Source organism: Anomaloglossus baeobatrachus, chromosome 1 (assembly GCF_048569485.1).
Source record: "Anomaloglossus baeobatrachus isolate aAnoBae1 chromosome 1, aAnoBae1.hap1, whole genome shotgun sequence".
Lineage (NCBI taxonomy): Eukaryota > Metazoa > Chordata > Amphibia > Anura > Aromobatidae > Anomaloglossus > Anomaloglossus baeobatrachus.
The window spans coordinates 253,814,735-254,391,450 of NC_134353.1; the positions used below are offsets into that span (position 1 = coordinate 253,814,735).

Below are 576,716 nucleotides of genomic sequence, written 5' to 3' on the forward strand. Positions count from 1 at the left end.
GGTAGGCTAGGATCTCCTCTCCTGTCAATGCCGACTTCAGCTGCCGAAAGGACTCTTCCTGCTGCTCACCCCACACAAACGGGGTGCCGGATGGTCTACCAACCTTGGTCTGTCCCACGAGGAGGTCTTGCATTGGCGAAGCAATTTTCGTGTACCCCTTGATGAAGCGGCGGTAGTAGCCCACCAGGCCCAAGAACTGGCGTACCTCTCTCACTGTGGTCGGGCGGGGCCATTCTTGGATGGCTGCGACCTTCTCCAAGTCCGGGGCCACACCCTCAGCACTCACCACATGCCCGAGATACTGCACTTTGGGCTTCAGCAGGAGGCATTTGGATGGCTTCAGCTTCATCCCGTATTTAGCCAGGGCCGCAAACACTTCCGCCAGGTGCTCCAGATCGGATTCATACATCCTGGAGTATACAATCACATCATCCAAATACAGCAGGACTGTTTCGAAGTTAAGATGACCAAGACAACACTCCATCAACCTCTGGAAGGTCCCCAGGGCATTACACAGTCCGAACGGCATGCTGTTGAATTCTCAGAGTCCCATCGGGGTAGTGAACGCGGTTTTCTCACGGTCCTCCGGTGCAATGGCCACCTGCCAGTAGCCACTGGTGAGATCAAGAGTGGAGAAATAGTTAGCGGTTTTTAACGCGGCCAGAGACTCTTCGATGCGGGGGAGAGAGTAGGCATCCTTATGTGTGATCTGGTTGATTTTGCGGTAGTCTACGCATATCCTCATGGTGCCGTCCTTCTTCTTCACTAGCACCAGTGGGGCTGCCCAGGGACTACAACTATCCTGAATGACCCCTGCCTCCTTCATGTCATGCAGCATATCTTTAGCACACTGATAATGTGCTGGGGGAATTGGCCTGTACCTCTCCTTAATGGGCGGGTATGTGCCTGTAGGGATATGGTGTTGGACCCCCTTAATCCTCCAGAAGTCTAGTGCATGTTTGCTAAAAACTTGCCCGTACTCCTGAACCACCAGGGTATTCTCCCTCTTTATGATGTGCTGGGGTGGATTCGGTGATAACGTGTAGCTCCCGGCACCAGGCTTCTGGCTGTGAGGGTAAGGTATTGTGGCTAGTGTCAGGTGCAGGGACAGTGGGAGTGGTCTCGTGGATGGCATGAGTGTCTATGGTGAACAGTTTAGCTATTGTGGCGTAGCGGGGGAGCCTAACTTCCTCTTCTCCACAGTTCAGCACTCTCACCGGCACTCTCCCCTTCTTGACGTCAATCACCCCCCTGGCAGCCATTACAGTGGGCCAGTGTTCCGAAGGCGAGGGCTCCACCATCGCTGGGTAATCTCGTCCCTGGGGGCCGACTGCTGCTCTGCACCAGATCATCATTTCGCTCCTGGGCGGCACCAATAGGGGGGCCACGTCCATCACCCGCGCACCACCGATCTCTCCACCTGTCAGGTTCACTTGCTGCCGCTGCAGGAGGGCCCTGATCTTGCGCTGGAGTGCCCTCTGCCGGCTCCCTTCTGCTGTGGCGGACAACTCCTGCAGCAAGCTCAACACCTCACCCATGCAGTCCTCAATCACATTTGTCCCCAACACTATCTTCGGGTTACGGTCACTAGACTCATGCAGTACTACAATCATTCCCTGGCGCTTCAGTTCTGTCCTCCCCACAGTCAGGGTTACTTCCTTAAGCCCCATTTGAGTCATAGGGAGTCCATTAGCTGCAACAACAGGCATGCCACTATCAGGGGGATAAGTTCACTGTCATCCCAATACCGCTGGTACAACGTATAGGGCATGGTCGTTACCTGCGATCCAGTGTCCAGTAAGGCTGTGGTCGGGACCCCATCCACTGCCACCGAGATGATAGGGCGGCCTCCAACATACCGGTCCCGCCAGTCCGCCGGGCCATGGGGGTCTACTCCTGAGGATTTAAGGGGAATTCATGAAATAGCAGAAACTGCTGTGTGAATACTGACTTGAAAAATCCAATAGCTATATGTAAGAGTGAAAATGTGAAAAATGGAATAATAATAATAATAATAATAATTTTATTCATTTATATAGCGCTATTAATTCCATAGCACTTTACATACATTGGCAACACTGTCCCCATTGGGGCTCACAATCTAGAGTCCCTATCTGTATGTCTTTGGAATGTGGGAGGAAACCGGAGTACCCGGAGGAAACCCACGCAAACACGGGGAGAACATACAAACTCCTTGCAGATGGTGTCCTTGGTGGGATTTGAACCCAGGACCCCAGCGCTGCAAGACTGCAGTGCTAGCCACTGAGCCACCGTGCCGCCCACACGTGTGTGTGTCCTCTCATGCAGTTAAAAAACTTACCGTGTATGGGAAGCTGAGACCCAGGCTATTTATGCGTATGATATGGATTGGCAATAGGTGTGGTAGGGGAGGGTTCACAAACGAAAAACTACTAACAAATAAGGAATAACGTTTGGAACACCATTCTAAGTCTGAACTGGGTGCAAAAACCTAAAAAAACATCACTATGGGGAGATAAGGTATGCACACCAGTGACTATGTAAGGGGAATTTCTACTATTTCATGAATTCCCCTTACATAGTCACTGGTGTGCATACCTTATCTCCCCATAGTGATGTTTTTTTAGGTTTTTGCACCCAGTTCAGACTTAGAATGGTGTTCCAAACGTTATTCCTTTTTTGTTAGTAGTTTTTCGTTTGTGAACCCTCCCCAACCACACCTATTGCCAATTCATATCATACGCATGAATAGCCTGGGTCTCAGCTTCCCATACACGGTAAGTTTTTTAACTGCATGAGAGGACACACACAAGCTAGGGACCCCAACGTAGAGAAATACTTTGGCGTAGTGTTGGGGCTCTATTGCATTGATCAATTCAGTAGCTAAATTTCTCTTGATTCATATGTTCATGGCAGTAATGCAGATTCCATTTTTCACATATTCACTCTTACATATAGCTATTGGATTTTTCAAGTCAGTATTCACACAGCAGTTTCTGCTATTTCATGTATTCCCCTTACATAGTCACTGGTGTGCATACCTTATCTCCCCATAGTGATGTTTTTTTAGGTTTTTGCACCCAGTTCAGACTTAGAATGGTGTTCCAAACGTCATTCCTTATTTGTTAGTAGTTTTTCGTTTGTGAACCCTCCCCAACCACACCTATTGCCAATCCATATCATACGCATAAATAGCCTGGGTCTCAGCTTCCCATACACGGTAAGTTTTTTAACTGCATGAGAGGACACACACAAGCTAGGGACCCCAACGTAGAGAAATACTTTGGCGTAGTGTTGGGGCTTTATTGCATTGATCAATTCAGTAGCTAAATTTCTCTTGATTCATATGTTCATGGCAGTAATGCAGATTCCATTTTTCACATTTTCACTCTTACATATAGCTATTGGATTTTTCAAGTCAGTATTCACAGAGCAGTTTCTGCTATTTCATGAATTCCCCTTACATAGTCACTGGTGTGCATACCTTATCTCCCCATAGTGATGTTTTTTTAGGTTTTTGCACCCAGTTCAGACTTAGAATGGTGTTCCAAACGTTATTCCTTATTTACTCCTGAGGATTGTCCCTTGGCCCCAGGGGTTGCTCGTTAAACGGACTGCGACGGGCATAATGGCCATGGCTGGTTACACCGGTAGCACACCGGCGGCCCATACCGGAGTTCTGGGGCCCTCCTCCGCTGCATCTTCAGGGTGGTCGGCGAGCTGGATGGTCTCCAGGGACTTGACTCTTGACGGAAGCTTGAGTGCGGCAATCACACGGGCGAGGTCCTCATGCATTCGTTGCACCTTATCAGCCAGCTCGTCCCTCACCCCAGCGGGTGCAGCCAGGCCCGGTAGGGACAGCAGTCGGGGTAGTACAGCAACAGAAGCGGTGGCGGCCGGCCAGGGGGCCGTGTCCAGGGGGTTAACCTCCAGGGGCTGCAGGGCCTTGATGGCCCGCTCTTTCACTACGGCAAAGTCCAGATCAGGGTGCTCAAGGGTCCACAGCCGCAGCTGCTTGCGGTCTTCAGCAGACCCCAGGCCCTGTAGGAACTGCTCCACCAACATCTTGTTACTATCGGCCTCACTGATGGTGTCTACCCGCTTCAGGGTTCGGAGAGCCATCTGCAAACGTAAAGCGTAGTCGCTGATGCTGTCTGCTGACCGCTGCTCACAGTGGTAAAACTGCATCCGGAGTTTGGCTACGGTGCGAGTCTCGAAGGCGGCCTGGAGCTTTTCAAAGATAGTGCTCACAGAGACCCGGTCCGCGTCAGCCCAGGTCTCTGTCTCCTGCTCAGCCGCTCCGGTCAGCTGCCCTAAGACTACCACCGCACGCTGCTTGCCAGCCATGGCATACAGGTCGAGAACCGAGCATATCTTTTTCCAGAAAGCCTGCAATGTATCAGGAAAGTGCGCCTTAGAAGTTTCCGTCAGCGGCATCCTGCCGAAAAAGTTGAAGTTCCGCCATCTTGGCGCGAAAGTTTCCCGCTCAAGACGTTTTCCCCGAGTAGTGAAGGCGCGAAAGTGAAGCACTTTCCACAGGTAAGTGGACTGGACTGAAGCAGGACCTGCGCTTATAGGCAGTGAAGGTATGAGAATATGAAATGTTTTCAGTGATTGGGCTTTAATATATGTAATCTATTGAATGGTATTAGTGAGAACTGGTTGTGGTTCTGTGATTGATGCTGAGTCTGACTAATCATAGGTTACAATTTAAGGACGGACTGATAGGTTTGTGTGCCAATGGTGTTTACCTCTGTAGTCTGAAATGCTTTTGATTGGCAAATATTAAAAAGCTCCCCCATTGGCCGTATGACATCACAACAGAGGGCTTATAACAGGATTTTTTTGTCTGTTTGACTCATTTGAACCTCATTCCCCCTGATGATGCCTGTATAGGTGAAACATGTTGGGGAGGCTTGAGTCTTAGGGGCCCTTTGCACACTACGACATCGCAGGTGCGATGTCGGTGGGGTAAAATCGAAAGTGACGCACTTCCAGCGTTGCTCTCGACATCGTAGTGTGTAAATCGTTTTCACTACGATTACCGAGCGCAAAAGCGTTGGTATCGTAGTGTCGGTCATTTTCATTATTTTGGCTGCTGCGACGGTACGCTGTTATTCCTCGTTCCTGCGGCTGCACACATCGCTGTGTATGAAGCCGCAGGAACGAGGAACATCTCCTACCTGCGTCCCGTCTGCAATGCGGAAGGAAGAGGTGGGCGGGATGTTTACGTCCCGCTCATCTCCGCCCCTCCACTTCTATTGGCCGCCTGCCGTGTGACGTCGCTGTGACGCCACATGACCCGCCCCCTTAGGAAGGAGGCGGGTCGCCGGCCAGAGCGACGTCACAGGGCAGGTAAGTGCATGTGAAGCAGCCGTAGCGATAATATTCGCTACAGCAGCTATCACAAAATATCGCAGCTGCGACGGGGGCGGGGACTATCGCGCTCGGCATCGCAGCATCGGCTTGCGCTGTCGTAGTGTGCAAAGGGCCCCTTAGATTTTAAACAGCCAGTATAGGGACTACAGCTACTGAACTCTATGGTGAATGTTTTAGAGACACGGCCAGTGTCTCATCTATAGGGATTGATTGATTGAAGTTAAGAAATAAAGTTGTGCTATTGGCAATAATAGTCCCATACTGTCCGTTTTTAATGTAATTAGTGCTTCATTATTTAATATATGAATTAAAAGTAAAGTTTTATTTAATTGTCTTTAGTATAGGGGTTTAGTTGCCTTTTGCAAATTGTAAATTTGATTACCCCTACACTGACTTATGAACTAGTCCATTAAGTATGGAGAGGATGGACACTGCAGATGGAGACAGCATAAGGAAGGACATTCTTAAGGCCATAGTTCACAGAGACATTATAATGTTACTTCTAATTTTAGGGGCACAGTGTCAGAAAGTGCAGCAGAAGATGGGAGAGGAAAGTCTATAGTGGTGAGCTCTTGATATAATATCTCATCCTGGCATCTTTACATGACAATATGATTTCAATCAGAGAATGTCACCTATATGGCACCTGATTGTAAATTATTATTTGTGATACTGCCTGCATCTCATCAGTACTATGGTTCCTGTAAGGTCTGCAGTTTGATGATAGCCAGTAACAACAACAACTCCCATTATCTCCTTATCATTGTTTAGAACATACTGGGAGTTGTAGGTTCATATGTTACGAATGTCTATGGGGCTGACCTGACATTCTGGTGCTGCATTCATGTACTGACTATGGTTATAGTGCTATATTCATGTGCTGACGGTGGTTCTGGTACTTTAATGTGCTAATGGTGTTTCTGATGTACTGACAGTGGTTCTGAGTAGAGATGAGCAAACCTTTGGGGGTTCAGTTCGCAAGGTACATTTGAACGTTAGAAGGAAAAAATGTACCAATGGTGCCAAACCAGATGATGTATGCACAAACAGAATTGCATTTGAACACAGAGCGCAAGAGTCTTTAAATTTACCAAAATATAGAAATACCCCATAGACATCGTGATACAAATGTATAAAACATTTTATTTTATAGTGCACAGGGTATCACAGTACATACAAAACAACAATCATGAAAAAAACAGATTTGAGTAGGTGAAGGAAGAGGGGAGACCCCCACGTGACCCAGGAAATATGTCAAAAGTTGTATCGGACCTGCTAGACCAGATAGATATAGATCTTATTGTATTTCTGAGTTGTTGCCTATAATGTCTGGATTTTTTAGGTTATATATGCACAAACAGAATGTAGTAAACCTTCCTCTTGAAGGTGGCCGCAGCCCAGGAGCAAGATGCTGATGTCACAGCCACTACCACTCACCCTTCCAAGCCCGTGGTCCCTGCAGAGACGCCAGGTGGAGCGACGCCTAGCTGGCCCGCCAAGACCAAACCGCAGCAGCGACGCCCAGCCCAGAATGCCAAGACCAGGCCGCAGCAGCAACGCCCAGCCCGGCCTGCCAAGACCAGGCCGCAGCCACTCCAGGCTCGGCCCGCCAAGACCAGGTCGCAGCCACGTCAGGCTCGGCCTGCCAAGACCAGGCCGCAGCCACGCCAGGCTCGGCCCACCAAGACCAGGCCGCAGCCATGCCAGGCTCGGCCCGCCAAGACCAGGCCGCAAGGCCATCTACCCCGACCAGCAAGGCCAGAGCAGACACCGATCCCCAGTCCAAGGAACCGGGTCCCACGTCCCCGCCAGAAGAGAAAGACCCAGAGTTTCTGAAGTTTAATGCGGATTTGGAAGCGCGGTTCCCCAAGGAAATGGTGGACCGCTATCTGCTCCCCAGATGCTCCTCCAGAGTGGCCTCAGTGATGTCTGCGGCAAAGAGCCCACCGCCCTGGCCTGCTGATGAAGATCCATCTCCAGCACCGCTGCCGGAGGAGTGCTCAAGAGCACTAAGGGGGAGGGAAGGCCAGGAGGCTGAGGAATCAACCCCATCAGAAGAGGATGCGACGTCATACGTGATTTAGGGAGGCCCAGAGCGAGAAATGCTGCTGTATTCCCGCTGGGAGGAGGAGAGCCTGATACCCTCTGCTAACGAGGGGCTGTCCGTCCTCATCCCAGGTATGTACGTGACCTGGGAGCCCGCAGTCAGTGAAGTGCCCGCCAACCAGAGCCCCACGAGCAGAGCCCGCCGCTGCCGCAGAGCACAGCACTTCACTACGCAAAAGTCCCCAGAGCAGAAAGAGAGAGAAGAGCTGATGGTCCGGGATCTAGAAGAGAAGCGGTCCCTGAGAAAAACCCGCCACCAGGAAAGAGGACCCCTTTGCCGTGGAGTGGTAGAAGAATTTAGTTTAAAATCAGGATATGGCTTCATCGTTGCACCTGGTGTCAGAGAAGGTATCTTTGTCAGCCGGAGAGATGTAAGAGCCCATTTGCCCAGAGGACATCCAGGAAGAAATCTACATATGGGAGACCTGGTGGAGTTCACAAAGCATCAAGGAGAGCGTGGGTGGTATGCGCTTGACGTTACACCATGTCCCAGAAATGCCTATAGTAGCCCAGCTGTTCCCACTCAGTTTACCCCAAGGTCAACAGAAACAGAACAAGAAAAATAAACAGAAACAGAAGAATAGGATAGAGAAATAGAGGACAAAGACAAAGAACCAATGGAAGATACCACAGATGACGACGAAAGAGACACAGAGAATGACAGGTGCCACAGTCCTACAGGCCCAAGCCCTGGTGAGGAGGAGTTTAAGTAAAGAAAAGTAAAGTACAGCAAGTTACAAGTTCCAGTTTGCAATGTTCCAGTTCAAGAAATGCGCCCACATGAACTTATGTGAGAACCCTTTTTAAGCACACTTAGCACCAGTTTTTGTGCACTTTTACGGACCATAAGGCTATGAACTGGCTATAGCCACAAACTCTCGCAGTGTTAATAGTTACCCCAGAGGTACAACCACCTGGCCATGCTCGTTTATGGGGCTTGGCTCGTCTGTGACCAGAGAGCACGCCTGTTTATGGGGCCTGGCTCTCCACCACAAAAAGGGTACCCAGCCTGCATCAACTGTGGGAGCCGCCTCTACTGTACATTCCTGCCAGAAGAGGCCGAAAGTGCGCCTCCACAAGGCAGGGTATACCCTGTCAACCACCAGACCAAGAAAGCCGCTTCTACATCCTGCCAGAAGTGGCCGAAGGCGTGGCTCGACGGGAGAGGAAGATTGGAGGAAAGGTCTGGGGAAACAGATGGTCCAGACCTGGTTGCTAAAAGGACCGGTGACCTGCCTCCTGAGAGGGTTTTGGGTGGGTAACAGACTTGTGGGTGGAGGGTGGTGATGTATGGTACCTGGTGGTTTTATAGTGTTTTATGATGCTTTTACAATGTTTTTACCTGTTTTATGCCTTTAAAATGTTTTTCTTGCAGCCCGAGGATGTGCTGTTGGTAACTAAGGGCACCACTGAGTACTGCACCCATGCTGGGGGCAGTACAACACAGGTAATCTAGAAGGCTGACCGAGGTGTGGTTACACAGGCACATAGTAACCAGGTCTCCCACATGGACCTTTGAAGGGACCCCTGGGGAATCCAGGAGGGGCGTGGCCTCCATCTCCACTCAAGGGGTGTGGCAGAGAGCCTGGTTGCTAGGTGGCGTAGGCAGGCACAGAGGGGAGGGAGTAGTGAACAAGTCAGTTAGTGCAGCTCAGGGAGAGCAGTCGCAAGAAATAGACCCTGGAGGCTGTCACGATCCTGACAACGCACATGCAGTGGCTACTGACAGGGGAGAATGGTCACCTGGTAGTTGTTGTAGCTGTTCTGTTTTGTCACAAGTCAGCTTATGGGATCACCAGTGAGGTCCTCTGAATTAGGCCTCTTCAGACCTTAATCCAGATCGAGCGCTCGGAGAGAAAAGACCAGCATCCATGTGGGCATGATCAATTTCTTCTGTTTATTTAATGAAAGTACAGTTTATTTATACCATTTACAGATCAATGTGATATTGCAAAAGAAAAAGAAAAAAACTTCTAGCTGAACTTTACTAGTTGCTCATATGACCTTTAAGTTTTAGCAAAACAAAAATGTAGAGTCATGCATATGAGATAAGAAGAAGATAAGAAGAACATTTAGAGACCATAATAATCCTTGAGCCTGTCTCTTATTCCGTAGGCTCCATGACTATGAACTACCATCAGATATACTTACTAATAACAATAAATCTTTAATGAAGAAATAGAGAAACTATTAACCCTTCTATATCAATTTCCCCCTTTTGTAAATGGTATAACCTTCACTACACGGTCAGTAGGCGTCCAAACAGGAGCTGCTGGCTCATGGGCCTAGTATCCATGAGGGGTCTTCCTACCACTTCACCCATCCACCCTCAGTGTGGACACCTACTCCCGGTCAGCAGAGGCCATTTGGGGTCCGTAGTAAACTACAGAGGGTTCAATGCTGGGACTCTTAGAACATACATTATTCATTAGTTTAGGTAATGCATATATCAATGTTTTTACAGCTATATAAAGCAGTAGACAGAACAACAATATTTGCATACAGGTTTGTATAATGCCAGAAACCCAACCTGCTATGCCCTTAAACCAATTGGCTGGATTCATAAAAGAAAATGTATTTCCCCACCAGGAGTCCTTGTTGGCATCGTGCTCTTTTAACCATTTATCCCTAAGTTCACTTGTTTTCTGTATATCTGCTCTAACCTGGAGGTTGCCTGCAGGGTCAATGTAATGGCAACAGGCAGGACCAATTATTTGACACATTCCGCCGTCTTTTGCTGTCACAAAGTCTAGCACTATAGTATGCTGGTTAGTGACTACAATTAATTGTTTTTGTATAGCATTGGTAGCATTTAGAATCTCAAGAACCCGAAAAATTTGATCATCCAGGTAGTCAGTGGACTCTACTAGCTTGTCCCACATTTGCATTAAGAAAGGGTGTATGAAAATAGCACTAAATACCTTATTTGCTTTTCCCATTTCTACTACATGAGGCCTACCATTTGGCCGGGGCTTATTATCTGCTGCTCGTTTATACAAGGTATGAATTGGGACAGCTGCTACATCTACTTTACTATGAGGAACTATGAAAGTGGCAGGTGTTAGTCTGGCAAGTGTGCAAACCCCTCTCATGTCAGGGCTCACCCACTTGTGAGCACGATTCCCACAAACCAAAAACACTCCCTCTGGGAAAATACAAAAGTGAGTTTGACTTTGTACACAATAAAGCAGATTCAGAAGCCCCTTCATGACTTTATGAGCACACCATGTATTGTTCATTTGTTTTCCGGTCATACCCGAGATACAGCTACCCCGCTCCCTCCTAAAAGTCCGTCTAATAAATGATGATGTACAGCCCTCAATACCCTTCTGATATACTGTCTCATTGTCCTTGGTTAAGTCATGTGTATGTATATAGAAACAGTTATTGTCTTTTCCACAATTTCCAACACCATTGTATTGAAGACTGAACCATAATCCATCATGAGGAATGGGGCCCGAATGAGGAATCTTAGTCTTTATTTTGGCAATTATGCCCTTGTCTGAATCGTATTCCATCCACCACGAGTATCCATCGGGTCGTGTGATATTTAGCTGGAACCAGGGTTTAGTGACCCATCCAACTATAGTCAATGTAGCAGATACATCACGAGGTACATCTTCTCCCAAAAATCTAGATTCAGTCCAGGTTTCATTGTGTATACAGTCTGGTACCAACACCTCCTGTGGTTCCAGAGGTAAGGCTAAATAAGGCATAGTCTTTGAAGAAATAGGACTGTGTGTGCAGATCCAACAGTCTTTTGGCTTTTCTCCTTCCATGTCCTCAGTAAGAGAAATATGGTGGCGAATGAGTTTATTATCCCAGTCCGTAGTTAAAAGTTCGCTCAGTGTCTTTGTTTGGCGCAGCAACCCTGCTACACCTAGCAGGATAATTAGCAAAACTGTCATTCTGCCGGTGGAGTGACCTTTTTACAGTGACTGGCGTGGATCCAGGTGGGTTTTCCCTCAAGTTTCACTGAGGTGGATGTGGTCAGCTGGACTTGGAATGGGCCATCAAAGCGTGGATCTAGGCTCCTTCTCACGTGTCTGCGCACGACCACCCAATCACCTGGATTCAGCTGATGCACATCTGCACTTGCATTGGGATCTGGAATGGATGAAAAGACATGTTTATGCACCACATTAAGTCTTTCCTGTAAGGCCTGGACGTAGGCTGTCATAGTGCCGTGTTGCATCTGTAACACTTGTGGAAAGTAGAGACCTGTTTTTGGGGCACTACCAAAAAGGACTTCAAAAGGAGACAAGCCTGTCTTTCTATTTGGAGTGTGTCTGACTGAAAAGAGTGCCATGGATAAGCACTCTACCCAATTCTTTCCTGTCTCTGCCATGGCCTTTTGAATTTTTAGTTTAAGTGTCCCGTTTAATCTCTCTACTTTTCCACTGCTCTGTGGATGATAAGGGGTATGGAATGCCTGCTCTATTCCCAGAGCCTGCATAATGTCCCTCATTATTTCTCCAGTGAAGTGTGTACCCCTGTCACTTTCTATGGCTTCTGGGATGCCATACCGACAGACTAGTTCCTTCATCAGTTTTTCTGCAGTTGTTTTAGCATTTGCACATTTTACTGGATAGGCCTCAACCCATCCTGAGAAGAGATCTACACATACCAGGACGTATTCATACACTCCTACCTTGGGTAGTTGTATGTAGTCTATTTGCAGTCGTTGAAACGGATAGAGCGGTCTGGGTGTTGCTTTCTTAGGGACTTTTACTGTTTTACCTGGGTTGTGTTGTGCGCAGATAATGCAGGATTGTACGTGTTTGGAGGCTACGTAACTGAAGCCAGGAGCGATCCAGAAGGCATTCACCTGGTTACACATGTGACTTTTTGAGGCGTGAGTGGGGCCATGTGTTGCTTGTGCCATCATAGGGAACAGGGACCTTGGTAAACACAACCTGTCCTTACTTTCCCATACTCCATTCGAGTTCAGCCCAGCTCCCATTTTCTCCCAGTGTTCCTTCTCTGTTTGGGCAGCCTGATGCTGGAGGGATTTCAGGACATCCAGACTCACTGTGGCTGGGACTTGCTGGCTCCCTGCCACTATCCTCTGATCCCTAGGCCTCTTTGCCGCTGCTTTCGCAGCTGCATCCGCCCTTCTATTGCCCGCTACCTCCAGTGAGTCACCTTTTGTGTGTGCTTTCACCTTAATGATGCCAACCTGGACTGGTAACATTAGTGCCTCCATTAACCGTTTTACCAATTCTGCATTTTTAATAGGCTTACCAGCTGACGTAAGAAAAGCTCTACTTCTCCAGATAGGGCCAAAATCATGACAGATCCCAAATCCATACTTTGAGTCTGAATAAACATTAATTTTCCTACCTGACCCCGCTCTACACGCCTCAATGAGCGCTGTTAGCTCCGCCTCCTGCGCGGACATGTGCGGCGGGAGTGGTTCAGCTCGGATTACCTCATGTGAGGATACTACTGCATATCCAGTGTAGAATCTCCCATCCAGGTGGTATCTGGAGCCATCTACAAAAAACTCAAAATCTGCATTAGTAATAGGTGTATCATAGACATGTGGAAAACCTGCTGTCTCCTGACTCATCAGCTCTATGCAGTCATGCTCGTGCGTCATGTCAAAGTATTCATCCTCACTTGCTACCATTGTCACCAATTCCCCCTTTTCTGAATCTACTGGCAAAAGGGTGGCTGGATTCAGAACATTACACCTCTTGAGGGTGACATACTCAGGAATCAGAAGGGCACATTCAAGTCTGAGCTGTCTGGCCATAGACAGGTGTTTTGGTTGGACTTGCACAAGTATAGCATGAATGTCATGCGGGGAGTAAATTGTTAAGGGAAATGTCAATGTGATCTCGCAAGCTTTCCCTAGCAGTACTGCAGCAGCCGCTACAGCACGGACACACGTGGGTGACCCTCTGACAACCGGGTCCAATCGCGCTGAGTAGTAAGCTATTGGTCTTTGTTTGTCACCATGTTGCTGTGTGAGGACGGCTGTCGCATGCCCTCCCTGTTCTGTGCAAAACAAGAAAAATGGTTGATTGTAATTTGGAATACCCAGGGCCGGGGCAGATACAATGAGTAGTTTAAGGGAATGAAAGGAATCAATAGCTTCCTGAGTGAGGTCAAAGGGGTCAGATGATAGACAATCATAGAGGGGTTGCATCATTTGCGAGGCAGACCTTATCCAAGGCCTGCAGTATGACACTAAGCCCAAAAAGGTGCGCAGTTGCCGGTGGGACCTGGGTAAGGAGAGATTTTGGACTGCTTGTTTTCTCTCCTCAGTCAGGTGTCTTGTACCTTCAGAGATACAGTGACCCAAAAATGTTACCTTTTGCTTACAGTACTGTAATTTTTTACGTGAAACTTTGCAACCATTCTCTGCTAGAAAACACAGCAAAGAAGGGCAGTGAGCCCCATAGGGGTGAATGGACCCCATGACGATCGGGAGGGTGCAAGGTTAGGAAAGGGTTAATGGGTTTGCATGGGATGGGGGATATGTGGGAGTACAGGATTGGTAGAAGGGAGCTGTAAGGGGATTGGGGGGGAGCAAGGATGGGGTGGGGTGTTGTGAGAGGTATAAGAGAGGGGGGTGTACTGATCACCTCCCCTTTCGTCGCTTGATCTCTGTGTCCCAGGACGTACTGCTGCCTCCTGCCATGGCTGCCCTTGCTGAATTGCTGGAGATGGTGCGGGGGGCCTCCGAGGTATTGGGAGTGGATGCCCTGAGGCAGCAGCTGGCAGCGGTCTGTGGGGCTGGAGCGGCGCCGCCTGCTGTTCCAGCGCCCGGGCCGATGCTACGTGCTCGGCGGGCGCGACCGCCGGAGCGCTACTTCCCCAGCTGGAGGGGGAGAATGCGATCAAGGAGCCCCTGCGGGGACCCTCCGGAGCAGCGGCGGAGCCCTTCCACTCACCTAGGGGAGCAGCCGGCCACCGGGAGGAATCCGCGTCGGAGATCCCGTGGGTCGGGGGTGGGCGGAGCCTCGGCGAGGCCCACTTCCGGTCCGCGGCCTGCGCAGCATCGGACCGGAGCATGGATGACGGCAGCCCCCAGTGATGTGCCGGCTGGGGGTGGCGCTCGGCATGCCGGATTGCCGGAGGAGACTCCCTGCAGGCCGCAGGGGAGAGCTACGGGACGGAGGACGGGAGCGGATGCGCGCGGCGAGGTCAGGAGATCGGAGGAGGGGTACGGTGGCCCGTAGGCACAGAGGAGATCGGTAGTCACGGTCCCCCCCGGCGAGGAGCGTGCTGGGGGAGGGTCCCGGCGAGGAGCAAGCTCGGCACGGCCTTCCTGCAGTCGGCAGGGAGAGAGCCCTCTGAGGACGGCAGGAGAAGTGGCGGCGCAGCAGGATGGCACGACTACAGCGAGGAAAGACGGCGGCAGGGCGCCACGGCGGGAGAAACGGAAGAGGTCAAGCAGGAGTCGCCCGGACGAGCAGGGTGCGGTGACCGTGGGGGTCGACGGCCGCCAGGTCCGGGCTGTCCCCTCGCTGGTCCCCCCTGAGGATTTCGGCAGCGCATCTGACTCCAGCGAGGAAGAAGGAGCAGCGGCGGGTCGGACGGAGCGGCAGCAGGAAGATCGTGGCACGGCTGTTCCGGGGTCGGCGCAACGGCAGCCTGGTGAGCAGACAACAGAAATGTTTCATGCTGTGGGTAGCGCGAGCGGGGGCGGGGGTTCCGTCGCGGGACGCGTTGCGCTGGAGGCGAGTGCGGTCGGGCAGTCTGGTTTACCGGGTCCGGAGTTTTGGGGGCAGCTTATGGGGGTGTTACAGGGGTTGTCTGCGGAACGGGTTAGTCGGACTGGGCCTGGGGCTCCGGTGGGGGCGTGGGTGGGCCCCACGGAGGTGGTGCGGACAGAGGCGCCGGTGCGCGAGGTTGCGGCGGGGGACCCGACCTCGGCGGCAGGTACGGGACAGGAGGCAGGTGGGGCGGCTTCCGGGGGCGCAAGTAAGGAGGCGGAAAAGGAAAAAGAAAAGGAGGATGAGGTTGTGCGCTTGGATGATAGGGCGAGGAGTGAAATTTATGTGTGTTTTGAAGGTCAGTTAGGGGTTCATTTGAAAAAGGAGGTGAGGGAAAAGATTTGGAAAGGGGAGTATGTGGAAATTTTTTCCCTGCTTCCCTTGGAAAAGTTTAATTTGGACAAGGTAAAGCCCAGTGATACAAAAAAGGAGAAGGAGGATGAGGAAAAACGGAGGTATAGGTTGATCCCGAGGACGTTTACTAACTGGCTACAGGCCTTTGCGATCTTAGCCAGCGTGATCGGGGAAAAGGAGCCGGAGCATTGTTCCGCCCTATTTGGATATATGGATGCGATAGGGGAAGCGTATAGAGTATACGGCGGTTTAGGGTGGTTGAGATATGATGAGCAGTTCCGGCAACGGAAGGCTCTGCGGCCGGGAGTCCAGTGGGGCCACAAGGATATTTCTTTGTGGATGCGGTCAATGACGGCGCCGGTTCAGCCCTTTCGAGGGGGTGCCGGGAGCCCGGGTGCGAGCGGCGGGTCCTCGGCTGGACAGAAAAAGGGAGCTTGTTGGCAGTATAACGAGGGACAGTGTAAGTTCGGGGCCTCTTGTCGGTTCAAACACGAGTGTTCCGGATGTGGAGGGTCCCACCCTCTGGCCAGGTGCTTCAAGAAAGGGAAAGGAAAGGCGGGGGATGGGTCTGGAAAAAGGGAGGACGCCAGTGAGGGTCGAGGCGATGCTTCCCTATTTAAGTAGGTACCCGGATGTTCGGGCGGCGGAGTTGTTGGAACGGGGTTTTACGGAGGGCTTTCGGATTCCGTTTGAATCTGAGGCGCCGTTGTTTCGCCCGGGAAACCTGAGGTCCGCAAAAGAACATCCGGCGGTGGTGAAGGAAAAGCTGCAGAAGGAGGTGGAGTTGGGAAGGATGGCGGGCCCATTCCAGGACCCGCCATTCTCCAATTTACGGATTTCCCCCCTTGGGGTGGTTCCTAAGAAGGAGCCGAACAAATTTCGGCTCATTCATCATTTATCTTATCCGGCGGGATTGTCGGTGAATGATGGGATATCACCGGAATTGTCGGCGGTATGTTATGTATCGTTCGATAGGGCCTTGGAGCTGGTAAGGGTAGCGGGGCGGGGGGCCCTGATGGCAAAGGCGGATGTGGAAGCAGCTTTTCGTTTACTCCCGGTGCATCCAGAGAGCTTTCATCTCTTGGGGTGTATGTGGGATGGTGAATACTATGTGGATCGTTGCTTGCCGATGGGCTGTTCCATTTCGTGTGCTTATTTTGAGGCATTCAGTACGTTTGTGGAATGGGTAGTCAAGGAGGTGGCAGGAGTCCATTCGGTGATTCACTATTTGGATGACTTCTTTTGCGTGGGTCCGGCGGGCTCTTCGGATTGCTCCTTGTTGTTGTTCACGTTAGAGCGGATCGCGCGTAGCCTGGGTATTCCGTTGGCAAAAGACAAAACAGAAGGGCCGGTGACGGTTTTATGTTTCTTAGGTATCGAAATTGATACACTGGCAATGGAATGCCGGTTGCCGGAGGGGAAGCTGTTGGATTTGAAGGCGTCGGTGCGGTTTTTGTCTCAGGCCAAGAAGGTGCGGTTGCGCGAGTTGCAGTCAGTGCTCGGAAAATTGAATTTCGCTTGTCGCATTATGCCGATGGGGCGGATATTTAATAGGAGACTGGCGGGCGCAACCGCGGGGGTAAAAGCTCCAAATCACTTTGTCCGAGTGACAAAAATGATGAAGGGGGATTTGTTGGTGTGGGAGGAGTTCTTGGACCGGTACAACGGTCGGACCCTTTGGATGAGCGAGGCAGTGTCCAATAGCCAGCTGGAATTGTACACTGATGCTGCTGGGGCGACGGGTTTTGGAGCAATTTTTCAAACGCGCTGGTGCATGGGAAAGTGGCCGCAGCGTTGGGTGGAAGCAGGTTTGGTGAGGAATTTGGCGCTGTTGGAATTGTTTCCCATTATTGTGGCGGTGGAGTTGTGGGGCCCTGTTTTTGCTGGAAAAAGGGTTTGCATGCATTGTGACAACATGGCGGTGGTGCATTCCATCAACGCACTGTCGGCAAAATCCCCGCCGGTTGTGGGGTATTTAAGGCATCTCGTGTTGCGTTGCTTGGAGTTAAACATTTGCGTGGTGGCTCGGCATGTGCCTGGGATTCACAACGAGGTGGCTGATGCGCTATCACGGTTTCAGTTTTGCAGGTTCAGGAAGCTGGTGCCGGAAGCGGACGCGGAGGGAGAACCTTGCCCGAACTGGCTGTGGGACCTGGCATCGGTATAGCATTTGAGGGAATTCGGAGATCGGTGTCTGAGGCTACTTGGTGCCAATATCAGGCGGTGTGGAAGGAATGGGCAGAGTTGGAAAGTGGGGAGTTCATGGAGTCGGGTTACAAGGGTCGAGTATTGGGGGTACTGATGTTAATAAGTGGGGATTTTTTGGAAGGCAGGTCGGTTTCGGTGATTGGTTGCAAGTTGGCGGCGTTGGCCTTTTTGTTCCAGATGCAAGGGGTTCGGGACGCAACTAAGGATTTTCTGGTGCGACAGGCAATGAAGGGTTTTCGGAAAGGGGCTCAGTCGCGTGACTCGAGGCGGCCGGTGTCATTGCCATTGTTGGGGCGTTTAGTGGGGTGTTTAGGGGAGTTATGTTCGTCTCCTTATGAGCGGGTGTTGTTTTCGGTAGCTTTTGTATTGGCGTTTTTGGGGCCTTTCGCATTGGTGAATTGGTCAGCCCGACTAAGCAAGCGATGGGTGGTTTGCTGTTGGGTGATGTAATGCTGGGGGAGGATAGAGTGGAATGTCGGCTTCGCTTTTCTAAGACGGATCAGAGGGGCCGGGGGCGCTTAGTAGTGTTGTTCGCTTTATCGGGGCACCAGTTGTGCCCAGTGTTACATGTGTCAGAATTTTTAAAAGTGCGCGGCGGTTACCCTGGTGTTTTTCTTAGACATGCGGACGGATTGGCTTTGTCGCGGTATCAATTCAATGCGGTGCTGAAGATGGCTCTAGCAAGGGTGGGGGAGGAGCCACGTGAGTACGGGTCTCACTCTTTCCGGATTGGGGCGGCAACGGAGGCCGCCAGGTGGGGTTTGAGTGAGGACTGTATCCGGCGGATTGGGAGGTGGGAGTCTTCCAGGTTCCGTTTGTACATTAGGCCTCACTTGGTCAGGTGATGGTCAGGGGTGGGGGATTCAAGGTTGGTGTTTGATGCCGGTTTTTGTGGGGCAATTTCTTGTTCTGTTGCTGTTTTTATTCGTGGTCTTTGTATTTTAGGTCCATGTCTTGTGTGGATCCTCGGGCACTCCTATGTGTATTGGGGAGCGTTACGGGCGGATGTGCGACGTGACGGTCGGCAGCTTGGAGTGTCGGTGTCGGAAGCTCGAGTAAAGTGGCTCGGAATTCGGGGCATGACCTGGGGTAGGGTGCGCCCTGAGGTGGCTTATTATAGCCGGATGGATCGGGTCCCTGATGTGTTAATTTTGCATGTGGGGGGGAACGATTTGGGAGTGAGGTCGGCGAGGGAATTGAAAAGGGATATTAAGCTGGACCTGTTGCATTTGTGGAGGGCGTTCCCGGGCATAGTTATCGTTTGGTCAGACATTATAGCTCGGACGCAGTGGCGTTTTGGGAGGTCGGTAGACCGTATTAATAGGGCCCGGAGCAAGCTGAACCGGGCTATTGGCAGGTTTGTGGCGAGAAATGGGGGGTTGGTGGTGCGGCATAGAGAATTGGAGGAGTCCACGGAGCAGTATCTGAGGAGAGATGGGGTTCATCTGACTGATGTGGGTCTGGATTTATGGATGTTGGGTTTGAGGGATGGCCTAGAGCAAGCACTGGGGGTGTGGGGGGCTCGGGCCAAGTAAGGGTGTCACTTGGCCGGCCTGTGGCGGGGTGATAGGTCCGTCTGAGAGGTTGGGAGTACCGACAGTCGGTTGTTTGGTACGAAGTCGCTCAAGGGGAGTGGCTTCGGAGTGGATGGGAACTTGTGGGCGGAGGTCCCGCAGGTTCTGGGTAGGGGTAATTAACGATGGAACGTTGTTACCCCTCACCTTGGGCCGGGTGATCACGGCCGAGGTGGTCCTCTGGGCCGGTTTGGAGGTTACGGCCGGGGGGTTAGGAATGATGGTTTGCCTCTCGGACGGATCTATCAGTGTTTCTGGTTATACGGGTATATATGTATAAGGTTAAGTTGAACAATTGAGTGGCATGTTGGGCCACGAGTTTTGGTATACATATATACGGTAAAAATAAAACTGTGGCCATTCCTGCAATAAAGTCGTGGTTCTCGTCTTTATTTAGGGAGATATAGTACGGGGGGTGTTTCTGCGGGATAACCTGCTTATCCCTTATAGATGCGTCAAGAAGGGCAGTGAGCCCCATAGGGGTGAATGGACCCCATGACGATCGGGAGGGTGCAAGGTTAGGAAAGGGTTAATGGGTTTGCATGGGATGGGGGATATGTGGGAGTACAGGATTGGTAGAAGGGAGCTGTAAGGGGATTGGGGGGGAGCAAGGATGGGGTGGGGTGTTGTGAGAGGTATAAGAGAGGGGGGTGTACTGATCACCTCCCCTTTCGTCGCTTGATCTCTGTGTCCCACCCGCCCGCCCTGATATATAATTTTTATGTATATGTTTATAAAAAAAAAAAAAAAAAAAAAGTGAAACGGTGATGGTTTTTTCAAAAAAAAAAAAAAAATTTATAAAAAAAAAAAAAAAAAGGAATAAAGGTGAATACAAGGTTGAGTTGCTAATCTATTGATGTCACAGCGGGGTGATAGGTCCGTCTGAGAGGTTGGGAGTACCGACAGTCGGTTGTTTGGTACGAAGTCGCTCAAGGGGAGTGGCTTCGGAGTGGATGGGAACTTGTGGGCGGAGGTCCCGCAGGTTCTGGGTAGGGGTAATTAACGATGGAACGTTGTTACCCCTCACCTTGGGCCGGGTGATCACGGCCGAGGTGGTCCTCTGGGCCGGTTTGGAGGTTACGGCCGGGGGGTTAGGAATGATGGTTTGCCTCTCGGACGGATCTATCGGTGTTTCTGGTTATACGGGTATATATGTATAAGGTTAAGTTTAACAATTGAGTGGCATGTTGGGCCACGAGTTTTGGTATACATATATACGGTAAAAATAAAACTGTGGCCATTCCTGCAATAAAGTCGTGGTTCTCGTCTTTATTTAGGGAGATATAGTACGGGGGGTGTTTCTGCGGGATAACCTGCTTATCCCTTATAGATGCGTCAAGAAATTGTGGCTTCCTTGCAGGACGTCTGGTCTGGACAGCAGAGCAAAAGGTCATCCACGTACTGCAATAGCGTAACCTGTGGATGAGGGGGTTGCCATTGTTCCAGAATTCCTGCCATAGCTGTAGAATAAATGGTAGGTGAATTCATTCCTCCTTGCGGGAGGACTCTCCACATGTACTGTTTCCCTTCATGTGTGAAGGCAAAAAGATACTGACAGTCAGGGTGTAGAGGCACAGAGAAAAAGGCATTTGCCAAATCAATTACTGTAAAACATTTGGAGGTCCCTGGGATTTGTGACAGTAATGTATGTGGGTTTGGAACAATGGATGTTACACTCTCAGTGACAGCATTGACAGCTCTCAAATCATGCACCATTCTGTACGTGTCAGGGGAACCTTTGGGCCCTTTTTTCTTGATTGGATACAAGGGAGTGTTACAGGGGGAGGACCTTTGTACTAGAGCCCCTGCTTCCACATATTCTCTTATATCTCTGGTCAGGGCCATTGATTTGGCTGGACTTAAGGGATACTGTTTTAAACAAGGAGGAGTGGAGCCCTCTTTTAATTTTATCATGACTGGGGGAATAGGAAGCCGACCAACATCAGTTTTTCCCTTTGCCCATACAATGTCTGGAACTTGTTGCATTGCTATGTCTTCACTAGTTCTGGTATCGCACACTCTCGCAGATTTGGACATGTACACCATTGCTGCAATCTTGCACAAGTGTTTGTCAGAGAGGGGACTTGTGACTGTAATACCTTCTGGGGTGTATTGTATGGTAGCCTGGATAGCACTTAACACATCAGCCCCCAGCAAATTCATAGGAGTGTTTTCACTAACAATAAGCTTTGTGAGAATTTCCTGGCTATCTTGTAATCTCAGCTTCATCTGTTTTGTCAAGGGAGTTTCAGACACCAATCCCTCCACCCCAACACACTCCACAGTCTCGTCAGTGATCATATCTGGCTTTATTAGGTCTTTATGTACCACAGTGCCGGCTGCCCCAGTGTCAATTAAAAATTCTGCCTCTTTCCCCCCTGGCATGGTTATGGTCGTAAGTAAGGTGGGACCAGGTCCTGAGGGAACGAAAACAGGGTACACATTTGTCACTGGGTTGCCAGTTTCCTAGGTCAGAGGCAAGGGAGGAGGGAAATCAGTCTGCTCACTCTCCTTTTTGGAGTTTTTGCACTGTCTGGCATAATGTCCATTCTGTCCACAATTCCAGCACTGTACGGTCGCTCGGTCACCTGGTGCCCCCCCTCTCTGCTTCCACTGTCTTCCTTGTGCTCTAGCATACATAACTGGTCGCTTGCATTTTGTCAGTTCAACCCCCTTAGCTACTTGCAGAAGGTCTGTTGGGTCCATGTTTCTCCACTCAGGTCTGGCCGTCTGTACTGCTTCTCGTAAAAACTTATTCATACCGTCAATTAATGCATTCACCAATATTTTTATATCAAGGTCATTTCTTGCACTGTACCCCATGTCTGTCCACTTCAGCTGTAACCTCCCAAAGTACGTCTCTATACTTTCCCCTTTTTGCTGTGTCACGTCAGTCATCAGTACAGACTGCTCTGTTTGTTTCTTTGTAGCCCATCCTTTCAATGCCTCACAGTACGTCATTCCAGACCTCTCAGACTGAACATCCATGACCCATGATTGCTCCTTCATCATATCAGTATGTGATTTAATTATGTGTCCCAGCACGTCACCTGCCTTTGCAGTCACCAAACTCTCGAGGTCTGTCCAAGTGCATTTATAAGTCACCTGTATTGTCTGTATTTGCCTGTAAAATGGGAAAGGTTGGTTTTCAGGGTCAGGTAACTGTTTCAACATAGCTAGCTGGTCAGAGGGGCTCCAGGGGTAATATTCCTGTGTCTGTCTGATTCTTGTGACCTTCCTCGGTCGGGATGTATCTGATTTTTTTGTACTGGTCCCAGCGCGTTCTTTCCTTTCCTCACCGTCAGCTTCCTCCGCAAAACTCAATTCCTTCACTACCTCTGTCTCAGTGTCAGCGTCCTCTGTCATCACATGTGACCTGGTTCGAACAGGATTTAGTGCAATCTGCCTAGGGCGAGTAACATTACACGTAGCACAAGTACCTCTCCAGTCTGGGTTTTTCTGACTACAATGTTTACAAGTCCATTCATCTGGTCTGGGTTTCTGCTTATGTGAAGGGGGGGCGGTAGCAGTCACAATTCCTGCTTTTGGTGCATTAAAACATTCATAATACACCTTATCTCCCGCTGTGGTCTCTTTATATCCACAATGCTGCACCTCTTCAGCCACACGACACCATTTATTTACTTGTTGCTCTACCCTCTTATCTTTTATCCAACCTCTCTTTTCTTCCCTGAATCTGTGCCATTTCTCAACATCCAAACATCCGTACTCTGGCATGTCTGCCTTTTTGAGTATCGGTCTGACATTTTTCACTGCTTCTTTGCCTTCCCTTTCTTGCACTATCTGTTTGGCTGTTTTGGATCCTGCTGGAGCCCCACGCTGCACACTGAACAAGTTGCCCATGGCTTCAACTTATTCCCACACAGCCCACCTTTCTGCAAATGCCCTCTCAGTGTCCTTGAACCTTGTTAACAGGCCACACGTCTCCTGGCAAGTCAGAATGGGCTCTCAAGTGGTAGCAAGAAGGCTCAATCAGCATTCACTCTCACCTGCTACACTTGTAGGGCGTATTGGGAAGGGTTAAAAACACCTCTCACCCAATAGACCAGATGACTAAAGCAGGAAGGACCAGGTGTGATAGTCCTCTCACCTGCTAGACCACCTCCATGTAAGTGGGAAGGCTACAATGCTCTCTAACCCACTTCTTCAAACCTGATGTGCAGTTGGGTACTTCATGCTGGTCCTTTACAGAGTATTCCAGCAACGAACATAAACTAGAGTTAAACCAAAACAATTAACAGAGCTGACTTCTCACAGAGGGCAGAAAATCATGCAGCTGTTCACTTGACCCCTCCCAAAAGAATGTCAGTGCACAGTTTGTTTAGCAAGAGTGTTATCTCGTCCAGATTCAGCTTTCCAAAACACAATCCTAATACCCACTGGTATAATACACAATCCCTGCAGAAAATTGAGACTACTTATATACCTTCACAGCACTTGATTCTAGAAACATATGTAACAATACACCTTCCAAGGGTTAACCTCACATGCAAATAAAATTATCTAAACCGCTCTTGACACTGATGGGAAAAAATACATATGTCAGGTATCCACTCAAATACTCTATATGGCTATGCCCTGTGACATGTCACAACCGGAACATCTTTTCACAGTCCACAGTATAGCCTATAACCATTAGACTTATACATACATATTATTTCACCAAGTCTCTTATCTCAATTACTTGTCACTTTGTTATTCAGAGGCTTCTCATCAATATACAACAACCTATTGCCTGCCTACTTTATCTAGGCATTAATATGAAACCACTTATGAACACATATCCCTAGACCAGTGTATTGCCCATCAAAGATGCAAAGATGTCCAAAGCAAAACACAGCAACACAGCAAATGCAATTATACAGAGACTGACCCAAATTCCGTGCTATGCAATCTATGCAATCAGTTAATGGACGGACAACAGATTATCTTATTACTCTATATTTCAACTCTCATTCAGAGATGCATGAAAAAAACAATACTCACTGGTGATGCCAGAGTTCTTGAACCGTGTGTACAGCCTTACCCAGAATATTCGGGAAATCAGAGAGAGTGAAATGAAGTGTAAGAATAAAGCTTCTCACCTTGCTGCAGCTGAAATTTCACTGTCTCAAGAGTCCCCAAAACTTCTTCCGAATAGGCTGGTTGGCCACGGCCCCACGTTGGGCGCCAAAAACTGTTGTAGCTGTTCTGTTTTGTCACAAGTCAGCTTATGGGATCACCAGTGAGTTCCTCTGAATTAGGCCTCTTCAGACCTTAATCCAGATCGAGCGCTCGGAGAGAAAAGACCAGCATCCATGTGGGCATGATCAATTTCTTCTGTTTATTTAATGAAAGTACAGTTTATTTATACCATTTACAGATCAATGTGACATTGCAAAAGAAAAAGAAAAAAACTTCTAGCTGAACTTTACTAGTTGCTCATATGACCTTTAAGTTTTAGCAAAACAAAAATGTAGAGTCATGCATATGAGATAAGAAGAAGATAAGAAGAACATTTAGAGACCATAATAATCCTTGAGCCTGTCTCTTATTCCGTAGGCTCCATGACTATGAACTACCATCAGATATACTTACTAATAACAATAAATCTTTAATGAAGAAATAGAGAAACTATTAACCCTTCTATATCATAGTGCCGCCCGAAAACCACCCGAGGCTGGAGGTAAAGCGGTGGCTGAGTACGGGGACAGCCAGGGAGGTACCAGGCCTGTACAGGTTACAGGTTCCCAGAGCAGGGGCCCATTCAGTTGGCCTGCTCAACCTGCCGGTGGGGGCACTTCAGATTCTCACCATAACATCACAGAGTCCGGAGCTACGTAGCGAAGAGAGGGCCCATAGTTCACAGGAGGCAAGCAGCCGGTGTGACCTGGTCCAGGTTACAAGCAAACGGGCCGAAAAGGGGGAGAACAGACAGCAGCAACTTCCCTGGGCGACCCCAGCAGGACTGCAAGTCGGGGTCACCCCAAAAACACAAGGGCTAGGAAGGCAAGTTGGTAGCCACCCTCACACGTCAGCCTGAGGGAATTCCTGGTTTCCCCTGGTTCATCACAGCTACGCCCGGGTTACTCACCCTGCCACCTGATGTGAGTAAAACCCCTGAAAGACATTCTGATTGTGCGTGTGAGTCATTCTGCGACCTGTGGTTCCACACACTCAAACCGGGCCCTGGGGCCAGCCCCACTCTCGGGGGGCCACACCATCTAACTGCCTCTACCAACAGCCCCAGGCGTCCCCTAACTTGCAGTGGCGGTCCCCTGACCGCAATACCGAGAGTGGCGTCACGACATCCTAAAGAAGGTAACCGACCTGTCACCAGACTGTCCCTACAAGTGGAGTCCCTGAAGGTAATGAATCGCTACACCTGGGCTTCACACAAGCAGCTCACAGAGGGCTGAGCATCACTCATACCCAAAACACAGTGCTGCTCAGTTCACTGGTTTGCACTCGTAACTCACTTGAACTTTGAAACCGAACCTTGTTTTTTAGGAAGTTGGTTTCTGAACCCGAACTTCAACCTCAGGTTTGCTTATTTCTAGTTCTGAGGGTGTATTCATATACTAATATTGGTTCTGGTCTTTTTACAGGTAATGTGACGCCCCAGGGCTGTGGGGTAATTGGTCCCGGGCATGCAGTGCGCAGGGGGAAAACAGTCGTGGTCACGGCCGATGCCCGTTTCCGTGACCCTGGGGGTCGGTCTGATAAAAAAGGGATGAAAAATAAAAAGGGAATAAAAATAAAAGAGTTCTCAACTACGCCACTTGCGGTGTGCGGCCAGTTTATTGAAGCCGCCGCTTCAGGGTCCTGCTGGGGCTGATGGAGTAGTACAGCTTAGGTGTTTTGGGCTTTACATAAGCAGGGACAGGCCCCAGCAGTGGATGGTGAAGGGGACAATGGTAAGGGACAGTCAGTATATATGTGCAGAGACGAGAAGGAAACAGTTCACACCGGTATTGCAGTTTCAACTTGCCTTTTATTTGTGTCTAGTACCTGGACCCGCTAGTGCCGGTTACAGGTGTTACCGCTCCCCTGTTCTCCGTGCCAGCTGTGACCTGGGATGGCTGTCCTTCATGCACACTTGTTGTTGATGGGCTCCCGTGGCCTAGAGCTTCTTGGGAGTCCCTTCCTTTCAGTCTTAGGCTATGTGCGCACTAGAAAAGTGATTTTTCTCAAGAAAATTTCTTGTGAAACTTCTGGGTGTTGAAGATTACCGCATCTGCGTTAAAAAAACGCACCAAATCCGCGGGAAAAACGCATGCATTTTTGCCACGGATTTGCCGCGGTTTTACCGCGGTTTTGCCGCAGATTAGTCCCTGCGGTTTTTTTATGCTGTAACTACTGCAATAAATAATACAGATAATAGATAGATAATCAATAGACAGATAATGGATAGAGGGAAAGATGGATAGATGAATAGATAGATAATAGATAGATAGATAGATAGATAGCTGAGAAAGACCTATATAATGTCCCACCTCCTGCATATTCTAACCTGGCACCCTTTAGTAATTTTCATGTGGCACTAAAGGGTGCCTAGCCTTGTATTTAGCCATAAAATAAATAAATAATTAAAAAAAAAAAAACGTGAGGTCCCCTTGTAGCCAGCTAGGGTAAAGCAGACGGCTACAGCCTGCAGACCACCGCTGGCAGCTTCACCTTGGCTGGTAATCCAAAACAGAGGGCACCCCACGCTGTTATTTTACATTAAATAAATAATTTAAAACAAAAAACATGGGGTCTGCCCCAAATTGGATCACCAGCCAAGGTAAAGCGGACAGCTGTAGTCTGATATTTTCAGACTAGGGAGGTCCACTATTATTGGACACTCCCCAGTCTAATAATAGCAGGCCGCAGCCGCCCCAGAAGTGGCGCATCCATTAGACGTGCCAATCCTGGCGCTTCGCCCCAACTCATCCCGTTGCCCTGGTGCGTTGGCAAACGAGGTAATATATGGGGTTGATGCCAGATGTGTAATGTCACCTGGCATCAAGCCCTGGGGTTCGTGATGTCACGCGTCTATCAGATACCTGACATCACCAACCCAGTCAGTAAGAAATAAAAAATATACAACAAAAAAAGTTTTATTTGAAAAAACACTCCTCACATAGCCTCTTTCACCAATTTATTGAAAAGAACAATCAATTCCACGTCCGGCGTAATGCAATAAGGGGGGGTCCCACGGCGATCCATACCATAGTCACTGTCCCGTTCAATGAAGAACAGAATGTTCCCCATTGGCTGGGAGAGCAATGCAGTGACCTGAGCTAACATCAATAGCAGGGGATGCCGAGCGCTGCTGTCAGGAGGATAGATGAGATCATTACCTGCTGTGATGATCTCCTGTAGTCCTGCCATCAGCGCTGTCACTGCCTTCTATGCCCGCCGCGTTGTCAGCAGTATCGCGAGAGCCCGTGACGTCACCGCTAGTGACAGTCTCAGGCCGCTCGCGAGATGGGCATAGACAGCAGTGACTGCGGTGACGTCAGGAGGCAGGAGATCATCACAGCAGGTAATAATCTCCTCTCACCTCCTGACAGCAGCGCTCAGCATCCCCGCGGCTGCACGCACTGCTGTGTGTCAGTGTCTGCCTGCGCTGCAGGGTGACAAGCTGCTGACACTGCGGGCAGACACTGACACACTGCGGGCAGACACTGACACTGCTGTGCGTGCAGCGGCGGGACTGCAGCGGGACAGAGACTGCACGGGCACTTGCCGGACGTCACACGGAAGCGCTTCTGTGCGGCGTCCAGGGAGTGTGACGTCTGTGTTTACTCTGCTCCGCCTCCTCTTCCTGGCATAATGACATCCCTCCCTGCAAAACCGCAGGCAGCGATGAGCATTACCGCAGGTAAATCGCGGCTATACTGGGGGTATACCGCACATCATTTGCTATCTGCGGTATACCCCCGGAATTTCGATTACATTACAGTGAATGGAGTGAAAGTCCGGGGGTATCATTTAATGAACACAGAGGTCAGATTTTGGCAAGACAAAAGTTTTGTCGCCTTGTCATATAATGCACCCAATCCTAGTTTACATTCTCACCTGTGCTCACTAAATGATCGGTTAATTAGTGGGTGTGTATAAAAAGAAACCCAGCATCCCTGACCTTCAGTTGAACTGCAACTTGACCTCTGACAACATGCCAAAAATCCACCCTGTGACCAAAGCCTTGATTATCAAGAGGTTGAAGACCAGATCCACTGCAGAGGTGGCTGGCACCTTTAATATGTCTCAGCATCAAGTACAAAGAATTAAAAAAAGATTTGAAGAGACGGGACATGTTTTTGACAAGCCCAGGTCCAGCAGACCCCACAAGACAACTGCTCAGGAGGAACGTTTGTTGGTTAGAAAATCCAAAGACAGCTCCTCTTCCATAGCAGCAGAGCTCCAAAAGGCCTGGCCACCTCAAGTCCCTGTGTGAAGTATTAGCTACCTCTTACATTCCCAATCATAAAAGGGGTCAAATTCTGCAGCAGGATGGTGCTCCATCTCATACACCCATCTCTACAACAAAGTTCCTCCTGGCAAAGAAGATCAAGGTGCTCAAGGACTGGCTAGCCCAGTCACCAGACATGAACATCATTGAGCATGTTTGGGGTAGGATGAAAGAGGAAGCTTGGAAGACAAAAACAAAGAATCTAGATGAACTCTGGGAGGCAGGTAAGACTGCATTCTTTGCTATTCCTGATGACTTCATCAATAAATTGTATGAATCATTGTTGAACCGCATGGATGCAGTCCTTCAAGCTCATGGAAGTCACACAAAATATGAAATATGGCTCTAATAGCACCGCAACTTCATTCACCAATGTTAGGCAACATAAATTTGTATTAGAAGTTAATTATTTGTTTGAATTTCACATTACTTTCTGTGGGCGATAAAACTTTTGTGTTGCCAAAATCTGACCTTTCTGTGTTCATTAAATGATCAATATTTCAGCTTTGCAGCAACTTTATTTTCATAACCTAAACCAAATTTGGGAGGGTTTCAGCTTTCAAAAGAGTAACTTATGAAACCAATGGATTAATTTAAAGTCAGGTTATAAGCTTTTATTTACATAACATGTATAAGCGACAGAACTTTTGTCAGGGATTGTAGTATAGGCATTGAGCAATAGAATGGTGATGCATTTTGTATTAGGATGCTTCCTGCTGGATTACAGCAGAAACTCTCCAAATTAGTTCTGGTGACATATTCATGTACCTACATAGATTCTGATCATGTATTCTTGTAATTACACCTTAATATTTTTGTAGCCCTTAGGATTGACTCAGTTTGACAATGTGGCCCTCCAACCAAGAAATGTTGTGCACCCCTGGGCTAGAGCTTTCTTTCTGAGGACCAGTGGGGGCCTCGGCAATCGACCCCTACAGATATGTACTCATTTACCATTATCATCACTTATAAACAGTGGGAAACCCTTTTAAACATGTAATCTAAAACTACAAATTAGTCAACTGTAGCAATGAATGTTTTATATTTAGTAGACACATTTTTTTCACAAATCATATTTACTGTATTTTTCGGATTTTAAGACGTACTTTTCCTCCCGAAAAAATGGGAGGAAAATGAGGGGTGCGTCTTAAAATCCTAATGTAGTTACCGGAAGTGGAGACTGGGCGCTGTGTTGCCTGCGGTTGGGGGTGTGCGGAGCAGGGTGGTACGGGGCTGTGCTGGCTCCGGTGGGTGAGATACTCTGTTGGCAGTGCAGGGCTGTGCTGGCTGTGTTGGGTGAGATGCTCTGTTGGTGGGGCGCTGCTAGCTGCAGTGGGGGTTGTATGGAGCAGGGTGGTGCTGCATGTAAGATGCTCTGTCGGTGGTGCGGGGATGTGTGGAGCAGGGCAGTGTGGCGAGTGAGATTCTTTGTCGGTGGTGTGATCTTTAAATAATGCCGCCAGGAGTTGGCGCTTGCGCAGATGAGATCTTGGATTGTCATTGAGCCGAGAGCTCAATCTGCGCAGGCACCGATTCCAGAAGTTATTTCTTTAAAGCCCACACCACCAGCATCTGGGACGGCAGCCGGCATCGCGCTACTCCAGCACACCCTGCTTTCTGTAACCCCGCTCCACCACCGCTGCCGTTCCCCTAAAGTAAGACACCACTAGAGTAGTATAAGACAAACTCCATTTTTTCTTTTTTAACTTTTTTATCTCTAAATTTGGGGTGCGTCTTATAACAAAAAAAATACGGTATTTACAATGTTTTTCATTCTGCTTGTGAAATATTTTGGAGGCTATTTATGCTTCAAACAACTTTTTGGCGCTTCAGTCCTCTATTCCTGTGCATACACTCAATGATTTTCAAACATCTGGTGCACTTTCATCATATATGCTCTATAAAAACAATGAAACAGGGTTTTAACCCCTTAAGGACGAAGCCAGTTTTATACTTAATGCCCAGGCCATTTTTTGGAATTTTGACCAGTGTCACTTTATAAGGTTATAACTCTAGAACGCTTCAATGGATCCCAGTGATTCTGAGATTGTTTTTTCGTGACATATTGGGCTTCATGTTAGAGGTAAATTTAGGATGATTTTTTTTATTTTATTTGTGAAAAAATCTGAAATTTGACAAAAAAATTAGCAATTTTCAAACTTTTAATTTTTATGCCCATAAACCAGAGAGTTATGTCACACAAAATAGTTAATAAATAACATTTCCCACTTGTCTACTTTAGATCAGCGTAATTTTTGAAACAACATTTTTTGGGGTTAGGAAGTTAGAAGGGTTCAAAGTTTATCAGCAATTTCCCATTTTTTCAACAAAATTTACAAAACCATTTTTTTAGGGACCACATCCCATTTGAAGTGACTTTGAGAGGCCTAGGTGACAGAAAATACCCAAAAGTGACACCATTCTAAAACCTGCACCCCTCAAGGTACTCAAAACCACATCCAAGAAGTTTATTAACCCTTCAGGTGCTTCACAGGAACTAAAGTAATGTGGAATGAAAAAAAATAAAAATTAACATTTTACCTTAAAATGTTGCTTTAGCACTAATTTTCTTACTTTTTAAAGAGGTAACACCAAAAATTGGACCTCACACTTTGTTACCCACTTTCTTATGAACGCGCCGATACCCCACATGTGGTCAGAAACCTTTGTTTGGGTAAATGGGAGAGCTTGGAACGAAAGGAGCAATATTTGAATTTTGGAAAGCAAAGTTGGCTGAAACAGATTGCGGGCACCATGTTGCATTTACAGATCCCCTAAGGTACCTAAACAGCAGGAACCCCCCTCAAGTGACCCCATTTTGGAAACTAGACCCCTTAAGGCTTGAGCGGTATAGTGAGCATTTTGGACCCACAGGTACTTCACAGATTTTGATAACGTTACGTTGTCATATTGAAAATTGTCATTTTTTTCTCAAAAATGTTGCTTTAGCATCAATTCTCTCACTTTTTCAAGAGGTAATTCCAAAAATTTGACCCAAATGTTTGTTACCCACTTTTCTATGAGCACGGTGATACCTCACATGTGGTCTGAAACCTATGTATGGACAAATGGGGGGCTTGGAAGGAAAGGAGCAATATTTGAATTTTGGAAAGGAAATTTGGCTGAAAAAGATTGCGGGCACCATGTCGCATTTGGAGGACCCCTAAGGTACGTAAACAGCAAAAAACCACCACAATTGACCCCATATTGGAAACTAGGCCTCTCAAGGAATTTATCTAGATGTTTGGTGAGTACCCTGAACCCCCAGGTGCTTCACAGAAGTTTATAACGTCATGAAAATAAAAAAATAAAATTTTACCACAAAATTGTTACTTCAACCGGGTAGCTTTTTTTTTCACAAGGGTAACAGGAAAAAAAATCACCATGAAATTTATTGTGCAATTTCTCCTGAGTTTGGTGATATCTTATATGTGGTGGAAATCAACTGTTTGGGCACACGGCAGGTCTTGGAAGGGAAGGAGTGCAATTTGACTGCAAAATTGGCTGGAATGAATAGCGGACACCATGTTGCATTAGGAGAGCCCCTGAGGTGCCTAAGCAGTGGAGGTCCCCCACAAGTAACCCCATTCTGGAAAATATATCCCTCAAGGAATTTATCTAGATGTTTGGTGAGCACCCTGAACCCCCAGGTGCTTCACAGAAGATTATAATGTTGAGCTGTGAAAATAAAAAAAATACATTTCTACCACAAAATTGTTACTTCAACCACATAGCTTTTTTTTAACAAGAGTAAAAGGAAAAAAAGCAGCATAAAATGTATTGTGCAATTTCTCCTGAGTATGCTGATACCTGATGTGTTTTGGAAATCAACTGTTTGGGTGCACAGCAGGGCTCGGAAGGGAAAAAGTGCCATTTGACTGAACCTTTGGCTGGAATAATTAGTGGACGCTATGTCGCATTTGGAAAGCCCCTAAGGTGCCTAAACAGTGGAGGTCCCCCACAAGTGACCCCATTCTGGAAACAAGACACCTCAAGGCTTTTATTTAGGTGTATATTGAGCATTTTGAATCCACGAATACTTCACAGAATTTGATAAGCTTAGGTTGCCATATTAAAAATTTTCATTTTTTTCACAAAAATGTTTCTTTAGCATCATATTTCTCACTTTTTCAAGAGGCAACAACAAAACATGGACCCCACAGGTTGTTGTCCAATTTCTTGTGAGCGCAGGGATACCCCATATGTGACCAAAAACTCTGTTTGGATAAATGGGAGGGCTTGGAATGGAAGGAGCACTATTTGAATTTTGGAAAAGTTGAAATAAATTGCGTGCACCATGTCACATTAGCAGGGCCTCTTGGGTACTTATACATTAGAAACCCCCCACAAGTGACCCCATTTTGGAAACTGGACCCCTCAAGGATTTTATTCAGGAGTATAGCAAGCATTTTGAATCCACAGGTACTTCACAAAAATGTTGCTGTAGCAACAATATTCTCACTGTTAGGCTATGTGGCCATGATCCAGCGACACGGCATCTAGTACCCAGTGTCAGCCTTCCTGCAGAGATGTGAGTGTTGTCCACGGGAGAACGCAGCTGCCCATGTCCACGATTTGGGTTCAGGCTGCTGTGGACTTTAGTTCTATTCTACCTGCAGAGAACACTCATCTCCGCAGCATAAATTGACATGCTGAGGCTCGGGAAGCTGCACCACAGGTCGGTTTATGCTGCGGAGAAAAGAAGCACAGTGGGCATGGGATTTCTAAAAATCCTTCCACTGTGCTTCTACTGCACAATGCAGCGTTCTGGATGCAGGGAAAACATTCTGTGCCCAAAACGCTGCAAACCCTGATTGTGGGCACACAGCGTAAAATGCTACAATGGATGAATGGATAATGTCAAACATATATAACGTCCCACCCCCTGCATATTCTAAGCTGGCGCCCTTTAGTGCCTTTCATGTGGCACTAAAGGATGCCTAGCCTTGTATTTAGCCCAAAAAGAAAAAAAAATAATTAAAATAAATGATGTGGGGTCCCCCCTATTTTTGATAACAAAATCCCCTGCAAACCACAGGTGACAGCTTCACCTTGGCTGGTGATCAATTTGGAGGGCTCCCCAAGCTGTTTTTTTTAATTATTTATAAATAAATAATTAAAAAAAACAAAACAAACGTAGGGTCTCCCCAAATTAGATCACCAGCCAAGGTGAAGCTGACAGCTGGGGTATGGTATTCTCAGGGTGGGAAGAGCCATGGTTATTGGACTCTTCCCAGCCTAAAAATAGCAAGCCGCAGCCGCCCCAGAAGTGGCGCATCCATTAGATGTGCCAATCCTGGCGCTTCGCCCCAACTCATCCCGTTGCCCTGGTGCGGTGGCAAACGGGGTAATAAATGGGGTTGATACCAGATGTGTAATGTCACCTGGCATCAAGCCCAGCAATTAGTTATGTCACGGCGTCTATTTGATACCAGACATAACTAATTGACAGTAATAAAAAAAAATTGACAAAAAAAAAATAAATTATTTGAAAAAACACTCCCCAATAACATTCCCTCTTTGACCAATTTATTGAAAAGAAAAAAGAAAAATCGGGTCCCTGCTGTAATCCATTGTGAAAGTCCCGCGGCGATTCTGGACCTTCTAGAATATGGGGGGCACGTTCAGGGGACATATCCCCCATTTTCTATGAGTGCAGACCCTCCATTTGAGGAGAGTGGGTGCAAAGAATCTGCACCCACCCTCCCTGGGTCACAGCTGCAGAGTGCGAGCAGCCAGCACAGTGTCTCTGAAAGCAAACCAGGAAGCTGAGCTGACAGCCGCGCTCTGCACGTGTGACCGGCATGCACTGTGAAGGAGGAGGGGGCCGCGGGGGATCAGAGCTGAGACAGGTACGGGGGCCACCGGGGAACACCGGGGTGGGAATAGGGGTGACCTGGCAGGGCCTAGGGAGCAGTTTTCTATCGTATGTGTCATAGCACATGCGACAGAAACCAAAGGAACAGGGTAAATGCGGCTGGCGCGCTACTGTGCGCGCCGGTGTACGCGGCGCCATGTTGGATTTTCGGCAGGAAGGGGTGGGTCGGGGGGGACACTTTGGCGACACCGGGGGACCGGCGATGAGATTTATCTCCCATCTGACATGTTTGTTTATGCCAGATGGGAGATAAATGATTTTTTACCGGCGCGGTCATTTACTGTAAGGTGATCATCGGTAAACGGTGTGTACCGGTGATCACGTGAGCGGGGACCGGAAAAACCGGCCAGAATCATGATCTCCAGGGTCTCAGCTACCCCCGGCAGCTGAGACTCGGAAATTTTCCGACTCTGGGGGGGCGCTAGACCCTTTTTTCCGACCGCCGTTAAAAGCGGTGGTTTGTAAGAAGTACCCTAATTTGTCGCCGTTAAAAGGCGTATCGGCAGTCGTTAAGGGGTTAAGAAAGAAACATGAGACACAGAATTAATATACCAACTTTTCTTTAATATGAATTAACATCCTTTATCAATGTGCAGTCAACTCTGTCCAACTACTAACTTAAATAATCATTTCAGTACTTAACTGGTACATAAATAGATGTAATGGTTTGACATACACACTTTTTACACACCTTTTTATGTTGTTCCTTAGCTGTAATAATTACCTTGTATGAAGATTTTATCGTATAGCTGTCATCATTAATCTGTTATTGTTACTTTCTTGCCTTGCGGCAACATTTCTCATCTGGAAAAAAAATTAATAATAATATGCGGTAATTACATCTGGAGATGGAAAACCTGGTGAAATACAGTATCATTAATATAGAGAGAGTTAGCAGTATGTTGATTAGGAAAATGTACAATTTTGAACAGAATTTCCTATCATAAAACATCTGTCAAAAGAGTTTTTGGGGAATACATACTGATAGGATAAACTACCAGAATGTGGCTGAAGAGGAAACACCCACTGAAGATTTAGATGAGCCAGTAATTGTTAAACGAGTGCTCACATGAAGACGCCTTGATGACTATTGGCATATCAAAATTAGTCACTAATCACCTGATGGAAGAGGAAAATGATTATTCTTCAAATGCAATCTTTTTCAGCAGGCTGAATCCCTTCACGACCTTTGATGTATATTTATGCCATAGATCGTGCCCCTTGTTTTGATTCAGGTTTGCACGGCAAGCCCGTGTTCTTTCCTTCACATGTCATCTGATCAGATCATCAGACTTGTGTCTTTAACAGGCGAGGGTGAATCGGAGAACTGCCTGCAGCTGTTAACTGGTTAAATCCCATTGTCAAACATTGTCCCATGACAAACTTCCTGTGAATGCCGGCTGCAAGCTGGCGTTCATAAGTGATAATGATTTGTGCTGCATCAATGTCACATGGTGTGCGGGGATAACAGGGAACCGGGGCTTTTAATATGGCCCTCAGGATAGGGAGCCCTAGCTGTCCCTCATTCAAGAGATACCTCAGATGGTGAAGATGTCTGGGCCGCCTTCTTTGCCCTGCTCTAATAGCCTATCTCCCTAACCCTAGAGGAAGGCCAGGACAGAAGTGATTGAACCCACAGATAAGGACAAACGGGGAAACACAACTCTATCCCATAGCTAGTACACACAGATATAAGACAATATGTGATAAGGAAGAAAAAGCAGGGAGGTAATAACCAGACAACGGAAGGATTTCCACAGCACACCAAGAAGCATGTGATAAATCGCCAGTAACTGGAACACAACAGCTCAGTGGCTGGGTTAGCAAAAGCTATAGTCTGCATGGAAAGACAGATTCTTCCATTTTAACAAGGCGGGGAGTACCTGTGATAGGTCTCCCATAACATGTGATCCAAAAGGTAACCTGCAGGCGAGCAGACATTAACGCCTGCTAGTCTGATCACTAATGATTTGTATCATATCATAAACAAAAACTCCTAAAATATAATATTTATTAGTTTAGTTTAAAAGGGGGGAACCCCACATCCAATATATTAAAATTTAAAATAGAGAGAATACACAAGGGGGCTGACCCTTGTAGGCCCTGTTACTGCCCTTACCTTGCAGCGGAGGTTGGCGCCCTGTCACCTGCGCAGTTGGCGCCCCCGCTCATCGTTGACTCTTACCTAATGACCCTATGGGAAGGGGATCAAAAGAATTATCATAGGGTCAAAAAAACACCAAATAACCTAGCCAACAATGAAAAAAGAAAAATAAATAAATGTGTGAATAATTCCAACAAAGATGTTCAAATAAGTATCCGACAAATAAAATTACATCAGAAGGACACAACTGCAATTTGCCCTAAATGAACTTATAACCTATTCCTACCAAAATTTGGAGGAAGCCACCCAACGCGTTTCTCCCTATTTGTCTAGGGTTCTTCAGGAGTGGATAAACAGGACTTATTCACTATATATCACACATAGCAGTTTCAATATATCAGAAGTTCCAGACATATACAAGTGCTGTGTTGGGACTCAAGAGAGGAAAAAAAATGAAGAAACAGCCCTCTGTATTGTTGCAGACAGGACATCAGTCAAAAAAACCCACAATTGTGTTTTTTTTGACTGATGCCCTGTCTGCAACCATACAGAGGGTTGTTTCTTCATTTTTGTTCTTCTCTTGAGTCTCAACGCAGTTCTGAGAAAGTAAATTTGCTAACTGTGTTGAGTGGACCATAATGTGTTTAGGAAAATCAATTTTTTTTTACAATGTCAACAGGATCATTGAAAAGAATTCACTTTTATGGAGAAAAAGGTTGATTTTTTTTACGTGTCTGATTTTTTGTAACAGTATATAAAGGCTTTTAGCACAGCCTTATCCCCCTTGACATGATTCATGTCATCATCAAAGCTTACGGGAACACAGGGTCCATTTAATTTCATATTCATCCTTATGAAGAGATTTTGCCAAAAGAAAATGTATTTGTATGATTCCCATTGGGTGACATTACTTGCTTGCTATCAATCTCTTTAAATTATTATATGCTAATATATTAGATATTTAGTAATATTTTTAATGCTGTACATCAAATGTAAAAACAGTAGTAAACTAATCGATTCTAATTCAAATAATAATGATCATTTTGCATAATTTATTGGAAAAAACATGTAGGTAAAATTCAGTTTAACCGTTAAAATAGCGCTTAATATAGTTTAGTGAACAGTTTTTTTCAGCAATATTTTGTTTTTTTGCTCCCATTTTTCATGAGCTGAACTCGGAGATCTAAGACTTCTTCTATGTACATAAAAAGGCCTTTTTTCCCCTTAAATTTGTTAACAAATCTGTTTAAATTTGTGTAAGGCCTAAAACACACGTCCTTGAAAACCACGCACGTGTAAAACGGGCCGTTTTTCGGGTCCGTTTTCCGTTTTTTAGGTCTGTTTTTATGGTATGTGTGGCCTGCGTGTGTATCCCGTATGCTAGCCGTATGTGCGTGTGGAATGTCCGTTTGTGTGTGAGTGAAATAACTGACGTGTGTGTGTTGTCCGTGTGAAATGTACGTGTGTGATGCAAAATGTCGTTACTACATGTCGGAAGACAGAGTAGCGGGATGAGAATGAACTCGGGTGAACTTCACCCGACTTCATTGTCATGCTGCGGCTCTGTCTGTGTGCTGTGTACTGATTAGCGGTCACCTGTGAAGGACTCACCGGTGACCGCTAATCCCCCGAGTGACTGAAGTGTCCCCCCCTCTCTCATACTCACTGATCCCCGATCACCGGCGCTGCACGGCGTTCACACTGCTCCGGCGGCTTTTTCTAATTTGAAAAAGCCGGCCACTTATTAAACAATCTCGTATTCCCTGCTTTCTCCCCCCACCGGCGCCTATGATTGGTTGCAGTGAGACACGCCCCCACGCTGAGTGACAGGTGTCTCACTGCACCCAATCACAGCAGCCGGTGGGCGTGTCACTATGGAGTATAGAAATAAATAAATAATTAAAAAAACCGGCGTGCGGTCCCCCCCCATTTTAATACCAGCCAGATAAAGCCATACGGCTGAAGGCTGGTATTCTCAGGATGGGGAGCTCCACGTTATGGGGATCCCCCCAGCCTAACAATATCAGTCAGCAGCCGCCGAGAATTGCCGCATACATTATATGCGACAGTTCTGGGGCTGTACCCGGCTCTTCCCGATTTGCCCTGGTGCGTTGGCAAATCGGGGTAATAAAGAGTTATTGGCAGCCCATAGCTGCCACTAAATCCTAGATTAATCATGTCAGGCATCTCCCCGAGATACCTTCCATGATTAATCTGTAAGTGACAGTTAAAAACACACACACCCGAAAAAATCCTTTATTAGAAATAAAAAACACTAACAAAGTCCCTCATCACCAATTTATTAACCCCGACAAAGCCCTCCATGTCCGGCGTAATCCACGGACCTCCAGCGTCGCTTCCAGCTCTGCTGTATGCAGGTGACAGGAGCAGCAGAAGACACCGCCGCTCCTGTCAGCTCCACGCAGCAAATGAGGTGAGCAGCGCGATCAGCTGAGCTGACACTGAGGTTACCCGCGGCCACCAGCGTGGTGGGCGTGTGTGACTGCAACCAATCACAGGCGCCGGTGGGCGGGTAAAGCAGGGAATACAAGATTGATTAATGAGCGGCCGGCTTTTTCAAAATAGTAAAAGCCGCCGGAGTTTTTATAACAGCCATGCAGCGCCGCGCCGGAGATCGGGGAACGGTAAGTATAAGAGAGGGGGGGAACTGACCAACAGACAGCGAGAGGGACATTTAAGACAGAGAGACCGACCAACATACACAGAGACCGACTGACGGACTGAGGGAGAGAACGAAACAGAAAAAGAAAAAAGACCGACATCACATGAAAAAAGCACAAAACGTACAGGGAGCAAACAAAGATGCGTCCGTGTCACTCGGACGTGCGCACAGACCCATTGACTTTCATTGGGTCCATGCTGCGTGTTGCGTGCAGAAAACGGACATGCTTCCGTGCAAAACGCACACAGGTACGGATCACGGACACGGACAAACGGACATGCATCAAAAACGCACGTGGAGCTTTTATCATACAATAACATTGGTGCACGGAAACGGACCAAACACGCACGTGTTTCACGGATGTGTGTTTCAGGCCTTAGTGAGCACTTCTTCTTTTCTGAGATAATTCATCCACCTCACAGGTGTGGCATATCAAGATGATGTGAGCGAAATACACTCCTTCTATGCCTCTTGAACTCCATATGAATAAGATTTGTTTAACGAGTGCCCGGGAAGTCAATATAGCACACACTGCTTTGTATGGTGTACTCAAAGAATTCTCCTTTATTAATACATGTGACCAGTTTATATTTCATCATAGACAAAGACAATTTCCCTCTGAACTATGAACCAATAAGAGCAGTAGGGGCGTGAATGGAAATGTGACACTTTCCATCAGTGTTAGCTGAACTCCATGATATTAGTTATAAGATAAGAGGCACACAATGAGAACAATATGGATTCTATTCTCTCACACTGATTAGACAGCATAATTGTTGCACAGTGTGTCTAAAGCCTGCTTTACACGCAACGATATCGCTAGCGATGTCACTAGCAATCGCACCCACGCCCGTCGTGCGTGCATCCTGGGCAAATCGCTGCCCATGGCGAACAATATCGCTAGTACGCGTCACACGCACATACCTTCCTAACGACGTCGCTGTGGCCGGCGAACAAACTCTTTTTTAAGGGGGAGGTTCGTGCGGCGTCATAGCGACATCACACAGCGGGCCACCAATAGAAGCGGAGGGGCGGAGACCAGCCTCATGGAACTCACGCCCACCTCGTTGCCGGAGGACACAGGAGCACTGTTGTTCGTCGTTCCCGGGGTGTCACACGTAGCGATGTGTGCTGCCTCAGGAACGACGAACAACCTGTCTCCTAAATGAACAACGATATTTGGGAAAGGAACAACGTGTCAGCAATCAACAATTTTTGCCATATTTTGGATCGTTAGCGGTCGCTTGTAGGTGTCACACGCAACGACGTTGCTAACGACGCTGGATGTGCGTCACAAATTCCGTGACCCCAGCGATATCTTGTTAGCGATATCGTTGCGTGTAACAGGGTCTTTAGGCTGGCCACAATAAAAGACCACTCAAATATGTGCAGTTTTACAGTATTGGGAGTTGCGTGGAGGGGGAGGGGGAGAGAAAACCAGTCAGTATCAGGTGTGACCACCATTTCTCAGTAAGCTATCTGCCCTATATAGTGAAAATCAGGATTCATCTGTGAAGAAAACAACTCTCCAATGAGCCAGACACCATCAAATCTGAGCATTTGCCTACTCAAGTCAGTTACATTGACAGACAGTGCTTAGTTGGAGCACCCCATGAGGACAGGGATGCAGATGAGCTTCCCTGAGATGGTTTCTGACAGTTTGTGCAGAAATTATTTAATTATGCAAGCAGTCAGCATGTTAATTGCACACTCCCTCAAGACTTCTGACATCTATGTATACTTTATTGATTTTTATAACGTAAAGTGAAATACAACAATTTTTACAAGTTATGTTGACAACATGCAGCATAAGTAACAAATTATAGTCAAATCTATATAGGTTTAACATTTTATCCAGGGGGTGTAGGGGGACGGGAGGAAAGAAAGGGAACAAAGGGATGAGAATTGTGTAGGAAAAGGAGTTCTGAAATTTGCTTAAGTTTTAGTTGTATTTTTGTACATAAACTTGTCTAACTTTAAAATTGCAAAATATAATCTTAAGATCTTGACATCTTTGGTATTGTGCTGTGTGATAAAACTGTACATTTTAGAGTGTCCTTTTATTGTGGCCAGCCTAAGGCACACCTGTGCAATAATCATGCTGTCTTATGCACATCATAATATGCCACACCTATTAGGTGGATGGATTTTCCTGACAAAGGGAAGTGCTCACAGATTTAGGCAAATTTGTTAACAATATTTGAGAGAAAAGGGCCTTTTGTGCACATAGAAAAAGTTTTAGATCTTTGAGTTCAGCTCATGAAAAATGCGAGCAAAAACAAAAGTGTTGTGTATATTTTTTTGTTCAGTATAGATTGTAGGGAAAGGATAACTGACAGTGATACCATGTGAGTCACAACATTGTTACACATCACATACTGTATATTCTATCATACAAATAAGAAACTGAATAGGCAAAATAGATTCTGGTATGTGTTGCTTACTTAATTCTATACAATGTATATGGCTTAAAATAACTGTATAAATGAAATGAAAAATGGCAAAAATAGATACATATGATCAAAAGGGGTAAACCCACACATGCTTCAGAGATCAAAGTCAGCTTACTAAGTCTGTCATTTACATGCCTAGATATACATTTTGATACCTAGACATAATCAAACATGCATTGCATCTTGAGACATGCATATTTATACAGTATATAAATCTTTTGAAGTCAGGCACTTCAAAGAATGGTATAGTAGTTTTTTATAATGGGTAATACTTAAAACCAGGATATATGTATATACAATGTAACTTACAAATCTTAATGTTACCAGATGAAAATTTGTTTGATATTAATTTATACAGGATCACAGTTCTATAAAGTGATTGATTTATATCTGATAAATTATTAGTTTAGCTTTTGGTGTTTTTTATTATTTTTTTTTTTAATAGAACATGCTTACTTAACATGTTAAAGCACCACTCCAGCATTTTTTATTAGAGCTGGAGTGGTGCTTTAACATTAAGTCCCCTGATCTCTGTCATAAATCTTTTAATGATGTTGCTCTAGATCCGTAGTGTCATCTTGTGGCTGTAACTTGTGACTGGAAGGAAATTAGAAGTTACGTTACAAGCTCCTAATGCATTTCTATGAGAGCCACTGAGGTTAGAACGAGGGTCTCATACTGATGCATTGAGTAGTGAAACACTGAAGTCGTCTTCAGGTCACAAATCATCGGAGGCTGAGGAGAGAAGATGAAGCTGCCAGAAGGTGGGTGTAATAAAGGGGGCAGGTCACTTACATTTAACCCTGCTGTTCTGTTCGGTCAAAAATGACTGAATTTGAATTTTTTTTTTTAACTATTTATTATGCAGCTTTGAGACTTGTGGTTAATTGACTTTTCCTCATTTGAGGGGTTCTTACTCTGGGTTGGTATTTTAAACAAAACAGCAGGGTTAAAGCACCACTCCAGCGGTGCAATAACAAAAACACACTGGAGTGGTGCTTTACGCTTTGGAAAACTTAGTTAAATGTGTCAAGCATGGCACTAACCAATATTAATAATTAATATTAATAAAAATATAAATTACCTTGAACACACTAACAATAACAGAATGAAACAGAGGGGGAGAGGGCACTGCCCTCGCTGGCTACGGTCTACAGGATATTGGGGAAGAAGACAATAGTTTGGGGGTTGCAGCAGCAGCTCCAGTGCTCATAGGTCATCTGCAAGGTCATTGTAGACTAGTTCCATTTGAAAGTTTCAACTGTGGTGCATAATCTAACGTTTTAGGGTGTGAAATTCCAGAAGATGGGGGATACTCAGGAGAAGTCTTGGAGATGATTGGGTAAGGGCATTGTTTCCTCAGACTAGCCAGCCCAATAAGCATGTTAACGCTCCCCTGTGGGCGTGATACAATGATTTACAAGAATAGGCATCCTTCGCCAGTGTTTTACAAATCTTGCGCATGTGTGCAGTTTTGTTGACTCACATAATTGAGCTTCTGAAGGCAGGTGTACGTGTCCCAGCTTCAGATATGTGCATTGTGCATGAACAGGAGTACAGAAGATGTCTGTTGTTCAGCTCTTCTGTTTATGTGTGTCGTATTTTGCTTAATGACGTAAGGGAACAAAGACACATGCTCGTGATTTATAGAGCGCTGGCGATGACGCCGGATCTTGTAAATCATATTTTGAAGCCCACAGGGGCGTGATAACTTGCTAAGTGGGCAGACTAGTCTGGGGAAACTAATGCCATCGACATATCATAAATGTTTTTTTTAAATTCTTTTACTAAATTTCAATTTAAGTGTCCAATGTGATAAATGGACTGATAGACAGGGAACTAGATTAATACATCTTTCTTTCTGCTCAATTGTTTGAGTGCCTCACGTTCATATTTTCCCACCGGCCAGATAACCACATCCCCCCTTGTCTGCCGGTTTGAACTCCACATCATTAAGACATTTTATTTCACAAAGTTCTTTCCTTTGATCTGAGGTAAGATTTAGGCTATGTGCGCACTTTGCGTTGAATTAATTGCATTTCAAAATGCATCCTCTGGCAGAAATTTTCTTTGTCAAATTTGGTTTGGACCACAAAAACGCTAAAAATATGCATGCGTTTTGACCCCGTTTTTACCACGTTTAACATGCTTTTTCATTACTTAAAGTCAGATGCGTTTTCATCACAAATACACGACTAAATAAAGTTTTAACATTCAAACACTATGAAAAAATGTAAAAAAAAGAATAAAAATATCATGATTAAAATCATACAAAAATAGCTTATTTTATGAAAATGATAACTGATCTAATATTTATGGCTAAAATAACGTTAAAATATTGTTTTTCATTTATTTAACCCCTTAACGCCGCAGGCCGTAAAATTACATCCTAGCGGTCATAACGTTACTGCCCGCGGTCTGCCGACAGCAGCATGCTGTGATCGGCGCACATCTCAGCTGATTTTCACAGCTGAGATGTGTGCCTGCTAGGCACGAGCAGAATCGTTATCTGCTCGTGCCGTTTAACCCCTTAAATGGCGCTGTCAATATATGACAGTGCCATTATAAGCGCGATCGCGGTAAACTTTTACTTACCGCCCGACACCGGAAGTCACGTGACGCGATCACGTGACTTCCGGTAGTTGTCATGGTAGCACAGGGTCATGTGATGACTCTTGTACTACACATGAATTGCTTTCACTTTCGCTGTGCCCGCGGCACAGTGAAAAAGAAAGTGAGCGTATCTGCTGTTTACAGCTATGTAGCTGTGATCAGCAGATAGTGCGGAGCGATCGGACTGCTGATCGCAATAGCCCCCTAGGGGGACTAGTAAAATTAAAAAAAAAAGTTAAAAAAAGTTTTAAAAATTTAAAAAAAAACCCTAAAAGTTTAAATCACCCCCCATTCGCCCCATTGAAAATTAAAGGGTTAAAAAAATAAAAAATATACACACATTTGGTATCGCCGCGTTCAGAAACGCCCGATCTATCAAAATATAAAATTAATTAATCTGATCAGTATACTGCGTAGCGGTGAAAAAAATTCCAAACGCCAAAACGACGTTTTTTTGTCGCCTCAACTTTTGCGCAAAATGCAATAAGAGGTGATCAAAACGTAGCATCTGCGCAAAAATAGTACCGTTAAAAACATCAGCTCGAGATGCAAAAAATAAGCCATCACTGAGCCATAGATACCAAAAAATGAGAACGCTACGGGTCACGGAATATGGCGCAAAACGTGTGCCACTTTTTTCAGACAAACTTCCGACTTTTTTTAACCCCTTATATAAAAGTAAACCTATACATATTTGGTGTCTACGAACTCGCAGTGACCTGAGGCATCACACCCACACACCAGTTTTACCATATAGTGAACACAGTGAATAAAATACCTCAAAAACAATAGTGCTATCGCACTTTTTTTTGCAATTTTTCTGCATTTGGATTTTTTTTGCCGTTTTCCAGTACACTATATGGTAAAACTGATGGTTTCATTTAAAAGTACAGCTCGCTCCGCAAAAAATGAGCCCTCATATGACCATATTGACTGAAAAATAAAAAAGTTACGTCTCTCAGAAAAAGAATGGCGAAAAAAAACGGAAAGCGAAAAATCGGCTGGTCGTGAAGGGGTTAATTGTCGGACTATATGTGTGTGTAAAGGAACACATTACCTCAATTTAATGACAAAAATGCATGCGTTTATTTGGTCAAAAAAGCATGCATTCTGCACCAAAAAAACATGTAAAATGCTTGGATTTTGATTGTGTGTGCGTTTTGAAAGATCTCATTGACTCCAATGTTAGCAAAACGCTGCAAAATTGCAAAAACAATTGACATGTTGCTTCTTTAAACGCAGAGATTTTGACAAATTTTCTGCAACTAAAATGTTGCGTTTTTAAAAGCATTGTGCGCACAAGAAAGCCCTATTTACCATAGACTTTGCTTGGAAATCAAAACGCGTGCATTTTTTCATTAAATCGCTGCAGTTCAAAACGATGCAGAAACGCAGGAAAAAAAGCAAAGTGTGCACATAGCCTAAGGGGTGCTTTACTCGCTGCGACATCGCTAGCAATTGCTAGCAATGTTGCGCGCGATAGCACCCGTCTCCGTCGTGTGTGTGATATTGTGTGATCGCTGCCGTAGTGAACATTATTGCTACGGCAGCATCACACGCACATACCTTGACAGCGACGTCGCTATGACCGCTGAACAATCCCTCCTTCAAGGGGGAGGTGTGTTCGGCGTCATAGCGACGTCACTGCGAAGTAACTAAGCGGCCGGCCAATAGAAGCGGAGGGGTGGACATGAGTGGGACGTAACATCCCGCCCACCTGCTTCCTTCCGCATTGCCAGTGGACGCAGGTTCGACGAACAACATCGTACCTGCAGCAGCAACGATATTAAGGAAAGGAGCGACGTGTCAACGAGCAACGATTTTATTTTAAGTGGTCCCGTGGAAGCCTAATCAGTAGGCGAAACGGCCGTCGTCCCCCTTCAGGAGCCGGCTTGCAGGTTGCCTCCAGCCTTTTATTTTTGCGCCGTATGAAATAAACGTTTTCTAGCACAGCGGATGGAGTGCGGTCTTTCCTTGTCTCACCTGCTTCTCATCAGCCTCTTCATGTGCTCATATGGGATCTCGAAGCTGATGACAAAATCCTTACATAAAGGTGAACATGCTCATATTGCCATGATGTTTTTACATCCACATAATTAATGGATTAAATATTGAAGAAAAGAACAAGAGTTTTCCAAAAACAAGATTTGTTTCCCTCAATTCTTTCAGAGTTTTTACAGCATTTTCTCAACATTGAAATCAATGAAAGTGCAAAAACGCTACATGTGAACATAGCCTAAGAGTAGTGCTGAGCGAGGAGTTGACTATTCGTACTCGCTATGCTGTTAGCAAGTACTGTCCGCTACTCGCATATTCGTTTTGAGTAGTGAGTAACCCGAAAGCTATACTATTCACTAATCGCACGAAAAGTACGGCTTTCCGGTTACTCGCTACTTAGTGAGATTTCCCATTGACTTACATTGCTCCCACTACTCGTAACGAATATGCGAGTAGCGGACAGTACTCGCTAACAGCATAGCGAGTACTAATAGTTAACTACTCGCTCTACACTACCTAAGAGGTTTTTTTTTTCATATTTTAGTTTTTCCTATATACATGTCATTATGCAGGAAAGAATGTTTCCTACTAATTTTTCCTATCAAATTCATTTGATGTTCAATTTTTGTATGTTTTATTGTCACTCCGTAAAAGGGGCGCAATAGTCTTAGAACATTGTTTCCAGTAGTGACCTTGAAGTCAGAGATGCGTCCAGGCATCTTACTTATACTGTTATCTACTTCAGCAATTTTACTCCCCCCCCCCAGAAATTCAAGGATGGTCTGTCGGAAAAATGCCCAAATTTTCCATTGACTTCCATTATACTCATTACTCGAATCAAACCTGTCGAGCGTCCGTTCTAGTTGATTCGAATACCGAGTGCGTGGGCATTTTAATGCTCACCCATCACTTTTTGTTCATCTTTCTTGATGTTTGCCACATGGATAATAATAAACTCCATGCCGGATATGTCTAATATTCTTAGGTGTCTTGCTTGTTACTTGATGATCATTTTATATTTTGACTTTTATTTTCATCATCTTGCTGTATTCCAGCTGGGGTTTTCAAATGCTTTGGATTTCAAGTGGTGCTTACTGAAATTGAAAAATAAGCTAAACTGTTTTTCTTCAATGGTCGGTACAGTTCATTATTCTTATAACATTAGCTGTGGAGTAGTTCTTCTCATTCAGCCGACTTATACAATCCATTTCTAAAAATAACAGTTGTGCATTGCAGAGTTTGTAATTTTTATCCCCCGCAGAGCAGCTGGCTGTTGGATCTCTAGTGTCTAAAGTGTAATTTGTTCTTTCCTGTTATATCCTCAAAGATCAATTGTGATTAGTGATGAGCAAACCCACGGATATTCGGGGTCGCCGAACGAGAATGGACAAAAAAGAAAATCGGGCTCAGCCGTCAAGGTCCTTGGCACAAGGTCTGTAGTCTATACCAGACATTACTGATTTTTTTTTTCCCATAGTTAATGCTTTGGCACTGTGCTTTGTATGGTTATCATATTACATACTGTACATGGTGTCTTATTTATTTATCATATCCTCGCTTCTGGGCAGTAATATATATATATATATATATATATATATATATATATACAGTACAGACCAAAAGTTTGAACACACCTTCTCATCTCTAGAACAACTATTAAGAGGAGACTTTGTGCTTCATGGTAAAATAGCTGCTAGGAAACCACTGCTAAGGACAGGCAATAATCAGAAGAGACTTGTTTGGGCTAAAGAACACAAGGAATGGACATTTGCCAGTGGAGATCTGTGCTTTGGTCTGATGAGTCCAAATTTGAGATCTTTGGATCCAACCACCGTGTCTTTGTAGAAAAGGTGAACGGATGGACTCTACATGCCTGGTTCCCACCATGAAGCATGGAGGAGGAGGTGTGATGGTGTGGGGGTGCTTTGCTGGTGACACTGTTGGGGATTTATTCAAAATTGAAGGCATACAGAACCAGCATGCCTACCACAGCATCTTGCAGAAGCATGCTATTCCATCTGGTTTGCGTTTAGTTGGACCATCATTTATTTTTCAACAGGACAATGACCCTAAACACACCTCCAGGCTGTGTAAGGGCTATTTGACTAAGAAGGAGAGTGATGGGGTGCTACGCCAGATGATCTGGTCTCCACAGTCACCAGACCTGAACCCAATCGAGATGGTTTGGGGTGAGCTGGACCGCAGAGTGAAGGCAAAAGAGCCAACAAGTACTAAGCATCTCTGGGAACTCCTTCAAGACTGTTGAAAGACAATTTCCGGTGACTACCTCTTGAAGCTCATCAAGAGAATGCCAAGAGTGTGCAAAGTAGTAATCAAAGCAAAAGGTGGCTACTTTGAAGAACCTATTATATAAGACATATTTTCAGTTGTTTTACACTTTTTTAAGTATTTCATTCCACATATTTTAATTCATAGTTTTGATGCCTTCAATGTAAATCTACAATTTTTAGAGTCATGAAAATAAAGAAAACTTTTTGAATGAGAAGGTGTGTCCAAACTTTTGGTCTCTACTGTATATCTATATCTGATCTGGCATATTTGCAATTCACCAGAAAAAAAATCACAGCATGACTTCTACAAACTAGTCACTGCAGCCATACATAAATTCATTTAGAGGTGCAATTTCTATAATGAGGTCACTTTTGGGGGGCTTTTGTGCTGTTAGGAGCTCTGCAAATGTTCCCCACAAACTATTCCAACAATATCTGTGCTCTAAAAGTCAAATGACACTCCTTCCTCCTTAGCCTTGCATGCTTGGCTAAATAGTAGTTTCTGATGACATTTAGGGTGCAATAAATTAAGCTCCAAAATTTAAATAGTGTTATTCGCTTTCCAAATTTTACTATGTGGCCTAACATTAATTTTTGACTATACACCATGTGCAGAATTATTAGGCAAGTTGTATTTTAGAGGATTTTCTTTTTATTATTGATCAATAACTATGTACTCAATCAACCAAAAGACTCAGAAATATCAAAGCTTAATATTTTTGGAAGTTGGAGTGGGGTTTCTTTTAGATTTGGCTATCTTAGGAGGATATCTGTTTGTGCAGGTAACTATTACCGTGCAGAATTATTAGGCAACTTAATAAAACCCAAATATATTCCCATCTCACTTGTTTATTTTCACCAGGTAAACCAATATAACTGCACAAAATTTAGAAATAAACATTTTTGACATACAAAACAAAACCCAAAAAAACTAGTGACCAATATAGCCATCTTTCCTTATGATGACACTCAACAGCCTACCATCCATAGATTCTGTCAGTTACTTGATGTGTTAACGATCAACATTGCATGCAGAAGCCACCACAGCCTCCCAGACACTGTTCTGAGAGGTGTACTGTTTTCCCTCCCTGTAGACCTTACATTTTATGAGGAACCACAGGTTCTGTATGGGGTTCAGATCAGGTTACAAAGGGGGGCCATGTCATTATTTTTTCATCTTTTAGACCTTTACTGGCCAGCCATGCTGTGGAGTAGTTGGATGCATGTGATGGAGCATTGTCCTGCATGAAAATCATGTTTTTCTTGAACGATACCGACTTCTTCCTGCACCACTGCTTGAAGAAGTTGTCTTCCAGAAACTGGCAGTAGGTCTGGGAGTTGAGCTTCACTCCATCCTCAACCCAAAAAGGTCTCACAAGTTCATCTTTGATGATACCAGCCCATACCATACCAGTACCCCACCTTCACCTTGCTGGCGTCTGAGTCGGAGTGGAGCTCTCTCCCCTTTACTGATCCAGCCTCTACCGCAGCTATCTGAGTGCGGTGCTAAGGTCACCAGAAGTCATACCATTCAAACCGAGGTATGACGTCCGGTGAACTGAGTGACGTCGCTGCTAGCAGCCGGGTTCCCCTTGTCAGTGTTTCCCAGAGCCTGGAGAGATTGGACATGTTTTCGGTCTCTCCAGGGTCAGATGTAGCAGAGCTAGGACCGTCGTGGGACATTGTGTGGATTACAGCGGACCTTCAAGGGTCTTTTTGGGGTTAATAAAGAGTGGAAAGAGAATGCTGTATTTGATAAAAAAAGGATTTTTTTGGTGTTTGTTTACTTCTTTTGACTTATCGAATTAGTGATGGGGGGTCTCATATACCTATCCCTAATTCTAGGTTTACTGACAGCTGTGTGCTTTCATTAACCCCTATTGCCACCACACCAAGACAATCGGGAAGAGCTGGGTAAAGCGACGGGATTGTTGCAACTAATGTATGCGACAATACCAGGACGGTTGCAGGCTGCTTAATTTTATCCTGGGGGGTCTCAATAGCCATGGGCCTCCCCAGGCTGAAAATACCAAACCCCAGCTTTGTCTTAACTGGGCAGCAAAATGAGAAGGACCGCACATCGATTTAAAAAAAAAAAAAAAAAAAAAAAGACGCATGTGGTTCCTCTTATTTCAATACACAGCTAAGATAAGCTGATGGCTGGGGGTGGCAGTCTGTAGCTGTGTCTTTATCTGTGCTCATATTGGTATCAAGGGGGAACCCTATGCCATTTTTTTATTTATTTATTTATTTTACACTGCAGTATTAGGCCACAAACAACCCCTGTGATTGCAGCAAATTACATGCGCTGTCAGAGAGGGTGGGGGCATTGTCTATTGGCAGCAAGAGCTACCAGTAGTTCGGGAGAGCAGTGAATATGTAAGAGCACTGATGAGTGGACTTGGAAGTAGCGTTACCGCCACGGGGAGGCTTGGTAAACATATTGCTGCTGCTTTAACCCTTTTGGGTTTTTTTATTAGTTGGGTGGCTGAACCCGAACTGTAACATGGACTTGCCAGAGAAGTCTGTGTCCAGGTCCAGGACCCGAACACTTGCTATTCGGCACAGACGCCAAAGTTTACAGTTAGGGTTTGCTCATCACTAAATATGTATAAAGGGGGCTTTACACACTACGATATCGTTAATGAATTATCGTCGGGGTCACGGTGTTTGTGACGCACATCCGGCGTCATTAACGATATCACAGTGTGTGACAAGTACGAGCGATCTTAAACGATCGCAAAAGCGGTCAAAATCGTTTGCTGTGGAGAGGTTGTCCTGAAACTGAAAACCGTTCTCTGATTATTAGCGATGTTGTTCCTCTTTCCTGCGGCACCACACATCGCTGTGTGTGACACCGCAGGAGCGATGAACATCTCCTTACCTGCCTACACCGGCAACGCGGAAGGAAAGAGGTGTGCGGGATGTTACATTCCGCTCATCTCCGCCCCTCCGCTTCTATCGGACGGCTGTCGTGTGACGTCGCTATGACGACGCACGAACTGCCCCCTTAGAAAGGAGGCGGATCGCTGGCCAAAGCGACGTTGCAGGGCAGGTAAGTGCGTGTGATGGGGGTAAGCAAGGTTGTGCGGCACGGACAGCGATTTGCCCGTGTCGCACAACCGACGGGGGGGGGCACGATCGCTTGCGATCTCGCTAGCGAGATCGCAGCATGTAAAGTACCCTTAACTTTTAAATTTGCTGTTTGTCTCTAAATTTTCAAAATCCAGAGAAAACTGTAATGACACCTATCATGCAGGTTTATAGAAAAATACGATGTCTTTTTTATTTCATCATTATTGCATTGTTAGTACTGTAGACAGTCTTTTACATCATCTATTTATTCTATTGAATCTTCAGTAGTCTATCATTTTAGGGTGACCAATCAAAAAATGCCAACTCAGCTCTTATGATGTAATCCAAATGACAATTGCATCACCTACTTGTATAAGGCTATGTGCGCCCGTTGCCGAATTTCATACATTTACGCTGTGTATTGCACCGCAGCGTAAATGCATTCGACCTGGATCCCCAGCACAATCTATGAAGATTGTGCATAATCCATGCGCACGTTGCGTTTGAGAGCGCAGCGATTTGGATGCCAAAATATTGTTCCAAATCGCTGCATTCTAAAAAGCAACATGTCAATTATTCTGTGCGCTTTGGATGCAGCTCCTGCTCTGTCTACGGGAGAGGCTGCATCCAGAATGCATGAAATCGGCTTTTTTTCTGCAGAAACACTACATCCATGACGCAGTGTTTCTGCAGCGATTTGAAGCGCACATGAGCTGTCAAATCCTTGCAGAAATTTCTGCAGGGACACGACGCAACGTGCGCACATAGCCTAATAGTTTAGTATTTATTAGCATAGTTTCTTAGCACATTGACATGTTTTATGTTTTTTCAGATATGCTTTCTTGTAGCATTAAAGAAGCGGATATTCTTTGCTACATATGCGGAGAAGTCACTTTTGAGTCACAAAGGTGAAACTTAACTACCACAATAAGGAAAGCCTACAACCTGTAGTTTGACTACAGAAGAGGAGATCAGGGTAATAGCTGGGCTCCACACATTTGCTGTAATAGATGTGTATCACATCCTACCCAATGGTTGCATGGGAAGAGGCAATCTATGTCTTTTGCAATCCCAATGATCTGGAGTGCGCCAACCAATCACACTACCAACTGCTATTTCTGCATGGTGCACTCATTAGGAAAAGAGATTCAAGTAAACATTTCCTCTGCAATACCACATACAGAAGAATTTTTGATTCTAAAAGCACTGGAAACCTTTCCAGTTTAAGAAGAAGAGGGCATTTGGTGTCCCGAAGCATCTTCCTCTCATGACCCAGACTTCATCAGCAACCTCAACTGAAGCAGACCTTATAAAACAAAGTGAAGTGAACAATCTTGTTAGAGATTTTGAAATGCTCAATAGTAAGGGTGGTGTCACACACAGCGACAACGACGTCGCTGCTACGTCACCATTTCCGTCGCTGTGTGTGACATCCAGCAACGACCTGGCCCCTGCTGTGAGGTCGCCAGTCGTTGCTGAATGTCCAGCTTCATTTTTTGGTCGTCGCTCTCCCGCTGTGACGCACACATCGCTGTGTGTGACAGCGAGAGAGCGACGAAATGAAGTGAGCAAGGAGCAGGAGCCGGCTTCTGGCAGCCTGCGGTAAGCTGTAACCACGGTAAACATCGGGTAACCAAGGGAAGACCTTTCCCTGGTTACCCGATATTTACCTTCGTTACCAGCGTCTGCCGCTCTCGCTGCCAGTGCCGGGCTCCCCTCTGCATATGTATCTGCAGTACACATCGGGTAATTAACCTGATGTGTGCTGTAGCTAGGAGAGCAGGAAGCCAGCGCTAAGCAGTGTGCGCAGCTCCCTGCTCTCTGCACATGTAGCTGCCTGCAGTACACATCGGGTAATTAACCCGATGTATACTGTAGCTAGGAGAGCAGGGAGCCAGCGCTAAGCAGTGTGCGTGGCTCCCTGCTCTCTGCACATGTAGCACAGCGACGCGTGTCGTTATGATCGCTGCTGCTTCTGCTGTGTTTGACAGCTAAGCAGCGATCATAACAGCGACTTACAAGGTCGCTGTTGCGTCACAGAAAATGGTGACGTAACAGCGACGTCGTTGTCGCTATGTGTGAACCCAGCTTAAGACTGAGCTCTTAGATTAGGAGTTACAACAGCGGAAACTCCTAGTGGGCAATGTTCGTATTTATTTGTTCCACAACCATGATAAAGATGTTGTCCAATACTTGTTCGTGGAGGGCAATCTTGTGGCATGCAATAACATCAACAGCTTGATGTAAGCTCTGAAGATAAGTCCAAACCAAGCCTAAAGCCATCTTGCTGCATAATGGCAATGCGTTACCTTCAATTCCAGTTGGTTGTTAAGTCCACATGAAAGAGACCTATGACAACATGAAACAGCTATTAAGGTGCCTGAACTATGATCACCATTTATGGCTGCTGTGTGGTGACTTAAAGGTGGTTGCCCTCTTATTTGATTTCTAGGGTGGATATATAAACTAATTTTTGTGTGAGTGGAAAAGTCGTGCAAGAGAATATCACTACAATCAAAGAGACTGGCTTCTCTGACATTCACTTCTAATAAAGAACTTTGTAAAGGCTTTGAATAAAAATGCAAAAGCATTCAAGGATCTGTTTGATACAGTTCCAAGGATAATTGATGTAAAGATATAGAAAGCAGTCTTTATCGGACCTCATATTTGTAAGCTTCTTTAAAATAAGATATTTCTCTGTTTGTTGGAAGGAAAAGAAATGCTACATGGCCAGCATTCACTTTAGGGGTAACTCATTTTTTGGGGAAGCTCAAGAGCAGATGACTATGAAGAGTTGGTGGAAAATCTTCTCAAAATATAAGGATCATTTCTTAAATTGGCATCAAGACATTTTACCACCAAACTTCAGAACAGTGAGTGACAACCATGGTAAGAGATATTGCTGCTACTGAGAAAAGATATGAAGAAAAATGGAATCCACCAATGCTTCCAGATTACTATTGGAGAATTGTAAAGGAGGCTTTACACGCGACGATATCGTTAATGTTTTATCGTCGGGGTCACGTCGTTAGTGATGCACATCCGGCGTCATTAACGATATCGCAGCGCGTGACACTTATGTGCGACCTAAAACGATCGCAAAAGCGGCCAAAATCATTTGCCGCGGAGAGGTCGTCCTAAAACAAAAAATCATTTACCTCTCATTAGCGATATTGTTCCTCGTTCCTGTGGCAGCACACATCGCTGTGTGTGACACCGCAGGAGCGACGAACATCTCCTTACCTGCCTCCACCGCCAATGCGGAAGGAAGGAGGTGGGCGGGATGTTACATCCTGCTCATCTCCGCCCCTCCGCTTCTATTCGACGTCTGCCGTGTGACGTCGCTGTGACGCCGAACGACCAGCCCCCTTAGAAAGAAGGCAGATTGCCGGCCAGAGCGACGTTGCAGGGCAAGTAAGCCATGTGACGGGGGAGCGCGATTTTGTGCGTGACGGGCAGCGATATGCCCGTGTCACACAAATGATGGGGGCGAGTACGCATGCTAGCGATATCGGTACCGATATCGCTAGTGTGTAAAGCCCCCTTAAGAGATGATCCGATGCAGGAGTACAAGAGACAAGCAAAATAGAGTTGTCATTGAATGAGGACCTAATTTTGTAGTGCAATTTCTGTAGCTGTTTATTATTCACAATAGTATTTAGGCCTTGTGCGCACTGGGAAATGGAATTTTCTTGAGAAAATTCCGCATGCTCTCAAAGATTACCGCACCCGCGGTAAAAAACCGAGGGAAACCGCACCCGAAAACCGCATGCGGTTTGCTGCGGTTTTACCGCGGTATTATTCGCGGTATTGCCGCGGTTTTGCCGCTTGCGGGTTGGGATGTGCTTTATTGCATTCAATGCAATAAAGCACATTGAAAGAAAAAAAAAAAAAGTCATTTAATTCTGAGATAGTAGATAGACAGAAGAATAGATAGAGGGATAGATAGACAGACAGACAGAGGGATAGATAGATAGATAGATGGCAGATCACTGCATTTCCCACGGTCGGCAGTGAGTTCACATTACCGGCCGTGGGAAATGACCGGTAATTACCTCTGCTGTCTGCTGCTTTCATTCAGGCACGTTTTACTCGGATTCTACCTTCCTCATTATGGGTGAGTGCAGCACAGGGACTTTGTTTATGTTAATATGATGCATTTTTGACTAATGCTGGTCTCTGTTATAATTGCGGTGTGGTAAATGGTCCGACTTTCCGGATATTGGACCCCCTATGTATGTTGTTCCCTCTTGGTGCACACTATAATAGGTGTGCGCATTGCGGACCATTGGTGTTTACTTGGGCCCATTATCCTTTGGTTTGTCTGGCCATATCCCACCTATTATTTTGGTGACTCTGCTTCCCCAATGAACGGTGGACTCCTGGTCCTTTTGTGTCAGTGACATCTCCTTGTTGAAGCCTGATTTTTTGTCTAATGCTGTTGTTATTGTGTCATGTCACTTTTTTGCTATTTATTATATTAATAAAATACTTGTTATATTTTTGCAAAAAAGCAGTAATTGTTGTCATTTTGAATTGGTCATCCCATGACCTCATGACTACTATTCCCATAGTCCTCTTGTCTCTATATCAAATAATAGGGTGTAGTCCTTGTCGATGCCTTAATTATTGGTCACATTTTGCCCTCATTCTCTTATATTCATTTCATTCAGCGCTGTGTCTGTGACAGTCGCGGCTGGATGGAAGCAGCGCAGGACGTGGATTACGCCGGAGCGGTGGATTACGCCGGAGCTTTGGTGCGGGAGGGGTTAATAAAATGGTGAATGAGGCTTGTTTGCTTTATTTAAAATAAAGGATTTTTCGGTGTCTGTGTTTTTTTCACTTTACTTACGGGTTGATCATGTCAGCTGTCACATAGACGCTGCCATGATCAAGCCTGGAGTTAATGGCGGTGGTCCCCCACCATCATTAACCCCTTGTATTACCTTGCTGCCACTGCTACACGGTGGCAAGAAGAGCCGAGGACACGCCGGTAGTGCCGCATAATGCATGCGACAGTGCCGGGGCAGCTGCGGCTGATATTATCGGCTGCCGGAGGGGGAGTGAGGCGGGGGACATTAACCCTGCCCCTCTCCCTCCCCAGCCTGAGAATACCGGGCCGCCGCTGTGTGCTTACCTCGGCTGGACGGTAAATATACAGCGGAGCCCACGTTCTTTGTTTTCTATATTTCCGTTTTCTTTCTATGTGTCTGTGTCTATGTGTTCTATGTCTGTGATGTGTTCTGTGTCTGTGATGTGTGTTGTGTGTGTGTTTACTCTGCATGGCTTCCTCTTCCTGTAATGACATCACTTCCCTGCAAAACCGCAGACAAGCGATGTACATTACCGGAGGTAAACCACGAAATACCGCAGGGAATAACGCAGGAAAACGCAGTGAACCGCACAGAATTTGCTGCCTGCGTTATTCCCTGCGGGATTTCATGATTAACATTGGAGTCAATGGAGTGAAATCCCGCAGCGATGTGTGGAAAAGAAGTGACATGCACTTGTTTTTGCTGCGGGATTCCCGCAGCAAAACATGCAGCTGTCAAATTCCGCCCAGTGCGCACAGGATTTTTTTTCTCCATAGGATTTGCTGGTGATTCACTGCAGAGATGTTATGAACATTTTCTGCAGCGAAACATGCAGCAAATCCGCGGAAAATCCGCGGTAAAATCCGGTAAGTGCGCACATAGCCTTAGACATGTTTTAGTTACTTGAATTGTATCTTCTAAATATATGTGAGAAAATTGGCATAAGAAAATATTCTGCATCTTTGTATGTGCAAAATAATAATATTTCATAGTACCAAAACATTTATGCATGTAGCAATAAAAGGAAAACTCTTTCATATCACAGAAACAAGAGCCAATTAAAAATTTTGATTGTCAGATTTGAATTCAGGAGGTCAAAATCATTGAGAAATGGATCATTTCATATCTGAACCTGACACAACTTTTGAAAATATGTAGAACAATGTATTAGGTAATGATTTTGTATATGGAAACGAAAGGTAACATCCATATAACAATGCTAATTACTTGTAAAGAAGATTATGCAAAGTTCACTCTGAATGGTAATATTGATTGGCAGATGTATAATTTGCCTAATTAATGTTCTTTCCCATTTAATTATAAGCATACTGCATCTTTCTATAGCTGGAAATGAGACATGTTTAAGTGAAGTAGTGGCTAACAATCACTCATGTTCTCTGTAATTAATTACAGTAAATTTATCACTTTCTTGTGTCAGTTTATTACACAGCAAAGCCTTTTTATAGATATGTCAACAATTTATACATTGACAGCGAATCTTCAAACATTCTTCATCAGAATTCTGGTTCGCTCATACTGGCATATACTCATCTAGAAAAGTGGGACGAGACAAATCCATTTGGTATTTTGTATGTAATGCGAGTGTTCATTTTTTATTATATTTTTTGCACACCTAGCACCCATATGCCATCCGTAAGCAATCCATTTTTTTTTCATCGAATGCCACTGTCCCTATTAGTGAAAACAGAGAATTATGTCAATTATTACATTATTACAGAGTTATGTGAATACAGAAGTATAAGAACAAGAAAAAACAAAATATCATGTTACATAAACATGAAAATATAAACATAGGACCATGGAAGGGATAAGGGAGGAGGGAAAGGGATAAAGTGAAGGTGAATATATGATACGCATACTGATTAAATCATAAAATTCTCTGTTTTCACTAATAAGGACAGTAGCATTCAATTTTTTGTATTTAATTTAATTTTTTGTATATGTTTCTGTATCTACCAGTTCTACTGATGAAGGTCAACATTTTGAATGAAACGTCTTTTTTTATTCAACTATTTGTTGTGGTGAATAAAACCATCTATTTTTTCATCACATCTGAGTGCCTGGCTTAATTATATGATTACGTACGGAGTTGGACCCTACCAGAGCACCCACTTTATATCAGAAGTAGTGTTGAGCCACCCCCCTAGTGTTTGAGTTCGTTTTGGTTCGTTGAACGGCGGGTGTGTTCGGCGAACGTTCGAAGAACGTTCGATGAACACCTTCGAACCCCATTGAAAACAATGACAGGCAAATACAAATACATACAAACACATAGAAAACACCTTCTTAGGTGTTTAAAAGGTGACAAACAACTCAGAAGACACCACAAACACATGGAAAAGTGACAAGTACATATACTCATGTGAAAAAAAAAGAGCTGGACGAGTAAAAGGAGGAGGAGACACAGATATAGGCATGTCATGCCCTTCTAAAATCATGTAAAATACAGCAAGTGGACTCCAACAAGAGTCTCCCTTTTTTCCTAAAATTGGGCCCCAGACACCACTTAAGTGGCATCAATTGTCCCACAGATGCAAACTTGATATGTTGATTTGCATGAAGCACAATCAAAATCCACAAGCCTTTCGTCTCCCCAGGATGACACATGGGTAGAAAAGTCCTTGTGGATTTATGACTTCTTCATCTTGGACCATTTAAAACACAGCAATGGGACTCCAACCAGTTTCCCTTTTTTCCAAAAATTGGGCCACAGACACCACTTAAGGGGCATCAATTGTCCCCCAGTTGCAAACTTGACATGTTGATTTGCATGAAGTACAATCAAAATCCACAAGCCTTTACTCTCCCCAGGATGACACAGGGATAGAAAAGTTCTTGCGGATCCATAACTTGTTCATCTTAATGAACGTTAGTCTGTCCACATTGTTACTCGACAGATGCGTGCGCTTATCTGTCAGCACACACCCAGTAGCACTGAAGACACGTTCCGAGAGAACGCTGGCTGCGGGACACGACAAGATCTCTAAGGCGTAAGTGGTGAGCTCAGGCCATTTTTCCAGATTGGAAGCCCAAAATGAGCAAGGCTCCAGTTGCAGAGTCATGGCATCGATATTCACTTGGAGATACTCCTGTATCATCCTCTCCAGGCATTGACTATGTGTCAGACTTCTTGTGTCTTGTGGCCTTGCAAAGGATGGTTTAAAAAATTCATGAAACGATTCCATAAAATTGCTGTTACCACCAGATAAGGATGTTGCTGGTATGGTTTGACTGATGATGACTCGACAGTCCCATAGTTGGCAAGTTACAACTGTGAGATTCACTCTGTGCAACACTGGTGTTTAGTGGAAAAGCCGAGCTAAGATAAGCTTCTGCTGATACTCCTGCATACGTGCATCCCTTTCTTTGGCTGGAATTATTTCACCAAATTTTGACTTATACCGGGGATCTAAGAGTGTGGCAAACCAGTAAACAGCATTACTTCTAAGGCTATGTGTGCACAGTGCGTTTTTCGCAGCATTTTTGTGCGTTTTTCGGGTGCGTTTTTGGCCTCAAAACTGCATGACTTTGCTTCCCTAGCAAAGTCTATGAGTTTTCATTTTTGCTGTCCGCACACAACTTTTTTTTTAAGCTGCGTTTTTGAGCTTGAAAAAAAAAATGGACATGTCAATTCTTTCCTGCGTTTTTCTGCGTTTTCCGCCCATGCAATGCATTGGAAAAACGCAGACAACGCATGCGTTTTTTGATGCGTTTTTTCGACGCGGGTGCGTTTTTGTGCGTTTTTGTCGGCCAAAAACGCACAATAACGCAGCCTCAAAAAAACACAGCATGCGCACATAGCCTAATTCTGACAATCCGAGGGTCATGTTGTAGGTAGTGCAGCAAGAAGGTGCTCATGTGTAGAGATGAGCCACCCCCCTAGAGTTCGAGTTCAGTTCGGTTCGTCAAACGGTGCCCCGTTCGACGAACTGTTTGACAAACCTCTCGAACCCCATTGAAAACAATGGGAGGCAATCACAAACACATAAAAACACATTATAAATGTACACATACAGTTAATAAACATTGCCATAACACTTACCTGTCCCCGCGATCCGTCCTGCACTCTGTCTCCTGCAGCTTTTCCATCGGTAATCGCTGCGTCCTCCCGGTAACCAGCAGTGATGACAGGACCTATCGTGACATCAAAATAGCATGTGACCAGTCACGTGTCTATTATCTCATTGGCTACAGACTGGTCACATGGCTTTGACGTCATGCTAGGTCCTGTAATTGCATCTCTCCGGTACGCGGTGCATGTGTGTGTATCGCCGTGTACCGACGACATGCTCTGGCACACGGTCGACTCCCCGTTCTGCTTCCCCATTCCGTTATTGACCGGCTGTGTCAACGGAGATCACCGTTGCCATAGCAACGCGCCTGTTAGCGGTGACGTCACCGCTAACAGTACGCAGCGACACCGGGAATCACGTGATCGGAGCACCGTTGCTATGGTAACCCGTCTGTCAGCGGTGACGTTACCGCTAACAGCCAGCAGTACTGATCACTCACGGAGTAAAAAGCCTGCACTGGGAGCAGCAGCGTCTTTCTCCCATGCAGTGCTGCTGATGGAGCAGAGCTGCATGGACTGAAGGAGAAAGAAGACAGAAGACCATGGATCATTGAGGGATAAGAGGGAGTAATAAACATGGAGTCTCTAAGTGTGTCTGTGTATTTATTTCTATTAAAGTATTTTTTCTCTGTGTGGTGTCTTTTTTTTAACCCTTTATTGGAGATTCTTAATGGCTGGGTCAAACTTGCCTGACATTAAGAATCTCTGACTTAATACTAGCTAGTAAAGCAAAGCTAGTATTAACTCATTATTACCCAGCGAGCCACCGGCATCAGGGCAGCTGGAAGAGTTGAATACAGCGCCAGAAGATGGCGCTTCTATATGAGCGCCATTTTCTGGGGTGGCTGCAGACTGCAATTCGCAGCAGGGGGGCCCAGAAAGCTCGGGCTAACCTGTGCTGCGGATCCAATCCCCAGCTGCCTAGTTGTACCCAGCTGGACACATAAATGGGGTGAAGCCCACTTCGTCTTTTTTTTTTTTATTTCATGAAATTCATGAAATAATTAAAAAAAGGGCTTCCCTATATTTGTAGTTCCCAGCCGGGTACAAATAGGCAGCTGGGGATTGGGGGCAGCCGTACCTGCCTGCTGTACCTGCCTAGCATACAAAAATATGGCAAAGCTCACGTCATTTTTTTTGTAGTTTTTTGGAAAAAAAAATAAAAAATGCTTCCTTGGATTTTCCATTGCCAGTGAAGGTAACACCAAGCAGTGGGGGTTAGCAGCCAGTAGCTGCTTGGATTACCCTTAGCTAGCAATACAAAAAATGCAGCGGGAGCCCATATATTTTTTTTTTTAATTATTTATTTAAATAACTAAAAACAAAATGGGCTTCCCTGTATTTTGATTGCTGGACATCACAGTGCTGTAAAAATAAATCTTTTAAAAAAATGATGTAGCGCTCCGCGGTATTTTTGATTCTCAGCGCAGATAAAGCAGACAGCTACAGGTTGCCACCCCGATCTGCCTGGCGTTACCTTGGCTGGCAATCAAATTACAGGGAAGCCCATTCATTTTTTTATTTAAAAAAATAAACAAAATGACGTTGGGTCCCCCCATTTTTGATAGCCAGCTAAGGTAAAGCAGAAGGCTGTAGTCTGAAAACCACAGCTAGCAGCTTTACCGTGGTTGGGGATCCAATGTGGAGGTCACCCCAGGCTCTTTTTTTATAATTATTTTATAAATATTAATGATTACAAAAAAAAGTAGGGTCCCCCCCAAATTGGATCACCAGCCAAGGTAAAGCGGACAGCTATGGTCTGGTATTCTCAGGGTGGGAAGGTCCATAGTTATTGGCCCTTCACAGCTTAAAAATAGCAGGCCGCAGACGCCCCAGAGGTGGCGCATCCACTAGATGCGCCAATCCTGGCGCTTCACCCTAGCTCATCCCGTGCCTGGGTGCGGTGGCAAACGGGGTAATAAATGGGGTTGATACTAGCTGTAAGGTCACCTAACATCAAGCCCAGCAGTTTGTGATGTCATGGCGTCTATCAGATACCCGACATCACAAACTGTCAGTACTAACAAAAAAATAGACAAAAAAAAATGTATTTGAAAAAACACTCCCCAAAACATTCCCTCTTTCACCAATTTATTGTAAGGAAAAAAAATAAGGGGGTCCCACGATGACTGTGAACCATCTAGAATATGGGGGAACACGCTCAGGGAACAAATCCCCCATTTTCTAGGAGTGCAGACCCTCCATGTGAGGAGTGTGGGTGCAATGAATCTGCACCCACTCTCCCCGGGTCCATAGCAGCAGAGTCCATGTTGTAACTGTTGCTACCAAAGCTGCAATGCCCTGCTCATGAGGTAAGGGCATGCCTAATCAGGAGAACTATTCTACATTTCCAAATATTGGTATTTGCTGATATTATTGCTATTCCACCTACTATATATTGGGGATAGGATCTTGGAGATGGAATACCCCTTTAAGTTCAGTTATCCAGCTGAATGAATACTAAACAACAGAGCTCGCTATTTAGACATGTTTTCTTGTGGCGTATAACGGACTCTCATGTTTGGTTGTTCGTTCAGCAGGGCAACTATAACATCAAATACCTCCATTTGGAAATGTAGTATAGCTCTCCTGATTAACTATGTTCCTTACCTCATGAGCAGGGCATTGCAGTAGCTTACAGTGCATGGTTACCGCCACTCACTGTGTCTGAACACAGGAAGCTGAGCTGACAGCCGCTCTGTGCATGCGGCAGCGTCTATTGTGAAGGAGGGGGCCACGGGGGATCAACGCTGTACAGGTACCGTGGGACACCGGGGAACACCGGTGGGATTATAGGGGGTGACCTGGCAGGGCCTGGGGAGGAGTTTTCTGTCGCATGTGTCATGGCACATGCGACAGAAATCAGAGGAGTAGGTTGAATGCGGCCGGCGCGCTGCTGTGCGTGCGGCCATCTTGGATTTCCGGGAGGGGGTCAGGGGGTGGGGCACTTTGGCGACAACGGGGGACCGGACGGGACCGGGGAGGAGATTTATCTCCCATCTGACATGTTTGTTCATGCCAGATGGGAGATAAATAATTTTTTACCGGTGCTGTCATTTACTGTAACGTGATCATCGGTATACGGTGTATACCGGTGATCATGTGAGCGGGGACCAGAAAAACCGGCCTGAATCATGATCTCCAGGGTCTCAGCTACCCCTGAAACGCCGGAGATTTTCTGCCGCTGGGGGGTGCTATTCACTTATTTCTGCCTGCTGTTTATAAACAGCAGATCAGAATAAGGCTACATTCACACGACCAATCCGTTTTTGCGGTCCGCAAAAAACGTTTTTTTTTCCACGGGTGCATCCGTGTGGCATCCGTTTCCGTTCTGTATACTGTCCATATGTCATCCGTTTGTCATCCGTGTGCCTTCCGTTTATTGCGTACTGCAAAAAAACTGAAGGAGGGAAAATACATAAATTTACCCAGGATCCATAGCTTCAACCTACATGAGGCGGTCACATGTTCACTCCAGTGCCATTTTCTACTGCTTTTCACAGCGTATAGCGCTCTGGTGATTTTCCTGTGCTTATACACTTCATATCAGTCTTTTCTGTCATTATAATGGCAGAACGACAAGCATGTCCCACTCTCCTGCATTTTGTAATTTTGCACCCTTTGGTGCCATGACGTGGGGTTCCCCCTATTTTTGATAGCCAGCTAGGGTAAAGCAGATGGCTGCAGACCACAGCTGGCAGCTTCACCTTTTCTGGTAATCCAAAACTGAGGGCACCCCACGCTGTTATTTTAAATTAAATAAATAATAATAAAAAAAAAAAAACACGTGGGGGTCCCCCCAAAATTGGATCACCAGCCAAGGTAAAGCAGACAGCTGGGGTCTGATATTCTCAGACTAGGGAGGTCCATGGTTATTGGACTCTCCCCAGCCTTAAAATAGCAGGCCGCAGCCGCCCCAGAAGTGGTGCATCCATTAGATGCGCCAATCCTGGTGCTTCGCCCCAGCTCATCCCGTGCCCTGGCGCGGTGGCAAACGGGGTAATATTTGGGGTTAATACCAGATGTGTAATGTCACCTTGCATCAAGCCTTGGAGTTCGTGAGGTCAGGCGTCTATCAGATATCCGACATCACCAACCCAGTCAGTATTAATAAAAAAAAAATAGACGACAAACACATTTTTATTTGAAAAAACACTCCCTAAAACATTCCCTCTTTCACCAATTTATTAGAAAGATAAACAAATCCAGGTCTTCTGTAATCCATGACGATCCATACCATAGTCACTGTCCCAGTCAATGAAGAACAGAATGTTCCATATTGGTGGGAGAGCAATGCAGTGACCTGAGCTAACATCAATAGGTCAGCCCAGGTCACTGCAGGGCATGACAAGTGCTGCTGTAAGGAGCGAGGTACATTACCTGCGGTGTCGATCTCCTGCACTGCTGATAGCAGAGCTGTCACCGACTTCAATGACCGCCGAGTATCGCGGGACCCTGTGACGTCACCGCTAGTCACAGTCTCGGGTCGGCATTGAGAGGAGGAGATGTGACAAGCGGCGGCCATGGAGGACAGTGACAGCTCTGAGGTCGGGAAGGCGGGACTTCATCACCGCAGGTAAGCCGAACAGGGTAATGTGTGCGGAGTGCAAGGTGGGTGGAGCCAAGCAGGGTAACGTGTGCGGAGTGTGAGGTGGGTGGAACCTAGCGGGGTAATATATGTAGAGTGTGAGGTGGGTGGAGCTAAGCGGGGTAATGTGTGCGGAGTGTGAGGTGGGTGGAGCCAAGCGGGGTAATGTGTGTGGAGTGCGAGGTTGGGGGAGCCAAGTGGGGTAATGTGTGCGGAGTGCGAGGTGGGTGGAGCATAGCGGGGTAATATGTGCAAAGTGGTGAAAGAGAGTGCTTTTTTGTCTTTTATTTCAAATAAAGGATTTTTCCGCATTTGTGTTTATTTACTTCCACTTACAGATTAGTAATGGGGGTGGTCACATACCTAATCCAGGGCGGCTTGGTGGCAGCTGTGAGTTGACATTAGCCCTTTATTACCCCAATTGCCATTGCACCAGGACAATCAAGAAGAGCAGAGTAAAGCATCGGGACTGTCACATCTAATAAATGCGGCAATTCCAGGTGGCTGCAGGCTGATATTTTTCAGCTAGGGGGCTCCTAATATGCACGGGTCTCCCAAGCTTAAGTATACCAGCACCCCGCTGTCAGGCTTTGTCTTGACTGGATATCAAAATTGAGGGGATTGCATGCTGTTTTTTTTTTAATTATTTCTATAAATAATAAAAAAAAAAGAAAAAAAGTCACATGCGGTTCCTCTTATTTTGATTCACAGCCAAGATAAGCGCACGGCTGCGGGCCTCAGCTTTTAACCCTATGCTTCATCTGTGCTGGTATCAATACAGGGGAGAACGCACACCAATTGTTTTGTTTATTTATTTTTCACCAGTATAAGGACACCAACAGCGTGTGTGTGATTACAACCAATCAGAGATTGGATCAGAGATCAGCTGCCTCAGAGGATACTGCTGAAGTAGAGATAGCATATTAGAGACATCTAGTCAGGGATTATTGCTTTACAGTAATTGGTGCTGCCACGTACAAAACAAAGTCCTCTCAGGGCCAATTTAAATAGATTCTAGTCTCAAACAAGACCTCTTAGCTGTGTAAACAATTTAAAATGCACAAGGTTTGCAGTATGGGATGGGGAAGTGGATGTCCCGTTAGTTGTGATTAGTGATGAGCAAGCATTCTCGCCACTGCTTGATACTCGATCGAGGATCAGAGTGCTCAGGCACACTCGTTACTCGGCCAAGTATCATAGGTGCTCCAGCTCCATGCTCGAGTCGCTGCACCAAATGATTTGCGGCTGATAGACAGCCAATCAATATGTGGGGATTGCTTGCCATACACAGTAATATGTTGACTACTGTTGAGGAGGACCTTTCCATCAAATACTTAATTAACCTCTTGACAAGGGATTGTGGGAAATATGTCGATTTGCCTTACATAATTCAGGTTTCAGATCATACACATGACACAGATATAAAGATGGCTGACATTGCCTGTTTCTCCACACCTTGCCTGGAATGCAAGGAATGTCCAGATGTAAGAAGATACCATATAAGGGAAGACCCCTGGTCAAGCTAGAAGACCAACCCAAAGATCAGATGACATTACAGACCAAACCATCCAGCATGGATCCACCAGATGACGTCCCTCCCATCACCATCACCATGGATCCAGCCAATGATGTCATAGACCCGCCTACAATGACACCTACCAATCAGCTCATGGACTAACACATTGTTCGACCCACTGACCAATGAACACATCCGGACATGCCCCTTTGCAAGGTTATATCAGAGCAAGCTCAGTTGTAATAAAGCAGAGCATGGGCTGACTTCCGTCGAGAAAAGATGAATATCCGACTGTGTCTGATCTCATTTTTCAAGCATGCACTCAATCCACACCAATTTGGCCAGGCAGTAGGCAACTAGTGATCTCTGGTTAAGAGTTCACCTTAACATTATTGGTGCCCAACGTGGAGCCAATAGACGGAGACACCTGAAATCCTGATGAACCGGCAACTGGAATGGCATGACATGCTGGACACCCCAGGAAACTGATCACTTCCTAACGAGAGTATGGTAAGTCTGCTGATTTTTCATAATCTGTAGTCTTCCCGTGGTCTCGGTGGGGTGTGTGGCACTGATTGCCTGACTGTGTCCGGTTTGTTGGGGTATCTGTTGACGGGCAGACGGGTCTCACGGCTATTGGCCATATTAATCTTGGAAGAACCGTCACATATTCAGTTGCCTGCTGCCTGTTGTGTATTTGTGAAGAGAGCATGTGGGTTTATGAGTTCTGTTAGTTGTCGCCTGTGATATGGTTTGTGGTTCTAGTGGAAACTTAAGTAGTTAATACGGTTTGGTACAAGACCTAGAGATATAGGGCAGGTTTTAATTGGCCAGGTTAGGCACGTGTTTTCCACGGACTCACGAGTCTGTGTCAGGTTAACGGAAGTCTGTGTTATAGAGGCTAGTTAACAAGTCCTCCAAGAGAGGCAGGTTAACGGAAGTCTGTGTTCTAGAGGGTAGTTAACAAGTCCTCCAAGAGAGGCAGGTTAACGGAAGTCTTTGTTATAGAGGCTAGTTAACAAGTCCTCCAAGAGAGGCAGGTTAACGGAAGTCTGTGTTGTAGAGGCTAGTTAACAAGTCCTCCAAGAGAGGCAGGTTAACGGAAGTCTGTGTTGTAGAGGCTAGTTATAAGTCCTCCAAGAGAGGCGAATCGGCCGGTATAGACACCTTGTAGTCAGGGGTGATACTAGGTGTTTTTTTATTAGGCTAGTTATAAGTCCTCCAAGAGAGGCGAATCGGCCGGTATAGACACCTTGTAGTCAGGGGTGATACTAGGTGGTTTTTCATTAGGCTAGTTATAAGTCCTCCAAGAGAGGCGAATCGGCCGGTATAGACACCTTGTAGTCAGGGGTGATACTAGGTATTTTTTTTGTATATTACGGAACGCAGAAATCAGACAGGGACCACGTGGCAGTATAAGGAAGGATTTGGAAGTGTGTGCTGCAAACTGCAGGTTTTCTTTAGTGTTTCAGTTATTTGTCATCTCCCCCGTCTTTTTGTTTGTCTGTTTTTATCTGGTATGCATAGAGAAAGATTGCTTGTTTGGTGTTGTTTATCTTGAGAGAAAGATGAAGAAATTGATGAAGTTGTGTGTAGTTGTGGTCGGAAAAAATCCGGATGAGTGGACTGTGTTGAGATGTGGGGACTCTAGGCTGCAATCCTGTGATAAACCATGTGCTAGTCATGGAGGCAGACATTTTAGGTAAGATTTTAAAATGGTGGACGAAGCATGATTGAGACAAAGAAAACAAAGTGAGTCAGGGGTTTGTGTGAAGAAGACCATGTGCTCTGTAAATGTTTGAGCAATGGATTGGATGGAGTACTATATACTTAGACCGAAAAATAAGTGTTTTTATCTATAATTAGACTTAGATCTAGGACATATGTGTGTGTGTATAAATATATATATATATGTATAAGTACAGACTATAGAAAATGGGGAGACAGAGTTTGAGCAGATGTGAGGTCAGTTTTCCCTTTTCTCTGCCACATGTTTCTACAGATTTTAAAATGGTGGATGAAGCACATGGCTGAGGCATGATTGAGACAAAGACAGAGTGAGTCGGGGGATGAACAATGGATTGGATGGAGTACTATATACTTAGACAGAAACATGAGTGCTTTTAACTGTAGTTGGATCAGGACTGTAGATATCTGAATGTGTGTATATGTGAGCAAGGATGGTTGACCTTAGGGAGATCAACATCCACCACTGCGGAGACACCATCACGTGTTTCTCAACGCAGTGATTCTAGAGCAATGCCCCCTGGGAAATATTCAAAGCAAGAAGGCCTGCGGAGACACCATCACATGTTTCTCAACGCTGGCAGGAAACTAGCCAGGTCTTTCACCGGGAAGGAACAACCACGGGAAGGGCAGTCTCCAGTCAAGGAGACCACCTATGCCAAACATGGTATCCATCCACAGACAGCCGTTTCGGGGTATTTGCCCCTCATCAGTGTGGAGTAGGAATCTGGCTAGTGGGAGCATTGCCTAGTAAAAGACTATGTGAGCAAGGATGGTTGACCTTAGGGAGATCAACATCCACCACTGCGGAGACACCATCACGTGTTTCTCAACGCAGTGATTCTAGAGCAATGCCCCCTGGGAAATATTCAAAGCAAGAAGGCCTGCGGAGACACCATCACATGTTTCTCAACGCTGGCAGGAAACTAGCCAGGTCTTTCACTGGGAAGGAACAACCACGGGAAGGGCAGTCTCCAGTCAAGGAGACCACCTATGCTAAACATGGTATCCATCCACAGACAGCCGTTTCGGGGTATTTGCCCCTCATCAGTGTGGAGTAGGAATCTGGCTAGTGGGAGCATTGCCTAGTAAAAGACTATGTGAGCAAGGATGGTTGACCTTAGGGAGATCAACATCCACCACTGCGGAGACACCATCACGTGTTTCTCAACGCAGTGATTCTAGAGCAATGCCCCCTGGGAAATATTCAAAGCAAGAAGGCCTGCGGAGACACCATCACATGTTTCTCAACGCTGGCAGGAAACTAGCCAGGTCTTTCACCGGGAAGGAACAACCACGGGAAGGGCAGTCTCCAGTCAAGGAGACCACCTATGCCAAACATGGTATCCATCCACAGACAGCCGTTTCGGGGTATTTGCCCCTCATCAGTGTGGAGTAGGAATCTGGCTAGTGGGAGCATTGCCTAGTAAAAGACTATGTGAGCAAGGATGGTGACCTTAGGGAGATCAACATCCACCACTGCGGAGACACCATCACATGTTTCTCAACGCAGTGATTCTAGAGCAATGCCCCCTGGGAAATATTCAAAGCAAGAAGGCCTGCGGAGACACCATCACATGTTTCTCAACGCTGGCAGGAAACTAGCCAGGTCTTTCACCGGGAAGGAACAACCACGGGAAGGGCAGTCTCCAGTCAAGGAGACCACCTATGCCAAACATGGTATCCATCCACAGACAGCCGTTTCGGGGTATTTGCCCCTCATCAGTGTGGAGTAGGAATCTGGCTAGTGGGAGCATTGCCTAGTAAAAGACTATGTGAGCAAGGATGGTTGACCTTAGGGAGATCAACATCCACCACTGCGGAGACACCATCACGTGTTTCTCAATGCAGTGATTCTAGAGCAAGAGATTCTAGATTCTATATATATATAGTATTCTATATATAGATAGTGATTCTAGAGATTCTAGAGATTCTATTTCCCAGGGGGCATTGCTCTAGAATCACTGCATTGAGAAACACGTGATGGTGTCTCCGCAGTGGTGGATGTTGATCTCCCTAAGGTCAACCATCCTTGCTCACATAGTCTTTTACTAGGCGCCAATTCGCCTTATAGGGTGCCGACCTCCGCTGCGAGGTAGGGAGAGTTTAGGGCTATTGCCCCAATCCCTACCCCCTCCTTTATTGGAATATCTAATTGTGTCTATAGTCACATGGGTGTATGTTGTTTGGAATTTTAATGATTATAACATAAACATGTAACGATCCACAAGATAATGGTGAACGCTGCAAATCATGTAACAAATGTTCGTTTTCCTTTAATAATTAGATCTTTATATAAGGTATTTTTGGTTTAGTACCTAGAACGTGATTATATTTCTCACACATACTGCAGATACAGTGTGATATCCTGACCAGTGATATATGAGCCGTATACAACTGCCTATATAGTGTGTTAAACATGTGTATCCTCCAATTCCAGATCCTAAATCAGTGTCAGGAGCACGTGGTCTCCAGCCAGGAGACTGGATGATCCTAAAAAGACAAGTCAGAATGAGCCATGAGTCAGAATCAGATGGGCCGATCCAGCTTATCCCAACCACAGAAACTTCCATGAAGCTTGAGGGAAAACCCAGACAACAGCGGCTGTAAAGAGTCCATCGTACCAGCAGAATGAGGGTCACATAGTGCTGGATTATCTCACATAGAACCTTATGGAGAATTTCTAGATTGGGGATGATACATGGGAAATAACCATAAGGGAACAATGGGTACAGGAACATTACACAAATAAGGGCTCATGGTGGGAAAAACATTATCTGACCTGAACCAATCAATTATTTTAAGGGTTTAAGTGACTTTTTAAGGATAACATACACTTGCAGGTAACTGGTATTGTTTTATTTGTTGGTATTTTAAGCCGTAAAAGTGCTACTCTGTGTTACTGAAGGTAATCGGATCCATGTGTAAGGGAAATCTTGTTAAAGGCCTCCTGGTGGTAGATTATAGACCCGAGACAAGAAGAGATCAATTAGTGTTGTGATACAATTAGGTGTATTAAGGTAGAAAAGTCTTGAAGACGCGGACAGCACTTGGATATTGACTGAGAATCAGTCTTTCAGAAACAGTAACGCTAAAAGCTGCAGCATAACGGTAAGAAGCTTATTCTTACAATTGCCTTACTCTTTCTAATTGATTAATCTCAAAATCTGAGTGAGCTCTTCAGCATTAAATAGTCTGTTCTAAGGACTGGGACATTACCTGTGCCTCTGTGAACTGTGTGTGCGGGATGTGATCAACTCTCTGATCAGCAGTCTGTACCAGCGGGGGCAAAGGCTTAGCATTGCTTGTATAGCGGATAGAAAAATGAAAAAAGGTTGCAGTTAAAGCATTAGAGATGATTTGTTAGAGGACCACGGTAGGGTCAGAAGGTTAATAAAGTATTTAGGGGGGACTGTTGAGGAGGACCTTTCCATCAAATACTTAATTAACTTCTTGACAAGGGATTGTGGGAAATATGTCGATTTGCCTTACATAATTCAGGTTTCAGATCATACACATGACACAGATATAAAGATGGCTGACATTGCCTGTTTCTCCACACCTTGCCTGGAATGCAAGGAATGTCCAGATGTAAGAAGATACCATATAAGGGAAGACCCCTGGTCAAGCTAGAAGACCAACCGAAAGAGCAGATGACATTACAGACCAAACCATCCAGCATGGATCCACCAGATGACGTCCCTCCCATCACCATCACCATGGATCCAGCCAATGATGTCATAGACCCGCCTACAATGACGCCTACCAATCAGCTCATGGACTAACACATTGTTCGACCCACTGACCAATGAACACATCCGGACATGCCCCTTTGCAAGGTTATATCAGAGCAAGCTCAGTTGTAATAAAGCAGAGCATGGGCTGACTTCTGTCGAGGAAAGATGAATATCCGACTGTGTCTGATCTCATTTTTCAAGCATGCACTCGATCCACACCAATTTGGCCAGGCAGTTGGCAACTAGTGATCTCTGGTTAAGAGTTCACCTTAACACTACTGGCATTACTGTGATTGGCTGGTCACATCGCATCATCGGGTCTTATATGAGATCTGGGGCATGATGCTCAGCACACTCTCCTACAGAAACAGTTCAGGGAGAATTAATGTAGGAGGGTGAGATTACACACTTGCACTCATTATTGCCTTTCATTTGGCACTAAATGGTGTTTTTAGCCTTGTTTGACCTAATAAATACATAATTAAAGAAATCTATGTAGTGTCCGCCTTTTTTAGATAATCAGCCAAGATAAAGCAGACAGCTCCAGGCTGATATTATCAAGCTGGGAATGTCAATGGGTATGTGGCCCTTCCCAGCCTAAAAATCCTCAGAATTGTTGTATCACATTAGATGTGCCAATTCTGGCTCTTTGTCCTGACTCTTCCTGAATATCCTGGTGTGGTGGTAATTGAATTGGGGTAATATTTTTGCGGGTTGATTTGTCAGGTGTGTAGTGTCAGCTGGTATCAAGCTTAGTGATTACTAATGAAGAGGCATCTATCAGACACCCCCATTACTAACTCAGTAAGTATAAAAATTAAAACACACAGAAAAATATTTCATTTTATAAAACACTCCCTGACATTTTTGCCCTGGTTCACCAATTTATTTAAAAAAAATAAAAAAAAGCCATTAGGATCCAAAGTAGTCCAAAGAAACTGACTTACACCACATATTGGAACCTGAAAGACATAAAAAGAGAGAGGTAAAGAAATAAAAACAAGAGACAGACCTTGGCTTAATAATTTAGCATTAAAAAAAAAAAAATCCCCATAGGTCCAACGTAGTCCATGGTGTTCTCGCAACTTCCACCAATTCTGTAGCACAAACTATGAAGCAAGTCAGTTTTTGCCCTGTTTATCATGGTGGATATGAACGGTTGATTAATTTCTTTTATGCATTACCTTATTTTTCCAAAAATAAGCCCTCCCCCAAAAATAAGCCCTAGTAGGGATTGTCATCATTTTCAAACCAAGGCTTAAATATAAGCCCTCCCCCGAAAATAAGCCCTAGCCCCGGATCAATAATGAAGTGTCCGTGCAGCTAAAAAAGGTTACAAATACTGCAGGACACTTTATTATAAAAAGTAGCACACGGCAATTACACTCACCCGATGCTGAGCGGCAGGACCTGCAGTGATCAAACACCTGCACTCATCAGATCTCTCACACACACACACACACACACACACACACACACACACACACACACACATACATACATACATACACGCACACATCTCACTCACACACCAAATCTCACACACAGTCAGATCACACACATAATCAGATCGCACACACAAACATCGGATCACACGCAAACATCAAATCACACACACATCAGATCGCACACACATCGGATCGCACACACCGGATCGCATACACACTCACCTCATCCAGCGACACCGATCTCTTCTCGCCGGCAGAATCCTGAGAAGTAGTGCAGTGGAGTGCAACGAACAGGACCTGTGGCGGGACACGTGACTTGCTCTCATCATTCCCTGAGGCCGTAAGCGCTGGATGTGATGTGATGTGATGTGTGCAATCGGCTGTGTGTCAGTGATCTGCTGTGTGTGTCTGGGATTGGCTGTGTGTGTGTGCATTCGGCTGTATTTTTCTGCGATCGGCTGTGTGCGTCTGCGTTCGGCTGTGTGTATCTGCGATCGGCTGTGTGTGCCTGCCATCGGCTGTATGTGCCTGCGATCGGCTGTGTGTGTCTGCTATTGACTCGCCCACCCCAGGGCTCTGGGACACCCGGTGCCGGGCCGGACTAGGCCGGGGGTAGCCAGCGGTGGCAGGGCCCGGCTCCGTGATATTAAATAATAGGGCGACTGTGGGGATGGTGATTAATAATAAGGTTTGTGGAAATATATATTCATGACGCCACCTGTGGATTGCGGCTATGGAGCCGCAGCTGCTGGATAGGGCCTCCGGGGCTGATGTGATGGCAGCTGGGATGGTTCTGCTCCCCACAGGTGGAGCGGTACCCCAGGGCAACCGTTGGTGCTTATGAAAGTCTATGCAATGGTGGGAGCGGTGCAGGGCCAATCAGGTAGTGTAAAGAACCGAAACAAACAACAGTGTCCTTACCTTCTTTTCTTTTACTCGGCAACAGTTTAGTCCTGGGAGACCGTCACAGGTGGTAAGGGTGATCCGGTCGGCCTGGAAGTAGCTGGGGTGATCTCCTTGGCCAGTCGATTAATGAGGCCTACTCCCTGCTCTTTCTCTGCTTCTACAGGACCCTGCAATCTTGGTTTAGCAGTGGCCCTCTAGCTGCTGGGACTTGTGGTACGTCCCTTTCCCCGTGCGGTAGGCTGCGCAGGCTCTCTCTGGTGCTTCTCTGCTGGAGTCCACACCGGGCCCCTGTGATGCAGCTGGAACTTCGGGTTCTTTATGGGGCCAGGGGACCTGCAGCCCTCCTGCCCGTCGTATTCGGCTACCGGGGAAGGGTCTTAAACCCTGGCAACCACAGACTCCGACGTCTGATGTGTTGTTGAGTGCTCTTCTGAGGCAAACAGGTTCTGACCCGTTCTCCTCTAGCGTCTTCACTATGTGACTCGCTATGGCTCCTGCTTTCCTGGGTTGAGTTAACCTAGCTCCAAACCCCAGCTCACAAGACCGTACTACTCAGCTCCTCTCTCCTTGAACTTCCTTCACAGACTACCTAACTCCTCCCTCAGGTCAGAGCTTAAGGAAGTGCTCCCTGGAACTCCAGGTTTAGAGCTTCCTCTGCTGGCCTGAGGGAGAAACGATGTTGAATGCTGGTACTTACTGGCCAATAGACTTCCCCAATTACCTCCAGGCTCAGCATTAACCCTTTGGAGGGGCAACGCTGTTGTGGCAACCAGATGCTGGGGCGCCACACTCCCCCTTAGTTAAAATCAGTACTCCCGGACTGAAGAAACATAAACAAAGCATAACATTATAACATTTCATCCCTTTATGGGAGGCACCTTTCTTAAATGTTACAAAATTAAAGAACAACTATTATGAGTCTAGTGTGGCTCCCTGCTGGGTGTCCATTACACTGCTCCATTGGGGACCCGCCGTGATAAAACCCCCAACGTAGGCTCTGGGCGTGCATCAGAGCATCGATGACCCCATTGTATGCACGCCGGACGGGTTTTTCTTCTGGGGTGGGGAGCACACTGGTGCCAACTATAAACAATTAAAGTTTTGGCCACCCATAGTCCAGTGACCCAGTTGTCCATATACTCAATTACTTAAAATAAAACATTACAGACATTTTCACATAACTATTTACAGTCTGATTGGTATTCTATTTTCTATACTTTGGAGGAGGCTGTCCCCGGGTGCTATGTTGGGACCTGCGTAGTACTGGTGTTTGTTCCTGACTACTTGGAGTGTCTGCTACCTCAGTGTTGCTGGTAGGCCTAACCCTGATAGGTATGCGTGATTGCTGCCTACGGGGTCTTAGATTCGCCAAGGGTACGACAGGTTCACCACTGGCAGGGGGTTGATTCTGCGGTTCCTTTTCTAATGCAGCATCGTCTTCAGGTGGATCTGGAACCCCTTCTGTTGCTGGTATGACCTCTTGCGGGAATGTCAATACTGGTACCACTATAGCCTTATTTATTTGGGTCCATGTTTTGCGGAATTTGCCAAGTATTGTTTGGATCATATCTTCCTCTTTTTCTTGAATTTGTGGACTTTCTGGAACTATTTCTTGGATTTTACACCGTTCAGGGCATACTTTCAGATGATCTATGGAAACTGCTTGATATGTTTTGCCTCCATCTTTGCTTTTTAGACACACTTTGCTGTTGTCAAAATTTGAGGGAATAATTGTGTAGGGCTCATTTTCACACTGGTTATCTAATTTGAGCATTCTCCGCTTTTTCTTGAGGACCTGTTCTCCAGGTGCTAAGGGAGTTGCTGGGGCTGTTTGATTGTAATTCTTTTCTTGTCTCATTCTGGCTTGGGACAGGTTCCTTTCCACACATTCCTGAACTTGAACTTGGCGGTATTGTTGTTGTCGCTGTGTATTCCAATCTTCTATCTGTTGAACCACTTCGGGTGACACAGTTCCCATTTCGAAGTCTACAGGTTACTTGCCAGGTCTTGCTCGCATCAAGTAAGCGGGGCTGCAGTTGGTGGAATTTACCAGTATATGATTGTACAAGTCCACTAGATCTGGCAACTTCTCTGGCCATTGGTTTCTTTCTTCTAGAGGTAGAGTCCTGAGCAAATCAATAACCACATGGTTCATCTTCTCGCACAATCCATTGGTTTGAGGGTGGTACGGTGTTGTTCATATTTTCTTACAGCCGTACATGTTACAGAATTCTTGGAACACTTCTGCCTCGAATGCAGGGACTTGATCAGTCAGTACTCTCGCAGGACAACCGTGGGGTCGACAAAAGTATGCTTGAAATGCCCTAGCTGCTGTCCTGGCTGTTTGGTCTTTCACAGGCACTTCTACCAGGAAACGAGAGTAATGGTCCACTATGGTAAGGGCATAGACATAGCCTGACCGGCTTGGTGTTAGTTTCATGTGGTCCATGGCCACTAATTCAAGGGGCTGCTTCGTGATCATTGGCTGCAGGGGCGACCTCTGGCTAGTATCATCTTTTCGCCTCAGGTTACACGGACCACAGTCTCGGCACCACTTCTCGATGGCCTTTCTCACTTGTACCCAGTAGAACCGATCACTGAGTAGGACCTCCAACTTCTTCCACCCGAAGTGTCCTGCTTTATCGTGGTAAGCGGCTAGGACCATAGGGGCATCCCTCTTTGGAACCACTATTTGCCAGACGAGTTCATTAGTTCGCCAGTTAACATATCTCTTGCATAACTTGCCTTTGTAGAGAAACAGTCGTCCCCTATCCTTCCACAGCTGTTGGGCTTCTTGTGGAGCACCTGGACCAAGATGGATTTCAGCTTGTGCTAGCTTTTCTTTGACTAATCGGGCGGCCGGGTCACTGTTCTGGGTTTCTTCCCATTTATGGTGGAGTAATGGGTTGACCGAGACCTCGTGCTGGCTCGAGCGCTTCTTTCTTACAGCATGCTCACACTGGGAGACGGAAAGCCGATAACTCTATCTCTTCTAGTTCAACCAGGTCTTTTCCAGACTCGAGTAAGTGAGGCATTCTGTACAGCGCATCAGCATTGTTATTCTTTCGGCCAGCCCGGTACTTGATGGTAAAGTCAAAGTTGGACAGTCGAGCCATCCATCGCTGTTCTAGCGCACCTAGCTTGGCTGTTGCCAGGTGGGTCAACTGATTGTTGTCCGTGAAGATGGTAAACTTGGCCGATGCCAGATAGTGCTTGAAGCGTTCAGTCACTGCCCAGACAATAGCGAGGAACTCCAGCTTAACCCCTTCACGACCTTGGACGGATCTATCCGTCCAGGATCGTGTCCCGTTAAGCCCCGCCCCCTGCCGCGGGCAGGCGGCGTGGATCCGCACACATATCAGCTGTTTTCAACAGCTGACATGTGTGCCTGCTAGCCGCGGGTGGAATCGCTTCCACCCGCGGCCATTAACCCCTTAAATCTTGCTGCCAAAGTCTGGCAGCAAGATTTAAATGCGCGCGGCCATGTTTGTTACTTACCGCCGCCCCCACCGGAAGTCACGTGTGTTATCACGTGACTATCGGTGGTTGCCATCGTAGCACAGGGTCATGTGATGACGCCTGCTGCTATGATGTTTCACTTTCGTTTTCCCTCGGCCGAGAGCAGAGGGAAAACCAAAGTGACTGAATCTGCTGTTTACAGCTGTATTGCTGTGATCAGCAGATAGCAATCAGCGATCGGATTGCTGATTGCTATAGCCCCCTAGGGGGACTAGTAAAATAAAAAAAAAAATAAAAAAAAAAGTTTTAAAAAATAAAAAAAAACAAAAAAACCTAAAAGTTCAAATCACCCCCCTTTCCCCCCATTGAAAATTAAAGGGTTAAAAAATAAATAAATATACACATATTTGGTATCGCCGCGTTCAGAAATGCCCGATCTATCAAAATATAAAATCAATTAATCTGATTGGTAAACGGCGTAGTGGCAAAAAATTCCAAACGCCAAAATTACGTTTTTTGGTCGCCGCAAGTTTTACGCAAAATGCAATAACAGGCGATCAAAACGTAGCATCTGCACAAAAATGGTACCATTATAAACGTCAACTCGAGACGCAAAATATAAGCCATCACTGAGCCATAAATCCCAAAAAATAAGAACGCTACGTGTTTCGGAAAATGGCGCAAAACATGCGCCACTTTTATTGGACAAACTTGTGAATTTTTTTTAACTCCTTAGATACAAGTAAACCTATACATGTTTGGTGTCTACAAACTCGCACCGACCTGAGGCATCATATAGATACATCAGTTTTATCATATAGTGAACACGGTGAATAAAACATCCCAAAAACTATTGTGCGATCACACTTTTTTTGCAGTTTTTCCACACTTGGAATTTTTTTGCTGTTTTCCAGTACAATATATGGTAAAACCTATGGTTTCATTTAACAGTACAACTTGTCCCGCAAAAAACAAGCCCTCACATGGCAAGATTGACGGAATAATAAAAAAGTTACGGCTCTCGGAAGAAAAGGAGCAAAAAACAAAAACGCAAAAACGTAAAGTGCCCGGTGGCTGAAGGGGTTAAAGGAACTGTAGTTTTCTGGATTCCTTTTTGTGGGACGAAGTTTTCTACTGGCGTAAGCTATCACTTTCTCTATGCCTTCTTGTACCTGGGACAGAACTGCACCCAATCCCACGTTGCTGGCATCCATGTACAGTACAAACGGTTGGCCGTAGTCAGGGTAGGCCAGAATTTCTTCTCCAGTTAGAGCCATCTTCAACCGGACAAAGGGTGTTTCTACTTGACTGCTCCATTTGAATGGAGGACTTTGCTTCTTAGCCTTCTTTGGCTGACCCACCAGGAGATCTTGTAGAGGCGCTGCTATTTTCATGAAACCGTCAATGAACCTTCGGTAGTAGCCCACCAGCCCAAGGAACTGCTGCACCTCCTTTATCGTGGTGGGTCTTGGCCAGTCCTTAATTACTGTGACTTTCTCTGGATCAGGTGCCACACCTTCTGCGCTGACTACATGACCCAGGTACTGTACCTTTGGCTTCAAGAGGTGACATTTTGGCGGCTTTATCTTCAGGCCATACTCGGACAAGGACTCAAACATTTCTGCCAAGTGCCTCAGGTGGTCTTCATAGGTTTTCGAGTAGACTATGACGTCATCCAGGTACAATAGCACGGTTTCAAAGTTGTAATGGCCCAAGCAGCACTCCATCAATCTTTGAAATGTCCCTGGGGCGTTGCAGAGCCCGAAAGGCATACAGTTGAATTCGCAGAGGCCCATTGGTGTCGTGAATGCAGTCTTCTTCTTGTCCGCCTCTGCCACGGGGACCTGCCAATACCCACTGGTGAGATCCAAGGTGGAGAAATAGTTAGCTGATTTTAAAGCAGCTAATGACTCTTCTATTCTGGGTAGTAGATAAGCATCTTTATGTGTAATGCGGTTAATTTGCCTGTAATCAACGCACATTCTCATTGTGCCGTCTTTTTTCTTTACGAGTACTAGGGGAGCTGCTCAAGGGCTACAACTATCTCTGATCACCCCAGCCTCCTTCATTTCTCGTAATATCTCTTTGGCACGCTGATATTGAGCTGGGGGTACAGGGCGGTATCTCTCTTTAATGGGATGATGGTCACCAGTGGGGATTTGATGTTTAACCCCTTTTACCTGCCAAAGTCTAGAGGATGTTTGCTGAAGACCCGCTCGTATTCCTGTACCACCCGGTAAACCCCATGCTTTTGGGGGGGAGGGGTGGAGCCGGTGCCCACATGTAATCTTTGGCACCAGTCCTCCAGCTGTCCCTTGGAGCCATTGTCTTCCGCCTGGTTGGACGGGATCAAGGGTTCCATGGTTCTTATGGTATTATTACTGACAGTGTACAGCTTAGCTACCGTGGCATACTGGGGCAATTTGGCTTCCTCCTCCCTACAATTCAGGACGCGGAAGGGTACTCTTCCCTTGCGCACGTCCGCTACCCCCCTGGCTATCAGGACTCCAGGCCTACTGTCTGAATACATAGGTTCTACCAGGGCCTGGTAATCTTGGCCCTTGAGGCCTATTGCTGCCCGACACCATATCAATATTTCACTTCTTGGGGGTATTGCAATGGGGAAGGGGTCCCTTACCCTCACATTGCCAATTTCTCCTCTGGCCAGCTCTACCTGCTGCCTCCTCATCAGGGCTCTGATCTCCCTCTGTAGGGCACGCTGCTGCCCGGAGCTGGCAGTTTCAGCCGCCTGTTGCAACAAAATTATCACCTTGGCAAGACAATTTTCCATTACATTTGTACCGATTGTTAGCACTGGGTTAGATTCTTTGCGATCAACATCCACAATTATCATCCCCTGAAATGGCAATTCTACCTGCCCCACTTTAATGGTCACCTCTTTGTACACAATCTGAGGCAAAGGCTGGCCATTGCTGGCTACAATCGTTAAATCATCATCTGGGCCGTGGGTAATGTCTGAATCAGCCCAATATCTTTTGTACAGTATATAAGGTATGGTCGTTACCTAGGACCCCGTGTCCAAGAGAGCAGTCAAAGGGATTCCATCCAGCACAACAGGAAGGACCGGCCGTCCTCCCACATACTTGTTGCGCCAGACAGTCGAGCCGAGATTTCTTACACCTGGGGGTTGGCTCCTGACCCCAGGTTCGGCCCGTAATCTCCGGTCCTCCCAAGATCTTTTCTCCTCCTCACTCACTCGCTTCTCATCCAACCACCTCCAAGACTTCTCCAGAGCATCCACTGTCCTCTGGAATGTGCTACATTACATCAGATTATCTGCTACATTTGCAAGTTTCAAACGGAACTTGAAAACTCATCTGTTCAGAAATACCTATGCTCTCCAATGACCCCACCGCCTCACCACTGCTGGAGCCGCCTCACCACCGCGGGAGCTGTTGCCTCACCAACACCTCACCTACTGTTTCCTCCTCATTATCGTGGGGCAGGATCTTCTTCCCTCTGCACCATCTGTCTGTTGTAACTTGTATACGTATTTTGAATGTAATTCCTTGACCATGGAATCAATGGTGCTCAATAAATAATAATAATAATATTGATGTTCACTTCTTTCATTGTAAAGGCTCGAGTTCGGTTCGGTTCGTCGAACAAAGGCCCCGTTCGAGTTTGGTTTGGCAAACGGTTCGACGCACCTCTAAAACCCCATTGAAAACAATGGGAGGCAAACACAAACGTATAAAAACAGATAGAAAACACCTTCAAAGGTGTCCAAAAGGTGACAAAACTCCCAAGACACCACAAACACAAGGGAAAGTGACAAGGACATATACTCATGCGAAAACAAAGCAGCTGGACTAGGAAAAAGAGGAGGAGACACAGATATAGGCCTGTCATGCCCTTCTAAAATAATGTAAAACACAGCAAGGGGACTCCAAGCAGAGTCTCACTTTTTTCCAAAAATTGGGCCCCACAGACACCAGTTCAGTGGCATCACTTGTGCCCCAGTTGCAAACTTGACAGGTAGATTTGCATCAAGCAAAGTCAAAAATACGCCAGCCTTTACTCTCCCCAGGATGACACAGGGGTAGTAAAGTCCTTGCTGATCCATCACTTGTTCATCTTGGATCATTTTTAAAAACACAGCAAGGGGACTCCAAGCAGAGTCTCCCTTTTTTCCAAAAATTGGGCCACACACACCACAATTTCAGTGGCATAACTTGTGCCCCAGTTGCAAACTGGACATGTTGATTAGCATCAAGCACATTCAAAAGTACGCCAGCCTTAACTGTCCCCAGGATGACACCGGGGTAGGTAGCAAAGTCCTTGCTGAAACATGACTTGTTCATCTTGGCTCATTTTTAAAAACACATCAAGGGTACTTCAAGCAGAGTCTCCCTTTTTTCCAAAAATTGGGCCGCACAGACACCACTTCAGTGGCATCACTTATGCCCCAGTAGCAAACTTGACAGGTAGATTTGCATCAAGCACAGTCAAAAATACACCAGCCTTTATTCTCCCCAGGATGACACAGGGGTAGTAAAGTACTTGCTGATCCATGACTTGATGAACGTTAGTCTGTCCACATTGTCACTGAAAGCGGGAGAGAAAAGGCGCAATAGGGCCTTACCCGATTTACTGGGTAAAAAACATAAAGAAGTGGTGCACACACCTGATCGGGTTGTGCCAGTCACAACTCCTTCAATGGCATAAGTGAGTGCCTAAGCAGTGCATCAGCAGCCCTGTTGCACAAATAGATCATCAAGAGGGAACTGGAGGAAAAACAGGTTGTACGCCGCGCTTGAAGACCACGAACATCAGTGTTGAAAAAACAATTTCTTTAATTTCATTCCTACGCATTTCGGAGACCCCAACTGTCTCCTTCTTTCCCTGAAGGAGACAGTTGGGGTCTCCGAAACGCGTAGGAATGAAATTAAAGAAATTGTTTTTTCAACACTGATGTTCGTGGTCTTCAAGCGCGGCGTACAACCTGTTTTTCCTCACATTGTTACTGGACAGACGCGTGCGCTTATCTGTCAGCACACACCCAGCAGCACTGAAGACACGTTCAGATACAACGCTAGCTGCGGGACACGACAAGATCTCCAAGAAGTAAGTGGCGAGCTCAGGCCATTTTTCAAGATTTGAAGCCCAAAATGAGCAAGGCTCCAGTTGCAAAGTCATGGCATTGATGTTCATTTGGCTATACTCCTGTATCATCCTCTCCAGCCATTGACTATGTGTCAGACTTCTTGTCTCTTGTGGCCTTGCATTGGATGGTCTAAAAAAAATTATGAAATGATTCCATAAAATTGCTGTTACCAGCACCAGATACGGTGTTGCAGGTACGGTTTGACTGATAATGATGAGACTGTCCCATGCTTGCCAAGTTACAACTGGGAGACTCACTCTGTGCACCACTGGTGTTTGGTGGAAAAGCCAAGCTAAGATTGAGTAACAGCTTCTGCTGATACTCCTGCATACGTGCGTCCCTTTCTATAGCTGGAATTATTACGCCAAATTTGGAGTTGTACCGGGGATCTAATAGTGTGGCAAGCCAGTAGTCATCATCACTTCTAATTTGGACAATCCGAGGGTCATGTTGTAGGTAGTGCAGAAAGAAGGCGCTCATGTGTCTTGCGCATCCATGTGGACCAAGTCCTCGCTGTGTTTGTGGCGGCGAGGTGATAACAGTGATTTCTTCCTCTGACATCTCCCCCCAACCTCGTTCAACCGAAATTTGACCAAGGTTTCCCTCATCCGCTGAGTCTTCCATGGCCATCGAGAGTTCGTTCTCCGTTTCTTCCTGGTCTCCTGCACCTTCCTCAACATTTTGGCTGCTACCATGTGCCTTTGTTAATCCCTCTCCCTCACCGTCCCATGCCTGCCGCCTTGGTGATGCTGAACTTCTGGACCTTATCGATGTTGGTATCCCTTGCGCATATGAATCCTCCTGTAATTCCTCCCCTTTCTCTTGTCCCACCCCCTGACTCCGAATAGTGTTTAGCGTGTGCTCCAGCATGTAAATGACTGGAATTGTTATGCTGATAATGGCACTGTCAGCGCTAAATATATTCGTCACCATGTTGAAACTGTGCAGAAGGGTGCATAGGTCCTTGATCTGAGACCACTCCAGCAGCGTGATCTGCCCCACCTCTGCATCTCGTTGGCCCAGGCTATACGTCATAACATCGCATTTCAGGCGGTGAACCAGCAGGCCGAAAGACTTCTGGAGCGATGCAAGTCAGTGAGCTGCGACGGATGAACGGCGGAAGTGAGCAGAGAGTGACCGTGCCCTGTGCAAAAGCCCATCTAGGCCGGTATAGTGGGTTAAAAATTGCTGGACAACAAGGTTCAACACGTGAGCCATACAAGGCACGTGTGTCACCTTGCCCAGGCGAAGGGCAGCACCCAGGTTTGCAGCATTGTCGCACACGGCCTTCCCAGGCTGCAGGTTGAGTTGAGACAACCATTTAAGAAACTCAGACCGCAGAGCTGACCACAACTCCTCAGCTGTGTGACTCTTATTTCCCAGACATTTCAACGTAAAGACCGCCTCATGCCGTTGAGCTCTGCTGCCAGCATAGTAAGGAGGTGTGCGGGATTCCTTGTGCGCAGTTACAACATGGGTGGCCTGACCAGGCAGGCTTGGGGTGGAGGTGGTGGACCCAGATGAGGTTGAGGAGGCAGAAGCAGTGGAGGAACTTCTACATAAAGAGGATTGATGCACAAGTCGTAGGGGCGGCAAGACTTGTTCATCAGACCCTTCTCCATCTCTCACCATAGTTACCCAGTGCCCAGTCAGCGACATGTAACGCCCCTGTCCATGCTTACTGGTCCAAGTATCGGTGGTGAAATGCACCCTGTCACACACAGAGTTTCTCAAGGAAGCGGTGATGTTGTGTGTGACATGCTGGTGTAGCGCAGCACACCTTTCTTGGAGAAGTAGTGGCGACTGGGCATCTGGTACTGGGGCACTGCGACTGACATAAGGTCTCGAAAATCCTCTGTGTCCACCAGGTGGAAAGGCAGCATTTTGGTAGCCAAGAGCTTACAGGGGGTGAAAGTCAACCTCTTAGCTTTGTCATAGCTCGGAGGAAATGGCCTTTTATTTGTCCACATCTGAGGGACTGAGATCTGGCTGCTGTGTGGAGACGGTGTTGAGTAGGGTGTCCCTGGAAAACTGCAGGTCTTTGAGGAAAGTGCAGGCAGAGACATGATGTTGCCTTTATCCAAAGTTGGTGCTCTTGATGTCTGAGAGAGCTCTCCACCAGCACTTGTTTCCCCTTCCAAAACAACTGACAACCTGCCAAGCAAACTGCCTGTTGCGGTTAAAGAGGTGGAAGGTCTGCGTGGAAAAACAGGTGTGACAGCTCTCCCCACAGTCATAGAGGAAGAAGATCGCGTGGATGCACTTGAAGGGGCAGACAGTGTTTGGCCCGCTCTGTCAGGCCGCATTGTAGCACAGTGAGCTTCCCACTGGGACTTATGCTTGTTATTCATGTGACGATTCATGGAAGAAGTTTTCAAACTAGTGAGCTTTTGGCCTCTACTTATAGATTGGCGACAAATCTTACATATCACATGATTTGGGAGATCCTTTGCGAGGTCAAAAAAGGACCAGGCTAGGCAAGGCTTAGAGCCCATGCGACCTGCAGAGCCACCCCGACTTGTTGTCAGAGGCAGAGTTGTGGCTGAGGATGCAGTTGTTGACGTGCTTCCAGTACTCCGACTCTGTCCAGGAAGGCGCAAGGTAACTTCGTTGTCAGTCGCATTCTCCTCCACTGCCTCTGCTGACCTCCTCGAGTGCGTGAATGTGGTTTGACAGTAAGTGGGATCTAGAACTTCATCATCAAGCGTTGTGTTTGCACTCCCCTCACCTTCAGACCTAACTTCTTCCTGCTCTGACTGAATAGTTAAGTTGTCATCCCAATAAGGTATCTGCGTCTTATCGTCATCAGTATGTTCCTCATTGTCTCCACCAACAGATGTTACAGTTTGGGAATGAGGGTCTACATTATGCTCAGAAACTTGGTCATCAGGGCCTGAATCTGACTCACAAAGCTTCTGGGCATCACTGCAGACCATTTACTGACTCACTGTAGCTTGGGAGCAGACCTCTGATTCCAAGGGTATAGTGTGACTGAACAGCTCTGCAGACTCAGCCATCTCTGTTGCACCATACTCTGCATGGCGGGTGGAGACTTGAGAGCTGGGAGAAAGCAAGTGGGATTGGGGTGACAACTCAGAGGACTGTTGTTTTTTGGATGTTGAAGTTGAGGTGGAGGAGAGTCCACTTGTTGGAGCACTTGCGATCCATTCAAGCATGTTCTTTTTTGGTGTATCATCTACCTTTGATAGAGTTGTTTGGTTCCGTAAAAAAAGGGAGCACATCAGATTGGCCACGGAAAGTAGTAGACATCTTATTTTTGCTGGAAGATGGCCTTTCTTCAGCAGATGTTAATGTAGGTTTCCCACCTACCCCACGGACACAAACTTTTTTTCCTTTTCCAACACGACTGTTCCCCTTTCCACCAGCATCTGTCCTTTTGCCACTCATTTTGTTAGCAACAAGATTGGACACTTAAAATGTCGTAGCAAAAATGGAGAGGTGGTGTAGATTGCAGAGGTGGTCTAGCTTTATTGACAGCTGAAGAACCAACACTGAGTATCCCGGTCAATTTTAGTATGCCCCTAACAGTGGCAGCACAGTTTGCAATTAGAATTACGTAGCTAAAAATTGACAGGTGTGTACAATGCAGAGGTGGTCTAGCTTTATTGACAGCTGACGAACCAACACTGAGTATCCCGGTCAATTTTAGTATGCCCCTAACAGTGGCAGCACAGTTTGCAATTAGAATTACGTAGCTAAAAATTGCCAGGTGTGTACAATGTAGAGGTGGTCTAGCTTTATTGACAGCTGACGAACCAACACTGAGTATCCCGGTCAATTTTAGTATGCCCCTAACAGTGGCAGCACAGTTTGCAATTAGAATTATGTAGCTAAAAATTGACAGGTGTGTACAATGCAGAGGTGGTCTAGCTTTATTGACAGCTGACGAACCAACACTGAGTATGCCGGTCAATTTTAGTATGCCCCTAACAGTGGCAGCACAGTTTGCAATTAGAATTGCGTAGCAAAAATGGACAGGTGTGTAGCATACATAGGTGCTGTGCGTCAGTGGACAGCAAAGGAACACTAACTTAGTATTCCAGACACTTTTAGGATGCCACAAAAAGTGTCAGCTCTTTGGGCAAATAAAATAGCGTGGCAAAAATGGGCAGGTGGGTAGAATACAGGGGTGCTGTGGGTCAGTGGACAGCAAAGGAACACTAAGTTAGTAATCCAGACACTTTTAGGATGGCACAAAAAGTGTCAGCTCTTTAGGCAAATAAAATAGCGTTGCAAAAATGGGCAGGTGGGTACAATGCCCAGGTGATGTGGGTCAGTGGACAGCAAAGGATCACTAAGTTAGTGTGACGCCCTGGACTCCAGGGGTCACAGGTCACTACACATCCCTTCTCTGGACAGGTTACACCAGTCAAACATTAAACCCTTGTTGCCACCCTCCAGTGTTGATGTCCACACCAGGTTGGGCGGAGCCAGGTGGTTGGCCCTGCCCACCAAGGAGTTCACAGTCTGGAGACGGGAAAAACACAACAGTCTGAGAGGGAGTCCAGTTTTGGGCAGTGGAGTGAAAGGAGTGCACACTGTTAGTGTCTGGGTCCAAGTCCAGGCATTTCCAGCAAGGTCGGCAGACGGTGGTGGCCGTCTGCAGGAGTTGGCGAAGATCAGCGGAACTGTAGGACCGGGGTCGGGGGGTGGCCTGCCGGTACCGAACCGGGGAGCCTATTGGAGCCAAGCACCAGACAGGGTACTCAGACCCCAACTAGACTTAAAGCCAACCTTTAGTCAAATTTTCTGATTGCGGTCTGGACCTCAGGGGTTCATTCCCACCCAAGTCCTGATTGAAGGCAACAGCCCAACCATTCCGGATAAGTGCCACCACCAAGGGCCAGAGATCCAGCGTCTGCGGGCAAAAGGGCTCCTCCGGCATGTATACGTCAGGGAGTGGACTCCCGGTGCCCAGGCATCGGAGTCAACACAGAAAACACAGGTGCAGGGAAATGACAGCCACCATCAACCCATCCAGGGAGAACACCGCAGCCGGCTGCGGGCCCCGTCCATCCAGCCGATTGGTTTACCAGAGACTCTGTCCATCTGTGTCTGAGTGAGTACAACAGTGCCATCCGGCACCGCGCTGCGCTGCACCGCAACCCTACATCCTGCAAACCCCATCTTATGGAAAACCAACCTCCTACCAGGCCCCGGGACCAGCAGCCCCTACCCACGGAGGGGATAACACCAAAGCTGCTCCCCGCCATCGCTCCCGGGAATCCCGTCACCAGCAGCGGTGGTGCCCACCATCACCACAACCCGTGGGTGGCGTCACGAACTCTATCCCAAATCCAAATCCCCCTTTCACTCGTGCGCGAGGAGCGCTGCTCGAGCCCCGGGTCCGGCCCCGCTCGAGCCACTGAGGAGAAGGCACCGGATCCGAGCGCGATCTCCCCGAGCAGCCCCCGCGACGGGGAAGCTGGCCCCCACCCGCGACATTAGTATTCCAGACACTTTTAGGATGGCACAAAAAGTGTCAGCTCTTTGGGCAAATAAAATAGCGTGTCAAAAATGGGCAGGTGGGTACAATGCCCGGGTGCTGTGGGTCAGTGGACAGCAAAGGAACACTAACTTAGTATTCCAGACACTTTTAGGATGCCACTTTGGGGAAATAAAATAGCGTGGCAAAAAATGGCGAGGTGGGTAGAATGCATGGGTGCTGTAGGTAGCAGGACAGCAAAGCCCAGTACAGCGTTTGCATGGACCTGCCTGGCAGCTATGGCTACGAAAGCCTTTAACTCAGCCCTGAAAAGGGCTTAAATAACTAGTAGTCCCTAATCCCTAAAGCGCTGTTTAGATTGTATCTCTACTAGCAGTGGGAGCGGGAGCAGTGACTGTCACCCACACGCAGCAGACAGATAATGGCGGCGACGGGGAAAATGGCCGTGTCTTATAGAGCAAAGACATGTGACATGCAGAGCCTATGACACAAGCCCTTGCTTGTCTGGCAAAAATCCACTGTGCAGTGTGTGTCTCTGTGAATTGCTGACAGCCTGGCCTGCCCCACTGTACACGCGGTTAGGGGAAAAAAAAAAATGGCGATCGGCATTATCTCAGCACGCACCTCAGCAGCAGCACTGATCTAAACCCCGTCCCCCCCCCACACTATACGCTGAATTTTGATAATAGCGTGATTCACACAGTGACTCACACTATTACAGTGAAAAGCCAGCTAGTAACTAGCCTGGATTTTTGGTGCTCGAACCGTTCTCGAACGTAACTCGAACTGTCGAGCTTTTAGCGAAAAGCTCGAGTTTGTCGAGCCTCTCGAACACCCCTCCAAAATCACTCGAACATGAAATTGGCGAACCTCGAACATCGCTCAACTCTAGTCTCCAGGTTGGAAAAATTGCCTGGTGAGGAATTAGAGATTCATTATAGCCTAATTAGAACTTACCTGTCCATTACAATTGTATGCCTAGGTCCCAGAGAGGTAAGTCTAATATTATAGGTCATCATATAAGATGCGCTCGGACTATTGGATAAAAATATGTGCTAAGTATCTCAAATTTATAGTATAGTCTTTGCAGTGGTAATGTAGTTAACAATTCATATACTCAATGTTCACATATACATTAGTGCTCTCAGAGTGCGGTTGTATTTGTTGACTTGCATCCTATTTCTTCTCTTCTGGTTTGTGGTTAAATTGCTACAAAGTCATGTATTTTTGAATATTCAGAGCTTTATAGAGGATATTTTTTTGTACACTGTACTACTTAGACATTCAGTAATGTTTTTCCCACATCTAAACTTTTATGATCAAAGAGGTTTTGTTCTTACATTTTCTTCTAATATATACTTTACCAATATAGATTTGGCTTCATTGGCTCTACTTTATGAAGAATATAATTACAGCCAAGCTTGTACAGAATTATACATAAAACAAATTATTTCCTTTGTCTTGTAATATTGTTCTGAAAATGAAAGAAAACGCTTAATCCCGTGACCCGCTATTGCTGCAAAATTCCTAGGAGAAAGCTATGATGGCCAGGCTAATCTCTGAGCGCAACAAAAGCCATGTACTGTATTTAGCTGTGCAGTTTTCTATTCAGCACAGTTATTTTTTTTTTCTTTTAAAGTTTTGTTTGAAACATTTGCATCAAAACTAATACAATCCATCATAAGAATTGGAAGCATACCATTCATGGTGTGTTTCATGATACAGCTTTCTATAACAACTTGCTTGTTTAAGAGCTTCCCTAACAATGGAGTGCAAGCAAATCTAAGGTTAAATGCTACTAAATTTTGCAAGCTGCATAAATAGTTACATTGTATTTACTTTACTAAAATGAATAAATGAAGGATGCCATTATTTTACTGAATTTAAAAGGAATCTGTCAGCAGGTTTTTGCTATGTAACCTGGAGACAGCATGGATGTCTGTCTTGTCAAGGTACGGTCTGTTGTTTTTTGGAATGTTTGTTTAAGCAGCAGGACACAAGTGTAGTGCCCCTGAAGCCATCAGGAGCTACAAGGTACTGCACCCAGTCAAAGATACAGGACCTACACCCAGGGACCCAGAAGACCAGTACCGGTAACAAAAAAACACATATATAATCCCTGTTTTTCCATTCCCCAAGGACTGGTGACAGGCTAGGGTTGGACCCAATGGATGGCCACCTAGGGGTTGAACCGATCCAGTCCACTAGACGACAATCAGGGAGGAGGGGTCAGACAGTCAGTAAGTGGAAGTGAAAGGAGACGGACGTAACCGTACTGACAGGAGTGTGTAACAGTGACCTGTCAGGCACAGGCATGGGGTTGCTGAAGGAGTATGGTGGAGTACTCTCGGAACCATAGCACTGACAGGGTGCAGAGCCCTAGGTCAGGAAAATGCTCCAGGCAGACCTGATAAAATCTGCACGGTTAGGGGACAATCCAGGACCTCATGACCGTAAAGTCCGGGGCACCAGCAGTGAAGGAAAAACCAGGGACCGGAAAGAGCACCGACCCTACAGGGTTCAAACTGCCTGCCGTATGGATGAAAGAATAAAGGACTACCGGGAGGGGACCCCCCCATGCTCCAAGCCACAGAGATCGCCAACCAGAGACAGGTGCAGGGGAAAGAAGCCACCATGTTACCACACCAGCACTGGGACTAAGGGGACCAGTGGTGAGGACCAGCCTTCTTCGGGTAGCAAGCCATACCAACGCTGTGAGTAAAGGAATCAATTACACTGCAATCCCTTGTGTGGCCTACCTTTTTTCTGTGCCTAACTCCATCACCAACCCCCCGAGGCCTAGCCCTACTTGCGGAGGGGACCAACATCCAGGCTGCCATTAACATCAGCCCCAGAGACTGTGCAGTGGCGGCACCATCTACATAGCCGCAACCCGCAAGTGGCGTCATGACAAAACCTTTATTATTACTATCCTGTACATAACCCCTTTCAAGCGGCCTCCAGGGTCACGGACCGGGCAACGGCCACCCAGTGAACGGTCCCAGTAAATATACTGCCCGGGACCGAGTACCCTAAAGCCCTGTGGTGCGTCACAAGCATGACTACAATGTCATTCCACAGCAATCCGGCACGCCTCCTCCTCTGATCGGCACCTCACTGTCAATGTACAATCTCTATAAAGATGCTGGTGTAGGCGGGGGCAGCTCAATTAGTTATCCTACACAGCTATATTTAAACATTCTAATTGTCTCATAATGCTTGCACCCAGAAATCTAAGTGATACATTGTTGGATTCAGGATCTCATTGCCTACATCATGCTGCTCTCAGATGAGGTAGCAAAAAGATTTCCTTTTAGAGCTGCTTGAAGAGAGACACTCTACTGAGTCTTTATTGGGAGGATCTCTGCTAACAGTATTTGGAGACACTCTTAGTGACCTGTTTAATGGGGGCATTCCGAGGACAATATTAATGGAAATCATTCCACTAGAAACGTAATACCCCATTGCCATGTCTCAATGTGTAGCACCCCAGTGGTCTGGTTGTCACAGTAGTGTTGCCCCCACAGAGGGGTTAATACTAAGCCTGGAAGCAAGTGAGGGGTCCCTTGGTCAGTAAGTACCTACATTCAACACAGTTCCTACTCTTGGCCAGAAGAGAGAGCTCTAAACCTGGTGTTCTGTGAGCTTCACAGAAACTCTGACCTGGGGGGAGGAGTTAGAAGAAGGACAGTTGGGAGTTCGAGCCAGATGTTTGAGGAGAGCAGACCGTTTTTTCCTGAGGTCGGGGAGCTGAGAGAATCTCGGCCTAGGGGAACGGAGTCTGACACAGAGGCAAAAAGGAGGAAGACTCTGGGGAGTTGAGCTAAGCCGCCTCACCCCAGAAGGGTGCGCTAGAAACCGGACACTGGAGTCTATGGCTGCTTGGGTATTCGAGCCCCAGTAGTTAAATCCGGAGGGCACGAGGATTTAGCTACCGGGGATCTCCTCTCCCCCAGAGATTACCTGAAGGCAAAGCCGCAGATTAGGGACCAGGAGCCACTGTCAGCAAAGCAGTATCTGCAACAGCCCGCGCAGCCTTCCATATGGGTAAGAGAATTACCACAAGTGACAGAGGAGAGGACCTCAGCCTAGCTAATGCAGCAGAGGCCCTGCAAACCAGGAAATAGCGTCGCAGTTAGGCCTCACACCCACCTGGCCACGGAAGGCCCGACTGATTCCAGGCTCAACGGACCACCATCATTACCACCTGTATCAGTCTCCCAGGACTTCCTCACCGGTTATCAAGTAAAGTGAAAGGTAATGAAACTGCAGTCCTTGTCTTATTGTCCACATTCCTGGCCCTGCACCCTGAAGCCCACCAGTTGCCCAAAAATAGACTCTCCAATCGTTGCCCCGGGGTCCTGCTCCACCTGTGGGGAGCAATATCAACTCAGCTGCACCATCATCATCTGCCCTGGGGAATACACAGCGCATCGGGGACCCACATATCCACAGTCCCACAGGTGGCATCGCGAACCTTTACTTTTAACTACAACTCCCATCATCATAATCATCATCCCTTTATTATTGAAAGACACCACTAGGGTCAAGGAACTAGGCCACACCGCCGCGACATCACCGGACTAGTCCGGCCCGGTAACAAGTACCCCCCCCGGCCCTGGAGCTGGGCATCACGAATAAGATAACGTGCCCGGATGGATGGATGGATGGATGGATGGGTTGAAACGTGAACAGTGACCCGGCTGTCTGCTTAGTCAAGGAGCTGTTGGCACAGGCTGACTCCCACCCCAGTCCAGATGCTCCACATGAAGTCCAACAGCTGTGGAAGGAGAGGGGCAAATTATTCATCTAGAATGCTAAGCTGTGCAGAAGACACGTCAACTGGCAGACCAATGAGCTCATCTGGCAAATAGTCATTCCACAGAGGGATGCCCCTATGGTCCTGGAAGCCTACCACGATGGAGCAGGAAACTTCGGGCGGAAAATGCAGGAGGTCCTGCTTTGTGACTGCTTCTACTGGGTTGACATGAGGAAGACAATTGAGAAGTGGTGCCAAGAATGTGGTCTGTGCAACCTGAGGTGGAGAGACAGTACAAGCCAGAAGGCTCCTCTGCATCATCACGAAGGATTAAACAACCAAGACAGCAGCCAAGGCATTCCAAGCGTACTTTTGTCAGCCCCATGATTACCCTGAAAGAGTGCTATGCTAACCGAACAGGGACCAGCGTTTGAAGCAGAAGAGTTCCAGGAGTTTTGTCACCTGTATATCTGCAGGAAGATCAGGACGACACCGGACCATCCCCAAACCTATGGATTATGTGAGAAAAAGAAACAGGTGGTCATAGACCTGCTAAATATTTTGCCCCTTGAAGAAAGAATTTTGTGGCCAGAGAAGTTGCCGGATCTGATAGACTTATACAACCATATACCGGTGAACTCCACAAAATGTACTCCAGCCTACCTGTAGAAGCCAGACCTGGCAAATTACCCAAGAACTTAGACATGGGTGTCTTAGCATTTGAAGCAATCCAACTAGATGTCAATTGGGATACTGAGTGGCAGTAACAGTTCCGTAAAGTCCAAGAATGTGTGGAGAAAAGTTTATCCCAAGAAAGACTGCGACAAGAAAAGAATTACAATCAGATAGCCCCAGCACCTCCCTTAGCACCTGAAGAACAGGTCCTCAAAAGAAAGTGGAGGATGCACAAATTAGACAACCAGTGGGAAGCTGAACCCTGCACAGTAATGTCTTCAAACTTTGACAATCAAAAGGTGTGCCTCATCAGCAAAGATGGAGTAAGAACTTCACAAGCTGTTTCAAGTCATCACCTGAAGACATGCCCAAACCAATACAAGATTAAGAAAGAAGACCAAGAAATTCCCCAATCTAAAGAAAAGGAAGTAGAGATAATCCAAACCAACCTTGGAAAAATCCCCAAAACATGGACTCAGGTGAACCAAGTCTTATCTGAAACAGTAGAGCCTGAAGACCAATCTGAAGAACAAGCAGCTGCAGAAACAGATTCCCCACCAGCAGCTGAAGCGGAGAATTAACCCCCTGCCAACGGCAAATCTGTCATGCCTATGGTGAATCTAAGAACCTGTTGGAGACTGCTAACCCTACCAGCTAGGCATACCTGCAACACTGAGGTAGTATACACACCGGGTAGTGAGGGATCACCACCAGTACTACGTAGGTCCCAACGTAGCACTAAGGGACAAATTCCCATTCGTTACAGAGAATAGTGAAGCAGTGCATGAAGAAATGTAAATAGGTTAAAATTGTAAATATACTTGTTTATTTGAATGCAACCAAATATGTTGAGAAAAGACTGTAGCGTATGGACAGTGAATAACCAGAACTGTAATTATAAATAGTTGGCACCCGGTTCGTGTGGTTTATAATATACCATAGAACAAAACCCGTCTAGCTGGCAGAAGAAAGTGGTCCAGAAATGCGCTGTCACCAGCCCAGAGCCTACGTTCACTTTCAAGGTAACTCATGGGTGGAGGAGGTCCAATAATGAAATGTGCTGATGATAGGCATTCTCATAGCACCCGCAGCACACATCCAGTATAAAATTCTGAAAGGCTCACCTGGTGAGGTTGATCCACAAAGCCACATGTCAGGTTGGACATACAGTCATATGAAAAAGTTTGGGCACCCCTATTAATGTTAACCTTTTTTCTTTATAACAATGTGGGTTTTTGCAACAGCTATTTCAATTTCATATATCTAATAACTGATGGACTGAGTAATATTTCTGGATTAAAATGAGGTTTATTGTACTAACCGAAAATGTGCAATCCACATTTAAACAAAATTTGACCGGTGCAAAAGTATGGGCACCCTTATCAATTTTTTGATTTGAACACTCCTAACTACTTTTTACTGACTTACTAAAGCACTAAATTGGTTTTGTAACCTCATTGAGCTTTGAACTTCATAGGCAGGTGTATCTAATCATGAGAAAAGGTATTTAAGGTGGCCACTTGCAAGTTGTTCTCCTATTTGAATCTCCTATGAAGAGTGGCATCATGGGCTCCTCAAAACAACTCTCAAATGATCTGAAAACAAAGATTATTCAACATAGTTGTTCAGGGGACGGATGCAAAAAATTGTCTCCGAGATTTAAACTGTCAGTTTCCACTGTGAGGAACATAGTAAGGAAATGGAAGAACACAGGTACAGTTCTTGTTAAGCCCAGAAGTGGCAGGCCAAGAAAAATATCAGAAAGGCAGAGAAGAAGAATGGTGAGAACAGTCAAGGACAATCCACAGACCATGTCCAAAGACCTGCAGCATCATCTTGCTGCAGATGGTGTCAATGTGCATCGGTCAACAATAAAGCGCACGTTGCACAAGGAGAAACTGTATGGGAGAGTGATGCGAAAGAAGCCGTTTCTGCAAGCACGCCACAAACAGAGTCGCTTGAGGTATGCAAAAGCACATTTGGACAAGCCAGTTACATTTTGGAAGAAAGTCCTGTGGACTGATGAAACAAAGATTGAGTTGTTTGGTCATACAAAAAGGCGTTATGCATGGAGGCAAAAAAACACGGCATTCCAAGAAAAGCACTTGCTACCCACAGTAAAATCTGGTGGAGGTTCCATCATGCTTTGGGGCTGTGTGGCCAATGCCGGCATCAGGAATCTTGTTAAAGTTGAGGATCACATGGATTCAACTCAGTATCAGCAGATTCTTGACAAAAATGTGCAAGAATCAGTGACGAAGTTGAAGTTACGCAGGGGATGGATATTTCAGCAAGACAATGATCCAAAACACTGCTCCAAATCTACTCAGGCATTTATGCAGAGGAACAATTGCAATGCTCTGAAATGGCTATCCCAGTCCCCAGACCTGAATATCATTGAAAATCTGTAGGATGATTTGAAACGTGCTGTCCATGCTCGGCGACCATCAAACTTAATTAAACTGGAATTGTTTTGTAAATAGGAATGGTCAAATATACCTTCATCCAGGATCCAGGAACTCATTAAAAGCTACAGGAAGCGACAAGAGTCTGTTATTTTTGCAAAAGGAGGCTCTACAAAATATTAATGTCACTTTTATGTTGAGGTGCCCATACTTTTGCACCGGTCAAATTTTGTTTAAATGTGGCTTGCACATTTTCTGTTAGTACAATAAACCTCATTTCAATCCAGAAATATTACTCAGTCCATCAGTTATTAGATATATGAAACTGAAGTAGCTGTTGGAAAAACCCAAATTGTTATAAAGAAAAAAGGTTAACATTAATAGGGGTGCCCAAACTTTTTCATATGACTGTATAGACCCTGGGCATCAGCACAGATGGAACATGAAACTATGAGGACTGAGATAACTGGCAATTCAAACAGCAAACTGGAAAGGTAGTGCATGTTGGAAGACACAAAAGTAGAAGGCCAGAGGTAGGAAGATGTCAGGTCTGAAGCAAGAACACAGGTAAAGGTAATGCGAACAGTCTGTAATAACATTCTAGATTGTTCACAGCAGAAAGTATATTAAACGGCAGTAAGCAACAGTATTGCAAAGAAACTTCATAATTCAAGAAGTGAATGGCAAGAGATGAGCTAACCTGCTGGAATGATAAAGAGTTCACATGAGTCTGAACAGAGAATAGAAACTGAGGACTTTGATAAAGTCAGTTAGAACTTACGTCTGTAGGACACAGTTCTGGTGTAACACTGGAGACAGAAACAGTGCAAACAGACCTTAAAAACCAGAAGAGGTCTGGATGTGTATACTTTCTGCTGTATACTTTCATTCATTTTCTTATGGCATGCAGTAAAATTTGACCTTGAAACCAGAAGTTGTAGCAGAAAGCCACAGTATGCACCATTATGTGTAAGAGAAGTGTGCTAAAAAGAAAAGACACTCTAAGGGAGCAACATATAACCAATCAATAGAAACTAGTAGATGATCTATATAATGGTAAAGCATACCTCCCAACTTTCCAAGAAAGGAAAGAGGGACAAAGTTTGCGGCGCGCTGCGCGCACCGCGGCAAATTTTGACCACGCCCCTAGCCACACCCCTAGCCACACCCATTTAGCAGTAAGGGTCATTCAGCAGATGCCCCGGACTGTTCATTCATATTTATAGCAGTCAGAATTTTTTTATATTTCTGTGTCACTATATGACATGTTGCTTATTTGTGCCTATCAATCCGTGTTCACACGTTGCATAAATTCTGTTTAGTTTGTTTCTGTCTGCACCAAACTACACAATAACAATCTTCTCTGTTTTTTCCATTTGTGCTGCATTTTTTCTGCCTTTTCTCCATTATTTAAAGCGTTTTTGGTTCACATGTGAATCTGCGTTTTTAAGTGTTTTTATGTACAGAGAAGCTTTTTCCTGCATTTTTTTAAGCTCCACATAGAAACCTCCAGAGAACCCCCCCCCCCCCCCCCCCCCGAAAACCGCAGAATTCAGCGGCGTCTTTTCATGGAATCACATCCACTTTACTTGGACAATTAAACACAGCAGAATAAATGTGCAAAGAAACAGCAGAAAAAAATGCAGCATTTACACTACATGTGAACACGGACTAATTGTCCAAGCAAAGTGGATGAGACGTCCTGAAATCTCCGCTCCTGGTGCATGGAAAGACGCCGCTGAACTGTGCGGATTTTGTGTTTCTTTCTTTATAAGCTTCAGGATTCACATCAGCAACAAACATGTATCAAATAAGTGGGACAATGTATAAAAAATACCGCAAACACGCAATAATCATAGAACATTGTTATTGCACTCGTGGCGCGGACACCTGCAGAAAAAATGCAGCATTTACGCTATGTGTGAACACGGCCTCAGTGATCCATTTTTATTACATTTTTTATGGGTTTTAATAAAGAAAAATAATAAATTGCGCCTTTTTTTCCCGCCATTTACCGATCCCCATAAATAATCTGATCGCTGTGTTGTTCAGGTCATTACGATTACAGGGACACCAAATATGTCGATGTTATTTGCTGATTTGTGATGTTTATTATTTTATAAAAAAAAGTGCAATAAAATGACATTATTCTATTTTTTTTATTATTTTTAGTAACTTTATTAGAAGAAAAAAAATCCTCTTTTCCTCTCCCTCTAGAATACAGGACATAGAGATGCTGCTCTGTAGAATATAGCTGTGTCCTGTGTAATCTGCTGTGTAAGAGGCTGCATTGTAGGTTCATTTATGTGAAATCCTCCCTCTGACATCATCAATCCTAGTGGCTCAACAGCTAGAGCAGCTAGGAAAGCTAGGAGGCTGCTGGACACAAGTTTTGAACGTTGCTGGTTTGAATCCAAGGTGGTGAAGATAAAAAAAAAAATAAAAAAATTGTATTTGTATTTTTTTCCTCATTTCTTTATAGTAGTTTTATGGGAACAAATGAATCTGACTCTTTCACCAACATTGAGATACAGTATTTATCTATCTATCTATCTATCTATTTATCTCTATCCCTCTATCTTTCTATGATTCTATCTATCTATCTATGATTCTATCTCTCTATCTATCTATCTATGATTCTATCTATCTATGATTCTATCTAACTATGATTCTATCTAACTATGATTCTATCTCTCTATCTATGATTCTATCTATCCATCTATCTATCTATGATTCTATCTATCTATGATTCTATCCCGCTATCTATCTATGATTCTATCTCTATCTATTATCTGTCGTGTATCTATATATCCCTCTATCATCCATCCCTCTATCATCCATCCATCCCACTATCATCCATCCATCCCTCCCTCTATCCCTCCCTCTATCTCTCCATTCATCCCTCCATTCATCCCTCCATTCATCCCTCTATCATCCATCCCTCCCTCTATCCATCCCTCCATTCATCCCTCTATCATCCATCCCTCCCTCTATCCCTCCATTCATCCCTCCATTCATCCCTCTATCTCTCCATTCATCCCTCCATTCATCCCTCCATTCATCCCTCTATCCCTCCATTCATCCCTCCATTCATCCCTCTATCCCTCCATTTATCCCTCTATCCCTCCATTTATCCCTCCATTCATCCCTCTATCATCCATCCATCCCTCCCTCTATCCCTCCCTCTATCCCTCCATTCATCCCTCCATTCATCCCTCTATCATCCATCCATCCCTCCCTCTATCCCTCCATTCATCCCTCTATTATCCATCCATCCATCCATCCCTGCCTCTATCCCTCCATTCATCCCTCTATCATCCATCCATCCCTTCCTCTATCCCTCCATTCATGCCTCCCTATATCCCTCCATCCCTCCCTCTATCATCCATCCATCCCTCCCTCTATCCCTCCATTCATCCCTCTATCATCCATGCATTCATCCCTCCCTCTATCCCTCCATTCATCCCTCCATTCATCCCTCTATCATCCATCCCTCCATCTATCCCTCCATTCATCCCTCCATTCATCCCTCTATCATCCATCCATCCCTCCCTCTATCTCTCATTCATCCCTCCATTCATACCTCCATTCATACCTCCATTCATCCCTCTATCCCTCCATTCATCCCTCCATTCATCCCTCTATCATCCATCCATCCCTCTATCCCTCCATTCACCCCTCCATTCATCCCTCTATCATCCATCCATCCCTCCCTCTATCCCTCCATTCATCCCTCCATTCATCCCTCTATTATCCATCCATCCATCCCTGCCTCTATCCCTCCATTCATCCCTCTATCCCTCCATTCATCCCTCCCTCTATCCCTCCATTCATCCCTCCGTTCATCCCTCTATCATCCATCCCTCCCTCTATCCCTCCATTCATCCCTCCATTCATCCCTCTAATCCCCCAATCATCCCTCCATTCATCCCTCCTTCTATCCCTCCATTCATCCCTCCCTCTATCCCTCCATTCATCCCTCCCTCCATTCATCCCTCTATCATCCATCCATCCCTCCCTCTATCCCTCCTTTCATCCCTCTATCCCTCTATTCATCCCTCCATTTATCCCTCTATCATCCATCCATCCCTCCCTCTATCCTTCCATTCATCCCTCCATTCATCCCTCTATCATCCATCCATCCCTGCCTCTATCCCTCCATTCATGCCTCCCTCTATCCCTCCATTCATCCCTCCATTCATCCATCCCTCCATCCATCTTTGCAGCTGAATAATCTGCTTCTGGTGTCTCACCTGCAGTATACAGGTCACGATAACAAAATCTTCCTATTGCTTTCAATAGAGGCAGTAGCTCAGTGGTAAAGCTGCTGCCTTTGAAACAAAGAACTCACAGCTCCACGGGTTCGAGTCCCGGCCGCCCCGAAAATCCAGCCGATGATAATTTAATTTCATTTATTCACTCCACTGAGGGGAGCAGCCGGGACATCAGCTGTGAGCCGCGGGAGTGCGGGACAGACCTGATAAATCGTGGCAGTCCCGCAGAATCCGGGACGGTTGGGAGGTATGGTAAAGGTGCAATGGTAGCAGAGGAAGAACAGTGATGAAAGCACTGGATGGCAATATTAATGGGGCTGATGACATAGGACAGAAAGATGATCACAAAGAGGAGGGCAGCTCATGTAGCTGGTGATTGCTTTCCCCACATGAGCAGGTAATTTTATTTCATGTTCATAAAGACTGACGTAGTTCGTAGTCAATGTGTGCCAGGATCCACAGTAAATGGCTTCTTTTCAAACAGCACATCCTCCACAATGTAATAGATTGTTCCTTCGGTAACATGGAAAAGAATTCACACACCTGAAATGCATGCACATAGGTATCAAGCACATCATGACCACCACCACAGCTTTCAGCCACAGTTGATTCTCTTACACCAACATCATGAGCGGAATCACCTGCACCTGAGCTAACCGCATAAGAAGCAGAATTTGCTCCAGAGAATATATTAGCTGCATGTAGACTGTTACCCTCCTTTGCTATCACCTCCCTTGAAAAAGTCCAACGCAGGACGAAACGCGAATCGGGCAGCGGACAGGCGAATTCTAAGGAATCTACACCAAGGTATCATATATTCTCGCTTTTGTTTCCATGCTTCTAAATTGCACCACCATACCTTCAGCTAAACCTTCATTTTCATGCTTCCAACTCCTATTAGCCAGGCTTCTAGCTAGTCTATTCTAAGATCCAGCATCACTCCTCTTATGTATTAAGCACTAGGCACTTTATTTTTAGTATAAATATTGGAATTACGCTAGATTAAGACTATTTATATTCTTTTTTACAATCACTATTTATACTCATTGTCATTACCCCTCATAGATATTAATTATGAATAAGCTGTGATATATGATGGAATTTTTTTTAGCCTATTTATGAGCATTGTTATTTGATATTGTATAACTCTTTTGCTTTTTTATAGTATTCCCTCTGGTATTTTTTCGCATAAACTGTCCCACAGATTTACTCTGTCTATTTACATTTTTTGCTTCCTTATTGTTTTTAATTGTTAATTTTTAATCAATTTGTGAATAAAATATATTTATTTTATCTTTTATACGGTGTTTTGACTCTTAAAAGCAAGTCTTCTGCCTTCCTCGCTTTAGGGAGTCTTTTTGAGGAATATATATTTGCATGCAAGCACCATTTAGGTGATTTTTGGTTATTGATGTAGACTGTGCTGTGTATCATTGATGAAGGAAATACTCACCAAGTTTAGGAGCGACCTGTTCCATCTGGTGTTGGAGGCACAATTCGTCTAGGACCTGCCGCATCACTTTTCAATGCTTGTGATGGACTGTTGTTTTAAAAATATTTTTCATTAAAAGCCAGATTTTATTGCAAAATGCCTGGAAGCTGGACAACTTATTTCCTTCACCTGTGTACAGCGCTAAGAAGCAGCGGGATCTCGTGCTTCTAACCGCCCACAATTGGTACGGGATCCGGGTTGAGGTGGACTTATTTATATTACTGCTGTGTATCATTGACAACAACTTCATCCTCTTCTGATAAATCACCTCCCTGGCACCCTGTCTGGTTCCCAGGTCTTGACTACCATAAAATCATCATCATTAACATCATCATCCTTGACTTTGCTGACAGTGACCACTGTGTGGGAAATGGCCTTAAATCCTTCTCCCCCAGTTCTCAAGATTTGTTCTGGCTCAGTGCCACTGTCAGTGCCTTTACCACCATGTCTGACATATGTAGGAACATAGCTTGGCAATCATGCCCTTCATTTCCTGCAGACCCTTTTAACCAAATACAAAGGCTATGTAATGCCAATCACTACTAATGGGTAGTATGGATGGAAGAGTAGTCAGGAAAGCCAGGGTCTGGAAATGGGAGGACACGTCAGGTCACAATCCGAAGGTATGAAATCCAGGAGAGCACATAATAGGTTCAGGGAGAAATCAGAGAAAGGGTCAGGTTTAGTCCGAGGTCAAAAGGCATGATCTCACGACAGGAACAGGGAGCAGGCAGAGTAGTCAAATAACAGTCCGGGGTCAGAACATGAAGATCAGAACACTGACAGAGACACAAACCAACAGCACAACTGCAGAACCAGAGAATACAACTGGCAAGGTTCTGGGTGAGCATGCTCAGTAAAGACGCCTGAGCAATTACCAGGAAGGCGGAACACCTGAGTAATCAGCACCAACATGGATCCTGCGCTGTCAATCAAGCTGCTAGCTCAGTAACTCAGGAAAGCACAACAGAGCATCTCCAAAGGCAATATGCTCTACACAGAGGAATCATATCACTGCCAGGTCTGTAATCCAGGAAAACGCGGCAGAGCATCTTCTAGTCTGCAAGATGCTCTGCACAGAGGAATTATGACAGGCTAGCTATTTATCTCGTCCAATAAATCAATTTTAAAAGAAGATGTACTCATGTAATATCTTTAGTTGCTCCGGAGGTGCTGTGAGTTAAGAAACTAAAGCCTGCTTTACACTTTGCAATTTCGCATACGATTTCGTATGCGATTTGCAACGCCCCCATCGTATGTGCAGCACGTTCAATTTGTTGAACGTGCCGCACAAACGATTAACCCCCGTCACACATACTTACCTTCCATACGACCTCGATGTGGGTGGCGAACGTCCACTTCCTGGAGTGGGAGGGATGTTTGGCGTCACATCGACGTCACGCGGCAGCCGGCCAATAGAAGCGGAGGGGCGGAGCTGAGCGAAACGTAAACATCGCGCCCACCTCCTTCCTTCCACATTGTGGGCCGGGAGCCGCAGGAGGCAGGTGAGATCTGTTCATCGTTCCCGGGGTGTCACACACTGCGATGTGCGCTACCCCGGGTACGATGAACAATCTGACGTTCAATTCGTCAGGAATGAACGACGTGCATGCGATGAACGGTTTTTCGTTCAATCGCAATTGCACGTTGCAGTCACACGCTACAACATACCTTACGATGCCGAATGTGCGTCACTTACGGCGTGACCCCGCCGACACATCGTAAGATATCTTGTAGCGTGTAAAGCAGGCTTTAGGAGCAGATCAGAAATAGGTGTCATTGACTTTTCCTTGCTCCCTTCTACAAGATATTATTGGGACTTTGGGTTTTGTCTTATTGATGTTAATGATGGACAATCATTCCATGAATATGCCCTTGGAAAATGAAAGCCGTATGAACAAAGTGGCTAGTATTTTCAGCAGAAGTAAGCTGGATAAAACTCTGTCTACAGAGGCAGATGGATTATTTCATGTGTTGGATAAACTTAACAACAAAAAATTAGGGGTCTGGTGGGATGCAATTTCCCTTCAAAAATATATTGATTGTCTGATGATTCCTAGAGGACTAAGGGGCACTTTGCACACTACGACATCGCAAGCCGATGCTTGTGATGCCGAGTGCGATAGTCCCCGCCCCCATCGCAACTGTGATATCATGGTGATAGCTGGCGTAGCGAACATTATCGCTACGCCAGCTTCACATGCACTCACCTGCCCTGCGACGTCGCTCTGGCCGGCTACCTGCCTCCTTACTAAGGGGGCGGGTCGTGCGGCGTCATAGCGACGTCACACGGCTGGCGGGCAATAGAAGCGGAGGGGTGGAGATGAGCGGGACATAAACATCCCGCCTACTTCCTTCCTTCCGCATAGCTGGCGTGAGCCGCAGGACGCAGGTAGGAGATGTTCCTTGCTCCTGCGGCTTCACACACAGCGATGTGTCATGCCGCTGGAACGAGAAACAACATCGTAACATTGGTCATTTCTAAATTATGGAAATGACCGAGGCTACACCGATGATACGATTACGACAATTTTGCGCTCGTTAATCATATCAAAAAGGCTTTACACACTACGATATCGCCTGCGACGCCGGATATGCGTCACTTTCAATTTGACCACACCGACATCGCACCTGCGATGTTGTAATGTGCAAAGTGCCCCTTAGGATTAGAAAACCACCTACAAATATTTGTAATGAGGATTTTCAGACGGATTGGAATACTGTGCTGACAGAATGCTCGTTTAAATTGATGCAGCTGATTATTCGAGAGGAAAATAAGATCATTAAGTATTTGGATGAATCCATTTCCAAAAATCAACAACTTTTGAAAGATACAATCTCAGAGGAGGAATATATCAAATTAAATCAACGTATTCAGTCCAATATGGACAAATTGGAAGAGTCTATTGTTGATTTGAAAAAATCTAAATTTGATAGAAATTGTATAGACTACAGCACAGATATGGTGTATAAATAGAGACGAAATTCTAAACCTAGATCCATACTCAAAAAGAATGTTATGGAACAGGAGATTTGAATAGGAGGGTTAGTTTCTCTTCATCCAAGAGTGATTTACCATCTAATATGAACCCTCTTCATCTTCCGATTTTAATACAACTAGAAATTCCTTGATGTTTTCCCCTAACCCCCAAAAAACAGAGGAGGCATAGGGCAGGGAGGAAACATCATAGACCCACACAGATACCCAACTCGACAAAGCAATCGGAGGAAGGGAAGGAAATACAACAGATAAATCATGTACCTGGCTCAGTGGCCAATCTCTCTCCTTTTTTGCTCACTGAAGCGCAGATTGGCATTCTTAATAAAGGATTAAAATTTGTCCCTACCTCTAGAGGGGAATTATTCCAGACAATCAAGGATAGCAACAGATTTATTCGCTTGCTGACAGTCAAAAGACATTTCTTTGATGATGAGAATAGTAGGGAACCACTGCCTAGGGAAACAGATGACCACGCAACTGATCATATACCGCTGGACTTGGAGTTAAATGACCAGATAGTACTAAGATCGCTCCTGGATTTACGGTTGGAGGAAGAAGATTTTCATAATTTGGAAGTTAATGTGCCTACTTCAAACCCGAACTTTTACAGTGTGAACTCCCGTGTTCCTGTGATGGACGATTTCCAGCAGGTGTTAGAGCGAGAGATTACACTAATTTTTTAGCAGGATTTTGTCTTTCAGGATAATTTGTCCAGGAGTGAGCGGAAAGCTTTGTCTGAATTGCGATCTATTTCTGGGATAACAATCAGGCCATCAGACAAGGGTGGCCTGGTGGTTATTCTGGATACTGAATTATATACTAGGGAGATTAACAAGATGTTATCGGATGTTCAGACATATAGGAAATCACAATCTGACCCTACTACATCTATTAAAAAGAAATTTGATGATTTGGTGATCCAGGGTTTTGAGATGGGTGTACTTGATGCCAAATTGAGAGACTATATTCTGGTAGAGGATCCAATTTGTCCTATTTTACATGCTTTACCAAAGACCCATAAAGGAGTTTTTCCCCCCACCAATGCGCCCGATAGTAGCGGGGATTGGGTCTCTGGGGGAAAAAACTATCAAATTGATTAGATTATCATCTCCAGCCGATTCTAGCAAGGATTGTAGGATTAATTAAAGATACTAAGTCTCTTTTGGGGAATCTAAAACAAATTAATTGGAATGATAAATCAAAGTGGATAACATGTGATGTGTCATCACTGTATCCATCGATACCCCAGGATTTGTCTCTTGTGGCACTATCTTTTTTCCTAGATAAATACAGATTATACCCATCAGAGACCAACCAGTTTATTATGCGGGCGGTGGAATTCTTACTGAAGAATAATTTTTTTTAAATTTGAACATTCTTTTTTTCTCCAGGTCTGTGGATGCCCGATGGGTGCGAGCTTCTCCCCCAGCCTGGCCAATATTTATATGGCCTGGTGGGAGGAGGGCTCGATACATACGGGGAGTAATCCCTTTCTTGGATCATTGCGTTGGTATGGTAGATACCTGGACGACATTCTCATTATATGGGAGTGTCGTCCAGGTGTCTCGGACCAGAATACTGAGTTGGAGATTAAGGATTTTCTGGAATATATAAACCACAATGAATTGAATCTGAGTTTTACAATGAATAATTGTCAAGATGAAACATCATTCTTGGATTTGTGGTTGAGGGACGATGCAAAGGATGGCAGGATTCATACTAAATTATTTAGGAAGCCGATAAGTGAGAATACTCTCTTACGGGCAGATAGCTGTCATCCGACTCATGTCACCCGGAATTTACCAATGGGTGAGATGATTCGGGCAAGGAGATTAGCATCTGACAACGACGCTTTCCAACATAAGAGCAATTACATCTATCAGAGACTTCTAAATAGGGGATATAAACATGAATCAATTTTGAAAGCCCGGGGAATAGTTTCTAGTAAATCTCAGGATACCTTATTGGAACAAATTCGCAGAACTGACCTAGTGATTAAGAATCCCATAACTTTTACTACCCCCTTCTCAGTGGATTTCACTAGAATAAGTAAAGTAATACGAAAGTATACCCCTCCTATCCTATGTCAGGACGACAAATTAAATAAGATTCTACAGGGAGGATTTAGGTTCGTCGTCCGTGCAGGGAGGAGAATTGGAGATGTGGTTTCCCCTAGTGCAATACATGGACGGCAGGAGAATAGCGCTACCTGGTTGAATTATAAAGGGACCTTTAAATGTGGACAACAAAAATGTAATATGTGTAAATTTATCAAAAAAGGTGACCATATTACGGATACCGATGGCAAAACATATAAAATTAAAACCTTTATAAATTGCAACACGACACATGTAATATATATGGCTAGTTGCGATACTTGCTGTAAATATTACATTGGGTGCACTATTCGTACTTCGAAGAAACGTATCAGTGAACATGTCTCCTCCGCTTCTGCAGAATCTCTGGTGGGTCGTACTACTTCAGGACTCGCCAAACACTTTAGAGATATGCATCAGGGGAATGTAAGTTCATTAAAAGTACAAGGTGTTGAAAGAGTTAATAGGCCTTACAGAGGAGGGGACTGGCATAGCCTTGTTTTGGCCAGGGAAGCTTTTTGGATACTCAAATTAAAGGCACATTATCCTAATGGCCTGAATTATCGGTCCGCTTTGTCTTATATCTATTAATCTATATTGACATGTATTTAGATGTATGTAATTTTTTGTATAACCTAATGTCCGCATTAAATGTTTGTGCTTTTCTTTTTTTTTTTTAACTTGTTCACTGAAGTATGGATATGTAACCTATGGCACTTCTTTATGTAGTTCCGGCTGGTCATGGGATCTATTTAAGCCACTGCATATTTTATTTCTCTACATTTGCCTATGATTAAGGAGTTTTTTCTCTGAAACGCGTAAGGCGTAATCAGGGCTTTTGGAAGGATTGATCCATTCTAATTTTTATGATGAATTTGAAATAAAGAAAAATAATTTTTTATGGACATCAGTGCTGGATTTGTTTCTACCCCTTCCTCCCTTCAATGATTGTCATTGACAATTGACAAAATTGAAATTTCTCTTTGTACAACAAGTGTTATTGCGTCAAAGATGAATCAGAACAGTGCAAAACACTGACTCCAGCTGATGGTGTCGCTGTTAGAGGCTACATCATCCTGCTGTGACTGAGACCAGTGTTGTGATATATATTCCATTACACATAATATTTAAGACATTTATGAAGATTTGTTACCACACTTGGCCATCCCTAAAGAAATATGGAATTAACCAAAAATGCTAGTCAGTAGAATGAGCAGATTGATCTGTGAAGTATAAAATTTGAGTCAAATTTATTGAAATTCATAATTTCATGTGAATTTGATCATGTGAAGATTTGGTTTGCAGTTTGAAAAAAAACCCCAAAAACTTACCAGTCACCATTTCACATACTACTTATGCATCAGAGTGAGTTAATGTTTTTTTATGCGACAGAGCAAAAATCCCCTATAGCTATGACATCTAGCGGACTCTCTCTTTCATCTATAGTGTGCACACTCTTATTGTCAGCAGGGTCCACTCTCTCTTTCCCTCGCTCTCCTTTAAGCTCTTTAAATCAGCAGAGCCCTCTATTTCTCTTCTGTATCGTGTAAGCTCTTATAAATCAGCCGGGTTCTTAATCTCTACTCTCCACCATGTGTATTTACTGTGCAATTACACAGATTCTTCAAGCCGTGGAACAAGAAAAAGTAAACAGTGACTTTTATGCAATACAATGCTCCATTGCATGTATAGAAATACTCAACTGCCTTTATAGATGTGCTGCCCCTATGCCAGCAGCCAAGCTGCTCGGATCTGGGTTCTCAGTGGCTTGAGCGTCTCCAGACCCGGGGGTCGTGCGGCCACTCAAATGAAGGGGGTTATTTACAAGGGATTTTATAGAGTTTGTGATTACACCCGTGGTATGTGGTAATTAGGAGTACCACCGCTGCAGTTGGGAGCACCTGGGGGGTTGGAATGGGGCAGCCACGTGTTAGATCCCTCCACGGGTAGGGGGAATGCCCCGGGGCTCGGTGATGGTGATTGGGGAGGGCCACGGGGAACCAAGGGGAACACTTTCATACTCACACAGTCCAAAAAGCTGACACCGACAACTGGATAAACCAAAGTTCTGGACACCGCTGCCGCTGCGGGGAACTAGTTTGAGTCCCGTCCCCGATGGTGTTGCCTGATGATCTGTGACCTTCTCCCTGGCACTTAGTTCACTTATTGGTTGGCCCTGGTAGCATGAAACTAGTCGGGTCCCGCTGCCCAGTGTGGCTAACTGTGGGAGCTTGCTCTCAGGGTTCATGCTTGGGATTTTCTGGACCTTTTTAATGGAAAGTCCTATCCCCCTCGTTGCACTAGTACCCTGATTTTGGAGCGGGTGGAGAATGGATCTTGATGGCTCCATCCTCGTCGGGTCAATTGTCAGGTTGCCTGAAGCTTCTCCCTGACCTAGGGTCCACGTACCCCGTCGTGCCCTGGTCCCAGCCCGGTGATGGTACAAGGCCGCCGGCTGTCCTCTTTGACAGTTCCGTGCCCCTTGTTATGATCCCCTGTGACAGGGGGTCCAGCTCCTACCAGGTCCAGACCACCGTCTGCCACCTAGTTGCTTCCAAGGAGCCCGGTTTCTGACCTCTTCTCTCCTTCCACTCCTCACTTCAACCTCTACTTAAACTTCAACTAACTGACACTCCTGACCTTCCCAACCAACCCCCCAAGTGGGCGACCCTATTCCACTCAGGCCGTTCACTGGTGTGTCTGGTGGGTGTGGTACAGAGTGTATCTAGGACTTTAATTGGCTGATGTAGGCAACACTGTGTAGTTGGGGACCCATAACCAAGGAGGAGGTGGATATTGCACAATACCCTGTGACGACCTGATAGTCCAGGGCGGCACATAGACAGTAAAGACTATAAAGAATAACACGGCGCTCTTCCTTACCCAACCTAAGCTCTATTGAGAACTTTTGGGCCCTTCTTAAATAGGAGATTTACAGTGAAGGAAATCAGTACACCTCTCTGAACAGAGTCTGGTAGGTTGTAGTTAGTGCTGCCCAAAAAGTTTATCATCAACAGATTAAGGGGGTTTACATTTTAATTAAAATATCTTGGAGTTAGTGACGATCGAGCTTGTTTGTTACTGATCGATACTCTGTCAAGCATCGGGATGCTTAGGTACACTCATTGCTCAATTGAATATTGAAGGAGCTGCAGGCTGGTATTGTTAAGCTGGGAAGGGGCCAATATCCATGGTCATTCCCAGCCTGATAATATCAGCCCCAGATGTCTGCTTTACCTTCGTTAGTTATCAAAAATAGAGGGGCCCCACATCATTTTTTTCATTTATTTATGTATCTATTAATAATTCCACTCGCAACGCACTATTATGAATCTTACCAATATCTGGGTGCCTAGGTTACTGTTAAATAAAAAGATAAATGAAAAAATGATGTTGGATCCCCCCATGTTTGATAACCAGTCAAGGTAAAGCAGATAAATGTGGGTTTATATTATCAGGTTGGGAAGGCCTCTTCCCAGCCTAAAAAACCCCAGCATGCAACAGCCCCAGAATTGTCTCATCCATTTTATTTGCTAGTTCTGGTGCTTTGCCCTGCTTTGCCGTTTTGCCCTGATGCAGTGACAATTGGAATAATATTATTTAGGGTTGATGTCAGCTGTGTAATGTCTGACATTAAGATCAGGGGTTAGTAATGGAGAGGGGTCTTTCAGACACTCCCAATATTAACTCATTTCTAACTCAGTAAACCAAAAAAAACACAGACAGGAAAAAATAGTATATTTGTGGAATTTATTTGTATTCCTAGAAATATTGATTAAAGTGATCTTTGTATGTGGGACAACATCTTTAACCCCTTCGTGACCGAGGAAATACCTGTACGTCCTAAATCATGAAGGGGTAATCACCGCTGGTTGCTACGGTGAGCCTGCGTCGATTCCCCCACATTTGTAAAGCAGTCATGTGTGCCTCTGTGTCGCCTAGGGGTATGGGGTACTCGGTCCCGGCCCTGGTTACGTTGAGATAGTTCATTGGGTGGCCGTTGCCCGATTCCGTGACCCTGCGGTCGCTTTCAAAAGGGGGTTATTTACAGGGGATTGATAAGAGAGTTTTGTCGTGACACCACTTGTGGGTTGCGGCTATGTTAGTGGAGCCGAAGCTGCATGGTTTCTCACTGGGGCTGGTGTTAGTGGCAGCCTGGATGTTGGGTCCTCCACAAGTAGGGCCAGGCCCCAGGGAATAGATGATGTTGATGGGTGCGGAAAGAATGTAGGCCACACAAGGGATTGGAGTGCAGCTAGTCTCTTTACTCACGTTGTTATAAAGGTTAACAATCTGAAGAAGGCTGGTTCTCACCACTGGTTTCTTAGTTCCAGTGGCGGTGTGATGACCTGGTGGCTTCTAGCCCCTGCACCTGCCTTTGGTTGGTGGGTCCCCGTGGCTTGGATCGTCTGGGGGTCACCTCCTGGTTGTCTCTCAGTCTCAGTACGTATAACAGGTAGCTTGAACCCTGTGGGGTTGGTTCCTTTGGTCCTGTTCACCGGTTCTCCCATTGCTACTGTGTCCCGAACTTTACTGTCAGTGAGGTCCTGGATGGTCTCCTCACTGTGCAGATTTTATCATGTCTGCCTGGAGCATTTGCCTGACCTAGGGCTCTGTACCCCATCGGTGCTATGATTCCGGGAGTACTCCACCGGCAACCACACGCCTGGGCCCTCGGGTCACCGTTATATTCTCCTGTCAGTACAGTTACATTCGTTTCCTCTCACTTCCACTCACCAACTGTCTGACCCCTACCCACTGGTTGTCGTCTAGTGGACTGGATCGGCTACACCCCTAGGTGGTCATCCACTGGGTCCTACTCTAGTCTGTCACCAGTGTTTGGGAATGGGGAAAAACAGGAATTAATTTAAATGTTTAGCTGTTTACCGGCACTGGTCTTCTGGAACCCTGGGGGTAGGACCTGCATTCTGGCTAGGATGCAATCAATCAGCACCTGTTAACCTCTTAAATCGCGCTGTCAAAATGTGACAGAGCAATTTAAATGCCCAGAGCGGGTAAGGCACACTTACCTGAATCCATCAGAAGTACTGTGGTGTGATCATGAGGAGCCGATGGTTGCCATTATAGCACAGGGTCTTGTGCTATTATGACTCACTTCCTGTAACAGCCTGCAGAGCAGCCACTGTTAAAAGAGATGAACATTTCTCCTTGTCTGAGCTGTGCAGTTCTGACCAAGAGAAATGAATGAGCGAGCAGACTGCTAATCCTTATAGTCCTCTAGGGGGACTAGTAAAATAAAAAAAAGTAAAACAAAAGTTTTAAAAATTTAAAAAATAAAAAAAACGAAAAGGTTCAAATCCACTCCAATTCACGCTATTGAAAATTAAAGGGTTAAAAAAATTAAAAAAATATACACACATTTGGTATCACCATGTTTAGAAACGCCTGATCTATCTAAAGATAAAATAAAATCTGATTGATAAACGGCATAGCGGCAAAAAAATTCCAAATGCCAAAATTACATTTTTGGTTGTTGCAAATTTTGCACAAAATGTAATAACAGGCGATCAAAATATAGTATCTGCACAAAAATGGTACCAATAAAAATATCAGCTCGAGACGCAAAAATAACCATCTCTGAGCCCCAGATCCCAAAAAATGAGAATGCTACGGGCCGCACAAAATAGCACAAAAATTGTGCCACTTTTTTGGACAAACATCTCATTTTTTTTTTAGCCCAATACATAAAAATAAACCTATACATATTTGGTGTCTACAAATTCGTACCAACCTGAGGCATCACAACACACATCAGTTTTACCATATAGTGAATGTGGTGCATAAAATATTCCAAAAACCATCATGCACATCATCACACTTTTTTTTGCCATGTTTCTGCACTTGGAATTTTTTGTCGTTTTCCAGTACACCATATGGTAAAATTCATGGTTTCTTTTAAAAGTACAACTTGCCCGCAAAAAACAAGTCCTCATATGGCAAGATTGAGGGAAAATAAAAAAGTTACAGCTCTCAGAAGAAGGGGAGCCACCCTCCACGAAAAATGGAAAATCGCCCAGGGGTGACAGGGTCCAGAAACTAACAAAATCTGTAGAGCAAGATCAGTATTGGTAAAAATTAATAAACAGGATTTATTGTGACAAATTAGACCATATTCAAATATCTTTTTTGTTGTATTTACCTATGGTCACAGGTGATCAGCCCTGGTAAGTGTTCAGGAGCAGGCTGCACGTCCGTGTCAGCACTTCTATTTTCTTACTGCTTAATCTTTAAGAAACTGTCAGACTGCAAAGATGGAAGATTTTTTACTGTAATTAAAGAGAGAAGTGGCTAAATTGGTCATTAATATTATTTCTTTTTGTTAGAAATGTATTTTTGTTCATTTTGACTTTGGTTGCTATTCTCACTATAAAGCACCATTCCAGCTTTTTTTATTTTCCTGCTGGATTGGTGCTTTACATGTAAGTCCCCTGCCTCCGTGTTATACTCTCCTGTCACCATCTTCATCTTTTACCAGCATTGCTTCAGTTGGTCCCTTTTGATTTGTGACCTGCCAGCAGCTCCAGTGTTTCATGGTGCACGCCAGAGGTCAAATCTCAATGGAAATGGAACTCTATGAGAGCCTTGTTCGAGACTTTTTCTGTTTACCATAGACTTGTACTAAGTGTTTGTGACGTAACCTAGTCACACGTTTCAGGCACAAGATGGAGCCGCGGGACCAGAGCGGTGCCAAAAAAATAATGGAGATGGCATCAGGAAAGTATAATTGCCAGGGAATGTACATTTAAAGCACCACTCCAACACTGAAAAATAACTAAATGCTGGAGTGGTGCTTTAAGAGATGAATATAAACAATTGAGTGGGAAAAATTTTCATTTTTCATTTAGCTGCATGATAATTCTGCATAATAATAGTTTCCAATAATTATGCACATGAAGATATTTTCCTCAAAGACAAAGACACTTTTTTAATTCCTTAAATATCCAGGTTTCCAGTTTATTAATGTTTTGGATTGACTGACAGCAGAGTGGTTGTGTCAATCCTAAAATCAATCATCACAAAAAATGTACTAATAATTGTGCACAAAGTGTATAGCTTACATTTTTTTATTTAAACAAGTGTGCCAAAACAGACAAGGGTAGTTAAATATATTGATATACTGTAATAATTTGCATATTTTTGATTAAAGTAAATTATTTCCATCTGCCCAAAAAGAACAGCATAACTACAAATACCAGAAGGCAACCCACAGTATAGTTTTCAAACTTTCATTTATTTATTTTTTTTAAACAGTATGAAAAATAGGCAAACCAGAATGCTATGTTGTTTGTTTGGTATATGCATATTATTTTTTGTCATTATTTTATAGCCAACATAGATATTTTATAGATGTTTTTGTTTTAGACTTTTTCCCCCTTAAACAAAATTCTGTAACGTGCCCAAAAAATGTTTTGTTGTATAGGTACATTCACGGAAGAAAATTTGCAAACAGTTGTGCAAGTTGAAGATGAAATGATCTCTAAAAGAAAAACTTAAAGATGAAACATTTCCTTTGTATTTTAGGCAAAAAAAAAAAATCATCTTTTACAATTTTAAATGACCATATTTTTCGGATTATAAGACGAACTTTTCCTCCAAAAAAAAAATTTGGGAGGAAAATGAGAGGTGCGTCTTAAAATACCGAATATACCGTAGCTTACTGGGAGGTGAATTGGCGGGGGGCTGTCTGTGCGGCTGGCAGGGTGCCTGTCGGTGCATGCTGGCGGCTAGGTGCCTGTCGGTGCTGGCGGCCGGCTGCCTCTCTGTGCAGGTGGGCGGGCTGCCTGCTGGCTGCCACTTTGTGCGGCTGGGTGGCTTTGCGGACTGTGGTGGCTGTACGACGGGTCTTCTAGTCTGTCAGAGGTCCCGGCTTCAAATGATGGCGCCAGGAGTCAGCGCGTGTGCAGATGGAGCTCTTGGGTGCCATTTCTTTGAAGTCTGGACCGCGGAAAGACTGGGACACGCACGGGTTTGCTCCACCACACAACCACCGCAGCTTCCGCTGCCACCACTGACCTGCTACTGCCACCACTGACCAGACACCGCTACCACTGACCCACCGCTGCCACCACTAACCCGCCGCCACCACTGACCCTCTGCCGCTGCCAGCACAGCCTTTTCCTTCTGTGACCCCGCTCCATCACCGCTGCTGCCCTCCTTTGGTAAGACAACACCTGAGTATAAGATGGATCCCATTTTTTTTTTTTTACCTTTTTTTATCTCTAAATTTGGGGTGCATCTTATAATCCGGTGTGTCTTATAAAATGAAACATACGGTAACAAAAAAGAAAAATGGGCTGATGCAAAAGTTTGGGCACCCTGTATGGTTAGTACCTAGTAGCACCCCCTTTGGCAAGTATCACAGCTTGTAAATGCTTTTTATAGCCAACCAAGAGTCTTTCAGTTCTTTGAGGAATTTTCATCCATTCTTCTTTGGAAAAGTCTTTTAGTTCTGTGAGCTTCTTGGGTCATCTTGCATGCCCTGCTTTTTTGAAATTTAGTCACAAATGTTCAATGATCTTCAGATCAGGGGACTGTTAGGGCCACTTTAAAACCTTTAGCTTGCGACTTTTGAGGAAGTCTATTGTGGATTTTGACTTGTTTTTAGGATTATTATCCTTTTGTAAAAGCCATCTTTTTTCAACTTCAGCTGTTTTATATCAACATTGATGTGTGAGATGCTCGTAAAATTGAGAGGCAAATTAGAACCCCGCCTGACTACAAAAGACCTTCAGGAACCTTTAGCAGACTCTGTAGTTGCGTTACATTGTTCTTTTTATTTTCAATATTCTTTTTATTATAGTGAAAATTAGCATATGAAACACAATGCACACCTTCCAAGTATTGTTCAGAGCAAAAAATTGATATAACATAACATAAAACAATGAATATATATGAGAAAATATAAGGCACTCGAATCCTGGAGGGAAAAATTTAGATCCAAAGTTCGGCCCACAGTTCTGTATAATCTTTCTTCCCTTGTCGGAAATACCTCCGCTAGGTGTGTTTACCATTGCAGTCCATGTGAAATCAACAATAAACTTTTGTGAATAATCAACATTAGTGAAATGAACATATGTAAAACATGTCAATAGTAGGATGGGGGGGGTGTAAAGAAAGGTAAGGATGGTTTCAAGAAGATAGTGAGAGATGGGAGGCGTGAGTGGGGATTAATCTAGATAAGTAATATATCTTGGTTGACTCGGGGGAGGAGGGGTGGGAGCAGGTCAAGACGCTACCAATTCAAAGTACTCTGAGGATTCTCGGAACTTTAACCAGGGGGCCCAGATGAGTCTAAATTTATTTTGAGAGTGATAAGCTAAAGCTGCCAGCTCTTCAATATGATATAACTGGTTGATTTTGAGCATCCAAGTTTGGATAGTAGGTATACTTGTCGAGCGCCAAAGGGGGGGATGAGCATTTTTTCCCCCGCTAGGAGGAATAGGAGGAGAGTTTTGTTCTGAGTGTTTTGTGGGTTGCTGACCAAGTTCAGGAAGATTAGGCTGGGTTGGGGATTAAAGGACAATATACAGATCCGCTTGGTGTAGGTAATCACATTTTCCCAGAAGGGCTGCAACTGGTTGCACTGCCACCAAATGTGGAAGTATGTACCTCACTCTCTATTGCACCTCCAACATGACTCTGAAGAGGAAGGGAACCATGTGCTAGTTTGAGAAGGTGATACATACCATCTGGTAACTAATTTGTATGAGTTTTCCTGTACCTTCACGCAATGTGATGGGCCAAAGGATCTCTTATAAATTTGGATCGAATCTCCTGTAAAATTCCCAGTTGTGGTACATTGTTCTACTTGTCAGAGACACCTGCACAAATATGGCCTTCATAGAAGAGTCATCAGAAGAGAACCCTCTCCTGCATCCTCAACATAAAAATCTGCATCAGAAGTGTGCAAAAGGGACATATAAATGAGCCTTATGCATTTTGGAAACATGTCCTATAGACCGATGAGGTTAAATACAACTCTTTGGCCACATTGATCAAAGGTATATGTGGAGCAAAAGTGGCACAGAATTTCAGGAAAATAACATGTTACATGATCCAATGGCACGAGGAACATTTTACAGGTAGAGGGAAAAATATATGAAATGAAATTTCAACAAATTGTTGATGCAAACATAACACCTTCTGTAAAAAGCTGAAGACGAAAAGAGGATGGCTTCTAGAAAGGGAGAATGATCCTTAACAATAGAGATGAGTGAACCTGAGGTTTGAGGTTCGGGTTGGGAAATAGACTACCAAATAAACAATGTTTGGGTTTGAAGTTCGAGAGAGTAATGAGTGCAAAAAACTGAAGCGAGCAGTGCTGGGCTTGGGTATGAGTGATGCTCAGCCCTATGCAAACCACGTGCACTGTTTGAATGGCTCGCTCTAGGGGTAAAATCAGTGTGATCAGTTGTAATGTGCACACACAATTTTTTTTTTTAAAAAAACCCCGCCTACTGTCCCCTGGAAGTGTTGTGCTCATGGCTGGCTGCATTTGGGCAGTGACACAAGCTGCAAAATCACTGATTTCCATTGAGGCTCAGGTCAAGTCAGAGTCACAAACTGAACCTTATCTAAGGTTCAACTGTTCCCTCAGAGCCGAACTTCCAGAGGTTCACTCATCCCTACTAAACACACGTCAAAAGTCACAATAGACTACCTCAAAAGGTCAAGCTAAAGGTTTTACAATGGCCCTCACAGTCCCCTACTCTGAACATCATTGAAAATCTATGGCTAGACCTCAAAAGATAACCAGAATGAATTGGGTTTATGCCGGAATTGATGTTGATTGATTATTTATTCTCTTTATTCTTTGTACAGGTCAATGCGTTTCAAAGATTGCAGTCTTCTTTATCAGGACAACAAAGAACATCAACAAGACATTGTTGATGTTCTTTGAGGCACCAGGCATAAGAGATACAATTTGATGCTGACTGATGGGCTCACATAAAACTGGCCTTTTTCATGTTCTGTCTCAATATTTTAATTTATTTTCTTAGTACTAATGCACATACAAATTCCTGTATTCAATGTTTGCATACTTTAGCATCTCAGAGTGTAGCTGTATATTTGTTAACAATTACAAAATAACGTTTGGAACTCCATTCTATGTCTGAACTGGGTGCAAAAACCTTACATAGTCACTGGTGTGCATACCTTATCTCCCCATAGTGATGTTTTTTTAGGTTTTTGCACCCAGTTCAGACATAGAATGGAGTTCCAAACGTTATTTTGTAATTGTTAGTAGTTTTTCGTTTGTGAACCCTCCCCATACACACCTATTGCCAATCCACATCATATATATAGCCTGGGTCTCAGCTTCCCATACACGGTAAGTTTTTTAACTGCATGAGAGGACACACACAAGCTAGGGACCCCAACGTAGAGAAATACTTTGGCGTAGTGTTGGGGCTCTATTGCATTGATCAATTCAGTAGCTAAAATTCTCTTTATTCATATATTCATGGCAGTAATGCAGGTTCCATTTTTCACATTTCATCCTTACATACAGCTATTGAATTTTTCATGTCAGTATTCACACAGCAGTTTCTGCTATTCCATGTATTCCCCTTACATAGTCACTGGTGTGCATACCTTATCTCCCCATAGTGCTGTATATTTGTTAGTCTGCTGAAATGGCACTGGAGGCGAGTATAGATTTAATTATTTTAAAAAGGGAAAATATATTGATGGATTACAGGTTGGTGGAAATTAGTGGAAAACTCCTTTAAGGTCGAATTTGGAAGTCAAAAGTTGATCTAGTAGGAAAGAAAAAGAGAAGCATAAGTCATTCTTTTATATTTCATACTCCTTTTGCATTCACTAGTTTTGGCTTAAAAGCCAATAGGGACATTTTTTTCAAAAGTGTTTGAAAAAACACTTGAATTCTTCTATTTTTTTTTTTTTTACACTTTTTATGTTGGCTATATCATTATACTTCCTATTTAAATTTTAAGTGCTAATAAAATAATTGTTGTTGAAATTACTTTTATTTTAGATTAGTGCTGAATGGGAATGTTATATGTGTCAGCACCCTGGCCTATCAGCAAATTTATGCTGCCAATTAGCAGACATTCCTCTACTCTGCTTATAATTACAGCGTTATAATCAGACATGCTGACTAAATCTTAATGATCTTTTGAGGCAAACAATGGAGATGATCACACTTCGCTTCTCTAAAAGCCTTTTTCTTATGAGTTTTATTAGTTGGATTCAGATTTTTTATGATTTTTCATTTATACTGTAGACCAATTCCAACACACTCAATGCAACTGAGTTGCACAATGCCAGAAATAGTCTAGTTGGATCCTGGCAGGGAATATGCGTATTGCACACCTGCGGTCACATGATCGCTGTTCCCCTTAGTAACATTGGAGATTTGTCACAGCGTACAGAGCACGTGAAATGACAATTCAAAAGTCTGTGTTCACATAGAGTAACCGCAGACTAGTTGTTTTCGATTGGACAATGTCTCTACCAATGAAGAAGGTTGCAGAGAACAGTGCTTTAGCAATAAATGGTTTGTCTGTCACTCATATATCCCCCAAAAACAAATACTTCAAAATTAACCCGTTCCTGACATTTCATGAACCAATATGTCAAGAGGTTCCTAGACACATGATGTACTGGTATGTCATGGTGATCATGCTGGAATATAGGCTGTGATATAATAATGTCCCCATGCACCACTCCACTATTTGTGCTGCTTGGTGCAGCTCTCCATTAGCTGCAATTTTGCAGGAAAAATATAAGGAAATTCAAGGCACCGAAAAATCCTCTCCTTTTAGATAAACTTTGTTTGTCCCAGCATACAAACAAACATGCAGTAACGATGTTTCGGCCAACTCAGGGCCTTTATGAAGCCATAAAAATTACATATATAATATATATATATATATATATAGGCTGTGCCCACACAAAATTTTCACCAGGAGATCGGCTTAAGTGATACCCAAGGTCTGCCTGCCACTGCTAGGAACAGTGTCTGCACCACACCACTCGTGTTTGTTCAACCCCTCAAGTGCCATGATCAACAGCGATCACAGCATTTGGGAGGCTAGGAGATGGAATGGATTCTCTCTCCTTGTCATGGCAACCCGAGGTCAAATAGTGACCTCCAGGTATGCCAGCTAAGGTGGCCTGATAGACAACGCTAGGAGCATGATCGAAAGGGCGTTCTATTTTGCAAAAACAGGTAAAGGCGTTGACTTCAAACCGAATTGAACCTTGGGAGGTCCGCTCTTAAGGTCTGTGGCGAGAAAAATTATTAGTAAGGGCTGCCTGATGGCCCTATAAAAATTTGGAGTGAGGGCCGCATGATAACCCTGTTCATATTGTGTAGGAGAACCAAGAAGAAGACACAAAAAATAATATATATGAACTATATACCCTTTTTTTTAGAGTGCATGGGAATACAACTGAAAAAGAAAATAATTTGAATAGGCTTTATGTTCCACTAATGTCATCCACTGGGGTTGAGAAGTCAACTTGGGGCCAATCCAGGTCATTTTCATTTTGAGAATAGTCAGTTTGTCAGCATTTTCAGTTGACAGGCAAGAGTGTCTATTAGTTATTATGCCCCTGGTGGCACTAAAATCCAAGGGAATGAAATTAAGGAGGGAGGGACTAGTGACTGCAGCCTATGAGCCTCAGAGTTGCCTCAACTCTGTGTAAAAAAAAAATAAAAATAAAGTGAGAGAAATACCCAAATGTACCTTTTGTGTGAACAAATGGACAAAAGACTTGTGGTGAACTTTCTCAAGATTGGGTTGAAGATGTATCCCCCACATGGTTGATGAATTTTCATTGACAAAGGTCTCCAAGGAGATAAAAAAAATTATTGGAAAGCCCTGTTACAAACTATTTGATCTGGCACAGGAGGGACTGTGCCCACCTTAGCTGGAGGCAAGCTGGACGTTTGAATCAGAGACTCCTTGTTATTAGCCAAAGAAATTCCACTCTTTCTAAATTGAATTGTTTTCTGAGGTCATACTCTACGTGTGTTCCAGGGTGTGTTGGAGTATCTCCCTCTATTTTTCTGAAGTCCTTGTACATAGTGCTTTATTAGTCTAGGAGTTGAACTCCTACCAAATGGGGAAAAAAATTGTTTTCTGAGGCCATCCTCTGTTTATTCCAGGGTGTATTGCAATCCCTTCTTCCATATTTTTGATAGGCCTTAACTTTGTATTACACTGAGATGCTCACTAACTTCACTAAAATCTCATGCCCGATTCCTTTTTTTTAACTGACTGATATGGAAAATTGCTGCATTTTTGAAAGAAGGCGCATGTCAATGCTTTCAGCATTTTTGCAGCATTTTTCATCTTTGAAAGCAATGAGAGTGCAATAACGCAGCAAAAACGCTATGTTTGAACATATCCTAAGGTGTTAAGTAGGCAGTTTTTCTCCCTAGTTAAATTTGCCTTGTATAAAAGTTATTTTAAAGGAAATAATGTTTTCTAACTTCTAGCATTTTTTCCTCTACAATCAAGGTGATCATTGGTTTGGTATATTTTATTGTCAGTCCGTCAGTAAAAGTGGTAAAATACTCTGACGACATTGTTCCCAGTAGTGATCTGGAAGTCAGAGATGTGTCAAGACATCTTCCCCATGCTGTTCCAATTCCATTTGAGCACTTTATGCATCCATTTCAGCAATTTCACTACCCCATCTCCTTCCCCACTGCAGGAAAAATGCTTGAGTTTTCCATTATACTCGTTACTTGACACGAGCACCCAAGTATTCTGCTTTGCTCAATTCGACTACCAAACACCTGAGCATTTTAGTGCTTATACATCACTAGTCATCTTACAAGTATCTTATGGATTAAATAAACAAATCTCCATAACACCGTATCAATCATTTTAGCAAATGAGTGCCATATTAAGGCCACTCAATCGCAAGCACAAACTCCTTGTTAAATATAAAGACAGGAGGAGTAGGAGTTTCAAAGTGTAGACAATTTTATTTGAACAAAATAAGGCCTCTGTCAGACGTTCGTGCCTCCGGTACGTGTTTGACAGTTTGCTCACGTACCGGAGACACGTACACACGTGGACCTATGTATTCCTAATGGTTTGGACACACGTAAGTATTTTGAAACGGAACGTGTGTCCGTTCCGTACATACGTGTGTCCGTGTGTTCCTCACGCTGACATGTCCGTTTTTCTCCGGGATCACGGGTGTCACACGGCCCGCACCAGTACCACACGGATGTAGTGTGGATGCGGTCCCATGTGACACGCGCCGGAGAAAACTCACGTGTCAGAGAAAAAAATAACAAATCTTTACTCACCTTCTCCAGCCCTCCTGTCTCTGCCACTGCTGTCACTTGCTGCCCACCGCCGCTCATTATGCTCATTTAATATTCACTTCACTGCGGCCGGAAACAGCAGCAGCGGGGAGTCGGCAGGGCTGGAGATCAGTACCCTGGACAGCAGCAAGGACCGTGTGAGTATGCAAATTACCGGTTCTCCGTGTGTTATCGCGGATAGCACACATAGAATACACGTGGGCTGCACGTACCAGGGACACATACTTACCAAACGCAACACGCGCGGAAAACGTGTGTCTCGCAGCACGTGCGTGATTTTTACGTGAGTGTGACAGAGGCCTAAGAGAGGTTTTGGGAATCACACATAAAAACAATTAAAAAACATACAGTGAGGAAGACGGCGACTGGGACAAAAGACACTAATGGCATAGTAATCTAATAAACTGTGAATATATCACATAGTGCAATAAAGTGTCACTAGAATATACTGTATATGGCACAAACAAGATGAAATCTCAGGTTGTTACTTAATAATTTTTGTCAAGAAAATCTCAGAGGATGTAAAGAAGACTTAGGGTGATTACAGGTAAACTGACCCACACATATATAAAGTGCTAGAGTGCATATAGGAGGTCAGCAGATATCCCCTTTAAACATCAAGTCATATTTTTGCAAAATGTTTAGTAATAGTGCACAAATGTTGTAAGCACATGTAAAACTAGCCCACACATTCTCACAGTGCCAAATGCATATGCAGGGATTTAGTTCCCAAATATAAAGTGGTCTGTGTGCATTTAACTATAACGGCTGAGTAGCAGGTTGCACAGAAATGTCAGCATATATTACAATGTGGCGCTGATAGTATCATATGGATATACCTTAAAGAGCAAAATGCCAAATATAATCACCAGAATGCCGGGTCCTCAGAGCCAAAAAAGGTTCCCCTCAGCTCATCAACACGTGTTTCGACTGAGGAGCGGGTACATCCCACTCACGGCTTCATCAGGGAGGGAAGAGTGACAACCTGAGATTTATTCATGTTTGTACTGTGCCGCTGTGACGCCCTGGACTAGTCAGGTCGTCCCAGGTAGTCACACACACACACACACCCTCCCCGACTAGGTGACAGCAGCCAACCTAGAACCCTTGTCACCACCCTCCAGGTTTGATGTCCACACCAGGAAGGGGGCGGATCCAGGTGGTTGGCCACTCCCACCGAGGAGTTCACAGACCTGGAGGCGGGAAAAGACACACAAGTTAAGAGTCGAGTGGTAGTGCTGAGAGAAAGAAGTCAAGTTCAAGGGCAGACCTGTGTCCAGGCCTGCCAACAGACTACCCCGGTGGCTGGGTCGGAGCCAAGTCACCTTTGGCAAGGAGGCAGACGGTGGTGGCCGCCTGCAGGAGCTGGGATTACAGCCGGTGGAACCGTAGGGACCGGGGTCGGGCGGTGGCCCGCCGGTACCGAACTGGGAACCGGTTGGAAACTGGAGCACCAGGAGGGGTACTCAGACCCAGTACAAGCCCTGAACCGACAGGGCCGAGTCGAATCAACTGATTGCGGACTGGACTTTAGGACCTATCCCACACAAGACAACAGCCCAACCATACAGGGTAAAGCCAGCGCCAAGGCATAGAGACCCAAAGGGCCAGCGTCTGCGGGCAAACGGGCTCCTACGGCATAAACAAGTCGGGGAGCGGACTACCGTTGCTTAGGCATAGGAGTCAAAACATCCATACAAAGAGGTGCAGGAGGAAGGCGGAAACCACCAACCTATTCCGGGAGAAGCTGCAGCCGGCTGCGGGCCCCGTTCATCACCCCATTTGGTTTACCAGAGACTCCAGTGTATTGTGTCATAGTGAGTACACCAGTGCCTTCGGGCCGCGCACCACGCTGTACTGCACCAGCATACGCCCGCAACCGCTCCCACGCTTCAGCACCTTCCCCGGGCCCCCAGGACCATCGCTTCCCTACCCACGGATGGGTCAACACCAAGCTGCACAACACCGTCCCCGGGAGGCCTAGTTAACGGCAGCGGTGGTGTCCATCTATTCACCACAATCCGTGGGTGGTATCACGAACTTACATCCCAAACCAAATCACCGTGGCCCCGGCCGTGGAACTACCCCGTTAAGTCCCTGCGTGTAGCGCCAACTCCCTTGCAGAGCGACGTGACCCCCGGGTCCGTGAGAGGCTTGAGCCACCACCCACCATACGAGCACGGATCCGAGCGGCTCGGCGGTCGCAGCCAAGCCCGCGGGGTGGTACACCGCCCAGGCAGCGGATCGAACCGCTCGGATCCGTGGGGGTGATTACTCGTGGCTCGAGGGTCTCCGGGGGGGCTAGGGGCCACACTCAAATGATGAAGAGGGTATTTACAGGGGAGATATAGTTTGTGATGCCACCCGTGGTGTACGGTAATTTGGAGTACCGCTGCTGCAGTTGGGAGTACCCGAGGTGATGGAGTGGGGCAGCTAGATGTAGTCGCCCTCCACGGGTAGGGGAAGGCCTCGGGACTCTGCATGGTGTGATGGGTTGCAGGGGGAGCGCAGGCTCGCTGGTTGCAGGGGTCAATCAGGTACTTACTCAGCCATAAAGCAGATGCTGACAATGTGGTAAACCAAATCTCTGACTGCCACTGTCTCTTGAGGGGAGCTCGTCCAGGTCCCGTCCCCTGCAGCACTGTCTGGTGGTCTGTAACCTGCCTCCTGGCACATTAATTTAAAGTATCCATTGTGGCCCGTCAGCTTGGAGCTTTCCGGGCCCCACTCCCAACTATGGCTTAGTGAAGGAGCCTGCTCTTAGGAGCTCACTCTTGGGATTTCAGTGGGCTGCTTTTTTGGAAAGCCCTATCCCCCTCGTTGCGCTAGTGCCCCCGATCTCTGAGCTTCTTGGGAACAATCCATAGAGGCCCTGTCCTCCACAGGTTAATTGCCGGGTCGCCTGAAGCTTCTCCCCGACCTAGGGTCCGTGTACTCCGCTGTGTCTTCGGTCCCGGGCCGGTGATAGGACCAGGCTGCTGACCGTCCTCCAAGACAGGTCCCAGGCACATAGCCTCAATCCCCAGTGACCGCGGGTCCGACTCCTCTAGGCCCAGACCACCGTCTGCGACCTAGTCTGCTTCCCCTGGGAGCCACAACTCCCAGCTTCCTCATAACTCCTCTCAGCTCGAGGGCTACCACTGCTCTTCAGGGAGCTGCTACTCCCAGCTCCTCACTCTCTGGGAGCTACTTCTGTTCTGCCTGTCAGATCTGCTCTGTGCTCCCCTTCCTCCCTCGGTGACTTCCCCCCCTCCCACCAATCTGTCTGACCCCTAGGTGGACTGCCCTATTCCAGCAGCACACTGGTGTGCCTGACAGGGTGTGGTGTGAGGTGTAACTAGGATTTGTGAATGCTGGTGGAGGCAGTACTGCAGGATGGAGACCCAGAACCATGGGGGGGTTGAATCCTGCACGGGGAGGGAAGATTGTACAGTACCCTGTGACGACCTGAATAGTTCAGGGGCGCCACAGTACCATAGTGCCTTATATATATATTCTTGTGACACTTTATTGCACCACGTGATGTATTCAGTCTATTAGATTACTATGCCTTTAGTGTCATTTGTCCCAGTCGCCGTCTTCCTCATTGTATGCTTTTTAATTGTTTTATGTGTGATTCCCAAAACCCCTCCTATTTTGTTCAAATAAATTGTCTGCACTTTGAAATTCCTACTCCTCCTGTCTTTAGTATCTCATGGAGTCAAACATGAGATGACGGAGGAAAATTGGTTGGAGTCAGAAGGTAGGGAAAAGGCCCAATTCTTTTGAGCACATTACAGTAAACATGAATCCCACATGCTGACTTTCAGAAACAGGTGATTGTGGGCAGAATCTAGAGGTCATAAATAGGAGCAGAAACATCATGCAGAAGAGTTTTCAAGATACAGGCTGAGGTTAAAGAACAGATACAAAATAAGCAGAGTAGAGACGAATAATCAAGCAATGAGGAATCTAAGCTCAGTGATAAAAGTTAAGGGATCAAACTTGACAAACACGTTTAGGAGTTAATCCCCTAAACTCCTGGTCTGATACTTACTACCATACCTCCCAACAGTCCCGGATACAGCGGGACTATCACGATTTGCATTATTTGTCCCGTTGCCCCGGGCAGGAGGTCCGTATCCCGTGGCTCCGCCCACCCACTCTCTCCCCGCCTTGCTGCTTTTCCCTCCTACCATCCTAACACGTGACGTGAGCATAACAGAGCTGAGCACGCTACCCGAAACTAGTCTCTGTCTGCTCTGTGGTCTGTGCTGCTGCTAAGGTATGAAAACTGAATCTCCCCAGCACTGAGTCCCCTCCCCCCGCCCCCGGCCGGAGCGTGAGATCCTCTAGCTGTTTCTCTGACTCCCGTGTGTCCTTATCTATCGTGTGTGCCTGCCCTGCAGCATTGAGAATCAAACAGTGTTTGCTTCTCAATGCTGCAGGCACACCACGGTAGATCAGGACATTGGGGAGAAGACAGTGTGTACTTACCACTTGTGTCCTCTCCTGCAGGTGCACAGCACTGGCCGGTAATATGCAAAGATAGAAGCATTGCAAATGCTTCTATCAGCCACCGACCACATGATCCCCTGCCTGGCAGAGCTGCTGTTCACACATCAGTTTTTTCCAATCAGGCACAATCTGGTTTGTGCCTGATGCAACGGATCCGTCTCAGATTGTGAAAAAACTGATGCGACGGATCCGTTTGTTTTTTTTTTATGCTGAGAGAGAGAGACCCCACACGCACACATGCAGGCACTACCTCGCACGCATCATCACCGCACATGCCGGCACTACCCAGCACGCATCATCACCGCACACGCAGGCACTACCCAGCACGCATCATCACCGCACACGCAGGCACTACCCAGCACGCATCATCACCACACACGCAGGCACTACCCAGCATGCATCATCACCGCACACCCCTGCACTACTGCACGCATCATCACCGCACACGCAGGCACTACCCAGCATGCATCATCAGCGCACACCTCTGCACTACCGCACGCATCATCACCGCACACGCAGGCACTACCCAGCACACATCATCACCGCACACGCAGGCACTACCCAGCACGCATCATCACCGCACACCGCTGCACTACCGCACGCATCATCACCGCACACGCAGGCACTACCCTGCACGCATCTTCACCGCACACAACCCGGCATTACCTCAGTGACGTCACCGCTGACAGCGCGACTCCCTTCAGTTGCTGCGTAGAGCTGATAGAGAGAGGCGGTGTTCTACTGCCGTTCCTGTCAGCTTCATGTAGTAGAGCTGAGAGCGTCGCGGGACCTCTGTGGATTACGTCGGACCTGGAGGGGTATTTGGGGATTTTAATAAAATGGTGAAAGAGGGTGTTTTTTTTGTCTTTTATTCGAAATAAAGGGTGTATGTGTTTACTTTCACTTACAGGTTAATCATTGGGGGGTCTCTCATAGACGCCTGCCATGATTAACCCCTTATTACCCCGATTGCCACCGCACCAGGGCAATTTGGGAAGAGCCGGGTAGAGTCCTGGGACTGTCACATCTAATGGATGCAGCAATTCCGGGTGGCTGCTGGCTGATATTTTTAGGCTGGGGGGGCTCCCAATAACGTAGAGCTCCCCATCCTGAGAATACCAGCCTTCAGCCGTGTGGCTTTATCTTGGCTGGTATCAAAATTGGGGGGGGATCGCACGCCGTTTTTCTTTAGTTATTTATTTATTTATTTTACTGCACAATATAGACCCATCCACCGGCGGCTGTGATTGGTTGCAGTGAGACAGCTGTCACTCAGTGTCGGGGTGTGTCTGACTGCAACTAATCATAGGCGCCGGTGTGAATACAAGATTGAATAATGGGCGGCCGGCATTTTCAAATCAGGAGAAGCCGCCGGAGCAGTGTGACAGCCGTGCAGCCCCGCGCCGGTGATCGGCGAGTGGGTAAGAGTGAGTGGATGAGTCAGTGAGTCAGTCAGTGAGTGAGAGAGTTTGAGAGAGAGTGAGTGATTGATTGGTTTTCTGACAAGCAATGAATCTATATCACTTCTGGGCATGCTCAGAAGTAAAAATCGGATATGGTACATGCTTCCGGTGTTTGAAGCATGACACTGTATCTGGCTCGCATAGACTTTCATTATGCACCATGCCGCACAGCACCGCAGCTGGCGCTATGCATTTTTTTGTCGCTGGCAAAAAACGTTCCTCTCTGCGTCCTGTGCGGCCGCCGGAGTGACGATTTTTGCCGCATCCGGCAAAAACCGGATCAAACGTAAGTACATGCGGCACAATCCGGCGCTAATAAAAGTCTATGAGGAAAAACCGCACCCGGCAGCAAAAAAAACCCAGATGCGTTTTTTGCCGCAAAGCGCCGGATTGTGCCACACAGCAAAAACCTGATGTGTGAACATACCCTTAGCTGCACACCATGTTCAGCTCTCCTCCTAGGTCCTAGCTGCCTGCACACCCTGTTCAGCCCTCCTCCTAGGTCCTAGCTGCCTGCACACCCTGTTCAGCTCTCCTCCTGGGTCCTAGCTGCCTGCACACACTGTTCAGCTCTCCTCCTGGGTCCTAGCTGCCTGCACACCCTGTTAAGCTCTCCTCCTGGGTCCTAGCTGCCTGCACACCCTGTTCAGCTCTCGTCCTGGGTCCTAGCTGCCTGCACACACTGTTCAGCTCTCCTCCTGGGTCCTAGCTGCCTGCACACCCTGTTAAGCTCTCCTCCTGGGTCCTAGCTGCCTGCACACCCTGTTAAGCTCTCCTCCTGGGTCCTAGCTGCCTGCACACCCTGTTCAGCTCTCCTCCTGGGTCCTAGCTGCCTGCACACCCTGTTCAGCTCTCCTCCTGGGTCCTAGCTGCCTGCACACCCTGTTCAGCTCTCCTCCTGGGTCCTAGCTGCCTGCACACCCTGTTCAGCTCTTCTCCTGGGTCCTAGCTGCCTGCACACCCTGTTCAGCTCTCCTCCTGGGTCCTAGCTGCCTGCACACCCTGTTCAGCTCTCCTCCTGGGTCCTAGCTGCCTGCACACCCTGTTTATCTCTCCTCCTGGGTCCTAGCTGCCTGCACACCCTGTTCAGATCTCCTCCTGGGTCCTAGCCGCCTGCACACCCTGTAGTTAACTCCCTGCCTGTTCTGCACATTGCTGATCTGTGGCGGCTCAGAGCGATCACGGACAGCTTCTGCAGTTTCAGTTTGCTGGATGGGTGTAGATGGGGAGTGGATATGGGTGTGGCCATTTGTAAAATGGGTGTGGTTAGGGACGTGGCCTAAAAATTGCGCCGCAAACTTTGTCCCTCTTTCCCTTCTTTAAAAGTTGGGAGGTATGCTTACTACTAGTCGCAGAGTAACCAAAGCTGGGATGGATGCATCTGTGGCTAAAGCAAAAATAGAGGAAATGAACACGTAAGTGGGCATTACAGACAGAAAACCGTATAGTTTCTAGCTATTAGCTTTAGCTAACAACAAACCTCTTTCTACTCCTCAAACAGTGATAATTTTTGCACTAACCTTAGGAAAAAGCCACAGCTTTTTCCATGTGAATCACCAATGTGCAAACACTGTAAAGCAAGCATCTGCCCCCCAAAAGGGATAATGTTTTAAACATTTTTACAGTTTAACAACACACCAGCAGAATTGTTTGTATTTTTAAACTGTTGCCAACCACCAGTTATACCATCTGTTCCTCTATAGCCAGATATCGTGAGGTCACTGCCATTTCTAAAGGCTGCTTTACACGAGTCAATCCATCGTGCGATTTATTTGGCAAAGTCTTTTTTTTTTTTTGGTTTGTATCGCTGATAGGTAGTTGTCCATGTGTCACACGTTGAGTGTTGTCAAACGACCACAAAGCGCTCATCGATATATTGATTGGCCATGGCGGACGTCCAAAAGGCTTCACACATGTTTTCCTTTGGTCAATCTGTCTTTTGTATGGGCGTAATTAGGCAAACTATACAGCCCTCCGTGACGTTGTCTGGATTGTTGCACGCCCTGAATTCTTCTGACGTGCTCAATCCAGTTCTGCTAATGTGGTTGATTGGTTAAATACCATATATATAGTTTCTCTTCTGCGTTTGTCTCTGTTGCCTCGTGTGTCATTAGCATCAATCTTGTTTGTTGTTTGTGGTCTGGTTTATGACGAATTCAGAGTATCTATCTTCCAAAGGTGGGTTAAATTTGGTTTTGTATGGTTTTTTATTGTGTCATTTAGCCGTTCACAATGTTTTTTTTTTTTTATTTTTTATTTTTATTTCTGTAGTTTTTATCGTGTATTATGTTTTTTGAAACATAATAATGTTTTTGTTGTTGTTTTATTTTTTTTTTTATTTTTTGTTCTTTTAAAAAGAAAAAAGATTACATGTTTATTATAACAGTGTCAAATAAAATGTTCTCATATATTCATTCCCAGATGACGGCTCATCAAAACGAATTATTTTTGCGTGATTTCATTGAAAAATATCGCACATTAACCTGTCTTTGGAAAATTAAATCGCCTGAATATAGTAACAAACGCATCAAACTTATCAAGCTTATGCGGATCTGATTACTATCTATAAAAACCATTTTCCTAATGAGCCTATGGATGTAAATCTTATCAAGAAAAAAATACAAGGAATACGCACTGTATATAAAAAGGAACTCAATAAAGTCGAGGAGTCACGACGTTCAGGGGCTGCGACTGCCGATCTTTATGTCCCACGGCTGTGGTATTTTGATCTACTTGACTTCACAAGAGATCAAGAGATTCCAAGGTCATCAACAAGTATGCTTTCCATTCAGGAGTCACAAAATGGGGCGATTGGCAGCGAGCCAGCGTCACAATTGGTATATTTACCTTTATTCCTAAATTTATCTTTACACAATATGATCGTATTTTTTTTTTTTTTTTGTTTTTTTAAGGTGTTGTATGATCTGCTTGTGGTTTTTTTAAATATTTTGTATGTACCAACAGAAAGAACCAACAGAAAAAATTGTAAACACAAAAGGGTTACATGAATTTTTATTTTCCATTATTGTAGTTCCAAAATATGTTGTATCTTCTCTCTAATGTGTTCACACATCATTCTAATTTATTTATTTTTTTTTTTTTTTTTAAAAATGGCAAGTAAAAAATAAAACAAACCTTGCTCTGAAACCTCATTTTGATCCAAAACAGGAATTGGTTCTGATGAAGTTCCTGGATTATTGATTATTGCGCTCCATTGGTCCGCTACATGTGATGATCCTTTCAAAAATGAGATAAAACAAATAATTTATTTAGCAAAAAAAACATGACTAACATGGCATATTATGTAAACACATGTATGATTCATATTATACACATGGTTTTTTTTTTAAAAGGGCAAAAAAAAAACAACACTCATGTATTGATAAAATATACCTCGAGTAGTGGCATTTTGTGCTCTAATTTCTGCTAGACGTTCCTTGCCACGATATTTCAGATCAGCCATTTTCTTCCTGATCTGCGCTTTTGAGCGGTGGAGGCCAAATTTTTTCCGAAGCGATTTCTTAATCTTGCGTAGAACTTTTTTTTTATGCTCCCTTGGACGTTCTGAGATAAGTAGACAATCATAGTCTCTTTCATCCATTTCGCTGACAAGAAGATGGATTTCTGCATCTCCCCAGACAGTTGCTCACAAGTTTGCAGACATGTTTGTTTATGCGATTTTTAACCCCATTACGACCGCGTTACGTTTTAAAACGGCACTAAAAAAGGGTACTTATTCCTTTCTGCCGTTTTAAAACGGCGGTCGGAAAAAAGGGTCTAGCGCCCCCCAGAGTCAGAAAATTTCCGGGGTCTCAGCTGCCGGGGGTAGCTGAGACCCTGGAGATCATGATTCGGGCCGGTTTTTCCGGTCCCCGCTCACCTGATGACCGGTATACACCGTATACCGATCATCAAGTTATAGTAAATGACCGCGCCGGTAAAAAATCATTTATCTCCCATCTGGCATGATCAAACATGCCAGATGGGAGATAAATCTTTTTCCCGGTTCCCTCCGGTCCCCTCGGTATCTCCAAAGTGCCCCCCCCGACCCCCAACCCCCTCCCGAAAATCCAAGATGGCCGCGCGCATCGGAGAGCACAGCAGCGCGCCGGCCGCATTTACAGTGTTCCTATGGTTTCTGTCGTATGTGCCATAACACATACGACAGAAACCTGCTCCCTAGGCCCTGCCGGGTCCCCCCCTACCCCCCCCTGGTGTTCCCCGGTGTCCCCCGGTGTCATACATACCTGTCGCAGCTCTGATCCCCCGCGGCCCCCTCCTCCGGCTCCTTCTCTGCAGACTCCGGTCACATGTGCCGAGCAGCAGATGACAGCTTCCTGTGTTCAGGACGCTGGCTGCTGATGCTGCTCAGCACTGTGCAGCTGTGACCCGGGGAGGGTGGGTGCAGCTTTTTGCACCCACTCTCCTCAAATGGAGGGTCTGCCCTCCTAGAAAATGGGGGATACGTTCCCTGAACGTGTCCCCCATATTCTAGAAGGTCCAGAGGCGACGTGGGACATCCAAATGGATTATAGTGGATTTTTTTTTCTTCTTTTCAATAAATTGGTCAATCAGGGAATGTTTTGGGGAGTGTTTTTTCAAATAAATTTTTTTTTGTTGTCAATTTTTTTTCTTATTACTGTCAATTAGTTATGTCGGGTATCTGATAGACGCCGTGACATAACTAATTGCTGGGCTTGATGCCAGGTGACATTACACACCTGGTATCAACCCCATTCATTACCCCGTTAGCCAACGCACCAGGGCGCGGGATGAGCTGGGGCGAAGCGCCAGAATTGGCGCATCTAATGGATGCGCCACTTCTGGGGCGGCTGCGGCCTGCTATTTTTAGGCTGGGAAGAGTCCAATAACCATGGCTCTTCCCATCCTGAAAATACCAGACCCCAGCTGTCAGCTTCACCTTGGCTGGTGATCTAATTTGGGGGGACCCCACGTTTGTTTGTTTTTTTTAATTATTTATTTATAAATAATTAAAAAAAAAAAAACAGCTTGGGGAGCCCTCCAAATTGATCACCAGACAAGATGAAGCTGTCAGCTGTGGTTTGCAGGCTACAGCTGTCTGCTTTACCCTAGCTGGCTATCAAAAATAGGGGGGACCCCACGTCATTTATTTTAATTTTTTTTTTTTTTTTTTGGGCTAAATACAAGGCTAGGCATCCTTTAGTGTCACATGAAAGGCACTAAAGGGCGCCAGCTTAGAATATGCAGGGGGGTGGGACGTTATATATGTTTGACATCTATCCATTCATCCACTGTAGCATTTTACGCTGTGTGCCCACAATCAGGGTTTGCAGCGTTTTGGGCGCAGAGTGTTTTCCCTGCGTCCATAACGCTGCGTTGTGCAGTAGAAGCACAGTGGCAGGATTTTTAGAAATCCCGTGCCCACTGTGTTTCTTTTCTCCGCAGCATAAACCGACCTGTGGCGCAGCTTCCCGAGCCTCAGCATGTCAATTTATGCTGCGGAGATGAGTGTTCTTTGCAGGTAGAATAAAACTAAAGTCCACAGCAGCCTGAACCCAAATCGTGGGCATGGGCAGCTGCGTTCTCCCGTGGACAACACTCACATTTCTGCAGGAGGCTGACACTGTGTACTAGACGCCGTGTCGCTGGATCATGGCCACATAGCCTAAAGGCTACTTTACACGCTGCGATATCGGTCCCGATATCGCTAGTGTGGGTACCCGCCCCCATCTGTTGTGCGACACGGGCAAATCGCTGCCCGTGCCGCACAACATCGCGCAGACGCATCACACATACTTACCTGCCCGGCGACGTCGCTGTGACCGGCGAACCGCCTCCTTTCTAAGGGGGCGGTCCGTGTGGCATCACAGTGACGTCACTGAGCGGCCGCCCAATAGAAGCGGAGGGGCGGAGATGAGTGGCCGGAACATCCCGCCCACCTTCTTCCTTCCTCATAGCGGCCGGGAGGCAGGTAAGGAGAGGTTCCTCGTTCCTGCGGCGTCACACATAGCGATGTGTGCTGCCGCAGGAGCGACGAACTACATCGTTACTGCTGCAGTAACGATAATCGAGAATGGACCCCCATGTCACCGATGAGCGATTTTGCACGTTTTTGCAACGATGCAAAATCGCTCATCGGTGTCACACGCAGCAACATCGCTAATGCGGCCGGATGTGCGTCACCAATTCCGTGACCCTAACGACTCCGCATTAGCGATGTCGCAGCGTGTAAAGCCCCCTTAACAGTGAGAAATTTGTTGCTACAGCAACATTTTTGTGAAGTACCTGTGGATTCAAAATGCTTACTATACTCCTGAATAAAATCCTTGAGGGGTCCAGTTTCCAAAATGAGGTCACTTGTGGGGGGTTTCTGATGTATAGGTACCCAAGGGGCCCTGCTAATGTGACATGGTGCGCGCAATTTACTTCAACTTTTCCAAAATTCAAATGGTGCTCCTTCCATTCCAAGCCCTCCCATTTATCCAAACAAAGGTTTTTGGCCACATGTGGGGTATCCCTGCGCTCACAAGAAATTAGATAACAACCTGTGGGGTACACGTTTTGTTGTTGCCTCTTGAAAAAGTGAAAAATGTGTCGCTAAATCAACATTTTTGTGAAAAAAATGAAAATTTCAATATGGCAACCTAAGCTTATCAAATTCTGTGAAGTATTCGTGGATTCAAAATGCTCAATATACACCTAGATTAAAGCCTTGAGGGGTCTTATTTCCAGAATGGGGTCACTTGTGGGGGACCTCCACTGCTTAGGCACCTCAGGGGCTCTCCTAATGCAACATGGCGTCCGCTATTGATTCCAGCCAATTTTGCAGTCAAACTGCACTCCTTCTCTTCTGAGCCCTGTAGTGTGCCCAAACAGTTGATTTCCACCACATACAAGATATCAACAAACTCAGGAGAAATTGCGCAATAAATTTCATGGTGATTTATTTCCTGTTACCCTTGTGAAAAAAAAAGCTACCTGGTTGAAGTAACAATTTTGTGGTAAAATTTTATTTTTTTATTTTCATGGCTCAACGTTATAAACTTCTGTAAAGCACCTGGAGGTTCAGGGTACTCACCAAACATCAAGATAAATTCCTTGAGGGGCCTAGTTTCCAATATGGGGTCACTTGTGGTGTTTTTTTGCTGTTTACGTACCTTAGGGGTCCTCCAAATGCGACATGGTGCCTGCAATCTTTTTCAGCCAAATTTCCTTTCCAAAATTCAAATATTGCTCCTTCCGTTCCAAGCCCTCCCATTTCTCCAAACAAAGGTTTCAGACCACAAGTGAGGTATCACCGCGCTCATAAAAAAGTGGGTAACAAACGTTGGGGTCAAATTTTTGGAATTACCTCTTGAAAAAGTGAAAAAATTGATGCTAAAGCAACATTTTTGAGAAAAAAATGAAAATTTTCAATGTGACAACGTAACGTTATCAAAATCTGTGAAGTACTTGTGGATCCAAAATGCTCACTATACCCCTAGATAGAAGCCTTAAGGGGTCTAGTTTCCAAAATGGTGTCACTTGTGAGGGGTTTCTGCTGTTTAGGTACCTTAGCGGACATGTAAATGCAACATGGTGCCCGCAATCTATTTCAGCCAAATTTGCTTTCCAAAATTCAAATATTGCTCCTTCTGTTCCGAGCCCTCCCATTTGTCCAAACAAAGGTTTCTGACCACATGTGGGGTATTGGCGCGCTCATAAGAAAGTGGGGAACAAGTTTTGGGGTTCATTTTGTTGTGTTATTTCTTCTAAAAGTGAATAAATTTGGGGTAGAGCAACATTTTAGGTAAAATTTTATTTTTTGCTTTTTTTCATTCCACTTTGCTTTAGTTCCTGTGAAGCACCTGAAGGGTTAATAAACTTCTTGGATGTGGTTTTGAGTACTTTGAGGGGTGCTGTTTTGAGAATGGTGTCACTTTTAGGTATTTTCTGTCACTTAGGCCTCTCAAAGTCACTTCAAATGTGATGTGGTCCCTAAAAAAATGGTTTTGTGAATTTTGTTGAAAAAATGGGAAATTGCAGATGAACTTTGACCCCTTCTAACTTCCTAACCCCAAAACATTTTGTTTCAGAAATTGCGCTAATGTAAAGTAGACATGTGGGAAATGTTATTTATTAACTGTTTTGTGTGACATAACTCTCTGGGTTAAGGGCATAAAAATTAAAAGTTTGAAAATTGCAAAATTTTCAAAATTTTCATCAAATTTCCGATTTTTTCACAAATAAAAGCAAAAAATATCGTTCTAAATTTATAACTATCATGAAGTACAATATGTCACGAAAAAACAATGTCAGAATCACCGGGATCCGTTGAAGCGTTCCAGAGTTATGACCTCATAAAGTGACACTGGTCAGAATTGCAAAAAATGGCCTGGGCATTAAGGACAAAACTGGCTTCGTCCTTAAGGGGTTAAACCGGAAGTGAAAATTCCAGCCTGCCTTGTAGTGAAAGGAAGTGATGGCAGTGTTTATTTTTCAAACATAGAATAAAGTTGTAATGCTTTGAAATCATGTCATGTATGTATTTTAGAAATATATTTGTATTCATATATTTCTAACAAAGGGAATTTGTTTGTTGATAGTTATTTCTTACTTTACTTCAAGTTTTCATTTAATTATGTTTGTTTCATTGTTTGAAAAATATATTTTTTTTTACAAAAAAGGTAATGGTCTCCGACTTTGTTAACACACTATAATGTTTACTAATGCTTTTTCTATTATAAAATAAATAAAAATAAAAAAAATATTTTGGTCAAATAATAAAAAAAAAAAAAAAAAATTATGACGCATTCAAATAATCACAAAAACGATCCCGATTGATTATGGCATCATGCCGGACACGACCAAAAGATTGAGGTGTCGGCAGGGATGCCAAATGTGGATCACTAAAACGCCAAGCTCCAGGGACAACATCGGAATCATCACTGCCAATGATACCGGGAGCATGTAGGCTGCTGCATCCTTTTTGCGTAGAAAATTATGTAGAACACAGCTGGCAAGAACTACACTATCAATGGATTCGAGTTTGAGATTTATTGGTGTTGAGAATACACGAAACCAACTTGCCATAATTCCAAACGTATTCTCAACAACCAAACGTGCCCTTGAGAGACAGTAATTGAAATTTTGACGCTCGGGACTCAAAGTAGTCTGGGGATAAGGACGCAGGAGATGGCTTTGAAGAGGAAACGCCTCATCCCCTAAAAAAACAAAATTTAAATTATTTTCATTTCCTGAATTTGGAGGCAAAGGTAATTGTGAACTAAATAAACGCTTTCCAAAATCAGTTTGTTCTAAAATGCCACCATCGGAAACACGGCCATTTATTCCTACATCCACTGTTAAATATTCATAATTTGCATTAACAACTGCAAATAAAATTATACTAAAGAAACCTTTATAGTTATAAAAAAAAAGAACCACTATTTGGGGGTTTAATTATTCTTATGTGCTTGCCATCAATCGCACCACCACAGCAGGGAAATTGCCACCTCGTCGCAAAATTATGAGCTATATCAGACCATTCTGAAGTTGTCTTGGGGAAAGGCATGAAATCTGCTAACGCATGTATTATTGCCTGACAAGTCTCCGGAATTAATGAACTTAATAGGGATCTCGAAATACCGGCAGAATATTGTAAATCAGTGAGGCTGCGGCCTGTGGCAAGATAGCGCAACGTCACCAGCAACCTTTCTTCCGCAGGAACAGCCTTACGCATTAAAGTATCTCTGCGCTTTATGTATGGGCTGATACGCGTCAGGACTAATGAGAAAGATTCTTCCGACATACGTAGATAGTTGCGGTAATCATGCGGATTGCGTTCCTGTAAATCATGCACTAGACGCACGTGAGATATCTCATCCCTTCGAAGCAGCCATTGGCGTGACCATAATCTTTTGGGCTGAGGATTCATAAGTGTATTTTGGTCCATTTCCTCCTCCTCCTGCAATATCTCGGTCATAAGGAGACCCACAGATAAAATGTCAGTTTCGACATTGCTGAACATCCTGTTACCTTAAAATATATAAAACAAAAACATTATAATGACGCCAAAAGTCGATTTTGATCCAAAAAGGAAAGATTGGCATATAACAACTTACCACAAAAAAGGGATAACAAGGAGTGAGGGCGGAAAATCCAGCGAACAAACAAACGTAAGGAAAATTAGGAGTAATGCACTATAAAACACTGTGCATGACGCCAGGGATGAATGTTCACACATCATGACTACAGCTCCGTATTTTATAACAGTAATAACCAATCAAAACGTATCTGCTACAACCAATCCGATTAGATTAGGCGTGATTATTTAAAATCACAAATACGCCCTGAACATTTACTGACGTCACAAACAACTACGAGGATGGCCGATTACACGGTGTCACACTTTGCAATGTGTCGTTCATTAAGACTAAACTGACCGATTTTATGGAATTAAACGATGAGTACACGATGGCCGAATTTCAAACGATTAGGCATCGGTTGGACTCGCAAGGAGCTGTCACATGAGGAGATGCCGTTACAAATGACGGAAGTGCGTCACAAAATCCGTGACCCCAACGATGCATCGCACAATAGATCGACTCGTGTAAAGCAGCCTTTAGACTATGTTTGCTTTAAGCGGGCTTTACACACTACGAGATCGCTACAGCGATCTCATTGTGTGTGACTCCTAGGACCAATTTTGGATCATTGCAAAAATGTCCAAAATCACTCCTCGTTGACATGGAGGTCCTCTCCCAGTTATCGGTGCTGTCGCTTGGGTGAAGTTGATCCTCATCCCTGCGGCAGTACACAACGCTACGTGTGACGCCGCAGGAAAGAGGAACCTCTCCTTACCTGCCACACGACAGCAATGAGGAAGGAAGAAGGTGGGCGGGATGTTCGTCCCGCTCATCTCCGCCCTCCGCTTTGATTGGGCGGCCGCTTAGTGACTTCGCTGTGAGGCCGAGTGAACCGCCCCCTTAGGAAGGAGGCGGTTCACCGGTCACAGCGACGTCGCTGAGCAGGTAAGTACGTGTCACGCTGCTGTACCGATAATGTTCGCTACGGCAGCGATCTTCACATATCGGCATAATGATAGGGGCGGGTGCTATCACGCTCGCCATCGCTAGCATCGGCTAGCGATGTCGCAGCGTGTAAAGCCACCCTTAGAGTGCTTGAAAGGTGTTCAATATAGTACTGAGATATCTTAAACTTGTCCACATCTTTTCTGGGCAATTAAATGCCTAACAAAAGGACTGGCAAAAAAACATTTTTCACAATTTCATATGAACCCAGCAAATTTGAAATTCAACAGGTTTGATTATATTTAATTATAAGACTAGATCAAGTTTGTAGCTAATAAAACTTAATTAATTATTTGAGTGGGTGCTAGAGTGGTGCTTTAGATCTAAATCCCCTTGTCCCCAGTCTTAGGCGGGCTTTGCACACTGCGACATCGGTAACAATGTGCTACCGATGTTGCAGCGATAGTCCCGCCCCCGTCGCACGTGCAATATCTAGTGAAAGCTGCCGAAGCGATTATTATCGCTATGGCAGTTTCACACGCACATACCTGCCGTGCGACGTCCCTCTGGCCGGCGACCCGCCTCCTTCCTAAGGGTGCGGGTCGTGCGGCGTCACAGCGACGTCACACGGCAGGCGGCCAATTGAAGTGGAGGGGCGGAGATGAGCAGGATGTAAACATCCCGCCCACCTCCGTCCTTCTCATTGCAGCCGGCGGCAGGTAAGGTGAAGTTCCTCGCTCCTGCGGCTTTACACACAGCAATGTGTGCTGCCGCAGGAGCGAGGAACAACATCGTACCTGTCGCTGCACCGGCATTATGGAAATGTCGGAGGCTGCAGCGATGATACGATAACGACGCTTTTGCGCTCGTTCATCGTATCAAAAAGGATTTGCACGTTGCGATATCGACTGCGACGCCGGATGTGCGTCACTTTCGATTTGACCCCATCGACATCGCACGTGCAATGTCGCAACGTGCAAAGCCGCCCTTATACTCACCCTCCAGCATTTTCAACTTTTATCTGTGCCACTGGAGTTTTTTCTGACTAGAAATGAATTTACAGTTCATCTGAGCATGCTCAGTTAAAAAAATTGATCCGTCGCTGGATTTCATCAGTTCACGGATTACGACGGAACAAGGGATGGGGGAAAATACAGTAGGTGAGGGTAATGCAGGTTGTACAGCGGTATAGTGGATCAAGGGTTAATACAGGTTTTAGGCAGAAGAGGTAGGTCTTCAGGTTTCTTTTGACGGTTTTCATGGTAGGTAAAAGTCTGATATGTTGGGGTAGAGAGTTTCAAAGTATGGGGGATGCAGGGGAGAAATCTTGGATGTGATTGTGGGAAGAGGAGATAACAGGGGAGGATAGAATAAGATCTTGGGAGGATCATAGGTTGCGTGCAGGTAGGTACCAGGAGACAGACTAGGTCAGAGATGTGTGGAGGATACAAGGTTTGGATGACCTTCTATGTCATGGTTAGGGTTTTGAACTGGAGTCTTTGGGCAAAGAGAAGCCAATGAAGAGATTGGCAAAGTGGAGAAACTGAGGAATAGTGGGAGGACAGGTGGATTAGTTTTCCAACAGAATAATTCACCAAAGAGGACATAACTATTAAAAAAAAAAAAAAAAGGGGGGGCTACATCCTGCACCATTTGCCATTTTGACCTGTGTTGGCTGGTGGCTTTTTTCTGTTGAGTTTTTTTTTATTTTTGTTTCTTTCAATTTATATCCTACTGTCTGTGACCGGCCCGCCTGTCTTCAGCCGGTGCAGTGGAGTCGGGCTGCTGCGTGCCGGGCAGGGAGAGATCCTGCAGCTCCGCACAGTGTGGGGAGCGGAACGCAGGAATTTCTCCTCTGTTCCCTTTCTCTGTGACACACGCGCGCGCTCTGATGTTGTCAGTACGGCGCGCGTGTGTCATTTCAAAACTTCACGCCCGGCAGGGTAAGAAGCAGCACAGCATTGGCCTTCATGGAGAGAAGCAGCGGCGGGGGCACTTCAGAGAATAGCATCGGCACAGCCAGGGCACGTACAAGAGAAGGAGCAGCTCAGCGGGGTACCTGTACAGAGGTGCCTGAGGACGGGGACAATAAGAAGGGAGTCGTAAGTAGTGACTGATAATCTGAGGAGGGGACAATGGGAGAGGGGGGGACTGGTGACTAATACTGGGGGTGTAGTGGTGTAGTTTTACAGGTGTAGTATATGGTGTTGTGTATATAGTGGTGTAGTATATAGTGGTGTATTATATGGGGTGTAGTGATGTGGTATATTACAGATGTAGTATATAGGGGTAGAAAAAATCCAAGGAGAAAAATTGTATGAAAAATACCCTGACTATAAATAAATAAATTGCAAGTGCTTAATAACAGGGTACTTAGTATATACATTTTTGCAAAAAGGTAAGAAGCTGTCCAACCTCCTCACGGTGTACCCATCTGGGGTGTAGTGGTGTACAGTAGTTTATTACAGGTGTAGTGTATATAGGGGTGTAGTGATGTATATTACAGGTGTATATAGGGGTTTTGGTGATGTGGTATATTACAGATGTAGTATATAGGGGTGTAGTGGTGTACAGTAGTTTATTACAGGTGTAGTATTTAGGGGTGTAGTGATGTATATTACAGGTGTATATAGGGGTGTGGTGATGTATATTACAGGTGTATATAGGGGTGTAGTGATGTAGTATATTACAGGTGTATATAGGGGTGTAGTGATGAGTATATTACAGGTGTATATAGGGGTGTAGTGATTATATTACAGGTGTAGTATTTAGGGGTGTAGTGATGTAGTATATTACAGGTGTAGTATATGGCGGGGGTGTAGTAATGTAGTATATTGGGTAGAAATGAGTTAATTATATTAGTCCGGCCCTCTAAACCCATCCCAATTTCTCATGCGGCCCCATGGGAAAATTAATTGCCCACCCCTGGTTTAGGGACTCGGAAGCGTGGTTACCCTTGCTGCAGGGTTACGAGCTTATGTATTTTGGCCAAAATTTGAACCAATACCTCACATTTAGTATGATTTTACTGTTTTTTACTGATGTTCCTTTTTATTGCACAATTTTTCGCATGATACAGCCGGGCCCATTGGGGTGTCTGTCCTGTGTGCTAGTGCACTTATATAGTGCTAGGCAGCCTGCCTGATCTAATAGTATGGGCGTCATTAATAGGCTGTGACTGGTCTGGTCCCTATGTAAAACCTCATTAGTGTGCATGTTTAATACCTTCAACAACCCCCTCCATGAGTTGGTAGGATGAGAGTGGCTGTCACATCAGTATTCTGCACCTGTGTTACCCACACCTTTATCATGGGGGGCCGGCTGCATCCTGAGAGTGTATTTGCCATTTTGACCTCAGTTAGCTGGTGGCTTTTTTTCTGGTTAGTTTTGCAGCACATTTTAAAATAGATTGGAGGGGTGCAAGATTGATAGAAGGGAGGCCAGGGGGTTGCAGTTTCTTAATATATGGATTAATGAAATATTTTTGAGTTGGAATCGTCAGGAGGTGAAAAAGGCTTGGATATGTGGCTTGAAGGAGAGAGAAAAGTCAATGGTTACCCTGATGCAGCAAGCGTGCAGGACTGGGGAAAGTGAGCAGCCATTGACTTTTCTGGATAGGTCGGTTGGAGGGTTGAGTAAGATGGGGAATACATGATGCATTCTGTTTTGTCCATGTTAAGTTTTATAAATCGAGCAAGAGAAAAAGGATGATATAGCAGACAGACCTTCTGGGATTCTTGTTAGTAAAGAGATGATATCGGGTCCAGAGAGGTAGATTTATGTGTCTTTAGCATAGAGATGATACTGAAAGCTGTAGGACTTTATGAACTGTTCCAGGCTAAAGTTGTAGATGGAGAAGAGCAAGTGTCCAAGAACTGAACCTTGGAGGACACTGCCAGATAGGGGTGAGATGAGGAGGTGGTGTGTGTGTGCGAGATGCTGAATGAGATCCGTTAGAGATCCAAGATAGGGCCAAGTCTGTAATACTAATAGATGAAAGAATCTGTAATAGGAGGAAATGGTTCATTGTGTTGAACATAGACAGGTCCAGGTGGAGGAGGACAGAGTAGTGTTGCTTGGCCTTTGGTGGGTAGTAGGTCATTAGTTAGGGCAGTTTTGGTTGAATGATGTGGGCTGAAGCCAGATTGATAAAGACTTTGATGAATTTGGGAACGAGAATGGGAGGAGCAGGTCAAGTACACAGGTGTTGAAGTTTGATCTGCAGAGTAGGGAGGAAAGTTTTTCTTCTGTAGATAGCGTATACATGATGATTAGATAATGATTAGTGAGCGGTGATGATAGACGACCAAGTGCATCATATTAAATTCTGTTCTAATTCATTGCAGTACACTTAAATGATGCACTTATATGATGCTCAGCATCTTGAAGATTATCTGTTTACAAGCAGATGCATCATCATCATCATAGAAATCTGTGGTTGCATTAGACATAGGAACACAGTAATAAATAACCATATTCAGTTGGAGATAAAGGTTAGGCTCCTGGATTACTGCAAGGAAAATGTTTCCCTGATTTACGGTACTGTAATGCTGCCACCAGGTGGAGCCAGAGCTCTGCAGCAGAAGACACTACACAGAGCAATGAGAACCAGGAAGTGAATACACAGCGTTCTCATACACTACCTCAAAGCACAGCTGAGAAGCAGAGCTGCCGATCATGCAAGGAATAGTCAAGCAGGCTGGGTCAAACACCGTACGGGCAGAAGCAGGACCGGAGGAACGAGCAGAAGCGGAGTCAAAGTCAGGCCAAGGTCAGTACCGGAGGAAGCAACCGAGTGGGGAAATAGGAGAGGGGACAGAGGACAGGAGGGGCGACCAGGGGATGGAACACAGACAAGGGCACGGCGGCACAGGAACAGACAGATCAGGATATCACTCACAGGACCAGCAATCACAGGCAAAGTAGTGCTAAGCTTATAGCCGGCGCTGGTTCACTGGAAATGTCAGCTTTTAAGGCATCCAGGGTCCGGAAATGAGGCCCGAGAGAAGGCCCCGCCCCCTAGCCATGTGGACGGGGAGGTGAACCATGACAGGTACATTTTGCTGATTAACTTTTGGCAAAGTTAATGGGAAAAGGGTGAATTGTTTTTTCTATTTGCATTCTGGGGATTAACTATTTGCAAAACAAAGAAAAAGGCAGATTCAGCACATCAATTTAATTATGATTAAAATGTCTTCTTTCTTTATTTCAACATGGTTAAAAGCAGGTACTCACTATGGTGAACTGTACCCCAGACTTGAGCTAACGCGTTTCTGGCGCATGCAAGTGCCCTTAATCATAGTTGACAAAACAGTGTGAAAAAGGGATACCACTATAACAGAACACCAAAAAGGGGGGGGGGGGAAGAAAAACACGATACAAATATGAAAATCTGAAAAAATTGTTGAATACTATTAAATATGTACTCACTCATAAATGTATATAACAACATGTACATTCATTGTTCAAATACAAGCCAGTAGATACAATAAATACTCATATAATTTATCATAGAAATACAAAGCTAAAAATAGATCAAAACATCCCTGTATCCAAGCATAGAGCAGAACACTAAATAGCCATAGAAAGATCAAATGCGGCAACTGATTCTGTGCATTAAACAGTGAACCATATGTCTGCATCCATGTAACAAATATCCCAAAGAGACAGATAAATGCTTTTGTAATCTTGCTTGATGTAAAAAGAGCAGCAAAACAAATATAATGCAAAAGTCAGTGGGCTGAAAAAAATAATCCAACAATATTTGTAGATTGAGAAGTATATAAGTGAACAATATTATCCAGCTGGGAAATTACTAGTTCATGGTAACACATTTCTCAGTCATTATTGTAAGAGTGAATTCAAACGTTTGTGCGAACAGTGATGCATAGATCAGTGGCGAGTCTCCTCATCTGAACTATACAGCCTTATACAGTATATAGCATATGCGAGGCTGTTTACTTCAGGTCAGTAGACAAATGGTCAATTCATGCATCGCAGTCCATACATGGTCCATGATATGGAGACTTCTGAATTCAGTCTTAAGGGGGCTTTACACGCTACGATATCGTTAATGTTTGATCGTCGGGGTCACATTGTTAGTGACGCACATCCGGCGTCATTAACAATATCGCAGCGTGTGATACTTACCAGCGACCTTAGGCGACCTCAAAAATGGTGAAAATCGTTCACCATGGAGAGGTCGTCCCAAACTCAAAAATCGGTAAGGGTTGTTTAGCGTTGTGAGTCATCGCTCATGCGGCAGCACACATCGCTATGTGTGACACCGCATGAGCGAGGAACGTCTCCTTACCTGCCGCCGGCCCCAATGCGGAAGGAAGAGGTGGGCGGGATGTTTACATCACGCTCAGCTCCGCCCCTCCGCTTTGATTGGCCGGCCGCTGTGTGACGTTGCGGTGACGTCGCTGTGATGCCAAACGTGCCTCCCTCTTGAAGGAGGGATTGTTCGGGAGTCACAGCGACGCCGCCGACCAGGTAAGTATGTGTGACGCTGCGTAGCGATAATGTTCGCTACGGCAGCGATCACAAACAATCGCATGCGCGACGGGGGCGGGTACTTACACGCTCGATATCGCTACAAATTGCTAGCGATATCGCTACCGTGTAAAGCCCCCTTTAGACCGGGATTACACACACATATGACTCTTCTGAAGATTGTATCGCAATGTTCAGACTGGCCGTCGGCTTACCTGACCCGAGCGTGTCACTGTGTATTTCTATGTAGATTTCACGCTAGGGTCAGGAGAGCCATTGGCCAGTCCAAGCAATGCGATGTGACTCATATGGCAGTGTATTATCAAGTGTTTATCAAGTCTTCAGTGCAAGCAGTCAGTTTGCATACATCTGGAGAATCTTGTTTTTTGCTACAGTTCTTCACCCAGAGACAATTAGAGATAAGTTGTGTGTCCTTTAGCGCCTAGTGGGGTTGACAAATAGCTCATCCCATCTACACCCTACCCTGCCTGTGTGAGGTTTTTCCCCCAGGCAGATGAGTTTAAGAACAGCCATCCCATCCCAGGGACTGATTCTCCAGAACAAGTGGTTGAGCGTCAGTGATCTCGGTCTATTCCACCTCTGGGGCTGGACCAGGTTTATGGGTCACGGGCCCCAGCTAGCAGAGTCCTCAAAAAGCAGAAGTGACTGCTGCATGCAGTGGCGTACCGAGAGTTTGATGGGCCCCGGTGCAAAGTTCAGACCTGGGCCCCACTCCACGTACATAGACACTTAGGGTACGGGATAATGACACTGACACTCGGGGTACAGGATACTGATGCTGACACTTGGCTGTTACCCACAGCACCCAGCTTTCCTATGTTCTGATATCCATCTTGTCCTCAGCACACTGCTTCCCCATGCTCTGCTATACATCTTTCCCTCAGCACCCGACTTTCCCATATCAGAGCATGGGAAAGCTGGGTGCTGAGAGAAGATGTATAGCAGAGCATGGGAAAGCTGGGTGCTGAGGGAAAAGAGACTTTTTCCCTCAGCACAAAACGTTCCCATCCCCTGCTTGTATCTTTGTCCCCCCTTGTATATAGTTCTCCAAATACAATAATGGCACCCACATAGCCTTCCATGTATAATAATGCAGCCTCCCCAGACCTCCATGTATAATAATGCAGCCTCCCCAGACCTCCATGTATAATGCAGCCTCTCCAGGCCTCCATGTATAATAATGCAGCCTCCCCAGACCTCCATATATAATGCAGCCTCCCCAGACCTCCATGTATGAAGCAGCCTCTCCACGCCTCTATGTATAAAGAAGCCTCTCCAGGCCTCCATGTATAAAGCAGCCTCTCCAGGCCGCCATGTATAATAATGCAGCTTCTCCAGACCTCCATGTATAAAGCAACCTCCTCAGACCTCCATGTATAAAGCAGCCTCTCCAGGCCTCCATATATAATGCAGCCTCCTCAGACCTCCATGTATAAAGCAGCCTCTCCAGGCCTCCATGTATAATAATGCAGCTTCCCCAGACCTCCATATATATTGCAGCCTCCTCAGACCTCCATGTATAAAGCAGCCTCTCCAGACCTCCATGTATAATAATGCAGCTTCCCCAGACCTCCATATATATTGCAGCCTCCTCAGACCTCCATGTATAAAGCAGACTCTCCAGGATTCCATGTATAATAATGCAGCTTCCCCAGAACTGCCTTCCCAAGCCTCTGGTCACCGTTTACTCACTTATATTAAAAAAAAACCAACAAGTACTCACCTTCTCTCTTCCTTCCATGGCTGCTGTCCTCCCCGCTGCTCGTTCTCCCGGTGCTGCGGTCGGCGTCTTCCCGTCCGGCACTCTGTGCACTCAGCACTGCAGTCGCTCGGGAGTGACGTCACCGCACAGGGGGAGAATGGTGATGCATAGCGCGGCACCGGCCGCGCTATGCTTCATCATTACTGTGCGCGGTGACAGGGGAGACGCCGCAGCCGCTGACACCAGGTAGGAGGCTCCGGTACCGCCGCTGACACCAGGCAGGGGGGCCCAGTGTCGGTGGCGGCAGCGGGTCAAATAGAAGCCGCGTGGTCTTTGACAGATCAGCGCGGCTCCTCTCACACTGACAGGAGCTGGCTGCTGATCTGCTTGGCAGCCGCCGGGCCCCTGACCTCCCGGGCCCGGTCGCGATCGCGACCACTACGACCGCGGTAGTTACGCCACCGGCTGCATGTCTTGTGGCTCAAACTGCTTCGCTGATTTTGAATGGGTTGAGGAGGAAGGAAGATGACGATGGAACTTAGGAGATGACTCTGACCTTTCAGGTGTGGACTGGGTGGAATACAATGCAAAGGAACTGGAGGCACTGGTAGCTAATGCATTGCAGTATGAGGTTTCCAAGATATTCTCACAGGAAGGCTTGCTGGGAAACACTCTGTTTTTGGTAGATTGAGCTAATAGATTACACTGTCTGTACGTTGCTGCTCTGGACCACTATGCAAAGCTGCATGATGGAACGCAGTATAGAGTTTCAGAGATATTCACGCAACAAGGCATACAGGAAAAACTCCAGATTTAATAGATTATAATGGCTGTACGTTGCTATTGTGGAGTGCTATGCAAACCTGCATGATGCAGGGCTGTATTTAATTTAGTATCTCATCAGGGTAGATAATTAGTAATACTTATCTTTTAATAGCACACAATTAAAAAGGTACCCAATGACATACAAAAACACTAACAGAAAAAACATGTAGAGGTGGATACAAAAAAAAGTGCCACAAGGGCTATGGCAAAAAACACAATCAAAGAGAGCCAAGCCAGATGGTCACATCAAACCATACTATTTATAGCATAGTCCGACACACAGTAATAGTGATTTAAATTTATTTAACACTAGAACTACTGGACTCGTGACACCTATATAGAAATACATAGTGCAAAGTAGTCAAAATGACTACCTCAGTAGTTCTAGTGTTAAACCTCTTGGCGGCCATTTTCTAACATTCCATGTGGACATGATCTCATTGTGCTTCATACTCCAGATTCCCTGAGAAGACACTGTGTAGAAATGCGTCGGGAAGGAGTGACACGACGACTGACTGCTGGTGTGGTACCTGTAGAAATGTGTGGCGGCTGGGTCTGCCCCCTCCATGAATCCCTCCTTGATGCTTGGTGAAACTACAGCTTGGGTGAGATGGTTCCAATAACTGTGGATATTTATCTATAGCGTTGTTCTCCTTCAGTCACTATTACTGTGTGTCGGACCATGCTATGAATAGTATGGTTTGATGTGACAATCTGGCATGGCTCTCTTTGATTGTGTTTATTGCCATAGCCCTTGTGGCACATGTAGTTGTAGCTACCGCTACATGTTTTCTCTGTTAGTGTTTTTGTGTGTCATTGGGTAGCTTTTTAATTGTGGGCTATTAAAAGCTAATGTGACGCCCTGACAAAATCAGGTTGTCACAGAAGACTGCATCCACATGCAGGATTCTCTCCTCCTTGGCCCTACCAACACAACCTCACACACAGGTACAAACACCAGCCACAAAGCCTAGTCACCCCCCCCAGGACAATAGGGACACACCAGTGGATGGGACCAGGCAGATGGTGACGCCCACCTAGGGGTCCTGAGGTGTCAGGGGAGGGAACATGTTAGTTAGAGTGGAGGAGAGTTGAGTGCTGACAGAGGAAGTGAGAGGAGTGAAGTGGTAGTCGGGAGTTGTAGCTCCCGGACTACCGGACTACATGTGCTGACTAGGTGGCAGAAAGCAGAGCAGGGCCACAGGCGACGGATATCCGGTAACAGAGTGGAGAGAGACAAGTGCTGACAGTAGTCAAGTGCAGAGAGTGAAGTGGAGTAAGGGGTTGGGGCCCCTGGACTACCGGACTAGGTGGCAGACGGCAAGCAGGACCATAGGTGACAGAAATCCGGTCACGGGAGACCTTAAGTGGACTGGGGCAGGGTTGTAGCCCGCTGGTGCCGACAGTGGGAATCTGGTCCGGAGGCCGTGCACAGTCGAGGTGCCTGGACCCCAGGGCGAGGACAGCTGCAAGCACCTTTCCGATTAACCAGCAGGGGACAAGATTCCATGTCTTGTCCCACGAGTAAGCTCAGATACAGCGAGACGGAAGCCCAATGCAGGGGATAGGGCGTCTGCAAGTGCCTGCAATAATCCCAAGGGTCAGATCTCGCGGGCCACAGCTCCCACAGCAAAGACACTGGAAGTGGACTTTTCCCGTTCCATGCGGAAAAGTCAACACACGAGACACAAAATAGAGTGTAGGAGGGAGGGCCCCTGTTTTGTTCACCGGTGTGTGGGACCCGAGCACACACCTCCGGAGGCTACCAGTATCCGGCACTTGGTTTACTACTTGGACTCTGTGTGAATTATTCAATAACAGTGAGTACACTGGTATCATCCAGTCCAGCCTGCAGACTGTGCCCCAGCACTGCACTCCACCTGCACCTGGGCCCCGGGACAACACCTCCCCTACCTGTGGAGGGGATACCATCCTGCTGCCCCGCTCCATCAGCCCCGGGCGTCCCATACCAAGGCAGCGGCGGTGTCACCAAACTATCACCGCAACCCACGGGTGGCGTCACTGACAAACTCTCCCCTGTAAATAACCCCTTTATTATGTTGTGGGTGACGGGCTGCTGCAAGAGTCCCGGATCCGGCTTCCACTTGAGCCACAGCCACGATCCCGGATCCGAGCGTCTCAAGTAGCTCCACACTGGTTGTGCCCTGCGCCCCCGCCCGCGACACTAAGGGGTACTTTGCACATTACAACATCACAGCTGCGATGTCGGTGGGGTCAAATCGAAAGTGACGCACATCCGGCGTCGCTGTCGACATCGGAGTGTGTAAATCGTTTTTGATACGATTAACGAGCGCAAAAGCGTCAAAATCGTATCTTCGGTGTAGCGTCGGTCATTTCCATAATTTCGGAAGGACCGATGTTACGATGTTGTTCCTCGTTCCTGCGGCAGCACACATCGCTGTGTGTGAAGCCGCAGGAGCGAGGAACAACGCCTTACCTGCGTCCCGGCTGCAATGAGGAAGGAAGGAGGTGGGCGGGATGTTTACATCCCGCTCATCTCCGCCCCCTGCTTCTATTGACCGCCTGGCGTCGCTGTGACGCCGCACAACCCGCCCCCTTAGGAAGGAGGCGGTTTGCCGGCCAGAGCGACGTCGCAGGGCAGCTAAGTGCATGTGAAGCTGCCGTAGCGAATTTTCACTGCGGCAGCTATCACAAGATATCGCAGCTGCGACGGGTGGGACTATCGCGCTCGGCATCGCTACCATTGGCTTGCAATGTCGTAGTGTGCAAAGTACCCCTAAGTTTTACTAATTATCTACCCTGCTGAGATACCTCTTATATACATGGTAGTTTTGTTTCTAATGCTGAGATATCTGTATTTAATTTAGCATTACATACACCTATCACTGCCTCTTAGGGGGGCTTTACACATTGCGACATCGCTACTGATATATCGTCGGGGTCACGTTGTTAGTTTCGCACATCCGGCGCCGGTAGCAACATCGCAACATGTAAATCCTAGGTGCGGCGATGAACGAGCACAGAAGCGTACAATATCGCTGATCTGTGTAAAGTCGTTAATTTCCATAATGTCGGTCCGACCGCAGGTACGATGTTGTTTGTTGTTCCTGCAGCTCCACACATCACTATGTGTAAACCCGCAGGAGCGACAAACATCTTCTTACCTGCGTCCCAATGGCAATGCGGAAGGGAGAAGGTGGGCGGGATGTTATGTCTTGCTCATCTCCGCCTCTCCGCTTCTATTGGCCGGCCGATTAGTGACGTCGCGGTGACGTCGCTGTGACGCCGAACACACCTCCCCCTTGAAGGAGGGATTGTTCGGCAGTCACAGTGACGTCGCCGAGCAGGTATGTGCGTGTGAAGCTGCCGTAGCGATAATGTTCGCTACGGCAGCAATCACCACATATCGCATGTGCGACGGGGGCAGGTGCTATCGCGCTGGACATTGCTAGCAATTGCTAGCGATGTCGCAACGTGTAAAGCCCGCCTTACTCCTACAGCCTCCTATCCCTAAAATATTTTTTTTTCCCCAACTACACCTATCACTGTCTCTCACTCCAAGAGCATAGTCTCCCTATTCTAGTCAAGGAAAAATGGCGCCGCATTCCGTGATTTTATTCAGGCATGGCTGCAATGGCTCTGCAGTTGCCCACAGCCTAATATCTTGCTGGTTGGCTGTACTGCAACCTTTCAACAAGCTTTATTCAGGTGACAAACTTAAACAGGAACCAGACATACAGTCAAAATTCTGTGTTCTGGGAACTGCATCGGACACCAAGTGTCCGGTATGGACCCAGAACTTTACAGTTCGGGTTCGCTTATCCCTACTTATAACACATTCCACCCTCACTTAAACCTGATATATCAGGTGCCTCTCCATCTTGATAAAGCTGTCTCACCATGCAAAACATGCGTCGATGAAGTCCAGGTTCCTCACTGGGGGTTTTTCAAACTGAAGGTCTATTCTGTTATACATCAGAGCCCCAGGTAATACCTTGTCCATGTTTGGGAGTCTAAATGAATGGCCTATTCATATATATATAGCCTACATGTAATGATTATACCCCTGCATTATATGGTCCTGGTTAGTCTCTATTGTTTTTGTCATTTTTCCATTCCTTCAGTTTGTTGATTCACACAGACCGGGGGTCTCAGATTTACCTGACTGAATTTTAATTGTACTCAATGACACTGTGGCTGATTTATCTCTAGAATTTATTTGTATCTTGGGCATTTTGAATGACCTTGGTGTTTTTTTGAGATTGGCCCTGTTTGTGCAACAATTCTGTCCGTGTAACAATCTTCATATCTCCCCCAGATGATTCATTTTGGTAATGTCTTAATCATTCAAACTAGAAGAGATTATTATTTTTGGAGGCAGTATATCAAATTTTTACTAGCAGTCCTACCTTCATTAAATATTTAAAACATCAATTTTTATTAGATAAATTTAAAAGTACAAATTAATCCCACACCGTGAGTGATACACACAACCAACAAGAACAAACAAAAAATTCGGACACAATGAGGCCACAATTAAGGACCCCTTTATTTATGCGGAGTTTTTTTGTGGAAATTACGGTACTGTTTATCTAGATTTAGGGCAAACAGATCTAAATGCGCCCTAGATCTATCTGTCCGCTACCTGTTAATGGAGATATAACTTATGTTACACGCACCCTAAAGATAAAAAGGTGCCCCCATTCCACGACGGCTAGCCCTTTATAGCTGCCCCTAAACTCCCTCACTAATACAGGTACAGGTAGTTTAGATATTTAATTAATTTCGTTCAATAAGGAGATCACTTATCTTAGCGTTCTCACGGCAGCTCTTTGCATAAACACAGTCCATAAAGGGGAGAAAGAGCTCATAAGGCCACAGTTGGAGACCTCTCCACCTTCTGAACTTCCAGCATTGTCTATTCAGACTAAGGCACCATCCCATATAATTACTACTCAAATTGATTGGTATTGACTGAATGGTACTTAATAGGAGAGGAAGAGACCTTAAACATGTCCTGGCTTAATTGGAAACCCAGTGGATCTGGAGTTTGAATACGGTAAGCAAAGAAGGTCTTAATGAAGTCCTTAGTATTGCTCGATTTTTTTAAATTAATTTTAGGGTGTAAGATCATGGGTATCTTTGATTTTAATTGGTTTAAAAATTGTGTTCTTATTGTTTCTTTCTCTTTCTTAGGCTAGTTTCACACTTGCGTTGAACAGCATCCGTTGCATTGCGTTGTGTGACGGATGCAACGGATGTGTTGCATATAGTGGCACAACGGATGCAACGGATGCTGCAAAACAACGGAATCCATTTTGGTTTTTTTTGTTTTTTTTTTGGTTTATTTTTTTGTACAGTTTTACCGGCGGCAGACTATTAGTAGACGGTCGCTGGGTGATCAGCTGATCGCTCCCAGCAGCCGGTCGCTGGGTGATCAGCTGATCGCTCCCAGTAGCCGGCCGCCAGGTGATTAGCTGATCGCTCCCAGCAGCCGGTCGCCAGGTGATCAGCTGATCGCTCGGCCGCCGAGAATGTGTGCGGGGGGCGGAGTGCGGGGTGGGTGCAGCCAAGCGGTGCCATGGCGCTGAGGACAGCTGAGTGTGTGTGTGTGTGTGTGTATACATGCGGAGTGGAGTGCGGGAGGGGGCGGAAACAAGCGGGGAAGTGTCGGGCTCCCTGCACACGTCACGTAGCCAGGGTAAATATCGGGTATAACTAGGCAAAGCACTTTGCTTGGTTACCCGCTATTTACCTTAGTTACGGGAGCAGGGAGCCAGAAAGAGCATGCGCAGTGAAATCCTAAGGATTCCACTGCTCAAAAAAACGTTACATGCTGCGTTCCTCCCGCTGGGCGGAAGCAACGGAGCGCCGCCCAGCGGAAGCAATGCAGGTCCTTTTGGCACAATCCGTCATCCATACAAGTCTATGGGAAACAGCGGAATCCGTTAACGGATTCCGCTGTTTTCCAAAAGGGCGGATTGTGACGGAAGGAAAACAACGCAAGTGTGAAAGTACACTTAGCAGGTTGCATTGATTACTTCTGCAAGCTAGAAAAAACACTGATTGAATCTGGGACATATTGGATTTTTTTGTTGATGTTTACTGGTGAAATTAGGTTAAGATTAGTTTAAGGAATGAGGAAGCATTTTTTGAATCCTCTTTATAAGGTACTGCAGGGAAGCAACTCTCTGTTATTCATATACTAATTAGCATAGTTTAACCTATTAAATAAATAATAATTAAAAAAAACAATGTTTTCCCCTATTTTTGATAACCAGCCAAGGTAAAGCAGATAGATGCAAAGTGATATAATCAGGCTGGGAAGGTCAATGGTTATCGGGCCCTTCTCAGCCCAAAAATAGCAGCCCACAGCTGCCCTAGAAGTGGCGCATCACATTGGATGCATCAATTGTGGCGCTTTGCCTTGGCTCTTCTTGATTACCCTGGTATGGTGGCACTCAGGGTAATGATAGTTGGGTTTGTTGTCAGCTATGTAGTGTCAGCTGGCATCAAGCCCTGGTGTTAGTAATGGAGAGGCGTCTATCAGACATCCCCATTACTAACCTAATAAATTAGAAGAAAAAAAACACACAACAATTTTATTTTAAAAAACACACCACAACTCTAAATCTTGTTCACCAATTTATTAAAAAACAAATAAATTCATGCAGATCTGAAGTAGTCTACCATATCCACAAATGAAAACCTGAAAGACATAAAAAGAGAAAAAGAAAGAAAGATATTCTCCATCATTCAGAATTTTATATTAAAAAACATACTGTTTGAGGGCAAGTGCTATGGCCATTATACAACTTGGGGGTTAATGCAGGGTCCCATTATAAAGTGTGGGATCTAATGTTGGGTCATTATACAGTGTGGGGCCTACTGTGGAAGTATACTGTCTATAGGGGAGCTGTGGGCCCACCATACTGTGTATAAGGAAGCTGTGGGCCCATCATACTATGTATAAGGGAGCTGTGGGAGCATTATATTGTGTGTAGGGGAGTTGTGTGCCCATCATACTGCGTATAGAGGAGCTGAATGGACATCATACTGTGTATAAGGAAGCTGTGGGCCCACCATACTGTGTATAAGGTAGCTGTGGGCTCACCATACTGTGTATAAGGGAGCTGTGGGAGCATTATATTGTGCATAGGGCAGCTGTGGGCACAGTATATTGTGCATAGGAGAGCTGTGGGCCCATCATACTTTGTATATAGGATCAGCACATTGGGATTTTCAGGGGACATTATTAACACCTTTACGACCTCGGATGTACATATATGTCCAAGGTCATATCTGTACCTTTAATGCGAGCTTGTGCATCTGATCTGATCAGCAGACATGTGCAGCTAACAGGTGAGGGTGGCTCTACCCGAGCCTGTTAACTAGTTAGATCACATTGTCAAACTCTTTCAGTGTGATCTAACATGTGATGCAGGGATCGTGCCATTTCCTACCACTGTCGGCGGTCCTGTGACACGATCAAGAAGCACCAAAAGGTTGTCATCACAGCGGATGGTCAGTTAATGACCCTATGTCTGTCATGACGTGCTTCCTATGCATGGCGGCAAAGCACCGCCATAAACAGGAGAACAGCATTTCTGCTGTTCAGAGAAATACTGAAGCACCGCTCTGAACAGCAAAAGCGTGTGCAGTATATCAGCTTCAAGCCCCCTTAGGGGACACTAAAATTAAAAAATGTTTTTAAAATATAAAAAAATTTAACCCCCCCCCCTAAAACTTCAAATCACCCCCCCACCTTTGCCCCATTGGAGATAAAACAGGTAAGCTGAAGCCAGCAACAAAAAAAAATGTATATGCCTCTTTTATCAAGCTCCATGCTGTTCTTTATTTAAAATAAAGGTTTTATCTTTTGGTGGTTATCATTGTTAGGTCCACCTGGCTCATGCACTGGAGTCCAGCACACCCCTTGCTGTGATTGACACCTCACTGTCAATGTACAATCTCTATTGAGTGCCTGGTGTGGGCGGTGACAGTTCCCTGGCCTTAGTTACTTGACTAAAGCTAAAAATTCAGATTGTGTCAGAATGACTGTAGTCGGTAATCCAAATGTTACACCATTGGATTCAGAATCTCCTTGCCTACATTACTACATGTTCCTGTTATATGAGGTAACAAAAACCTGCTGACAGATTCCCTTTAAGGGTGCGCTCACACGAGCCGTATGACTCGCACGAGTCTTGCATCGCATCATCCGGCACGGTCGCACACTCTTCAGACAGGAGACTCTCAGCTGCATAGAAATACACGCAGCCAACCCGCTTCTCTCAGGAGAGAAGTCGGCCCCGCCGGAGATGCGAGACACACGCGAGTCATATGGCTTGTGTAAGCGCACCCTTAGAAGCTTTATTGTTATAGGGACACTCAGCGTATTGTGACCGCTCAAAGGTGCAGAGGGGGCATTATTACTTCTAGGGGCATATTGTGGACACTATTTTCTTTAGCATGGGGAAAGGGCATTAATACAAAGAAGGCATTATTACTATGCAAGGGGCAAAGTGGTGGGCATCACTATATGTGCCCTGGCAAAACCAGGGAGTCACAGATGACTGTGCCCTCCACCAAGGGTACAGGAATCGCCTCCTCCTTGGGATTCAACACCTTCCCTCACAGGTTTACATACAGCCGACCTGAAACCCTAGCTACCCCCCCTTAGGGTAGGACACACCAGTGGGCCGGACCAGGCAGATGACAAATGCCCACCTAGGGGTCTAAAGAACCCGGGGCGGGAAAAGAGTCAGAGAAGTGCTAGAAAGGGAAAGGGACAGTCATGTCATGCTGAGCAATCAGTGAAGTGTAGTCAGGGGTTGAAGCCTCTGGACTACAGCAGCACTTGCACAAGGGCTAGGTGGCAGACGGTGGTCTGTGTCTGACAGGAGATGGGAAGACGGCTGCTGGAGATCCGAGGTGGACTGGGACAGGGTCGGAGCCCGCCGGTACCGACACCGGAGAACCGACCCGGAAACTGTGCACAGAGGGGGTACTTGGACCCTGAAGCCAGGACCAGAACCAACAGCCTAGCTAATTAACCAATTGAGGGCAGGATTATAGGTCCTGTACCAACCAAAGTCCCAAAAGTAGACAACAGCCCACCGCGGGGGATAAAGGGCATCCGCCAGGGCCCGGTAGATCCCACGGGCCAGCATTAGCAGGCAAGGCTCCCAACAAAAGGACCGGGAGCGGAGTGTTTCACACCGGGAAGCGCACAAACAACAAAAGTAGTGCAGAGGAAAGTGACACAGACCATCAACCCGGGTGTGGGACCAGCACACCCCTCCAAAAGGCTCCCGGCATTTGGCTTTGGTTTACAAAAGGACTCTGTGTTTATTGACTCCACACATCAGTACAGCCTCATCCAGCACCACAACAACTATTGACTCCACACATCAGTGCAACCTCATCCAACACCAGGACAACTGAACTGTGAGCTTACTGTTCCCTACAATACTACACAATACCCTGGGCCCCGGGACTACACCTCCTCTACCCGTGGAGGGGAACCCACCTTGCTGCCCTGCTCCATCAGCCCCGGGCACCCCCATATCTAGGCAGCGGCGGTGTCACCATCCATCACCGCAATCCACGGGTGGCATCACAGACAATATCCCTTGTAAATAACCCCTTTTCACTCATGGGCAACAGACGGCTGCGAGAGCCCTGTATCCAGCTGCCACTCGAGCTACAGCCACCGCCCGGATCCGAGTGCCTCGAGCGGCCCCCCGGTTGCGATCTGTCCCCCGCCCGCGACATATACGCCAGTAAGGGAAACCCTGTTATTCTGCAAAACAACAAGTGCAGTAATAGAGACACATATGGCAGCAGAAGCTCATCATTGGGTTGAGTAGTTTGTGTAAGTTGGGAATAGATGGGGACAATGGAGGAAATGTGAGAAGTCAGATGTGTCTTTGTTGTAATCTCTGCAGATGAGTTTTGGCTGTAAAAAAATGTTATGTCAGTCTTTGCCAGATGGAAAATATGGGAAACGTGAACAACTCCATAAGAAACGTCACCTCTAACTCACCATCCATAACTATCCTGTAACCTCTTACATGTACTGCAGGACTGATAGCTACCACTATATGATCACCATATGTCAGTAATATGAGTGTTGGTCTTTGTGTAGAGACTTATTTCCAGTAACAGGGTGGTCATCTGCTGAGGTTCCCCTATACCCACAGTAAGATTGCACCCCCATAGTTGTAATCAGGGTGGGTAGAAAGCCCTCCCTTCCCGAGCTGAACCTCTTACCACAGCTCTGACCCTAAAATACGGTAAGGGCGGCTTTGCACGTTGCGACATCGCATGTGCGATGTTGATGGGGTCAAATCGAAAGTGACGCACATCCGGCGTCGCAGTCGATATCGCAACGTGTAAAACCTTTTTGATACGATGAACGAGCGCAAAAGCGTCGTTATCGTATCATCGCTGCAGCCTCCGACATTTCCATAATGCCGGTGCAGCGACAGGTGCGATGTTGTTCCTCGCTCCTGCGGCAGCACACATCGCTGTGTGTGAAGCCGCAGGAGTGAGGAACTTCACCTTACCTGCCGCCGGCTGCAATGAGAAGGACGGAGGTGGGCGGGATGTTTACATCATGCTCATCTCCGCCCCTCCACTTCAATTGGCCGCCTGCCGTGTGACGTCGCTGTGATGCCGCACGACCCGCCCCCTTAGGAAGGAGGCGGGTCGCCGGCCAGAGGGACGTCGCACGGCAGGTATGTGCGTGTGAAACTGCCGTAGCAATAATAACCGCTACGGCAGCTTTCACTAGATATTGCACGTGCGACGGGGGCGGGACTATCGCTGCAGCATCGGTAACACATTGTTACCGATGTCGCAGCGTGCAAAGCCCGCCTAAGTCTTAAATTTTGCATTTATCTTGCCTTCTAGAAAAATCCCGCATATCAGATGAAATTTACATCAGTTTTAAATATTAAAAGAACAGAGAATTTTCATTCTCCACTTTTTTTATAAACATAGCCAGGATACCAGCATATTGTAATAAGTCGCAATTGCTATTAAATGCCACTGTGAATTGTATAACTCCCTGATTTCTAACCAGTAATGAGCAGGTTCAGCTATGCATTTTTCCAGCACATATTTCCAATTTAAATCCAAATTAAATAGCTAGTAGAAAAATACATTTACACATTTAAATGTCCAATTTACTTGAAGTTTAATGTTAAAACTAAAGCTCTTTAATCAGTTAATTAAATGTTTCTAGGAAAATTCTGAAAAAGCTAAGCGCTTATAAATATAGATCTTTTCTACATGGTTCTTTATAGTTTAGTTAGAAAATCTGAGCTGCTGTTCACTTGTGCTTGGCATAAACTGACCGCAACAGTTAATATTTAGTTTGTTTCACATTGTGCACTTCCCATGTCTCAGCCCAATCTAAGAATCCTAAATTTTACAAAATATATATATATTTTTTTTGTCTTAAGGCACAGTAATGGTGTGGGTGCAGGAATTGTGCCTGTACCATTACTTGCTCTATACAATAAATACCCACTATTAATAGTCAGGATCAGAGATATCTCCGATCCCGTTTGTGTAAATCCTTAAAATGCAGCATCTGTGTATTTTTTTCAAAGGGAGGAGGCTTACTATGAAAGCTCATTTGTACCCTGAAACTTTACATCTATCTTCATTTTACTATCAGAAGCATAATATCAACCATAAAGCATAGCACTGAAAATGTTATGGTGTGGAGCCGCATCATGGCCTTGAAAACTCATAATGGAAAACAATATAGATTCTTCAATATATAGCAGAGGATACTTGTTAATAAATTTCGACCATCTGTCAAGGCATAGAAAGTTCATTAATATTAGGCATAATATGAAATAAACTAATAAATAGATGAAATGGACGTTTTTTGAATCATTATGTGAAAGTTTTGAGAACTTCTCAATGACATCCTGTGGGAGTCAGTCACGAGAAACCAAACTCTCTAACTAATAGAGGGGTGAACTCCAAGTCACCATGAAAATCAAAATAAACAAGGTTCAAGGCAAATCCAGGTGGATCCAATTGATGTGAATTTCTTTATGGTAACTATAATTTGACTCAGTAGTGTCCCACATACCTTTATGCACTTTCAGCAATGTTTAAGTATCCTCATGAAGGAATTGTAGACGGTTTCCTTTGGGATCCCATCTCAGACCTGTGTTAGGAGATCAGTAGGCTCTTAGAGAGCCTGTGGTGCAACTTTGTAGCATGGAATACACTGTCCTAGAGGTTCTAAGTTGGATTCAGGTTTGAGGAATGCGAGGTCCGGTCAATGGCAACACTGCCTTTGTCTTACAGGGTCTTTCTAGCAAGAGACTCTGGCCACAAGAATTTGAACATTTGCCTATACCATACTAGTAATACTAATGTAACGACTCAATGACGATCGTTATGATTATTAAGATACGATGGCACTATGGAAAACCCAGGGACACAAAGATGGTGAATAACAGTCTTCTTTATAAAAAAAACTGTTTTCTTACAACTAATGGGCCACCCGGAATAAACAATAACAGTTTATGCAATTTGGAGGACTGCAAGTGTCGGTTTGTAGGGATGAAATGGACTATATTTCCCTCTACTATACCGCTCGCTCCCTTATCTATTAATGGGGCTTACCCGGGTGCACTACTACAGATAATGGCACGTGATCCCTCCAAGGATATAATCTTAAAACCATCTCCCCTTATGTTTACAATTCAATCAGGGTACCCTGCCACCTTCCCATATACAGTCAGCAACAAGCAAATATATGTACATGTACCTCTATTCAAAATTGTGTACCTCACTGCCCCCAGACAGTGTGATGAAGCAAAAGCAGAATAGTCTGTTATCAGCAGCACAACACAGCTTATCCTCTAATAACTTCAGAGCAAATGCCTGAGGATAAACAAGAAACACAGCTCCTTCTCAGTGAATAATCAGTCGAAGAATAATCTTCCTTCTCTTTTATCCTATCTGTCTATCCCTGATTGACTATTATACACCGATCGGTGTCAGGTCAATTGTTACTCACTGAAGTCTTCACCCAAGATGGCGTCTGTCCCCTCAGACTGCTTCTGATTCACTCTTAGATGATTTTATTCAAACAGTTTCTGAAGAAAAATTCACTCAGATGAATTCCCCTCGTCAGGGGCAGTAGGAGCTCCGAAGAAAAAAACGAGTAAGCAGTCCATAAAAGGAAAAAAAAAACAGGCAATCCTATAAATCCAAACACGGGAAAACGACAGCCGTCTTTCTCTTGTGCAGTCCCTCAGATCCTGACAGAACTTTTCAACTGTCTCTCTCAGTCTACGTTACCAGGGAAACCTAACGTAACTCCTTTCTGTCTAGCAGTGTGCCTGCCCTCTAGTGAAACCTAGTGGCCATTTAAATTCTAGCATAAATTTATACAATACATTAACAAACATGCAAGTATATCTTATGTACATTTTCACCCTGTTACACTCCACTCCACTTAAGATTTGGCGTTCCGACAAATTTTAAACATCTTACATTCAGTACATATTCTTCAGGGTTGTACCGTATCGGAGGAACACCAGCCATACTCCTTTCAGATCTTCGTAATTCAGCACCTGTCGTGTTCGTGGGGGCGATTTCCATGTCTGGTGGAGCAACGACACTTGGAGGTAGCTCTGGAGCAACTGGAATCTGCAATGCCGGATCTGGGTCATCTGGTGCCACATTGCTGAAATCATCACAGCAGTCACACATAAGGTTATTTGGCTGACCCGTTATTGGTGGATCAGGCGAGACAGGTGGGCATGTCGGTGTGCCGGAGATACACCTTTTCAACCAATTTTGGTGAAACGTACGACGGGGCCCGAGCCATCCTTCAGGGATCACAGTGTACACACTGCCCCATGTAAATGGTCTGTCCACCACAGTGTAAGGTGTAGCCTCCCACTGATCGTCCAACTTTCCACCTGGGCGAGTAACTCGTACAAGCACCCTATCACCCACTAGGAACTCATCTCCATGCACCAGTCCACGATCTCGATGGGGATGGTCCCGCACTCATTCCCCCACTATCCTGTGGATTTCCCACAGCTTCCATTGGTGACTCTGAACCCATTCACTGGCTGTGCGATACTTGAGTTCCCTAGGTACTGACAAGTTCAGTTCCTCGACCTCCCTCCCAGGCCGCCCAAACATCATCATGTAAGGGGTAAACCCGGTAGTGCTATGGAATCTATTGTTATAGGCCCACACAAGTAAAGGGATGAACTCAGTCCACCTCGCCTTCTGTTGCTGTTCAAGCATCCTCAACATCTGTAGCAGCGTACGATTAAACCGCTCACAGGCTCCATTCCCTTGCGGATGGTAGGGTGTCGTTCGTGATTGTTTGATGCCATAGACCTGCAGAAACTCAGTCATGAGTTTACCCTGTAAGCAGGCCCCTTGATCTGAATGTATCCGTTGTGGACACCCGTAGGTCGGGATAAAATGTTTACAGATTGCTTCCGTTGTGGTTTCAGCGGTCTGGTCCCTGGTGGGGACAACCACGGCAAATTTTGTGAAGTGATCAGTCATCGCCAGGCACGAATGATGCCCACTCCTAGAATACCCAATCGTCAGGTAATCTACCATTAACACTTCCAGCGGGGCGGATGTCATGATGGTTTTGAACAGGAGCCCTTTGTTCAGGGGACTTATTCAACTCGCAGGGCCGGCATCTAGCACACACCTCCCTTACAACTTCTTCTAAGCCGGGGGTGTATACAAATCGGTGCAACCATCGATACGTTTTCTCAGGCCCAAGGTGAGCACCCTGGGTATGGGCCTCACGAGCAATGTCTGGGGCTGCCGAGGATGGGATTACCACCTGCCATCAGTATCCAAACTCAGCCGGCAAGTAGATCCAGCGATACAACACTCCTTCTGTTATTGTCAGTCTGTCCCACTGCCGTAACAACTTTTGCTCCTCCGAGCTAAGCTGAGCTCTAGCTTTCACAAGTTTTCTGATTCACCCACCTCTTTACTTGTGACAGCCCAGGGTCTGCGTTCTGTAGATCAGCCCATTCTTGACGAGTCTTCCCCAGCAATCTGGCTACTCGTGTCACCACCCCACTTGAACGTGCTAGATCTACAAATTCAAGTAATCGCTTCAGATAAGGAATCTCGGTATCCTCGAGATCTTCGTCTACTTCATGCCCTGGCATATCTCGCATTACCCGTGACAGGGCATCCGCGTTGGAGTTCTCTTTGCTGGATCGGAACCGAATCCGGTAATTAAATTTGGACATTCGCGCCACCCATCGCTGTTCTAACGCTCCCAGTTTGCCGTTCTCCAGATGAGCTAGCAGGTTATTGTCTGTCATTACAAGAACCTCCGAACCTGCTAGATACTCAGCAAATTTTTCGGTCATGGCCCACACCAGGGCTAACATCTCCAATTTGAATGAACTATAGTTATCAGGGTTGCGCTCAGTGTCCCATAAGGACCAGCTGGCATACGCGACAACCCTCTCCCGTCCCTCTTGCTCTTGGGCCAACACTGCTTCCAGCCCATGCAGACTTCCGTCTGTGTACAGAGTAAAGGGTCAGTCAAAGCGAGCATATGCCAACAGAGGTGCCTGTACGAGAGCGGCCCGAATTTGTTCGAATACCTGTTGTTGTCGGTCTGTCCTTCGAATAGGCTGATTCCAGGGGCCCTGAGATGTCCCCCTCAATAACTCATTGAATGGTTCAGACATCTTAGCAAAGTCCTTCACAAACCGACGATAGTATCCGTCCAAACCAAGGAACGCCCGCACGTCTCTCACAGTCCTGGGGATGGGCCACTCCTGGATAGCCTCTATCTTGCTCTCGGTCAGATGCACCCCATCCGCTGACACCACATGTCTAAGATATTCAATCTGGTTCTGGAACAAGCGACACTTCTTGGGTTTGATCTTGAGTCCATTGTCTTTTAGTCGGTGTAGCACTTGCCGGAGCTTCCTCAGGTAATCATCAAATGAATCTCCAAATATAATTACATCGTCCAGATATATCAACACAGATTCAAAATTGTAATCACCTAGACAGTACTCCATCAGTCGCTGAAATGTGGCCGGGGCATTAGTCAGTCCGAAAGGCATTCGATTAAACTCATAGAGTCCCATTGATAGGATGAAAGCTGTTTTTTTACGATCCTTAGCTGCCATGGGTACCTGCCAATAGCCACTAGCCAGGTCCAATGTGGAGAAGTATTTTGCCTTTCCCAGAGCAGACAGAGACTCCTCAATCCTTAGCAACGGGTATGAGTCATGCACGGTCTGCGCGTTCAGCTTGCGGTAATCAACACAAAACCGTATGGACCCGTCCTTCTTCCGAACCAGTACAACCGGCGCAGCCCAGGGACTCTGACACGTGCGGATCACGCCATTATCCAACATTTGCGCTAACATACTCTTGACCTCCTGATAAAGATTCGGGGGAATCTGGCGATATCTCTCTCGGATTGGGGCCACGTCCCCTGTGGGTATCTTGTGTTCTACCGCCTTTATGCAGCCAAAGTCTTCATCACTCCTTGAAAAGGCAGACTGGTATTCCCATAGGGTAGTCTGTAGCTGGTGCACCTGTTCCGGCATTAGATGAGTTGTATCCATCCCCATCAGCTCTATGATCTTCTTACCATTCCACATGGGCGTGGGTGACTCTTCTTCTGCTACCTGCATCGTCAGAGTCCAAGCAGTCTGGCGGTTCGCATTCAACGTGAACTGATTCTTCTGGAGAAGTTCTCCACTGCACACATACACATCGGCCAGCTACGAGCCTGCCACCAAAGTTGCCTCATGGCTCTGCAAATTCAGGCACCTAACTGGCACCCTCCCATTTTGTACAGTGACCTGGCAATCATGAAGACTTCCATGCTTTCGGACTGTCTCACTGGCTCCAGAATTACTTCCACACCGTTCAGCTTCCTATGGGTCCCCACCGGTATCAACACCAGCTTCTCTTGACCCAGAGCGATAATTACAGCGGGGCCACGTGGGACATACCCCGCTCCCACTGCTCTTCCTCCCGCTGAACTCTTCTGTATACCACACGAACAGACCACCTGCTGTAGGGCTCTCTGCGTGACCTCATGAGTTGTTGCTCTTTTCCAGTATCCTGGGCCATCGCGCTTAAACAGAAGAGAATCCAGTTCACTCAGGATGTTCATCCCTAGGACCACCGGGAGATTTGGCCTTGCCTGCGTCTTCACGAGTATCACTCCCTTGGTTCCCAGCTCCTTTCCGCACAGCTGCACCTTCATCCATGCGATACCCGCTACTGGAATTTCTTCATTGTTAGCTGCTTTCAGTTTTAATAAATGCCCCGATTCTCGTTTAGCAGCCTCCTTGAAGTACGTCTGGAAATATTCTACCGGTATAGTTGTCACCTCTGATCCAGTGTCTACCAGACACACAACTTTCTTCCCAGCAAACTGTACCTCCAGTACAGGACTCTGCGCAATCAGATCTTCTGAGCAGAGTTCGGGCATTGGTTCTGGGTTCTGCCTCGCCGTATGCCCGGCTACAGCGAGGGCTTCCCTTTTACCGCCATCGCAGTTTCTTCTGTTCTGCCCCTCCGGCAATCTCGTTGCAGATATAAGCCCTCCGAATCTCCAACACTGGATAGGCCCTCTCATCCCACTTCTTGCTGCCTCTGATCTGGGGCAGGCCGCTGTTCCTTGTTGTGTATAATGCCGTGACTGCGTCTCCAACATAGGAGGCGGCATTTGTCCAGGCATGGGAGTACAGGGGTCTATTGGTGCTGGGTAGGTCAGAGGCATCCCCTGAGCCCACATTTGTTGCATCTGTTCCGTCAGACCCTCCACAATCTTCTGCAAGGCTGCTAGCTGTACCTGGAGAGGGTCTCGACTCAATTCCCTTGTGTCAACCACCTGCATGTTACTCCATTTCGGGGAAGGCTTCACCTCCAGGGTCCACGTCACTGCCTCTTCTTGTATTTCAGCGTAGGTAACGCCAGGGGTACTCCTTGTCTTCAGTAGTAGTTCACTTCTTAACATCTCATTTTTGAGCCCCTCAATGAACTGATCCCGTAAAACACGATCAACCTCAGCCTCAGCGCCCACCGTTACATTCGACTTCTTCTTAATTTCCTGATGCAATTCTTCCAATGCGATGCCATACTGGATCAGACTTTCTCCGCTCCTCTGTGTACGAGCGAAAAACTGTACTCGCAGTTGTCCGACCGCTGCCACATGGTTAAAAGCCTTTCCAAGACCTGAATTATTTCATCCACTGTCTTCCACTGGCCTTCTGGTTTCAGCAGAACAACCTTGCGGGCATCCCCTTCCAGAGCATTCAGAGCGACCTTGGGTGCAGTTTGGGGTGTATGCTGTGCAAGGCAATGGCGTTCTTCAGCCGGCCCACCCAGTCACTGAACAGTACGTTATACCCATCGAATTTAGCCAGGTGATTTAGCAGCGCACCCGTTGCAGAGCACCCTATTAGCTGCTCATTGCTGGTCACCAAGGGGTAAAGAGGGGTACTACAGGGGGTATTACAGCGTCTCCCACCTGATCGGGGCTATCCATAGCGTTATCCATAGCGAGCACCGTATCCTGCCGACTGAATGCTGGTCGTTAAGATTATTAAGATACGATGGCACTATGGAATTCCCAGGGACACAAAGATGGTGAATAACAGTCTTCTTTATAAAAAAACAGTTCTCTTACAATTTATGGGCCACAACAGCCTGGAATAAACAATAATGTCGTGGGCGGAGGGGTGGGAACGCCGCTCGTCTGGAATTGCTGGCGCTCGGGTCCGGTGCTTCTGCTCTTCGGTGACTCGAGCACGGGGCCGGACCCGGGGCTCAAGCAGCGCCTCCTCGCCCACGAGTGAAAAGGGGAGGTTTGTGGTGGGTATTTTGGATGTCGGTCGTGATGCCAGCCACGGGTTGTGGTGATGGTAGGCACCACCGCTGCTGGTGACGGGGGATCCCGGGAGCGATGGCGGAGAGCAGCTAAGGTGTTGACCCTTCCGTGGTTAGGGGCTGTTGGTCCCGGGGCCCCGGTTGGGGAGTAGGGAGGAGTATAGGTGCAGGTGCCGATGCGGGGAGGCAGCGTGGGTGCAACGTTGCGGTGCAGCGCGGTGCCGAATGGCACTGTTGTACTCACTCAGACACAGAAGGACAGAGTCTCTGGTAAATCAAATGGCTGGATGGACGGGGCCCACAGCCAGCTGCAGTGTTCTCACTCTCCCCGGACGGGTTGATGGTGGCTGTCGTTTTCCTGCACCTGTGTATTTGACTCCGATGGTTTCCCACAGGTAGTCCACTCCCCGGCGTGTACGTGTCGGGAGAGCCCATTTTGCCCGCAGGCGCTAGCCCTTGGATCTCTGGCCCTTGGCGGTGGCACTTATCTGGACGGGTTGGGCTGTTGCCTTCTCACGGGACTTAGGTGGGAATGAACCCCTGAGGTCCAGACCGCAATCAGATAATTTGACCTTTTCGGCGGCTCCAAGCCTGGTCGGGGTCTGAGTACCCTGCCTTGGTGCTTGGCTTCAATCTGCCCCCCGGTTCGGTACCGGCAGGCCACCGCCCGACCCCGGTCCTACTGTTCCGCTGACCTACACCAACTCCTGCAGACGGCCATCACCGTCTGCCAACCTTGCTGAACGTGCCTGGGCTCCAACCCAGACACCAACAGTTTTCACTCCTCTCACTTTCACTGCCTAACACAATCTACTGTCTTTTCCCGCCTCCAGGCCTGTGAACTCCTCGGTGGGCGGGGCCAACCGCCTGGCTCCGCTCCACCTGGTGTGGACATCAAGCCTGGAGGGTGGCAACAAGGGTTTCTGTTTGACTGGTGTCACCTACCCAGGGGAGGGGTGTGTGTGTGTGATGTTAGTGTACTGTGACCCCTGGGGGTCCAGGGCGTCACACTCCCCCTTGGTAAAATGCAGACCGTCCGCGGGCTTCCCGTCAATCACCGGTTTTATTTTATGAAAAATATAAATAACAGAGAAAAACAAACAAACGGTATGCATTTTTGTCAAATCTTCCCTGACGGGAGGCATGTCACTTCAAATGTTGCAAACTGTAATAAAACATTTTTAATAACAACGGACGGGTCCCAGTTCTTCCGCTTTCCCTCCCAAACAACCTAAACCTTGATCCTGCCCCTAAGAAACGGGCAGCACCCCTTTTCCCCAGTCCGGAAAACAGGAACCTGGTTCAGTTCGCCCAAGTGGGAACGGGTACGGAGTCTCGCACCCGGCTGTCATTCAGGGGGCCCCACATCCAGGGGGACCCCCGACCCCGGAGGAGGGTCACCGATCCTGGTGGTGACCGGACTCCAGCCTGCTCTGCTGCGGGTCCTTCCTCCAACTCGCCTCTCCGGAGGCGGTTAACGGAACTCCAGCCCGGAATTATTTACAAGCCCACCAGTTTGTGGGTGGCCTGCGAGTTCTCGGCCATGTTCATGATTTCTCATGTGGGCAGGGGCTTTTAAGGGTTAAGAAAACGTAACTTAGGGTCCCAACGGGGAGAAGTCCTTTTATAACGTAATCAGGTGAAAATCTCGGATGATTAGTGCTCATTCATTCAGATATTTACACAATCAGCATACTGCACCCCTAGATGGCAGTTTCCCTATACCTAAGCGGGGGCCTACCTAGGTTGGGGCGTGTGGACCTTCTGGGCCTAATGTCGTCAGTAGAGGGCACTGGTACAGAGGAGACAACCGGTTCCTCTTCCCGTCTGTCGGGTATGGCAGGTGACCTACGGGGGCGTGGTATAGGTGCATCCCTGGGCGCTGGTTCAAGCGGATCACTGGCTGTTATTTCCGTTTCCCTTTCTTCCACGGGTTGTGGGAACATTATCACCGGAATAATCACCGCGCCGTTCTGCATAGGCCAGTCCGCTGGAAAGTCACCCATCACTGTGTGGATCACCTCTTTCTTCTTTTCCCCGTTCGGTATGGGAACTGGGACTTCATTTGCCAATCTTAAGGGGTGTGGGCATCTCTTCAGGTGGTCCCTGGAAACTGTAGCCGTGGTCCTCCCCTGGTCGCGACGAATCAGATAAGTCTTCTCGTTCTCCCATCCAGTGGGCTGTATGACATAAGGGGTTCTTTCCCACTGATCATCAAGCTTATGGGTTCTTCTCTTCCGTTTTAGCACCACATCTCCGGGCTCAAAGGGAACAGCTGGAGCCCGTCTGTTGAAGCGCTGCTCTTGTTTTTCTCGACTCTGACGCAGATTATTTTCCAGATATTCCTGGATCCGTCGGTACTGCGCCTACTGCTTGGTATCCCAGTTTGCAGTGGAGGGAAGAGCCTCTGGAGCGTCCAGGCCCATTTCTAGGTCCACCGGCAGCCGGCCCGGTTGGGCTCTTATCAGATACGCGGGTGTACACTTGGTAGAACCACAGGGAATGTTGTTGTACATGTCTACTAGGTCAGGCAACTTCTCCGGCCACAGGTCTCGTTCTTCAAACAGTAGTGTCTTGAGGAGACCCAGGACCAAGTAATTCATCTTTTCACACATCCCATTGGTTTGGGCATGGTATGGCGTGGTCCTGATTTTCTTGCACCCGTACAACTAGCAAAACTCCTGGAACACTTCTGCTTCAAAGGCCGGACCCCGATCTGTGATCACCCTCTCCGGGTACCCAGAAGTAGGCCTGGAATGCCCGAGCTGTGGTATGGCCTGTCAGATCTTTAACTGGAACAACCACCATGAACCGCGAGTAGTGGTCTACTATGGTCAGGGCATAGGTATACCCATTTCGACTGGGTGTGAGCTTGACGTGGTCCAAGGCGACCAATTCCAGCGGTTGATGGGTGACGATGGGCTGTAGAGGGGCCTTCTGGCTGACTTCATCCCTCCTTCTCAGTGTACAGGGACCACACTCTCGACACCAGGCCTCCACAGATTCCCGCATCCCACTCCAATAGAACCGCTCTCTCAGCAACATCTCCAGCTTCTTCCAACCGAAGTGTCCAGCGCCATCATGGTACGCCTGTAGGACTTTGGGCACGCTGGCCTGAGGAACCACCAGCTGGCGAACCTTCTCATGAGTTTTTGGGTTGATCAGCTCCCGATACAGCTTCCCTTGATGCAGGTATAGCCGGGCTCTTTCTTTCCACAGCCGATGGGCTTCAGAGGGAGCTGAGGGATCCATTTTGGAGGAGCCCTGTGCAATCATGGTCTTGACCAACTGGACGGCAGGCGCCTGGTCCTGGGCTTCTTGCCACCCCTGACTGGGTAGCGGGTCCAGGTCCACCTGTTGCTGATTGACACAAAGTTTTTCGGCCGGTGGCCGGTGGAACGCGGGCAACTCGATTTCCTCGAGGCCGTCGTCTTCCGACCCCCCATCAGGCAGGTGGGGAATCCGGGATAACGCGTCCGCGTTGGTGTTCTTGCAACCGGCTCTGTATTTGATAGTGAAGTCATAGTTGGACAGCCGAGCCACCCACCGCTGTTCCAGTGCACCTAGCTTGGCCGTATCCAGATGGGTCAACGGATTGTCCGTGTAGGCAGTGAATTTCGTCGCCACAAGGTAATGCCTAAACCTTTCGGTGATTGCCCACACCAGGGCTAGGAATTCAAGCTTGAAGGAGCTATAATTCTCGGGGTTTCTTTCCATGGGACGGAGTTTTCTGCTGGCATAGGCGATCACTTTCTCCTTCCCGTTCTGGACCTGGGACAAGACTGCCCCCAGGCCCACATTGCTGGCATCGGTGTAAAGGATGAACAGGAGGCTGTAGTCGGGATACGCCAGGATTTCTTCCCCTGTCAAGGCTGACTTCAGCTGGTGAAAGGACTCCTCATGCTTGCCTTCCCACACAAACGGGGGTCCGGGGGCCCTACCACCCTTGGTCTGTCCCACGAGGAGGTCTTGCATTGGTGCAGCCATCTTCGTGTACCCCTTGATGAAGCGACGGTAATAGCCCACCAGGCCCAGGAACTGCCTCACCTCCCTCACTGTGGTCGGCCGCGACCAGTCCTGGATAGAGGTAATCTTCTCAGGGTCTGGGGCGACACCTTCTGCACTCACCACGTGTCCGAGGTACTGCACCTTAGGCTTCAGCAGATGGCACTTGGAGGGTTTCAGCTTCATCCCATACTTAGCAAGGGACGCGAACACTTTCTGCCAGATGCTCTAGGTGAGCTTCGTACGTCTGGGAATACACGATCACATCATCCAGATATAGTAAAACAGTTTTGAAATTAAGATGTCCCAGGCAGCACTCCATAAGCCGTTGGAAGGTCCCAGGGGCATTGCACAGCCCAAATGGCATGCTGTTGAACTCGCAGAGCCCCATGGGGGTGGCAAATGCAGTCTTCTCACGATCCTCTGGTGCAACCGCCACCTGCCAGTATCCGCTGGTAAGGTCGAGGGTAGAGAAATAGTTAGCAGTTTTCAGCGCAGCCAGCGACTCTTCAATACGGGGGAGAGGATAGGCATCTTTATGCGTTATTTGATTGATCTTCCGGTAATCCACACACATTCTCATGGTGCCATCCTTCTTCTTCACCAGCACCAGTGGAGCTGCCCAGGGACTATAACTATCCCGGATGACCCCTGCCTCCTTCATGTTTCTCAACATGTCCTTAGCGCATTGATAGTGTGCTGGTGGGATTGGCCTATACCTTTCCTAGATGGGTGGATGTATGCCGGTGGGGATATGGTGTTGAACCCCTTTAATCCTCCCGAAGTCTAGCGGGTGTTTGCTGAAAACCTGCTCATACTCCTGTACTACCCTGTATACCCCCTCTTTGTGATGCGTAGGTGTAACTTCAGTGCCTACATGTAGTTCCTGGCACCACTCCTCTATCTGTTCGGGGGGTGTGCCGCTATTGGTAGGGGGTGCAGAGGTAGGAGGGGTGGCTTCGTGAATGGCGTGGGGGTCTATGGTAAGCAGCTTGGCAATGGTAGCATAACGGGGAAGCCTAACTTCTTCCTCTCCACAATTCAGCACTCTCACAGGCACTCTCCCCTTTTTGACGTCAATCACCCCTCTGGCCGCCATCACCGTGGGCCAGTGTTCTGAAGGCGTGGGTTCCACCATCACCGGGTAATCACGCCCATGGGGGCCTACTGCTGCCCTGCACCAACTCATCATCTCGCTCCTTGGTGGCACCACCAAAGGGGTTAAGTCCATCACCCGCACTCCACCAATCTCTCCACCTGTCAAGTTCACTTGCTGCCGATGCAGGAGGGCCCGGATCTCACGCTGTACTGCCCTCTGTCGGCCTCCTCCTGCAGTGGCGGACAACTGCTGCAACAGACTCAGCACTTCACCCATACAATGCTCAATTACATTAGTCCCTAAAATTACTTTTGGGTTACGGTCACTGGATTCATTCAGCACCACAATCATCCCTTGGTGTTTTAACTCGGTACATCCCACGGTCAGGGTCACTTCTTTGAAGCCCACCTGTGTCATAGGGAGCCCATAGGCCGCAATAATGGTCAGGCTGTCATCGGGGGTGGCAAGTTCACTATCATCCCAATACCGCTGATACAATGTATATGGCATAGTGGTTACCTGTGATCCTGTGTCCAATAGGGCCATGGTCGAGATGCCGTCCACCGCCAGGGGGATGATGGGGCGGCCTCCAACGTACTGATCTCGCCAATTGGTAGGGCCGTTAGGGTCTAGTCCTGAGGATTGGCCCTTGGCCCCAGGGGTTGCTCGTTTAATGGGCATCGCCTGGAGTAGTGGCCAGGCTTGCCGCACCTGTAGCAGGTAGGGGGTCCATACCGCTGGTCGTTGGTCTTCTTCCGCTACATCCAGGGGACGTCCTCCGGGCTGTCGGCGAGCTGGATCTTCTCCGGGGGCTTGACTCTCGTTGGAAGCTGGAGTGCCGCGAGGATCCAGGCGAGGTCTCCATCCATGCAGCGGACTTGTGCGGCCAGCTCCTCCATCATCCCACCGGGCGCCGCAGGGGCCGGTAGAGCCAGGAGGGGAGGTGCTACCGAGACGGGAGCGGTTTCATCCGGCCAAAGGGCCACATCAGGAGCGTCAGGGTTTGGGGCTTGCAGGGCCTTGATGGCCCGCTATTTCAATACTGTAAATTCCAGATCGGGATGTTCCAGGGCCCACAGCCGCAGCTGCTTGCGGTCTTCCGTGGACCCCAGCCCCTGCAGGGATTGTTCCACTAGCATCTTATTGCTGTCCACATCGTTAATGGTGTCACTCACTTCACCATACAGAGAGCAGTCTGCAGGCGCAAGGCATAGTCTCTTATGTTATCTGCAGGTCGCTGTCGGCATTGGTAAAACTGCATCCGCAATTCAGCTTCTGTGCGGGTCTCAAAAGCGGTTTGGAGTTTCTCAAAAATGGTAGTCACAGAGGCCCGGTCCGCGTCGGTCCAGGTCTCCATCTCCTGCTCAGCCGCGCCGGTTAGCTGCCCTAGCACTACCGCCGCACACTGTCTGCCGGTCATGGCATACAGGTCAAGGACCGGGCTAATCTTTTTCCGGAACGCCTGCAAAGCATCAGGCTTCCCATCGTATTGCGGCAGCCAGGTAGCATCGGGCACATAGGGCAGGGAGATCGGCATTACCTGGGCGACTGCTGGACCCGCGCCCCCCCCCCCGCCTCTGCGGCTGGAGCGAGGGCTGCCATATTACCATCTCCAAGTGGCGCCGCGATCGGCGCCCCTCCCACAGCCCCGTCAGGTGCAGACATCTTCTCGCCCCCCCTTGGTTCTCTCTGGCACCTCCTTTTCTCGGGGGCGGAGCTTCAACTTCGCGCCTTCCCTGCTCGGGGAAGACGACTCGAGCGGGAACTTTCGCGCCCAAGATGGCGGAATTTCAAATTTTTTGGCCGGACACCGCCGGCGGGGATTGCAAGGCGCACTTCTACTGGTAAGTAGATGGGTAGGATCCTGTTCGTGACGCCAAGATGTCGCGGGTGGAGGGGTGGGAACGCCGCTCGTCTGGAATTGCTGGCGCTCGGGTCCGGTGCTTCTGCTCTTCGGTGGCTCGAGCACGGGGCCGGACCCGGGGCTCGAGCAGCGCCTCCTCACCCACGAGTGAAAAGGGGAGGTTTGTTGTGGGTTTTTGGGATGTCGGTCATGACGCCACCAACGGGTTGTGGTGATGGTAGGCACCACCGCTGATGGTGACGGGGGATCCCGGAAGCGATGGCGGAGAGCAGCTAAGGTGTTGACCCCTCCGTGGTTAGGGGCTGTTGGTCCCGGGGCCCCGGTTGGGGAGTAGGGAGGAGGTATAGGTGCAGGTGCCGATGCGGGCAGGCAGCGCGGTGCCGGATGGCACTGTTGTACTCACTCAGACACAAAAGGACAGAGTCTCTGGTAAACCAAACGGCTGGATGGACGGGGCCCACAGCCGGCTGCGATGTTCTCACTCTCCCCGGACAGGTTGATGGTGGCTGTCGTATTCCTGCACCTGTGTATTTGACTCCTATGGCTTCCCATGGGTAGTCCGCTCCCCGGCGTGTACGTGTTGGGAGAGACCGTTTGGCCCGCAGGCGCTGGCCCTTGGATCTCTGGCCTTTGGCGGTGGCACTTATCCGGACGGGTTGGGTTGTTGCCTTCTGACGGGACTTAGGTGGGAATGAACCCCTGAGGTCCAGACCGCAATTAGATAATTTGACCTTTTCGGCGGCTCCGAGCCTGGTCGGGGTCTGAGTACCCTGCCTTAGTGCTTGGCTTCAATCTGCTCCCCGGTTCGGTACCTGCGGGCCACCGCCCGAACCTGGTCCTACGGTTCTGCTGACCTACACTAACTCCTGCAGACGGCCACCACCATCTGCCGACCTTGCTGAACGTGCCTCGGCTCCAACCCAGACACCAACAGTTTTCACTCCTCTCACTTTCACTGCCTAACACAATCTACTGTCTTTTCCCGCCTCCAGGCCTGTGAACTCCTCGTTGGCAGAGCCAACCGCCTGGCTCCGCCCCACCTGGTGTGGACACCAAGCATGGAGGGTGGCAACAAGGGTTTCTGTTTGACTGGTGTCACCTACCCAGGGGAGGGGTGTGTGTGTGATGTTAGTGTACTGAAACCTCAGGGGGTCCAGGGCATCACAATAACAGTTTATGCAACTTGGAGGACTTCAAGTGTCGGTCTGTAGGGATGAAATGGACTATATTTCCCTCCACTATACCGCTCCCTTCCGTATCTATTAATGGGGCTTACCCGTGGGCACTACTACAGATAATGGCACGTGATCTCTCCAAGGATATAATCTTACAACCACCTCCCCTTATGTTTACAGTTCAATCAGGGTACCCTGCCACCTTCCCATATACAGTCAGCAAAAAGCAAATATATGTACATGTACCTCTATTCAATATTATGTACCTCACTGCCCCCAGACAGTGTGATGAAGCAAAGGCAGAATAGTCTCATCAGCACAACACAGCTTATCCTCTAATAACTTCAGAGCAAACGCCTCAGGATAAACAAGAAACACAGCTCCTTCTCAGTGAATAATCGGTCGAAGAATAATCTTCTTTATCCTATCTGTCTGTCCCTGATTGACTATTATACACCGATCGGTCTCAGGTCAATTGTTACTGACTGAAGTCTTCACCCAAGATGGCGTCCGTCCCCTCAGACTGCTTCTAATTCACTCTTAGATGATTTTATCCAAACAGTTTCTGAAGAAAAATTCACTCAGATGAATTCCCCTCATCAGGGGCAGTAGGAGCTCCAGAGAAAATAACGAGTAAGCAGTCCACAAAAGGAAAAAAAACAGGCAATCCTATAAATCCAAACACGGGAAAATGACAGCTGTCTTTGTCTTGCGTAGTCCCTCAGATCCTGACAGAACTTTTCAACCATCTCTCTCAGTTACTAGGGAAACCTAATGTAACTCTTTACTTTCTAGCAGTGTGCCTGCCCTCTAGTGGCACCTAGCAGCCATTTAAATTCTAGCATAAATTTTTACAATACATTAACAAACATGCAAGTTTATCTTATGCACATTTTCACCCTGTTACACTAAGTACACGAAAAGAGAGGAGGAGCACATGTGAAGGATTTTTAAGAATAAGATAGTAAGGAGGGTATTCAAACCACTCACCTGGAGAGGTTGTGCAACCTTGCACAACCTCGGTTAGAGCGTTGGTTGTGGAGCTGGGCAGTACACCTAGACGCCACTATGGAGATCCTATGCCCGAGTAAACTGTGTCCTGTGGGGCAGTCATGTGACCGGTCACATGGAAGCCTTGTCACTGCCAATCCCAGAAGAGATTTCCAGCCTCAGGCTTAAAGCAGCTCCTGCCGTGAGTCCCAATATAGGAATGTGAAATAGGCTGAATACTTGCACGGTCCTGGGGAGCACCAAGGAGGAGACCTCCTTAACGCTCCCCAGGACCATGCAATTATTCAGCCTATACTAGTTATACTGTATGATATTGCAAGCAGCATGGCATTCTCTAAACCTTTTGGCATGTCACTTGTGCTCAGCATGAACCTGCTCTTAATTATTAGGATAATAGGGGGCCAATTCTAATATTTTCAAGACTTCAAGCTGCATGGTGCTGGCATGTCCCACATCAAGTCATCAGCTCTCATGCCACTCTCGTGGAGTCTGCTTCTGACAGTTTAGCTTAGCCCACTAATGGGCATTTTGTGACTCTCTGCCACTGTTTTTCTTTTTTTCCTACAAAAAGGATCATATACCATTCATGTTGCTTCTTTAATGGTCTTCTGTAGAACTGTCGAGTTTCTTCTTGCAAGGGCACGTCTTAATATTTACACCAGGGGTGGGGAACCTTTTTACTGCCGGGGGCCATTTGGAAAATTCTACCAACCTTCGGGGGCCGCACAAAATCATCAAGTTCAAAAAATGACCCGGCTATAATTGGTCAAACAATTAATTAACTCACCCCTATACCCCTACTGTGGCGGCCAGAGCTGATTCTCTTTGGTGCGCTGTGATGTTTGCGTCTCACAACTGCTTTTCCAGGTTTGTCTTTGTTTGAAGCGCAGATTGGTAAATCATATATATCACACAGGAGACACTGTACATACACACACACACCGCTCTGACACACTGGCTGTATACTGCACACAGCCTTGACACAGTTGTCATATTGTACACTACCCATGACACATACTGGCCATATACAGTACACATGCACAGGAGATACTGTATACTGCACACAGCACTAACATGCCGTATACAGCACGCACATAAGCCATACACAGCACTCAACAAGCCAAAAAGTTCTGCATGTAAACATGTGCACACCAGGAATTAGATATACCAATAAACCTTACAATATGAAACTTTATTAAGTGCCAAACACAGCACACACACACGCCGTATACACAGCACACACAGCTCACACACGCCGTATACACAGCACACACAGCTCACACACGCCGTATACACAGCACACACACAGCACACACGCCGTATACACAGCACACACACAGCACACACGCCGTATACACAGCGCACACACAGCACACACGCCGTATACACAGCACACACACGCCGTATACACAGCGCACACACAGCACACACGCCGTATACACAGCACACATGCCGTATACACAGCACATACACAGCACACACGCCGTATACACAGCACATACACAGCACACACGCTGTATACACAGCACATACACAGCACACACGCTGTATACACAGCACATACACAGCACACACGCTGTATACACAGCACATACACAGCACACACGCTGTATACACAGCACATACACAGCACACACGCTGTATACACAGCACACACACGCCGTATACACAGCACACACGCCGTATACACAGCGCACACACGCCGTATACACAGCGCACACACAGCACACACGCCGTATACACAGCACATACACAGCACACATGCCGTATACACAGCACACATGCCGTATACGCAGCACATACGCCGTATACACTGCACATACACAGCACACACGTTGTATACACAGCACACACAGCTCACACACGCCGTATACACAGCACACACACAGCACACACGCCGTATACACAGCGCACACACAGCACACACGCCGTATACACAGCACATACACAGCACACATGCCGTATACACAGCACACATGCCGTATACACAGCACATACGCCGTATACACTGCACATACACAGCACACACGCCGTATACACAGCACACACAGCTCACACACGCCGTATACACAGCACACACACAGAACACACGCCGTATACACAGCGCACACACAGCACACACGCCGTATACACAGCACACACACGCCGTATACACAGCGCACACACAGCACACACGCCGTATACACAGCACACATGCCGTATACACAGCACATACACAGCACACACGCCGTATACACAGCACATACACAGCACACACGCTGTATACACAGCACATACACAGCACACATGCTGTATACACAGCACATACACAGCACACACGCTGTATACACAGCACATACACAGCACACACGCTGTATACACAGCACACACACGCCGTATACACAGCACACACGCCGTATACACAGCGCACACACGCCGTATACACAGCGCACACACAGCACACACGCCGTATACACAGCACATACACAGCACACATGCCGTATACACTGTACACATGCCGTATACACAGCACATACGCCGTATACACTGCACATACACAGCACACACGCTGTATACACAGCACATACACAGCACACACGCCGTATACACAACACATACACAGCAAACACGCTGTATACACAGCCCATACACAGCACACACGCTGTATACACAGCACATACACAGCACACACGCTGTATACACAGCACATACACAGCACACACGCAGTATACACAGCACACGCACATGTCGTATACACAACAGACGCTGGACACTGAAGTCACAAATACATTTGATATATGGTGGTATATATTAGATATAAACACACTTAGCGCAGATATAAGTACCTGCTGCTTAGTTGCCCTGTAAGATCAGGTGCAGCACAAGTGATGGATGCAGCAGCTCAGCTCAAGGGCTGGCTTCATTCTCGTCTTTTCTCTCCAAGAAAAGACCTGCTAGCTAGTGATGAGCGAGCATGCTTGTAACTACTCGGTACTCGCACGAGTATCGCTGTACTCGGGCTGCTCGGCGGGGACCGAGTAATCTCGCGATACTCGTGCTGTACTCGTGGTCTTCATTTCTGCATGTTGGCGCTCTTTTGAGAGCCAGCCCTCATGCAGGGATTGGCTGGCAGACCACTGCAATGCCACAGCCCTGTTAGTTGTGGAATTGCAGTGATTGGCCGGCCTGCACAGCGTGACCGAGCCTTTATATCGGCCGGCGCGCTGTGCTCTGCTCACAGCTATCCAGACAGTCAGTGCAGGGAGAGTGTCGCTGATTCAGGGAAAGCTTTGCGGCCCTTTATAGCTTTTTCAGTTGCAGGGCTGCAAACAGTGTGACCAAAAGTCCTTCTCAGGACTATTCTAGTTGTATACAGGCAGGCAGGGTATAGCCAGGTCGGAGTACAGTAGCAGAGTCCTTCTCAGGACTATTGTTGCTATATACAGGCAGGGTATAGCCAGGTCTGAATACAGGCTAGTGACCAAAAGAGTCCTTGTCAGGACTATTGTACCAGTATACAGGCAGGCAGGCAGGCAGGGTAGTGGTGACCGTATACCAGCCTTCATCATATCTGGGGCTGGTGTACACAGTGTAAAACAGTCCAGATAGTGTCTGACTTGTCTGTAATTGTCGCTCCCCAAAAAAACCTGTTAGGTTCTTATTGCATCCGTGCTTGGTTTTTAAAACCGCACGTGTGTGCCTGTTGGTGGCAGCGTACAGGTGCACTTGTGTGCAATTTCCAGAAACTTTGATATAACGCACAAGTAGTGAATATACACGTCAGCAGTGCACAGCATTGCAAAATGCGCAAGGGCATTGGCAAGGAACAAGGAAGTGGACGTGATGGTGGTGCAGGCAGAGGCCGAGGTCGTGGGCAAGCTCTAATTTCGCCACAACAAAGGGCCACATTTAGTCGCTCGCACGTCCTGTCCCAAATTCTTGGGGACCGCAGCAGTACACCGCTCTTGAACCAAGACCAGTGTCAACAGGTTGTTAGTTGGATAGCAGATAATGCTTCCAGTCAGATTGGCACCACCACAAACACTCTGTCTTCCACACGGTCAAGTGTCAGTAGCCGTGATACTGCACCGCACATTTCTGAACCTGATCCTCCTTCCTACCACCAGGCTGAGTACACGTCCTCCTCGGACATTAATGATCCCACACCTGGACACTCGGAAGAGCTGTTCACGTTTCCATTCACACATTCTGGCCTCTCGCCAGCTCATATTGAAGTGGGTCATGAGGAGATCGTCTGTACAGATGGCCAAATATTTGAGCAGCCACGTTCTCACGAAGTTGGCAACGTGTCTCAACAAGTGGTGGACGATGATGAGACACAATTGTCAGGAAGTCAGGAGGAGGAGCAGGGTGCGGAAGAGGAAGACGATGTGGTGGATGATCCAGTAACTGACCCAACCTGGCAGGAGGATATGCAGAGCGAGGACAGCAGTGCACAGGGGGAGGGAGGCGTAGCATCACAACAGGCAGTAAGAAGCAGGGTGGTGGCCCCAGGCAGAAGTCAGGCAACCGTTCCCCGGAACAACACAACGACACAAGGTGCCTGTACAAATGTTAGGTCTTCCCAAGTCTGGCAGTTTTTTAAGTTGGATCCAGATGATTCAAAAAAGACCATTTGCAACACCTGCCGTGCCAGCATCAGCAGGGGTACCAAAAGTAGCAGCCTGACCACCACCAGCATGATCAGGCACATGTCAGCCAAGCACCCGACTTTGTGGGAAGTACAACAGAGTCGAGGAGCAGTGCTTGCTGATGTCACTGCTACGTCTTCGCTGGTTGTGCATGCGAGCCAATCCCCTGTCCATGCTGCCTGCGAACAAGCCTCCTCCACTCCTGCACCTGCAGTTGCCTACGCAGAAAGAACACCATCATCAAGCACGTCCTTGTCCCAGCGCAGCGTTCAGTTATCCATTCAGCAAACCTTTGAACGCAGGCGCAAATACACTGCCAACACCCCACATGCCACAGTTCTAAATGCTAACATTTCGCGACTGCTTGCGCTGGAAATGTTGCCTTTTAGGCTGGTGGAGACAGAAGCATTCCGTGACCTGATGGCGGCAGCTGTCCCACGTTACTCGGTCCCCAGCCGCCACTATTTCTCCCGGTGTGCCGTCCCCGCGTTGCATAACCACGTGTCACAAAACATCACACGTGCCCTGAACAACGCTGTTTCACCCAAGGTCCACCTAACCACAGACACGTGGACAAGTGCTTGTGGGCAAGGCCGCTACATCTCGTTGACGGCACACTGGGTTAATATTGTGGAAGCTGGGACCCAGTCTGAGCGAGGGACGGAACACGTCCTTCCCACACCAAGGTTTGCAGGCCCTACCTCAGTCAGTGTTTCACCCACACTCTACAGCTCCGGAATGTCATGCTCTTCAGCCTCCTCCTCCTCCTGCGCATCCTCATCCACTGTACCCTCCACACCAGTCACAAGCTGGAAGCACTGCAGCACTGCCTCGGCGAAGCGGCAACAGGCTGTGCTGAAGCTAATCTGCATAGGTGACAAACCCCACAATGCAGAAGAGCTGTGGACAGCTCTGAAACAGCAGGCAGATCACTGGCTCACACCTCTGAACCTAAAGCCAGGAAAGGTCGTGTGTGACAATGGCCGGAACCTGGTGGCGGCTTTGAGGCGAGGCCAGCTGACACATGTTCCATGCGTGGCCCATGTGCTCAACCTCGTGGTTCAGCGGTTTCTAAAGTCATACCCAGAGCTGTCTGATCTGCTGGTAAAAGTTCGCCGCCTGTCTGCACATTTTCGAAAGTCACCTACTGCTTCAGCCGGCCTTGCCGGCTTTCAGCGCCGTTTGCATCTTCCGGCTCACAGACTGGTGTGTGATGTCCCCACGCGTTGGAATTCAACTCTGCACATGTTGGTCAGGATATGTGAGCAGAAGAGGGCAGTTGTTGAGTACCTGCATCACCTAAGCCGTCGGGAAATGGGTCAAACTCCACACATAACACCTGAGGAGTGGAGATGGATGTCAGACCTATGTACCATCCTCCAAAACTTTGAGGACTCCACCAAGATGGTGAGTGGTGATGACGCCATTATTAGCGTCACCATACCGCTACTCTGCCTTCTAAAACGGTCTCTGCTGAAAAACAAACATGATGCATTGCAGGCGGAGCGCGATGAGTTGCAGCAAGAAACAGTAGTGGGTGTGGGTGATAACACACAGCCCAGCCTCGTCTCATCACAACGTGCAGTGGAGGACTATGACGAGGAGGAGGATGAAGACATGGAGCAACTCTCCGGCCAAATTGAGGATATGACATGCACACCAGTCATATCCTCGGTTCAGCGTGGCTGGCCAGAGGACAGGGTAGATGAGGAGGAGGAGGAGGAGGAGGAGGAGGAGGACAGCATGTTCAGTCATCTTGTTGGTCAGGCTACTGAAGTCCTGGCTGTTAAGAGTCTGGCGCACATGGCTGACTTTATAGTAAGCTGCCTGTCTCGTGACCCTCGCGTTAAGAACATCTTGGCCGACAATCATTACTGGTTGGTAACACTGTTAGACCCACGCTACAAGGAGAACTTTTTGTCTCTTATTCCCGTGGAGGAGAGGTCAACCAAAATGCAGCAGTTCCGGAAGGCCATAGTCACGGAAGTAGGCAAAGCATTCCCCTCACAAAACGCTAGCGGCATAGGTCAGGAATCAGTGGACAACCGAGGCGTACAGCCGAGAGAGGCACAAGTCCAATCCGCCAGAGGTAGGGGAACAGTCTTTAAGATGTGGGACAGTTTTCTCAGCCCCTCACGTACCACAGCCCCTGAGGTGCGGGGTAGTGCCACAAGAAATCCTAAGTTTGCCCAGATGCTGAAGGAGTACCTTGCAGATCGAACAACTGTACTCCGACATTCCTCTGTGCCTTACAATTATTGGGTATCCAAGCTGGACACGTGGCATGAATTGGCTCTCTACGCCTTGGAAGTCCTGGCCTGCCCTGCTGCTAGCGTTTTGTCAGAGCGTGTTTTTAGTGCCGCAGGTGGAATCATTACAGATAAACGCACCCGCCTGTCAACTGAAAATGCTGACAGGCTGACTCTGATCAAGATGAACAAGGGTTGGATTGGGCCAGACTTCACCACACCACCAGAAAATGAGAGCGGAATTTAAAGTTTGCCATGTACCTCCACTCACCCATGGGTACACACTTCTGAACTTTGGATAATCGCTGGACTGCTCCTCCTTCTCCTCATGCGCCACCATGATGATGACCATTACAAATTGCAATACTTAGGCCTTTGTTTCAGGTATACCCCCAGTGGTAAATTTTTTCGCCCATTCTTTGCAGAATGGACATTACAACGACAGGAGACCCGCTCCTTTGCAATGGGAACAATGTTTTGAGGCCCTCATGCACGTCTCTACCCAGGGACAACGTGGAGCCTCCCAATTTTTGGCTGCCCTGCCTAAGGGCTATACTATAATACACCCACTTCCTGACAATGGACACTTAATGTTTTGAGGCCCTCATGCACGTCTCTACCCAGGGACAATGTGGAGCCTCCCAATTTTTGGCTGCCTTGCCTAAGTTCTATACTATAATACACCCACTTCCTGACAATGGACACTTAATGTTTTGAGGCCCTCATGCACGTCTCTACCCAGGGACAACGTGGAGCCTCCCAATTTTTGGCTGCCCTGCCTAAGGGCTATACTATAATACACCCACTTCCTGACAATGGACACTTAATGTTTTGAGGCCCTCATGCACGTCTCTACCCAGGGACAATGTGGAGCCTCCCAATTTTTGGCTGCCCTGCCTAAGGGCTATACTATAATACACCCACTTCCTGACAATGGACACTTAATGTTTTGAGGCCCTCATGCACGTCTCTACCCAGGGACAACGTGGAGCCTCCCAATTTTTGGCTGCCCTGCCTAAGGGCTATACTACAATAGACCCACTTCCTTACAATGGGCACTTCAGGTTTACAGGCCATCATGCACGTCTCTATCCAGGGACAACGTGGAGCCTCCCAATTTTTGGCTGCCCTGGCAAAGGGCTATACTAAAATAGACCCACTTCCTTACAATGGGCACTTCAGGTTTAAAGGCCATCATGCACGTCTCTATCCAGGGACAACGTGGAGCCTCCCAATTTTTGGCTGCCCTGCCTAAGGGCTATACTACAATAGACCCACTTCCTTACAATGGGCACTTCAGGTTTACAGGCTATCATGCACGTCTCTATCCAGGGACAACGTGGAGCCTCCCAATTTTTGGCTGCCCTGGCAAAGGGCTATACTAAAATAGACCCACTTCCTTACAATGGGCACTTCAGGTTTACAGGCTATCATGCACGTCTCTATCCAGGGACAACGTGGAGCCTCCCAATTTTTGGCTGCCCTGGCAAAGGGCTATACTAAAATAGACCCACTTCCTTACAATGGGCACTTCAGGTTTACAGGCCATCATGCACGTCTCTATCCAGGGACAATGTGGAGCCTCCCAATTTTTGGCTGCCCTGCTTAAGGGCTATACTACAATAGACCCACTTCCTTACAATGGGCACTTCAGGTTTACAGGCCATCATGCACGTCTCTATCCAGGGACAACGTGGAGCCTCCCAATTTTTGGCTGCCCTGGCAAAGGGCTATACTAAAATAGACCCACTTCCTTACAATGGGCACTTCAGGTTTACAGGCCATCATGCACGTCTCTATCCAGGGACAATGTGGAGCCTCCCAATTTTTGGCTGCCCTGCCTAAGGGCTATACTACAATAGACCCACTTCCTTACAATGGGCACTTCAGGTTTACAGGCCATCATGCACGTCTGTATGCAGGGGCATTGGTGAACCTCACAATTTTGGACTGCCCTGGCAAAGGAAAATACTACAAAGACTCACTTCCTCAAAATGGGCACATTAGACTCAAGAGGCCTTCATGTACGTCTCTTCTCAGGGACATCGGAGTGCCACACAATGTTTTCACGTAAAATCTTTCATGTATTAATCTCAAAAAGTAACATACACCAGCTCTATCTCACTATTGGGTATGTGCCCTTAACATTTCTGCCATGACAAATCATTTTGGGGTCATTTTGGAAGGTTTTCTGGTGAGTCCGTAAAAATGGCGTGAAACGCGGACAAAATTGTTCACAGCTGTGACTTTTGAGTGATAAATGCTTCAAGGGGTCTTCCCCATGCTGTTGCCATGTCATTTGAGCACTCTTCTGAGACTTTTGTGCCATTTTTAGGGTTTCTCCATGCTGCCGGGGGGTCATTTCACAAAAATACTCGGGTCTCCCATAGGATAACATTGGGCTCGTTGCTCGGCCCGAGTACACGAGTATCTTGGGAGGCTCGGCCCGAGCTTCGAGCACCCGAGCTTTTTAGTACTCGCTCATCACTACTGCTAGCCATGAACAGCCGAGCACAGAATGGGAGTGTGAGAGGTAGAACGCACGGCACTATACAGCCTTCTATATCCCGTGCAGGCCCCTCCCCCATCACTCTGATTCTAGCTGTAATCTCACAGGGAGCATGTAGGAGCAAGAGGGAGGAAGTCCCACCCCCAGTGCTGTCTGCCGGCAATAGACAAGATGAGCGGCTGCCCGAGCACCACAGCCACCGGGAATCTGCTCCAGTGCCCCGGGGGCCACAGAAAAGGTCATTGCGGGCCGCATAGGGCCCGCGGGCCGGAGGTTCCCCACCCCTGATTTACACCATGCTCCTTAGATTGTGCTGTGACGCATAGCAAACTTTCTTACATCTATGGATTTGCCTTCCAGTAGCATCTGGACATGTGTAACTTGGAAAGGCTGCAGTATCCATCCCTTGCTACTAGCAGCGATAAGTACACAAGCAAGTCACAAAATTAGAGAAGAATCAATCTGTGGACACCACCTGCAAAATCATTCTGTTTTTAAGGATTGTCACGGTGTTCCCCCTTGAATTCACCTGTTTATACTTTTATTTACACCATAACAGGTAAAATACTTTTTATATATATATATACTGTATGACATAGAGTAAATTTGTTCCAGTGGAATTAAATTGTACTTATATTTTACAAAACTCTCTATTCTACGTGCAAACGCAGCAATTTGTCCAGCTGGCTGCTATTTAGTGGAATCATAGAGCAATGGTAAAAGTTTTGCAAAGGTAACAGTATATATACAGTGTTTTTATAAGAGGTGCTGAGAACCATACAGGGGACAGCAAGCATTGAAATTGAGTGAGTATGAATTTTTTAAATGATTTTTTTCCGCATCTTACATTCATTATGCCCTGAGGGCTCTCCAGATTCCACAGCATAATAACAGACATTCAATTCACACAGCATAAATTTGCTGCAAATCGAATCTCCAAGTAAAATCCAAGCAATTTTCTAAATCTGAATCTCACCAGATCTGCTTATCTCTAATATGCATATATTATCTTTAGCAAATGAAATTATATCTGTATTGAACATGTAAAAATGTGCTTCAAACAGCAATGTATTAGAGCTACAACATTTGCGCTGACTGTATTGTGGGTAAAACACAATACAAATGTTTGTTGCTGAAGCTTCTTAAAGGCATCTAAAAGGCAAATAGTTGCTAAGTGAATTTCTGCTTATCCCTATTCTCTTTACATTTTGTACTATTTCGTACAATCCAGCCAACAATTCTGGGAGACCTCATCTTCCCCTGTGAGGGCCACACGGGTCGAGGTGTAATGCTACAGCCACACAAAGCTACTCTCATTTCCCAGGTCACTTGTGAGGCCTCCCCTAGAGAGGTCACATTTGTAAGGGTACCGTCACACTTTAGCGACGCTCCAGCGATCCAACCAGCGATCTGACCTGGTCAGGATCGCTGGTGCGTCACTACATGGTCGCTGGTGAGCTGTCAATGAGGCAGATCTCACCAGCGACCAGTGACCAGCCCCCAGTCCCCAGCAACACGTGGAAGCGATGCTGCGCTTGGTAACTAAGGTAAATATCGGGTAACCAGGCGCTTGGTTACCCGATATTTACCTTGGTTACCAGCGCACACCGCTTAGCGCTGGCTCCCTGCACTCCTAGCCAGAGTACACATCGGGTTAATAAGCAAACCGCTTTGCTTATTTACCCGATGTGTACTCCGGCTACGTATGCAGGGAGCCAGCACTGGCAGCCTGAGAGCGGCGGACGCTAGTAACCAAGGTAAATATCGGGTAACCAAGCAAAGCACTTCACTTGGTTACCCGATGTTTACCTTGGTTACAGCTTACCGCAGGCTGTCAGAAGCCGGCTTCCTGCTTCCTGCTCATTCAGATCGTTGCTCTCTCGCTGTCAAACACAGCGATGTGTGCTTCTCAGCGGGAGAGCAACGTCCAAAAAATGAACCAGCACTGTGTGTAACGAGCAGCGATTTCACAGATCGCTGCTCAGTGTTAAGCTGGGTTTACACACTGCAACATCGCAAACGACATCGCTGTAACGTCACCGGTTTTGTGACGTTACAGCGAGCTCCCCAGCGACATTGCAGTGTGTGAAACCTATCAGCGACCTGGCCCCTGCTGTGAAGTTGTGATCGCTACAAATCGTTCAGGACCATTCCTAGGTCCTTTGTTTCCCGCTGTGCAGCATGCATCGCTAGCAAGTTTCAGTGTGTAAAGGGGACTTTAAGCTGGGTTTACACACTGAGACTTTCTAGCGATCCAACCTGCGATCTCAACCTAGCCGGGATCGCTACAAAGTCTCTGGTGAGCTGTCAAACAGGCAGACCTGGCCAACGACCTAACAGCGATCCGGACCTGCAGAGCGACTAGCTGGTCGTTGGGGACGTGTCAAAAAAGCAGGTGAACTTCACCCGACTTCATTTAATGCCGCGCGGCTCTGTGTGCAGTGTAAATAAATAAATAATTAAAAAATCCGGCGTGCGGTCCCCCCCTATTATAATACCAGCCAGATAAAGCCATATGGCTGCAGGCTGGTATTCTCAGGATGGGGAGCTCCACGTTATGGGGAGCCCCCCAGCCTAACAATATCAGCCAGCAGACGCCCAGAATTGCTGCATACATTAAATGCGACAGATCTGGGACTGTACCCGGCTCTTCCCGATTTGCCCTGGTGCATTGGCAAATCGGGGTAATAAAGAGTTATTGGCAGCCCATAGCTGCCAATAAGTCCAAGATTAATCATGTCAGGCGTCACCCCGAGATACCTTCCATGATTAATCTGTAAATTACAGTTAAAAAACACACACCCGAAAAAATCCTTTATTAGAAATTAAAAACACAAACACATTCCCTCATTACCAATTTATTACCCACAACAAAGCCCTCCTTGTCCGGCGTAATCCACAGTCCTCCAGCGTCGCATCCAGCTCTGCTGCATGCAGGTGACAGGAGCAGCAGAAGACACAGCCGCTCCTGTCACCTGCACGCAGCTAATGAAGAGAGCCGTGTGATCGGCTGAGCTGTCACTGAGGTTACCTGGATCCAGCGGTGGATCCAGCGGTGGCCGCGGGTAACCTCAGTGACGCGGCTCTATCTGTGTGGCATCCTGATTAGCGGTCACCGGTGAAGGATTCACCGGTGACCGCTAATCCCCCGAGTGACTGAAGTGTCCCCCCCTCTCTCATACTCACCGATCCCCGATCACCGGCGCTGCACGGCGTTCACTCTGCTCCAGCGGCTTTTCCTTTTTTGAAAAAGCCGGCCGCTCATTAAACAATCTCGTATTCCCTGCTTTTCCCCGGCCACCGGCAAATATGATTGGTTGCAGTGAGACACGCCCACACGCTGAGTGACAGCTGTGTCACTGCACCCAATCACAGCAGCCGGTGGGCGTGTCTATACTGTGCAGTAAAATAAATAAATAATTAAAAAATCCGGCGTGAGGTCCCCCCCCAATTTTAATACCAGCCAGATAAAGCCATACGGCTAAAGGCTGGTATTCTCAGGATGGGGAGCTCCACGTTATGGGGAGCCCCCCAGCCTAACAATATCAGCCAGCAGCCGCCCAGAATTGCCTCATACATTAGATGCGACAGTTCTGGCACTGTACCCGGCTCTTCCCGATTTGCCCTGGTGCGTTGGCAAATCGGGGTAATAAGGAGTTATTGGCAGCCCATAGCTGCCAATAAATCCTAGATTAATCATGTCAGGCGTTTCCCCGAGATATCTTCCATGATTAATCTGTAAATTACAGTTAAAAAACACACACCCGAAAAATCCTTTATTAGAAATAAAAAACACTAACAAATTCCCTCATTACCAATTTATTACCCACAACAAAGCCCTCCTTGTCAGGCGTAATCCACGGTCCTCCAGCGTCGCATCCAGCTCTGCTGCATGCAGGTGACAGGAGCAGCAGAAGACACAGCCGCTCCTATCACCTCCACACAGCTAATGAAGAGAGCCGTGTGATCGGCTGAGCTGTCACTGGGGTTACCTGGATCCAGTGGTGGATGCAGCGGTGGCCGCGGGTAACCTCAGTGACAGCTCAGCTGATCGCGCTACTCACCGCCGCTCCGGTCAGCTCCAAGCAGCAAATGAGGTGAGTAGCGCGATCAGCTGAGCTGTCACTGAGGTTACCCGCGGCCACCGCTGCATCCACCACTGGATCCAGGTAACCTCAGTGACAGCTCAGCCGATCACACGGCTCTCTTCATTAGCTGCGTGCAGGTGACAGGAGCGGCTGTGTCTTCTGCTGCTCCTGTCACCTGCATGCAGCAGAGCTGGATGCGACGCTGGAGGACCGTGGATTACGCCGGACAAGGAGGGCTTTGTTGTGGGTAATAAATTGGTAATGAGGGAATGTGTTTGTGTTTTTAATTTCTAATAAAGGATTTTTTCGTGTGTGTGTGTGTGTTTATTTACTGTCACTTACAGATTAATCATGGAAGGAATCTCGGGGAGACGCCTGACATGATTAATCTAGGACTTATTGGCAGCTATTGGCTGCCAATAACTCCTTATTACCCCGATTTGCCAACGCACCAGGGCAAATCGGGAAGAGCCGGGTACAGTCCCAGAACTGTCGCATCTAATGTATGCGGCAATTCTGGGCGGCTGCTGACTGATATTGTTAGGCGGGGGGGCTCCCCATAACGTGGGGCTCCCCATCCTGAGAATACCAGCCTGCAGCCGTATGGCTTTATCTGGCTTGTATTAAAATAGGGGGAACCGCACGCCGGATTTTTTAATTATTTATTTATTTATTTTACTGCACAGTATAGACACGCCCACCGGCTGCTGTGATTGGGTGCAGTGACACAGCTGTCACTCAGCGTGTGGGCGTGTCTCACTGCAACCAATCACATTTGCCGGTGGGCGGGGAAAGCAGGGAATACGAGATTGTTTAATGAGCGGCCGGCTTTTTCAAAAAAGGAGAAGCCGCCGGAGCAGTGTGAACGCCGTGCAGCGCCGGTGATCGGTGAGTATGAGAGAGGGGGGGAAATCACCAGCAAATGAGGTGAGTAACGCGATCAGCTGAACTGTCACTGAGGTTACCCGCGGCCACCGCTGCATCCACCGCTGGATCCAGGTAACCTCAGTGACAGCTCAGCCGATCACACGGCTCTCTTCATTAGCTGCGTGCAGGTGACAGGAGCGGCTGTGTCTTCTGCTGCTCCTGTCACCTGCATGCAGCAGAGCTGGATGTGACGCTGGAGGACCGTGGATTACGCCGGGCAAGGAGGGCTTTGTTGTGGGTAATAAATTGGTAATGAGGGAATTTGTTAGTGTTTTTTATTTCTAATAAAGGATTTTTCGGGTGTGTGTTTTTTAACTGTAATTTACAGATTAATCATGGAAGGTATCTCGGGGTGACGCCTGACATGATTAATCTTGGACTTATTGGCAGCTATGAGCTGCCAATAACTCCTTATTACCCCGATTTGCCAACGCACCAGGGCAAATCGGGAAGAGCCGGGTACAGTCCCAGATCTGTCGCATCTAATGTATGCGGCAATTCTGGGCGTCTGCTGGCTGATATTGTTAGTTTGGGGGGCTCCCCATAACGTGGAGCTCCCCATCCTGAGAATGCCAGCCTGCAGCCGTATGGCTTTATCTGGCTGGTATTAAAATAGGGGGGGACCGCACGCTGGATTTTTTAATTATTTATTTATTTACACTGCACACAGAGCCGCGCGGCATTAAATGAAGTCGGGTGAAGTTCACCTGCTTTTTTGACACGTCCCCAACGACCAACTAGTCGCTCTGCAGGTCCGGATCGCTGTTAGGTCGTTGGCCAGGTCTGCCTGTTTGACAGCTCACCAGAGACTTTGTAGCGATCCCGGCTAGGTTGAGATCGCAGGTTGGATCGCTAGAAAGTCTCAGTGTGTAAACCCAGCTTTACACACAGCTTGATCGCTAATGAGGTCACTGGTGCATCACAAAAACTGTGACTCAGCAACGATCTCACTAGCGATCTCGCTATGTGAGAAGCACCCCTAGGACTTCTCACTGTTACTGAAAAAGTCCATTCTTGGAGGGTCACAGACTCCTGGCTGTGATGCACCCTCAGCTTCTCATAGAGGAACTTGTGGAGCCATATAAAAAACAAAAGGAGCCAGCTTACCAAAAACACTTCAGTGTATATTCTGCTATTCCATAGAGACGCTCTGCATCGGATTTAGTGGCAGGAGTTCTTGCCAGCACTTGATTTAGAAAAAGAGGGGATAAATCCAGCGAACCCAAGTTGATGAATAAAAATTATTTTCTTTATTTCAAAAGTAAATAAAATTGTCAGATAGAAGCAAGTTACAATTGTTTCAAGCAGAGATGAAAAAATTACTGCTGTAAGCGCACGACAAGATGCGTTTCAGCTATGCCTTTATCATTGAAATGAATAATGATAAAGGCATAGCAGAAACGCGTCTTGCCGTGCGCTTACAGCAGTAATTTTTTCATCTCTGCCTGAAACAATTGTAACTTGCTTCTATCTGACAATTTTATTTACTTTTGAAATAAAGAAAATAATTTTTATTCATCAACTTGGGCTCGCTGGATTTATCCCCTCTTTTTCTAAATCATGTGTAGCAATATGGTGACCATAATTTCCTTCCAATATACACAATTGAGTTTCTTTTCATCATAGTCCACTGTCCAATAGCTTTGTGCTGATAAAAGTTTTTCTCTTTCTGTCCCCATTTACATGGGCCTTCTACTTCCCCTGGGTTTTTCTGCATACCATTTAATTGGCCTCATTTCTGGTCTAATGAATATTCTGGTCTATGAAAAGTTGCGGTCTATCATGTACCTCTTTGTGTTTTCTTATGTGATGTCTTCCCTATTTACACACACCCCATAACATGACATTCTGTTAACTGTCCAACCTTAGGTCTTTCTCCACTGAGCTCTGGGTAGTAGCTGTCAACTCCCAAGAAACAATTCCCTTGTCTGCCATTATAACTACTCCCATGCTGGGCCAATCTCACCTAAGAACTCTACATGTGCCGAACCAAATACATGTCATTTACTAAACACATGAAACCACATTTCAAACAGTGCATTGCATTACACACAACATCACATTTTCTTCAAGGGGTTGTGAGCAGCACTTCAACTTCCTTACACCAGTGCTGTGCTCAAATTCAGTAAGCTCTTTAGAACAAGCACACTACAAGGCTAGGTGATTGATCGTATACACTAATTTAGCCCCAAACTGAGAATCAGGCAAGGTGGGCACATGCCCAACGGGCCGGCGATACTAAACTGCAAAATGATCCGCCGGCCCTTTAAAACTCTTGCTATAAGCCCTGTGCATGTGCGTTCCTTCTGACAAGGGCCACCGCGGCATGCTCAGTGTTCTTTCTATCTGACGCTGGCCAGTATGAGCGCTACAACGTGTTTTTGTGGGCTGAGTTTGCCCGCTACTCACAAGTTATGGAGATAATCCTTCATTGTGTGCCCTATGCTGTAGATTGCTGTCTGATTGGTAGAGCAGCAATCACTAGAGGTTGCACTTCACCAATCAGAGAGCAGAAATGAAGCAACATCTCAAGATATCAGCCAGGAACTTTAAGCTTGGGCTGAAATGGGTCTTCCAAACGGACAATGACATGAAGCATATTGGTTAAAAAGTGGCTTAAGGATAACAAAGTCAATGTTTTGCAGTGGCCATCACAAAACCCTGATCTCAATCCTATTGAAAATTTATGGGCAAAGCTGAAAATGCAGGTGCGAACAAGGCAACCTATAAATCAGGGCTGTGGAGTCAGAGTTGGAGTCGTGGAGTCAGAATCAGTGTCCATTTTGGTGGAGCTGGAGTTGGTAACCAAATTGACCTAAAATGGGAAAGGTTTATTCTGATTTTATGTCAGTGAGAAAATCATGCATATGTGTCTTTTTAGATCGTCTATGTAAACTTCTGGATTCAACTGTACATGTATGTATATATTAAAAACAAAAAATATTTAACACTTTACTTACAGAAATACGAGCACATTACAATAAATCCACAGTAAACATCAATTGATTCATGATGTCTTTAGTGCACAACCATGGTTGATAGAGGCTAGCAAACAAATAGCATATAGTAAATTAGATTAGTAAAGGTCACAAACATGAAGGGAAAATATCAGCATTCAAAATTAATAAAAGAAACATCCAGAAGAGACAAGATAATATATTACATTGATGTATCTCAGTTATTTCTGTATAAGCTGTGTTTAAACTGACTGCATTATCTATGTTTAATGGCTCATGGCCTGGATGCATTGTCTATTGCCTTATGAATGAAAAGGCAAGCTAAAATTACCCTAAGAAAACTGGCTTCTATCATATAAACCCACAAAGGGAATCTACCGTGTTTCCCCAAAAATAAGACACTGTCTTATATTATTTTTTGCCCTGAAAAATACGCCAGGGCTTATTTTCGGGGTAGGGCTTATTCTTGGGCGAAACATGCTTGAGGGTCAGTTTACCCCCCAAAAAGCACACCCCCTTACCAGGAGAATCATACTTACCTGGCCCCGGACTTCTGTGTCACTCCCAGGTCTTCCTGCAATCTTTGGTGGGCACTCCCAGCAGGTATGCTCCACGTGGTCCTCCCCTGCCTCTTGTCGACACTCATACATCAGATTGCAAACACTTACTCACCATATCCGGTGATACCGACCGATTGCTACAGATGGCAGGGGAACCTGGGATGTCATGCGGTGGAGCGTGAGGACCTGAGGTGGAATGCATGGAGGACCTGTGGTGAAACTCATAGAAGACCTGCGGTGGAATGCATCGATTCATTCCACTGCAGATCCTTGCCTTCCATTGTACTGCATCCCAGGTTCCCCTGCCAGCTGGAAACAATTGCTATTGCTTGATGTGGTGAGTGTGTGTGTGTGCGATCTAATGTGTGATTGTGTGTGCGATCTAATGTGTAATTGTGTGTGCGATCTGATGTGTGTGTGTGTGTGCGATCAGATGTGTAGGCGTGCGATCTGATGTGTGCGTGATCTGATGTTTGTGGGTGTGCGTTCCACTGCAGGTCCTTGATGCGTTCCACTGCAGGTCCTCCAGTTCGGCATCTGGTGAGTATGATTTCGGGGTCTTCTGTCTTCTTTCTTCTCTCTTTTGAGGTGTCTGTTTTCTATAATGAAGTCTCCTGCAGTATTCTTAAACTGTTTTAGCTGCATGAACACTTCATTATTGAACTGCAGCTAGGGCTTATTTTCAGGGTAGGGCTTAAATGCTGAAAATTCCTGCTAGGGCTTATTTTCAGGGAAACACCAAGCTCTCAATAGTTATTGTACATTGACAGTAAGGTGCCAATCAGAGGAGGGGGCATGACATTGTCATAGTAACAATGGGAAGTCCTGCTGTTTAAGCAAACATAGCAAATAAACAACAGATAAGACCTAAATTCTATGTTTTAACCCTTGCAGCATGTGGTCTTCAGATTACATAGCAAAAACCTTCTGACAGATTCCCTTTAACCCCTTCACAACCAAGGACATACCTGTATATCCTTGGCCATGTCTGTCCATTTAAAGCGGGCTTACCTCGGCAAGTCCGCATTATTCCCCGTACATGTCTGCTGATTTAATCAGTAGACATGTGTAGGTAACAGGTGCGAATGGATCTCCGATCCACCCACGCTTGTTAACCCCTTAGATTGCGCTGTCAAACTTTGACAGCAAAATCAAATGCGTTCCAGCAATTTTCGTGCTGTTTCCCGCTGCCATCAATGGCCCCAACCAATGGGTTGTTATGGCAGTGTGCAGTCAGATGATGATCCCTGTCCTAGCCATGACGTGTTTCCTGTGAATGTTGGCAGAGCACTGGCACTCACAGAACAGCATTGCACTGATAAGGACAAGAAATCAGACAGTGCAGGCATAAAATCCCCCAGGGTACTAGTAAAATCAATAAAAATGTAAAAAAAAGTTTGAAAAAGATCTAAAAAAAGCCTAAAAGCTTAAATCACTCCCCTTTTGACCCATTCAAAATAAAACAATGATAAAAAATACACATATGTGGTATCACCGCTTTCAAAAATCCCTAATCTATCAAAATATAAAATCAATTAATCTGATCTGTAAAGGTCGTAGCGAGAGAAAAACTCAAAATGCCAGAATAACTTTTTTTTTGTCTCCGTAACACTGAATTAAAATACAACAGACGATAAAAATGTTGCATCTACCCAAAAATGTTATCATTAAAAACGTGAGCTCAAAACACAAAAAATAAGCCGTCACTGAACCCCAAATCCCGAAAAATGAGAATGCTATGGGTTTTGAAAAATAGCGACAAAAGCACAATTCTTTTTATTTTTTTTTTTTTTTTTCAAACTTCTGAATTTTTTACCCCTTAGATAAAAGTAAAATTATACATGTTTGGTATCTACAAACTCGTACTGATCCGGGGAGTCATAATGCCAGGTCACTTTTACAAAATAATGAAAGTAACCCAAAAACTAGCATGCAATAGAACTTTTTTTTGCAATTTCACCGCACTTGGAGGTATTTTTACCGTTTTCAAATACAATATGTGGCAGAACTCGTCTCACAAAAAAACAAGTAATATGGCTATATTGAAAGAAAAAATAAACTAAGTTAGGCTATGTGTCCACGTTGCTTTTTACCTGCTTTTTTGCTGCTTTTTCAACTGCAGCGTTCAATGCCAAAATGGATGTGTTCTGCTCTTCAAGCTTAGTCTATGGGAATTTGGGTTTCTAAACCCCACTATGCAGTTCAAACTGCAGCCTTTTTGTGGCAGAAATTTGGGCAAAAATTCTGCTTTGCACTGAGAACCCTGAAAAATACGCCAGGGCTTATTTTCGGGGTAGGGCTTATTCTTGGGTGAAACATGCTTGAGGGTCAGTTTACCCCCCAAAAAGCACACCCCCCTTACCAGGAGAATCATACTTACCTGGCCCCGGACTTCTGTGTCACTCCCAGGTCTTCCTGCAATCTTTGGTGGGCACTCCCAGCAGGTATGCTCCACGTGGTCCTCCCCTGCTTCTTGTCGACACTCACATACATCAGATTGCAAACACATACTCACCATATACGGTGATACCGATTGCTACAGATGGCAGAGGAACCTGGGATGTCATGCGGTGGAGCGTGAGGACCTGAGGTGGAATGCATGGAGGACCTGTGGTGAAACTCATAGAAGACCTGCGGTGGAATGCATCGATTTATTCCACTGCATATCCTTGCCTTCCATTGTACTGCGTCCCAGGTTCCCCTGCCAGCTGGAAACAATTGCTATTGCTTGATGTGGTGAGTGTGTGTGTGTGCAATCTGATGTGTGATTGTGTGTGCGATCTAATGTGTGATTGTGTGTGCGATCTAATGTGTAATTGTGTGTGCGATCTGATGTGTGTGTGTGTGATCAGATGTATAGGCGTGCGATCAGATGTGTGCGTGATCTGATGTTTGTGGGTGTGCGTTCCACTGCAGGTCCTTGATGCGTTCCACTGCAGGTCCTCCAGTTCGGCATCTGGTGAGTATGATTTCGGGGTCTTCTGTCTTCTTTCTTCTCTCTTTTGAGGTGTCTGTTTTCTATAATGAAGTCTCCTGCAGTATTCTTAAACTTTTTTAGCTGCATGAACACTTCATTATTGAACTGCAGCTAGGGCTTATTTTCAGGGTAGGGCTTAAATGCTGAAAATTCCTGCTAGGGCTTATTTTAAGGGAAACACCAAGCTCTCAATAGTTATTGTACATTGACAGTGAGGTGCCAATCAGAGGAGGGGGCATGACATTGTCATAGTAACAATGGGAAGTCCTGCTGTTTAAGCAAATATAGCAAATAAACAACAGATAAGACCTAAATTCTATGTTTTAACCCTTGCAGCATGTGGTCTTCAGATTACATAGCAAAAACCTTCTGACAGATTCCCTTTAACCCGTTCACAACCCAGGACATACCTGTATGTCCTTGGCAATGTCTATCAATTTAAAGCGGGCTTACCTCAGCAAGCTCGCATTATTCCCCGTACATGTCTGCTGATTTAATCAGTAGACATGTGCAGGTAACAGGTGCGAATGGATCTCCGATCCACCCACGCTTGTTAACCCCTTAGATTGCGCTGTCAAACTTTGACAGCAAAATCAAATGCGTTCCATCAATTTTCGTGCTGTTTCCCGCTGCCATCAGTGGCCCCAACCAATGGGTTGTCATGGCAGCGTGCGGTCAGATGATGATCCCTGTCCTAGCCATGACGTGTTTCCTGTGAATGTCGGCAGAGCACCGGCACTCACAGGAGAACAGCATTGATAAGGACACGTAATCAGACAGTGCAGGCATAAAATCCCCCAGGGTACTAGTAAAATCAATAAAAATGTAAAAAAAAGTTTGAAAAAGATCTAAAAAAAAGCCTAAAAGCTTAAATCACTCCCCTTTTGACCCATTCAAAATAAAACAATGATAAAAAAATACACATATGTGGTATCACCGCTTTCAAAAATCCCTAATCTATCAAAATATAAAATCAATTAATCTGATCTGTAAAGGTCGTAGCGAGAGAAAAACTCAAAATGCCAGAATAACTTTTTTTTGTCTCCGTAACACTGAATTAAAATACAACAGACGATAAAAATGTTGCATCTACCCAAAAATGTTATCATTAAAAACGTGAGCTCAAAACACAAAAAATAAGCCGTCACTGAACCCCAAATCCCGAAAAATGAGAATGCTATGGGTTTTGAAAAATAGCGACAAAAGCACAATTCTTTTTATTATTTTTTTTTTATTTATTTTTTTTTCAAACTTCTGAATTTTTTACCCCTTAGATAAAAGTAAAATTATACGTTTGGTATCTACAAACTCGTACTGATCCGGGGAGTCATAATGCCAGGTCACTTTTACAAAATAATGAAAGTAACCCAAAAACTAGCATGCAATAGAACTTTTTTGCAATTTCACCGCACTTGGAGTTTTTTACCGTTTTCCAATACAATATGTGGCAGAATGAATGGTGTCATTCAAAAGCACAACTCGTCTCACAAAAAACAAGTAATATGGCTATATTGAAACAAAAAATAAACTATGTTATAGCTCTTGGAGGAAGGGAGGAAAAAAAACCGGAAAATTGTCAGGGGGTGAAATCCATAATGTATATAAATAATACAGCGTATATAATATGTCTGAGCATTTGTGATTATCTTTCACAGTATTGTACCTAGTGGTTTATATCCCCTTCTAAATGAAAACTAGATTTCTATGAGCCACAAGTGGATTTCTAACCTGCAGGACAAATCTGAGAAATAGTACTTTATATTGAGATATTACTTCTATTTTCTTTTATCCCATTTTGACCACATATGGAACATAGACTTTCTATTGCACAACGTAAAGGAAAGGCAGCTGCAAGTGGGAGTCCCAGCTGTTACTGCCAGCCAGGAAAAAGAGATGAGAAACACTTCTCCATTTGCATTCTCTGTGGTGCTAGAATAAAATCACATAAACAACAGAATTCTTCCCTTTTACCAGCAAACAAATCCAAATTGTTGTCATAGACGAAAAAAAAATGAGCATATTGTTCAGTGTGGAGGGAATGTATTAATCCAATTGAAGTAAAGTAATGCATTATGAAACAAGCCATATTTACCCAATAGTTTGTGATTTTTTTTCTTGTAGCAATGCTCACAACACCAGAAATTGGCATAAATTAATGTTCAAATCAGAATTGATTTCTGATGTATTGACTGCCAGAGTTGCCTATAATTTTATTTATGGCCTATTAATAAATTAGGCGCTTATTACTGCAGCAGAGTTTTCATTGACAGCTGTATACAGTAAAAATGACAGTTTTTGATAAATGTCTGCCATAGTGTTTGAACCAGCTTATGTTACACTGATTTACAATATAATGACACTTACTAAGGGGTTTGTCTCATTTTTTTTGCAAAAACAAGCAATGTTTATAATTAGGGATGATCGAATACCTCAAATATTCGGCTTCGCGAATATTTGCTGAATAGGTCGCTGCTATTCGACTATTCGCGAATATTCGATGCGCAATGTAAGTCTATGGGAAACCCAAATAACAACTATTCGGTACTATTCGGGTTTCCCATAGACTTACATTATGCATCAAATATTCGCATAGCGGAGACCTATTCATCGGATATTCGTGAAGCTGAATATTTGAGGTACTCGATCATCCCTATTTACAATATACTTCTTATTAAACATCCTATTGTGTACAGTTCATTTTCTAGGTTACCGACCACACTGCAGTCTCAGAGTGGTCAGGCCCCTAGAGGAGGAGCATGCGCCACTAGGATGCTCTGTACTGTAGAACCTACAAATACAGCTCTGGAGCTTGCCTGATCACTGTATCTGGCCACCTTCCGTTCCTCTGCACTTTGAAAATGCATCACAAAGGACAGTTTAAGTGATGACGCCCGTACCACACTCCAGAATATACTCATATATATATATATATACTAGAAGGTGGCCCGATTCTAACGCATCGGGTATTCTAGAATTTATTGTGTAGTTAATGTATGATTTTTGTTATATATATATATAGATGTTGTTGTCTGTAGTTGCCAAGTATTTGTGGAGTGGACTATAAATGTTCTGGGTGTTGTCTGGGTGGGGGCAGGGCCGGCGTCAGCACGCGGCATACCCGGGCAAATGCCAGGGCCCTGGAGAGCCGGGGGGCCCACTCGGCCTCGTCAGTTCTGGTGCCCCTTGGCCGGGGCCCCCTCGCCTTAGTTCTGCTGCCCCCGGGCCGAGTTCCGGGGACCGCAGTCCTCGGCAGGAATCTGCAGCGCCGTCCCTTTAAGGCGCGCAGACTTCCTGGTTTGAACTTCATCTGTGGGCGGAGCTACCGACCGGCCTGCTCAGTCCCACAGATGAAGGAGTTGCAGTGCCAGCCAGCGACCCCCAGCACAGCTCTTCTCTCCAGCGCTGTGTGGGCCCCCTCTCCACCGCTGTGTGGGCCCCCTCTCCACCGTGACCTGAGCGGTATGTGCCCTCCCCGCCCCCCGAGTTATGGGCCCTGGTGAGCTGTATGGGCTTCTCCCCCCTTAGGTGTATGCCCTGCCCCCCCCCGGTGCTGTATGTGCTGGCCCCTGGAGCTGTGTGTGGGCCCCCCAGAGCCACGTGTGTGGGCCCCTCAGAGCCACGTGTGTGTATGTATGTAGCAGAGCTATGTGTATCTGTATGTAGCAGAGCTATGTGTGTATGTATGTAGCAGCGCTATGTGTATGTATGTAGCAGATTCATGTATGTATGTAGCAGAGCTATGTGTGTATGTATGTAGCAGAGCTATGTATGTAGCAGAGCTATGTGTGTATGTATGCAGCAGAGCTATGTGTGTATGTATGTAGCAGAGCTATGTGTGTATGTATGTAGCAGAGCTATGCGTGTATGTAGCAGAGCTATGTGTGTATGTATGCAGCAGAGCTATGTGTGTATGTATGCCGCAGAGCTGTGTATGTATGTAGCAGAGCTATGTGTGTATGTAGCAGAGCTATGTGTGTATGTATGTAGCAGAGCTATGTATGTAGCAGAGCTATGTGTGTATGTATGCAGCAGAGCTATGTGTGTATGTATGTAGCAGAGCTATGTGTGTATGTATGTAGCAGAGCTATGTGTGTATGTATGTAGCAGAGCTATGTGTGTATGTATGTATTATCTAGCAGAGCTGTGTGTGTCTGTATGCATGTATGATGTGTATCTATGTATGTCAGTGTATATGACTGTATAGATATGTCAGTTCTATACGTCTTTTTGTGAGTTTGTCTTTAAATATGTATGTGTACGTATGTGTGTGTCTGCGTGTGGATGGGGCCCACCGGGACTCTTCCGCCCAGGGCCCACAAAAACCTGGAGCCGGCCTTGGGTGGGGGTGTGTGAGAGCGGTGTTGTTTGTGTGTTGCGTTGCTTGTAGAGCGCTGTGTGTCTGCAGCGTTGTGTGTGTGTGTGTGTGGTGCTGTGTGTTGTGTTGTTTGTGGAGCGCTGTGTGTCTGCAGCATTGTATGTGTGTGTGGTGCTGTGTGTGTTGCACGGTTTGTGTGGGTGTGTGTGTGTGTTTTGGGGGGAGGTATGTTTTGTGCAGTGTGTGTGTGTGTGTGTGTGTTAAAGGAGTAGTCCTGGAGGGAGAGGAGTATAATAGGGGGAGTAGTCCTGGAGGTGAGGAGTATAATAGGGGGAGTAGTCCTGGGGGGAGAGGAGTATAATAGGGGGAGTAATCCTGGGGGGAGAGGAGGATAATAGGAGGAGTAGTCCTGGGGGGAGAGGAGTATAAAAGGAGGAGTAGTCCTGGGGGGAGAGGAGTATAATAGGAGGAGTAGTCCTGGGGAGAGAGGAAGATAATAGGAGGAGTAGTCCTGGGGGACAGCAGGATAATAGGAAGAGGAGTCCTGGGGGGAGAGGAGTCTAATAGGAGGAGTAGTCCTGGGGGGAGAGGAGGATAATAGGAGGAGTAGTCCTGGAGGTGAGGAGTATAATAGGAGGAGTAGTCCTGGGGGGAGAGGAGGATAATAGGAGGAGTAGTCCTGGGGGGAGAGGAGGATAATAGGAGGAGTAGTCCTAGGGGTGAGGAGTCTAATAGGAGGAGTAGTCTTGGGGGGAGAGGAGGATAATAGGAGTAGTAGTCCTGGGGGTGAGGAGTCTAATAGGAGGAGTAGTCTTGGGGGGAGAGGAGGATAATAGGAGGAGTAGTCCTGGGGGGGGGGAGAAGAATAATAGGAGTAGTCCTGGGGGGAGAGGAGGATATTAGGAGGAGTAGTCCTGTGGGGAGAGCAGGATAATAGGAGGAGTAGTCCTGGGGTGAGAGGAGTATAATAGAAGTAGTCCTGGGGGGAGTGGAGTATAATAGGAGGACTAGTCCTGGGGGGAGAGGGGTATAATAGGAGGAGGAGTACTGGAGGTGAGGAGTCTAATAGGAGGAGTAGTCCTGAGGGGAGAGGAGTCTAATAGGAGGAGTATTCCTGGGGGGAGAGGAGTATAATAGGAGTAGTAGTCCTGGGGGTGAGGAGTCTAATAAGAGGAGTAGTCCGGGGGGGAGAAGAATAATAGGAGGAGTAGTCCTAGGGGGAGAGGAGGATAATAGGAGGAGTAGTCCTGTGGGGAGAGCAGGATAATAGGAGGAGTAGTCCTGGGGAGAAAGGAGGATAATAGGAGGAATAGTCCTGAGGGTGAGGAGTCTAATAGGAGGAGTATTCCTGGGGGGAGAGGAGGATAATAGGAGTAGTAGTCCTGGGGGTGAGGAGTCTAATAGGAGGAGTAGTCCTGGGGGGGAGAGGAATAATAGGAGGAGTAGTCCTGGGGGAGAGGAGGATAATAGGAGGAGTAGTCCTGTGGGGAGAGCAAAATAATAGGAGTAGTAGTCCTGGGGGGAGAGGAGGATAATAGGTGGAGTAGTCCTGGGGGGAGAGGAGGATAATAAGAGGAGGAGTCCAGGGGGGAGAGGAGTATTATAGGAGGAGTAGTCCTGGAGGTGAGGAGTATAATAGGAGGAGTGGTCCTGGAGGTGAGGAGTATAATAGGAGGAGTAGTCCTGGGGGGAGAGGAGTATAATAGGAGGAGTAGTCCTGGGGGGGAGAGGAGGATAATAGGAGGAGTAGACCTGGGGGGAGAGGAGGATAATAGTAGTAGTCCTGGGGGGAGAGGAGTATAATAGGAGGAGTAGTCCTGGGGGGGGAGAGGAGTATAATAGGAGGAGTAGTCCTGGGGGGGAGAGGAGTATAATAGGAGGAGGAGTCCTGGAGTGAAAGGAGGATAATAGGAGAAGTAGTCCTGGAGGTGAGGAGTATAATAGGAGGAGTAGTCCTTGGGGAGAGAGGAGGATAATAGGAGGAGTAGTCCTGGGGGGAGGTGTATAGGTGCCCAATGTGTGTGGGGGGCGTGGCCGAGCGGGGCAGACGTGGACAAGCGGGGAGGCATGGTCGAGGGTGTGTGGCCAAGTGTGTGGGGGCGTGGCCGAGGGGGGGCAGAGTGTGGGGGCGTGGCCGAGCGTGGGGGCGTGACCGAATGGGGCAGAGTGAGGGGGCGTGGCCGGGTGGGGCAGAGGCCGAGCGGGGGGCGTGGCCGAGCGAGGCGTGGCCGAGCATGGGGGCGTGGCCGAGGGGGCAACTATGCAAAGCGGTTTCCATAGTTACCTGATGTGTATCATTGTTATCAGCGTACATGTGTCGGGAGTCGGGGTATGCTAGTAAGCATGGTACACATCAGGTAAGTATTCAAAGAGACAGTGCTGGGTCACTTGTTGGTCTCCTGCTGTGCAGCACGCATCAGCATGTGACAGCGGGAGACCAACGATCTGAATGGGCAGGGAGCCGGCATACGCTGGTAACCATGCTACACAATTTTACCCAATGGGTACCATGGTTACAAGCGTACCCCGCCCCCCGCACGCACGGGAGCCCACACCATCGTACGCCGGCAACCTCAGCAATGCGAGGGTATGTGTCAGCTGGGTTGCCAGCGTACGCTGGTGTGGGCTCCCGGGGGTACAGCACTCACCTGGGAGTCGGGGCTCCGTGTCGGTTCTGGGAATGCGTGCGGGGGGCGGGGCCAGAGCGAGCGTGCAATGCGTGAGGGGGCATGGCGTGGCCGAGTTGCCAATGCATGCAGGGGGCCGGGGCGAGAGGCCAATCCGTGTGGGGGGCGGAGCCTGGGCGAGCGGCCAATCCGTGCGGGGGGCGGAGGCGAGGCGAGCGGCCAATGAGACGCATGTCACGGTAACGACAGAATTTTGGAGCAAGACAGACAGACAGACCGAATAAGGCAATTATATATATATATATATATATATATATATATATATATATATATATATATATATACATATACACCATATCCTATGTATTCATCTATGTGTATTTTTTTTTATATACTTTTTGTTTTTAGGGGTGCAGGGGGGTACAAAAAGACCATGAGACCACTTCGGGGATTACTGATTAGACCAAAAAAGAAAAACCGAATACAAAGGTCTATAATGCATACAAAATATTTTAATAATTTATTAAAAACCATTTAATCTCAAGAGACACAGCTGGAGCTGGACAATAGGCGTCACAATCCATACAATCATATCATCCCTGTCTCAACGTTCAATATAAATATGGAGTATATATATAAAAATAAAACTGAAGAATGTATCACAACATTATATATGATCATGGATACTAAATACAACCATAAAAGAGTTCATCAAGTTATATCTCAAACCAATAGATGTATAGATACAGTAAAATACATTATCAGTTAATCATAAAGTGATAAGTATATAGATAAGCAAATCTTGGAACAATACATAAATTTATCCAAAAATTATGGTTACTGAACAATCATAAAGTGCAAAGTGCAAAATAGGTAGATAAAAAAGAGAGGAGAGGTCAGTGTGTATACTAGTAATACCATTAACTCTCTCCAGCCATCTATGGAGTTTTGGCTGTTCTGTTAACTATTTAAATACCAATATATGTATGTGTATACACACTGACCTCTGCTCTCTTTTTTTATCTACCTATTTTGCACTTTGCACTTTATGATTGTTCAGTAACCATAATTTTTGGACACATTTATGTATTGGTCCAAGATTTGCTTATCTATATACTTATCACTTTATGATTAACTGATAATGTATTATAGGCTTTGTGCACACATTGCGTTTTTTACCGCGGAAACGCTGCGTTTAGAACCGCAGTCTCTCCAGTGGCAAATTGCATGCGTTCAGCTTTCCCAGCAAAGTGTATGAGAAAGCCGAAAAATCAGTGCACACGCTGCGTTTCTAAACGGAGCGTTTTGGATGCAAAAAATCGGTGCGGAAAGAAAAACAGCATGTCACTTCTTTTGTGTGTTGTGGCTGCGTTCTCTCCCCCATTGAAATCAATGATGCGGGTCAGACCGCAGCTACAACGCAGTGAGCTGCTTTTTTGTTGCGGTCCGCGGGATTTGTCGGCATACAGAACGCAGGCATTTACCTGGAAGTGAGGTCAAGAGGTTTCCTGTTGACCTCACTTCCTGGCAAAGTTCAGGAAAGCCCCCGGTGTCGCTAAAGTGCCCGCCCCGACCCCCCTCCCGAAAATCCAACATGGCCGCGCGCACAGCAGCGCACCGGCCGCCCTACTCCTCTGTTTATGTCGCATGTGCAATAACACATGCGACAGAAAACTGCTCCCCAGGCCCTGCCAGGTCACCCCCTATTCCCCCTCCGGTGTCCCCCGGTAACCCCCGTACCTGTCACAGCACTGATCCCCCGCGGCCCCCTCCTTCACAGCAGACGCCGGCCGGTCACATGTGCCGAGCAGCTGACGGCTTCCTGTGTTCAGCGTGAGCTGCTCTGGCTGCTGCTGCTCGGCACTGTGCAGCTGTGACCCGGGGAGAGTGGGTGCAGATTCTTTGCACCCACTCTCCTCAAATGGAGGGTCTGCACTACTAGAAAATGGGGGACACGTTCCCTGAACGTGCCCCCCATATTCTAGAAGGTCCAGAGGTGACGTGGGACGTCAAAAATGGATACTGCGGCCCCATTTTTTTTTCCTTTCAATAAATTGGTGAAAGAGGATATGTTTTTGGGAAGTGTTTTTTCAAATAAATTTTTTTTTGGTTGTCAATTTTTTTTGCTATTACTGTCAATTAGTTATGTCTGGTATCAAATAGACGCCGTGACATCACTAATTGCTGGGCTTGATGCCAGGTGACATCACACATCTGGTATCAACCCCATATATTACCCCGTTTGCCACCGCACCAGGGCGCGGGATGAATTGGGGCGAAGCGCCAGGATTGGCGCATCTAATGGATGCGCCACTTCTGGGGCGGCTGTGGCCTGCTATATTTAGGCTGGGAAGAGTCCAATAACCATGGCTCTTCCCATCCTGAGAATACCAGACCCCAGCTGTCAGCTTCACCTTGGCTGGTGATCTAATTTGGGGGGGACCCCACGTTTTTTTTTTTTTTTTAATTATTTATAAATAAAAAAAAAAAAAACAGCTTGGGGAGCCCTCCAAATTGATCACCAGACAAGATGAAGCTGTCAGCTGTGGTTTGCAGGCTACAGCTGTCTGCTTTACCCTGACTGGCTATCAAAAATAGGGGGGACCCCACGTCATTTATTTTAATTTTTTTTTTTTGGGGGCTAAATACAAGGCTAGGCACCCTTTAGTGCCACATGAAAGGCACTAAATGGCGCCAGCTTAGAATATGCAGGGGGGTGGGACGTTATATATATGTTTGACATCCATTGACACATTTTAGGCTGTGTGCCCACAATCAGGGTTTGCAGCGTTATGGGCGCAGAGTATTTTCCCTGTGTCCATAACGCTGCATTGTACAGTAGAAGCACAGTGGAAGGAATTTTAGAAATCCTGTGCCCACTGTGCTTCTCTTCTCCGCAGCATACACTGACCTGTGGTGCAGCTTCCCGAGCCTCAGCAAGTAAATTTACGCTGCGGAGACAAGAGTGTTCTCTGCAGGTAGCATAGAGCTCCACAGCAGCCTGAACCCAAATCGTGGGCATGGGCAGCTGCATTCTCCCGTGGACAACACTCACATCTCTGCAGGAAGGCTGGCACTGTGTACTGGATGTACTGTGGCACTGTCACTGGATCATGTGGTCAAAAACGCACCTGAAGAAAACGCATGAAAAACGCATGAAAAACGTACGAAAAACGCATGCGTTTTTGATGCGTTTTTCCCAAAACGCATTGTTTACAATTCTCCCCTCTGCCAGAGGGTGTGTTTTTTTCCGCGCTGAAAAAAACGCAACGTGTGCACATAGCCTTACTGCATCTATACATCTATTGGTTTGAGATATAACTTGATGAACTCTTTTAGGCTATGTGCGCACGTGTGCGCTCTGCACCGCACCGAAAAGGTGCGCTTCAGAGCGCAGCTGAAAAGCTGCGTTCTGAAGCGCATGGTGCCGGCGAGAACGTGCGCTCTGCCTGCCATAGACAGAGCAGGGGCTGCCGGCAAAGCGCACGGAAGAAGTGACATGTCACTTCTTAGAACGCAGCGATTCGGGCAGCAGCCGAAACGCTGCGTTCTAATATGCCACGTGCGCACGGCCCCTGCACAATCTCCATAGATTGTGCAGGGGACGCAGGACGCATGCAGTTACGCTGCGCTACAAAGCGCAGCGTAACTGCATGAATTACGCACACGTGCGCACATAGCCTTATGGTTGTATTTAGTAACCTTGATTATATATAAAGTTGTGATACATTCTTCAGTTTTATTTTTTATATATATACTTCATATTTATATTGAACTTTGAGACAGGGATGATATGATTGTATGGATTGTGACGCCTATTGACCAGCTCCAGCTGTGTCTCTTGAGATTAAATGGTTTTTAATAAAATAATAAAATATTTTGTATGCATTATAGACCTTCGTATTCACTTTGAAAATGCAGCACAGGCAAAGCTCCCTCTGCTATCAGAATGGGGAAGCTCTCATTACCAGTGGTGCAACCATGTCGCTGATCTAAACTTTTAGGCTATGTTCACACACTACATCTTTTATTACAGTTTTGAGGACACAAAGATGCACCCAAATGCATGCATTTCCTTCCCCCAGCAAAGTCTATGAGATTTCTATTTAGCTGTCTGCACAGTGCATCTTTTTTTGGCTGTGTTTTTGAAGATGCAGCCAAGATGCAGAATGTCAATTCTTTTTGCGTTTTGTTCCTGCGTTTCGGAGGACTGGCAGATCAATCCCCCGCTGACTTGAGGTCGACATAGGATTGATCACTGGTATCTGGCTAGATGCCAGTTCCCATATAAATTCTTTGAGGATCAGAATCTGGCACTAAGGGGTAGAAGCAAGTGCTTCATGCTTACCAAATCACCAGCGCGGCCATCACACTACTCCCGCGGCTGGTTATTCACTTCCTGGGACACTCCGTCATTACCTTCATTGAATATGCACTGCTTCCCCCGACCACCAGTGGCTGTGATTGGTTGCAGTCAGACAAGCCCTCACCCTGAGATACAGTGTGTCTGACTGCAACCAATCAGAGACGCCAGTGGGTAAGTCTATATCGTACAGTAAAATAAATAAATTGGCATAGGATCCCTCCATATTATGATACCAGCACAGATATATCCAATTCAAACTACTAACACTGACCTACAAAGCTGTGCATAATCTGTCTCCTCCCTACATCTCTGAACTAATCTCCCACTACACTCCAACACGTTACCTCCGGTCCTCCCAAGACCTCCTTCTCTCCTCCTCTCTCATTCGCTCCTCACGCAACCGACTCAAAGACTTCTCCCGAGCATCCCCAGTCTCCTGGAACTCGCTGCCTCAACACGTCAGATTATCCCCTACCCTTGCAAACTTCAAACGGAATCTGAAAACCCACCTGTTCAGAAATGCCTACAATCTACAATGAACTCACTGCCACCCGACCACCGTGCGGAGCTGCCGCCCAATCTACACCCCACCTACTGTCTCCTCCCCATAATCCTATAGAATCTAAGCCCGCAAGGGTAGGGCCCTATTCCCTCTGTACTAGTCTGTCTACTGTAATCTTGTATCTGTATTTTGTATGTAACCCCCTTCTCATGTACAGCACCATGGAATTAATGGTGCTCTATAAATAAATAATAATAATAATAATAATAATAAAGCCCAATAGCTGAGGGCTGGTTTTCTTGGGGAGGGGATACTCATGGTTATTGGGCACCCCCCAGAATAAATATATCTGTCAGCAGCCACCCAGAATTGCCGCATCCATTAGATGCGACAGTCCTGGCACTTTACCTAGCTCTTTCCAATTGCCCTGGTGCAGTGGTAATTGGGGTAATAAGGAGTTAATAACAGCCCACAGCTGCCACTAAGTCCTATATTAGTGAAGGCAGGCGTCTATGAGACGCGACCCATTACTAATCTGTAAGTGAAAAGAAATAAACACAAACACCCAAAAAATCCTTTATTTGAAATAAAAGACAAAAAGCACCATCTTTCACCATTTTATTAACCCCCAAACACCTCTCCAGGTCCGATGTAATCCACAAGAGGTTCCACGATGCTTGCAGCACTACTACATATCTGAAGCGGCCTTGGTCCTCCACCTGTGACCTCAAATCAGGCCGCGACTGAAGTGATCCATGCGATCAGCAGGACATCACTCAGGTGATTTGTTATCACAGGTGGGGGACTCCAGCTGTGGCTGCGGCTAACCTGAATGATGTCATTGCTGACCGCGCGGCTCACTTCAGTTGCTGAGTGGAGCTCACAGCAGGCAATAATGTTCTATGGCGTTCGCTGTAAGCTTCAGATAGACATAAAATCAGGACTGATTCATTTCTTTATATTGCTAGGGAGGGTGCGGGTGGGGGAAGCTCTGATTTTCTGATACAAAGCTGCACATCATCTACATTAACAAAGTTTTAAAAATAAAATACTGGCAGCCACCAGATTTTTAATATAGAGTTCAATATATAACAATGTGCAGTAATCTCAGTAGTCATGTGGCAAGGCCCTTTAAAGGGGGAATATTGACTTTTTTAGGATTGCCACTGGCCTCTCAACCAAGCAAAATAGTTCTTCTGCTACTATCAGTGAGTAGCACTAGTTTTTCTCCTCTTACTCTCTGAATAGACTATTTTCATATGTAAAGCCCCAGAGGAGCATTGCATGGCCTATTAGTCTCCTTGCACTGAATTGATACTTTGCACTAGGAGAAACTTTACTACCTAGACACCCGTGAGATTCCTCTCACCTATCCAAAGCATATCTCTTAGACTTCTTTCCCTCTTGGTTGGCTGTGCTATACATAATATATGATGTGACATCTGCAAGTTTATTATCACTAAAGGCTGCTTTACACGCTACGATTTCATATGCGATCTCGTATGCGATGAGACACGCCCAGGTCGTATATACGATCTGAAGAGATCGTACATAGGTCATCTCTGAGCCGTCACACGTGCATATTCTAAACAAAGCCACATCAATCAATATCTCGTTAGATCTTGGAGATCGTGTTAAGGATGACACCAGCATATTACTCACCTTTTCCGGGAATTAAAGAGACGTGAAAAGTTGGAACCACCAATCATAGCGGTGGGCATGAGGCATGGCGTGTAGAGACATGCCCGCGTCGCATATGACGTACATAAGAAGGATGAGGCTCGTCGTTGGTAGGGTGTCACACGTATCAATATACCGGTTTCGTTGAACAAGACGAACAATATTTAGAAAATGAACGACGTGTATGCGATCAACGTTTTTGCGCACAATCTGTGTCGCACGTAGGTGTCACACGCAACTACGTCACTAACGATGCCGGATGTGCGTCACTTACGACGTGACCCCGCCGACAGTTCGTAAAATATATTGTAGTGTGTAAAGCCCGCTTAAGACTGCTTGAGACTAGAGATGAGCGAACCTGTCAAGGTTCTGTTCGTGTTCGTATTTGTCGAACAGTTTGACAAAACAGCTCGATGAACATATCCAAACACTATTGAATTCAATGAGAGGCAAAACTTATATATTAGTAGGGACTAGGGAGGTTGGTTTTAGAAAGAGCTAGGGGAGTTGGTGTTAGTAAGGGCTAGAGGGGCTGCAAAAGAAAGAAAATAAGGAATAAAGCAGGACAGTTATAGTTACCGAGTCTCCCACACAGCTGTCACATTGCTTCCGAGTCTGCTCATTAACCCTCATACGTATTCAGTGTTTCCCCCACCCACCGGCAGCCCTGCTGTCTCTGATTGGTCACAGTCAGACCGCGCCCCCCACCTGTGTGACATCATCTGTGATTGGTTGGAATCAAACACACTGTCTGGGGCCCCTGATGTAGTGTAAAAGTAAATAAACAATTCAAAAGAAATAAACAAACAAAAAAATTGGCATAGGGTCCCTCATATATTGATGCCCAGTGCAAGTAAAGCAGATGGCTACAGGCTGCAGCCCCCAGATGTGTGATTATCTTGGCTGTGTATTAAAATAGAAGGGACCCCATGCAGGTTTTTTTTTTTAATTATTTAAATAAATAACTAAAAATACTGGTTTGAGGCCCCCCAATTTTGATACCCAGCCAAGATAAAGCCGACAGTGGCGGACTGGTATTCTCAGGCTTGAGGCTTGAGACTTCTTTGATTTGTGCAATGTTCCGCCTTGTGTAAAATGGCAGTGGGCTTTTTTTATGATTTGCACATATTGAACTGCAGGTCTGGTATATTTTCTAAACTCTGACGCTATTTTGATTCACATCGAATTAATTTACTCAACTCTACTGCTAACACCTTGAGAGGGAGATGACTGAGCTAAGTTTATGACATGTAGCAGATAGGTGTGTCACTTTCTGCAAACTATCGCAATAGTCATACAAAATACTGGATTTTTTTTATAGGGGTCATCCATTATTTGGGCAATGCCATTTTAAATATAGTCCCCTTTGTAAAATAAAAACAACATATACACACCTCAATGGTGTTGGATCTCCTGTGGCTCACATGACAATCTTATACCACGTGAACCCTGCAGTCAGTCAGCAGCTGTTATTGGGTTTCTGCACACTCATTTCCTTTGGCTGATCATTGTACAAAGGGAAGAAGTGAGAGCAGAGCAACCAAACATGTCATGTGAGCCCCAGGACATCACTGGACTGCTGTGGGAAGTGTGTTATTTTACATTGGTGCTACTTAAAAGAAACCTGTCAGGTGCAATATGCACCCAGAACCACGAGCAGTTCTGGGTGCATATTGCTAATCCCTGTCTAACCGTCCCTGTATACACTAGCATAGATAAAGAGATATCTGGAAAAAGTGTTTCTAAAGATCTTTTACCGTATGCTAATGAGCGAGGGGACTAGTCCCCTGGGCTTTAGTTTCCCGGCCAGTCGCCCCTAATTTGCATATTAGTACACCCCTGTGGGCGTGCTATCATGCTAATGAATGCGCAGTGTCACAGGTTGATCTCACTCACCTCTTCGCTGCCATCGCTTGATTTTGGCTCAGTGCGTATGACCCTGGAGACTGGGTCATGTGCACTACTTCAGTGTGAAGCCAGGATACGTACACCCGGCTTCATAGTGCGAATGACCCAAACTCTGGGGTCATGCGCACTGAGCCGAAATCCAGCGATGGCGGCAGAGAGGTGAGTGAGATCATCCTGTGACGCTGTGTATTCATTAGTATGATAGCACATCCACAGGGGCATACTAACATGCTAATGGGGGTGACTGGCCGGGAAACTAACGCCCAGGGGACTAGGTCCCTTGCTCATTAGCCTACGATATAAGATCTTTAGAAATACTTTTTCTAAAGATCTCTTTATCTATGCTAGTGTATACAGGGACGGTTAGGCAGGGATTAGCAATATGCACCCAGAACTGCTCATGGTTCAGGGTGCATATTGGATCTGAGAAGTGCCCTTTAATTTAAAACGAGGTTTTTCAGGTAGTAGCACGTTTTGAAGCTGCAGAAAAATCCAACCCCATTGATGTAAATAATGAATTCAGCTCTGCTACATGTGAAGTACAAATTGAAGTATAAGTTTGCAGGGTACTTTCATTTTTTCCTTTTCCAGTCCTCCCTTTTATTTAGCAGCACTGCTGGCCTCCGCCTAAGTAGTGTGTTCTTTCTCTAGTTGCAGATGTAATTAACTAGCTGTATACAGGATTTCCTCAGTATCAGACGTGTCAGCTGCAGCCCTGAGGATGGTAATAATGTCAGCACTCATAATGAGTGTGTGAGTGGCACAGCCAAGGAAGGCTTCGGAAGTGGCAAATCCAGCTGAGTCCTGCAGCTCCAGCACTGATGAGTGGCATCCAGCCCACTGAAGCTGCGATTGGACGCCCGCACTGATGAAGAGGAGCTGTCCTTCAGCACCACTGCCAGAGCAGGGCTCAGGGCTGGAGAAGTGCAGTCTGCACATTACAGGGAACATTTACCTGTCTGGTATCAGAAGATATAAAGTTGTATGGAGGGGTTTACTCTATATAATAACTATTGTTCCTGCTCTATGACTTTTCACCTGGTCTTCTTGGAACCTCCTGGAGAACCTGGTGGACTACAAGCTCTGGACACTTCATACTGAATATGGATGTGAGAAGGTGGATTGCATACTCTTTATCAGAGAGTGATGCTATGAAGTGTCCTTCTGTGTAAGGTGGTGAGAGCCATCTTCTCCTGATCTGCCTGGATGCAGTCCCTCAATATCACCCCAGAGCTGATAGCCAGGCTGCTCCAGGAGAATAATGTCACCAGGGAGCAGTTCATTGAACTTTACCAGCTTCAGCCACTTGTCTACATCCCAGAGCTCCCTGGCCGCACCAAGGCGATGTTTGTCACCATATGTGTGCTGATCTTTGTGCTGGCACTCTTTGGAAACTCTTTGGTTCTCTATGTGGTGACCAGAAGCAAAGCCATGAGGACAGTCACCAACATCTTCATCTGCTCCTTGGCTGTAAGCGACTTGCTTATTGCATTTTTCTGTATTCCGTTTACTCTGCTGCAGAACATCTCATCCAACTGGCTGGGAGGTGGGTATCTGTCATCTAGACATAGTTACAAAGGAAAAAGCATGCTGCTACTTGTAGTCACAAGCTGCCCCCTGATGAGGAGTTTGGCAGAGAAAAGCCACTGCAATGTAAGTGCCAACAGTGAGGACCTGTTGTATTGCTGCTAAGTACAGAGCTCTATTAATGTGCTGCTTTCATTAAGAAGAAAAGGTGTTTATTGCATAAGCCCAGACATCCAAGCTGGGGATGATTTGTACAGGATTGTGCCCTATATACATATATAGGAAGACAGTGATGTAGAATTATTACATTGTTTTATCAGTTACTTACTGAGTTGCAACTTCCTTTTCTTAAAGAGTTTCAGAGTCAAAGATAAATCATAGGAGTTGTCCACCTTTAGAGACGTTTTATTTTCTTTATATAAAGGCAATTATTTTTTGCCCAAATTACAAGCATTTAAGAAAACAAATCCCCAAGGGTAGAATTGGTATATCTATTATAATGTATAGTCTATTGGGATCGTGCAGAGATTTCTGCTGCTGCAGGATCTTTCATCTCCAAGAAAAGCAGATTTTATGCCAGATGAATCAAAAGTAGCCTGTACTGCAATATCTGTGCTTGAATGAAGCACTTACTGTTCTCTTACCACAGAGAGAGCTGATGAACTCTCATACACATCACTTTCATAACTTTCAGATAAAATTAACACATTAGACACCATGCCAGATCAAGCCAGATATTTTACTTTTAAAGGGAACCTGTCACCAGGATTTTTCCTTATAAACTGCAGCCACCATCAGCAAGCCCTTATATACAGTACTCTGGAATACTGTATATAAGTTCCCAGGCTGCTCTGTATATAACATAAAAAACACCTTTTATACTCACCTGCGGGGCGGTTGGGTCCAATGGGCATCACTGGTCTCAGTCCGACGCCTCCTCTATGCATACTCTTTCCTAGCTCCGTGTGGATGATGCATCCTATGTCATCCAGACAGAGGCTGCCATTGTGCTCCTTCACATGCACACTTTGATCTGCCCTGCTGAGAGCAGATCAAAGTATTGTAGCGTGCATGAGCGGGTGGTCTTTCACCTTTCTTCGCGCTTGTGCATTACAATACTTTGCTCTTCCCCCACTAGGCCAGATCAAAGTGCGCATGCACAGGAGTACAATGGAGGACACTGTGTGGACGACGTAGGATGCGTCATCCACACAGAGCTGGGAAGGAGGAGGGTGATGGAAAAAAGAGAGGAGGCATCGGACCCGAGACCAGTAAAGCCTATCGAGTCAAACTACCCCCTGGGGGAATATAATAAAAGATGTATTTTATGTTATACAGAGCGGCTTGCGCTCTTATATACAGAATTCTAGAATGCTGAATATAAGGGCTTACTTTTGGTGGTTGCATCATATAGGAGACAAATCTGGTGACAGGTCTTTTAACTCCACATAAATTTTTGTTAACTATTAGAGATGAGCGAGCATTACCATGCTTGGGTGCTCGGTACTTGTAATGAGCAGGTGAAATGCTTGGATGGGCTCAACTCATGTACCAAGTATAATGGAAGTCAATGGGGAACTCAAGCATTTTTCAGTAAGATCATCTGAAAAATGCTTGAATCCCGCATTGACTTCCATTATATTCAAGTGCTCGGTATTCATAATGAGCAGGTGGGATGCTGGGTTGTGCACAACTTGTTTAACGAGTTTAATGGAAGTCAATGGGGAACTCGAGCAGTTTCCAGTAAGATCTACTAGAAAAATGCTTGAGTTCCCCATTGACTTCCAATATACTCGAATCATTCCCATCTAAGCATCCAACTGCTGCTTATAAGTATCGAGCACCCCAGCATGGTAGCGCTCACTCATTGCTATTAACTATATCATTATGCAAAAAAAATCTACATGCTGAAATATATAATTTGCCACTTAACACAGCATAAGCCATTGATCTTGTCAAACTAGGTGCAAGTCTACATTTTTCGGAATCAAGTTTTCTGTTTTGTGCTTTGTGTCAAGTTAACAATGTCTTTTGATATTGGCTACATGTTAACTTTTTCATGACTGTATTATGGCTTTAATCATAATATATACCGCCAAGAACAGGATTAAACCCATTATCAGGAAAGCTTTTCCCAAAGAAAGGCTTACAGGAAAGCTGTCTTAAGCTGGGTTCACACTAAACGACAGCGACAACGACGTCGCTGTTACGTCACCATTTTCGGTGACGTAACAGCGACCTTGTAAGTCGCTGTTATGATCGCTGCTTAGCTGTCAAACACAGCAGAAGCAGCGATCATAAGGTCGCTGTGCTACATGTTCAGAGAGCAGGGAGCCGCGCTTAGCGCTGGCTCCTTGCTCTCCTGCAGCACACATCGGGTTAATTAACCCGATGTGTGCTGCAGCTACATGTCACAGTTCAGAGAGCAGGGAGCCGCGCGCACTGCTTAGCGCTGGCTCCTTGCTCTCCTTGCTACAGTATACATCGGGTTAATTACCCGATGCATACTGCAGCCACATGTCACAGTGCAGGAGCCGGCACTGGCAGCAAGAGCGGAGGCTGGTAACCAGCGTAAACATCGGGTAACCAGGGAAAGGTCTTCCCTTGGTTACCCGATGTTTACGCTGGTTACAGCTTACCGCAGCTGCCAGTGCCGGCTCCTGCTCGCTTCATTTCGTCGCTCTCTCGCTGTCACACACAGCGATGTGTGTGTCACAGCGGGAGAGTGACGACCAAAAAATGAAGCTGGACATTCAGCAACGACCGGCGACCTCACAGCAGGGGCCAGGTCGTTGCTGGATGTCACACACAGCGACAGCGACGGGACGTCGCTGCAACGTCACAGAAAATGGTGACGTAGCAGCGACGTCGTTGTCGTTGTCGCTGTGTGTGACACCAGCTTTAGTCTTCTTATCCAGGCATTGGCTGATGACAGCAGTCTTATGTGTTATCACTTGTTTGATTCTCCACATATCAGTGACAAAGGACTCACGATTGTTATTTTTACACCAGACTGACAGCAGTAAGATCATTGTTATCACTAGTGGAATTGCTGCAAAAAAAAAAAATCTGCATTACTTCTGTAAAGGTGGCTTTACACACTGCAACATCTCAAACGACATCGCTGTAATGTCACCGGTTTTGTGACGTAATAGCGACCTCCCCAGCGACATTGCAGTGTGTGAAACACATCAGCGACCTGGCCCCTGCTGTGAAGTTGCTGATCGCTACAAATCGTTCAGGACCATTCTTTGGTCCTTTGTTTCCCGCTGTGCAGCAAAGTCTCAGTGTGTAAAGGGGACTTAAAACACTGGAAACGAGTGATGTGTCACAATGTCTGTCAATCACTATTCTCTGTCAGTCGGTCTCTCCCTCTCCGTCTCTATTCTCTCTCTGTCGGTCCGTCACTATCTCTGTCCCTCTCTCACAGTCTGTCAGTCATTTTCCCCTCCTCTCTCATACTCACCGATCCCCGATGCGGCACTGCACGGCATTCACACTGCTGCGGCGGCTTTTCCTCTTTTGAAAAAGCCAGCCACTCATTAAACAATTTCGTATTCCCTACTTTCCCCGCCCACAGGCGCCTATGATTGGTTGCAGTGAGACATGCCCCCACGCTGAGTGACAGGTGTCTCACTGCACCCAATCACAGCAGCCGGTGGGCGTGTCTATACTGTGCAGTGAAATAAATAATTAAATAATTAAAAAAACCGGCGTGCGGTCCCCCCCAATTTTAATACCAGCCAGATAAAGCCATACGGCTGAAGGCTGGTATTCTCAGGATGGGGAGCTCCACGTTATGGGGAGCCCCCCAGCCTAACAATATCAGTCAGCAGCCACCCAGAATTGCCGTATACATTATATGCGACAGTTCTGGGACTGTACCCGGCTCTTCCCGATTTGCCCTGGTGCGTTGGCAAATCGGGGTAATAAGGAGTTATTGGCAGCCCATAGCTGCCAATAAGTCCTAGATTAATCATGTCAGGCGTCTCCCCGAGATACCTTCCATGATTAATCTGTAAATTACAGTAAATAAACACACACAACTGAAAAAATCATTTATTAGAAATAAAAAACACAAACAAATTCCCTCATTACCAATTTAATCAGCCCCAAAAAGCCCTCCTTGTCCGGCGTAATCCACGGACCTCCAGCGTCGCTTCCAGCGCAGCTGCATGCAGGTGACAGGAGCAGCAGAAGACACCGCCGCTCCTGTCACCTCCACGCAGCTAATGAAGACAGCCGCGCGATCGGCTGAGCTGTCACTGAGATTACCCGCTGTCACTGGATCCAGCGGTGGATGCAGCGGTGGCCGCGGGTAACCTCAGTGACAGCTCAGCTGATCGCGCTACTCACCGCCGCTCCGGTCAGCTCCACGCAGCAACTGAGGTGAGTAGCGCGATCAGCTGAGCTGTCACTGAGGTTACCCGCGGCCACCGCTGGATCCAGGTAACCTCAGTGACAGCTCAGCTGATCGCGCTATTGCCTTCATTAGCTGCGTGGAGGTGACAGGAGCGGTGGTGTATTCTCCTGCTTCTACCACCTGCATGCAGCAGAGCTGGATGCGACGCTGGAGGTCCGTGGATTACGCCGGACAAGGAGGGCTTTTTGGGGCTGATTAAATTGGTGATGAGGGAATGTGTTTGTGTTTTTTATTTCTAATAAATGATTTTTTCAGTTGTGTGTGTTTATTTACTGTAATTTACAGATTAATCATGGAAGGTATCTCGGGGAGACACCTGACATGATTAATCTAGGACTTATTGGCAGCTATGGGCTGCCAATAACTCCTTATTACCCCGATTTGCCAACGCACCAGGGCAAATCAGAAAGAGCCGGGTACAGTCCCAGAACTGTCGCATATAATGTATGCGGCAATTCTGGGCGGATGCTGACTGATATTGTTAGGCTGGGGGGCTCCCCATAACGTGGAGCTCCCCATCCTGAGAATACCAGCCTTCAGCCGTATGGCTTTATCTGGCTGGTATTAAAATTGGGGGGGACCGCACGCCGTTTTTTTTAATTATTTAATTATTTATTTCACTGCACAGTATAGACACGCCCACCGGCTGCTGTGATTTGGTGCAGTGAGACACCTGTCACTCAGTGTGGGGGCGTGTCTCACTGCAACCAATCATAGGCGCCTGTGGGCGGGGAAAGTAGGGAATACGAAATTGTTTAATGAGCGGCCGGCTTTTTAAATAGAGGAAAAGCCGCCGCAGCAGTGTGAATGCCGTGCAGCGCCGCGTTGGGGATCGGTGAGTATGAGAGAGGAGGGGAAAATGACCGACAGACTGTGAGAGAGGGACAGAGATAGTGACGGACCGACAGAGAGAGAATAGAGACCGAGAGGGAGAGACCGACTGACAGAGAATAGTGATTGACAGATATTGTGACACATCACTCGTTTCCAGTGTTTGACTAGCTTGGTCGTTCTGCAGGTCCGGATCGCTGTTGCGTCGTTGGCCAGGTTTGCCTGTTTGACAGCTCACCAGAGACTCACCAGAGACTTTGTAGCGATCCCGGCCAGGTTGGAATCGCTGGTGGGATCGCTGAAAGTCTCAGTGTGTAAAGGGGCCTTAAGAAGTGGAGGGAACCATGCAGCTGATTTTATTGTGGATTTTTCTGCCAATTTCACCTACAGAAATCAGCCACACAATATGCAACAATGCGGAGTTGTGGATAACGGCTTTGCCATTGATCTTAATTTCAGTGTTGATATTTTTTTTCCATAATATGTGAATCAGATTTGGTAAATTTTCCACCCAGAACTCTAACCAGAAATTGTGCATTTTCCATCCACAAATCGAGAAAGAAAATCTACTTTTCTAAAATGTGTGAACATAGTGTTTTGCTATATGTCATCAACATAAGCAGTTATCTTGAAAGTTGCGGGCTTCAGAGGAACTGGAAATGTAAAACATAATTATAATGCTAATTTACATTTTAGATCTCATCTGTTACATTTCTGAAGTCTGATATTAAATAACCAGAATTGATTAAAGGAGTATTTTCAAGTTAATAAATTACTTTAATTAGCTTGAAAATAAGGAAACCAGCAATAAACTTACTTCCTCTATCTGCTCTCATTTTCTCGCAGTGGGAGCTTTTATGTTTCATAGTGTACAGCTCGTTTCCATGGATCTAGTACCTGCTCAGTCCTTGGCTGAGCATGAACAATAGTTACATTTCAGGGGAGGAGTTAACTCCTAGTATACAGTGTTCGACATATATACATATATGAGTACACCCTCTTTGAAAAGTAAGATTTGAATCAATATTTCACTGAATGCAAGAACAATTTCTAAAATTTTGACAAGACTCAGTTTCATAGAACATTTTCTTAAACCCTTAACATGAAAATAATGTCAATATAACTTTCATTACAAAATCTTCAGTTTTTCTCAAATTAGTTGCTGCAAAAATGAATACTACTCTCCACATTAAACACTACTACATCTAGTATTTTCTAGGACCTTCTCAACATGGAATGAACAAGTTGGGAATATATTGCAACATCCATCTTTTTCCATTCTTCTAAAGTGTCCTCTTTTAGAGCCTGGATGCTGGATGAACTGTGATGCTCAACTTGTCTCTTCAGAATTCCCTGACGAAGCTGCTAGTCAGCGTAACACGTGGGCCTCTCCCCACGGCCTCTCTTACAGCATACATTGCTTTTTTGCTCCTTGATATTCTCCCTATATCTTTTTGCATGCAGTTCTACTTATACACCGGGCCCGGTTGGTAATTATACTTCTCTGATGAGACTTTCTCGGTCCTTTTTGACCATGTGTGTATATTTGGTCTTTTTGGGTGATTTATATCTGGTGTTTATGCAGCCAGCAGGTATCTAGGCAGTTAGGTGGCAGCTCCTCAGTATTGCAGTATTGCATTAATAACCTTCTGCTGGTCACACCATCACCCTGATAGAGTGCTGTTTTCTAGAGCTAAATACCGATGGTTTCTCAGGTATTATTCACTTGGCAATCGCTGGTATTATTTTTTATATAAAAGCTCTATACAGTTAGGTCCAGAAATATTTGGACAGTGAGACAAGTTTTGTTATTTTAGCTGTTTACAAAAACATGTTCAGAAATACAATTATATATATAATATGGGCTGAAAGTGCACACTCCCAGCTGCAATATGAGAGTTTTCACATCCAAATCGGAGAAAGGGTTTAGGAATCATAGCTCTGTAATGCATAGCCTCCTCTTTTTAAAGGGACCAAAAGTAATTGGACAAGGGACTCTAAGGGCTGCAATTAACTCTGAAGGCGTCTCCCTCGTTAACCTGTAATCAATGAAGTAGTTAAAAGGTCTGGGGTTGATTACAGGTGTGGGGTTTTGCATTTGGAAGCTGTTGCTGTGACCAGACAACATGCGGTCTAAGGAACTCTCAATTGAGGTGAAGCAGAACATCCTGAGGCTGAAAAAAAAGAAAAAATCCATCAGAGAGATAGCAGACATGCTTGGAGTAGCAAAATCAACAGTCGGGTACATTCTGAGAAAAAAGGAATTGACTGGTGAGCTTGGGAACTCAAAAAGGCCTGGGCGTCCACGGATGACAACAGTGGTGGATGATCGCCGCATACTTTCTTTGGTGAAGAAGAACCTGTTCACAACATCAACTGAAGTCCAGAATACTCTCAGTGAAGTAGGTGTATCTGTCTCTAAGTCAACAGTAAAGAGAAGACTCCATGAAAGTAAATACAAAGGGTTCACATCTAGATGCAAACCATTTATCAATTCCAAAAATAGACAGGCCAGAGTTAAATTTGCTGAAAAACACCTCATGAAGCCAGCTCAGTTCTGGAAAAGTATTCTATGGACAGATGAGACAAAGATCAACCTGTACCAGAATGATGGGAAGAAAAAAGTTTGGAGAAGAAAGGGAACGGCACATGATCCAAGGCACACCACATCCTCTGTAAAACATGGTGGAGGCAACGTGATGGCATGGGCATGCATGGCTTTCAATGGAACTGGGTCACTTGTGTTTATTGATGACATAACAGCAGACAAGAGTAGCCGGATGAATTCTGAAGTGTACCGGGATATACTTTCAGCCCAGATTCAGCCAAATGCCGCAAAGTTGATCGGACGGCGCTTCATAGTACAGATGGACAATGACCCCAAGCATACAGCCAAAGCTACCCAGGAGTTCATGAGTGCAAAAAAGTGGAACATTCTGCAATGGCCAAGTCAATCACCAGATCTTAACCCAATTGAGCATGCATTTCACTTGCTCAAATCCAGACTTAAGACGGAAAGACCCACAAACAAGCAAGACCTGAAGGCTGCGGCTGTAAAGGCCTGGCAAAGCATTAAGAAGGAGGAAACCCAGCGTTTGGTGATGTCCATGGGTTCCAGACTTAAGGCAGTGATTGCCTCCAAAGGATTCGCAACAAAATATTGAAAATAAAAATATTTTGTTTGGGTTTGGTTTATTTGTCCAATTACTTTTGACCTCCTAAAATGTGGAGTGTTTGTAAAGAAATGTGTACAATTCCTACAATTTCTATCAGATATTTTTGTTCAAACCTTCAAATTAAACGTTACAATCTGCACTTGAATTCTGTTGTAGAGGTTTCATTTCAAATCCAATGTGGTGGCATGCAAAGACAACTCGCAAAAATTGTGTCACTGTCCAAATATTTCTGGACCTAACTGTATATTTGATATGCACTTGTATGATTGATTCACACTGTTATATTGTTGCCAATTAACTGTCCCTGGTATTGGTTATGCCTCTATTGTCTTTTGATATGGTCATTTATAAGACAGTACATATACGATAGTGTCATACTTCGTATCTATATATATATATATATATATATATATATAATATACACACAACTATCTACCTCACCAGTAGAGCTTACTTTCTGCATGCAAGTAATCACTATTTACCTTAAGCCTGCTTTACACGATACAAGATATCTTACGATGTGTCGGCGGGGTCACGTCGTAAGTGACGCACATCCGGCATCATAAGGTATGTTGTAGCGTGTGACAGCGACGTGCAATTGCGATTGAACGAAAAACCGTTCATCGCATGCACGTCGTTCATTCCTGACGAATTGAACGTCATATTGTTCATCGTACCCGGGGTAGCGCACATCACAGTGTGTGACACCCCGGGAACGATGAACAGATCTCACCTGCCTCCTGCGGTTCCCGGCCCACAATGCGGAAGGAAAGAGGTGGGCGGGATGTATACGTCCCGCTCAGCTTCGCCCCTCCGCTTCTATTGGTCGCCTGCTGCGTGACGTCGATGTGACGCCAAATGTCCCTCCCACTCCAGGAAGTGGACGTTCGCCGCCCACATCGAGGTCGTATGGAAGGTAAGTATGTGTGACGGGGGTTAATCATTTGTGCGGCACGTTCAACAAATTGAACGTGCTGCACATACGATGGGAGCGTTGCAAATTGCATACGATATCGTATGCGAAACTGCAACGTGTAAAGCAGGCTTTAGATCTGTGGTTTGGAGAATCAATTGATGTACAATTTTGATAATATTATATCTGTCTTATATTGACTAAGTTTATTATCCCGGAGTCACTTTAGGCCGGTTTCACACATCCGGCTTTTCGCCGGTTTGCCGGATCCGGCGCTCTCCCATACAGTGACTACAGTACAGTGACAGCGCAACAAGCGCTGGTCACGCGCTGTCATGTGACCGGCGCATGTGACCCGGAAGTTACAGCGCTGTCACTGTACTGTATTGTCTGTACGGGAGAGCGCCGGATCCGGCAAACTGGCGAAAAGCCGGATGTGTGAAACCGGCCTTATAGAGGCTGTGTCTTGTATTGTATGGTTTTAAATGATTTTATTGTGTGTGTTTTTCATGGGCCCAATAAACTGTTTTTTCTTATAAAAATAAAATATATATGATTACAATATTCTTTGATGTGCGCCTGAATCATGTGTGCTCTTTTTCTCCTCTGTGCATTGTTATTTTGCACACATTAGGCAGCACTCATCGTGTTACTATAGGCTGTGCACCCCTTCATTTCGTTTACAATCTTCACAATTCCCAACATGTGTTTAATTGGATTCAGCTCAGGAGACATACTTGGCCATTGAATCTTTCTCACCCTGTTATTCTTCAAAAATGCCACAGATGTGTGTTTTGGATCATTATCATTTTGGAAAAGTGCACATCTACCAATGGCACGGAGTGATGTTAGCATCTTCTCTCTCAATACAGTGTGATACATCTGTGTAATCGTGATACCATCAATGAAATATAACTACCAAATGTAACTCTACAAAGAGCACCCATTCAGCCCCACATAAGGACACTACCACCACCATGTTTCACTGTTGGCACCATGCATTTTTCTAAATTAATTTTCCTAAATAAAATGATGAAAGTTAGTCTTGTCAAAGTTTTGGTATTTGTTCTTATATTCAATGAGATGTTGATTAAAATCTTACTTTCCAAACGGGTGTATTTAATAAATCTGAGCACTAAACCAGTAATTTCTTTGATTCCTATACAACAGTTGGCTGCTCACCTCCCTTGCCCTCCCTCTCCTTCTTTTCATCAAGCTGCTCTTATCAGTCCTGTAGAATCACATTTAGCATCATAGCTCTCACTGTCTCAAGCTGTGTGCTTGATCAAATGCCTTTTTTTCTCTATTTTCAACTACAGTGATAACAGTGTAGACTCAGAACAAACAACTGACATTTGAATATGGTATAGGAAAACTTGAGCTGAGCTTTATAGTTCTAATTAGGGCTCGCTCACACCACCGTATAACACAGACGAGTGCTATCTGATGCTTTATCTGATAGCACTTCCTCCAATGATATACTATGGAACAGTGCCAACTGTCATGCTCGCTGCTGGGTGGCTGGTACTGCGGTGAGCTGAAGTGGACCCACTGGACCACAGGGAGACCCCAGGTCTACCCATACATGGGGTAGAGGACCCAAACTGTGGCAGCTGACTCCCAGAACTAGAGTGGACACAGGAGCCGACAGAACTGAGTCTCAAGTGCAGACAGGGACCACCAGGGTGGCTCAAGGCCGGTAGCACAGGCAGGACGTATAGGCAGTCTCTCTAGCACCAACAGGCCAGGACAGACAGGCAAAGTCACTAACAAGGCAGAAGGCATTGCCAGGGCAGGACAGGCAGGCATTGTCTTAAGTACCAACAGAGCAGGCAGAGTCCAAGTACAGTAATAGAAAATGAGTGGGACTCAGCACCAATATGGATGAATAAAAATCTTCATGCTTTATTTGAAAAGTTTAAAAATAAAGAAAAGGGTCACAAAATCATCCAAAATCGCCATGCGACTTGCCGTGCGGCTTGACGCGTTTCGGACACAAAAGGGGAATTTAAAAACAGTCCTTAATCATAAGCCATATAGGATGGGAGGCAAGAGATATATATAGCACCTTAAGAAGCAATGAAATACAAGAGCAAGATGGAAAACAGGAAGGGAGTCCACTCGAAAACATGCAAATTAGTAAGAGGGTTGGTATATCATTGGATTCTCTTAACCCCATATGCGTATGTATATCTACTGGGGAATTCAATGAAAAACAATTCTTAGATTACAAAAAGACCTCAAAATAAGGTCAATGCAAGCATACATGTGTATATGTGCACCATTCCACCCACCCATATATTTCGTATAGCAATTATTTCACTAAGGAAACAAGAAGATTATTTCATTGGTCTATGAAAAGATGTTCATGCAGATATTATAATAAGTGGATATATCTTATATAGATGGTATGTGTACACATGCATATAAATGCATGTGCTCTGTGGGTGCAGGGCAAAGAAAAAGATAGATAGAAATAGAAATACATGTATGTGGACTAGATATTATATCGTCTCCAGTGTAGGATTTTATATATTATAGACATATGAAAAAAAAAAAAAAATATAATATTTTTATTTTAGTTTTTATTTTTATTTCTATATTTTGTATGTGTAGCTATATGAGCTCTATGTACATATGTGTGCAGTGTGTACACATGTGTACGATGGAAGAAACATATAAAACATAGGATATCCAGGAATTCAGTTATGAGAATTATTAATGAGATTTATATCCTACTCTGAGATATGAGTAATTCTCCAATAAATTCATATTATCCTTTTGTGTTAATATTCATATATTCTGATTGTTTCCTCAGTATATATCTATCACACAAAATGTTCATATGGCCATTGATATTGGAGGTGAGGTAGAATAAAAAAAAAAAAAAAAAACCTATGATTATATTTCATATATATATATATATATAATAATCATATGACATAGCGTAGATCGGAACGATAATTAAGTCCCTTTGGATGCCGGGTATCGAGCCGTAATATCCATTTGGCCTCGGTGTAGAGAAGTTCACGAAACCAATCGCCTCCTCTTAGAGGTTTTTTGACTTGCTCGATGCCTACAATGTTCATAGTGGAAAAATCACCGTTGTGAAGGTCAAGAAAATGTCTGGTGAGACCTGAAATAGATCTTTTATATTTTGGCGGATTCGAAGAAAGAGTTGGGAGTGGGATGTGGGTATGCTCGGATATCCTTTTTCTGAGAGGCCTGGAAGTGCAGCCTATGTAGTCCTTCGAGCATATGGTACAAGAGGCCTTATATATAACATATGTAGTAGAGCAATTTATGAAAGTGGAAATGTTATAGGAAATGTCACCCACTGGAAAAGACAGCGTTTTTCTCATAAATTTACAAAGTCCGCATCGTGGCAAAGCGCACTTGTGAGAGCCTTTTGTACTAAGCCAGGTCTCTGTTTTATTTTGAGAAATGAAAAGACTAGGAGATATCATATTGCCTATGGTTTTGGCCTTCCTGGCCACGACATTGACACCATTGGATAATATTTGAGCTAACTCCGGATCCTGTTGGAGAAGGGGAATATAGCGTAAAAAAACTTTTTTTATTTCAGAAAAATCAACACTGTAAGGAGTAGAGAAGACAATGCGGCAGTTTTTTTCATCAGATTTGTCAGATAGTAGATCATTGCGGGTTCTTTCTCCAGCGTTTTTTTCAGCACGAGAGAGGATCTTATTCTTATAACCTCTGTATTGTAGACGCTTCTTCATAGTTTCCAATTCCAGGGAGTAGGCAGTATCTGTAGAGCAAAGCCGGCGTGCTCTGAGGAATTCACCAAGGGGTAGATTATTTATGGTATGTCTAGCATGATTGCTATTTGCATGCAAGATAGTGTTCCCACTAAGCGGTTTTCTATATAAAGAAGTATTAATGGAACCTGTTTCGGGGTCACCGGTAAGATATACATCCAAAAAGGGGGTAGAATTTCCAGAAAACATTACAGTAAAGCTCAAATTCATGTGGTTTGAATTCAAATAAGAAAGAAAATTATCTGATAGGTTTGTGATGGGTGCGTTTTTCTTGCGTTTCCAGATCATTATGAGATCGTCTATGTATCTCGCGTACCAAAAAATTTGATCCAAAAAGGGATTGTCAGGTGTATGTATGTATATGGCTTCCCAGGAAACCATGTATAAATTAGCTAGAACGCAAGAAAAACTAGCACCCATAGAGCATCCATTAACTTGTAAAAAGAACTGTTGGCTAAAGCTGAAAAAATTATGTTTCAAAAGAAACTCACAGATCAAAATGACATAATCTTTGTGTATGTCACTCATATTGGTCAATCGATTTAAATGGTGAGATAAGGAATTAAGAGCTGATTTATGTGGAATGCATGAATATAATGATGCAACATCACTTGTGACCCAGAAAAGGTTGTCAGTCCAGGTAAGGGCAGGAAGAATTTGTAACAAATGTTTAGAATCCCTGATGTAGCCAGCTGAATCTTTTACAAGAGGCTGTAAGATGTTATCTAGCCAATCTGAGGTCCGACTTGTGAGAGAATTGGTGCTGGCTACAATAGGTCGTAGTGGTGGTGGAAAGAGACCCTTGTGGGTTTTGGGAAGTCCTTGAAAGATTGGACACACAGGAACATCATTAATCAGGAAATCACGGGTTGATTTATCAAAAATACCCAAAGACAATCCTTGGTCAAGAATGGTATTTAATTTCCTGGAAAAGGCTTCTGTAGGATCAGATGTGAGCCGTTTATAAGTGGTAGGATCCTCCAACATGTGCATAATTTCTCTCTCATACAGCGAACTGTCGAGAATGACCACTGAGCCACCCTTATCGGCTGCTCTTATGGTGATATAAGGGTTTTTACTCAAATCCTTAAGAGCTTTGCACTCATGGGTGGTAAGATTGTTGGACGATGCAGAACTGGAGGAAAGAATATTTTTTATTTCGGTTTCCATTAGATCCTGGTATGTGTCCATAATGGGAACACGTGAAGCCACTGGATAAAAATCTTTATTCGTTGTTTTAAACGGAGAAATATGAAGTTCAGGACTATTGGAGTTGTCCATTTCAGACAGGATTTTTGTGGAGATATGTTCCCTGAGACTCATATGTAATGGAAAGGAGGATACTTCAGTGGCGGCACTGGAGGTGGAAGCAGTATCAGCACGGCTCTGTTCAGATGAAAGAAAATGTTTTTTAACCGTAAGGTTTCTGATAAATATGTTAATGTCCTTAATGGTCTGAAACAAATCGGCCCGGGATGTAGGGGCAAAATTCAGACCCTTTTTAAGAACCTGTAATTGAGCAGAGCTGATAGAACATGCAGATAGATTTATAACAGAAAACTCAGCATGATTGGATGTACTTAATACCTCTGATGCCGGTTTCTGTTGGTGCGTCGAGGAGTGAATTTTACCGCACCTCTGGTGCTTCCTTCCTCCTCGATGGCCATTCCGTTTTTTGACTTCTTGGGAATCGCACCTTCAGCAATATTTGAACTCCTATCTGAATCCAATGAACTGCCACTTCCACCTGTGGTATCCAGGTCGGTTGAAGTGAATATTACAGACTTTTCCTTAGGATTATAATCCTTGCGGTATTTCAAGATGGATCTTTTTGACGTATTCCAAGAATAAACTTGGTTGGTACTGTAATCATTAGTATCCCTCTTATACTTTCTTTGTTTGTATTGAATGAGATTATCTTCAATTCTATGGATATTAATGAGGAATTTATCATGGAGTTTTTTTATAATCCACTGCATCATAATTTTTGTTCAAGAAATCTTGAATTTCATTAATTTGTATGTCAAAAGATTTTAGTCTTTCTTCCTCCTCCTTGATGATGAGATTCATGAGGTTGAGTGAACAGGTGGTAAGAATATTATTCCACTCTGTCTGAAAATCTTGGTGGAATATAAAGGTGGGGAACTTCTTTATTCTTAAGCCACGTGAGATTATGGATTTTTCAATGTACTTTTTGAGAGTGGCTGAGTCCCACCAGGTCCTGAGTCTCTGTGTGAACGCTTTTTCAAGGTCCCAAAAGGTATGTTTTTTCTGAGCCAAGGGGAAAATCAGGTGTGTCCACAATATTATCAGAAAAAATGGATTCAAGTTTTTTTCGCCTCTCCTCATTGTCAAATGATGAGATATCCATAATTTGCTCTTTGTAAAAAAAATATATATATGTGTATATATATGCTTGATGACAAAAAAGTGCTGATGTTTGGCAGGCGTCAGGTATGATTTGTGACCAAAATAGTAGAAAAACTCTTATATATGTTAGATTCTTATAGTTGTATGTGCATAGCTGGAGATATATATTAAAGCGTTTCGTAGCATTATAAATCCAGTATATGTTAGAACAAATTCAAGGGTGGGCGCGAATAAAAAACGCCAAAAACAGGGAAAGTAGAGAAAAAAAGTATTCAGCTCACCCATGTAAGGTCCTCCAGTCTGCGGTTGATGCACGTAGTCCTGCGGACAGGCAGGTCCAGCTTCAGAGTAAACAGTAATAGAAAATGAGTGGGACTCAGCACCAATATGGATGAATAAAAATCTTCATGCTTTATTTGAAAAGTTTAAAAATAAAGAAAAGGGTCACAAAATCATCCAAAATCGCCATGCGACTTGCCGTGCGGCTTGACGCGTTTCGGACACAAAAGGGGAATTTAAAAACAGTCCTTAATCATAAGCCATGTAGGATGGGAGGCAAGAGATATATATAGCACCTTAAGAAGCAATGAAATACAAGAGCAAGATGGAAAACAGGAAGGGAGTCCACCCGAAAACATGCAAATTAGTAAGAGGGTTGGTATATCATTGGATTCTCTTAACCCCATATGCGTATGTATATCTACTGGGGAATTCAATGAAAAACAATTCTTAGATTACAAAAAGACCTCAAAATAAGGTCAATGCAAGCATACATGTGTATATGTGCACCATTCCACCCACCCATATATTTCGTATAGCAATTATTTCACTAAGGAAACAAAAAGATTATTTCATTGGTCTATGAAAAGATGTTCATGCAGATATTATAATAAGTGGATATATCTTATATAGATGGTATGTGTACACATGCAGTAGAGCAATATATCTCGCGTACCAAAAAATTTTTTTTTTTTTATTTTTCTGAAATAAAAAAAAAAGTTTTTTTACGCTATATTCCCCTTCTCCAACAGGATCCGGAGTTAGCTCAAATATTATCCAATGGTGTCAATGTCGTGGCCAGGAAGGCCAAAACCATAGGCAATATGATATCTCCTAGTCTTTTCATTTCTCAAAATAAAACAGAGACCTGGCTTAGTACAAAAGGCTCTCACAAGTGCGCTTTGCCACGATGCGGACTTTGTAAATTTATGAGAAAAACGCTGTCTTTTCCAGTGGGTGACATTTCCTATAACATTTCCACTTTCATAAATTGCTCTACTACATATGTTATATATAAGGCCTCTTGTACCATATGCTCGAAGGACTACATAGGCTGCACTTCCAGGCCTCTCAGAAAAAGGATATCCGAGCATACCCACATCCCACTCCCAACTCTTTCTTCGAATCCGCCGAAATATAAAAGATCTATTTCAGGTCTCACCAGACATTTTCTTGACCTTCACAACGGTGATTTTTCCACTATGAACATTGTAGGCATCGAGCAAGTCAAAAAACCTCTAAGAGGAGGCGATTGGTTTCGTGAACTTCTCTACACCGAGGCCAAATGGATATTACGGCTCGATACCCGGCATCCAAAGGGACTTAATTATCGTTCCGATCTACGCTATGTCATATGATTATTATATATATATATGAAATATAATCATAGGTTTTTTTTTTTGGTTTTTTTTATTCTACCTCACCTCCAATATCAATGGCCATATGAACATTTTGTGTGATAGATATATACTGAGGAAACAATCAGAAGATATGAATATTAACACAAAAGGATAATATGAATTTATTGGAGAATTACTCATATCTCAGAGTAGGATATAAATCTCATTAATAATTCTCATAACTGAATTCCTGGATATCCTATGTTTTATATGTTTCTTCCATCGTACACATGTGTACACACTACACACATGTGTACATAGAGCTCATATAGCTACACATACAAAATATAGAAATAAAAATAAAAACTAAAATAAAAATATTATATATTTTTTTTTTTTTCATATGTCTATAATATATAAAATCCTACACTGGAGACGATATAATATCTAGTCCACATACATGTATTTCTATTTCTATCTATCTTTTTCTTTGCCCTGCACCCACAGAGCACATGCATTTACATGCATGTGTACACATACCATCTATATAAGTTATATCCACTTATTATAATATCTGCATGAACATCTTTTCATAGACCAATGAAATAATCTTCTTGTTTCCTTAGTGAAATAATTGCTATACGAAATATATGGGTGGGTGGAATGGTGCACATATACACATGTATGCTTGCATTGACCTTATTTTGAGGTCTTTTTGTAATCTAAGAATTGTTTTTCATTGAATTCCCCAGTAGATATACATACGCATATGGGGTTAAGAGAATCAAATGATATACCAACCCTCTTACTAAAGAAAAAACAAAAAGCCAGCACCAAATGTGCACTACAGCACTAAACATTCCAAACTGTACTTATTTTAAAAATTTTGAGATTTTTGGCAAAAAATTGCAATTTCTTGAGCTGCTTCGCCACGTCACGGCAAATCTCATTTGAAGCAGTCCTACACTAAAATATTTTTATAAAATGTGCCATACGGCCTCACATATGAATAGTAGAACTGCTCTTAGCAGCACTCACCTGGTCTATTTCAATCCCGTACCCATGACTGAGTCATGGCTGTGGGCGGGACAGGTCCAAGCAAATGCTGCATGAAGTAAATAGCCTGTGGACAAAGCCTGATGACTTAATGTGAACAGTCACCAACCGCCAAAATCTAGACAGATGGAATACATCCCAAATTGGGGTGCAAAGCAAGGTGGAGGTCAACCACCGACCAATTCAATGAAGAAAAAACAAAAAGCCAGCACCAAATGTGCACTACAGCACTAAACATTCCAAACTGTACTTATTTTAAAAATTTTGAGATTTTTGGCAAAAAATTGCAATTTCTTGAGCTGCTTCGCCACGTCACGGCAAATCTCATTTGAAGCAGTCCTACACTAAAATATTTTTATAAAATGTGCCATACGGCCTCACATATGAATAGTAGAACTGCTCTTAGCAGCACTCACCTGGTCTATTTCAATCTCAAAATTTTAAAATAAGTACAGTTTGGAATGTTTAGTGCCTTAGTGCACATTTGGTGCTGCTTTTTTGTTTTTTCTTCATTGAATTGGTCGGTGGTTGACCTCCACCTTGCTTTGCACCCCAATTTGGGATGTATTCCATCTGTCTAGATTTTGGCGGTTGGTGACTGTTCACATTGAGTCATCAGGCTTTGTCCACAGGCTATTTACTTCATGCAGCATTTGCTTGGACCTGTCCCGCCCACAGCCATGACTCAGTCATGGGTACGGGATTGAAATAGACCAGGTGAGTGCTGCTAAGAGCAGTTCTACTATTCATATGTGAGGCCGTATGGCACATTTTATAAAAATATTTTAGTGTAGGACTGCTTCAAATGAGATTTGCCGTGACGTGGCGAAGCAGCTCAAGAAATTGCAATTTTTTGCCAAAAATCTCAAAATTTTAAAATAAGTACAGTTTGGAATGTTTAGTGCCTTAGTGCACATTTGGTGCTGCTTTTTTGTTTTTTCTTCATTGAATTGGTCGGTGGTTGACCTCCACCTTGCTTTGCACCCCAATTTGGGATGTATTCCATCTGTCTAGATTTTGGCGGTTGGTGACTGTTCACATTGAGTCATCAGGCTTTGTCCACAGGCTATTTACTTCATGCAGCATTTGCTTGGACCTGTCCCGCCCACAGCCATGACTCAGTCATGGGTACGGGATTGAAATAGACCAGGTGAGTGCTGCTAAGAGCAGTTCTACTATTCATATGTGAGGCCGTATGGCACATTTTATAAAAATATTTTAGTGTAGGACTGCTTCAAATGAGATTTGCCGTGACGTGGCGAAGCAGCTCAAGAAATTGCAATTTTTTGCCAAAAATCTCAAAATTTTAAAATAAGTACAGTTTGGAATGTTTAGTGCCTTAGTGCACATTTGGTGCTGCTTTTTTGTTTTTTCTTCATTGAATTGGTCGGTGGTTGACCTCCACCTTGCTTTGCACCCCAATTTGGGATGTATTCCATCTGTCTAGATTTTGGCGGTTGGTGACTGTTCACATTGAGTCATCAGGCTTTGTCCACAGGCTATTTACTTCATGCAGCATTTGCTTGGACCTGTCCCGCCCACAGCCATGACTCAGTCATGGGTACGGGATTGAAATAGACCAGGTGAGTGCTGCTAAGAGCAGTTCTACTATTCATATGTGAGGCCGTATGGCACATTTTATAAAAATATTTTAGTGTAGGACTGCTTCAAATGAGATTTGCCGTGACGTGGCGAAGCAGCTCAAGAAATTGCAATTTTTTGCCAAAAATCTCAAAATTTTAAAATAAGTACAGTTTGGAATGTTTAGTGCCTTAGTGCACATTTGGTGCTGCTTTTTTGTTTTTTCTTCATTGAATTGGTCGGTGGTTGACCTCCACCTTGCTTTGCACCCCAATTTGGGATGTATTCCATCTGTCTAGATTTTGGCGGTTGGTGACTGTTCACATTGAGTCATCAGGCTTTGTCCACAGGCTATTTACTTCATGCAGCATTTGCTTGGACCTGTCCCGCCCACAGCCATGACTCAGTCATGGGTACGGGATTGAAATAGACCAGGTGAGTGCTGCTAAGAGCAGTTCTACTATTCATATGTGAGGCCGTATGGCACATTTTATAAAAATATTTTAGTGTAGGACTGCTTCAAATGAGATTTGCCGTGACGTGGCGAAGCAGCTCAAGAAATTGCAATTTTTTGCCAAAAATCTCAAAATTTTAAAATAAGTACAGTTTGGAATGTTTAGTGCCTTAGTGCACATTTGGTGCTGCTTTTTTGTTTTTTCTTCATTGAATTGGTCGGTGGTTGACCTCCACCTTGCTTTGCACCCCAATTTGGGATGTATTCCATCTGTCTAGATTTTGGCGGTTGGTGACTGTTCACATTGAGTCATCAGGCTTTGTCCACAGGCTATTTACTTCATGCAGCATTTGCTTGGACCTGTCCCGCCCACAGCCATGACTCAGTCATGGGTACGGGATTGAAATAGACCAGGTGAGTGCTGCTAAGAGCAGTTCTACTATTCATATGTGAGGCCGTATGGCACATTTTATAAAAATATTTTAGTGTAGGACTGCTTCAAATGAGATTTGCCGTGACGTGGCGAAGCAGCTCAAGAAATTGCAATTTTTTGCCAAAAATCTCAAAATTTTAAAATAAGTACAGTTTGGAATGTTTAGTGCCTTAGTGCACATTTGGTGCTGCTTTTTTGTTTTTTCTTCATTGAATTGGTCGGTGGTTGACCTCCACCTTGCTTTGCACCCCAATTTGGGATGTATTCCATCTGTCTAGATTTTGGCGGTTGGTGACTGTTCACATTGAGTCATCAGGCTTTGTCCACAGGCTATTTACTTCATGCAGCATTTGCTTGGACCTGTCCCGCCCACAGCCATGACTCAGTCATGGGTACGGGATTGAAATAGACCAGGTGAGTGCTGCTAAGAGCAGTTCTACTATTCATATGTGAGGCCGTATGGCACATTTTATAAAAATATTTTAGTGTAGGACTGCTTCAAATGAGATTTGCCGTGACGTGGCGAAGCAGCTCAAGAAATTGCAATTTTTTGCCAAAAATCTCAAAATTTTAAAATAAGTACAGTTTGGAATGTTTAGTGCCTTAGTGCACATTTGGTGCTGCTTTTTTGTTTTTTCTTCATTGAATTGGTCGGTGGTTGACCTCCACCTTGCTTTGCACCCCAATTTGGGATGTATTCCATCTGTCTAGATTTTGGCGGTTGGTGACTGTTCACATTGAGTCATCAGGCTTTGTCCACAGGCTATTTACTTCATGCAGCATTTGCTTGGACCTGTCCCGCCCACAGCCATGACTCAGTCATGGGTACGGGATTGAAATAGACCAGGTGAGTGCTGCTAAGAGCAGTTCTACTATTCATATGTGAGGCCGTATGGCACATTTTATAAAAATATTTTAGTGTAGGACTGCTTCAAATGAGATTTGCCGTGACGTGGCGAAGCAGCTCAAGAAATTGCAATTTTTTGCCAAAAATCTCAAAATTTTAAAATAAGTACAGTTTGGAATGTTTAGTGCCTTAGTGCACATTTGGTGCTGCTTTTTTGTTTTTTCTTCATTGAATTGGTCGGTGGTTGACCTCCACCTTGCTTTGCACCCCAATTTGGGATGTATTCCATCTGTCTAGATTTTGGCGGTTGGTGACTGTTCACATTGAGTCATCAGGCTTTGTCCACAGGCTATTTACTTCATGCAGCATTTGCTTGGACCTGTCCCGCCCACAGCCATGACTCAGTCATGGGTACGGGATTGAAATAGACCAGGTGAGTGCTGCTAAGAGCAGTTCTACTATTCATATGTGAGGCCGTATGGCACATTTTATAAAAATATTTTAGTGTAGGACTGCTTCAAATGAGATTTGCCGTGACGTGGCGAAGCAGCTCAAGAAATTGCAATTTTTTGCCAAAAATCTCAAAATTTTAAAATAAGTACAGTTTGGAATGTTTAGTGCCTTAGTGCACATTTGGTGCTGCTTTTTTGTTTTTTCTTCAACCCTCTTACTAATTTGCATGTTTTCGGGTGGACTCCCTTCCTGTTTTCCATCTTGCTCTTGTATTTCATTGCTTCTTAAGGTGCTATATATATCTCTTGCCTCCCATCCTACATGGCTTATGATTAAGGACTGTTTTTAAATTCCCCTTTTGTGTCCGAAACGCATCAAGCCGCACGGCAAGTCGCATGGCGATTTTGGATGATTTTGTGACCCTTTTCTTTATTTTTAAACTTTTCAAATAAAGCATGAAGATTTTTATTCATCCATATTGGTTCTGAGTCCCACTCATTTTCTATTACTGTTTACTCTGAAGCTGGACCTGCCTGTCCGTAGGACTACGTGCATCAACCGCAGACTGGAGGACCTTACATGGGTGAGCTGAATACTTTTTTTCTCTAGAGTCCAAGGACAGGCAGGACGAGACTGGAACCTGGTACCAAGAGACAAGACGGGCTGGTAGCCAGGTATGGGCAGGACAGGATGGATTTAGGAGCCAACAGGCAGGACGGGCTTGGAACCAGGTACAGACACGATGGGCTTGGAACCAGGTACAGGCAGGACAGGCTGGAGCCAGGTGTCAACAGGCAGGACAGGCTGGGAAACAGGCACAGAACAGGCTTGAAACAGGTGCCAACAAGCAGGATGGGCTGGGAACCAGGTACAGGACAGGACAGGACAGGCTGGAACCAGGTGCCAACAGGCAGGACGGGCTGGGACCAGGTACTGAACAGGACAGGCTGGCCCAAGGAGCCAACAGGATGAACGGGTAGGACAGGACCAGGATACAGGACAGGAAGGGACAAGTAAGCGAAAAAATCCCGGCCCACCACAATAGAATTATAAGAAAGTCCGAAGTTGTGCTTGGCAATAATGATTTATTTGGTATTTGCAAATACTAAATAAATCATTATTGTCAAGCACAACTTTGGACTTTCTTATAATTCTATTGTGGTGTGCCGGAAATTTTTCGCTTATTTTGATTTTTTTACTCCAGAGCACCCAATTTTGTAGTGAGCCACGTTTATTTTATTACTAGGAAGGGACGAGTGACCTGAGAAGTGACTAAAAAGAAAAAAACTGACTAACAGAATCTATGGTGTTGAACAGGCCACTCCACTAGTGGAAGATTGCCGTAAATACCCAGTGCCACTCAGCGATAGGCTGAGAGACCCTTCTTAGTAGTGGTTTTGCTGGCCCTTTAAGCGAGGGGCAGCAGCATGAGCGCACTCTTTAGGTGTGCTCCTGGAGATGGTGTGACGCGGGGCAGGAGAAACCACATGGAGGAGAGGCAGAGACACCGGGCAGCATGGAGGGACCCGGGCGTGGTAGTGAGTGACAGTGCACTACCCTGCAACAGAGCAAGGAGCTCAGGGACGTAGCGTTACACCAATTAATGTTTTTTTTTCTCATGCCGATCTGGCATGAAAAAAAATCACTACATGATGTGACTGGAAGTGTAACTTGAACGGTGCTCACACATTTAAGTCTATGGGTATGTGCAAAACTTGGCCTGCACTCGGCTGTCATCTCAGTGCAGTCCGCTAAACGCAGAGGCAGGCAAAGGAGAAAAAGAAGAAATTAAGCTCTCAATCTTCTCCTTACCTAGGTTCTTGCATACAAGAGAATCAAAGCACAGTAAATGACTTTTGGCTCACGCTCGCAGCAAAGTTTGAGCCGAGTATCATTAGCATATTGCATCCGTTTTATTGCATTTGAGAATCATTGGATGCTCTATACCAGCTTGACCTCAACCTAATACTACAGATTTGCTATTCACCAGAACTGTCTCTCTAATAGGAGAGTCCGCCCTACCAGAAAACAGGAAATATAGGGACTGTAAGTAGATTGAAGCGTTGTGAGTAGAGTTGAGCGCGGTTCGCGGTTCGAGGTTCTCCAGTTCTAAGCTCGAGTGATTTTTGGGGCTGTTCGAGATCGAACTAGAACTCGAGCTTGTTGCAAAAGCTCGATAGTTCTAGATACGTTCGAGAACGGTTCTAGCAGCAAAAAGCAGGGCTTTTTACAGCTACAGTGAGCAGGAGCCATCGCTGGCAGCTTGCCAGAAGCTGGTAACCAAGATAAACATCGGGTATCCAAGCAAAGCGCTTTGGTTAGTAACCCGATGTTTATCTTAGTTACGTGCAGGAAGCCCACACTTTCCCGCTCAGCTCGCCCCGCCCCCTCCTGCCCGCGGCATGTACACATACATACACACACACACACACACACACACACACACACAAACCCCCCCCCGCTCGGCTTACCTGCGGTGATGAAGTCCCGCCATCCCGACCTCAGCGCTGTCACTGTCCTCCATGGTCCATGGCCGCCGCCCGCTTGTCACATCACCTTCTCTCGCTTCCGACCCGAGACTGACTAGCGGTGACGTCACGGACCTCTCGCGATACTTGAGGGGAAGGCGCCGGTCATTGAACTCAGTGACAGGGGCTGTCGGCAGTGCTGGAGATCAGCGCAGGTAATGTACCTCGCTGACAGCAGCACTTGTCACCCCCCTGCAGTGACCTGGGCTGACCCATTGATGTTAGCTCAGGTCACTGCACTGCTCTCCCAGCCAATGGGGAGCATCCTGCTCTTCATTGACTGGGACAGTGTGGATCGTCATGGCAACCCCTTGGATTACAGCAGACCTGGATTTGTTTTTCATTCTAATAAATTGGTTAAAGAGGGAATGTTTTGGGGAGTGTTTTTTCAAATAAAAATGTGTTTGTCGTCTATTTTTTTTTATTACTGACTGGGTTGGTGATGTCGGGTATCTGATAGACGCCTGACCTCACCAACCCCAGGGCTTGATGCCAGGTGACATTACACATCTGGTATTAACCCCATATATTACCCCGTTTGCCACCGCACCAGGGCGCGGGATGAGCTGGGGCGAAGCACCAGGATTGGCGCATCTAATGGATGCGCCACTTCTGGGGCGGCTGCGGCCTGCTATTTTTAGGCTGGGGAGAGTCCAATAACCATGGACCTCCCTAGTCTGAGAATATCAGGCCCCAGCTGTCTGCTTTACCTTGGCTGGTGATCCAGTTTTGGGGGACCCCTACGTGTTTTTTTTTTTAAATTATTTATTTAATTTAAAATAACAGCGTGGGGTGCCCTCAGTTTTGGATTACCAGCCAAGGTGAGGTTGCCAGCTGTGGTCTGCAGGCTGCAGCCGTCTGCTTTACCCTAGCTGGCTACAAAACTAGAGGGAACCCTACGTCATTTTTTTTTTCATTTTTTTGGCTAAATACAAAGCTAAGCACCCCTTAGTGCCACATGAAAGGCACCAAAGGGTGCTCCACTTTTTCTCCACTTTTTCTCCACTTTTTCTCCATTTTTTTCTCCACTTTTTCTCCACTTTTTCTACATTTTTTTCTGCATTTTTTCTCCACTTTTTCTCCATTTTTTTCTCCACTTTTTCTCCACTTTTTCTCCACTTTTGCTCCACTTTTTTTCCATTTTTTTCTCCACTTTTTCTCCACTTTTTTTCCATTTTTTTCTCCACTTTTTCTCCACTTTTGCTCCACTTTTGCTCCACTTTTTCTCCATTTTTTTCTCCACTTTTTCTCCACTTTTTCTCCACTTTTGCTTCACTTTTGCTCCATTTTTTCTCCACTTTTTCTCCACTTTTTTTCTTTTTTTTTCTCCACTTTTTCTCCACTTTTGCTCCACTTTTTCTCCACTTTTTCTCCACTTTTTCTCCACTTTTTCTCCACTTTTTCTACATTTTTTCTCCACTTTTTCTCCACTTTTTCTCCATTTTTTCTCCACTTTTTTTCCACTTTTTCTCCACTTTTTTTCCATTTTTTTTCTCCACTTTTGCTCCACTTTTTCTCCACTTTTTTTCCACTTTTTCTCCATTTTTTCTCCACTTTTTCTCCACTTTTTCTCCACTTTTGCTCCACTTTTTCTCCACCTTTTTCTCCACCTTTTTCTCCACTTTTTCTCCACTTTTTCTCTGTTCTTTTTCTATGGTCGGTCTACCCATTAGCTCTGCCATGCATACTGTAGCTCTACACCTACTGCACATGTTACTTTATGATTGACATCTCTTTCGTACCAGAGCTGTCTAAGTCTACTCTGACCCCATATTTGTCATTACTATATTGTCCTTGTACTGTATTATGACATTTGTATCATGTGTTTCATTTCTTGCTGTGTTGCAATTTTTTTGCTGCATCCCAATTGTACCTCTACATTGTTCTAGTTTATGTTATTGTTCTCTCACTCTTATGTGATACTGATTATTGTCATTTTTCATGATTACATGCAGATAAGTCCAATCTGACGAAGGCTCAGGCCGAAACGTCATTTGTAACTTGTTTTGGACAAAAACATATATGCTTATGAAAAATTTTTTTTTCTTAATACGGACCAATAAAGAGTGATTTTGCATTACTATCCGTTGTGACTTACTGACTTAGTCTGGGAGATTTAGAGTGCCGAGGTTACTCACTAATTTTATCTATTATTACCTCTGAGCACCTATATACCAGTGAGCAGAGCTTCCTCTACAGTAGTTCTCCTGATTAGGCATGCCCTTACCTCATGAGCAGGGCATTGCAGCTTTGGTAGCAACCATTACGACATGGACTCTGCTGCTGTGGACCCGGGGAGAGTGAGTGCAGATTCATTGCACCCACACTCCTCACATGAAGGGTCCGCACTCCTAGAAAATGGGGGATATGTTCCCTGAGTGTCTCCCCCCCATATTCTAGACGGTCCAGAGTCGTCGTGGGACCCCTTTATTTTTTTTCTTACAATAAATTGGTGAAAGAGGAAATGTTTTGGGGACTGTTTTTTCAAATAAATTTCTTTTGTCGATTTTTTTGTTTTTGTTAGTACTGACAGTTTATGATGTTGGGTATCTAATAGACGCCATGACATCACAAACTGCTGGGCTTGATCTCAGGTGACTTTACAGCTAGTATCAACCCGATTTATTACCCCGTTTGCCACTGCACCAGGGCACGGGATGAGCTGGGGTGAAGCGCCAGGATTGGCGCATCTAGTGGATGCGCCACGTCTGGGGTGCCTGCGGCCTGCTATTTTTAGGCTGTGAAGGCCCAATAACTATGGACCTTTCCACCCTGAGAATACCAGACCACAGCTGTCCGCTTTACCTTGGCTGGTGATCCAATTTGGGGGGGACCCTACTTTTATTGTGTAATTATTAATATTTATAAAATAATTATAAAAAAGAGCCTGAGGGGACCTCCACATTGGATCCCCAACCACGGTAAAGCTGCCAGCTGTGGTTTTCAGGCTACAGCCGTCTGCTTTACCCTAGCTGGCTATCAAAAATGGGGGGACCCAACGTCATTTTTTTTTTAACTATTTTTTAAATAGAAAAAATTAATGGGCTTCCCTGTATTTTGATTGCCAACCAAGGTAATGCCAGGCAGATGGGGGTGGCAACCCATAGCTGTCTGCTTTATCTGCGCTGAGAATCAAAAATACCGCGGAGCGCTACGTCATTTTTTTAAAGATTTATTTTTACAGCACTGTGATGTCCAGCAATCAAAATACAGGGAAGCCCATTTTATTTTTAGTTATTTAAATAAATAATTAAAAAAAATATATATGGGCTCCCGCTGCATTTTTTGTATTGCTAGCTAAGGGTAATCCAAGCAGCTACTGGCTGCCAACCCCCACTGCTTGGTGTTACCTTCACTGGCAATGGAAAATCCAGGGAAGCATTTTTTATTTTTTTTGCCAAAAAACTAGAAAAAAAAGGACGTGAGCTTCGCCATATTTTTGTATGCTAGCCAGGTACAGCAGGCAGCCACGGGCTGCCTCCAACCCCCGGTTGCCTATTTGTACCCGGCTGGGAACCAAAAATATAGGGAAGCCCGTTTTTTTTTAATTATTTCACTTATTTCATGAAATAATTAAAAAACAAATGACGTGGGCTTCGCCCCATTTTTGTGTCCAGCCGGGTACAACTAGGCAGCTGGGGATTGGAATCCGCAGCACAGGTTAGTCCGAGGTTTCTGGGCGCCTCTGCTGCGGATTTCAGTCCGCAGCCGTCCCAGAAAATGGCGCTCTCATAGAAGCGCCATCATCTGGCGCTGTATCCAACTCTTCCAACAGCCCTGGAGCTGGGTGGCTTGTTGGGTAATCATGAGTTAATACTGGCTTTGTTTTACTAGCCAGTATTAAGCCAGAGATTCTTAATGTCAGGCACGTTTGACCCGGCCATTAAGAATCTCCAATAAAGGGTTAAAAAAAAAACGCCACACAGAGAAAAAATACTTTAATAGAAATAAATACACAGACACATTAGAGACTCCATCTTTATTACCCCCTGTCAGCCCTCCACGATCCTGCTCTTCTGTCTTCTTTCTTTCTAGTGTAGTAGTAGTGACGATTGTAGTGAGGATGAGATTCACCAGCTCATCACTTGGGGCTGGGGAACCTCCATCCTCACTACAATCCTCACTAGTGTAGTAGTAGTAGTGACGATTGTAGTGAGGAAGGATGAGATTCACCAGCTCATCACTTGGGGCTGGGGAACCTCCATCCTCACTACAATCATCACTACAATCGGGAAGCAGCGTGCAGCCTTCACTCCGTGAGTGATCACTGCTGGCTGTCAGCGGTAACAGCGGTAACGCTGACAGACACGTTACCATAGCAACGGTGCTCTCGGAGCCGCGGTTAGCGGTGACGTCTCCGCTAACTGCGTTGCTATGGCAACGGTGATCTCCGTTAATGACCGGCTGTGTCAGCCGGTCCCTAACGGAACGGGGAGTCAACCGTGTGCTAGAGCATGTCGCCGGTACACGGCGATACACATATGTGCACCGTGTACCGGAGAGATGCACTCGCAGGTCCTACATGACGTGTCATAGTGATGTGAACAGTCTGTAGCCAATGAGATAATAGCCACGTGACTGGTCACATGGCTATTTTGACGTCACGATAGGTCCTGCATCTCTGCTGGCAGTGCAGGTCACCGGGAGGATTCAGCGCTCATCGGATGGAATAGCGGCAGGAGACAGAGTGCAGAAGGGATCGCGAGGACCGGTAAGTGTTATGGCAATGTTTAACTGTTTGTGTACATTTATAATGCATTTTTATGTGTTTGTGATTGCCTCCCATTATAGCCTATACGTTCGAGTTCGGTTCGTCGAACGTTCGACGAGCCGAACTCGAACGGGACCCCGTTCGGCGAACCGGCCGCGAGCCGAACCGGGACCGGTTCGCTCATCTCTAGTTGTGAGTTGCTCAAAAGACGACTTCAGAAATACCTTTTAATTGTCTGACTTTTTCTAATTAATCTTATATGTGGGAAGATTTTTATTAATTGTTTGAAACTAAACCTCTTTCAAGAACAAGTACTTTAGAATCACTTTGTATTGATTGTATATGCATCTGGTTTATTTGTTGAAATACTGATTTTTGGATACTATATATACTGTATGTCTATGATTACAGTGTAAGTTTTTTAAAAAAAATCATCCTTAGGCCTCCTTCACAATCCGTGTTTCCGGTACGTGTGATGTCTGTTTTAGGCCTCTGCCACACTTACGTGACAAAACGTAACGTTTTTGTCACGTACGGGTTTAAGGGGTGGTGTGTTCCCCATGTGCCGTTTTTGTGGCACGTACGTGTTCTCTGTGTGTTATACGTTATCACACGGAGAACGGAAAGTCCCGCCTACCTGCATCATCCGGAGCTGTCTGAGGTGCTGAATGACAGCGTCCGGCCAAAGCCACGCCCCGCTGATGCTGCGTCCGGCCCCCAGTGAAGGAGAAGCGTTGTTCAAATTCACTGGGGGACGGATGCAGGGGACAGCCGCGGCAGAAACTGCAGGTATGATGGAGGAGAGTATGTGTTTTTATTATTTTTACACTGACACGTGTCTTTCTCCGGCACGTGTAACTCGGGCCCGCATCCACACTACATCCGTGCGGTACGGGTGCGGGCCGTGTGACACCCGTGCTGCCGGAGCAACACGGACATGTCAGCGGTTTTAAAAAACGGGCACACGTAAGTACGGAATGGACACACGTTCCGTTCCTGAATACTTACATGTGTCCAAAACAATGACAATACATAGGACCACGTGGGCCCGTGTCTCCGGTACGTGAAAAAAAGGCACACAAGTACTGGAGGCACGGATGTGTGTCGCAGGCCTTACAACGTACCAGAGACATGGACACACGTAGACCCATTAAAATCAATGGGTTTGTGCACAAATGCGTGTATTTACATTGAACACACATAGACATGTCAGTTTTTCTCCAGTAGCACGAATGTCATATGGCCTTCACTTTGATGTGATCCGTGTGACATCAGTCTGACACGTACCGGAGAAAACACGTGCCTGTGAAATAAAATTATTTTCTATACTTACGTTCTCCAGTGCTGTTGTCTCTGCCTCTGCTGTCTGTTGCTTCCAGGCTGGCTAATTATGTTCATGAATATTCACTGCACTGCAGACCTGGAAGTAACAGCAGTGGGGAGTCAGCAGGGCCAGAGACCACAGAGCGGAAGACATCAGCACCACAGAGAGCAGCGCCAGGGATAGGCGAGCATAAAGTTCCTTTTCTCGGTGTGTTTTCACGGATAGCACATGGAAAACACTTATGTGCCAAAATAACGGCACACGGAGGGCCATATGCACCTTTAACACATCCGTGAAAAAGTGTGTGTTTTTCATGGACGTGTGAAAGAGGCCTTAAATTGTTTGTCTATTATTGTTTTACTTTACTTTTACTATTTGCTAAGCCAGTTTCTAAAGTAGTATATGGGGTCATGCACATGAAGACCTTTTTTTATTTTCTGCTGTCCAAAAAAATTATATCCGCTATACTTCTATTCTCTTAGCACTCCGGTACTTCATTCAAAGCAGGTTTTTAAAGAAAAGTAAAAATAGTTAAATATTTCATAAGTTGCTGGAGTTGAGCTGAGTGTGTGTATGAATCTGTTATAAGCCATTGGATTATAAAAAACAACTTTATACAGCCTTTGAATAAGCTACTCCTATATTTTGATCCCAGAGAAACCTAGACCTTCACCCATTAACCCCTTTATAGGGATATGGACAACAGGGTTACATCCATGGAACAGCTGTTGGCCAGAGGAGTGAACCTGGGATAAGTGTGGTCAAACTAGCTGAGTCAGTAATATTATAGTCAAGACAGAAGCAAAATTAGGACATAAAACTGTAATCCTGAATATAGCCAAAGTCAGGTACCAGAACGTCTTTCAAAGAAGGGTCAAACTAATAATGGTCATAATCCAGGAAAACAGAATAGCATTTTAAGTCAAAGTCAGGATTGCAGGCTGGATCATAAACAGAATACCACAAATGGACAATAACAGTATAGAGAAACCAAATACAATATCTGGCACTTCCAAGTTAACTAGAGCTTAAATAGGGTCTGGTGACGCGTTATAGGTTTCAACAGGGAACACTTTACTCCTAATGAGCGGCTGGTCAGTAGCAACACTGCACCACTAATCCCAGCAATATAGGCATATGAAGCTGGATGTAGTCCAGCACAAAATAATGTATGAAATTTTGCTGGGATTTCTACAGAGCCAATCAGTGATGCCAGCATCGCCATGTCTTCCATTGCCATCAGAAGTAGTACAGTGGTGCCCAGCAACATCAACAGAGTAGAACCAGGATAGGTTAAAACAGAAAGGCCCCTGTTCCTTCATGGGCTTATGCACACAACATAGTGTTTGTGTGCAGCTCTATTCTCTCCATGACTGTGAACCCCGATATTCCTCTATTTAACATAACATCATTTGTTAAGTTGAAATTAAATAAAAAACCTGAATATAGCCAAATGTAATCAAAAGCATACAGAGATAGATTCCCGATGAACCTCTATCGCAGGCTTCTTACATGAGGCCTATGAGATGTCAGCCTACTCAAACAGTTGCTGAGAGGCTTAGTGCATAGTCTCAGAACAGCAACTGTTAGGACAATCATAACTGACCAAAAGTATGTAAGTCTGCCAATGAAGAGAAGTCATGGTGAGGAGGAAAGGAGAATGCAACACAAGCACTTGGAAGATATATCAATTTAGATTCAGTTGGAAGTGCAACTGTGACGCCCTGGATCTCCAGGGGTCACAGGTCACTACACACACCCCCACCCCAGTAAAGTACCATCAGTCAACAAAGACCTGATTGCCTCCCTCAGAGTCAGACAGGCACACCAGGTGGGCAGAGTCAGGCGGATAGACACGCCCCCCCGAGGAGTCTGCTGGCCTGAGGCAGGAAATACAAGGAGATTAAGTTTGGAGAGGTTAGGGAGAGGAGCTAACAGGAGTACAGTTCTGTGAGGGGCCTGGGTTGCAGCCTAGGACCCCTGATCAGTCAGGCAGGCAGACGGTGGTGGCTGCCTGCAGGTGTCCGGGAGGACAGAACTGCGGAACTGTAGGGACCGTGACCAGGTGGTGGCCCGCTGGACCCGAACCGGGGAGCTAACTTGTTTACTGGAGCACCAGGCAGGGTACTCAGACCCCGAACTAGCCTAGAAGCCACTAGGTGTAGTCAAGTTCACTGATTGCGGACTGGACCTCAGGGATCATTCCCACCCAAAGTCCTGATTCCCGGCAAACGCCCACCGATTCCGGATAAGAGCCACCGCCAAGGGCCAGAGATCCACGGGCCGGTGCCTGTGGGCAAAAGGGGCTCCTCCGGCATCTAAAAGTCGGGGAGCGGACTACCGTTGCTGAAGCATAGGCGTCAAAACACACAATTAGAGGTGCAGGAGAAAGGCGACATCACCACCCTTACTGGGGACTCACGCAGCCGACTGCGGGCACTGATCTTCACCGAATGTGGTTTACCAGTGACTCTGTGTGGTTTAATCGTGAGTACAACAGTGCCATCAGGCACCGCACCGCGACACTGCGCCCTGCAACCTCCCTCGGGCCCCGGGACCAACACCCCCTACCCACGGAGGGGTCTACACCTAGCTGCACCCTCTACACCGCTCCCGGGAGCCCCGTACCTTAACGGCAGCGGTGGTATCCACCATACAATCACCACAACCCATGGGTGGCGTCACAAACTTTACCTATTCCACCCAAAACCCTTGCGTGCACCGCCACTACCCCCTTTCAGAGCGACGTGACCCCCGGGTCTGTGAGAGGCTCGAGCCACCACCCGCAGTACACGAGCACGGGTCCGAGTGGCTCAGTGGCCGCAGCCGAGGCCTCAGGGCGGTACACAACCACTAAGATAAGTGACACTGTGCATCAAGGGGATATGTACAGGGAATGTCACCTAAATCATAGCCTTGAATCAAACACCCGCAGACTCAAAGTTCAGTCAACAAGACCACTTGAGCACTGTTGCCTTGATGCTTATGTTTGACATTATTTTATTCACTTTACGAGTTTTCTCATGCATATTATTTAGTACAGAGTTCCATGTATGGTGCAGCTTCTATTCTCATACTTCTCGCAAAGAATCCCATGCCACGTACTGCTCCACCGTTGCACATGTCAAGGTGAACACTTCTTCTCTGGAGTGACAGCACATTTGTGGCCAAGGAACAGTAAACTGCTCCTACACCTAAGTGGTAATGCTCCTCCTAATTTACCATTGACAACGAGGGGTTTGAAAGATAGCACCTGGTTTACAGAGGTTGGGTTCCTAGCATGGTCTGGGCAATATAACAGTTATTACAGCCACGGTCTTGAAGCAAGTGAGCCTTTAGTGGCCAATAGTTGATCTTAGAAGTTTCGGAAGTACTTGGCTACCTCTATCAGGGACTGTGAATCTTTGTTGGAATCTTCTCTATATACTTATTCTTTCAAATTCATGGATTAATTTTCATTGTGTTTGATAATAATGTCTAAATAGTATCTACGTAATAATAATCTTCTTAATATGAAAGTAATTTGTTAAGGATACTTTGTTAGACATTTTATAAAGTATTTGAAATATATAATTAAACATAACATACTTTATTAAATTATGTGAATAAAATAAGCTGTACAAATTCTATCCTCTGAATGCCTGAATTAAATATTCACATACATATCATAATATGAGTTACAGTTAAAAGTTGAAATAAAAGCTGTACATCCCTTTTCCTTAGTAAAGGTGAATTAAAAGTGCATAAACCTTTGCTACTATTGCCAATCAGAATTGTGACTTCGGAATGCATCCAAGCTACTGACCGGTAAGACATATATATATATATACACACATACACTCGTGTATATATATATATATATATTCGTACATATATAGATATATATATATATATATATATATATATATATATATATATATATATTCGTACATATATAGATATATATATATATATATTCGTACATATATAGATATATTCGTATATATATATATATATATATATATATATATATATATATATATATATATATACAGTTAGGTCCAGAAATATTTGGACAGTGACACAATTTTCGCGAGTTGGGCTCTGCATGCCACCACATTGGATTTGAAATGAAACCTCTACAACAGAATTCAAGTGCAGATTGTAACGTTTAATTTGAAGGTTTGAACAAAAATATCTGATAGAAATTGTAAGAATTGTACACATTTCTTTACAAACACTCCACATTTTAGGAGGTCAAAAGTAATTGGACAAATAAACCAAACCCAAACAAAAATATTTTTATTTTCAATATTTTGTTGCGAATCCTTTGGAGGCAATCACTGCCTTAAGTCTGGAACCCATGGACATCACCAAACGCTGGGTTTCCTCCTTCTTAATGCTTTGCCAGGCCTTTACAGGCCTTTACAGCTGCAGCCTTCAGGTCTTGCTTGTTTGTGGGTCTTTCCGTCTTAAGTCTGGATTTGAGCAAGTGAAATGCATCCTCAATTAGGTTAAGATCTGGTGAATGACTTGGCCATTGCAGAATGTTCCACTTTTTTGCACTCATGAACTCCTGGATAGCTTTGGCTGTATGCTTGGGGTCATTGTCCATCTGTACTATGAAGCGCCGTCCGATCAACTTTGCGGCGTTTGGCTGAATCTGGGCTGAAAGTATATCCCGGTACACTTCAGAATTCATCCGGCTACTCTTGTCTGCTGTTATGTCATCAATAAACACAAGTGACCCAGTGCCATTGAAAGCCATGCATGCCCATACCATCACGTTGCCTCCACCATGTTTTACAGAGGATGTGGTGTGCCTTGGATCATGTGCCGTTCCCTTTCTTCTCCAAACTTTTTTCTTCCCATCATTCTGGTACAGGTTGATCTTTGTCTCATCTGTCCATAGAATACTTTTCCAGAACTGAGCTGGCTTCATGAGGTGTTTTTCAGCAAATTTAACTCTGGCCTGTCTATTTTTGGAATTGATGAATAGTTTTCATCTAGATGTGAACCCTTTGTATTTACTTTCATGGAGTCTTCTCTTTACTGTTGACTTAGAGACAGATACACCTACTTCACTGAGAGTGTTCTGGACTTCAGTTGATGTTGTGAACGGGTTCTTCTTCACCAAAGAAAGTATGCGGCGATCATCCACCCTTGTTGTCATCCGTGGACGCCCAGGCCTTTTTGAGTTCCCAAGCTCACCAGTCAATTCCTTTTTTCTCAGAATGTACCCGACTGTGGATTTTGCTACTCCAAGCATGTCTGCTATCTCTCTGATGGATTTTTTCTTTTTTTTCAGCCTCAGGATGTTCTGCTTCACCTCAATTGAGAGTTCCTTAGACCGCATGTTGTCTGGTCACAGCAACAGCTCCCAAATGCAAAACCACACACCTGTAATCAACCCCAGACCTTTTAACTACTTCATTGATTACAGGTTAACGAGGGAGACGCCTTCAGAGTTAATTGCAGCCCTTAGAGTCCCTTGTCCAATTACTTTTGGTCCCTTGAAAAAGAGGAGGCTATGCATTACAGAGCTATTATTCCTAAACCCTTTCTCCGATTTGGATGTGAAAACTCTCATATTGCAGCTGGGAGTGTGCACTTTCAGCCCATATTATATATATAATTGTATTTCTGAACATGTTTTTGTAAACAGCTAAAATAACAAAACTCGTGTCACTGTCCAAATATTTCTGGACCTAGCTGTGTGTATATATATATAGTTGTAACCAGAAATTTACATACACTATCTGCAAAGACACATATGCATGCTTTTCTCACTATCTGACATGAAATCAGAATAAATCTTTCCCGTTTTAGGTCAATAAAGAATACACAAATTGTTTATATTTGCCAAATGCCAGAATACTAAGAGAGAGAATGTTTTAATACATTTTTATTAGTTGCTGCAAAGTCAAAAGCTTACATACATTTCCTTACTATTTGGTACAATTGCTCTTAAACTGTATGTCGTGGGTCAAACATTTTGGATATCGTTCCACAAGCTTCTCACAGTAGTTGGCAGGAATTTGGGCCCATTCCTCCTGACAGAACTTGTGTAACTGAGCCATGTTTGTAGGTCACCTTGCTCACACTTGCCTTTTCAGTTTTGCCCATAAATATTCAATAGGATTGAGATCAGGGTTTTGTGATGGCCACTCCAAAACATTGACTTTGTCATCCTTAAGCCACTTTGTAACAAGTTTTGCAGTATGCTTCGGGTTATTGTCCAATTCAAAGACTCCTTTCCACCCAAGCTTTAAGTTCCTGGCTGATGTCTTGAGATGTTGCTTCAGTATTGCCACATCATCTTCTTTTGCATGATGCCATCTATTTTGTGAAGTGCAATAGTCCCTTCTGCAGTAAAACAACCCCAGAACATGATGCTGCCACTCTTGTGTTTCACAGTGTTGATGGTTTTCTTAGGCTTCAAAGCTTCTCCCTTTTTCCTCCAAACGATGGTCAGCATGGCCAAATAGTTCAATTTTAGTTTCGTCAGACCACAGGACATGTCTCCAAAAATTAAGGTCTTTGTAACTGTGTGCATTTGCAAACATTAATATGTTTTTTTATAGTTTCTTTCAGAGTAATGGCATTGTGACCTTTCAGCCCATGTTGATACAGTTCTCATTTTACTGTGGATAATGAATGACACCATCTTACCAGCTTCCGCCCGCATTTTTACAAGATCTTTTGCTTTTGTCCTTGGGTTGATATGCACATGGCTGACAAAAATATGTTCATTTCTGGTACACATAACCAGTTTCCTTCCTGAGCATTATGATGGCTGAACATTCCTATCTTGTTTGTACTTGCATATAATTGTTTGTACAGATGAACGAGGCACCTTCTGACATTTGGAAATTGCACCCAAGGATGAACCAGACTTGTGCAAGTCCACAATTCTCTTCCTGAGATCTTGGCTGATTTCTTTTGACTTTCCTATGATGCTACACAAAGAAGCAGTGTGTTTCTTGTGTGCATTAAAATACATCTGTGTCGCCTAGGGTCGTGGGGTACTTGGTCCCGGGTGGTAAATAACTGGGGAATGTCACTTTGGTGGCTGCTGCCCGGTCCCATGCCCTGGGTGCTTTTTGAAAAGGGCAATTGTCAGGTTTCCGGGTTTTCCAGTCCTCTTTTGAAAGAGCTTGCCCTCGGTTAACATGGAGTTTTATGTTCTGTTGCCCTACTTCCTGTCCAGCTGCTTAAAAGGCCGCCTCTAAGCCTAGTCCAGTGCCTGAGTATACTGCTTGCTGTGTGCTCCTGCTTTGCTGCTGCTACTTGATTACCTTTGGATCCTCCTGAAAATCTACCGACCGACTCTGGACCACACCCGGTTTCTTCAAACTGTGCCCGGACTCCGTCTGCCGTCTTTGGTCAGCACGTCTGCCCGGTTTCTTCCGGTTCATAACCATTCTGGACTTTCATCCCGTACGGACACTTCTGGACTTTACCGCTTGCCCCTTGTGTCCCGGCTGCGGCGCATTTAGGCCTTCCGGGGTTGATTGAAGGACAGTCCCTGTATAGGGGTTCGCTCTGGTGGTCTCCCTGGGGGAGTCCGGTGCGTGGCCCCGGGAATCCCCTTCGCTCCGTTTCGGAAAGGTATTTTCATGTGTTTGTTATACTGTGTATTTCCGTTGTGTATCTACCGTGGTTACATATCATAAACATCTTGTACCACAAACTCGTCTCTGGCTGTCATTGCCCTAACGCTATCGAAATCCTCAAAACATACAATAGTATTACATTATACTCAGGCCATAAGAGGATTTCGCTGGGGCAATGACTGAGACACGAGGAGTAGATCAGCTCTTTTCTATGATTAACTCCTTGCAGCAGGAGATGGAGGTGGTGCAGACTAAACTTAGAGATGTGGAGGCACAGCTGGGCCATGATCACCAGGTACTGGGTCCGGCTATACAGGACTTGCAAGTCAGAGTGGAGGCTCAGGAAGCCGGCCCCACTACGTCCGTATCAGCTGCCGGTATGCCTAGGTTACCCCCATTCCGTTTCAATGGTGACCGTAGTCAGTTTCGTGGATTTGTGAACCAATGTATACTGTTTTTTGATGTACATGCCGATTATTACCGTTCTGACCGGTCCAAAGTGTTATGTATAATTATGTTATTAACCTCACGAGCACTGGCTTGGGCTAATCCTATGATAGAGAACCGGGACATCCGTTTAAATCACCTAGATGATTTTCTGACCGCAATGGCGCAGATGTTTGATGATCCGAATCGCCGTGCTACCGCTGAATCGGCTCTCCTTTCCTTACGTCAGGGAAAGCGTTCTGTCGTTGAATACGCCACTGAATTTAAGAGGTTAGTGGTAGACACCGACTGGGGAAACAATGCATTATTGTCTGTTTTCAGAAAGGGGTTGTCCGGTACCATCAAGGACGAGTTAGCTCGTTCTGAATCTCCAGGGGATTTTAAACTGTTTCTCCAGCACTGTGTGCGTATTGATACCCGCTTGACGGAACGTAGACAGGAAAAATGGGCAGCTGTAAACCGTGTAAACAACTTTGCATTTCCTTCCAGAGAACCCGCTCTCAGGACGCCACGGGAGGCCGAGGACGTTCCTATGCAAGTGGACTCTCTGCAAAAGCGAGAGACCAATGAACGTCGCGAACACCGGCTCCGTGAGCGTTTGTGTTTCTATTGCGGTCAATCGGACCATTTCTTGATCGACTGCCCGAAACGTCCGAATCGCCCAAATAAGGTATTGGCAGCCATGGCAGAGTGTGACAACACGGACGCAGAGTCCGATATCTCTGAGGCAAGTGGACACTTGGATGCGGTATTTCCCTTGACTGTAATGTCAACCTCACCGAAGGACTCGGAAGGGAAATATACCCATTGCTCGCTCCCCATTCAGATCCGGTGGGAGGGACAGCTAATACCTACCTCTGCAATGATAGATTCTGGGGCAGGGGGAAATTTCATGGACTCCTCTTTTGCCAGGAAACACGGTATCCGGACTCAGCAAAGAGCCTCACCGGTTACCATGGAGACGGTAGACGGATCTCCGTTAATCTCTGGACCAGTTGATCGGGAAACCGTACCGCTAGAATGCGTCATGAAGCCAGGTCAGCAGGAGACCCTTGTTTTCATGCTAATTTCTTCTCCTCATTTTCCGATTATTTTAGGTATTCCGTGGCTACGGTCTACAAATCCGGTCATCGATTGGGAAACTAAGGAAATATCCTTCCCACCGCAGAGTATTCCGACCATTAGTCCAACTGTTCCGGTTCCAGTAACACCGAATGCGGAGGGCACTGTACAGGTACCTGTTCTACCCCCGGTGTATAACGACTTTGCGGACATATGCGACAAAAGAAAAGCCGATCGGCTTCCCCCGCATAGACCGTATGATTGCCCCATAGACTTACTCCCAGGGGCGGAGATCCCGTTTGGTCATGTCTACCCGTTGGCGGCACCTGAGCTAGAAGCACTAAAAAACTACATTGATGAAAGTCTAGCTAAGGGATTTATTCGTCCGTCTACCTCACCAGCAGGGGCACCCATCTTTTTTGTGAAAAAGAAAGAGGGGACTCTAAGACCCTGTATTGACTACCGGGAACTGAATAAAATAACCATCCGGAACCGGTATCCGTTACCATTGATTCCTGAGCTATTGGAGAGGGTCCAACAGGCAAAAATATTCACCAAATTGGACCTCCGTGGGGCATACAATCTACTCCGCATACGTCCCGGAGACGAGTGGAAGACCGCGTTCCGATGTCGGTATGGACATTTTGAGTACCTAGTGATGCCTTTTGGACTTTGTAACGCTCCCGCGGCTTTCCAACATCTAGTTAACGATATTTTTAGGGATATCATGGACCAATTCATGGTGATTTATCTGGACGATATCCTAATCTTTTCTGATTCCCTACAGGAACACCAGGAGCACGTCAAGACCGTACTTACCCGGCTGAGGGAAAACCACCTGTACATCAAACTGGAGAAATGCGAATTCCATTGCTCACAGATACAATTCTTAGGTTATGTCATCTCTCCTCAGGGACTGAACATGGAGTCTGGCAAAATACAAGCAATTCTAGACTGGCCGGAACCGGGAAACATCAAAGAGGTACAACGCTTTGTCGGTTTTGCCAACTTTTACCGACGTTTTATCCGTAATTTTTCAGAGATCGTTCGTCCCATCACTCTGTTAACCAAGAAAGGACAGAAGTTTGTGTGGTCCGCCCAGGCCCAGGAAGCCTTCCATCGTCTCAAGGTTTGTTTTACCTCAGCGCCTATATTGGTACATCCGAATCCCGCACTTCCCTTTATCGTGGAAGTCTACGCTTCCGACTACGCATTAGGGGCCATCCTTTCTCAAAGGACTGGGGACAAGAGTCTCTTACATCCGTGTGCTTTCTTTTCCCGCCGGTTGTCCCCTGCAGAAAGGAACTATGACATTGCGGACAAAGAATTGTTAGCGATTATTTCCGCTTTCAAGGAATGGAGACACCACTTACAGGGAGCCGCGCAGCAAGTGATAGTACTCACAGATCATCGTAATCTGGAATTTCTTAAGTCTGCCAGGTGCCTGTCTCCACGGCAAGCCCGTTGGAGCCTATTCCTTAACCAGTTCAATTTTGTCGTTACATACCGTCCAGGTTCACGTAATGGGAAAGCCGATGCCTTGTCCCGAATCCACGCCGTGGACTCCGTGCCTGGAACCCCGTCTCAGACCGTGTTATCGGATGCCAATTTCGTTGGAGTAATCCAGGACCAGGACTTGTGGAAGGACATCAAGCTGGCCTATGATGGTGACGTATTTCTTGCTGCCCCCCCGAATGATGTAACTCTTGTTCTTCGGAATGGTGTGTGGTTGAGAGAGCGACGCATTTATGTCCCGGAGGCCGTAAGACTTCGGGTTCTCAAGTTGGTCCATGACTCCGTGTTGGCTGGTCATAGGGGGGTACAGAAGACGCAGGAATTTCTGAACCGTTTTTTCTGGTGGCCTACCTGTTTAAAGGACGTAAAGGACTATGTCCACTCATGTGTGGTTTGTGCCCGGTGCAAGGTCCCTCGTGTGGCTCCTACAGGACTCCTCCAACCGTTACCCGTGCCATCTCGCCCTTGGGGGTCTATCTCAATGGATTTTATTGTGGAGTTGCCCGTCTCAGACGGTCACAATACCATTTTAGTGGTGGTGGATCGGTTGACTAAAGCTGCTCACTTTATTCCGTGTGCCGGTCTTCCCTCAGCCGCAGAGACAGTGGATCTGGTTATCCAGAACGTATTCCGATTGCATGGGGTACCAGACGAGATCATCTCTGACCGGGGCGTGCAGTTCACGTCTAGGTTCTGGAAGGGGTTTTGTACGGCACTCCAGATTGATGTCTGTTTGTCTTCTGCATACCATCCTCAGACAAATGGGCAAACCGAACGGACCAATCAAACCCTGGAACAATACCTTCGCTGTTATATCAGCCATCTGCAGGACGATTGGTTGAAGATGCTTCCGTTGGCGGAGTTCTCGTATAACAACACTCAGAGCAGCTCCACTAAGGTAACGCCCTTCTTTGCTAACTTGGGTTACCATCCGACTATTTTGCCTAGGTCACCGGTTGCGGTCTCAGTGCCTGCGGTGGAGGACAGATTGACAGAGCTACGACAAAATCTGGAGGTTCTGAAGGACACTGTGGCTACAGCTCAGGAGCGTTACAAGAGGTCGGCAGACGCTCACCGGAAACCGGCACCCATGTATAAGGTAGGGGACTCTGTATGGTTATCCACCAAGAACCTGAGATTGGGTGTCCCTTCGCAGAAGCTGGGACAAAAATTCATCGGTCCGTTCAAGATCACCGGGATCGTGAGCCCTGTGGCCTGTCGGCTGCGGTTACCGCACCATCTAAAGGTACACCCGGTCTTTCATGTTTCTCTCCTCAAATCCGTCTCTCCCAATACGTTTCATGGTCGTGTCGTGCCTCCTCCTCCGCCTGTGATGGTCGACGGCGAGGAGCAGTTCGTGGTTGAGGACATTATTGACTCCCGGCTCCATCGTTGTCGGCTTCAGTATCTGGTACGTTGGCAGGGGTACGCCCCCGAGGACGATTCCTGGGAACCGGTGGGTAACATTCGAGCACCCCGGAAGATCGCTCAGTTTCATCGACGGTACCCGGACAAGCCGGGCCCTGACCCGTCCTGAGGCCGTTTCTGGGGGGGGGAGTAATGTCAGGTTTCCGGGTTTTCCAGTCCTCTTTTGAAAGAGCTTGCCCTCGGTTAACATGGAGTTTTATGTTCTGTTGCCCTACTTCCTGTCCAGCTGCTTAAAAGGCCGCCTCTAAGCCTAGTCCAGTGCCTGAGTATATTGCTTGCTGTGTGCTCCTGCTTTGCTGCTGCTGCTACTTGATTACCTTTGGATCCTCCTGAACATCTACCGACCGACTCTGGACCACACCCGGTTTCTTCAAACTGTGCCCGGACTCCGTCTGCCGTCTTTGGTCAGCACGTCTGCCCGGTTTCTTCCGGTTCATAACCATTCTGGACTTTCATCCCGTACGGACACTTCTGGACTTTACCGCTTGCCCCTTGTGTCCCGGCTGCGGCGCATTTAGGCCTTCCGGGGTTGATTGCCGGACAGTCCCTGTATAGGGGTTCGCTCTGGTGGTCTCCCTGGGGGAGTCCGGTGCGTGGCCCCGGGAATCCCCTTCGCTCCGTTTCGGAAAGGTATTTTCATGTGTTTGTTATACTGTGTATTTCCGTTGTGTATCTACCGTGGTTACATATCATAAACATCTTGTACCACAAACTCGTCTCTGGCTGTCATTGCCCTAACGCTATCGAAATCCTCAAAACATACAATAGTATTACAGCAATATTTACAGGGGATTAGAATAATGTTCACACATGACACCACTTGCGGTGTTGCAGCTATGTGGATGGAAACGCTGCTGCACAATGTTCACTACTGGGGCTGCTGTTAATGGCAGCCTGGATGTTAGGCCCTCTGCAAGCAGGGCCGGGCCCCAGAGGGTAGGTGATGTGACTGGTGTCGGAAGAAGGTAGGTCACACAAGGGTTTCAGTGCAACTGGTTCTTTACTCACTTTCTGGTGGTAATTGGTCACCCGAGGCTGGCTGGTTTCACCTTAAGGTCCCCTTAGTCCCAGTGCTGGTTTAGCAACCTGGTGGCTTCTTCCCCTGCACCTGTCTTTTAGTTGATGGGTCCCCGTGGCGTAGAGCAGCTGGGGGTCCCCTCCTGGTTTTCTACTGCAGTCCGTATGACAGTAGCATGAACCCTGTGGGGTTGGAGTCTCTGGTCCTGTCCCCAGTTCTCCCTTTGCTACTGAGTCCTGAACTTCAAGGTCAGTGAGATCCTTGATGGTCCCCTCACTGTGCAGGTTTTATCAGACCTGCCTGGAGCTTCTGTCTGACCTAGGGTCCTGTACCCCGTTTGTGCGTAGTTCCAGGAGTACTCCACCGTACTCCACCTGCAACTAACCGCATAGGCCTTCAGTTCACTATTCACTCCTGTCAGCACATCTGTTCACTTTTACAGTCACTGCTCAACTCCCCACTCTCCACTGTTTGACTGTCCACTGTCTGCCCCTCCCACCTTCGTCAACTAGTGGACTGGACTGGTTCCACCTCTAGGCAGCCATCCATTGGTCCAACCCTAGCCTGGTACCATTCTATAGGGGAATGTTGGGGAAAACTGGGATTTTCTGGAGTGTATGTGTGTTGCCGGCACTGGTCTTCTGGGTCCCAAGGAGGTAGGCCCTGCATCCTGGTGAGGGATGCAGTACCTTGTAGCTCCCTGATGGCTTCAGGGGCGCTACACATCCACAGGGATGTCACTAATTAACATAGATGTTGCCAATAATCTTATCAGAAGCTTCCAAAGACATGACATCACCATATGGGCTGTCCCATATTGTTTAAAGGCAGAGTAGTCTTAAGGGTGCTTTACACGCTGCGACATCGCTACCAATCTCATTAGCAATGTGACATGCCAGATCGCAGGTGCGATCTGGCGTGTCACATCGCTAACGAGATCGCTAGCGATGTTGCAGCGTGTAAAGCACCCTTTAGTGTATGTAAACTTTTGAGTTTGCTGAAAGTAATAAAAATGTCTTAAAACATTCTCTCTCTCTCTCTCATTTTTCTGGCATTTGGCACATATAAATAATTTTGGTTCCTAAAATTGACCTACAATGGGAAAGGTTTATTCTGATTTTATGTCAGATAGTGAGAAAAACATGCAGATGTGTCTTTTTAGATAGTGGATGTAAACTTCTAGTTTCAACTGTATATACTGAACAAAAATATAAATGCAACGCTTTTGTTTTTGTTTCCATTTTTCATTAGCCGGACTCTACGATCTAAGTTTTTCTTTGTACACAAAAGGCAAAGGAGAAGTGCTCACTATCAGATTTAGGCCTCTTTGACATGTCCGTTAAAAACTTTATGGCTCACGTGTGTTCTCCGTGTGTTATCTGTGATAACACACAGAGAACGGAAACTTTCTACTCACCTGTCCCTTGCGTCGCTGTCCGTGGTGCTGATCTTCGGTCTCCGGTCCTGCCGATTCCCCGCTGCTGCTTCCGGCCGCAGTGAAGTGAATATTCAATGAGCGGCGGTCGGCAGCAAGTGACAGCAGCGGCAGAGACAGGAAGGCAGCAGAAGGTGAGTAAAGTTTTGGGGTTTTTTTTCTCACAGACACATGTCTTCTCTCTGGTGCGTATCACACGGAACACATCCGTGTGGTCCGTGTGTGTTACGTGTGACACGTTTGCGTTCCGTGTGACACCTGTGATGCCGGAGAGAAAACAGACATGGCGTGAGAAACACACGGACACTCGTAAGTACGGAACGGACACACGTTCCGTGCGCAAATACTTACGTGTGTCCAAAACCATAGGAATACCAAGGTTTACGTGTGTACGTGTCTCCGGTACGTGAGAAAACTGCCAAACATGTACCAGAGACAAGTGCGTGTGAAGGGGACCATAGACAAATTTGTGAACAATATTTGGGAGAAAAAGGTCTTTTTGTACCTAGAAAAAGTCTTACATATTTGAGTTCAGGTCATGAAAAATGGGAGCAAAAACAAATGTGTAGTGATTGTATTTTTGTTCAGTAAATATCACATACTATTCATTTGGGATTTATTGATTTGGGGTTTTCATTTTTATACAGTTTTTCAGTTTACTAAGATAAGATTCTGTCTTCTTACAACTGTTACTAGGGGAAACTCATTACCATATGATACACTACACTTTTTTGATCCCGAGGGAAATTGCAGAATCATAGCAGCAGAACATAGACCTGAAAGTTTTAAAAACAACATAACAGTAGAATTGACAGAAGACTGTCAAACATCACTATTATTAATGACAGGTCATACAGGTCATACACAATTGATAAACTAATAAAATAACCTTCACTTTGAGGATTTCACACTTAGGTAATTGTTATACACTCCTATAGCAATCGGCACAAGCAATTTCATGTATCTTTCTTTCTTACACCTTAGTTGGATTAGACGGTTACTAAATGTGCTTCTTTGTCTTATGAACAGCTCATATAATGAGTGGGCATTATTGTTCCTTATAGCCCTTCTTCTGAATTCTTTTCTCCACTACCTCCTCAAACGTGTCGAGATGGTGGCCCACCGTCGAGCTTGCGTTCTTGATAAGTTTATTGAGCTTATTAGCATTAGACACTGGCAAACTATTTCCGCTGCATTTGATTGCGGAAAAGATGACACTTGCCACTGAGGGCTGGTAGAACATTTCTAACATTTTTTGCACACATTAAACGTAGGAAGTGCGGTTTGTTCATCCCCTTCTTGTAAACTCTTTCTGTATAACACCTCCAGTCAGTTTGCTGCCCAAATGGAAAACCAAATGTTTGTAAAGGCCGCTTTACACGCAACGACATTGCGAACGAGATGTTGTTGGGGTCACGGAATTCGTGACGCACATCCGGCCACTTTAGCAACATTGTTGCATGTGAAACGCACGAACGACCGTTAACGATCAAAATTACTTACCTTATCATTGATCATTCACGCGTCGTTCTATTCCCAATTATCCTTGCTGTTACAGGACAGAGGTTGTTCGTCATTCCTGCGGCAGCACACATCGCTATGTGTGACACCGCAGGAACGAGGAACATCACCGTACCTGCGGCCGCCGGCAATGAGGAAGGAAGGAGGTGGGCGGGATGTTCGGCCCGCTCATCTCCGCCCCTCCGCTTCTATTGGGCGGCCGCTTAGTGACGTCACTTTGACGCCGCACGAACCGACCACTTAGAAAGGAGGCGGTTCGCCGGCCACAGCGACGTCGCTAGGCAGGTAAGTACGGGTGACCGTTCTTAGCGATGTTGTGTGCCACTTGCAGAGATTTGCGATGTCGCTGTGTTTAAAGTGCCCTTAACTCTCAACCTGCTCCAGTTCCTGATTAGCAAAAGTGACAGATAAACATTTCATCTTTCTCCTGCTATAGTTTGGCACCAACTCCTTAGTTTTCATTATGTTTAATCAACTTAAAAAGACATTGATATTTCACTGTAGCTGGATTTTTCCTAATGAACTGCTGTTTCCAAAAGGTCAAATTACCTCACATGCACCCTAAAAATCTTTATAAAACTTAGATGTGTATGAGAGAAATTGAAAACTATATTGCTTTAGGAACTTTATTAAGTTATTTGTAAGGCGTGGACATTGCCTCTAAGATTGTTTTAGCCAATGTTGATAGGAAGACAGGTCACTTGGCAGCGTTTGAGATAGTTACGGGAGGTGACTTTAATCAAAACTTATGAATTGCTTAATTAAAACTCCATAAAGAAAAATAAACAGCCTTTCTTGGCAGGAAAACAGGCTACACAATCCTAACAACACTATTAGAACAGCATACAAGTCCAAGCATGGAGACTTTTAAACAGGAGGACTTCATACCTCCACACACAGACACTAATGAATTCACCTGGACTTTCTTACATCTGCCATATCACGCCCCAGGGTGAGGATATGTGAGCAGCCAGTCCCACCCATCTCTCCGATTTCTTGTAAACCGGGCCCTTGCTACACTTTGACACTCCCAAAACTAAACTTACTGGATTTTTCTTACGGGCTTACATTACACAGGATAACCTCCTCTGTCATACATATCTCCCATCCATGACATGTCCAGCAGCAATGTTACATATCCCCCCTCTCTACCCAAAGCCGGGGGTCTTGGCACCTTCCTCCATAAGACAGTGGACCATCAACAGAGCGTCAGCATTGCCATGTACTTTCCCGGTCTTATGCTCTACATAGGAAGCTAAAGTCCTGGAGTACTAGGAACCATCTGGTTGCTCTGAAATTATTTTCTTTCTTTTAGTGCTTTCATCTCAGTGAGAAATGGATGCGCCTAATAGTATCTTAAAGTGGTCATGGCCCATTTAATGGCAAATGACTTCTTCTCCATGATGGAGTAGTTCTTCTCACAGTTCCTGCTAAGTTATATAACTGGGTGACCTTTTTCGTTCACTTCCTGAGACAAGACGACCCTTAACCCGACCTCTGATGCGTCCATCAGGACCACAAATTCCTTACTGAAGTCAGGTGTCACTAATTCAGGCTGTTTACATAAGACTAATTTTAGTTCATAGAAAGCTGTCTCCACCTCTACATACCGCTTGGTCATTGCCAACTTTGTACTCTTAAGGAAGTTGATCAGTGGTGCAGGTGTCATTGCGAGGTTAGGGATGACAGTAGTAGCCCAAAAATCTCTAGATATGCTCTAAATTTTTTATTTTAGCACAAATGTGGCCAATTCTGGATTGTGTTAACCTTATTCACTTGGAGCTTCCCCAATCCTGCCTGAAGATCACTTCCATCCAGGTAGGCAGCTGCATACTTCTTGCGGGTAGCTAGGATCTAGACCATGGCTCTTTGGAAGATGGCTGGAGCGCCTTGCAAGCTAAACGGCATCATTGTGTACCAGAAAAATCTATCTAGTGTTCAGAAGACTGTCTTTTCATTGGCATCTATAGAGATGATGATTTGCCGATACTCCATGGTGAGGTCCAGGATAGTAATGTTGCAGGCTGGCCCTATCCTTTCAATCAGTTCCTCAACACAGGGCATTTTATACATATCAAACTTAGAGACCTCCTTCAGCTTCCGATAGGCTTTGCAAAACCACCATTAGCAATCTTGTTTCATGACTAAGATGAAAACTGGATCAGCCCTTTTTAGTCTCTTCAATGACTTCCACGCTCAGCATCCAATTCACCTCTTTCAAGGACAGCTCTCTGTGGGCTTAGGGGGTCAGATACAGCTTCAAATTCTCCAAACACAAGGCTCCGTAAGAACCTTATGCTCTATGATATGAGTAAAACCTGGTAAGTCTGAAAACAGGTCTCTGTTCTGATGTGGCAATTTTCGGCATTGCTGCTTTTGCGCATGTGTCTGCATCTGTGCCCTGGTGTCAACTTCCATGTCTGCTTCAGGCTTAGCCACCAAACCTGGAGTTTTCACAGGTTCCCTTTATTGCCACAGCTTGATCAAGTTGACATGGTACATCTGGTAAGGTTTCCTCTGACCTGGCTGGCAAACTTTATAGTTAACCTCGCCAAGCTTTTTAACCACTTCGTAGGGGGCCCTGCCATTTGGCCAGCAACTTACTCTCCAGAATTGGTACCAGCACTAGTATCCAATCCCCAGGGCTGAACTGTCTCACCGTTTCTAAAAGATTGAACACCTTTGATTGGGCCTCTTGTGCCTGGAGGCAGTCCTTTCTCACAATTGTCATCATTTCAGCAATCCTTTATTGCATTTGGGCTACATGCTCAATTATACTCCTGCAGTGTGTAACATCTACTTTCCAGATCTGTTTTGCTATATCCAAGAGACACAGGGTGTCGGCTGTATAACAGCTTAATCAAGGAAACCCTGTAGAGGCCTGTGGGACTTTTCTGATGGACAATAAGAGGTATGGTAATAGACACTCTCAGTCTTCACTATCCTGCTTTACAACCTTCCTTAGCATGGCCTTCCAAGTTTTATTAGACCATTACACGAGAACGTGTATATCGAGTGTGGTGCCCCTGAGGCTTCAGTCGCCACAGAGTATTGCGCCTGATTTAAGGTGTAATGCTACACCTGGATCCTGAGGAGTTCGGTACCGGTTTGACCACTTACACACTCAAATACACCACCAAGTTGCCCTCCCCAAAGGGGACCGGGCTAGGGTAGGGTCTTAAGGTTGCCTTCAAACATGGGGGGGCACCACCCACTAGTGATAGGGACCCAGGGGAGGAGCAACCACTTAGGGGGAGTTGGGAGCCAACACAACAGTTAGGGGGTTCTCCAGCAGGAGAAGAATGGAGCAGACGTGTCTTACCAGTGCTCCAGTGGGACAGAGGGGTTGTTCTTGTGGTTGCCGAGGTGCGAGCTTAACCCCTTCACGACCGGCCTATTTTTCGCTTTCCGTTTTTTTTTTTCGCCATTCTTTTTCTGAGAGACGTAACTTTTTTATTTTTCAGTCAATATGGTCATGTGAGGGCTCATTTTTTGCGGAACGAGCTGTACTTTTAAATGAAACCATCAGTTTTCCCATATAGTGTACTAGAAAATGGCAAAAAAATTCCAAATGCTGAAAAATTGCAAAAAAAGTGCGATAGCACTATGGTTTTTGAGATATTTTATTCACTGTGTTCACTATATGGTAAAACTGATGTGTGGGTGTGATGCCTCAGGTCAGTGCGAGTTCGTAGACACCAAACATGTATAGGTTTACTTTTATATAAGGGGTTAAAAAAAATCGGAAGTTTGTCCGAAAAAAGTGGCGCACGTTTTACGCCATATTCCGTGACCCGTAGCGTTCTCATTTTTCGGGATCTTAGGCTCAATGACGGCTTATTTTTTGCGTCTCGAGCTGACGTTTTTAACGGTACCATTTTTGCGCAGATGCTACGTTTTGATCGCCTCTTATTGCATTTTGCGCAAAAGTTGTGGCGACAAAAAAACGTCGTTTTGGCGTTTGGAATTTTTTTGCCGCAACGCCGTTTACTGATCAGATTAATTGATTTTATATTTTGATAGATTGGGCGTTTCTGAACGCGGCGATACCAAATGTGTGTATATTTTTTATTTTTTTAACCCTTTAATTTTCAATGGGGCGAATGGGGGGTGATTTGAACTTTTAGGTTTTTTTGTTTTTTTTTAATTTTTTAAAACTTATTTTTTAACTTTTTTTTTTTTATTTTACTAGTCCCCCTAGGGGGCTATTGCGATCAGCATTCCGATCGCTCTGCAGTATCTGCTGATCACAGCTGCAAGGCTGTAAACAGCAGATACGCTCTCTTTCTCTTTTGCTGTGCCCCGGGCACAGCGAAAGTGAAACTCAGTCAGGTGTAGTACAGGAGTCATCACATGACCCTGTGCTACCATGACAACTATCGGGAGTCACGTGATCGCGTCACGTGACTTCCGGTTTCGGCGGTAAGTAAAAACTTTACCGCGATCGCGCTTATAATGGCGCTGTCATGTATTGACAGCGCCATATAAGGGGTTAATCGGCACGAGCAGATAACGATTCTGCTCGTGCCTAGCAGGCACACATCTCAGCTGTGAAAATCAGCTGAGATGTGTGCCGATCGCGGCATGCTGCCGCCTGAGGACCGCGGGCAGTAAGATTATGTCATTTAGGACGTAATTTTACGGCCCGCGGTCGTTAAGGGGTTAAAAGCTCCCTCGAAACCGGCGCCACACTCAGGGTGCAGGACCCTACGGAAGATCATTCTCCAAGTTGGTTTTCCAGAATCTACCAGGACAGGGAAGTTTCCAGGTTCCCTGGCCACAAAGAGCCTGAAAGCACAGTACTAGAGAGAATCCAGGGCCTTGCACTGGACCAGGTCCCATTGCGGAGCCGCGGTACCTGCAAATAGGGACAAGAGTACTACTTGCTTTAACACTAGAAGTCCCAGAAATTTCGAGCTCTATGGGTTCCAAAGGTAGAAATGTTAAATGACCCCTCTCTGGGACTTCTAGTGTTAAGCCACGGGAATCTAACACATCCGGCGCTAGGAAGAAGGCACTCACCGAGCACCACACCGGACTGACCTCTGAAGGGATTCTGGTTCGACGGAGCCCTTCACAGCAGGTGACCAGTACTATCCGGGAGAGCCGCACAGCACAAAGAGTGAGTAAAGACACCTGGAACCGCAGCCACTGACTCTGACTCTTGATTACCAGCATCGCCGCCCCATGCCTCGGCGCTCAAACGCCATCACTACTCCCCTCATCATCCTCTCCAGGGCCTGCTCCACCTGTGGAGAGCAATACCATCTCTGGCTGCTACTACAATCCGCCCCGGAGGACAGCAACAGCAGCGGTGGCTAAATCCCAGTCTATATGCCACAGGTGGTGTTACGATATTCATCCTACTACTATCCCCACCATCTTCCGGTCCTTATTGGTGTATAGCTTGGGGCACGAAGCCGGGCAAGCCACCGCAACATCCCAGATCATCACACCAGCCCAGTGACAAGTAACACAGGTACGAGATTCCCCGTGCCTGACGACCTCTGCCCCCTGGATGCTACACGAGGTCCACAGTTGAGTGACTTGCAGGGCTTTGCACAATTCCCTCATGACATTCAGCATGAATGGGGTTTCTTGGTCCATCAGGATCTCTTTTGGAATTCTGATTCATTAAAACATCTGGACCAGTTCTCTGGCTATACTCTTAGAGAAATTTGTCAACAGAGCCGTGTAGCATTATCCAATACCACTAGACTATACAGATGCCCTCTGGTGGACTTGACCAATGGTTCTGCAGAATCCATTGCTATACAATCAAACGGGACCTCAATGATGGGTAACGGAACCAAGAGGCTACAGAAATGAGCATCCAGGGTGATTTCGGGACAAGTGCGACAGGACCTGTAATAATTCAGAAATATGGGCCAGTAGAACCTCTGGAGGATCCATTCCTATGTTTTGTCTACCCCTATATCACCAACATACCGATTGGCAGTCCATTCACTGAGACGGACTTGCCTGAGGCCCATATCTGTGCAGAGAGTCAGCACTGCAAGAACGGATATGCATAATATGAGTAGCATTGGCCAAAGTCTATTGGCTTGATGGTAATGGGACAGTGCTTGGCTATGGAACCTGGACCGTGACATGTCTAACAAATCACGACTTTAGGTGGTGCTTTCAGTAACAACTCAGATGCCACCTGGACCTAGAAAAGTGCCTCATTTGTGGCTCTAGTTTCCTTCTATTGGGTGTCGGCCTTCCTTCAGAAATCCCAGTGTGGAATCTTGGTCTCCATACATTGGGGCAGGAAAGTAGGGCGAAACTGTGAGTAGGATCTTCGGCTCTGCCTCTGATATCTTTATTTTCTTCCCTACTTAAATTTTGTGCTGGCACCATCCTGGCTGTGAGTGACGCTTGCGCAGATTGATCTAGCGGCAGGTTTCAGTAAAATGGTGCTGAGATGACGTATGTGCAGGTTGAGATCTCAGCTCATAATTGAGTTCACTATACTGTAGTTTACTATGCACAACCCTAATGACAGCTTCTCTTTAAGGTCTAGCTGGAAATTTTGAAAGGTCTGCTGTGTCCTTCTCAAAGACTTAAAGGCTGCTTTACACGCTACGATTTATCTGACGATATGTCGTCGGGGTCACGGGTTTCGTGACGCACTTCCGTCATCGTTAGCGATGTCGTTGCGCGTGACACCTACGTGCGACTCCGAACGATCGCAAATAGGGTGAAAATCGTTGATCGTTGACAGGTCGTTCAGTTTCAAAATCAACATCCACACGACCGCCTTGGTCAAACAATATATCGTTGAATGATGTAGCGTCGTTTGTGAGATGTGTACGTGTGACCGCTACAAAACGACCTGAGCAATCTCGGCAAATCGTTGTGTGTAAAGCAGCCTTTAGAGTGGTAGACGTCAATAGCTAGTGCAATTTAATGCCTTCTTTTAGCTAGTTATGGTGCAGGTATGTATATCTGTTATATAGCATCGCCTCTTTTGTTTCTGTACCTCCAGCATGTATCTGACCTCTACTGGTGGGAAAACACTTTCTTTTATACTCTAAAGGCCGCTTTACACGCAACGACATCGCTAACGAGATGTCGTTGGGGTCACGTAATTTGTGACGCACATCCGGCCTTGTTAGCGATGTCGTTGCGTGTGAAACGCACGAATGACCGTTAACGATCAAAATTACTTACCTTATCGTTGATCGTTGACACGTCGTTCTATTCCCAAATTATCGTTGCTGTTGCAGGACGCAGGTTGTTTGTCGTTCCTGCGGCAGCACACATCGCTATGTGTGACACCGCAGGAACGAGGAACATCACCTTACCTGCGGCCACCCACAATGAGGAAGGAGGTGGGTGGGATGCTCCGCCTGCTCATCTTCACCCCGCCACTTCTATTGGACGGCCACTAAGTGACGTCGCTGTGACGCCACACGAACCTGTCTCTTTCCCTGTCTGCCTGTCTCCTTCTGTCTCTTTCAAGGTCTGTCTCTATTTCTCTGTTTCTTTCCCTAACTGTCTCTTTCCCATGTTTGTTTCCCCATCTCTTTTCCTGTCTTGTCTTTGTCTGTCTTTGTCCATCTCTTTATGTCTTTTCCTGTCTGACTGTCTCTGTCTCTCTCTTTCCTTGTCTGTCTCTATTTCTCTGTCTCTTTCCCCATCTGTCTTTGTCTGTCTCTCCGGCTGTCTCCTCTTTGCCTGTCTGCCTGTCTCTGTCCCTGTCTGCCTGTCTGTCTGTCTCTTTCAGGTCTGTCTCTTTCCAGATCTGTCTCTTTCCAGGTCTGTCTTTTTCCCCGTCTGTCTCTTTCCCTGTCTGTCTGTCTCTATATCTCTGTCTCTTTCCCTGTCTGTCTCTGTCTGCTTCTTTCTTTGTGTGCCTCTTACTCTGTCTCTGTCTGTCTCTCTCTGTCTCTTTCTCTCTCTGTCTCCCCACTGACATTTTATTACCTCACACTCATAAGCTTCTTATACTAACAATATCTTTTGTTCCTATAGCAACCAATCACAGCTGAAATTAAAAACAGTAGTTCCAGGCTCAATTTATTTTAATGGAGGCATGTTTTTTGAGAGTTAGGGGTACTTTGCATGCTGCGAAATCGCAAGCCGATGCTTGCGATGCCGAGCGCGATAGCCCCCGCCCCCGTCGCAGCGGCGATATCTTGTGATTTCTGCAGTAGCGAACATTATCGCTACGGCAGCTTCACACGCACTCACCTGCCCAGCGACGTAGCTCTGGCCGGCGATCTGCCTCCTTCCTAAGGGGGCGGGTCGTGCGACGTAACAGCGACGTCACACGGCAGGCGGCCAATAGCAGCAGAGGGGCAGAGATGAGCAGGATGTAAACATCCCACCCACCTCCTTCCTTCCGCATTGCAGCCGGGACGAGGTAAGAGATGTTCCTCATTCCTGCGGCTTCATACACAGCGCTGTGTGCTGCCGCAGGAACGAGGAACAACATCGTACCTGTCGCTGCAGCGGCATTATGGAAATGTCGAACCCTACACAGATGATACGATAACGACGCTTTTGCGCTCGTTAATCGTATCAAAAAGGATTTGCACACTACGATATCAACTGCGACGCCGGATGTGCGTCACTTTCGATTTGACCCCACCGACATCGCACCTGTGATGTCGTAGTGTGCAAAGCCCGCCTAACTGTAAAGTGTGGGGTTACATTTTCTTGTCAAAATATAGTCTACGACGTTCCCTGAGTCACATGGAGTGTCTGTGCAAAATTTCGTGATTGTAAATGCGACGGTGCGAATTCCTTTAGCGGACATACACACATACTCAGCTTTATATATTAGATTTTATTGTATAAATGTACATAATGCTAAGATCAGGGCTATAACAGTTTCTTGTGCTATTTACTTAAAATAATCAACAGCAATTTGTGTGTCATTTTCACAGCCTATTTCCATATCTTTCTTAATACATTTTTTCCATGACAGTCTGAAAAACATTTTAAAAGTAGCGTATACCATTGTGTCCAAAATGCATCATACTTTACTGGTGAAACTTAGGATGTCACATTTTTCACAGAGAATTCAGTCTATTTGAATTAATACACTTGAGTTAAAAATGTCAGCATTAATTTGAAAAAAAAAAAAGAAGTAAAAATAGAGAAATATGTGAGATTATAAAATGCATTAAAATATTATAAAATGTTTAGAAACATTTGTATTTTGTGAAGCAACTTGTTTCATATACTGTAATGACAGTATAATGGTTTCACATTTGATGAGTAATTAAAGCAATTTACAGATATGTACTTTGGAAAAATACAGTTCAGTTTATTCTTAGAAATGCTTTAAGCATAACACTATTTATACTATTATGTATTCACTTTAAAATTAGACAAAATTTAAAGGGGACCTGTCACTATGTCAAAAGTGGCCATTTCTTCTTTTATTCCTGCTGTTCCTCTGATTATGTTTGTTTTTTCTAAATCCGAAATAGTGTTCGCGAGATATGAGCTTCTTCATTTTGAGCTACTTTTTATGGACTATATGTACAATAATATATAAAACACGACAGCAAGAACTGGACAATTTCACCTGGTGACAGGTCTTCTTTTACTCTTTTGGGCAACTTTGATACCTTTATATTTTAGCGACAATTTACAGACAACTCTCAATCAGATTTTATTAGAACAGATGAGAGCATGCCCACTCTGACACTGTGTGTGTAGGACGAGCGGTCCTTACAGATATGCAATGTCTTGAATTCAATTAATTCAGTGCACAACATATTAATTCATGGGGCATGGCAATTGTACATCCAGAAGTCTTCATCTGCATACGCAATAAAACCATTTGGAGAAATAAAGCTCGGCAATCTAAACTGCAGGTATGAGTTTTATGTGGGCTAAATCTCCTATAGGTTTTTATAAGTTGTTTAAGTTGAGTTTTGTGTGTGACATACTCTTTTTAACCATTTAACAGTGAGTGTATTGAGCAGGCTCACGGGATGATCCCTCCCCAGGAGATAATGGCTGTGACAACCAACCACAACTACCACTAACAGCTATGGTTGGAAGGGTGCTCCTCCTGCGACTGTAAACCTGTTAAATGCTGCTGTCAATCTCTGACAATTGGCATTAATGGCGTGCTGCCATGGTGGAGCGTCATTCTATGCCACGGCAACTGTTCTGCAACAAAATTATGGAATGCCTGTTATGTTCCACTGGGCAGTAGCTGTGGATAGAGATGAGTGAACCCAATGTTCGATGTTCGATGTCCATACCAAACACAGACTTTACAAAAAAAAAACCCAGAATTAGGGTTTGAAGTTCGGGTGCTTTATGTATACAAAACCACTTGCTTGAGCATCGCTGTGCAGTACCCTTTGAATGGCTCACACTGGGGGTAACAACAGCATGATAGGATATAAGTGGATCAAAAATAAAATGGAAAAACCCCATCCACTCCACCCATCCTTGGAAGTTATCTGTTTATAGCTGGCTGCATGTGGGCGGAGACCCAAACTACCCAATTAGTGACTTCCACTGTGGTTCAGGTCAAGTCCAGGTCCCAAACCAAACTATATCTAAAGTCCGGTTGAACCAGCTAAACCAAACTTTCATGGGTTTGCTCATCTCTAGCCGTGAGCAAGGTGCTCATCTCCTACGCCCAATACACGAAGGTGGGAGTCCTGGCCTGGTGTGTGGACTTGTGCTTTAGGTGCACTACAGTCTTGCATGCCAGTGATTTTGGCCAACTACTGTAGGACCAGTGTTTTGACAGTTCAATAAGAGAGACTAACTCCTGAGAGTTGCAGTCCAGCACAACATATAAAAATATCTTCTTTATTAATCCAGGGTTAAAAACAGACAGTAAAGTATAAAATGTCCAACAGCCCTCAAAAATCACAATAAGTCCCTTTTTGGAAACAAATGGGTTTATGCCTTTTGAGGAAATATCTCTTAAGCGGGCTTTACACGCTACAATAAATCTAACGATGTGTCAGCGGGGTCACGTCATAAGTGATGCACATCCGGCATCGTTAGTGTTGTTGTAGTGTGTGAAACCTACGTGCGATTGCGATTGTACGAAAACACGTCCGGTTGTTCAATGTTCCTTAGGCAGCACACATCGCTGTGTGTGACACCCCGGGAGCGATTAACTCATCTTACCTGCGTCCCGCCTGCAATGCGGAATGAAGGAGGTGGGAGGGATGTTTACGTCCCGCTCATCTCCGCCCCTCCACTTCTATTGGCCGGCTGCCGTGTGACGTCGCTGTGACGCCGAACGTCCCTCCCCTTCAGGAAGTGGATGTTGGCCGCCCACATTGAGGTCGTATGGAGGGTAAGTACGTGGGACAGGATTTAATCGTTTGTGCGACACGGGCAACAAATTGAACGTGCCGCACATACGATGGGGGCGTGTCACATCGCATGCGAGATCGCATGTGAAATTGTAAGGTGTAAAGCAGCCTTTACTCAGAAGCTAAAACCATGAAGTGATACAATGTCTTTAAAATCCAATGCAGGCAAACACCTCCCTTTCACACATGTGATCGGTGTCATCATGTGATTAACCAGCAACTTATCCTGCACATATAGATATCCTGCACAGTATATTAAAGAAAAATGTAAGGCTATGTGCGCACTGGGAAATGAAATTTCCTTGTGTAAATTCCGCAGGCTCACAAAGATGTTATCACCTGCGGAAAAAATCCGCACCAAATTCCGCACCAAAATCCGCATGCGGATTGTCGCGTTTTGTTGCGGATTTGGTGCGGATTTGGTGCGGATTTGGTGCGGTTTTTCCGCAAGCTGTTCCCTGCGTGATTTTTATATTAGATTAGGGAAAACCCGCAGCTACCTGCGGAAAAGAAGTGACATGCACTTGTTTTTGCTGCGGGATTTCCGCAGCAAAACATGCAGCTGTCAAATTCTGCCTAGTGCGCACAGGATTTTTTTTCTCCATAGGATTTGCTGGTGATTCACTGCAGAGATGTTATGAACATTTTCTGCAGCGAAACATGCAGCAAATCCGCGGAAAATCCGCAGCAAAATCCGGTAAGTGCGCACATAGCCTTACAGCGTAGGATGAGGTCAGGCGTTTTATTTACACTTTGTGAATATGATGTATTCAATATTAATATCCAATATGTCTCATGGTTAAGGAGTGCATACTTCCTGTTACACTTGCTTGCTCTTTTTAGGCTTTTTCAAATTTGTTTTTGTTACATACTACATCTAATCACATTGTTGTTACCCCAGAGTGAGCGGTTCAAACACTGCAAGTGGCTCGCATAGGGCTGAGCACCAAGCGTACCTGAGCACAGCATTGCTCACACGAGTTAATATTGCACGTAAAGCATCCAAACTCTGAACCCGAGCTCTCCTTTTTGAGTTGGTGTTCAGAAACGGACCCTTGAGTTCGCTCATGTCTAATCAGTAACAAAAGTTGGGCTCCCCACATATGCTGCACTAGATGTGCATCACATCTACCCAGTTGAATGGGAAGAGGCAATCTATGCCTTTTGCAGTCTCAATGATATGGAAAGAGCCAACAGATCACAGTACCCCCCATTAGGAAAGGAGTTTCATTGAAGAAGTTTACGTTACAGTATTCAAACATTCCATCTGCACTATATCCAGTACCACCACATATGGAAGAACTGCCGGTTCAAAAAGCACGAGAAACATTTTCAGTCAAGTGAGGAAGAAGAGGGCGCTTGGTATCATAAAGCATCTTCCTCTCAAGGCCCAGAATTTGTCAGCAACCACAACTGAACTCCACCATATAGCACAGAGTAAACTGAACAATCTTGTTACAGATTTGTATCTGTGCAAGAGTACAGCTAAGCTTTTAGGTTCCAGGATACAGAAGTAGAATCTCCTAGCAGGTGATGTTAAGAGTTCCTTGTTTTGCAATCGTGATAAAGATCTTGTCCAAAACGTATTTATGGAGAGTGATCTGGTGATATGCAACAACATCAACAGTTTAAAAGATGTTCTGTGGAGAAGTCATAATCAGAAGGAATGTAGGTTCTTCATCGATTCGTCTAAAACAAGTCTTAAAGCCATCTTGCTGCATAATTTCAATGTGCTACCTTCAATTCGTTGGTTATGCAGGCTACATGACAGAAATATTTGTCGTGAAATGCTGTTGAGGTGCCTGAACTACGCCTAACATTTGTGTCCCCTCTTTGGTGACTTACAGGTAGGTGCCCTCTTACTCTTTCTCCATGGTGGATAAACAAAAAACTGCTGCTGTTAGGGGTGCTTCACACACAGCGAGCTCGCTGCCGAGATCGCTGCTGAGTCACGCTTTTTGTGACGCAGCAGTGACCTCATTAGCGATCTCGCTGTGTGTGAGACTGAGCAGCGATCTGGCCTCTGCTTCGAGATCGCTGCTCGTTACACACAGCCCTGGTTCGTTTTCTTCAAAGGCGCTCTCCCACTGTGACACACAGATCGCTGTGTGTGACAGCGATAGAGCGACGAAATGAAGCGAGCAGGGAGCAGGAGTCGGCATCTGGCAGCTACGGTAAGCTGTAACCAAGATAAACATCGGGTAACCAAGGTGGTTACCCGATATTTACCTTAGTTACCAGCCTCCGCAGCTCTCACGCTGCCTGTGCTGCCGGCCCCGGCTCTCTGCACATGTAGCTGCTGTACACATCGGGTTAATTAACCCGATGTGTACTGTAGCTAGGAGAGCAAGGAGCCAGCGCTAAGCAGTGTGCGCGGCTCCCTGCTCTCTGCACATGTAGCTGCATTACACATCGGGTTAATTAACCCGATGTGTACTGTAGCTAGGAGAGCAAGGAGCCAGCGCTAAGCTAAGCGGTGTGCGCTGGTAGCTAATGTAAACATCGGGTAACCATACCCGATGTTTACCTTAGTTACCAGTGTCCGCAGCTTCCAGACGCCGGCTCCGTGCAAGCGCAGCGTCGCTTGCACGTCGCTGCTGGCTGGGGGCTGGTCACTGGTCGCTGGTGAGATCTGCCTGTTTGACAGCTCACCAGCGACCATGTAGCGATGCAGCAGCGATCCTGACCAGGTCAGATCGCTGGTCGGATCGCTGCTGCATCGCTAAAGTGTGAAGGTACCCTTAGTGTGAGTGGAATAGTCATGCATTAGAATATCACTTCAATAAAAAAGATTAGCCTCTCCAATGTTCACTTCAGACAGGTAGTGAAATTGTCCTGCATCCAGCACTTATTGGGCCTAATCAAGAACATTGTAGAGGCAATGGATAAAAATGCAGACGCATTCAAGTATCTCAATGATATTTTTCCAAGGTTGAGTGAACCAAAGATAAAGGAAGGAGTCTTTATTAGACCTCAGGTTCGTAAGCTTTTTTGAGATGAGAAGTTTCTCTGTTTGTGCAGCACAAGGAAATGGCTGTATGGGTATCATTTGCATTAGTGATAACTAATTTTTTAGAAAACTCAAGAGCAGATAACAATAAATAGTTGGTGGAAAATCTCCTCAAAATATATATGGATCTTGGCTGCAACATGTCCTTAAAGATTAATTTCTTACATTTTCATCTAGAGCTTTTCCATCAAATTGTAGAGCAGTGAGCGACGAGCACAAAGATATCAAGGAATATGGAATCCATCAATGCTTGCAGATTACAGTTGGACAATTGGAAGATATGATCCAATGTAGAAGTACAAGAGACAAGCAAAAAAAGAGTTGTCACTGAATGAGAACCAAATTTATAATTCGCAATAGAATTTAGACATGTTTTATTTATGGAAACAAGAGCCAAATAAAATTTTAAATTCAGGCGCTCAAAATCATTGAGAAATGGCTCCTTTCATAACTGAACCTAACAACTTTTTAAAATATGTGGAACAGTGTAATAAGGACCTTTGAAACTTGCATTTGAGTAGCCAGAGTGAAAGAATAAATGGCCTTGGTATAGTATATAACCCCAGTAGCTATTATTAACTATGAAAATGTGCTTGACAATTCACTTCAATATTTGTATCGTTGGCAATCTAGACATATTTTAACCCCTTCATGACCGCGGGCAGTAAAATTACTTCCTATTTTAACGTGACTTAACGACCAGGGACATCATTTTACGGCCTAAACTTCATTTGATTGCCGTGGCCATAGCAACGGCTTTCAAATGATGTCCTCTGCTGTTTCTTACAGCAGGGGACCTTTGCTTGACCCCAGGGGGGGTGGCATCGCCAACCCCCATCGACGATCGATGTGATTGGCTGTTGAAATCTGAACCGCCAACCACATCTTTCGCACTGATTTCGGCAAAAATAATGCCCGAATTAGTGCGATACTGTGAGATCCAGCTATGATGTACTGTAGCAGCTGCAGCATATCATAGGTGGCCCCCAGCCCCTGCAGCACTGATTGGAGCGATCGTGCTATGACGCGCAATCGCTCCAATCAGCGTGCAGTGGGGCGGTCTGATTTGGAGGTGGCCACCCTCCCCAGGCCTGTGCTGGTCTGGGGAGCCTCCCCCAACATGTCTGAAGCGTGGACTAGCTAGCACTTGTGGTACCACGCCACCGCTGCTGCTGCCGCTGATGTTACCGCTTCTGCTCCAATGGTAAGTATTCCGCTCCCCTTGCAGCCCGTGCGCGCTCCCCTTGCAGCCCGTGCGCGATCCCGTGATGGCCCCTGCCCGTGCCCCCCCCCCCCGATCTGTCCCCCCACACCCCGATCTGGCCCCCAACATGTCTGCAGCGTGGACTGGCTGGTACTTGTGGTACCACGCCACCGCTGCTGCTGCCGCTGATGTTACCGCTTCTGCTCCTGCTCCAATGGTAAGTATTCCGCTCCCCTTGCAGCCTGTGCGCGCTCCCCTTGCAGCCCCTGCGCGCTCCCGTGATGGCCCCTGCCCGTGCCCCCCCGATCTGTCCCCCCACGCCCCGATCTGCCCCCCGACATCCCAATCTGCTCCCCACGCGATCTGCCTGCCTCCTCTGTGATCTCTATTCTGCTTCCTTCCTTCTGCCTCTGCTCTCACCTCCCCTCTGCTTCCCCCCCCTCTACTGCCCCCCATGCTTTCCCCCCTCCCCCCCTCTGCTCCCCCACCCCCGACGTCCCCTACCTGCCTTCATCGGGTCATCCGAGGTTTTCACTGCTCGATCAAATCTGCCTCCATCGCTGGGTCCTTCTGCTGATCTGTCCAACGTCCTGCCTGCTGCTCGTGTAAAGCTGTCCATCTGGCTGCCTTCTGTTCCTCCTGTCCTCCTGCAGTTCTTCTGGTCAGTGATCCTCCTGCTAATCCTCCTGGGTACTGTGAGTATAACTTATTTTTTTTTTATTTTTTTTTTTTTCTTGTATCCCCTGTCCATTTTTACACCTTACCTGTCCATGCGTCCCGCCAAGCGCTGATCAGGGATGCAGATAACGGATCTGCATCCGTGGTCAGTTTTCGGCGGGACTTTTTTTTTCCCGTATCTCCGACGCTTCTTGTATCGCATGCGTCCATGGGTCTCGCCAAGTGCTGATTAGGGATGCACATAACGGATCGGCATCCCTGCTCAATTTTTGGCGTGACTTTTTTCCGTATCCCCAACGTTTTTTGTATCTCATCCGACCGTGCGTCCTGCAGTGGCCGATCAGTGCACCGCATCTATGCGTTTGAAAAGTCAAATGGCGTTCCTTCTCTTCTGAGCCCCACCATGCGCCCAAACAATTTATTTCCACCACATATGAGGTATCTGCGTACTCAGAAAAAATTGCACAATATGTTTTATGGTGCAGTTTTTCCTGATACCGTTGTAAAAAAAAGCTACCTGGTTGATGCAAAAATTTTGTGGTTAAAAAAAAATAAAATAATTTTCACGGTTCAACGTTATCAACTTCTGGGGAGCCCCTGGGGGTACAAGGGGCTCACCAAACATCTAGATAAATTCCTTGAGGGGTCTAGTTCCAAAATGGGGTAATTTTTCGGGGAGCTCCACTGTTTAGGCACCATAGGGGTTCTCCAAACGTGACATGGTGTCCACTAATGATTCCAACCAATTTTGTGGTCAAATGGCGCTCCTTCTCTTTTGAGCCCCGCCGTGCGCCCAAACAATTACTTTCCACCACATATGAGGTATCTCCGTACTCAGGAGAAATTGCACAATACGTTTTATGGTGAATTTTTTTCTTATACCCTTGTGAAAAAAAGCTACCTGGTTCAAGTAACAGTTTTGTGGTGAAAAAAAAAATTGTATTCATGGCTCAACATTATCAACTTCTGTGGAGTCCTTGGGGCTCGCTAAACATCTAGATACATTCCTTGATGGGGTCTAGTTTCCAAAATGGGGTCATTTGTGGGGGAGCTCCATTGTTTAGGCATCTCAGGGGGTCTCCAAATGCAACATTACGTCAGCTAATGATGCCAACCAATTTTGCTGTCAAATGGTGCACCTTGTCTTCTGAGCCCCACTATGTGCCCAAACAATTACTTTCCACCACATATGAGGTATTGTCTTACTCTTTTCACGGCTCAACGTTATAAACTTCTGTGAAGCCCCCAGGTGTTCAAAGTGCTCACTAAACATCTAGAAAAATTATTTGAGGGCTCTAGTTTCCAAAATGGGGTCACTTGTGGGGGAGCTCCATTGTTTAGGCACCTCAGGGGGTCTTCAAACCCGACATGACGTCCACTAATGAGTGCAGCTAATTTTGCGTTCAAAAATTCAAATGGCGCTCTTTCCCTTTCGACCTCTGCCGTGCGCCCAAACAATTGATTTTTACCACATATGTGGTATCAGCGTACTCAGGAGAAAATGCACAATAAATTGTATGGTGCACTTTCACTTTTCTCCCTTGTGAAAATGAAAATTTTATGGCTAAACTAACATTTTTGTGTTAAAAAGTAAAATTTTCATTTTTTCCTTCCACATTGCTTTGGTTCCTGTGAAGCACCTAAAGGGTTAATAAACTTCTTGGATGTGGTTTTGAGCAGTGTGAGGGGTGCAATTTTTAGAATGGGGTCACTTTTGGGTATTTTCTGTCACCTAGGCCTCTCAAATAGAGTTGAGCGCGGTTCGAGGTTCGAGGTTCTCCAGTTCTAGGCTCGAGTGATTTTGGGGCCTGTTCTAGATCGAACTAGAACTCGAGCTTTTTGCAAAAGCTCGATAGTTCTAGAAACGTTCGAGAACAGTTCTAGCAGCAAAAAAACAGCTAATTCCTAGCTGTCTTTCAGCTGTAATAGTGTAAAGGCTACTTTACACACTGCGATATCGGTCCCGATATCGCTAGTGTGCGTACCCGCCCCCATCTGTTGCGCGACACGGGCATATCGCTGCCCGTGCCGCACAACATCGCCCAGAGCCGTCACACATACTTACCTGTCCGGCGACGTCGCTGTGACCGGCGAACCGCCTCCTTTCTAAGGGGGCGGTCCGTGCGGCGTCACAGCGACGTCACTGAACGGCCGCCCAATCGCAGCGGAGGGGCGGAGATGAGCGGGACGTAACATCCCGCCCACCTCCTTCCTTCCGCATAGCGGCCGGGAGGCAGGTAGGGAGAGGTTCCTCGCTCCTGCGGCGTCACACGCAGCGATGTGTGATGCCGCAGGAACGACGAACAACCTCGTTACTGCTGAAGTAACGATAATTGGGAATGGACCCCCGTGTCGCCGATTAGCGATTTTGCACTGTTTTGCAACGATGCAAAATCGCTAATCGATGTCACACGCAACGGCATCGCTAATGCGGCCGGATGTGCGTCATAAATTCCGTGACCCCAACGACTCCGCATTAGCGATGTCGTAGCGTGTAAAGCCCGCTTTAGTCACTCTGTGAATCACACTATTATGACATTTCAGTGTATAGTGTGCGGGAACAGCGCCTTCAGATCACTGCTGTTTGTATAATGGCGATCGCCATTTTTTTTTTTTTTTCCTTGTCTTCCTTCCCTAAGCGCGCGCGTGTAGTGTGGCGGGCCAGCATGTCAGCCAATCCCAGACACACACACAGCTAAGTGGACTTTTAGCCAGAGAAGCAATGGCATGTGTGATAGGATGTCCATGTCACATGTCCCTGCATTATAAAACCGGACATTTTCCTCCAGGACGCCATTATCTCTTCTGCGTCTTTGGTGTCAGACATCACTGTCGCAGCTCCGTCCTTTGTCCTATCGCTGATACAGCTGTATGCGCTCCATACACAGCGCTGGACAGCTTAGGGAGAGCACTTTCTAGCAGTCCTTTTAAGGGCTCAAACCGGCAGTGTCAGAGTTAAGGTGACAGGTCCTGAAAACAGCGACAGCGTCTGTGTAGCCAAGGTCAGGGATTTCCTCCCTGCATTTCCCTATTAGGAGGGAATAGAAAGGCAGGCTTCCATTCCTCTACCCAGAGCCCCACAATCCTGGCACTGTACCCTCCTGTCCTCTGCACACTCCAACTCATTATAACTAAGCCATTATACTAGCAAACACTCAGTGTACCTAGTGGCATCCTAAACGTGGCTATTGGACTTTGCTATAGTCACACTAGTGCAAAGACATTTGCAGAGCACCTCTGCCTGCGTTGCACACTCCAACTCATTATAACTAAGCCATTATACTAGCAAACACTCAGTGTACCTAGTGGCATCCTAAACGTGGCTATTGGACTGTTGTCTAGTCACACTAGTGCAAAGACATTTGCAGAGCACGTCTGCCTGCATTGCACACTCCAACTCATTATAACTAAGCCATTATACTAGCAAACACTCAGTGTACCTAGTGGCATCCTAAACGTGACTATTGGACTGTTGTCTAGTCCCACTAGTGCAAAGACATTTGCAGAGCACGTCTGCCTGCATTGCACACTCCAACTCATTATAACTAAGCCATTATACTAGCAAACACTCAGTGTACCTAGTGGCATCCTAAACGTGGCTATTGGACTGTTGTCTAGTCACACTAGTGCAAAGACATTTGCAGAGCACGTCTGCCTGCTTTGCACACTCCAACTCATTATAACTAAGCCATTATACTAGCAAACACTCAGTGTACCTAGTGGCATCCTAAACGTGGCTATTGGACTTTGCTATAGTCACACTAGTGCAAAGACATTTGCAGAGCACCTCTGCCTGCATTGCACACTCCAACTCATTATAACTAAGCCATTATACTAGCAAACACTCAGTGTACCTAGTGGCATCCTAAACGTGGCTATTGGACTGTTGTCTAGTCACACTAGTGCAAAGACATTTGCAGAGCACGTCTGCCTGCATTGCACACTCCAACTCATTATAACTAAGCCATTATACTAGCAAACACTCAGTGTACCTAGTGGCATTCTAAACGTGGCTATTGGACTTTGCTATAGTCACACTAGTGCAAAGACATTTGCAGAGCACCTCTGCCTGCATTGCACACTCCAACTCATTATAACTAAGCCATTATACTAGCAAACACTCAGTGTACCTAGTGGCATCCTATCTGTGGCTATTGGACTTCTGTATAGTCACACTAGTGCAAAGACATTTGCAGAGCACGTCTGCCTGCATTGCACACTCCAACTCATTATAACTAAGCCATTATACTAGCAATTTTTGCTGCCAGTTTAAGGGCCGTAGTTGCATTGTCAGGGATATTTATTCTTTATTATTCGGCTGTTAATAAAGCTAGACCACCACTGCAATTTACACCACCTCTCAATTTTTACTACCACATTTTCAGTGCACAATCTTGTCGCAATCAACATGAGTGGCAAAATGACAGATGCTGGTGGAAAGGGGAAGAGGCGTGGTGGAAAAGGCAAAAAAGGTTTTGTCCGTGGGGAAGGTGGCAAAGCTCCATTATCATCTGCTGAAGATAGACCATCTACCAGCAAAAGTAAGATGTCTACTACTTACCGTGGACAATCCGATGTGCTCCCTTTTTTACGGACACGAACAACAGGAACAAAGGTAGATGATGGGCAAAAAAGGAAAATGCTTGAATGGATCTCAAGTGGTCCAACAAGTGCCCTCTCAGCCACTTCAAGTACCGCATCCAAAAAACACCAGTCCTCTGAGCTGAGTTGTCATCCCAATCAAACTTGATTTCTCCCAGCTCTGAAGTCTCCATCAGCCCTGCACAGTATGGTGGAACTGAGATGGCTGAGTCTGCAGAGCTGTTCAGTCACACTATAGCCTGGGAATCAGAGGTCTGCTCCCAAGCTACAGTGAGTACAGAACAGGAAATGGTCTGCAGTGATGCCCAGAACCTTTGTGACTCTGATTCAGGCCGTGAGGACCAAGTTTCGGAGCATAATGTTGACCCTTTGTCACAAACTGTAACACCTCTGGTTATAGACAATGAGGAACATACTGATGAAGATGAGACTCAGATACCCGATTGGGATGACAACTTAAATATTCGGTCAGGGCAAGAAGAGGCTCGGTCAGAGGGGGAGGGGAGTGCAAACACAACAATTGATGATGAAGTTCTAGATCCCACCTACTGTCAACCCACAGTCAGGCACTCGAGGAGGTCAACAGAGGTGGTGGAGGAGGATGCAACTGATGACGAAGTTACCTTGCACCTTCCTGGACAGAGTCGGAGTACTGGTAGCACGTCTACAACTGCATCCTCAGCCACCACTCTGCCTCTGAGCATTATTCGGGGTGGATCATCAGGTCGCATGGCCTCTAAGCCTTGCCTAGCCTGGTCCTTTTTTGACATAGAAAAAGATCGCCCAAATTATGTGATCTGTAAAATTTGTCATGGTTCTCTTAGTAGAGGTCAAAACCTCAGCAGTTTGACAACTTCTTCCATGAATCGTCACATGAATAAATATCATATGGCCCGGTGGGAAGCTCACCGTGCTGCAATGCGGCCTAGTGGAGCGAACCATCCACCGCCTGCCCCTTCCAGTGCATCCGCGCGCTCGTCATCTTCTAGGACTGTGGGGACAGCTGTCACACATGTTTTTCCACCCACAACTTCCACCACTGTAACCGCAACAGGCAGTTTGCTTGGTAGGTCGTCAGTTGTTTTGGAAGGGGAAACAAGTGAGTGTGTACAGCTGTCTCAGACATCGATAGCACCAACTTTGGATGAAGGCAACATCATGTCTCCGCCTGCACTTTCCTCACAAACCTGCATTTTTCCAGGGACACCCTACTCAACACCGTCTACACACAGCAGCCAGATCTCTGCCCCTCAGATGTGGACAAATAAAAGGCCATTTCCTGCGACCCATGACAAAGCTAAGAGGTTGACTCTATCCCTCTGTAAGCTGTTGGCTACAGAAATGCTGCTTTTCCGCCTAGTGGACACACAGGATTTTAGAGACCTTATGTCTGTCGCTGTGCCCCAGTACCAGATGCCTAGTCGCCACTACTTCTCTAAGAAAGGTGTGCCCGCGCTACACCAGCATGTCGCACACAACATCACCGCTTCCTTGAGAAACTCTGTGTGTGAACGGGTGCATTTCACCACCGATACTTGGACCAGTAAGCATGGACAGGGACGTTACATGTCACTGACTGGGCACTGGGTAACTATGGTGATAGATGGTGAAGGGTCTGCTGCACAAGTCTTGCCGTCCCCACGACTTGTGTGTCAATCCTCTGTCTGTCCAAGTTCCGCCACTGCTTCTGCATCCTCCACCTCATCTGGGTCCTCCACCTCCGCCCCAAGCCTGCCTGGTCAGGCCACCAGCGTTCTCACTGTGCAGAAGGAATCACGCACCCCTCATTACTATGCTGGCAGCAGAGTGCAACGGCATCAGGCGGTCTTTAGCTTGACATGTCTTGGGAATAAGAGTCACACAGCTGAGGAGTTGTGGTCAGCTCTGCGGTCCGAGTTTAATAAATGGTTGTCTCCACTCAACCTGCAGCCTGGTAAGGCCGTGTGCGACAATGCTGCAAACCTGGGTGCGGCCCTTCGCCTGGGCAAGGTGACACACGTACCTTGTATGGCTCACGTGTTGAACCTTGTCGTGCAGCAATTTTTAACACAGTATCCCGGCCTAGATGGCCTTCTGAACAGGGCACGAAAACTGTCTGCTCACTTCCGCCGTTCAAGCGCCGCAGCTGAGCGACTTGCATCGCTCCAGAAGTCTTTCGGCCTGCCGGTTCATCGCCTGAAATGCGATGTGGCGACACGCTGGAATTCAACTCTCCACATGTTACAGCGACTGTGGCAGCACCGCCGTGCCCTGGTGCAATACGTCATGACGTATAGCCTGGGCCAACGAGATGCAGAGGTGGGGCAGATCACCCTGATGGAGTGGTCTCAGATCAAGGACCTATGCACCCTTCTGCACAGTTTCGACATGGCGACGAATATGTTTAGCGCTGACAATGCCATTATCAGCATGACGATTCCAGTCATTTACATGCTGGAACACACGCTAAACACTATTCGGAGTCAGGGGGTAGGACAACAGGAAGGGGATGAACTACAGGAGGATTCATATGCGCAAGACACAACAACATCACCAAGGTCCAGACGTTCATCATCACCAAGGCGCCAGGCATGGGAGCATGGGGGACAGGGATCAACAAGGGCGCATGGTAGCAGGCGAGATGTTGAGGAAGGTGCAGGAGGACATGAAGAAATGGAGGACGAACTGTCCATGGACATGGAAGACTCAGCAGATGAGGGAGACCTTGGTCAAATTTCAGTTGAAAGAGGTTGGGGGGAGATGTCAGAGGAAGAAAGAACGGTTAGCACCTCTATGCCACAAACACAGCGTGGACTTGGTCCGCATGGCTGCGCAAGACACATGAGTGCCTTCTTGTTGCACTACCTCCAACATGACCCTCGTATTGTCAAAATTAGAAGTGATGATGACTACTGGCTTGCCACACTATTAGATCCCCGGTACAAGTCCAAATTTTGTGACATAATTCCAGCCATAGAAAGGGACGCACGTATGCAGGAGTATCAGCAGAAGCTGTTACTCGATCTTAGATCCGCTTTTCCACCAAACAACCGTGCAGGTGCAGTGAGTGAATCTCCCAGTTGTAACTTGACAAACATGGGACGGTCTCGTCATCTTCAACAGTCTACACGTACCAGTAGGACCGTATCTGGTGCTGGTAACAGCAATTTTATGGAATCTTTTCATAATTTTTTTAGACCATCCTTAGCAATGCCACCAGAGACAACAAGTCTGACACATAGTCAACGGCTGGAGAGGATGATACAGGAGTATCTCCAAATGAACATCGATGCCATGACTGTGCAACTGGAGCCTTGCTCCTTTTGGGCTTCAAACCTAGAAAAATGGCCAGAGCTCGCAACTTACGCCTTGGAGATTTTGTCGTGTCCAGCTGCCAGCGTTGTCTCTGAACGTGTCTTCAGTGCTGCTGGGTGTGTGCTGACAGATAAGCGCACGCGTCTGTCCAGTGACAATGTGGACAGACTGACATTCATCAAAATGAACAAGTCATGGATCCAGAAGGAATTTACAACCCCTGTGTCATCCTGGGGAGAGTAAATGCTTGTGGATTTTGAATGTGCTTGATGCAAATGTAGCTGTGAAGTGTACAACTAGGGCACAAGTGCTGCCACTGAATGGGTGTGTGTGTGTGGGGCACAATTTTTGGAAAAAAAAAAGGGAGACTCCGCTTGGAGTAACCCTTGCTTACATTGTTTTTAAAAGAAGCCAAGATGAACAAGTCATGGTTCAGCAAAGACTTTATCTACCTACCCCGGTGTCATGCTGGGGACGGTTAATTATGGCGTATTTTTGAATGTGCTTGATGCAAATGTAGCTGTGAAGTGTACAACTAGGGCACAAGTGCTGCCACTGAATGGGTGGGTGTGTGTGGGGCACAATTTTTGGAAAAAAAGGGAGACTCCGCTTGGAGTAACCCTTGCTTACATTGTTTTTAAAAGAAGCCAAGATGAACAAGTCATGGTTCAGCAAAGACTTTATCTACCTACCCCGGTGTCATGCTGGGGACGGTTAATTATGGCGTATTTTTGAATGTGCTTGATGCAAATGTAGCTGTGAAGTGTACAACTAGGGCACAAGTGCTGCCACTGAATGGGTGGGTGTGTGTGGGGCACAATTTTTGGAAAAAAAGGGAGACTCCGCTTGGAGTAACCCTTGCTTACATTGTTTTTAAAAGAAGCCAAGATGAACAAGTCATGGTTCAGCAAAGACTTTATCTACCTACCCCGGTGTCATGCTGGGGATGGTTAATTATGGCGTATTTTTGAATGTGCTTGATGCAAATGTAGCTGTGAAGTGTACAACTAGGGCACAAGTGCTGCCACTGAATGAATGGGTGTGTGTGTGTGGGGCACAATTTTTGGAAAAAAAAAAGGGAGACTCCGCTTGGAGTAACCCTTGCTTACATTGTTTTTAAAAGAAGCCAAGATGAACAAGTCATGGTTCAGCAAAGACTTTATCTACCTACCCCGGTGTCATGCTGGGGACGGTTAATTATGGCGTATTTTTGAATGTGCTTGATGCAAATGTAGCTGTGAAGTGTACAACTAGGGCACAAGTGCTGCCACTGAATGGGTGGGTGTGTGTGGGGCACAATTTTTGGAAAAAAAGGGAGACTCCGCTTGGAGTAACCCTTGCTTACATTGTTTTTAAAAGAAGCCAAGATGAACAAGTCATGGTTCAGCAAAGACTTTATCTACCTACCCCCGTGTCATGCTGGGGACGGTTAATTATGGCATATTTTTGAATGTGCTTGATGCAAATGTAGCTGTGAAGTGTACAACTAGGGCACAAGTGCTGCCACTGAATGGGTGGGTGTGTGTGGGGCACAATTTTTGGAAAAAAAGGGAGACTCCGCTTGGAGTAACCCTTGCTTACATTGTTTTTAAAAGAAGCCAAGATGAACAAGTCATGGTTCAGCAAAGACTTTATCTACCTACCCCGGTGTCATGCTGGGGACGGTTAATTATGGCGTATTTTTGAATGTGCTTGATGCAAATGTAGCTGTGAAGTGTACAACTAGGGCACAAGTGCTGCCACTGAATGGGTGTGTGTGTGTGGGGCACAATTTTTGGAAAAAAAAAAGGGAGACTCCGCTTGCAGTAACCCTTGCTTACATTGTTTTTAAAAGAAGCCAAGATGAACAAGTCATGGTTCAGCAAAGACTTTATCTACCTACCCCGGTGTCATGCTGGGGACGGTTAATTATGGCGTATTTTTGAATGTGCTTGATGCAAATGTAGCTGTGAAGTGTACAACTAGGGCACAAGTGCTGCCACTGAATGGGTGGGTGTGTGTGGGGCACAATTTTTGGAAAAAAAGGGAGACTCCGCTTGGAGTAACCCTTGCTTACATTGTTTTTAAAAGAAGCCAAGATGAACAAGTCATGGTTCAGCAAAGACTTTATCTACCTACCCCGGTGTCATGCTGGGGACGGTTAATTATGGCGTATTTTTGAATGTGCTTGATGCAAATGTAGCTGTGAAGTGTACAACTAGGGCACAAGTGCTGCCACTGAATGGGTGGGTGTGTGTGGGGCACAATTTTTGGAAAAAAAAAGGGAGACTCCGCTTGGAGTAACCCTTGCTTACATTGTTTTTAAAAGAAGCCAAGATGAACAAGTCATGGTTCAGCAAAGACTTTATCTACCTACCCCGGTGTCATGCTGGGGACGGTTAATTATGGCGTATTTTTGAATGTGCTTGATGCAAATGTAGCTGTGAAGTGTACAACTAGGGCACAAGTGCTGCCACTGAATGGGTGGGTGTGTGTGGGGCACAATTTTTGGAAAAAAAGGGAGACTCCGCTTGGAGTAACCCTTGCTTACATTGTTTTTAAAAGAAGCCAAGATGAACAAGTCATGGTTCAGCAAAGACTTTATCTACCTACCCCGGTGTCATGCTGTTAATTATGGCGTATTTTTGAATGTGCTTGATGCAAATGTAGCTGTGAAGTGTACAACTAGGGCACAAGTGCTGCCACTGAATGGGTGGGTGTGTGTGGGGCACAATTTTTGGAAAAAAAGGGAGACTCCGCTTGGAGTAACCCTTGCTTACATTGTTTTTAAAAGAAGCCAAGATGAACAAGTCATGGTTCAGCAAAGACTTTATCTACCTACCCCGGTGTCATGCTGGGGACGGTTAATTATGGCGTATTTTTGAATGTGCTTGATGCAAATGTAGCTGTGAAGTGTACAACTAGGGCACAAGTGCTGCCACTGAATGGGTGGGTGTGTGTGGGGCACAATTTTTGGAAAAAAAGGGAGACTCCGCTTGGAGTAACCCTTGCTTACATTGTTTTTAAAAGAAGCCAAGATGAACAAGTCATGGTTCAGCAAAGACTTTATCTACCTACCCCGGTGTCATGCTGGGGACGGTTAATTATGGCGTATTTTTGAATGTGCTTGATGCAAATGTAGCTGTGAAGTGTACAACTAGGGCACAAGTGCTGCCACTGAATGGGTGGGTGTGTGTGGGGCACAATTTTTGGAAAAAAAGGGAGACTCCGCTTGGAGTAACCCTTGCTTACATTGTTTTTAAAAGAAGCCAAGATGAACAAGTCATGGTTCAGCAAAGACTTTATCTACCTACCCCGGTGTCATGCTGGGGACGGTTAATTATGGCGTATTTTTGAATGTGCTTGATGCAAATCAAAACATCCTGTTTGCAACTAGGGCACAACTGCTGCCACTGAATTGGTGGGTGTGTGTGGGGCCCAATTTTTGGAAAAAAGGGAGACTCCGCTTGGAGTAACCCTTGCTTGCTGTGTTTTTAAAAGAAGCCAAGATGAACAGAGCTGGGATCAGGAAAGACTTTGCTACCTACCCCGGTGTCATCCTGGGGATGGATAAGAATGGCGTATTTTTGAATGTGCTTGATGCAAATCTAGCTGTGAAGTGTACAACTGGGGCACAACTGCTGCCACTGAAGTGGTGGGTGTGTGTGGGGCCCAATTTTTGGAAAAAAGGGAGACTCCGCTTGGAGTAACCCTTGCTTGCTGTGTTTTTAAAAGAAGCCAAGATGAACAGAGCTGGGATCAGGAAAGACTTAGCTACCTACCCCGGTGTCCTCCTGGGGACGGTTAAGTATGGCGCATTTTTGAATGTGCTTGATGCAAATCTAGCTGTGAAGTGTACAACTGGGGCACAACTGCTGCCACTGAAGTGGTGGGTGTGTGTGGGGCCCAATTTTTGGAAAAAAGGGAGACTCCGCTTGGAGTAACCCTTGCTTGCTGTGTTTTTAAAAGAAGCCAAGATGAACAGAGCTGGGATCAGGAAAGACTTAGCTACCTACCCCGGTGTCCTCCTGGGGACGGTTAAGTATGGCGCATTTTTGAATGTGCTTGATGCAAATCTAGCTGTAAAGTGTACAACTGGGGCACAAGTGCTGCCACTGAAGGGGTGGGTGTGTGTGGGGCACAATTTTTGGAAAAAAAGGGAGACTCCGCTTGGAGTAACCCTTGCTTACATTGTTTTTAAAAGAAGCCAAGATGAACAAGTCATGGTTCAGCAAAGACTTTATCTACCTACCCCGGTGTCATGCTGGGGACGGTTAATTATGGCGTATTTTTGAATGTGCTTGATGCAAATCAAAACATCCTGTTTGCAACTAGGGCACAACTGCTGCCACTGAAGTGGTGGGTGTGTGTGGGGCCCAATTTTTGGAAAAAAGGGAGACTCCGCTTGGAGTAACCCTTGCTTGCTGTGTTTTTAAAAGAAGCCAAGATGAACAGAGCTGGGATCAGGAAAGACTTAGCTACCTACCCCGGTGTCCTCCTGGGGACGGTTAAGTATGGCGCATTTTTGAATGTGCTTGATGCAAATCTAGCTGTGAAGTGTACAACTGGGGCACAACTGCTGCCACTGAAGTGGTGGGTGTGTGTGGGGCCCAATTTTTGGAAAAAAGGGAGACTCCGCTTGGAGTAACCCTTGCTTGCTGTGTTTTTAAAAGAAGCCAAGATGAAAAGAGCTGGGATCAGGAAAGACTTAGCTACCTACCCCGGTGTCCTCCTGGGGACGGTTAAGTATGGCGCATTTTTGAATGTGCTTGATGCAAATCTAGCTGTGAAGTGTACAACTGGGGCACAAGTGCTGCCACTGAACGGGTGGGTGTGTGTGGGGCCCAATTTTTGGAAAAAAAGGGAGACTCCGCTTGGAGTAACCCTTGCTTGCTGTGTTTTTTAAAAGGAGCCAAGATGAACAGAGCTGGGATCAGGAAAGACTTAGCTACCTACCCCGGTGTCATCCTGGGGACGGTTAGGAATGGCGTATTTTTGAATGTGCTTGATGCAAATCTAGCTGTGAAGTGTACAACTGGGGCACAAGTGCTGCCACTGATGGGGTGTCTGTGTGGCCCAATTTATGGAAAAAGGGAGACTCCGCTTGGAGTCACCTTGCGTTGTTTTACATGATTTTAGAAGGGCGTGCCATGCCTATATCTGTGTCTCCTCCTCTTTTTTCTTGTCCAGCTCTTTTGTTTTCGCATGAGTATATGTCCTTGTCACTTTCCCATGTGTTGTGAGTTGTTTGTCACCTTTTGGACACCTTTGAGGGTGTTTTCTAGGTGTTTTTCTGTGTTTGGGATTGCCTGCCATTGTTTCCTATGCAGTTCGAGTTCGGTTCGTCGAACGTTCGACGAGCCGAACTCGAACGGGACCTCCGTTCGGCGAACCGACCTCGAGCCGAACCGGGACCGGTTCGCTCATCTCTACTCTCAAAGTCACTTCAAATGTGATGTGGTCCCTAAAAAAAATATTTTGTAAATTTTGTTGGAAAAATGAGAAATCGCTGATGAACTTTGACCCCCTTCTAACTTCCTAACGAAAAAAAACATTTGTTTCGAAAATTGCGCTGGTGTAAAGTAGACAAGTGGGAATTTTATTTAGTAACTATTTTGTGTGACATATCTCTCAGATTTATGGGAATACATTTTGAAAGTTTGAAAATTGCGAAATTTTCAAAATTTTCGCAAAATTTCCTACATTTTCACAAATAAACGCAAAAAATATCGGCCTAAATTTACCACTCACATGAAGTACAATATGTCACGAGAAAACAATCTTAGAATCTCGCCAGGATCCGTTGAAGCGTTCCAGAGTTATAACCTGTCAAAGTGACACTGGTCAGAATTGCAAAAAATGGCCCGGTCATTAGGGTGTTTTAGTGGCCGGGGGTGAAGGGGTTAAACAGATGCAGTTAGATTTCATAACAATTTATGGTACAAAATGTTTTTAAAGATGAAAAAAAAATCGACTTTGCCAACATTGGCTTTACAAAACTGCTATTTTATTAGTCAAAGAAAGAAATCATCTGTGCCTTTAATGGTATCTTAACTTCAGATACAGGCAAAGACAAGCATAGTGTTGGGAGAATCTAATTAAACAACTCCCCATATTTCCGTGAGTCAGAATCACATATTTATATGCCGTGTAATGACTAACTTATGACCTTATTTCTAAATGTTGAAATGTGAATTTGCTCGTTAATTATAGTATCCCCTTGCAAATGTTTTGTATCTTGATCAGATGTTCACGAAAGCTGTAATCATAAAGAAGCAAGACGATTAAATCTACTCAGAAATCACAGTGTACATGCACAGTCTGCAATAGTTCATCAGATGCACATAAGATAACTAGAGATGAGAAAAAGATGCATACTCTTCGGTCTGTCATCCACTTCAGTAGACCATGACAGCCATAACAGAGCAGTGCAAATTTCCTCAGCCACCACTCAATGTGAAAATGCAGGCATCATGTCAAGGATGGATGCAAGTCATAACGTCACGTGAGGGCTAGTAATCGCAAGAGGTGGACAGGATATTGGGATTTAACTGCTGACTGGAAATTTGGCATTACTGTAGTCTTAATGCCTCAGAGTAGTGTAGTAGACCCCAGATTTAGCTAGTGCAAACCTTTTTTCCCATCTCTAAACCAGGTCCGGACTGGCCATCTGGCATCTCTGGCAATTGCCATAAAGGCCGGTGCTTGCAGTGAGCCGCTCAGTCACTCTGCAGGTATGTCCTGTAATATATATTAATCCGTGAACTGCTGCTTCACGAGGATTCAGTTTTCTCCTGTACCTTGTGACCATCTTTTCTTCATATTCATGCAATGCAAATGGAGGAGAGAGGTAGTGACTCTGACACAGCCAGTGATCATCATTATAAGCTGCACACAGCCACTCAGCAAGAGCAGGCTGAGGCAGGCGGCTTCTACAGACTGATGAGCAGCATGGATACTGCCTTTACTACAGCCACCCAGCAAGAGCAGGCTGAGGCAGGCGGCTTCTACAGACTGATGAGCAGCATGGATACTGCCTTTACTACAGCCACCCAGCAAGAGCAGGCTGAGGCAGGCGGCTTCTACAAACTGATGAGCAGCATGGATACTGCCTTTACTACAGCCACCCAGCAAGAACAGGCTGAGGCAGGCGGCTTCTACAAACTGATGAGCAGCATGGATACTGCCTTTACTACAGCCACCCAGCAAAAGCAGGCAGAGGCAAGCAGGTTCTATAGATTGATGAGCAGCATGGATACTGCCTTTACTACAGCTACCCAACAAGAGCAGGCTGAGGCAGGCAACTTCTGTGGACTAACAAGCAGCATGGATACAGCCTTTACTACAGCTACTCAGCAAGAGCAGGCTAAGGCAGGTAACTTTTACAGACTGATGAGCAGCATGGATACTACTTTTATTACAGCTACCCAACAAGATCAGACTATCAGTGTTAAAGGGCTGGCACAGTGCGGGGCATGGCCCTGCACTTTAGCAGTGACGGTGCCGGCTGGGTAGAGTAGGGTGCTGGGCTGCACCACACTCCCTGACCCCTGACTGACACTGTCACTGTTAAAGGGCTGGCGGGGGGCAAGGCATGGCCCCGCGCTTTATGCCAGAGTGCAGTACTCAGGTCACCGGAGGTTATACCATGGGAAAATGGATATGACCTCCAGTGAACTGAGTGACATCACTGCTGCCCGCGGAGTCCCTCTTTTCAGTGTTTCATGGAGCTTTGAGAGATCGGACATATTTTCGGTCTCTCCAAGTTCGGATGTAGCAAAGCCAGGACCGTCTTGGGACCTCGTGTGGATTATGTCGTACCTGCAGGGGTGTTTTGAGGGTTAAATTGGTGAAAGAGGGTGTTCTTTTGTATTTTATTCCAAATAGAGGATTTGTTTCGATGTTTGTGTTTATTTACTTTAACTTACAGATTAGTATTGGGGCCCTCATAGACCCTCCTTATTTCTAATCTAGGGCTTAGTGGCAGCTGTGGGCTGTAATTAAACCCTGACATTACCCTGATTGCCACCACACCAGGGCAATCAGGAAGAGCAGCGTAAAGTGTAGGGATTGTCGCATCTAATGGATGCAACAATCCGAGTGGCTGCAGGCTGCTATTTTTAGGCTGGGAGGCGACCCAATAATCATTGGTCTCTCCAGCCTGAGAATAGCAGCCTCCAGCTGTTGAGTTTTATTTTAGCTGTGTATCTAAATTGGGAGGGCCGCATGCCGTTTTTTTAAAATTATCTACATGATTACCAATAATAAGCTGCATTCTATTTCTCCTATTTTGTTACACAGCCAAAATAAGAGTAAGGGTGGAGGCTGCAGCCTGTAGCTGTATGCTTTAAAGGCCGGGTGCAGGCATTCCAGGGTACGACAGCTGTTTTGCGCTGAATGCACTTCTACAGGTCCAGTAGAAGCACATTCAGCAAAAAATGGAAGTTGTCCCCTGGAGTCCCTGCACCTGACCTCTTCCCCACATGATTGTAGTACACATTTTCTAGTAAAGCAGAATTTTACGCTATGGCAATGGTGAGTGCCGCTTCCTTCCACATGGACAATTTATCGGATGCTTGCCTAACCACTAGCACGCACCCCTTGCCAGCATTCCACGGAGCACCTGAGTAAACTCCTTCTCCAACAGTATCTGACAAGGTAATATCTGATAGTGCAGGATCATATTCTTCCGTTGCTTATATGTGTATGCGTTATCTGCACTGGGTATCATAAGATGGGGGACCCTACAACAAATATTTTATTTATTTATTTTTATACCACAATAGATGCATATAGCGCCTGTGATTGGAAGCATCAGGTGTGCAGTTACTCAGGGTGGGGGCGCGTCTGTTTGCATCCACTCACAGGCATCGGTGGGCGGGGAAAGCAGTGCATATGCGATAAATGTAATGCTTGGCCCCGGAAGTGAATTTGAAGCCTGGATGCATTGTACAGTCATGCAGTAGCCTCAGTAAGTACAGTGCGCTTGCGACTATCCCCTATCCTTTCTACCACTATTTTTAACCAGATTCTAGTCCTTATGGACTTTTATGGGGAACGGAATCCAGCCCGGAACTGGATTTTAAAAACCGGATCACTGGGATCAGCCAGTCCCTTTTATCTCAGAGTCCGCTCATCATTATCCAGGACACCTAGCTTCCTGTATTACTTTGCAAGGGGGCACGTGACACCATTGTTGAAGCCAAAACACTGCAAGCAGGTGGTCGATTAAGTGTCAGATATTGCTTCCGGTATGTTTACCAGCATAACCCCTTTCATCCACATGGTTCAGTCTCAATAGTCAAGAGTCTGCACCACATAATCCTCCCCCTAATTCTCCTTCCTTCCATCATGGTGAGTCCCAGGTGATAAGTGATCCCACACTCCGAAAAGCTCTTTACATTTCTTTCCATTTCCTGGCCTCTTGCCCTGCATCTTTCAAGGTGGACATCAAGAAATTGTGTGTAGTGATGCCCAAATATTTGAGCAACCATGGAAAGAAGAATTTGATGGTGGGAACATCAATTATTGTCTCAAGAGGTAGTCCCACACTATGTACAGCTAAGATAAGTATTTTTAAAGAATAGAATTTAATTGAATTAGACTGGAAAAGGACTTTGGGTTAACAGAGCAGCAGAAAAATTGTAAGGCAATAATCACTATCCCTTTTCCATCAGCTCTCCTTACACTAATTGCAGCTAAGAGCAGCATTATTACAGAATAGAATATGCTTGAATTAGCAATGAAATTGACTTGTGGATTAACGTAGCAGCAGCAAGAAATTTAAGGCAATGATTAGTTATGAGTGAGTACAAAAGTTTTCGAGTGATCGGTACTCGAATCGAGAATTTTTTCCGGATTCTTGTTCTGTCATTTGCCCTGATGCAGCCCCTGGCCACCACAGTTCATAACATCCAGAGGTAGCAGCTACCTCCATTCCATCTTCCTCTCCTTCACAGTCATCCGTATCCAACTTCTGATCCATGTGCACCATCCAATTGTTCCCCCCAGCCAAAGTAACTGTGTAATTAGTTCAGCTTGAGTCCCCGTTCCAGGAATGAAAGCGATTTATTTTACGCAACATAGACTTGAGCAGAACTACCCCACACACTTTAGTCAGGGGGGAATATTTGGACAGTGCAAACGAAACAGAAGCTGCTAGGCAATGCCAGCTGCAAACGGATGATAGGGACTATGGTGCTTGGGAAGATGGAACGGAGTTTGTTGGGCAGTGTCTGCTGCTGCTCTACTGGACTTGAGGATTTAGCTCATGCACTGAGAGTGTTGAGCACCTGATGCTCAGTTAAGTACTGAGCAGTGCCAAGTGTGGCACCCCTGAGGCTTCAGTCGCCACAGAGGTACTGCACCTTATCCAGAGGTATAGTATTCCATCCTGGGTACGGAAGAGGTCATCCACCAGTATGCGCATAAAACACACAACACTCTCAGTCAGCAGCTCCCACCGGGTCAGGGTTGGGGCCTGGTGCCATCAGGCTATGTATAGCCCCTTTGAGTGATGACACCTCCCTCTCCTAATCCAACACACCTAGGGTGGAGTCTAGTGAGTGAGGGAAGTCTGTAGTGAATGAGAGTCGAGAAGGAGCAGTGGAGGAGTGAAGACCTGTGGCCTGGAGCTGGTGCAGCTCGGAATGGGCACAAGACAGAAGGGGTCCTAGTGACCACGGGAAGTACGCCATACCTCCGTGGCCCTGTTCCACGTACAGCAACAGAGTGTAGGGACTTGGCCGCAGATTGGGGACTGGTCCCTAAACTAGAAGAGAAGAACCTAAGTACTCCGCTAGTAAAACCAGAGGTTGAAGGCACATCTAGCACTGAAGCCAAATCCGCACATGAATCTGCTGGAGGGTAACCACATAGGGCCAAGGGGTAGAGCTTCAAGCCATCCAAAAGGGTCTGCGGACACCGGCTCAGGGCTCTGTGTGTGAAGGTGCAAAACAGGAGGGAGAAGTGAGCACAGAAAGATGACCAGGGAAGGTACACATAAGAAAGGTGCACCAGACTTGACCTCCAAACTACCTGGGATTGGCTGGAGCCCTTTACAGTGGAACTTAGCACTCCAAAGGCAGTCACTGATGTTGTGTTACCTTGGAACCTGCTACAGTGAGTAAACATCTTGAGACTGCATCCCTGTGTTGCTCCATTATTTGCCTGTGCCTCCGGCCCTGCAACCCCTGCCGTCGCCTATTACTACCCCTATCTGCCCTGGGGCCCAGATCTGCCTGTGGAGAGCTGCACCATATCAGCTGCATCACCATCTGTCCCAGAGGTCCCCATACCGCAGTGGCAGCATCTAACTTGCTGCATACCACAGGTAGCGTCACAAATAAACTGTCATCATCCCCTTCCTATTTAAAACTACACCGCCCGGGTCAGCGAACCAGGTCTTGCCACCGCTGCGCCCCAGGAGCAGAACCGTGGCCTGGTAATGAGAAACCCACAGGCCCCGGCACGGGCGTGTCATAAGCACAACCACCCAGTTATCGTTAGCAGCAACACTGCCTAAATGCCTCCAATACACTATCCCTTCTCCACCAGCGCTCCCTACATTAATTGCAGCTAAGACTAGTATTCTTAGAGAATAGAGTAGATTTAAATTAGCCCTGAAAAGGACTCTTGTGTTAATTTAGCAGCGGCAAGGTCTGTAAGGCTAGAATCCCTGCCTACATCCCTCTAATACACTATCCCTTCTCCAGCAGCTTGCCTACACTGAATGTAGATAAGAGCAGTATTATCTAATAAAATAGATTTGTTACATTGCAGCAGCAGGCATCATTCTAAAACACTATCTCTTCTCCAGCAAATCTCCTTACACTATTTCTTGGGTACAATGTGCCAGGTCTTATACAGGCCCGATTATGCGATGTTGTTCTCCAATCACAGTAATCGCCATGGCTATGGAATTACCATTATTGACAGGCAATCCCGCATTTTTAGTGGCTTAAGATCAGCTTAGAAACATGCGGGATGGGGACTCAAGTATGGCATCAGATCACAAAGATACTCTATCAAGTACCGAGCATAGAAACACCAATAGGTAGAAATAAATTCTACAGAGAACCAAATAAGGTCAGAAAGTAAATCTTTTATTGATTAAAAAGAGGGGGGGAAGGGAAGGTATTTGCCACAAGGCAGGGTGACCAAAACAGAAGAAACGGTATCACATGCAAATAAAGACACAGTGTAGGGGCAGGGACTCCAAGTAAAAAACACAATTCAGTCAGATGGAAATGTGACCAATCTAATACAACATTACATGGGGGAGATGAGATGTAAGTGTGCAGAGAAGCAATGAAAAAGTAAAGCACAAATGGCTAAAGCACACTGTATCTCATTACCCACGTGGTGACATGGTGTAAGTAGATATAGGAAAAAGTGAAAGGAGGTATGGATGGTAAATTTTACGTGATCCTGGAGGGAAGTGGAGAAACAGCCCGCACTTGCGACGCCAAACCCTGACGCGCACGTTTCGGCATCGCCTTCGGCGTCACCCTGACGAAGGTGACGCCGATACGTGCGCGTCGGGGTTTGGCGTCGCATGTGCAGGCTGTTTCTCCACTTCCCTCCAGGATCAGGTAAACTTTACCATCCATACCTCGTTTCACTTTTTCCTATATCTACTTACACCATGTCACCACGTGGGTAATGAGATACAGTGTGCTTTAGCCATTTGTGCTTTACTTTTTCATTGCTTCTCTGCACACTTACATCTCATCTCCCCCATGTAATGTTGTATTAGATTGGTTACATTTCCATCTGACTGAATTGTGTCCCTGCCCCCACACTGTGTCTTTATTCGCATGTGATGTTGTTTCTTCTATTTTGGTCACCCTGCCTTGTGGCAAATACCTCCCCTTCCCCCCTCCTTTTAATCAATAAAAGATTTACTTTCTGACCTTATTCGGTTCTCTGTAGAATTTATTTCTACCTATTGGCATTTCTATGCCACTATATCTGTAGGTCCAATTACATCCATTCAGCCCATACACCCGTATACTATGAATTGGTGACGTATGTCTTTTCCTCCCTTTGGGTGATTTGCATGGCTGTTACTCTTGATCTCTCTCGGTATTTTTTCAAGTACCGAGCATGCAGAACACTCAGATGCTCAATCGAGTACTGAGTAGTGCTGAGTACTCACGCTTATCACTGGTAATAATGAGAAATTGCACAGGAAAAAGTATTGAAAATATGAAGAAATAGAGGTGCAAAAAGTCATGGAGTCATGACATCAGCTGAAATCTATCAGTACTTAAATTAGTGAAGCAATCCTGCCCCTTAAAGAAAAATAATATCAGCTGGTTCAACTGATAGTGTATCAAAAGGTGTTTCATTACCAAGGTGCCACACAAGAAACATCTCATGATAGGTAAAACCAGTGAGATGTCCCAAGACCTTTGCAACTTTATTGTTGCAAAATTTACTGATGACATTGATAACAAAAGAATTTCTAAACTAATGAAGGTTCCATTGAGCACTGTATGGGCCATAATTGAAAAGAACATAATTTTACCAAAAAATGGTCATGACCAGGTGCTCCCCACAAGATTTCAGAAAAAAAAGTTAACAGAATTATCAGATGAGTTGTCAAAGAGCCAATAACCACTTGTGGAGAGCTAGAATCAGCTGGTACAATAGTTTCAAAGAATACAATAAGTAATGCACTCCATCTCCATGGACTGTATGTACTCTCACCATGCAAGACTCCATAGCTGAAGAAAAAGCATGTTCAATCACATTTAAATTTTGCTCAACAACATTTAGAAGCCTTTGAAATACTTGGAGAATAGAGTCTTGTCACACGAGACCAAAATTTAACTTTTTGAATACCATGATACTCATTTTGTTGGAAGGCCAAAAGGCACTGAATATCACCCCAAGAACACCATATCAACAGTGAAATTCGGAGGTGGGCACAACATTTTTTCATTAATGATCTCCACTAGCAAAGTGTTGAACGCGCTTCCTCCCAAGGAGCATATTCCTATGCAGGTGAGCAGGCAATTGCTATTTTCACATCATGGTGGGGGGTTGTTTTTCAGCATATGATGCTGGCAAACTTCATATAATTAAAGGAAGGATCAATGTACAAATGTACTGAGGCACTCTTCATAAAAATCTTCGACCATCTACCGGATGATGAAAATTAAATGAAGGTGAACATATTAGCAAGATAATGATCCCAAACATATAGCTAAGAAAACGCTCAATTGATCTCAGAGAAAGAAAATAAAGTTGCTAGAATGGCCCTGCCAATCACCTGACCTGAATCCAATAGAAAATTTATGGTAGGAACTAAAGCCTGCTTTACACGTTGCAATTTCGCATACGATATCGTATGTGTGGCACATTCAATTTGTTGAACGTGCCGCACAAACGATTAACCCCCGTCACACGTACTTACCCGTCCATACGACCTCGCTGTGGGCGGTGAACGTCCACTTCCTGGAGTGGGAGGGACATTCGGCGTCACACGGCAGCCAGCCAATAGAAGCGGAGGGGTGGAGATGAGCGGGACGTAAACATCCCGCCCACCTCTTTCCTTCCGCATTACCGGCCGGGAGCTGGAGGACGCAGATAAGATCTGTTCAATGTTCCCGGGGTGTCACACACTGCGATGTGTGCTGCCTCGGGAACATTGAACAACCTCACGTTCAATTCATGAGGAATGGACGACGTGCATGCGATGAATGGATTTTCATTCAATCGCAGTCGCATGTAGCTGTCACACACTACAATGTACCTTACGATGCCGGATGTGCGTCACTTACGACGTGACCCCGCCGACACATTGTAAGATACATTGCAGCGTGTAAAGCTAGCTTAAGTCTCAAAGTTCATATAAGGAGCCCACATAACCTTCAGGATTTGAATAGTGTTTGTGTGGTAGAATGGGCCAAAATCACACCTAAACAATGCATGCACCTAATTTATCAATACATGAGGCATCTCAAAGCCATCATCTCATCACCAACAAAGGCTCTTGTACAAAGTGTTAAATACATTTCAGTAAGTGTTTTTCAATACTTTTTCCATGTGTTGGTTCTCTTTATTACTCATCACTCAATTTATGGACAACTATGGTTTGATTTCTTTGCCTGTGTGAATTGAATTGGTTGTTACTGACATCTGATGAATAATTCTCGTCAATGGCACCTTCAGTAATATATTTACTTAGAAAATTGGTGATGTGTTCAATAGTTTACCCACTGTATTGCCTCTTCTGCCATGTTTATATGGCCCCAGCTTCTTCTGTGATTATATATATATATATATATATATATATATATATATATATATATAAAAAGCCCCAGCCTCTCATATGATGTATATATGCTCCTAGCCTCTTTTGTGATATATGTCCCCAGCCTCTCGTATGTTATGTAAATATGCCCCCAGCGTCTCCTGTTATGTATATGCCCGTATTCTCTTCTGTGTGTATATAGAGCAGCTCCAGCATCTCCTATATGATGTATACAGCAGACCCCCACACTGCTTGAGTTTTATAAATGTAACATGAGCAGTGATGAATTTTCCACTGTGAGGAGATTCGCATTGTGGTGAGGACAAAAGGCACTAATAGGGTATTAATGTTAAAAACATTTATAGGAAATATCAGATGTGCTCACCTGATGCAGTTGTGAAATAGTCACAGCTTCTATTGAAAGTGTGTAGGTTACGGCTGCAGCAAGCACCACGAGTAGGTTAGCATCAAAAGATCAAATAGAAGTGGACTCCCGCGCTGTCATAAGAAGATGGTCAGCAGCACACTGGTACATGTGTGTTTTATCTGAGGAAGGAAATGTGATCCCTGAAACGCGTATTAAAATCACGATTTAATCATTACTGCTGACCATCTTCTTACGACAGTGCGGGAGTCAACTTCTATTTGATCTTTGGACACTAAGGAGATGTGCATTGTAATATTACTGATGCCATATCTTTTAAAAATCTATCACAAAGAGTCAACTGAGCTGCAGGCTGACGCAAATTTGGATAAGCAATTGCGAGTTGCAAAAACATCAATACCACTTTACTCCACAGTCTCACTAAAAAGAAGCATCTTCAGACATCATATTAGGGGTGAATAAATAAAAGTTTGACCAAATATAGCAAATTCAAGTTGTTCATTTTCTATGGCCTCCGATTTATGGTATAAATATTCAATGTCCCCTGGTAGTAAAAAGGTTCCCTGCACTATAGGAATCAGTGAGTTAAAAATAGTAAAAAAAAAAAACTATGGCTACTAAAAGAAGAGAGCAGTTACAGTATGAAGCCTTAAAAAATATAGAGAATAGTGATGGGTGGACCTGGACTGTAAAAGTCCAGATCTGCGTGGGTTACTTAATACCCGTGCACTGATCCCAGACCCAAAGTACTCAGGGAACACTGTGTAATTATCTGCATTTGGTCACTCAGATAATTAAAAAAATAACTAATAAAGAAAGATAATAAGAGTAAAGCAGGCACATTATACTTAACAGTCTCCCACACGGCACTAACACTACTGCCTGGGCCGCTCATTAACCTGATGCATTTGCACTGCTTCCTGCGCCCACCGGCAGTCATGGCATGTGTGATTGGTTGCAGTCAGACTGCGCCCTCACCCTGTGTGACCCTGTTTTTCTCACACGCTGTCTGCGTGTCTATACACTGTGTGCAGAATTATTAGGCAAGTTGTATTTTAGAGGATTTTTTTTATTATTGATCAACAACTATGTTCTCAATCAACCCAAAAGACTCATAAATATCAAAGCTAAATATTTTTGGAAGTTGGAGTGGATTTTTTTTTTAGATTTGGATATCTTAGGAGGATATCTGTTTGTGCAGGTAACTATTACTGTACAGAATTATTAGGCAACTTAATAAAATCCAGATATATTCCCATCTCACTTATTTATTTTCACAAGATAAACCAATATAACTGCACGAAATTCAGAAATAAACACTTCTGACATACAAAAACAAAACCCAAAAAATTAGTGACCAATACAGCCACCTTTCTTTATGATGACACTCAATAGCCTACCATCCATAGATTCTGTCAGTTGCTTGATCTGTTTACGATCAACATTGCATGCAGCAGCCACCACTGTTTTCCCTCCCTGTAGATCTCGCATTTTATGAGCTACCACAGGTTCTCTATGGGGTTCAGATCAGGTGAACAAGGGGGCCATGTCATTATTTTTTCATCTTTTAGACCTTTACTGACCATCCACGCTGTGGAGTAGTTGGATGCATGCGAGGGAGCATTGTCCTGCATAAAAATCATGTTTTTCTTGAACGATGATAACTTCATCCTGTACCACTGCTTGAAGAAGTTGTCTTCCAGAAACTAGCAGTAGGTCTGGGAGTTGAACTTCACTCCATCCTCAACCCAAAAAAGTCCCACAAGTTCATCTTTGATGATACCAGCCCATACCAGTAACCCACCTCCACCGTGATGGCGTCTGAGCCAGAGTAGAGCTCTCTGCCCTTTACTGATCCAGCCTCTGGCCCATCCATCTGGCCCACCAAGAGTCTCTGTCATTTCATCAGTCCATAAAACGTTTGAAAAATCAGTCTTAAGATATTTCTTGGCCCAATCTTGACGTTTTATCTTATGTTTCTTGTTCAAAGTTGGTTGTTTTTCAGCCTTCCTTACCTTGGCCATGTCCCTGAGTATGGCACACCTTCTGCTTTTTGATACTCCAGTAACCCAGGAACGTTGCAGCTCTGAAATATGGCCAAACTGGTGGCAAATGGCATCTTGGCAGCTTCATGCTTGATTTTCCTCAATTCATGGGCAGTTATTTTGCGCCTTTTTTGCCCAACATGCTTCTTGCGACCCTATTGGCTATTTGCCATGAAACGCCTGATTGTTCGGTGATCACGCTTCAAAAGTTTGGCAATTTCAAGACTGTTGCATCCCTCTGCAAGACATATCACAATTTTGGACTTTTCAGAGCCCGTCAAATCTCTCTTCTGACCCATTTTGCCAAAGGAAAGGAAGTTGCCTAATAATTAGGCACACCTTATATAGGGTGTTGATGTCATTACACCACACCCCACCTGATTACAGAGATACACATCACCTGATTTACTTAATTGTAGTTGGCTCTCAAGCCTATACAGCTTGGAGTAGGACAACATGTATAAAATTTATCATGTGATCAAAATACTCATTTACCTAATAATTCTGCACACAGTGTATTGGTGTAAAAATAAATATAATAAATTGGCATAGGGTCCCCCCATATTATGAAACCCAGCACAGATAAAGTATGTGGCAGTCCCCAGACATGTGCTTATCTGGGCTGTGTATCAAAATAAGAGGGAGCCCATGCGGCTTTTTTAAAAATTATTTAAATAAATAATTGTTAAAAACAGCATGCCATACACCCAATTTTGATGCCCAGCATTGATAAAACCGACAGTTAGGGGATGGTATTCTCAGACTGGGTGGCCAGGTAGGCAGCCTAAAAATAGCAGCCTGCATCCATCTAGAATTATCTCATCCATTAGATGCGACAATCACGCAATTTGACCCTGCTCATCCTGATTGCCCTAGTTTGGAAGAAATTGGGATAATAAAGGGTTAATCACAGCTCACAGCTGCCACTAAGCCCTAGATTAGTAATGGGGAGAATCTATGAGACCCCCCATTATTAATCTGTAACTGAAAAGAAATAAACACAAACACCGAAATTTTTTTTATTTGAAATCAAATACAAAAAACACCCTCTTTCACCCCTTTATCAACCCCAAATACCCAGTTCCGATGTAATCCACATGAGGTTCCACAACAATTCCGGCTCTGCTACATACTGCGGCAACATGATTTAAACTAAAAGAAATCTGTCACTACTTAATATGGGTATACAGCTTATAGAATGCTGAAAAACATCATAATTTTATGTCTCATTTCAGATGCTTTGTTGTGAATAAATCATCTTTTATATGTTTATGTAAATGTGCTCTTGCTGGCTATGGGGAGGATGCTGCCTGGAAGATAACTCTTCCTCCGCACTTCATCATTCTATGTGTCGCTTCCCACAGTGTCACTGTGTCCCTGTGATATCGGGTTTTCATCTTGTAATATTGTGCCTTTGTATTGCCAGTGTCACCATTCCTCTTCAGTATTCCTACCTTCTCTGGCAATTGGTCTCATATTGCTTCTGAAGAGACGCCTGTAAGTCACTGGAATTTCTGCTCCTAGTGTCTTCCAGAGCACAGAAAAGGTTACTTAATTAACCTCTGACATACTGCTACATCATAGGTCATGTCCCTCCCTTTTGATGCAGGCTCGCACATTGAGCTTGCACCTTTAAGAGCTCATGTGCACACTGCGTCCTGGCCAGTGAAGAAATAAATGTACCCTCTTGCAGACTTGACGCTGCGTGTTGACAAAAAGAATGCATCCAAAACGCATGTATTTTGGATGCATTTTACATGCATTTGGATGCATTTTTGTTAGTGCGGTCCCCCAGCTCTGCTACATGCCCACTGACAGCAGACATAGACAGAGCTGGGCAATGAGAATGAACGCAGATGAACTGCACCCAACTTCATTGTCATCCCGCGGATCTGTCTATGTGTGCTGTCATGAACTCAGATGAACCACTGAGGTCAGTGCCAGGACACAGGAGTCCGCAGCAAACTTCACCTGATTTCACTGACATCGCACGTCTCTCTCTCTCTCTGTGTCGCAGTCTGATTTGCGGTCACATGTGAAGGACTCACCTGTGATCGCAAAGCCCTTGAGTGACTACAGTGAGCCACGCGATCAGCTGTGCTTTCACTCAGGTTACTCGTGGCCATAGCTGCAGTCCTCCACCTGAGAGCGGTGGTCGCGAGTAACCTCAGTGACGGCACAGCTGATCGCGCGACTCACTTCAGTTGCTGCATGGAGCTCACAGGAACGGCGGCGTTCTACTGCCGCTCCTGTCAGCTTCCGATGTAGCAGTGCTGAAAGCGTCGTGGGACCTTGCGTGGAATACGTTGGACCTGGAGGTGTTTTCAAGGGGTTAATAAAGTGGTGAAAGAGGGTGTTTTTTTGTCTTTCATTTCAAATAAAGGATTTTTTTTGGATGTGTGTGTTTATTTTCTTTAACTTACAGGTTAATCATGGAAGGTATCTCAGGGAGATGCCTGCCATGATTAACCTAGGACTTAGTGGCAGCTATGGGCTGCTGCCATTAACTCCTTATTACCCCATTTGCCACCACACCAGAGTAATTCGGGATGAGACAGGTAGAGTCCCAGGACTATCACATTTAATAGATGTGGCAATTCTGGGCAGCTGCTGGCTGATATTGTTAGACTGGGGGGCTCCTCATAACGTGGAGCTCCTCATCCTGAGAATACCAGCCTTCAGCTGTGTGGCTTTAGCCTGGCTGGTATCAAAATTGGGTGGACTGCACGTCATTTTTTTTTAATTATTTATTTGGGGTTTTTTTACTGCTCGATTTAGACTTGCCCACCGGCAGCTGTGATTGGTTGCAGTGAGACAGCTATCACTCAGCGTGGGGGCGTGTCTGACTGCAACCAATCATAGGCGCCGGTGAGCGGGGTAAGCAGGGAATACGAGATGGATTAATGAGCGGCCGTCATTTTCAAAAGAGGAGGAGCCGCCACAGTGTGAATGCCGTACAGCGCCGCACTGGTGATCGTGGATCGGTCAGTATGAGAGAGAGGATGCGAGGGAGAGACTGACATGGACAGAGAGAGAGATAGAGACAGAGAGAGAGAGAAACCGACCAACAGACCGACCGACAGAGGGAGAGAGACCGAAAAAACATGTTAAAAAAACATGCGGATTGCAACAAAAATGCAATGCAAGCGCACTGCTTAACATTTTGGTAGCGTTTTTCTACAACTCATTGATTTAAATGGGTGAAGAACGCTGCCAAAACGGACAAAATAATTGACATGCTGCTTTTTTAAGCGCAGAGATTGTCAATTTTTTGATAATCAAAATGCTGTGTTTAAAAAATCATCGTGCGCACGGATTTTGCATGATTCTCATAGACTTTACTGGGGAAGCTGAACGCATGCATTTTGACAATGGGACACTGCAGCTTAAAACGTTGCAGAAACGCAAAAAAATACGCAACGTGCGCATGAGCCCTAATTGTTGATCAGTCAACATGTTCAGAGATCTTCCGGCCGCTGTTAAGTCCTGCTGTCAATCTCTGGAGGAAAATGTAATTCCTCGCTCCCAATGGTGGTCCAGTGATGTGATTGCAGGATGCTGATGGGTTGTTATTACAGCCAGGGTTCAGCTAAAGACATCTGTGATTGTCATGACGAACTTCCTCTAAATGCTGGCTGACTGACGATATTCATAGGAAGTGATGATTTCTGCTATTTCTGGGCAGTGCTGATTGTACTGCATTGTACGGCAGAAGTAATCAGACTATTGCAGCTTCAAGTCTACAGAGTACTATTAAAAACAGTAAAAAGGTAAAAAAAAAGTTTATACAAATATGAAAAAAAAATAAAAACAAAAGTTCAAATCATCCCCCATTTCTTCCCTATTAAAAATAAAACAATAAATAATGATTAAAAAAAAATACACATACTTGGTATCGCTGAGTTCAGAAATGTCTGATCTATCAAAATATAAAGTAAATTAATCCGATCGATAAACAGCGTAACAAAAAAATAAAAATGCCAGGATTACACTTTTTGGCCACTGCAACAGAGCAATAACATGCTAGAAGAGGCGATCAAAACATCACATCTATGCAAAAATGGTATTTGTAAAAATGTGGGCAAACAGGGTGCAAAAAATAAGCTGTCACATAAATTTCTGAATTTTTTTTCACCAATTAAATAAAAGAAAAACTATACATGTTTGTTATCTACAAACTCCTTTTGACCTGAGGAATTATACTACCAGGTTAGTTTTACCATATAATGACCATTTTAATTAAAAACAATTATGGATTTGCACTTTTTTTGCAATTTCTCCGCACTTGGAAATTTTTTCCCATTTCCCAATAGACTATGTGGTAAAATTAATGGGCTTTTTTTTTAACCAAAATGTTTTTATTAGAAATTTTGTAAAGTACATAAAACATACAATTCGGGGTCAACATAACCCCTACAGTCCCACCCCTCCCTCCCCCCACATGAGAAACCTAGAAACCATAAACATATATTTGACCATATCATACATGTGTGATATAGATGCCATAATTCCCCCCATGAAACCTCTAACCTATGGAATATTAGAGGATCTGGATCCTCCATGCTCCTATCTCAAGTACCATCATGTATATCTCATAGCCGGCCACAGACAGGGAAAAGAGTTCGTGGTAGAGAGATACTGTTCCTATAGTCATATTGCCTCTCAGCTATTTATATCATGATTTTAAAACAAGCCCAGCCGGAACCTAAATAAATCTCTAGATGCCAGACCAGAGTCGTCTATCCATGGGGCCCAGATCTTTTCAAATTTGGCCATACAGTTTCTTTTTAAATATATTCCTTTCTCTACATTTACTATCCAATTGACCTTGTTAACAAACTCCGATATGGTGGGGACCTGATCCGTAATCCAGTATTGTGCTATTAATTTTCTAGCCATGTATAGCATACGGGCAGCTGCCAGTTTACCCTCTTCCTCCAATTTCAGGTCTTCATTATATCCCAGGATGCACACCAAGGGGGTAAGACTTAGATCTGTGATATACACTCTGTTAACAATTGAAGTCACCCCCATCCAAAACGCCTCCAAGCTAGGGCAGGACCACAACATGTGGAGCATGGACGCTGAGTCCGCCCCACATCGTGGACAGGTGGGATCTGGTCTGGCACCTATGTCAAATAGAAATTTTGGTGTTCGATAGACTCGATGGATGACATATAGATGAGACAACCTGTAGGCTTCCCCTAGGGACAGGGCAGGTGCTCTTTCCAATATTTCCACCCACTGATTGTCCTCAATAGGCCCTATCTCCTGCTCCCACCTCTGCTTAGAGTTTGGTAAATGATGTGTTAATAACCTATCCAGTACTTCGCCGTATAATACTGATATCAGACCGGATGAGCCTCCTGAAGAAGCAATTCTCTGTATTATTTTATTACAATGAATTGTGCGGCCAACCATGCCAGCCTCAGCACGGTATGCATGTCTTAATTGGAGGTATTTATAGAATTCGCTATTCAAAAACCCAAACTCTGATTGTAGCGTGGAGAATTCTTTAAAGTTATCCCCTTCCAGTAGCTGTGTGAGTCGAGCCAGCCCTCTCTCCCTTCAAACCCCAAACCCCTCCAGCTTATTTAAATTGGGCAGCTACGGAGTGTCCCAGATAGAGGTGAACTGCGTTGGCCCCTTAATGTCCTGTATATCTCTGATTTTAATCCACAACTTATGTATCAACAGAAGGGTAGGCATAGATTCCGATGATGTGTTAAATTTACCTGCTTCTAGGGTCTCAGAAAGACTAAGTGACCTGAAGTATTGCTGCAGTAATAGTCTTTGCGAGCCCCCCCCCCCCCCACCCCCGGTCCTCCCACCCTCACATATGTTGCATCTGGGCGGCTGCAAAGTATGCCCATGGATTTGGCACTGAGAGTCCTCCATCACATTTGCTCCTCTGTAACGTTTCTAATTTAATTCTTGGACTACGCCTCCTCCAAATCAATTCTCTGAAGAGCAAGTTAACTTTATAGAAATATCTCTGGGGTATCCAATGTAGAGAATTATGTAGAACGTACAGCAGCTGAGGCATCCATATCATTTTTACCAGATTCGCCCGTCCCACCACCGATAGAGGTAGCCGGGTCCATATGTCAATTTTATCCTTACATTTTTTAAGGATTGGGGACAAATTAAGTGTGGTATAATCATTCACTCTGGCGGTAACATTAATTCCCAAGTATTTAAACTGCGAAGATATCTGCAGTCCTGAAGGAGTGTATCTAGGAATATCAGCCAAGTTATCCACAGGGAGTAACACCGACTTCCCCCAATTTATAGTTAACCCGGAGTAACTCCCAAACCTCTGAATTACCTCCATGGCCACTGGCAACGAAAGCGATGCGTCTGACAAAAAGAGGAGAGTATCGTCCGCATACAGAGCCACTTTTTCCTCTCGATCCCCTCTTCTGAAGCCCGTTATTTTTGGATGTCTACGCAGGATCTCTGCCATGGGCTCTATAGCCATTGCAAACAGGAGGGGTGAGAGGAGGCATCCCTGACGAGTGCCCCTGGTCAGATTAAATGTTGAAGTGAGTCTACCATTAACACGAATTCTAGCCGTAGGCCTGCCATATAGTAATGTCACCCAGGAGATGAAATCCTCACCCAACCCAAACTTACGGAGGACTGCCCACAGAAAGTTCCATTCAATGGAGTCGAATGCTTTAGCAGCGTCCAGGGAGCAGATAACTCTGTCCCCCGGATTATCTACTGGGAGTTGTAGGTTGAGGTGAAGGCGCCTGATGTTAACTGCTGTAGATCTAGAGGGCATAAAGCCAGACTGGTCAGAAGGAAATCACCTTGTTCAATCTAGATGCCAATACCTTGGCTATGATTTTAATATCCGTGGTAAGGAGAGATATCGGTCTATATGAGTCAGGGAGCAAGGAGTCTTTACTCGGTTTAAGTATGACTACCACAATTGCCTCTTGCATTGATGGAGGAAGGCTGCCCGTTTTGACTGCTCCTTGGAACGTTTCCAAGAGCTGCGGCAATAAGATGTCTCCGAATTTTTTGTATATTTCTATTGGAAGACCATCCGATCCCGGGGACTTTCCATTAGACATGGAGGTCACCGCCAGCTGCAGTTCCTCCAATTGCAAGGGGCCATTCAGGTAGGCTCGATCTGACTCAGTTAGCCTGGGGAGAGGTATTTCCTCTAGATATGAATCAATCTGTTCCTCAGTAAAACTTAATTTGGAAGTATATAATTGCTGGTAGGAGTCAGTAAAAACCTGCAATATCCCCTCTGATTCACTAACCACAGCCCCCGTGGAATCCTTTATTGCCCCCACAAAGGAACTTCCCTGCTGTGCCCTAGCTGTCACAGCCAATAGATGTCCTGCCTTTTCCCCCCTCTTCAAAAAATGTATACTGCGAGAACATCCGCCTATTCCTGGCCTTTTCCCTGAGGTGCAGATCATACGACTTCTGGGCCTCATTCCATTCTAGCAGATTCTGAGTGGTTGCCGATTCTATATACTGACGCTTCGTAGACTGAACCCTGTCCTGGAGAAATATCCCAAATTGACGTGACTGGGACTTGGATCTACCAATCCCTTGTATTAATGCCCCTCTCAGGCAAGCCTTCATGGCGTCCCATATAACATTTTGAGCAATATCTTCCTGTGTATTTTCTTTAAAGTAATGATTTAAAGTAGCAACAATAGGGTCAGTCTCAATGACCTGCAACCAAAAAGGGTTCAGAGATCAGGTAAGTAAGGTTTTATCAGGGTCAGGGACCAGACGTAGACAAGTCACCATGGGTGAATGATCTGAGATGGCTCTCGGTAAGTAAGACACCGACTCCACTAGTGGCAACACTCCTGAGGACCCCAATGTCATGTCTATTCTGGATAGGGATTTATGTGATTTAGAATAACAGGAGAATTGACGAATCCCTGGGTGTCCCATCCTCCACACATCCGTCAGTGCCAAATCCTTTAAGGTCTCGCCAAACCCTGAAATAGGTAATGTCGCCAAAGAGGGGTCATTATTAAATTTGTCCCAATACGGGTGAATAGTATGATTAAAATCCCCCATACACAGCACCTGTACACCCGAATTCTCCTGCATAGCCTCTGCCACCATCTTAATGACCCCATTATTATAGGGTGGGGGAATGTATACCCCTATTAGCAACAATTCCTTGTTCAGAATTTTACACCGCACCCAAAGAAACCTCCCCTCTCTGTCTACCTTGGATGTAATAGGTTCAAACGGTATGGCCCTATGGACTAATAGGCTAACCCCCCTAGAGTAAGATAAGAATGTAGAATGATAACTATGACTAATCCATGATCTATTCAGGTACGTTATTTTTTCCTTCTCTAAGTGTGTTTCCTGTAAACAGACTATAGCCGGGAAATAATCCCTGACAAAATCCATTACGGCTGCCCTCTTCGTGGGATCTCCCAGACCACGGACATTCCATGTTAAGATATTAACCTTCCCCGCCATACCAGATAAATAAAAGCGTTTTGCTCCTCCGACCCTCCCCCAGTTACATCATACATTCCTGGCTTCCCTCCTGTAGGGCCTTAGAGAGTAGAAACACGTGAAGGGCCACGGCATCAACAACACCATACAATTCCGGTTTCCCATACAATCCAAAAGAGAAAACATCCTCATAAACTTTGAGGCCAAACATCATCCTAACAATACAAGTCTACAGTAGGGTCTGGCAGAAGTACTCCTCTCCAGTAGGAGCCCAGACCAAAAGAAAAACTACTGTCCAAAACCACTACTCCTACCCCTTAGGGGACGTGTACAACTCAGAGGACTGTTCTAGTCTATGGCAAGCTCCTTTGAACACTTTGCATGAAACTGCTGTTTTCATATAATGTTACACATTACAGTCTCCCCCCCCACAACACATCTCAACATCTCCCCCCCCCCCCAGCAGTGTTTGAGTACAAATTCTGTGTAGCTCGGGGAGAAAGGGAAAGGGGAAACGAAGAGGATAGAGCGATGAAGGAGGGAGACAAAAGGTGAGGAAGGGAGATGGAGAAGCGAAGAAGACCATTCAATAAAGCCCGTGGACCATAGAGAGTCCCGGGGGACATACCCATGTTCAGCAATGCAGTGTTACCATAACAGGCTTCCCTCTCTACTTTTCAGGAAAACCTGCGTTTTCATCCCTCACCCTCCCCCCCTTCCCCCGCAGCAAAACCCCCACATCCCAAATGTAAATTCTTGAAGGAGAGGGCGAGAGAAAGAAAGAGGGGGAAGAGAGGGGAAGAAGAGAAAAAAATAAAAAATGGAGGGGAAGGGGGGGACGGCAAGAGAGGGGAGAATGACAAAACATCATAGAGGGGAAGCCAAGTGAAGCCCGTGGGCCAAAGGTAGCCCTGGGGGACAAACTTTAAATTCAGAAGTACAACATAACCAGTCCTTCATGTAACGATATCACCCGAGTATAGTTGTCAACATAGAGGAGAAGTCCGTTTCATTCAGGAGGTGGGCTCCGTCGCTTCCTTGAATCCCGCATGGTTTTCTCATGTTGATCGACCCATCTCTGTGCATCCCTAGGGGTTTCGAAAAAATGTGTAGAGTTCATAGCCACCACTCGGAGTCGTGCCGGATACAACATCGAATAGGGTATATCCAGCTGACGTAGTCGCCGTTTAACATCCAGAAATTGTGCCCTCTTTTTTTGGACCTCTGCCGAGTAATCAGGAAAAACTGACACCCTCTGGCCATTTATAGAGAGGTTTGGGATATTTCTTGCAGCTCTTAAAATGTTATCTCTGTCTCTGTAGTGCAGGATTTTCATAAGCACCGTGCGTGGAGGGGCTCCTGGTGGAAGGGGTCTGGTAGGGACCCTATGAGCCCGTTCAATATCAAATAATGGGGTAAGCGCATCCTTTCCAAAGGTCTGTACAATCCAATCCTCGAAATATTCAGCAGGTCGTGTTCCCTCCACTCTCTCCGCCACTCCCACTAGGCGGATGTTACTTCTGCGCAGGCGGTTCTCTAGGCCATCCTGTTTAGCCTGGATGGCGTCGATATTTATACCGTACACCTCCATCTTCTGTGACATGGGCCATAATACAGCATCCATTTCGCTCACTCTCTCCTCAAGGGCTGTGGTTTTCTCAGCCTGTTGCTTCATGTCTTTTCTCACACTAGCTAGATCCCTGGTGAGGCAGCCTAATTGGTATGTGAGATTATTGAGAGTGGTGTTGCAGACTCCTATAGCTGCCATGATATCTGACAAAGTGGGCTCTCTTTGGAGATCTGCACTTTTCTGAGCAGAAGGGGTTAAATGCAGAGACATTTGCTGCAGCTCATCTGTTAACTGTGATGGGGGAGGTGGAGACAGGCTCTCTTCTCCATCCTCCATTATGGCATGTAAGTCCTGTTGTTCCTGGGACTTTTCCTGCTGCTGCTTAGTTTGGGGTGACCCAGAGACTGTCCTTTCATTGCCAGTGTCCAGGCCAGGGGGGCTGTTTCTGGCAAATTGAGCCAGGCGTCCTGCAGTAGTTTTCTGCTGTGTTGCAGCTTTAGCCCCTTTTCCCGCCGCTCCTGCGCCAGTGGTGCCCTTTTGTGTGGCCTTCCCCACGCTTCTTGGTGGCCCCATCGCAGCTCCTCTCACTCCCCCAGCCGGTACGTGCTCCCAGGGGACCCCTGTTACAGCCCTTCACTCACCGCCGCCAGCTCTGGAGTACACTCTTCTCCAAGGTACTGTGGGAGGGTGAAGCTGGAGGGCACTGGGACCCAGCGACGCCGCACCTGCTGTTCAGAGAATACCAGACTGGCTTCTCCCCGCCGGAATCACCTCTCCTCCCGACCGCTGCTGAGCCAACACAGGAAAGCTCAGGATCCTGCAGCAGTTGAGCGTTTCCTTCTCTGTTCTCCCGCCGGTCCCGCTCAGTTCTCTGCCGTCTCCCCCAAGCACCGTACCTAAAATGGCCGCTGCTGCCAGTCCCAGCAGGTTCTCAGCGTCCAGCCGTGCTCCCCGCTCTCCTGGAAGCTGCACCGCACCTCAGGTCTCTCTGCCTCCTGCACTCCTCCCCAGGGATCAGTCAGAGAGGCAATCTCAGCCCTCCCCACCTATGTTTTTATCAGGATTCTGGAACAGGATAGTGGAGCTCACCCCAGACACTTCCTCCTAGCTCCAGACCATAGCCACGCCCCGTAAAATTAATGGTTTAATTCAAAAGTACAACTCGTTCCGCAAAAATAAAGCCCTCATATGGCTATGTTGATTGAACAATATAAAAGTTATAGTTCTTGGAAGAAGGGGTTAATAGGTTACATACCTTTAAAAATGTTGACATATTAATTTTAAATTATATTTTGGATGCAAGTCTCTGCTTTGTGTGACTCCAAAATTACCATTTTCATTTATGCTTATTTATTTTGGCTGTCACCTCTATATACTTGTACCTTTTTTATTATTACTGGTATTAGTCATTATTGACTATTGCACCTTCTTGTTTATATACTTCATTTACTTACTCATCATTTCTTCATGCATGCTCATCTGCATTGTGTCATGCCTTGGGTCCTCTATTTGCAGTGCACATGTTCCCTTTGTTTGAGAATTCCTTGTACTGTATTTCTTATTTGCTTTTATCTATTTTCCAGTAAAGCTTCTTATTTTTCCAAACATTTTTATTGATTTTACAAATTCTATACAATATCGTATCAAAAGTAGTATGATTTGCGAAAGACAAGAATTCAGCTGTCAATATGTGTCAAAGAAAAGGGTAAAACCCCCTCTCTATCTCAAATCACGTTTCAAATTACATTGCCATTTAATAGATCAGAGTTAGAAAATCCGAACATAACATACATGAAACAAACCCTTCAGCCCCTGTGCCATTCTTTAATATTTCTAATGTTGATGCCGTGCCTGGATGATGCCATACCATCTCACCTTTGTCCTTCACCTGGGTCCCCGCTAAGTAATCCTCAACTTTCCCAAGCTATCCTGGATTTCATTTAGAAGGTACCACTCCGTATGCCTGAAAGGTGTCACTAAATGGTTTATGTCTTCCTGTTTGAAATAAACTTCTATAAAAGTCTTCTACCTCCCGAAAAACTTGGTTGTCATATTATCCTTGTCCCATTCTGCTTCTAATTTCTCCAGCCTCAAAAGATTATGTAGTTCACCGATGACTTCCCCAGTGGATGGAGCCTCCTCCTGTATCCAGTGCCTTAGGAGGCACCTTTTAGCTATCATGGCTATGTTATGAATGATTGCAAATGCCTTTTTGTCCTGAGTGTTCAGTCCCCTTCTGACTCCTCCCTCAAAAAAGTGGAAAATCCACACCATTAACTCTGGTTTGCAGGAAATTCTCCATGTTGTCTGAACTAATGCTCTGACTTGATTCCAAAATCTCTTTATTGTCCTACATTCCCACAAATCATGCAGCATGTCTGTTTTTTCTTTGTGGCACTTAGGACACTGTGCCTCTCTGCCCGGTATGTTGAAGCCCAAAACAGCCCTGTGTAATATCCTAAATTGGGTGTCTCTCCAGCTCTCATTGGTGACTTGTTTCCTCATCTGAACCCATCCTTTCAGTATGTCCTCTACCACTTCTTGCCCTTTCAGTTGTTTTTCCCACGCTAGAAGTGTACGACTATCTTCCCTGGATATTAGCACACCTCTAAATGTTCGGTATATTCGAGAAACATTTACATTTGTTACATCACATTCCAGAAGCTCGTCAATCATACTCTTATTCAGTTCCCTTCCAATCTAACCAAGCTCTCCCATTATTCCATGCTTCAATTGTTCATACTGAATGATGTGGAAGCCGTTAAGGTTGTATTTATCAAGCACTTCCCGACCTGTCAGCCACCTTCTCTCTTCCACATTCATAACATCTATCATTCTCCTAATGCCCTTCTCTTTCCATCTGAGGAATAGTTTATTCTCTCGTCCCTGGGGGAAGTTTGGTGATGCCCAAGGATTTAGGTATTTTGATACCTTCCATGAAAGTCCCAATTTCCGCCTTACCAATCTCCAGGCCAACATGGTGTCTCGAATTATGACCGAGTTTCTTATATGGCCTTCAACCTTGGACAGTGGGGAGTGTAGAATGGACGTCAGGTCCCATGGTTCTGCATACTTGAGTTCCGTTTCATAATCTGAGTGCCTGCTCGTTCCTCTCAGCCAGTCAATCACGTGTCTCATGATGCACACAATGTTATACCCTCTGACATCTGGGAAATTTATCCCTCCCTCCTTCACTGACTTCATCAGCGTGCGCAGCTTTATTCTGGGTTTCCTTCCCCTCCAAACAAAATCTGTATACGCTGAGTTGAGTCTGTTGACGTCCTTTAGTGTTATCAATAAAGGGATCGTTTGGAAGGGGTACAGCAACCTGTGAAAGCTCATCATTTTTATGAGGTGGCATCTTGCCAATAGTGGCAGGGGTAGTCCCTTCCAGCCCTTCAATTGATTAATGATTTTTCTGATCAGTGGACCATAATTCAATTTATAAATTGATTCCACCTTCCTCCCTATATACACTCCCAGGTATTTTACTGATGATTGCGCTATAGGAATCCCATTTACATGACCCTCACTTGGTTTTCCTCCAGTTGGCCCTTGACCTCCGCTCAGAAATAAGAGTTCGCATTTCTTTTTGTTTAACTTAAAGCCTGAAAAGGCACCAAATTTTTCAATCATGTCAAGTGTCCAGGGCAGGTCCGCACCAGGGTTCCCCATATATAAAATCATGTCATCGGTGAAAAGCGCTAGCTTCATCTCTACTCCCCTTACGTTGATCCCTTTGAAACTATTGTGACCCTGCAGCACTCTTGATAGGGGTTCAATTGCCAAGTTAAATAGTAAGGGGGATAGCGGGCATCCCTGTCTCGTCCCTTTCATCAGGGGGAACACATCAGACAAAAAGCCCGGGGTGTGAATCCTTGCTCCCGAGTTGGCATATAAATTTTTAATGTAGAGTCTCATCCTGCCTAAGATCCCCGCGGCCTCCATCACCTTGTCCAACCAGCCCCAGTTAACATTATCGAACGCTTTCTCAGCATCGAGTGTGACTAATGCAGGACTAGCCCTTCCCTCCGTACGCCCCAGTCGCACCGCACCAACCACTAAAATCGTCTTCCTAATGTTGGTCACTGCATTTCTCCCTTTTAGAAACCCTACCTGGTGTTCTGAAATTAACCTAGGTAAGACTGTGGCCAATCTATCAGCCATAATTTTAGACATTATTTTTAAGTCCTGGTTGATGAGCGAAATGGGTCTATAGCTCGAGGGGTTGTCCAGGTCTTTGGTCCCCTTAGGTATTAATTTAATGTATGCTATACTGGCATTTTTAGGGATTTCTGTTCCTCCCAAAATCGCATTAAAGACTGAAGTTAAATCCGGTGAAATCTGATCCTTTTGGGCTTTATAGAATTCGCTATTAAAACCATCGGGCCCTGGTGCCTTGTTAGTACTAAATTCCCCAATTGTTTTTGAAACCTCCTCCTCTCTAATATCTGCATTTAAGGCTTCCAGTTCCTCCTCTGTTAAGCTGGGTAATTGGGCTTGTCGTTACCACTCAGACTCGTCAGTCATGTCGTTGTGTCCTGGCCCGTACAACTTTCTATAATATTCTCCCAGCACCTTATTAATTTCCTTGGGATCCGAAGTCACCCCCCTACCCTTTGTTTTCAATTTAGAGATTACCGTTATTTTTCTGTTACCTCTTTCTAAATTTGCCAACATCCTCCCTGCCTTATTACCAAATCTATGAAGATCAGCCTCTTTATGTGACCAAAATAGTTGTTCCTTTTTTTGCCCACTAAGCGTCTTATTTTTGCATTTATGTATGGTCTTAGCATGTTGAAGTTGCAGTACAGGTCTTAACACCTTTACGACCAAGGACGTACTGGTACGTCCTTGGTCATGTCGGGGTAATCAGCGCAGGTTGCTGCGGTGAGCCGGAGGTGATCCCTGCACATATCTGCTGATTTGAACAGCAGACATATGTGGCTTACAGGCGCATGTGGATCCGCGATCCACCCACGCCAGTTAACACCTTAGATGGCGCTGTCAAAATGTGACAGCGCAATTTAAATGGCCACGGTGGGGAACGCGCAGTTCCCTGCCGCCATCATAGACCCCGTGACATGATGACAGGGAGCCAATGGTTGCTATGGTAGTGACAGGTCATGTGATGACCCCTGTCGCTATCATGACTTATTTCCTGTCAGAGCCGACACAGTAGTGTCACAGGAAAAAAGCATTTCTGCTGATCAGAGCTGTGCAGCTTTGATCAACAGAAATTGCACAGGCGATCGGACAGTGCAGTAATAAAGTTTACTAGGGGGACTAGTAAAATAAAATAAAAAAATAAAGTTTTTAAAAATATGAAAAAATAAAAAAAAACTAAAACTTCAAATCATCCCCCTTCGTCCCATTGAAAATAAAACAGTTTAAAAAATAACAAATATACACATATTATTGCCACATTCAGAAATGCCCAATCCATCAAAATATAAAATCAATTAAACCTATTGGTACACAGCAAGGCGAGAAACAAATTCCAATGAATAGCAATAGATGCTAGACTGTATGGGCTGCTTCCAGGGATGACGTCCCTTTTGTCACGTGATAGTATTTTGAACACGCCCCTATCACGTGACAAAAGGGACGTCATCCCTGGGAGCAGCCCATACAGTCTAGCATGTACCCTGAGCACAGTGTGACTGCTGGTGAGGTTTGCGCGCTCACGAGATTATGGGCGGGTACTTGCTGATAACAATCACAGCCCCGCCCATAATCACTTGCCTGCGCACACGTCACCAGCGGTCACACTGCTCAGTCCCGTGAGACTGGCACTGGGCATGCGCGGGGATGGCTGGAGCAGTGGGCGGTGCATCAGCTATGGAAAGGAGCGATGGGGGGCGGCATACAGGACCAGGAGGCAGAATAACGGACACCAGAAAGCCCGCCCCCGTGTCACATTTACAGTATCTGAATACAAAAAGGTACCACTTTATAAAGTCTTTATTTTGGTCTCACATGGGGCACAATAATAACAGGGACCTTTCTAGAATGCAGCCCAGGAGCTGCAGAGGGGGAATCTTTTAGGTTTTGGGCGAAATTTCTGCTGACAGGTTCCCTTTAACAACACCGTACTACATCTCATGGGCTGAGCAGTCAGGCTAATGTGTGTAACTCCGCCCCTACCACTAATTACAAACTTGCAGACAATTCACATTGCACATTGGAATTGGCCAGTCAGGGTCCGGATTATACACGGACCTGAAGTCATAGCTCATTTACATCTACATCAGACAATAAGAATTCTATGAAAACTACACAAAGCAGTCCAGTAAGTGATACATCAATAGATTCAGGCTTTGTTGCCCTATGTTATGGTGCTCTCAGACTATATAGCAAACGCCTGCTAACAGATTCCCTTTAATACATATGACTGATTTTCCCCACACACCGTCCATGTAGAAAAATATTGCAGCATGCAGCATAAAGGGGCAGGAAGGCAGACAAACACTGGAACAAATACACAAGATGGCGCACGTGTATGGATACACACAGAAATAGTTGATGTATAGATTATCAAAGACTTGCAGCAGGCAAGAGACATAAGGGATCAATGATTTTTAGCAAAACAGATGGAATCAGGAACTTGCAGCAAACCAATGGTTAAGGGACTCGCTGAGTGTCTGCTACTCCATCTGAGAGCAGTATTATATAGGGGCAAAGACCCTGATTCCAGAAATATTACACTTACTTTACACTTTTCAAAAATTTTGAATTAAAAGCTGATTTATATAATATCAATCAATCAGTTCTGTCAATGCTGACCTTTGTCTTACCTCACTTACACCACTGATTTTCAACTTTGTGTGGAAACTTTCTGTCTATGCACAGTGCAGTGGTGGAGACATGGTTGAACTACATGGTAACAGGGTTACTAGTCCTCTAGTGATATTCTCCTGTTGAGAAAACAATTATTTTTATAAAACTCATCTAAGCAGCCCAGTAAGTGATATGTCTATGGATCAGTGTATATGCCTCTACAGTATGTAGCTCTCAGATTAGGAAGCAAAAATACAGATTCCCTTTTAATAGCACAGACATATCAGGAATGCTTGCAGTGACATGATTACATACAGGAATAGTAGAATTAAATACTATTTATGTCACTTGCTTGTGTCTCTCTTAATTCTGATTTTGCAGATAAAAATGGTTTGAAAATTCCACCGGGGACCACTAGGAGAGATGAGATTAGAGGGTACTGCCCCCAGCCAGCTCCTACATACACCGCACGGTGAAGAACCCGTCAGGCCTCGCGTTATGATCCCCGGTGAGCTCAGTAAACAATATTTTCTCTGAAACACAATGAAAGAGTTCTAATTGTCCTTTTCTCCGAAGAGGATATTTGCGTATCTTAATTTCCAGTGAAGCATTGCATGACCTTTAAGTCTCCTTGCTGTCTTGGCACTTTCCACAAAGAGAAATGTTCCACCTTATACTTGATGTTAGAGGTCTCAGACCTTCTTCTTTGCACTGAAAAGGGACAAACACCGCAAAACATGTGCCTGCCAATGGACTGTCTGGTTTGGCTTTTTATTCTCAGTCTTCAAAGGAATACTTGTTATGGGTTGATAGTAGCTTTTAGGATTGCTGCCTCCAATAGGTTACACTTGAATGCTAGTGTTCCTTCTAAAGAGGATATTTTCATATACTGTACTGTATTCATATATAGAAAGTTCATCTAATTATGAGCATAGAATGGACATCTGTATAACAGTGGCTATGCTTTGGCTGGTACTTCACTTGAATTGGACGGAGCTGAAGTATGAATCATAGCCACTAGTGATGAGTAAACCCATGGATAATCAGGTCCATCAAACCAACAAAGGAAAATAAATTCAGGATCGTCAAGCCCACTTGACGCCATACTTTACCCTCGAATAACAAATCTAATACAAGTCAATGAGCAAGAGATGATTGGGGTTGTAAAATAGCCGTAGTAAGCACTAGAGGGCTGCAAATGGAAGTTAAATGGTAGTAAGAGCAGGATAGTTATACTTACTGTGTTTCTTGGTATTTCACACTGCAGTCAAACTCTCTACCAGGTCCGCTAATTAAGGTTTATGAATATTCAATGCTTCCTTCGCCCACCCAGTAGCAGTATTAGGGATAAAGTCTGGCTCAACTACTATATACTAGGTGCTCTAGAGTAAATGAATATATAGAAAATAGCAAAACCCAAGTGTTGTGACTACTGTCTGGTGGAGCTCCGCTCTTGAACTCCCCCTCCTGTGGTCGTTGAAGTTAGTGGGTTGGATTCTGTTCCTCAGTTCTACACATCTGGTTTGTATCTCAAACCTTGATTTTGGATATAGGCATGTTCTGGCTGTTTGTCCTTGCCAGTTGTCTGAAATTCCTGAGGCTATAGGAATCTGTATCTTGTCCTCCTTGCTTTCACTCCATCAAGCTAAGATAAGTTCTTGTTTTTTCTTTATACTTTTTGTGTGTTATTTGCTTATTGCTTCTGTGAATTATCTCTGAAGTTTTTTTTTGTATTGTATCCTGTTTTGTTTGTGCCTTCAGATAAACAAGATTTATCTTCCTAGTCAGTCTTTGCTATTTATCTTAGCAAAGATTAGTCGGCACAGTAATTGTTAGTTTTTTTTCCTACAGTTTCACCAGAGTCTTGTACGGATTGTGAACGTGCGAGTATTAGATCACTCTTCCTTTTTGCATATTCCGTGTAGGAAGTTTGATAGGGTTTTTCATGCCGACTGCAAGAGTTCCCTATCCTGTCTTTGGTATTTAGTATAGTGTGGCCTCTCTTTGCTCCATCTTGCTCTTACTGTGTATGTCTTTTCATCTTTGCTCACAGTCTGTGCATGTGGGTGGCTGCCTATTCTCTTTGGGGAAATCTGCTCTGAGGCAAGATAGTTTCTTTTCTACTTTCTGCCTTGTAGGGTATGTAGTTCTCCGGCTGGGTTTGAGGCATTTAGGTTTTTAGGCATGCTGGCCGGCTACTTTTAGTGTGGTGTTAAGTTCAGGGCTTGCGGTCGGTACTTATTTACCTACGACTCTGGTGAATTGTGTTCATGGTAGTCATTTAACATCGGATGATAGCACCAAAGCACTCAAAGGACAAAGAGAGGAATAATTTTCATGCAAGTGTTTTATTGACAAACTGCAAAAATGTGAACCCTGACAGTAGCAACACCAACGTTTCGGTTGTGATACCTTTATCAAGGTAGTTGCTTAATGTAAATATGCTATGAAACATGGGTAACCTGGACAATCATCACTGAAGTTAGACTGAGAGCATCATATTTTGCAGTATACTTTGTCAAAGTGATGGTGGGAGGCTGTGACAAAGCGGGGAAAAGAGGAAGAGGACGCCTGATAGTGGTCCTCGACGGACGGGCTGTAACAGCAGTAGTAGTTCAGCATCATCGTCGCACCTTTACATTAAGCAACTACCAAGATTCTGTGGGTAGAAATTTAAATGTGAATACAAAAAGTGTATTTTCAGAGACAAGACATTGGTATGCATTTAGCAGTTCCTCAACACCTTCAACATATTCTGGAGATTTATTTTTTCCTTAGTTTTCACAAATCCACTTGAAGCTTATCATTTAAGGCCACTTTACACACAGAGATAAATCTGTGGCAGATCTGTGGTTGCAGTGAAATTGTGGACAATCAGTGCCAGGTTTATGGCTGTGTACAAATGGAACACTATGTCCATGATTTCTCTGCAACCACAGATCTGCCAAAGATGTATCTCTGTGTGTAAAGTGGCCTTTAGAGATCTCAATTCCTTATCATTTAGAGTTCCTTCCAGCACATCATCTCTCATAAGCTCTCTGATCTGACGACCAACAAATACCCCTTCCTTCAGTATTACTGGTGAAATGCTCGGAATTTCTGTGAAATGTACTGGAATTTGTCATTGCCATGGCTTTCACAAACTTTTTAATCAATCACAACTTTATATGTATTGGAGGAAGAAAGATTTTTGTTGGAGAAACTAAAAGATTATGTTGAACATTTTCTCTACCTCGAGCATAGATCCTCCTCTGACCCTAATCATGATGAACATAATGCTCTACTGTATTTCTACTGTCCAATAAACACAAGAAGCAACAATATGTTGTGAAACCTCCTTGCATTCCCAGCAGCAGACCAATCACTTTCAAATCTCCACAGATATTCCATTGATGATGCTTATGTTGTATAGCATCCAAAACAACTGGCAGATTTTCATTACTTTCCTTTAGCTGACATGAGTGAGCAATAGGGATTGATGGTTTCATATTTCCACTGTGAAGCAACACTGCTTTCAAACTTCCCTGGGATGAGTCAATAAACAATCACCAATCTGCAACAAAATTCTCTTGCTTCAGTTCTTTAAAGAGACCATTCACATTGTTATAATACTCCATTGGTCCATCAACTGTGAAAAATTGTGTTAAAGTGTTACTTCTGTTTCGGTAATAACACACTTTGACATCATCATGAAGAAAATTCTTCTGTTTCAACCTAGATGCAAGAATTCAGCTTTATCCTTTGACAATAAAAAATATCTGATGAGATCATTTAATTCATGTTGAGTAAAGCGTTCTGGATGCTCAGCTGGTCCATTAGGTACATACTCCTCTTGATTTGAAGTCTCCAGTTTTTGGCAGTAGCTTCAGCTCCATAGACTTCATATTCTACTTTATTTTCATCCAATCCAGACAACAGTGGTACAGAAACTGGCAAGCTATCATCATGTGGAACTGGCCTAATCGCAGATTCAAATTCAGGGTAATTAATCTTATGTTTGTTCTTTGTAGAAAACCCCTTCAGTTTGACAAGACAAAAGTAGCAGTCATCATGAGTTTTGGGTTCTCTATAAATCATGGTAACATCAAATGGCATAGCCACTTTCCTCATATTCAACCAGTGACAAAGACCATTTGAACAACTTGAGCATATCACATGAGGGGGGCCCAGCATACATTGAAAATGCAGAAATAACGTAATAACAGAAATACTTCTATCTCAGAAACTTTATGTGATAGGGCAAAACCAAGCATATTTTTGGAATCAGCATATCAAACTCCATAAAACAGACATACTACCTTTGCTGATGATTTATTTTGTGTTGACCAGTGTAATAATAGTCAATAGTTCCATTAACTGATTTGCTATTTTCTTACATCACTAGCTAGAGCGATAGCTTGATAGATATATAGAATAGATAAAATATATAGATAGATAGAATAGATTGACAGCTTGAGTTAGCTAGATAGCTTAGACAGCTGTTTAGATGAATTAAAAATTAATTAAAAAAAAAATAAAATGATGTGGGGTTCCCAAAATATTCACAACCATCACAGGTACAGCAGCAGCTGTGGGCTGCAACCATCAGCTGTCAGCTGTACTTTGGCTGGTTATCCAAAATGGAGGGGATACCACGCTTATTTTTTAACTATTTAAATAAATAATTTAAAAAAAATGGTGTGTGGTCACCCGCTTTTTCCAAAACCAGCCAAGGTACAGTAGACAACTGGGGGTTGATTGTTGTGATCACATTTTCCAGTTTGGGGCTCACTCTTGTGGTTAGTGCTGGCGGTGCAGTTGATTTGTGGAATGAAAGCCACACACCTGTGGAGGACTGGTAATCAGGCATTTCTGATTGGACTATATAACTAAGCAGTTTCCTCCTGTTACTTGCCGATGCTCAATGGATATCCTGTGTGTTAAGGACATTCTGAAATCAGCCCTGCTCACTACCAGAACTCCTCTCAGATAAGTGGTCTTGCGCTTCTGCTTATTGTTTCCACTTTCTTGTTGTTTTTTCTGCTTTCATACTATGCTTGATTCCTATTTTGTCTGTGTGGAGTTCTTGGTGGAATTGGATTATTCCCTGCTGGGAGTGTCTGTATACTTAGCTCCATGATTCTGCAATGTCTTTTGTCATGCTTGGTATTAATTCAGTCCCTCATCTATATTAGTGTTTTTGGATCCCAGTAACATCTGAGTGCTGATCTAGTGAGGGAGAGGCCGTGTGGCCTCAGGGTTTTTCCATATCAGTCGTGCTGGTATTTATTAGGGTTTTTACGGCTACAGATAGTGCTCCTTCCTATCCTTTCCTATAAAGATAGTTTGGGCCTCACCTTTGCTGAATCTGTTTTTTTCTAGCTTTGTATTGTGTTTTACTATATCACCATAGTCTTTACACGTGGGGGGCTATCTATATCTTTGGGGATTGCTCCAAGGCAGATTAACTTTCTTATATCTATCTGTAAGAATATTTAGTTCTCCGGCTGTGTTGAGATGACTAGGTCATCATAGGCTCGTCCCACGGTTACTTCTAGTTGCGTGTCAGGATTAGGTCTGCAGTCCGTTAAGGTTCCAGTCACTCTGTTACCTTTTATGTTTCCACATTTTTTTGATCCTCCTCGGTCCCTGAATCATGACAGTTGATATTATGTTGGCTCTTCCCAGCCTAACAATAGCAGCCCACAGCCACTCCAGTGGGGAATCTATCACATGCGCCAATTCTGGTGCTGTATTCAACTCTTCCCGTTACCCTGGTGCAACGGATCTGTTATAGCATAATGGGAGTCTATTGGAACCAGATCCGTTAATGGATGGACTAATGAATGCTTTCCTAACGGATCTGTTGCCCATTGACTTTTATTATATATGAACGGATCCGTTAGACATCTTTATTTGGATCTGTTGGAAAAAAGTCCTGCATGCATAACGTTTGGTCTGTTTTTAACCACAGAACACTAATTGAATGACCCTATCGAATTACACATTTTGTCACATCTGTTAACGCATCCGTCTCCATGAAAGTTAATGGGGAGTATACGGATCTGTTAATGGATCTGTTTTAGCATTTTCCAAAACGATCCAAAAACAGTTTGCATTAAAGAACATGGGAACAAAATTGATATAAGAAAAAAAAAATCAAATGAAAAAAGTGATAAATAATCAGAACTGTTGTCTTACCTTGATAAGTAACTCCAGGAGCCCACCACACCCAATGTACATTTCGCAATAAAATGCTTTATCCAGTGCCTTTCATTCCAAAACGTATGCCAGGTGTGGTGTGTTTTACCCGGCTATCATTTTTTTTTATTATTTCTGTCTTGTTACACTACAATGCAGCAAACTGGTCTGCAACCAAACACAACTGCTGACACAGAGGATGGGAGCGTGTTTAGCAGTATGACTGCAGCCAATCACAGATTTTAACACAGATGGTGGGCGGGGGAGCAGTGAATATTCATGTAGTTTAATGAGCGGACTGGAAAAGGGCCCAGAAAAAAGTCTATCTGCAGTGTTATCTTCCGGGAAACACGTTATACATAATTATAATGCTAATACCCCCATTTTCCTTCCTTTTGTAGACCCCTAGGCCTTACTGTGACCATTTTACAGCCACTTTTCAGCACTGAAGTTCGGGTCCCCATTGACTTGTATGGGGTATGACATCAAGGGTCAAATTTGGGTAAAGTCCGGTTCCTGAACCAAACTTTTTTTTCAAGATGGTGCAAACCTGGGGAATCAGAATATCCACAGGATCACTCATCTGTTGTAATGTGCTGTTGGCTCCATGTCAGAAGCAGCAGAACTGTTAGCTATGTAAAGGAGTTACACAAACTCTACAGCAGCATAAAAGTGTATTTATTTATTTTTTAATTAAAGAGAATCTGTCAGTATCTTTTTGCTATGTAATTTGAGGACAGCAATATGTAGGAGTTAAAACACTGAATTCAGTGATTTTCCAATAATTAGTCGGTATGCTATTTCAACAAAATGAAGGTTTTATCCCAAGGAGATCATCAGTGCCAGGACACAGGGCTCATAAGCAGTTGTGGGCGGGGTTAGTTTTATGAGCTCTGCTATATGCTACATCTAGAACTGAGGGATGTGAAGAGAAGGAGTTAATCTGCACTGACATAGTAGAAATGACAGTGAAGTAGTGATCCTAGGTTGTGATTTATTAGTCAATATGTTTCAGCCAATGGACAGCTCCTTCATCAGGACAAAATCACATTATCTTAATATATTAGTAATGTAATTTTCTCCTGATGGAGCAGATATCCTTTTTCTGAAATGCGTTGACTAATAAATCACAAACCAGGATCAGTGCTTCATGGTCATTTATTCTACGGCAGAACATATTAACCCCCTTCTCTTCGCATCCTTCAATCCTCTCTCCATGTAGAGCTGCTGCAGCCATTTCATGCTTCTTCAGTAGTTGTGACTCTCACAACTACGTCAGGTTAGCCTCTCCTTATTATACAATTCCATCTTGTTACCCAAGTAAGATCTATTGTGCTCTTATCTGTCCAGTTCAATACAATATATGCTATATCTAAGAAATCTGATTGTGTCATAACTACACTCAGTAAACTAAGTGATACATTGCTAGAATCAGAGTCTCTTTTCCTAGATTATGCTGCTCTCAGATGAGGTAGTAAACACTTGGTGACAGATTATTTTTAAAAAGTATTTATTGATGTATGTAGTTTTGCATTTAGATATCAAATAACAAGTAAACACTTTTGGAAAAAGTGTCCATAGCTTCCAAGTACCTGAGATCCATTTTGATCAATGTTCTTATATATTCTGGGACATTAACCAGAGATAAAGTTTATCTATTTTTACAGTTCTTGTAAGTACTGTATTTCTCTAGTTTCCCAGGTAACAACTTGAGATTTATGGAAAGAGCAAAAACTGTAGCTTGAATTCATTGATAGATAAAACATTCTACTGTAGCATGGGGTTCAATAAGAGGCACTTAGCATGGAATAAAAAAGTGTCAATTTAAGTTAAACTGCACCTGGCAAGTCAAGATGTTCTGACAGCACTAAAAACTGAGCCCTGCACTGACTCCAGACAAAGATACATCAGTAAAACTAGAAATAGTAACAATGTATTTATGTGACGCCCTGGCAAAGCCAGGCTGTCACAGAAAGAGTTAATCCTCCTTGGTAAACTGATCCCACACCGATGCAGCAGGACAAACCACAGCCCCGAGTGTAAGAGAAAAGCAGAGCAGAGGGGAGGGGCTGGAGCAGAGTGTAAGGAGAGGCAGACAGAAGAGGAGTCTGGAGTTGTAGCTCCCAGGCTGATGGTGAAGCGTGCTCCGAGAGGGCCCGGACAGGCTGCGAGTGAGGAAGGGGCCAGAGGTAGCCGGGCAGGGTAGTGGCCCCCCGGTACCTGGGTGACCCGGATCACTGCAGGGGAGTGTATTCCCCGTTCCCGGCTGAGGAGAAGGAGGAAGAGAGTGGAGAGAGAGGCACCTGGCTGCAGGGAAAGAACAACAAGGGCTGTTGCACCGTGTGTGGGACACTAACACCCCGTACCGAAGGCTGCGGACACCGGCAATTCCTAGTTACCAGTGACTCTGTGTGAACTACTTGTGAGTACGCCCGTGCCTTCAGGCACCGCACCGCAGCACTGCACCCTGCTTACCCCATCACCGGGCCCCGGGACAACCAACCCCCCTACCCACGGAGGGGAGAAATAACAACCAAGCTGCTCCCTGTCACCGCTCCCGGGATCCCCATAAAGAGCAGCGGTGGTGTCCACAATCACCACAACCGTGGGTGGCGTCACGTACAATCTCCCTTAACAAACCCCCTTTTACTGTGGAGCCTGGGATCACAGACCGGGTCACGCTACCATGATACCCACAGAAGTGACCTCGTGGCCCAGATCTGAGTACCCCCTGGTCCCCGGGCGACACATTTACCTTAGGTTCTGTTCACATGAACATAAACTGGTGTGGCGACGGGTAACTCCCGCTTGCTTCATGGTACCTTTTGATGGTAATAAACAGCAATCTTATATATGGTTATACAGGTGCATCTCAATAAATTACCGTAATTTTTGGACTATAAGACGCATCGGACCATAAGACGCACCCTTGTTTTAGAGAAGGAAAATAGGAAAATAAAATTTTAAGCAAAAAAGGTAGTCATGACACACTGTTATGGGGTCAGGATCTGCTGCTGACACTATTATGGGGGTAATGTCCCCAAATTCTCTACTAAGGTACCCCATCCTGGTAATGATCCTCCTGCCTTGTATATATATATATATATATATATATATATATATATATATATATATATATATATATGTCCCTCATCCTGGTATAGCCCCATCCTGCTATATACCCCATCCTGGCATATGGCCGCATCCTGTCCTGCTATATACCCCATCCTGGCATTTGGCCGCATCCTGATATATACCCCCATCCTAGTATGTGCTCCCATCCTGCTATATACCCCCATCCAGCTATATACGCCATCATCCTTATATACACCATCATCCTGCTATATAATATGCCATCATCCTGCTATATGCCATCATCCTGCTATATGCCATCATCCTGCTATATGCCATCATCCTGCTCATATACTTCCATCCTGCTCATATGCTATCATCCTGCTCATATACACTCATCCTGCTATATGTACTGCATCCTGTGGCACACAAAAAAAAAAATCAATATACATTTATACTCACCTTTCCTCGCTCCACGCAGCATCGCTCCTCCTCCTGTCTGTGCCGGCAGCGCTGTGTGGAGCCGGCCACGATCCCTGCAGCACCGCAATCTCCTCCTGTCTGTGCCGGCAGCGCTGTGTAGAGCCGGCCACTATCCCTGCAGCATCGCAATGTCCTCCTATCTGTGTCGGTGGCGCGGCTGTGTGGCGACTAGCGATGCGCACAGTGATGACGTCATCGCTGTGCGCACGTGTCCACACACAGCCGCCGCCGGCACAGACAGGAGGACATCGCGATGCTGCAGGGATCGTGGCCGGCTCCACACAGCGCTGCCAGCATAGAAAGGAGGAGATCGCGGTGCTGCAGGGAAGTGACCGGTGAGTGTACTGATTCACTGCCCCCCGCGCTGATGATGATGCGCGGGGAGCAGTGAATACAGCTGCACATGATCACTCCAGGCTGTGGTTGCCAGGGGTGATCATGCGACCGGCTGTTTAGTAACCGCACACCCCCTGCCCATCACCCCGCCCACCTGTCAGTGCCGGCTTCAGCGCTGAGAGATGATGGGCGTGCATATGTAATGAGCGGGCCCACGTGGTCACGGCAGACGCTGCTGCAGCCTGCTCGTGCCCCCGATGACCCGCTCCACTGCAGCACCTTCATTCCCTGCAGCCCTACATTAAGACTAAAAGACGCACCCCCCACTTTCCCCCAACATTTTGGGGGAAAAAAGTGCGTCTTATAGTCTGAAAAATACGGTCATCAAAAAGTTAATTTATTTCCGTAATTCTATACAAAAAGGGAAACACATATATAGTCATTGTAAACAGAGTCATCTATTTCAAGTGTTTATTTTGGCTAATGTTGATGATTACGGCTTACAGCCAATGAAAACACAACACTCATTATGTCAGAAAATTAGAATAATTACCAAAAAATACCTGCAAAGTCTTCTTAAGCATTTAAAATGGTCCTTTAGTCTCGTCAGTAGGCTACATAGTCATGACGAAGACTGCTGACTTGACAGATGTCCAGAAGGCAGTCATTGACACACTCCACAAGGAGGGTAAGCCACAAAAAGGTTATTGCTAAAGAAGCTGGCTGTTCAGAGTGCTGTATCCAAGTATATTAATGGAACATTGAGTGGAAGGAAAAAGTGTGGTAGAAAAAGGTGCACAAGCAAATGGGATAACCGCAGACTTGATAGGATTGTTAAGAAAAGGCCATTCAAAAATTTGGGGGAGATTCACAAGGAGTGGACTGCTGCTGGAATCAGTGCTTTAGGAGCCACCACACACAGATGTATCCAGGACATGGGCTACAAGTGTCACAACTTGCCCTCGCTATTCACCTGACTTCGACTTTTGTTTCCAGATTTAGTCTTTATTTCATCACCTTAGTTCCTCAGGCTTGCTCCTCCTCGCAGCTGCCCCTCAGTGGAAGAAAACTATGGGAGTATGTTGTAAAACAAGATTCCTGTACAGAGTTTAAAGGATAAAATCCGGGGTTCCTCTGGGGTCTGCCAGTCTGAGTATGTATGACATAGCCTTTTTGAGCCATAGACCTCTGACAGACATCACAATAACCAATTGATGGCAAGGTCAATGTGTTGTGATTGCAAAAATTTAGGAAAAAAAATTGTGCAAAGTTTTACTAGATTGCAACTTCTATTCCCTAGACATAAACCAATTTTCTTGTCACTGGGTTAACTAGTAGATTGTGATCATCTATTTTGCAGTCACTTTACCAGATACTATCCACTGACTGACAACATGGCTTCATGGTTGACTGTATTGACAATTCCTTTTTGAAAAACAATGCCTGGTCTTACCTGAGATTGTTTTTACCCATATGATATTTCTTGCCAGATTTTACCTACAAATATGTGTATGTTGCAGTACACAGGTAAGATCCTGTCAGTTTTTAAACTCTCCCTGTCTCCACTTTCTTTAATCTTAAATTTTGTTAACATTTTACCCAAACATAGAAGAATGTTGAAAAACTTTATGAACATTTTTCAGCTTTTTTGTAATATGCTTGAGCTATAAACTGCTATATATGCCATTCAAATTAGACAAAAAGTGAATTTGCTGTATACTTTACCATTTTAACTATAACATTATAACTGCCATTATGTTAAAAGGTTTTGTAAAATACCATGCTCTAAGCATATTTTACATATTCTATCTCATGGGTGTTAATGCATTTGTGCACCTAAAAATGAACAGAAATGTATTAAGTCTACTGAGACTGCTGTGAAGATTTGTGATGTGCTGTTAATGGGAAATTAGAAGCCTACATTAAGGTTATAACTAAACATTTTATGTATTAATTAATGAATTTAAAGAAGTCTTCATGATATGAAAGGAGACAACACATAAAATCCTATCTAATTCAATGAAAATCAATTTGGAAAAAGTGACTAAAGTTAATGGGGCTCTCTTATGTCTCACTATTTCACAGCTGTGTGATACTTTTTGCTTCTTAGCTAGGAAATACTGTGTGTGATAGACTCGGAGTTTGCATCATATAGGGTAGGTTGCTGTTACTTCCATATATATGTGAGATTCCGTTATATTCATACATGAGAGATGCTGTTCCTTTTTTATACAGGAGAATTGTTGCTTTCTTAATACTAGATGTAGTTAGGTAGGAAGCAACGTTAGGCCCGTTTCACACGTCAGTGAAAAACACAGACGTTCTTCACTGACATGTAAAACACACCTATGTCCCTCCGTGTGCCGTGATTCATGGCACACGTGGGTTGTCTAAGTGCAATCCGGGCTCCGTTCTCCGTGGCCCGTGATTGCACTTAGAAATCAACTCACCTGTGCCCGCTCCCGCTCTCCATGGTGCTGAACACTCCCGCGATGCAGCATTCCAGCTGGCGCTGACCTCCGCAGCAGCTGCTTACGGGTCGGCTGTGTCGTGCATCATGAATATGCGCGACAGTAATGAGCCGGCTCAGAAGCAGCAGGGAGAACAGGCTGCAGAGAGCGTCGCTGGAGGCGGGTGAGTAAAAACGCTTTTTATTTTAGATGCACGTTTTTTTCTGGCACGTGTTTCACAGACCACAACACTGGGTGGTCCGTGGGACATCAAAGATGCTAGAAAAAAATGGACATGTCTCCGTGCGGCAATCACGGACACGCGGGTACGCCGCACGGAGACACGTGCAGTGAAAAATCACTGATGTGTGAGCAGACCTATTCATTATAATGGGTCTGCATATGTCAGTGATTCTGGTACGTTTAAAAAAAAGCACAAACGTACCAGAATCACTGATGTGTGAAAGGGGCCTTAGATAGATTTCTGTGTGTGTTATGGAATAGGAAGCAACAGGAGGAGAAGAAGTCTGGAGAAAGTAACTACAATGTTATCACAGCTGCTCCTTAGTATGCTGGGGCTTTCTGCCTGTGTACGATACGATACGATACGATACACTTTATTGATCCCGTGGGAAATTATGGTATCACAGCAGCACAACTTAAATCATAACATGAATTACATAATTGACAAGACAGTAGAGTTGACAGAAGAACATTATACATTAGATTAGGACATACACAGCGGGTGAACTGAAAGTAGAAAAAATAAAGTAGACATTCACCTTCAGGATTTAACACTAATGTTATTGTTGTACATTCCCATAGCAGTTGGTGTAGTGGGTGGGCCTACCCCCTACTTGTTTAGCATAGCTACCCGGCATTGTGATTATTGAAAGTGTTGAATTTTATGTTTTTATGTGATGTGTTAGGGCACCCCCTAGTGGCCGGGTGGGACGGCTGTTGCCACCGGGGAGGAGGAGTCGGCCGGATATCTAGGCGACGTCTGAATGTGTGTGGAGGAGAGAGATCCGGGTCAGCGGAGTGCGAGCATCTGCAGCGGCAAGTGCGATAGTGTGAGCGGAACATCAAGGGACACCAGAGAGGAGGAGGTGGACGTAACCTCAGAGCCTATTCTGCCGGTGTGGGTCCGGTGTATGCTTGGCTGAATAGTGGGTGCCCGAAGGAAGTAGAGTACGGAGGGCATATCCCCACCCGAGGTGACGTTTGGTCAGAGTGTCCCCAGCTCCACTAATATTGCCGTGATCCGCTGACTGGAGTGGTTTTTACCGGAGTGTCTGTCGAGCTGAGAGATCCGGGACAGCAGTGTGTGCACTTGGGCAGAGTGTGAGCGAAACAGCACGGGACACCGGAGATAAGGAGGTGGACGCAACCTCAGAGCCTATTCTGCCGGTGTGGGTCCGGTGTATGCTTGGCTGAATAGTGGGCGCCCGAAGGAAGTAGAGTACGGAGGGCATATCCCCACCCGAGGTGGCGTTTGGTCAGGGTGTCCCCAGCTCCACTGAAAGTCTACAACTGCCTGTTTCTTTACTGTCTGCTGTTCGGATTATAGGACTGTGCTGAATAAATGTTCTCTTTTATTGCATTCAACTCCTGCCTGAAGTCTTTTTGTGTAATGGAGAACGAAGACACTGACACACACTGTTTTAACTCTGGAGAAGTGATGAAGCCAGGGATGTGCCTGCACCATAGTGCTGCCACGACTACACAGCCAGAGGCCTCCCTGTCTGGTCACTTCATGTGGCGTAGTCGGCAGGATACGAGTCCCCTGCTAGGGACCCAAGAGACTGGAGATCAGGTCGTGCCTGAAGCACAAGATCCGGACCATGATACAAGATTTCCAGTCCCGTGGTGGGAAGAGAACCTAGTACCCGTAGCGTTGGACCGGGTACAAGATGGCGGCAAGGAGGCCGTTATCTGTGAGGAAGAGAAGGCGCGGAAAATTGGCGCCAAAAGAAGAGCCTGGGGCTGGCCGGCGCCGAAGAAAAAGGACAGAGTACTCCGCCCAAAGAGGGGAGGCGCCAGCTCCAGGGCATTAAAGACGAAGAAAAGGAAAAAAAAGTACCTCAGCGGAGGAGTCGAGATGATGCGCAAGGCTGGGGGTGGAGTTTGTTCAAGAGCGGGAAACGAAGACCCGCCTCCACTTCCTCCAGTCTTAGCGTCGACACCACCGCCATTACCAGCGATTCCGTTGAGAACCGAGATGGAGAACTTTGGGCAACCTGCGGAGTTGGCGACGACTATGGCCCTCATCAGCCTTGGCCGAGGCCGACCCCGGTTCGCCCCTGCTAACGAGGCCGCGATAGCGGATCTCCCCATTGGGCCGGGAGGCTCTACAAGACCGGACAAGGTCTCTTGGAAGACCTCATGGGACGCTCAAACCGGGAGCACCATTACAGAAGTGAAGGCGACCTATGCTACCCCGCCCATGCCAAGCCGTCCGGGGGTTGCTGCTTTCCCATGGGACACCCTGCAGCTTAACGCCGCCGCCACACCATTTGTCCCGGCGCCGGAGTCGGCCGAGGAGTTAGCCGGGCGTCTAGAGGAGGACCACCTGGGCTTCTTCTGGGACCCAGTCATCGCCCCGCCGGAGAAGGCGCGCCCCAGTGTTCCGCCCCCGAAGCCTGATCCCGTCCGGGAACGGCTCCTGGCTGAGACCATAGTCCGGGAAATGCTGTCCGGTCCCGGTGGAGAGGATCTGGCCCAGCAGTTTGTGACCGGGGTGGTTGTTAAGTTCAACCAGCAGGAGGGGTATGGATTCATCCGTGAAGTAGAGACCGGGGATGACTACTTCTACAACCGAGTTCACCTGGACGTAGAAGGACTCCCCAAGCGACTCCATACCCTGTGGCCGGGCGAGAAAGTCAGCTTCTTGCCGGACAAAGGTAGCCGCGGTCTGTTTGCGGTGTGTGTTTCCCGCATGCCCACCACCCGGGAAGCGGAGCAGTGGCAGGAGGAGATTGCGTGGGAGGAGCAGCAAGAGCGACGACAGAGCCGTACCAGACCGGCCGCGCCTCCTCAACCCCGGCGCGTACCGACGGCTGCCCCGGAAACAGTGGCAGAGCCAGCCCTCGATCCGGAGAAGCTTCCAACCGTGGTGGCGGTGACGCAAAATGTCAACAACAAACCAGTTTTCATGCTGGACGCGTCGCCCGCCGCACCACCACCGTCCCGGGCAGAGACGCCATCACCGCCAAGAGGTGCTGCAGCAGCTGTGCCGGAGGAGCCGTGCTACGCTCCGGTGTCTTTCAGGCGGATCCGCCGCCAGCCAGGACAATCTCTGGGGGCCTATATCCAGGCTCAAGCGGAAGAATGGAAGAGAGCCTGGCCCCCAGAGTAAGCTGTTCGCTCCAGCACCTGTGAAGACCGGAATTGTTGTAAACCGGCAGAAAGTTGCTTTTGTTGAAAAGTTTTACGGGCCTGTTGCCCTTCAGCAAAGACCGGGAGCGCTATTGAAGCCTCCGGGCACCTTCAGCAAAGACCGGGAGCGCTATTGAAGCCTCCGGGCACCTCCAGCAAAGACCGGGAGCGCTATTGAAGCCTCCGGGCGCACATCTAAGACCGGGAGCGCTGTTGAGCCTCCGGGCGCTATCCAGAGACCGGGAGCGCTGTTGCGCCATAAAGCGTCCCTAAAGACCGGGAGCGCCGCTGAACTGGTGCCGCTGTTGAGGACTGACCCAGAAGGTTTTTATGTGCTAATATGTTTAAAGTTTTAGAGCCTTGCCGGGAGGCTCGGATTTTTAAGAGGGGAGGCATGTAGTGGGTGGGCCTACCCCCTACTTGTTTAGCATAGCTACCCGGCATTGTGATTATTGAAAGTGTTGAATTTTATGTTTTTATGTGATGTGTTAGGGCACCCCCTAGTGGCCGGGTGGGACGGCTGTTGCCACCGGGGAGGAGGAGTCGGCCGGATATCTAGGCGACGTCTGAATGTGTGTGGAGGAGAGAGATCCGGGTCAGCGGAGTGCGAGCATCTGCAGCGGCAAGTGCGATAGTGTGAGCGGAACATCAAGGGACACCAGAGAGGAGGAGGTGGACGTAACCTCAGAGCCTATTCTGCCGGTGTGGGTCCGGTGTATGCTTGGCTGAATAGTGGGTGCCCGAAGGAAGTAGAGTACGGAGGGCATATCCCCACCCGAGGTGACGTTTGGTCAGAGTGTCCCCAGCTCCACTAATATTGCCGTGATCCGCTGACCGGAGTGGTTTTTACCGGAGTGTCTGTCGAGCTGAGAGATCCGGGACAGCAGTGTGTGCACTTGGGCAGAGTGTGAGCGAAACAGCACGGGACACCGGAGATAAGGAGGTGGACGCAACCTCAGAGCCTATTCTGCCGGTGTGGGTCCGGTGTATGCTTGGCTGAATAGTGGGCGCCCGAAGGAAGTAGAGTACGGAGGGCATATCCCCACCCGAGGTGGCGTTTGGTCAGGGTGTCCCCAGCTCCACTGAAAGTCTACAACTGCCTGTTTCTTTACTGTCTGCTGTTCGGATTATAGGACTGTGCTGAATAAATGTTCTCTTTTATTGCATTCAACTCCTGCCTGAAGTCTTTTTGTGTAATGGAGAACGAAGACACTGACACACACTGTTTTAACTCTGGAGAAGTGATGAAGCCAGGGATGTGCCTGCACCATAGTGCTGCCACGACTACACAGCCAGAGGCCTCCCTGTCTGGTCACTTCATTGGCACAAATGATTTCCTATATTTTTCCTTTTTACACCTCAGAAGGATTAGCCGGTTGCTGAAGGTGCTCTTCTGTCTCATGAATAGCTCATATAATGGATGTGCATTATTATTCATAATCGCCATACACTTTTTCTTTCAGAGTTCTTCTCTCCACGACCTCCTCAAAAGAGTCCAGATTGCAGCAAACAGTGGAGCTTGCCTTCTTGATAAGCTTATTCAGCTTATTAGCATCAGAGACCCGCACACTACTACCCCAGCATATGAGTGCAAAAAAGATGGCACTTGCCACTACAGACTGGTAGAACATTTCTAACATTTTGCTGTACACATTAAAAGACCTCAGTTTCCTTAGGAAATACAATCTGTTCATCCCCTTCTTGTAGACCATCTCTGAGTGGCATCTCCAGTCCAGTTTGCTATCAAGATGGACCCCCAATTATTTGTAACTCTCCACCTGACCAGCAATAGTGATCGGTAAACATTCCATCTTTCTCCTGCAATAGTTGACTACTAACTCCTTAGTTTTTTTAACATTTAGTTGTAGATAGTTACCATGGCACCAATCCACAAATTCGACACCACCTTTCTATATTCCTCATCCCCCTGGTCCCCCAAATACATCCAACAACCACGGAGTCATCCGAGAATTTTTGAAGGTGGCAAAAATCAGATTTATACTGAAAGTCTGATGTATACAGTGTGAATAGAAAGGGCGCTAGCACCGTTCCCTGAGAGGCACCTACACTATACAGTATACATCGAAAGACTCAGATTAACTCTTCGCAAGCATCGTATTCTTTCTTTTGCAGATTACCTTTTTACTAACTGCTATGCTTTAACCATGCCTCTCACACTGATTGACAGCAGCTCAGCATTAGATCCAGCTGTCAGGCTGTGCCGGGGGGCAAAGTTTCAGCTGCCATGCTCCGCACAAAGAGCAGTGACTGGACCCTCGTTGGCGCTGCCCCTCTGACTGAAATCTGAGCACTGCTAGGGGGTAAAAGTTAGTTTCTTCCATGCAATGGGGTTCAATGTGAAGGTGTAGGGCAGGTTTCAAATGCAGGTTAATAACGTTTTGACACGTGACAGATTCCCTTTAAGTAACAGCCTGCAATGTCTCAATGTACATACTGTTTCTTTAGAGAAGATATACCGTATACAGCAGGTGAAATAAGTATTCAACACATCTCCAATCCTCTAAGTAGACATATTTCTAAAGGGGCTGTTGACATTAATTTCTCATCAGATATTGGTAACACCTCATCTAATCTATAAAGGCAATGAAATGACACCATAAATGTTCATAAATTAAGTTATGTGTAATAGTGAGAAATGACTCAGGGAAAAAGTATTGAATAAACTTAAGGAAATTTATTTAATACTTTGTACAAAACTCTTTGTTGGTGATGACAGCTTCAAGATGCCTTCTGTATGGAGAAACTAGTTGCATATAGTACTCATGTGGGATTTTGACCCATTCTTACACACAAACACTGTTCAAATCCAGAAGGTTCCTTGGGCCCTTCTATGAATTCTGAGTTTTACTTCCCTTCATAAATTGTCTATTGCATTCAGGCCAAGTAATTAGCTGGGCCATTCAAACAGCTTCATTTTCTTTCTCTGAAACCAATTGAGAGTTTTATTGGCTGTATAGTTGAGATTATTGTCTTGCTGAAATGTCCAACCTCTTTTCATTTTCATCATCCTGGTAGATAGATGGCAGCAGATTTTTATCAAGAATGTCTTGGTGCATTCATGACCCGAGTTATGGAGAACATTGATTCCATTTGCAGCTGAATAGGCTCTGCCGCATCATAGGAAGGTGCAGCGTTTCCCTGCCTTTATCTGCACTGACCTGGTCAGTGCAACAAACCATGCTGTGATGTTTTCAGCACATACCTGTGGCATGTGTGTATGTTCATTGAAGTACACTACAACATTGGCTACAATTCATGTGTTCATGTTTGTTACACTGAACAGATCAGAGGTAATGAAAATACAAAAGTATGAATGAAGCTTAAGGCCTTACTAACACAAGTATTCTAGGTCCGTATTTCAACAATTTGTTGAAAAGTAGGAATGAATTGTCTCTAAAACAAAGAAGAGTTGTGAACTTTTTTTTCTACAGGTTCTTTGTAAGCCTGAATTTTCTTACAAATACTGATGTAAATAAAACTGACATTGGGTTAGTGGAGATATAATATTATGGTAAGGACAAAGGTAAAATATATCTTTTACCGTGTCAGCCAGTAGAGATAAAAAAAAAATTGTTTAAAAGAACTGAGAATCCTCAATGGTTGATACCTTTTAATGGACAACTGAAAAGTTGGTAATAGCAAGCTTTTGAGACTACTCAGGTCTCTTCATCAGGCTCAGTATTACACAAAAGCTGAAGAGTCACATAATTATACACGAGCACATAGAATGGTGCAGTAAATAAGACAAGTTATGTGAAGCAGAACTATCACTATGGCAAGAGGACAAACTTAAATATTGCAGCAGTTCATAGATAAACAGTGTGAAAGTTTTATTAACCTCTGATTGGGGTCTGGCCCAGAGATGTGATGCCCCCATATGCTCTGAGGAGCATATATCTTAGTTGATGTAAAAAGACATAACTCCATGTAACATTCATTCCTGCTCTGCATGTATTCCCAAAGTCTCCTGTCTCTCTGGGTTTTGAAATTTCCTTTCAATACCAGCAATTTCACGTTCATGATGCTGTGGTCTGGGTTGCAAAAATATTTGGCCACAGGTAGATCTATCCTTTTTTCTCTAATTGTGTGGCGCTGAGAATTCATCTTTGTTCTGAGCTGTTGTCCTGTTGTGGCGCCCTGGACTAGCCAGGTCGTAACAGATAACACACAAACACCCCACCCCCATTAGACAGGGACACCAGCCAAACACAAAACCCTTGTTGCCTCCCTCCAGTGTCTGATGTCCACACCAGGTGGGGCGGAGCCAAGCGGTTGGCCCCACCCACCGAGGAGTTCACAGACCTGGAGGCGGGAAAAGTGACAGTTAAGTGTTGGAGTTTGAAGTGAGAGGAGCAAGCACTTGGGTGTCTGGGTTTGTGGCCCAGGCACTGACAGCAAGGTTGGCAGACGGTGGTGGCCGTCTGCAGGAGTGGTGGAGCAACGCGGAACCGTAGGACCGGGGTCGGGCGTTGGCCCACCGGTACCGACCGGGGAGCGAAGTGAAGCCAGCACACACAGGCAGGGCCATCGGACCCTGACCAGGCTTGGAGCCGCCGACAATAGTCAAATCCGAATGTGACTGGAACCCCAGGGGTTTCCTAACAGCAAAAGTCCCGATTGAAGGCAACCGCCCACACCGTGAGGGTATACAGCTACCGCCTAAGGCTAGAGACCCAAGGGCCAGCGCCTGCGGGCAAACGGGCTCCTCCGGTACCCATACACCGGGGAGAGGACTACCGTTCGGGATCCATAATAGTCAACTGAGAACATCAAGGTGCAGGGAAAGACAGCCGCCATCACCTGTCCGGGGAGAGAGACAGCAGCCGGCTGCGAGACCCATCCATCCAACTATTTGGTTTACCGAGGACTTTGTACATTTCTTACTGAGTACACCCGTGCCATCCGGCACCGCACCGCGCTGTCCCTGCAACCCTGCACCTCACCAACCCTGCCTCCCCGTCACATCATCGGGCCCCGGGACCACCGACCCCTACCCACGGAGGGGGAAAACAACATCCCAGCTGCTCCCTACCATCGCTCCCGGGATCCCCGTCACCAGCAGCGGTGGTGCCCATCTTCACCACGACCCGTGGGTGGCGTCACGGACTAAATCCCCCAAACCAACCACCCCTTTCACTCACGGGCGAGGAGCGCCGCTTGAGTCCCCGGATCCGGCCCACCGCTCGAGCCACCGAGCAGCAGCCGCAGCAGCGCTGGACCCGAGCGTTAGCGAGAGCGCAGCAGCGGAGGTGTCCTCCCTGCCCGCGACACTGTCTCCCCTACATACAGAGCCCAGTTGGACATTTGGTACATATAATTAAGTACACCACATTAGTTGTGGTGCAGTTAAAGGTACCTGGGATCTGGGAATCTTTATCTTGTCCATTATCAGTATAAATGGACAGGTCTTACATTTTTTTCTGGTTGCAAGGGAATGTTCCTGTTGGAGAGGACAGGGAGCTTCTGACAATGATGCTTCTTAGATTCGGGGGCTGCCTAAAACACAGAAGTGGCGGGGTCTGGAAAAATAGATTTTAATTGGGCATCTTTTATCAATTAAGAAATGTGTTCCTCAGAGCATCTGGGGGCATCACAACTCTTGACCAGACCCCAATCAGAGGACAATAAAACTTTCACACTCCTTATCTATGAACTGCTGCAATATTTACAGCCACAACAGTTTATTCCCTTGCCATACTTATCGTTTTACTTCACAGTACTTGTCATTTTTACTGCTCTATTCTATGTCTTGTTGTGTATTATGTGACTCTTCAGATTTTGTATTATAGTAAACCTGATGAGACCTGCGTAGTCTCAAAAGCTTGCTATATATTACCATCTTTTTAGTTAGCTATTAATAGGGATCAACCATTGAGGATTCTCAGTTCTTTTAAACAATTTTTTTTGTAAGGACACATTCATTATTATTATTATCTTAATTATCCATTGCGTAATACTACTATATCTAGATGCGGATGGGCAGGGGCCTATGCCCCTTTTTACAGTGATGCGTAACTATGTAAATGTTGTTCCAGTCTCCTCTGGTGAACAGGAAGAGAAGGCCCATGATACTTTAAAATAAAAGGCATGTGTCCCAAAAACATTCACCCTCACAGTAAAATCCTCTGCAGCCCCTCACACAATTTGAAGTCTTCCACAGAACATTCACAGAGTATAATGAACCACAGCCACTTTAGTAAGATGGCCCCAAGAGTCCCCCCTTTAGCATGGTACTACCATAGCCCCCAAAAGTGTATGATTGCCCCCACAGCTACATACAGTAGGACGTCCCCCACAGCTACATACAGTAGGACGTCCCCCACAGCTACATACAGTATTATCCCCACAGCCCACCCTCACAGTATAATTCCCACATCATTTTTTTCAATTAAAGGGGTGGTTCACCCATTTTTTTTATTTTCTGTAGGAGTTCTACTTACCTTTCTAGGCGTTTTCTCCATTGTCTTCTGTTTCCAGTTCTGGCACTGAGCGGCGCTATCCTGCACGCTCAGTGCCTGTCACATGACCCCCTGGAGCTGTGGCCGCCAGCATCCTCTGACGTCCCGGCATTTCCGGGCTCTCAAACAAGACGGGTACGTCAGAGGAGGCTGGCACCACTCAGATTGAGTGACAGGGCTGTGGGCGGTATCTACCGCACATCACAGCCCAGCATCGAGGGGAGGAGCCGGAGGACGTCAGTGTGGAGCCGGCTAGAGCCCTGCAGATGGTGAGGCACGGGGCGCCAGTGTGCAGTACGGGGGGGGTCAAAGAGTGGAGACAGTTGGTGACAGAGCACCTCTGCCCCCCCGTTCTTTCCCCACTCTCTTCTCTCCCCCCACTCTTCTCCCCCTCCCCTCTTCCCCCTCTTCTCTGCCCCCCTCTTATCCCTCTCTCCTCTCCCCTCTCTTTTCCCTCGCTCTCTTCCCCCCCTCGCTCTCTCCCCCCCCTCGCTCTCTTCCCCCCCCTCGCTCTCTTTTCCTTCCCACCGCGCTCTCTTTTCGTCCCCCCCGCGCTCTCTTTTCGTCCCCCCCTCGCTCTCTTTTCCTCCCCCCCTCGCTCTCTTTTCCTCCCCCCTCGCTGTCTTTTCCTTCCCCCGCGCTCTTTTCCTCCCCCCCCGCGCTCTCTTTTCCTCCCCCCGCGCTCTCTTTTCCTCCCCCCCGCGCTCTCTTTTCCTCCCCCCCGCGCTCTCTTTTCCTCCCCCCCCTCACTCTCTTTTCCTCCCCCCGCGCTCTCTTTTCCTCCCCCCCGCGCTCTCTTTTCCTCCCCCCCTGTGCTCTCTTTTCCTCCCCCCGCGCTCTCTTTTCCTCCCCCCTCGCTTTCTTTTCCTCCCCCCCTCGCTTTCTTTTCCTCCCCCCCTCGCTCTCTTTTCCTCCCCCCCTCGCTCTCTCTCTCTTTTCCCTCGCTCTCTCCTGGCATGGTCAGTACAGAAATCTCTCCATCGTGGAGGGGTGAGAGGGAGTAATAAACATGGAGTCCCTACTGTGTCTGTGTATTTATTTCTAATAAAGTATTTTTCTCTGTGTGGTTTTTTTTTTTTTTTTAAACCCTTTATTGGAGATTCTTAATGGCCAGGTCAAACTTGGCCTGACATTAAGAATCTCGGGCTTTATACCAGCTGGTAAAACATAGCTGGTATTGACCCCTTATTACCCAGCGTGCCACCTGCCACCAGGGCCACTGGAAGAGTTGGATACAGCGCCAGAAGATGGCGCTTCTATGAAAGCATAATTTTCTGGGGCGGCTGTGGACTGCAATTCGCAGCGGGGGGCCCAGAAAGTTTGGGCACCTTTCACTGCGAATTCCAATCCCCAGCTGCCTAGTTGTACTTGGCTGGACTCAAAAATTCGGCGAAGCCCATGTCATTTTTTTTTTTTTAATTATTTCATGAAATTCATGAAATAAAAAAAAAAAGGGCTTCTCTATATTTTTGGTTTCCAGACGGGTACAAATAGGCAGCTGGGGGGTTGGGGGCAGCCCGTAGCTGCCTGCTGTACCTGGCTAGCATACAAAAATATGGCAAAGCCCACGTCATTTTTTTAAAAAAGTTTTCAGGCAAAAACCTTTATAATAAAAAAAAAAAAAAATGCTTCCCTGGATTTCTATTGCCAGTGAAAGTAACACCAAGCAGCGGGGGTTAGCAGCCAGTAGCTGCTTGGGTTACCCTTAGCAATAGAAAATGCAGCGGGAGCCCACAAACAATGTGATTTTTTATTTTTTTTTTTTATTTTTAATGAATTTTTTAAAAAAAATCGACATGGGCTTCGCCCATCGAGCACCAGAGCATTTTACTGCTCAATTCATCCCAAGTAATCAGATGACTCCAGTGTCGGCCGATTACTTGTTCTGTGTCCCCCTGCATCCATTGCAGCATGTACGGGCTGTGAGGTCAGCGGAGTTCAGTCCAGCACTGGAGTCAGCTGATCTGAACGCAGCTGAACTCCAGCTTGCACACGCTGCGATGGATGCAGGGGGACATAGAACAAGTAAGGTCTAAGCCACACGGCGAGAAAAACAGTGCGAGTGGAGTGCGATCAAACATCGCATTCCACTCGGACCAATATTAGCCTGTGTGTCAGCGCACATGAGCGATTATTTTCTCAGCCCTAATTGGACCGAGAAAACAATCACAGCATGCTACAACTGTAATGCAAGACTCTCTCTTTTACCCATTCAAGTGTATGTGGTGAGAGAAAAATCGCACTGCACTTGCGGTACATCGGTGGACTATGGATGAGAGAGGGAGAGAAATCCCTCCCACCCCTCCTCAGTGCTGGCCCACCCCTCGAGTGCCGGTCCGCACCCGCTGCTGAGGTCTGCTCGCAGAGTCGGACCTCAGTCGCAGGGACACACGCATGACACTCAGCTCTGCTGTACTGAGCGTGAGCCGAGTGTAATGCGAGGGGATCGCAGTAATCCCCGTGTGGCCCCAGCCTGATCGGCCGACACTTGAGTCAGCTGATATGAACTCAGCTGAACTCCTGTACAAACAGCCCGCACACACAGCCCGCACATGGTCACATGTGATCGGCAGCAGGCAGCGACTGCTGTTAAGGCTACATTCACATGACCGTTCCGTTTTTGCGGGCCACAAAAAATGGTCCTTTTGTTTCACGGATGCATCCTAGTGGCATCCGTGTGACATCTGCGTGCCTTCCGGGTTTTTTTGCGGACCGCAAAAAACGGAAGCAGCAAGATAGATAAATAGATGAGTAGATATAGAGATGGATAGATAGATATAGAGACAGAGGAATAGAGGGATGAATGAATGAATGAATGAATGGAAGGCTGGATAGATAGATAGATAAGAAAGACATATATAATGTCCTACCCCCCTGCATATTCTAAGCTGGCACCCTTTTGTGACTGTCATGTGGCACTAAGGTGCTTAGTCTTGTATTTAGCCAAAAAATAAATAAATAAAAAAATAATGACATGCGGTCCCCCTATCTTTTGTAGCCAGCTAGGGTAAAGCAAACGGCTGCAGCCTGCAAACCACAGCTGGCAGCTTCACCTTGGCTGGTAATCCAAAACAGAGGCCCCCCCACAGTGTTATTTTAAATTAACTAAATAATTTAAAACAAAAAACACGGGGTCCCCCGAAATTGGATCACCAGCCAAGGTAAAGCGGACAGCTGTGGTCTGGTATTCTCAGACTAGGGAGGTTCCCCAGCCTAAAAATAGCAGGCTGCAGCCGCCCCAGAAGTAGCGCATCCATTAGATGTGCCAATCCTGGTGCTTCGCGCCAGCTCATCCCGTTGCCCTGGTGCGGTGGCAAACGGGGTAATATATGGGGTTAATACCAGATGTGTAATGTCACCTGGCATCAAGCCCTGGAGTTAGTGATGTCAGGCGTGTATCAGATACCCGACATCACAAACCCAGGCAGTAATAAAAAAAAAAAATAAAAAATAGACAACAAACACATTTTTATTTGAAAAAAACACTCCCCAACACATTCCCTCTTTCACCAATTTATTAGAAATAAAAACAAATCCAGGTCTGGTGTAATACAAGGGGGTCCCACGATGATCCATACCATAGTCAATGTCCCAGTCAATGAAGAACAGAATGTTCCCTATTTGCTGGGAGAGCCGTGCAGTGACCTGAGCTAACATCAATAGGTCAGCCCAGGTCACTGCAGGGCATGACAAGTGCTGCTATCAGGAGGTTAGTGAGGTATATTACCTGCGATGATTGCTGAACTCCTGACAGCAGCGCTGTCACCGAGTTCAATGACCGCTGCCTTCACAAACAAAGTATCACGAGCGGCCTGTGACGTTACCACTAGTCACAGTCTCGGGTCGACAGCGAGAGGTGATGTGACAAGCGGCGGGCATAGAAGGCAGTGACGACCGCTGACGTCAGGAGGGCAGGACTTCATCACCGTAGGTAATGAACTTACTAACCTCCTGACGGTAGTGCTTGTCATCCCCGCGGCTGCTGACACTGCAGTGTGGGCCGCTGCTGACACTGCTGAGCGGGCTGGGGCTGGAGCGGGACACTGACTGCACGGGCACCCAACGGAAGTCACATGGAAGTGCTGCTGTGTTGCTTCCGTGAATTTTGTGGACCCATTGACTTGTATTGAGTCACGGTTCGTTATTACAGAACAGAATAGGACATGTTCCATAATAACGGAGCGGAGATACCGCATCCGATGTGGTTTTTTTTGTAGGATCGGATGCACATGGAAGTGCTACTGCGTACCATCCGATCCTACACAAAAGACATTGAAAAGATGGTCCTGTCTGTGGCTCCGCAAAAAAACAGGAACTGACCAGGACAAACAGAACGGTCATGTGAATGAGCCCACCTGCAGCCATTGCAGCGTGTGCGGGCTGTGAGATCAGGAGTCAGCTGACTCCAGCGCCGGCCGATAAAGTCCCGCTGCAGAAGGATCCGGTACAATAACGGTTGCATGCGCTGCACATTTAATCCACAGGATCCGGTCATATGCGGTTTGCGGCTGATATGGACGACACACAGACTAGGCAAGAGGGAAAAAAGCAATCTCATCACCACCTCACTTTTTTTCCCCCAATTATTTTTTTCACATGTTGCGCAGGCTAATAATCATAATTTCTGTACACACACTCACGCACAAACACTCAAAAAAACACACTCACGCACAAATACACACACACTTTCTTCCCCTGGCTGTGCAGAGCTGGCAGCTTCGGATGTCTCTGTGTGATTTCTCTCATCCACACAGGGAAGAGGCAGGGAGGAGGCTTTTGGGTGGAGAGCTGAGGGGGGTGTGTTAGATAAGCTAGACACCGCCCTAGAGCCACAAAGAATTCTGGAACTTGTAGGAACTTGTGAAGCCCCACAAGTGCAGTGTCGGTGCATTACCTTCAGGGACTCCACTCGGCTGGATCTTGTCACAGGTAGGAGATCTTCTTTTAGGATTGTCGTGACGCCACTCTCAGAATTGCGGTCAGTGGGGACCGCCACTGCGGGTTAAGGGATGCCTGGGGCTGATGGTGGGTGCAGCCAGTTGTAATAGCCTCCTGAGAGTGAGGCAAGCCCCAGGGCCCTGTGTAGGTGTGTAGAACCACAAGGCGCAGAATAACTCCACACAAGCAGAATGTCTTTCAGGGGTTTTACTCACAGAAGGTGGCAGAGTGAGTAACCCGGGCGTAGCTGGGATGAACCAGGCTGGAACCAGGTATCCTTCAGGCTGACTGATGAGGGTGGCTACCGACTCGCCTTCCTTAGCCCTTCTGTGGTTTGTGGTAACCCCGACTTTTAGTCCCTATGGGGGTCACCCAGGGAAGTAACTGCTCCCCTCGTTTGTTTGCCGTTTGCTTGTCGCCTGGACCAGATCACTCCAGCTGCTTGCCTCCTGTGAACTATGGGCCCTAACTGTGGCTACGTGGCTGCGGCTTTTGGGGTGTTGTGGCGTGGGCTTTGAGGGCCCCACACCGGCAGGTTTAGCAAGGAAAGGTGGATCTATCCCCGCACCGGGATCTGCCGCCCGTTTGGGCCTGGTACTCCCTGACAGTCTCCGTACTTTCCACTACGCGGCTCTCTCTCCAGCTGTGTGTGGGGTTCGGGCAGCACTACCAGGTGACCGTTTTCCCCCGTCGGTAGTCACTGCGCGGACGCTGTTAGACTGCAACAGCTCCAGGGGTCTGCTCCTGACGTCTGCTCTCCCTGGACTGCACACTAAACTGGCTCACTCGTGGGACCTGCACTGCTGCTCCTGTCTGAGCTCCACTTCCATGCTCCTCACTCCTCCACACTCTGCTTCAGACTGTTTACTCCTCCTTCTCTTTTCCCCTTGTGCCTGCCTACGCCACCTAGCAACCAGGCTCTCTACCACACCCCTTGAGTGGAGATGGAGGCTTCGCCCCCTCCACTCCTCAAGTGGAGGTGAAGGCTTTGCCCCCTCCTGGGATCCCCAGGGGTCCTCTCAAAGGTACATGTGTGAGACCTGATCACTATGCGCCTGTGTAGTCACACCTCGGTCAGCCTTCTGGATTACCTGTTTGTACTGTCCCCAGCATGGGTGCAGTACTCAGTGGTGCCTGACCAGGTCAAGGGCGCCACATTCCCCCTTAGTTATCACCAGCACGTCCTCGGGCTGCAAGACAACATTTTAAAATGCATAAAACATGGTAAAACTTTTAAAACCACCAGGTACCATACATCACCACCCTCCACCCACAAGTCCGTTAACCCACCCTAAACCCTTTTAGGAGGCAGGTCACCGGTTTCTGTTCGTAACCAGGTCTGGGCCATCCACTTCCCCAGACCTTTCCTCCAATCTGCCTCTCCCGTTGGCCGCGCCTTCAGCCACTTCTGGCAGGATGTAGAGGCGGCTTTCATGGTCTGGTGGTTTCAGGGTATACCTGGCCTGGTGAAGCCGCGCCTTCAGCCACTTCTGGCAGGATCCAGAGGCGGCCTTCACAGTTGGTGCTGACCAGGTACCCTCTTTGTGGTGGAGAGCCAGGCCCCATAAACAGGCATGCTCCCTGGTTGCAGGCGAGCCAAGGCCCCATAAACGGACGTGCTCCCTGGTTGCAGGTGAGCCAAGCCCCTAAACAGGCTGGCTCTGGTGGTGGTACCTCTGGGGTAACTATTTACACTGCGAGAGTTTGTGGCTATAGCCAGTTCATAGCCTTAAGGTTCATGGGTTTCTCACATTAGTTCATGTGGGCACATGCTTAAACTTTAACGTTGCAAACTTTTCAAAACTTGTCAAACTGGTAACTTGCTGTACTTTACTTTTCTCTACATAGATTCCTCTTCACCAGGGCTTGGGCCTGTAGGGCTGCGGCACCTGTTGCTTTCTCCATCTCTGTCTTTTCCTTCTTCTTCTACATCTGTTTCTTGTTCTGTATCTGTTTCTTTTTCTGTTGAGACAGCAGGTTCACTGTAGGGATTTCTGGAACATGGTGTAACATCCAATGCATACCATCCTCTTTCTCCTTGGTGCATGGTGAATTCCACTGAATCTCCTGTGCGTAGGTTCCTTCCTGGATGTCCTCTGGGCAAATGGGCTCTAACGTCTCTTCTGTTAACAAAGATGCCTTCCTTCATACCAGGAGCTACTATGAAGCCATATCCACTCTTCAAACTGAAATCCTCCACAACTCCACGACAAAGTGGGCCTCTGACCTGGGATTTGGCCCTTCTCAGGAACCGTTTCTCTTCCAAGTCTCTGGCCATGACTTCGTTTTTCTGCTCTGGAGACTGCGGTGCAGGGGAAAGCTTGGTTCTGCTACGGCGCCGTGTCCTACGGGCTGGATTCTGCTGGGCTGTTACTTCACTGCCTGCAGGCTCCCAGGTGTGGTATCTGGGCAAATCTTCCTCAGCGGAGGATGTCGGGCCCTCTTCATCCCAGCGGGAGTACGGCAGCATCTCTGGCTCTTGGACTGGCGCTGCATCCACTGCTGATGGCTCTGGGGTCAGCTTCTCAGCTTCCTGGCCTCCCCTCCCCCTTAGTTCTTCAGAGCACTCCTGTTGTGGCAGCGCCGGGGATGGGTGGTCATCAGCAGGCCCGGGCGGGGGACTCTTTGACGTGGATATTGCCGGAATCCTCCTGGGGGTGTCCGGAGGGAGCAGATACCGATCCACCATCTCCTGTGGGAACTGGGCCTCTAAGTCAGCCTTCAGCTTCCAGTATGCGGGGTCCTCTCCTATCAGGGACTTCCTAGCAGGGACTTCCTTAGACTGGGGAGCGGTGTCTGCTCTGGCCTTGCAGGCCGGGGTAAACAGTGGTACATTCTTGTCTTGGCGGGCCGCGCCTGACATGGCAGCGGCCTGGTCTTGGCGGGCCGCGCCCTGCATGGCGGCGGCCTGGATCAGCGTTGCAGTTTCAATCAGGGTCGCAGCTGGAGTCTTAGCGGGCATCGCTACTGCGGCCGGTTCTTGGCGGGCCGGGCAGGGCATCGCTGCGGCGGCCTGAATTGGCGTCGCAGCTGCGATGGGATCTGTGCAGGCTGGACTGGGCGTCGCTGCAGCGATCTGGGCTTGGCGGGCCGCACCTGACGTGGCTGCGGCCTGGTTCAGCACCTCACTTGCGGCGCGGACGAGCGTCGCTGCTGCGGTGGGGTCTTGGCGGGCCGGGCCTAGCATGGCGGCGGCCTGGGTCAGCGTCACACCCGCGGCATGGATGAGGGTCGCGGTGGCAGCCGGATCTTTGCGGGCCGGGCAGGGCATCGCTGCGGCGGCCTGGGCTTGGCGGGCCGGGCAGGGCATCGCTGCGGCGGCCTGGTCCTGGCGGGCCGCACCTGGCGTGGCTGCAGCCTGGTTCAGCGTCGCCGCGCCGGGCGCCTCTTCAGGGACCGCGGGCGTGGCAGCAGGGGTCGGGGCACTCGCGCTGACAGGGGCAACACTGGACTCACCCATCGGTGGTATCATCGGGGTCTGAGTCGTCGCCGTCCGGTCTGGCACTCGTCGTGCGGTTCCCCTCTCATAGGCCTGAACCGCTGAAGCCATCTCCAGAAGCTCCGTGCGTTCCTCTCTGATCTGCTCTACGACCCGGGTCTCCAGTCGGTCGCAGAACTGGGCAAGCTCCCGATACCACCAGGCAGCGGAGCCTGGCTCTGGGTCTCTGCGTTCAGACGCCATTTCCTCTGCGCCTTCTTCTGCACGATTTCCCAGCAGTGGACTCGTCGCTGCCTCCAGTTGCAGGCTCTTCAGTTTCTGCTCTGCCTCTTCCAGCAGCAGGCTTCTGGCTCCCTTTCTGTCCCGACGTCTCTGAACGCCTCCGCTCTCATCACTTGCGAGGTCAGGACTCTGCAGGGGATCTCTGGGTAGCCACACCTCTTCGTGGGCGGTAACTTCTCCCAGCGCGGGCTGCTGTTGTTTTTCAGCGCGCTTTTCATGGTGGCAATATGGCGGCGCTTCCAATTTTCCAAGCGGACCGCCCAGGCACATGGTCACCTGTCTGGACAGGTCTAGTCCTTATCCTGTTCGTGACGCCAGATGTGAAGCCCCACAAGTGCAGTGTCGGTGCATTACCTTCAGGGACTCCACTCGGCTGGATCTTGTCACAGGTAGGAGGAGATCTTCTTTTAGGATTGTCGTGACGCCACTCTCAGAATTGCGGTCAGTGGGGACCGCCACTGCAGGTTAAGGGATGCCTGGGGCTGATGGTGGGTGCAGCCAGTTGTAATAGCCTCCTGAGAGTGAGGCAAGCCCCAGGGCCCTGTGTAGGTGTGTAGAACCACAAGGCGCAGAATAACTCCACACAAGCAGAATGTCTTTCAGGGGTTTTACTCACAGAAGGTGGCAGAGTGAGTAACCCGGGCGTAGCTGGGATGAACCAGGCTGGAACCAGGTATCCTTCAGGCTGACTGATGAGGGTGGCTACCGACTCGCCTTCCTTAGCCCTTCTGTGGTTTGTGGTAACCCCGACTTTTAGTCCCTATGGGGGTCACCCAGGGAAGTAACTGCTCCCCTCGTTTGTTTGCCGTTTGCTTGTCGCCTGGACCAGATCACTCCAGCTGCTTGCCTCCTGTGAACTATGGGCCCTAACTGTGGCTACGTGGCTGCGGCTTTTGGGGTGTTGTGGCGTGGGCTTTGAGGGCCCCACACCGGCAGGTTTAGCAAGGAAAGGTGGATCTATCCCCGCACCGGGATCTGCCGCCCGTTTGGGCCTGGTACTCCCTGACAGTCTCCGTACTTTCCACTACGCGGCTCTCTCTCCAGCTGTGTGTGGGGTTCGGGCAGCACTACCAGGTGACCGTTCTCCCCCGTCGGTAGTCACTGCGCGGACGCTGTTAGACTGCAACAGCTCCAGGGGTCTGCTCCTGACGTCTGCTCTCCCTGGACTGCACACTAAACTGGCTCACTCGTGGGACCTGCACTGCTGCTCCTGTCTGAGCTCCACTTCCATGCTCCTCACTCCTCCACACTCTGCTTCAGACTGTTTACTCCTCCTTCTCTTTTCCCCTTGTGCCTGCCTACGCCACCTAGCAACCAGGCTCTCTACCACACCCCTTGAGTGGAGATGGAGGCTTCGCCCCCTCCACTCCTCAAGTGGAGGTGAAGGCTTTGCCCCCTCCTGGGATCCCCAGGGGTCCTCTCAAAGGTACATGTGTGAGACCTGATCACTATGCGCCTGTGTAGTCACACCTCGGTCAGCCTTCTGGATTACCTGTTTGTACTGTCCCCAGCATGGGTGCAGTACTCAGTGGTGCCTGACCAGGTCAGGGGCGCCACAAACTGAACACAGGAAGTCAGAGGAGAGATTAACCCGATCAGAGCTGGAGCCAGCAATGAGCGTGTGCTGCTAGTGAACAATAAAACCTAATTTTGCTGAAAAAACATAATAGATGTGTTGAGGGGCACATATTAGCAAGATTTATCATAAAAAAAAAACAGTTTTGGTAACTGGACAACTTCTTTAATTATTTATTTATTTGGCTAATAGAAAGATAAATAGATTTTACATCTATCTATCCATCTATCTATTGATCTAGCTATGAACAACTTTCACAAATAGAAACAATTCATATCAGTGTTATGCATTCTTTTCCTGCATGTGTCAGACAGTTGTCACACAGACTTCACATGGATGACACACGGATAGCACACACATGTACAGCACATGGACGACAGACGGACGGCACACTCATGCACACTGATGGCACAAGGATGACACATGGATGGGACCCATGTACACATGGAAAGCACATTGATGACACACGGACAGCACACATGTGAGGCACATGCATGACACATGGATGGCACACGTGTACACACGTATACACTGATGGCACATGGGTGACACACAGACGGCACACACACGCACACAGACGGTAAATGGATTGACACATGGACGGCACACGGATGACACAGACGACGCACGCGCACACATGAATGGCACATAGATGACACATATGTACACACAGCTGATCAAAATGGAATGTGCCACATTCGATTTTTAAGCAGACATGTGAAGAAGCTTGGAAACTGTTACTGCAGATTAATAACATTTATATAATAATAAGTTATATTTCTATAGCGCCAACATATTCCGCAGCGCTTTACAATTAAGAGGGGACATGTACAGACAATATGAGACAATACAAAATAACAAAATTAAGATACCAGGAGGAGGGCCGTGTTCGTAAGCTTACAGTCTATGAGGACATAGGGGAGACACAAACATTTGGGGACATGACAGGTGCCCTCTAAGGCAAAGACTGACTGAGATCACTATTAAGCTAGTAGCCTGAGATTGCAGTGTTCCAGTCTGACTTTGCATCTAATGATTTCCTATGATGTCCCACAACCATGAATATTTTCACATTTTCTGCTGCTGGTGGCAAGTTGCACCTACATGCTTCCTATGGACTTCAAGGCAAGTCTCATATAACTTTGATCTGCATACAACTTTGTTACTTTAGTGGCAGAATCACAGCTGTAATCTAGTCACAAAACAGAAGTTGCAGCCAAGTTCCACAAATGTTTTGTTCTTGTGACGTGTCTAAGGGGTACTTTGCACGCTGCGACATTGCAAGGCGATGCTGCGATGCCGAGCGCGATAGTCCCCGCCCCCGTCGCAGCTGCGATATCCTTGTGATAGCTGCCGTAGCGAACATTATTGCTACGGCAGCTTCACATGGACTCACCTGTCCTGGGACGTCTCTCTGGCCGGCGACCCGCCTCCTTATTAAGGGGGCGGGTCATACGGCGTCACTGCGATGTCACACGGCAGGCGGCCAATAGGAGCGGAGGGGCGGAGATGAGCGGGATGTAAACATCCCGCCCACCTCCTTCCTTCCACATATCCTACGGGAGCCGCGGTGACGCCGGTAGATGTTCCTTGCTCCTGCGGCTTCACACACAGCGATGTGTGCTGCCGCAGGAACGAGGAATAACATCGGAACGTCGCGTCAGCGTAATTATGGATTACGGTGACGCTACACCAATGATACGATTACGACGCTTTTGCGCTCGTTAATCGTATCATCTAGGCTTTACACACTACGATGTCGCCTGCGATGCCGGATGTGCGTCACTTTTAATTTGACCCCACCGACATCGCACCTGCAATGTCGTAGTGTGCAAAGTACCCCTAAGAATTGAGGCCATAATAGCTGAAACTGTAGCTTGGACTAATTTACTTGTCAAGATCACCTCAAGATATCAAGGGGATCAAATGTATTAATTTCTCTTTTATTGGAGCAGAATGCTTTCATGCAATTGTAACATACATTATTTTGCTCTTTCTTGATCATTTCACAGGTGCCTTTGCATGCAAAATGGTCCCATTTGTCCAGTCTACAGCCATTGTTACAGAGGTTCTCACAATGACATGCATTGCTGTAGAAAGACACCAGGGAATCATACATCCTCTAAGAATGAAATGGCAGTACACCAACCGAAGAGCATTTACTATGCTAGGTAACCAATTTAATATACATCTATTAATAAATTATTATCTGGCTACTGTTCAAAGCTTCCACTTCCAAAAAAGTTGAGATGAGTGAATTGTTTAGTTTTGAGTTATTTGTAGTCTAAGGTCTAAAAATGGATTATCAGCTGCGGGTTCAGGGTATAGCACTAGAAATGCAATATATCTTGAAGTAAAACAAATCTAAAGTGGAGGTATTGCTGATAGATTGGATATTATTGGTATACAAGTAAACTATGCAAAGTTTTATTATATATCTGTTTTTCAGGTATTGTGTGGCTAACAGCAGCACTTGTGGGCTTTCCACTGTGGCATGTACAAAAACTGGAGGTAATATTTTATTCTATATAATATTCCACAATTATGTGTTCACATGGGGCAGATTAGTTGTAGATATGTCAGTCATTAGGAATCTGCCATGTGACTACTGTTGTTAGCATTTTATTAACTCTTCCAGAAGCAAAGATTTAGAATATCAGGAGGAACTAACATGTCAAGTCAAGGTGCTAGTACCTAAAGAGGTCCAAAAGATGCTTTGTCTCTCTGACTCTTGAAGTCTCACCAGGTGACTTCGGGTGGGGTGTATGACACTTATGACGCTGACAGTCATCATACACAGTAACACACGCTACACTGGAGTTTACTTAGCCAACCAGAATTGTTCACTTTTATTCTACACACCGTTACTTATGACAGATATGACCTTCTTTACAATTCTTTGTCTGGGGTATTGCTCTTTGACCTGTCCCCCACTATCTTGGACCTTGTCCTCAAGCTCCGGGGTCTGTGACACCTTTCCCCCTATTCTTCACTCCTACGTCTGATACTGGGCCCTGATGACTCTCTAAGCCCGCCAGGGTGAGCTGTAGGCTCCAGGCCTCTTGAGGTTTCTCCCGGGTTCCCTGGCCCTAGCACTGAGGCTGTCTTCTTCCACTTGAACCCAATTCTCCACTCGTTCCCTCTCGAGCCTTCCCTTCTGTCCTCCATCCCACATCTGTCACTCCCCTCTTTACTCTATCCTGCCCCACTCTGCTGCTATCCCAACCCAACCATTAGGTGGCACACACTGGTGACAGTCCTGGATCTGCTGCATCTGGAATCTGCACCTAGGTAGTAGCATTCTCATATTAACATATGCAATACAACTGGTATTAAAAATAGAATACATAGCATAACCAGTACAGGGTGAAGTCCAACCCCTACACTCTCATTTATTTCGTGCTCACATATACAAATTTCACAACACATTGAAGAATTATTAATAATCAGCTAAATTTCAATAGACTAAAAGTAGAAGAAATAAGAGAAACTCTGCCACAGAATACATAAACTGTGTCACAGCATTGCTCGCTATTTGAATAATGTGGCACATCTTGCTTGTATATATGTCCTCTCATGATATATATGTACCCCTCCTAGTAGATATGTCCCAATCCTGGTTTATTTGACCCCTTTCTGGTATATATGTCCTCCTCCTGGTAAATATATCCTTTTCCTGGGCCCCTCCTGGTATATATGTTCATATTCTGTTTTATTTGGTCCCTTTCTGGTATATATGTCCTCCTCTTGGTATATATGTCCCCTTCCTAGGCCGCTCCTGTTGTATATGTTCCCCTTATGGTATATATGTCTGTCTCTTGGGCCCTTCCTGGTACATATGTCCCACTCTTGGTGTATAGGAGTCCTCCTGGGCTCTTTCTGGTATATATGTCCCCCTACTGCTATATACTGTATATCCCTATCCTGGTTTATTTGTCCCCTTCATGGTATATATGTCTTCCTACTTGTATATATGTTCCCTTCCTAGGCCCCTCCTAATATATATGTCCTGCTCTTAGTAGATATGTCCTCCCTTGGGCTCTTCCTGGTATATATGTTCACCAGAAAAAAACAAAAAACATTTCACTCACCCTCCGTGGCTCCCACTTCATGTGGTGCGCCCTCGAATGCACATCCAGCTGAATCAAAGGAAGGACTGGGGTCGGAGGGCCTCCCCACCACCCGGGTGATCGGCTCACTCCTGTCTTCAGCTCATGAAGTGCTTACCTTTTCCTACCAGCTGCCACGTCCACACTAACTCCGCGGCTCTGCATTACCTGCAGCAGTGTGATGAGATAACAGCTTGATTACCTCATCACACTACTGCATGCTGGGCCACAGAATGACGCACATGCGCTCTAATTTGCATGTGAGGCGCCTGTAGCTGCTGAGGAGCTTAATAAAGGGAAATAAGTGCTCTGGTCAGGTCCCTCTTTTCACCGTGCCCCATAAGTAAGGGCAGTAATGCCCTGTTGTTGGTCCTGCCAGCAGGTGCCAGTGCCTGGGCCCATCTAAGAATCCTCCGGTGGGCCAGTCCAACCCTGATCATATCTATCTATTATCTGTCTATGCAACTTTTGATCTAGTGTACATCTTTTTCTTTCTGTAGATCTATTCTATCTATTTATCTATCTAGATAAAGATAGATATGGAAACATAGATAAAATATAGATATATAGAGAAATAGCGATAGATAAAAATAAGAGATATGAAAATCAGAATTAATTAAAATTAGAATTATTGCCACAAAACACCTGCAAAGGCTTCCTAAGCATTTAAAATGGCAAGTTTGCTGACCAATCAAACACAATGATACTGTGGTTATTAAATTAGGTATTGGTACTTTTGTCAGTGTGGACAGGTGCCAGGTTCTGTTGGAAAATGAAATTTCCATCATCAAAAAGCTTGTCGGCAGAAGGAAAATTTCGTGGTAAGCGGCTGCGCTGACCTTGGTCTTAATAAAAAACAGTGGCGCTACACCCGCAGATGACATGGCTCCCCAAACCATCATTGATTGTGGAATCTTCACACTAGACCTCAAGCAGCTTGGATTGTGGCCTCTTCGCTCTTCCTAAAGACTCTGGAACCTTGATTTCAAATGAAATGCAATATTTACTTCAATCTAAAAAAAACACCTTGGACCACTGAGCAATAGTCCAGTTCTTTTTCTCCTTGGCCCAGGTAAGACGTTTCAAGCATTGTCTATTGGTCATAAGTGGCTGACACAAGGAATTTGACAGTTGTAGCCCATGTCCTGGATACGTCTGTGTGTGGTGGCTCTTAAAGCGCTATCTCCAGCAGTAGTCTTTTCCTTGTGATTCTCCCCCAAATTTTTGAATGGCCTTTCTTAACAATCCTCTCAAAGCTGTGGTTATCCTGGTTACTTGTGCACCTTTTTCTACCATACTTTTTTCTTCCACTCAACTTTCCATTAATATGCTTGGATACAGCACTCTGTGAACAGCCAGCTTCTTTAGCAATGACCTTTTGTGGCTTACCCTCCTTGTGGAGTGTGTTGACTGCCTTCTGGACATCTGTTAAGTCAGCAGTCTTTCCCATGATTGTGTAGCCTACTAAACCAGACTAAGGGACCATTTTAAAAGCTTAGGAAGCCTTCGCAGGTGTTTTGTGGTAATTATTCTAATTTTCTGAGATAATGTCTTTTAGGTTTTCATTGGCTGAAAGCCATAATCATCAATAGTAACAGAAATAAACACTTGAAATAGATCCCTTTGTTTGTAATAACTATATTTAATATGTTAATATGCAGATATCCAAAATTAGAGAGTAGGGGAAGAAAAACATTAAACCTACATTGCAAACTCAAAGCATATATAGAAAAAAAGCAGGACAGAACAAGAGTATAGTGCAAATTATTCAAATTTAATGGAGAGAACTGGTACAGAAAATAGATCAGGAGCACATTCCAAGGGCCTATATGTAAGAGCTATTACATGTGTCACAAAACATGAGAGTAAAATACAATACAAATGCCAGCAGGTCTGAGCGCAGTCAGAGCAAAAAGGAACATCACAAAATAGAGTAAGATATGGAGAATTGATAGGAAATTATTAGTAATATCTAATCCTAACTCCATTGAAATAATACTCAAAATTGCAAATTGCCTGATGTATTATATTGGATAAATACCAATTCTATAGCTCTGATATTGCACATAGCCCTAGCTGCAGAAAAATTTGTTATGAGTCAAACTGTAAACACATCAACATAACACTATTACAAAAGACCTCTGACCAATTAGAGACAGAGAGCAGATGAAAGGAAGGACCATGAGTAACATAATGGTGTGGTGGTCATAATGACATACCCACGGTCATAAAAAGCGGTCCAAGGAAAGCAGCAGAGTGGTCCCCCGGAGACAAGGACCCCAACGTACGTTTCACGATCTTTCACAGATTAGACCATTTCATCAGGGAGAAGAAGATGGAATACAGTGAAAAGACCATGCTTTTAAAAATGCCGTCGAGCCGCCCTTACCACTCCCACGCCCGCGTCAGAATGGATGCACCATACAGGCCCCGGGCTCTGGAACGTCCCCAGCAATAAATGCCCATCGATGAAATGAGTGCAAGCGCGAGAGCGGGGACGCGTCACCCAACTCCCGTGCATGCGCAGAGACGATAATAATGCCGGGGACGCCAGACCAGTACACCCGGAAGTGCAGCCACGCAGTAAGGAAGAAGGAGGGCGGAGGGTGGTCAGGTGGATCATGAAGAAATACAATAATGCTATCACAGAAAGGGAACACATCAGATAATAAGAAATATAGAATTTTCATCAGTTTATTTGATAAGGAGTCCCCATTGTAAATAACAACTTGCTATCGGTAAATTTCAAATCCATAATCCAATAGTGCCACATGAATGTAATTGAAGTTCCAAAAGGTGCCAGAAATATGTATATATCTGAAAAATTAAAAATATAAAATAAATAATTAAAAACAAGGCACAAGGTACCATAGGACACAGAAGGAAACGACATCTATCGCAAAAAGGGCGCAAAGCTAAGATGTTCATTTAACCCCTTGGGGGACAATGTTCCTAACATATAAATCCAGCGTGTTTCATGCTGGGCAAGAATTTTAAGTACATTCCCACCCCTCGCACCCCCATGAATGATATCAACGCCCAGAATTTTCAGGGACGTAGGGTCACAATCATGGAGAGCCCGAAAGTGACGAGGAAGGGTCTTTAAAGTGGGTACATCAACCACTGTCCGGGCCGCAGCAATGTCCCTCACATGCTTCCTCACACGTTTACGCAATTCTCTGCTGGTAAGACCAATATATATCATGCGGCAGTCACATGTGGCATAATATACCACATTAGTGATTCCGCATGATATATAGTGTCGGATATCATAACTGCATTGTCCATCAGTAGATGTGAAGGAGGAAATGCGTTAAATGAGTTAACTGAAGTCTTTTTGCAAAAAACATCCGTCTGCAAAACCCCATTGTCATCGAATTCAATATCAAGATCAAGAAAATCCAGATGTGTAGCGCTGCTCTTATAAGTTAACCTGATGTTAAATGCGTTCACGCCTATTCGGCCCATGAAATAGTCGAGTTGCTCTGTTTTACCCGCCCACAAAATAAACAAATCATCTATGTATCGCAGCCAGCACTGCACATGGGAATCGGCCAGCTCGTCCCCATCGCACAGCAAACCCCTCTCCCAGTACCCCAGGAAAAGGTTTGCGTACGAGGGCGCACAGGCTGCGCCCATGGCAGTGTGTTGTGAATGTTAGTTATGTTTTGGCTGCTGGGAGGCTCCCTCTGGTGGCCAGGAATGGTTTGGACTTGGACCAGGTGTGTTGTGCAGTGGGTGTTTCCTTTGCTAACTCTCTGCTTATTTAAATCCTGATCTGATCGCAGGCTGTTGCCGGATGTCAGTTGTTCTTTGTATCTCCAGCCTGCTTAATCCTGCTCTACACCACATCTTCCCCAGATAAGTGCTTGCTCTTTATTTATTGTCTGGTTCTTTTGTTTATCTTGGTTTGTCATTTGCTGTGGTTATTTTCAGTTTATTCGCTTGCAGGGATTTTTCCCCTCAGTGGCTTGTAGGGGAACTCCCTGCAGTTCTGTGTGGAGTATAGCTCCTTTGGGTCCATGTGTTTGTGGCTTGTTGACTTTGTTGTGATTCTTGTTTTCTGTTCATTGGTATGACAAGGGCACCTGGTATAGGACGGAGTTCAGATCGTGCGATCTGAGGGCCTTTTTGTACTATCAGGAAGTTGGTATTTTGCAGGGTTTTTCTCTGGCCACCATCAGTCCCTTTCCTGTCCTTTCCTATTTTAGTCAGCGGGGGCCTCACCTTTTGCTAATCCTGTCATCTACCTGTGTATTGTGTTTTTCCTATATCACCGCAGTCTTTGAATGTGGGGGCTAGCTATTCTTGTCTATTTTCTGAGGCAGAGAGTTATTCATCTTTCCTACCTTTAGGATAGTTAGTTCTCCGGCTGGGTTCGCGGTGCTCAGGATGTTAGTTCCCCCCTCGGCTACTTCTAGTTGTGATGGTTAGTAAGAGGATGGCGGCCAGATTAGTTGCCAATGCTCTTGTCACTTTTTGCCAATGATTTGTGGTGGTCTTCCATGGTTCCGGATCATAACAGCAGTGCCACGCTGCTGCAGATAGTGTACATCCTTAAACAAAAAAGTTGTGGGTAAGGACAAAGCGGAGCAACTCAAGGATTAAATCACACATAGGGCCATCCTGACCAGTTCTTTTCATTAAATTTGAATAATTTGCACTATACTCTTATTCTGTCCTCTTTTTTTCTATATATTTAATGTGTTTCACTTTTTGTATTGAATTATTGAAATAAATTAACTTTTTGATGATATTCTAATTTATTGAGATGCACTTGTATATAATGTACATCCAGTAGTTTATATAAATATTATAGGATATACTGCCAATGTTGCATGCTCATGAAAATAGTTGCCATATTGAAACTCACCCAGATGGTGGAGGGTGCAGAGCTGAATGGTTTTGTGCAGAACTAGACTCGTTGGGCAGCAGAAGACTGGGATCCTTAGGACTGTTGAGGAAAGGGCAACTATCCATCCCTAAAAAGACGTTCTGACCCTGGGATTGGCCAGTGTCAGATAGAAAGAGCTTTGGGGGTTCTGTGGCGGCCTTTTTCTGTGTGTGTACGCTGTGGCAGTCCATGTCAGAGCGAGTGCGCACATACCTAAATGGCCAGTGGCACTTAACGGCATAGTGGGCCGCTAGCCCTTTAAGACTCCAGCATAGATCCCTGTGCACACGTGCTCTGACATAGGCTGCTGCCGTGCGCACAGGTATACCGCAGTCTTAAAAGGGCCGGCAGCTGGATGAGCAGGCGCCGTGCGGCAGCCCCCAATGCGCATTTCCATCGTGGCCCTGCAGGCAAATGCCCGTTGTGCTAGATTACCAGTCCAGACTTGGTTCTGTGTAGTAAACCTGTAAATATTTCACCATACATTGCAGTTATAATGCAATGTGAATTCAATTGGTTATGTTGCGAAAAAAATATTTAAAAACTACAATGTTGAAAATTGCATTGCAAATCAAAGCTAATTGACAGTAAAACGTGTGTGATTTTGCTGTGTGGCAGTGCAAAACACTACAGTATGTGGGAAGCCAGTCTAAAGCAAAGAGAGATATGTATTATTACTGTTTGCAGTGGTAAATTAAACGGCTCAAATAATTCAAATGTTTCTTTAAAGTAATCTCTAACTTGGTTTATATTGTTATATTTCAGATTAAATATGACTTTTTGTATGAAAAAGAGTATGTATGCTGCCTGGAGAAATGGAACAGCCACGTCCACCAGCAAGTCTACACAACCTTCATTCTAGTGATCCTGTTTCTCCTGCCACTAACGCTGATGCTTCTGCTGTATAGTAAAATTGGCTATGAACTCTGGATTAAGAAAAGAGTTGGTGATGCCTCAGTTCTACAAACTATCCATGGCAATGAAATGTCTAAAATATCTAGGTCAGTTTGAGATACTTTCTGATGACTAGGCTGTACCACAGGGCGGCCACTAAGAATTTCAGGGACCCATACTGGCAAAATTTTTAGGCCCCCTTGAGACTCCGTCCAGGCTCCATCTCTACCGCTCAAACCTTCCACACTCTCACCGCCATGATTTGAAAAAAGTACATATATATATATATATATATATATACAGTTAGGTCCAGAAATATTTGGACAGTGACACAATTTTCGCGAGTTGGGCTCTGCATGCCACCACATTGGATTTGAAATGAAACCTCTACAACAGAATTCAAGTGCAGATTGTAATGTTTAATTTGAAGGTTTGAACAAAAATATCTGATAGAAATTGTAGGAATTGTACACATTTCTTTACAAACACTCCACATTTTAGGAGGTCAAAAGTAATTGGACAAATAAACCAAACCCAAACAAAATATTTTTATTTTCAATATTTTGTTACGAATCCTTTGGAGGCAATCACTGCCTTAAGTCTGGAACCCATGGACATCACCAAACGCTGGGTTTCTTCCTTCTTAATGCTTTGCCAGGCCGTTACAGCCGCAGCCTTCAGGTCTTGCTTGTTTGTGGGTCTTTCCGTCTTAAGTCTGGATTTGAGCAAGTGAAATGCATGCTCAATTGGGTTAAGATCTGGTGATTGACTGGCCATTGCAGAATGTTCCACTTTTTTACACTCATGAACTACTGGGTAGCTTTGGCTGTATGCTTGGGGTCATTGTCCATCTGTACTATGAAGCGCCGTCCGATCAACTTTGCGGCATTTGGCTGAATCTGGGCTGAAAGTATATCCCGGGACACTTCAGAATTCATCCGGCTACTCTTGTCTGCTGTTATGTCATCAATAAACACAAGTGACCCAGTGCCATTGAAAGCCATGCATGCCCATGCCATCACGTTGCCTCCACCATGTTTTACAGAGGATGTGGTGTGCCTTGGATCATGTGCCGTTCCCTTTCTTCTCCAAACTTTTTTCTTCCCATCATTCTGGTACAGGTTGATCTTTGTCTCATCTGTCCATAGAATACTTTTCCAGAACTGAGCTGGCTTCATGAGGTGTTTTTCAGCAAATTTAACTCTGGCCTGTCTATTTTTGGAATTGATGAATGGTTTGCATCTAGATATGAACCCTTTGTATTTACTTTCATGGAGTCTTCTCTTTACTGTTGACTTAGAGACAGATACACCTACTTCACTGAGAGTGTTCTGGACTTCAGTTGATGTTGTGAACGGGTTCTTCTTCACCAAAGAAAGTATGCGGCGATCATCCACCACTGTTGTCATCCGTGGACGCCCAGGCCTTTTTGAGTTCCCAAGCTCACCAGTCAATTCCTTTTTTCTCAGAATGTACCCGACTGTTGATTTTGCTACTCCAAGCATGTCTGCTATCTCTCTGATGGATTTTTTCTTTTTTTTCAGCCTCAGGATGTTCTGCTTCACCTCAATTGAGAGTTCCTTAGACCGCATGTTGTCTGGTCACAGCAACAGCTTCCAAATGCAAAACCACACACCTGTAATCAACCCCAGACCTTTTAACTACTTCATTGATTACAGGTTAACGAGGGAGACGCCTTCAGAGTTAATTGCAGCCCTTAGAGTCCCTTGTCCAATTACTTTGGTCCCTTGAAAAAGAGGAGGCTATGCATTACAGAGCTATGATTCCTAAACCCTTTCTCCGATTTGGATGTGAAAACTCTCATATTGCAGCTGGGAGTGTGCACTTTCAGCCCATATTATATATATATAATTGTATTTCTGAACATGTTTTTGTAAACAGCTAAAATAACAAAACTTGTGTCACTGTCCAAATATTTCTGGACCTAACTGTATATATATATATATATATATATATATATATATACCCAGTCATGGCCAAAAGTGTTAGTATAGTGCCCTTGCAGTTGTACCAGAAAATGAAGCACTTGCTTTAGAAAATTAATAATACACCATCAACACCGCCCCTGTCCCTAATACACCCTCTACACTGCCCCAAGTATAAAATCACCCCAAACACACTGCCTCTCTGTATATGATACCTACACACAATGCCCCGTGTATAATATCCCCACACGCACACTGCTCCTCTGTATAATATTCTGTTCACACACACTGCTCCTCTTTATAATATCCCCCCACATACACTGCTCCTCTGTATAATATCCCCTCCACACACTGCTCCTCTGTCTAATATCTCCCCACACACTGCTCCTCTGTCTAATATCTCCCCACACACTGCTCCTCTGTATAATATTCCCCAACAGACTACTCCTCCTCTGTATAATATCCTCCACACATACACTGCTCCTCTGTATAATATCCCCCCCCACACTGCTCCTCTATATAAAATCTCCCCCCACACACTACTCCTCTGTATAATATCCCCCCACACATACACTGCTCCTCTGTATAATATCCCCCACACACACTGATCCTGCACACTGCACTGATCTCATGGACACTGGTCCTCTGTATAATATCACCCACACACACACACTGGTGCTCTATATACACACATGGTCAAAATTGTTCATACCGCTCATTTAATGAAAGAAAAACTCACAATGTTCACAGAAATAACTTGAATCTGACAAAAGTAATAATACATAAAAAAATCTATGAAAATGATAAAATGAAAGTCAGACATTGCTTTTCGGCCACGCTTCTACAGAATTTTTAAAAACATAAAACTCATGAAACAGGCCTGGACAAAAATGATGGTACCCCTGAAAATAATGTGACGTAAGGGCTACAGATACTCACTGTGCTGTTTGGTGACATGATGTGCACCACACTCAACATGGACCAGAGGAAGCAAAGGAAAGAGTTGTCTCAGGAGTTTAGAAATAAAATTATAGGCAAGCTTAATGTTCCTGTGACTACAGTTGCACATATTATTCAGAAATATAAGATCCATGAGACTGTAGCCAACCTCCCTGGATGTGGCCACAGGAGGAAAATTGATGACAAATCAAAAAGACGGATAATACGAATGAGGACACCATTATTGAAAAAAAAAATCCTAAAAAAGCCAGACTGGAATTTGACAAATTACATGTTGACAAGTTACAAAGCTTTTGGGAGAATGTCCTATGGACAAATGAGACAAAAACAGAACTTTTTGGCAAGTCACACCAGCTCTATGTTCACAGACGGAAAAATGAATCACAATGAATCAATGAAAAGAACACTATCCCTACTGATAAATATGGAGAATCCTCTGTTATGTTCTGGGGCAGCTTTGCTGCATCTGCCACAGGGTGTCTTGAATCTGTGCAGGGTACAATGAAATCTCAAGACTACCAAGGGTTTCTAGAGAAAATTGTGCTGCCCAGTGTCAGAAACCTTTGTCTCAGTTGCAGCTCATGGGTCTTGCAACAGGATAATTACCCAAAACACAGCTAAAAACACCCAAGAATGGCTAAGAGGAAAACATTGGACTATTCTGAAGTAGCATTCTATGAGCCCTGACCTAAATCCTATTAAGCATCTTTGGAAAGAACTGAAACATGCTGTTTGGAAAAGGCAAACTTCAAACACGACCAACTGGAGCAGTTTGCTCTTGAAGAGTGGGCCAAAATACCTGTCGAGAGGTGCAGAAGTCTCATTGACAGTTATAGGAATTGTTTGATTGCAGTGATTATCTCAAAAGGATGTGTAGCAAAATATTAAGTTAAGGAGGGTGCCATCATTTCTGTCCAGGCCTATTTCATGAGTTTTATTTTTAAAAAATTCTGTGGAAGCATGGTTGAAAAGCATTGTTTGACTTTCATTTTCATAGATTATTAATTTATTATTACTTTTGTCAGATTCAAGTTATTTCTGTGACCATTGTGGGTTTTTCCTTTCATTAAATGAGGGGTATCAACAATTTTGACTACGTGTGTAATTTCCCCTCCACACACGCTGCCCCTCTGTATAATATCCAACTATACACACACACACTGCTCCTCTGTATAATATTCCCACACACAAACTGCCCCTCTGTATGATATCCCCCACATACCCACAGCTCCTCTGTATACTATCCCACACACACACACGCATTATCGCTCTGTATAATATCCTCCTGGTATATATGTCCCCATCCTGGTATATATGTCCCAATCCTGAGCCCTTCCTGGTATGTATGTTCCCATCCTGGTTTATTGTTCCCTTCCTAGCATATATGTCCTTCTCCTGGTATATATATATCCAGATCCTGGGACCCTCCTGGTAAATATATCCCCATCCTGGTATAAAAATCCTATCCTGGAATGTATATCCCCTTCCTGGGCAGATTGTAATATATGTCCTAATTCTGTTTTTTGTCCCCTTTCTTGTATATATGTTCTTCTTTTTGTACATATGTTCCCTTCCATGGCTCCTCCTGGTGTATGTATAGCCCCCTTCCTGAGCACATTCTGGTAAAATGCCCCCATTCTAGTTTTTGTTCCCTTCCTTGTGTGTATATATATATATATTTATATATATATATATATATATATATATATATATATATATATATGCTCATTATATATGTCCCCTTCCAGGACCCCTCCTGTCGTATATACAATATCTCCCCCCTCTTGGGCACATTCTAGTATAATGTCATCCCCATCCCGATTTTTGTCCTTTTTGGTATTTATGCCCTCCTTTTTGTATACATCCCCTTCCAAAGTCTCCCCTTTTATATTTGTCTGCCGCAAAAAGAAAAATATAAAATATTTTACTCAACCTCCCAGACTCCCAAGTTGTGTGGTGTCCTCTCTGAGTCGCCATGCATTTAGGCTGCATGTGCACACTCCGATGCGCATCCAGCTAAAGGAAGGCAGGGGCTGGAGACTGCAGGCTCCCCCACCACCCACAGCAATCTTCAGCTCTTGGAGTGCCTATCTGACCCCGCTGGATGCCGCATCCTCACCATCTCCGTGTTGCCGCAGCACTGTAATGAGGCGCAGAGTGATGATCTCATCATGGTGGGCTGCGGGGTGACGTGCCAGCTCCCTGCTCTGCTCCACATGCCTTGCTTCCGGCACCATAGCTAATTTGCATACGATGCCCTAGAAGGGCATCGCTTACACCGTAGTTATATGTAGTGGCTGAAGCGACACTGCTGGGCCCCTCTACTGCGGATGTGACAGGTGCCTGGTGAAGACAGGGGCCCAGCCGGGCTTAATATAGCTAAGTAATTAGCCTGGGCATGGTTGGGCCCCCCATCTTCACCAGGCCCGGTACACCAGTCACGGTTGTAATGCCCTGATGGCAGCCCTGGCGTACCATAAATAAATAGAATTAAGTTGGTAACCTATTAAAATTGTTTAAAATATATTAAGAGAAACAATACAGTTTTTATTTCTTGCCTCTTCCAATATAACTTTTATATTTCACTGTAAAAATTGCCAGAGGCATGTTTTAAGAGGGACAGGTTGCAGTTTTGAAAGAAATAGTGGGAAAAAAAGGAATAACTAGGTTTTCTGTTGTCTTTTGGGCTTTGTGATCATGATGATGTCCATTGAGCAGCAAAAAGTACTTGGCAATTTGATTCTCCAGATCAGTATGCTTGTAGCAATACTAAATTTATAATGATAATGGTTTATATATTAGTCATGTTCGAAACGTTGGCACCCTTGAAATTGTTCCATAAAAAGTATTTCTTCCAGAAAATTTTTGTAAGTACACATTTTGTTGTACACGTATTTATTTCCTGTGTGTGTATAGAGTAACAAAAAAAAAAAACAGACAAAAAGGAAACTTGAACATTATTTGACACAAAAACCCCAAAATGGGCCATACAAAATTGTTGGCATCATTACAAAATTGTGAGTAAACAACATTGTTTCATGCATGTGATGCTCATTCAAACTCACCTGTGGCAAGTAACAGATGTGAGCAATATGAAAATCATACCTGAAACCAAACAAACAGACAATGCACGAGACAACTTCTCCCCTATCTGTTTGTGCCACACTAAGCATGGTGAAAATACTTGAGAAACAAAATTGTTAAAAAATATCAACAATCTCAAACAATCTGAAGGTTACAATTCCATCTCCAGAGGTCTTGATGTTCCTTTGTCCACGATGTGCAATATACTGTAATTGAGAAGTTTAAAACCCATGGTACTGTAGCTAATCTCCTTGGGTGTGGACAGTAGAGAAAAACTTATCAAAGCTTGAAATGCAAGATAGTCTGAATGGTGACTAAGCAGCCCCAATCAAATTCTTAAGAAATGCAAGCTGTCCTGCATACCTAGGGTGCATCATTATAAGAGCAAATCATCTGTTGACATTTGATGAGAAAAAATAGCAGTAGACCCAGAGACATAAAAAAGCTAGACTGCAGCATTCCAAAATGTACATTAGTAAGCCAAAATCATTCTTGGAAAGTGTCTTGTGGATAGATGAGACAAAAGTATTTTGGTAAAGTGCAGCATTAAGGTGTTTACTAAAAATGGAATGAGGCTTACAAAGAAAAGAATACAGCACCTACAGTCAAATATCATGGCGTTTCAAAGATGTATTGGGGTTATTTTTCTGCCTCTGGCACTGGGTGCCATCACTGTGTGCAAGGCATCATGAAATCTGAAGACTATCATTTGTTTTTACAAATTTTTGAAATTTTTTATGTAAATACACACTCTTATCTCCACAAAAGACAAGGTATTTTAGAAGCGATACATTTAATGTCTAACCCAAAAATGTTTATTTGAAAGCTGACCAGACACCCCATACTTTTCTCATGAGCCAGACCAGACTCCCCATACTTTGTACTGACAAGGGGCAAGCACCCCGAAACACTGTCTGCAAATTGGGATTCTGGTCTGGCGTAAAATCCTAAGCCATATGCAAAGATTGTTAAAAATCCACTTCTGACTTTTAGGATTGCTACTTCCAATAGGAGGCGCTGCGCTAGAGTTTGTCTCCATTCCTGGAGAGACAATTTGAATATTTCCTAGAGGGGCATGGCAACTATAAGTCCCCTTACTGGCAGCCAGACTAGCTTGCAAAGTCTCCTTAAGGAGAATAGTGTTCCCCCGTGGTCCCCCCACATAGCTTCTCATGAGCCAGACCAGTCACCCCATACTTTGCACTGACGAGGGGCAAGCACCTCGAAACAACGTGTCTGCAAATTGGGATTCTGGTCTGGCATAAAATCCTAAGTCATATGCAAAGGATTGTTAAAATTCCACTTCTGACTTTTAGGATTGCTACTTCCAATAGGTGGCGCTGCGCAAGAGTTTGTCTCCTTTCCTGGAGAGACAATTTGAATATTTGAAAGCTATGATGCTATTTACCAATAACAAGTGGTGAGGCAGGGTAGTCAAGCATTCTGGGGTCAGGTACCTGGAGAGCACATCAACGATTGAAGGGATAAACAGACGTGTAGTAACATCATGGTCCGGAGTCAGAATACCTGGAAAGTAGCAGATAAAAGCAAAGGGGCTAAACAACGGCTGGTCAGAACGAGGTCCAAGAACCACTAAACGAAATTTTATAACTGGCAGAGCTCTGGCAGAAACTGCTCAGCTAATGAGCTAGGCAATCACCAGGAACCAGGAACACCTGAATAATCCAGCACCTCCCAGAATCAGATTGGATGACTGAGTTGTACCTCATCACCAACAGCTCAGCACCTCCCATTACCAGACTGGGTGGCTGAGCTGTCACTGACCAAAATGACAGCTAAGCACACCCCGATTCCATAGTTACAACAGTAACTGATTGCATACTAGACACACTGAGTGGAGGAATTTTGACACAAACTTTCAGAGCACAGAGGCTATATCATCAGGCAGGTGCATAAATTAAATATTTTCCTTTGCTTGCAAATATATTTTTCTGGTTAGCCAATAAAGGTAATACTCTTAGAATACTTTTGTCCTTTTCAGGCACAAAAGTATTTACATCGATTTTTTTCTGGCTAACACGGTATCACAATATAGTTATTGTATTTATTATTCCTATAAAAAAAAATTTCTAAAACAAACAAAAAGTATCTATGAAACCTTAGTAAAGCCATATTTGTACTGGGCTGGAGAACCATGAGTCAGGGTCATTTTTGTACTACAAAATGAATGTTGTAAAAACAAATGAGAGGGAAAAAACAAAGTGCAAAAATTATATATTACTCAGTCTTTATGGGGTTCATGTACAGTTTAAATGAATTTATTTATTGATAGACTGGACTTAGACAAATAAATAACAATAATAATAATAACAAATAAATACAAATATGTTTATTTTTTTATTTTTTGGGATGGGGAAAGTGGATGATTGGAGTTAGCTCTATTGGTTGCTGTTACAGGCAGATTTTGTCTGTCTGACACAAGAGGCATCTGCCATGGGACGCCCACCACCCATCCCCAGTTCTCCTAGTCCCATAATGGACCACAAGCAGCTTCTGTGGCCCATGCAAGCTCACCGACCATTTAGTCATTAGCCAAACTTCGGCTCCTCCCGTGTCAGACTTCCATGACTCCCCTTTGCTTGGAGCCTCTGTGTATCATTAGTGCAGTGAGAGCCTATGCCTACGTTCAATCAAAGTGAGCAGCCTGTGTTTTCTAATGATACGCAACCTCAAAGAGGGTGTAGGGTAGTGATGGACTGTTCACAACTAATCTGACACAAAGAGCTTCCTCCTGTGAATGATGTAAGTCGGCACCTCAGTGAGAGCAACTTTCATTTTCTGAATGGATCTCACGGGGGGATAAAATTATAGTGTTGGCCTTCCATCCAACCTAATGAATGCCTTATCATAGACTGGCTACAGGAGGGCTGAGTTTTAATTTGTGCATGAATATCTATTTAGTAAGGATCTGTCTGGGATCCAAAAGATCCTGTTTGGTCAGATCCTTTCATATGTGTGATTAAGCTTGCTGGTGACGAGCATTGGATGTGGTAGGTAATCATAATATGTGATTGAGGTTGTATTTACATATAACTATCGAGTTTGTACCACTGTGCTTTTTTTATGAGTGTGCATCGAGTGGGATTTGTGCATAGTATGTGTGATATGTTTATAGTGTGTGGGACGTGCACTATGCTTTTATAACATGTGAATAGTGTGTTTAGCATGTGCACTTTGCTTATGTGATATATGTGCATAGCGTGCGAAATATGCACAGCATGTGTGACATGTCCACTATGATTGTATGATATGTGCGTAGTGTTTTGGACATGTGTATAATGTGTGTCATTTATAGTTGAAACCAGAAGTTTACATGCACTTTCCAAAAAAACACATCTGCATGTTTTTATCACTACGTGACATGAAATCAGGATAAACCTTTCCCGTGTTACGCCAATTTAGGATTATAAAAATCTAATATATAAAGCTGAGTGTATGTATGTGTGTGTGTGTGTGTCTATGTCCGCTAAAGGAATCCGCACAGTCGCATTTACAATCACGAAATTTTGCACAGACACCTCATGTGACTCAGGGAACGTCAGAGTATATTTTGACCGGAAAATTTAACCCCACACTTTACAGTTACACTCCAAAATACCTGCCTCCATTAAAGTGAATGGAGCTGGGAGCTACATATTATTAATAGCAACTGTGATTGGTTGCTATAGGAACAAAATAAATTGTTAGTATATGAAGCTTATGTGTGAAGTATAAGATATCGGTGGGGAGACGGATAAAGAAAGAGACAGAGACAGACAGACATACAGAGAGACAGACAGAGAGAGACAGGGAAAGAGACAGAGAGAAATATAGACAGTCAAAGAGGCAGACAGACACAGACAGACAGGGAAAGAGATAGGCAGACAGGAAAAGAGACAAACTGAGAGACAGACAGGGAAAGAGACAGACAGACGGGGAAAGAAACAGACGGAGAAAGGAATAGACGAGGAAAGAGATGGATGAGGGAAAGAGACAGACAGACAGAGATAGAGAGACAGACACAGACAGACACAGAGATAGAGAGAGACAGACAGACTGATACAGAAACAGACAGACAAAGAGAGAGACACAGAGAGACATGAATAGAGACAGAGACACACATGGATAGAGACAGACACACAGACAGAGATAGACAGGGAAAGGGACAGACAGAGAGACAGACACAGAGAGGGACAGGGAAAGAGAGAGAGACAGACTCACATAGAGGCACACAGAGACAGACAGACAGAGAAAGACACACAAACACAGACAGAGACTCAGACAGATGGAGACTGGGAAACAGAGGACAGTTACTATCCTGGGCAACGCCCGGGTACTACAGCTAGTCTAATATATAAAGCTGAGTGTATGTGTGTGTGTATGTATGTGTGTGTGTATATCCACTAAAGGAATCCGCACCATCGTATTTACCATCATGAAATTTTGCACTATCACCTCATGTGACTCAGGGAACGTCATAGACTATGTTTTGACGGGAAAGTTTAACCTTGCACCTTACAGTTACTCTCCAAAAACCCTGCTTACATTAAAGTCAATGGAGCTGGGACCAACAGAACAATAATAGGAGCTGTGATTGGTTGTCATAGGAACAAAGAACATTCATAGTATAAGAAGCTTCTGTGTGAGGTAATATGATATAGGTGGAGAGATGGATAGCGAGGTAGAGACAGAGAGAAAAAGTAAGGGAAAGAGAGAGATAGAGACAAACAGGTAAAGAGACAGAGGCAGACAGACACGGACAGGCACAGACAGACATAGGCACAGAGACAGAGAGAGGCAGACAGGGAAAGAGACAGACAGACACAGAAAGACAGGAAAAGAGACAGACAAAGGCAGACAGGGAAAGAGACAGACAGGGAAAGAGACAGACAGGGAAAAAGACAGGCAGAGAGACAGACATATGCAGACAGGAAAAGAAAAAAAAAAAAGACAGGGAAAGAGACAGACGGAAAGAGACAGACCGGAAAATATACAAACAGAGACAGATGGACAGAGGCAGACAGGGAAAAAGACAGACAGAGGAAGACCAGGAAAAAATAGACAGACAGAAGAAGATAAAGACAGACAGGGAAAGAGACAGACAGGGAAAGAGACTGAGAAAGACAGGGAAACAGACAGACAGGGAAATATACAGACAGTGACAGATGGACAGAGGTAGACAGGGAAAGAGACAGACAGACGAAAAGAGAAGAACATGGAAAGAGACAGACGAACAGAGGCAGACAGGGAAAGAGGCAGACAGGGAAAGAGGTAGACAGACAGGGAAAAAGACAGACAGACAAAAGATCACAGACAGAGGCAGACAGGGAAAGAGATAGACACGGAAAGGGACAGACAGGGAAAGAGAAAAGAGACAGAGAGACAAATAGACAGATAGGAAAAGAGACAGACAGTGAAAGAAACAGAGAGATAGATACAGACAGACAGAGAGAGACAAACCGACACAGAGAGATAGAGAAATAGACAGACAGGCAGGGAAAGAGACAGACAGAAACACAGAGACAGACAGGAAAAGAGACAGACACACAGAGAAAGACACACAGACAGACAGAGACAGAGAGAGTCTAATACAGAGATAAACAGACAGAGACAGACAAAAACAGAGACAGACAGACAGAGACAGACAGGGAAAGAGACAGACAGAGAGACATACAGACAAAGAGATACAGAGACAGACAGGGAAAGCAACAGATAGACAGAGAGACAGACACACAGAGACAAACAGAAAGAGACATATAGACACAGAAAGAGAGAGAAAGAGATAGGGAAAAGGACAGAGAGACAGTTACTATCCCGGGCAATGCCAGGCACTACAGCTAGTAATTTATATTTGCTAAATGGCAGAATAATGAGATAGAATGTTTTAAAGGCAGGAAAATATACAGACAGAGACAGATGAACAGAGGCAGACAGGGAAAGAGACAGACACACAGAGAAAGACACACAGACAGACAGAGACAGAGAGAGTCTAATACAGAGATAAACAGACAGAGACAGACAAAAACAGAGACAGACAGACAGAGACAGACAGGGAAAGAGACAGACAGACAGAGACATACAGACAAAGAGATACAGAGACAGACAGGGAAAGCAACAGATAGACAGAGAGACAGACACACAGAGACAAACAGAAAGAGACATATAGACACAGAAAGAGAGAGAAAGAGATAGGGAAAAGGACAGAGACAGTTACTATCCCGGGCAATGCCAGGTACTACAGCTAGTAATTTATATTTGCTAAATGGCAGAATAATGAGAGAGAATGTTTTAAAGGCAGGAAAATATACAGACAGAGACAGATGAACAGAGGCAGACAGGGAAAGAGACAGACAGACAAGGAAAGAGACAGAGGACGACAGGGAAAAAGATAGACAAAGAGACAGAAGAAGATGGAAAAAGACAGAGAGGGAAAGAGACAGACAATTGCAGTCAGGGAAAGAGACAGACAGAGAGACAGAGAAAGAGAAAGACAGGGAAATATAGAGAGACAGACGGACAGAGGTAGACAGGGAAAGAGACAGACAGATGGAAAGAGACAGACAAGGAAACAGAAGAACAGGGAAATAGACAGACGAACAGAGGCACTCAGGGAAAGAGGCAGACAGACAGGGAAAGAGACAGACAGATCAAGACAGGGAAAGAGACAGACAGACAAAGAAACAGACAAAAGAAGACAGGCAGACAGGGAAAGAGACAGACATGAAAAGGGACAGACAGGGAAAGAGACAAAGAGACAGAGAGACAAAGACAGATAGGTAAAGAGACAGACATTGAAAGAAACAGAGAGACAGATACAGACAGAGAGAGACAGATAGACAGACAGAGAGATAGATAGAGAAATAGACAGAAAGGCAGGGAAAGAGATAGACAGAAACATAGAGACAGACAGGAAAAGAGACAGACAGACAGACAGACACACAGAGACAAACACACAGAAACATACACACAGAGGCAGACATACAGAGACAAACAGAGACAGACAGACAAAGAAATAGAGAGAGACTAATACAGACATAGACAGAGACAGACACGTATGGAGACTAGAGTTGAGCACGGTTCGCGGTTCTCCAGTTCGCGGCTCGAGTGATTTTGGGGGCTGTTCTAGATCAAACTAGAACTCAAGCTTTTTGCTAAAGTTCGATAGTTCTAGTTACGTTCGAGAACGGTTCTAGCAGCAAAAAGCAGGGCTTTTTACAGCTACAGTGTGCAGGAGCCATCGCTGGCAGCCTGCCAGAAGCTGGTAACCAAGATAAACATCGGGTATCCAAGCAAAGCACTTTGGTTAGTAAGCCGATATTTATCCTAGTTACGTGCAGGAAGCCCACACTTCCCCGCTCAGCCCCCTCTTGCACGCGGCATGTACACATACATACACACACACACACACACTCACCTGTCCCCAGCCATGCAGTCCACGACACTGACGTCCTCAGCGCCACATGACCCCGCTAGGCTCCACCCACTTCGCACTCCGCCGCCAGCACACATGGCTCCGCCCACCTGGCACTCTGCACACATGGTCCCGCTAGGCTCCGCCCACCTGACACTCAGCACACATGGTCCCGCTAGGCTCCACCCACCTGGCACTCTGCACACATTACCCCGCTAGGCTCCGCCCACCTGGCACTCTGCACACCTGGCACTCTGCACACATTACCCCGCTAGGCTCCGCCCACCTGGCACTCTGCACACCTGGATTACCCCACTAGGCTCCGCCCACCTGGCACTCTGCACACATGGTCCCGCTCGGCTTACCTGCGGTGATGAAGTCCCGACCTCAGTGCTGTCACTGTCCACCATGGCCGCCGCTTGTCACATCACCTTCTCTCGCTTCCGACCCGAGACTGACTAGCGGTGACGTCACGGGCCGCTCGCGATACTTGGCTGTGAAGGCGGCGGTCATTGAACTCAGTGACAGGTGCTGTCAGCAGTGCAGGAGATCAGCGCAGGTAATGTACCTCGCTGACAGCAGCACTTGTCATCCCCTGCAGTGACCTGGGCTGACCCATTGATGTTAGCTCAGGTCACTGCACTGCTCTCCCAGCCAATGGGGAATATCCTGCTCTTCATTGACTGGGACAGTGTGGATCGTCATGGCAACCCCTTGGATTACACCAGACCTCGATTTGTTTTTCTTTCTAATAAATTGGTTAAAGAGGGAATGTATTGGGGAGTGTTTTTTCAAATAAAAATGTGTTTGTCGTCTATTTTTTTTTTTATTACTGACTGGGTTGGTGATGTCGGGTATCTGATAGACGCCTGACCTCACCAACCCCAGGGCTTGATGCCAGGTGACATTACACATCTGGTATTAACCCCATATATTACCCCGTTTGCCACCGCACCAGGGCACGGGATGAGCTGGGGCGAAGCACCAGGATTGGCACATCTAATGGATGCGCCACTTCTGGGGCGGCTGCGGCCTGCTATTTTTAGGCTGGGGAGAGTCCAATAACCAAGGACCTCCCTAGTCTGAGAATATCAGACCCCAGCTGTCTGCTTTACCTTGGCTGGTGATCCAATTTTGGGGGGACCCCTACTTTTTTTTTTAAATTATTTATTTAATTTAAAATAACAGCGTGGGGTGCCTCAGTTTTGGATTACCAGCCAAGGTGAGGCTGCCAGCTGTGGTCTGCAGGCTGCAGCCGTCTGCTTTACCCTAGCTGGCTACAAAAATAGGGGGAACCCTACGTCATTTTTTTTTTCATTTTTTTGGCTAAATACAAAGCTAAGCACCCCTCAGTGCCACATGAAAGGCACCAAAGGGTGCAAAATTACAAAATGCAGGAGAGTAGGACATTATGTGTCTTTCTGCCATTATAATGACAGAAAAGACTGATATGAAGTGCACAAGCACAAGAAAATCACCAGAGCGCTCTACGCTGTGAAAAGTAGTAGAAAATGGCACTGGAGTGAACATGTGACCGCCTCATGTAGGTTGAAGCTATGGATCCTGGGTAAATTTATGCATTTTCCCTCCTTCAGTTTTTTTGCAGTACACAAAAAAAACAGAAGGCACACGGATGACAAACAGATGACATACGGACCGTCTACGGAACGGAAACAGATGCCACACGGATGCACCCGTGAAAAAAAACGGACTGTTTTTTGCAGACCACAAAAATGGATCGGTCGTGTTAATGTAGCCTTATTCTGATCTGCCGTTTATAAACAGCAGGCAGAAATAAGTGAATAGCGCCCCCCAGCTTCAGAAAATCTCCGGGGTTTCAGGGCTAGCTGAGACCCTGGAGATCATGATTCAGGACGGTTTTCCCGGTCCCCGCTCACAAGATCACAGGTATACACCGTACACCGATGATCACGTTACAGTAAATGACAGCGCCGGGAAAAAAATATTTATCTCACATCTGGCGCATGAACAAACATGATAAATCTCCTCCCCGGTCCCCTCCGGTCCCCCGGTGTCGCCAAAGTGCCCCCCCCTGATGCCCTCACAGAAATCCAAGATGGCCGCGCACACAGCAGCGCGCCGGCCGCATTCACCCTACTCCTCTGATTTCTGTCGCATGTGCCATGACACATGCGACAGAAAACTCCTCGCCAGGCCCTGCCAGGTCACCCCCTATAACCCCAGTGTCCCACGGTACCTGTGCAGCGTTGATCCCCCCACGGCCCTCTCCTTCACAATAGACGCTGCCGCATGCACAGAGCGGCTGTCAGCTCAGCTTCCTGTGTTCAGACACAGTGAGTGGTGGTTATGCATCTGTAAGCTAAATGGGCGGCACGATGGCTCAGTGGTTAGCACTGCAGTCTTGCAGCGCTGAGGTCCTGGGTTCAATTCTCACCAAGGACACCATCTGCAAGGAGTTTGTATGTTCTCCCCGTGTTTGCGTGGGTTTCCTCCGGGTACTCTGGTTTCCTCCCACACTCCAAAGACATACAGCGCTATGGAATTAATAACACTATATAAATGAATAAATTATTATTATTACTGCAATGCCCTGCTCATGAGGTAAGGAACATAATTGATCAGGAGAGCTATATATTACATTTCCAAATGGAGGGATTTGATTTTATAGTTGCCCTGCTGAACGACTACCAAACATGAGAGTCCATTATACGCCACAAGAAAACACATCTAAATAGCGAGCTCTGTTGTTAAGTATTCATTCAGCTGGATAACTGGACTTAAAGGGGTATTCCATCTCCAAGATCCTATCCCCAATATATAGTAGGTGGAATATCAATAATATCAGCAAATACCAATATTTGGAAATGTAGAATAGTTCTCCTGATTAGGCATGCCCTTACCTCATGAGCAGGGCGTTGCAGCTTTGGTAGCAACCATTACGACATGGACTCTGCTGCTGTGGACCCGGGGAGAGTGAGTGCAGATTCATTGCACCCACACTCCTCACATGAAGGGTCTGCACTCCTAGAAAATGGGGGATACGTTCCCCGAGTGTCTCCCCCCCATATTCTAGACGGTCCAGAGTCGTCGTGGGACCCCTTTATTTTTTTTCTTACAATAAATTGGTGAAAGAGGAAATGTTTTGGGGACTGTTTTTTCAAATAAATTTCTTTTGTCGATTTTTTTTTGTTAGTACTGACAGTTTATGATGTTGGGTATCTAATAGACGCCATGACATCACAAACTGCTGGGCTTGATCTCAGGTGACTTTACAGCTAGTATCAACCCGATTTATTACCCCGTTTGCCACTGCACCAGGGCACGGGATGAGCTGGGGTGAAGCGCCAGGATTGGCGCATCTAGTGGATGCGCCACGTCTGGGGTGCCTGCGGCCTGCTATTTTTAGGCTGTGAAGGCCCAATAACTATGGACCTTCCCACCCTGAGAATACCAGACCACAGCTGTCCGCTTTACCTTGGCTGGTGATCCAATTTGGGGGGGGACCCTACTTTTTTTGTGTAATTATTAATATTTATAAAATAATTATAAAAAAAGAGCCTGGGGGGACCTCCACATTGGATCCCCAACCACGGTAAAGCTGCCAGCTGTGGTTTTCAGGCTACAGCCGTCTGCTTTACCCTAGCTGGCTATCAAAAATGGGGGGACCCAACGTCATTTTTTTTTTAACTATTTTTTAAATAGAAAAATTAATGGGCTTCCCTGTATTTTGATTGCCAACCAAGGTAACGGCAGGCAGATGGGGGTGGCAACCCATAGCTGTCTGCTTTATCTGCGCTGAGAATCAAAAATACCGCGGAGCGCTACGTCATTTTTTTTAAAGATTTATTTTTACAGCACTGTGATGTCCAGCAATCAAAATACAGGGAAGCCCTTTTTGTTTTTAGTTATTTAAATAAATAATTAAAAAAAAAATATATATGGGCTCCCGCTGCATTTTTTGTATTGCTAGCTAAGGGTAATCCAAGCAGCTACTGGCTGCTAACCCCCACTGCTTGGTGTTACCTTCACTGGCAATGGAAAATCCAGGGAAGCATTTTTTATTTTTTTTGCCAAAAAACTACAAAAAAAGGACGTGAGCTTCGCCATATTTTTGTATGCTAGCCAGGTATAGCAGGCAGGTGCTGGAAGAGTTGGATACAGCGCCAGAAGATGGCGCTTCTATGAAAGTGCCATTTTCTGAGGCGGCTGCAGACTGCAATTCGCAGCAGTGGGGCCCAGAAAGCTCAAGCCAACCTGTGCTGCGGATTCCAATCCCCAGCTGCCTAGTTGTACCTGGCTGGACACAAAAATGGGGCGAAGCCTACGTCATTTGTTTTCTAATTATTTCATGAAATTCATGAAATAATAAAAAAAAAGGGCTTCCCTTTATTTTTGGTTCCCAGCCGGGTACAAATAGGCAACTGGGGGTTGGGGGCAGCCGTACCTGCCTGCTGTACCTGGCTAGCATACAAAAATATGGCGAAGCCCACATAATTTTTTCAGGGGGCAAAAAACTTCTGCATACAGTCCTGGATGGAGTATGCTGAGCCTTGTAGTTCTGCAGCTGCTGTCTGTCTGTATGGAGAAGAGCAGACAGCAGCTGCAGAACTACAAGGCTCAGCATACTCCATCCAGGACTAGAAAAAGTGTATGTATCCGCTCACCTGTAGTTTGAAGGAGACCAATGCTTCCCAGACACGTGCAAGGGATAAACCAGCTGGCAATCTTGTATGGAGAGTTTTTTCAAAAATCCAGCACCGAATCAAGGGATATTAAAAATAGTAATGTTTATTGAAGCATATTAAAAAGTCCAGAGAGGGTTCAGAGCAGGAAAACGGAGAGGACGCGTTTCGAACTGTATAGTTCTTAGTCTGTCTCTAGCTAATGAGTGAAATGGACTGATTAAAATAAGCTGAGAACCGGACATGAACAACAATGGGCGGAGAGAAGGGAGGAGCAGACAAAAGATTGAGGGAGGAAAAAAAAAAAAAAAAGAGAGAAGAAAGGAAATACAAAGTTGATATAAAGACAATATAAAGTAAATAGTAAAGGCCAAATTAGGCCATAGAGATCATTTCTATATATTTAATATGTCAAAAACAAATCACTTTTAAGGTTCATGCCGAAAGGCGATCTAGTGCCCATTAGAAAGATCAATTTGGTCTCCCTCCGTAACAATAAATCTTTCAAGTTGCCTCCTCTTTTGGGCAATCTAACCTTTTCCAAGGCGACTACCTGCAGAGTATCTGTATTACCCGCATGTTTTAACAAAAAATGCTGGGAGGCTCCTGACAGATTTCTTGTTGTTACATGGCTAGCATCATACACGTGTTCCGAGATTCTCTTTCTCAAGGGGCGTGTAGTACTGCCAATATATTGAATACGACATTTAGTGCAAAATATGCAATAGACTACATGGTCAGTACCACAATTAATCATGTCCTTAATCAGAAAGGATTTACCATTAACATAAGAGGAAACCGTTTTTGTACCCACCATAAATTTGCATAAGCCGCATAATTTACATCGCACCTATAAGAACCGCATGTGGGGAGCCAGGAACGATGATCATTGTAATTAATAACTTTATGGAATTTTCTATGTTAGATTGCCCAAAAGAGGAGGCAACTTGAAAGATTTATTGTTACGGAGGGAGACCAAATTGATCTTTCTAATGGGCACTAGATCGCCTTTCGGCATGAACCTTAAAAGTGATTTGTTTTTGACATATTAAATATATAGAAATGATCTCTATGGCCTAATTTGGCCTTTACTATTTACTTTATATTGTCTTTATATCAACTTTGTATTTCCTTTCTTCTCTTTTTTTTTTTTTTTTTTTCCTCCCTCAATCTTTTGTCTGCTCCTCCCTTCTCTCCGCCCATTGTTGTTCATGTCCGGTTCTCAGGTTATTTTAATCAGTCCATTTCACTCATTAGCTAGAGACAGACTAAGAACTTTACAGTTCGAAACGCGTCCTCTCCGTTTTCCTGCTCTGAACCCTCTCTGGACTTTTTAATATGCTTCAATAAACATTACTATTTTTAATATAATCCTTGATTCGGTGCTGGATTTTTGAAAAAACTCTCCATCCAGGACTGTATGCAGAAGTTTTTTGCCCACCAAAAAAATGACGTGGGCTTCGCCATATTTTTGTATGCTAGCCAGGTACAGCAGGCAGCCACGGGCTGCCTCCAACCCCCAGTTGCCTATTTGTACCCGGCTGGGAACCAAAAATATAGGGAAGCCCGTTTTTTTTAATTATTTCACTTATTTCATGAAATAATTAAAAAACAAATGACGTGGGCTTCGCCCCATTTTTGTGTCCAGCCAGGTACAACTAGGCAGCTGGGGATTGGAATCTGCAGCACAGGTTAGCCTGAGGTTTCTGGGCGCCTCTGCTGCGAATTGCAGTCCGCAGCCGCCCCAGAAAATGGCGCTTTCATAGAAGCGCCATCATCTGGCGCTGTATCCAACTCTTCCAACAGCCCTGAAGCCGGGTGGCTTGTTGGGTAATAATGAGTTAATACTAGCTTTGTTTTACTAGCTAGTATTAAGCCAGAGATTCTTAATGTCAGGCACGTTTGACCCGGCCATTAAGAATCTCCAATAAAAGGGTTAAAAAAAAGACACCACACAGAGAAAAAATACTTTAATAGAAATAAATACACAGACACATTAGAGACTCCATCTTTATTACCCCCTGTCAGCCCTCCATGATCCATGGTCTTCTGTCTTTCTCGTTCAACAAATGCAGCTCTGCTCCATCACTGCTGCATGGGGGAAGACGCTGCTTCCCGTGCAGCCTTCACTCCGTGAGAGATCAGTGCTGCTGGCTGTTAGCGGTAACAGCGGTAACGCTGACAGACGCGTTACCATAGCAACGGTGCTCCGTCATGTGATTCCCGGAGCTGCGGTTAGCGGTGACGTCACCGCTAACTGCGTTGCTATGGCAACGGTGATCTCCGTTAATGACCGGCTGTGTCAGCCGGTCCCTAACGGAACGGAAAGTCGACCGTGTGCTAGAGCATGTCGCCGGTACACGGCGATACACAAATGTGCACCGTGTACTGGAGAGTGCAATGATAGGACCTAGGACAGGACATGACGTCAAAGCCATGTGACCAGTCTGTAGCCAATGAGATAATAGCCACGTGACTGGTCACATGGCTATTTTGACGTCACGATAGGTCCTGCATCACGGCTGGCAGTGCTGGTCACCGGGAGGATTCAGCGATCATCGGATGGAATAGCGGCAGGAGACAGAGTGCAGGAGGGATCGCGGGGACCGGTAAGTGTTATGGCAATGTTTATTAACTGTATGTGTACATTTATAATGCGTTTTTATGTGTTTGTGATTGCCTTCCATTATTTCCTATTGGTTCGAGTTCGGTTCGTCGAACGTTCGCCGAACTGAACTCGAACGAGACCTCCGTTCGACGAACTGAACTCGAGCCGAACCACGGCCGGTTCGCTCATCTCTAATAGAGACAGAGACAGAGAGACAGACACTGACAAAAACACACAGAGACAGACAGAAAGAGACAGACAGACAAACATAGAGAGAGACAGAGATAGGGAAAAGGACAGAGACAGTTACTATCCCGGGCGATGCCGGGTACTACAGCTAGTTATTTATATTTCCCAAATGGCAGAATAATGAGAGAGAATGTTTTAAGGCATTTTTATTAATTTCTGCGAAGTTAAAAGTTTACATCCATTTCATCAGTATTTTCTACTATTGCCTTTAAACTGTATGAATTGGGTCCAATATTTTGGATATCCTTCCACAAGCTTCTCACAATAGTTGGTAGGAATTTGGGCCCATTCCTCCTGACAAAACTGATGTAACTGAGCCATGTTTGCAAGTCGCCTTGCTTGCACTTGCCTTTTCATCTTTGCCCATATATTTTCAATAGGATTGAGATCAGGGTTTTGAATTTGTTATCTTTAAGCCAGTTTGTAATCAGTTTGGCAATATGCTTCGGGTCATTGTCCATTTGGAATACCTATTTCTGCCCAAGCTTTAAGTTCCTGGCTGATGGCTTGAGAGGTTGCCTCAGTATTGCCACATAATCTTCTTTCCTCCTGATGCCATCTATTTTGTGAAGTGCACCAATTTGTCCTGCTGCAAGCAACCCAAAAACATGATGCTGCCACCCCTGTGTATCACAGTTGGGATGGTGTTCTTAGGCTTCAAAGCTTCTCCATTTTTCCTGGACTAATGACTTCTTCCTGGCAGAGTGGCCTTTCAACCCATGCTGAAACTGTACTCATTTCATGGTGGATAATGACGGTGGATAATGACAGTCTTCCCAGCTTTTGCCAGCATCTTCACAAGGGTTTTCGTTCATGGTTTGATATGCATATGTCTTACCACAGCACATTCATCTCTGGTATACAGAACCCATCTCCTTCTTGAGCAGTATGATGACTGGACATTCCCATCTTGTTTGAACTTGCATATAATTGTTTGTACAGATGAATGAGGCACCTTCAGGTTTCTGGAAATTGCACCCAAGGATAAACCAGACTTGTGCAAGTCCACAATTCTCTTCCTGATGTATTGACTGATTTCTTTTTACTTTTCCATGATTCCACACAAAGAAGCAGTGGGTTTCAGGTGTGCATTAAAATACATTCACAGATTTGTATCTAATTCAGATGTTGCCAATAAACCTGTCAGAAGCTTCCAAGACATGATATCATCATATGGGCTGTCCCCATAGTGTGTAAATGTGACGCCCTGGACTAGCCATGTAGTCACAGGTAGGCCCTTGCATAACACCTGTCCCCCTAATAAGGTAACAGCAGCCAACCCCCCAAAACCTAGTCACCTCCCTCAGAGCTTGATGGTCACACCAGGGGGTGGAGCCAGGCAGTTGGCCACGCCCACCGAGGAGTTCAGAGGGCCTGAGGCAGGAGAACAGTAGTCAGTTGAGTGGAGTTCAGTTCAGTTCAAGTGGAGTAGTGAGAGGAGAAGAGTGCGGCAGACCTGTGCCCAGGTCTGCAGCGGAAGCTGACAGGTGCCAGGGTCTTAGCCTTGGTACCTAGGCTAGGAGGCACGCGGTGGCCTGGCCTGCAGGAGCCGGGAAGACGGCCAGGTGGAACCGTAAAAGACCGGGACAGGGTAGTAGCCCGCCGGTACCGAACCGGGGAACCGACTGGAAACCGGAGCACCAGGGGGATACTCAGACCCAGAATGAGGCCCAGAAGCCACTAGACCACGTCAAATTCACTGATTGAGGTCTGGACCTTAGGTCCTTTCCCGTCCCAAGACCCAAAAGACGGCAACAGCCCACTGAGTGGGATAGAAAGCCACTGCACAGGCAGAGATCCCACGGGACAGTGCCTGCGGGCAAACTGACTCCTCCCGCATATAAAGCCGGGAAGCGGACTCCTGTTGCTGAGGCATAGGCAGTCAACACAACATAAAGAGGTGCAGGAGAAAGACCAGGACCACCAACCCGGGTGGGGGACAAGACGCAGCCGGCTGCGGGCACCGACCACCATCAACTTTATTCATCAGAGACTTGAGTGTGTCAGTAATCGTGAGTACAACAGTGCCATCCAGCCGCGCACCGCCCTGCACCGCACAGCCACTACACACTTCCCAAATGGGTCCCGGGGCCACCATCCCTGCCCACGGAGGGGTTAACATCTTGCTGCATGACCATCTCCCCCGGGTGCCACGCAACTGCAGCGGTGGTGTCTACACCTTCACCACGTCCCGTGGGTGGCGTCACGAACTCAAAACACGGCTCCGGCTGTACACCTACCTAACCACCTCCATCGAGATCGCCAGCAATCCCTTGCAGAGCGACGTGACGCCCGGGTCCGGAGGCGCTCGAGCCACCCACCAAACGAGCCCGGATCCGAGCGACTCGGCTGTGGCCGAGCGCGGGGCGGTACATAAAGGCATAGTACTCTTAGCGTATGTAAACCTTTGACTTTGCAGAAAGTAATAAAAATGCCTTAAAACATTCTTGCTTTTTTATCATTCTGACATTTGGGAAATATAAATAATTTTGGTATTCATAATTGACCTAAAGCGGGAACGGTTTAGTCTGATTTCATGTCAGATAGAAAAACATGCATATGTGTCTTGTTAAATAATGTATGTAAACTCCTGGTTTCAAGTGTATGCTGTTCTTTTGTAATGTGTGCATTGTGTCTTTTGTTGCTCCCGTATTATGTGGACTGTTTTTGCTGTATTTGTATGATTGACACAGTTTTTGTGTGATGTATATGCTGTGCTTGAATGAACTTTGCATTGTGCTTGTGTGACGTGCACTGTCCTTGTATGGTGAATATGCAGTGCTAGTGTTCGCGTGCTGTATTAGTGTGACATGTGCATAGTGTTTGCGTGACTTGCGTGCTTCAATTTTCTGATGCATGTACTGTTTTAATGTGTGTACAACCTGTTTTCATTGTAAGCCATGTGTTATTCAAAGGAAACCCATCAGCAAAACAGAGACAAAAAAACCTGTATATTCCTACATCTATAGTGATATCCGCAAGTAACGTCCATTTTAAACATGTTCATTAATATAACTTAAGTGCGGGTGCAATAAGAATATGAAATTATATGCTCCCTGCAGCCACTCGCTACCTGTCAACTAAGCCACCCAGAGCCAGTGAACAGAGAGTACACCGAAATCACTCCCCTGCTTCTTACCTGACATTCTACTCTGCACTCATACAACAGATCAAAAACCAGCACACTCCCTGTGTAGTGAGCTTAGACTTATCACAGCCCCACTAGTTCCTTGATTACTGGACGCGAGTGGTTGTATGGAGAATATAACTCACACTAAGCAACATCGCTAGCAACATCGCTGCTAACGAACAACTTTTGTGACGTTGCTAGCGATGTTGCTGTGTGTGACATCCAGCAACAACCTGGCCCCTGCTGTGAGGTTGTTGGTTGTTGCTGAATGTCTTGGGCCATTTTTTAGTTGTTGCTGTCCTGCTGTGAAGCACAGATCGCTGTGTGTGACAGCGAGACAGCAACAACTAAATGTGCAGGCAGCAGGAGCCGGCTTCTGCGGAGGCTGGTAACTAATGTAAACATCGGGTAACCAAGAAGCCCTGTCCTTGGTTACCCGATATTTACCTTTGATACCAGCCTCCCCCGCTCTCACTGCCTGTGCTGCCGGCTCCTGCTCTGTGCACATGTAGCTAGCTGCAGGACACATCGGGTTAATTAACCTGATGTGTGCTGTAAGTAGGAGAGCAGGGAGCCAGCGCTCAGTGTGTGCTGCTCCCTGCTCTGTGCACATTTAGCTGCAGCACACATCAGGTAATTAACCCGATGTGTGCTGTAGCTAGGAGAGCAAGGAGCTGGGGGCTGGTCACTGGTTGCTGGTGAGCTCACCAGCAACTCGTGTAGCCACGCTCCAGCGATCCCTGCCAGGTCAGGTTGCTGGTGGGATCGCTGGAGCGTCGCAGTGTGACATCTCACCAGCAACCTCCTAGCAACTTACCAGCGATCCCTATCGTTGTTGGGATCGCTGGTAAGTTGCTTAGTGTGACTGGACCTTTAGACTTATCACAGCCCCACTAGTTCCTTGATTACTGGACGCGAGTGGTTGTATGGAGAATATAACTTAATTTTCTCCCTGGAGCAGCACTTTCAGTTAAATGGCAAAACGTATTTATAATGGCATTTACTTGTAGATTACCAACATTGCTGCAAGTAAATGCATTGGGGGTTTTTTTGCTGATAGGTTCCCTTTAACAGAGTGGGTCCTGATGAATTGGAAAAATTTGTTATTTAAAAAGCATGAATCCTCCCCAATTCTATCACATGTAAGAATCAGAGCACAGGTGAGATGAAGATGGAGAACTTAATTTCTCCATCTTCTCCATTGTCTGTGTTGGCATATACCTGACTGCACTCGGTTGACATCCGAGTTCAGTCCAATCTTTTGAACGCACCCATTGACTTGAAGGGATGTGCACTGTTTGGTATATGCTGCCAATCATAACATGCAAAAAGACACTGGTCAACACAGCCCTATCATTTGGGTCTAGTGCTATCTAAAAAAACGGATAGCACCCAGCTATGTTATATGTTTGTTTGAGTGCTTAGTCTGATTTCTGTGTACTGCAGCACTAATGAACATTGAAAATGTGTGAAACAGTCTCATGTTACTATTAATGTAAAGATTCAAGTGATAGCTAGATTCAGGGCATGTAAAGTCAATGGGACAATGTGGATTGATCCAAGACAACACTTTAGTAACACAACTTTTGTTTATTTTTGAAGCACAGCAAATAAGGAGGGCAGTTAAACAACCCTGTATCCTTATTTTGCTACTGAAAATAAATACTGAAACCAAGGCTTGTGTGTCATTTTGAAAAAGCAAACCTGCAGTTGATTCTAAAAAAGGGAGAATTTATTTACTCCCTGCTGACAAGCTATTGATTCTTCATTTTCAAAACGCAGATTTGATTCTGCTCCCTAAATATCGGGATAAGTGTTGGATATCTTGTGAAAAAGCTATTGTATCTTTATTTAGCAAAGAACATTGCTATCGATACTCCTGGTAGTATCAAAACAGGGAAAAATTTTAAACTACCTGTGAAGCCCTGGACTAGCCAGGTAGATAGCGCCCTGCACAACACCTGACCCCTAATAAGGTGTCACCAGCCAACCAGTAAAACCCTAGTCACCCCTCTCAAGGCTTGATGTTGACACCAGGGGGCGGAGCCAGGCAGTTGGCTACGCCCACCGAGGAGTTCAGAGAGCCTGAGGCGGGAAAACGCTAGATGAAGTTTGGAGGAGTCAGTTAGTTGAGGTGAAGGAGAGTAGAAGCAGGCCTGTGCCCAGGTCTGCAGAAATCTAACAGGTGCCAGGGTTGGAGCTCGGGCACCTTTGGTTAAAAGGCAAGCGGTGGCCTCAGCCTGCAGGAGCCGGGAAGACGGCTCGGTGGAACCGTGGTGGACCGGGACAGGGTAGTGGCCCACCGGTACCGACCCGGGGAACCGACTCGGAAACCGGAGCACAAAGAGGGGTAACTCAGACCCTGACACGAGGTCCAGAAGCCACTGGACCGAGTTAATTAACTGATTGCAGTCTGGACTATAGGTCCTTTCCCACCCAAAGTCCCGACTGAAGACAGCAGCCCAACGAGGGGGATAGAAAGCCACCGCACAGGCAGAGAGATCCCATGGGCCAGCGTCTGCGGGCAAAAGGGTTCTCCCGACATTCACAAAGCCGGGGAGCGGACTCCCGTCGCTGAAGCGCAGGCAGTCCACAGATACACAACATGGTGCAGGAAAAAGGCAGAGACCACCAACCCGGTGGGGGACCCGAAGCAGCCGGCTGCGGGCATCGACCACTATCAACTTGGTTTACCAGAGACTTGTGTGTGTTACTAATCGTGAGTACAACAGTGCCCTCCGGCCGCGCACCTCCCTGCAGCGCCTAACCACACAGCACCCAATGTGTCCTGGCTCCATCATCCCTGCCCACAGAGGGGTTAACATCTTGCTGCGCAACATCTCCCCCGGGTGCCCAGTAAACGCAGCGGTGGTGTCCACCTTCACCACAACCCGTGGGTGGCGTCACGAACTCAAACACGGCTCCGGCCGTACACCTACATCCCCCTAAAGCGCCAGCCCCCCTTTCAGATCGAAGTGGACCACGGGGCGCCCGGGTCCGGAGACGCTCGAGCCACCACCCGGCGAGTCCAGATCCGAGTGGCTCGGTTGCCGCTGAGCACGGGGCGGTACACTACCTCTTCTGAAAAATCTTTTTCTAGCTGTATTTTCTTTTAGTTGTGGTTTATTGGAAATTACTATGGCTGTACTTGTATTAAAGTGCTCAAAAGGGGTTCAATAAAGTGATAGTTGACCCCAAAGTCTTATACAAGCCTTTTCAAGAAATTTGGAGGCTCTCCAAATTGCGATCCATAACAAATTTATTTGCTGCAGATCATATTTTTGTGAAACATTAATTGAAACTAGCAAATTTAACTTGCTCTCATTGTCAATCTTTGACCAGACACTTTGTTTGCAAAATACTTATTCAGAAACCTAAAGCTAGTCTTCTATTATATGCCTCAGCCTATATTAATATACAATCCACAGGCAGGTACTTCATGTGGGTTGTCACGTGGATTTTTTTTTTTTACCTCAGTGTTGGAGTGGTGTATTTGATGGTCGGATGAATGTAAAATGCTAATATAGAATTCAATTACATTCTAGTGTTAAGTGTCAAGCTAAAATAGAGTCCAGTGCCACTTAGAAAAATCTTGGTAGAACATGGGCAGTATTATTCAATTTAAGCTGGAGCTTAATGGAAACTGGGGTTGTGGCAGAAGTTGTGCAACCAAAGTTCCCTGTGTGTAGCTGCTACATTGTGGATTCATACAAGAAATAATTACCATATGTGCATTATGATACCCCACAGCTCAATATATATGCAATATGATGGCACCATAGCCCCCTATATGCACAGTGTGGACCCCATAGAGTGGGGAGAATACCGTAATTATTTGATACAGTGCCAATTTTACATGTTTTTCCAGTTACAAAGAATGGAGAGGTCTGTGATTTTACAGTAGGTACACTTCAAGTGTGCCAGATAGAATAAAAAAAACCCTGAAACTCACATTATATGATTCCTAAATAATTAGTATATTTTATTGCATGAAATAAATATTTACTACATTAGAAAATCTGAACTTAATATTTGATACAGAAACTTTAGTTTGCAATTACAGAGGTCAAACATTTCCTGTAGTTCTTTACCAAGTTTGCACACACTGCAGCAGTCATTTTGACCCCCTCCTCCATAGAGATCTTCTCCAGATCTTTCAGGTTTCAGGGCTGTCGCTGTGCAAACATTGAGTTTTAGCTCCCTCCAAAGATGTTCTATTGGGTTCAGGTCTGGAGACTGGCTAGGCCACTCCAGAACCTTGAAATGCATCTTATGGAGACACTCTTTAGTTGCCCTGGCTGTGTGTTTCGAGTCATTGACATGCTGGAAGACCCAGCCATGACCCATCTTCAATGCTCTTACTGAGGGAAGGAGGTTGTTGGCCAAAATATTGCAATACATGACTGCTTCCATCCTCCCTTCAACATTGTGCAGTCGGTTTGTCCTCTTTGCAGAAAAGCATCCCCAAAGTAAGATGTTTCCACCTCCATGCTTCACGGTTGGGACAGTGTTCTTGGGGTTGTATTCATCCTTCTTCCTCTAAAGATGGCGAGTGGAGTTGATACCAAAAAGCCCTATTTTACTGTTATTGGAGCACATGACCTTCTGACATGCTTCCTCTAGATGATCCAGATGGTCATTGGTGAATTTAAAATGGACCTGGAAATGTGCTGGCGTGAGCAGGGGGACCTTGCGTGCCCTACAGGATGTTAATCCATAACAATATAGTGTGTTACTAATAGTAATCTTCTAGACTGTGGTCCCAGCCCTCTTCAGATCATTGACCAGGGCTTCCTGTTTAGGTCTGGGCTGATTCCTGGCCTTTCCCAATATTATCCTTACCCAACAAAGCAAAATCTTGCATGGAGCCCTAAACAGAGTGAGATTTACAGTCATCTAGTGTTTTTTTCCATGTTCTAGTAACTACATCAGTAGTTGATGCCTTCTCACCAAGCTGCTTGCCTATTGTCATGTAGCCCATCCCATCTACAATTTTGTCCCTGGTGTTCTTAGACAGCTCTTTGGTCTTGGCCATGGTGGAGAAGATGGAGTGTGATTTATTGATTTATTTATTGTCTTATACATGTAATTAGTTGAAACAAGTGCAATTAATACAGGTAATGAGTGCAGATTAGGAGCTTCTGAAAGAAAAAATATAACAACTCTGTGAGAGACAGAATTCTTGCTGGTTGGTAGGTGATCAAATACTTACTTCATTCAATAAAATGCAAATTAATTATTTAAACATTATACAATGTTATTTTCAGTATTTTTTCGTCTTCTGTCTGTCACAGCTGAAGTGTACCTACAATATAAATTACAGAACTCTCCATTCTTTGTAGGTGGGAAAACTTGCAAAATCAGCAGGGTATCAAATACTTATTTTACCCCCTGTATGTAGTATGATGGCCCCATAGCTTCCTACATGCAGTATAATATCACCATAGTCACCAATTTGCAGTATGATGACCCCACAACCCTTTTTATATAGCACAATAACCCCTCAACCACATATATACATTATGATTGCCCCACACCCTCCATATGTAGAGTATGATGCCCCCACAGCTCCATATATACAGTATGATGGCCACAAAGCGCTCTCTCTCTCTCCCTCTGTGTATATATATATGTATATATATATATATATATATATATATATATATTTTGAAATAAAGGTTGTAGACCAGCTCACCTGTCTGAGCTCAAGCCCCGGCGTCCTTGTTCTCCTTATTGCACGGACCCGAAGTGGGAGACTTCCAAGATATGTAGAACAAGCTGAAGAAGGATCCAGTTTTGTCTTGGGACCGTGAAGAAGGCGGCTGCGTCCGCCGAAACGCGTAGTCCATACTGCATATACCTTGCACTTAACAACTTGTCAAGAGCTCTGGCATTTTTTATTCTTAGATAATAAAGTCAGAGAAAAAAAACCAAAAACTTTTGTTGCCCTTTGGAGTCATTCTGCCATTCTGGGGGAGGTGTGCACTTCTCATCGTGCTCCATCCCCCATGCAGCGCACTCCCCATCGTGCTCCATCCCCTATGCTGCGCACCCCCCATCGTGCTCCATCCCCCATGCTGCACCAGCATCAGCCTCTCTACCCGCAGCATCAGCCTCTCTCCTCCCAGCATCAGCCTCTCTACCCGCAGCATCAGCCTCTCTACCCGCAGCATCAGCCTCTCTCCTCCCAGCATCAGCCTCTCTGTCCCCAGCATCAGCCTCTCTGTCCCCAGCATCAGCCTCTCTCATCCCAGCATCAGCCTCTCTCATCCCAGCATCAGCCTCTCTCCTCCCAGCATCAGCCTTTTCTGTCCCCAGCATCAGCCTCTCTCCTCCCAGCATCAGCCTTTTCTGTCCCTAGCATCAGCCTCTCTCCTCCCAGCATCAGACTCTCTGTCCCCAGCATCAGCCTCTCTGTCCCCAGCATCAGCCTCTCTCATCCCAGCATCAGCCTCTCTCCTCCCAGCATCAGCCTTTTCTGTCCCTAGCATCAGCCTCTCTCCTCCCAGCATCAGCCTTTTCTGTCCCTAGCATCATCCTCTCTCCTCCCAGCATCAGCCTCTCTCCTCCCAGCATCAGCCTCTCTCCTCCCAGCCTCAGCCTCCCCCAGCATCAGCCTCTCTCGTCCCAGCATCAGCCTCTCTCTTCCCAGCATCAGCCTCTCTCCTCCCAGCCTACCCCAGCCTCAGCCTCCCCCAGCATCAGCCTCTCTCCTCCCAGCATCAGCCTCTCTCCTCCCAGCCTCAGCCTCCCCCAGCCTCAGCCTCTCTCCTCCCAGCATCAGCCTCTCTCTTCCCAGCATCAGCCTCTCTCCTCCCAGCATCAGCCTTTTCGGTCCCTAGCATCAGCCTCTCTCCTCCCAGCATCAGCCTCTCTCCTCCCAGCCTACCCCAGCCCCAGCCTCCCCCAGCATCAGCCTCTCTCCTCCCAGCATCAGCCTCTCTCCTCCCAGCCTCAGCCTCCCCCAGCATCAGCCTCTCTACTCCCAGCATCAGCCTCTCTCCTCCCAGCCTCAGCCTCCCCCAGCATCAGCCTCTCTCCTCCCAGCATCAGCCTTTTCTGTCCCTAGCATCAGCCTCTCTCCTCCCAGCATCAGCCTCTCTCCTCCCAGCATCAGCCTCTCTCCTCCCAGCCTACCCCAGCCTCAGCCTCCCCCAGCATCAGCCTCTCTCCTCCCAGCATCAGCCTCTCTCCTCCCAGCATCAGCCTCTCTCCTCCCAGCCTACCCCAGCCTCAGCCTCCCCCAGCATCAGCCTCTCTCTTCCCAGCATCAGCCTTTTCGGTTCCCAGCATCAGCCTCTCTCCTCCCAGCCTACCCCAGCCTCAGCCTCCCCCAGCATCAGCCTCTCTTCTCTCAGCCTCCCCCTCCCAGCCTTCCCCAGGATCAGCCTCTCTCCTCCCAGCCTCCTCCAGCACGCCGTGCTCCTCTGCCGACACTCACAGATCCGATCGCATACACTCGCACACACCCGATCGCATACCCTCACACACACCCAATCGCATACACTCACACACACCCGATCGCATACACTCACACACACCCGATCGCATACACTCACACACACCCGATCGCATACACTCACACACACACCCGATCGCATACACTCACACACACACCCGATCGCACTCACACACACACCCGATCGCATACACTCACACACACACCCGATCGCATACACTCACACATTGACGATATTGCACATACGCGCTCATACTCACAACATCCGGAGATACCACATGCTTCTGGCCATGTGATCCTCCGGCAGGTCCTGGAAGGTCACAGCACAGTATCGCCGCCGAGAAGCAAGCGATATCCCAGGATGTTGTGAGTGTGTGGATGTGATGTGATGTGTGTGTGAGAGTGAGTGTGATCTGATGTGTGTGTGTGTATGTGCTGTTATGTGTGTGCGTGTGTGTATGTTCCGCCGCTGCAGGACCTTGATGCGCTAGTAACTATGCTACCATGGTTACCAGCGTATCTCGTCCCCCGCTCGCACGGGAGCCCACACCAGCATACGCCGGCCAGCCCCAGCAATGCGAGGGTATGTGTCGGCTGGGTTGGCGGCGTACGCTGATGTGGGCTCCCGGGGGTACAGTACTCACCTGGTAGTCATGGCTCCGTGACCGTGTCGGTTCGGGGAATGCGTGGGGGGGGCAGGGCCAGAGCTCTAGCGTGCATTGCGTGAGGGGGGGCGGGGCGTGGCCGAGTTGCCAATGCCTGCAGGGTTCCGGGGCGAGAGGCCAATCTGTGGGGGGGGGCAGAGCCTGGGCGAGCGGCCGGCCAATCCGTGTGGGGGCGCAGCCTGGGCGAGCGGCCAATCCGTGCGGGGGGCGGGGCCATGGCGAGCCCAGCGGTCAATCAGCTTTGTGTCACCGTAAGGACACAATTTTGGAGCAAGACAGACAGACAGACAGACAGAATAAGGCAATATATATATATATATATATATATATTAGATAGATATAGCCATATATATCATATGATCGCTCCACAGGTTCTCTGTATACAGTATAATGGCCCTACATCTTCCCTTTAAACAGTAAGATGCCCAAACAGCTCATAAATATACTGTATGATGCCCCCTCAGCTACTCCCATATTTTTGTATGCTAGCCAGGTATAGCAGGCAGGTGCTGGAAGAGTTGGATACAGCGCCAGACGATGGCGCTTCTATGAAAGTGCCATTTTCTGAGGCGGCTGCAGACTGCAATTCGCAGCAGTGGGGCCCAGAAAGCTCAGGCCAACCTGTGCTGCGGATTCCAATCCCCAGCTGCCTAGTTGTACCTGGCTGGACACAAAAATGGGGCGAAGCCTACGTCATTTGTTTTCTAATTATTTCATGAAATTTATGAAATAATAAAAAAAAGGGCTTCCCTTTATTTTTGGTTCCCAGCCGGGTACAAATAGGCAACTGGGGGTTGGGGGCAGCCGTACCTGCCTGCTGTACCTGGCTAGCATACAAAAATATGGCGAAGCCCACATAATTTTTTCAGGGGGCAAAAAACTTCTGCATACAGTCCTGGATGGAGTATGCTGAGCCTTGTAGTTCTGCAGCTGCTGTCTGTCTGTATGGAGAAGAGCAGACAGCAGCTGCAGAACTACAAGGCTCAGCATACTCCATCCAGGACTAGAAAAAGTGTATGTATCCGCTCACCTGTAGTTTGAAGGAGACCAATGCTTCCCAGACACGTGCAAGGGATAAACCAGCTGGCAATCTTGTATGGAGAGTTTTTTCAAAAATCCAGCACCGAATCAAGGGATTATTTTAAAAATAGTAATGTTTATTGAAGCATATTAAAAAGTCCAGAGAGGGTTCAGAGCAGGAAAACGGAGAGGACGCGTTTCGAACTGTATAGTTCTTAGTCTGTCTCTAGCTAATGAGTGAAATGGACTGATTAAAATAAGCTGAGAACCGGACATGAACAACAATGGGCGGAGAGAAGGGAGGAGCAGACAAAAGATTGAGGGAGGAAGAAAAAAAAAAAAAAAAGAGAAGAAAGGAAGAAAGGAAATACAAAGTTGATATAAAGACAATATAAAGTAAATAGTAAAGGCCAAATTAGGCCATAGAGATCATTTCTATATATTTAATATGTCAAAAACAAATCACTTTTAAGGTTCATGCCGAAAGGCGATCTAGTGCCCATTAGAAAGATCAATTTGGTCTCCCTCCGTAACAATAAATCTTTCAAGTTGCCTCCTCTTTTGGGCAATCTAACCTTTTCCAAGGCGACTACCTGCAGAGTATCTGTATTACCCGCATGTTTTAACAAAAAATGCTGGGAGGCTCCTGACAGATTTCTTGTTGTTACATGGCTAGCATCATACACGTGTTCCGAGATTCTCTTTCTCAAGGGGCGTGTAGTACTGCCAATATATTGAATACGACATTTAGTGCAAAATATGCAATAGACTACATGGTCAGTACCACAATTAATCATGTCCTTAATCAGAAAGGATTTACCATTAACATAAGAGGAAACCGTTTTTGTACCCACCATAAATTTGCATAAGCCGCATAATTTACATCCGCACCTATAAGAACCACATGTGGGGAGCCAGGAACGATGATCATTGTAATTAATAACTTTATGGAATTTTCTATGTTAGATTGCCCAAAAGAGGAGGCAACTTGAAAGATTTATTGTTACGGAGGGAGACCAAATTGATCTTTCTAATGGGCACTAGATCGCCTTTCGGCATGAACCTTAAAAGTGATTTGTTTTTGACATATTAAATATATAGAAATGATCTCTATGGCCTAATTTGGCCTTTACTATTTACTTTATATTGTCTTTATATCAACTTTGTATTTCCTTTCTTCTCTTTTTTTTTTTTTTTTTTCCTCCCTCAATCTTTTGTCTGCTCCTCCCTTCTCTCCGCCCATTGTTGTTCATGTCCGGTTCTCAGGTTATTTTAATCAGTCCATTTCACTCATTAGCTAGAGACAGACTAAGAACTATACAGTTCGAAACGCGTCCTCTCCGTTTTCCTGCTCTGAACCCTCTCTGGACTTTTTAATATGCTTCAATAAACATTACTATTTTTAATATAATCCTTGATTCGGTGCTGGATTTTTGAAAAAACTCTCCATCCAGGACTGTATGCAGAAGTTTTTTGCCCACCAAAAAAATGACGTGGGCTTCGCCATATTTTTGTATGCTAGCCAGGTACAGCAGGCAGCCACGGGCTGCCTCCAACCCCCAGTTGCCTATTTGTACCCGGCTGGGAACCAAAAATATAGGGAAGCCCGTTTTTTTTAATTATTTCACTTATTTCATGAAATAATTAAAAAACAAATGACGTGGGCTTCGCCCCATTTTTGTGTCCAGCCAGGTACAACTAGGCAGCTGGGGATTGGAATCTGCAGCACAGGTTAGCCTGAGGTTTCTGGGCGCCTCTGCTGCGAATTGCAGTCCGCAGCCGCCCCAGAAAATGGCGCTTTCATAGAAGCGCCATCATCTGGCGCTGTATCCAACTCTTCCAACAGCCCTGAAGCCGGGTGGCTTGTTGGGTAATAATGAGTTAATACTAGCTTTGTTTTACTAGCTAGTATTAAGCCAGAGATTCTTAATGTCAGGCACGTTTGACCCGGCCATTAAGAATCTCCAATAAAAGGGTTAAAAAAAAGACACCACACAGAGAAAAAATACTTTAATAGAAATAAATACACAGACACATTAGAGACTCCATCTTTATTACCCCCTGTCAGCCCTCCATGATCCATGGTCTTCTGTCTTTCTCGTTCAACAAATGCAGCTCTGCTCCATCACTGCTGCATGGGGGAAGACGCTGCTTCCCGTGCAGCCTTCACTCCGTGAGAGATCAGTGCTGCTGGCTGTTAGCGGTAACAGCGGTAACGCTGACAGACGCGTTACCATAGCAACGGTGCTCCGTCATGTGATTCCCGGAGCTGCGGTTAGCGGTGACGTCACCGCTAACTGCGTTGCTATGGCAACGGTGATCTCCGTTAATGACCGGCTGTGTCAGCCGGTCCCTAACGGAACGGGAAGTCGACCGTGTGCTAGAGCATGTCGCCGGTACACGGCGATACACAAATGTGCACCGTGTACTGGAGAGTGCAATGATAGGACCTAGGACAGGACATGACGTCAAAGCCATGTGACCAGTCTGTAGCCAATGAGATAATAGCCACGTGACTGGTCACATGGCTATTTTGACGTCACGATAGGTCCTGCATCACGGCTGGCAGTGCTGGTCACCGGGAGGATTCAGCGATCATCGGATGGAATAGCGGCAGGAGACAGAGTGCAGGAGGGATCGCGGGGACCGGTAAGTGTTATGGCAATGTTTATTAACTGTATGTGTACATTTATAATGCGTTTTTATGTGTTTGTGATTGCCTTCCATTATTTCCTATTGGTTCGAGTTCGGTTCGTCGAACGTTCGCCGAACTGAACTCGAACGAGACCTCCGTTCGACGAACTGAACTCGAGCCGAACCACGGCCGGTTCGCTCATCTCTAATAGAGACAGAGACAGAGAGACAGACACTGACAAAAACACACAGAGACAGACAGAAAGAGACAGACAGACAAACATAGAGAGAGACAGAGATAGGGAAAAGGACAGAGACAGTTACTATCCCGGGCGATGCCGGGTACTACAGCTAGTTATTTATATTTCCCAAATGGCAGAATAATGAGAGAGAATGTTTTAAGGCATTTTTATTAATTTCTGCGAAGTTAAAAGTTTACATCCATTTCATCAGTATTTTCTACTATTGCCTTTAAACTGTATGAATTGGGTCCAATATTTTGGATATCCTTCCACAAGCTTCTCACAATAGTTGGTAGGAATTTGGGCCCATTCCTCCTGACAAAACTGATGTAACTGAGCCATGTTTGCAAGTCGCCTTGCTTGCACTTGCCTTTTCATCTTTGCCCATATATTTTCAATAGGATTGAGATCAGGGTTTTGAATTTGTTATCTTTAAGCCAGTTTGTAATCAGTTTGGCAATATGCTTCGGGTCATTGTCCATTTGGAATACCTATTTCTGCCCAAGCTTTAAGTTCCTGGCTGATGGCTTGAGAGGTTGCCTCAGTATTGCCACATAATCTTCTTTCTTCCTGATGCCATCTATTTTGTGAAGTGCACCAATTTGTCCTGCTGCAAGCAACCCAAAAACATGATGCTGCCACCCCTGTGTATCACAGTTGGGATGGTGTTCTTAGGCTTCAAAGCTTCTCCATTTTTCCTGGAGTAATGACTTCTTCCTGGCAGAGTGGCCTTTCAACCCATGCTGAAACTGTACTCATTTCATGGTGGATAATGACGGTGGATAATGACAGTCTTCCCAGCTTTTGCCAGCATCTTCACAAGGGTTTTCGTTCATGGTTTGATATGCATATGTCTTACCACAGCACATTCATCTCTGGTATACAGAACCCATCTCCTTCTTGAGCAGTATGATGACTGGACATTCCCATCTTGTTTGAACTTGCATATAATTGTTTGTACAGATGAATGAGGCACCTTCAGGTTTCTGGAAATTGCACCCAAGGATAAACCAGACTTGTGCAAGTCCACAATTCTCTTCCTGATGTATTGACTGATTTCTTTTTACTTTTCCATGATTCCACACAAAGAAGCAGTGGGTTTCAGGTGTGCATTAAAATACATTCACAGATTTGTATCTAATTCAGATGTTGCCAATAAACCTGTCAGAAGCTTCCAAGACATGATATCATCATATGGGCTGTCCCCATAGTGTGTAAATGTGACGCCCTGGACTAGCCATGTAGTCACAGGTAGGCCCTTGCATAACACCTGTCCCCCTAATAAGGTAACAGCAGCCAACCCCCCAAAACCTAGTCACCTCCCTCAGAGCTTGATGGTCACACCAGGGGGTGGAGCCAGGCAGTTGGCCATGCCCACCGAGGAGTCCAGAGGGCCTGAGGCAGGAGAACAGTAGTCAGTTGAGTGGAGTTCAGTTCAGTTCAAGTGGAGTAGTGAGAGGAGAAGAGTGCGGCAGACCTGTGCCCAGGTCTGCAGCGGAAGCTGACAGGTGCCAGGGTCGTAGCCTTGGTACCTAGGCTAGGAGGCACGCGGTGGCCTGGCCTGCAGGAGCCGGGAAGACGGCCAGGTGGAACCGTAAAAGACCGGGACAGGGTAGTAGCCCGCCGGTACCGAACCGGGGAACCGACTGGAAACCGGAGCACCAGGGGGATACTCAGACCCAGAATGAGGCCCAGAAGCCACTAGACCACGTCAAATTCACTGATTGAGGTCTGGACCTTAGGTCCTTTCCCGTCCCAAGACCCAAAAGACGGCAACAGCCCACTGAGTGGGATAGAAAGCCACTGCACAGGCAGAGATCCCACGGGACAGTGCCTGCGGGCAAACTGACTCCTCCGGCATATAAAGCCGGGAAGCGGACTCCTGTTGCTGAGGCATAGGCAGTCAACACAACATAAAGAGGTGCAGGAGAAAGACCAGGACCACCAACCCGGGTGGGGGACAAGACGCAGCCGGCTGCGGGCACCGACCACCATCGACTTTATTCATCAGAGACTTGAGTGTGTCAGTAATCGTGAGTACAACAGTGCCATCCAGCCGCGCACCGCCCTGCACCGCACAGCCACTACACACTTCCCAAATGGGTCCCGGGGCCACCATCCCTGCCCACGGAGGGGTTAACATCTTGCTGCATGACCATCTCCCCCGGGTGCCACGCAACTGCAGCGGTGGTGTCTACACCTTCACCACGTCCCGTGGGTGGCGTCACGAACTCAAAACACGGCTCCGGCTGTACACCTACCTAACCACCTCCATCGAGATCGCCAGCAATCCCTTGCAGAGCGACGTGACGCCCGGGTCCGGAGGCGCTCGAGCCACCCACCAAACGAGCCCGGATCCGAGCGACTCGGCTGTGGCCGAGCGCGGGGCGGTACATAAAGGCATAGTACTCTTAGCGTATGTAAACCTTTGACTTTGCAGAAAGTAATAAAAATGCCTTAAAACATTCTTGCTTTTTTATCATTCTGACATTTGGGAAATATAAATAATTTTGGTATTCCTAATTGACCTAAAGCGGGAATGGTTTAGTCTGATTTCATGTCAGATAGAAAAACATGCATATGTGTCTTGTTAAATAATGTATGTAAACTCCTGGTTTCAAGTGTATGCTGTTCTTTTGTAATGTGTGCATTGTGTCTTTTGTTGCTCCCGTATTATGTGGACTGTTTTTGCTGTATTTGTATGATTGACACAGTTTTTGTGTGATGTATATGCTGTGCTTGAATGAACTTTGCATTGTGCTTGTGTGACGTGCACTGTCCTTGTATGGTGAATATGCAGTGCTAGTGTTCGCATGCTGTATTAGTGTGACATGTGCATAGTGTTTGCGTGACTTGCGTGCTTCAATTTTCTGATGCATGTACTGTTTTAATGTGTGTACAACCTGTTTTCATTGTAAGCCATGTGTTATTCAAAGGAAACCCATCAGCAAAACAGAGACAAAAAAAACAGTATATTCCTACATCTATAGTGATATCCGCAAGTAACGTCCATTTTAAACATGTTCATTAATATAACTTAAGTGCGGGTGCAATAAGAATATGAAATTATATGCTCCCTGCAGCCACTCGCTACCTGTCAACTAAGCCACCCAGAGCCAGTGAACAGAGAGTACACCGAAATCACTCCCCTGCTTCTTACCTGACATTCTACTCTGCACTCATACAACAGATCAAAAACCAGCACACTCCCTGTGTAGTGAGCTTAAGGCCCCGTCACACTAAGCAACATCGCTAGCAACATCGCTGCTAACGAACAACTTTTGTGACGTTGCTAGCGATGTTGCTGTGTGTGACATCCAGCAACAACCTGGCCCCTGCTGTGAGGTTGTTGGTTGTTGCTGAATGTCTTGGGCCATTTTTTAGTTGTTGCTGTCCTGCTGTGAAGCACAGATCGCTGTGTGTGACAGCGAGACAGCAACAACTAAATGTGCAGGCAGCAGGAGCCGGCTTCTGCGGAGGCTGGTAACCAATGTAAACATCGGGTAACCAAGAAGCCCTGTCCTTGGTTACCCGATATTTACCTTTGATACCAGCCTCCCCCGCTCTCACTGCCTGTGCTGCCGGCTCCTGCTCTGTGCACATGTAGCTAGCTGCAGGACACATCGGGTTAATTAACCTGATGTGTGCTGTAAGTAGGAGAGCAGGGAGCCAGCGCTCAGTGTGTGCTGCTCCCTGCTCTGTGCACATTTAGCTGCAGCACACATCAGGTAATTAACCCGATGTGTGCTGTAGCTAGGAGAGCAAGGAGCTGGGGGCTGGTCACTGGTTGCTGGTGAGCTCACCAGCAACTCGTGTAGCCACGCTCCAGCGATCCCTGCCAGGTCAGGTTGCTGGTGGGATCGCTGGAGCGTCGCAGTGTGACATCTCACCAGCAACCTCCTAGCAACTTACCAGCGATCCCTATCGTTGTTGGGATCGCTGGTAAGTTGCTTAGTGTGACTGGACCTTTAGACTTATCACAGCCCCACTAGTTCCTTGATTACTGGACGCGAGTGGTTGTATGGAGAATATAACTTAATTTTCTCCCTGGAGCAGCACTTTCAGTTAAATGGCAAAACGTATTTATAATGGCATTTACTTGTAGATTACCAACATTGCTGCAAGTAAATGCATTGGGGGTTTTTTTGCTGATAGGTTCCCTTTAACAGAGTGGGTCCTGATGAATTGGAAAAATTTGTTATTTAAAAAGCATGAATCCTCCCCAATTCTATCACATGTAAGAATCAGAGCACAGGTGAGATGAAGATGGAGAACTTAATTTCTCCATCTTCTCCATTGTCTGTGTTGGCATATACCTGACTGCACTCGGTTGACATCCGAGTTCAGTCCAATCTTTTGAACGCACCCATTGACTTGAAGGGATGTGCACTGTTTGGTATATGCTGCCAATCATAACATGCAAAAAGACACTGGTCAACACAGCCCTATCATTTGGGTCTAGTGCTATCTAAAAAAACAGATAGCACCCAGCCATGTTATATGTTTGTTTGAGTGCTTAGTCTGATTTCTGTGTACTGCAGCACTAATGAAGATTGAAAATGTGTGAAAGAGTCTCATGTTACTATTAATGTAAAGATTCAAGTGATAGCTAGATTCAGGGCATGTAAAGTCAATGGGACAATGTGGATTGATCCAAGACAACACTTCAGTAACACAACTTTTGTTTATTTTTGAAGCACAGCAAATAAGGAGGGCAGTTAAACAACCCTGTATCCTTATTTTGCTACTGAAAATAAATACTGAAACCAAGGCTTGTGTGTCATTTTGAAAAAGCAAACCTGCAGTTGATTCTAAAAAAGGGAGAATTTATTTACTCCCTGTTGACAAGCTATTGATTCTTCATTTTCAAAATGCAGATTTGATTCTGCTCCCTAAATATCGGGATAAGTGTTGGATATCTTGTGAGAAAGCTATTGTATCTTTATTTAGCAAAGAACATTGCTATCGATACTCCTGGTAGTATCAAAACAGGGAAAAATTTTAAACTACCTGTGAAGCCCTGGACTAGCCAGGTAGATAGCGCCCTGCACAACACCTGTCCCCTAATAAGGTGTCACCAGCCAACCAGTAAAACCCTAGTCACCCCTCTCAAGGCTTGATGTTCACACCAGGGGGCGGAGCCAGGCAGTTGGCCACTCCCACCGAGGAGTTCAGAGAGCCTGAGGCGGGAAAACGCTAGATGAAGTTTGGAGGAGTCAGTTAGTTGAGGTGAAGGAGAGTAGAAGCAGGCCTGTGCCCAGGTCTGCAGAAATCTAACAGGTGCCAGGGTTGGAGCTCGGGCACCTTTGGTTAGGAGGCAAGCGGTGGCCTCAGCCTGCAGGAGCCGGGAAGATGGCTCGGTGGAACCGTGGTGGACCGGGACAGGGTAGTGGCCCACCGGTACCGACCCGGGGAACCGACTCGGAAACCGGAGCACAAAGAGGGGTAACTCAGACCCTGAAACGAGGTCCAGAAGCCACTGGACCGAATTAACTGATTGCAGTCTGGACTATAGGTCCTTTCCCACCCAAAGTCCCGACTGAAGACAGCAGCCCAAAGAGGGGGATAGAAAGCCACCGCACAGGCAGAGAGAACCCATGGGCCAGCGTCTGCGGGCAAAAGGGTTCTCCCGACATTCACAAAGCCGGGGAGCGGACTCCCGTCGCTGAAGCGCAGGCAGTCCACAGATACACAACACGGTGCAGGAAAAAGGCAGAGACAGCCAACCGGGTGGGGGACCCGATGCAGCCGGCTGTGGGCATCGACCACTATCAACTTGGTTTACCAGAGACTTGTGTGTGTTACTAATCGTGAGTACAACAGTGCCCTCCGGCCGCGCACCTCCCTGCAGCGCCTAACCACACAGCACCCAATGTGTCCTGGCTCCATCATCCCTGCCCACAGAGGGATTAACATCTTGCTGCGCAACATCTCCCCCGGGTGCCCAGTAAACGCAGCGGTGGTGTCCACCTTCACCACAACCCGTGGGTGGCGTCACGAACTCAAACACGGCTCCGGCCGTACACCTACATCCCCCTAAAGCGCCAGCCCCCCTTTCAGATCAAAGTGGACCACGGGGCCCCCGGGTCCGGAGACGCTCGAGCCACCACCCGGCGAGTCCAGATCCGAGTGGCTCGGTTGCCGCTGAGCACGGGGCGGTACACTACCTCTTCTGAAAAATCTTTTTCTAGCTGTATTTTCTTTTAGTTGTGGTTTATTGGAAATTACTATGGCTGTACTTGTATTAAAGTGCTCAAAAGGGGTTCAATAAAGTGATAGTTGACCCCAAAGTCTTATACAAGCCTTTTCAAGAAATTTGGAGGCTCTCCAAATTGCGATCCATAACAAATTTATTTGCTGCAGATCATATTTTTGTGAAACATTAATTGAAACTAGCAAATTTAACTTGCTCTCATTGTCAATCTTTGACCAGACACTTTGTTTGCAAAATACTTATTCAGAAACCTAAAGCTAGTCTTCTATTATATGCCTCAGCCTATATTAATATACAATCCACAGGCAGGTACTTCATGTGGGTTGTCACGTGGATGTTTTTTTTTTTTACCTCAGTGTTGGAGTGGTGTATTTGATGGTCGGATGAATGTAAAATGCTAATATAGAATTCAATTACATTCTAGTGTTAAGTGTCAAGCTAAAATAGAGTCCAGTGCCACTTAGAAAAATCTTGGTAGAACATGGGCAGTATTATTCAATTTAAGCTGGAGCTTCATGGAAACTGGGGTTGTGGCAGAAGTTGTGCAACCAAAGTTCCCTGTGTGTAGCTGCTACATTGTGGATTCATACAAGAAATAATTACCATATGTGCATTATGATACCCCACAGCTCAATATATATGCAATATGATGGCACCATAGCCCCCTATATGCACAGTGTGGACCCCATAGAGTGGGGAGAATACCGTAATTATTTGATACAGTGCCAATTTTACATGTTTTTCCAGTTACAAAGAATGGAGAGGTCTGTGATTTTACAGTAGGTACACTTCAAGTGTGCCAGATAGAATAAAAAAAACCCTGAAACTCACATTATATGATTCCTAAATAATTAGTATATTTTATTGCATGAAATAAATATTTACTACATTAGAAAATCTGAACTTAATATTTGATACAGAAACTTTAGTTTGCAATTACAGAGGTCAAACATTTCCTGTAGTTCTTTACCAAGTTTGCACACACTGCAGCAGTCATTTTGACCCCCTACTCCATAGAGATCTTCTCCAGATCTTTCAGGTTTCAGGGCTGTCGCTGTGCAAACATTGAGTTTTAGCTCCCTCCAAAGATGTTCTATTGGGTTCAGGTCTGGAGACTGGCTAGGCCACTCCAGAACCTTGAAATGCATCTTATGGAGACACTCTTTAGTTGCCCTGGCTGTGTGTTTCGAGTCATTGACATGCTGGAAGACCCAGCCATGACCCATCTTCAATGCTCTTACTGAGGGAAGGAGGTTGTTGGCCAAAATATTGCAATACATGACTGCTTCCATCCTCCCTTCAACATTGTGCAGTCGGTTTGTCCTCTTTGCAGAAAAGCATCCCCAAAGTAAGATGTTTCCACCTCCATGCTTCACGGTTGGGACAGTGTTCTTGGGGTTGTATTCATCCTTCTTCCTCTAAAGATGGCGAGTGGAGTTGATACCAAAAAGCCCTATTTTACTGTTATTGGAGCACATGACCTTCTGACATGCTTCCTCTAGATGATCCAGATGGTCATTGGTGAATTTAAAATGGACCTGGAAATGTGCTGGCGTGAGCAGGGGGACCTTGCGTGCCCTACAGGATGTTAATCCATAACAACATAGTGTGTTACTAATAGTAATCTTCTAGACTGTGGTCCCAGCCCTCTTCAGATCATTGACCAGGGCTTCCTGTTTAGGTCTGGGCTGATTCCTGGCCTTTCCCAATATTATCCTTACCCAACAAAGCAAAATCTTGCATGGAGCCCTAAACAGAGTGAGATTTACAGTCATCTAGTGTTTTTTTCCATGTTCTAGTAACTACATCAGTAGTTGATGCCTTCTCACCAAGCTGCTTGCCTATTGTCATGTAGCCCATCCCATCTACAATTTTGTCCCTGGTGTTCTTAGACAGCTCTTTGGTCTTGGCCATGGTGGAGAAGATGGAGTGTGATTTATTGATTTATTTATTGTCTTATACAAGTAATTAGTTGAAACAAGTGCAATTAATACAGGTAATGAGTGCAGATTAGGAGCTTCTGAAAGAAAAAATATAACAACTCTGTGAGAGACAGAATTCTTGCTGGTTGGTAGGTGATCAAATACTTACTTCATTCAATAAAATGCAAATTAATTATTTAAACATTATACAATGTTATTTTCAGTATTTTTTCGTCTTCTGTCTGTCACAGCTGAAGTGTACCTGCAATATAAATTACAGAACTCTCCATTCTTTGTAGGTGGGAAAACTTGCAAAATCAGCAGGGTATCAAATACTTATTTTACCCCCTGTATGTAGTATGATGGCCCCATAGCTTCCTACATGCAGTATAATATCACCATAGTCACCAATTTGCAGTATGATGACCCCACAACCCTTTTTATATAGCACAATAACCCCTCAACCACATATATACATTATGATTGCCCCACACCCTCCATATGTAGAGTATGATGCCCCCACAGCTCCATATATACAGTATGATGGCCACAAAGCGCTCTCTCTCTCTCTCCCTCTGTATATATATATATATGTATATATATATATATATATATATTTTGAAATAAAGGTTGTAGACCAGCTCACCTGTCTGAGCTCAAGCCCCGGCGTCCTTGTTCTCCTTATTGCACGGACCCGAAGTGGGAGACTTCCAAGATATGTAGAACAAGCTGAAGAAGGATCCAGTTTTGTCTTGGGACCGTGAAGAAGGCGGCTGCGTCCGCCGAAACGCGTAGTCCATACTGCATATACCTTGCACTTAACAACTTGTCAAGAGCTCTGGCATTTTTTATTCTTAGATAATAAAGTCAGAGAAAAAAAACCAAAAACTTTTGTTGCCCTTTGGAGTCATTCTGCCTTGCTGGATCCTTCTTCAGCTTGTTCTATATATATATATATATATATATATATACTAGAAGGTGGCCCGATTCTACGCATCGGGTATTCTAGAATTTACGTATTGTGTAGTTCATGTATGATTTTTGTTATATATATATATATATATATATATATATATATATAGATAGAAGTTGTTGTGTGTAGTTACCAAGTGTTTGTGTAGGGGCTGTACATGTTCTGGGTGTTGTCTGGGTGTGGCGGGGGGTGAGAGCGGTGTTGTATGTGTGTTGCGTGTGTTGCGTTGTTTGTGGAGCGCTGTGTGTCTGTAGCGTTGTGTGTGTGTGTGTGTGTGTGTTGCGTGGTTTGTGTGTGTGTGGTGTGTTTTGGGGGGAGGTATGTTTTGTGCAATGTGTGTGTTGTGCGGTATGTGCGTATATTTGTGTGTGCCGCGGTGTTTGTGTGTTGGGTGTTGTGTGTGTGCAGCGTTGTCTGTGTGTGTGGGTGTCTGTGTAGGGCAGTTGTTTGTGGTTCCCAGTGTGTGTGTGTGGTGTGTTGCGCGTGTGCGCGCGTGTGTGTGTGTGTGTTGGGGGGAGGTGTGCACTTCCCATCGTGCTCCATCCCCCATGCAGCGCACTCCCCATCGTGCTCCATCCCCTATGCTGCGCACCCCCCATCGTGCTCCATCCCCCATGCTGCACCAGCATCAGCCTCTCTACCCGCAGCATCAGCCTCTCTCCTCCCAGCATCAGCCTCTCTACCCGCAGCATCAGCCTCTCTACCCGCAGCATCAGCCTCTCTCCTCCCAGCATCAGCCTCTCTGTCCCCAGCATCAGCCTCTCTGTCCCCAGCATCAGCCTCTCTCATCCCAGCATCAGCCTCTCTCATCCCAGCATCAGCCTCTCTCCTCCCAGCATCAGCCTTTTCTGTCCCCAGCATCAGCCTCTCTCCTCCCAGCATCAGCCTTTTCTGTCCCTAGCATCAGCCTCTCTCCTCCCAGCATCAGCCTCTCTGTCCCCAGCATCAGCCTCTCTCATCCCAGCATCAGCCTCTCTCCTCCCAGCATCAGCCTTTTCTGTCCCTAGCATCAGCCTCTCTCCTCCCAGCATCAGCCTCTCTCCTCCCAGCATCAGCCTCTCTCCTCCCAGCCTCAGCCTCCCCCAGCATCAGCCTCTCTCGTCCCAGCATCAGCCTCTCTCTTCCCAGCATCAGCCTCTCTCCTCCCAGCCTACCCCAGCCTCAGCCTCCCCCAGCATCAGCCTCTCTCCTCCCAGCATCAGCCTCTCTCCTCCCAGCCTCAGCCTCCCCCAGCCTCAGCCTCTCTCCTCCCAGCATCAGCCTCTCTCTTCCCAGCATCAGCCTCTCTCCTCCCAGCATCAGCCTTTTCTGTCCCTAGCATCAGCCTCTCTCCTCCCAGCATCAGCCTCTCTCCTCCCAGCATCAGCCTCTCTCCTCCCAGCCTACCCCAGCCTCAGCCTCCCCCAGCATCAGCCTCTCTCCTCCCAGCATCAGCCTCTCTCCTCCCAGCATCAGCCTCTCTCCTCCCAGCCTACCCCAGCCTCAGCCTCCCCCAGCATCAGCCTCTCTCTTCCCAGCATCAGCCTTTTCGGTTCCCAGCATCAGCCTCTCTCCTCCCAGCCTACCCCAGCCTCAGCCTCCCCCAGCATCAGCCTCTCTTCTCTCAGCCTCCCCCTCCCAGCCTTCCCCAGGATCAGCCTCTCTCCTCCCAGCCTCCTCCAGCACGCCGTGCTCCTCTGCCGACACTCACAGATCCGATCGCATACACTCACACACACCCAATCGCATACACTCACACACACCCGATCGCATACACTCACACACACCCGATCGCATACACTCACACACACACGATCGCATACACTCACACACACACCCGATCGCATACACTCACACACACCCGATCGCATACACTCACACACACACCCGATCGCATACACTCACACACACACCCGATCGCATACACTCACACACACACCCGATCGCATACACTCACACACACCCGATCGCATACACTCACACACACACCCGATCGCATACACTCACACATTGACGATATTGCACATACGCGCTCATACTCACAACATCCAGAGATACCACATGCTTCTGGCCATGTGATCCTCCGGCAGGTCCTGGAAGGTCACAACACAGTATCGCCGCCGAGAAGCAAGCGATATCCCAGGATGTTGTGAGTGTGTGGATGTGATGTGATGTGTGTGTGAGAGTGAGTGTGATCTGATGTGTGTGTGTGTATGTGCTGTTATGTGTGTGCGTGTGTGTATGTTCCGCCGCTGCAGGACCTTGATGCGCTGGTAACTATGCTACCATGGTTACCAGCGTATCTCGTCCCCCGCACGCACGGGAGCCCACACCAGCATACGCCGGCCAGCCCCAGCAATGCGAGGGTATGTGTCGGCTGGGTTGGCGGCGTACGCTGATGTGGGCTCCCGGGGGTACAGTACTCACCTGGTAGTCATGGCTCCGTGACCGTGTCGGTTCGGGGAATGCGTGGGGGGGGGCAGGGCCAGAGCTCTAGCGTGCATTGCGTGAGGGGGGGCGGGGCGTGGCCGAGTTGCCAATGCCTGCAGGGTTCCGGGGCGAGAGGCCAATCTGTGGGGGGGGGGCAGAGCCTGGGCGAGCGGCCGGCCAATCCGTGTGGGGGCGCAGCCTGGGCGAGCGGCCAATCCGTGCGGGGGGCGGGGCCATGGCGAGCCCAGCGGTCAATCAGCTTTGTGTCACCGTAAGGACACAATTTTGGAGCAAGACAGACAGACAGACAGACAGAATAAGGCAATATATATATATATATATATATATATATATGATAGATATAGCCATATATATCATATGATCGCTCCACAGGTTCTCTGTATACAGTATAATGGCCCTACATCTTCCCTTTAAACAGTAAGATGCCCAAACAGCTCATAAATATACTGTATGATGTCCCCTCAGCTACTCCCAATAAAAACCGAAAGTCTTCGCACCCTTGACATTGTTCCAGGAAATTAAATATTTTTTCCAGAAAATTATTGCCATTACACATGTTTTGCTATACCTGTTTATTTCCTTTGTGGGCATTGGAACAGCACACACACAAACAAAACAAATACAAAAAAGGTAAAACCCTCTAAATAGGATGGTCACAATTATTGGCACCTTTCCAATATTGTCGGTTAACAACTTTGTTTTAAGCATGTGATGCACATTTAAACTCACCTGAGGCAAATAACAGGAGTGCGCAATTTGAAAATCACACCTGAAACCAGATAAAGAGAGCAGAAATTGACTCAGTCTTTGCATTTTGTGTCTATGTGTGTGCAACAGTAAACATTGACAACAGGAAGAGATCTGAGGACTTCTCTATTTCCACAGATCTTCATGTTCCTTTGTCTATAGTGCACAACAGAAGCAAAAGTTTTACAATTCATGGCACTGTAGCTAATCCATCTGGACTATTAAATTAAATGCTATGGCAGGAGACCCGGGAGGACCTCACAGCTGACACACAGACATAAAAGGATAGACTGCAGTTTGTGGGTAAGCCAAAATTCTTCTGGCAAAGCATCTTGTGGACAGATGAGACCAAGATAGTGCTTTTTGGTAAAGCACATCATTGTACTGTTTACCTAAAAAAAAATTAGGCCTCCAAAGAAGAGAGCACAGTACCTACAGTTAAATATGGTGGAGGTTCAAAGATGTTTCTGGGATGTTTTGCTGCCTCTGGCACTGAATGCCTTGTACGCAAAGCATCATCAAATCTGAAGATTACCAAAGGATTTTGGGTTACAATGTAGTGCCCAGAGTCAGAAAGCTGGATTTACATTCTAAGTTATGGGTCTTGAAGCAGGACAATGACCCCAAACTTACTTTAAGAAGCAAACAAAAAGGGATAGAAGCAAAGCACTGGAGTCTTCTGAAGAGGCCATCAATGAACCCGGATCTAAATCCCATTAAACACCTGTGGAAAGATCTTACAATTGCTGTTAGGAGAAGGCACCCTTCAAATATGAGAGACCTTTTGTACAAGAAAAGTGGTCCAAAATTCCATTTGAAAGATTTAAGAAGTTTGTTAACAATTATAGGAAGCAATTGATTGCAGTTATTCTTTCCAAAGGATGTGCAGCCAAATATTAAGTTGAGGGTGCCAACAATGTTGTCGACCCATTTTTGGAGTTTTTTGTTAAATTATGTCCAATTTGTCTTTTATTCTCTGGGTTTTTTTTTTTTTATTCCAATACACACAAAGGAATTAAGTATATGTATAACAAAATGTGTAATGACAATAATTTTCTGAGAGAAATACTTAATTTTCTGGAACAATTGCAAGGGTGCCAACACTTTCAGCCATGACTGTATATTGAAACAGTTTTTTGCTGCTTTGAATAATAATCACATCACTTTCAAAGATGTACCATATTTTACATTTTCGTATATAGAAAAGACTATAGACTATCATTTAATAACAGAAAGGTTCATCTTGGTGTTTGACAAATGCTCATACGTTCGTGAAGAATGAGTTCTCTGTAGTAGATGCATATATTCAGTGATCTTGATTAACTGCAATTCCATTCCTTTAGGAGGAAGAAGCGAGCGATCATAATGATGATAACAGTGGTTGTCCTTTTTGCAGTCTGCTGGACGCCATTTCATGTTGTGCACATGATGATTGAATACAGTAAGTAACTAGGGTTTATTGGGCATCTTATTCAGTAAAAACTATAACCTACATAATCCACAACCTCTTATGCTTTGTATGCTAGGAGAAAAAAACAAATTGTGGCTATGATGCAGAATCAAGCTGGCAACATAAAATAAATTCATCAGTGTGTCTGCATGTGTATCCGTCTAAACAAAACTCCCCTGATTATTCAAGAATTTGTTGATATAGACTGAAATATAATCCACAGGGAATATGATTCAACAGTGCACAATGTGCTGGAAACAGCTTGAAATACATATGAAAAGAATGACAATACCAAATGGAAACATATGGAAACTATTTTTTTCCGATAATGGTGTAATGTAACATGTCTGCTTATTGCAACTATTAGCACAGAAATACATATACTTTAAAGAATGAATAGATGCAGGTTTCTTGTTAACTCTTCCATTTACTAGCTGGTATTAGATTATCGTGCATATTTGACACTGTACCACCCGGGGATGTAACAGTCATGGTCACAGAGTATGTGACTGCCACTGTTCCAATGAAGTCAGGTGGCCTGCCAACACCAGAGCCGTTTTCAGCTGATTGTGCATCCTATCATTCAGCTGATACACTACAGTTCAAAAGTTTAGGGTCACTTAGATATAGCCTTATTTTTGAAAGAAAAGCACATTTTTTTAATGAAGCTAACATTTTATTAAAGAGAAATACATTCTATACATTGTTAAAGTGGTAAATGACTTTTCTAGCTGCAAAAGTCTGTTTTTTAATGCAATACGTACATAGGTGTATAGAAGCCCATTTCCAACAACCACCACTCCAGTGTTCTAATGGTAAATTGTGTTTTCTAACTGTTATAAGGCTAATGGATATTTAGAAATCCCTTGTGCAAGTATGTTAGCACAGCTGAAAACAGTTTTGCTGATTACAGAAGCTATAATACTGACCTTCCTTTGAGCTAGTTGAGAATCTAGAGCACTACATTTGTTGGTTCCATTAAACTCTCAAAATGGCCAGAAAAAGAGAACTTTCATGTGAAACTCGACAGTCTATTCTTGTTCTTAGAAATAAAGGATATTCCATGAGAGAAATTGCCAAGAAACTGAAGATTTCCTACAACGGTGTGTACTACTCCCTTCAGAGGAGAGCAAAAACAGGCTCTAACCAGAGTAGAAAGAGAAGTGGGAGGCCCTGCTGCACAACTGAGCAACAAGACAGGTACATTAATCTCTAGTTTGAGAAATCGACGCCTCACAGGTCCTCAACTGGCAGCTTCATTAAATAGTACCCACAAAACGCCAGAGTCAATGTCTAGAGTGAAGAGGCGACTCTGGGATGCTGGCCTTCAGGGCAGCGTGGCAAAGAAAAAGCCATATCTGAGCCTGGCTAATAAAAGGAAAATATTAATATGGGCAAAAGAAGACAGACATTGGACAGAGGAAGATTGGAAAAAAGTTTTATGGACAGATGAATCGAAGTTTGAGGTGTCTGGATCACACAGAAGAACATTTGTGAGATGCAGAACAACTGAAAAGATGCTGGAAGAGTGCCTGATGTCATCTGTCAAGCATGGTGGAGGTAATGTGATGGTCTGGGGTTGCTTTGGTGCTGGTAAAGTGGGAGATTTATTTACAACAAAGATGGAACTGCAGCTGTATATTGCCCAGGCCAAAAGATTACTACTTCAGCAGGATACAGCTAAACCGCTACTAAGGGGAGGCATCACAGGTGCAGGAGGAGCAAATCACACACACTTCCAAACATGAAGGAGGCGATTGCTGGATGGTAAAACTGCCCACTGATGGCTTGCATAGTGCACTGTTCACACTAGCAGACGCACAGTTCACACTAGCAGACGCACAATCACAAACCCGCAGTCTATTAGACGACGCCCATACTATTAGATCAGGCAGGCTGCCAAGCTATACCCCAACTGCACACTACATAGGGACAGGAACTCTAATAGCAAGGCCTAACAAAAAGGGGCCTGGCTGTATCCTGTACAAAAAAATATGAGGTTTTTTTGCTAGCATTATGGCCATAAGACGGACGCCTACAACCCGCGTCACAGGTCTACCTCTGTTCAGGAGGCAATTTTCTATTGTGCTCTGTTCTAAATGAAGCTCCCCTGATGAGTCTGTAAGCGAAACACGTAGAGAGACTCTCAAGCACGCCACTTGCGGGTCAGAAATTAAGGGGTATGGTGTAGTTATATATATTAGCTCCCCCTTGGAGATCCAGCATCCTCTCATGAATATCTACACCGTATCAGAACTTCATACCGGTGAGATTGTTCCATTTCTATCTTTACATACATTATTATAGGTGGGGTTTATTACATTGACCGAATTTCATGCAGAGGCATCCATTTCACCATCCACACTGACATTAGTTTTCTGACCCTTTTTTTAAGGGTTTTATATGTTTTATATGTCTTGTTTGTCTCACATCCCCTGCTTTTAATTACTATATTAAAGGTTATAGTTTAACATTACCTAGCTACCAACCTTCTCAAACATTGGGTAATTGCTTTTGCTATATTGTCGGCCTTACAGGAGCCAGGAAAAAGGACCTTATTTCTGGATGGTGGACATTATTACAGGATGGGTGAAATTATAATAGAATGGAGTCATTATTGCAGGATATGAAACATTATTACAAAATATGGAGCATTATTACAGTATGAGGGACATTATTATAGGATGAATATTGTTATTAAAGGAGGGGAAACATTATTAGTGGAGGGGAGCGAGAGTGGAGAACATTATTATAATTACATAATGGAAAACATTAATACAGGATGAGAGACATTATTATTGAATAGGGTTAGGATTGATTTACTTTTTCCAAAATTTATTTTCTTCTTTTCTTCTCTAAAATTATTTAATGCCTTGTCACTACCCACTTGTCCTAATTCCCTAAACTCTTTTTTTTTGTCATTTATTGCCACTATTACAGCTCTGTTTAATCACAGTGGGTTTCTTCTGTTTCTAGTTTGTTTATTCCCATAGGGTATACATTGTGCACAGGTCCTATTCAGAATGCTTATCCTTCAATTTGTTTTGTGTACTTTTATGTTCAAGGGCATTGTCCCAGTTTTTGGCACTAAGATCATGTCTTAGTCATTGGAAATTCACCTTCCGGAAACCTCTCTACTATACATCTTATTAAAATATACTTGAAAATATATGATTTTGTGATCACTACTACCTAAGTGACCCTTAATCTGAACATTTAATATTCTGTTTGTATTCTTGGTTAGTATTTGGTCCCGCAGTGAATCCCTTCTTGTTGTATCTTGTATCAGTTATGAATGAAATGTCTTTCATTATTGTCAAAAACCTGTTTCCTTTGCTGAACTTGCACTTATTTCTGTTCCCGAATTTATTTCAGGGTAGTTGAAGTCCCGCATTTTAATTACCTCTATCTAATTTGCTGCCTCATCTGTTTCCTTTATGAATTTATTATCTGTAACTTCCTTTACACTTGGAAACTTATAGGAAACTGCGATCATTATTTTGTTATTCTTTCTCCTTCCAGTTATCTCCACTATCCATTGGCCTCATCTATATTATCATGCCGAATGTGTATTAGGGAAGATATATATATATATATATTTATATATATATACTAGAAGGTGGCCTGATTCTACGCATCGGGTATTCTAGAATTTACGTATTGTGTAGTTAATGTATGATTTTTGTTATATATATATATAGATGTTGTTGTCTGTAGTTACCAAGTGTTTGTGTAGGGGCTGTACATGTTCTGGGTGTTGTCTGGGTGTGGCGGGGGGTGAGAACGTTGTATGTGTGTTGCGTGTGTTGCGTTGTTTGTGGAGCGCTGTGTGTCTGTAGCGTTGTGTGTGTGTGTATTGCGCGGTTTGTGTGGGTGTGGTGTGTTTTGGGGGGAGGTATGTTTTGTGCAATGTGTGTGTGTTGCGTGGTATGTGCGTATATTTATGTATGCCGCGGTGTTTGTGTGTTGGGTGTTGTGTGTGTGCAGCGTTGTCTGTGTGTGTGGGTGTCTGTGTAGGGCGGTGTTTGTGGTTCCCAGTGTGTGTGTGGTGTGTTGTGTGTGTGTGTGTTGGGGGGAGGTGTGCACCTCCCATCGTGCTCCATCCCCCATGCTGCGCACCCCCCATCGTGCTCCATCCGCTATGCTGCGCATTCCCAAACGCGCTCCATCCGCCATGCTGCACACTCCCAAACGTGCTCCATCCGCCATGCTGCGCACTCCCAAACGTGGTCCATCCGCCATGCTGCACACTCCAAAACGTGTTCCATCCGCCATGCTGCGCACTCCCAAACGTGCTCCATCTGCCATGCTGCGCACTCCCAAACGTGCTCCATCCGCCATGCTGCTCACTCCCAAACGTGGTCCATCCGCCATACTGCGCACTCCCAAACGTGCTCCATCTGCCATGCTGCGCACTCCCAAACGTGCTCCATCCCCCATGCTGCGCACTCCCCATCGTGCTCCATCCCCATGCTGCGCACCCCCCATCGTGCTCCATCCCCCATGCTGCACCAGCATCAGCCTCTCTGCCCCCAGCATCAGCCTCTCTCCTCCCAGCATCAGCCTCTCTCCTCCCAGCATCAGCCTCTCTCCTCCCAGCATCAGCCTCTCTCCTCCCAGCATCAGCCTCTCTGTCCCCAGCATCAGCCTCAGCCTCCCCCAGCATCAGCCTCTCTTCTCTCAGCCTCCCCCCTCCCAGCCTCCCCCAGCATCAGCCTCCCCCTCCCAGCCTCCCCCAGCATCAGCCTCTTGCCTCCCAGCCTCCCCCAGCATCAGCCTCTCTCCTCCCAGCCTCCTCCAGCATCACCATCTCTCCTCCCAGCCTCCCCCAGCATCAGCCTCCCCCTCCCAGCCTTCCCCAGGATCAGCCTCTCTACTCCCAGCCTCCCCCAGCATCAGCCTCCCCCAGCATCAGCCTCTCTCCTCCCAGCCTCCCCCAGCATCAGCCTCTCTCCTCCCAGCCTCCCCCAGCATCAGCCTCTCTCCTCTCAGCCTCCCCCAGCATCAGCCTACACCCTCCCAGCCTCCCCCAGCATCAGCCTACCCCAGCATCAGCCTACCCCAGCATCAGCCTACACCCTCCCAGCCTCCCCCAGCATCAGTCTACCCCAGCATCAGCCTCTCTCCTCCCAGCCTCCCCCAGCATCAGCCTCCCCCTCCCAGCCTTCCCCAGGATCAGCCTCTCTCCTCCCAGCCTCCCCCAGCACGCCGTGCTCCTCTGCCAACACTCACAGATACGATCGCATACACTCACACACACACACTCACACATCAGAACACACACACACATCCGATCGCATACACTCACACACACACTGACGATATCGCACATACGCGCTCACACTCAAAACATCCGGAGATACCACATGCTTCTGGCCATGTAATCGTCCAGCAGGTCCTGGAAGGTCACACCACAGTATCACCGCCGAGAATCAAGCGATATCCCAGGATGCTGTGAGTGTGTGGATGCGATGTGATGTGTGTGTGAGAGTGAGTGTGATGTGTGTCTCTGTGTGTGTGTGTTGTTATGTGTGTGCGTGTGTATGTTCTGGCGCTGCAGGACCTTGATGCGCTGGTAACTATGCTACCATGGTTACCTGCGTATCCCGTCCCCCGCTCGCATGGGAGCCCACACCAGCAAACGGCGGCAACCCCAGCAATGCGAGGGTATGTGTCGGCTGGGTTGGCGGTGTACGCTGATGTGGGCTCCCGGGGGTACAGCACTCACCTGGGAGTCGTGGCTCGGTGTCGGTTCGGGGAATGCGTGCGGGGGGCGGGGCCAGAGCGAGCGTGCATTGCGTGAGGGGGGCGGGGCGTGGCCGAGTTGCCAATGCGTTCAGGGTGCCGGGGCGAGAGGCCAATCTCTGTGGGGGCGGAGCCTGGGCGAGCGGCCGGCCAATCCGTGTGCGGGCGGAGCCTGGGCGAGCGGCCAATCCGTGTGGGGGGGCGGGGCCATGGCGAGCCCAGCGGCCAATCAGCTTTGTGTCACCGTAAGGACACAATTTTGGAGAAAGACAGACAGACAAACAGACAGACAGAATAAGGCAATTATATATATATATATATATATATATATATATATATATATATATACACTATATATATATAAATAAACACACACCTCCCCCTTGCTTATTTGTACAATCATTCCTGAACAGTGAATTAGTTGCCCAGTCAAAGCCATGTCTCTGTTATACTCACTATATTACAATTTTTTCCAAAGAATATTAAATCTAATCTTTCAATCTTATTGGTGAGTCTTCTGGCATTAGCACAAGTGGACTTTATGTATTTTTCTTTAGATTCATTTCTCCTTAGTGTTGACTGTTCCAACACCTCACCGTTTGCCAGTACTACTTTCACTGCTTTGGCCCAGGTCACCATCTACACTCTCTTCACCTCCTGTTGCCCTCTTCCCAGTCCCTAGTTTAAAGGGAACCTGTCACCTAACGGTCGGTGCAGAGCAGACTGGTCAGATGGGCGTCTCCATTCTCCGGGTCCATGCCTCCTCTTTCGCCATCTTTGTCCTCCTTCTTCTGAAGCTAGTGTGGATGATGTATTCTACTTCATACACACAAGCTGACATTGAAGTCCTGCGCAGGACCTCAATGTTGGCTTGTGTGTATGACGTAGAACGCATCATCCACACTAGCTTCATCAGAGTGAGGACAAAGATGGCTGAAAGAGGATGTGCGGACCCGGAGAACAGAGACACCCATCTGACCAGTCTGCTCCGCACTGACCGTTAGGTGAGTATTATAAACATCCGGTGACAGGTTCCCTTTAAATACTCCACCAACCTTCAAGCCATTCTTTCCATCCTTGACATAGGAGAGATTATTGTAGGATGGGAGAAATTATTGCAAGAAAGGGACCAGAATGAAAGACATTATTTCAGTAGTCCGTACATATGACCAACATGATGGTTGGGGCCTAGGTCAAAATTGTGCACTTGGAGCCATGGAATTGTAATTTTTTCATTTGGTGCCGCCTATTGATTGTAAATATGCTTTCTGTAAATATGCTTTCTTTAGACATGTACTGTTTAATGAGTTTTAAAGAATCCCAATGCAATTCTAATAAAGAGAACAACCAGGGTTAAATGATGTTCTCCCCATCTCCACATACATATAAATTATCTAAGTACAAATTTGAAGTTTGAGTTAGAAGTACATTGTGTGCTTGGACAAATCAGCATGTTTTATAGCTTCTGACTGAGCTTTACTAATAGCTCAATGTAAAAGTACAGAGTACTACAAATTGCAAAGGTTAGTTTGAGCCTTCAAGAAACTTCATACGTTTTTTATTTCCTAAGTAAAGGAAATATACACCAATCACAAAAAGGGATATTTGGCTTTCAGGTGAAATTTCAGAATAATCCTAAAATGCTCTCTAAACTTTTATGGGGAACTTAATGTGACCGTCTCGAAACTCTGAATGCACTTGTCCATCTGTTCAACGTTTCAGTACTTTTTGCACAACTTGCTTTACTCTAACAAGGAGCATAATGGCAAAGTTCACGACAGGTATTTTATCCATGAATTGCCCAATACCTTTCAAAGTTCAAGTAGATTTGGTATTTAAACAGTTCTCATCAGGCTTTTCGCATTTTGAAATCATGAGACCAAAATAACACTTAACAAGTGATCAACAGTACCTCACCATTGTGAGGCATCAAGCAGGATGTTCTCCAACAGAAGTGGCCACTGAGCTTAGAGGACATTTATGTCCTTTGGCCACATCGCACACTGATATCTGCTTCATTGTGAACAATCCCCTTCAGAACTGGATGATGAATGCCACATAACTCCTAGCACATTTATTGGAGGTTACAGGCACCTAAGGCGGGCTTTGCACACTACGACATCGCAGGTGCGATGTCGGTGGGGTCAAATTGAAAATGACGCACTTCCGGCATCGCATGCGACATTGTAGTGTGTAAAGGCTCGATGATACGATTAACGAGCGCAAAAGCGTCGTAATCGTATCATCGGTGCAGCGTCAGCGTAATCCATGATTATGCTGACGCGACAGTCCGATGTTGTTCCTCGCTCCTGCGGCAGCACACATCGCTGTGTGTGAAGCCGCAGGAGCGAGGAACATCTCCTACTGGCGTCACTGCGGCTTCCGTAGTATATGCGGAAGGAAGGAGATGGGCGGGATGTTTACATCCCACTCATCTCCGCCCCTCTGCTCCGATTGGCCGCCTGGCGTGTGACATCGCTATGACGCCGCACGACCCGCCCCCTTAACAAGGAGGCAGGTCGCCGGCCAGAGCGGCGGTCGCAGGACAGGTGAGTCCATGTGAAGCTGCCGTAGCGATAATGTTCGCTGCGGCAGCTATCACAAGGAAATCGCTGCTGCGACGGGGGCGGGTACTATCGCGCTCGGTATCGCAGCATCGGCCTGCGATGTCGCAGTGTGCAAAGTACCCCTAAGTGTCACATCAGACTATTCTAACTAAGTTACATCCGCATGGTCTACATGCTAGACTATCTGCAAGGGTATCTGATCACACCACCAGGCATAGGCATCATCGTTTTGCAAGTGTAAGGGAGCATCTACACTGGATGAGGGACCATTGGGTCTCAGTGCTGTTTACTGATAAAGATTGATTTATACTGAGCAAAAATTATGTCTGCCAACAATGTTGGAGACATCAAGGAGAACAGTGTGCATCAGCCACTCCTGTCACCAGGCAAGCCTTTGGTGGTAGTGGTGTTACAGTGTGGGCAGGTGTGTCTAGTTAATACAGAACTGCCCTGCACTTTGTGACTGGTACAGTGACAAGCCTCTACTACTTGAATAACATCATTAATACAGTCATTGTGCCGCTTCATGAACAACACAGGCCTTATTTCATCTTCATAGATGACAATGCTCCAGCTCATCGAGATCGTATGATTGGGGAATTTCTGCTACCTGGTACCTCAAATGGAGTGGTCTTTACTTTTTCCAGACCTGAATCCCAGAGAACACCTTTGGGATAAGTTGACACACCATGTAGAGGCTCATAACACATTGACCTGTGAGCTGTCCTTCAAGAAGATTGGGATGCCATGCCGCAGCAGACAATAACTTGACTTGTAAACAGCAGGAGATATCATTGTCAAGCTGTTATTGATGCTCAAGTCCACATGACAAGTTATTGAGACACTGGCATTTTCTTAGGGTATACCCACCACTGTTCTTAGCTTTTGTTTCAATAAACTGTTTGAGATGGTGAAATCACCATTGCATGCTTCTAATGAAATACCCTACTCAAGATAAAATAGCACTCTAACATGAACGTTTTACATTTTCAATACATTTCACCCAAAAGCCAAATAGGCCTTTTTGTGAGACGTTATCTTCTGAAAATGACCTATTGTTTAAATTAGATTATTTTGTGTTAACAGTAATTTACAAAATGTTGGCAATGTTTCTTAATACTATCACATTCTGTATTAAAAATAAATTAACAGAAAAGTTGCACTTTTCACACTGGCAAGTGGACCTGTTCTGGCCTCATACTGTCACAATGACAATGGGATAGCAGGGAAACGGGGCTCCTAAGCTGTTCCTCAAGCTAGGAAGCTAGGAGGTCCTATGCTATCGTTATCCTCAGGGATACTCCTGGTGATGGCAAGGCCTGAGTCTCCTTCCAGGATCTGCTCCTGACTAGTCTTGATCTGATTCCTCCACCTCTTCCCAGGGAGGGATGGGACAGGAGTCTGATGAAACCTGACAGACAAAGACAGACAAGGGAAAATCAAAACTCTGTCTCACAGCATGCACATACAAAGGTGAAGACAATAAGAGGTTCAGGAGGAAAAACAAGAGCAGAAAGGAAGTTAGAATACAAAAGATGTAAACTGTACAACCACACCAAGCAATGAGCACAACTTTCACCAGTAGGTCTGGAGCACCACACTTCCCAGACCAACGTAGAGCAAACTATAGCTGGCATGGGTGGAAGATTTTAACCAGCATAAATAGGAGAGGATTTGTTAAGCCTCCCCACAACATGTAACCAAAAGAGCAAGCAGACCAGCAGAAATTAACTTTTGCTAGACTTGTTATGTATCAGCACACAGCAGGTCAACACCCAAGTCTGCCTGTGTTGGTCCCATATACCAGGGAAACCATCGGGTGGGGTATCAGAATCTGCAATCTGAACAGATCCCAACACTGCCATGACATGTCGGTGAAGTTTCTGCAAAACTTTGAGTGACATATACATCCTGTTATTTCAGGAAAAACATTCAAAAGTCTTATTATCATCACAGGTAGTATTACAATGTCAGGTAACACATCTATAAACAAACTTTCCACTATTCACAATAAATGATGTCACCGCTCCCTCTAATCCCTATCCCTAAAGCCCGCTTTACACGCTTCAATATATCTCACAATCCGTCGTTGGGGTCAAGTTGTAAGTGACGCACATCCGGCATCATTCGTGACGTATTTGCGTGTGACACCTACGCGCGATCAAGATTGAACGCAAATACGGTGATCGCATACACGTCGTTTATTCCTCATACATTGGACGTTTTGTTGAACGAACCTAGTCAATTGAAACGTGTGACATCCCTCATACGATTTTGATGTCTGAGGCTATGTGCGCAGGTGTGCGCTCTGCACCGCAGCTTCAAAAAGGTCCGCTTCAGAGCGCAGCTGAAAAGCTGCATTCTGAAGCACCTCACAATGTCTGTCATTCACTAATCTCTGTCAGTCGGTCACTATCTCTGTCCCTCTCTCTCTGTCCATGTCAGTCTATCCCTCTTACCCCCTCTCATACTCACCGATCCCCGACGCGGCGTTGCACGGCATTCACACTGCTCCGGCGGCTTTTACTATTTTGAAAAAGCCGGCCGCTCATTAAACAATCTCGTATTCCCTGATTTCCCCGCCCACCGGCGCCTATGATTGGTTGCAGTGAGACACGCCCCCACGCTGAGTGACAGGTGTCTCACTGCACCCAATCACAGCAGCCGGTGGGCGTGTCTATACTGTGCAGTGAAATAAATAATTAAATAATTAAAAAAAACGGCGTGCGGTCCCCCCCAATTTTAAAACCAGCCAGATAAAGCCATACGGCTGAAGGCTGGTATTCTCAGGATGGGGAGCTCCAGCCTAACAATATGTCAGCAGCCGCCCAGAATTGCCGCATACATTAGATGCGACAGTTCTGGGACTGTACCCGGCTCTTCCCGATTTGCCCTGGTGCTTTGGCAATCGGGGATATAAGGAGTTATTGGCAGCCCATAGCTGCCAATAACTCCTAGATTAATCATGTCAGGCGTCTCCCCGAGATACCTTCCATGATTAATCTGTAAGTGACAGTAAATAAACACACACACACGAAAAAAATCCTTTATTAGAAATAAAAAACACAAACATATACCCTCGTTCACCACTTTAATAAGCCCGAAAAAGCCCTCCATGTCCGGCGAAATCCAGGATGGTCCAGCGTCGCTTCCAGCTCTGCTGCATGAAGGTGACTGGAGCTGCAGAATACACCGCCGCTCCTGTCAGCAATTCCTAGCGATGCCGAGCGCGATAGCACCCGCCCCCATCGTTGTAACGATATGTGGTGATCGCTGCCTTAGCGAACATTATCGCTACGGCAGCGTCACACGCACATACCTGCTCTGCAACGTCGCTGTGACTGCCGAACAAACCTTCCCACAAGGGAGAGGTGCGTTCGGCGTCACTGCAACGTCAGTAAGCGGCTACCCAATCAAAGCGGAGGGGTGGAGATGAGCGGGATAAACATCCCGCCTACCTTCTTCCTTCCTCATTGCTGGCGGGACGCAGGTAAGGAGAGGTTCCTCGTTCCTGCGGTGTCAAACGTAGAGATGTGTGCTGCCGCAGAAACGAGGAACAACATCGTTACTGCAGCAGCAACTATAATTGAGATTAGGGGGGATGTCACCGATTAGCGATTTTGAACATTTTTGCAACAATTCAAAATTGCTAATAGGTGTCACACGCAACGACATCGCTAACGCGGCCGGATGTGCGTCACAAAATCCGTGACCCCAACGATATCGCTTTAGTGATGTCGTAGCGTGTAAAGCCACCTTTAGTCTCCCTTTTGCCCAGCAGACATTAAAGGCCGCTTTACATGCAGCGACATCGCTAAAGCGATGTCGTTGGGGTCACTGAATTCTTGACGCACATCCGGCCGCTTTAGCGATGTCATTGCGTGTGACATCTACGTGCAATCGAAAAGTCGCAAAATCGTGCAAAATCGATAATCGTAGACATGCTCCCCAATTCCCAAAAATCGTTGCTGCTGCAGGTACGATGTTGTTCGTCGTTCCTGCGGCAGCACACATCGCTATGTGTGACACTGCAGGAACGAGGAACCTCATCTTACCTGCGGCCACCGGCAATGAGGAAGGAAGGAGGTGGGTGGGATGTTACGTTCCGCTCATCTCCGCCCCACTGCTTCGATTGGGTGGTCGCTTAGTGACGTCGCTGTGATGCCGAACGAACCGCTCCCTTAGAAAGGAGGCGGTTCGCCAGTCATAGCAGGTAAGTAGTGTGACGGGTCCGAGCGATTTTGTGTGCCACGGGCAGCGATTTGCCCATGACGCACAAACGATGGGGGCGGGCACGCAAGCTAGCGATCTCACTAGTGAGATCGCAGCGTGTAAAGCGGCCTTTAGTGTTTGTGTCTGAGGAAAGAAACTTCTGATAGATGTATATATAACATATACACTTCCCATCTACAAGCAGAAAAACTTGATTTAGTCAATTTACTAATACCATATTCCCTTTATAGTCACAGTTCATCTCCGTCTTCTTTTACAATGACATTTGTTAAATTTGACCTTTTCCTGTAGATATTAGTAAGAGCCAGTTAAATTCTTCTTTTATCCATGTGGCTGCTGAAACGAGGAAAAAATGTGAGTCTAGAACTAGCTTTAGTGGTAGTTTGAAGGTTGAGAGATTTCAGAGTTTTGTTTAATTAAAAAATGTAAAAGAAAAAACATTTAACAAATTATATTAGGCTTATTGTGTTTACACAAAATACATTTAACATAAAAACATTCTTTAAAACAATAGACCATTTTCTGATAAATCATTCGCTTTACCTGTTGCCTAAGGCTGTGTTCCCACGATAAGCTTTTTGTGAAGTTTTTAATGCTGCGTATTTTTGCTACGTCAAAAATGTAGCATCTTGTACTTCCAGCAAAGTGGATGGGATTTCAAGAAATCTCATGACAACTTTGCTTATTTTTTACTCAACATCAATCTGTATATAACTAGATCAATAAAATTTTGTCAAAGCTAGTGATGGGCAGACCTGGACTGTAAGGCCATGTGCGCACTTAGCTTTTTTCATGCGTTTCCGCAGCGTTTTTAACTGCAGCGTTTTAATGCAAAAATGCATGCGTTTTGATTTTCAGGCAAAGTCTATGGGAAATAGGGATTTCTTGTGCGCACTATGCTGTTAAAAACGCAGCGTTATAGATGCAGAAAATTTGTCAAAATATCTGCGTTTAAAGAAGCAACATGGCAATTGTTTTTGCCATTTTGGCAGCGTTTTGCTAACATTCGAGTCAATGAGAAGTTTCAAATCGCATCCTAAATCAAAATACTAGTGTTTTACATGCTTTTTTGACAAATTAAAAGCATGCGTTTTAGACATTATATTAAGGGCATCATATGTCCCTTTACACCAGGGGTGGGGAACCTCTGGCCCACGGGCCGCATGCGGCCCTCCATGACCTTTTCTGCATCCCGCGAGCAGATTTCCGGGGGCGGCAGTGCTACCGCCGCGCCGCGGTATTACCGGTCTCCGGCCCTTTAAATCTCCACATGCGCTGCTGGCGCGCACCAATGAGCTCTCTCGGTGGCAAGTGCCAGCGTGCTCAGAACTTACTTTGTGGGCGGGTTTATAGCTCTGCGATTCCGTCCCACATCACCTTCACCGCCTCCAGCATTGTGCCGCCCGCTCTCCAGCGCTTGTGTGCCGCCCGCTCCACGGCACTCTGTGCCGCTCGCTCCACAGCGCTCTGTGCCGCCCGCTCCACGGTGCTATGTGCCGTCCGCTCCACGGCTCTATGTGCCGCCCGCTCCATGGCGCTCTATGGCGCCCACTCCACGGCGCTGTGTGCCGCCCGCTCCCCGCCCCTTCTCTGGTGCAGCATGCCCCCTCCACTGCTGTGTGCAGACTCCACAGTCTCCTCCTTGTGATGTCTGTACCCCCCTTAGTGATGTCTGTGCGCCCCCTTAGTGAGGTCTGTGTGCCCCCCCCTCAGTCATGTCTGTGTGCCACCCCTTAGTGATGTATGTGTGCCACCACTTAGTGATGTCTGTGCCCCCATTAGTGATACCTGTGAACCCCCATTAGTGATGCTTGTGGCCCTCCATTAGTTATGCCTGTGCCCCCCTAGTGATGGTTGTGGCCCTCCAAGTGATGTGCATGCCACTCTAGTGCTCTCTGTGTCGCCTTAGGGATGTCTGTGAACCCCCCCAGTGCCATCTGTGCCCCATAGCAATGCTTATGTCTCCCAGTGACCTAGTAATGTCTGTTCCCCAGCCCCTCTTGTCATGTATTTGCCCCCACCATCTCTTGTCATGCATATGCTCTCAGACCCTCCTATCATGGATATGCCCCAACCCTTCCTGTGATATATACATCACATTGGAGATGCTAGGAGCATATACATCACAAGACGGGATGGAGCATATACATCACAGTGGAGACGCTGGGGGCATATACATCACACTGGAGATGTTGGGGCCATACATATCACAGGAGCGGCTGTGGGCATATACATCAGAGAAAGGGCTGGGGAATATAAATCACAGGAGGGGCTGGGAGCATATATCTCACAGGAGGGGCTGGGTGCATATACCTCACAGGAGGGGCTGGGCGCATATATCTCAAAGGAGGGGCTGGGCGCATATACCTCACAGGAGGGGCTGGGTACATATACATCAAAGGAGAGGCTGAAAGCATATACATCACAAGAGGGTGCTGGGGGCATATACATGTCCCCAGCCCCTCGTGTGATGTATGTGCCACCAGTTTCTCCAGTGATGTAGGTGTCTCCTGTGATGTACAGTATATGCAGCAGTCCCAGCGTCTCCTATGTGATGTATATACAGCAGTCCCAGCATCTCCTATGTGATGTATATGCCAACAGCCCCTTCAGTCATGTATGTGTCTCCTGTGATTTATATACACCAGTCCCTGTGTCTGTTGTGTGATGTATATGGTCTACCAATCTTATTATCACAAAGAGTTGCCTGCGCTCCAGACCGTGACAAACCTGGAAAAGAGAGAAGCAACATAAAAATCACCAAACACCACAGCCGCACAAAAGAGAAGCCGCCCCGGCCACCACAGTAGAGGTGAGTTAATTAACTGTTTGATCAAATATAGCCGGGTAATTTTCACATTGATAATTTTGTGCGGCCCCCGAAGGTTGGCAGAAATTTCCAAATGGCCCCCGGCAATAAAAAGATTGCCCACCCCTGCTTTACACACACACACACACACACACACACACACACACACACACACAGAGTCCAACAATTAAATTAATGAAAATCTATAATTTAACGTTATTTTATACATAAATATTAGAACAGTTATCATTTTAGTAAAATTAGCTATTTTGTATATGATTTTAATCATGATATTTGTAATCATTTTTTCCTTTTTTTCCTTAGTGTTTGAATGTTTAAACTTTATTTAGTAGTGTATTTGTATTCAAAAGCAATGAAAAAGCATGTAAATCGTGGTAAAAACGCGGCCAAAATGAGGTAAAAACACAAGCGTATTTTTAGTGTTTTTGTGGTCAAAATCAAATTTGTCAAAGACAATTTCTGCCAGAGGATGCGTTTAGAACTACAACTAACTCAACGCAAAGTGCGCACATAGCCTAAAAGTCCGGATCCGCGCAGTTTCAAAAATATTGGGGTGTTGGACCCAAGGCCAGCTAATGATCTGGATTCGGCACTCGGGTAATACAAAAAAATGAAGCAAGCAGGGCTTCATAATTACTGAAGCTCCAGCGTGGCTGTAACTGCTCTCACGGCTGCCCATTCACTTCATTGGCCGCTCATTAGGCTCATGCATATGCACTACTTTCCCCGCCCTTTGGCATCTGTGATTGGTTGCAGTCAAACGCGTCCCACCCTGAGTGACAGCTTGTCTGATGCTTCCAATCACAGATCTGGTCTGCGGGTCTATATCGTACAGTAAAAATAAATAAATGCAAAAATGGCGTAGGGTCCCCTATTATAATACCAGCACAGATAAAACATATGGCTAGAGGCTGCAACTCCCAGCCATGCGCTTATCTTGGCTGTGTATCAAAATAAAAGGAAAAAATATTTAAATAAATAATTAAAAAAAACAGCATGCGGTCCCCCCCCAATTTTGATACCCAGCAATAATAAAGCCCAACTAAAGCCCAAAGCTGGCAGCTGGTATTCTCAGGCAGGTTATTGGGAGTCCCCCAGCCTAGAAATAGCAGCCTACAGCTGCCCAGGACTGCTGCATCCATTAGATGCGACAATCCCAGCACTTTACCCGGCTCTTCCCGATTGCCCTGGTGTGGTGGCAATTAGTGTAATAATTGGTTAATCACAGCCCACAGTTGCCACTAAGACCTAGATTAGTAATGTCAGGCATCTATGAGACCCCCCATTACTAATCTGTAAGTGAACGTGAATAAACATAAACACCGAAAAAATCCTTTATTTTAAATAAAAGACAAAAACACCATCCTCTTTCACCACTTTATTAAAAGCCAAAACACCTTTGCAATTCCGGTGTAATTCTTCTACCACCATTTTTAATAACCGGATTCTGGTCCACATAGACTTATATGGGGACTGGCATATGGCCAGATGTCTGGGATCAACTCCAGGCCGGAACCGGATTTTTTCTTTAAAAATCGGGTTATGTCCACCGATCCCAAGTATATGTGAGTCCGCCCATCATTAATGAAATGAAGTAACAAAAACACAGCATCAAAAATGTTAAAAAAACCACTTGTACAAAAAAACCCCACAAATAACTTAATTTACCTAATAAGTGCAGAGATGCAGCAACATCAAAAAGTTCACAAAAGCTCATTGTGGGTCTTATGCTGCCGAGGTTTTATATAGAAATCATATTGTTTTAGGTGGAACTGCAATATGGTTCCTTCCACTTAAGGTGGTACTGCAGGATAAGGTTTAATAGAAAATCAGGAACAATTTTTTGTTATAAAAAAATAATTTTTCTATAATATATACTACTTATTAGTTTTGTATTTTTCTCTTTAAGGGCTAGCACACTCTGCGATTAATACGAAGTGAGTGGAATGCGATTAAAAATCACATTCCACTCGGACCAATATTACTCTATGGGGCTGCTCACATGAGCGATTTTTTTTCTCAGCCCTAATCGGACCGAGAAAACAATCGCAGCATGCTGTGGGTGGATTGCAATCCTGTTTCACACACACCCATTCAAGTCTATGGGGGTGAGAGAAACATTGCATTGCACTCGCAGTACAGTAGAGTGCAATGTGATTCTTGCATTAGCAGCGGAGGAGATGGGGATTTAAAATCCCTCCCTCCCCTCTGCAGCACCGGCCCTCCCCTCCGCAGTACCAGTCCACCCCTCCACAGCGCTGGCCCTTCCTTCCTCAGCACCGGCCCTCCCCTCCGCAACATTCGCATGACACTTGGCTCCTGCTGTGCTGAGAGCATGAGCAGAGTGTCATGCAAGCACTCACAAGCCTAATAGTGGAGCTTTTTATATTTGCCAAGTTGATTGACTTTATGATTTAATGTTTATTAAAAATAAGAACTAATTGGTGAAATGTTTCTCTCAGTAACAGGTGGTATAGCAATCACATGGACAAGTAAGTGCTATTTAGAGGGGAAAAAATATGATCTGCTTTTAACTGTTCAACTGTGTATTTTCATCAGTATGATCTCTTAACTAGAGTTGAGCGTGGTTCGTGGTTCTCCAGTTCGCGGTTCGAGTGATTTTGGGGGCTGTTCTAGATCGAACTAGAACTCGAGCTTTTTGCCAACGCTCGATAGTTCTAGTTACGTTCGAGAACGGTTCTAGCAGCAAAAAGCCAAGCTAATTACTAGCTGGCTTTCCGCTGTAATACTGTAAGTCACTCTGTGACTCACACTATTATGACATTTCAGCGTATAGTGTGCGGGGACTGCGCGTTCAGATCACTGCTGCTGGGATAATGGCGATCGACATTTTTTTTTTTTCTGTTCTTCCTTCCCTCCCTAAGCGCGCGTGTAGTGGGGCGGGCCAGCATGTCAGCCAATCCCAGACACACACACAGCTAAGTGGACTTTTAGCCAGAGAAGCAACGGCATGTGTGATAGGATGTCCATGTCACATATCCCTGCATTATAAATACGGGCATCTGCCCATCTGGACGCCATTATCTGCCTTCTGCGTCTGGGTGTCAGTCACCGCAGGTGCAACTCCTGTCTCCGATACTGCTGTGTACGCTCTACACACAACGCTATACAGAATAGGGATAGAAGTTTCTTTCAGCCCTTCTAAGGGCTAATTACAGCAGGCTCAGAGCCATAGGTGACAGTCAGGTCCGTGGAAAGAGGTTTTAACAGCTACAGATAAGAGCCTCTGTGTAGCTAAGGTCAGGGAGTTCCTTGCTGCATTTCACCATTAGGAGGGATAGAAAGTGAGGCTTCCTTTCCTCTACACTGACCCACAATCCGGCCACTGTACCCTCCTGCCCTTTGCACACTCAAGCTCATTGTTATTAAGCCATTATACTAGCAAACACTTGACGTATCTATAAGGGATAAACGGGTCTCCAGTGACAAACTTCCCCTTAATTTAAACATATTAGTAACGACACAGACTCCAACTTTATTGCCGAATGGCCACAGCTTTATTCAACAGTATATATGTACCAAACTTGTGGCTCAACATGCCACCCCATTAACACCTGAACCTGTACATATATACATATTCTCCACAAAATGACACCTGATAGGTCCATCCGAGAGCCAAACCATCATTCCTATCCCCCGGCCGTAACCTCCAACCGGCCCAGGGGACCACCTCGGCCGTGACCAAACCGACCCGAGGTGTAGGGTAATTAACGTTCCATCGTTAATTACCCCTCCCCAGAACCTGCAGGACCTCCGCCTACAAGTTCCCATCCAACTCAAAGCCACTCCCCCTGAGTGGCTTCATACCAACAAACCTACTGTCGGTACACCAAACCTCTCTGAACGGACCTATCACCCCGCTGTGACAACAACTCAAAAGAAAACAACATTCCTTTTTTTTTTTTTTTTTTTTCTTTCTTTTTTTTTTTTTTTTTTTTTATATATTTCACATTTATTTTCCATTTTATAGTAATTTCTTTTTCTTTTTTTTTTTTTTTTATATATATACTCGTTATTCATTTTATTATTATTATTATCCTTTTTATTTATTTATTTATTTATTTATATATATATATTTTTTTTTTTTTTACATTATTGCAGGGCGGGTGGGCGGGACACGCTGTCTGTAGGTCAAAAGGGGCAGTGACCTCTGCACAGCCCCCTTTATACCCACACACCAACCCTCCCATATCCTGTCCCTCACCCAATCCCTTTTCCCGACTCTCCCACCAATCAGGCAGCCCCTATGTGCCTCCAACCTTAGCACTTAACTCTTTCCTACCCTAACCCTCCCGATCGTCATGGGCCTGTTCACCCCTATGGGGCTCTCTGGCCGTCTTGACGTATCTATAAGGGATAAACGGGTCTCCAGTGACAAACTTCCCCTTAATTTAAACATATTAGTAACGACACAGACTCCAACTTTATTGCCGAATGGCCACAGCTTTATTCAACAGTATATATGTACCAAACTTGTGGCTCAACATGCCACCCCATTAACACCTGAACCTGTACATATATACATATTCTCCACAAAATGACACCTGATAGGTCCATCCGAGAGCCAAACCATCATTCCTATCCCCCGGCCGTAACCTCCAACCGGCCCAGGGGACCACCTCGGCCGTGACCAAACCGACCCGAGGTGTAGGGTAATTAACGTTCCATCGTTAATTACCCCTCCCCAGAACCTGCAGGACCTCCGCCTACAAGTTCCCATCCAACTCAAAGCCACTCCCCCTGAGTGGCTTCATACCAACAAACCTACTGTCGGTACACCAAACCTCTCTGAACGGACCTATCACCCCGCCACAGACCGGCCAAGTGACACCTTACTTGGCCCGGGCCCCCCACACCCCCAATGCTCGTTCCTTTCCATCCTTCAAACCCAACTTCCACAAATCCAACCGCCATCCGTGAGAATGGACCCCATCACGCCTCAAATACTGCTCGGTGTACTTCTCCAACTCCTCGAATCGAACCACCAACCTCCGTTCCACGCTCCAAACCTGCCCATCGCCCGGTTCCATTTGTCCCAGGCCCTGTTAATCCGGTCCACTCCTAAAACGCCACTGCCTTCGGGCTACCATATCGGACCTCACAATCACCATGCCATGGAACGCCCTCCACAAATGAAGTAAATCCACCTTGCTCTCACTTTTAACTCCCACACCATCCACGCTCCAAAGTCATTCCCCCCCCACCTGCAGCATTAAAACCACAGGTTCCTTGTCAATCCGGCTATATACACCAATTCAGGGCGAACTCTACTCCAAGTCATGCCCCGAACTCCGAGCCATTTTTTACACGGGCTTCCTACATCGCCGCTCCGTACAAAGAGACTGCCCACCAAACCGTCCTCAATAAAGGACCCCCCCCTGTCACCAAACATCACCTAATCAGATGTGGTCTAATATACAAACGAAACCCGGAGGAATCCCAGCTCCCAATCCACCGGGTCCCATCCTCACTCAGCCCCCCCACTTAGCCGCTTCAGTCGCTGCCCCAATCCGAAAGGAGTGGGCCCATAACCCTTGGCTACTCCCCCGGCCTTTACTAAAGCCTTCTTCAACACTGCCATACTGGACTCACGATAAGGCATATCCATCCACATGTCTAAAGAAACACCGGGGTAGCCACCCCACACCTGCAAGAATTCCACCACCTGACCCACCGGGCATAGGTGGTGCCCTGGCAATTCAAACAATGTCACCAGACGTCCCCCACCTAATTGGTCTGTCTATCGAAAACCATACCGGCACTCACGCCATCCTTACCAAGCGTAACAACCTCTAATAACAGCCCGCCTACCGCATGCCTGGCCGGGCTACCAAATTCCCTGATGCAGAAAACCCCAAAATGCCAATACGAAGGCAACCTTAAACAGCCTCGTACCTAATCGGACGAGCATATATACCCCCAACCACATCACCAACCAATCAACGACGGAAACAATAGTGGCCGTCTCCTGTCTCGCGACCACGCGTCCTTTGAAAACCCTTTATCCCCCACCGCACCAGAAAATCCTTTGCCACGTCCCGAACCCCTTGCATTTTAACAAGAAGGCCAACACCGCCCAACTTGTAATCATCACCGAAACGGACCGGCCTGCTGAAAAATTCCCAGCTAATCAATGACAAAAAAAACCCCCAGCACTCAGCCTGTCTAACCAAGCTCCATAAAAGCCGCCTTCTCCAATTCCTCCCATTCTCGCCACACAGCCTGACATCGGCACAAGTAGCCTCAGTCACCGGTCTCCTGATTCCCTCAAATGCTACCCGACGCCAGGTCACACAGCCATGCCGGGCATAGTTCTCCCACCTTGTCCGCTCCAGGCACCATTCGCCTGAACCTGTTGAACTGAAACCGAGAGCGCATCAGCCACTTCACTTTGCACTCCGGGCACATGCTGCGCCACCACGCGCCTGTTGGGTTCTAAACAACCCCAACCCAGATGTCTCAAGTAGCACACCACCGGGAGCGATTTTGAAGACCATGAATTGATCGAAATACACCACCACCATGTCAGTACACTGCACACCAAGCTTCTTGCCCGCAACTTCTGGGCCCCAAAACTCCAATACCACTATGCTGGGGGAACATTTCCACCAGCGCCAAATATGTCACAAACCCCTTTTTCCACCCAAAGCCGTGGCCATCAGCCCACACCGATGCGTCCTAAAATTGCCCCAAAACGTGATGCCCCCGCCGCATCAATAAACAGCTCCGGCTGGCTATCTGATACTGCCCTGCTCACCCATAACGTCCGTCCGTTGTATCATTCAAGGAATGCAGCCCCACACCAGCAAATCTTCTTTCATTGTCATTGACACTCTGACACATAATTTGTAGCAATCACCCCTGCCATTGCGCTCGCCAGACGCCTGCTAACTATTCGCCCCATAGGCCTAGTGCGACCGGCAAAATTCAACTTCCCAAGGACCGACTAAAATCCTGTAACCGCACCTTCTTAGCCCCAGTGCAACAACTGCACCGACACCTTTAAACACGCAGCTCGTCCTCCGGCAATCGGCATACCATAGCCACCGTGTCAATTTCAAAGCCCAAGAAACACAAGGGCGTCACTGGCCCTTCTGTCTTCCCCCCGTGCCACCGAATCCCTAGGCTTCCTGCAATGCGTTCTCATGTAAATAACAGCAAGGAACAAACCGAGGAGCCCACTGGGCCCACGCAAAAGAAATCATCCAAATAGTGTATCACTGAGTGGACACCCGCCACATCCCTGACTACCCATTCCACACACGAACTGACGCTTCAAACTAAGCGCGCAAAATAGAACAACCCATGGGCAGGCACTGATCCACATCGTATTGCCCATCCCACCTGCACCCAAAGGTGCAAAAACTCTCCGGGTGCACCGGAAGTAACCGTAAAGCTGCTTCCACGTCCGCCTTGGTCATCGGGGCCCCTTGCCCACTACCCACACTAACTCCCACGCCTTGTCAAATGATACATAACAGACCGCCGGCACTCGGGTGAAATCCCGCCGTTCACCAACAACCCAGCCGGGTAAGAGAGATGATGAAGGAGCCGGTACTCGTTCGACTCCTTCTTGGGTACCACTCCCAGCAGCGAAAACCCTCAAGTTGGGGGGTGACGGGTCCTGGACCAGACCCGCCATCCATCCTGCTCCACCTCCTTCTGCAGCCTTTCCGTCACCACCTCCGGATGTCCTTTTTTGGACCCCGAATTACCCGGGCGAAACTCCGGCGCCCCAAAATCAAGCGGAACCCGGAAACCTACCATAAAACCCGTAGCAAACAGCTCCGCCGCCCGGTCATCCGGATATCTATTTAAATAGGGACGCATCCCTCGACCCTCACTAGCGTCCTTCCTGTTACCAAAAAACCTTCCCCCGACTTTTCATTCCCCCTTTGAAACACCTGTCCAAAGAGTGGGAAAAAATTCCACAACCGGAACACTCGTGTTTGAACCGACACGCTGCCCCCAAACTTACATTGCCCCTCACTAAATTTACAACACGCCCCTGCACCCGGGCCCCCGTGCCCCTGCACCCGGGCCCCTGGCACCACCTCAAAAAGGGGGGTTCGCCGGAGCCGTTATCAAGCACATCCCCAAACATATCTTTTTGTGTTCCCACCAGATGCCCGGCCGCGCAGCCTTCCAATGCCAGCTAGTAAGCGTCCTCGGGATCAACCTACACCTCCCCCTTTTTTTTTTTTTTTGAACCTCCTTATCTCTTAGATTCACTTGCCTTCACCGTATCCAAATTAAACTTTCCAAGGGAAGCAGTGAAAATATTTCCCCATACTCCCTTTTTCTTATCTACTCCCTCACCTCCTTTTTTAAATGCCCCCCTAACGGACTCCCAAAGCACCCGTAACTTCACTCCGTGCCCTATCATCCAAACGCACCACCTCATCATCCTTTTCCACTTCCTCGCTAACCCACGCCACGGCCGCCGCGCCGTCCGCCTGACCCGCAACGACCGCCGGCACAACCTCCTAAGTCTCTACCTCGCGCACCGGTACCACCGGCAGCCACCCTGACCGTGGGACCCACCCACGCCCCCCGCCAGGGACCCAGGCCCGCTGCGACCTGACCGCCCAGCCGACGATCCCTACAACACCCTTCGCAGCTGCCCCCAAAACTCCGCCCCGGGTAACCCCGACTGACCGACCGCACTAAACCCCCCGGCAAACCACTCCCCGCGGTGGAACCCCCCGTCCCCGCTAACACTACCCACAACATTAAACATATTGATTGTTCTCTCACCGGGCTGCCTCTGAACCGAATCCGGAGCAGCCGTACCGCAAACATCCTGCTGCCGTTCATCCGTCCTGCCGCCTCCTCCGGTCCTTCTTCCTCGCCCGAATAAGAGGAGCTGCTGAAGTCTGCTGGGGGGACCAGCGAGGGGACAGCCCGCACCTTGCGGCCGTCAACCCCCACGGTCACCGCACCCTGCTCCTCCGTGCACCTCCTATTTGTCCTCTGTTTCCTGCCGCGGAGCGGCGTCCTGCCGCCATCCTTCTTTGCTGCCCCCTCCTGCTGCACCGCTGTAATCTCTGTAGCCCCCGGTGGTCCCCCTCCCTGCCGACTGCAGGAAGGCCGTGCCTCTCCGTCCGGATGCCAGGAGCACCCCCCAGCCTGATCCCTGCTGGGAGGTACCGTAATAACCGACCGCCGCAAGGGCCCTGCCGACCGCAAGACCCTGCCACCAGCACCCTCCGACTACCGCTCCGATCCGTCCCTCCATCCATGCTCTCTCCCCTGCCGTCTGCAGGGAGTCTCCCCGTCCGCTCTGTGGTGCCGGGCGCCACCCCCAGCCCGCACCTCACTGGGGGCTGCCGCTGCTCTGGTCCGTGGCCGTGCAGGCCGCAGACCGGAAGTAGGCCTCGCATAAGCTCCGCCCACCCCCGGCCCGCGGAATCTCCGACGAGGATTCCTCCCGGCGGCCGGAGACACGTCCAAAGGTGAGGTGCACTCCGCTGCCCCGGAGGGTCCCCGAAGGGGCTCCTAAATCTGTCTTCTCCCTCCCCGACGGGGGAGTAACGCTCCGGCGGTCGCGCCCGCCGAGCGTGCAGCGCAGCTCCGGGCGCAGGAGCAGAGAAGCCGCTCCAGCCCTGCAGACGCGTCCTCGCCGATGTCCTCAGATGCTCCCCCCCCCCAGCTCCAGCACCGCCACCATTCTTCAGTCAGGGAGGCAGCAGCGCAGGGGGGACACGCTGTCTGTAGGTCAAAAGGGGCAGTGACCTCTGCACAGCCCCCTTTATACCCACACACCAACCCTCCCATATCCTGTCCCTCACCCAATCCCTTTTCCCGACTCTCCCACCAATCAGGCAGCCCCTATGTGCCTCCAACCTTAGCACTTAACTCTTTCCTACCCTAACCCTCCCGATCGTCATGGGCCTGTTCACCCCTATGGGGCTCTCTGGCCGTCTGAAGAAACTTAGTGGCATCCTAAACGTGGCTGTTGAACTTCCATTAGTGTCCCACTAGTGCAAATCTAATTGCAGCACCTCTGCATTGGACACTCAAGCTCATTGTTACAAAGCCATTAGAATACCAAACACTGAGGAAACTTAGTGGCATCCTAAAAGTGGCTGTTGGACTTCCATTAGTGTCCCACTAGTGCAAATCTATTTGCAGCACCTCTGCATTGCACACTCAAGCTCATTGTTACAAAGCCATTGTAATACCAAACACTGAGGAAACTTAGTGGCATCCTAAAAGTGGCTGTTGGACTTCCATTAGTGTCCCACTGTGCAAATCTATTTGCAGCACCTCTGCATTGCACACTCAAGCTCATTGTTACAAAGCCATTATAATAGCAAACACTGAGGAAACTTAGTGGCATCCTAAAAAGGCTGTTGGACTTCATTAGTGTCCCACTGGTGCAAATCTATTTGCAGCACCTCTGCATTGCACACTCAAGCTCATTCTTACAAAGCCATTATAATAGCAAACACTGAGGAAACTTAGTGGCATCCTAAAAGTGGCTGTTGGACTTCCATTAGTGTCCCACTAGTGCAAATCTATTTGCAGCACCTCTGCATTGCACACTCAAGCGCATTGTTACAAAGCCATTATAATAGCAAACACTGAGGAAACTTAGTGGCATCCTAAAAGTGGCTGTTGGACTTCATTAGTATCCCACTAGTGCAAATCTATTTGCAGCACCTCTGCATTGCACACTCAAGCTCATTGTTACTAAGCCATTATAATACCAAACACTGAGGAAACTTAGTGGCATCCTAAAAGTGGCTGTTGGACTTCCATTAGTGTCCCACTAGTGCAAATCTATTTGCAGCACCTCTGCATTGCTCACTCAAGCTCATTCTTACAAAGCCATTATAATAGCAAACACTAAGGAAACTTAGTGGCATCCTAAAAGTGGCTGTTGGACTTCATTAGTGTCCCACTTGTGCAAATCTATTTGCAGCACCTCTGCATTGCACACTCAAGCTCATTGTTACAAAGCCATTATAATAGCAAACACTGAGGAAACTTAGTGGCATCCTAAAAGTGACTGTTGGACTTCATTAGTGTCCCACTAGTGCAAATCTATTTGTAGCACCTCTGCATTGCACACTCAAGTGCATTGTTACAAAGCCATTATAATAGCAAACACTGAGGAAACTTAGTGGCATCCTAAAAGTGGCTGTTGGACTTCATTAGTGTCCCACTAGTGCAAAGATATTTGCAGCACCTCTGCATTGCACACTCAAGCTCATTGTTACTAAGCTATTTTACTAGCAAACTGTGCTGCCATTTTAAGGGCCAAAGTTTCATTTTCCGAGATAGTTATTGTTGTTTATTCTGCTGTCAATAAAGGTAGACCACCGCTGCACTCTACACTACCTCTCAATTTTTACTACCACATTTTAAGTGGACATTCTTGTCGCTAGCAAAATGAGTGTCAAAATGACATATGCTGGTGGAAATGGGAACAGGCGTGTTGGAAAAGGAAAAAAAGTTTGTGTCCATGGGGAAGGTGGCAAAGCTCCATTAACATCTGCTGAAGATAGGCCATCTTCCAGCAAAAGTAAGATGTCTACTACTTTCCGTGGACAATCGGATGTGCTCCCTTTTTTACGAACACGAACAACTGGAACAAAGGTAGATGTTGCCCAAAAAAAGAAAATGCTTTAATGGATCTCAAGTGGTCCAACAAGTGCCCTCTCCTCCAACTACCGCATCAAAAAAACACCAGTCCTCTGAGTTGTCATCCCAATCACACTTGCTTTCTCCCAGCTCTGAAGTCTCCATCCGCCCTGCACAGTATGGTGGAACAGAGATGGCCGAGTCTGCAGGGCTGTTCAGTCACACTATAGCCTGGGAATCAGAGGTCTGCTCCCAAGCTACAGTGAGTACAGACCAGGAAATGGTCTGCAGTGATGCCCAGAACCTTTGTGACTCAGATTCAGGCCGTGATGACCAAGTTTCTGAGCATAATGTTGACCCTTATTCACAAACTGAAACACCTGTTGTAATAGACAATGAGGAACATACCAATGACTATGAGACGCAGATACCAGATTGGGATGACAACTTAAATATTCGTTCAGGGCAGGAAGAGGCTCGGTCTGAGGGGGAGGGGAGTGCAAACACAACGCTTGATGAGGAACTTCTAGATCCCACCTACTGTCAACCCACAGTCAGGCACTCGAGGAGGTCAACAGAGGCGGTGGAGGAGGATGCTACTGACAACGAAGTTACCTTACACATTCCTGGACAGAGGAGGAGTACTGGTAGCACATCTACAACTGCATCCTCAGCCACCACTCTGCCTCTGAGCACTAGTCAGTGTGGCTCAGCAGGTCGCATGCCCTCTAAGCCTTGCCTAGCCTAGTCCTTTTTTGACATAGAAAAAGATCGCCCAAATCATGTGATATGTAAAATTTGTCGTGATTCTGTTAGTAGAGGGCAAAACCTCAGCAGTTTAACAACTTCTTCCATGAATAGTCACATGAATAAATATCATATGTCCCAGTGGGAAGCTCACCGTGCTGCAATGCGGCCTAGCGGAGCGGACCATCCACCGCCTGCCCCTTCAAGTGCATCCGCGCGCTCTTCATCTTCTAGGACTGTGGGGACAGCTGTCACACCTGGTTTTCCACGCACAACTTCCACCACTGTAACCGCAACAGGGAGTTTGCTTGGTAGGTTGTCAGTTGGTTTGGAAGGGAAACAAGTGCGTGTGTACAGCTCTCTCAGACATCGATAGCACCAACGTTGGATGAAGTCAACATCATGTCTACGCCTGCACTTTCCTCACAAACCTGCATTTTTCCAGGGACACCCTACTCAACACCGTCTACACACAGCAGCCAGATCTCTGTCCCTCAGATGTGGACAAATAAAAGGCCATTTCCTGCGACCCATGACAAAGCTAAGAGGTTGATTTATCCCTCTGTAAGCTCTTGGCTACCGAAATGCTGCCTTTCCACCTGGTGGACACACAGGATTTTAGAGACCTTATGTCTGTCGCTGTGCCCCAGTACCAGATGCCCAGTCGCCACTACTTCTCTAAGAAAGGTGTGCCTGCGCTACACCACCATGTCGCACACAACATCACCGCTTCCTTGAGAAACTCTGTGTGTAAATGGGTGCATTTCACCACAGATACTTGGACCAGTAAGCATGGACAGGGACGTTACATGTCGCTGACTGGGAACTGGGTAACTATGGTGATAGATGGTGAAGGGTCTGCTGCACAAGTCTTGCCGTCCCCACGACTTGTGTGTCAATCCTCTGTCTGTCCAAGTTCCTCCACTGCTTCTGCCTCCTGAACCTCGTCTGGGTCCTCCACCTCCGCCCCAAGCCTGCCCGGTCAGGCCATCAGCGTTGTAACTGCGAAAAAGGAATCACGCACCCCTCATTACTATGCTGGCAGCAGTGCGCAACGGCATCAGGCGGTCTTTGTCTTGAAATGTCTTGGAACTAAGAGTCACACAGCGGCTGAGTTGTGGGCAGCTCTGGAGACTGAGTTTGGTAAATAGTTGTTTCCACTCAACCTGCAGCCTAGTAAGGCCGTGTGTGACAATGCTGCAAACCTGGGTGCAGCCCTTCGCCTGGGCAAGGTGACACACGTGCCTTGTATGGCTCACGTGTTGAACCTTGTTGTCCAGCAAGTTTTAAACACACTATCCCGGCCTAGATGGCCTTCTGAACAGGGCACGAAAACTGTCTGCTCACTTCCGCCGTTCAACCGCCGCAGCTGAGCAACTTGCATCACTCCAGAAGTCTTTCGGCCTGCCGGTTCATCGCCTGAAATGCGATGTGCCGACACGCTGGAATTCGACTCTCCACATGTTACAGCGACTGTGGCAGCACCGCCGAGCCCTGGTGCAATACGTCATGACGTATAGCCTGGGCCAACGAGATGCAGAGGTGGGGCAGATCACCCTGATGGAGTGGTCTCAGATTAAGGACCTATGCACCCTTCTGCACAGTTTCGACATGGCGACAAATATGTTTAGCGCTGACAATGCCATTATCAGCATGACAATTCCAGTCATTTACATGCTGGAGCACATGCTAAACACTATTCGGACTCAGGGGGTGGGACAACAGGAAGGGGAGGAACTACAGGAGGATTCATATGCGCAAGAGACAACATCACCACCAAGGTCCAGACGTTCATCATCACCAAGGCGGCAGGCATGGGACCATGGGGGACAGGGATCAACAAGGGCGCATAGTAGCAGGCGAAATGTTGAGGAAGGTGCAGGAGAACATGAAGAAATGGAGGACGAACTGTCTATGGACATGGAAGACTCAGCGGATGAGGGAGACCTTGGTCAAATTTCAGTTGAAAGAGGTTGGGGGGAGATGTCAGAGGAAGAAAGAACGGTTAGCACCTCTATGCCACAAACACAGCGTGGACTTGGTCCGCATGGCTGCGCAAGACACATGAGCGCCTTCTTGCTGCACTACCTCCAACATGACGCTCGTATTGTCAAAATTAGAAGTGATGATGAGTACTGGCTTGCCACACTATTAGATCCCCGGTACAAGTCCAAATTTTGTGACATAATTCCAGCCATAGAAAGTGACGCACGTATGCAGGAGTATCAGCAAAAGCTGTTACTCGATCTTAACTCGGCGTTTCCACAAAACACCCGTGGTGCACGGAGTGAATCTCCCAGTTGTAACTCGACAAACATGGGACGGTCTCGTCATCTTCAACAGTCTAACCGTACCAGCAGCACCGTATCTGGTGCTGGTAACAGCAATTTTATTGAATCTTTTCATAATTTTTTTAGACCATCCTTTGCAAGGCCACCAGAGACAACAAGTCTGACACATAGTCAACGGCTGGAGAGGATGATACAGGAGTATCTCCAAATGAACATCGATGCCATGACTTTGCAACTGGAGCCTTGCTCATTTTGGGCTTCAAATCTTGAAAAATGGCCAGAGCTCTCCACTTACACCCTTGGAGATCTTGTCATGTCCAGCTGCCAGCATTGTCTCTGAACGTGTCTTCAGTGCTGCAGGGTGTGTGCTGACAGATAAGCGCACGCGTCTGTCCAGTGACAATGTGGACAGATTAACGTTCATCAAAATGAACAAGTCATGGATCCACAAGGAATTTACTACCCCTGTGTCATCCTGGGGTGAGTAAATGCTTGTGTATTTTGAATGTGCTTGATGCAAATCTACCTGTGAAGTGTACAACTGGGGCACAAGTGCTGCCACTGAAGGGGTGGGTGTCTGTGTGGCCCAATTTTTGGAAAAAAGGGAGACTCCGCTGGGAGGAACCCTTGCATACAGTGTTTCGAAAAATGATCCAAGATGAACAGATCTGGGATCAGGAAAAACTTTGCTACCTACCCCGGTGTCATCATGGGGATGGTTAAGGATGGCGTATTTTTGAACGTGCTTTATGCAAATCTACCTGTGAAGTGTACAACTGGGGCACAAGTGCTGCCACTGAAGGGGTGGATGTCTGTGTGGCCCAATTTTTGGAAAAAAGGGAGACTCCGCTTGGAGTAACCCTTGCTTGCAGTGTTTTTAAAAAGGAGCCAAGATGAACAAGTCCTGGTTCAGCAAAGACTTTGCTACCTACCCCGGTGCAATCCTGGGGACGATTAAGGATGGCGTATTTTTGAATGTGCTTGATGCAAATCTACCTGTCTAGTTTGCAACTGGGGCACAAGTGCTGCTACTTAAGTGGTGTCTGTGGGGCCCAATTTTTGGAAAAAGGGAGACTCTGCTTGGAGTCCCCTTGCGGTGTTATACATGATTTTAGAAGGGCATGCCATGCCTATATCTGTGTCTCGTCCTCTTTTTCCTCGTAACGCTGTTTTGTTTTCACATGAGAATTTGTTCTTGTCACTTTCCCATGTGTTTGTGTTGTGTTGTGAGTTGTTTGTCACCTTTTGGACACCTTAGAGGGTGTTTTCCAGGTGTTTTTATGTGTTTGTGATTGCCTCCCATGGTTTCTTATGCGGTTCAAGCGGTTCGCCGAACCGAACTCGAACGAGACCTCCATTCGGCGAACCGAACTCGAGCCGAACCACGACCGGTTCGCTCATCTCTACTCTTAACCCCTTAGTAATATACAGTATGTCAGTAAATATATGGAGTGAACTATATTTATGGCTCGTGGTTGTGGTGGTATGAAGATTATGTCTATTGTGGAAAGATGATTCTTGATCACAGAGTGAGAAAACTCTAAATCTGGACATTTAAAGAGTAGCAATAATTTAATTTTTTTCATAAATCAATAATACACATGACAATAAAATAAAACGTTGTAATATACCTTATATAATAAATCTGCTTCTTTCATTCTCAATATTCTCAACTCACAGGCAAAAATTTGTCTTCAATGAATACAGACTTATTCATTACTGAAATAGAAGATGGCGGTTGGTGCTCATAAAATTCTATGAAGGTGGGAGTAGGATGGTGGATCTAGAAGCAGACCTAGTTATACTGCTGTAAGTTTTCCTGAAGTGACAATTGGCTCTGGGTCTGACTAGCCATCTGTCAATTCTGGTAAATGCCAGATAGATTAGGCCGGAATTCATCACACCAACTCACAAATCTTGTAACCATATCTGCATCCTTTAGTTGCAAATTTTGTTAACAACAGTGGCAAAAAGCAGAGCCATTAGCTTCCTACTCCACCAGGATTTGTTTCTGGCCTGTACATAGGGGGTTGCGATGCACGGCAGTATGGGGCTATAAAGAGTGATATGCTGCAGGGTGAGGCTGAATATGGGAGGATGACAGGAGTGATATACCATGTTTTTTCCAAAAATAAGCCCTTCCCAAAAAGAATACTGCAGAACACTTCATGATAGAAAACAGAAGTACCGCCGAGCCGCTCGGATCCGTGCTCGTACTGCGGGTGGTGGCTCGAGCCTCTCACGGACCCGGGGGTCACGTCGCTCTGCAAGGGAGTTGGCGCTACATGCGGGGATTTGGGTGGTGAGTTCTACGACCGAGGCCGTGGTGGTTTGGTTTTGGATGTTAGCTCGTCACGCTACCCATGGGTTGTGGTGATTGTAGACACCACCGCTGTGGTGAAGGTATGGGGGGCTCCCAGGAGCGGAGTAATGGCGCAGCTAGGTGTTGACCCCTCCGTGGGTAGGGGGTATGTTCCCGGGGCCTGGTAGGTGAGGGCCGGGGTGCAGGGTGAAGTGTTGCTGTGCAGTGCGGTGCGCTGCCTGATGGCACAGGTGTACTCACTCTGACACAAGACACTGGAGTCTCTGGTAAACCAAAGGGAGTGATGAACGGAGCCTGCAGCCGGCTGCAGCTTCTCCCAGAATAGGTTGGTGGTTTCCGCCTTTCTCCTGCACCTCTGTGTGTAAATGTTTGATTCCTATGCCTAGACACCGGTAGTCCGCTCCCCGACTTGCATATGCCGTAGGAGCCCATTTGCCTGCAGACGCTGGCCCTTTGGCGGTGGCTTTACCCTGTATGGTTGTGCTGTTGTCTTCTAACGGGACTTGTGTGGGATAGGTCCTTAAGTCCAGTCCGCAATCAGTTGATTCGACTCGGCTCTGTCAGTTCAGGGCTTTGTACTGGGTCTGAGTACCCTGCCTGGTGCTCCGGTATCCAGTTGGCTCCCCGGTTCGGTCCCGTCGGGCCACTACCCTGTCCCGGTCCCTTACGGTTCCACCGGTCGTATTCCCGGTCTCCTGCAGGCGGCCACCACCGTCTGTCTCCTTGCCAATGGCGACTGGGCTCCGACCCAGCCACCTGGTAGTCTCTTATCAGGGCACGGACACAGGACTGCCCGTGACCTTGACTGCTCTTCACTAGAACCTGAACTTGACTACACTAACTGTTTTCCCGCCTCCAGGCCTGTGAACTCCTCTGTGGGCGGAGCCAAGCGCCTGACTCCGCCCTCTGGTGTGGACATCAAACCTGGAGGGTGGTGACAAGGTTTTTAGTTTTCTTCTGTCACCTAACCAGGGGGGGGTGTGGTGTTGTGTGTGACTACCTGGGACGACCCGACTAGTCCGGGGCGTCACATTCCCCCTTGGTTTAATGCAGACCGTCGGCGGGCTGCCCGTCCATCACCGGTTTATTTATTTTTTTTGTTTTTCTGAAAGATAGAAAACGGAACATAATACAAGCATAATAACATTTCAACATTTTTATCTTTTGGATTGTCCCATACGGGAGGCACATACTTGAACGTTACGATAACATTTTTAATAACACGGGAACCGGGTCCTCAGTCACCCACCCAAACAACCTAGAGCTTGATGCTGCCCCTAAGAAGTGGGCAGCACCCCTTTTCCCCAGTCCAGGAACGGGCCCAGGTGTTTTAACAGGACGGGTGCGGGTTTCACAGTCCTTTCAGAGGCCCCACGTCCAGGGGACCCATGACTCGGAGGATGGCCACCGGTTGTAGTGGTGGCGGGCCTCGGCCAACAGCTTCCCGCAGGCCCATCCTCCAGTCTGCCTCTCCGGAGCTGGTGAAACCGGCCGGCCGGTTAAGGGAGGGGTATTATTTACAAACGCAAAAGTTTTTGGGTGGCCTGCAAGTTCTCGGCCTTGTCTTTTGTGAAACAGGGGGCAACAAAAGTCCCAACAGGGATGGGCAGTCAGGGTCCCAACGGAGACTTCAACATGGTAGCCGGGAACCGCTACCGCACTTTAACTTTCTTTGTACTCCTCGATCAAGACCTCCGAGCTGTACGGTTGGGGAGGGCACTGGGGCGCCTTGGAACATCACGGCTCTCCTTCCTCTTCACATTGAGGGCAAACCAGCCCCTCTCCCCGCAGTGACGTGCGTATGTCACCAGATCACCTGGTAGCAGGTCACGGTCTGGGTGACCCATCGGGAGGTGGGAGTTAACGTCCCGACGGGATACAAAGATTTCGGCCTCCAGGCCCGGCTCAAAGACGAACCCCCATCCACGCTGGGGGTCAAACCGGCGGACTTGGCCTTCATAGGTCTGGCCCCGCACCCTGAAGGTGGCACTCCGCAAATTTTCTTTTTCGTGGATGGTGCGGGCCAGCATCTCTGCCGTTCCCGGGCTGCAATTTCTCGGCCCAACTGGTTCGGCTGCCGCTCCCAATACGGAGCATCCGCATGCTCCCGCTGCGCGAGGGTCGGGCCCTGTCAGAGCTCCCCCGCACTAGCTACGACCGGTGCCTTTGAGGCTGGGGAGCCCTGCAGTGACGTGGCCTGTATTGCTGCTCTGCAGTGGCGACCCTGCGCTGCCTCAGCCGAGGCCTGGGGTTCGGGAGCAACGGGCCTCACCTGCCAGGCCTTCTTCCGGACAGATTCCACCTTCTCCATGCCGGGCGGACTGCAGGGGCTGGGACCTCTTTAGGCGCGGTCACTACTGGGACCGGTGGCTTCACCTCGCGGACGGGCACCTCCCAGGGAACCTTGCACGGCAACGGGATCGGTGCAGGCTGTACGAAGGGACATCCACGGGCTGCCTTCCCATGTGAGTCCTCACAGGCAGACGGGACGGGCTCCGCTGCCGGTGGCGGGGGCAGCAAACTGAGTGGGGGAGCAGCGGCAACTAGCATGAGCGATGAGGGAAGCAGCATGGAGAGTGGCAGCAGACCGGGTCCCTCAGCCGCGATGACCAGTCCCTCAAGGACACAGGGGCATGGGTCGCTTACCTGCTCTCCAAACTCTGCCTCCACTTCATGTGCTCGCACGGTCGTCGCGATCTCCCTCATCTTGGCTACCCACCGCTCCATTAGGCATCGCACCTGGGCCTGTAAGCGGCAACACATCAAGGTAGTCCGGGCTTCCACCCACGTCGCTGTTCCAGGCGCGGGCTCCGGGGTTGTGGGCTTGCCAGACGGGGCGGACATGTTGCTTGCTGCATGTCCAGGAACCAGACAGGTAGCAAAGTCCTGGCGTCCCAGCCTTTTATCTCCTCAGTCACATGAGGCCGGATCTTCACCCACCCCCCTTGGTGTTTTCTGAGCACTTCACTTGCTTTTTGCTCCACTCTCGGGGGGCGGGGCTTCGTCTTCGTGCCCTTTCTGTTCAGGGAAGACGGCTCGGGCGGGAACTTTTCGCGCCCAAGATGGCGGATTCTCCAATTTTTCAGCGGGACGCCGCTGGCGATAATCTGAAGGCGCACTTCCACAGGTAAGTGAACGGTTCTATCCTGTTCGAGACGCCAGAAGAATCGATGTGTACCGCCTCGCAGGCTCGGCTGCGACCGCCGAGCCGCTCGGATCCGTGCTCGTACTGCGGGTGGTGGCTCAAGCCTCTCACGGACCCGGGGGTCACGTCACTCTGCAAGGGAGTTGGCGCTACACGCGGGGATTTGGGTGGTGAGTTCCTCGACCGGAGCCGCGGTGCTTTGGTTTTGGATGTTAGTTCGTGACGCCACCCACGGGTTGTGGTGATTGTAGACACCACCGCTGCGGTGAAGGTATGGGGGGCTCCCGGGGGCTGTGTAATGACGCAGCTAGTTGTTGACCCCTCTGTGGGTAGAAGGTGTTGGTCCCGGGGCCCAGTAGGCGAGGGCCGGGGTGCAGGGTGAAGTGTTGCGGTGCAGTGTGGTGCGGTGCCTGATGGCACTGGTGTACTCACTTTGACACAAGACACTGGAGTCTCTGGTAAACCAAAGGGAGTGATGAACAGGGCCCGCAGCCGGCTGCAGCTTCTCCCAGAATAGGTTGGTGGTTTCCGCTTTTCTCCTGCACCTCTGTGTGTAAATGTTTGACTCCTATGCCTAGACACCGGTAGTCCGCTCCCCGACTTGCATATGCCGTAGGAGCCCGTTTGCCCGCAGACGCTGGCCCTTTGGGTCTCTATGCCTTGGCGGTGGCTTTACCCTGTATGGTTGGGCTGTTGTCTTCTTACGGAACTTGTGTGGCATAGGTCCATAAGTCCAGTCCGCAATCAGTTGATTTGACTCCGCCCTGTCGGTTCAGGGCTTTGTACTGGGTCTGAGTACCCTACCTGGTGCTCCGGTATCCAGTTGGCTCCCCGGTTCGGTCCCGTCGGGCCACTACCCTGTCCCGGTCCCTTACGGTTCCACTGGTCATATTCCCGGTCTCCTGCAGGCGGCCACCACCGTCTGTCTCCTTGCCAATGGCGACTGGGCTCCGACCCAGCCACCTGGTAGTCTCTTATCAGGGCACGGACACAGGACTGCCCATGACCTTGACTGCTCTTCCCTAGAACCTGAACTTGACTACACCGTTTTCCCGCCTCCAGGCCTGTGAACTCATCGGTGGGCGGAGCCAACTGCCTGGCTCCGCCCCCTGGTTTGGACATCAAACCTGGAGGGTGGTGACAAGGTTTTTAGTTTGCTGATGTCACCTAACCGGGAGGGGGTGTGGTGTTGTGTGTGACTACCTGGGATGACCCGACTAGTCCGGGGTGTTACACAGACACCCCCAAAAGAGAGAAGAAAGAAGACAGAAGATACTCACCAGACACTGGATAGGAGGACCTGCAGTGGAACGTACACCCACATAGATCAGATCGCACACTCCCACGCATTAGATCACACTCACACACATCAGATCACGCACACACACACACACACACACAAACATCAGATCACACACATATCAGATCACACACACACACAAACATCAGATCAAACACATACATCAGAACACACACACAATCAGACACCACATTGCACACACAATCACATATCAGATTGCACACATACACATGTGACGCCCTGGCAAAACCAGGTAGTCACAGATGACTGTACCCCCCACCAAGGGTACAGGAATCACCTTCTCCTTGGGAATTAGCACCACACATCTCACACATAGGAACACCAGCCACAAATCCTAGTCGCCTCCCCATGGCAGCCAGGACACACCAGTGGGCGGGATCAGGTGGATGGGAACGCCCACCTCGGGGTCTTGAGGTGTCAAGGGGAGGGAACCAGTCAGTTGGGTTTGGAGTTTTCAGTTCAGTTGGAGTTGGAGTCTGAGGAGACAGAGTGAGCAGTCGGTGAGAGGAGCTGAAGTGCAGTGTGGTCAGGGTTGGAGCTCTTGGACCCCGGGAGGACCGACTAGGTGGCAGACGGCATTGTAGGGCCACAGGCGACAGAGATCTGGTTGCAGGAGTGGACCTGAAGTGGACTGGGGCAGGGTTGTAGCCCGCCGCTACCGACAACAGGAATCTGGTCCAGAGGCCATGCACAGGCGGGGTACCTGGACCCTAGCACGAGGCAAGCTTCATGCCTCTTGTTAATTGACCAGCGGGACAAGGTACCAGGCCTTGCTTCTGAGGAGGGAAGCCAGATAGAGCAGACCGGCAGCCCAACGCGGGGGATAGGGTGTCTGCCAAGAACCCATTGAGATCCCACGGGTCAAAGTTTGCGGGCAACGGCTCCCTCTGCATACAAAGCTGCAGGGGAGCAGATTTCTCCCGTTCCAAGCGGGTTTAATCAACACACAGCAAGACACAAGTGAAGGAGGATGAGTCCCCACCTTGCCAACCCGTGTGCGGGACCGGCACACCCCTCCAGAGGCAACCGGCATCCGGCCTTGGTTTGCAATACAGACTCTGTGTGGATTATTCCTAATCGTGAGTACACCGGTGACGCCCGGTCTAACCTGCCGACAGCGCCCCAGCCCTGCTCCCTACCTACACCTCGGCCCCGGGACTATACTTCCCCATACCCGTGGAGGTGATACCACATTGCTGCCCCCGCACCATCGGTCCTGGACACTGGCCCTGAGAGGCAGCGGCGGTGCCACCATCCCATCACCGCAACACACGGGTGGCGTCATAGACAATCTCCCCTGTAAATATCCCCCTTTTTCACTGTTGCGAGGACGGGCGGTTGCACGAGCCCCAGACACGATCCCAGACCCGAGCGCTACTCAAGTAGCCCCGTTGCCGCAGCGGAGGCGGCACCCGTCCGCGACACACACTGACCACATCCGGCAATACCGATTGGTTCTGGCTGGCAGAGGAACCTAAAACTCAGTGCAGTGTTGTACATGGAGGACTCGGCAGTGGAACGCATCTGTTGTGTATATAAGGACTGAATGGTCTGATAAACTAAAGTATTGGGGTTGAAAGGAGTGACACACTGCGAGATTGGGCTTTAAACAAGTGGCTGAAAGGAGTGATACACTGCAGGATGTGACTGCATATAGAGGGACTGAAAATAGCGATGTACTGCAGGATTGGGCTGAGGGGAGTGAATTACTATGGGATGGGGCAGTATATAGAGGGGCTGGGATGAGTAATGTAGTACAGGATGGGGCAGTATATAGAGGGACTAGGAGGACCAATGTACTGCAGGATAGTACTTTATACAGAGGTGTCTGAGATGTGTAATTTCAAGCAAGATATGGCTTTAAATAGAGGTGATGATAGTGGTGATTTATTGCAAGGGATCTGAGAGGGATAATATAAGATGGAGTTGTATATCAAGGGGCTGAAAAGAGTATGTAGGTGTCCCAAGAAAGGAATAGAGAAGAGCAAAAAAAGTCAAAGGGCCCTAGTCAAGCAGCCAGGCATGCTAGCAGTCTGTGGCCTCTGAACCAGAGACCTGTGAACCACTCATAACTATTGGCATTACTGGTTACTCTTTTTGATTAGTAGGTTTGGTACAACATATTATCTTCAAAACAACACAGGCATGAGGTCGTGTCAGTCTGACTAATGAAGAAAGAAGCTTGACTGCAGGTATGAAGAGGCTCAGGGCTTTAGCTTAACAGCCATCAATTACTGAATTGGCCACTGGACCAGGTTGCTGCAAATCATTTTGCTCAACAGGTTGAAATTAGAGGAGTGATATTATATACACAGGACTGTATCTTCGAGGACCTGGAGAGAAGGGAGAGATGTTATTTATAAATTAATTTATGATGGAATCATCTAAAAGGAGAGAGAATTGATGTATTTTTAAATGTGACTGTATGCTGGAGGTGACTAAAGGGAGAGGAACAGTGGCATACCCCCCCACGCGGTATCACACTTTAAACGAATGCCGATACAATTGGAAGTAATGATGAAAGAGGGAGTCATACGCTCTCTGCTCCCTCCTTCATTATTCTCCTGCAGCATTTGAGATCTGACAGCTCACTTCATCTTGCCTTCTGTTCAGAGGAGTGAAGACACATTGAAGAGTATTTTTTATTTTTTTTAATCAATGAGTAGATGATGTTTATGATACTACATGGATGACCATGGGCTTTCATTATACTATATGGAGGACTATAGACTGTGCATTATACACTAACAAGCAAATGGTTAACAATGCTTTGATCTTTTGACTTTCAGGCTCCATATCACACCATCCTCTACAACTTTGAACGTGAGACTACCATCACTTTATAGACCATCATCTTGGCTATCTCATACATAAATTTGACTATTTAGCATATGATTAGTTATGCAGATGCTTGTCATGTTACTGCATTGTTACTGTTTTGTTCCTGGTGGTAGAAAAATCTTTTTCTTCCTGTAAACTTCAAATTACATCCTGTTATCACATCCCCTAATAGCTTAGTTTGTTATTAGGTGGATTCTCAAGTGAAAGGGTCTGAAAGTAACAAGGGGAAAAGTGACTGATTGTGAAAATGAAGGAAGTGTCAAGTTTGGCAGAGTAATCCTGATGATATGGGGGTGTTGAACAGCTAAAGGCATTGGGTACTTCATCAGGATCAATGATAATCTCAATGATGAGCTATACATGAATATCCTACAAGATGAGTTACTTCGTAGACTCGAATACTATAAGTATGGAAAGGACGACTTAGTGTTCCAGCATTACAATGAACCAAAGCATACATTTGAGATTGGTGAAAAAATGGTTCAATGACAATAATGTCAAGTGGTGGATTGGCCGCTACAGTCTCCAAATCTCAACACAATTGAACACTTGTGGCTAGAGCTAAAGAAAAAGCTGTATAGGTACCCAAATGAGTCAACCAGTATGCACCAATATGGGCAACGTGTAGAAGAGACCTGGGATTAAATTTTAGTGGAGACATGCTTGAATCAGATTGAGAGCATGCCCAGAAGGATACAGGTGTTGAAAGCCAAAGGTGGATTAATAAAAGAATAAAAATAAAAAAAATATTTTTTAGAAGCCAAACAGCAACAATGCAATGACATGACAAGAATATGACTAACTAATCATATACTGAAAAGCTGCAAGTCAAATTTATGTATGTCATAGGAAAGATGATTGTCTATAAAATGAAGGTAGTCTCACGTTTGAAGCTGTAATGGATGGTGAAACATGGAGACTTATATTCAAAAATTCAAAACATTGTTACCCTTTTGCTTGTCAGTGTATATAATATGCAGGATTATGTACAGACCATCATACTGTGCTGAGGGCTGTGTGGGGACCATTATACTGTTTGGAGGGCTAATGGGAGCCTTTATACAGTGTGGATGCCATTATACCATATGTAGGCCCATTATACTGCATGGAGGGTTGTAAGGGGGTCATAGTTATGGATTATACTGTTTTTGGTCACCATACTTTGCTGGTGTAGTTGTAGTTGATGGGGGGCACAATAGGGTCATTCCACAGTGCGTGTGGTAGGTACTGTGGAGGAATTCACTATGGGGTATCACACAGTGTTTGTGGAGTACTTCTGTTGGCCTCGTACATCATGGGTGCTATGAAAGGGGAATCCAGGTTCTTTAATAGGAGGAGAATTACTTTAAAAGGGCTGAAAGGTTGTGACATATGCTATTATGTGACCCAGACAAATATTTTTTTCTTTTTTTTTGGGCAGGGGGGCAATTAGAAGTTCTGCAATGAGGCCCAAGGATTTCTATGTATATTCCTGGAAATGGCTGATGTTATAAACATGGCACTGTATTCTGTAGGGGGTTGAAAGAGGATAAATTATGTTATTTAAATCGAACTGTATGTTGGAAGGGGTTGAAAGAGTGATATCACAATGAAAAACATAAGATGGAGTGGCTGAAAAGTGTAACAAAAATTGTTTCTTGGGTTTTTTTTACATTTCGCCTCTCCCTTGTATAGATATAAACAATCAAAGTAGCTGACACCTAATAAATTAACTGACTATAAGTCCAAGTAGGTGTTATCAAGTTTTCACTGGGGGCTTGTAATTAGGCACCCTGTATGGAGTCCTTCTTATTGTATTTTATTGTAATTATGGCACTGAATGAAAAATGCAATTCTGCCATTTTGATTCTCTTCCTCTTTACAGCGTTTAGCCATCGACTTAATTCATTATTTATATTTTTTCAACATTTTACATATGTTAACTGGGGAAAAGGGATGTAATTTGAGTTTTTAATTACTTTTTTTTAATCATTTTTTAAAACATTTTTTCCTAATATTTACTTTGTTAGTCTACTGAAGGGACTGGAGCCTATGAGCACTTGGTTGCTTGTGCTATATACAGAAATACCGAAATACCACCATATTATTATATATAGTAAAATTATTATTGTCTCAGCTGTCATAAAAGCCCATTGGCTCCCTGCAGCCATGTCATGGGGGGTTGATGGGTTCCTGAACTAATATGTCTAAGATAGATCAAGGTGCATAAATGTGCTGTCAGTGCATAACAAGAAGGTTAACGGAAGCGATAGGTGAGTGTGCTAATTACTGCTTTTAGAGGCAAAAGTCAGCTATATAATATAGCATCTGGCCTTTATGGAGCAGGCTCTGCTTATGAGCCTGCCCCAAAGTCATTGGAACTCTCCAAGACATGTATATGAATGAGGGAGCATGAAGGTTTTACAGGGGTTTTTCACTTTAGGGAAATAGTAACCCAAACACTCTTAGGCTATGTGCCCACGGGGAAAGTGTCCTGCAAGGGCTCCCAGAAAACCACAGCACAACTGTCTGTTTACATGCTGCGGTTGTATTGCGGAATGTCCTGCGGATATGCTGCGGTCATTCTGCATTGAGGATACAGTACTATGGCTTGGACACTGCATCCTCAATGCGGAACAAGTGCTCGAGTGTTCAGGAGTTCATACTTACTTCCATCACGCAGCACTTCAGTTTCTGGCACTCTTTGTCAGTGTCTTCACTTTGCAGGAGAAGGTGGGTGGGCCTGAACTAGCTCCGGCTGTCACATGACCGGAGCTCATGCAGGCCCCGCTCACCTCCTGCCCCTGGCTCCACTGCGCTCCTCTGCACTAGAGGAAGTGACTCCGGTGTCTTCTATCAAGGCAGGTAAGTATGGGACCCTGTGGAGAAATCTGCAGGAATAATTCACATGCTGCAGATTTTTCTGCAGGGGCACAGCACTCCCCAAATGCCATAGAAACGGCTGGGGACTCGCTGTACTGCGGATTTTTGAAAAATCCGCGGAATTTCCGCAAAAAAAATCGCGGCAATTTCCGCGAATATTCCGCAGCGTGGGCACATAGCGTTACTGTACATACCTAAAACAACAGAGCAGTGACTCCCCAATCCTGCTATTTCGCTGGCTTCCTAGCAGTGCTCGAGTCTCGGTGTTTTGGCTGCAACAATGTTGTAAAGTCATCAACGTTGTGATACTAATGTAAACAGAAGCTTATAGGAGTTTTTGATTGTTATTAGGTCAGTCTGGTCTGGGTTCTGTTTGTGTCAGTTTTTTGAAGAAAGTAAAAATAGCAGCACACAGAAGTTTTTCATTCTAAAAACTGACACAAAATTGATCCAATAATATCCAAATTGGCCCATTTTCTCCCATTTACATCAGTTATGCAACGGATACATTTTTAACAACTTTAGTTTGTCTTTTCATCAAAACCACACAGACAAATAAAATGTGTCACAATAACTATGTGGTGTAGCTACGCTAGTACTAAACCCAGATAAAATCTCATCTTTAAACCATTGAAATAGGTTTACCATGTCTAACTTTGTCATTGTAATAAGGTGTATGTTGGGGGGAGTTGCAGGGGCTTATTACTTTTGAATGCCAGGTCTGAATTTCAGTCTCATCTAATCCTGGTTACACTATCACATGGGGGATCTTCACTATACCACATTGACTGATCATTAGCCCTGGTGATAGTAGTTGCTAAAACGGCTGGTTTTAAAGGATAGCCTTGGGACTAACAAAGGCTTCAAGGGCTATCCTACATTATTCCCTGTTAGTGCATACCTTAGATGGTATACCATAACAACGTCTTGTGCATTTTACATGGACAGAGAGCAATACATTAAAATATCTAACAGAGCAAGGACTAAAATATAACTTTTAATTTCTCACTTTAAAATAATACATAAAGTGCAGTGCAAAATTGTGCAAAAACACACAAATTATATACAATAAAAGGATGGATCTCACCCAATTCTTCACCACGGGCAGACCAAACGCCACCAATTTGGAAGATGATAGCATGCGGATTAGAGGGTTACTCAGAGACAGGATCCAGATAAAATGTAAGGTCCTAACCCAGGGGTGGACAATTAATTTTCCCATGGGGCCGCATGAGAAATTGGGATTGGTTTAGAGGGCCGGACTAATAGAATTACCTCAGTTCTACCCAATATACTACATCACTACACCCCCTCCATATGCTTCACCTGTAATAAACTACACCACTACACCCCTATATACTACACCTGTATTATACTACACTCCCTCCATATACCTGTAATATACTACACCCCCATATACACCTGTATTATACTACACCACTATATAATACACCTCCGATATACTACATCATTACACCCCTATATACTACACCTGTAATATACTACATCACTACACCCCATATACTACACCTGTAATATAGTACACCTCCATATAGTACACCTGTAATATACTACACCTCCATATAGCACACCTGTAATATACTACACCTCCATATAGTACACCTGTAATATACTACATCACTACACCCCATATACAACACCTGTAATATAGTACACCCCCATATAGTACACCTGTAATATACTACACCTCCATATAGCACACCTGTAATATACTACACCTCCATATAGTACACCTGTAATACACTACATCACTACACCCCATATACTACACCTGTAATATAGTACACCTCCATATAGTACACCTGTAATATACTACACCTCCATATAGCACACCTGTAATATACTACACCTCCATATAGTACACCTGTAATATACTACATCACTACACCCCATATACTACACCTGTAATATAGTACACCTCCATATAGTACACCTGTAATATACTACACCTCCATATAGCACACCTGTAATATACTACACCTCCATATAGTACACCTGTAATATACTACACCTCCATATAGTACACCTGTAATATACTACATCACTACACCCCATATACTACACCTGTACTATAGTACACCTCCATATAGTACACCTGTAATATACTACACCTCCATATAGCACACCTGTAATATACTACACCTCCATATAGTACACCTGTAATATACTACATCACTACACCCCATATACTACACCTGTAATATAGTACACCTCCATATAGTACACCTGTAATATACTACACCTCCATATAGCACACCTGTAATATACTACACCTCCATATAGTACACCTGTAATATACTACATCACTACACCCCATATACTACACCTGTAATATAGTACACCCCCATATAGTACACCTGTAATATACTACACCTCCATATAGCACACCTGTAATATACTACACCTCCATATAGTACACCTGTAATATACTACATCACTACACCCCATATACTACACCTGTAATATTCTACACCTCCATATAGTACACCTGTAATATACTACATCACTACACCCCTATATAGCACACCTGTAATATACTACACCCCATATACTACACCTGTAATATACACCTCCATAGAGCACACCTGTAATATACACCTCCATATAGCACACCTGTAATATACTACGCCTCCATATAGTACACCTGTAATATACTACACCTCCATATAGCACACCTGTATTATACTACATCACTATACCCCCATATACTACACCACTATATACACCTCCATATAGCACACCTGTAATATACTACACCCCCATATGTCACACACCCTGCTCCCCATACAGCATGCACCCCCATATCACACACACTACACCCCATACAGCCTGCACCCCCATATCACACACACTACACCCCCATATGTCACACACCCTGCCCACATATCTCACCCTGCCTGTACCCCAACTTACCCCTCTCAAACACTCTGCACCCCTTCACATCCTTCTGTCAGTCTGCAGCCCTCATATGCCACTCACCCTGCAACTCCATCTTCCCATATATGCCACTCACCCTGCAACTCCATCTTCCCTCATATGCCACTCACCCTGCAACTCCATCTTCCCACATATGCCACTCACCCTGCAACTCCATCTTCCCTCATATGCCACTCACCCTGCAACTCCATCTTCCCTCATATGCCACTCACCCTGCAACTCCATCTTCCCTCATATGCCACTCACCCTGCAACTCCATCTTCCCTCATATACCACTCACCCTGCAACTCCATCTTTCCACATATGCCACTCACCCTGCAACTCCATCTTCCCACATATGCCACTCACCCTGCAACTCCATCTTCCCACATATGCCACTCACCCTGCAACTCCATCTTCCCTCATATGCCACTCACCCTGCAACTCCATCTTCCCTCATATGCACTCACCCTGCAACTCCATCTTCCCTCATATGCCACTCACCCTGCAACTCCATCTTCCCTCATATGCCACTCACCCTGCAACTCCATCTTCCCTCATATACCACTCACCCTGCAACTCCATCTTCCCTCATATGCACTCACCCTGCAGCTCCATCTTCCCTCATATGCCACTCACCCTGCAACTCCATCTTCCCTCACATGCCACTCACCCTGCAGCCCCCGCCCCCTCATGTCCCCTCTTTTCTTATTACCAGTCATGTGTCCACATCTCCTTCAGGATTCAGTATCTTTGCTTTCTGCCCGGCATCCTGTGTCTCCTCCCACACAGTCACATGGGCGTGACGTCATCGCAGGTCCTGCAAGATGAATTATTCCATCTGCTGTGCTGCTCCTTCTCCTGCCGGGCGGGAACTTTTGAAATGACACACGCAGCGCAGTACTGACAACGTCAGAGCGCGCGCGTGTGTCACTGACAATTAGTGCCGGCAGGGAACAGAGGAAAGACTCCTGCGTTCCGCTGCCTGCACTGACTGTGCGGCGGACCTGCACAGGATCTCTCCCTGCTCGGCACGCTGCAGCCCGGCTCCACTGCACCGGCTGAAGACGGGTGGGCCGGTCACAGAGAGCAGGCGGGCCGGATGTGGCCCGCGGGCCGCCCCTTGCCCAGGTCTGTCCTAACTTCTGTCGTGCCCCATGCATTTACTTCCACCCTTACAAGGGCAGCACCCAAGTGATGCAAGCTACCCTGAACAGACAAGGAAGGGTCCTTGTCTGTTCAGGGTAGCTTGCATCACTTGGGTATCAAGCCTGACAAAGAACGCAGGTAGTGTTCGAAACGCGTTGCCATACCTGGGATCCCTAACCCTATCCATATGTGATGAATTTTTTAGATTTATCTTCAAAATAAAGCTTTGAATTTTTTTTACTATATTATGGAAGCTGCATTTCCTTCTTCACTTGTACTCCTGCACCTTCAGTGTTTATCCGTACCACAGCTGAGCTGGATCAATTTTTTTCTACATAAAAAATGCCCTATATGGTTGTGTGACACATTGTCATATAGTACAGTACATACATACAGTAGCCATATAGTTCTGATGCACGCCTTATTATATATAATTCGTTCCCTGATGCAGTAATAGTACTATGTCAGGTTATAATGTGTTTTAAGGCCACAATGACTTTTCATACACTCACCAATGACCGACCAGTGACTGTAGTTTGCTGGTAACCAATGCCAAAGTTAGAAGCTCCTTCCTGGTGGTACCAGATACTAGGTCCCTAATGGTCCAGTAGTATATTTTAACTCTTTATATTTACAACCAGGAAGTCTTTTCAGTCAGTATGCGGTCCCTGATGATCAGTTGTACAGTTAGCATCAAGTCACTACACATTGTTCGGTGTCACAGTCAATGTTTACGTTTTAGAAGGTAAAAGATATTTTCATTTGTAAATCACAGTGTGTCATGAAAACCATATCATTTGTGCTCCGAAAGTTTATTTGGAGAGATTGGAAGGTATTTTATAATCCATGCAATCAAGTGATTTTTGTAACTTTTGGTGTTTAGTGGTCAGTTTGTCTATAATACAGTCTAATTGTTAAAAACAAAAAGAAAACTTTTCAGTAATCCATAGAATAGTTGGGAATTAATTATATCTCCCAGCTTTTCTGATCAAATATGTGAGATACATTGCTGAGTTAAATTGTGTCTTTCCCCCATCTAGCTGCACACATGTGAAGAATTTTAAATCTATTAAAAATCTTATTTGGGACTGGGACTTTGTTTATTTTTGCTATGGAACTAGGAAGTTACAAACAGTTGCTCATTACTTGTCTTTCCCTCCCGGTGACAATACCTGCTGGTTCAGGTTGGTCACGGACTGCTCCTGCCTTTGATTTTCCAACTTCTAGTGTCATCACGTCAACACACCATCTTCTTCTTTTCCGCTCTCCCCTGTCAATGGGGTCCCTCTGCCAAAGTCATCCTAGCTGATACACGCCTCCCCACTGCTTAACTGTAAGGAGCCGGCTATCAATCAGCATGAGATCAGCAGAGGCGCCCCATCAACAGAGGAGACCAGAAGAGAAGGCGCAACTCTCTTGATGTCTTATGAAATGAAGCAGGAATATCACTGCCTGAGCCAGGAGAAACCATCACTGGGCAGAAGAGACACATTGTTAATATATACCTGTCTTTAAGTTCTTACCCCCATAGGAAAAAATAACCAAAGTTCCTGATAACCCCTTTAAGTTGACAGTTGTGTATATAAGGTCTTTTCTTCAACACACATACTGATATTATTTCCTTTTCTAGACTTTAGTTATAAATATGTACACATTTCATCATACTGTGCTTTTCCCAAAAAAAAGCCAGAGTCTTATATGATTTTCGTTTTCAAAAAAAGGGGTAGGGCTTTTTTTTGGGGGAGGGAATTTTTTTTTTCCATGAACAACAATCACATATTTATGCGTTAGTTTACCTTGAAGGTGTATGGCCAGCTTCAGCTTGAAGGTATATAGCCAGCTTCAGCTTGAAGGTATATGGCTAGTATTAGGGTTAGTAACCTTAACCCTAACTTACATTCACAATTCCTGGGGCAGTGGCAGTGTCTCCTATGGTAACATTTACTGTCACTCTCAAAGCACTATGTGGCACTTTTCTTCTCTATGTGGCCAAGAGAAGGCAAAAAGCAGGAGTCTGGAACAGGACTCGAGAACAGTGGTTGTGATGTCACACGTGGCTGCTTCTGCAGGAGCAAGCAGGGTTGGCAGGGAGGTGGGATCCAAGAGGCAGAAGGTGGGACCCTGGTGCAGCAGCCAAGCCTATACCATAGCACAGTAGTGGGCAGGAGGCGGGACCCAGGAGGCAGGACTCGGGAGCGGGTGAGCAGATTTTACCCTGTCATGTTGGGAGGAAGCGACATGACAATTTGGGAGCTACCTTATGCCTATTCCAGTGCCTCCAGCGTTAGGTTATGTCTCCGTGATGTTAGTGACATTACCTAGAGCTAAAGGCACTGACTAGTTACAGCTTTGTTTTGGAGTAGGGCTTATATTTGAAGCCTACTCCAAAAATCAAGCTAGGGCTTATTTTTGGAAACATAGGGTATATTCTATTGGGTAGAATAATTTCACTAAATGCAGATACTACTATGAGTGTGACAAAAAAAACTCATTTCATCTTGCTTTGCCTACAAGTAGTTACTGGCAATCCTTGGCTTTTCAATGTCTCACTAGTAATTACTCCCTTTCAGCCTCGCCATTTTTGGTAAAACAAAATACTCTAATTATTAAATACAAAATGGATACCAGACAAAACCAAACCATTATTAACGGTTGACTTTTTACAATATGGTCAAATGTTATCTGTACAAATACTAACTGGCACAATGCAGGTTTCAATATTGTAAATTATTTTTGTTTATTATTCGATGACACATCTTTTTTAAAGATTTTATGTGTGTTTCTCTTTTTATTTCTTTAGGTAACTTTGAAAATGAGTATGATGATGTCACAATCAAGATAATATTTGCTGTAGTGCAAACAATTGGATTTTTTAATTCAATTTGCAATCCTATTGTATATGCTTTTATGAATGAAAACTTTAAGAAAAACTTCTTGTCAGCTATATGTTTTTGTTTCATAAAAGATCCGTCTTCACCTTCAAGGAGACCTGGACATTCAGGTATCACTTTAACGCAGCAAAAAATAAGAGATAATACAATAAGTGACGATACTAGGAGGGAAGCTTTCAGTGATGGAAATATCGAAGTCAAATTTTTTGATCAGCCGGTTGCCAAAAGGACCACAAAAAGACATCTTCATTTGTTCACATCAGAACTCACTGTTCATTCTTGAACACAAAAAGCCAAATATACAATTCAACAGTTATGCCTATAAATAAAAAGTATGTATAAAAAATATAGAACAGACTGAAAATATTTACATTGAGCCGATGAGAACTTCTGAGCCATAACATTGTGTCCTTAATTATTTACCTGTACTTTAAGTTAGGTTTATATGCTTTAAATTATCTATTGTGATATATTATATTTGCAAATGATATTTCTAAGAATATTTATTATTCATTTTAATTATCATGGTTGCTCAACTCGAGTAACGAGTATAATAGAAATCAATGGGAAACTCGAGCATGTTTCCAACAGACCCTTCTAGGAGTAAAATTGCATAAATAAATGCAAAAAGAGCTCAAATGGGATGAGCACAGCACAAGGAAGATGCTTGGACACATCTCTAACTCCCATGTCGTTGCTGGTAACAATGTTGTTAGATCATTATGCCACTTTTAATGACTGACAATAAAACATACCAAACTGAAGATAACCTGGATTGTACAGGAACTTTTTTTTAGGAAACTGTCACATGGAGATTTTCCCAAACGTCACCGACTGTCATGGCAGCGTCGGGTTCTGTTCAGACTACAAATTCTGACACTTCACCTGATAACTCCTCTGGTTTCTGTGATCTACACAGGCAGACTCCAGCATTGACCTACTGAGTGCTAATTTATGAGCAGACTTGCAGGATTTAATCTCTGCTAGTCTGCTTTGATCATCTGCTCCCCTTCTATACATGCTGCCTAGATCCTTTCATCCATGCCAGCAAGAGTTTAACTTAGCTGGAATATGGAGGTGTACTGATCCAGGCTACCTGGTGTAATACCTATTGCTGTGTGCAGTTGTGCAGTAAACCCTTCTTGCATTTTTGTTGCTAACCTCCTGCTCTTGTTTTTCTCCTGAGTCTCTCTTTATCTAATCCCGCGTGTGTGCAGTGTGGCAGAGTTTTATTTTCTTGTTTGTCCTTATCTGTTTGCCATCTTACTCCTACCCCATATTCTTTGAGATAAAATGACTTGACAAATTTAAGAAGAAAAGCGCCTTCTCCACTCCTTGGGCTTTATTCACACTTATGACTGTATTGCAACTAAGCAAAAATGCTATGAAAAAGTTTTGGCACCCCTATTAATGTTAACCTTTTTTCTTTATAACAATTTGGGTTTTTGCAACAGCTATTTCAGTTTCATATATCTAATAACTGATGGACTGAGTAATATTTCTGGATTGATATGAGGTTTATTGTACTAACATAAAATGTGCAATCCGCATTTAAACAAAATTTGACCGGTGCAAAAGTATGGACACCCTTATCAATTTCTTGATTTGAACACTCCTAACTACTTTTTACTGACTTACTAAAGCACTAAATTGGTTTTATAACCTCATTGAGCTTTGAACTTCATAGGCAGGTGTATCCAATCATGAGAAAAGGTATTTAAGGTGGCCACTTGCAAGTTGTTCTCCTATTTGAATCTCCTATGAAGAGTGGCATCATGGGCTCCTCAAAACAACTCTCAAATTATCTGAAAACAAAGATTATTCAACATAGGTGTTCAGGGGAAGGATACAAAAAGTTGTCTCAGAGATTTAAACTGTCAGTTTCCACTGTGAGGAACATAGTAAGGAAATGGAAGAACACAGGTACAGTTCTTGATAAGCCTAGAAGTGGCAGGCCAAGAAAAATATCAGAAAGGCAGAGAAGAAGAATGGTGAGAACAGTCAAGGACAAGCCACAGACCACCTTCAAAGACCTGCAGCATCATCTTGCTGCAGATGGTGTCAATGTGCATCGGTCAACAATACAGCGCACTTTGCACAAGGAGAAGCTGTATGGGAGAGTGATGCGAAAGAAGCTGTTTCTGCAAGCACGCCACAAACCGAGTCGCCTGAGGTATGCAAAAGCACATTTGGACAAGCCAGTTACATTTTGGAAGAAGGTCCTGTGGACTGATGAAACAAAGATTGAGTTGATTGGTCATAAAAAAAGGCGTTATGCATGGAGGCAAAAAAAGACGGCATTCCAAGAAAAGCACTTGCTACCCACAGTAAAATTTGGTGGAGGTTGCATCATGCTTTGGGGCTGTGTGGCCAATGCAGTCACCGGTAATCTTGTTAAAGTTGAGGGTCGCATGGATTCAACTCAGTATCAGCAGATTCTTGACAATAATGTGCAAGAATCAGTGACGAAGTTGAAGTTATGCAGGGGATGGATATTTCAGCAAGACAATGATCCAAAACACCGCTCAAAATCTACTCAGGCATTCATGCAGAGGAACAATTATAATGTTCTGGAATGGCCATCCCAGTCCCCAGACCTGAATATCATTGAACATCTGTGGGATGATTTGAAGCGTGCTGTCCATGCTCGGCAACCATCAAACTTAACTGACCTGGAATTGTTTTGTAAACAGGAATGGTCAAATATACCTTCATCCAGGAACTCTTTAAAAGCTGCAGGAAGCGACTAGAGGCTGATATTTTAACAAAAGGAGGATCTACAAAATATTAATGTCACTTTTATGTTGAGGTGCCCATACTTTTGCACCGGTCAAATTTTGTTTAAATGCGGATTGCATATTTTCTGTTAGTACAATAAACCTCATTTCAATCCAGAAATATTACTCAGTCCATCAGTTATTAGATATATGAAACTGAAATAGCTGTTGCAAAAACCCAATTTGTTATAAAGAAAAAAGGTTAACATTAATAGGGGTGCCCAAACTTTTTCATATGACTGTAATGCTGAAAGAATTGACATGCTCCTCCTTTCAAAAATGTAGCAGTTTTACATTTCATTCAGAAAAAACTAGGAATTGTATGCATGAAAGCGATACATTTTTTTCAATTTTTAATGTGTGCGACTCCAAGACTGGTTATGACTATTCACTAAGGGTAAAGCCTATCAAAAATTGAAAGGAGGGAATGCAAAACACCCTGGAATAGAAGTAGAGCATGGCCTCAGAAAATATTTTTTCCCATTTGAAAGGAGTGGGACTCAGAGACTGGGTAAAGCATAGAGCAAGGGCTCGCAAAAATTAGAAAAAATATCTTTGTACCATGTTAGCTAGTAGAGATAAAAAAAAAATATTTATAAGAAATGAGAGTCCTCAGTGGTTGGTTCAGAATTTGTGTTATGCTGAGCCTGATGAAGAGACCCGAGTAGTCTCGAAAGCTTGCTATATATTACCATCTTTTCAGTTATCCATTAAAAGATATCAACCACTGAGGACTCTCAGTTGTTTTAAACAATTTTTTTTTTATCAAAAATTAGAAGGCACTCAAATACACCCTGGAACACATGTAGAGTAAGGCCTCAGAAAACAGGTACATTTAGAAGGAGTGGGACTTTTGTGGCCAACAATAAGGAATCTGAGATTCCTGGACAGGTCTCAGGGTACAATTTGGCCAAGAAGGACCTTCAGGCATCTGACTCCAATTGTGCACCTATAGCTGTGGAGTATGATAGCACTATATACCGTATTTTTCGCTTTATAAGACGCACTTTTGTTCCCTCCAATTTTGGGGGAAAGTAGGGGGTTCGTCTTATAATCCGAATATACGGGGGGGGGGTGTATATATATATATATACACACACACTACAGAGTCCAGGGGAGGTGGGGGCAGCTCTGTAGCTCTGCTGGGGGGCTTGTGAAAGCTGGGAGCGGCAGCGTTTGATCTCCTGCACCCCCTCATATAATATGCACAGCCGCTGTCCACCACCATGGTGCTGAAAGCGCACCACGGCGATGGGCTGGGGCAGCAGTGTATATTATATCTGCCTGCGCCCTCCTTTGATCGCACATGCTCCCTCCCCCTGTGTTAGCTATGGCCCCCATGCTGCTGCCCATAGTAAAATAATAAACTCTTTACTCACCTCCTCCAGCGTGTCTGCCCGGTCTCCCTCCTGCTGCTGTGATCATGCACGCAAAGATATCACTCTGCCATGCCGATCACATGACCGGCCGAGAACCAGGAAATGCAGGAGGCCGGAGCTCAACCCCGAGGAGGGGGACACTAGACAGAACAGTGCTGGAGAACCAGGAAATGCAGCAGGCCGGAGCTCAACCCCGAGGAGGGGGACACGAGACAGGACAGTGCTGGAGAAGGTAAGGAAAGAGTTTATTTTACTAAAAGCAGCAGCATGGGGCAATATCTAACACAGGGTGCTGTGTGTGTGCCAGCAATAGTGGGCCGTGTGCAGCCACAGTGGGCCGTGTGCAGCCACAGGGGGCCGTGTGCAGCCACAGGGGGACGTGTGCAGCCACATGGGGACGTGTGCAGCCACAGGGGGACGTGTGCAGCCACAGGGGGACGTGTGCAGCCACAGGGGGACGTGTGCAGCCACAGGGGGACGAGTGCAGCCACAGGGGGACGTGTGCAGCCACAGGGGGACGTGTGCAGCCACATGGGGACGTGTGCAGCCACATGGGGACGTGTGCAGCCACAAGGGGACGTGTGCAGCCACATGGGGACGTGTGCAGCCACATGGGGAGGTGTGCAGCCACATGGGGACGTGTGCAGCCACAGTGGGACGTGTGCAGCCACAGTGGGACGTGTGCAGCCACAGTGGGACGTGTGCAGCCACATGGGGCCGTGTGCCAGCCATAGGGGGCCGTGTGCATCCACAGGGGGTCGTGTGCAGCCACAGGGGGGCCGTGTGCAGCCGCATGGGGCCATGTGCCAGCCACATAGGGCCGTGTGCCAGCCACAGGGGGCAGTGTGCCAGCCACAGGGGGCCGTGTGCCAGCTACAGGGGGCCGTGTGCAGCCACAGGGGGCCGTGTGCCAGCCACAGTGGGTCGTGTGGCAGCCATAGGGGGCCGTGTGCATCCACAGGGGGTCGTGTGCAGCCACAGGGGGGCCGTGTGCAGCCGCATGGGGCCATGTGCCAGCCACATAGGGCCGTGTGCCAGCCACAGGGGGCAGTGTGCCAGCCACAGGGGGCCGTGTGCCAGCTACAGGGGGCCGTGTGCAGCCACAGGGGGCCGTGTGCCAGCCACAGTGGGTCGTGTGGCAGCCATAGGGGCCGTGTGCCAGCCATAGAGGATGTGTGCCAGCCATAGGGGACATGTGGTATCACTGGGGGACGTGTGTCAGCACAAAGGGGCTATATTCAATATAAGGTGGCCATATCCAGATTAGGAGGGCTAATTTTAGGATGGGGGGGCTATGAGGGACATATACCCTATATGATTTGTTAGACGGACACTGGCATTATAAGACGGACCCCATTTATTAAAAAATTCTCTATTCCTTCACCAAATTTGGGGGTGCGTCTTATAATCAGGTGCGTCTTATAAAGTGAAAAATACGGTAGGTAAATTAAATAAATTGTAACGAAAAGGAGAGAACTGTATCTGTACACTGCTGCTGTGTTTCACTGTCTGCTCAAGAGAAGACTTTTCTCTTGAACTATGATTTCCAACAATCCACTTGACTATATCATACCTATATCTGAACAAACAAACACTTAGGAAATTTAGGCATTTAAATTCAACCTCTATATTTGAAGACATGAAATATAGAAATTTCACAGCATTATGTGCTATTGGTACTGTTAAACTACCATGATCAGCTTCCAGGAGAAGGTAAGTTTTAAATAGGGCCCATGATGTTCTGCTTTTAGACTTCTCAAACACATACAGTAAAGTGCCACATACCAGAGGGGTACATTAAAAAAAAAAATGTGTAAATCGGTCAGCAACTGGTTGAGCAGCTGGCACGTTTTAATGAAAATATTCCATTTTAGTGACACTTCTTTTTAATATCTTTATTAATGACCCTGTAAGGAAATACAAAGTTCATTTGCAGGTTATTCTAGGCTCACCACAATATTTAGAGTCGGGACAGAAAGTAAAAATATAGGTTAGACCAAATGAACCTGTCTTTTTTCAAGCTCGTTAATGTTGAAAGTGATTTACTTTTCTTTATAATCTCTGGTTGACTTTTTCTGATCCCACCCTGTCTTTGTTGACTTGATTGACACCTCTGAATGGACTTGTTGTGGAACAGGCCCAAACCAAGCAATATGGCTCCAGCATTGGGAGTACAAAGAGATCAGCTGGTTGATTTTTAAATATTGTGCCACATCCTCTCCTGTAGTCATTCAAAGTTAAAAGTGTTGCATACAAACCCTCATGCCCAAATTGATATCATATTTTAGTTTCCTTTAGTTGTCTTCAAAACATTTCTTTAAACTACTTCTTTAAAAATGGTGTGTACTTGTCATGCCAGTTACTTGTGCATTCACTGGTACAATAAAGATACAGCTCTTTGCTATAATAGTTCTCCAAATATTTGGAACAATTTTTTGATGTTGCAAAATGAAATTACATTGAATTCTTTCTCTGAAGAGAGAATATACAATTTTCCTTTAAGCATCCTCAACAAGAACAAATACCACAAGGCCAATTACTAGAGTCAGGAGCTTGTTGAATACACAGCGGAGTCATAATGAGGTCTGCTAGAGATTCAGCCTTCAATCATAGAGTGCAAAGATAAAAAGCATATTTAAAGTCAAACAATTCCTTGAAAATTGCCGTGGCTTTATTTATTCTAGCTTTCTAATATTAAAATGTTTTATTGCAGAAATCCTTTTACAAGTTGCCAGTGTTCCCACATATGGTTGGCTCTATTAATGGATACAGAACCTACAATTAGTCTATCACTTATCAAAAAAGGAGAACAGAGAGCAGAAATGCTGATTACAAAATATATTTATTACATGTCAAGGTGCACAGTGCATACATAGAGAAGCAAAGTTCAAAATGGAAAGGAGAATGGGAGTGGTAGGTGTCAATCACAGACCCAGAAGATAGATGTTAGTTTCATATATGTAAAAAGTATATACATCCAAAACAAGGAACAGGTATGTTGTAAGTCAGATGACCAAATGTAATAAATCACCATAGAGTGGTTAAATAGAGTAACCAACCTGCTATACCATGTGGTGCCAGTTAACAATGAGGATAAGTAGGTAAAAATATCCCAATATGCAAAGTACAAAAATCATCAATGATAATTACCAGGTCTATGATAGGCAATAGGACCCCGACGCACGTTTTGCAGCCTCTAACAATTCTATGGCTGGTTTATCATGATCATGCCTATCACAGACCTGGTAATTATCATTGATGATTTTTGTACTTTGTATCTTGTGATGTTTTTTTCTACTTATCCTTAGTTAACTGGAGTGAGAGAAGAGAAAAAATCTTTCATCTCACCTTACCCTTTTGAAGATCTATTGCTTGGATACTGCAATGCCAAACAGTGATGTATAGTGAGATAGAAAAATTTCCAGCAACCAATCTTCTAAAAGTCCAGATCCTTTATTTTCAAAATTTTAAATCACAAGGATGGTAGTACAACAATACCAGACAGCCATGGTGTCAAAAAACAGACGCGTTTCGGAAGTTTTAGCCCTGAGTCATTGTTTTTGACTGTTGCAAGGACTAAAACTTCCAAATGCGTCTCATTATTGTTAACTGGCACCACATGGTCTAGCAGGTTGGTTACTTTATTTAACCACTCTATAGTGATTTATTACGTTTGGTCATCTGATTTACAACCTGCCTGTGTCTTGTTTTGGATGTAAATACTTTTTACATGTATGAAACTAACATCTTCTGGGTTTGTGGTTGACACCTACCACTCCCATTCTCCTTTCCATTTTAAACTTTGCTTCTCTATGTATGCACTGTGCACCTTGACTTGTAATAAATATATTTTGTAATCAGCATTTCTGCTCTCTGTTCTCATTTTTTGATTTGTTTATGATGAGCTGCTGGTAACCAATAGTGGGTTTACCCACTTTTGGGTTTCCTATTTCAAGTATTATCCTACGGAAATGATTAATTATATTAGTCAATCATTTAGCATCTCATTTGGTTGGTCAGTTTATAGGAATTGTTGATTATTTTCTTTTTAAACTTTGTTTTTCTTTCTTCTTTGTTAAAAACAATTTTAAAAATTCAATAAAAAGAATTGTGATCATAAGTATCGTTTTGAGAGTTCTGAGTAAGCACAAAACAGTCTGTAACTGAAAAAATGAGTAATTTAGAGTTCTAGTCTGTTCTAAAAAGGTCATCCACGTATCCTGTACAATATTATCCAATGCTGAACCATTATCCGGTAGACCTGCTAATTTTATTATGTTTTGTTTAATTCACTGTAAGTTTAATTCAGGAATGGAATTTCTTTTTGCAGTATTTAATGACTAACATCTATTGTCAATTTTACATGAACTTTATTCCATGTGTGAATAATTATCTTCAAAAGACTCAGTGGGATTCAAATTAATATATATATAAAAATATGCTACAAAGTATTCAAAGCAGTAATGCTAAATGAGACATAAAAAACATAAATAAGGAAATATTAAGGACTATACGTTGGAAATAATGATGCGCTCGTTTAATTCACAGCATAGGCAGAGCACACACAGTGCTATGCCACGGAGGTCATTGAGATGGCGAAACTATTTTTACTCTGTATTGGAAAATACTAAATAAATATGTTCTGGAAGCAGACTCTTTCACTAACAAGTAATAATGGCTTATGGCTCTAAATGCAATATATATTTTCTATTTGACTCAATTAACTTTTTAAAGAAGGATTGGCTAATGGTTTTCAAATAATTTGGCTCATCGTTTCAATGTGTATATCTTCTGTATTAGTTTATTGGTTCCAATTTGCCAGTAATAGGCATCTTTAGTAAAGTGGAGAGCTAATGTCATAATGCAGACGGCAGTAAAGATGTGATTTTTTTTTGGCAACAATATAGCTCGCAATTTGAACTTAAGTCTAAAAATCAGTCATATGAATCTGCAATGGGCAATTACGAGGCTTCCACCATCCCTCCTTGTCTCTATTTTCTTTCTGCTTTTCTATGAATCTGACAAACAGAAAATCGTGACATTAGCAAATCTTCGGGGAGTAATAAGGCACTGTACAGAGCTCCGTTGTGGAGAATCTATGGAGAAGCTGTTATAGTGGAAAGCTAATCATACATATAATTAATATTTACTAGAATGTTAGTTACTATTACCACTACTACTAATAATAATTCTCATGTGTTTAAATGAAATAACAATCAGCACAAAGAACACATAACTAAAAGAGATAAAGTGGATCAGGCAACATTTGAAATTGCCTGTTTGTTTTTTCCCAATAAATTCTCTATAAATGTAATGTCTCTTATTATTCTGTGGGGTCGCACTAGATTCCAAAGCATAATAAATTTAATATCTAAAAAATAATAAAAAAAAATCCCTACACTCACCTCACCACTCACCTTTTCGACCCCGCCGACCCTCATTGCCACCTATTTGGTCCTCATTACATCTTATAATCCCAATTATTTGTCCTGAAATCCTAGGTCTCTCACACTGAAACAGGACTTCAGGCTTTAAAATAGCCCAGGAAGTTTATACACAAGTGCTCGTAAGGTTATGACTTCACGAAATGAGCCATAACCTTATGTATGCATGTGCAGAACCATCCTGGGCTTCATCGAACCAGAAGTCCCAACTCAGTGTGAAAGGCATGGGGATTTCAGCTCAAGTAGTGGAGATCAGAAGATATGGCTAGGACCGGATGGCTGATGGTAAGGAGAGAAAGGGCTGAAGATGTGAGTCTATTAGGATTTTATATATTTTTTAACCTGTTGGTGGTCATTTACTAGAGATTAGAGAATAAATTCATGTGAAATTGAATTCTTTTTTAATTTTACAAAGATTCGTATCCACCAAAATGCAGACTTTTTGCAATCTGCTGCCACGAGGATTCTGCAAAATTGCTGTTGTTTCCCGACATTTTTTTTTACCCATAAAAAGCCAGTAAACTGTTAAACAGTAAAAAAAATCTTATACTCACTTCTTCAACCCTTCAGCTCTTCACTGCCACCTGTCCGATCGTCGTAACATCTTTGGAATAGTGAAACAGGGATTTCACTGCCACTGGCAATCTGAAGATGTGATGAGAACCGGATGGATGATGGTGAGAATTGGATGGGCATGAGAGGTTAGCAGTGAGGTGAGTATAAGGATTTTTAGCATTTTTTTACATATTACATTTATTATGCTCTGGGGTCTAGAAAGACACCAATGCATAGTAAAGGACATTACATTCACGCAATATAATTCTCCATGAATCAGATTTCAAGGTAAATAACTCGCAATCAAATGAATCTACGGTTTAGAAAAATGTAAACAAATGACCTACATTTTGCATTTTTTATTCGCTCATCTCAAATAACTATTACAAAGCTGCAAAGTAAACAATTGCCTAGAAAATGTAATTATTTCAAAAGCAACAATGTATTGATTTGTATCAAAGGTCAAACACAATAGTATTTTCCTAATAGTAAAAAATGACAAGATATAATTAGAGAAAAAGACAAGCATTGTGACATTTAGCCGGAGGCATAATTAGACGGAGAGTGGTTTTTGTTGTAACAAAATTGGAATTTATTGTCAATCTTTTAATTCTAAAGACTCTTAATCATCTGAAAGAAGGGCTCATTAATGCCTCATCTTGTTGATTCTTTTTGATTTATTAGGATTATTCTTATGTTATTAACCCAATATTTATTAAGTGATACTAATTATTATTCCTTTTTTTTTCTCTAGTCAGATCTAGCAACACTTTTGGCAAGAAATACCGTATATAGATCCCATATTGAACATTCATCCAATGTGAAGACTATATGAATGGATCTTATTATTCCGAGTTGATCAATTAAACCTTATTAAGGCTTGATAAATGGAAGTTGCTTTGTCATTTCAGGCAACACAAATTAAGGCTACAGCCACATATCCATTTCCGTTTTTACACCCATCAAAAATGAATTGTATTTCTCCCATGCATCATTCATTTTGCATTCATTATCCATCCATCTTGTACCCATTTTTTTGCCACTTAAGGGGGCTTTACACGCAACGATATCGCTAACGCTATGTCGTCGGCGTCACGGAATTTGTGACGCACATCAGCCGTTGTTAGCAACGTCATTGCGTGTGACACCTATGAGCGAGTGTTAACAATCAGAAATACTCACCTAATCATTGATCGTTGACACGTCATTCATTTCCCAAAAATTGTTGCTGGTGCTAGACGCAGGTTGTTCATCGTTCCTGAGGCAGCACACATCGCTACGTGTGACACCCTGGGAACGACGAACAACAACATACCTGTGTCCTGTCGGCAACAAGGTGGGCGTGTCGTTAATGTGGCTGGTCTCTGCCCCTCCACTTCTATTGGTGGGCCGCTGTGTGATATCCCTGTGATGCCGCACGAACCTCCCCCTTAAAAAAGAGGTTATTCGCCGCCCACAGCGACGTTGCTAGGAAGGTATGTGTGATGGGTCCTAGCAACAATGTGCGCCACGGGCAGCGATTCGCCCGTGACGCACAAACGACGGGGCCAGGTGCTTTCGGTAGTGACATTGCTAGCGATGTCGCTGCGTGTAAAGCGCCCTTTAGTTTTAAAAACAATGTAAATTATCCAAACTTTTTCTTTCAATTGACAAATAGCAATGAATCAGTTAAAAACAAATGAAAAATAGATGAAAAATGTATGTTTTCTTTGTTGCATCCATGTTTAACAAATCTCAATGGTTTTTAATGACAGAGTTTGATGTGTGAATAATTCTAGTAACCCCTTCACGACCGCGGGCAGTAAAATTACGTCATATTTTAACGTGACTTAACGACCAGGGACGTAATTTTACTGCCTAAACTTCATTTGATTGCCGTGGCCATAGCAACGGCTTTCAAATGATGTCCCCTGCTGTTTCTTACAGCAGGGGACCTTTGCTTGACCCCAGAGGGGTGGCATCGCCACCCCCCATAGGCGATCGATGTGATTGGCTGTTCAAATCGGAACCGCCAATCACATTGATCACGCTGTTTTCGGCAAAAAAAAATGCCAAAAATAGTGTGATCTTGTAAAATCCAGCTAGGACCGGGGCTGCAGCAGCTCCGATCATTGGCTGGAAGCAAGCAGACACCGTGGCCCCCCCCTGCAGCACTGATTGGAGCGATCGTGCTATGACGCGCAATCGCTCCAATCAGTGTGCAGTGGAGCGGTCTGATCTGCCGGTGGCCGCCCTCCCCAGGCCTGTGCTGGTCTGGGGACCCTCCCCCAACATGTCTGCAGCGTGCAGCACTGGCTGGTACTAGTGGTACCACGCCACCGCTGCTGCTGCCGCTGCTGTCACGTCACGGAGCAGGAGCGGTGAGTATTGTGCTCACCTTGCAGCACCTGCGCGCTTCCGTAATGGCCCCTGCTCGTGCCCCCCTGCGATCTGCCCCCCCGACATCCCGATCTGCCCCCCCGACATCTCTATTCTGCAGCTCCTCCGGTATCCCTCCTCCCCTGCTCTCTTGCAGCCCCTGCGCGCTCTTGTGATTTGCTCCTGCGCGCTCCCGTAATGGCCCCTGCCCGTGCCCCCCTGCGATCTTCCCCCCGCCATCCCGATCTGCCCCCCCGACATCCCGATCTGCCCCCCCACATCCCGATCTGCCCTCCGACATCCCGATCTGCCCCCAGACATCCCGGTCTGCCCCCAGACATCCCGGTCTGCCCCCAGACATCCCGATCTGCCCCCAGACATCCCGATCTGCCCCCAGACATCCCGGTCTGCCCCCAGACATCCCGGTCTGCCCCCAGACATCCCGGTCTGCCCCCAGACATCCCGGTCTGCCCCCAGACATCCCAATCTGCCGGCCTCCCCTGTGATCTCTATTCTGCAGCTCCTCCGGTATCTCCCTCCTCTGCTCTCCCCCTCTGCTCTCCCCCTCTGCTGTCCCCGTCCCCCTCTGCTGTCCCCCCGACGTCCTCTTACCTGTCTTCACCGGCCGATCACATCTGCCTCCATCGTTGGGTCCTTCTTCCTGGGTCTTCTGCTGAGCTGTCCAACTTCCTGCCTGCTGGCTGCTGCTGTAAAGCTGTTCCTTGCCTTCTGTTCCTCCTGCTAATCCTCTGGATACTGTGAGTATAACTTTTTTTTTTTCTTTTTTTCCTCTATCCCCTTTCTATTTTTACACCTCATGCGTCCGTGCGTCCCGCCGAGCGCTGATCAGGGATGCAGATAACGTATCTGCATCCCTGGTCAGTTTTCAGCGGGACTTTTTTTCCCGTATTCCCGACGCTTTTTGTATCGCATCTGTCCGTGCGTCCCGCCGAGCGCTGATCAGGGATGCATATAACGGATCGGCATACCTGCTCAATTTTTAACGTGACAAAAAGCATCGGGGATACGGAAAAAAAAGTCACGCCAAAAATTGAGCAGGGATGCCGATCCGTTATGTGCATCCCTGATCAGCGCTCGGCGGGACGCATGGACTGATGCAATACAAAAAGCGTCGGGGATACGGAAAAAAAAGTATTGCATCTGTCCGTGCGTCCCGCTGAGCGCGGATCAACATCCCTGCTCAATTTTTGGCGTGACTTTTTTTTTTTTTTTCCATATCCCCAGCGCTTTTTGTATCTCATCCGATCGTGCCTCCTGCAGCGGCTGATCAGTGCACCGCGTCTGTGCGTTTGAAAAGTCAAATGGCGTTCCTTGTCTTCTGAGCCCCGCCATGCGCCCAAACAATTGATTTCCACCACATGTGAGGTATCTGCGTACTCGGGAAAAATTGCACAATACGTTTTATGGTGCATTTTTTCCTGATACCGTTGTAAAAAGAAAAAAAAAAGCTACCTTGTTGCTGCAAAAATTTAAAAAAAAAAAATTAAAAAAAAATAAATAATTTTCACGGTTCAACGTTATCAACTTTCAGTGGAGCCCCTGGGGGTACAAGGGGCTCACTAAACATCTAGATAAATTCCTTGAGGGGTCTAGTTCCAAAATGGGGTAATTTGTGGGGGAGCTCCACTGTTTAGGCACCATGGGGGGGGTGTCTAAAAACGGGACATGGCGTCCGCTAATGATTCCAATCAATTTTGCTGTCAAATGGTGCCCTTCTCTGAGCCTCGCCATGCGCCCAACAATTACTTTCCACCACATGTGAGGTATCTGCGTACTCAGGAGAAAATGGACAATACGTTTTATGGTGCATTTTTTCCTGATACCCTTGTGAAAAAAAAGCTACCTAGTTGAAGCAACAGTTTTGTGGTAAAAAATTTTTTTTTTCTTTTCACGGCTCAACGTTATAAACTTCTGTGAAGCCCCCAGGTGTTCAAAGTGCTCACCAAACATCAAGAAAAATTATTTGAGGGCTCTAGTTTCCAAAATGGGGTCACTTGTGGGGGAGCTCCATTGTTTAGGCACCTCAGGGGGTCTTCAAACCTGACATGGCGTCCGCTAATGAGTGCAGCTAATTTTGCATTCAAATGGCGCTCCTTGCCTTCCGAGCACTGCCGTGTGTCCAAACATTTGATTTCCACCACATATGAGGTATCTGCGTACTCAGGAGAAAATGGATAATACATTTTATGTTGCATTTTTTCCCCGATACCCTTGTGAAAAAAAAAGCTACCTAGTTGAAGCAACAGTTTTGTGGTAAAAAATTTTTTTTTTCTTTTCACGGCTCAACGTTATAAACTTCTGTGAAGCCCCCAGGTGTTCAAAGTGCTCATCAAACATCTAGAATAAATATTTGAGGGCTCTAGTTTCCAAAATGGGGTCACTTGTGGGGGAGCTCCATTGTTTAGGCACCTCAGGGGGTCTTCAAACCCGACATGGCGTCCGCTAATGAGTGCAGCTAATTTTGTGTTCAAAAATTCAAATGGCGCTCCTTGCCTTTCGACCTCTGCCGTGCACCCAAACAATTGATTTTTACCCCATATGGGGTATCAGCGTACTCAGGAGAAAATGCACAATAAATTGTAGGGTGCACTTTCTCTTTTCTCCCTTGTAAAAATGAAAATTGTATGGCTAAAGTAACATTTTTGTGTTAAAAAGTAAAATTTTCATTTTTTCCTTCCACATTGCTTTGGTTCCTGTGACGCACCTAAAGGGTTAATAAACTTCTTGGATGTGGTTTTGAGCAGTGTGAGGGGTGCAGTTTTTAGAATGGGGTCACTTTTGGGTATTTTCTGTCACCTCGGCCTCTCAAAGTCACTTCAAATGTGATGTGGTCCCTAAAAAAAATATTTTGTAAATTTTGTTGGAAAAATTAGAAATTGCTGATGAAATTTGACCCCTTCTAACTTCCTAACGAAAAAAAAAATTCTTTCGAAAATTGCGCTGATGTAAAGTTGACAAGTGGGAAATGTTATTTAATAACTATTTTGTGTGACATATTTCTCAGATTTATGGGCATACATTTTCAAAGTTTGAAAATTGCGAAATTTTGCAAATTTTCGCACAATTTCCTAAATTTTCACAAATAAACGCAAAAAGTATCGGCCTAAATTTACCACTGTCAGGAAGTACAATATGTCACGAAAAAACAATGTCAGAATCGCCAGGATCCGTTGAAGCGTTCCAGAGTTATAACCTGTCAAAGTGACACTGGTCAGAATTGCAAAAAATGGCCCGGTCATTAGGGTGTTTTAGTGGCCGGGGGTGAAGGGGTTAATGCTCGCGGGTGTGAGCGGGTAGTGGACCCACTGGGCACACAGTACACTTGAGGGGGCTTTACTTTGGTGCACTCCCTGTATTCAACAGAGCCTCTCATGAGAGGGTGGATTTGGCTGCAGGTAGCAGCCAGGTGCCACTCAAGGAGACTCAGAGCTATAACAGCTCGCCCCAGGGATATTGACACTGACAGTCTCAGATATGGCAGGTGCAACCAGAATGGCTGATGAAGCAGGCACAGCCAGAATGTATGAATACAGCAGCAGGTATGGCAGATACAGCTGCTACAGAATGTTGCAGCAGTGGTTACAGCAAATTCAGCTGGTATGGATAAAGTGCAGCAGCTGAAATGTCAGGTACTGGAACACAGACTATTATTAGTGATACAGCACACAGCAATACAGCAGCACAAGGGAACGGAGAACTAGCAACACGTCTCTAAAGGATAGATCACATTGCCCAGGCGCCTCCCATAAGGGGAGGGTGCCTTAAAAAAACTGATGCTGCACAATAAACTTTTGTCTCAACTTTTACACCTGCCTTGGTTGCTGTTAGTTTATCTATAGCTATGCAAAAGTATCTAATGTTATAGTTGCACGGCATTTAGATGAAGCCTGTGCCACTGCCCCCATGGCTGATGTAATCCCCTGCAATGTGTAAAATGTATCTGGCAACTCACAAATTGTTCTAACTTTCTGGTTTCAGTGGCTTTCAAAAAAAAGCTAAAGATAGCTAATCTCAATACCTCACTTTCTACTGCACCCTCTGATCCCTAAACCCAGTAATCAACTTTTCATCTCTCCCTCCATCCTCCCCACCCATCTAACCTTCCCCTCACATATTTTCTTCCACATTTCACCCAGTGTCTCCAGACACACACGGCCACCTCACGGCCTTTCCTGCTCCCACCTACTAACACTCTCACTGCTTCTCCTCACTGCTGGAGATCTCTCTCCAAATCCTGGTCCTCCTCACCACATCCCCATTGTCACTTCAAACCCTCATCCACAATCTAACACAAATTTCCGCACCCTCTCAAACCTCATACCCATTCACCCAGCCCCCGATCCCCCAGTCCCACTAACAGGAGCTCTATGGAACGCTCGCTCTGTCTGCAACAAACTATCCTACATCCATGATCTTTTCATCACTAATAAACTCTCCTTCCTCGCCATCACTGAAACCTGGCTCACCCCCTCTGACACAGCCTCTCCTGCTGCACTTTCTTATGGCGGTCTCCAACTCTCTCACACCCCCCGCCCCAGCAACAAGCATGGTGGAGGAGTTGGTTTGCTCCTGTCCGACCAATGCTCCTTTACACCAATTCCACTACTACCCTCTGTTACTCTCCCATCTTTTGAGGTGCACTCCGTACGCATCTACGCCCCCTCCAACCTTCAACTGGCTGTCATTTACCGCCCTCCAGGGCCAGCCACTGCCTTTTTTTGATCATTTCCACACCTGGCTACTACACTTCCTTTCCACCGACATCCCCACCATCATTATGGGTGATTTCAATATACCCATTGACACTTCCCACTCATCTGTCTCCAAACTTCTAACACTCGCTTCCTCCTTCGGCCTCACCCAATGGTCTTCTGCAGCTACTCACAAAGATGGCCACACACTGGACCTCATCTTCACTCGCCTCTGTTCCCTATCTAACCTCTCTAACTTGCCTCTTCCCCTGTCTGACCACAACCTACTCACATTCTCTTCCCTCTCTTCGCCAAGTACGCAACCCCCCCTCCACAAACTTTCACACCCTCGCAGAAATATCAAACACATTGATTTACACGCCCTTTCTCAGTCCCTTCTCCCTCTCACAGACATTGCATTTCTACACGATGCAGATCCTGCTGCAACTTTATACAACACTACAATCTATGCAGCTCTCGAATCAGCTGCCCCCCTCACACACACCAAAACCTGCACAATCAACAGGCAACCCTGGCACATGAGGCAGACTAAAGAACTAAGACGGGCTTCCAGAATTGCTGAGTGCAGATGGAAAAGGTCTCATTCCACTGAGCACTTCATTGCATATAAAGAGTCCCTGACCACTTTCAAGTCAACACTCACTGCTGCAAAACAAACCTACTTCTCATCCCTCATATCCTCTCTCTCTCCCAACCCTAAACAGCTATTCAACACTTTCAATTCTCTCCTCCATCTTCCAGCACCACCTCCCTCTCCTCTCCGCTGAAGATTTTGCCTCTTTCTTCAAGCAGAAGATTGACAACATCAGAGCAAGCTTTGGCCCACAATCACTACAGCCACTTCTCACAACTACTCAGTCTTCTCCCTCCAAATCCAGCTTCTCCGCCATGACAGAAAACAATTTTTCCACTCTACTCTCAAGATCACATATAACAATCTGTGCTCTGGACCCGCTCCCATCGCACCTCATCCCCAACATCACCTCAGTCCTCATCCCAGCCCTAACCCATCTCTTCAATCTATCACTAACAACTGGTGTATTCCCTTCATGCTTTAAACATGAATCTATTACACCCATCCTCAAAAAGCCCTCCCTTGACCCATCCTCTGTGTCAAACTATCGCCCCATATCCCGTCTCCCCTATGCCTCAAAACTACTAGAACAGCATGTCCATCTTGAACTGTCCTCATACCTCTCATCCTGCTCCCTCTTTGAAAAGCTACAATCTGGCTTCTGACCGCATCATTCCACTGAAAGTGCCCTAACTAAAGTCACTAATGACCTACTAACCACCAAAGCCAAGCGACACTACTCTATCCTCCTCCTACTGGACCTGTCCTCTGCTTTCCACACAGTAGACCATTCCCTCCTACTACAGATTCTCTCATCTCTGGGCATCACAGACTTGGCCCCATCTTGGATTTCTTCATACCTAACCGACCGAGCTTTCAGCGTCTCCCATTCTCACACCACTTCCTCATCTCGCCCCCTATCTGTTGGTGTCCCCCAAGGCTCAGTTCTTGGACCCCTGCTGTTCTCCATCTACACCTTCGGCATGGGACAGCTCATAGAGTCCCATGGTTTCCAGTATCATCTCTATGCCGATGACACACAGATCTACCTCTCTGGACCTGACATTACCTCTCTACTAACCAAAATCCCACAATATCTGTCTGCTATTTCATCCTTCTTCTCTGCGCGATTCCTAAAACTTAACATGGACAAAGCAGAGTTCATTGTCTTTCCCCCTCCTCACTCATCTCCTCCAACAAGCCTTTCCATCAAACTTGATGGTTACTCACTCTCCCCAGTCTCACAAGCACGTTGCCTTGGAGTAACCCTCGACTCTGCTCTATCCTTCAAACCACACATCCAAGCCCTATGCCGATTACAACTCAAAAATATCTCCCGGATCCGTGCTTTCCTTAACCAAGAATCAGCAAAAACATTAGTGCATGCCCTCATCATCTCCCGTCTTGACTGCTGCAATCTCCTGTGCTCTTTGGCCTCCCTTCCAACACTCTTGCACCCCTCCAATCTATCCTAAACTCTGCGGCCCGCCTAATCCACCTCTCCCCTCGCTACTCCCCAGCCTCGCCACTCTGCCAATCCCTTCACTGGCTTCCCATCACCCAACGACTCCAGTTCAAAACATTAACAATGACATACAAAGCCATACACAACCTGTCTCCCCCCTAGATCTGTGACCTAGTCTCCCGTTACCTACCTGCACGCAACCTCAGATCCTCACAAGATCTCCTTGTCTGCTCCTCTCTTATCTCCTCTTCCCACAATCGCGTACAAGATTTTTCCCGTGCATCCCCCATACTCTGGAATGCTCTACACCTCAGCACATCAGACTCTCACCTACCGTGGAAAGCTTCAAGAGGAACCTCAAGACCCACCTCTTCCAACAAGCCTACAACCTACAATAGCCCTCAGTCCAGTAGACCACTGCGCAACCAGCTCTGTCCTCACCTATTGTATCATCACCCATTCCCTGTAGACTATGAGCCCTCGCGGGCAGGGTCCTCTCTCCTCCTATACCAGTCTGTTTTGTACTGTTAATGATTGTTGTACGTATACCCTCTTTCACTTGTAAAGCGCCATGGGATAAATGACATAATAATAAATAATAATAATAATCTAGTTTTTCAGGGCTGCCGCACTACATGGTCAGATAGGTCATGAGCAATGCTTTTGTTCCTCCCGCTTTCTGTCGATGTACAACTAATGGATGTATATTGCCTGAACACCTTCTTTATTATTATTTATGCTGCTGCAGACTACAAAGGAGTTAATTAAGATGGCTACGCACAAAAAAAAAAAAAAAGCGGCAATAATTTAAAAAAATCTAATAAATTGTATTGCATTAAAGATAAAAGCATGTTAACAAGAAAAAGAGACCAAGGGAATTTCAGGTATATGAAAACAACCATGGGTGGTGGGTGGGTAAAGTCTTAGGGGTACTTTGCACACTACGACATCGCTAGCCGATGCTTGCGATGCCGAGCGCGATAGTCCCCGCCCCCGTCGCAGCAGCCATATCTTGGGATTGCTGCCGTAGCGAACATTATCGCTACGGCAGCTTCACATGCACTCACCTGCCCTGCAACGTCGCTCTGGCTGGCAAACCGCCTCCTTCCTAAGGGTGCGGGTCGTGCGGCATCACAGTGACGTCACACGGCAGGCGGCCAATTGAAGCAGAGGGGCGGAGATGAGCGGGACATAAACATCTCGCCCACCTCCTTCCTTCCGCATTGCAGACGGGACGCAGGTAAGGTGATGTTCCTCACTCCTGCGGCTTCACACACAGCGATGTGTGCTGCCTGCTGGAACGAGGAACAACATTGTACCGTCGCTGTTGAAAAATTATGGAAATGTCAGACCCTACACCGATCATACGATAACGACGCTTTTGCGCTCGTTAATCGTATGTAAAAGGATTCACATACTGTGATGTCGACAGTGACGCCGGATGTGCGTCGCTTTCGATTTGACCCCACCGACATCGCACGTGCGATGTCGCAACGTGCAAAGTACCCCTTAAGGTTTTAAATCACATGGCTGACATGGAGAAAACCTTTGTGAATGTGGAGTATAATACACCAGTAAAAAGCTAAGTAGCTGTTGAAGATAGACTACTGCATATGTACAGAAGTATACTGTATATTGGAAGCACCACCAACAAGTAATATACAGTGCCTACAAGTAGTATTCAACCCCCTGCAGATTTAGCAGGTTTACACATTCGGAATTAACTTGGCATTGTGACATTTGGACTGTAGATCAGCCTGGAAGTGTGAAATGCACTGCAGCAAAAAAGAATGTTATTTCTTTTTTTTTTTTTTTTTAAATTGTGAAAAGTTTATTCAGAGGGTCATTTATTATTCAACCCCTCATACCACCAGAATTCTGTTTGGTTCCCCTAAAGTATTAAGAAGTATTTCAGGCACAAAGAACAATGAGCTTCACATGTTTGGATTAATTATCTCTTTTTCCAGCCTTTTCTGACTAATTAAGACCCTCCCCAAACTTGTGAACAGCACTCATACTTGGTCAACATGGGAAAGACAAAGGAGCATTCCAAGGCCATCAGAGACAAGATCGTGGAGGGTCACAAGGCTGGCAAGGGGTACAAAACCCTTTCCAAGGAGTTGGGCTTACCTGTCTCCACTGTTGGGAGCATCATCCGGAAGTGGAAGGCTTATGGAACTACTGTTAGCCTTCCACAGCCTGGACAGCCTTTGAAAGTTTCCACCCGTGCCGAGGCCAGGCTTGTCCGAAGAGTCAAGGCTAACCCAAGGACAAGGAAGGAGCTCCAGGAAGATCTCATGGCAGTGGGGACATTGGTTTCAGTCAATACCATAAGTAACGTACTCCCCCGCAATGGTCTCCGTTCCAGACGAGCCCGTAAGGTACCTTTACTTTCAAAGCGTCATGTCAAGGCTCATCTACAGTTTGCTCATGATCACTTGGAGGACTGTGAGACAGACTGGTTCAAGGTTCTCTGGTCTGATGAGACCAAGATCGAGATCTTTGGTGTCAACCACACACGTGACGTTTGGAGACTGGATGGCACTGCATACGACCCCCAGAATACCATCCCTACAGTCAAGCATGGTGGTGGCAGCATCATGCTGTGGGGCTGTTTCTCAGCCAAGGGGCCTGGCCATCTGGTCCGCATCCATGGGAAGATGGATAGCACGGCCTACCTGGAGATTTTGGCCAGGAACCTCCACTCCTCCATCAAGGATCTTAAGATGGGTCGTCATTTCATCTTCCAACAAGACAACGACCCAAAGCACACAGCCAAGAAAACCAAGGCCTGGTTCCAGAGGGAAAAAATCAAGGTGTTGCAGTGGCCTAGTCAGTCTCTTGACCTTAACCCAATTGAAAACTTGTGGAAGGAGCTCAAGATTAAAGTCCACATGAGACACCCAAAGAACCTAGATAACTTGGAGAAGATCTGCATGGAGGAGTGGGCCAAGATAACTCCAGAGACCTGTGCCGGCCTGATCAGGTCTTATAAAAGACGATTATTAGCTGTAATTGCAAACAAGGGTTATTCCACAAAATATTAAACCTAGGGGTTGAATAATAATTGACCCACACTTTTATGTTGAACATTTATTAAAATTTAACTGAGCAACATAACTTGTTGGTTTGTAAGATTTATGCATCTGTTAATAAATCCTGCTCTTGTTTGAAGTTTGCAGGCTCTAACATATTTGCATCTTATCAAACCTGCAGGGGGTTGAATACTACTTGTAGGCACTGTAACATATAGAAAAGGTATAAATACATCCAGTATTACAAAAAATAAATACCTCATAAGCTGTAAGAAAAACATCATTAGGTCAAATAGAAAAAGTAACTATAGTTAGAAGACTCGTTCATAGACACCCATCCATGGGAAAACACAACATGGATTTATGTGAGATCAGTTCCTGTAGAACAAATCTGATCAGCTTCTATGATGGCGTAGGTTCCAGAGTGGACCAAGGTAACAACAGGCATGTTCTCTATCTGGAATTTTCAAAGGCATTTGATAAAGTGTCACATAAAAGTTTGGTACACAAAATAAGAGCACTGGGACTAGGGGAACATATGTCTAAATGGATTAACAACTAGCTCAGTGACAGGAAAACAGAGATTAGTGGAACACATTTGGATTGAGTCTCAGTTAAAGAACTCCCATGAGGATTTTGTTTCTATAAATATTTGAATGTACAGTATAGTGTGAGTGTTATTATACTCCTCTACCCATGCGTTCTCTGGTATCAAGCTCTTTTCTGCTCCTTGTCTCAGTAATGTCACCACTTTTCAGACTCTCTATTAAAAAAAATCTTCATGGAAGTACTTTTTTAACATTTGGCTACCACAGGGGTCAGTGTTTGACCCTCTTCTTTTTAATATATTTATGGAATGCATTAAAAAGGCGTAGAAGGACATGACGAGAAAATAGGATTGACTCTATACAAGTTAATAAAGTAGTCACATTTTAGAACAATATTTATCATCTTGAGCTAAAGTGTTTAAGAAGGACATAGATGTAGTAGAGCTGGGGCAGAGACCAAGGTTACAAAGGGAATGGGAGATCTAAAATACCAAGATAGTTTATCTAACTCGAGGTTATTCAGAGGTTTAAAACATGCTCATCTTATTACAATGTACAAAAATATAAGGGGGCAGTACAATTATATTTCTAAGAGATCCGCAAAGGTGACAAGGGAACATCCTATATGTCTAGAGGAAAGAAGGTTTAACCATCATCAAAGACGGTGATTTTTTTACAGTAAGAGCATTAAGATAATGTAACTCTCTGTCTCATGAAGGTTTAAAGTTGATTAAAAATGTTCAGGGAGGGTCTTATTACCTTTTTTGAAAAATATAATATTAGAAGTTATGGGTACTAGATTCTGTGATGGAATATTGATCCAGGAAACTAGTCTGATTGCCGCATGGGGAGCCAAGAAGGAATTTTTCCTGCCGTATGAAGCAATTAGCATCTGCCTAATAATTTTTTTCCATCCTCTAGACCAACCTGTTGGGTTATACGTTGAATTTGAAGGTCTTATGTCTACTTTTACCTTAAAAACTGTGCTACTATGAAACTGTCATTAGGAAATACCATCCCTCTAATGGGTGTGCATAAGTAAAATGTTCCACTCATAAAAGTCTCTTATAGTTGTGCAGTTGCCATTTAATTACATTTTGTACTACACAAAGCTGAAAAGTTCCATATAGTACCATTGTTATGCCATACAGTGGCCTACAGTATACGTGCTATATTGTGTGGCACTTTAAGTAATTTACCAACTCTTAACACTTTCATGTAGATTAGTCATGCAGATTGTGAATTCTTGATAAAAGCAAACATATTAATGAAACAATGTGTAGTCCCTAATTTCTGGTAAAAAGGCCCAGTTTAGCCACAAGCCCTGTGGAACCTTAAGGCTATGGGCCCACGGGGAAAGAATCCTGCGGCTATATCCGCAGGACATTCCGCAAGAGCTCCCAGAAATCTGCAGCACAACTTTGTCTGTTTTCATGCTGCGGAATGTCCTGCGGATATGCTGCGGTCATTCTGCATTGAGGATACAGCACCATGGCTTTGGCACTGCATCCTCAATGCAGAACAAGTGCTGGAGTGATCGGTAAGTTCATACTTACCTCCATCACGCAGCACTTCACTCTCCGGCCGTGTCTGTCTGCACTTTGCAGGAGAAGGAGGGCGGGCCTGAACTAGCTCTGGCTGTCACATGACCGGAGCTCGTGCAGGCACCACCACCTCCTGCTGCCTGCTCCTGGCTCCACCGCACTCCTCTGCACTAGAGGAAGTGACTCCGATGTCTGCTATCAAGGCAGGTAAGTATGGGACCCTGCGGAAAAATCCGCAGGTATAATTGACATGCTGCAGATTTTTCGGGAGGGAAATACACATTATTTCCGCTGCAAAAAGAAACGCAGCTTGGGCACAGCAGTTCCAAAATGCCATAGAATTGGCTGGGGACTCGCTGTACTGTGGATTTTTGAAGAATCCGCGGAATTTCCGCGAAAAAAATCGCAGCAAATTCCGCAAATTTTCCACAGCGTGGGCATGTCGCGGGCGGAGGAGGGGACGCTGCGCTCTCCCACTGCTCGGGTCCGGCCGCCGCTGCTGCTGCGGCCTGCTGCTCGGTGGCTCGAGCGATGGGCCGGATCCCGGGGACTCGAGCGGCGCTCCTCGCCCGTGAGTGAAAGGGGTTTGGTTTTTGGGATAGTTTATTGTCCGTAACGCCACCCACGGTTGTGGTGATTGTATAGACACCACCGCTGCTCTGTATGGGGATGCCGGGAGCGATGACAGGGAGCAGCAAAGTTGGTGGTTCTCCCCTCCGTGGGTAGGGGGTGGTCGTCCCGGGGCCCAGTGATGAGTTGGGGGATGAAGGATGGCGGGGCCGGTGCAGGGCTTGGTGGGGTGCAGGGACGCGGGGCAGCGCTGTGCCTCACGGCACTGTGGTACTCACTCAGCCTGAGACGGGGACACAGTTCTCGGTAAAACACACGGCTGGAAAGACGGTTCCCACGGACGGCTGCTGTTGCTTTTCCCCAGTAGTTGACGGTGACGGTCCTTTTTCCTGCACCTAAGTCTATGTTGGTAGCGATGGGTTCCCACCGGTAACCTGCTCCCCGGCTTGGATATCGGCCGGAGGAGCCCCTCTTTGCCCGCAGGCGCTGGCCCTGAGAAACTGGTGCCTTGGCGGTGGCGGTGTCTCTCTCTAACGGTTGGACTGTTGCCTTCAATCGGGACTTGGTTGTTGGGAGACCCAGAGGTCCCCTTCACTGACGGATTTGGCAAATTCACGGCGACTCCTAGCCTTGCCGGGATCCGAAAGGCCCCTGCCAATGGTGCTGGCTTCTCTTCGTATACCGCTCCGGTACCGCCGGGCCACCACCCGTCCACGGTCCTTTCGGCAACCTCCAAGCAGCCTCTCCTGCAGACGGTCACCGCCGTCTGCTAACCTTGCTGTTCTCAGTCCGGGGTACACACCCGGACCAACTTCAGGCTTTCTCAACTGTCACTTTCTCTGTCACTACTCTCACTGTCCTCCTTCTCCTTCCTCTCTTCCCTGTTTACTCCTTCACTTCCCTAGCTTGACTCCTGGTTTTCCCGCCTCCAAGACTGTGAACTCCTCGGTGGGTGGTGCCAACCGCCTGGCCCACCCCCTGGTGTGAACATCAGCCCCTGGAGGAAGGCAACGAGGATTTTTATGTAGCTTTGGTGTACCTATCCGGGGTGTAGGGTGTGGTGTTGTCATGACCTGTGACCCCTGGCTTGCCCAGGGCGTCACAGGCACATAGCTTTAGGGCGGCATTACACGCAGCGCTTTATCGTGCGATCGCATGAGCGATCGTACCCGCCCCCGTCGTTTGTGCATCATGGGCAATTTGTTGCCCGTGGCGCACAAAGTCGTTTACCCTCGTCACACATACCTCCCGAACGACCTCGCTGTGGGCGGCGAACATCCTCTTCCTGAAGAGGGAAGGATGTTTGGCGTCACAGCGATGTCACAAAGCGTCCACCCAATAGAAGCGGAGGGGCGGAGATGAGCGGGACATAACATGCCGCCGCCCTCCTTCCTTCCGCATTGCCGGTGGGATGCAGGTAAGCTGTGTTCGTCGTTCCCGGGGTGTCACACAGAGCGATGTGTGCTGCCACGGGAACGACGAACAACCAGCGCGCAGAAGGAGGAACGACTTTATGAAAATGAACGACGTGTCAATGAGCAACGATAAGGTGAGTATTGTTGCTCATTCACAGTTGTTCGTAGCTGTCACACGCTACGATATCTCTAATGATGTAGGATGTGCGTCACGGAATCCATGACCCCGATGACCTATCGCCCGATATATTGTAGCGTGTGATGCCGGCCTTACACTTCCAAGTGTAGTTGTAATCTAACACAAACCTTAATTTATTTTCAATCTGTAAATTTCTAAAACAGATAACAGGGGAACAATTTTTAACAATTTTTGTTGAGTTCAATTTTTCTGCTGATTTAGATGAAAATAGGTATACTGATTTCAAAACTGCAGTTAGTTTTCTTTTATCATTTTTGTTTTTTTAACATTAGCTTATCTTAATGCGATTACTCTATGCTGGATTGAGGGTGGTCTCATATTGACTGTGAGCAAACCACCCTTGAGTGGGGAGGAGTGAAGGATGATCATAGCAATCGGCAACAGGTTATTATTTGTCTAGGCTATTCAGTTATGCGAAACATATTCCGACTCTGTATACACTGATGAGCAAAAGGGTAACTATGTTATGAAATTTTGATTTTCAGGCTCTAATGCTCACCATTCATTACAGCTTTTAATGCTGCAATCAGTGTCCCCACAATGTCCTGCCTCCCTCCCCCAGTGGGGATGCTTGCTCACTCCTCCTCCCAGTTGTTTAGTGGTGGCTTCTTTGTCCCCGGTCCATGCAGCTGGCTCCCTGGACCTGCACATGCTGCAGAGGCTTCCTGGGAGTACACTTAGGGTGAGTGTGCACCTTTTCTTAAAGAAAGGTAGCATCATGCAGCTCATTGATAGCACTCTCTGACAAGAAAATTGCAAAGTTGCATCATGTGAGTGTCTTGACAGTTGGAAGAATAAGTAATTAAGCCAGTCCTTTCATCCAAATCCTAAGAGGTGGACATCGAGGCAAAATATCAGAGTCAACATGTCGGCTCATCACAAAGTTTATCAGTTCTGGGTCGACAAACACGGCTGTGAAGGTGGCTCATATGTTCTGTAATGGTAAGATCACAGACATCCATTGAATCACAGTGTTACACATATTACACAAGTTTGGAATGGTGGCCTGGAAAATATTCAATATCGTCATAAGAATCATTGCATTGAATTTGCAAAGATGTTTGAAAAGTGGACAGTAGAAGATAAGAAATGGGGGATTTTAAATAATGAGGCGAAAGTTAATAGAATAGTCTCTAATGGGTATCAATGGGTCTTGAAGAAACAAGAAAAAAGGTGTTAACGGATCGAGAAATTGAAGGAACTTTCAAGTTTGGTTCATGAAGCCTAATAATACGGAGTTGTTTCACAGCAAAAGGCGTTGGATACTTGACCAGGATTGATGGTGGTCTCAATGCTGAGCTATAAGTGAATATCCTTCAAGATGAGTTATTTTGTACATTTGAGTATTATGGGTATAAAAAGGATGACATAGAGTTGAAGTAGAACAAAGACCTAAAGCATACATCGAGATTGGCTAAGAAATAGTTTAATGACAATGGCGTAGTTGTGCTGATTGGCCTCCAAAGTCCCCAGACCTTAACCCAATCAAACACTTGTGGGTAGAGTTAAAGAAACAGCTGTAAATCCAAGTGAGTCTACCAGTATGCACCAACATTGGGAATATGTAAAAGAGATGTGGGATGAGATTTAATTTGATACATGCTTGAATGTGTTCGAGAGCCTGCCCAGAAGAACTCAGGCAGTGTTGAAAGTCAAAGGTGGATTTATAAAACACTAAAAAAATAATAAAAATTAAAAAACCTAAAATTTATATTTGTAGTATATAGGAAGAAAAGTTTTTTTCCACTATCAGGAGCAAAACAGTAACAATGAGGGGACATGAAAATAATCTGCATAACTAATCATATGCTGAATAGTTGCAAGTCTAATTTATGTATAAGACAGCCATGATGATTGTCTATAAAATTAAGGCAATCTCAAGTTTGAAGCTTGGTGATGCAAGCGGGAGTAGACCCACTGGGCCGCAGCGCATGCTACCGCTTAGGGGTGTGACAGGCACATACCGGGTTTTCACCAGAGCATCTGATGGGAAGCATGGAAAGGCTGCCATTCACAACCAGGTGCCACTCTGTGAAAATTGGTGGATCCAGGGGCATAGATACTGACAGCCTCTGATAAGGTAGATGCAGCCAGGACAGCTAAAGTGGCAGGCATGGCAGGTATGGAAAGATGCATCAGTGGGTATGAAAAGCATGCCTGGTATAGATAGATGCAGCAGTGGGTATCCGTAACAGCAGGCTCGGCTGTTATGGAGTGATGCAGCAGGAGCGGTGTTGGAGTGTTGGAGATATGGAGTCAGTGATAGGTAAGGGGAATGATTTCACTAAGACTTGAAGGTCATGGAGGGAAGGTATCAGGGTAGATTGGATGTACCTACAACGGCTGACTATTGTTGTAGCCTCAGATGATAGTGTCCATAGACTGAACACTTCAGAAAAAGCTATAAGCATACATTTTTAACTTTACAGCTACCTAACTTTACTACTTTAAAATATTTTGACTTACAGTAACAATATATCCTTTGTAGGAACAAAATAGCTATAATAAACATTACTTTCAGGTTATTTTTGCATTATTTTCCATTGTATGTACATTTTGTAAGGTTTTAGAATAGAGAGAGGTTTTCTGTTGCGTAAAAACCTGTTGTTATTGAGAAAAAAATGGGGTCACTTTTGCATTCAGAAGCAAAAACAAGTGTCAGATCTAATTCAAAGAAAATTGTTTGTCTATAGAAATAAATCACATTATTGTTTCACTCTTTTTCCCTGGAAATAGAATACTTTCTACTAATATGAAAGACTTCATTTTGCTTGTACATGTTAAATTGCAGAAAGTTCAAATTCCAAAAGACCTGCGAAACTCAAAAAAGTTAACTTGAAGTCAATCCTCGGCAGATTGATACACTGATCTCTAGTTCTTGAGCCCATGATGCAACATGATACTCTGAGGCGGGCTTTGCACACTACGACATCGCAGGTGCGATGTCGGTGGGGTCAAATTGAAAGTGACACACATCCGGCGTCGCAGGCGATATCGTAGTGTGTAAATCCTAGATGATACGATTAACGATCGCAAAAGCGTCGTAATCGTATCATCAGTGTAGCGTCGGCAAATTCCATAATTACGCTGACGCGACGGTCCGATGTTGTTCCTCGCTCCTGCGGCAGCACACATCGGTGACAGGCACATACCGGGTTTTCACCAGAGCATCTGATGGGAAGCTGTGTGTGAAGTCGCAGGAGCGAGGAACATCTCCTACCTGCGTCACCGCGGCTCCCGTCGGCTATGCGGAAGGAAGAAGGTGGGCGGAATGTTTACATTCCGCTCATCTCCGCCCCTCAGCTCCTATTGGCCGCCTGCCGTGTGACGTCGCAGTGATGCCGCATGACCCGCCCCCTTAATAAGGAGGCGGGTCGCCGGCCAGAGCGACGACGCAGGTCAGGTAAGTGCATGTGAAGCTGCCGTAGCGATAATGTTCGCTACGGCAGCTATCACAATGATATCGCAGCTGCGACGGGGGCGGGGACTATTGCGCTCGGCATCGCAGCATCGGCTTGCGATGTCGCAGCATGCAAAGTACCCCTTAGGCCGGCTTCGACATTACGACATCGCATGGCGATGCTGCGATGTCGAGTGTGATAGTCCCCGCCCCCGTCATTATCGCTATGGCAGCTTCACATGCACTCACCTGTCCTGCAACGTCGCTCTGGCCGGCGAACCGCCTCCTTCCTAAGGGGGCGGGCCGTGCGGCGTCACAGCGACGTCAAACGGCAGGCGGCCAATAGCAACGAAGGGGCAGAGATGAGCAGGATGTAAACATCCCGCCCACCTCCTTCCTTCTCATAGCAGCCGGGACGCAGGTAAGGTGATGTTCCTCGCTCCTGTGGCTTTACACACAGCGATGTGTGCTGCCTCAGGAACGAGGAACAACATTGTACCTGTCGCTGCACCGGCATTATGGAAATGTTGGAGACTACACCGATGATACGATAACGACGCTTTTGCGCTCGTTCATCGCATCAAAAAGGTTTTACACACTACGACATCGCAAGTGACGCCGGATGTGCATCACTTTCGATTTGACTCCACCGACATCGCACCTGCGATGTCGTAGTGTGCAAAGCCGGCCTTAGTTTGTAGCTGTCACGTGTTGAGTTTTCATTGGAGTTTTCTCTGATTTCTTATTGAACTAGATAATTGCAGGCAATTCAGCATAATATAGGGAACTGTGCATTAATCATGATCTTCAGGTCATGATGATAACACATTCTGTCCCCTTTAAGGCTATGTGCGCACTTACTGGATTTTGCCGCGGATTTTCCGCGGATTTGCTGCATGTTTCGCTGCAGAAAATGATCATAACATCTCTGCAGTGAATCACCAGCAAATCCTATGGAGAAAAAAAATCCTGTGCGCACTGGGCGGAATTTTCAGCTGCATGTTTTGCTGCGGGAATCCCGCAGCAAAAACAAGTGCATGTCAATTCTTTCCGCACGTCGCTGCGGGATTTCACTCCATTGACTCCAATGTAATCGTGAAATCCCGCAGGGAATAACGCAGGCAGCAAATTCTGTGCGGTTCACTGTGTTTTGCTGCGTTATTCCCTGCGGTATTTCGCGGTTTACCTCCGGTAATGTACATCGCCTGTCTGCAGTTTTGCAGGGAAGTGATGTCATTACAGGAAGAGGAAGCCGTGCAGAGAGTAAACACACACAGATCACACACACATAGACATCACAGACATATAACACATAGACACAGACACATAGAACACACATAGAAAGAAAACGGAAATATAGAAAACAAAGAACGTGGGCTCCGCTGCATATTTACCTTCCAGCCGAGGTAAGCACACAGCGGCGGCCCGGTATTCTCAGGCTGGGGAGGGAGAGGGGCAGGGATAATGTCCCCCGCCTCACTCCCCCTCCCGCAGCCGAGAATATCAGCCGCAGCTGCCCCGGGACTGTCGCATGCAATATGCGGCAGCACCGGCGTGTCCTCGGCTCTTCTTGCCGCCGTGTAGCAGTGGCAGCAAGGTAATACAAGGGGTTAATGGCGGTGGATCGCCGCCATTAACTCCAGGCTTGATCATGGCAGCGTCTATGTGACAGCTGACATGATCAACCCGCAAGTAAAGTGAAAAAAAACACAGACACCGAAAAATCCTTTATTTTAAATAAAACAACAAGCCTCGTTCACCATTTTATTAACCCCTCCCGCACAAAAGCTCCGGCGTAATCCACCGCTCCGGCGTAATCCACAGGTCCTGCGCTGCTTCCATCCAGCCGCGACTGTCACAGACACAGGCTGAATGAAAGCAGCAGACAGCAGAGGTAATTACCGGTCATTTCCCACGGCCGGTAATGTGAACTCACTGCCGACCGTGGGAAATGCAGCGATCTGTCCTCTATCTATCTGTCTGTCTATCTATCTATCCCTCTATCTATTCTTCTGTCTATCTACTATCAGAATTAAATGTATTTTTTTTTTTCTTTCTTCAATGTGCTTTATTGCATTGAACTCAATAAAGCACATCACAACCCGCACGCGGCAAAACCGCGGCAATATCGCTAACAATACCGCGGTAAAACCGCAGCAAACCGCATGCGGCTTTCGGGTGCGGTTTCCCGCGGTTTTTTACCGCGGGTGCGGTAATCTTTGAGAGCATGCGGAATTTACGCAAGGAAACTTCATTTCCCAGTGCGCACATAGCCTAAGGCTGCTTTACACGCAGCGACATCGCTAGCGAACTCGCTCGTGAAAGCACCCGTCCCCGTAGTTTGTGCATCATGGTCAAATCGCTGCCCGTGGCGCACAATATCGCTAGTACCCGTCACACATACTTACCTTCCTAGCGACGTCGCTCTGGCCGGCGAATAGCCTCTTTTCTAAGGGCGTGGTTCGTGCGCCGTCACAGAGACGTCACATGGCAAGCGTCCAATAAAAGCGGAGGTACGGAGAGCAGCCTCATGGAAGTCACGCCCACCTCGTTGACGGGGAACGCAGGTACGGTGTTGTTCGTCGTTCCTGGGGTGTCACACATAGCGATGTGTGCTGCCTCAGGAACGATGAAAAACCTGCGTCCAGAACAAGGAACGACATTTGGAAAATGGACGACGTGTCAACAATCTGGTGATTATTTTTCATTGTTAGCGGTCACACGTACGTGTAACAACGTCGCTAACGAGGCAAGATGTGCGTCACGAATTCCATGACCCCAGCAATATCTCGTTAGCAATGTCGTTGCGTGTAAAGCCCCCTTTAGCCCTGTAGATCTACTTTTGCAATCCTTATTTAATTTCCAGCCAGTAAAGACTCAGATGCAGCTTTTTCAGTAATCAAGGCAGTTTATAAACTCTGTGAAGTAACTCCTATATAACCTCTCTCTATGATGCTTTTAAGCTTTAACTACTGTAGTTTTCTTTGCAGCCTTGATTTGCGTGTTATTCAGTCTTTGGTGATTGGGATTTAAAGCAGAGAGACAGTGAGGTTTTTTTTTTTTTTTTACCAAATGTTCTATACATTTATTGATTTGCTAACAACAAAAGAAGGCAGCGCTCTAAAATGTTCCAAGTGAAAAAAAGACTTAATTGGATAATCTTGGGCCTTTCTTAGGTCTCAAACCTTTTAGCAGACTGTGAAGACTGCTCTACTTTAACACTAGTTGAGCTTTTATTAGAATAGAGGTATAAAAATAAGTAATAAGATGCTAAAATGATCTTCTTTATTCAGTATGCCTTCTCATTTGCATTAACCCACACAAATTGATAGGCATTCACTCTGTTCATTGCTCATATAGTCTAATGTATACTGTTAATGTTTGATATTTGAACGGAGTTCTCTGGCACATGGCATATGTAACATAGATAAGTGCAGCACCCTGGGGTATGCTACCCCAGTGGTCTGCAGGATCCTAAGGCTTTCTGGAACGCCCTCTGCTGACAACCCACACCTCACACACAGGTAGGGGCATATTCCCCGAGAACTGGGCGCAGCAGGTATAGGGTTAACAGTGGGCAGATGTGAGACCATACCCTTAGTTGTTAGCCTGGGGAAGGAGCGTGGCTAGTGGGAAGTGACAGGGGTTGCTAGGCAGAGTAGAGAGAGGAAAAACGACAGTTGAAGGAGTGACAGTTGAAAGGAGCCAGTGAGTGAGAGGGGTATGAGGATTGTGAGGAGACCCCAAAAGGCAACTAGGAGGTAGTAGCCTGAGGGTAGACAGATCCCAGGTACTATGCATGGCAGGGTACTGGACCCCAGAGTAGACAACAGCTCCAGGCGGTCTGCTGATCCAGCCATGTGTGGTGACTTCCAGGGTACCACACCACCCATAGGCTCAGGGACACAGCCTCATATATAGGACCCGGGAGAGGGCACCGAGAAGTAACCTACCCTACAAGGGACCGCGAGGCCTGTTATACATATAAACAAAGGAGCGGGGCGCACAGCTTCAGGCAAGGGGACCATCAGCTCTGCATGTGCATGGAGGGCTCAATTGGGTCTAAAGTCAGCACCGGGACAAAGGAAAGTCGGTTGACCAGCCCTACCAAACTGCACTTGCAACATCCAGTGAGTAAATACCAGTTAATCTGCAAGAACTGTCTCATGTTTATTACTGGCGCACCACAAGGCACAGCACACCTACATGGGACTTAAGCCCCTACTGGCGGAGGGCGTGAACACACTTTGCTGCTATACCATCTGTCCCTAAAATCACAGCAGCGGCGGCACATCTGATTACCGCAACCCGCCAGTGGCGTCACAAGTGACATACAAAATAACCCTGTTACCGAGCGCCTCCCAGGTCACGGAACCGGGTATGGCCACCTGTGACAGTGATCCCCATTATCCGCCACCCGGAACAGAGTATCCCATGGGCCTGGAGCGTGGCAGTGCTCTACAAATGAAAATTTATTAAAGGGTTGTCCAAGTCTGGTATGAAAATATTCACACTTTTGAATCCTAAGAGTGAGCGCACATTGTATGCTGTCAGGATTCTCCATTGTTGGCAGCGAAACTGGCTGGTCATGTGACTTCAATCATGGGATATGCATACTCCCTCCTACATTATGACTAGATATGTGTGGCCTTGCACAATTCACTTCTCTTGAGTAAGGCCACACACATCAAATTGGAATGTGGCAGAGAGTATGCATATCGCATGCTGGCAGTCACATGATGGTCATTCTCGTCACCGGCATTGGACAATCTGGACAGCATGCAATGTGGGTGTGTTGTGAGAATTGATAAGTCTCTAGTCTCAGAGTGTGTAGATTTTCATGCCAGACTGGGACATCCCCTTTAATGAATCTCAATATTGCAGGGTTTCATGTTAAACTTGGACAACCTCTTTAAGACAAGTGTGCTTTTCAGCAGCCGTAATAGAAAGTAAGCTGTGCATCTGCCAAGAGCCCAAATATACAGCTTAGATGGCTAGTGTAGATTCACAATGTAAGTTATGCCACATTCTCTCATGAACTATGCTTCATTTTCAGGTCATTTGTGCTACTCATTTGCCTGCTGAATCGCTTTTTAGGTGTTGTTTTAATTATGTTTCTAATACTGGTATTTTCTGCTGTTGATATGCTCATTTTGCAGTCCAGCCATATTGCTGATAGTTTTTGCCAGTCAATGGAAGACCAGCCAGGATTTCTCTAGCTGGTGTTTTTGTTCTCCTCTCTGCACCTATGTTATGTTTTTTGTCAGTAAGTAGGTGGCATATTCTTTAGCAATATTCACTTTCTCTGGCATTTAGTACTTTGTTGTGTGTCTTACTTCCTCTGGGATCACTTCCTACCTCAGCACACCTTCCCTTCTGTAGGTAATTTCTCCTGTGCTCTACCCTCCAGTTCCTCAGGAGGCACGTGAAGTGCTTGATGGTTTCTAGGTTTATACTGTGGCAGGGCTATTACAACTCCAGCAGGAACTATTAGGGACTGCAAGGTTGGGATCTCTAAACTGTACCGGAATCGTTAGTCAGTTTCAGTTTTGAGTGTTTACCGTTACCACTTTGGGAGTTAGGATACCTTCACACTTTAGCGATGCAGCAGCGATCCGACCAGCGATCTGACCTGGTCAGGATCGCTGCTGCATCGCTACATGGTCGCTGGTGAGCTGTCAAACAGGCAGATCTCACCAGCGACCAGTGACCAGCCCCCAGCCAGCAGCGACGTCCAAGCGACGCTGCGCTTGCACGGAGCCGGCGTCTGGAAGCTGCGGACACTGGTAACTAAGGTAAACATCGGGTATGGTTACCCGATGTTTACCTTAGTTACCAGCTCACACCGCTTAACTTAGCGTGTGCAGGGAGCAGGAGCCGGCACTGGCAGTGTGAGAGCTGCGGAGGCTGGTAATGAAGGTAAATATCGGGTAACCACCTTGGTTACCCGATGTTTACCTTGGTTACAGCTTACCGCAGGCTGTCAGACGCCGGCTCCTGCTCCCTTCACATTCAGGATTGTTGCTCTCTCGCTGTCTCACACAGCGATGTGTGCTTATCAGCGGGAGAGCAACAATAAAAAAACGAACCAGGGCTGTGTGTAACGAGCAGCGATCTCACAGCAGGGGCCAGATCACTGCTCAGTGTCACACGCAGCGAGATCGCTAATGAGGTCACAAAAAACGTGACTCAGCAGCGATCTCGCTGTGTGTGAAGTACCCCTTATTGAACGAACATAACATTATCACCAGCCCACTCCATTTTTGTTTGCTCAGACACCCTCATGAACCCAGTGGACGGTCCTTGTCCTTGGAGGTGGCAGACGTTAAGCAGCAACAACAGCATGTATAATCATCATCTGTTGTTACAAAGTATTTACTTCACCCCAAACTGTTTTCTAAGCCTAAGGTAAATCCACAAGAATATTTTGATGGGGACTAAAGTAAGTTTTCCACTTTCTTTCTTCATATAAGTTGTATTTTCATCTCTGTCCTACCTCAGACAAGAGGAGAGCGTCAATGTGAATTTCTGTCATTTCTGACTCTCAGGTCTAAGCAATTTTGTTGCCTGAGGATTCTCTCATTTTTCCTCAGTTGACACTTTTTTCTCTTCTCTGGGGCTCATCTATGACACTCAGTCAGCAGTGTTGGGGAGGTGCACCAAAGCAGAGAGGCTGGGACTGGCAGTAGCAAGCATCACAGCGGACCACTAGCTTGATCCCAAATCCAACTAGGAGATTTTTAACTGCTCCAGCACTAGTGAACACTACTGGAGCTGAAATATTGGCTCTATGGTGCAACTGTGAAAACTGGCTCTGTAGTTCCATTTTTATTACTGTTGCTCTATGGGAGAATTCTTCCAATTTTGACTGTGTGGATGAACTCTGAAAATAGGTTCTGTAAGGGCACTCTTAAAATTGCTACTCTGTGGGGGGAACTCTTCCAGTCTTTGACAAAAGGACTCAATCTAATACTTGGGTTTATGACTCACTACATGGACACACTTCACACCTCAATCAGACTGACTGCAGATCACTAAATCCCCTGTCACATTTAACAACTTTCCAGCGATCCCAAAAACGATACGACCTGATAGAGATCGCTGGTAAGTTGCTAAGTGGTCACTGGTGAGATGCCAGTCAGATCCTCCCAACAATGCGGCAACGATACAGCGACCATAGCGACCTGTATAATGATCTCGGTGGTGTTGCACACCTACGTGGCTGTATATTTCTGAGCTTTGAGTTGTCAACGAGGGCATTGGTAAGGCGTCAAACACACCAATGCATCCTGCCTAGCAGGACCTCGACGATCACAAACTGGTCCAGGCCATTTCGACACGATCAGTCATCTCGACACGATCTATGTCAAACATAGCGGGATCACTGGCGAGTTCATTGTTGCATCACAGAATCGGTGACAGCAGTGATCTCGCAAGCGATCTCGCTATGTGTGAAGGTACCTTAAAACATCACTTCCACCGCATCTCCATTTGTAACAAAAACCTTAATTTGATATCCCTACCTTATCTTTAGGAGGCATCCCCCATCTTTCCCATGTGCAATTGTCCTGTTGTAACATCTCTTATATGTTGTTAGTTTGTCTCAGAAATTATTTTGTGAAGCAGCCTAACGAATGAGACTTTGTGCTTTGAAAGCTTGCAAATATATTTTTTCTGGTTAGCCAATAAAGGTCTCACTCCTAGAATACTTTTTCATTTTTAAACGTATTTACGTAGAATGTTTAGGAAAGTCCAAATCACTGACTAAATTATGTAATTTGAGCTGTGAAAAAAAGCTGTGGCTCATTAGAACTAGTGTTACAGTCCATACCAACCAATCACAGCTCAGCTTTAATTTCTTATAATGCTGAGGTAAAAAAAAAAGATATGCTATGATTGGACACTATGGACAATACAATATTATTTGGAAGCTGGGTTAGGAAAATATTCTATGCCCACAGCAGCCAATCATAGCACAGCGTCCATTAATTTCTAACCAATCTAATGCCACTAAAATCATGCACCAAAGGTCACACAAAGGGGTCAAAGCATGCAAACCTGTGTTATAAATCATACGTTAATAATAAAATTGAGCAGAATTAATTTCTGCCTATTGGCTCGGCTCTCCCCAACAGAAACAGTCTCCCATGTGGCCCCAATTAATTTCTCACACCTTCTCTATTGTTTTTAGGGCTATGTTATGTATATGTGTGTACATTAAGGAAAAAGTTTGTGTGACGGTCTACATATACCGCTGTCTTTCTAATTTTGCATTTGCAGATGTGCACCTGTGTGTTAATCTCGTGACCTATCACATAATCTGTCAAAAGGGATAAGGTCATGTAACTTGTCACAATATATCTGAGAGTGGGGGTGGCCTCACCTTCTAAACAGCCCAGGGCCCTTGCATCTCTTAATTTAACCCCTGAGTATAGCAGTTTTCATATGGATACAAGGAGCTTTGGAAAGTTAATATTTTTCTCTCGTATCTGTGCCCAGAACATTCAGTTCCTATTGGCAGAACATGGCACCTTAAATTTACTATCCATAAAAAACTCTGGACTGAAACCTGCTAAAGATGAATATAACAGAACTCATAAATGTTATCTTATAGATGACTGATGCTGCCGTTCCACATTGCCGCTATATTTACAAATCTAACGTCTTGGTTCATTTCATAGCAAAACTATTTGGTTGTCATAACATAAATCTTACATACAGTTAGGTCCAGAAATATTTGGACAGTGACACAATTTTCGCCAGTTGGGCTCTGCATGCCACCACATTGGATTTGAAATGAAACCTCTACAACAGAATTCAAGTGCAGATTGTAACGTTTAATTTTAAGGTTTGAACAAAAATATCTGATAGAAACTGTAGGAATTGTACACATTTCTTTACAAACACTCCACATTTTAGGAGGTCAAAAGTAATTGGACAAATAAACCAAACCCAAACAAAATATTTTTATTTTCAATATTTTGTTGCGAATCCTTTGGAGGCAATCACTGCCTTAAGTCTGGAACCCATGGACATCACCAAATGCTGGGTTTCCTCCTTCTTAATGCTTTGCCAGGCCTTTACAGCCGCAGCCTTCAGGTCTTGCTTGTTTGTGGGTCTTTCCGTCTTAAGTCTGGATTTGAGCAAGTGAAATGCATGCTCAATTGGGTTAAGATCTGGTGATTGACTTGGCCATTGCAGAATGTTCCAATTTTTTGCACTCATGAACTCCTGGGTAGCTTTGGCTGTATGCTTGGGGTCATTGTCCATCTGTACTATGAAGCGCCGTCCGATCAACTTTGCGGCATTTGGCTGAATCTGGGCTGAAAGTATATCCCGGTACATTTAAGAATTCATCCGGCTACTCTTGTCTGCTGTTATGTCATCAATAAACACAAGTGACCCAGTGCCATTGAAAGCCATGCATGCCCATGCCATCACGTTGCCTCCACCATGTTTTACAGAGGATGTGGTGTGCCTTGGATCATGTGCCGTTCCCTTTCTTCTCCAAACTTTTTTCTTCCCATCATTCTGGTACAGGTTGATCTTTGTCTCATCTGTCCATAGAATACTTTTCCAGAACTGAGCTGGCTTCATGAGGTGTTTTTCAGCAAACTTAACTCTGGCCTGTCTATTTTTGGAATTGATGAATGGTTTGCATCTAGATGTGAACCCTTTGTATTTACTTTCATGGAGTCTTCTCTTTACTGTTGACTTAGAGACAGATACACCTACTTCACTGAGAGTGTTCTGGACTTCAGTTGATGTTGTGAACGGGTTCTTCTTCACCAAAGAAACTATGCGGCGATCATCCACCACTGTTGTCATCCGTGGACGCCCAGGCCTATTTGAGTTCCCAAGCTCACCAGTCAATTCCTTTTTTCTCAGAATGTACCCGACTGTTGATATTGCTACTCGTGTCATGTCTGCTATCTCTCTGATGGATTTTTTCTTTTTTTTCAGCCTCAGGATGTTCTGCTTCACCTCAATTGAGAGTTCCTTAGACCGCATGTTGTCTGGTCACAGCAACAGCTTCCAAATGCAAAACCACACACCTGTAATCAACCCCAGACCTTTTAACTACTTCATTGATTACAGGTTAAAGAGGGAGACGCCTTCAGAGTTAATTGCAGCCCTTAGAGTCCCTTGTCCAATTACTTTTGGTCCCTTGAAAAAGAGGAGGCTATGCATTACAGAGCTATGATTCCTAAACCCTTTCTCCGATTTGGATGTGAAAACTCTCATATTGCAGCTGGGAGTGTGCACTTTCAGCCCATATTATATATATAATTGTATTTCTGAACATGTTTTTGTAAACAGCTAAAATAACAAAACTTGTGTCACTGTCCAAATATTTCTGGACCTAACTGTACATCATTTTTTCTCTCTATAGCGTACCTCCTGCACACCAACAATTCTATTGTAAACTAACGTGCAGTTTAATTTGTTTTATGTTTTTTTCTATACTGAACAGTATTTTGTATTAGTGTACTATAATAATTTTATATGAATACAGTACATTATTTTGTATTTCTGTAATAAATTTCTATAAATACAGTAAATATTTTTCGCTTCTGGAACAAATTGTGTGCGTTTCAATTATTTCCTATGGGAAAATTCACTTTGATATAAGAGTAACTTGGTTTAAGAGAACACTCCCGGAACCAATTATGCTCGTAATCCAAGGTTTCACTGTATTTGTTTGAAAAAAAAAGCAATCTGTTCATTGAGGGGCTGATGAGTGGTGTTTATGTGGCACCCCTGAGGCGTCATGTGCCACAGGGTATTGCATCCAGTAATAGGTGCGGGGCTAACCCCGGGTTACTGGATGACCAGGGCAGGTAAATACCATTCAAACACACACAGTTCTGCCTTTTTTCCCAGACTGGGCAACAGGCTAGAGACGGATCTGATGGATGGCCACCTATTGGTCGGAACTTATCCAATCCACTAGTCAGAAACCCGGGAGGAGGAGGGGCTACTCAGTGCAGTTGACAGTGGACAAACATCTTCACAGTCGGTCAGAAGTTGGCGTTCAGGCTGAGAGTGTGAAATGACTTGTTGGGCTAAAGTATGTGTGAGTACTCATGGGACCAGGCATCGGTAGGGTGCAGAGCCCTAGTTCAGGAAGACACTTCAAGTTCACCTGATAAATCTGCCCGGTGAGGGAATCATCAGGGTTCCTCACCAACGTTAGTGTCCCGGGGCATGGCAGAAAAGAGGGAACCTGGGAACTGGGACAGAGGTCAAACCCAAGAGAGGTTCAAGCTGCCTGCCATACGGGCCAGGACTGTGACAACAGAAGGGGGCCGCAGAACGCTTTAGGAAACGGGGACCCACCAATTACAGGCGGGTGCATGGAAGTAAAGCTTACCAGCTCACCACAGTGGCACTGGGATCAAGGGAATACCGGATTACCTGAGGCCCAGATTGGCAGAGACCAGCACCAGCCGGGTTGCAGCTTCATAGAACCAGTAAGTAAAGAACAAGTTAAACCGCAGCCCCTGTGTTGTCTGAATTCTTCCTGCACCTCTGTATCACCAACTTTCACCATACTACAACCACCATCATTCTCCACTGGGGATTAGCTCTACTTGCGGAGGGCCATAACATCCAAGCTGCTCAATACCACCAGCCCCAGCAGTGAGAGACTTTGCAGCGATGGCTTTCCCCACCTAGCCGCATAATGCAAGTGGCGTCATGAAAAACATATTTTTATTTTCCTTTTATTTCCTTTTTGTTTTTAAGGGACCCCTAGGGTCATGGAACCGGGCACCAGCCAACCGTGACACATCCCTGTGATTCAGGGCCTGGGACCGAGTCCCCCACAGGCACAGGGGTGTGTCATTTACAGGTCACAATGAAGCAAGATGGACGTTCCTTGCAAGTTTATGGTTGCATTTTGGCAAATGTAATTGAGGATTTGGTCAGGATTAATGGTATCCTCAATACTGAGAAATTCTGGCAGATATTTATCAATCATGCAATAACATCAGGCAGGCATCTGATTGAATATAGTCAATGTCATTAAGATTTATCAACTGCGTATAAAAAACAATTAGTAGCAGAGTCCCTCCTCGGACCGCAGGTTAGTATTATATCTGTAGTATGCTAACGTCCAGACTCCATGCAACCAAACGCAGTGTGATCCTCTCGTCTCGTAGTACACGTCCGGTGTCCGACGTGTATAGTGCTGGTTAGATTTACGATCTCCCTTAATCTAAGCTGCTCTTGCCAGGCTTCCCACATGGGAATAGTTATATGCAAGGAAAAAAAGACGGTGGTCTGATGGAGCGCTATTCCTGATTAAAAGGAAACCAGGGAATGTTTTTTTAGAGATTTTTTTTTTTTAAATATCTCTAAAAAACATTCCCTGGTTTCCTTTAATCAGAAATGGCGCTCCATTAGACCGGCGTCTTTTTTTCCTTGCATACTTAGAAAAAGCTGGAAGACAAGGAGTGCAAATAGGGTCTACTCACCTTGAGGGGTTGTGCGAGTCACAACCAACTGTTGCATTTTTTGTCTAGCACCCTGTTCACATTTACAATGGTGTTCCAGCTGTCATTTTGATTGACAACCAACTGTTTCAGCATGAAAGCATGGCTGCCGCAGCCTTATGTTTAGTTACAGATGAAGAGGTGATGAAAGGGTTAATGCTGCTCTGCCATGCATAAAGACAATACAGGTAAAACCAGAGTGATTTACTATGAACGCATTTCAGAGTTTCCGTCTCCTTCATCAGGCACAACCACATACCAATTTTGTGATTGTGTCTGATGAAGGAGACCGAATCTCTGAAAACAAGTTCACACTAAATCACTGTCTGGTTTTACCTGGATTGTCTTTATGCACAGCAGTGTGGCATTTAACCCTTTCATCGCCTCTTCATCGCCCAAGTCTACTTAGACGAACTGATGTCTGAAGGCCAAAAGTGGTCACACCAAATATTGGTTTGATTTAGTTTATTCTATTGCTCACTTTTCATTTTTTTATATACCTGCCTAAAACATTTGCACAGTACTGTACATTAAAAAATAATTCTGTAGTACACACTAGTTATTCACAAAATATTTTCTCAATTCACAAGTGCTGTTCAGGGATTGTCAGGTCTATTCAGATCATCAATATCAAATCTCTGGAAATCGGAAACCCAGCACTTCATCAATTAGCTGTAATCAGCTGTAGTCAGTTGGAAACAATACAAAAAGCTGGAATAGATCAGTGCCTATTCACTTCAATAAGAGCTTACCTGCAGTACTCAGGAACAGCCACCACACAGTGAATGGAACCATGCTGTTTCGGTGCTGTACCATATTTTCATCTTGCTAGTAAGCGGATATCAGCTTGTCAAGTGGATTCTGGATTTTAGGCTCCCACATATAGTCATGGACAAAAGTGTTGGCAGTATTAATGAGTGACTGTACTCAGCGCTGCTCGATACTCAATCAAGCATTGGGGTGCTCGAGACACTTATTACTTGATGGACTATTGCGGGTGCTTGTGAGCCACGCTCTAGTCCCCACCCCACATGTTTTGCAGCCATCATACAGGCAATAAACATGTGGGGATTGCCTCCATAGACGGTAATGCCACGGCTATGTTGGCTACTGGCATTACCATGATTGGCTGACCGCATCACGTTATCGAGTCTTATACATGACCCAGGGGCATGATGTTCAGCAAACAGTCTTCTATAAGCAGTTCAGGTGTAATTAAGGTAGAGCTTAGATATCAGTAGGGTTTGTACACTTGCATGGTTTAGTGCCTTTCATATGGCACAAAAGGGTGTTTTCAGTCTTAACATTATAAATAAGTAAATGATTAAAAAAAACAGCGTCTGGATACATCTTTTTTTGACAACTAGCTGAGGTAAAGCAGACAGCTGCGGGTTGGTGTTATCAGGCTGGGAAGACCCATGGTTATTGGTCCCTTCCCAGCCTAAAAATCTCAGCACACAGCCACCCCATAATTGGCGAATCACATTGGATGCACCAATTCTAGCACTTACCGTTTGACCTGGTGCAGTGGCAATTGGGGTAATATTTTTTTAGGGTGGATGTCAGTTGTGTAACGTCGATTAGCATGAAGCCTAGGGGTTAGTAATGGAGAGGTGTCTATCAGGACTTTATTAGGTTAAACAAGGCTAAAAACTCCTTTTAGTGTAGCCTTGTTTAGTCTAAGACATAAATAATTAAAACATCAACATGGGGTTCTCCTATTTTTGATAACCAGTAAATGTAAGGCAGGTTGACGGATATTGGCACCTTTCCAGCCTAAAAATACAAGCTCACAGCTTCCCAAAAATTGGCGCATCCATTAGATGTACTAATTCTTGCACTTTGCATGGCTCTTCCAATTACCATGGTGCAGTGGCAATCGGGGTAATATGTTTTGTGGTTGATGTCAACTGTGTAATGTCAGCTCGCATAAAGCCATTGTTTTAGCAATAGAGAGCTGACTATCAGACACCCAAATTACTAACCCAGTAAGTAAAAAGAAAAAAAAAGACACACAGGAAAAAATAGTTTATTTGAATCCACAGTATCCCTCATTCACCAATTTATTATCAAAAAATGTTCCCACAAAGCTCCGGTGACTGTAAATAGCAGTAAAGTACAGCTATTCATAGTCGCCAGGTAGTGAATGAACTCTCATCAGAGCCGCCAGTTCAGCACTGTGCTCAGTGCAACCCGAGGGACCTGAAGACCCGATTTGGAAAAGCCGGGCAAAGCATCAGATTTGGTGCATCTAATGGATGTGCCATTTCTGAGGCAGCAGTAGGTTGCTATTTTCATGCAGGGATGGACCAAATTACCATGGACTCTCCCACCCTAATAATACAAGCCCCAGCTTGGCTAGTTATCATAAATGGGGGAGATTCCAAGTAATTTCTTTTTATTAATTTACTTCTTTTAATTCCCAGCAGCAACCTGGGAGTGAAGGCATCATCCCATACTGATTCCATCAATTTCAGCAATTCCCCTGCCCCCACATCCCTCCTCTTAGGATCTTGTGGAAAAATACTCAATTTACCCATTACTCGATTGAAGCCCATCCAAGTGTCCGACCTGCTCGATTTGAGTAAACAGAACTCAAGCATTTTAATGCTTGCTTATTAGTAGTTGGCACCTTTGAAATTGTTCCAGAAAATTATGGGGAACCAAACACCAGGATTTTTGTATATAACCTAAAGCCAGTGCTATACTGCCACTATCAGGCTGATTCTCTACATACCTTTAGTGGGTAGATAGGATGTACAGTATATGTTTTGAAATCCAAGAAAGTAAAGTTTATAAATTCGGCAGCTGCTTGAGTGACAGCAGCTGAGGAGCATATAATATCTGGCGGGGTATTCATGTTATCCCCTCCCCCTGTTAGAATTAGCATAAGTATTATACAATCAATGCAACTTTTCTCTTCCAGGACCTGTGGTGAGGTCATACCAATGTGACCAGAAGTGGCTGGGCATCTGCGACCTTAAATGTTGCAAAGCCGGGATGGTCGTGGGACCTCATGTGAATTGCGTCGGACCTGCAAGGTTTTTTTGTTTTGTTTTTTTTTAAATAAAGGATTTTTCTTTGTGTGTTTGTGTTTATTTCTTTTCATAGGCCCTTCCCCATTACTAATCAAGGGCTTAATGACAGCTTATAAATCACAGCTGTCATTAACCCCTTATAATACCCTAATTGCCACCACACCAAGGATCTAATGGATGCGACAATTCTGGGTGGCTGCGGGCTGCTATTATTAGGCTGTGAGGGGCCCAATAACCATGTGCCTCAACAGGCTGAGAATACAGCCCACAGCTGTCTTCTTTATCTTGGCTGGGTATCAAAATTGGGGGAGACTGCATGCTGTTTTTTAAAATTATCTACTTAAATAATTTTAAAAAAGCCACATGGGGCCCTTCATATTTTGATAGACAGTCAATATATCGTGCACAGCTAGGGGTTGCAGCCTGTAGCTGTATGCCTTATCTGCGCTGGGTACCCTATATCAATTTATTTATTTATGTTTTTTTTGCTAGGACAGAGACAGCCTCTTTGAGGGAATCCAATCAGAGATGCCAACATGCTGGTAGTCTGACAGCAGCCAATCACAGACAGTGGGCAGGGGAAGCAGTGAAAATTCATGAGATGTAATAAGCGAACTCAGAAGCAGTGTTGCAACCATGCCACAAAGACTGGTCAAGAATGTCCACCTTTAACCAGTTTGCTTCCTTTTTTTAGACAGTGATTTCCCTGGCCAATCACCATCATGCCAATCATTGGCATGGCAGCAATGGTTCCCGAAGTGCCCAAAGCCTAAAGGCTGCTTTACATGGTACGACCGATTGTGCGATTTCACAATCGATCGTACCCGCCCCCGTCCTTTTTGCGTCACGGGCAAATCGCTGCCCGTGGCGCACAAAGTCGGTAACCCCAGTCACACATACTTACCTCTCTCGTGCGACCTCGCTGTGGGCGGCGAACGTCCACTTCCTGGAGTGGGAGGGACGTTCGGCATCACAGCGACGTCACACGTCCGCTGGCCAATAGAAACGGAGGGGCGGAGATGAGCAGGATGTAAACATCTCGCCCACCTCCTTCGCCCACCTGGAGCCGGCAGCTGACGCGGGAGGCAGGTACGCGATGTTAATCGCTCCCGTGGTGTCACACGGAGCGACGTGTGATGCCACGGGAACGATGAACAACCGTAGCCCGATTTCAGGACCGATATTATGGAACCTAGCGAGCAGTACACGACTCACGATTTGTGAGCGATACTGCGTCGCTAGGAGGTGTCACACAGGCCGGCATCGCCAGCGATGCCGGATGTGCGTCACAAAAACCGTGACCCCGACGATCTATCGCACGATAGATTGTCTGGTGTAAAGCAGCCTTAAAAGCTTGCTGATTGGCAGTTCTGCAACCTTTCAACAAGCTTTATTTGGGTGACAAACCTGAACAGGAATCGGATGTTTGGTCAAAAGTCTGTGTTTGGAGTTCAGCATCAGACAGAAGGTGTCCGGTACGGACCCCGAACTTTACAGTTTGCTCATTCCTAGTCATGTTTTTTACAATACACTGTGTGCAGAATTATTAGGCAAGTTGTATTTCAGATGTTCTGTGTGCAGAATTATTAGGCAACTTAATAAAAACCAAATATATTCCCATCTCACTTGTTTATTTTCACCATGTGAAAAAATATAACTGCACAAAATTTAGAACTACAAACATTTCTGACATGCAAAAACAAAACCCAAAAAAATTAGTGACCAATATAGCCACCTTTCTTTATGATAACTCTCAACAGCCTACCATCCATAGATTCTGTCAGTTGCTTGATCTGTTTACGATCAACATTGCATGCAGCAACCACCACAGCCTTCCAGACACTGTTCCGAGAGGTGTACTGTTTTCCCTCCCTGTATATCTCACATTTTGAGGGACCACAGGTTCTCTATAGGGTTCAGATCAGGTGAACAAGGGGACCATGTCATTATTTTTTCATCGTTTAGACCATTACTGGCCAGCCACGCTGTGGAGTAGTTGCATGCATGTGATGGAGCATTGTTCTGCATGAAAATCATGTTTTTCTTGAACGATACCGACTTCTTCCTGTACCACAGCTTGAAGAAGTTGTCTTCCAGAAACTGGCAGTACGTCTGGGAGTTAAGCTTCACTCTATCCTCAACCCGAAAAGGTCCCACAAGTTCAGATGCCAGCCCCCCACCTCCACCTTGCTGGCATCTGAATCGGAGAGGAGCTCTCTGCCCTTTACAGATACAGCCTCTGGCCCATCCATCTGGCCCATCAATCGTCACTCTCATTTCATCAGTCCATAAAACCTTTGAAAAATCAGTCTTAAGATATTTCTTGGCCCAGTCTTGACGTTTTATCTTATGTTTCTTGTTCAAAGGTGGTCGTTTTTCAGCCTTCCTTACCTTGGCCATGTCCCTGAGTATGGCACACCTTGTGTTTTTTGTTCAAATCAAAGTTTATTAGAATAGAAGAAGATAATCAAACAATTGCACAGCGTGCAGGCAGAGGGTATATATCCAAGCTAGCTGCTAAAAACACAACAGTTCTTTGACTACACCTGCGCCACTGGCGACCAAAAATAACAAGTACAATTCGTATGTGTTTGAAATAGGAAGAACAAGTTGAAAAAAAAGAGATAAAGAAGAGGAGGTGGAAGAAGAATTTAGAGACAGTAAAGACAACAGAAACGTGGGAAAGTAAGATGAAAGGGGAAGGGTACAAAGAGTTCCCACCCGAGTGGACGCGCCCTCCTACATCAAAACCACATTTTCAAGGCTAACCTTCTAGGTACAGAAATAAGAGAATGGAAAATTACCTACATACCTGCCCTCCCGTGAATCCATAGACCCATATCCGGCGAGTCCCTGAACATGATCCACGGGGCCCACGTAGCATCAACTTTGTCCTTGTTGCCGAGTGTCTGACCTATCAAGGTCTCCATCCTGAAGATCTCGTTGCACTCTGCTATGAATTCATCTCGTGATGGGATTCTAGTTTGCTTCCAATATCTTGGAATTAGGTTTCTGGCAGCTGTTAAAAAATGTCTTAATAAACCTTTCCTAAACCCTGAAGCAGAAACATTCCCGAGGGACAGGAGAGCTAACTCTTTTGTGGGCCGGATCTGCCTCAAGGAAAGTTTATTGAGTAACTGGAAAATGCTCTCCCAGAATGATCTCACCGGGGGACATGACCACCAGATATGAGTGAGGGTTCCCCTCTCCTTTTGGCATCTCCAGCACACATCAGAGGCTGATGGAAAGGCAGCATGGATACTCACAGGACACCTATACCACCTAGATAGGATCTTGTAGCACCTCTCCTGTGATATCACATTCAGCGAAGTTTTACCAATAAAGAGAAGGATTTTGGTCCGCTCCTCAGCCGAGAATGACCTCCCCCACTCTCTCTCCCATTTCCCAAAGTACCCAGGCAAGCCGTCCCTCGCACCTCTGCATCTGAGAAACAAGTCATACAAGGTCGAAATGGTATGGCCTGGAGGATCCTTCTCTAGGCAAAGGGCCTCAAAGGGTGTGAGTGCCCTATAGATGTCTACCCTCCTAGCCATAGACACTATAAAGCTTTTCAGCTGTTCGAAGAAGAACCACATATCTTGAGATTTGGTGATATCTGAAGAGTAATTATCTAGGGGTTTAATACCTGTGTCTGAGATAAAGTCACGAATAATAGGATGGTCACTCTTCCTTTTATGGAGGAATGTTGATCTATGGAAACCCGCCTGAAAATCTGAATTACTATGGACCGGTGTCAATGGGCCTGGAATGGAGGACAAGTCAAGATATTTATTACCTCGGGACATAAAATTCCGCAATTGCTTTGTGATAAAGGGTACTGAGATAGAGCTGGAGCTGGGTGGTGCTCTGGTCCAAATAACTATCTTCGGATCAACATCAGATTGCGCGCTTTCGGCTTCCACCCATCTTTTCGTTTCACCTGAGTTAAATAGATCCAGAACGCACGTCCCTAAAGAGGCGTAGCTATACAAAAGGAGATTAGGGAGTCCAGTTCCTCCCATATCCCTTGATCTACTCAATATTTTGTGGGAAATACGTGGGCGTTTATGTGCCCAGACAAATTTGGTTATGCTAGATTTCAGACGTGAGAAAAAAGAGGCCGGCAATACTAAGGGGATGGTTTGGAAGTAATAAAGCAGCTTCGGTAACAGGTCCATTTTGATCGCATTTATCCTCCCAAACCATGAAAGCTGGAGTTTGTTCCAGTTATTGAGGTCTAATTCTAACTTCCTGGAAATGTGGCGGTGATTTGATTTAAAGAGGTCAAGGGGATCTGCCGTCAGTTTAATTCCTAGGTATGTCAATGAATCCACCTGCCATTTGAAGGGGAGAGAGGCTTTGAGCTGAGTCACCAGCATTGGAGGAAGAGATATATTCAGTATTTCGGATTTATGAGTATTTATTTTAAAATTACTCAGAGATCCGAACCTCCGCAATTCAGCCATTATGTTGGGTAGACTAATGAGTGGAGAGGTAACGTACAGGAGCAGATCATCTGCGAATAAAGCTAATTTATGGTCCTGTTTGTGAAATGTAACCCCTTTAATTGATATATTGCTCCTCAATGCCACCGCCAGATGTTCCATGGTCAGAATATATAATAATGGGGAAAGGGGGCACCCTTGTCTTGTTCCATTACATATTGTAAAGGAATCTGAGAGGGAGCCATTTATTTTGATTTGTGCTGTGGGCGAAGAGTAGAGTGCTGTAACTCTGTTCATCATGTGCTCTCCCAACCCTATGTTTTTAAGGACCTGAAACATGAAACCCCAGTGCACCCTGTCAAACGCCTTCTCTGCATCTATCGACAGGATGCACATGGGGATCCTGTGACGTCTTGCGCCGTCAATCAGGGAGATGGTCCTCAGGGTGTTGTCCCTGGCTTCTCTTCTGGGCACGAAACCCACCTGGTCTGGATTTACCAGTCTGGGAAGAAGGTCTCGTAACCTATTTGATATCATTTTAGAATAAAGCTTGATATCTAGATTTATGAGCGAGATCGGTCTATAGTTGCAGCAAAGAGATGCGTCCTTCCCTGGTTTTGGTATAACTGTGATGTGGGCCATCAACGCCTGGGGAGGGAACGCACCCCCTGCAGATATATATCTACAGACCGATAGGAACAGAGGATTTAGAAGTTCTGAAAATTGTTTATAGAAACCCGCTGAGAACCCGTCTGGACCTGGGCTTTTCCCTGACTTCAAATCTGAGACTACCGCATTGACCTCCTCCAGGGAGAAGTCCTCTTCCAGCTCCAGTAAGGTATCATTTGAGATGGAAGGGAGATTATGGGATTTCAGGTAAGCTTTAACATCATCTTGAGTCCCATATGTCGCTGTGTGTCCCGATTGTCCCCTAATATCATAAAGCGCCTTGTAGTATGTGCGGAAGCCTGCTAAAATGTCCTGGTTGCTATGCAAATGACCATCACTTCCTGGGTCTTTTATGAAAGGGATGTAAGTATTCATGGAGCGGGGATGGAGGGCCCTTGCAAGAAGCTTCCCACTTCTATTTCCCAGTTGATAAAAGCGGCTTTTGAGACGTTCTCTTAAGCCCCTGGATTTCTGGTCTAATACCTCTAGTAATTTATGTCTGGTTGTAGAGAGTTGTGCGTAGGTTGTAGGAGATGAGTCCTGTTTGTGTTTGCTTTCTAGTGAGGCAATCTGGTTAGATAACTGCGTTATTTCAATGGCTCTTTCTTTTTTCAGGCGGGTACCATGTGAGATCAAAATGCCCCTTAATACACATTTCAGTGATTCCCACTGGATTGCAGGAGAAGTGGTATCACATTCATGATCTCTAATAAAGTTATGAATTGACTGGGTAAGGTCCGCTTTGCATAACTGATCCTGTAATAGGTTTTCATTCAGTCGCCAGGTGAAATTTGATTTGACACGAGGCCCTAACTGAATCGATAAGTAAATGGGAGCGTGGTCTGACCATATTATATTACCTATGGTCGCTTCTACTGTCATGTCTAGGAGGGTATGAGAAATGTGGAAGGAGTCAATTCTGCTATAGACAGAATGGACCGAGGAATAGAAGCTGTAATCTTTGGTGTCCGGATGAAGAATCCTCCATATGTCCACCAATCTCAGACCATGCATGTGCTTTTTGACCCTTTGTATGACTGAGGCCGGATAGGACGACTTACCCGAGGACACATCGAGGGCCGGGTTCATTGGTAGATTAAAATCGCCTCCTAATATCACCGGAGAGGAGTCCGCAAAATCTTCCAGAATTTTCCTCCCGTCTGCACAGAATCTGTCCTGCCCCTGGTTAGGAAAGTACATGTTAGCAATAACAAAGATATTGGTTTTCCAAGAAAGCTTTAAGAAAATATATCTTCCCTTGGGGTCGATACAGGAGTCTAACACCTCTGGTATGAAGGACCTATGAAATGCCACGGAAACCCCCTTAGACTTAGCATCAGGATTCGAGCTATGGTGCCAAATCGGGTAGTAAGCCGAGGAACACTTAGGAATTGCATCTGACCTAAAGTGAGTTTCCTGAAGCATCAAGATGGCCACCCGTTGCTTATGACAGGAATATGCTATCTGTTTTCTTTTTTCAGGGACATTCAAACCTTTAACGTTGAAGGAGCAAAACTTGACACTATCCATAATGCAGGTCAGCTGGAAGCATGATGTGGTATCTGGGGGCTGGTCCAGTCAGGTGAGAGGGAAGGATAGAGAAGAAAGAAAGACAGAGAAAAGAAAGAGCAAGGTTTAGGTCAAGGGACCTAAAAGGTGGGTAAGGAACCCTAGTATTAAGTGGTGCAAAATTTCCATGGCAATGGATTGCCATTTGCACTAAGGGGGGTTAGAGGAAGCCAAGAACGGCAGCGAGTCCGTTCCTTACCCCCCGCCTCTAATACAATATGATATATCATTATAAAGCGCACTAACTATATGCTCCCGCTAAAACTTTATCATCTAAAGAAAAGTAAACATCATAACAGGCTATTATTCTAGGCATTGACCCCAATCAGCATTCCCGGTAGGTAAGCAAAGTGTTCAGATCAGGGACAAGATTCTAGTAATTGTAAAAAAACAAGAAAATCACATGGGTCTCCCGGGCTTATTTCTCAAAAGGCCCAAATCTTCGCCTCTAGACGGTCCAGCCCCACAGGGTCCAGTCAGTAAAGGCTAGGGGAAGACACTCCCAACCAGGTCCACCAGGTGGAGGGTCCAAGTGGATCTATAACACAAACAGTTTACTGCTTCCTCCTATGAGGTTTAAGTAGTACTTGACCCAATGTCAGAACCTCTGATAACACCTGTGAAATAACACAATGCTAGTCTGGAAAGAAGCAATATTAGGTGACAGGAGAAAGACTTTCAACAAATCACAGTAAATTGCAACGATGCCTTTGATGCAGTTTCATGGTAAGGCCCTCCCCTGTGGCTCCAGGGATAATTGGCTATCATGCCGGAAGGGCCCATGAAGGTTATCCCCAGTAGGAAACAGGGGTGCTACACAGGACCGCTACCCTGTCGGATTGCTCTTGTCAGGACCTCTTTGTCTCCCATGGCGACGGACTGGCTGCCATACTGGGGGTTCCACAGGGAGTTGGGGGCCTGAGGGCCAATCCGGCAGTGCTACCATAGGAAGCTCGAAAGTCCCCAAGAACTTAGCCAGATCTCCGAGTTTGCGAAAGATTGCTGATTTCCCATCCTTATGCGCTGTCAGCTGGAAGGGGAAACCCCATCTATATGGAATGTTTCTGTCCTGGAGGTGTTGGAGCAGGGGTTTTAATGCTCTTCGCAGCTGCAGAGTGCGTCTAGCCAGATCCGGTAATATCTGGACCTGGGACCCCTGGTAGTTGATGGATCCTGCCTGCCGCACCGCGGACATGATGGAGTCCTTTACCTTATAAAAGTGGACTCTACATATTATGTCCCTTGGACGTGAATCTGGAGGGGATTTGGGACCCAGGGCCCTATGTATGTGGTCTAACTCAATCGGCCCAGAGCTTTATTCTCCCAGAATTTGAGCAAAGAGCTTCTGTGCCATGGCCTCCAGTTCAGGCGTGCCAATACTTTCAGGGATGCCACGGATACGGACATTATTTCGCCGATTGCGGTTCTCTAAGTCCTCTTGCCCTGAAGTGAGCTCATCAATCTTTGCTGAGTGGCTAAGTAATATTTTCCTTTGTAGGGACAACTCAGCAGTGATGGCTTCCTGGGACTTCTCCACCTCCTCTACCCTGTATGTGAATTCAGATTTCAGTGCCTGCAGCTCTTTCTTATAAGTATTCTCAAGCCTGCTAGCAAATCTGTCCAGATCTTTTTTTGTAGGCAAAGCCTTGATAGATTTACTTATCTCATGTAGATTAGGCAGATCTCCCTCATTGTCCTCCTCGCTGGAAAAGTCCTGCTGTGATTTCCCCAGCTCCTGCTGTGTCTGTGTTTGACTTTCCCGGGGCTGTGAGTTTTCCATGAGGGAGGCAGACGCCATCATTGATCTAGTGTTCCTGACGGCTGCTGAGGTGCTCTGGCTGAGGAAACGATCCATGCTGCTCAATGTCTCCTTTATCTCACCTCGGTGTCGGGTGACTTTCCTGGATCTGCCCATAAGCAGGGAGATGTTAATGTGCTCTAATAGAGGCTAATGGGGGAAGTTCAGGACAGAGCTCCCAGCAAGTGCAGCTCACTCGGCCATCAGCAAGCCACGCCCCACCCACCTTGTGTTTTTTGATACTCCAGTAACGTTGCAGCTCTGGAATATGGCCAAACTGGTGGCAAATGGCATTTTGGCAGCTTCACGCTTGATTTTCCTCAATTCATGGACAGTTATTTTGCGCCTTTTTTGCCCAACACGCTTCTTGCGACCCTGTTGGCTATTTGCCATGAAACACTTGATTGTTCGGTGATCAAGCTTCAAACGTTTAGCAATTTCAAGACTGCTGCATCCCTCTGCAAGACATCTCACAATTTTGGACTTTTCAGAGCCCGTCAAATCTTTTTTCTGACCCATTTTGCTAAAGGAAAGGAAGTTGCCTAATAATTAAGCACACCTTATATAGGGTGTTGATGTCATTACACCACACCCCTCCTCATTACAGAGATGCACATCACCTGATTTACTTAATTTGTAGTTGGCTCTCAAGCCTATACAGCTTGCAGTAGGACAACATGTATAAAAATTATCATGAGATCTGAATACTCATTTGGCTAATAATTCTGTATACAGTGTAAATAATTGTTTATTTTACAGCAATTTATAACATAGCAAAAGAAAAAAAGTGCCACTTTTGGGTTATTAATTATTTTAATAGTAATTGTTCTTGCATGTTGTAAAAAAGTATAGCAAAGTTTGCACTTCAAACTGGATTCTAGCTGCACAATATGAACAATGTATTTAAACATTGCATACATACATTTCCCATGTTACTCCCATGTTTAGAACAAGGTTTTTTTTTATAAAGTATATGAGGAATATTCTTATCACAAATGAGTAAACTGATTAAAAAAACAAGTGAAGCACTGGATTTCAACCCATCAGAGACCACAGAACAATAATTTTGTACTTCTATATTATACTTTATATATTACTGTACAATAAAACTCTACAGTTTACTGCAGGGTAAGTTTCAGCTTGAGCCTAATAAGGGTAAAATTGCCTTTTTACAGCTTCTGTTTGCTTTAGCCACAGTATGGACAGCTATTCCAGAAGGGCCACTCATTACAGATTCAGGTGATAATCACAATTAGACTAAAGGTACAGTCACACTAAGCGATGCTCCAGCGATCCCACCAGCAACCTGACTTGGCAGGGATCGCTGGAGCGTCGCTACTCGGGTTGCTGGTGAGCTGTCAAACAGGCAGATCTCACCAGCAACCAGTGACCAGCCCCCAGCCAGCAGCGACGCGTGGAAGCAATGCTGCGCTTGGTAACTAAGGTAAATATCGGGTAACCAACCTGATATTTACCTTGGTTACCAGCGCACACCGCTTAGCGCTGGCTCCTTGCACTCCTAGCCAGAGTACACATCGGGTTAATTACCCGATGTGTAGTCTGGCTATGTGTGCAGGGAGCAGGCACTGGCAGCATGAGAGCGGCGGACGCTGGTAACGAAGGTAAATATCGGGTAACCAAGGAAAGGGCTTCTTGGTTACTGGTTACCCGATATTTACATTGGTTACCAGCGTCCGCAGAAGCCGGCTCCCTGCTCACTGCACATTCAGTTGTTCCTCTCTCGCTGTCACACACAGCGATGTGTGCTTCACAGCGGGAGAGCAACAACTAAAAAATGGTCCAGGACATTCAGCAACAACCAGCGACCTCACAGCAGGGGCCAGGTTGTTGCTGGATGTCACACACAACAACATCGCTAGCAACATCGCTGTTGCATCACAAAAGTCGTGCCTCAGCAGCGATGTTGCTAGCGATGTTGCTTAGTAAGACGTGGCCTTAACAATATACAGTATCCTTCCACAATTCCCTGCAGTATAGTAATCTAAATAAGATAATTTTGTTACTGATAAACATACAGTATATCCCACTAATGTCTTTTATGCTGAATTTTGCATATCTTGGCATAAGAAAAGGCATATGTAATTTTACATGCCAATAAAGTAAGCATTAAAAACTTTTAAAGAACTTGATATGTAAAGAATAAAGTTACTATTCTGAGGCAGGGGCGTCGCTAGTGTGACGGCCTGGACTAGCCAGGTAGTCACAGACATAACAACACACACACCCACTCCCCTGGATAGTTCACACCAGTCAAACAAAAACCCTTGTTGCCTCCTTCCAGGGTCTGATGTCCACACCAGGTGGGGCGGAGCCAGATGGTTGGCCCCACCCACCGAGGAGTTCACAGGTCTGGAGGCGGGAAAAGAGACAGATTGAGTTTGGAGGTGAAAGTGAGAGGTCAAAAACTGTCGGTGTCTGGGTAGGGGCCCAGACACAAACAGCAAGGTTGGCAGACGGTGGTGGCCATCTGCAGGAGTTAGTGGATCTCTGTGGAACCGTAGGATCAGGGTCGGGCGGTGGCCCGCCGGTACCGAACCGGGGAGCAGAGTTAAGCTAAGCACACAGGCAGGGCCATCGGACCCCGACTAGGCTTGGAGCCACCTACAACGGTCAAATCCGAAAGTCACCGGAACCCCAGGGGTTTCCTAACAACCAAGAACCAACAAAAGGCAACAGTCTACACCGTGAGGATACACAGCCACCGCCATAGGCTAGAGATCCAAGGGCCAGCGCCTGCGGGCAAAATGGGCTCCTCTGGTACCTATACGCCGGGGAGCGGACTACCGGTGGGCAATCACAGGAGTCAGAACATTCTAACAAGGTGCAGGGAAAGACAGCCACCATCACACTGTCCGGAAAGAGCACAAACACTGTGGCCGGCTGCGGGACCCGTCCATCCAGCCGTTTGGTTTACCAGAGACACACTGACTGCATCTGTGTCTGAGTGAGTACCACAGTGCCATCCAGCACCGCGCCGCGCTGCCCCTACAACCCTGCACCCCAGCCATCCAGCCTCCCCGTTCCACAACCGGGCCCCGGGATCACCAACCCCTACCCACGGAGGGGACAACATCCTAGCTGCTCCCTGCCATCGCTCCCGGGAACCTCGTCACCAGCAGCGGTGGTGCCCATCATCACCACGACCCGTGGGTGGCGTCACGAACTATCTCCCAAAACAAACCACCCCCTTTTCACTCGTGGGCGAGGAGCGCTGCTCGAGTCCCCGGGTTCGGCCCACCGCTCGAGCCACCGAGCAGCAGCCGCGGACCCGAGTGTAGCGAGCGCGGCCCCTCCGCCCGCGACACTAGCATCAAAGATCTGGAGCTCCGATCCCAAGACTTCTTGTCAAAAGCCTCGAATCTCCTTCGACTGCCATATTGAACAGTCTCAGCATCACCATGACACCGACATCGTTCAGTCCCGTGATAGAGTATGGAGTATTTGCTCCATGCTCTATAACTGTCCAACTCCTGAGCCACAGACTGCTGGCATGCCACTCACCAGATGTCAGAGTGGCCACTCAGGCAGGCCCACCAAAGAAGAGAAGATGGAGGCTGTGTTGCTGGGCATCAGGATTAAGTGATTATAAAAAAAAAATTCAGTTTTTTTCATATGATAAGTTTGTAGGTAGAGACGAGAGAACCTTTGGAAGTTCGATTCCCCAGGTACATTCAAACCTTAAAAAAGTTTGTTTTTTTACCCTGACTGGATACGAACCTCAATGGAAGTCAGTATTAGGCATTTCATGGCTCCACCCATATGCAGCCAGAAATAAGCAGAACACTTATTTTCAATATTTATTTTTTTTAAGTGTGTGCACACTATATCTGATCACACTAATTTTACCCAAAGAGCCAACCGTTCAAACACTACATGCGGCTTGCACAGAGCTGAGCATCACTCATACTCAAGCTGCTCGCTTCAGTGGTTTGCACTCTTAACTCACTAGAACTTTGAACCTGAACCTTGTTTTTTTGGAAGTCAGTTTCTGAACCCGAAATTCAAACATCAAACCTCATGTTCACTCATCTCTATTTTTGGGGACCTTCAGACTATATAGGTTGAATGGGGAGCGATAATAAAGTGTTTAAGAGGTTGTGGGGGCCATCATACTATATAAAGGGAAAGAAAAACAAAAACCTGCATCTCTTTATAGTACATAGCAAGTGTGAACAGGTGTCAGCTGCTATAACTACAGAAAACACAAGCAAAAGAACACAGCAGTATTCTGCAAGTGCTAAGATATATGCAAATGTCGCGGGCGGAGGAGGGGACGCCGCGCCCTCCCTACTGCTCGGGTCCGGCTGCTGCGGCCCGCTGCTGCCGCTGCTCGGTGGCTTGAGCGATGGGCCGGATCCCGGGGGCTCGAGCGGCGTTCCTCGCCCGTGAGTGAAAGGGGAATTGGTGTTTTGGGATAGTTTATTGTCCATGACGCCACCCACGGTTGTGGTGATTTGTTGATACCACCGCTGCTCTGTATGGGGATCCCGGGAGTGGTGGTATGGAGCAGCTAGATGTGAGTCCTCCCCTCCGTGGGTAGGGGGGTTGGTTGTCCCGGGGCCCAGTGATGAGGTGGGTGATGCAGGACTAGGTGGGGTGCAGGGACGCGGGGGCAGCTCTGTGCCTTGCGGCACTGTGGTACTCACTCAGCCTGAGACGATGACACAGTTCTCGGTAAAACACACGGCTGGAAAGACGGTTCCCACGGACGGCTGCACTTGCTTTCCCCAGTAGGTGACGGTGACGGTCCCTTTTTCCTGCACCTAAGATGATGATGGTTGCGATGGGTTCCCACCGGTAACCCGCTCCCCGGCTTGGATATGGGCCGGAGGAGCCCTACTTTGCCCGCAGGCGCTGGCCCTGAGAAACTGAGGCCCTGGCGGTGGCGGTGTCTCTCTGTTACGGTTGGACTGTTGCCTTCAATCGGGACTTGGTTGTTAGGGGACAGACGTCCCCTTCACTGACGGATTTGGCAAATTATGGCGACTCCTAGCCTTGCCGGGATCCGAAAAGCCCCTGCCCTGGTGCTGACTGTTCTTCGTATACTGCTCCAGACCGCCGGGCCACCACCCGTCCGCGGTCCTTCCAGCAACCTCCAACCAGTCACCCCTGCGGACTATCACCGCCGTCTGCTGACCTTGCTGTCACTGTCCGGGGCACACACCCGGAACAACTTCAGGCTTTACTACTCTCGCTTTTTCTGTCACTTCAGCTTTTCTCCTTAGCTCCACTACTACTTCCTTCTACTTCACTCCCCTAGCTTGCACCCCTCCTCAGACTCTAGTCTGGCTTCCACTGCCTGGTTCTCCCGCCTCCAGGGCTGTGAACTCCTCGGTGGGCGGAGCCAACCGCCTGGCCCACCCCCTGGTGTGGACATCAGCCCCTGGAGGAAGGCAACAAGGATTTTAGGTTAGCCTTGGTGTTCCTAACTGGGGTGTAGGGTGTGGTGGTGTTATGACCTGTGACCCCTGGCTTGCCCAGGGCGTCACACAAACATAGAATATATGATATTTAAAATGCATTAATGCTATATGAAATATAGTTAGAAAAATGAAAGTACTTAGTTCTTCTTGTGAGCCCATCAATCGCAGCAAGGTGATTCTTTGATGGGACCCTATCCTATTTCATGCCTCTCGTGGATTAAATGTCTCCAAATATATGGGTATGTGTGGGATCTGACAATAATTAAAACCAATATGTTGCTGATAGGAGGAAGCAAAGTCAGAAATGAAGGCTGTCCGTGCCTCCAATATATACTGCAAATAATAAAAAAAAAACTTGCATCTCCAAATAGAGCATAGCAAGTGTGAACAGGTGTCAGCTGCTATAACTACACAAAACACAAACAAAAGAACACAGGTTTTAGTTAGTGTCAGATGCCACCTGCCCATATATTTGTAGACTTTTAGTCCAGGAAAGGCATGAAATATGATAGGATTTTATCAAAAACCTTCATTTTTCAAAGTATATTTCATATAGCATCACAAAAGTTCAAAAACACCCCTGCTTTTACCCCATTAAAAATATAATTATTAAAAAAAATACATATATTTGGTATTGCTGTGTCCATAAATGTCCGATCTATGAAAATATAAAATCCATTAATTTGATTGGTAAACAACGTAATGAGAAAAAAACCAAAACGCTAGAATTACATTTTTTGGCTGCCACAACGTTGCAATAAGGTGCAGTAAAAACATCATAGCTATCTCAAAATCTTATTAGTAATAATATCAGCTCAGAGTGCAAAAGCTGCAGCATTTTGTCATCACATGTTTCCGCTGTATGTACCCAATCCTGGATTTACCGCATGCTTGTAATAGATGTTCTCTATACTGACTATATTGAAGTAGCTCGTCTCTGTATAACTGTGGTGTTGTTTCAATTGCAGCTGTGAAGTTTCCTGGTGAAGAAACAAAGGAGTACTTTTTGTTGTGTTGTTTTTTGTAGTAGTAGCACTAGTGTACCACTGGTCAACATCCTAGTCAGGATAAGTCCAGGTTTAGTAAAGGCATAGGCACGTGATGGCACACTGGGGAAAGGTGAGAAGTTTGTGCAGGTTGGAATCAATGAGGACGGTGCTGGTAATGTGAGTGTCACGCTAGGTATGGGGAAGTACCAAGCATATGGCGAAAGGGAAGGGAAGCCCTGTGTCTAGGGAGAGGGAAGATGGTGACCCCTGACCGAATCTACTGCTGGTCCCTGGGGTCCCTCACCACCTTAGATAGGTTCTGCACCTATTCACCAAGCCAGATACCTGACAATAGGTATGCTTAGTGATGGGCCCTAAATAGGTAGCTCTTCGTCAAACCCACTAAACAACTAAAGGGGGAAACAGGGGGCAAAGCATGAATCACTTATTATTAGATAACTCAGGTAGAAGTTCAGCAAAGATTCTAGCAACGATTCCACAGAGGAGTACAAACCACCTGCTTCCAACCTTGGCTTGAAGGAACTGAAAATATCTCCAGCACAGCCAAAGGAAGGATGGAATATTTAAACACCAAGGGAATACTGATAATCAACAGCTGGGAGGAAGTCGAGATCCTGGTGGGTCAAAAAAGGAGAGAAATTAATCCAGGAGAAAAGCTACTTATATCAATGAATACTAACACCAGAAACAATGGAAAGTCAGGAAGCATTCTGCGCAGCCAGACACTGTGACCTTCTACAGTCAGAAACCACATGACCATCTGTCACACGTGACACACCTGTGACAGTGAGAATCAGATGTGTCTGTTGAAATCTCTGCAGATGAGACCTGGCTTGAAGATGATGTCATGTCAGAGGAGAAGAAAAAGTCGAGAAGAGTGAATGACTACACCAGAAAGAATGTCAGCTGTAAGTCACTATACTGTATATACTGTACTGCAATCTCTGTAGTATAGTTGGCAGTACTGGTATCTAACACTATATGGTCACCATATGATGGTAATATTAGTCTTTTTAATAGCACTTTTTTTTTGTTAAGTTTAGTGATGACTTAGTGCATTTCAGTCATTATGTAGTAGTAGGTATATGGTGGTATTATTTGTCTTTGTATAATGTGTCTTGTTTTGTAGAGGTAATATTATAATATTATGTATTCAATATGTAGTGGTAATGGTAGTGGACATTGTGTAGCGGTATTATTTTAGGTTGTATAGTAGTAAATTTGGCAATATTGGTCTTTGTATAGTGTGTTCTAGTGTTAGCCCCAATGATATACTGTAATTACAGGCGTATAGGTTATATGTGGAGACATGTACTTTGCTCGGGCCCGAGATCTTTTCAGACCCTAGCAATGCTCCTGTTCTGAGGTATGATAATGTGCAGGTAAGTTCTATATAGAACATTGCATTAATTGTTTGGCTTCTCCAAATTCTACTTTTCTTTTCCACTGGCAAGTATATTAAAGGGAACCTGTCACCAGTTTTTTTCCATATAAACTGCGGCCACCATCAGTAAATCCTTATATACAGCATTATGGAATACTGTATAAACGTCTACAAGCCGATCTGTATAACATAAAAAAAACCTTTTAATATACTGACCTGTGGGGTAGTCAGTCGGATTGGTGTCGCTGATCTTGATCCCGCGTCTTCTCACTTCTTTTGATCACTATCCTCCTCCCCTGCTTATTCTGGATAATGTGCCGTACATCATCCACACTCAGTCCTCCAATCTGCTCCTGCGCATGCACACTACTCTCTGCCCTGCTGGGGGCAGAACAAAGGACGCTAAAGTGCAAGTGCGGGGAAAGGTCAAAGAACCCTAATGCATGCACACTACAATACTCTTCTCTGCCCTTGGTAGAGCAGAGAAAACTGTGCTTGCGCAGAAGCACAATGTAGAACACTGTGTGGATAACGTAGGATGCATCATCCACACAAATCAAGGAAAGTTGGCGCCGATCGCAAGTAGACAGGAGATGGTGGATCAAGATCAGCGATGTTCATCGAACCAGACCACCCCCTAGGTGAGTATAATAAAAGGTCTTTTTTACGTTATACAGATTGGCTTGGGAACTTATATACAGTATTTTAGAATTCTGTATATAAGGACTTAGTGGCGTTGGTAGCTGTTTATATGGGAAAAATCTGGAGTCGGGTTCCCTTTAATCACAGCATTAATATAGAACAATATTAAATTTAACATTGAAAGGGATAAGAATACTATGACAATCTGGCGTCAAACTAGCTCATGGGATCGCCATAATTTGAGTCATTGAAAGACCTTTCACTTCATAGAGGATTGTTTTTTAAGCTAGCTTCTATCAGCTTTATAGTTACATACACTGCAAAACAAGTCACATTACAAACTTAAGCAATAAGGCTGTCTGGACAATAATGAAACAACAGGTTTTCTGTCCTGTGCACAAATTTAAAATGTTATAATGGGTCCATATAACTTGCTTAGTTCTCTATCCCTCTTTCCTGAAATGTAGTTTTTGAATTCATTTTGATGTAGTGTTAGGTGTGTGAACAACTGGTTTGTGTATGTTCATACCTCTCAACTTGAGATGAGCGGATTGATCCATAGAGGAATGAGTTGTAGTTGAATTTTCTGAAATTCACGGTTTCATGCAAATTCAAAATTAGATTGATGATTCAGAGAAAACAGAACTTGCCCAGCACCATTTCCCACACTGCTGAAATCTTAGAAAGTGGACTAATTTATTTTTGCCTAACCTCATAGTGTCTTCTCTTTCTACTGTAGGGTGTAAGCTTCTAAAGTCATTATAAGCTCTTAGGTTCCTCTGTCTTTTTTAGGGTGTAAGCTCTTACTATTTGCCTCTTGCCTGTAGAATATAAGCTTTCATGATCAGTGGTTCCTCTCTCTTTTATGTAGTGTGTAAGCTCTTATGGTCTCTTCTGTAGAGTGTAAGGTTTTATATTCAGTGGAAACTCTTAGGGTCGTCTATCTTCTTTAGAGTGTCAGCTCTTATAGTCCGCATGATCCGCTTTCTCTGCCTCTCTCTCCTGTAGTGTACAAGCTTTCATGATCAGTGACTCTTCTCTCTTTCTCATATGCTGTGTATGCTCTTATGGTCAGCAGGGTCCTCTCTCTCTATTCTTTAGAGTGTAAGCTCCTATGGTCAGTGTAAGCTCTTAGGGTCCTTTCTTTTTGAAATGTAGGTCGTTATGTGGTTAATCATCAGCTGGACAAAAAGTTGCACCAATATCACATGTCTGTACCAGATTTCAAAACCAAATGTGCATCTTCTGGCAAAATAACGCATCTAAACATGATGTGGTTTTGATGCGGTATTGATGCAAGCTTTTGTCAGGAGATACAAATTTGGTGCAAGAATTTGGTATATAAATTTCAGCACCAAATCTGCATTTCTTGTCAAAAAACGTGTGGTTTGGTCTGATTGAACTCAGTTCACCCGAGGTGAGGTCACTGAGTTCAATCAGTTCACTTGAGGTGAGTTTATCTGATGTTATGTAAGGAAACTGGCGGTGGCACAAGTGGGCTGATGCTGTGGGCCCTTGGCTGTGAGGAGGGAGTATACTGGCGGTGCAAGGCAGGCCCCATAATTTCCTGGCAGTAGACTTCAGAAAAACGGTGCCGTAGGCGGCGTTAGTGCAGACTACAATATCAGCCAACATCTCATTTTGTGCATGTGCCACTTACGGCACCGTTTTCCTGAAGTCCATTACGTCTGTCGCTGAGAGATTAACCGCGTCAGCCTTGCACCGCAAATACACACCCTCATCAGAGCCCAGACCCCACTCATGCCGCCGAAAGCCTCCTTCACCACCCCCGAACCCCCCGGTCAGCTACATTTGGCTTATAAGATGCACCCCTATTTGCACCCCAATTTTTTGGGTGAAAAAGTGCATATTTTAATCTGAAAAATATGCTTTTCTACAAATATTTTTAATTTGGCAAAGCTGATCAATAATTAAATTAAAAAAATGGTTAGTTGCTCATTAACATCAAATCTCCTGAAAACCGTTTAATAGGGATTTTAACACATTCCTGTGGTATAGGAAACAGAAATGTATGAAGCTGACTCTAAACTCCCAACCTTTAGCAATTGTCAGGTAAGTCAATAGATTCTTATTGATTTTAGAGCGGAGTCTTATGATTGCAAGAAGTAAAATGCACAAAGAACTAAAAAATCATTTACTTTGTTATAATTAACTCCATGAGCATGTGATAAAGTAGCTTCTCATGTGGCTTTCATAATGTTTTTTTGAGAAAAGAAGCTTTAACCCAAAAACATATATTCATCGTGCAGTTTATTCAAACAATGACAATACCATCTGCTGCAGACAGAGCCTGCTGGTAGATGTGCTGTAACAACATGACATAACTTGGATATGCCTCCTTATTGGTAATGTCCCTACATGACCATGCATAGTTTTGCCAGCAGCAGCCCCCTCTAATTCCTGCAAGTGATTACACTCTTCTATATAATGAAGCTATTTACTTTTCAAATATAAAATTGCAATTCACAATTTTACATAATTGACATGATTATTTTGTACAATGGAAAAATTGGTTTGTTGTTGAACTTTACTGTGCAAGTAGCCCATCAGAAAATTACTGTGTTAAGTTTCACTCCGATATCAAATTTTTCACATGTGAGCTCTATCCTTTTTTTCATGGATAGAACTCATATCTAGTATAATCTATGGCTGTTCACAAGCAGGGCCGGCGCCAGCACCCGGCAAACCCGGTCAAATGCCGGGGCCCTGAGCTGCCGGGGGCGCCCACTCGCGGTGGCAGGAGTGGCGCACCGCTACTCAGGGGGGCCCGGTGGCCGCGCTGTCACCGCCCCCCGCCGAGGATCGAGCTTTCAATTGCATCGGCATCGCAGGTGCCGATACAATTGAGAGCAATGATGAGAGAGTGAGCGGCGCGCTCCCTCTCTTATCATTCTCCCCGCTGAGACTGTCGGCGTTCTTCTGACAGCTCTACAGAGGACCGCGGTGACGTCATCACTGCGCGCCTGCTGAGAGGTCAGAGCGAGCAACAGCAATGGACGACGCGCCGAGGAGACCGGATCAGTGGGGGAACGAGGAGACGTGAGCCGCCCCTCTACTGACACTGGGCTCCCCTGACTCACAGGCCGGCCACTACACAGCGGCACTAGTACACATAGGGGCCCGGCAGCCGCTCTGCAGAGCCGGCTGCCGGGCCCCTATGTGTAGTGCCGCTGTGTAGTGGCCGACCTGTGAGTCAGGGGAGCCCAGTGTCAGTAGAGGGGCCCCTGACCTGGAGAGGCCCACCAGCCGTGTCTGAGCTGCAGGAGTGCTAGTCCTGACCTGCACAGCAGACGGGATCTCCATCCTGCAGGACCTGCGATGATGTCACGCCCATGTGACTGTGTGGGAGGAGACACAGGATGCCGGGCAGAAAGCAAGATACTGAATCCTGAAGGAGATAATGGACACATGATGACTGGTAATAAGAAAAGAGGGGACATGAGGGTGAGGGGGGCTGCAGGGTGAGTGACATATGAGGGCTGCAGACTGACAGAAGGATGTGAAGGGGTGCACAGTGTTTGAGAGGGGTAAGTTGGGGTACAGGCAGGGTGAGATATGTGGGCAGGGTGTGTGTGTGATATGGGGGTGTATTGTGTGTGATATGGGGGGTGCAGGCTGTATGGGGAGCAGGGTATGTGACATATGGGGGTGTAGTGTGTGAGATCTGGGGGGGTGCAGGCTGTATGGGAAGCAGTGTGTGTGGGATATGGGGGGTGCAGGCTGTATGGGGAGCAGTGTGTGTGGGATATGGGGGGTGCAGGCTGTATGGGAAGCAGGGTGTGAGAGATATGGGGGTGTAGTGTGTGTGATATGGGGGTGTAGTGTGTGTGATATGGGGGTGTAGGCTGTATGGGAAGCAGGGTGTGAGAGATATGGGGGTGTAGTGTGTGTGATATGGGGGTGCAGGCTGTATGGGAAGCAGAGTGTGAGAGATATGGGGATGTAGTGTGTGTGATATGGGGGTGTATTGTGTGTGATATGGGGGTGCAGGCTGTATGGGAAGCAGGGTGTGTGAGATATGGGGGTGTAGTGTGTGTGATATGGGGGTGCAGGGTGTGTGACATTTGGGGGCAGGGGCGTAACTACCGCAGTCGCAGGGGTCGGAAGGAGAAGAGAGGTACTTGTTTTTTTATTTTGCTGGCTGCATGATACATGGAGGTCTATGGGACTGCATAATAAACATGAAGGACACCTTATACATGGACTAGGGGTGCATTATACATGGAGGAGTATGGGGCTGCATAATACAAAATGAAGGACACCTTATACATGGACTAGGGGTGCATTATACATGGAGGAGTATGGGGCTGCATAATACAATATGATGATTTATGGCGCTACATTATAATACATATAGCACTATCGGGGCTACATTATAATAAATGGAGAAATATGGAGGCTACCTTACACATGGTCACACATGGGTGTGCGTTATAAAACATGGAGGACTGTGGTGCAGTATAATATATGGAGTACTATGGGGTGAATTATAATACATGGAGAACTATGTGGGTGCATTATAATATATGACGGGTTATGTGGGACCCTTTATATTATATGGAAGGCTATGTGGGGGCCATTATAGTATTTGGAGATCTATATACAAGGAGGACAAAGATACAAGTATGGGATGGGAATGTTTTGTGCTGAGGGAAAAAGGCTCTTTCACTCAGCACCCAGCTTTCCCATGCTCTGCTATACATCTCTCAGCACCCAGCTTTACTCTGTTATGGGAAAGCTGGGTGCTGAGGGAAAGATGGATATCAGAACATGGGAAAGCAGAGTACTGATAGAGGGATTTCAGATCATGGGAAACCTGGGTGCTGAGGGTAAGAGCCAAGTGTCAGCATCATTATCCTGTACCCAGAGTGTCAGTGTCATTATCCCGCACCCTAAGTGTCGGTGTATGTGGAGGGGGGCCCCGGTCCAAATTTTGCACCAGGGCCCATCAAACTCTAGTTACGCCACTGAGTATTAATCACTGTATTCTACATGAGAGTGCCTACTGCTATCTGGCTCTGCACTGTGCTATATACAGGCTATGCTATATACAAGCTGTATGCTACATGAGAGTGCCTAATGCTATCTGGGTTTCCACTGTGCTGTCTGGGTCTGCACTGTACTATATAGGTCTGTGTACTACATGAGGATACCTAATGCTATCTGGCTCTGCACTGTGCTATATAGGTGCTGTGTACTACATGAGGGTGCCTAATGCTATCTGGCTCTGCACTGTGGTATTTAGGGGCTGTGTACTACATGAGGGTGCCTATTGCTATCTGGGTCTGCATTGTGCTATATGTGTGCTGTATACTACATGAAGGTGCCTAATGCTATCTGGGTCTGCATTGTGCTATATGGGGGCTGCATAGTGCATATGGGGGCTACATAATACTATATGGAGGACAATGGGGGCTTCATAACACAATATGGGGCTGCATACTACTATACCCCCAGAGTTGTATGTCCCCTCCACCCAGGTGCTGTATGTCCCCCCCCACCCCAGAGCTGTATACACCCAGAGCTGCATGTCAACCCCCCACCTCACAGCTGTCCTCCCACCTCAGTCACTGCCCTCCTCCAGAGCTGTATACCCCTTTCCTCAGTAATATGTATTCCCCCCAGTATTGTGTTTGTCCCCAGCCTCTCTTGTGATGTATATACAGCAGTGTTAGTGTGCCCTATGTGCGGCCATGTCTGTTAGACAAGCCGGGAAGTGAATGAGGCTGTTGCCGGCTTCCCAATATTAGAAATATATATACAGGATAAATATAAAAAAATAATGTGTGTGTGTATGTATGATGTGTATCTATGTATGTCAGTGTATTTGACTGTGTCTAGATTTATGTCTATTTATGTGTTTTTGTGAATTTCTCTTTAAATAAGTATGTGTACGTGTGCCTGTATGTGTATGTATCTGTGCATGTCTGTGTGGATGGGGCCCACTGAGACTCTTTCGCCCAGGGCCCACAAAAACCTGGAGCCGGCCCTGTTCACAAGTATAATTTTTTTTGGACAGACCACAATTGTGCAGCCATGGGTGATATTAATCCATGAGCCACATCAAAATCAACAATGAAAGACTATGGGTCTAGGAAAAAATCAGACATGATAGGGATGTATTCCATTTTTCATGGACTGCTAGATAGACAAACATTTTTTTTCTCCCCCATGAAAAAGTGATGAAGCTTGGATCAAACTTAAATGAAACTAGGATTAAAATCTGATGAAACTGAACAAAATCGTTGATCAAACTAGGACAGTTTTTCTCGTATGTAAAAAAAACCCCCCCAAATGTCTGAATGAGCCCTTTATGTACATTCTCTTCTATACAATAGAGTATTCAAGTTTGGTCAGCGATTTTTATTAAATTCAACTATAGCCACTTATTTATTTTTAATAAGATCTCGCTCACAAAACTGTATTTTCGGTCCGAGTGTGATTTGACGAAATATCAGATTGTTCACGAACTAATGTTATTCTATCGGGCCTTGCTCATAGAATAACATTAAACAATAAAACATTTCTGCATCCGATTATCGGATTGTACTTGACCATGCAAGTCAGTGAGTCCGTGCAAATCACTGACTGCACTCGTATGACATCTGAGTGCAAATCCGAATATAATGGATTGACATAATGGACAAGAAGGAGAATTTTTTTTCTCCATCTCAACTGTGAGAATCGGATAACACTTTACTCACACTCAGAATTTGATCACTGTGTGATTTGCATAATTGACCCGATTCTTTAGGATGAGATAATACATCGTCCTCTACACCAAGCCTAAGGGCTCATGCGCACGTAACTGCTGAATATTCTGCAGCTATTTGACAGCACATGTGCGCGTCAAATCGCTGCATTTTCAGTTAAAATTTCTATACAACACTGCAGTCATACCTAATAGCCAACAAGAAAAAAACTCCACAGACTTCGGATGAAAGCAGGATTCTTCTCAAGCACCAGCCAAGTTCCTTCTAAACACAGCAGCATGAAGCAAAACTGCCAGAGGGACACAGGTACAGTCAGCTGTGTTATTAATTTGTCATCCCACAAACCCACTAATCTAGAACTCAGTGTGCTTTCCAGAGGTCTCACATTTTATCCTACAAAACCTCTAGACAAAACAGAGCTTTGTAGTGACATGGAACAATAAATACTTCAGGAGACTGAGACTGAAGGAGTTTTTTGATGCTAAAGAAGACTTGAAGCTTCTAAACAGCCAAACACAAATCAAAACAGAGAACAAGAAAACGTCTGACTGGACACCTCCTCCTGGCCGCAACACCATTTTGGACCAGTATATTGACTCATTTAGATATTCAGTACAGTCCACGATATTGGACAAAAAAGCAAAAGAAACATCTAATACCAGTGTGCAGGAGAGAAGGGCAATTCACAGCCTGAAGAAAAACAAGGAGATCACTATTAAGCCAGCAAATAAAGGGGGCGCCATAGTTCTCCTAAATACAACGGACAACATTAAAGAAGCACACAGACAACTGACGGAAATACAGTACTACACCAGACTGGATGATGACCCAACCCCAAAATATATGAAGGAGTTGAAAAAAAGTCATCAGATATCTGGGTACAGATTCCACAAACCTTCTGGACCTAATACCTGAGAATCCAAGGATGGGAGTTTTCTATATGCTACCCAAGATTCATAAACCAGATAACCCAGGGAGGCCGATCATCTCAGGGGTGGGAACGCTCAGTGAAAAAAATCTCTGGGTAGGTAGAAAATGTCTTTAAGCCACTGTAAGGAAGACCACCAGCTATATACAGGACACCACTTGACCTTTTAAAAAAGCTATCTACAATAGGTCCTCTACCCAAGAGTACCATCTTAGCCACCATGGATGTGGAATCCTTACACTCTAACATCCCACATGAAGATGGACTAACCTCCTGCCAAATGTTTCTTGAAGCTAATGGGATCCCTTCTGAGTCTGTATTAAGACTCGCACAACTTTTTCTCTTTTGGTGAGGAGCTATATTTACAATGCACAGGAACTGCTGTGGGAAGCAAAATGGCACCACAGTATGCCAACCTTTTCATGGCTAAACTGGAAAATAACTTTTTAGCATCCTGCAACCTCAAATCATTGGCCTATTTCTGTTTCATCGATGACATCTTAATAATCTGGACTGAATCTGAGCAAGAGCTTCTAAAATTCCATGAAAAATTCAATGCATTTCATCCAACCATAAACTTGACATTGGACCATTCAAAAACAGAAATTAACTTCTTGGATTCCACCATAAAAATTCAAAATGGCTCAATCCAGACATCAGTGTATCGGAAGCCTATTGACCGTCCCACATACCTCAGATGGGACAGTTTCCATCCCAAACACATTAAAAAGTCCATTGTCTACAGCCAGGCCCTCAGATATAATCGTATCTGTTCCAGGCCAGCAGACAGGGATGAACACTTAACCCATCTTAAAAAGACATTTTTAAACCAAGGCTACCACCCCACCTCCATTGATGATCAGATCATTAGAGCTACAAGGACCCCTTGAAGTGAACTGCTTCAATACAAACAAAAAGAGGAAAATAGTCGAGTACCTCTGGTGGTGACCTACAACCCACAGGTTGAGGTACTGAGAAGTACGGCCAAGAAACTTCACCACATTCTACACCGGTTAAAAACAATATTCAAAGATCCTCCATTGCTGTGCTACAGGCAACCTCCTAATTTAAGGAGCATCATGATCCGAAGTTCTATGCCCTCAGACACACCAAGAGGAACTTATCCTTGCAATGTAAAGAGCTGCAAAACCTGCACTCATGTAGAGACCAAAGACCGGATACAGATCCCTAACACACAGAAGGACTATAAGATTCCTGGGACATTCACATGCTCTTCTTCCAACGTGGTGTACTTAATCCTGTGCACTATATGTCCTTTTGGGGGCCGCTAGGTTGGAGAAACAGGACAGAGACCGAGAGCAAGGATGAGATCTCACCGGCACTCAATTACAGACAAAAAAATCCATTTACCTGTGGCCAAACATTTCTGTGCTCCAAGACACAACATAAACCACATGAAAGTTGTCATATTAAAAGACAACTTCAGATCACAGAGCCATTGCAGGGTCTGGGAATACAAATTCATCACAATGTTTAACTCTGTGGACACAGGACTCAACCTCTCAGGAGGATTTATGACCCATTACAAAATCTGAGAGGTCAGCTCCAGAGACTGCTAGGGCACCATGCCTCTGATCCTACATGGATATTGGGACAATAAAACTCACACCACTAATCAAAGCTAATTAAGGATTCACTTTCCAAGCTCAGTGTTTATTTAAATGTCCTTTTACTATGCATCGCTCTGCCCTGTTTTGTGTATATATTTGTGTTTCTTCAGATATTTTGTCATACCATGCCTGAGGAAGAGACCTGAGATGTCTCGAAAGCTTGCTTTATAACATCATATTTTATTTTTAGTTAGCCATTAAAAGGTATCACAGCTACAAAATTTTAATTTTGTTTCTCTCACTGAGAGCAATCAATCATAAATCGCTGCAGAAACACTGCATAATGGATGCAGTTTTTCTGTACAAAAAAAAGCCGATTTCATGCACTATGGCTGCTGTCCCCACCATAGACAAAGTGGGAGCTGCATCTATAGCGCATGGAATAATTGACTTGCTCATTTTATGAACGCACGGATTTGGGTCAAAATTTTAGCATCCAAATCGCTGCGTTCATAAAAAGATCGTGCGCACATCTCATGCACAATCTTCATAGATTGTGCAGGGGTTGCAGGACGCATGAATTTACGCTGCAGTGCTAAACGCCGCGTAAATGCATGTAATTATGCAACGTGCACATGAGCCCTAACTCTGTATCACATTACGAACAGCATTAAAAGGGGGAAATGACCTTTGCTTTTTATCTACTTTTCTGCAGTCAGAACGTTGTAAATTATGTTGCAAATTGTTTAGGTGCAAAAAAAGTTGTGCTTTTTTCAATTTTACACTCCTCTTGTCAGTTTTGAAAAGTTGATGAGTTAGTAGTTGTGTTAGGCCTCTTTCACATGTCTGTCAATCACGCACGTGTTTTTCACAGACCATGTAAAAGGTGTGTTTTGGCACACTAGTGTTCCCCGTGTGCTATCTGTGATAGCACATGGAGAGCAGGAACCTATTACCTGTCACGGACGCTGCTGTCTCTGGTGCTGATGTCTCCTGCACTGCTGCTTCCAGGTTCATAGTGCAGTGAATATGCATGAGCATAAAGAGCGGGCCTGGAAGCAAGTGAGAGCATTGCAGAAGACAGCAGAGTATAGAAAATATTTTTTTTCAACGACACGTGTTTTCCCGGTACGTGTCACACTGATGTCATATGGATTGCATCAGTGTGCGGGCCGTGTGACATCAGTGCTGCTGTGTAAGGGGGTGTAAGTGTTGGCCACCCCTGACCTGCAAATCCACAGTGTGTAATGTGTTTAAATGGCCACTAGGTGGCCACAATGTGTAAGCTGCTTCCATGGTTCTCCTGGGCTAGAGGGAGTTAGTCAAGGGGAGGGACTTAGTTTGAAAAACAATGGTTAAGAAGTCAGTTGGTGGGAGGAGAGTCCCTGAGGGAGAGTAAGAGACTATGTCTGTGAAAGACGTGGTGGAGGAAACACCAATATCTTTAATTTGGAGTGACCCTCTGGGTCGAATCTGGATGCTGAACACGTAGTGCAGCCCGGGTGGTGGCCATTCCCTGGCGGATACCTAACGAATTCCCTCAGTCAGTGGAAGGTCAGTGGGGCCTTGAGAGAAGATGGACGGGAAAGACTGTTGTTTCTGCTGTGAACAGTGAATTTGAAGGAGAGGATGAGGAGCTTAAGGAACCCAATGGGAGCCCGAGTACCAGGGAAGCAGTTGACCGGCAAAACAGTTACCCTTTCAGGGAACAAGAATGTGCCCGCATATGGCAAGATAAAAAACTGTTTTTGAAGTTGACAAGTAAACAAGTTTGGTTGAAAGAACCTGTGACAGTGTCAGTTCTTGTGACGCATGAAGAAAAAGTATGCTTATTACTGTAGTGAACTAAAGTGGCAGTTGAGGTGGATAGGAAGAACACTGGTTTGCGCTACATCCAAACAGCAGGCTCTGCCACGAGTAACGAGGCCTCCAACCGCCCCATTAACAGACGGAGAAAAATGGATTTGTCTCCATGCAGAACACAAAGACACGCATGTGCACAACACAGACACTTGTCCGTGAAAAAACATTCATTTTAATGTCTCTGTGTATGTTTGTGATTCCATTACCAGAATCAGGGCCAGATTAAGGTTGGTGGGGGCCCCTGGGCAGAAAATCTGGTGGGGGCCCCATAACGTTAACATTTTTAGCCATAACAGTAGAGCACGAACTGTAGCATTTAGATATAAATCCAATGAGTATTTATCTTATCCTGTTCTGCCACATTCAGATTTACAGTACTATAATACAGATAGAGTCCAGGATCACTCACAGCCGTCACTTATACACACAGTGCAATAAAGACACAGTCCAGGATCACTCACAGCCGTCAATTATACACAGAAAGTAGAGTTAAGGCTGCTTTACACGTTTCAATTTTATATGCGATCTCGTATGCGATCGCACACGCCCCCATCATATGTGTGGAACGGGCAATTTGTTGCCCGTGTTGCACAAACGATTAACCCCCGTCACACGTACTTATCTTCCAAACGACCTCGCTGTGGGCAGCGAAAATCCACTTCCTGAAGTGGGAGGGACGTTCGGCGTCACAGTGACGTCACACAGCGGCCGGCCAATAGAAGCGGAGGGGCGGAGATGAGCGGGATGTAAACATCCCACCCACCTCCTTCCTCCCGCATTGCCGGCGGGACGCAGGTAAGCTGTGTTCATCGTTCCCAGGGTGTCACACGGAGCGATGTGTGCTGCCTCGGGAACATTGAACAACCGGACGTTCAATTTTTAGAAATTGAATGACGTGCATGTGATCAACGTTTTAACGCACAATCAGGGTCGCACGTAGCTGTCACACGCAACAATATCACCAACGATACCGGATGTGCGTCACTTACGACGTGACCCCGCCGACACATCGTTACATATATTGTAGCGTGTAAAGCGCACTTTACTCACATTTTTTATTGATCCCAATGTTAAGGTAGCCAGGGCCGGCTCCCGGTTTTTGTGGCCTCCGGGTGAAAGAGTCTCAGTGGACCCCATTCACACACAGACACGCACATACACATACAGGCATACGTTCATATACATATTTAAAGACAAATTCAGAAAAATACATATAAACAGACAAATATATGCACAGTCATATACACTGACATACATACAGACGCATTAGGGCTCGTGCGCACGTTGCGTAATTCCATGCATTTACGCTGCGTATAACACTGCAGTGTAAATGCATGCGTCATGCGTCCCCTGCACAATCTATGAAGATTGTGCATGATACTTGCGCACGATGCTTTTATGAACGCAGCGATTTGGGTGCTAAAATGTTGACCCAAATCTGTGCGTCCATAAAATGATTATGTCAATTATTCGGTGTGCTATGGATGCATCTCCCACTCTGTCTATGGTGGGGGCAGCAGCCATAGCGCATGAAATCGGCTTTTTTTGTACAGAAAAACTGCCTCCATTATGCAGTGTTTCTGCAGCGATTTGACGCGCACATGTGCTGTCAAATCGCTGCAGAATATTCAGCAGTTACGTGCCCTTACAGGTATTAATATGGGGAAGTCGCCAGCAGCCTCACTCACCTCTCCCGCTTGTTTCCATCCAGCTCCTTCAGGACATGTGGCTGTGTTTCACGATCGCCATCACTAACAGACATGACTGCACACTGTATATACATCACAGGAGGGGCTGGGGGCATAGACGTTACTGGAGTGGCAAACAGCTCTGGTGGTGTACTCATTACTGAGATGGGTGACATAGCGCTCTGGGGGACCCATATAGTTCTGGGGGGGCCGCACAGACTGCTCTAATTCATATATACCCACATACAGTACTGCTTCTTACACACACACACAAATACAATGCACCCTCCATTACCTCTCCCCACACACACAATAGAATGCACCCTCCATTACCCCTCCCCACACACAGAATACAATGCACCCTCCATTACCCCTCCCCCCCACACACAATGCAATGCAACCCTCATCAACCCCTACACACACAACTTACACTGCCCCATCACTACACCCTCCTGCCCCCCCCCCGCCCGGAATACAGTGCTCCTCCTCTGCCTGTCACAAAGCTGTGTTCCTTGACAAATGTTCCCCGTTATGTGTCCTCAGCCCCTCCCCACTCATCCCCATTAATTTAACCTGTCTCTTCAGCTCCTTCATGGAGCACTCGCTTCCTGATGTCCCCTGTGTGGCGCGCCCCCGCAGCACTGTGATGACGTCAGCATCAGCAAGGTGCTGATCTCATCACGTTGCTGCATGTCGGGGGCGGGGCTCAGTCCCGGCGCGCTGTTCAAATGTATTTACGTCTGAAAGACGCAAATACATTTGAATACGAACTGAAGGAGGAAGCTACGGCGGTCACCGGCTCTGCTGCGCTCCTCTGCACTGGGTGCATGCCGGGCACACAGCACAGCCCACACAGCACAGCGCGCTGCCTCCTGCTAGTGTGCCTGGCATGTACACACTGCGGAGGAGCGCAGCGGGGACAGCAGATACACCGGCCCACTACACCGTGCCCCTGCTGGGTACGCCCATGACGGCCGTAGCACATAACAGGGAGCTCACTGGCACAACTCTGACCCCGGAAGTGCAAGAGCTGGTACTTCCGGGGTTAATCAGAGTCCTGTGCCCGCAGTTTGTTTTTGCGTTTTAAAGACGCAGATACAAATAAATAGCGGTGCGCCCCCCCCCCCCCTCCCCCGAAAACACAGCTGATTTATTAGACTGTCTTTACGGAGGGGGAGAGGGGGTGAAGAAGAAAAAAAAAAATGCTGACAGGTGCCTAGTGGCAAGTATGGCCGTGGTGGTGAGGGCCCCCTTAGAAGCTCTTTTGGTGGGGGCCCCGAGGCTGAAGCCCCGCCTATAATTCGGCCCTGACTGGAATCATGATACATATGAATTCTGTTACGAATAAAAACAGCGTCATACGTACCGGAATCACTGATGTATGAAGGTACGCAAAGCAAATGATTTGCCAGGCAGATTTATAAATTGCAACTGTTTAAAAGTCCCAAAGACAAATAAAATCTCATTCTTCTAGGGAACTAGTGTAAACAGTAAACAAAAACTACTCTAAAGATACACAACATTTTTCAGATTGTTTTAGAAAACAATGTGCAACACTTTGATACCTTTGGAATAAATGAAAGCATCAAAACTGACTTAAAAATGTATTTTCATGATGAATTCCCTCAACGAATGGATCAGTTTCCTTCTCCACTCTTATTCTTTCTAAGACCATTTTTGGGGTCTCTTCTAGAGTTGAGCGCGGTTCGCGGTTCGAGGTTCTCCAGTTCTAAGCTCGAGTGAGTTTTGGGGCTGTTTTTGGGGATCGAACTAGAACTCTTTGCAAAAGCTCGATAGTTCTAGATACGTTCGAGAACGGTTCTAGCAGCAAAAAGCAGGGCTTTTTACAGCTACAGTGTGCAGGAGCCATCGCTGGCAGCCTGCCACAAGCTGGTAACCAAGATAAACATCGGGTATCCAAGCAAAGCGCTTTGGTTAGTAACCCGATGTTTATCTTAGTTACGTGCAGGAAGCCCACACTTCCCGCTCAGCTCGCTCCGCCCCCTCCTGCCCACGGCATGTATACATACATATACACACACACACACTCTCACACACCCCCCCCCCCCCGCTCGGCTTACCTGCGGTGATAAAGTCCCGCCATCCCGACCTCAGCGCTGTCACTGTCCTCCATGGCCGCCGCTTGTCACATCACCTATCGCTTCCGACCCGAGACTGACACTGGCGGTGACGTCACGGACCTCTCGCGATACTTGATGTGAAGGCGCCGGTCATTGACCTCAGTGACAGGGGCTGTCAGTGTGCTGGAGATCAGCGCAGGTAATGTACCTCGCTGACAGCAGCACTTGTCACCCCCCTGCAGTGACCTGGGCTGACCCATTGATGTTAGCTCAGGTCACTGCATTGCTCTCCCAGCCAATGGGGAACATCCTGCTCTTCATTGACTGGGACAGTGTGGATCGTCATGGCAACCCCTTGGATTACAGCAGACCTGGATTTGTTTTTCAATCTAATAAATTGGTTAAAGAGGGAATGTTTTGGGGAGTGTTTTTTCAAATAAAAATGTGTTTGTCGTCTATTTTATTTTATTACTGACTGGGTTGGTGATGTCGGGTATCTGATAGACGCCTGACCTCACCAACCCCAGGGCTTGATGCCAGGTGACATTACACATCTGGTATTAACCCCATATATTACCCCGTTTGCCACCGCACCAGGGCGCGGGATGAGCTGGGGCGAAGCACCAGGATTGGCGCATCTAATGGATGCGCCACTTCTGGGGCGGCTGCGGCCTGCTATTTTTAGGCTGGGGAGATTCCAATAACCATGGACCTCCCTAGTCTGAGAATATCAGGCCCCAGCTGTCTGCTTTACCTTGGCTGGTGATCCAATTTTGGGGGACCCCTACGTGTTTTTTTTTTTAATTTTTTATTTAATTTAAAATAACAGCGTGGGGTGCCCTCAGTTTTGGATTACCAGCCAAGGTGAGGTTGCCAGCTGTGGTCTGCAGGCTGCAGCCGTCTGCTTTACCCTAGCTGGCTACAAAACTAGGGGGAACCCTACGTCATTTTTTTTTCATTTTTTTGGCTAAATACAAAGCTAAGCACCCCTTAGTGCCACATGAAAGGTACCAAAGGGTGCTCCACTTTTTCTCCATTTTTTTTCTCCACTTTTTTCTCCACTTTTTTTCTCCACTTTTTCTCCTCTTATGCTCCACTTTTTCTCCACTTTTTCTCCTCTTATGCTCCACTTTTTCTCCTCTTATGCTCCACTTTTTCTCCACTTTTTCTCCACTTTTTCTCCTCTTATGCTCCACTTTTTCTCCACTTTTTCTCCACTTTTTTCTCCACTTTTTCCTCCACTTTTTCCTCCACTTTTTCTCCACTTTTTTCTCCACTTTTTCTCCTCTTATGCTCCACTTTTTCTCCACTTTTTTCTCCTCTTATGCTCCACTTTTTCTCCTCTTATGCTCCACTTTTTCTCCTCTTAATCTCCACTTTTTCTCCACTTTTTTTCCACTTTTTCTCCACTTTTTCTCCTCTTAATCTCCACTTTTTCTCCACTTTTTTCTCCACTTTTTCTCCTCTTATGCTCCACTTTTTCTCCACTTTTTCTCCACTTTTTCTCCTCTTATGCTCCACTTTTTCTCCACTTTTTCTCCACTTTTTCTCCTCTTATGCTCCACTTTTTCTCCACTTTTTCTCCTCTTATGCTCCACTTTTTCTCCTCTTAATCTCCACTTTTTCTCCTCTTATGCTCCACTTTTTCTCCACTTTTTCTCCTCTTATGCTCCACTTTTTCTCCTCTTATGCTCCACTTTTTCTCCACTTTTTCTCCTCTTAATCTCCACTTTTTCTCCACTTTTTCTCCACTTTTTTCTCCTCTTATGTTCCACTTTTTCTCCACTTTTTTCTCCACTTATGCTCCACTTTTTCTCCACTTTTTCTCCTCTTATGCTCCACTTTTTCTCCACTTTTTTTCTCCTCTTATGCTCCACTTTTTCTCCACTTTTTCTCCTCTTATGCTCCAATTTTTCTCCACTTTTTCTCCTCTTATGCTCCACTTTTTCTCCTCTTAATCTCCACTTTTTCTCCACTTTTTTCTCCAATTTTTCTCCTCTTATGCTCCACTTTTTCTCCACTTTTTTCTCCACTTTTTCTCCTCTTATGCTCCACTTTTTCTCCTCTTATGCTCCACTTTTTCTCCACTTTTTTCTCCACTTTTTCTCCTCTTATGCTCCACTTTTTCTCCACTTTTTCTCCGTTCTTTTTCTATGGTCGGTCTACCCATTAGCTCTGCCATGCATACTGTAGCTCTACACCTACTGAACATGTTACTTTATGATTGACATCTCTTTCGTACCAGACCGGCATAAGCGGCCACTCAGCTGACGGCAGAGCTTGGCCACATAGCAGCCAGCATAGGTGGCCACATAGCAGCCGGCATAGGAGGCTGCCCAGCAGCCGGCATAGGAGGCCGCCCAGCAGCCGGCATAGGCGGCCGCCCAGCAGCCGGCATAGGCGGCCACCCAGCAGCCGGCATAGGCGGCCACCCAGCAGCCGGCATAGGCGGCCACTCAGCAGCCGGCATAGGCGGCTACTAAGCAGCCGGCATAGGCGGCCACCCAGCAGCTGCCATTCAGAGCTTGGCCGCGCAGCTGAAAGTAAAGCAGGCCACATAGCAGCCAGCATAGGTGGCCACATAGCAGCCGGCATAGGAGGCCGCCCAGCAGCCGGCATAGGCGGCGCCTCAGCAGCCGGCATAGGCGGCCACCAAGCAGCCGCCATTCAGAGCTTGGCCGCGCAGCTGAAAGTAAAGCAGGCCACATAGCAGCCAGCATAGGTGGCCACATAGCAGCCGGCATAGGAGGCCGCCCAGCAGCCGGCATAGGCGACCACTCAGCAGCCGGCATAGGCGGCGCCTCAGCAGCTGGCATAGGCGGCCACCCAGCAGCCGCCATTCAGAGCTTGGCCGCGCAGCTGAAAGTAAAACAGGCCACATAGCAGCCAGCATAGGTGGCCACATAGCAGCCGGCATAGGAGGCCACCCAGCAGCCGGCATAGGCGGCCGCCCAGCAGCCGGCATAGGCGGCCGCCCAGCAGCCGGCATAGGCGGCCGCCCAGCAGCCGGCATCAGCGGCCACTCAGCTGACGGCAGAGCTTGGCCGCGCAAGCTTGGCCGCGCAGCTGAAAGTACAGCAGGCCACATAGCAGCCAGCATAGGTGGCCACATAGCAGCCGGCATAGGAGGCCGCCCAGCAGCCGGCATAGGCGGCCACCCAGCAGCCGGCATAGGCGGCCGCCCAGCACCCGGCAAAGGCGGCCGCCCAGCAGCCGGCATAGGTGTCCACGTAGCAGCCAGCATAGGAGGCCGCTCAGCAGCCGGCATAGGAGGCCGCTCAGCAGCCGGCATAGGCGGCCACCCACCAGCCGGCATAGGCGGCCACCCAGCAGCCGGCATAGGCGGCCACCCAGCAGCCGGCATAGGCGGACCTTCAGCACCCGGCATAGGCGGCCACTAAGCCGATGGCAGAGCTTGGCCACGCAGCTGAAAGTACAGCAGGCCACATAGCAGCCAGCATAGGTGGCCACATAGCAGCCGGCATAGGAGGCCGCCCAGCAGCCGGCATAGGAGGCCGCCCAGCAGCCGGCATAGGAGGCCGACCAGCAACCGGCATAGGAGGCCACCCATCAACCGGCAAAGGTGGCAGCTCAGCAGGCGGCATAGGCGGCAGCTCAGCAGCCGGCATAGGCGGCCACCCAGCCGCCGGCATAGACGGCCACCCAGCAGCCGGCATAAGCGGCCGCTCAGCTGACGGCAGAGCTTGGCCGCGCAGCTGAAAGTACAGCAGGCCACATAGCAGCCGGCATAGGTGGCCACTCAGCTGACGGCAGAGCTTGGCCGCGCAGCTGAAAGTACAGCAGGCCACATAACAGCCGGCATAGGTGGCCACATAACAGCCGGCATAGGAAGCCGCCCAGCACCCGGCATAGGAGGCCGACAAGCAACCGGCATAGGAGGCCGCCCAGCAGCCGGCTTAGGCAGCAGCTCAGCAGCCGGCTTAGGCGGCTCCTCAGCAGCCGGCATAGGCGGCCACCCAGCTGCCGGCATAGGCGGCCACCCAGCAGCCGGCATAGGCGGCTCCAAAGCAGACAGCATAGGCGGCTCCAAAGCAGACAGCATAGGCGGCGTCTCAGCAGCCGGCATAGGCGGCCACCCAGCAGCTGGCATAGGCGGCCGCCCAGCAGCCGGCATCGGCGGCCGCCCAGCAGCCGGCATCGGCGGCCGCCCAGCAGCCGGTATAGGCGGCCGTTCAGCAGCCGGCATAGGCGGCCGTCCAGCAGCCGGCATAGGCGGCAGCCACCCAGCAGCCGGCATAGGCGGCCACTCAGCTGACGGCAGAGCTTAGCCGCGCAGCTGAAAGTACAGCAGGCCACATAGCAGCCGGCATAGGAGGCCGCCCAGCAACCGGCATAGGAGGCCGACCAGCAACCGGCATAGGAGGCCGACATAGGCGGCCACTCAGCAGCCGGCATAGGCGGCCCCTCAGCAGCCGGCATACGCGGCCACCCAGCCGCCGGCATAGGAGGCAACCCAGCAGCCGGCATAGGCGGCCACTCAGCAGCCGGCATAGGTGGTGCCTCAGCAGCCAGCATAGGTGGTGCCTCAGCAGCCGGCATAGGCGGCCACCCAGCAGCTGGCATAGGCGGCCACCCAGCAGCAGGCATAGGCGGCCACCCAGCAGCCGGCATAGGCGGCCACCCAGCAGCCGGCATAGGCGGCCGCTCAGCAGCCGGTATAGGCGGCCGCTCAGCAGCCGGTATAGGCGGCGGTGCAGCAGCCGGTATAGGCGGCCGAGCAGCAGCCGGCATAGGCGGCCGAGCAGCAGCCGGCATAGGCGGCCGCCCAGCAGCCGGCATAGGCGGCCACTCAGCAGCCGGCATAGGTGGTGCCTCTGCAGCCGGCATAGGGGGTGCCTCAGCAGCCGGCATAGGCGGCCACCCAGCAGCCGGCATAGGCGGCCACCCAGCAGCCGGCATAGGCGGCCACCCAGCAGCCGGCATAGGCGGCCACCCAGCAGCCGGCATAGGCGGCCACCCAGCAGCCGGCATAGGCGGCAACTCAGCAGCCGGCAAAGGCAGACCCTTAGCACCCGGCATAGTCGGCCACCCAGCAGCGGGCATAGGCGGCCACCAAGAAGCCGGCATAGGCGGCAACTCAGCAGCCGGCAAAGGCTGACCCTCAGCACCCGGCATAGGCGGCCACCCAGCGGCCGGCATAGGCGGCCACCAAGCGGCCGGCATAGGCGGCCACCAAGCAGCCGGCATAGGCGGCCACCCACCAGCCGGCATAGGCGGCCACCCAGCAGCCGGCATAGGCGGCAACTCAGCAGTCGGCAAAGGCCGACCCTCAGCACCCGGCATAGGCGGCCACCCAGCAGCCGGCATAGGCAGCCACCAAGCAGCCGGCAAAGGCGGCCACCAAGCAGCCGGCATAGGCGGCCGCTCAGCAGCCGGCAAAGGCGACCGCTCAGCAGCCGGCATAGGCGACCCCCTCAGCGGCCGGCATAGGCGTCCACCCAGCTGCCGGCATAGGCGTCCACCCAGCAGCCGGCATAGGCGGCCACCCAGAAGCCGGCATAGGCGGCCACCCAGAAGCCGGCATAGGCGGCCACCCAGAAGCCGGAATAGGCGGCCACCCAGCAGCCGACATAAGCGGCCACTCAGCAGCCGGCATAGGCGGACCCTCAGCACCCGGCATAGGCGGCCACCCAGCAGCCGGCATAGGCGGCCACCCAGCAGCCGGCATAGGCGGCCACCCAGCAGCCGGCATAGGCGGCCACCAAGCAGCCGGCATAGGCGTCCACCCAGAAGCCGGCATAGGCGTCCACCCAGAAGCCGGCATAGGCGTCCACCCAGAAGCCGGCATAGGCGGGCGTCCAGCAGCCGGCATAGGCGGCCGCCCAGCAGCCGGCATAGGCGGCCGCCCAGCAGCCGGCATAGGCGGCCGCCCAGCAGCCGGCATAGGCGGCGCCTCAGCAGCCGGCACAGGTGGCCGCCCAGCAGCCGGCATAGGCGGTTGCCCAGCAGCCGGCATAGGCGGCCGCAGAGCTTGGCCGTGCAGCTGAAAGTACAGCAGGCCACATAGCAGCCAGCATAGGTGGCCACATAGCAGCCGGCATAGGCGGCCACCCAGCAGCCATCATAGGCGGCCGTCCAGCTACCGGCATAGGCGGCCACTCAGCTGACGGCAGAGCTTGGCCGCGCAGCTGAAAGTACAGCAGGCCACATAGCAGCCGGCATAGGTGGACACTCAGCTGACGGCATAGGCGGCCGCTCAGCAGCTGGCATAGGCGGCCGCTCAGCAGCCGGCATAGGCGACCCCTCAGCAGCCGGCATAGGCGGCCACCCACCAGCCGTCATAGGCGGCCACCCAGCAGCCGACATAGGCGGCCACCCAGCAGCTGGCATAGGCGGCCCCTCAGCAGGCGGCATAGGCGTCCACCCAGCGGCCGGCATAGGCGGCCAGCGGCCACTCAGAGGCCTGGCAAAGGTGGCCACTCAGCGGCCAGCATATGTGGCCACATAGCGGCCGGCATAGGAGGCCGGCAAGCAACCGGCATAGGCGGCCACCCTGCAGCCGGCATAGGCGGTTGCCCAGCAGCCGGCAAAGGCGGCCGCTCACCAGCCGGCATAGGCTGCCGCCCAGCAGCCGGCAAAGGCGGCCGCCCAGCTGACGGCAGAGCTTGGCCGCGCAGCTGAAAGTACAGCAGACCACTTAGCAGCCGGCATAGGAGGCCGCCCAGCAACCGGCATAGGAGGCCGACCAGCAACCGGCATAGGAGGCCGCCCAGCAACCGGCATGGGTGGCAGCTCAGCAGCCGGCATAGGCGGCTCCTCAGCAGCCGGCATAGGCGGCCGTCCAGCAGCCGGCATAGGCGGCCGCCCAGCAGCCGGCATAGGCGGCCGCCCAGCAGCCGGCATAGGCGGCCGCCCAGCAGCCGGCATAGGCGGCGCCTCAGCAGCCGGCATAGGTGGCCGACCAGCAGCCGGCATAGGCGGTTGCCCAGCAGCCGGCATAGGCGGCGCCTCAGCAGCCGGCATAGGTGGCCGACCAGCAGCCGGCATAGGCGGCCGCCCAGCAGCCGGCATAGGCGGCGCCTCAGCAGCCGGCATAGGTGGCCGACCAGCAGCCGGCATAGGCGGTTGCCCAGCAGCCGGCATAGGCGGCCGCAGAGCTTGGCCGTGCAGCTGAAAGTACAGCAGGCCACATAGCAGCCAGCATAGGTGGCCACATAGCAGCCGGCAAAGGCGGCCACCAAGCAGCCGGCATAGGCGGCCACCAAGCAGCCGGCATAGGAGTCCACCCAGAAGCCGGCATAGGCGTCCACCCAGAAGCCGGCATAGGCGTCCACCCAGAAGCCGGCATAGGCGGGCGTCCAGCAGCCGGCATAGGCGGCCGCCCAGCAGCCGGCATACGCGGCCGCCCAGCAGCCGGCATAGGCGGCTGCCCAGCAGCCGGCATAGGCGGCCGCCCAGCAGCCGGCATAGGCGGCGCCTCAGCAGCCGGCAGAGGTGGCCGCAGAGCTTGGCCGTGCAGCTGAAAGTACAGCAGGCCACATAGCAGCCAGCATAGGTGGCCACATAGCAGCCGGCATAGGCGGCCACCCAGCAGCCATCATAGGCGGCCGTCCAGCTACCGGCATAGGCGGCCACTCAGCTGACGGCAGAGCTTGGCCGCGCAGCTGAAAGTACAGCAGGCCACATAGCAGCCGGCATAGGTGGACACTCAGCTGACGGCATAGGCGGCCGCTCAGCAGCTGGCATAGGCGGCCGCTCAGCAGCCGGCATAGGCGACCCCTCAGCAGCCGGCATAGGCGGCCACCCACCAGCCGTCATAGGCGGCCACCCAGCAGCCGACATAGGCGGCCACCCAGCAGCTGGCATAGGCGGCCCCTCAGCAGGCGGCATAGGCGTCCACCCAGCGGCCGGCATAGGCGGCCAGCGGCCACTCAGAGGCCTGGCAAAGGTGGCCACTCAGCGGCCAGCATATGTGGCCACATAGCGGCCGGCATAGGAGGCCGGCAAGCAACCGGCATAGGCGGCCACCCTGCAGCCGGCATAGGCGGTTGCCCAGCAGCCGGCAAAGGCGGCCGCTCACCAGCCGGCATAGGCGGCCGCCCAGCAGCCGGCAAAGGCGGCCGCCCAGCTGACGGCAGAGCTTGGCCGCGCAGCTGATAGTACAGCAGGCCACATAGCAGCCGGCATAGGTGGCCACTCAGCTGACGGCATAGGCGGCCACTAAGCCGACGGCAGAGCTTGGCCGCGCAGCTGAAAGTACAGCAGACCACTTAGCAGCCGGCATAGGAGGCCGCCCAGCAACCGGCATAGGAGGCCGACCAGCAACCGGCATAGGAGGCCGCCCAGAAACCGGCATGGGTGGCAGCTCAGCAGCCGGCATAGGCGGCTCCTCAGCAGCCGGCATAGGCGGCCAACCAGCAGCCGGCATAGGCGGCCGCTCAGCAGCTGGCATAGGCGGCCGCTCAGCAGCCGGCATAGGCGACCCCTCAGCAGCCAGCATAGGCGGCCACCCACCAGCCGTCATAGGCGGCCACCCAGCAGCCGACATAGGCGGCCACCCAGCAGCTGGCATAGGCGGCCCCTCAGCAGGCGGCATAGGCGTCAACCCAGCGGCCGGCATAGGCGGCCACCCAGCAGCTGGCATAGGCGGCCACCCAGCAGCCGGCATAGGCGGCCACCAAGCAGCCGGCATAGGCGGCCACCCAGCAGCCGGCATAGGCGGCCACCCAGCAGCCAGCATAGGAGGCCGCCCAGCAACCGGCATAGGAGGCCGCCCAGCAGCCGGCATAGGCGTCGGTGCAGCAGCCGGTATAGGCGGCCACGCAGCAGCCGGCATAGGTGGCCACTCAGCAGCCGGCATAGGTGGTGCCTCAGCAGCCAGCATAGGTGGTGCCTCAGCAGCCGGCATAGGCGGCCACCCAGCAGCTGGCATAGGCGGCCACCCAGCAGCCGGCATAGGCGGCCGCTCAGCAGCCGGTAGAGGAGGCCGCTCAGCAGCCGGTATAGGCGGCGGTGCAGCAGCCGGCATAGGCGGCCGCCCAGCAGCCGGCATAGGCGGCCACCCAGCAGCCGGCATAGGCGGCCACCCAGCAGCCGGCATAGGTGGTGCCTCTGCAGCCGGTATAGGTGGTGCCTAAGCAGCCGGCATAGGCGGCCACCCAGCAGCCAGCATAGGCGGCCACCCAGCAGCCGGCATAGGCGGCCACCCAGGAGCCGGCATAGGCGGCCACCCAGGAGCCGGCATAGGCGGCCACCCAGCAGCCGGCATAGGCGGCCACCCAGCAGCCGGCATAGGCGGCCACCCAGCAGCCGGCATAGGCGGCCACCCAGCAGCCGGCATAGGCGGCAACTCAGCAGCCGGCAAAGGCAGACCCTTAGCACCCGGCATAGTCGGCCACCCAGCAGCCGGCATAGGCGGCCACCAAGCAGCCGGCATAGGCGGCCACCAAGCAGCCGGCATAGGCGGCCACCCACCAGCCGGCATAGGCGGCCACCCAGCAGCCGGCATAGGCGGCAACTCAGCAGTCGGCAAAGGCCGACCCTCAGCACCCGGCATAGGCGGCCACCCAGCAGCCGGCATAGGCAGCCACCAAGCAGCCGGCAAAGGCGGCCACCAAGCAGCCGGCATAGGCGGCCACCCAGCAGCCGGCATAGGCGGCCACTCAGCAGCCGGCAGAGCTTGGCCGCGCAGCTGACAGTATAGCAGGCTACATAGCAGCCGGCATAGGGGGACACGTAGCAGCCAGCATAGGAGGCCGCCCAGCAGCCGGCATAGGCGGCCACCCTGCAGCCGGCATAGGCGGCCACCCAGCAGCCGGCATAGGCGGCAACCCAGCAGCCGGCATAGGCGGCCACCCAGCAGTCGGCATAGGCAGCCACTCAGCAGCCGGCATAGGCGGCCACTCAGCAGCTGGCATAGGCGGCCACTCAGCTGACGGCAGAGCTTGACCGCGCAGCTGAAAGTACAGCAGGCCACAAAGCAACCGGCATAGGTGGCCATTAGGCTGACGGCAGAGCTTGGCCGCGCAGCTGAAAGTACAGCAGGCCACATAGCAGCCGGCATAGGAGGCCGCCCAGCATCGGCATAGGAGGTCGACCAGCAACTGGCAAAGGCGGCCTCTCAGCAGCCGGCATAGGCGGCTCCTCAGCAGTCGGCATAGGTGGCCACCCAGCCGCCGGCATAGGCGTCCACCCAGCAGCCGGCATAGGCGGTCACCCAGCAGCCGGCATAGGCGGCTCCTCAGCAGACGGCATAGGCGGCGTCTCAGCAGCCGGCATAGGCGGCGTCTCAGCAGCCGGCATAGGCGGCCACTCAGCAGCCAACATAGGCGGCTACTCAGCAGACGGCATAGGAGGCCACCCAGCTGCCGGCATAGGCGGCCACTCATCTGACGGCAGAGCTTGGCCGCGCAGCTGAAAGTACAGCAGGCCACATAGAAGCCGGCATAGGAGGCCACCCAGCAACCGGCATAGGCGGCCGCTCAGCAGGCGGCCGCTCAGCAGCCAGCATAGGCGGCCACCCAGCAGCCGGCATAGGCGGCCACCCAGCAGCCAGGAATAGGCGGCCACCCAGCAGCCAGCATAGGCGGCCACCCAGCAGCCAGCATAGGCGGCCACTCAGCAGCCGGCATAGGCGGCCATTCAGCAGCCGGCATAGGCGGCCACTCAGCAGCCGGCAGAGCTTGGCCGCGCAGCTGAAAGTACAGCAGGCCACATAGCAGCCAGCATAGGTGGCCACATAGCAGCCGGCATATGAGGCCGCCCAGCAGCCGGAATAGGCGACCACCCACCAGCCGGCATAGGGGCCACCCACCAGCCGGCATAGGCGGCCACCCAGCAGCCGGCATAGGCGGCCACCAAGCGGCCGGCATAGGCGGCCACCAAGCAGCCGGCATAGGCGGCCACCCACCAGCCGGCATAGGCGGCCACCCAGCAGCCGGCATAGGCGGCAACTCAGCAGTCGGCAAAGGCCGACCCTCAGCACCCGGCATAGGCGGCCACCCAGCAACCGGCATAGGCAGCCACAAAGCAGCCGGCAAAGGCGGCCACCAAGCAGCCGGCATAGGTGGCTACCCAGCAGCCGGCATAGGCGGCCACCCTGCAGCCGGCATAGGCGGCCACCCAGCAGCCGGCATAGGCGGCAACCCAGCAGCCGGCATAGGCGGCCACCCAGCAGTCGGCATAGGCAGCCACTCAGCAGCCGGCATAGGCGGCCACTCAGCAGCTGGCATAGGCGGCCACTCAGCTGACGGCAGAGCTTGACCGCGCAGCTGAAAGTACAGCAGGTCACAAACCAGCCGGCATAGGAGGCCGCCCAGCAACTGGCATAGGAGGCCGCCCAGCAACCGGCATAGGCGGAAGCTCAGCAGCCGGCATAGGCGGATCCTCAGCAGCCGGCATAGGCGGCCACCCAGCCGCCGGCATAGACGGCCACCCACCAGCCGGCATAGGCGGCCGCTCAGCTGACGGCAGAGCTTGGCCGTGCAGCTGAAAGTACAGCAGGCCACATAGCAGCCAGCATAGGTGGCCACATAGCAGCCGGCATAGGCGGCCACCCAGCAGCCGGCATAGGCGGGCACCCAGCAGCTGGCATAGGAGGCCACTCAGCTAACAGCAGAGCTTGGCCGCGCAGCTGAAAGTACAGCAGGCCACATAGCAGCCGGCATAGGCGGCCACCCAGCATCCGGCAGAGGCGGCCACCCTGCAGCCAACATAGGCGGCCACCCAGCAGTCGGCATAGGCGGCCACTCAGTAGCCGGCATAGGCGGCCACTCAGCAGCCGGCATAGGCGGCCACTCAGCTGACGGCAGAGCTTGGCCGCGCAGCTGAAAGTACAGCAGGCCACATAGCAGCTGGCATAGGTGGCCACTAAGCTGACGGCAGAGCTTGGCCGCTCAGCTGAAAGTACAGCAGGCCACATAGCAGCCGGCATAGGAGGCCGCCCAGCAACCGGCATAGGAGGTCGACCAGCAACTGGCATAGGAGGCCGCCCAGCAGCTGGCATAGGAGGCCGCCCAGCAGCTGGCAAAGGCGGCCTCTCAGCAGCTGGCATAGGCGGCTCCTCAGCTGCCGGCATAGGCGGCCACCCAGCCGCCCGGGTAGGCGGCCAACCAGCAGCCGGCATAGGCGGCTCATCAGCAGCCGGCATAGGCGGCCACTCAGCAGCCGGCAAAGGCAGACCCTCAGCACCCGGCATAGGTGGCCACCCAGCAGCCGCCATTCAGAGCTTGGCCGCGTAGCTGAAAGTAAAGCAGGCTACATAGCAGCCAGCATAGGTGGCCACATAGCAGCCGGCATAGGAGGCCGCCCAGCAGCCAACATCGGCGGCCACTCAGCAGCCGGCATAGGCGGCAACTCAGCAGCCGGCAAAGGCTGACCCTCAGCACCCGGCATAGGCGGCCACCCAGCAGCCGGCATAGGCGGCCACCCAGCAGCCGGCATAGGTGGCCACCCACCAGCCGGCATAGGCGGCAACTCAGTCGGCAAAGGCAGCCACCAAGCAGCCGGCATAGGCGGCCACCAAGCAGCCGGCATAGGCGGCTACCCAGCAGCCGGCATAGGCGGCCACCCAGCAGCCGGCAGAGCTTGGCCGCGCAGCTGAAAGTATAGCAGGCTACATAGCAGCCGGCATAGGGGGACACGTAACAGCCAGCATAGGCGGCCGCTCAGCAGTCGGCATAGGCGGCCACTCAGCAGCTGGCAAAGGCGGCCTCTCAGCAGCTGGCATAGGCGGCTCCTCAGCTGCCGGCATAGGCGGCCACCCAGCCGCCCGGGTAGGCGGCCAACCAGCAGCAGGCATAGGCGGCTCCTCAGCAGACGGCATAGGCGGCCACTCAGCTGACGGCAGAGCTTGGCCGCGCAGCTGAAAGTACAGCAGGCCACATAGCAGCCGGCATAGGAGGCCGCCCAGCAACCGGCATAGGAGGCCGACCAGCAACCGGCATAGGTGGCCACTCAGCAGCCGGCATAGTTGGCCACCCAGCAGCCAGGAATAAGCGGCCACCTAGCAGCCGACATAGGCGGCCACCCAGCAGCCGGCATAGGCGGCCATTTAGCAGCCGGCATAGGCGACTCCTCAGCAGCCGGCATAGGCGGCCACCCAGCAGCCGGCATAGGCAGCCACCAAGCAGCCGGCATAGGTGGCCACCCAGCAGCTGGCATAGGAGGCCGCCCAGCAACCGGCATAGGAGGCCGCCCAGCAGCCAGCATAGGCGTCGGTGCAGCAGCCGGTATAGGCGGCCACCCAGCAGCCGGCATAGGCGGCCACCCAGCAGCCGGCATAGGCGGCCACTCAGCAGCCGGCATAGGTGGTGCCTCAGCAGCCGGCAAAAGCGGCCACCCAGCAGCCGGCATAGGCGGCCACCCAGCAGCCGGCATAGGCGGCCACCCAGCAGCCGGCATAGGCGGCCACCCAGCAGCCGGCATGGGCGGCCACCCAGCAGCCGGTATAGGCGGCCGCTCAGCAGCCGGTATAGGCGGCGGTGCAGCAGCCGGTATAGGCGGCCAAGCAGCAGTCGGCATACGCGGACACCCAGCAGCCGGCATAGGCGGCCACCCAGCAGCCGGCATAGGCGGCCACTCAGCAGCCGGCATAGGTGGTGCCTCAGCAGCCGGCATAGGTGGCCGACCAGCAACCGGCATAGGTGGCCACTCAGCAGCCGGCAGAGCTTGGCCGCGCAGCTGAAAGTATAGCAGGCTACATAGCAGCCGGCATAGGGGGCCACGTAGCAGCCAGCATAGGCGGCTGCTAAGCAGCCGGCATAGGCGATTCCTCAGCAGCCGGCATAGGCAGCCACCCAGCAGCCGGCATAGGCGGCAACCCAGCAGCCGGCATAGGCGGCCACCCAGCAGCCGGCATAGGCGGCCACCTAGCAGCCGGCAAAGGCGGTCACCCAGCGGCCGGCATAGGCGGCCGCCCAGCGGCCGGCATTGGAAGCCACCCAGCGGCCGGCATAGGCGGCCACTCAGCAGCCGGCATAGGAGGCCACTCAGCTGACGTCAGAGCTTGGCCGCGCAGCTGAAAGTACAGCAGGCCACATAGCAGCCAGCATAAATGGCCACATAGCAGCCGGCATAGGAGGCCGCCCAGCAGCCAACATCGGCGGCCACTCAGCAGCCGGCATAGGCGGCAACTCAGCAGCCGGCAAAGGCTGACCCTCAGCACCCGGCATAGGCGGCCACCCAGCAGCCGGCATAGGCGGCCACCAAGCAGCCGGCATAGGCGGCCACCCAGCAGCCGGCAAAGGCTGACCCTCAGCACCCGGCATAGGCGGCCACCCAGCAGCCGGCATAGGCGGCCACCAAGCTGCCGGCATAGGCGGCCACCCAGCAGCCGGCATAGGCGGCAACTCAGCAGTCAGCAAAGGCCGACCCGCAGCACCCGGCATAGGCGGCCACCCAGCAGCCGGCATAGGCAGCCACCAAGCAGCCGGCAAAGGCGGCCACCAAGCAGCCGGCATAGGCGGCTACCCAGCAGCCGGCATAGGCGGCCACCTAGCATCCGGCATAGGCGGCCACCCAGCAGCCGGCATAGGCGGCCACCCAGCAGCCGGCATAGGCGGCCACCCAGCAGCCGGCATAGGCGGCCACCCAGCAGCCGGCATAGGCGGCAACTCAGCAGCCGGCAAAGGCGGACCCTCAGCAGCCGGCATAGGCGGCCACCCAGCACCCGGCATAGTCGGCCACCCAGCAGCCGGCATAGGCGGCCACCAAGCAGCCGGCATAGGCGGCAACTCAGCAGCCGGCAAAGGCTGACCCTCAGCACCCGGCATAGGCGGCCACCCACCAGCCGGCATAGGCGGCCACCTAGCAGCCGGCAAAGGCGGTCACCCAGCGGCCGGCATAGGCGGCCGCCCAGCGGCCGGCATTGGAAGCCACCCAGCGGCCGGCATAGGCGGCCACTCAGCAGCCGGCATAGGAGGCCACTCAGCTGACGGCAGAGCTTGGCCGCGCAGCTGAAAGTACAGCAGGCCACATAGCAGCCAGCATAAATGGCCACATAGCAGCCGGCATAGGAGGCCGCCCAGCAGCCGGCATAGGAGGCCGCCCAGCAGCCGGCATAGGCGGCCACCCAGCGGCCGGCATAGGCGGCCACAAAGCAGCCGGCATAGGAGGCCGCCCAGCAGCCTGCATAGGCGACCACTCAGCAGCCGGCATAGGCGGCCACTCAGTAGCCGGCAAAGGCAGACCCTCAGCACCCGGCATAGGCGGCCACCCAGCAGCCGCCATTCAGAGCTTGGCCGCGCAGCTGAAAGTAAAGCAGGCCACATAGCAGCCAGCATAGGTGGCCACATAGCAGCCGGCATAGAAGGCCGCCCAGCAGCCAACATCGGCGGCCACTCAGCAGCCGGCATAGGCGGCCACCCAGCAGCCGGCATAGGAGGCCGCCCAGCAACCGGCATAGGAGGCCGCCCAGCAGTCGGTATAGGCGGCGGTGCAGCAGCCGGTATAGGCGGCCACCCAGCAGCCGTCATAGGCGGCCGCCCAGCAGCCGGTATAGGCGGCCGCTCAGCAGCCGGTATAGGCGGCGGTGCAGCTGCCGGCATAGGCGGCCAAGCAGCAGCCGGCATAGGTGGTGCCTCAGCAGCCGGTATAGGTGGTGCCTCAGCAGCCGGCATAGGCGGCCACCCAGCAGCCGGCATAGGCGGCCACCCAGCAGCCGGCATAGGCGGCCACCCAGCAGCCGGCATAGGCGGCCACCCAGCAGCTGTCGGCATAGGCGGCCACCCAGCAGCCGGCATAGGTGGCCACCCAGCAGCCGGCATAGGCGGCCTCCCAGCAGCCGGCATAGGCGGCCACCAAGCAGCCGGCATAGGCGGCCACCCAGCAGCCGGCATAGGCGGCAACCCAGCAGCCGGCATAGGCGGCCACTCAGCAGCCGGCATAGGTGGTGCCTCAGAAGCCGGCATAGGTGGTGCCTCAGCAGCCGGCATAGGCGGCCACCCAGCAGCCGGCATAGGCGGCCACCCAGCAGCCGGTATAGGCGGCCGCTCAGCAGCCGGTATAGGCGGCGGTGCAGCAGCCGGCATAGGCGGCCACCCAGCAGCCAGCATAGGCGGCCACCCAGCAGCCAGCATAGGCGGCCACCCAGCAGCCGGCATAGGCAGCCACTCAGCAGCCGGCATAGGCGGCCACCCAGCAGCCGGCATAGGCGTCCACCCAGCAGCCGGCATAGGCGGCCACCCAGCTGCCGGCATAGGCGGCCACCCAGCAGCCGGCATAGGCGGCAACTCAGCAGCCGGCAAAGGCAGACCCTTAGCACCCGGCATAGTCGGCCACTCAGCAGCCGGCATAGGCGGCCACCAAGCAGCCGGCATAGGCGGCAACTCAGCAGCCGGCAAAGGCTGACCCTCAGCACCCGGCATAGGCGGCCACCCAGCAGCCGGCATAGGCGGCCACCAAGCTGCCGGCATAGGCGGCCACCAAGCAGCCGGCACAGGCGGCCACCCACCAGCCGGCATAGGCGGCCACCCAGCAGCCGGCATAGGCGGCAACTCAGCAGTCAGCAAAGGCCGACCCGCAGCACCCGGCATAGGCGGCCACCCAGCAGCCGGCATAGGCAGCCACCAAGCAGCCGGCAAAGGCGGCCACCAAGCAGCCGGCATAGGCGGCTACCCAGCAGCCGGCTTAGGCGGCCACCCAGCAGCCGGCATAGGCGGCCACCCAGCAGCCGGCATAGGCGGCCACCCAGCAGCCGGCATAGGCGGCAACTCAGCAGCCGGCAAAGGCGAACCCTCAGCACCCGGCATAGGCGGCCACCCAGCACCCGGCATAGGCGGCCACCAAGCAGCCGGCATAGGCGGCAACTCAGCAGCCGGCAAAGGCTGACCCTCAGCACCCGGCATAGGCGGCCACCCAGCAGCCGGCATAGGCAGCCACCAAGCAGCCGGCAAAGGCGGCCACCAAGCAGCCGGCATAGGCGGCTACCCAGCAGCTGGCATAGGCGGCCACCTAGCATCCGGCATAGGCGGCCACCCAGCAGCCGCCATAGGCGGCCACCCAGCAGCCGGCATAGGCGGCCACCCAGCAGCCGGCATAGGCGGCCACCCAGCAGCCGGCATAGGCGGCAACTCAGCAGCCGGCAAAGGCGGACCCTCAGCACCCGGCATAGGCGGCCACCCAGCACCCGGCATAGGCGGCCACCCAGCAGCCGGCATAGGCGGCCACCAAGCAGCCGGCATAGGCGGCAACTCAGCAGCCGGCAAAGGCTGACCCTCAGCACCCGGCATAGGCGGCCACCCAGCAGCCGGCATAGGCGGCCACCAAGCAGCCGGCATAGGCGGCCACCCACCAGCCGGCATAGGCGGCCACCCAGCAGCCAGCATAGGTGGCCACCCAGCAGCCGGCATAGGCGGCAACTCAGCAGTCGGCAAAGGCAGACCCTCATCACCCGGCATAGGCGGCCACCCAGCAGCCGGCATAGGCAGCCACCAAGCAGCCGGCATAGGCGGCTACCCAGCAGCCGGCATAGGCGGCCACCCAGCAGCCGGCAGAGCTTGGCCGCGCAGCTGAAAGTATAGGAGGCTACATAGCAGCCGGCATAGGGGGACACGTAGCAGCCAGCATAGGCGGCCGCTCAGCAGTCGGCATAGGCGAAAACTCAGCAGCCGGCATAGGCGACTCCTCAGCAGCCGGCATAGGCGGCCACCCAGCAGCCGGCATAGGCGGCCACCAAGCAGCCGGCATAGGCGGCCACCCAGCAGCCGGCAAAGGCGGCCACCCAGCGGCCGGCATAGGCGGTCGCCCAGCGGCCGGCATTGGAAGCCACCCAGCGGCCGGCATAGGCGGCCACTCAGCAGCCGGCATAGGCGGCCACTCAGCTGACGGCAGAGCTTGGCCGCGCAGCTGAAAGTACAGCAGGCCACATAGCAGCCAGCATAGATGGCCACATAGCAGCCGGCATAGGAGGCCGCCCAGCAGCCGGCATAGGCGGCCACTCAGCAGCCGGCATAGGCGGCCACCCAGCGGCCGGCATAGGCGACCACTCAGCAGCCGGCATAGGCGGCGCCTCAGCAGCCGGCATAGGCGGCCACCCAGCAGCCGCCATTCAGAGCTTGGCCGCGCAGCTGAAAGTAAAGCAGGCCACATAGCAGCCAGCATAGGTGGCCACATAGCAGCCGGCATAGGAGGCCACCCAGCAGCCGGCATAGGCGGCCGCCCAGCAGCCGGCATAGGCGGCCGTCCAGCTGCCGGCATAGGCGGCCACTCAGCTGACGGCAGAGCTTGGCCGCGCAGCTGAAAGCACAGCAGGCCACATAGCAGCCGGCATAGGTGGACACTCAGCTGACGGCAGAGATTGGCCGCGCAGCTGAAAGTACAGCAGGCCACATAGCAGCCGGCATAGGTGGCCACGTGGCAGCCGGCATAGGTGTCCACGTAGCAGCCGGCATAGGGGGCCGCTCAGCAGCCGGCATAGGGGGCTGCTCAGCTGCCGGCATAGGTGACCCCTCAGCAGCCGGAATAGGCGGCCACCCACCAGCCGGCATAGGCGGCCACCCACCAGCCGGCATAGGCGGCCACCCACCAGCCGGCATAGGCGGCCACCCACCAGCCGGCATAGGCGGCCACCCAGCAGCCAGCATAAGCGGCCTCCCAGCAGCCGGCATAGGCGGCAACTCAGCAGCCGGCATAGGCGGCCACCCAGCAGCCGGCATAGGCGGCCACCAAGCAGCCGGCATAGGAGGCCGCCCAGCAGCCAACATCGGCGGCCACTCAGCAGCCGGCATAGACGGCAACTCAGCAGCCGGCAAAGGCTGACCCTCAGCACCCGGCATAGGCGGCCACCCAGCAGGCGGCATAGGCGGCCACCCAGCAGCCAGCATAGGCGGCCTCCCAGCAGCCGGCATAGGCGGCAACTCAGCAGCCGGCATAGGCGGCCACCAAGCAGCCGGCATAGGCGGCCACCAAGCAGCCGGCATAGGCGGCCACCCAGCAGCCGGCATAGGCGGCCACCCATCAGCCGGCATAGGCGACCACCCAGCAGCCGGCATAGGCGGCCACCCAGCAGCCGGCATAGGCGGCCACCCAGCAGCCGGCATAGGCGGCCACCAAGCAGCCGGCATAGGCGGCCACCCAGCAGCCGGCAGAGCTTGGCCGCGCAGCTGAAAGTATAGCAGGCGACATAGCAGCCGGCATAGGGGGCCACGTAGCAGCCAGCATAGGCGGCCGCTAAGCAGCCGGCATAGGCGGCTACTCAGCAGCCGGCATAGGCGACTCCTCAGCAGCCGGCATAGGAGGTCACCCAGCAGCCGGCATAGGCGGCCACCCAGCAGCCGGCATAGGCGGCCACCCAGCAGCCGGCATAGGCGGCCACCCAGCAGCCGGCATAGGCGGCCGCCCAGCGGCCGGCATAGGCGGCAGCTCAGCAGCCTTCATAGGCGGCCACTCAGCTGACGGCAGAGCTTGGCCGCGCAGCTGAAAGTACAGCAGGCCACATAGCAGCCAGCATAGATGGCCACATAGCAGCCGGCATAGGAGGCCACCCAGCGGCCGGCATAGGCGGCCGCCCAGCGGCCGGCATAGGCGGCAGCTCAGCAGCCTTCATAGGCGGCCACCCAGCAGCCGGCATAGGAGGCCGCCCAGCAGCCGGCATAGGCGGCCACCCAGCGGCCGGCATAGGCGGCCACAAAGCAGCCGGCATAGGAGGCCGCCCAGCAGCCGGCATAGGCGACCACTCAGCAGCCGGCATAGGCGGCCACTCAGCAGCCGGCAAAGGCAGACCCTCAGCACCCGGCATAGGCGGCCACCCAGCAGCCGCCATTCAGAGCTTGGCCGTGCAGCTGAAAGTAAAGCAGGCCACATAGCAGCCAGCATAGGTGGCCACATAGCAGCCGGCATAGAAGGCCGCCCAGCAGCCAACATCGGCGGCCACTCAGCAGCCGGCATAGGCGGCCACCCAGCAGCCGGCATAGGAGGCCGCCCAGCAACCGGCATAGGAGGCCGCCCAGCAGCCGGTATAGGCGGCGGTGCAGCAGCCGGTATAGGCGGCCACCCAGCAGCCGTCATAGGCGGCCGCCCAGCAGCCGGTATAGGCGGCCGCTCAGCAGCCGGTATAGGCGGCGGTGCAGCAGCCGGCATAGGCGGCCAAGCAGCAGCCGGCATAGGTGGTGCCTCAACAGCCGGCATAGGCGGCCACCCAGCAGCCGGCATAGGCGGCCACCCAGCAGCTGGCATAGGCGGCCACCCAGCAGCTGTCGGCATAGGCGGCCACCCAGCAGCCGGCATAGGTGGCCACCCAGCAGCCGGCATAGGCGGCCTCCCAGCAGCCGGCATAGGCGGCTACCCAGCAGCCGGCATAGGCGGCCACCCAGCAGCCGGCAGAGCTTGGCCGCGCAGCTGAAAGTATAGCAGGCTACATAGCAGCCGGCATAGGGGGACACGTAACAGCCAGCATAGGCGGCCGCTCAGCAGTCGGCATAGGCGGCCACTCAGCAGCTGGCATAGGCGACTCCTCAGCAGCCGGCATAGGCGGCCACCCTGCAGCCGGCATAGGCGGCAACCAAGCAGCCGGCATTGGCGGCCACCCAGCAGCCGGCATAGGCGGCCACCCAGCAGCCGGCATAGGCGGCCACCCAGCAGCCGGCAAAGGCGGCCACCCAGCGGCCGGCAAAGGCAGCCACCCAGCGGCCGGCATAGGCGGCCACTCAGCAGCCGGCATAGGCGGCCACTCAGCTGACGGCAGAGCTTGGCCGCGCAGCTGAAAGTACAGCAGGCCACATAGCAGCCAGCATAGATGGCCACATAGCAGCCGGCATAGGAGGCCGCCCAGTAGCCGGCATAGGCGGCCACCCAGCAGCCGGTATAGACGGCCGCTCAGCAGCCGGTATAGGCGGCGGTGCAGCAGCCGGTATAGGTGGCCAAGCAGCAGCCGGCATAGGCGGCCACCCAGCAGCCGGCATAGACGGCCACCCAGCAGCCGGCATAGGCGGCCACTCAGCAGCCAGCATAGGTGGTGCCTCAGCAGCCGGCATAGGCGGCCTCTCAGCAGCTGGCATAGGCGGCTCCTCAGCTGCCGGCATAGGCGGCCACCCAGCCGCCCGGGTAGGCGGCCAACCAGCAGCCGGCATAGGCGGCTCATCAGCAGACGGCATAGGCGGCGTCTCAGCAGCCGGCATAGGCGGCCACTCAGCAGCCGGCATAGGCGGCTCCTCAGCAGACGGCAGAGCTTGGCCGCGCAGCTGAAAGTACAGCAGGCAACATAGCAGCCGGCATAGGAGGCCGCCCAGCAACCGGCATAGGAGGCCGACCAGCAACCGGCATAGGTGGCCACTCAGCAGCCGGCATAGTTGGCCACCCAGCAGCCAGGAATAAGCGGCCACCTAGCAGCGGGCATAGGCGGCCACCCAGCAGCCGGCATAGGCGGCCGCTCAGCAGCCGGCATAGGCGGCCATTTAGCAGCCGGCATAGGCGACTCCTCAGCAGCCGGCATAGGCGGCCACCCAGCAGCCGGCATAGGCAGCCACCAAGCAGTCGGCATAGGTGGCCACCCAGCAGCCGGCATAGGAGGCCGCCCAGCAACCGGCATAGGAGGCCGCCCAGCAGCCAGCATAGGCGTCGGTGCAGCAGCCGGTAAAGGCGGCCACCCAGCAGCCGGCATAGGCGGCCACCCAGCAGCCGGCATAGGCGGCCACTCAGCAGCCGGCATAGGTGGTGCCTCAGCAGCCAGCATAGGCGGTGCCTCAGCAGACGGCATAGGCGGCCACCCAGCAGCCGGCATAGGCGGCCACCCAGCAGCCGGCATAGGCGGCCACCCAGCAGCCGGCATAGGTGGCCACCCAGCAGCCGGTATAGGCGGCCGCTCAGCAGCCGGTATAGGCGGCGGTGCAGCAGCCGGTATAGGCGGCCAAGCAGCAGCCGGCATAGGCGGCCACCCAGCAGCCGGCATAGGCGGCCACCCAGCAGCCGGCATAGGCGGCCACCCAGCAGCCGGCATAGGCGGCCACCCTGCAGCCGGCATAGGCGGCAACTCAGCAGCCGGCAAAGGCAGACCCTTAGCACTCGGCATAGTCGGCCACCCAGCAGCCGGCATAGGCGGCCACCAAGCAGCCGGCATAGGCGGCAACGCAGCAGCAGGCAAAGACTGACCCTCAGCACCCGGCATAGGCGGCCACCCAGCAGCCAGCATAGGCGGCCACCAAGCAGCCGGCATAGGCGGCCACCAAGCAGCCGGCATAGGCGGCCACCAAGCAGCCGGCATAGGCGGCCACCAAGCAACCGGCATTGGTGGCCACCCAGCAGCCGGCATAGGCGGCCACCCAGCAGCCGGCATAGGCGGCCACCCAGCAGCCGGCATAGGCGGCCACTCAGCAGCCGGCATAGGTGGTGCCTCAGCAGCCGGCATAGGTGGTGACTCAGCAGCCGGCATAGGCGGCCACCCAGCAGCCGGCATAGGCGGCCACCCAGCAGCCGGCATAGGCGGCAACTCAGCAGCCGGCAAAGGCAGACCCTTAGCACCCAGCATAGTCGGCCACCCAGCAGCCGGCATAGGCGGCCACCAAGCAGCCGGCATAGGCGGCAACTCAGCAGCCAGCAAAGGCTGACCCTCAGCACCCGGCATAGGCGGCCACCCAGCAGCCGGCATAGGCGGCCACCAAGCAGCCGGCATAGGCGGCCACCAAGCAACCGGCATTGGTGGCCACCCAGCAGCCGGCATAGGCGGCCACCCAGCAGCTGGCATAGGCGGCCGCTCAGCAGCCGGCATAGGCGGCCATTTAGTAGCCGGCATAGGTGACTCCTCAGCAGCCGGCATAGGCGGCCACCAAGCAGCCGGCATAGGCGGCCACCAAGCAACCGGCATTGGTGGCCACCCAGCAGCCGGCAAAGGCAGCCACCCAGCGGCCGGCATAGGCGGCCACTCAGCAGCCGGCATAGGCGGCCACTCAGCTGACGGCAGAGCTTGGCCGCGCAGCTGAAAGTACAGCAGGCCACATAGCAGCCAGCATAGATGGCCACATAGCAGCCGGCATAGGAGGCCGCCCAGCAGCCGGCATAGGCGACCACTCAGCAGCCGGCATAGGCGGCGTCTCAGCAGCTGGCATAGGCGGCCACCCAGCAGCCGCCATTCAGAGCTTGGCCGCGCAGCTGAAAGTAAAGCAGGCCACATAGCAGCCAGCATAGGTGGCCACATAGCAGCCATCATAGGAGGCCACCCAGCAGCCGGCATAGGCGGCCGCCCAGCAGCCGGCAAAGGCGGCCGCCCAGCAGCCGGCATAGGCGGCCGTCCAGCTGCCGGTATAGGCGGCCACTCAGCTGACGGCAGAGATTGGCCGCGCAGCTGAAAGTACAGCAGGCCACATAGCAGCCGGCATAGGTGGACACTCAGCTGACGGCAGAGCTTGGCCGCGCAGCTGAAAGTATAGGAGGCCACATAGCAGCCGGCATAGGTGGCTAAGTAGCAGCCGGCATAGGTGGACACGTAGCAGCCGGCATAGGGGGCCACCCAGCAGCCGGCATAGGCGGCCATCCAGCAGCCGGCATAGGCGGCCACCATCCAGCCGGCATAGGCGGCCACCCAGCAGCCGGCATAGGCGGCCACCCAGCAGCCAGCATAGGCGGCCTCCCAGCAGCCGGCATAGGCGGCAACTCAGCAGCCGGCATAGGCGGCCACCAAGCAGCCGGCATAGGCGGCCACCAAGCAGCCGGCATAGGCGGCCACCCAGCAGCCGGCATAGGCGGCCACCCAGCAGCCGGCAGAGCTTGGCCGCGCAGCTGAAAGTATAGCAGGCTACATAGCAGCCGGCATAGGGGGCCACGTAGCAGCCAGCATAGGCGGCCGCTAAGCAGCCGGCATAGGCGATTCCTCAGCAGCCGGCATAGGCAGCCACCCAGCAGCCGGCATAGGCGGCAACCCAGCAGCCGGCATAGGCGGCCACCCAGCAGCCGGCATAGGTGGCCACCCAGCAGCCGGTATAGGCGGCCGCTCAGCAGCCGGTATAGGCGGCGGTGCAGCAGCCGGTATAGGCGGCCAAGCAGCAGCCGGCATAGGCGGCCACCCAGCAGCCGGCATAGGCGGCCACCCAGCAGCCGGCATAGGCGGCCACCCTGCAGCCGGCATAGGCGGCAACTCAGCAGCCGGCAAAGGCAGACCCTTAGCACTCGGCATAGTCGGCCACCCAGCAGCCGGCATAGGCGGCCACCAAGCAGCCGGCATAGGCGGCAACTCAGCAGCAGGCAAAGACTGACCCTCAGCACCCGGCATAGGCGGCCACCCAGCAGCCAGCATAGGCGGCCACCAAGCAGCCGGCATAGGCGGCCACCAAGCAGCCGGCATAGGCGGCCACCAAGCAGCCGGCATAGGCGGCCACCAAGCAACCGGCATTGGTGGCCACCCAGCAGCCGGCATAGGCGGCCACCCAGCAGCCGGCATAGGCGGCCACCCAGCAGCCGGCATAGGCGGCCACTCAGCAGCCGGCATAGGTGGTGCCTCAGCAGCCGGCATAGGTGGTGACTCAGCAGCCGGCATAGGCGGCCACCCAGCAGCCGGCATAGGCGGCCACCCAGCAGCCGGCATAGGCGGCAACTCAGCAGCCGGCAAAGGCAGACCCTTAGCACCCAGCATAGTCGGCCACCCAGCAGCCGGCATAGGCGGCCACCAAGCAGCCGGCATAGGCGGCAACTCAGCAGCCAGCAAAGGCTGACCCTCAGCACCCGGCATAGGCGGCCACCCAGCAGCCGGCATAGGCGGCCACCAAGCAGCCGGCATAGGCGGCCACCAAGCAACCGGCATTGGTGGCCACCCAGCAGCCGGCATAGGCGGCCACCCAGCAGCTGGCATAGGCGGCCGCTCAGCAGCCGGCATAGGCGGCCATTTAGTAGCCGGCATAGGTGACTCCTCAGCAGCCGGCATAGGCGGCCACCAAGCAGCCGGCATAGGCGGCCACCAAGCAACCGGCATTGGTGGCCACCCAGCAGCCGGCAAAGGCAGCCACCCAGCGGCCGGCATAGGCGGCCACTCAGCAGCCGGCATAGGCGGCCACTCAGCTGACGGCAGAGCTTGGCCGCGCAGCTGAAAGTACAGCAGGCCACATAGCAGCCAGCATAGATGGCCACATAGCAGCCGGCATAGGAGGCCGCCCAGCAGCCGGCATAGGCGACCACTCAGCAGCCGGCATAGGCGGCGTCTCAGCAGCTGGCATAGGCGGCCACCCAGCAGCCGCCATTCAGAGCTTGGCCGCGCAGCTGAAAGTAAAGCAGGCCACATAGCAGCCAGCATAGGTGGCCACATAGCAGCCATCATAGGAGGCCACCCAGCAGCCGGCATAGGCGGCCGCCCAGCAGCCGGCAAAGGCGGCCGCCCAGCAGCCGGCATAGGCGGCCGTCCAGCTGCCGGTATAGGCGGCCACTCAGCTGACGGCAGAGCTTGGCCGCGCAGCTGAAAGTACAGCAGGCCACATAGCAGCCGGCATAGGTGGACACTCAGCTGACGGCAGAGCTTGGCCGCGCAGCTGAAAGTATAGGAGGCCACATAGCAGCCGGCATAGGTGGCTAAGTAGCAGCCGGCATAGGTGGACACGTAGCAGCCGGCATAGGGGGCCACCCAGCAGCCGGCATAGGCGGCCATCCAGCAGCCGGCATAGGCGGCCACCATCCAGCCGGCATAGGCGGCCACCCAGCAGCCGGCATAGGCGGCCACCCAGCAGCCAGCATAGGCGGCCTCCCAGCAGCCGGCATAGGCGGCAACTCAGCAGCCGGCATAGGCGGCCACCAAGCAGCCGGCATAGGCGGCCACCAAGCAGCCGGCATAGGCGGCCACCCAGCAGCCGGCATAGGCGGCCACCCAGCAGCCGGCAGAGCTTGGCCGCGCAGCTGAAAGTATAGCAGGCTACATAGCAGCCGGCATAGGGGGCCACGTAGCAGCCAGCATAGGCGGCCGCTAAGCAGCCGGCATAGGCGATTCCTCAGCAGCCGGCATAGGCAGCCACCCAGCAGCCGGCATAGGCGGCAACCCAGCAGCCGGCATAGGCGGCCACCCAGCAGCCGGCATAGGCGGCCACCTAGCAGCCGGCAAAGGCGGTCACCCAGCGGCCGGCATAGGCGGCCGCCCAGCGGCCGGCATTGGAAGCCACCCAGCGGCCGGCATAGGCGGCCACTCAGCAGCCGGCATAGGAGGCCACTCAGCTGACGGCAGAGCTTGGCCGCGCAGCTGAAAGTACAGCAGGCCACATAGCAGCCAGCATAAATGGCCACATAGCAGCCGGCATAGGAGGCCGCCCAGCAGCCAACATCGGCGGCCACTCAGCAGCCGGCATAGGCGGCAACTCAGCACCCGGCATAGGCGGCCACCCAGCAGCCGGCATAGGCGGCCACCAAGCAGCCGGCATAGGCGGCCACCCAGCAGCCGGCAAAGGCTGACCCTCAGCACCCGGCATAGGCGGCCACCCAGCAGCCGGCATAGGCGGCCACCAAGCTGCCGGCATAGGCGGCCACCCAGCAGCCGGCATAGGCGGCCACCCAGCAGCCGGCATAGGCGGCCACCCAGCAGCCGGCATAGGCGGCAACTCAGCAGTCAGCAAAGGCCGACCCGCAGCACCCGGCATAGGCGGCCACCCAGCAGCCGGCATAGGCAGCCACCAAGCAGCCGGCAAAGGCGGCCACCAAGCAGCCGGCATAGGCGGCTACCCAGCAGCTGGCATAGGCGGCCACCTAGCATCCGGCATAGGCGGCCACCCAGCAGCCGGCATAGGCGGCCACCCAGCAGCCGGCATAGGCGGCCACCCAGCAGCCGGCATAGGCGGCCACCCAGCAGCCGGCATAGGCGGCAACTCAGCAGCCGGCAAAGGCGGACCCTCAGCACCCGGCATAGGCGGCCACCCAGCACCCCGGCATAGGCGGCCACCCAGCAGCCGGCATAGGCGGCCACCAAGCAGCCGGCATAGGCGGCAACTCAGCAGCCGGCAAAGGCTGACCCTCAGCACCCGGCATAGGCGGCCACCCACCAGCCGGCATAGGCGGCCACCTAGCAGCCGGCAAAGGCGGTCACCCAGCGGCCGGCATAGGCGGCCGCCCAGCGGCCGGCATTGGAAGCCACCCAGCGGCCGGCATAGGCGGCCACTCAGCAGCCGGCATAGGAGGCCACTCAGCTGACGGCAGAGCTTGGCCGCGCAGCTGAAAGTACAGCAGGCCACATAGCAGCCAGCATAAATGGCCACATAGCAGCCGGCATAGGAGGCCGCCCAGCAGCCGGCATAGGAGGCCGCCCAGCAGCCGGCATAGGCGGCCACCCAGCGGCCGGCATAGGCGGCCACAAAGCAGCCGGCATAGGAGGCCGCCCAGCAGCCTGCATAGGCGACCACTCAGCAGCCGGCATGGGCGGCCACTCAGCAGCCGGCAAAGGCAGACCCTCAGCACCCGGCATAGGCGGCCACCCAGCAGCCGCCATTCAGAGCTTGGCCGCGCAGCTGAAAGTAAAGCAGGCCACATAGCAGCCAGCATAGGTGGCCACATAGCAGCCGGCATAGAAGGCCGCCCAGCAGCCAACATCGGCGGCCACTCAGCAGCCGGCATAGGCGGCCACCCAGCAGCCGGCATAGGAGGCCGCCCAGCAACCGGCATAGGAGGCCGCCCAGCAGCCGGTATAGGCGGCGGTGCAGCAGCCGGTATAGGCGGCCACCCAGCAGCCGTCATAGGCGGCCGCCCAGCAGCCGGTATAGGCGGCCGCTCAGCAGCCGGTATAGGCGGCGGTGCAGCAGCCGGCATAGGCGGCCAAGCAGCAGCCGGCATAGGTGGTGCCTCAGCAGCCGGCATAGGTGGTGCCTCAGCAGCCGGCATAGGCGGCCACCCAGCAGCCGGCATAGGCGGCCACCCAGCAGCCGGCATAGGCGGCCACCCAGCAGCTGTCGGCATAGGCGGCCACCCAGCAGCCGGCATAGGTGGCCACCCAGCAGCCGGCATAGGCGGCCTCCCAGCAGCCGGCATAGGCGGCCACCAAGCAGCCGCATAGGCGGCCACCCAGCAGCCGGCATAGGCGGCAACCCAGCAGCCGGCATAGGCGGCCACTCAGCAGCCGGCATAGGTGGTGCCTCAGAAGCCGGCATAGGTGGTGCCTCAGCAGCCGGCATAGGCGGCCACCCAGCAGCCGGCATAGGCGGCCACCCAGCAGCCGGTATAGGCGGCGGTGCAGCAGCCGGCATAGGCGGCCACCCAGCAGCCAGCATAGGCGGCCACCCAGCAGCCAGCATAGGCGGCCACCCAGCAGCCGGCATAGGCAGCCACCCAGCAGCCGGCATAGGCGGCCACCCAGCAGCCGGCATAGGCGTCCACCCAGCAGCCGGCATAGGCGGCCACCCAGCTGCCGGCATAGGCGGCCACCCAGCAGCCGGCATAGGCGGCAACTCAGCAGCCGGCAAAGGCAGACCCTTAGCACCCGGCATAGTCGGCCACTCAGCAGCCGGCATAGGCGGCCACCAAGCAGCCGGCATAGGCGGCAACTCAGCAGCCGGCAAAGGCTGACCCTCAGCACCCGGCATAGGCGGCCACCCAGCAGCCGGCATAGGCGGCCACCAAGCTGCCGGCATAGGCGGCCACCAAGCAGCCGGCACAGGCGGCCACCCACCAGCCGGCATAGGCGGCCACCCAGCAGCCGGCATAGGCGGCAACTCAGCAGTCAGCAAAGGCCGACCCGCAGCACCCGGCATAGGCGGCCACCCAGCAGCCGGCATAGGCAGCCACCAAGCAGCCGGCAAAGGCAGCCACCAAGCAGCCGGCATAGGCGGCTACCCAGCAGCCGGCATAGGCGGCCTCCCAGCAGCCGGCATAGGCGGCCACCCAGCAGCCGGCATAGGCGGCCACTCAGCAGCTGGCATAGGTGGTGCCTCAGCAGCCGGCATAGGTGGTGCCTCAGCAGCCGGCATAGGCGGCCACATAGCAGCCGGCATAGGAGGCCGCCCAGCAGCCGGCATAGGCGGCCACTCAGCAGCCGGCATAGGCGGCCACCCAGCGGCCGGCATAAGCGGCCACAAAGCAGCCGGCATAGGAGGAAGCCCAGCAGCCGGCATAGGCGACCACTCAGCAGCCGGCATAGGCGGCGCCTCAGCAGCCGGCATAGGCGGCGCCTCAGCAGCCGGCATAGGCGGCCACCCAGCAGCCGCCATTCAGATATTGGTCGCGAAGCTGAAAGTAAAGCAGGCCACATAGCAGCCAGCATAGGTGGCCACATAGCAGCCGGCATAGGAGGCCACCCAGCAGCCGGCATAGGTGGCCGCCCAGCAGCCGGCATAGGCGGTCGCCCAGCAGCCGGCATAGGCGGTGCCTCAGCAGCCGGCATAGTGGCCGCCCAGCAGCCGGCATAGGCGGGTGCCCAGCAGCCGGCATAGGCGGCCGCCCACCAGCCGGCATAGGCGGCCGCCCAGCAGCCGGCAAAGGCGGCCGCCCAGCAGCCGGCATAGGCGGCCGTCCAGCTGCCGGCATAGGCGGCCACTAAGCAGCCGGTATAGGCGGCGGTGCAGCAGCCGGTATAGGCGGCCACCCAGCAGCCGGCATAGGCGGCCGCCCAGAAGCCGGTATAGGCGGCCGCTCAGGAGCCGGTATAGGCGGCGGTGCAGCAGCCGGTATAGGCGGCCAAGCAGCAGCCAGCATAGGCGGCCTCCCAGCAGCCGGCATAGGCGGCCACCCAGCAGCCGGCATAGGCGGCCACCCAGCAGCCGGCATAGGCGGCCACCCAGCAGCCGGCATAGGCGGCCACTCAGCAGCCGGCATAGGTGGTGCCTCAGCAGCCGACATAGGTGGTGCCTCAGCAGCCGGCATAGGCGGCCACCCAGCAGCCGGCATATGCGGCCACCCAGCAGCCGGCATAGGCGGCCACCCAGCAGCCGGCGTAGGCGGCCACCCAGCAGCCGGCATAGGCGGCCACCCAGCAGCCAACATAGGCGGCCACCCAGCAGCCGGCATAGGAGGCCGCCCAGCAGCCGGCATTGGCGACCACTCAGCAGCCGGCATAGGCTGCCACTCAGCAGCCGGCAAAGGCAGACCCTCAGCACCCGGCATAGGCGGCCACCCAGCAGCCGCCATTCAGAGCTTGGCCGCGCAGCTGAAAGTAAAGCAGGCCACATAGCAGCCGGCATAGGGGGCCACGTAGCAGCCAGCATAGGAGGCCGCTCATCAGCCGGCATAGGCGACCCCTCAGCAGCCGGCATAGGTGGCCACCCAGCAGCCGGCATAGTCGGCAACTCAGCAGCCGGCATAGTCGGCCACTCAGCAGCCGTCATAGGCGGCCACCAAGCAGCTGGCATTGGCGGCCACCCAGCAGCCGGCATAGGCGGCCACCCAGCAGCCGGCATAGGCGGCCACCCAGCAGCCGGCATAGGCGGCCACCCAGCAGCCGGCATAGGCGGCCACCCAGCAGCCGGCAAAGGCGGCCACCCAGCAGCCGCCATTCAGAGCTTGGACGCGCAGCTGAAAGTATAGCAGGCTACATAGCAGCCGGCATAGGGGGACACGTAGCAGCCAGCATAGGCGGCCGCTCAGCAGCCGGCTTAGGCGACCCCTCAGCAGCCGGCATAGGTGGCCACCCAGCAGCCGGCATAGTCGGCAACTCAGCAGCCGGCATAGTCGGCAACTCAGCAGCCGGCATAGGCGGCCACCAAGCAGCTGGCATTGGCGGCCACCCAGCAGCCGGCATAGGCGGCCACCCAGCAGCCGGCATAGGCGGCCACCCAGCAGCCGGCATAGGCAGCCACCCAGCAGCCGGCAAAGGCGGCCACCCAGCAGCCGCCATTCAGAGCTTGGCCGCGCAGCTGAAAGTATAGCAGGCTACATAGCAGCCGGCATAGGGGGACACGTAGCAGCCAGCATAGGCGGCCGCTCAGCAGTCGGCATAGGCGGCCACTCAGCAGCCGGCATAGGCGGCCACTCAGCAGCCGGCATAGGCGACTCCTCAGCAGCCGGCATAGGCGGCCACCCAGCAGCCGGCATAGGCGGCCACCAAGCAGCCGGCATAGGCGGCCACTCAGCAGCCGGCATAGGCGACTCCTCAGCAGCCGGCATAGGCGGCCACCCAGCAGCCGGCATAGGCGGCCACCAAGCAGCCGGCATAGGCGGCCACTCAGCAGCCGGCATAGGCGGCAACTCAGCAGCCGGCAAAGGCTGACCCTCAGCACCCGGCATAGGCGGCCACCCAGCAGCCGGCATAGGCGGCCACCAAGCAGCCGGCATAGGCGGCCACCAAGCAGCCGGCATAGGCGGCCACCCACCAGCCGGCATCGGCATAGGCGGCAACTCAGCAGTCGGCAAAGGCAGACCCTCAGCAGCCGGCATAGGCGACCACCCAGCAGCCGGCATAGGCAGCCACCCAGCAGCCGGCATTCAGAGCTTGGCCGCGCAGCAGAAAGTAAAGCAGGCCACATAGCAGCAAGCATAGGTGGCCACATAGCAGCCGGAATAGGAGGCCGCCCAGCAGCCAACATCAGCGGCCACTCAGCAGCCGGCATAGGCGGCAACTCAGCAGCCGGCATAGGCGGCCACCCAGCAGCCGGCATAGGCGGCCACCAAGCAGCCGGCATAGGCGGCCACCAAGCAGCCGGCATAGGCGGCAACTCAGCAGTCGGCAAAGGCAGACCCTCAGCAGCCGGCATAGGCGGCCACCCAGCAGCCGGCATAGGCAGCCACCAAGCAGCCAGCATAGGCGGCCACCAAGCAGCCGGCATTGCTTGGCCGCGCAGCTGAAAGTATAGCAGGCTACATAGCAGCCGGCATAGGGGGACACGTAGCAGCCAGCATAGGCGGCCGCTCAGCAGTCGGCATAGGCGGCCACTCAGCAGCCGGCATAGGCGACTCCTCAGCAGCCGGCATAGGCGACCCCTCAGCAGCCGGCATAGGCGGCCACTCAGCAGCCGGCAAAGGCAGACCCTCAGCACCCGCCATTCAGAGCTTGGCCGCGCAGCTGAAAGTAAAGCAGGCCACATAGCAGCCAACATAGGTGGCCACATAGCAGCCAGCATAGGAGGCCGCCCAGCAGCCAACATCGGCGGCCACCCAGCAGCCGGCATAGGCGGCCACCCAGCAGCCGCCATTCAGAGCTTGGCCACGCAGCTGAAAGTAAAGCAGGCCACATAGCAGCCAGCATAGGTGGCCACATAGCAGCCGGCATAGGCGGCCGCTCAGCTGACGGCAGAGCTTGGCCGCGCAGCTGAAAGTACAGCAGGCCACATAGCAGCCGGCATAGGGGGCCATGTAGCAGCCAGCATAGGAGGCCGCTCAGTAGCCGGCATAGGCGGCCACTCAGCAGCCCGCATGGGCGACTCCTCAGCAGCCGGCATAAGCGGCCACCCAGCAGCCGGCATAGGCGGCCAACAAGCAGCCGGCATAGGCGGCCACCCAGCAGCCGGCATAGGCGGCTACCCAGCAGCCGGAAAAGGCGGCCACCCAGCGGCCGGCATTGGAAGCCACCCAGCGGCCAGCATAGGAGGCCATTCAGCAGCCGGCATAGGCGGCCACTCAGTTGACGGCAGAGCTTGGCCGCGCAGCTGAAAGTTCAGCAGGCCAATTAGCAGCCAGCATAGATGGCCACATAGCAGCCGGCATAGGAGGCCGCCCAGCAGCCGGCATAGGCGACCCCTCAGCAGCCGGCATAGGCGGCCACCCAGCAGCCGGCATAGTCGGCAACTCAGCAGCCGGCATAGTCGGCAACTCAGCAGCCGGCATAGGCGGCCACAAAAGTAGCTGGCATTGGCGGCCACCCAGCAGCAGGCATAGGCGGCCACCCAGCAGCCGGCATAGGCGGCCACCCAGCAGCCGGCATAGGCGGCCACCCAGCAGCCGCCATTCAGAGCTTGGCCGCGCAGCTGAAAGTATAGCAGGCTACATAGCAGCCGGCATAGGGGGACACGTAGCAGCCAGCATAGGCGGCCGCTCAGCAGTCGGCATAGGCGACTCCTCAGCTGCCGGCATAGGCGGCCACCCAGCAGCCGGCATAGGCGGCCACCAAGCAGCCGGCATAGGCGGCCACTCAGCTGCCGGCATAGGCGGCAACTCAGCAGCCGGCAAAGGCTGACCCTCAGCACCCGGCATAGGCGGCCACCCAGCAGCCGGCATAGGCGGCCACCAAGCAGCCGGCATAGGCGGCCACCAAGCAGCCGCATAGGCGGCCTCCCACCAGCCGGCATCGGCATAGGCGGCAACTCAGCAGTCGGCAAAGGCAGACCCTCAGCAGCCGGCATAGGCGACCACCCAGCAGCCGGCATAGGCAGCCACCCAGCAGCCGGCATTCAGAGCTTGGCCGCGCAGCAGAAAGTAAAGCAGGCCACATAGCAGCCAGCATAGGAGGCCGCCCAGCAGCCAACATCAGCGGCCACTCAGCAGCCGGCATAGGCGACTCCTCAGCAGCCGGCATAGGCGGCCACCCAGCAGCCGGCATAGGCGGCCACCAAGCAGCCGGCATAGGCGGCCACTCAGCAGCCGGCATAGGCGGCAACTCAGCAGCCGGCAAAGGCTGACCCTCAGCACCCGGCATAGGCGGCCACCCAGCAGCCGGCATAGGCGGCCACCAAGAAGCCGGCATAGGCGGCCACCAAGCAGCCGGCATAGGCGGCCACCCACCAGCCGGCATCGGCATAGGCGGCAACTCAGCAGTCGGCAAAGGCAGACCCTCAGCAGCCGGCATAGGCGGCCACCCAGCAGCCGGCATAGGCAGCCACCAAGTAGCCGGCATAGGCGGCCACCAAGCAGCCGGCATAGGCGGCTACCCAGCAGCCGGCATAGGCGGCCACCCAGCAGAGCTTGGCCGCGCAGCTGAAAGTATAGCAGGCTACATAGCAGCCGGCATAGGGGGACACGTAGCAGCCAGCATAGGCGGCCGCTCAGCAGTCGGCATAGGCGGCCACTCAGCAGCCGGCATAGGCGACTCCTCAGCAGCCGGCATAGGCGACCCCTCAGCAGCCGGCATAGGCGGCAACTCAGCAGCCGGCAAAGGCAGACCCTCGGCATCCGCCATTCAGAGCTTGGCCGCGCAGCTGAAAGTAAAGCAGGTCACATAGCAGCCAGCATAGGTGGCCACATAGCAGCCGGCATAGGAGGCCGCCCAGCAGCCAACATTGGCGGCCACTCAGCAGCCGGCATAGGCGGCCACCCAGCAGCCGCCATTCAGAGCTTGGCCACGCAGCTGAAAGTAAAGCAGGCCACATAGCAGCCAGCATAGGTGGCCACATAGCAGCCGGCATAGGCGGCCGCTCAGCTGACGGCAGAGCTTGGCCGCGCAGCTGAAAGTACAGCAGACCACATAGCAGCCGGCATAGGGGGCCACGTAGCAGCCAGCATAGGAGGCCGCTCAGTAGCCGGCATAGGCGGCCACTCAGCAGCCGGCATGGGCGACTCCTCAGCAGCCGGCATAAGCGGCCACCCAGCAGCCGGCATAGGCGGCCACCAAGCAGTCGGCATAGGCGGCCACCCAGCAGCCGGCATAGGCGGCTACCCAGCAGCCGGCAAAGGCGGCCACCCAGCGGCCGGCATTGGAAGCCACCCAGCGGCCGGCATAGGAGGCCATTCAGCAGCCGGCATAGGCGGCCACTCAGCTGACGGCAGAGCTTGGCCACGCAGCTGAAAGTACAGCAGGCCAATTAGCAGCCAGCATAGATGGCCACATAGCAGCCGGCATAGGAGGCCGCCCAGCAGCCGGCATAGGCGGCCACTCAGCAGCCGGCATAGGCGGCCACCCAGCGGCCGGCATAGGCAACCACAAAGCAGTCGGAATTGGAGGCCGCCCAGCAGCCGGCATAGGCGGCGCCTCAGCAGCCGATATAGGCGGCCACCCAGCACCCGCCATTCAGAGATTGATCGCGCAGCTGAAAGTACAGCAGGCCACATAGCAGCCAGCATAGGTGGCCACATAGCAGCCGGCATAGGAGGCCGCCCAGCAGCCAACATAGGCGGCTACCCAGCAGCCGGCAAAGGCGGCCACCCAGCGGCCGGCATTGGAAGCCACCCAGCGGCCGGCATAGGAGGCCATTCAGCAGCCGGCATAGACGGCCACCCAGCAGCCGCCATTCAGAGCTTGGCCGCGCAGCTGAAAGTAAAGCAGACCACATAGCATCCAGCATAGGTGGCCACATAGCAGCCGGCATAGGCGGCCACTCAGCTGACGGCAGAGCTTGGCCGTGCAGCTGAAAGTACAGCAGGCCACATAGCAGCCGGCATAGGTGGCCACTCAGCTGACAGCAGAGCTTAGCCGCGCAGCTGAAAGTACAGCAGGCCACATAGCAGCCGGCATAGGGGGCCACGTAGCAGCCAGCATAGGAGGCCGCTCAGCAGCCGGCATAGGCGGCCACTCAGCAGCCGGCATAGGCGTCAGCTCAGCAGCCGGCATAGGCGACCCCTCAGCAGCCGGCATAGGCGGCCACTCAGCAGCCGGCAAAGGCAGACCCTCAGCACCCGCCATTCAGAACTTGGCCGCGCAGCTGAAAGTAAAGCAGGCCACATAGCAGCCAGTATAGGTGGCCACATAGCAGCCGGCATAGGAGGCCGCCCAGCAGCCAACATCGGCGGCCACTCAGCAGCCGGCATAGGCGGCCACCCAGCAGCCGCCATTCAGAGCTTGGCCGCGCAGCTGAAAGTAAAGCAGGCCAAATAGCAGCCAGCATAGGTGGCCACATAGCAGCCGGCATAGGCGGCCACCCAGCAGCCGGCATAGGCGGTCACCAAGCAGCCGGCAATGGCGGCCACCCAGCAGCTGGCATAGGCGGCCACCCAGCAGCCGGCATAGGCGGCCATTCAGCAGCCGGCATAGGCGGCCACTCAGCTGACGGCAGAGCTTGGCCACGCAGCTGAAAGTACAGCAGGCCAATTAGCAGCCAGCATAGATGGCCACATAGCAGCCGGCATAGGAGGCCGCCCAGCAGCCGGCATAGGCGGCCACTCAGCAGCCGGCATAGGCGGCCACCCAGCGGCCGGCATAGGCAACCACAAAGCAGTCGGAATTGGAGGCCGCCCAGCAGCCGGCATAGGCGGCGCCTCAGCAGCCGATATAGGCGGCCACCCAGCACCCGCCATTCAGAGATTGATCGCGCAGCTGAAAGTACAGCAGGCCACATAGCAGCCAGCATAGGTGGCCACATAGCAGCCGGCATAGGAGGCCGCCCAGCAGCCAACATAGGCGGCTACCCAGCAGCCGGCAAAGGCGGCCACCCAGCGGCCGGCATTGGAAGCCACCCAGCGGCCGGCATAGGAGGCCATTCAGCGGCCGGCATAGGAGGCCATTCAGCAGCCGGCATAGGCGGCCACCCAGCAGCCGCCATTCAGAGCTTGGCCGCGCAGCTGAAAGTAAAGCAGACCACATAGCATCCAGCATAGGTGGCCACATAGCAGCCGGCATAGGCGGCCACTCAGCTGACGGCAGAGCTTGGCCGTGCAGCTGAAAGTACAGCAGGCCACATAGCAGCCGGCATAGGTGGCCACTCAGCTGACAGCAGAGCTTAGCCGCGCAGCTGAAAGTACAGCAGGCCACATAGCAGCCGGCATAGGGGGCCACGTAGCAGCCAGCATAGGAGGCCGCTCAGCAGCCGGCATAGGCGGCCACTCAGCAGCCGGCATAGGCGTCAGCTCAGCAGCCGGCATAGGCGACCCCTCAGCAGCCGGCATAGGCGGCCACTCAGCAGCCGGCAAAGGCAGACCCTCAGCACCCGCCATTCAGAACTTGGCCGCGCAGCTGAAAGTAAAGCAGGCCATATAGCAGCCAGTATAGGTGGCCACATAGCAGCCGGCATAGGAGGCCGCCCAGCAGCCAACATCGGCGGCCACTCAGCAGCCGGCATAGGCGGCCACCCAGCAGCCGCCATTCAGAGCTTGGCCGCGCAGCTGAAAGTAAAGCAGGCCAAATAGCAGCCAGCATAGGTGGCCACATAGCAGCCGGCATAGGCGGCCACCCAGCAGCCGGCAATGGCGGCCACCCAGCAGCTGGCATAGGCGGCCACCCAGCAGCCGGCATAGGCGGCCACCCAGCAGCCGGCATAGGCGGCCACCCAGCAGCCGGCATAGGCGGCCACCCAGCGGCCGGCATAGGCAGCCGCCCAGCGGCCGGCATAGGCAGCCACTCAGCAGCCGGCATAGGCGGGCACTCAGCTGACGGCAGAGCTTGGCCGCGCAGCTGAAAGTACAGCAGGCCACATAGCAGCCAGCATAGATGGCCACATAGCAGCCGGCATAGGCGGCCACTCAGCAGCCGGCATAGGCGGACACTAAGTAGCCGGCATAGGAGGCCGCCCAGCAGCCGGCATAGGCGACCACCCAGCAGCCGCCATTCAGAGCTTGGCCGCGCAGCTGAAAGTAAAGCAGGCCACATAGCAGCCAGCACAGGTGGCCACATAGCAGCCGACATAGGAGGCCACCCAGCAGCCGGCATAGGCGGCCGCCCAGCAGCCGGCATAGGCGGCCGCCCAGCAGCTGGCATAGGCCGTGCCTCAGCAGCCGGCATGGGCGGTTGCCCAGCAGCCGGCATAGGCGGCCACCCAGCAGCCGGCATAAGCGGCCACTCAGCAGCCGACATAGGAGGCCGCCAAGCAGCCGGCATAGGAGGCCGCCCAGCAGCCGGCATAGGAGGCCGCTCAGCAGCCGGCTGCTGGGCGGCCGCTCAGTTGACTGCAGAGCTTGGCCGCGCAGCTGAAATTACAGCCGGCCGCATAGCAGCCGGCATAGGCGGCCACATAGCAGCCGGCATAGGAGACCACCCAGCAGCTGGAATAGGAGGCCGCCCAGCAGTCGGCATAGGAGGCCGCCCAGCAGCCGGGATAGGAGGCCGCCCAGCAGCCGGCATAGGAGGCCCCTCAGCAGCCGGCATAGGCGGCCGCACAGCAGACGGCATAGGCAGCCGCACAGCGGCCGGCATAGGAG

At 47.3% G+C, this 576,716-nt stretch overlaps 1 protein-coding gene across 1 annotated transcript; it reads left to right on the top strand.

Annotated features, from left to right (window-relative positions):
* Positions 1–213,927: 213,927 nt before the first annotated feature.
* QRFPR (pyroglutamylated RFamide peptide receptor) lies at positions 213,928–462,858 on the top strand. Its single transcript, XM_075336325.1, has 6 exons — positions 213,928–214,701; positions 354,405–354,563; positions 354,842–354,903; positions 362,161–362,396; positions 411,991–412,088; positions 461,499–462,858. Exons 1-6 carry the CDS (start codon positions 214,362–214,364, stop codon positions 461,870–461,872), a joined length of 1,269 nt encoding a protein of 422 aa, XP_075192440.1. The 5' UTR covers positions 213,928–214,361; the 3' UTR covers positions 461,873–462,858.
* Positions 462,859–576,716: the final 113,858 nt, after the last annotated feature.

Coding starts and splice junctions, on each gene's coding strand:
- QRFPR (XM_075336325.1), top strand. CDS start 214,362: ATGCAGTCCCTCAATATCACCCCAGAGCTGATAGCCAGGCTGCTCCAG. Junction 214,702..354,404: donor CTCATCCAACTGGCTGGGAG/GTGGGTATCTGT, acceptor ATCATTTCACAG/GTGCCTTTGCATGCAAAATG. Junction 354,564..354,841: donor AAGAGCATTTACTATGCTAG/GTAACCAATTTA, acceptor TCTGTTTTTCAG/GTATTGTGTGGCTAACAGCA.